The following is a 576,716-nucleotide window of genomic DNA, read 5'->3' as shown; positions in this document are numbered from 1 at the left end:
GAGTGCAGAGGCTGCACTCTGCCCCGCTTCAGGCATGTCCCGTTCCTCATGCCTTGTCAGGGTGGCCTGTGAGCCCACTGGCCAGTTAGTTGGTGGGTCCTGTGGTTTTCAGGGGACCTCAGTGGATCCCCCAGTGCGAGTGCCACTGCCCAGACCCCAGCATTCACCGGGACCCCAAGACACTCTCCTGTCCCCAAAGCTCCTGGGGGGAACTCCTCAAAGCCCAGGAGTTCCTGGGGTGGGGGCTGCTTGCTCCTCCTGTGGAGGCTCCGGGCGGGAGAATCCAGCCTGCTCTGCCTCCTCCCAGGCCTCTGCCGTATCGGACGCTCAAGGAATCAGACAGTGCAGAAGGCGACGAGGCAGAGAGTCCAGAGCAGCAAATGCGGGAGCCCACGGGCCCTGCCCCAGCTCCACCTGACCGGGCTGCCAGCATCGACCTTCTGGAAGACGTCTTCAACAGCCTGGACATGGAGGTGCCGCTGCAGCCACTGGGCCAGGCAAAGAGCTTGGAGGACCTTCGGACCCCCAAAGACCTGAGGGAGCAACCGGGAACATTTGACTATCAGGTATGATGCCAGCAGGGACAGGGACCTGCCAGGGCTGGTGCTTTCCACACATGAGGCAGGTTCCCCCATGTGACAGTGAAGGAAATCGAGGGAGAAACAGCAGCTTCTGCAGGGTCAGCCGATGCTTGGGGTCATTCTGCCTGCAAACCCTGCCGGGCAGGCCAGCAACCACTGATGACTATAGAAATGTCACACCCGATGGAAACCTGCTCCTCACTTCCATTTGTGCATCAGACAGTGCCAGTGCTCCGAGTCACTGTCCCAGGGCCCCAGCCTCCACCCTCTGGCAGCTCTTTGGACCCCTGATGGAATTGGGATTGCTTCCATGCCCACCAAGTCCCCTTGGAGAGCCTGTGGATCACAGTTCCTGGATTCTGGATCACTTGCGTGGGACCACTGCTCCTCCATTGTGCCCTTCCAGTCTATCGTAGCCCCTCTTGCCTGTTTCCCCACTTGCAAGTGGAGGCTGTGACTGAGTCACTGGATCTGTGGAATTCACGAAGCTCCCACAGATGCAGTGATTCATGCCGCCCTCCTGCAGGGCATTACTTACTGTTCCCTGCCACTGCAGCCCAGGTAGTGTGGCTCATGGGTGGCACAGCCGGGACATGGGCCCAGTCCTGCCAACCACGGAAGACACCTTTGGCCAGGCCCCATACCTCATGCATCCTCGAGCTCACAGGTGATTAAAAGTGCCCACATACTTTGAAAAGTAAAAAAGAAAAAAAGAAAAAAAAGTAAAAAAGACCCAGCCAGTAGATGTCTAATAAATGGAGTCATTTTCCTAAAACTACTTGGCAACACTGACGTAAAGGGATAGGGCTTTCTCTAGACTCCCTGTGTACAGGGAGAAGATAGCCCTCCTTGGAGTCTGAAAAGTGAGAACGGTAAAGAAAGCCCGGGCTTGGCGTCTGGACTGACCCTCTCTGCTGGTGACCTGGGCCCAGCCCCGCCCGGCTGCTCTGGTCCCAAGGAGCTGATGGGCCACATGCCTGGGAACAAGCAATGGGAGGGGCAGGGGGAAGGGTATCTGCTGCCTTCCAGTCTGTCTGGGTCCATCTCTGGTCACTGCCTCCCTTGTTCTCTCCAACAGAGGCTGGACCTGAGCAGGAGCGACAGGAGCTGCGGGATGCCAGTGGCCTTGAAGCTCACCCACCCATACTATAAGCTCTGGAGCCTGGGCCAGGATGACATGGCCATCCCCAGCAAGCCCCCCGCCACTTCCCCCGAGAAGCCCTCAGTCCTTCTTGGGAAGTCCCTGGCTCTGCCTCGCATGCTGCCAACCCAGGACAGCATCCTGAATTCCGGTGACAAGGAAGAGGCCCCCACCCCCACTCCGGGCAGCATCACTATTCCCCGACCCCAGGGCAGGAAGACCCCGGAGCTGGGCATCGTGCCTCCACCCCCCGCCGCCCGCTCGGCCAAACTTCAGGCTGCCAGCGCAGCCCTTGGGGACCTCTCCTCGGAGCGGTTCCAGGCTGAGCGGGAGAGGCGAGCCCCCCCAAGTCCGGCGCCGTTCCCGGGGCACCTCCCCAGTGCTGCCCCTCAAGCACCCACCGAACTGCTGCAACCACTCAGCCTGGCCCCCGGGGCTGCAAGCACAGGCAGCGATGCCCTGCTGGCCCTCCTGGACCCTCTTCACACAGCGTGGTCAGGCAGTGCTCTTCCCCCAGGCCCTTCAGCCCCAAATGTAGCCACCTCATTCACCCCCCAGTTTAGCTTCCCCCCAGCAGGGAACCTCACCCCATTCCCACAGCCATCGCTCAATCCCTTTGTCTCATCTATGCCGGCAACACTGCCCGCTGTGCCCCTGGTCTCCACACCAGCCAGGCCTTTCGGGGCCCCTCCTGCTTCCTTGGGGCCCGCTTTTGCCCCCAGCCTCCTGCTGTCCAATTCTGGCTTCTGTGTCCCACATAGATCTCAGCCCAACCTGTCTGCCCTCTCCATGCCTAACCTCTTTGGCCAGATGCCCATGGGTGCCCACACCAGTCCCCTGCAGCCACTGGGCCCCCCCATGGTCGCCCCTTCTCGGATCCGAACGTTGCCCCTGGCCCGCTCAAGTGCCAGGGCTGCTGAGGCCAAGCAGGGGCTGGCCCTGAGGCTCGGAGACCCCCCGCTCCTTCCTCCCCGGTCCCCACAGGGCCTGGAGCCGGCACTGCAGCCCTCTGCTCCTCAAGAGGCCAGAGACCCCTTTGAGGAATTGTTACGGAAAACCAAGCAAGATGTGAGCCCGGCCCAGGCCCCGGGCTCCGTAGAGCAGCTCAGGAAGCAGTGGGAGACCTTCGAGTGAGCCCGGCACACTGAGGGCGACGGCGAGGGCGACGGCGAGGGCGAGGGCGCCGCGCTGTGCCGCCTGCCGCTGTGCTCCGCTGCCGGCTGGCCCTGCTCTCCCTGCTGCTCTGTTGACGCCCAGGTTCTACTGGCGGGAAGGGATGGGACCCTCTCTGCCACCCCCCTCCCCTACACACCACCCATCTCTGAGGCCTGGCCGCTAGAGAATGGTGCCAGTTCTGGCCTAGCAATGGACCTAGCCCCTGGGCACCCATCCCACCCTGCCATCACCCCTCCCCCACACCCGAATAGGTTTTGCACTAAGGAGGTCAGCTGGGCGAACGATTGCCCCAGACCAAGTCCTACCCTCCTTCCCCCTGGCAGCCTCCCACTAGGAGCCCCAAGGCCACGGGGCCTCTCCTCCCCAACCCTGACTTTCTGACCCAACTGCAGCCTGGCCCTGTGGAGCAGCGCGGGTGGCAGTGGCAGTCTCAGCATGAGCTCGTCTGCACCAGACACATGTGGCTTGCAGGTTGGAGTAAGGAGAACCTACCTACCTGGTGGGGCATTTCCAAACCATCTCTAGCAATACACACTCTCGTTCGTTCTTTTGTGGGTCTTCATCCCGGCTGCCAACCTTCAGTTTCTGGTTTGGTAGGGGTTTGGGGCTGAGGGATTCTAGGGAGCCCTCTGATAGCTAGACGCAGCCCCAGCCAGCCCTGTATAGGGGCTGGGAGCACCAGCAACTCTGATTTGTAAAAGAGAAAATAGCGATGGGAAAATTGAGTGCATTAGGAGGAGTCAGGCCCCCATTCTGTGCTCTCCCTCTGGGCCGGGGTTTCTCGGGTCTCATGGGACCATGGGGTCGCATGGGACCATGGGGGCAGAGCTGAGAAGCAGGTCCCCGGTTTCCAACTGGGAGGACAAGCTTAATGCAGCAGGCTGATGCAGGGGGGCCCCGCCGCCCAGGCTCCCCGGGTCAGGACCCAGCTGGGACAAAGTTGGCTTCTGGCAGCTGAGAGGCAGAAGGGCCAGGAGCCACCTCCTCCCCAGCCCACATAGCACAGAAATTCCTGAGGCCAACGTCACCAAAGTTCAATTGAAATGTTTTGTTATTGTTTCTTTTATCTACCTTTTCCTTTTTACTTTATTGATTTGATGAATCTTTAAACTGACTAGTTTCAATAAACTGAGTTAAAATATGGCCCAACCATTTAAGAAAACAACCATCTGAGACATGCAGGAAATTGTGAACATTTTGACCTGATTTCTCATTTCCTATTTGTGAGTGGTCACACAGTCTCAGGGGTGTCTGACAGGGCAAGGGGGTTCCTGGAGGCCCCTGTAACCCCAAGGAGCTTTGTCACTGAGGGGCCCTGTATGGGTCCAGGAAGCCTGGAGGCTAGGCCCTGAGCCTCTTGGCTGGGGGGTGTGAAGAGCTGCAGGCCCATCACACCATCCCTTCCTGAGTGGGTCACGACCCCCTGGGCAAGTTGCTCTCAAGCTCTGCATGGTCTCTGGCCGCTGAGGTGGCAGGGGAGCTGTGTGATGTCTAGGCACATGGGCACCTCCAGGACTCTCAGGTGTTTTCGGCACAGGTTCCAGATCCACCCGTCCATCCCGGGCAGACCCCTGAGCCCCATCAGGGACAGGGCAGCCTCCCCACCCTGCCTCACCCCCACAAGCAGAGTATAAGGGATACTGGGGGGCCCTGGGGAAGCAGAGTCCACCCTGCCGTCTGTCTCCCCCCGCTGTGCTGGGGGCTGGTGGCAAGAGCACGCCCACGTTGACACGAGCATTGTTGTCTTCACTTGCTGGCCTGAGTTTGCACCCGAGGATGAATGTTATGTGCGCATTCAATAAAATCTTCTTGGGGAGAAGGTTGGCATTCCTGTGTCCTGAGGCAGCTCGGGGGTGCAGGGAGGGCTCAGAGCAGTGAGAGAAGGACTGGCCCCCTGGCCCCCTCCGCAGCCTGTTCCATTTGAGCCTCTGAGCCCAGGCCCTTCCCCGTCCCAAGCAGCGCATGAGGAGGAAGGAGCTGCTTACAGGCACGCACAGGCTTGGCTGGTCCACAGAGCAAGGCTGCAGGTCACCGACGGTGTGGAGAGTGCCCGGACTCCAGGGAACAAGTTCAAGGGAACAGCAGGAACAGCTGGGAACAGCCCCCTCAGATCTCCCACCAGCACCTCTGCTGGATGCCTGTGTTGGGAGAGCTGGACCGGCACCGGCACCGAGAGAGACGGGCTAAACACACCCAGCAGCCCCTGATCTGGTCAGGACCCCTCCTCTGGCCGCCCTCGAGAAGGACAGGTGCCAGATCCCTTAGAAGCAAGAGAGGAAGACAACATAGGGCTCCCAAAAAAAGTGGCACCGCTTTTATTTCTTGGGGTTCCATGTGTCTTAGAGGAGTCTGTAAGAACACAGGTTTGCCAAATCCCTGATTTAATAAAAATAACCAAGGCACCAGCTGTGGCTAAGTTGCTGGTACCAGATGTTTCCTCCCCCACTTTCCCAGGAGTCATGATGGAGAAATGGGAGAAAGGTGCCACTTCCTACAGGATGAGGCCTCAGCAAGTCCCGTACCCAGTGTTCAGGGCACTTCCTATCCCAGCCTCAGCTGAACCCCTCAGTCTCAGCCACACTCAGGCTGCCTTACCCCACCCCCCGTCACCACTTGGCTCTACCTCAGATTTGCCACCTGGACCTCTGGAAGCTGGCTGAGACCCCGAGGGCAGCTAGGTAAAGTCAGCCGCCAATCTAGAAGTGAACAGGGGTCTCCTGGCCTTGGCACAGGGGGTGGTGGCCTGGGAAGCAGGAAGGACAGACGGGCATGTCTCCAGGTCAAGGATGAAGGGGCTTCCTGAAGCTGGGAGGAGGCTGGGCACTCGGTGGTGGTAGTGGGGACTGCCCTTCTGGGGTCAACGGGATGGCATTTTCAGGGAAGGGGCTGGGAGCAAAGCCAGTTCCTCCTCTGCATCTGTGTCTGTGTCCGTGTCTGCAGGACCAGCCCTGGCACAAGGAGGTGACGCCTACATTTGCTGAAACCAGCGAACAACTCTGAGGGCTTCCTGCGAGTCCTGAATCCCACCTCCCTCACCCCCTGCCACGTAGGCAGCCACTGAGAGAGGCCACTGGTCTGTGGGTGGAGGAGTGGCCTCCTCGGGCAGCTGGGATGGGAGCACTGGTCCTGGAGGACCAGAGGGGGTTGGGGGCCAGGGCCGGAAAGTCTGCTCCCTTATCCTGGGCCTCCTGGCCACAGGAAAGGCCCCTCCCCCACGTGCCTCGCTCCCAGCTGACAGCTCTTCCTGAAAACCAACAGGGTGACCCACAGAGCCCAGCGGCACACAGTGTCCATCTGGGGCGCTTTCCCGTCGTCATCGCAGACCCTCACCACAGCCCCGTGACGGAGGCAGAGGCTGCTCTCCCCAGAGAAACCCCGCGGCAGGGCGTGACATCTCAGGCAGCTGGCCCTCTGCTCCTGCGCTTCCGGCCCCTGGCACAGGCAGAGACATCTCCCTGAAGAAGCATCTGTCCTGGGAACCAGGGGTCACTAGCTGACGACACCCCACCCCCACCCCCAGTTTCCAGCAGCCTCCAGGGTTAGGAGGACGCCGGGGCTGAGGCCTGGGTCACTGGGGCCTTGGCCTGGCCTGGCCTCCTGGGGAGCACACGCTGCCCCTGCCCCGGGGCTGGGAAAGCCCATCCCCAGAGCCCAGTGGCCCCTCCAGGGTATCGCCCGCACCCACCACACCATCATGTGCAGGCACAGCAGACACGGACACGCCCACCGGCCCCATCCAGAATGCTCCACTGCTATCTGCAGGCCCGCAGCCCCCAGGTCCACGCTCACACGCACTGTGTGCCCCTCCCCTGCACAGTGGGTCCCCCGGTGAAGTCCACGGCCTGTCCAGGCCCCTATCTGCTTCCCTGAGTGCCCCCCTTCTCCTGTCCACAGTGGGGCAGAGGTGGGGGCTGCCAGCAGACGGCCTGGGCCCTGCTGCTGCAGGAAGAGGCTGGCCTCAGAAGCAGCCTCTTTGGTCCTCAGGTGGAGATCAGCTGGGACCTCACAGGTGCTGGGGCAACGGCCAGGCAGGCTTAGATGAGTCTCTCCTCCGGCGGCACCTTGAGGACACTGTCCATTTCCAGCCGGGCCCCAGCCACCTCCTGCTGGCTCGGGCTATAGGTGCCCTCTGACTGACGGCGCTTCCTGGCTGCCAGTATCCCTGAGAGGAGGCCCAAGAGGAGAAGCAAGAGGCAGGCGCAGGCCGCGGGCACCACAACCTCCAAGAGCGGGAACGGGAGAGGCAGTGGCAGGCCTTTCTGCAAGAGATGTGCTGATGAGGGGCAGGCGGGACGCGGGGGGGTCACATAAACCTCACCGCGGTCTGGTGGAGGGGCTGGGGGTGCTCCTTCCCTCCCACAAGGACAGGAATCTGCTTTATTTCGATCACTGCTAAGTTCCAAGTCCCCAGGGCAGCACCCGCCTGGTCGCACTCAGCAAGCAGTAGAGGTGAAAACAGAGGCTTTGCCCAGATGCCCCAGACACGTGACTAGCAAGCCCAGACTGGCAGGCTCCTCCTCCTGCCCCCAGGGCCCATGCCCGCCCCCACTCCCACCTTCCTCAGCCCTGAGTTCCAGCTGCAGGCCCTTCCTTTCCTGGCCAGAGTGGGCCCTGCCCCCCAGCCTCCCCCCCTCCAGTAAACTCATCCAATCTAAGGCAACAGGGACTCCCTCCCTTCCCCATCCAAAAAGGGTGGTCTGGTTTTTTAGTGTCTGTGGAGACCATGCTTAACCCGCGGTGGCAGGGCTTGTCAGGCAGCAGCAGGAAAGGCTCCCCAGCCAGGAGGCCTGGGTGGGGCAGGAGTGGAGGCTGGCCCGCCTAGCTGACCTAGCTGATGGTGAGCTCAGAACCCACCAGGGGCTGTCCAGCTAGGCAGACAGACGAGGCTTTGGGGAGCCCAGGAAATCTCTCCATCTCCCATTATAGAACCAGGATGCCCCCCAAGAAAGACTACGGGCCTGGATCTGTGAAACCCCCAAATCTTAGATTTGCCCCCAAATTTTGCCCCCAAATTCTTAGATTCCAGAGCCCAAGGGTCTCAGACTCACGGGCCCTCCCTCTGTCCCAGGAAGCCTCTCAGCCTGCTGTGACCTGGGTCCCAAATCTCAGTACCCAGCCCTAAATGGGCAAAGGTACCCAGGGCTGTCGAGAAAAGTTCATACCAGCCCGGAATGGGTCCTCACCAGCTTCCACCCCAGGTGCTTCTGGGAGAGCTGTAAAGCCATTTCCTCCCTTGGCCCTGCCAGGAGGGTAGGTGGGGGAGCCAGAGGCTATAAAGTTCAACTTGAAAGGAAACATTCTCCAGAAGCAGAGGGGATTTGCCGGTTTATGACCCACGATGCCAGAAGCCTACAGAGATCAAGGCTCCTCTGTGGCCTTTCCTGCCTATGTCTCTCCCACCAGCACCCACCGTGGGCTCACCGCCCACTGGGCCTGTGGCGCCTATTCTGCCCCCCACCCCGGTGGGAAGGGGGGTCAGGGGAGCTACCTGCCTGGCCCCCATCTATTGGGCTCCTCCTCAGTGGGGCCTCCTTGAGGTCAGGGGCTGCCTTGGGCAGCCAAGCCAGCTCTGGCTCAGAACCCTGGGCTTGCCAAACCTTCCTACTCCAGAATCCTAGCACACGAACTGCTGGAGATTACAGGCTCTCATATCCACCAACCTAAATCCTAGAATCCCAAGATCCTGTTGGTCCTGAATCCCAGTCCCAGACAGCACTTGCCAGAGCCAGAGCCCAACTAGTTCACTGCTAGTCCCTAGAGGAATGCTGGGCCCTCCCAAGCTCTCCAAGTCTCCTTCCCTACAACAGGGCTGGTCCAGAAACAGCGCCACAAGAGCCTACCCACTCCCCTCCACCCCAAATCATCTCACTACAACCCAAAAGAAGACTTCCCAACTCCCTCCTCACTCACCACCACCTCACAGAACTGGCCCGAAAACCTTGCACTGCAGATGCACTCAAAGAGCCCACCAGCAGCCCGGCAGGTGCCTCCATTCAAGCAGGGGTTGGCCTCACAGGGGGTCTGGCACCTGGGAAGCAAAGAAGGTGAGGCTCGGAGTGCTGCTCCCTCCTGGATCGCCTCTTGTTCCCCCGCCTGCCAAATAGGCAGGTGTCCACCCACTGTCCCCATGGGCTGTCCCCGCCTACCAGGTGCCTGAAGCCAACTGTGCCCCAGCATTCATGAGTCAGAATGCCCCGCCGGGTCAGAAGCACGGGGAGGGGGTGCGTGGAGGAGAGGCCGCTGCCCTCTCTCTGAGGTGGCCCAGAATGTGCATGCTCACAGTCCCGGTGCAGGAGGGCTGAGGAGGAGGCCCCCCAAACCACCACGAGGCAACTACTTCCTCAAGTGATGGCGTGACAGAGGGTGACCTCGGAAGCCCCAGGAGGAAAGAGCTCATGTGCCAGAGGTGGACTGCCTGGCACTGTGGTCACAGTGAGGGTTGAGAAAGGGTGAAGCATCCACACCCCACCTTGCCTGCCCTGATGGGAGGGGGTTCAGGGGCCCATCCCGCCAGCTCCCGGGCCCCTGGCCTCCAGGCCCACCTCTGGCCAGCAAAGCCCTCCTGGCAGCTGCAGTTGGCACCCTGGGGCCCATCACAGGGGCCACTAATGAGGCAGGTGACGTTCAGGCTGCATTCCTCTGGCAGGACAGGCCGCCTGGGGAGAAAGCACAGAGGCTGCGGTGGGGGCAGCGCGCTAGGGACAACAAGGTGCACGACCTCCGGACGCTGGATGGGAACCTCTCCCCAGGCTGGGAGCCCTTGGAGAGGCCGATGAATGCCAGGACGGTCCTTGGAATGAAAGCATTTTCCTAAACATAAAACCTGGGGCCTGACATTCCTCCGGGAGGAGGGGGACAGGGAGGCCAGGCCTCTCGGCCAGATGACTCCCCGGAGCGAGGCGGCTCCGAAGGCCGCGGGGAGTCAACACCAGGCTGCAGAGGAGGCACCGAGGCCTCCGGCGGCTGGCTCTGCCCGTGGGCAGTGGGCGGCCGGGCGGGAGAGCCTCCGGGTCCCCTTCCGAATCTGGCTCTGGGTTCCCCCGCCCCGGACAAGGCAGAGTCCTTTATCTCAAGTTCAAACTTAGGTGCGTCTTACGTGGCGACTCTAGGAGGCCGCCGCCGCCCTTCTCGGGCCACAGGGCGGGCACCGAGGCTCCGGGAAGGGAAGCGGCCGCCCCGGGGCTTGGGCCCGCCCCCGCATCCCCCCCCCCCCCGCACACCCCGCATCCCCCCGCATCCCCGCACCCCCCGCATCCCCCGCATCCCCGCATCCCCCGCATCCCCGCACCCCCGCATCCCCCGCATCCCTGCACCCCTCGCATCCCCGCATCCCCGCATCCCCCGCATCCCCGCACCCCCGCATCCCCCGCATCCCCGCATCCCCCGCATCCCCCGCATCCCCGCCTCCCCGCATCCCCGCATCCCCGCACCCCCGCATCCCCGCCTCCCCGCATCCCCGCCGGGGCCCGCCAGTCCGCACCTGCAGCCTGGGCCCGCGGAGCCGGAGCCGGAGCCGGAGCCGGAGCCGGAGGCGGGCGAGCAGCGGCACTCGAAGCGGCCGTCGGGGCGCGCGTGGCAGCGGCCGCGGGCACAGGGCGCGGGGCGGCAGGGGTCGGCGCGGGCCTCGCAGCGCGGGCCCCCCCAGCCGGGGCCGCAGTCGCAGGCGAAGCTGTCGAAGAGGTCTCGGCAGCGGCCGCCGTGCAGGCAGGGCGAGGGGGCGCACACGCGCGCGCCGCGGCAGCCGAGGCGGGGGGCGGGCAGCCCGGGCCAGGCCGAGAAGTGCTCGCGGGAGCCGCGCGCCGCGCCGGGCCGGGGCCGCGCCAGGGGCAGGGGGAGGCCGCCGAGCGCCACGCGGCCCAGGCAGCCGGTGAAGTTCTCGGCCAGCAGCACCGGGGCGGCGCGGGGGCCGCGCAGGAAGCCCAGGTCCCCGGCCAGGCCGCGCAGCGCCACGGGCGTCGGGGCGCCGTCCAGCCAGAGCAGCCAGCGCGACGCGGCGGCCCCGGGGCGCTCCATGGCCAGGCGCACGCGGTGCCAGGCGCCGTCGGCCACGCGCGGCCCCCCCGCGGGCAGCACCGCCCCGGCCGCGCCCCCGCCCCCGGCCGCGCCCCCGCCGCTGCGCACACCCGCCGCCAGCGAGCCGTTGCGCAGCCCCAGCCACACGGCCCCGTGGGCGCCCGCGGTGGCGCGCAGCAGCCCGGCCTCGGGGTCGCGCGTGCGGAAGGCCAGCGACAGGCCGCCGAGCCCCGGCCCCGACGGCGCGTTGTGCCCGCTGAAGGCGGCGGCCGGGCCCTCGCGGAACGTGGCCTCGGCCACACCTGCAGGGAGGGGGAGCTGGGCCGGAGCCTGCGCGCGACACCCCCTGCCCGCCCGTCCTGGCGGGGACACCCATCCCGCACCCGCACCCGGTCCCGAGCCCGCGTGGCTCCCCCCCCCCCTCCGGGAACCGGCGTCTGGCTGAGCTGGGGAAGCTGACCTGACCCGCTGGCGCCCACCCTGCGCCCCAGCTCACAGACCAGGCAGCGCTAATGCCTCTGCCCCCTCCCTCTTCAGCCCAGCGCTCAGTCTCATCACTGAGGCTCACTACTCACTGCAGCCTTTTTTTTTTTTTTTAATGCACACCATGTCCCTCTCCTGCCTGCCTAAGATGGTCCCACAGCTCCCCACTGACAGCTCTGAGCTGCACTCTGGCCTAGCCTTCAAGGCCCCTCCTGGCAACATACCCACCACCCCAACACCTGTAACTATGTTTCAGCTGTTCTTACAAAACCCAGGGCCTTTGCACATGCTGTTGCTCTTCCCTAAAATGTCCTCCTCCTTGTCTAGAGTCTTACTTGCCCTTGGAAGCCTGGTGAATGTTGTCTCCCTCCAGAAAACCCATCCCTCTGGATGCAATGGCCTAAGCACCCTGGGGGCCTAACCATACTGGGGGCTGTTAGCATCCCGGTCCACTGCCCATGAGGCCTCAGGGTAAGGGTGGGCTCTACCCCAGCCTGGGTGTCCAGAACCCAACATGTGGGCTGCCCAGAGCATGTACTCACAGACAAAGCCATCAGGGACCTCTTCACAGGTGGCAGGTGGGAGGCAGGGCTGGCCAGGACACCACAGGGGCTGGGCACACGTGGGCCCCGTGAAGTTGACAGGGCAGGTGCAGTGGAAATCATTCCAGGTGACGAGACAAGTTCCACCATTGAGACACGGGTCAGGCTGTAGAAAAAGCAGGGCAGGGGTAGGCTCAGGCCTGGCACTAGCATCATCCCACCATTACCATCCCTGCAGTGGCTCTGCGTTTTGAGCACCAACTGCAGACACATTCATGTGTCACAAACATATAGAGAGGAAGTCACTATTGTGCCTATTCTAGAGATAAAGAAACTGAGGCTCAGAGAGAAGAAGCTACTTGCCTGGCTCATCGAGGCAGTAAACAGAGGAGCCAGACTTCGCACTCAGCCCATTCCAATCCCAAGGCTGGTGCTTTGTCCATGGACCCAGGGAAGTCCCTGTCCCCCATGCAGCTCCCACAGAAAGGCTCAGGCAGCCCTCTGCCTGGGTCAGGGTACCCGTCTCACACCAGGACTGGGGAGGGAGACATGGGGACAGCCAGAGGCCAGGAGCAGCAGGGCCAGGGAGATTAGTGTGAATCCTGCTCTGCCACTCTCTAGCAGTGGAACTTGGGCAGAATGCTTCCCCTTCTGCCATTTTCATCACCAGAAGGACACGCTAACCCCCAGTGATGCAGGGTAGACTCTGAGAAAGGGACCCGCCCCCATGCCCCGGGGAACTCACACTGCAGGTGTCCTCGGAGACGCAGCCCATGGTGAGGTTCCAGGACTGCCCACTGCCCAGCTTGCTGGGCTGGCTTGAGTTCCCCAGCAGCGGCGGAAAGAACGGGAGGTGGAGGTCATTGAGTCTCAGGTCCTGGAGGCAGCCTCGGAAGGGCCCACCCCAGGGCTGGGCGTCAGCAGGGAGGGGCCTCCCACCCACATGCACCTGCTGCCCCAAGCCCTGCAGCTGCTCAGGCCCGAAGCTGAGCGTCACCAGGCGGCGGAGCCCATCATCCCAGCGCTCAGGGAGCACCAGGGTAGGACTGCCCAGCACCTCGGCCTGGATCTGGCCCCTGCTCAGGAATACTGTTAGCCCAGCTACCGAGTCGTTGGCAAGCTGGAGTAGAAGGCCAGCAGGTTCCCGGGTCCGGAGGAGAAAGGACACGGTGAGGTTGGGGCCTGGCAGCTGGTGGAGCAAGAAGGAGGCAGCGCTCAGGGTGCCCCGCAAGCCAAAGGTGGCAGCGGGAACCTCTGCAGGGAGAGAGGGCATGAGGTATGAGGCCCGTGGGCCACGGGAAGGCACACCCTCTGTCCCGGGGGGCCCACCTGGCTTGTTCCTCACCATCAGCACAGGTGGGACCACTATAGGGCCGGGGGCATTTGCAATGGAAGCGAGTCCACATGTCCACGCAGGCCCCTCCGTGGGCACAGGGTGGAGGCTGACACTGCTCACGGTGCTCACAGCCCAGGAGGACGTTCTTGCCGAGATCCTCAGGCAACAGGAGGGACCCGTCCACGTGCACGTCCTGGAGGCAGCCTTCGAAGGCTGTGCCACCCAGCTGGGCGGAGCAGAAGCTGGCAGGTATCGGGGCTTCGGAGGCCATGGGAGCCGGGGTCACAGGCCCTGAAGCCACACAGAGCTGGGCAGGGCAGTCCTTGTGCCAGAGCCGCAGCTCCAGGACCCCTGGGCGCAGCGAAGCCTCCACCTGGTGCCAGTGGCCATCATTCAGAGCCACGTCCGGGAGCCTCAAGGTAAGCACGGTGGTGTTGCTGTGGCTCCAGAGTGTGGCCCGAAGTGTGCCCCCCGTCAGCGCCAGCTCCAAGCTGTCCTGGCTGTCCGTGCGAGTGGCCAGGGCCCCAGCAGGTAGTGTGGTGCGAAACCTCAGTGCCAGACCCAAGGGGCCGCCAGCTGGCAACGAGGCCTGCACGGGGCTCCCAGCCACCACAGAGAAGGTGGTGTTCTGGCCACAAAAGGCTCCGTGGGTCCCCGGCGGGCAGTGGCAGGCATAACCGTGGACCCCAGCCTTGAGGGTGGGGATGCAGGTGGCACCCGGTGGGCAAGTGTGGCCCTGGCAGCCAGTGAGCTGCACGGAACAGTCACGCCCACCCCAGGCGTCCGGGCACCGGCAGATGTAGCCCGCCACGGTGTCCTCACAGGTCCCCCCATGGAGGCAGGGCTCCGACAGGCATTCGTCCACATCTTCCTGACATGCCAGGCCTTCAGGAGAGACCAGGCCAAGGCTCAGCACTCAAGGCAAGAACCACAGTCTTACCGCAGTGCTCACATGCCTTTTGGGACTAGGATCTCAGCACCTAGCAACCGAACAAATTCCCAGCCCCCAAAGGATTTCTCGTGGTTCCCTGAAGTCCCAGGAGGCTGGAATCTGAGATACCCCTTCCTCCACCATGTCTGGTGGGTCTCTGTGCCCCGTGGGTTCAATCCTCTAAACACTCCCTGGTCTTTCCTCTTCTCCCACCCTACCTCTCTGCCTCACCAGCTTTCAGGCCCACAGGCTAGTGTCCTCTCCTTTGCCTGCCTTCAGTCCCCTCTACCATCCATCTCTACAAGTAGCCAGAGGTCTATTTCTAAAGCATCTCCGGGCCAGATTCCCCGGTGCCTCACCCTGGCACTCAACATCCATCCTGGGCTGGGCCCTCCCAGGTCCTCAAGCTTCTTTTCTTTTCTTTTTTTTTTTTTAAGATTTTATTTATTAATGAGAGACACAGAGACAGAGAGAGAGAGAGAGGCAGGGACACAGGCAGAGGGAGAAGCAGGCTCCATGCAGGGAGCCCGATGTGGGACTCGATCCGGGGTCTCCAGGATCAGGCCCTGGGCTGAAGGTGGTGCTAAACTGCTGAGCCACCCGGGCTGCCCAGGTCCTCAAGTTTCAACCCTGCTCCCTACAAACCTTGAACTCCCTGTTCCTCCAAGCATTTCCTGGAAGACATTTCTGGAGTTTTGCTCGTACTGTTTCCTCTGCTTGGAATGCCTTCTCCTCACTTAGTCTGCCTTTCAAACTCCTACTCATCCTACAAAGCCCCAATTCAAAGGGCCAGTCCCTTAGAAAGCTTTTTCTCTGATTCCCACTCCCAAGCTCTTGTGTCACTCCCAACTCCCTGCCCACTTCCAGACACAGCTCCCTACAAAGTATGTGTTTACTCAGCTGGGATCTCCTCGGGGGGCCTGAATGTGTCCTTGGTGCCCAACAAAGGGCCTAGCATGGCTTTTGTGGCTAGAGTGCCAGAATAGAGAAGGGAGTGGGGGTGGATGTATGCACCTAGGCTCCATCCCCCAGTCCCTCTGCCCTAGCACCCCATGTTGACTATGGGGGGGGCCACCTCACCCTCCCCTCCAGGAGCTCCCATACCAGGATGGCCCCAGCTTGGGTCAAGGGGCCACACACAGCCCAACCCCAGCTCAGCCAGAGCCTCCACAAAACAACCAAGGCCAGCCCTTACCACTATACCCAGCTGGAGGAACCCTGGCCCCAGTCAGCCCACAAACACCATATCCTCCTTCTGGGGGCAGCCAGCCGCACCTTATCTTGCCCAAGGCCCCAGCCCTGCATACCTGCCAGGAGCCACAGGCCCCTCAGGAAAGTCCACAGAGCCCGTGGCCCCATTGCACTTCCCCACGGACGGCCAAGGATGGCAAGTGGGTGCTGGGCCAGAGGAGCAGAGCTCCCGTCTGACTAGCCGCCTCCTTCAGAACTGGCTCAGGAATGCCAGGCACCAGCCTCCCCCAGGCCAACACGACCTGAAGGGAGGATGGGGGTGGACAGCAGCCAGGAGCCTAGTGCTACAGCCGGGGTTCCTCTCCCGGCCCTGACCTCAGTTCTGACCTCCCTGTCACCCATGAGCTGAGCTCAGCCTGGGGAGGAGCTGGGCTCTGGCTGACACTGGTGAACCTCAGGAACTGACAGGCCCCTCTCAGTCCTGCATTACTTCATCTGTAAGAACCCTACATTGAGGAGGTGGATGAGGAGGGAAGGAAATGCACAGAAACACTCTCGGACGTAGTGTGTGCCCTAGTGGGCCCACTGTGCACCAGACACCTGCTCCCGGGCAGGACTCAGGGATTCTCAGCCTGGGGGCGGGGGCGGGGGGCAGTGTGCAGAAAATGGGCTATCAGGGTGGCCAGGGGGACACTGAGCCCAGCATCTTTGGGCGATCACCACCTCCTTCCCCTGGGCAGGGGAGGCAGTGCCCAGGAAACCTGCCAGAGAGAAAAGGCCGTGTGCTCAAGCAGGAATGCGGGTGGTGCGGGGGAAGTATCACAAGCATTCCAGAGGGGGCAGGGACACTCGGAGTATGTGAGGAGTGGAACCACGCTTCAGCAGCTTCCGTGGAACGATATCTGCGTGTCTATGCATCTGTTGTACCCCAGGCAGGGAGAGGCTTTCTACAGTCCAACTCCTGCCCAGTGCCCCCCAGAGGTCCTCACCTCTCTCTGTGATGCCCCCTTGACCTCTTTCATCCTCTCCCTGCAGGGCCCTTGGTTCTCCTTGCTCGTCACGCCACACGTTCTCCTGGGCAGCCCTGGCCACCCATGGCCCTGGTTGCCAGGATTGTACTCCTGAACCCCAGCCTCTGGCTCTTCCCGGGCCCTAGACCTTGGACCACCAGCCCCCACCCTGGCTCCTCCCTGTGGGTGCTCTGCAGACACTCAGACCGAGTATGGACGAGGCTCCACCCAATGTCACCCAAGGCAGAAGCAGCTGGCATCCCTGACACCTCCCACTCATGCCTGGGCTAACCCCAGGGGCTGCAGAACATCCCTCCTAATTCGCTCTCAACCCAGTGAGTTCCCTCCGCTTTCACCTCCATAACCCGGGTCCCCCACTCAGCCCCGCTTAGTTGTCACCAGGACCACCGCACCCACCTCCTTCTCGATCTCCTTGTCCCCATCAGTCCAGCCTCCACGCATGGGCCGGAGGAACCTTCCCACCCCAGGCCCACCACCTTTGCCCTTGCCCTGCCCCAGTGTCCATCCCACCCCAGGCACCTGTGTAGCCATCTGGACAGTGGCACTGGAAGCCATTGGGCAGGTCCTGGCAGCGGCCTTTGTTGAGGCATGGCCGTGAGGCGCACTCGTCCACATCCACGCCACATTCGTCCCCTGCAAGAGGGCCAGCTGGGTTCCCATCTGCGCCCTCAGAACCAGACTGGAGCTGCAAGGGCCCATTTTAGAGCTATGGAGACTGAGGCCCAGTGCCAAGCGCTGACTCCGGCAGGTGGCACATATGTGGCAGGGCCGGGCCTCGGGCGGAACCTTGGCACCCCTCCCTGGGCACCCAGACTGGCGGAGCCGCTCCCCTGGGAGAACTCACCCTCAAAGCCCGGCGGGCAGCGGCACAGGAAGCCGGCAGCGCTGCGGAAGCTGAAGGCGCCGGGAAAGGTGGCCTGGAGGCCTCCGTACAGGGCCGGGTCCGAGCGCTGCAGGCACTGCCCCCCGTGCTGACAGGGGCTCGACGCGCACTCGTCCTCGTCCACCTCGCACTGCAGCCCGCTGTAGCCTGGGGGCACACGCGTGGGTGGCAGGTCACAGGGGTCGCAGGGCGGGCCCCTCCACTGCTGCCAGGCCGCCCTGGGGCCAGGCTGAAACGCGGCTCAGGGGAGGATGCCGGAGGGTGGGAATGGCCACGGCAGCCTTCCCCGTGTCGTGTGACCCTTGTTACTGGCACCAGCGAGCATTCTGCAGGGGCAGGGGCAGGGGCCGCGGGGAGCGGGGAGCGGGGAGCAGGTGCTGCGACCGGCCCTATTTCGCAGATGCCCGCAGACGGGAAGGTCGGAGAAGCTGCAGTCACATGCGCGCACAGGTGAGCCCCGGCGCACACCTCCCACCTCCCGCGCACACGCACACGCACACGCACACGCACACTCACACTCACCTGGCCAGCAGAGGCAGCGGAAGCTCGCGAGACCGTCGAGGCAGGAGGCGTTGTTGGCGCAGGGCTGGGACGCGCACTCCAGCACCTCCTGCTCGCAGCGCGCCCCCTCGTAGCCCGTGTCCGCGCAGCTGCACCGGAACCTGGAGCAGGGCAGGGCAGGGCGCGGCCGGCTGAGCACCCCGGAGCCCCCCCTCCACCGGCCCCCTCCCCTCCCCTCCCCACGCCCGGCCGCGGCCCCGCTCACCCGTTGACCAGGTCGTGGCACTCGCCCCCGTGCGCGCAGGGCCGGCTCTGGCACTCGTCCAGGTCCAGCTGGCAGCTGGCGCCCCCGTAGCCCGGGGCGCACACACAGCGGTAGGAGCCCACGCCGTCCAGGCACGAGCCCCCGTGCAGGCAGGGCGACGAGGCACACTCGTCCACCTCCACCTCGCAGGTCACCCCTACACAGGCCGGAGACACAGACAGATGGACACCCAGACGGAGGCCCATCGAGGCCCGGGCCGGCGGCCTCCAAACCAGCTCCGGACGGTCACAAGGGGCGGAAACTTAAGATCCAGAGAGAAGCCATTGGTCCCCTCGTCCACAGCAGGTATTTCTTGAGCCGGGAAGGGCAATGGCGTGGACACAGGACAACCGACCCTGCCTCCCTGAGCTCACAGCAGCGTGGCTGGAGACCGGGATTAGGCCAGTATCACCCAGATGCCAACTGATTTTTAACGGTTACAAGCTCTGCAATGGGAGCATCCTGGATCCCCTGAAAGCAACACCCGGAGTTCTGGCCCGGGGAATTGGAGTCAGGGAAGGCTTCTTGTAAGGCGAGACTTTTGAGAGGGGAGTCGGCATCTCCTAGGTTGGGATGGGGCTGTGCCAGCACTTGGACTCCAGACGCGGGAACCGGCCCAGAGTAGCATGGGGGCAGGGGCGTGATGCTCTCAGAAAGGGGAACATGGAGAGTCAGGTTCAAAGGAGAGGGCAGAGGAGGTGAGGCAGGGGTGGGGGTTGTAGGGGCTTCGGGACCCCATTCTGGGCTTATCCTAAAAGTTGGAAGCAGCTGAGTCACAGGATTCTGTCTACACTGCCGGCTTTGAAAAAGATGTAGAGGGACTCCATGGGGGAAGGGGGGCACCCCGGCAAGAAATGCTGGAGTAACCAACTCCTCCTGGTTCCCCTGCACCGTGTTGCTTCCAAAACTACAACTCCTGGGAATCCCTGGGTGTCGCAGCAGTTTAGCGCCTGCCTTTGACCCAGGGCGCGATCCTGGAGACCCGGGATCGAATCCCACGTCGGGCTCCCAGTGCATGGAGCCTGCTTCTCCCTCTGCCTGTGTCTCTGCCTCTGTGTGTGTATGTGTGTGTGTGTGTGTGTGTGTGTGACTATCATAAATAAATAAAAATTAAAAAAAATAAAAATAAAAATAAAACTAGAACTCCTGAGTCTGGGAAGCCCCTCAGGCCTGGGCAAAACTGAGACAACCAGCAGCCCACAGGGGAGGAGATGTGTAGAGATGAAGGGAGACGGAGAATCTCGGGTTTGGGGATGTACTGCCTGAGTTCCCCCCAGGGGGCCACATGTCACAGTGGACTCCAGAGGCCCTGCCTCTGCGCCCTATGTGGGGTCGGTCCTGGGGGGCCGGGGACCCAACTGGCTCCAGCTGGAAACCTCCCCCCTTCCCAGCTCAGTGAGCACAAAAAACAGCCCCTCCTTCCTGTGACCCCTGGCTCCTCCCGCCCCAGTCCCACTCCCACCTTCTGTGCCAGGGAGAGCCAGGCCCTGGCCACCTGGAATCCCAACCTCCCTCGCCTGGCTCTGAATGGAAGGAGGAAAGAAATGAGTCACGGCAGACTCTGCCCCCACTCACATCCGCAACTCACCCAGAAAGTGTTACCCAAAGCGTCCAAGCACATCTGGCACGCGCACACCTGCCAGCAGTCACACACCTACGTTTCCCACAAATGCATTCAGGAGCCCAGACACCCGCAGATCACACAGAGGCCCTTTGCATGATCTCCCTCACCCGTACACAGCTAATACGCCAGACACCAGGGCTCTCGAATAGTGAGAAAGATACGTGGGACCTGTTTCCAGTCCGTTTCAAAGTGCCACGATCCATATCGTCACTGTAAGCTTCCTCCCCGGGAACCCAGCCCCCACAATGTGTACCCCTTGCTCGGAGATGACCCCAAACTGCCTTCTGCCCTCAGAGCAGAGTTGTCTGAATTCAGGGTTGAAACAACCAGGAGTGTCTATACTGCACGCTCCCCACTGCCCTGAACCTAGCCTCTCCCAGACCTGTGCCCAGCTGCCCCCGCTTCCTGGCTTCTAGACAAGGGCTCCAGGATGCTCCTGATTAAAGTGTGGATGGGACTGGGACAAGGCCATACTCTAGAGGAGACAATCAGCGTGTACTCATGCCAGTCCCTTTTCTGAGTCCTTGAATACCCTGTAGAGACATTATCTGCCCACTTGAGACAGCAGAGATCCTTGGGATACGTTCATGTTCCGGTTTGAACAAGACCACCAGTGTCTCTATGCTGGAGCTTTAGGGATCACCCAGAGGAGAAGAGCATCTACATGATAACCTGAACCATACCAAGAGTGTCCATACTTTAGAACCATCAGATGAGCCAGATGGTGTCTACACAACAGCCTGACACAGCTCTGGAGTGAGTTGATGCTAGAAATACCGTCTAGACTTGTCCTCATTAAAGCCGAACCAGGCATACCTGCACTCTGGTTCCCCCAGAGATGCCTGGGGGTGTTTCCACCCCCCAGTGCCAAACTGAACTGAAATAACCTTTGTCCAGTGTCTGTTAAATGTCAGGCACCAGGCACCCTCACATGTTCCTACTGTCATCCAGAGCTGCCAGGTTAGCTTGAGGAGCATCAATTCTGTAGCAAGCCCCAGAGCAGGAAGTCAAAGCTGAATGCATGATTTTATACCCTGAGCCACTGACAGGATGGACAATACGGACCTCCTCCTGGGAGGGGAAGTGATTACCCGCATAGCCAAGGGGACAGCGGCACTCGTAGCGATCAGCCAGGTTGTGGCAGGTGGCCCCGTGGTGGCAGGGCCGGGATGCACACTCGTCGATGTCCAGCTCACAGCGTGGGCCCTGGAAGCCTGGCACGCAGTAACAGCGAAAGCCACTGGGTTCTGGACCCTGGGGCACACACAGAGCACCGTGGTGGCATGGTTGGGTGGCACAGCCACGGGGCTCCGTGGGCTCACAGGTGTAGCTGCCGTTCTCCAGAGCCTGGCACTCAGCCCCTGGCATGCACGGGTCCGAGGCACAGACACCTGGGGTCTCCGAAGGCATTGTTCCTGCAAAGAGAGAAAACCGGCTGGGCAGGGTGGACCAGGATGACCCCCTCCCCACAGTCAGGCCCACCTCAGACCCCAGAGCCAGGCAGCCTGTATTCAGGACGGAGCGGGGACCAGGGGCTCCACAAGCCGTGTCCCCCCAGGCCATGCACAGCTACATCGGAACTGAGATGGGTTCAGGAGGGTCTCCGCGGCAGGGAAATGGGCCCCTGAGGCTTGCCCTCCCCTCCCCCTTCTGCCGCCTCCCTTTGCCCTCCCTCCCCTCACCACTCCCCCCACCATGCCCCAGCCAGATTAGGGGGTGGACACTGACCCTGGAGGCTTTGTGCTTTGCCTGAGGTCTCCAGGCAAGTTAGTACCAGGACAGCCTCCAAGCCTGTCGCCCAGGGAGGGGGCGTCTCCTCTGGGTCTCCCCTTCTGTGGCTCCATTTCCTCCCCAAGGGAGCTCCTCCCACTGTCCCCTCCACCTCTCCTGCCAGGGATCTGGCAGCTCCATCCCTGTGAAACCGGAGATGATAGACTTCAAAGGCAGGGACCCTGAGCTGGGCCCCCCTCCCTGTCCTTCCTTCATGCCCTATGCCCCACGCCTTGGGCCTAGAAACCTCTCTGTGAATCCCTGGCCCTCACCGTATCGCCCCCCCTTAGCAAATGCCTAAGCAGCTGGCCTGGCCAAGGTCACAGGGTACCTGGCTGCCTCCACCGCATTAGAGGGTCACCTGCTATTCTGGAAGCCAAGACACTGGGAGAGCCAGCCCCTACTCTCCTGAAAGCCTGTAGTCCTGGCCTTAAAGTAAAACTGCGCTGGGTTCAGATCCCAGCTCAATTACTAGCTCTGAGACTCTGAGCAAGTCATTTCTCCTACTGAACTTCTGTCTCCAGCCAGAAAGGGGATGAGAAGAGGGCAGGCCTCACAGCACGTGGGAGGATTCAAAGCCTCAGGCATTGCAGATGCCCACTTGTAGCAACTCAGGAACTCGGTGAGGGATGGGGGAGGGGAACCAGCCACGAGCAGGAGACACCCCCCACCTGGGGCTCTGGGAGGCATCCCTCCCTGGCCCAGGTTGTCATCCAGACACTAACCAGGCCCAGCACCTCCCTTCCCCCAGCTTAGTGAAGACCCCCCAGATAAGGCTCAGCAGCCTCTCAAACGTCATCCGCATTCCACAAGGCAGGGCTGTCCACGGGCCGACCCCCACCCATCCCAGCTGGGGCCCAGTAGGACCGGGGACAGGGATATAGAGACACAGATGGGGCACCAGGGGGAGAACCTGGCTGTCAGCCCCACCCCTGAGTACCCAGAGCACCTGACAACTCAGCATGAGCTCTCTCACTCCCCAACTGGGGCCTGGGGCCCACCCAGGGCTCAGCACGTTGCAAGGGGGCAGAGACTCTGAGCCACTTTCAGGCCAAGAGTACCCCGGAGGGCTCTAGTGTCCATGGCCCCTCCCTCTCTGACCACTGTCTGCTCCAACTCAGGGCATCCAGCCCCAGCCCCCTCTCCCAAGCCTGGTCATAGAGGTAAGGGCCAGGCGTCTGGGCCTCTCCGACGGGCTTCTGGGCAGCTAGTCTTTCTTTTTCCCACCACAGCCACTGTGGCTGATCAGTTTAGAGCCATGTACTTTAGGGCTAGATGGCCAGATGAGGGTGGGCAGATAGTCAGATGGAGGTGGGAAGGTGGCCTGATGGGGTGGGAGTGGACCGAGCTCCCTTGGGAAAGGACACAAACCTGGCTTCTGGGGTTTGAATAGTGCCACCTCGTGGGGTATTGTGAGGTGCCACTGGGATGACATGAGTGAAGCCCTGGCACCCAGTGAGCCTTCATGAAGGACTGTGGCTATTTTGATCACGGTCAAGACCGGGAGACAGTAACCAGAGCTCCGGGTCCAAGGGGCCCTGGCTGCCGGGTCCTGTACCAACAGGCCCTCATTTATTTATTTATTTTTAAAGAATTTATTTATTTATTCATGAGAGACAGAGAGAGAGAGAGGCAGAGACACAGGCAGAGGGAGAAGCGGGCTCCATGTAGGGAGCCTGACGTGGGACTCGATCCCGGGACTCTAGGATCACACCCTGGGCCAGAGGTAGGCCCTAAACTGCTGAGCCACCCAGGGATCCCCCTACAGGCCCTCATTTAATGCCAGCAAGGCACTGCTCCTCATCTGTGGGGCCTAAGGAGACCCTCCCAATCTGAGGCTTTGCCCCCAGTGCACAGCAGATGGACCAGGCTGGAGAGACGTGTGCAGGGGGAAGGGGCCAGGTGCTGCATCGCCAGGGGAGCAGGTGACCCTACATGACGGTGCCCCAGGAGACAGAGTCCACCCACAGGGGAGGAAGGAGCTCCTCGGGGTCAGAGGCAGGCAGAGAAGGAGGGAGCTGCCTATCCCACAAGGTGTGCGGTAGCTCCAAAAGCCTGCATGTGAGAGGCAACCGGCTTTCTTGTGTATTCCTGATTGATCTTCACGTTTCCCTCAGGAGATGGGTGATCCTGCTGTTTCCCTCAGGAGATGGGTGATCCTGCTCTTCTCGTTCTACAGCTGAGGGGAGTGGGGCTCAGCGATGACGTGACTTCACTGTCCCACAGCCTGTGAGGGGCTGTAATCCAAACTCAGGTGTCCCTACCCCAGAGCCTTCACTCTCAAGGTTCCAAAACCTCTGCCTTGCCTTAAGAATATTTCTGGGGCACCTGGGTGGCTCAGTCAGTTGAGCATCTGCCTTCAGCTCAGGTCATAATCCCAGGGTCCTAGGATGGAGCCCTTCATCTGGCTTCCTACTTAGCAGAGAGCCTGTTTCTCCCTCTCCCTCTGCCTCTCCCCAGCGCTCAATCTCTCTCTCTCAAATGTGTAAATAAGATCTTTTTTTAAAAGTACTTTAAAAAAAAGAATAGATTTCCGGGGTGCTTGGATGGCATAATCGGTTGAGCCTCCCATTCGTGGTTTCAGCTCAGGTCATAATCTCAGAGTTGTAAGATCGAGCCCATTGTCAGGCTCCAGGCAGAGGGAGTCTGCTAAGACTCTCCCCCTCCCTTCCCCTCTAAAATAAATAAATAAATCTTTTTTTTTTTTTTTAAGTTGTGGGGGGGGGGGGTGCTGGCGGGGCGCCTGGGTGGCCCAGTTGGTTAAGTGGCTGCCTTTGGCTCAGGTCATGATCCATGGTCCAGGGACCAAGCCCTGAGGGTCGAGAGTCTGGGCTCCCTGCTCCACGGGGAGTCTGCTTCACCCTCTTTCTCCTCATCCCCCTTGTGCACTCTCTCTTTTGCAAATAAATAAAATCTAAGAAAGAAAGAGAAAGATGGAAAGATGGAGAGAAAGAAAGAAAGAGAAAGAAAGAAGAAAGAAAGAAAGAAAGAAAGAAAGAAAGAAAGAAAGAAAGAAAGAAAGAAAGAAGAAAGAAAGAAAGAAAGAAAAAGAGAGAGAGAGAAAGAAAAGGAAAAGGAAAGAGAAAACCGGATCCCCGGCAGTCCACTGCAGCCCTAGGGATTTCCAGCCGCCAGGCCTGGTCCCGGAGGGCCTGCATCGCAGCCTGCTTCCAGGGGTGCTTTGCACTTTGAGGCCCGAGAGCTGCAGACCCCAGTAGCTGCAGACCCCAGTCCCGCAGGGGGTGAGGCCAGGAGGCCCCGCCAGCCCTGGGCTGAGAGGCCGAGAGGTGAGGCAGGGCCGGGCCACGGGGGGCGGGCCTTGGGCCCGGCTGGGGGCGTGGCCTGTTGCCAGGGCGACGAGGGGCCTTGCTTATCTTGACAAATCCCTCCTGACCTCTCAGGCTGCCTGGGACGACCCGGCGCGGGGAGGGATGACACAGGGCCCTCCCCTTCGACCTGCCACCCGGTCCCTGAGGAAGGCCCAGACCCCACTGCCGGGAAGGGAATTCTCTCCCCAGACAGAACGATGATCCTATTAGACTAGTAACCATGTCCTGAGGAGTACTACGTGCTCCAGGCTGCGCTCGCTCCGCGCCTTGCATCTCTCATTGCACATTTCGTTGGACTTAAATCAGGAAAGGTGAGTGCTGTTGAGAAGACTTCCGTGTTCTAACTCAGAGAGGTTATAAACTTGCCCCAGATCATCCCTCCAAAAACTAAGAAGCAAATGACCTCCAGACTTCTGAAAGGCCCATATCTCCCAAAGCATGTGAAATTCCCACTGCTCGAACTCTAAATGGCCACCTATGGATTGTCATTTTTAGCACATTCCAGCCCAGCCTCCCCAGCCCCAGCACTGGAAAAAAGTCTCTAAAGGTTGGCACAAGGGTGGAGGTTCCAGGATGGGCCTGGGCAGGAAGGTCAGTCTTCCCTCTTTAACCAGAACCAGTCTATCAGCAATCCCATTGTGCTTCAGGCCTCACCCAGTGCCTAGCAACTCCTGCTTTATGCACACTTATGACAGGCCTCATGCTATCTGCTAACAACCGATGGGAAGATGGGAAAAGTTTACCTAGGGCATGTTTGGAGAAGCTTCTTGTTGATACGGCAAGAAAGAGGATATTTCTAAGAAGCAGCCCAAGATCTTGTGAGATGTGGGCGCTTCTAACCTAGGGACAAACACTGTTCATCTAATATCACGAGGCCCCCGAGGACAGGACTGAATAACAACAGTATGGTGGAGTACAGACACTGCCTCAGAGCCACCAGGAAAGGTCTAGGTTACTCTAACAAGACGGGAAAGCGTGGAATACTCTTGCACAAAAATGTGTGCATCCCGAGGCTAAAGGGGGGTGAATATTTATAACTTTGGTAACAACAGTGGCAACGATGGCAGTCACAATTCACCTCGCACCCTACTCCTGGCACTGGCACATCCCAGTGTTCTCATGCCTTGGTCTCAGAGCCCAAAGCCAGAGACACTTCCCAGGGTGAGGGGAAGACCTGGTGAGGCTCTGGCCCCCCAAACAAACCACTTCTATTCGTGAGTGGTCTCCTGTCTAGAATGTCCTTGGAAACTGGGGCTTCCATGCCAAAACTAAGTTGGAGAAGCGCTGTGTTTTCTCATCAGATTCTTGTGACGATCCTGAGAGTTAGCTGGTTGGTCCCTGAAGGGGCAGAGGCACAGAGAACAGACATGGCTTTACCTAGGCTAGCACTGAAAACACTAGCTTGGCGACTCTGGGCAAGCGACTGACCCTCTCTGGGCCTTATTTCCTCCTCTGTAAACTGGGATTATTAGAGCCAACCTCACAGGGTAGGGGTGAGATTCACAGTCCATTATGTGGGGTGCCAGGCTGGCTCAGGGGTAGAGCATGCAACACTCGTTCTCAGGGCTGTCAGTTCAAGCCCCATGTACTTAAAAATAAATTTTTTTTAAAAAAAGTTATTTATTCATGAGGGACACAGAGAGAGGCAGAGACACAGGCAGAGGGAGAAGCAGGCTCCCCACAGGGAGCCTGATGCGGGACTCGATCCCAGGACCCCAGGATCACACCCTGAGCCGAAGGCAGATGCTCAACCACTGAGCCACCCAGGTGCCCCCAAAAGGAAAATCTTTAAGGGGAGCCTGGCTGGCTCAGTCGGTAGAGCATGCAACTCTTGATCTCAGGGTTGTAAATTCATGACCCATGTTGGGTGTAGAGATTACCGAAAAATGATAAATAAGTTTTAAAAATCTTTAGTAACAACAAAAACCAAAGTCCATCACGTTAGTCTGTTAGCACAGCATTTTCCAGGGGTTGGCTGGTGGTGTTATTTGCTCATCGACCAACAAACGTTTACTTGGAGCAAACGCTGTCTAGCCAACCATGTTGATGCTTGTTCACATGTGCATGGCTCCCGGCCCTTCCATGCCTCCTCTACCCCAAAACACCCCCCCTACCCCACCACCTCTGGTTGGAGGAGGGGCCAGACTTGGGGACTGGGCTGCTGCCCTTTGTCAGCCAGGCTCCCTGGGCGGCAGGCAGTCGGGCAGGATGTGAGAGCCTAACATGCCGCATTGTACTCCAAGATGCTTGGTCCTCTCCACAGCAACCAGCCAGGCTTTTGTGGCAGAGCAAGCCCAGGACAGAGGGGCTCAGCTCAGGGCCTGGCAGGCATGAGCAGCAGAGCCAGGGGCCCAGGGCTTCCAGAAACCCCATCCCCTCTGGGATGCAAATTACTTTTCAAGTGACACAGTCCCCAGCCTCTCCCCTCCTAGCACTCAGGCCTTTGGTGCTAGAATCCAGAAATGCTCATGCCCACGGTGCCCTCACCACAGCTTTTGAGGATCCTCATGGAGGGGGCTCCCCACACAGAAATCCTAGTGGGAGAGGCTGCCCCTGGGCACCCCAGCGGGGTTGTATGGGGGTGACCGTGGACAGCAGCAGCTACTTTTTCTGTGGTATCCATCTCCTTTGTGTTCCCTCTGCCTCAAGGTTCACATGAACGTACATTTGAGTGTGAATGCACATGTCGATATACACATACTGGTATGTGCAGGCACCCACCACGTACCTGTAGGGGGGTGTGTGTGTATGTGTGTGAATGCATGTGCTTGCGGACACCTGCTCATGTGGTGGGCTGCATGCCACACCAGTGTGCAGGTGTGTGTGTGTGTGCGTGCACATGTGTGATCTGTGTGTGCACATATGCATGTATTTGTGGCTTTCTGTGTACACTTTTGTCATTTTTGTGTGTATACATGAGGGTATGAGTTGCGTACATTGTAGGGCAGGGGGCACATACCAGATCCACAGACCAGATCCAGATCCTCATGCCCCAGATGTGCAGAGAGCAGAGAGCAGGCCCTCGGCTCCTCTCAGGAGCTCCAGCTTTGCCTCAGGAACCCAGCTCAGAAGCCCCCTTCCCTGCCAGAGCTTCAGTGTCCTCCACTACAAAATGGGGTTCTCAACCTCCCCAGAGCCCTCCAAGGAGGAGGAGACCAAGGCTTTGTGAGCCAAGCCCCATGAATGGGGAGGAGGGCCCCAGGTAGGGCCTAGGAGGCTTGACCTCCCACCCTGGGAGTCAGAGGGGTGGGTTCCCCCCAAACCTCCAGCATGCTGTGAAGTCCAGGCCACCAGCCCTGGTTGACTCCCTCCTCCAGCAGTGGAGGCGGGGTCAGGGGACTTCCCAGGCCTGGCCCTGTAGCTATAGTGACCAAGACAAAGCATCCCCCAGACCCCCCAGGAAGAAGTCCAGGCGGCGCACACACGTGAATCCTCTTGGACAAAAGCAAAACTGTTCAGGCGGATGGGGCCTGGCTTCGGGAAGCCTTTTTAGCTTGGTCTGGGAGTGTTGGGGAGGGGGTAGCAGTGGACACACATGCTCCCAAGTGCCTGGCCACCCCCAGGGGCCCCAGAGCACCCCCAGGCTCCCAGGGCGGGCAAGGTAACACCCAAGTGGAGAGGATACGGGCAGGTCCCTGGCTACCCTGGTCTCCTTCCCTCTCTCCAGCGCAATCCACTGGGCGGGGTGTGCTGCCCCCACCCCACATGAGCTAAGATACAGTCCAACCCACTTGACAACTTATATCCCACAACTTGGGCTAAGACACAGCCCGCCACACCCAGAAAGACTCAGACACAACTGGAGGCTCACCCGGGACAGCTCACAGCTCTCACATACCCACAGCCAGCACACGCTCACCACCTGCGGTGAGGCTCCCACTACCTGCAACTCCCCGCGCTCAGGCCTCAGCCTGGGACTTCCCAGCCCCAGCACCCCTCCCTCGATCCTTTCACAAAGGCCCCCAGGCCTCACAGCAGCCCCCGAGGCCCAGGGCACACTCCCCTCTGCCCGAGGTGGCCAGCAGCAGTGCACCCTTCTGCACCCATACCTGGGCCTGCGCCCAGCCCCGCAGTCAGGCCTGGCACCCACCTAGACAGCCCCAGGGCCCAGGGTATCCACCCAGGGAGACAGACCCTGCCCCGGTCCCCCATCCCCCCCTTTCCATTCCTGAGCCCCCGACTCACCACCCAGGAGGGTGAGGGCAGGAGCCAAGAGCAGCGGCAGCAGCAGGAGAGCGGCCAGGGGCCTGGACGCCGGGGCCCCAGGCCTGGCCAGCGCCATGGCAGTGCTCGCTGGGCTGTGGGAACAGGCGGCCCGCTGGCTCGCACCCCCCTCTCCCTCCAACCAGCACTAATGCCGTGGACAGAGGCCCGGCCCCGCCTCTCCCCCGCCTGCCTCCTCCCCCACCCAGGCCCTCCCAGGCTGCTCCACTGGGAACAGATCCTAGAGGAGGGGTCGGCCCGCCCCGTCGCCCCAAGTCCCAGGGCTCCACATGGGCCCAGGGGCCCCTGCAGCTCTGCCCCGCTCTGCGTGCTCCCCCCCCCTCTCCCCCTCAGACCCTGCCCTCACCCTCCTGGTGGGGGAGGAGATGCTGCCAGCTACTCCCAAGCCCTAGGTGATCCCACCCTGCGGACACGCCCCCATCTCTTCTCAGCCTGGGCCCCCTCTCCAGCTCAGGCCCCAGCAGCCGCCTCCCAGCAGCCTCTTCTCCGTTCAGAAGCCCCAGCCCCTCCCACGTCGCTTGTCCCCTCCCAGTGCCCCCACCTGACCAAGGTACTCCCCCACCCTGCAGCCAAAGCCCCTCCCCGCCTCAGCCCAGCAGCCCCTGTGGCTCTTCTCACTGCCTCTGAATCCCATCCCTCCCCTTGACCTGCCCTGACTTACGGCCCCTCCCACCATGGCCCTCAGGATGAGGCCCCTGGCTCCCTCCACCCTCACCCCTCCCTAACCAGCCAAACAAAACCTTTTCCATTTCTCCCCTTTGGCCTAAATCTTGGCCTCTACCGTCTGCAGCTCAAACCTCAGTGGAAACCTCGCTGCAGTCCAAGGCAGCCCCTTCTACTGAGCGGCGGTTCCAATGGCTCCCCCGCTGGGAAGTCCTTCTTGTCCAACCTTACAGTTTCCTGCTGCACTTGATGTTTGCTTGCTGCAGGCTGGAAAAGGGATGGTGTTTGCATGGAATGGGGCGGGGGGGGGGGGGGGGGGGGTTCTTTGGGGGATCTGGACCCAGGAATCCAAGCCATCCCAAAGGCACTACAACATCAAAAAGCAGCCCATTCTTCCTTCCCTTGTCCTCAGCTCCAAGGGGGGGGGACCTCTTGCCGAAAGGACTTTCTGAACCCAGCCCCCAGCTTCTGCCCATGTGCCCCATTTGGTTCCACTCAGTGACCGTGGACTCAGACCACCCAGAACCTGTGCTGGGTTCTGGGATGTGCCCTGACGCCCCGAGGGCACAGTCTGGAGCCCAGGCCCTAGCGTGATTGTGACTGAGGGAGCCCTGGCTGTACCAGCTGGTCCCGGAAGAGCAGGGAGTCCGGCGTGGGCATCACTGCATAGGTGGCCGACAACCCGCAAGGTGCTCAGCAGGGGAGCCAAGGACCTGGGGGGGGGGGTGCTCACATCCCCTGCCATCCCCGCCCCAGAGTCTTGCTTCCTCCCGGTGGGCGGTGCTCCTAGGTGTCAGGGCTCCAAACCACCTTTAATCCCTCGCCTGCCTCTCACCTGTACCAGGAGCTTCCACCAGGCCCCTCCCCACCCGTGGGAGGCCCCACAGCCAAGTAGATCCCGCTCCGAGCCCAGCTCTACCACTGATGGGCCGAGTGACCTCCGCGCGCCACTTCCTTCCCCGGCCTCAGTTTCCTCATCTGTAAAGTGGAAACAACAGTTCCCACCTCCTAAAGCTCAAACGAGCTGCCGCAGGAGGGCAGCTTCTGTCCATTCCGTGTCTCGGAGGGTCCCGAGAGGTCAGAGAAGCCCGGGGAGGGCGGGGCGTGAGGACGGCAAGACCCCCCCCCCCCCCCCCCCCGTCCTGGACACACCGACGCCCACGCGTTCACACCCACCCGCACCCCCGCCCGCGTCCTGCAGCCGCTGTGCACCACCTTGTGGCCAGACCCGGCACTGCCGGCGAGAAGGGGTGGGGGCGCCCCTGGACCCTGGACCCTGGACCCTGGAGGAGGGAGGAGGGAGGAGGGAGGAGGGAGGAGGCCCGAGAGCCCCGCTGGGCTGTAGGCGGAGGTTACACGGGGCGGCCGTCCTGACACGCTCCCTGTGGGGGTCCGGAGAAGAGACCGTGAGGGGGGCCAGCCCTCTGCGAGCCCCTTTTTCCATCCTCCCCACTTGGGCACCAGGTGCAAGGAAGGGGAAAAGGACCTTTTATCATCCCCTGCACAGCACAGCAAGGTCAGAGTGGTGCCCGTTTTACAGATGAGGAAACGGAGGCTCGGGAGGTGACACCCATCAACCGGTGGGGCAGGGGTAGGATCCAAACATGGGGGTGCCTGCCACCACCCCTTTCCATTCCTTGCATCGTTGAGTTCCGCGGAGTGTTCAGTGCGCTCCACTCTGCTCAGGAATTGTTTGCTGACCTCTCCCTGGCCGAGGGCACCCACCACCTCTGACAGTACAGCTTGGCGCTGGGGAGCCCCAGCTTCGGCATCAGCCCCACCCGGTATGAATCCTGATTCTGGTCCCTGCCCTTAGGCAAGGCCTTGTTGGTCTGTTTCACTCTTGGGGACCCTCGTTTCCCCACCTGTAAGTTGAGATAACAGGACCTACCTCACAGTACCCTGGAGGCGGGCTCCTGCCACCAAGCAGGCACCTGTTGGGGGAGGGGATGTGTCCCAGGACTGCTCCCCACTGAGCAGATCTCCAGGATGGATGCCTCTGGACCTTCCAAGTGACATCTCCCCTGGGTCCCCCCACCAGGGGCCTGCATCTCCCTTCTCAAGGGACTGTGTTGGTTCTTCTGTCTCCCACTCTGCACACAGACCCCTCCCTCCCTCTCCTCCTCTACCCCATCCAACCCCCAAGGACCTCCTTCCCTCAGGCTTCCAGGAAGTGGCCTGTGGAGGCAGAGAGGAAAGAGGGAGGGCCCGGGGCATTTCCTCCCCCTCTGTCTGCCTTTTGGGGCCGGGGCACTACCCACTACTGCTCTGACCAGAGGCCCCTCTGTTGCTTCAGCCTTCACCAGCTCAGGTAACTCTGTTCCCTCTGTGGCTAAGTGGGGCCACCTTCAGCCCTGACCTCCCCAATCTCCCAGAGGCCTCTCCTACTGTCCCCTACTCCGTCCTTCTTGGAGCTGTCTTCCCTGGCTTCCCTCCTACTTTCCTGGCTGTCCCTGGCCCTTTCCTTCCCAGATGTCAGGGTACACGGGGATCTGCTCCCATTTCCCTGCCCTTCTCACACCTCACTCCCTGGACGAGCCTGCTTCAGCCTGTGGGCTGTCTGCCAGTGGCTCTTAACCATTTCAGTTCCCCCTTGACTGATATCTTGTATCACTCTTTGTTCTCCTGAAATGAAATGACATACCTATGCGTATAATTCTCCAAGGAGAGCCATCCTGGTGCCCTAACTGAAATAGCAGAATGAGCCATTATAGGCTAGTTGTTCAAATCCTGGCTTCTACACTTTCCAGCTATGTGAGCTGGGGTGAGTCCCTTAACCTCCCTGTGCCTCAGTTAGCTCTCCAGTAAAAAAAAAAAAAGGTGGGGGGGTTCTTTTATGTAGCACTTTGCTGCACAGGGTTATTATGAGGATTAAATAAGTAATTATTCATGAAGCATTTAGGACAGTGCCTGGCACATGTTAAGAGCTAAGCAAGTTCTGATTAAACCAATAAGGAAAGTAATTTAGAAGGACGAGTATTTCAAGTTGCAAATACTTTTATCAGCTGCACTAGAAGACATGATAAAATGACAAGACACTTGTGCCTATACGTCGAGCTCCCTGAATGTGACAGCCACAAATGTGGACTGGTAAGGAGAATGTCAAGTTGGCAACTCAAATACCACAAGTAGTGTTGACATTAAATGTATAATTTTCTGAAATGGTGACAACTCTGGGTAAGGTTCTGAACAAGATAAAGAGCAGTATTCCTTCAATTTACATGGAAGCTGTATTTCTGGCAATTTCAGTGTATGTTGAAATTCAGAGCATTCATGCAAAAACGCTCTGTATTTATGTTCAAGACTTGGGCTCTTGCTCAGACACAAACAGGTGTTTTTTTCCTCTACTTGGATATCTGGTAGAACATTCCAGAGTCAATGGCATATGAGACATTATTTGCAGTATGGGCTGTTCTGTACATCGCAGGCTGTCCAGGACCCCAGGCCCCACCACTAAATGTCAGCAGTGGCCCCCAGTCATCATGAAAATAGTATCCCTAGAAATCCCCCCAAAAAAGCATCCAGGAGGCCCCTGGTTCTATACCAACTACCAGACTTGTCCAAATCCCAAATTGGGTCTTCTGCTCCTTGACTTTCAGTTACCCTCAGGCCAAGTTCAAATTCCTGAGCCTGATGCCCAAAGCCCTCATAATTGGGCTCCTTGCTTACCTTCCCACAACGTGGATTCCTATCATCAGTCCCACCTTCTCCCCTACCCAAGACACTCAGCTGCTCCATCTTGCCCCCACTCCCAACCAAACACACATAAACACACCAAGTTGTTCTTTGGCTGGCTAGTCTTGGCTCCCAGGATCTGCTCCCTGGAAAACCCACCACTCCTCCCTCTACCTGGTTGAAAGCTGTGCTGATAATCTTGTCGATCCTTTGGGACCTGGTTCTGGTGGCCCTGCCTCAGAACAGCCTTAGTCACCCCCAGGCTTGGTCAGGGCCTCTCCTGTGCTCCCACAGACCTGTGGGCTTCCCCCAGTGACCTCAGCACCGACCACCACCCTGTTCTGGTTGCCAGTCTCATCTGAGGATGTCTGCACCATTCTGAAGAACATAGAGCAGGTGAGAGCCATTCCACCTTTGGCCTTCAGAAGCTCACATCTTGAATCCATGTGCGCATGAACAATGCTGGGAGACACTTGCTCAGAGCCTGGTGGGACCCCCAGGACAGGGAGGCCAGCCGCCACAGGGCAGTTTCCCTGAGGAAGTGGAACCTTGGGATGTGGATAGTTTTCCAGGTAGAGAGGAGGCAAAAGGCTTCCCTGGCTGAAGGCTCAGTGAGCAAAGGTCAGTTGTGAGAGGACAGACTGTGTCACTGTACCCTCAGGGACTGCAGGCAGGTGAGTGTGGCCTGAGGTCAGGATGTGGAGGGGCTGTGATCAGAGGGGAGCTGTGCTCTGCTGATGCACAAGGCCAAGGAGGTTGGGCTTTGCCCTGGGGGCACTGGGGAGCCTGGGATTGAAGCCCTGAAGCACGGCATGACCCTATTGGTTTGCTTGCTTGCGGCAGAGTTCCCTCTGAGAGGCGTGTGGAAGAGGCACCGCAGGAGGGCAAGAGGAGAAATAATCCAAGGAAAGATCACAAAGTCTAATTAGGACACGGATGAGAGTAGAGAGAAGGGTGGGCATTGGTGTGGCTGAAACAAGAGTTTGATGTCTGCTGGGACTGAGAAAGAGGGAGAAGGCCAGTGCGCTTCTCTGGCAAAGCATTCCAGGGTGGTGAGCCCCCCACCCCACCCCTTGAGAGTGGAGACAGGAGCAGTCAGGAGGGCTTGGGAGAGTGGCCCCCACACACCGCATCCTCCACGCCCACAGGGCAGGCTGCAGGCCCCTCTGGCGTCACTAGAGGGAGCTCCAGGATAGGCCAGGCTCCCCTCTCCCACCGGCTGCCAGCCTCCCCCCGCCCTCCCCAGGGGGACAGAACCCAGCACACTGTTCAGATGGAGGCTTGGGAGGGGGGGGGTGACCCTGCCCCAGCCTGGCCCAAGTGCAGCTGCTCAAAGGCTTGGGCCACCTCGTCCTCCAGCTTCACTCGGCCAGAGTAGGGGGCACTTCTGGAGCTAAGAACAGGTGGGGGCAGAGGTTGGGGACTGCCTGTCCTGCCTTACCTTGCACCTCATCCTCTACTCCCCCCCCAGGAGAAGGGGAGCAACCCACTGAAGGTCACATCTGTCAGAAGCCAGGCTAGAACCAGACAGAACTCCTGTCCCCAGCTGGGGATGGAAATGTTCCAGAGCTCCCGAATCAGAGCAGCTCTTGAACTGGAACAGTGCAAACAGCTTTGGCAAGACTCCCTGACCTTTCCTACAAAAACTGTGTGTGGGGTGTGGGCGTAAGTTTCCTTTGCCACTTCCCCATATCACCTGGGACCCTGAGGTGTGGGGGAGATAGATAGCTTTCCAAGCAGAGGGGTCATCAGTCCATAGGCAGGGAGAGGCTGGCACGTTCAAGGGCAGATTGGCTGCAGTGTGGAAGGCTGCTGGGGGAATGGGGCGCTATCAGGGAGTCGGGACACTGCCCAGGAACAGGGGGGCTTTGGCAGGCCTCCTGCATCCAAGGCAATGACAAGAGAGCTCAATGCCAGAACTGCATTTGCAAAGAATCACTCCAGCTGCAAGGAGGAGAGTAGTAGAATTACAATTTTTGGAAAAGTGATTGGCCTCTTTACTTGAGTCTAAATGGCAGCACGGTCTTTTAAATTTTTATGGGAAAAAAAAAAAAAGAATAATGAATAGAGACCCAGAAAGAGGAAATCCATTTCCTTTTAAATCTGACGGAAAGAGCAAATCCAACCCCCCCAAAAATGCCAGCAAGATTGTAATCATCTGTAACAAAAGGTGCAATCCCAGCAGAACTCACTGCAAGCTGCCTTCCCCCTTGAACCAAGAACCCTGAATCTGAAGTCCCTTTCAACAACATGGCTTTGGTTGCCCACATGGAGGATCTGAGGTTTTGGTGGGGGCAGGGAGTAGCCCAAGGTCATACGGCAAAGTTGGAACAGGAACCAGGACTCCTGATTCTCAAGCTTGGGTCTCCTCTCTCTCTACATGCCTGCTTGTCTACACATGCTGCACACACACATACCCCCTCCCATATACACCCCACCGCACCCCACACAGGAAATGCTTTCCAAACTCAGAAATGCAAATGCGTGCATACAGCTGAGTTTCCCCCAGACTCACAGATTTGCTCACATAGACATACATATACTTGCCAGGTTAGAAGTGAGTGGACATCCACATGGTACCCCCCAGGGCACCCAAATACACAAACATACATATTTGCATTCACACACACACTGGCGTTCACACACAGAAATATCTGATCATGCCAAATCTAAATACTCAAATATATCCAGATAGCTACACAGGGCACACATGTACAAACCTCTACAGGTAGACATGAGATTCACAAACCCCCTCACACAACAGACACACAGACCCCTAAATATTCAGACACACTCACACAGCATGTGTCACAACCCCGTGAGGCCCACAGGCCAACACTCTGAGCTATAGGCCACGTCCTCTTGTTCACACCCAGGCCATGCTGACACCCGAGTTGGCGTGCAGTGTCCCTGCCGTGCCTCTGTGGGGGCCTGGGAATCTGAGATGGGCAAGTACTGCCTCCTGTGGGAGCCCAAGGATACCGTGCCCTATGGAGAAAGCCAGGGTTGATTCATGGCAAGGGCCCAGTTTGCTCTGGGGGCCAGGAGCTGCCCCCAGACCCACCCTAGCTCAGCCCCTTACTCTCCCCATCCCATAGGTGTGTGCAGCTGAGTGTGTTCCAGTGTGTCTAACCAGGGGCAGGCAGGGGGCAAAGTCAGAGTTCAGGTACTATGTGGCTTTAGGATTCCTTCTTTCATCCATCCAGCTGATAATAACACTGTGAATCAGGCAAAACAAAGGCAAACAAACCCCTAAAAGTGCAGTTGGGAGTGGGGGTGACCCACAGAGGTGGGCTCCTCTGAGACCTGGGCTGCACCTGGGCTGTGAGGCTGAGCAATTCACCCTCTCTGGGCCTCAATTTCTTTGTCTGAGAAACGGGGACCACAATTTCCCCGCCCACCTGTTGGGTTTTTTTTTTTTTTTTTTTAAGATTTTATTTATTTATTCATGAGAGAGAGAGAGAGAGGGGCAGAGACACAAGCAGAGGGAGAAGCAGGCTCCACACAGGGAGCCTGATGTGGGACTCGATCCTGGATCTCCAGGATCACGCCCTGGGCTGAAGACGGCGCTAAACTGCTGAGCCACCCGGGCTGCCCTGGGTTTGTTGTTAGAATCAAATGCGATGATGGATGTGGCAGTGCTTTCAGGGTGTGTGGGGGGTGGGAGTTTTAGTACAATAAGAGGGAGACGTTTATTAGGTGCCAACCGTGTGCCAGACCCATGGGATGGGATGTGGATAGGTGCACAGAGTCAGAGAAGCGCAGCTAGGTCTGATCCCTGCTTTGCCAAGACGAGCTGTGTGAGCTTGAGCAAGTTACTTAACGTTTCTGAACTTCTACTTTCTCACCTGTAATGTAGGCATAATGCTCAGGTTAGATGAGTGCTGTGGATGGCGTGCCTAAAAGGCTGGGGCCTGCCATGAAGCAGATGTGCAACAGTCATTTCCTCTTAGTATTCATCAGCTTTTATGTATTCAGTCACCAAACACTGAGCAGCACTACGAACCGGGCCTGATTCTAAGGGCTCTCCAATTCTAAGGGAATTCTGACTCATTTAATCCTTCTAACAGAGGATCCCTGGGTGGCTCAGGGGTTTGGCGCCTGCCTTTGGCCCAGGGCACGATCCTGGAGTCCCGGGATCGAGTCCCACGTCGGGCTCCTGGCATGGAGCCTGCTTCTCCCTCCTCCTGTGTCTCTGCCTCTCTCTCTCTCTCTCTCTATGTCTGTCATGAATAAATACATTAATTAATTAAAAAAATAAAAGATTTAATCCTTCTAACAACTCTACTATCATCCCTTTTTTACACGGCACTGAGATGTCCCGTCACTTATCCGAGGTCACGCAGCTGCTAGAAGGCAAAGCTGGAATTGGAACCCAGCTCTGTCAGCCTCTCCAAACCCATCTACATGACAAGCATTTCCCACTTAGGGTTCAACGTCCTCCCGCCTCCCCAAGAGCAGTCCCTGTTAAATAAATCAGTAACGGTTTCTAATTCCCAGACTTGGTTGCAAATGAATTATTCACACTGGAGGGACTGCAAATGGCTGGCTGAGCCTCACTATCCAAGGAGGGCTGCCCGCCCGCCCACAAGATGCCACTCCCTCCCCTGGGCATGGGTCCTGGTGGGCCAGCCAGAGGCTGCCGGAGTTGGCGGGTACTGGGGCTGCTCCGGGAACAGGAGGAGGGGCTTTCCTCCTCCCACTCCCAGCCTTTGCTTTCTAATAAGCTCACAGCCTGGCTCTGTCAAGAGAACATAAGCTCAGGACTCAGGCAGTCCTGAGTTCCAATCCCAGCTCTGCCCTGAGCAGCTGTGTGACCTCAAATAGGTGGCCTACCCTCTCTGAGTCTCTGGGGAGGCTGACCAGCGGCCCCCCCCGCCCACTTCATACTTTCTCTTCTTCCTCCATTTGTGGGCTGAGGCTTGTGCTGCTCAACCAGGCCCTATGCTGGAAGCTGGGGACGAAGGTCTTGTTCTGTGGGGATGCTCAGTCCCAGTGTCTCATCTTCTGCTTCCATTATCTGGCTGGGATCCATGTCTGAGCCAGAGCCCTGTGGCTGGTTGTAGGGGATACTGGATGCTCCAGAGCCCCCCCATCAAGGGCCAGTTACCCCCCTCCAACTGCTAGGAGCATTGAACCATGATGTCTCCCACTGCCAGGGGCAGCAGGGGCCACTGCCTGACCAACGCAGAGCTACAAAGGCCTAGCTCCCTTGCCTCAACTGGGACAACCCCAAAGGACCGTCACAGCTCCAGGAACCTCTTCAGGGGCCTCAGCTACAACCTCACTGTGGCTCAGCTTCTCCCACTGCCCAGTCCTGCCTTCCTGCTTCCTTCCAGGGGTCTCTTCCGAGGGCATGCCCCCATAAACCTGCCTGTAATCCTCCGTGCAGCACATTTCCAGGAACCCCATCTAACACACTTGTCACAGCCAGGACCCAATCTCAGCAGTAAATGAGACCCAACCCAGGTCACCAAGACTCAATACTGCTCACAGGCTGAGCCCACATTCTGCCCCAGTCCAAATCCTGCTCCTGCTCCCAAACTGCGGCCAGTTCTCCCATGGGAAGCAGAGGATTACCTAAGGCAGAAATGAGGGATAAGCAGTGGGAGGTAGAAGGGATTTGGAGTCTGTCTTAGACTGAGAATAGGATCAAAGCAAACCTCAGTGGAGAAGATGAACAGGTGACCCAGGCAGCCAGAAGGTCAGGGTCACAGCCTCTCACTTCACAGAGAGGTCTTTTTCAAGAACAACTAAACAGTATCTTCTTTATGGAAAAACCAAATCTGAACCAAGAATGGTAAGATTAGTCATAATAGTTGCCATTTCTCCCCCACTGAGCCCTGCACCAGGCAGGGGGCAGAGCAGCTCCCCCAAGTGCTGACACCTGAAAATCAGCACAACAGGCCCCTCCCCCAGAACACCAGCTAGACGGACAAGTCCCCGGGGAAGTCAAGGGACTTAAAGTATACAGAAGCAGAAGATACTCCCCCGTGGTTTTTTTTGTTTGTTTGTTTTGTTTTGCTTTTTTTTTTTTAAAGATTTATTTATTCATTCATTCAGAGAGAGAAGAGAGAGGCAGAGACACAGGCAGAGGGAGAAGCAGGCTCCATGCAGGGAGCCCGACGTGGGACTCGATCCTCGGTCTCCAGGATCACACTCCGGGCTGCAGGCGGCGCTAAACCACTGCGCCACCAGGGCTGCCCCTTTTTTTGCTTTTTGATTTGCTTCCTTCCCCCACCCTTTTTTTCCTTTCTTTCTTTTTCTTTCTCTTTTTCTTCTCTCTTTTTTTCTTCTTTTTTTTTTCTCTTTTCTTTCCTTCTTTCTCTCCTTTTTCTCCTTTTCCCAATACAACTTGCTTTTGGCCACTCTGCACTGAGCAAAATGACTAGAAGGAAAACCTCACCTCAAAAGAAAGAATCAGAAACAGTCCTCTCTCCCACAGAGTTACAAAATCTGGATTACAATTCAATGTCAGAAAGCCAATTCAGAGGCACTATTATACAGCTACTGGGGGCTCTAGAAAAAAGCATAAAGGACTCAAGAGACTTCGTGACTGCAGAATTTAGGTCCAATCAGGCCGAAATTAAAAATCAATTGAATGAGATGCAATCCAAACTAGAAGTCCTAACAACGAGAGTTAATGAGGTGGAAGAACGAGTGAGTGACATAGAAGACAAGTTGATGGCAAAGAGGGAAACTGAGGAAAAAGAGACAAACAATTAAAAGACCATGAGGATAGATTAAGGGAAATAAACGACAGCCTGAGGAAGAAAAACCTACGTTTAATTGGGGTTCCCAAGGATGCCGAAAGGGCCAGAGGGCCAGAATATGTATTTGAACAAATCCTAGCTGAAAACTTTCCTAATCTGGGAAGGGAAACAGGCATTCAGATCCAGGAAATAGAGAGATCCCCCCCTAACATCAATAAAAACCATCCAACACCTCGACATTTAATAGTTAAGCTTGCAAATTCCAAAGATAAAAAGAAGATCCTTAAAGCAGCAAGAGACAAGAAATCCCTGACTTTTATGGGGAGGACTACTAGGGTAACAGCAGACCTCTCCACAGCGACCTGGCAGGCCAGAAAGGGCTGGCAGGATATATTCAGGGTCCTAAATGAGGAGAACATGCAACCAAGAATACTTTATCCAGCAAGGCTCTCATTCAGAATGGAAGGAGAGATAAAGAGCTTCCAAGACAGGCAGGAACTGAAAGAATATGTGACCTCCAAACCAGCTCTGCAAGAAATTTTAAGGGGGACTCTTAAAATTCCCCTTTAAGAAGAAGTTCAGTGGAACAATCCACAAAAACAAGGACTGAATAGATATCATGATGACACTAAACTCATATCTCTCAATAGTAACTCTGAACGTGAACAGGCTTAATGACCCCATCAAAAGGCGCAGGGTTTCAGACTGGATAAAAAAGCAGGACCCATCTATTTGCTGTCTACAAGAGACTCATCTTAGACAGAAGGACACCTACAGCCTGAAAATAAAAGGTTGGATAACCATTTACCATTCAAATGGTCCTCAAAAGAAAGCAGGGGTAGCCATCCTTATATCAGATAAACTAAAATTTACCCCGAAGACTGTAGTGAGAGATGAAGAGGGACACTACATCATACTTAAAGGATCTATCCAACAAGAGGACTTAACAATCCTCAATATATATGCCCCGAATGTGGGCGCTGCCAAATATTTAAATCAATTAATAACCAAAGTGAAGAAATACTTAGATAGTAATACACTTATACTTGGTGACATCAATCTAGCTCTTTCTATACTCGATAGGTCTTCTAAGCACAACATCTCCAAAGAAACGATGGATTCACAGATGGATTTCACAGATATCTACAGAACTTTACATCCAAACTCAACTGAATACACATTCTTCTCAAGTGCACATGGAACTTTCTCCAGAATAGACCACATACTGGGTCACAAATTGGGTCTGAACCGATACCAAAAGACTGGGATCATCCCCTGCATATTCTCAGACCATGATGCCTTGAAATTAGAACTAAATCACAACAAGAAGTTTGGAAGGACCTCAAACACGTGGAGGTTAAGGACCCTCCTGCTAAAAGATGAAAGGGTCAACCAGGAAATTAAGGAAGAATTAAAAAGATTCATGGAAACTAATGAGAATGAAGATACAACCGTTCAAAATCTTTGGGATGCAGCAAAAGCAGTCCTAAGGGGGAAATACATCGCAATACAAGCATCCATTCGAAAACTGGAAAGAACTCAAATACAAAAGCTAACCTTACACATAAAGGAGCTAGAGAAAAAACAGCAAATAGATCCTACATCCAGCAGAAGAAGAGAGTTAATAAAGATTCGAGCAGAACTCAACGAAATTGAGACCAGAAGAACTGTGGAACAGATCAACAGAACCAGGAGTTGGTTCTTTGAAAGAATTAATAAGATAGATAAACCATTAGCCAGCCTTATAAAAGAAGAGAGAGAAGACTCAAATTAATAAAATCATGAATGAGAAAGGAGAGATCACTACCAACACCAAGGAAATACAAATGATTTTAAAAACATATTATGAACAGCTATACGCCAATAAATTAGGCAATCTAGAAGAAATGGACGTATTTCTGGAAATCCACAAACTACCAAAACTGGAACAGGAAGAAATAGAAAACCTGAACAGGCCAATAACCAGGGAGGAAATTGAAGCAGTCATCAAAGACCTCCCAAGACACAAGAGTCCAGGGCCAGATGGCTTCCCAGGGGAATTCTATCAAACGTTTAAAGAAGAATCCATACCTATTCTCCTAAAGCTGTTTAGAAAGATAGAAAGAGATGGAGTACTTCCAAATTAGTTCTATGAGGCCAGCATCACCTTAATTCCAAAACCAGACAAAGACCCCACCAAAAAGGAGAATTACAGACCAATATCCCTGATGAACATGGATGCAAAAATTCTCAACAAGATACTAGCCAATAGGATCCAACAATACATTAAGAAAATTATTCACCATGACCAAGTAGGATTTATTCCCGGGACACAAGGCTGGTTCAACACTCATAAAACAATCAATGTGATTCATCATATCAGCAAGAGAAAAACCAAGAACCATATGATCCTCTCATTAGATGCAGAGAAAGCATTTGACAAAATACAGCATCCATTCCTGATCAAAACTCTTCAGAGTGTAGGGATAGAGGGAACATTCCTCAGCATCTTAAAAGCCATCTACGAAAAGCCCACAGCAAATATCATTCTCAATGGGGAAGCACTGGGAGTCTCTCCCCTAAGATCAGGAACAAGACAGGGATGTCCACTCTCACCACTGCTATTCAACATAGTACTAGAAGTCCTAGCCTCAGCAATCAGCCAACAAAAAGACATTAAAGGCATTCAAATTGGCAAAGAAGAAGTCAAACTCTCCCTCTTCGCCGATGACTTGATACTCTACATAGAAAACCCAAAGCCTCCCCCCCCAAGATTGCTAGAACTCATACAGCAATTCGGCAGTGCGGCAGGATACAAAATCAATGCCCAGAAGTCAGTGGCATTTCTATACACTAACAATGAGACTGAAGAAAGAGAAATTAATGAGTCAATCCCATTTACAGTTGCACCCAAAAACATAAGATACCTAGGAATAAACCTATCCAAAGAGGTAAAGGATCTATACCCTCAAAACTATAGAACACTTCTGAAAGAAATTGAGGAAGACACAAAGAGATAGAAAAATATTCCATGCTCATGGATTGGCAGAATTAATATTGTGAAAATGTCAATGTTCCCCAGGGCAATGTACACGTTTAATGCAATCCCTATCAAAATACCATGGACTTTCTTCAGAGAGTTAGAACAAATTATTTTAAGGTTTGTGTGGAACCAGAAAAGACCCCGAATAGCCAGGGGGATTTAAAAAAAGAAAACCATAGCTGGGGGCATCACAATGCCAGATTTCAGGTTGTACTACAAAGCTGTGGTCATCAAGACAGTGTGGTACTGGCACAAAAACAGACACATAGATCAATGGAACAGAATAGAGAACCCAGAAGTGGACCCTGAACTTCATGGTCAACTAATATTCGATAAAGGAGGAAAGACTATCCATTGGAAGAAAGACAGTCTCTTCAATAAACGGTGCTGGGAAAATTGGACATCCACATGCAGAAGAATGAAACTAGACCATTCTCTTACACCATACACTCAAAGATAAACTCAAAATGGATGAAAGATCTAAATGTGAGACAAGAGTCCATCAAAATCCTAGAGGAGAACACAGGCAACACCCTTTTTGAACTCGGCCACAGTAACTTCTTGCAAGATACATCCACGAAGGCAAAAGAAACAAAAGCAAAAATGAACTATTGGGACTTCATCAAGATAAGAAGCTTTTGCACAGCAAAGGATACAGTCAACAAAACTCAAAGACAACCTACAGAATGGGAGGAGATATTTGCAAATGACGTATCAGATAAAGGGCTAGTTTCCAAGATCTATAAAGAACTTCTTAAACTCAACACCCAAGAAACAAACAATCCAATCATGAAATGGGCAAAAGACATGAACAGAAATCTCACAGAGGAAGACATAGACATGGCCAACACGCACATGAGAAAGTGCTCCACATCACTTGCCATCAGGGAAATACAAATCAAAACCACAATGAGATACCACCTCACACCAGTGAGAATGGGGCAAATTAACAAGGCAGGAAACCAGAAATGTTGGAGAGGATGCGGAGAAAAGGGAACCCTCTTACACTGTTGGTGGGAATGTGAACTGGTGCAGCCACTCTGGAAAACTGTGTGGAGGTTCCTCAAAGAGTTAAAAATAGACCTGCCCTACGACCCAGCAATTGCACTGCTGGGGATTTACCCCAAAGATTCAGATGCAATGAAACGCCAGGACACCTGCACCCCGATGTTTCTAGCAGCAATGTCCACAACAGCCAAACTGTGGAAGGAGCCTCGGTGTCCACTGAAAGATGATGGATAAAGAAGATGTGGTCTATGTCTACAATGGAATATTCCTCAGCCATTAGAAACGACAAATACTCACCATATGCTTCGACGTGGATGGAACTGGACGGTATTATGCTGAGTGAAGTGAGTCAATCAGAGAAGGACAAACATTATATGTTCTCATTCATTTGGGGAATATAAATAATAGTGAAAGGGAATAGAAGGGAAGGGAGAAGAAACGTGTGGGAAATATCAGAAAGGGAGACAGAACATGAAGACTCCTAACTCTGGGAAACGAACTAGGGGTGGTGGAAGGGGAGGAGGGCGGGGGATTGGGGTGACTGGGTGACGGGCACTGGTGGGGGCACTTGACAGGATGAGCACCAGGTGTTATTCTGTATGTTGATAAATTGAACAGCAATAAAAAATAAATTTATTAAAAAAAATAGTTGCCATTTCTCGAGCAAGGAGGATGTCCAGGGCACCGCGCTGTGGGATCTGCTTCATGGTCTTCTATCTCCTCAGAACATCCTCATGGGATTCTATTACCACCAATTTTACAGATGAGGAAGCTGAGGCTTGGAGGGCTGAAATGACTTGCCGTGTACCTCAGCCATGGCAGAACCAGCATTCAAACCTGGACCATTCTGTGCTTCTGTGGGATCTAGGCCCAAGCAGAGACTGGTATCCTGAACAAAGGCCCCTAAGGGGCTTCCGAATGACCCCTGGGCCATCCGAACTTGCTGTTGCACCAAACACCTGTGATTGCCCAGGGCAGCAGGGGGGTCAGGGAAAGAGTGGAGGATAGTCTGTGAGTCTCTGTGACTGCGACCCAGCCCCAATTTCAGACAGGCCACTGTTCCTCTCAGGCCCTTCAGTTCATATTATTTGATTCCAACACCCGTCTGCGTGGAATGGAAGAGGAAACTATGGCCCAAAGAGAGGACACTGCTTGTCCAGGCTCGCAGAGCTAGGACTTCTCAAGGATTCCTGATAATTGGTCTCCTGTCCTCTGTTCGGTATACAGAAGAACAAAGGCCACTGCTAACCAACCGAACACGTGTGGCCCTCCAAGACTCATATGTTGAAACCTAACCCCCAACGTGATGGGTGTTTGGAGGTGGGGCCTTTGGGAAGTGATTGGGTCATAAGAGTGGAGCCCTTGTAAATGGGACTAATGTCCTTATAAAAGAGACCCAGGAGAGATCTCTGGTCCCTTCTGCCATGTGAAGTTATGAAAGACAGCTGTCTGTGAACCGGGAAGCAGGTGCTCACCAGACACTGAATCAAGCCAGTACCTTGATCTTGGACTTTCCAGCTTCCAGAGCTGTGAGAAATAAATTTCTGTTGTTTATACCCAGTCTATGATATTTCATTACAGCAGCCCAAATGCACTAAGGCAGCCATTTCCCCCATCTGTTCCACACTGTTGATTCTTCCATCCATCCGTCCATGCGAATATGCACCCATGCATGAATCCATGCATGCACCCATCCACATATTCATTTACCCATGCATCCGCGCATGCCTCCACCCACAGCTGTGCAATGAGCATCCTCTATGTGCCAGGTCTGGGCTGGGTGTTAGGGGCAGACCAGGCACAGCCTACCCTCGTGGAGTGTACAGGCTGACTGAGGAGCCACATATTAAACAAACAGCCCACAAAGCCCAAATGCATCACCATTGTGCTAAGTGCTGGGAAGAGGCAACTCAGGATGTTATGAGTAGGTGTAACAAGGACCATCTCTCTTGGGAGTGTTCTCTGGGCCCCAGGGAGCTGGTGGGCAGGAAACCTGCTGAGGCAGCCCCATGGGCTTGGCCTCAGGGGACAGAAGCTATGAGAAAAGCATGAAAAATGCCCCAGTGGAGCCAATTGGCTTGGTGAGGTCACAGCCGGCCGACCTGGCCCTTCCTTGGCTACAGTAGGAGGTAAGTCAAGAGGTAAGGGAGGGGCAGGGGGGGTGTCTTTTAAAAATCTCCCTCCAGATTTGCTTTGTGAGCAATCCCAGCTGGAGTCTGAAGACTCCAAGAACTGTATCAGAGCTTTAGGAAACACAAGAGAAGTTATTTCAGGAGAAGGGAACAGCATGAGCATACGTGTGGAGGTGGGGATAGTAGACAGACCCAGGAAGGTAGGGCCAGAAGAGGAAGGGGAGGAGAAACTGAGTCCTGGTCCAGTGCCTTCATCAGCATTCTGAGAGCTCAGCTCCCACCACATACCACTAGCAGGAATTACTGTGAAAAGCTGACTGTGCTCAAAGAGGGCCACACACAATCCCCATTTCATCCTCACTGGATCCAGTAAGATCATTACTGCTGGATCCCATTTAACAGACAGAAGAACCAAAGTCAGGAGAGGTTAAATGTGTAGCCCAAGAGCACAGAGTTAGCAGGTAAAAGGGTCAGGATGCCATCCCAGCCTGTGTTCCTACCACTCCCCTAGTGTGCCCAGCAAACAGTGGGAGGAAATCTGGACAGGAGAGGAGCAGGGCCCATGCTGGTTCCCCCGTGATCTCATCTGTCCCTCCCACCAAGCTGGGAGTTTGCCTCTGTCGCTGCAAGACACTAGGTACAGAGCTGGTGCTTAGACAGTATCATGAATAAATATCCTAAGAGCAGGCACTCATAAGGTGCTTACCCCATGCTCTGCCACCACCACCCTGTGAGGTCATACTATCATTTTTCCCATTTCACAGATAGGGATGCCGGGACTCGGCTAGTAAGTGGTAAGGTCCTGATCCACTAGGCAGCAAGTAAAGAAATAAATCAGCAAACTCATTGATAAACACAAGTTATGACCTGTGAACAGATGAGCACAAAGGTAAGTTAAAAAAAGGTAATAAAAGGTAAGGAGTTGAAGGAGGGACACAGGGAGCTGAGGTGAGATGCAGTTCTCAGCAGAGTGCCGGAGAGGGGAAGGCCATTATGCTCGGCCCACCTGCAGTCCCCAGAAGAGCCTTTTCTCCTCCCAGGGTGGCTTGAGCGCTTGCCAGGATGTTGCCTAGCAACAGGGCCCTCACCCTGGCCCTGCCCCCTTCCTCCAGGCCATAGCTGAGCAGTGTAGCCAGCCCCAAGCACTCCCCTCCACCCCAGGACTAGGGACCCTGGCCTCCCAGGGCTCTGAGGCTGAGGTAAGAGCCCCAAAACCTACCTGCCAGAAGGGCTGCTTGGACCAGCCATGGTTCTGAAAGGCTGCCTGCCCGGCATAGGAGAGTGGAGGGAGCAGAGGCCAGAGCAGTGACCACAAGGGCCCTAAGTTGGAAGTCTTGGGTTGGAGAAAATCTTGGATGAGTCACTTCCCTTCCTGAATGGGTTTCCTCATCAGTAGAATGGGGGCACGTACCCACTGGCCAGCGGCTTGTGCGGGGGGAGCACGGGGCTGGGGAGGCTTTCCATTGGGAGCACAGGGCCTAGAGGGCTCCCTGAGGAGGTGGGCCGCTGGAACTTCCCTAAACAAGGTGGCTGGGGAGTAGGAGGATTGGCAAAGGAACCAAACGTCCTTCCAAAGGCCCAGAGGCCAGAGACTGGCATCCACTCAGCCATAGCGACCCTTTGCTCACAGGCAGGCACATTTACCTTTAGTCCTCAATGCAGATCTAGAGGTTGGGAGGAAATGAAAAGTTGCCCCAGAAGGGTAAAGAGACTTGCTCCAGGTCACACAGCTGTTGAGTGGCAGAGCCAAGTCCAGCTCCCTTTCTCCTGCTCAAATGGGTGAAGCAAAGAGCAAAAAATGCAGCAACGGAGCCTCCAGGGATCCCTCCCAGCACTGCAAGGGGGTCTGGACTTTGTGCAGAGAGCAGTGGGGAACTGCTGATGGTTTTTGAGATGGGAGGAAAATGACCCTGACTAGGTCCCTGGGTCCCTAGGTGCTGTCCTGGGCCATCTGTCTCCACCTCCCACACCTGCCACCCTCTGCATCCAGCCACCCCCACTGCTTCTCAACCGCACCGAGAAACCATGTGTGACGGAGGAGAATGTAAAAATATATATATGTAACTGAAAAACAACGTGCTGACAGAACACAGCTATAAATACTCTGACGGGTGCAGAACCATTCCTTGGATCCTTCTTCTTGCCACCCTAGGAGCGGGGCCCAGGATTTGACAGGTGGGGTTGGAACTCAGGGGGGAAGGAGAGGGGACAACCACTTGTGGACCCACTTTGTGCCCAAAGCTTCACGAGCAGTACGGACCTGAGTCTTCCCAAAATCCTCTCGGAGAATCACTACTGTGGTCTCCAGGTCATGGGTAAGGAAACTCAGATTCTGAGGCGTAGGCCGTCTGCTCACGGTCACACAGCAAAGAGGCAGTGGGGCTGGGGTTCCCGCAAGCCCTGCATGGGCCAGCCTTCCAAAGAAGAGCAAGTGGGTTTTAAGCTCTGCTTCCCTGGCCAGAGAGAGCTTCCGGTTTCCAGGCACTCCCCTGCTTCCATGCCTTCAATAGCTCCCCAGTGCCCTGCAGATAAAGACCAAACTCAGTGAGGCCCTGAAGAGCCTTTGATCTGGCCTCTGATGCCCCCTTGAGCCCACTTCTGAGCCACAGAGACCTTCTGTTAGGACCTCTCAGGACCCAATTCTCTTGACTTCTGTACCTGCGATTCCCTTTGGCAAGCATGCTGCTCCTCTCTCCTTACATCTACCCACACTAGGGCCCCAGCTTAAGTCCCACCTCTTCCCAGGCCTCCACCACCACTCAGATCCTCCTGCGCTTTCCCTGCAAATTATGAAGCTCAGGTTTCCTGTGCATCGTTATGGGTGGTGGGCCGCAGCTGGGAGCAGAACCAGGGCCGGCTGCAGGCAGCATGGCTGCAGAATGGGTGCCCCCAAGTGCTTGGCTGCTCAGGAGGGGCCCCTCTCTGATGCATGGGCAGGGCCAGGCAGTAACCCCACAGGGTAAAGTGGCCTTCAGGCTGTCAGAGACAACCAGGGGTAGAAGGGGAGCTGGCCTCAGGGCTGGGGGGAGAGGGGCAGGGACAAGGAAGGAAAAGAAGGAGAAAGAGACACAAAAGGAGCTCCACCCCCCCCAACCGCCCCACCTCCATTCCTCCTCCCCCAAAGGGCACTGGAGACACACGGAGAAGACCTGGGAGTGAGCTGGCCCATCCCCCAGACACTCACTGCATCAGGACCAGCCTTCCACATGTGGTCAGAGCTTGCTGCACCTCTGGCCGGTGTGCAGCACAAAGGTAAGGCTGCCAGGGGTCACCTGTTGTCCTCAGACCTTCCCTGTGGACCAGCACTGCCCCCTGCAAGTAAAGTATGAGCCACCTATGGCATTTTTACTTTGAATTTTCTAGTAGCCGCTTAAAGAAGCAGCTGAAGTTAGTTTTAAATGTTTTATTTAACCCAGTATACCCCAACATCATTTCATGTAATCCAGATAAAAAAAAAATCATTGAGTTTTTTTTTAAACTTTTTTTTCTTACTAAGTGTTCAAAATCCAGTATATCTTATGTATGTATAACACATCTCAGCTTGGACTAGACACATTTCAAGTGCTCATCAGCCACATGTGGCTACTATATTGGGCAGCACTGCTCTAGGCTATGCCTTGATGAGAGCCAGGAGCATGATGGTATCCACAGTCATCTCCAGGGTCTGGCATGTGACGGATACTCAAGAAATGTTTGTTGAATGACTGGCTGTCCGACTGGGTGAATAGAAGAACACATGCATGAATGAACAGATGATCTGAGACCTTGTTAGATCAAAATCCAGATCCCAGCATGCGCCATGGGAAGAGCCTAGAAATAAAGTCTCATCCCACTTCAGCCTCCAAGCCTTTGCATGACTGTGAGTCCCTCCCCTCTCTGGGCCTCAGCTTCCCCATCTGTACAAAGGGTGGTAGGGTTGGACTGCATGATGTTTTTCTGAGCTCTCACTAGAGGTTCTCAAGGGGAGCCTACCCTCCCCTCCCTAGGAAGGCCCCCCACTCCCCTGACCACCCTACTCTCCCCTCTCCTGTGTGTGTGAGAGAGGAGGTCTCAGAAGAGGCTTTCAGGTGACCTTCTGTGCAGAGCAGAGTCAGCCCCCAAAGGACTCCTGCCACACCATGGCCGTGGCCCTGGGAATGAGGCCAGAGTGTATCCTCAGGCTCCCTCCTCGGTCACCTCCCTATCTCCCATTTGTTTCAAGCTAAGGAAGACAGCAGGGCAGAGCCTGTCCCTCTGATTATGTAAAGGAGTAAAAGATGTGCTAAAGAGATGTGCTAAGAGATGTGTTAAATTCAATCTGAGGCCACACAGTGAGCAGAGCAGAACTGGGCCTCTGCTTTCCTCACCTGCGAAATGGGCACAAAACCTGCCTCACAGGGATCCCTCGGTGGCTCAGCAGTTTAGTGCCTGCCTTTGGCCCAGGGCATGATCCTGGGGTCCTGGGATCGAGTCCTGCATCGGACTCCCTGCATGGAGCCTGCTTCTCCCTCTGCTTGTCTCTCTCTCTCTCTCTCTCTCTCTGTGTGTGTGTCTCATGAATAAATAAATAAAATCTTAAAAAAAAAAAAAACTGCCTCATTGAACATCAGTGCCTCAAATCCAGGCTCTGCAGCTTACATCCCTCTGGTCTTGGGGAAGAGGCTTTACCTTGCTATGTCTGTAGAAGTCCTGATTTGTAAATGGTGATGGTAACAACACCAACCTCATCTGGTGGCTGTGCCAATGAAATGTATTAACGTAAAGCGCTTATACAAGTGATAGATATTATCATTAGCCTTCACCGGGGAGCTATTCTGCAGTTCAAATGAGGCAAGGGGTGTGACTGGGGTTTATAAAACATGAAGTCCTCTCTTGAGAGGCAGGCACTTTTTGGCTGCAAAGCAGGTTGCAAACTATAATATGCACCATGACTTGCAAAGTGTTTTGTAAATGTTGTCGCATTAAGGAAGCTATTGTAGATTAGCTTTTTATAATCTGAAAGGCACTTCAAAATCATAAATCACTTTGGAGGCCATAGAGCTCTCTGTAAGGGCTTTCTAGACTGTTGAGTGCTCTGCAAGTCTAAAACAAGTGGCCTTTCAAAGCCATGGGCAAGAAGCAGGGTGGGAGTGGGTAGAGAAAGAAATTGGAACCAGAAGATCGAAGCGGCAGCCGTTTCCCCTCTGATCCCAGCACCGTGGGCGCCCCATGCCAGGCAGTGCAGGGAGAGTCCAGCACCTCTGCAGATTCCTGCGAGTCTGCTCTGAGGCCAGGGAGGCCTGGCTGCTTCACTGACTCAGCCAAACGGATGAGTTAAGCAGGAATCAGCCTCATCTTCCTTGCACTTGTTCCTTGTCTTTTTTCTTTTTTTCTACCACAAAGGCAATGAACCTGACACCATTTAAAGATTTCCCTGTGGGCTGGGGAGGTGGTGAGCTCCTCAGCTGCCAGATGACCTTGCTCTGAGGCCCAGACTTGGGCCTCCTCTGAAGACCCAGCCTGGAGTGCCTGCTGCTCCCAGGTTGACAGAATAGCAGCAGTTCAAGGGCTGCTGGCAGGTGGAGGCCACTGCCTTCCAACAGCTGCGGGGGTTGGGGGGGTGGGAGTGGGGTGTGGGTGCAAAGGCGCCAGGCTGTGAAGTGCGGCCTGGCCCCGGGTTCCAATCTCAGCTCTCCCTGCTGCCTTCTCACCTATGACCTTGGGGAAGTTCCCTTATTTGGAGTCAGAGAGTCCCTCAACTCTAACAGACCGATAATGCCCATCTGTGTGTATGCCTCGGGTGGCCTGGTGTGCATGCAAATTCTGTCCCGTTCCCTATCCAGAGGTGCTGGGGACCTTCCAGTAAGGGAGAACAGAAGGTGAGGCAGCTTCTAGAGCGTTGGGGTTATAAGCATGGGATTTCAAGTTGTAAAGACCTGGATTCAAATCCTGACTCTGTGCCATCCAGCTGTGTATCTTCAGGCAAGTCACACCACCTCTCCAAGCCTTCATTGCCTCAGCCACAAAATGAGCATAATACTAGTTGCTACCTTGTAAAAGTTGGTGAGGCTTTGAAGATGTGTAGATAGCACATGTGGCACAAAATCTGGTGCCTAAGAAGCCCATCAATAGTAACTACGACCTGCCACTCCCTGAATCATTCTGGATACCTCATTGTGCTTCCTAAGGGTGTGCAACTCCCCTTCGTGTGGCTCCTCACATTTGCAATTACTAGATAAAAAGCCTGCCTTACCATGTGACCCAGATGACAGGTGGGGCCCTGGGCCGTCTGGCTCCATCTAGAGTCGCCCACCCTGAGTTTCTGCAGGAACCTTTCTTCCAACTCCATCTCCTTGTGGTCCCTGGGCTGCATGTTGTTGACCCAAGGGGAAACTCCTCTGAGCTCCTTACACAAACCATAGGCATGCAAACCACTTTTTGCTGTAGATGTCACAGATGGAGGAGGTTTCTGCTAGAATCTGCTCCAGAGCCGTCTCCCTGCCCTCAGAGCTCACACCAGGCTCTCCTTACCTGCTGGCATCTGCCTCTCTCCCTCCTGCCCCGCTTTCCTCTCTTCCTCTCCTACCTTTCCAGAAGCAAGACAAGAAGAAGCCTTTTCCTCCTGCCTCCTGCAGCATATCTCGTGTTACTGAACAAAGGCAGTCCTTCCTAGGGTTTGATGAATGCAAGTTTTCTTCATCTAGTGACATCTACGAGTCTGTGTCCCTGCTCGCTGTCATATGCCCAGCCCCCAGCAGGCAGCTGGGAAATATGTGGTGAGTAAAGGAACAAATGAGTAGGACGGGTTACCAGGGCAGGGACACCGGAGAAGCTGCCCTCTGTGGTTGCCTAGGGCTGTCTACTCTCGAAGCTCAGTTCCTGGGGAAAGGGACAGATTCAGGAAGAGGCTGAAGCCGGTGTGTCTCTTTCAGGCCCCCCAAACAACCCAGTACTAACACATTCTTGGCTCTTCAAGGGCCATGTGAACATTAACACTTGGGGTCCTTCCTCAGGATCTGACCCTTCTCCATCAGCAGCTCCCTACCTCGAGGGGTACTAAAGGTGGCAGAGAAACAAGCAGTGGCTCTCAGGACAGGCTGCACTTCAGACTCCCTGGAAAATATTTAACCACCAGAGCCACATGGGCTTCACACCTCCCTCCCCCAAGATCCAATTCAAATGTCTCTTGCAGGGCCTGATGATTGATTTATTAAAAATTCTAGTTGATTCCAGTATACACCCCTGAACCAGAGGAAGGGGCTGGGTCATTTGTTTGTTTTTTAATTAATGTGTCTGCCTGTGAAGTTTCCACCCGAATCCCTCAGAGGAGCAGGTGGTCTCTAGGCTGGTGGTCCAGGCTAAGGGCCTGGCCAGATGGTAGAGAGGAAGGTATGTGTGTTTGGCAGGCATTGGAGACCTGTGTCTGAATCCCCGTCCTACAATGTCCCAGCTCTGTGGCCTTGGGCTAGTAGTCACTTCACCTGTCTCCTCCCCTGTGAGTTGGTAATCGGAACTCCTACAGGTTGACTGGGATCGATCACCTGACACAGGGTCCAGCCTAGAGTGCTCTGTAAAGTAAGATTCTATTGCCTTCCTGAACAAGCTTCGGGGTCGGAGGGGAGGTCAAGTGTGGCTCCCAACCCTGGTGGAGTACCTAATGGGAAGAACACTGGCCTGGGAGGAAGTTCTAGTTCTGGCTCATCATGATATATGACCTTGGTCAAGTCACTCCTGCCTCTGAGCCTCAGTGACCCTGTTCAGCTCCAACCTGAGAGATGGGTAAGGGCTGACATTTAAGGGGTCGGACAGGGGAATCCCTGGGTGGCTCAGCGGTTTGGTGCTTGCCTTTGGCCCAGGGTGTGATCCTGGGGTCCTGGGATCGATTCCCACATCGGGCTCCCTGCATGGAGCCTACTTCTCCCTCTGCCTGTGTCTCTGCCTCTCTCTCTCTCTGTGTCTCTCATGAATAAATAAATAAAATCTTTAAAAAGAGGCAGGCAGTTGGACAGAACTGTTTCAGCCAATTCTCTGAGGCAGGTCACTTAGCCTCTCTAAGCCTCAGTTTGCTCGTCTGTAAATTGAGATCCAGTAGTGTGCACATCTCATCAAAACTCTGTGTTTAGGGACGCCTGGGTGGCTCAGTGGTTGGGCGTCTACCTTTGGCCCAGGGTATGATCCTGGGATCTCAGGATCGAGTCCCACATCGGGCTTCCTGCATGGTGCCAGCTTCTCCCTCTGCTTCTGTCTCTGCCTCTCTCTGTGTCTCTCATGAATAAATAAATAAAATATTTGAAAAACAAACAAAAAACTCTGTGTTTAGTGATGTCATGTCGCTAGCTTGAAATGGGCCACAGTGGGAGTATTGACACCAGACAAAGCGGTAAACATTACAAATCATGATTCTCCCCACTTTCCCTTCCATGCACCCTCCACCCCCCAAAGGTCAGTTTACCAGCACGCCAGCCACTGGGACCCAGGTAGGAAAATTCTCACCATGGTTGTTGGGAGACTCAGAGAACCATTGCCTGTTAAGCATTTAGCACAGCACCTGGGATGTAGCACAGCACTTGGGCAATAATATGCGCTAGTTAAACACACTTAACATTTATCAGCATCCGTTTGTCTCTGGCCTGGTGTACAGTGATCACATCTGTCATCTCATGTAGCTTTAAGAACCCTGGGAAACTTCTAGAAGAGGAAATTTGGGCTCAGACAGGCTTGCTGACTTCAAAGGCAATTAAACTTCGCAGGCCTACTATGTGCTAAGTTTATTTGTATATACCCATCTCCGTTCAGGCTTATAACCTCCTTTTCTCACTACAGTTAAGGAACCAAAGGCCCAGAATGGGCAAGTGACCCACCCCAGCTCCCAAGTTGAGCGCAGGGGGTGGAGGCACCCTGTATCCATCTTGAAGCTGTGTGTGCTGGCTCTGCTTCTGCCAGGTCTCCTCCCTACCACAACTAGCCACATGCTCTCCTGGATCAGGGCAAGCTTTGCTGATCTGATCTCTCTGGCCCTCTCCAGCTCTGACATCCTCAGTATTTAAATCAGCACATGAATATTTCACAAGCATCCCCGGCGAAAATAACCCCCCGCCTGGTTATGTCAGGCCAAGGCCCCAGTCCCTGCCGGGTGCTCAGGCTATTTGCGAGGCCTGCAATTCTGCAAGGCCTCCCAGCAGCAGCCAAGGAATCGATAGCCTTTAAATAAGTAATTAGAGGAGCTGAAGATGTTGGCACAGCCAGGAGTGAGCAGGGGAATATAAACTCACAACTCTCCCAGGCTTGCTGTGGAGGGCTGCCTCCTGTGCCTTGGTCAGATGTGGCGGGGCCTGGGGTAGGCTGAGAGGTGGGGGCAGTGCAGGGAAGCACCAGATGAAACAACCCCGTTTGGCATTTGCTCGGCCCTCTCCATGTGCCAGGCTTTCTCTCGTCGTTGCCATACCCAGTGTTCTCCTAAAGACATTGAAGCTCAAAGAGGGGAAGTCAGGTGCCCAGGGCCACACAGCCAGGAAGTGACAGAAGCTGTAGGCCTGTCTGACTTTAGCACACGGTCTCTCAGCTTGGGAAATACTGACATCTTGTTGGCCCGGTAATTCTTTGTTTTGAGGGTGCCTATGCCTGTAGGATGTTTTCACCCTGGCCTCTACCCTCTAGATGCCGGTAGCACATCCTCCCCGCTTGTGATAACCTTTTGGTCATCTGCCTCCAGACATTGCCAGATATCCTCTGCCGGGGGTGGAGGCGGGCAAAATCACCTTGGTTATTCCTTTTCTCTGCTGCTGGTGGCTTTTAGGATAAGATCAAATTCTTTCTCTGACCTAGAGAGGCAGCTCTAGAACCAAAGCTGGCCAGGTGAGAACATACCAGCTATGTGACCTTGGGCAAGTTCTTAACCTTTCTGTGCCCATTTCCCTATTTGTTTGTTTGTTTGTTTGTTTGTTTAAGATTTTATTCATTTATTCGCAAGAGACACACACAGAGAGAGAGAGACAGGGACACAGGCAGAGGGAGAAACAGGCTCCATGCAAGGAGCCCAATGTGGGACTCGATCCTGGGACTCCAGGATCACGCCCTGGGCTGAAGGCAGGCACCAAACCGCTGAGCCACCCAGAGATCTTCTCCATTTCCCTATTTATAAAACAAGCCCCCCCACACACCAAAAGGTTATCATCAGGTTTAAATGAGTTAGCATATGCAAAGCATTTAGAGCAGTGCCTGCCACATACAATCCAAGGACCCACTGGACCAAGTCCCAGTCCGAGACTGCAGCCTCACTGGTACCATTCTTCCCCTAAGAAAGGGGAGAAAGACCCTAGCAGGAGCTGGATGAAATCACCTCTGACAATTTCTGCTGTTCCCTAGCCCCGCTTCCTGCTGCACTCCCCCTCCTGCCAGCCCTGGAGCTGGAGAAAACACAAACAAGGATGGCCATATAGTCCCACAGGACCTACCACAAGGTACTAAGAACAGAAGCTGCCACTTCCTCTCCCCCTGCAGTACTGGCTGTGCTCAGAGAGGAGCGTGGAGGGGCTGCACCTGATTTACAAAAGCATCCTATTACAATACGATGCCTTTTATTATCCAGGAAGCCGTAAAATACTTATAAACAAACACATTTTATCACTGGAGTTGGTCATCGCATTTTGCTGGCCTATAGCATGTGTTTTTGTTGTACTGACGTCTCTTAGAAACAAGGTTCCAGAAGGCTGTCCTCATTTGGGTGCTTGGGAGAAATAGTGTCTGGGAAGGCACTGCAGGGCATCCTTACAGAAACAGCCCCCAGGGCAAGAGCATACACACACATGCTGCTTAAGTGACACACACTTTCCCCAGAAGGAAGGATCCCTAGAGATTACCTGGTCCAGCCTCCTCCTAGTGGAGGAATCTGAGGCCCAGGACGAGGACAGTGCTTTGTCCAGGATCATAGAACAACTTGGTTCAGCAGCTGTTTTCTGAGTGTATTAATGAACCCCAGATGCTGTAATAGATAGGCCCCCCATCTCAGTGGCACAATGGAATTGTCTTTCTTGCTCACATAGCAGGTGTTCTGGATGGTGGATGAGCCTTCCACATGGTGACTCATGAATCCAGGCTCCTTCCTTGTGGCTGCACCCTCCCCAAGGGCTTCAGAATTATCTGCTTTAGCTGGATGGGAAAGAATTCAGAGGATTGCAGATTTTTGTGGATTTTTACAGAGGTGTTTTTTTTTTTTTTTTTTTTTTTAGGTCTGGCTGGGGGGTGGCCCCCATTGCTTGTGTGCTCATTCCATCGGCCAATTCCTAAGTCACATTCCATACGTAACTTCAAAGGGAGGTTGGGAAATGTAGCCTGGCCATGTGCTCAGGAGGAGGAAGAGACAAGCTGATGAATAGCTAGCTGACCAGGGCTCAGGGTCTGACCCGGGGCTGGAAGCTGCCTGGGCAGAGATGACTTAGAAGGTCCACCTGCTCTCTCAGAGCTCATAACTAGTTAGGGGAGGGGAAGCAGCAGCAGGTGCAGGCGGCCGATGTTCCCAGCTTGAAATTCAGAATAAGGACTTGTCTTTTTGAGCCCCCTTCCCATTGATCACTGAAAGTCCATTTACATCTCCCTAGAGAGACCCCAGCCCATGGTAAGTCCAAGACTCCCAGGGTCCTTGCCAATTCAGTCCAAAAGGAGTCTGTAATCCTTGTTCCTAAAAGGTTGCAGAGAGAGACCTGGGAGGCTCAGTCAGTTAAGCGTCTGAGTCTTGGTCTCAGGATCATGAGTTCAAGCCCTGTGTTGGGCTCCATGCGGGGTGTGGAGCCTATTAAAATTTTTTTTAGAAAAGAAACAAAAGGTTGCAGAGAAGACGCTTGAAGGCCTGCTTCATTTTATGAAAGTCCCTACTCTCTGTAATATTTCCTTTTTGAGAGAGAAAGAGGAAGCCTCTCTCCCCAGAGTTACCTGTTACTTCACACAGCCACCAGCGTGGGCTCTCAGCAGAACAGTTCCGGGAAGACGACCTGGCCCTTCAGTTTACCTGTGTATGGATGCACATGGGTGTATGCACAACCCCCTCAGAACTAGCCATAGCAGACGTTTGCCACTTTGGTTAGCGTATCTATTTGGGGGATCCCAAGATGGTGAGAGGACCTCCCACTACAGAAGCTGATTGGGGCAGATATTCTGCATCCCTGGCCACTAAAATACAGACAAGTGGCCTAAAGTGTGGCCAACGGGACATGCCCTCTCAGGACTTTGAATCTTTAGAGTGACACAGGCAGAGGGCCAGTCAGACTTTAAAGGCCACTGTAGCAGAACGACATCTAGTGTTGTGTGATGCATCACCTCTGTGGCCCATGGTGACAGCAGGAGCCACGGTGACTGCTGGCATGGGGCCCCTTGGCTGGGCCTTAACTCTCTGGGTTCCTGTTAAGCCTGTTTCTTCAGTCCCCTTGTCAATTGCATGTGCCACCTGACACTTTTCCAGACAACTCCTTTAGGTTACTGGAGCCAGTCTTTACTAACAGCTGCCAAGAACCCTCCTTATGTAGCCTGTGTGACAACTGAACCACCATCCCACTCCCTTCAGGATTTCCTTTGCTGCCAGCTTCACCCAGGGCCATCCCAGACCGGCCCAGCCCTCCACCTTGGCAGGTCTAACAGCTTCCACCCTCAAGGGAGATGCCAAGGTTCCCTTCTCTTTCCTCCAGGAGATTCTGAGCAAATCTCTAATTAACCCTCTGTTCACACTCCTTTCACATTCAAAGTCCTCAAGAGGGCTGTGGGCAGAACCAACATAATTGGTTTTCTTTGTGATCCTATGTATTTTACGCATTTAAAGCCTTTATTCTGAAAAGAGGTCCATCCTCTTCACCAGATGCCAAAGGAGTCTGGGCCACCAAAAAAAGTGAGGACCCCTCTGGACCATAGACTCAGGACTGCTGATAACAGGATTCCTTCCACTACATGAGGTCCCTTTGCCTGCTGGTTGAAGGACACCCCATCCTCCCTGCACCATTCCTTCTGGAAAGAGGTCCCTACTTACTTCTGGGGCCAGCTCCCCTCCCACTCTAGACAGAGGCAGGTGGTCCCAACAGAGGTTGCCGTGTTGTCACATGACCTCAGCTTCAGCTGACTGGTTAGGGAGAGGCAGGCTCCTGACCCGAGCCAGGCCAATGGGTCCTTCTCTGCAGTTGCTCTTCTAAACAGGAACTGGTGGGGATGCCTGAGTGGCTCAGCGGTTGAGCATCTGCCTTCCGTTCAGGGTGTGATCCCTCGGTCTGGGGATCGAGTCTCACATCGGGCTCCCTGCATGGAGCCTGCTTCTCCCTCTGCCTATGTCTCTGCCTCTCTCTGTGTGTCTCTCATGAATGAATAAATAAATAAAATCTAAACAAATTAAATAAAAAACAAATAAACAGGAACTGGGGGGTGCCAGTTCTACTCCACCGTGGTGGGGACTCGCAGTGGGGATTCGAAGCTAAAAGCAGTCAAGTTTCCCACAGAGCAGGGGAAGCCAGTTTGAGTAGGACAGGGAAGGTGATGCGAGAGAGATTGAGACTGAGACAGAGACAGACTGAGAGAGGAAGAAAGAGAAGCGGGGTGAGGGGTGGGGAGGGGAGAGGAAGGGGGAGGGGAGGGAGCTGGCTGCATCCTAGCCCCGGTCTAGCTGTGACACTGCTGCTTTGCTCTGCATTTTGCTTTGGTTACTCATTGCTTCCTTCGGTTGCCCACTTTTGGCCTCAACTCGTTGGAAATGGAGCTTATCACTGTGCATCTTGTTTCCACTGACTCCCTGGAGTCAGCACAGAGCCTGGCACATGGTGGGTGTACAGCCAACATCTGTGAATGAATGAATGAATGAATGAGCAGGGTACAGAGAGTGATTACACTCCGTGGGGACACGGCAGGAACTGCCTGGGGTGAGATGTAAAGGATGAATAGGAGTTTTCTGGATGACCCTTGTGGGGCAAGAGGCTAGAATAGACAGAGGGGACTAGGTTGAAAAAGGCTTAACCACCAGACTAAAAATTAGGATTGTTACAAACAGTGGCTGATCTGGGTGTAAATCTGAAGTGTTCCTGCTGATGCCCGAGAGCTCCATCCATGTGGGTAAGTGTCTGGGTGTTGTTCTTAAGCTCTCCTCACATCCCTGCTTCTAGAGACCTTGCTACTTGGAAAATCAGGTTCTCCTCCCACCCCGCCGAACACCTGTCCCCAAACTGCCACCACAGGGGTCCGGCTAAGCCTTCAACAGCTCCATCCAGCGGGGCGATTCCCCCCGCCCCACCCCTCTGGGCAGGCTTCCCTGTTGACTTTGACCCACACTGCTTCTCTTCTCTTCCCTCTAGGGGTCTCCTCTTTCTGGGCCCACAACCATTCCTGAAGTATTGGTGCCTCGTTGCCTGTACTGGTTCCTCCCCTCGCTCTGCACTCACGTTGGACTGCCTGCCCCTCTCCTCCTGGGGCTTCAGGGACCTCTCAGGGCAGCTCCAGACCCAACTATCCAGGGGCTGGACCTTCTCTTCCAGGCTATGCCGCGGGCCCTTTGGACTCCAACGCATCTCAAATGAGACTCATCCCCTCCCCGCCCTGCCCACTGTTTGTACGTCCTTCTGACCTTCTGACGTACATGATGCCTTCTGTTCTCCCAGCCTGAGGAGTGGGGAGGAAACAGGCTTGGAGGAGGACGAGGGTCTGCCTAACCCCAGCCATCCTGCTTGATCGGGACTCAGGATAGGGCGGAGTTTCTCACCTCTGACCCCCGGGCCCCTGGGGCCAGGCCAGTTGACATTGACCACATCGATTTCCACCGTGTTGGGAAGTCAGCGGTCAGCTGCTGACCGCACTGTCAATTATTCAGGCTCCCTGGGATTCCACCAAGCGCAAGGGTTTAACCAAAGCCTGGCTCGTTGTCCTCACACCCCCAACTTTCCCTCAGAAGCCTGGGCAGGGAGGGCCACCTCCCCCCACAGCCAAGCGGCTGTCTGGCCCAGCCCCCACTCCCGCTCCCCACCCCACACATCCAGGACCCTCTAGAGCCTCTCGGTCCTCAGGCCTCTGGGAGGTATTCCTGGGCTGAGGGGGGCTGAGGCCCTGAAGGCAAAGCTGGGAGCTGTGGCCAGAAGGTAGCTGAAGCACATCGTTTTGGCAGGTCCCAGACCTGGTAGGCACAAGCCGGTTGACAAGAGACTACCGTCCGGAGTGACAGCTATCACGGGGAGAGCCTGGGCTGTCAAGGAGGGAAAACGACCCTTTTAAGTGTGCTCTAAATTTGCAAACTCTTCGTGACAGACATTATCATGTGGCCTCAAGTCGTTTTTTGGAACCAGGTGATACATACATAAAAACACATTCATTTGATAGCTGTGTATTCAGCAAACTGGGCATTTTGCAAGGTGCTATGGGATGAGGAAAGAATATCAATTTGGCCCTGCTCTTGAGTAATACCAGTACTAATGCTAATCATGAGGGGAACTACCATGTGTCAAGGAAGGTTCTAAACACTCCATGCTTCAAGGCACACTACCCTCATGACCACCCAGTGAGGCGGCTGATGGAACGGTCTCCATTTTACAGGCAGGGCAAGATTTATAGGTGAGAGAGGTACAAGGTGTGCCCAAGGTCACACAGCCAATGGAAATAATGGAGCAAGCATTTGAGCCCAGGTACCTGATTTCTAGTCCCTGCTCTCAGCCTCTCTGATCAAAGTTGTGTGAGGGGGTTCGGTCGGGGTCAGGTAGGTGATCACATATGTAATGATCTAAGGGACAAAGCTGTGGAGGAGAGATCAGAACTCATCCATCCAGGTTTGGGGGAGGGGGTGATCAGTCACAGAAGGCTATCTAGAAGTATCCTTTAAGCTGAGAACTTTTGGAAGAAGTGTCTGATGGAGGAAGAGTCCAGGGAAAGAGGAACCTTCATATCAGGTAGCAGGGCCAGCCCACCCAGAAGCCCTTGCAGCCCCAGTGCTCTCAGAGGACCAACCCCCTCGGTCAAAGAGGAGCAGGCAGGCCGGCCACTTCCTCTCTGTCTGCCGGCTGTATTTTTAGATCTCTTAACTTTCCAATGACTGGTGGGCTGGCAGTATCTGGGCCTTCCTCAGGACTTTTATAGTCTCCTACCACAAGTGTCCATCACAGCAGCCCCCCAGGGGCCTGCTTGGAAGCCCCCGAAGCCTTGGCTGCTTCATGGCTGTGATCAGGCCAAGGGGCCACGCTCGATTGCTAATTGACACTAGCCACCTCTCTCCCTTCTGTCTGCTTTCTCTCTTTATTTATTTTTTTAAAAAAGATTTTATTTATTTATTCATGAGAGACACAGGCAGAGGGAGGAGCAGGCTCCATGCAGGGAGCCTGACATGGGACTCGATCTCAGGTCTCCAGGATCACGCCCTGGATTGGAGGTGATGCTAAACCGCTGAGCCACCGGGGCTGCCCTGCTTTCTCTCTTTATTCCTGCCAGTTCAATCCACTGCTCCCCATGGTCCCTATCGGTGCCAGAGTTGGGCACTGACAGACTAACCTAGAACAGACCTGAGTGCCTTTAGCAGCACCCATAGTGGAGGCAAGGTGAGTGTACGTGATTCGTGTCCCAAGTTGGGACATGCATGAAAGCAAAGGTGCACTGTTGACAATTGTGTTGGAAGCACAAGGTCAACCCAAGCGTGCTGAGATACGAGTTCAAGTTCATCCCAGTTCAACAGAAGGATGGAAAAGTGAGGACAGGTAGAAGGGAGTCTTGGCTGGTGTACTGGCACATGCAGGGACGTGGCAAGTTTGGGGTAAGTGGAGAGCTTATGGTGGCAGTAGTCTGGCACCTGGACCACGGAAAAGGCATGGAAGGAGAGCCCGAGGTGGACTCCGGGTGGGAAAAGATGGACAGTTTGGTACAAGTACAATGGAGTGTCAAAACCTTGCCCCTCGCTCTGCCATGCCTGGGCCCATAGCAGGCCTCACTAATTGATCACTCCACTCTCCTTCCCTGTCAGCGGGTTCAACCTGCCCGCCCTCCACACAATGCTGGGGCCAGTCACTTTCAGTTGTCAAGCTATGCACTAGAGAAAGCCTGTTTGCCACCAGGGGCTCAGTACAACATGTACTTAGCCAGAGAGGAGGCCGGAGTTCAAATTGAGAGAAGCCCAGAATGTGGGACTAAGGAGCTGGCATCTTCTCCAGGTGTCAGGGAGCCATCATAGGATGTTGGGCGGAGGGATGTACTGAACACTTCAGGAGTTTTAGGAAGGTTGCTGCCGTGGCAGGGAGACCAGTGAGGGGGTGCCGATGTCCAAGTGAGAGAGGAAGCCCCCCTTCGCCCTGCCCCCACGGAAGTCTGATGATGAGGCAGATGGCGTGGGGCAGGAAAAGAAGAGGAAGGCATTGGGGATGACTCCCAGGCTTCTGGGTGCCTGACCTGGAATCTGGGGGCATGCTGTCTGCCAGGCGGTTGTGCCAGCATGATGGGAGGTCGGGATGGGAATCTTTGCTCCAGAGGTCACCAAACAATGCAAGATCACCACGGAGAGGGCCACCCTGGGACTCCGAGCCCCGGGGGTGGGGGTGGAGCAAACTGGTTTGGTAGGTGTTACCAGAGAACATCAGAGTCTGGAGAAATTTGCCTCTGAGGGAAATGAACAATCACAAGGATATCATCCCTTGCCCTTAAGGACCCTACAGAGGGAGACAGGGGCCCACGGTGGTTCCTGCCCCATCTCTGAGAAATGGGAGCCCGAGGGAGCTGCTTGCAAAGTTTTGAGGTGACTGCCACAAGGGGAAACTGACACTTTGTTCCCTGGTCCGTTGGATGTCTGCTTAGTCATGGACTACTACCTGCCCCCGGGCCACTGGTGTGGGACACAGTAGCAGAGGGCCAGGTAAGGCCCCTTGGGGTCTGGTTCCTGAGGGGCACAGGGATGAGCCAAATGAAGTCTGTGGAGGGCCAGAGGGAGGAGGCTGCAGGGTGGCTGGCACCCTCTCAAAATGGTGGATGTGTGGCTGAGGTCCCAGCTGAAAGTTAACTGGAAGGTACAGCTTTGTCTGGAGAGGGACCACCAGTGCCTGGGGGAGGGCCTGGGAATGCAGTCCCTGGTCAGTGGGATCTTTGGGGGCTACTACCCATTATCACCAGAACTATAGGCGTTGGGCTAAGTCCACCACAGCCATGACTCACAAGGGCACTACCACCTGGCCACGTGTCACTAGAGGGACAGCAGCTTCCCTCTTCCTTCTCCCCCAAACCCAAACCTAGGGGTGAGCCCAGCAAAGGTGGGTGTGTGTGACAGAGGGGCCACCCTGCCCTTCCCAGCACTCCCCAAAATGCATGCACTTGCGTGTGTGGGCATGTACACGCACACCCACATCCACATGCACACCTCGAGCCCCAGGGCTCCCAGCTTCACTTACCTGGTGGAGGAAGAAGAAAGTTTGGGCCTGAAGTTTTAAAATGACCAAGTCTTAACCAGAACGAGACTGCATTTATAACCAAAAGTGTCTAAAAGTTAGAAACTGGACCAAAGTGCTGTAGAAGGTGCATGTCTGCCAACTGCTGGGAGGATTCACAGGGCCCAGCTGGTAGCCATTATTAGAAAAATAATTGTAACCATAACCTAATGCGCTGAAAGTCCTTTAAAAGTTGTTTACAAAAGGAATTCTAAAAAGGGGATTGGATTTGAAGGGACAAAGAGAATTAGAAATAAGGATGGACTGAAGTGTTGAATGAACTAGGCAGGGGGACCGAGGAAGGTCTGCACCTGCCTCTGCACTCACCCCTCCCTACAAGGTCTAGGGGAGCCATACCTACAGGAAACATGAGGTCACTGTGTTAATGGTCGGGAACTTCTACTCTCAATCTGACTCAGAGCCCTCCTTAGGTTGGCTTCCTCCAAGGCCAGACCCAAATCTCAGGATCCCTTCACACAAAGTGAGCCAGGTAGGATAGGTCTGAGGCAGTGGGGTCGTGCAAATGACCTTCCAGACAGGATCCCACAGAAGCTGTCTCTGGCCCTCACTTAGCCCACAGCTTCTGCAGCATGGCAGCACGGCTAGAAAGGTGGCAGAGGCAGAGCCCAGGGTCGATGCAGAAGGAAGAGGAGAACACCAGCACAGGGACACCACAAGCATGGCATCAGGTTCCTCCAGGCACCCACCTGCTGGTACACCTGGCTCAGGCAGGGACCTGACTCCAGAGGTCTAGCTCTTTCCTTGCGGGTGGGCATGGGGTAAGGGAAGTAATGGAGTGAGGGAAGGAGCTCTTGCCTGTCCCCCCACCGTCCCCGCTCCCCAGGCCTAGGCTGTAGAGAGGGATTCGGCCTGGGCCTCTGAATTTGAGGGGCCTGTGGTATATCCAGGGTCAGGGCCCTCAGGAGAGGACTAGGGTAGAAGACAGGAATCTGGGGGTTCTGGGGCAGAAGGGATGCCGCCAGCCTCAGTGTATAAACAAGAGGAGGAGAAAAGGCAGCAGAGAGAAGGGGGCCTTGGGGAAGCCAACTTTGAAAATGGGAGGAAGAAGTACAAGAACTCGGGTAAGAGCCGGCGGCTGCCAGATCCTGGCCACCCTCAGACCCCCTCCGGCGGCTGCCAAGGTGCGTCCCCGCCGTCTGGGAAACCTAACGGCGCGCGTCTGCACAGGTGGGCAGCGGGACAAGTTGGCCTCCCCCTCCGGCCCTCCCCCTGCTGCAGCCCCCCAGGCCAGCCAGCGCGGCCCAGACGCTGTCCTCATCCGTTTACCAGGCCGCTCCCTGCTCCCTCTCCGAGCCTCCCGCCAAGTTCTGCCCGCCCCGGCCCCCCCCCACCCCGGCCGGCCCGGCCTCTCCTCCTTCCCTCAGAGCAGGAGCCAGCTGGGGCCGGTCTGCAGATGCAGCCACGTGCCAGGCCGGGGACCCTCCCACCTAAGGCGCAGAGCTGGTTGTCCCCTTACAGCTCGGCTGTATCTGTCCTCACGCCCAGTTCTGATGAGGGGGTTTATGTGCCACAGCTGAGACTGAGCCCCAGTGACTGGCCTCTTTCTCGTGTATGTCACATATGCCTGCCCCGGGGCCACACAGAGGCGTCAGGATCTTCAAACCGCAGCCACCGGGGTGCAGGTGGGGCGCTGACACCCTCAGGGTCTGGGGCCTCTCTAAGCCTCCATCAGCCATCTATATGCAACCCATTGTCTCCGGGGCCTCCAGTCCCGGACGATTTCAAAAATACCCGTTCGAAGCCATATCCCTCAGCCTGTGGAAATGCAAAAATATCCTTAATATCCTTTGGAGATTTCTGGAATGGTTTGCTTCTTCACACTCCCCTCTGCATCAGAGCTGTGGCTTCTGCTAAACTCGTTAGTGTCTGGATTGGGCCGCTGCCCCGGGCCTGCTGTTTGGTTTTCACACAGCTCTGGCTGAGACAGGGGAATGCACAGGGCATCTTCCGCTCTGTCCACGCTCTGTCCACCAGACATCCACGCGGAAGGTATCGCATGTAAGGCGGGCAGGCCGAGGAGGTTTAGGGAAGTTGGGGGGGATGGTTTTAAGTGCTACCATTAAATCAACTTCAAACGGAGCATTAGGCATCCTGTTCTTAAAAGTTCTTGAGTCACCCTGCCGCTGGGAAGTTCATGGGCCCTTTGACCTCACTCAGTTCTCCAGCCTGTCCGGGCTCCTTATCTTCCATGGTTGCATCTCTCTTCCTTGAAAGGCAAAATAGTTCAGCAGTTCAATGCAAGGGCCTGGCTCTGTGAGCTTGGCTTTGCATCTTATCAGCTGTGTGATCAAAGGAGAATGACCCAGCCTCTCTGAACCTCAGCTTATCTTTTATGAGGATTATACAAATTGAAGATAATACAATTTGTGGTGAGGATTTCATAAAGCAATCCATGGGAAGCACTTAGCATAGTGTTGGCTCAATATGTTAGTTATTACTACTATTACTATTAACCCCTCCAAATTCTCATCCTACTGTCCTAGGCAGAACACTTCAACCTTCTTGGCATGGTTCCAAATACTGCACATCTTTACATATTTAAGCACAGAGAGGCTTGTTCTTTGAATAGGATTGACCCTCCTTTGAAAGGGGGCAGCTGAGCTTGAGAATGGGCCTAACAGTGGCTTCACATTGGTATATACTGAACAAGTGTATGCCCTTCCTTCCTCTCTCTCCCACACCCGACTCCCCACTAGGCTGAAAGTACATAGCCATGACCAGCAGCGGCAGATCCTGGGCCTCCTGGAAATCAGCTGAACTTTACTGAATTTTCGGGAAAGAGATGCCCTTTTTCAGGGGTTCATACACAGCCTAGAGTTGCTGGGACCGTTTTTTTTCTACCTCATGGGAAAATCTAAGAAGGAAATCAGCATACACAAAAAAGACAGCTTCTTGGTATTGTCAGTTGAGCTCCTATACGCTACCACACATGGATTCAGTCTGAGTTTTCCAATCATGTGAGCACAGTAATCTCCCTTTTCTTGTTTGAGCTACTTTGATTTGAGCTTCTGTCATGTAAAATTGAAAAAAATCTTAACTGGAGACTCTTGAGTCTTGAATTTCAACTATAAATGGGGGTTATCACGGAATCTGCTGCAGGAAGTATAACCAGAAATCACAGGAATGGAAAGGCTGCTTCTGATTCCTTTTCTCTCTCTCTCTCAGGCCACACAATCTCCCATTTCTCCTTTTTTGTCTGCATGTCTGCTTCTTGTTTTTTAGCTTTGCTAACCAGTGTTTTTACTGGCTCATCTAGGAAAGGTCCCAGGGCTGATGCTCATTGGCTGGGACTGGGTCATGTGACCACCCTGAACCATTCATTGTGATTGATGAAACAGTGAGCCCATTACCTCTGGATCTGAGGATTAGGGTCAGGCCCGCCTAAATCAAATAGAGAGGATGACTAATGGTGTAAAAAAAAAAAAAAATCAAAGTACTGTTCTTAGACCAATGGGGAGTGAATGCCAAATATGCACATCTGCATGCACGCACAACGCATCTTTAACATGGAGTTAAGTGAATTTCTGTTTTGTAAACCATTCAAGCCCTGAATGACCTCAGGGTCAGCCCCTTGTCCCAGAGGAGCATCTCTACTGGAAACTTCTACCTGTGAGTGCTTCTGGAGATCTGGTTTTGCTTGGGCTTTCCTTAATCTCTTTTCTAATCACACCACATGCCAGGGGGAACTGGTTCTTTTTTTTTTTTTTTTTTTTTTTTTTTATTTATTTATGATAGTCACACACACAGAGAGAGAGACAGGCAGAGACATAGGCAGAGGGAGAAGCAGGCTCCATGCACCGGGAGCCCGACGTGGGACTCGATCCTGGGTCTCCAGGATCGTGCCCTGGGCCAAAGGCAGGCGCCAAACCGCTGTGCCACGCCGGGATCCCTGGGGAACTGGTTCTGACTCTGCCTCCCCACCCCCACCCCATAAGTCTCTTGTATAGCATCATTTGAGTTATAAATGCCGTATTGCGTGGAATCATGATGGGGAGGTGGGGAGTTCCAAGGAGAGAAGCCAGGGAGTAAGGAAGGGATCACTGAAGAGGGACCCTCTGAGCAAGGCCTTCCAGGATGGGCAGTAAAAACTCAGGGCTATAATCAAGAAGACCAATGATCACAAGTATAAGTGAGGGTGCAAAGAACTTGGAGCCTTCATACACTACACTTTGCATAGGAATGCAAAATGGCACAGCCGCTTTTTGAAACAGTTGGCAGGTCCTCAAGAAGTTGAACACAGAGTTACTGTGTGTGTGACCCAGCAATTCGACTCCTAGCTATATATCCAGAAGAAATGAAGACACATGTCCACACAAAAACTTGTACATGAATCTTCGCAGCAGCATTAGTCATAATTGCCCAAAGTAGGAACAGCTCAAATGTCCATCAGCTGATGAATGGATAAACAGAATGTAGTACATCCATACAACAGAATATGGTTCCACCATGAGAGAAAATAAAGTCCTGCTATCTGCTCTCACAGGGCTGAACCTTGAAAATATTTTTTCTTTCTTTATTTTTTTTGCAGATCATCAAATCTTTTATATTTTAAATCCAGAAGGACTCATAGGGGTTGGCAAACTATGGCCCATAGGCTAAATTGGCCTGCTTCCTATCTTAATAAATTCAGTTTTTTAAAAAATTGATTTAAAAAATTTCAATATAATAAACATATAGTGTTACATTAGCATCAGGTGTACAATAGTGATTCAACCATTCTGTATATGACTCTGTGCTCATCACAGTAAATGTGCTCTTAATCCCCTTCACCTATTTCACTTGCCCCCCCACCTCCTCTCTGGAAACCATCAGTTCTCTATAGTTAAGAACCTGTGTAGGATGCCTGGATGGCTCAGTGGTAAAGCTTCTTCCCAGAATCTCAGGATGGAGTCCCACATCAGAGTCCCCGCAGGGAGCCTGTTTCTCCCCCTGCCTATGTCTCTGCTTCTTTCTGTGTGTCTCTCGTGAATAAATAAATAAAATCTTAAAAAAAAAAAAAAAAAGAATTTGTGGGGTTTTTTTTGTTGTCTTTTTTCCCTTTGTTTTGCTTCTTAAATTCCACATGAGTGAGATCATACAGTATTTGTCTTTCTCCGCCTTATTTCATATAGCATCATACCTTCTAGATCCATCCATGTTGCTGCAAATAGCAAGATTTCATTTTTTTTATGGCTGAGTAATATTGCAGTGTGTGTGTGTGTATGTGTATATATACACATATACATATACATACATACCACATACAAGCCAGGTCTTTATCCATTCATCTATCAATGGATACTTGGGTTGCTTCCATAGTTTGGTTATTGTAAATAATGCTGCAATAAACATAGGAGTGCATATATCTTTTTAAATTAGTGTCTTCATATTCTTTTTTTTTAAACATTTAATTTATTTATTCATGAGAGATACAGAGAGAGAGAGAGGCAGAGACACAGGCAGAGGGAGAAGCAGGCTCCATGCAGGGAGCCTGACGTGGGACTCGATCCTGGGTCTTCAGAATCACGCCCTGGGCCAAAGGTGGCACTAAACCGCTGAGCCACTGGGCCTGCCTGTGTTTTCATATTCTTTGGGTAAATGTCCCTCTAGTGGAATTACTGGGTCATATGGTAATTCTATTTTTAATGTTTTAATGTCTTCCACAGTGGCTGCACCAGTTTGCATTCTTACTGACAGTACATGAGGGTTCCTTTTTCTCCACATCCTTGCCAATGTTTGTTGTTTCCTATGTTTTTTATTTTAGTCATTCTGACAGGTGTGAGGTAATAACTTATCATGGTTTTGATTTGCATTTCCCTGATGATTAGTGATGTTAAGCATCTCTTCATGTGTCTGTTGGACCTTGAAAATCTTAAGTGAAAGAAGCCAACCATAAAACATCATGTATTAAAAAAAAAGCAAAAACCATCATGTGTCATGTGATTCCACTTGAATAAAATGTCCAGCTTAGGCAGATATATAGAGACAGAATGTAAAGGAGGGGTCGCCTACAGCTGGGGGGAAGTATTAAGGAGAAAAGAGTGACACTAATGGGGTTTGGGGGATGTCAAAAATTTATTGTTGGGAATACACAAAAAACATTGAATTGTACACTTTGAATGAGTGAATTGTATGGTACATGAAATATAATTCAGTAAAGCTACTACCAAAAAAGAAAAAAATATATATATATATGGAGGTAGGAAAAGAGGGGCCTAAGCTGCATATTGGCCTGGAGACTCTGAAATACCAAGGTCAACTGTCTGATAAACTAGCCCCCTCCCCACACTTCCTTCCTTGGATTCCACAGCAAGTGAAGGGAATTTGGGGCCTGAGAGTCCAGCTCTGGGACATAAAGGAAAAATGTTCAAATTAAAAAGGGGAGAGGAAAAATAAATAAATAAAAGAAAAATAAAAAGGGGAGAGGGTAGGGGTGCCTGGATGGCTCAGTGGATTAGGCGTGTGCCTTTGGTTCAGGTCCTGGGATTGGGTCCCACTCAGCGGGGAGCCTGCTTCTCCCTCTCCCCTTGCCCCTCCCCCTGGTTCATATGTACTCTCTCTCAAATAAATAAATAAAGTCTTTTAAAAAACAAACAAAAGAAAATATAAATAAATAAACAGGGACGCCGGGGTGGCTCAGTGGTTGAGTGTCTGCCTTCAGCTCAGGTTGTGATCCTGGGGTCCTGGGATTGAGTCCCACATTGGGCTCCCTGCAGGAAGCCTACTTCTCTGCCTATGTCTCTGCTTCTCTCTGTGTGTCTCTCATGAATAAAAAAATTTTTAAATCTTTAAAATAAACAAATAAATAAATAAAATTAAAAGGGGGAGAGAAGAAAGGCTGTCTCTGAGGACCTGAGGTGGGCAGGGGGCTCCACAAGGAAGCAGGTGAATGGATGCCAGCATGGGTCACTGATTCAAATACTGGGGAGAGATCCAGTGGCAGGGCACAGCCTCTGACGTGTGCAGTTTCCTTGGTGTGGAGGACCTGTAGTTGGTGCCCTTAGTGGTGTCTGCTTGACTCTCAACACCCCTCCACTGCTGCCACCTCTCTAGCTACAGAGGTGGGCTCCCGGCAGCTGTGTTTATGCTACGTGGCCCCCAGCTATAGCAGATGGTCCCAGGTTAGACCTCTCACCCAAGCTAAATCAGTCTTGGTCCCTTCTCTGGAACTTGGGAGCTTGACAGAGGAAGAGGCTTTCTCTCCAAAGGGCTGGAATATGTGAACTAGGGGACTTTGAGACAGCCACACCTCCTTCCCCAAGTCCCTGTGAGCAGGGCTGAAAAGACTAAAAAGCTGATTCTCCAGCTGATTGGAATGTTCTCAGTTCTCAGGGGAAGTAGCTCTAAGGGGAAAGCACCTGGGACCCTTTGGGAGCCTGAAGGAGATCTGTGAGTCCTGAGAGGCCGGAGCAGCAGCAGGGAAACAGGGAAACGGAAGCAGGGAAGGAGGATTCTAGAAGCAGCACTGATAGGAGAAGGCAGAGAGTGGCCAGGTGTCCCAGCAACTTCCCCAGAGAGGGTTTAGGAATCAAAGACCATGGCCATTGGTAACCACGGCCAACAAGTTCTAAAGCAGAAAAATTCCACAAATAGCGGCCTAATGGCCTTGTTAATATTATCAATAATTAATATTTTGTGCCAGTACAGCCTATGATACTTTTCAAAAGCATATCTACCTCCTCAACCTCATTTGCTTCTTCTCCATCTATCGTGGAGAAAGATGTATTATGTTCTGAGGGTTTCCATGCCCACCGCCCCTTTTAGAATAAAGCTAGCTGTGTGACCCACCCCTTGCACAATGGATTAAGATTTGTACCTGACATAAAGGTAGCAAACCGCCCCCCCCACCCCCCCGGCACTGCAGTGTTAGCTTTAGAGGTGGCACCACAGGAGACCAGTCCCCAGCAAAGATAACAGTGACCAATGGAGCCAATACAGCCTCTCTCTCTCAGGGCTTGAGAGTGGGCCTCCAGAGAGAGGTAGGGCTCTGTTTTTGCAAGGGCAAAAGCCAAGAGACATAGAGAAGGCAGTGAGCAGGAGCCAAGAATCAGTAAAAGAAAAGTGGTGGTGGCAGCCAGAAGATGAGATGAAGTTATGGGAGAGACGGTCGTGGGCTGGGGTAGGAACAGGATGTTCGAGGCAGAAGAGCCAATGGAGGGGCCCGAGAACAGAGAACGGCTTTGGCAGATGGCACCCCATAACCTGGACACTAGAACAACACGGGACCTGAAGCACATTTCCATCACCACCAAATGTACTCAGGTGGCTTAGATTCCTGTCTTCCTTCTTGTCACAGGTATCCTCCATGGGAACCCCAAATGAAACTGGTTATCTCTATTCCTTAATACAACCACACACCTCCACTTAGTCCCCTGCCCCCCAGAAGGAGGTGATTGCTGGCCTGTGTCAGCGCGTCTCCGCAGGGGCCTTCCTCTCCTCCACTTTTGAACACTCTCTTTCCCAGAAGGGTCCCTGCCAGGCACAGACTACAGGAAGGACCCTGCTGGGACGTGGTGACAGCCTGGACAGTCCCAGGGATATAGTTCATCAGAGGTGACCAAGTCCTTGATTACTAGCTGGCCAAATTAAATCAAGGCATGATAAAGGAAACCTTCCTTCTTTCCTCCCTCCCTCCCTGTCTTTCTCCCTCATTTTCCTCAAGCCAACTTTAAAAAAAAGATTTTATGTACTTATTTGAGAGAGTGAGAGAGGTCACGAGGAGAAGGGAAAAGCAGATAGAGAAGCAGACTCCCTACTGATAAGGGAGCCAGATGCGGGGCTGGATCCCAGGACCCAGTATCATGACCTGAACGGGAGGCAGATACTTCACCCACTGGGGCCCCCCCAGGTGCTCCCTCCTCGAGCAAACTTGACTCTCAAACGCATCCCTTGCTGTCTCAAGCACCCAGGAGTCCGATGGGTGTCTGGCCCAGTTTGGGTCAGGTGACCACCTCTGGTCCCATCAGCTATGGCCAAGGGAGTAGTATTAATCTGGCTCCTTGCAGCTGCAGGGTGGGGGGTGGAGCAGGACAAGATGCAGGATAAGAACTAAAATGTACATGCTAAACAAAACTAAAACCAGGGGACAGGAAATAACACTTTAAAGAATGGACATATTGGGTGCTTCAGCAACACTACACATATTTTTAAATTGATTTCAATCCTCACAACTCTGTGAGATAAGCATTAATAACGTTATTTTGCAAATGAGGGAAGTGAAGGCACTTGCATAAGACATGGGGTCCAGTAAGGGGTGCAGCGGGGTGAGAATCCAGGACTAACTGCAGGGATTATGTTCTTTCCTCTAGCACACGGCCTGGCCTGGGCTTGAAATGGTGTTTCTGCCCTTGCTAAAGGCTCAAACTCCACAGGCTCAGCTGCCTCATGGAAGGGCCTTTGAAGCTTTCCAGGTCACATTCATCAACATAGAGGCAAGGAAGTAGAGTACAGAGAGGGTTTGTCACTAGCCCACGGTCACACAGGAAAGGGGACAAGTACCCAGGTCTCCTAAGTCCCAGGCTGGGGTTCTCCCCTGAATAGCATGCTGCCCTGTGGGTGTCCTGAGAGACTGTTCCATGGTTGCTCTTCTTCCTGCAGAGCTAAGGGATGAGGGTACCCCATACTGCTTCCTGTTCTACATCTCTGACTCTGTTTCCTTTTCTGGTTCCTCTGTTGTTCTCTTAAATGTAACGTTGGTCCCTCTCATCTGAATTCCCCCAGCAGCAGAGTAATTTGGCCCCAACCCTTTCCTCTGCCCTTCAGACTTTCTTTCCAAATAGATCGCAAACTCCCTGAGGGGAATGTCTTCCTTGACATTCCCCAACTTCCGAACATGACTGAACAACCAGGAAGTGCTCTGTAAGGACTGAGATTAAGTGTTGGATAAAATCATTGGATTGTGTGTCCCTATGTGGCCACTGGATCCGTCTACCTACTGTCCACCTGTCCACCTGTCCATCCATCTATCCATTCATCTATCTACCACAGTCATCTATCAAGCCTTGGATCCAGGCAGCCTGGCCTTAGGAGGAGAGCTCTGGGGACACGATGCTTATTCACCCCACCACGTCTTTATCCACGCTGTTCCCTCTGTGTGGAATGTCCTTCCCATCTTCTATTACACCATACTCCTGTTCCAGCTACGGCCATAGCATCGTATCCACTGAAGAGCCTTTCCCAAAGCGCATACTTGACTAAGAGACCTCTTCTGTGTCCCCAAACACCTTTTACACTTATCACATTCTTGAAAGTAACAGCTTTAGTAAGATATAATTCATACAGCACAAAATTCACTCTTCGAAGTATACAATTCAGTGGTCTATTCAGAACTGTGCAACTGTCACTGCTATCCAATTTCAGAATATTTTCGACCCCCCCCCAAGAAACCCTGTACCCAACAGCAGCCCCTCACCATTTCCCCTCAGTATCTCCAGCCCCTGCAATCATGAATCTACTTTCTGTCTCTACAGATTTGTTTATTCTGGAGATTTCATTTAAATGGAATCAGACGATATGTGGCCTTTCTTGACTAGCTTCTTTCACTTGGCATGTTTTAAGGTTCATCCATGTTGTTGCATGTGTCAGTACACTTACCACTTTTGTAAAGGGTTGTGAAGGCTATGAACCTGGAGCCCCACTTTGGTAGCTTTGGCCCTTTTTGGTTCTAGGGTGAGCTGAATGAAAAAGAGACCCATAGTCTGAGAGTCCTAGTACTTCTCTGGTTCAGATCCAAAGTGGTCATCCTACAAAAATTATTAAAAACAAAAGACAAAGAACAGAACTTCTCCATTCTAACTGTTCATAATCCCTCCTCCCCAAAACTTAGCCCCCTTCCAAATTGTAACACTATCTAATGACAGGTGGTATCTATCAGCTTTCCACTGTATCTTTGCCCTGAACTCAGAGTTGTTTATCCTGACATGGGTCTTCCTATCTCCACATAACAGCTCTTGGTACCTTGAGACCTTCTACTCTCAAATATGAAAGAATCTAGACTTCATAGATATCTCTTTCTGGTGCAAGAGCTGTCCCTAGAGTCCCTCCCCATGTCCATCACCAACAGATGAAGCAATCACCAAAATCTCTTATGTCCTGGATATATATCAACCAGTAGCGGGGAGGAGGCAAAACACTAAGACACGGAGATTGTAGGTTGTCTTTGGCAAGATTGTGTAATGAATAAGGGGGCTGAAGAGTCCTGGAGAAAAACAGGTGAAATCATTAGCTAGGGTAGCTTTGATGCCAGGCCATGGAACTCAGCATATTCTCCTTCTACTAAGAGGCTCCTCAGCTAAAAGGATTTATATCTATGCCTATCACCCTACCCAGACCCAGAGCTCCTTGTGGTAGGCTGAATAATGGCCTCCAAAGAGGTTGATGTCCCAGTGAATATATTAGATTACACAGCAGAAGAGAATTAAGGTAGTTAGATGAAATTAAGTTTGCCAATCAACTGATTTCAAGAGAGAGACTATCCTAGATTATCTGGGTGCACCCAATGGAACTACAAAGGTCATTCTAACTAAACAAAGGAGGCCAAAGAGAAGGTCAAAGTGAAACATGGGAGAAAGACTCAAGTGGCCATGCAGGGGAGACCCTGCATACCAATTAAGCATGTGGATTCTGCCTCAGATAATCCAGGATTTATATTCCAATATTTGCATGCTGTGTGTCTTGAGCAAGTGACTTGTCCTTTCTATAGAATTTCCTTATCAACTAAAATGGGAATAACTCTGTTTCCCTCATGAGATTGTTGTAAAAGTTAACAAAGAGCATATGTGTAAACACTTAGCATAGTCCTAGGCCCATGGTAAGCACTGAATAAATAAATGTTGCCCGCTATTATCATTATCCCCATGCATCATTAACTGTTTTTTGAAATGGCCTACATCAGAGCTAATTCCTCCTTCCTTTGTGGTATCTAAAAGGACAGTATCCAAAGGGCACTTGAGCTCAATGTGGGCTGCACTCCATAGCCAAGAATGTTAGTTCCTAACAGCCAAAGCTCCAGATGACAGCCATGTTCTTCATGCAGGTGGCCTTATGTGGTTCTACATGTTGGTCTAGTTTTGGAGTGGGACAATCACAATGGCACAAACAATGGTGTCTTTTTTTTTATAAATTTATTTTTTATTGGTGTTCAATTTGCCAACATATAGAATAACACCCAGTGCTCATCCCGTCAAGTGCCCACCTCAGTGCCCGTCACCCAGTCACCCCCACCCCCTGTCCACCTCCCCTTCCACCACCTCCATTTCACTTCCCAGAGTTAGGAGTCTTTCATGTTCCGTCTCCCTTTCTGATATTTCCCACTCATTTTTTCTCCTTTCCCCTTTATTCCCTTTCACTATTATTTATATTCCCCAAATGAATGAGACCATTAAATGTTTGTCCTTCTCCGATTGACTTATTTCACTCAGCATAATACCCTCCAGTTCCATCCACACCGAAGCAAATGGTGGGTATTTGTCGTTTCTAATGGCTGAGGAATATTCCATTGTATACATAGACCACATCTTCTTTATCCATCATCTTTCGATGGACACCGAGGCTCCTTCCACAGTTTGGCTCTTGTGGACATTGCTTCTAGAAACATTGGGGTGCAGGTGTCCCGGCGTTTCATTGCATCTGAATCTTTGGGGTAAATCCCCAGCAGTGCAATTGCTGGGTCGTAGGGCAGGTCTATTTTTAACTCACAAAGGTGTCTTGATGCACAGGAAGGTGAAGGATGGAACCAGGGGAAGAACATGGGATGCTAGGTGGAAGCAAAGTATGAGGTCTACGGATTAAGATGGGCCAGTATGGTAAAGGATGGGCAACAGGGAAGCTGGGTGGACTCTTGAACCCAGAACTTACACCAGACCCAACAGTTAATATTAAGAGCACCCCCCACACCCCACCCCACTAGGATGGCTAAAACAAAGAAAGCAGAAAATGCCAAGTGTTGAGAATGTGGAGAAAATAGAACCCTCCCACATTGCTGGTGGGAATGTAAAATGCTACAACCACTTTTGAAGTTTGGCATTTCCTCAGATAGTTAAATACACAGTTGCCATATGACTCAGCAGTTCCTTTACTAGTATATACCCATGTCCACATGTATGTCCACACAAAAGCTGGTACATGAATATTCACAGAAGCATTTTTCATAATAGTCCCAAAGCAGAAACAGCCCAAATGTCCATCACATGAGGAATGAATACACAAAATGCGACATATGGAAGAGAATGGAATATCATTTGGCAATAAAAAGGAATGAATTACTGATAAATACTAGAACATGGATGAACCCTGAAACCATGATGCTAAAGAAGCCAGATATGAAAGACCACATGTTGTACAATTCTCTTTATTTTTTAAAGATTGTGTTTATTTATTCATGAGAGACACACACACATACACACAGAGGCAGAGACATAGGCAGAAGGAGAAGCAGGCACCCTGCAGGGAGCCCAATGTGAGACTGGATCCCAGGATCACAACTTGAGCCAAAAGCACACATCTAACCACTGAGCCACCCGGAGGCCCCTGTACAATTCTCTTTATATGAAATGTCCAGAACAGGCAGATGCTTAGAGACAGAAAACAGATCTATGGTTATGAGGAATGCGGGTGGGGTGGGCAAGGGGAGGGACTGCTGATGAGTACAAGGTTTTTGGGGGGTGATGAAAATGTTTTGAAAATAGGTAATAGTGACGGTTGCACAACTCTGAAGAGATCGCCCAAATTGTACACTTTAAAGGGATGAATTTTATGGTATGAGAATTCTAATTTCAACAGTTATTATTTTTTAAGATTTTATTTATTTATTCATGACAGACAGAGAGAGAGAGAGAGAGAGGCAGAGACACAGATAGAGGGAGAAGTAGGCTCCATGCAGGGAGCCTAATGTGGGACCCGGGTCTCCAGGATCATGCCCTGGGCTGAAGGCTGCGCTAAACCTAAACTGCTGGGCCACCAGCGCTGCCCTCAACAAAGCTATTATTACGAAAATTAAGTACTACCAGTCTTTGAGTGCCTGCAGTGGACCAGCAAGTGAGCTGAGTGCCTGCCTGAGCTTGTTACCAGGCTGTGGGGACAGGGCTGATCTGCTGGTGAGACTGAGCCTGAACCTGAGCCTGAGCTGGTATGAATTCTTGGAGGAAGGTGAGGAGGAAAGAAGACAGGTAGCCCAGCTTGGCTGACAGGTGCTTCAAGACAGCCACGGGGATCTCTCACCCAAGAGGGTGATGCTGGAATCAGGGGAGTGAGCAGACCTGAGACATGAGGTCACCTGGAGACAAGTGAACTCACCTGTCGGAGAAGGGCTCTGAGAGTGTCTCCATCTGTGGCTGCCTGCTGTCAGGTGCTCAAGAACAGGGAGCCCGGACATCTTTCACTATACAACCCTATGTACCCCACAGGAAACCTTTCAGACTCTAAGCAGGAGAATAACATGCCCCATTTGTGGGAAACAGTAAGGGAAGAAGCGAGAGGAGAACCAGACAGACAAAGTAGGAGGCTGGAGGCATCATCAGGAAGCGAGGTGAGTGGGAGAGCTTGCACTTCAGTAGGGAGATGGGCAATGTGTCAGAGTTCTCCAGAGACACAGAAGGCATAGAGCCAGCAGGATCTATCTATACCGATATTTACATCTATATCTGTATCTATATATCCACATCAAGAGATTTATTCTAAGGAATTAGCTCATGCAGTTACAGAGGCTAAGAAGTCCCAGGATCTGCTTTCGGCAAGGTGGAAAACCAGGAAAGCCAGTGATATAATTCCAGCTTGAGTCCAAACCTGAAAGCCAAGAGAGCCAATGATATAAGCTCCAGTTTGAGGGCAGGAAGAATCCATGTCCTGGCTCAATGGTCCAGAAGGTTAAGTTCCTCTTCTTCGGCTCTTTTGTTCTACTCAGCTCTTTAATGATTGGATGGGGACCACCCACATTAGGGAGAGCAATCTGCTTTACTCCATCTATTGATTTAAACGTTAATCTCATCCAAAAACACTCTCACAGACACACTGGGAAGGATGTTTGACCAAATGTCTACCCACCTGATAGCCCGGTCAAGTTAAGTCAGGAAATTGACCATCACAGGCTATAAACAAGTAAACAATATACTTATATATGTTCAGGTAGCATTAAGAAAGTAAGAAAAAACAATGAGGCAGGATAAGGGACTAGAGAACAGTGGGGACAGAATGACAGGCATGGAGTGTCGAAAATAAATATTTGTTGCCCGAATGGCTGGATCTTGGACTTCTATAAATGCAACTTTTTTCTTTCTGTCCCAAATTACTTTACCTTATATTAGGTTTCAATTGTAGTGGATGTTATTGTTGCTGGGGGGGGGGGGGGGGAGGCATATTTCTATCTTTTTTTTTTTTTTTTTTTTTTTTTTAAAGAAGCGCCAGCTTGGGCAACCCAGGTGGCTGAGCGGTTTAGCGCCACCTTCAGCCCGGGGCCTGATCTGGAGACCCAGGATCGAGTCCCTCGTCGGGCTCCCTGCGTGGAGCTTGCTTTTCCCTCGGCCTGTGTCTCTCACGAATAAATAAATAAAATCTTTAAACAAACAAACAAACAAAAAAGAAGCACCAGCTTGAAAGACACCATGTTCACACTTTCTTCAGGAATGTCACATTTGGTATGGCCACTGGACACGCTTGACTTCTTCTTTATTTATGATTTCTGAAGATTTTCCTTTAAGGCTGCTCAGAATGCTTCTGATCCTGCTCACTCACAGAACCCGTGAAATCAAATCTTGCACTAACCCCATCGTGAGTGACTTTGCTTGCAAAAGCTTCCCCGCCCTCTGTGAGTAAATGGATGATTAGAGCAGGTTTCAAATGTGGCTCCCTTCACACAAACATCCTTGACTTGTGTACTAGGCTTCTGGTAAAGTGCATTTGCTTCCAGAAATCTCATCGCAATCAATAGAAGCTGTGTGCCCATGACCAAAGGCCAAGTTTGGGCCATTTGCTGTTCACTGATCTCTTTATCCCCCGTTAAATGTTTTTTGGTCTATCTCTCAGTGATATTCAAATCAATGTGCTCCCTTATTTATTCTTTAGAAGTCTCATTTGTCTCCCTTGGCATCGGGCCTCTTCTGTTTGATTGCTTTTGCTGAACTTCTGCACTCTAGTCAAAGCAGTGGTCTCAAACAAGTCCTGGTTGTACAGCACAATGCATTTATGTATGAACATCTTTGCACAAGAGTGAGTGTATGTAGCCCAATATAGTTTGAAAGGGCTGTGATTTGAACCCAAACAGATCTAGGTTAGAGGGGCAGCTCTTTCATGTTCTAGCTAGTAACTTTGGGCAAGTCACCTCACAGGGCCTGCTTCCATACCTGGAAAACAGAAATATAGATAGGGGCACCTGGGTGGCTCAGTGGTTGAGTGTCTGCCTTCAGGTCAGGTTGTGATCTCAGGGTCCGGGGATGGAGTTCCGCATCGGGCTCCCCGTGGGGAGCCTGCTTCTCCCTCTGCCTATGTCTCTGCCTCTCTCTGTGTGTCTCTCACAAATAAATAAATAAAATCTTAAAAAAGAAAGAAAGAAAGAAATATATAACTGCGAGAAATGAAAATAGACATCAACACAAAAACTTGTACATGAATGTTCATAGCAGCATTTTTTCATAATAGGAAATGAAACCCAAAAGTCCCTCAGTGGATGAATGGATAAATAAAATGTGGTATATTCCTATAATAGAATCCATACAATGGAGTATTCTTTGGTCATAAAAAGGAAATGAAATACTACCTACTACAACATGGGTAAGCCTTGAAAACACACTACGTGAAAGAGGCCAATCGCACAAGACCGTATGTGCTTGTTAGCCAGGACTGCTGTAGCACAGTACCCCAGTCTGAATGGCTTCAGTCACAGAAATGTATCGTCGCATGGTTCTGGAGCCTGGAAGTCCAAGATCCAGGTGTCTGCAGTGTTGATTTCTTCTCAGGGCTGTAAGGGAGAGTCCGTTGGATACCCCTCACCAAGTTTCTGGTGGTTTACTGACATCTTTGGCATTCCTTGGCTTGTAGAAGCATCACCCTGGTCCCTACCCTCATCTTCACATGACATTCCCCCTACATCCAAAGTTCCCCATTTTATAAGGACATCAGTTTTGTTGGATTAAAGACTACACTAATGATCTCATCTTAACTAATTGCTCCTACAAGGATCCTGTTTCCAAATAAGGTTACCTTCTGAGGTATTGGGGGTTTGGACTTCAACATATAAATGTTTGAGGGACGCACTTCAACCCATAGCATCACATATTATCGTATTCCATTTATGTGACACATCTAGAATACATAAACACATAGAGACAGAGAGTAGATTAGTGGTTGTCAGGGACTGAGGAAAAGAAGGAATTTGGATTGATTGCTAATGGGTACAGAGTTTATTTTCAAAAATGCTCTGCAGGGACACCTGGGTGGCTCAGCAGTTGAGCGCCTGCCTTCGGCCTAGGGCAAGATCCTGGAGTCCCCGGATAGAGTCCCACATTGGGCTCCCTGCATGGAGCCTGCTTCTCCCTCTGCCTATGTCTCTGCCTCTTTCTCTGTGTCTCTCATGAATAAATAAATAAAATCTTTAAAAAAAAATTCTCTGCAATTTGATAGTGGTGATGTTTGCACAACTCTGCAAATATACTGACAACCAATGGATTTTACACTTTAAATGGGTGAGCAGTATGGTATGTGAATCCTATCTCAAAAAGGCTATTTTTAAAAATAAAAAGTGTAATACTGGCTACTCTTCTGCCATAGTAGGTTATGCAGAAATAAGAGAAATTGAGTGGGTTTGGAGAACTCTGTAAAGACAAAAAACAATTGCAACTTCTGGTGTTCAGTTTTGAGACACCTTTGGTTTTTGTTATGTGCATTCCACCCTCACGACACGGTGGATTCCCTGTTGACCTCAAACCTTTCTAATGTAATAAAGAGAATTCTAGTGTTTCTTAAGAGCTAACTTTGTTGCTCAAAGCTCACTCCTATTACTTAGGAAAATGTCTTTTCTAAACTTGATTCTCATGAAATGTTCCTCCTTTCTAGACTGATGTCTCTTTTACCATTGACTTCACCTCAGTGCAATCTCCAGAAAGTGCCTTCAAGCCTCTGCATTTTAAGACAGGCTCCAGATGAGTGGGAGGGCATGGAGGGGACAGCCACAGAGGCTGCTAAGCTTGTCAATCTTCATCTCAAATGTGGGCCTACTCTCTCAGCCTCTGTACCTTTGTTTGTGCTATTCCCATCCCTGGACTGACCTCTCCTTGGCCTGGTCCCCACCAGTAGGTGAACCCCTACGCCTCCTCCATGGCATCCAGATGGTCTCTCTCCAGGAGGCTTCTTCTGAGCCACCCTGGAGGAGTCAGCACCTCTCCCCTGCTGGCTTCCACGGCACCAATCCTTTGCTACCACCGTGTACAGGGATGGCCTGTGGTCCTGCCTGCCTGCCCCTCCAGACTGGGAACTCAGCAAGGGCAGGGTGGTATCTGGTTCATCCATGTCCCTAGCACCAAGCAGCCAGCGTATAATTGAGAGAATCAGCAACAATATCAGATAGTTACTGGGTGCTTACTATGCCTCTGATCTAAATTCTTCACTCAGGATGACTGACTTAGTCTACACAGCCACCTACCCGAGAGAGGGGCTGTTAATATCACTGACTTCCAGGGGAGACACCCAAAGCAAAGAAGACTGAAGGAACTTGCCCAAGGCCCTACAGCTCTAGGGGCTGAACAAGGAAGAACAGAGGGGCCCCTCCCTCCTCTGGCTAGTGCTCAATGCCCACCAGGAGTGAGGCCAGGACTGGAGACTGGCAGCTGGCCCAAGGCTCCTGGAAGCTGCCTCTGGCTAAGAAAAGGTCTGCTGGGAGGGTCATGAGTGAGGAAAACATGCAGGGCTACGGAAAGGGGCCTGGAGCGGGGAAACCTGACAATGTCTTAGATGAGTGAATTGCAGAGGAGCGAGTGTGGGGTCCTGTGAGGAGCCACCTGCCAGGGTCAGGCTGGGAGGGTGTCAGGATGGAGGGCAGTGAGAGCTGCTCGCAGCCACGCAGCCTGGCAGGCTTCCAACATCTTTCCTTCCACCGGCTCCTCACCTCCCCCAACCCCGCTGACAGGGGATAGGCTGGGTTAGAGGAGTCTGCCCAAGGTCACAGCCAGAGCTGGCACTTCAAATTAGGTGTGTCTGACCCTGAAGGCTGTGCTCTTTCCACTGCTTCTTAGTTCTCAGTCCAGATGGACCTGGGGGATCAGACTTTCCTTGATGGCTGGGGGGAGGGGAAGGCAGAGAGGGTACCCACAGTAAGTCAGGCTCCGTCCATACCAGGAAAATCTCAGTCCTTTCTCATCATGGCCTCAGGAAAAGAGGATCATCGTTCCCCTTTTACCATTGAAGAAACCGAGGCCCAGAGAGGCAAAGCAACTCAGCCAAAGACCCAGAGCAGCAACTGGAGAGCGAGGATGGGTACCCAGGATGATTAGGTCCCAAGGCACAAAGTCTAGCAGGTAAATAGAAGAAGAGGGCATTGAAGGGATTGTAGACTGGGTTTTGTTGCTGCACCATTTACCTACAATCTGCTTTTCCATACACAGCTATACCCAGAGATCCCTCACACCAATAAACAGGAGTCAGGCTGCTAGAGACCCGCAACTCACACAGTTCACTGTCCGGCAGGCAGGAGGTGCCCAGCCAGCGTCACGTATAAGACGATTCCACCCATCAGTCCTGTGGCCAGAGACAGCTGCACAGACTGGCCACGAATTCATGGGTCCCTAAGGCTCTATGCATGGTCCTCTGGGGGCCTAGGAGTGGGCAGGGGTGTGCAAGGGCATCCCAGAGGACAAGAAATGATTTCGTTAGCTATCAAAATCTTGACGGTTTTGCGAAATTTTGTTTGGCCTCTGGGGAAAGAACTCGCTGTGATTTAAGACAGGAAAAAGCATAGAAGCAGCCCATGGGTGCCCAGGAGGAAACACTCCAGGAAGTGCCTTCACCCAAGAAAAACTGGAAGATGGCAGGTAAATACCCCAGCATCCTTGCCCCTTGGAGTAGAACAACTCTAAGCCATGTTTCATTGCATTTCCCAGAAGTCCCCAGGGAGATAGAGCCCCAGGTGCTTGGAATGATACCTGCTAATAAAAGCACCCTATACTGATGCTCACCCCCCAAATGCCCCATTTGGACCCCAGTCGTTTTCTCAGGGTCTGCTTGCTGGGGAGCCCAACCTAATGCATCAAGCTATGTAAGAGCCAACCAGACAGGTGGATTGTCCAGAATCCTGTTACTTGCTGTTCTGGTGACTTTGTTGGTTCTTGCTGCAATTATTGAGCTTTTGGCCTGTAGCCAGCACTGGGCTAGACACGGAGGGAGACCCAAAGAAGAGGAGAAAAGAGTCCCTCAGGGAACTATTTGAGGGAGCAGGACATATCTGAGAAAGAGAAAATACAAAATAGTGGGAAAGGCAGAGTTCATTTAAGGAGGAGCAGGAAGTTTAGTGCTCTGGAGTCTGGGGTGGTACCCCAGAGAGACATAGGAATGGAAGCGGAAAAGACAGGGAACACTGGGCCAGTATGTGGACATGTAAACCTGGAAGGCCTTGTATGGATGGGTCTTTAACCTACAGGCAATGGGGAGTCATGGAAGGGTTTTAAGCAGTGGAGGGGTGGGGCAATCTTTGTGTTAGAAGGACCCCCTCCGGCTCAAATGCATGATAACAGGGAAGGTGAGGCTGGAATCAGGGAGGCCCAAGTAGAGGCTTTGGGAATAGTCTTGGCTGGACCTGACTGTGATTGGGGCCTCAGCTCAGCAGGGCCGGGCTCCTAGGGGCCTCCCCCCAAAACTCAGGAGGGCAATCTTTTCATCAGAGTGTGGAAAGCGTCCTGCCTTCCAACCCTTCCTTTCAGACCTGCTTCCTGCTTGGCCTCCAAACCTGTTCCCATATCCTCCAAATTCTCCCATTATCTCTGACTTCAGAATGTTTGCTTTGGCTCCCACCGTCTCCTGTCTGCTTTCTCCTGCGGTTAGTGGTAGATGCTCAGCAAAAAACCCTCCTTCCTGCAAGCTGGCCCAGACTCATGGAGCAAGGATTGTCTTCTTTCTACTTTAAGTAAACGGAGCTGGAGCAACCTTGGCCTTGGAAGACTGACTTTGTCTTCTAATGACTTTCCTCCAAAACCACAAATGCATTTTGTCTCAATTTGAGGTGGTTCTTGCCTCTGTCTCAGCAACCTCAGGGTGAGTGTGAAGCTGCATCTGGCAGCCTGAAGATTTCACAGCGGATGCTGTGCTTTTGTGAAAAGTCAATTTCTCTGCAAACCAGCCAAGAGGGCAAAGATAGCTGCATGCTCCGTCCATTCAGTGAATGTCTGTGAGCCAGGCCCTTGAGCAGGGAGTCAGAGGATAAGACATCTGCTCCCCAGACCTCTGGACAGTGAGACGGGTCAGGTGAAGAGCTACAAAGTACCACGTGTGGGTTCTCAGAGGTGGTGCATGCCGGTGCACTGAGGTTGCACGTGCAGAGCACCATGGCCGTACAACCTCTGGCAAGTTATCGAACCTTTCCCTGCTTCATTTCCTTGTCTGCGGGATATGGATAAGAGAGTTCTTCCCTTATAGTCTTGTTGTGAGGATTAAATCAAGTAAAAGAGGAAGAGCTTAGAACAGAGCTTGGAGGAATAAGCACCAAGTAAATGCTAACTATTCTTCTTCTTCTTCTTTTTCTTTTTTTAATTTTCATACCATAAAGTCCTCCCTTTTAAAGTGCACAATTCAGGGGCACCTGGGTGGTTCAGCTGGTTAAACGTCTGCCTCCAGCTCAGGTCCTGATCCCAGAGTCCTAGGATCAAGCCCCTTCTCTGGCTCCCTGCTTGGTGGGGAGCCTGCTTCTCCCTCTGCTCCTCCCCCAGCTCTTGTTCTCTCTCTCACACACTCTCTCTCTCTCTCTCTCTCTCTCTTGCTGGCTCTCTCTGAAATAGGTGAATAAAAATTTTTTTTAAAAGTGAAGTGTACAATTCAGTGGGTTTTAGTATATTCGTAAGGTTGTACGCCCATCATCACAACTTCCAGAATATTTTAATCACCCCAAAGAAATTCTGTGCCCCCGAGCTGTCACTCTCCCCGACTTCCCCTGCCCCAGGCAACCATGAATCTATTTTCTATCTCCATGAATTTGTGTATTGTGGACATTTCATAGAAATGTAATCATACATATATGTGTGGCCTTTTTCTTTTTTTAAAGATTTTATTTGGGGGATCCCTGGGTGGCTCAGTGGTTTAGTGCCTGCCTTCGGCCCAGGGTGTGATCCTGGAGTCCCAGGAGCAAGTCCCACATCAGGCTCCCTGCATGGAGCCTGCTTCTCTCTCTGCCTGTGTCTCTGCCTCTCTCTCTCAGTGTCTCTCATGAATAAATAAATAAAATCTTTAAAAATAAATTAATTAATTAAATAAAAAATAAAATAAAGATTTTATTTGTTTATTCATGAGAGACACAGAGAGAGATTGAGGCAGAGACACAGGCAAAGGGAGAAGTAGGCTCCACGCAGAGAGCCCAGTGTGGGACCCAATCTCGGGACTCCAGGATCACACCCTGGGCTGAAGGCAGGCGCTAAACCACTGAGCCACCCTATGTGTGGTCTTTTGTGCCTGGCTTCTTTCACTTAGCATAATGTTTCCCATGTTGTAGCATGGAAGTAGTACCTGATTTTTTTGAATTTAATTTATTATATATATTTTTAATTTTATTTTCAATTTATTATATTTTTAAAAGATTTTATTTATTTATTCATGAGAGACACACAGACAGAGGCAGAGACATAAGCAGAGGGAGAAGCAGGCTCCCTGTGGGGAGCCTGATGCAGGACTCAATGCCAGGACCCAGGATCCCATAACCCAAACCCAAGGCAGATGCTCAACCACTGAGCAACCTGGGTGCCCCTCTTTTTTTTTTTTTTTTTTTAAGATTTTATTTATTTATTTGAGAGTGAGAGAGAGAGTGAGAAAGAGATCACAAGCAGGGGGAAGGGCAGAGGGGAAGCCAACTCCCCCTGCTGAGCAGGCAGTCTGACATGGGACTCGATCCCAGTACCCTGGGATCATGACCTGAGCTGAAGGCAGACACTTAACTAACTGAGCCACCCAGGCATTCTTGATTCTTTTTTTAAGGCTGAATCATATTCTTCTACTGTAAAGATATTTTGTTCATTCATTTGTCAGCTGATGGACATTTGGGTTATGAGTATACTGTCCACTTTGGGGCTGTTATGAGTATACTGTCATGAACATTCGAGTACACGTTTGTTGTGTGAACATACGTTTTCATTTCTTTGGGTATATACCTGGGAGTGTAATCACCGGGTCATATGGGAACTCTATGTTTCACTTTTTTGAGGAACTGCCAGACTGTTTTCCAAAGCGGCTGTACCAGCTATTCTTAACTTGAGTTCTCAAAACACTTTCCCACACACATCATTGCCCAGCCCCAAGGGGAGCTATTATAGCACCAGGAGGGAAAGTGATATGCCAAAGTCCCAAGGAAAGTTAGTGGCAGAGACAGGACCTGAGCCAAGAACTTTGGGGCCCGGATTCATCATGTTACCTTAGGCCTCAATCACCTGGATTTTATATTGTGCCCTGGATGGATGAGAAGTGGTAAGAGGCATTGCTTCTGCTTGTGGCAGCTCACTTTCTTTCTTTCTTTTTTTTTTTTTTTTTAAAGATTGTATTTATTTATTCATGAAAGACAGAGAGAGAGAGAGAGAGAGAGAAAGGGAGAGGCAGAGACACAGGTGAGGGAGAAGCAGGTTCCACGCAGGGAGCCCTATGTGGCACTCGATCCTGGGACTCCAGGATCACACCCTGGGCTGAAGGCAGGCGCTAAACTGCTGAGCCACCAGGGATGCCCATAGCAGCTCACTTTCTAGCAGGTGTACAGCGATAGCCCTAGCTTATTCACCCTCCACCTCAGACATGAAAAGGCCCTGAGCCCCCACCTCCAGCCTTCTCAGCAAACACAGCCCCACCTGGTTCCTGAGGCCAAGGCCAAAGGGAACAGTAGCAAGTATGATCCAGGAATGCTTGTACTGTGCCAGACAGGTGGGTGGTGTTTCTGGGTGGGAGGGAGCCCTGGGAAGCTTCTGTTCCCAGCTTTCACTTCTCCTGCCTTGATTGGAGCTCAGCCCTGGATCCCTGCCTTCCTGGAGGGGACCCTAGCTCCATTCCTCACCCATACCAGACTTCCCTTTTGTGACCCTCCCATTCATCCAGTGCCTCACCTGAACCAGCCTCTGCTCGTGGCCAAGTTCCCAGGTCTCTCTGACTCTGCCGAAATGACTTGAACTATGACTTACCCTGGCCCAAACTCAGTTTTCTCCTGTCTCACACCTATCCTAAAGGTGGTGTCAGAGCAGTACAGGGTTCTGGTGAAGGAAATGGAGTTGGCGCTCAGACAAAGGCTTTTAGAAACCCAATTACCTGCTGTATAAGCAGCCAGATCTATTTAAAGGACCAGGGACTGAGCAGTTGCTTTGGAGATGCTTTAAGCTTCCTAGGCTGATAAGCCTCATCCCAGCATGCTCCGGTAGCATCCTCTGCACGTGGGACAGAAAACTGAGTGTGAGCTAGGGAGCCCAGAAGCCCACCAGGATCATGGTAGCCTTCCTGGAGGACCAGGCCTTGCAGAATGGGCAGGGTTTGCAGGGCACAGAGAGGACAGGGATCTGGGAGGGAAAGAGGCACAAGGGGAGAACTACAAATGTTGCTTTAGGAGGAAAGAGCAAGAAGGTGAATCTCCTTTTTATTTATTTTTAAAGATTTTATTTATTTATTAATGAGAGACAAAGACAAAGAGAGAGAGGCAGAGACACAGGCAGAGGGAGAAGCAGGCTCCATGCTGGGAGCCCGATGTGGGACTTGATCCCAGGTCTCCAGGATCACACCCTGGGCCGAAGGTGGCACTAGACCGCTGAGCCCCCCGGGCTGCCCTGAATCTCCTTTTTAAATGTAATACAGGGCACCTGGGTGGCTCAGTGGTTGAGCATCTGTCTTTGGTTTGGGTCGTGATCCCAGGGTCCTGGGATCGAGTCCCACATTGGGCTCCCTGCAGGGAGCCTGCTTCTCCCTCTACTTCTCTGTGTGTCTCTTATGAATAAATAAAGTCTTTTAAAAAAATGTAATACAATTTTGTCTTATTTAAAGTGATGCACTTTGGTTGTGAGACATTTAGCAAGGGTGGATTTGTAAAAATATAATTAAGAAAAGGAGGTAATTGGGCAGCCCCGGTGGCTCAGTGGTTTAGCGCCGCCTTCAGCCTGGGGCATGATCCTGGAGACCTGGGATCGAGTCCCATGTCAGGCTCCCTGCTTGGAGCCTGTTTCTCCCTCTGCCTGTGTCTCTGCCTCTTTCTCTCTCTGTGTCTCTCATGAATAAATAAATAAAATAAAATAAAAAAAGAAAAGGAGGTAATCTTGGGTATTCTCCTCCCCAGAGGTAACTAGTACTAACATTTCAGTGTGCTCCCTTCCCCCTTTTTTTCTATGCAAATATATGATATGTGTTCTTTTTCTTTTCTACAAAAGCAGAAATGGACTCATGTACTACATACTGTTTGTGACCTAGTTTTCAAAATGCACCATGAACTGTATTTCCTATCATTAAATATTCTTCTTCACCACTCTTTAATGATTTTATAGTATTCTCTCATATGAATGGAACATAATTTATTTGAGTAATTTTCTATTTTTGGATATTTAAGTGGTTTACAATTTTTCAATATCATAAGCAAAATGAACATTCTTGTGGCTGAAACATTGTGCACATCCTTAATTAGGTCCTTGGGATAAGTCTGTAGTAAAGGAAGTGCTAGGATAAAAGGATGCAGATTTTAGTATATGTGCTGCCGAAGCAAGCACATGGGATGCAGATTTTATTTTGTTTTATTTTATTTTATTTTTTAAGTTTATTTATTAATTTATTCATGAGAAACACAGAGACAAAGAGAGGCAGAGACACACAGACAGAGGGAGAAGCAGGCTCCATGCAGGGAGCCCAAAGTGGGACTTGATCCCGGGACTCCAGGATCACGCCCTGGGCCAAAGGTGGCGCTAAACTGCTGAGCCACCAGGCTGCCCGGGATGCAGATTTTAAAGAATGTTAAGGAGATCCCTGGGTAGCTCAGCGGTTTGGTGCCAGCCTTCTGCCCAGGGCGTGATCCTGGAGACCCGGGGTCAAGTCCCACATGGGGCTCCCTGCATGGAGCCTGCTTCTCCCTCTGCCTGTGTCTCTGCCTCTCTCTCTCTCTCTCTCTCTGTCTCTATGAATAATAAATAAATAAATCTTTAAAAAAAAATAATGTTAATAGATATCATCAAATTGCTCCTGGGAAGACTTGTGCCTATCTACATTCCTACTAGCAGAATATAGGGTACTTGTTTTCTAGTGTTTCCATTAATGTGGGGTATGTTTTCTTCCTTCTTTGTTTTATAAATTCAAAACTCTAAGTCATGAATCCATGTTTCCTGGGAAGGAGATGAAGGTGATAATAATGGTATCTGTCATGGACTGGTGATGACAATCAAAACACATAGTGGGTATGATATGCTTTAAAGCACACACATAGGGTGCCTAGTAGTGCAGTAAGTTGAGCCGCCGACTCTCAGGTTCTGCTCAGATCCTGATTTTGGGGTGGTGAGATTGAGCCCCAAGTTGGGCCCTGTGCTTAGCCGGGAGTCTGGAGTTTCTCTCTTCCTCTCCCCATTCAAATGTTCTCTCTTTCACCTTCTCTCTCTCTAAAAAGAATCTTAAAAAATATAAAAGAATAAAAACACATACAATTTGGGGCATCTGGCTGGCTTAGTCAGTGGGGCATGCAACTCTTGATCTTGGGGCCATGGGTTTGAGCCCTACATTGGGTATAGAGATTACTTAGAAATAAAATCTGTTTTTTATTTCATTTATTTATTCATAAGAGACACAGAAAGAAAGAAGCAGAGACATAGGCAGAGAAATAAGCAGGCTCCATGCAGGGAGCCAGATGCGGGACTCGATTCTGGGACCCCAGTATCACGTCCTGAGCCAAAGGCAGACGCTTAACTGCTGAGCCACCCAGGCACCCCTGGGTGGAAAAATCTTAACACACACACACACACACACACACACACAATTTACAGTTGCTAGTGATTATTCTAACTCAATTGTCCCTGGAATGAGAAAGCCCTGTGAGTCAAGGTTGAAAAGATAGTTGGAAGCCTGCTTTGTAAAGGGCTTTATCTTCCTTTTAACTACAAAATTAATACATGCTTGTAAAAACTGAAACAACTCATGGCTTTGATGGTGAAAAGTGAAAGTACTCCTTCACCTCCCCATGGTTCTTCCTCAGGAGATTAGATGGGATATCCTGGTAGATCTTCTCTCCTACTTTAACAAATCATGTGTGTGTGCATGTGTGTGTGTGCGTGTGTGTGTGCGTGTGTGTACACATCCATACATATAATTTATTGTTGCTATAATTTCATAGAGTGGAATCCTATATAGGATTTTGCTACCTCTGGGATGCCTGGGTGGCTCAGTGGTTGAGCATCTGTCTTCGCTTCCGGAACTCCGGGATCGAGTCCCACGTCAGGTTCCCAGCATGGAGCCTGCTTCTCCCTCTGCCTGTGTCTCTGCCTCTCTCTCTCTCTCTCTGTGAGTCTCTCATGAATAAATAAATAAATAAAATCTTTTAAAAAAAAGGATTTTGCTACATCTCATAATAAAAGACCTACCTTATTATCTCAAACATCTGCTTGGATGCTAGGACTGGATGAGGCAGAATTGGCTTATTCTTCCTTAAACAACACAATAACAAATCATCCTCAGACGCAGACCCTGACACCATTCCCATAGCTTGAGTTCCTCGCAGTGAGAGAGGAGATTAGAGTGGTTAGACATTGTCACACTGTTGAATTGCTCTCTGAAGAGATTGTACCAATTAATTTCTCCTCCCGCCAACTCTCCAGGAGTGAGTGGAGGGCTGGGGATGCCAGACTCAGGGGAATCAGGGCAGCTGTGGCTTGGTCTGGGTTAGAAACAGCACCTAGCTTTCCATAACTCTTTTAACTCTAAAAGTTCTGAGAGCGGGATCCCTGAGTGGCTCAGCGGTTGGGCATCTGCCTTTGGCCCAGGGCGTGACCCCGAAGTCCCACATCAGGTTTCCTGCATGGAGCCTGCTTCTGCCTATGTCTCTGCCCCTCTCTCTCTCTCTCTCTCTCTCTCTCTCTCTCTCAACTTCTGTGTCTCCCATGAATAAATAAATAAAATCTTAAAAAAAAAAAGTTCCGAAAGCAACCAGAAGTGGGCCGAGATCTGTCTCCAGCAGGAGCTTCTTGCTGTCCTCTGGTGTGAAGCAAACCACAAAGGAATCTTTCTCTTGTTAATTAACTAGGGTTTTATTAAACACCTTAGCAGCTAGCCAACTGTTCTGACTCAGCTGTTCCTAGGAGACATTTTGATGAGAAGTTTTGTGTTTTAATTTATACATCTTTAATGATGGTTTTTGTGTCAGTGTGCTCTATAATCAAATAGTAAATTATCTGGGAGACGTAGTATGAAGCCCTTACTCTGCCAGGCACTAGTTGGGGTACCAGGGAGGTAGCTGTAAGCACAGAGATGCAAAGTGTAGAAGAGGAGCTAAGAGAAACAAGGTATGAACATTGCGTTCTGGGGGCACAGGGGTGGAAGCAAAGCTCTTTCTTTGGGGAATCAGAGCGTGGACATTATCTGGATCTCAAAGGCCCAGATCTTTGTCAGTTGAAGAAGGGAGAAGAGATTCCAAGCAAGGAGAACAGTGTGGGTAATACATCTAAATGGGAAATAGCAAGTTAGAGTCTGGTGTGGCTAAGAGATTAGTTGCAGGGGCAAAGAGGCAAGGTCTGAGGGATATACATAGGAGATGAGGCTGGAAAGAAAGGTTGAGGCTAAACTATGAAGGCCCTCTGTCAGGCCAAGAGGCTTGGTGTTTTGTTTTTTTTTAGGGGCTTGGTCTTTATCCTCTAGGTGGTAGTGAGCCATTGAAGATTTTTTTTTTAAAGATTTTATTTATGTATTTGAGAGAGAGAAATGGAGATAGTAACAGAGATAGAGTATGAGTAAGGATGAGAAGGAGAAGTAGAAGCAGTCTCCCCCCTGAGCAGGGAAACTGATGAGAGGCTGGGCTCATGACCTGAATGGAAGGCAGACACTCCACCAACTGAGCCAACCGGGTGTCCCTGATGGAAGACACAATCAATCTGTGTTTGAGAAAGTTCATTCGTGATGTGTGGAGAGTGGTGACTTGCAAGAGGGCAAAACCAGAGGCAGAAAAGACTAGTAGTTTTTTTGTTTGTTTGTTATTTTTTTTAGACTAGTAGACTAGTAGTTTTTTAAATAAAACCTGGGTAGCTCAGTCAGTTGGGCATCTGCCTTTGGCTCAGGTCATGATCTTGGGGTCCTGGGATAGAGCCTCACATAGGGCTTCCTGCTCAGCGTGGACCCTCTCCCTCTGCTGCTCCCCCTGCTTGTGCTCTCTCTCTTTCTCAAATAAATAATAAATAAATAAAAATTTTAAAACAAAAATATTTTAAAATTCTAATTAAGTAACAAATATGATTTTAAAACATTGTACCAGGACACCTGGGTGGCTCAGCAGTTGAGCGTCTGCCCTTAGGCTCAGGGAGTGATCCCAGAGTCCTGGGATCAAGTCCCACATCGGGCTCCTTGCAGGGAGCTGCTTTTCCCTCTGCCTGTGTCTCTGCCTCTCTCTCTGTGTGTCTCTCACGAACAAATAAATAAAATCTTAAAAAAAAAAAAAAAAACCAACATTGTACCTAGCTCCATGGTAAGTGGCAGAGGAAGGTACTGAGCACAGAGAAGTTACTTCTTCCACCCCATCACTGCCAGTTGGATTGGAGAAGTAAGATGTATGATCAGTTCATTTCTCAGGCTCATTTTTAAAAGTATTACTTTTCTTATCATGAGAAATGTACTCTTCAATCCCCATCCCTTATTTCACTCATTCCCCCCCCCCCCCGCTATTTCTGTGTGTGGTGAGAGAAAGTGCTGCAGTTTTGTTCTTTTGCATGTTGCTGTCCAGTTTTCCTAACACCATTAATTGAAGAGATTGTCTTTTTCCTATTGTACATTCATTCCTCCTTTGTCAAAGATTAATTGATCTTGTGGGTTTATTTCTGGGTTTTCTATCCTATTCCATTGATCTATGTTTCTATTTTTTATGCTAGTACCATAGTGTTTTGATTAAACCACTCTGTAATATAATTTAAAATCTTAAAATCTGGGATTGGGGAGGCCTGGGTGGCTCAGTGGTTGAGCATCTGCCTTTCACTCAGGGCATGAACCTGGGGTCCTGGGATCGAGTCCTGCACCAGGCTCCTTGTGGAAAACCTGCTTCTCCCTCTGCCTGTTTCTCTGCCTCTCTCTCTCTGTGTCTCTCATGAATAAATAAATAAAATCTTTTTAAAAATCTGGGATTGCAATACCTTCACTTTTCTTTCTTTCTTTCTTTCTTTCTTTCTTTCTTTCTTTCTTTCTTTCTTTCTTTCTTTCTCTTTCTTCTTTCTTTCTTTCTTTCTTTCTTTCTTTCTTTCTTTCTTTCTTTCTTTCTTTTTTTTCTTTTTTTAAGATCTTATTGATTTATTTGAGAGGGAGCAAGAGCAAGAGATCACAGAGGAAGAGAGAGAAGCCGACTCACCACTGAGCAGAGAGCCCAATGTGGGGCTCAGTCCCAGGATCCCAAGATCACGACCTGAGCGAAAGGCAGAAATCCAACTGACTGAGCCACCCAGATGTCCTATTTTTTTCAAGATTGCTTTTGCCATTTCAGGTCTTTATGGTCGCATACAAATTTTAGGATTGTTTGTTCTAGTTCTGTGAAAAATGCTATTGGTATTTTGATAGGGATTGCATTAAATCTGTAGATTGCTTTGGATAGTAAAGACATTTTAACAATATTTGTTCTTCCAACCCATGAGCGTGAAATTTCTTTCTATTTCTTTGTTTTTTTCTATTTCTTTCTGTTGCCTTGAATTTCTTCAGTGTTTTCAGAGTACAGGTCTTTCACCTCTTTGGTTAAGTATAGTTCAAGATGTTTTATTGTTTTTGATGCAATTGTGAATGGAATTGTTTTTCTTGATCTCACTTCCTGCTGCTTCATTATTAGTGTATAAAATGCAACAGATTTCTGCATATTGATTTTGTATTCTGCAACTTTACTGAATTCACTTATCAGTTCTAGTATTTTTTTGGTAGAATCTTTAGGGTTTTCTATATATAGTATCATGTCATCTGCAAATAGTGAAAGTGTTACTTCTTCCTTACCAATCTGGATGCCTTTTATTTCTTTATGTTGTCTCATTTCTGTGGCTAGGACTTCTAGTACTATGTTGGATAAAAGTGGTGCCTTGTCTTGTTTTTCTCAGTCTCATTTCTTTTTTTTTTTCTTCAAGATTTTATTTATTTATTTGAGAGAGAGAGAGAGTACTAGAGAGACAGAGCAAGCATGAGTGGGGGGTCAGAGGGAGAGGCAGAAGCAGACTGCCTGCTGAGCAGAGAGCTCCAAGGCAGGGCTTGATCCCAGGACTCCGGGATCATGACCTGAGCTGAAGGCAGACACTTAGCTGAGCCACCCAGGCACCTCTCTCAGTCTCATTTCTAATTAAAGAATGAGACTGAAGTTAGCAATGGGACACCTTATTTCACCTAATATTTCAATACTCAGTTTGGAAAGAATGTCAGTAAACAAGCACTATTTTATACAGTAATGGCAATGTGCTTTATTTAGAACAGAGTTTGACAATATGTATTGGAAAACCATTAAATAATTCTTTGTGCCTTTTTATCTAAAAATTTATGCTAAAGACAATAAAAAAAATTAAAAACCTTGAGAATAGGGGTGCCTGGGTGGCTTAGTCAGTTAAGCGTCTGCCTTTGGCTCAGGTCATGATCCAGAGACCCTGGGGTCGAGTCCTACATTGGGCTCTGCTCACCTGGGAGCCTGCTTCTCCCTCTCCCTCTGCCTGCTTGTGCATGCTCTCTCTCTGTCAAATAAATAAATAAAATCTTTTTTTTTAACAATTTATTTATTTTTTTTAATTTTATTTATTTATTTATGATAGAGAGAGAGAGAGAGGTAGAGACACAGGCAGAGGGAGAAGCAGGCTCCATGCACCGGGAGCCCGATGTGGGATTGGATCCCCGGTCTCCAGGATCGCGCCCTGGGCCAAAGGCAGGCGCCAAACCGCTGCGCCACCCAGGGATCCCCATAAATAAAATCTTTTAAAGAAAAAAGAAAAAATTTGAGGATAAAGATGTTTATTATTCTGTTATTTATGGAAGTAAAAATGTGGAAGGAACTAAATGTTTAAATTAGGGCAGCTATTAAGTTAAATATAACATTTTGCATATATTAAATCATGTTTTTATTTTTTAAATTTATCTTTAACTTAATTTAATTTAATTTAATTTTTTTTATTTTTTATTTTTTTAGAGAAAGAGAGGGAGGAGCAGCAAGGGGGGGAGGGGTGGGGAGAGAAATCTTAAGCAGGCTCCATGCCCAGCATGGAGCTGGGCCCAAGGCTTGATCTCATGACCTTGAGTTCATGACCTGAGCCAAAATCAAGAGTCAGACACTTAACTGACTGAGCCACCCAGGCGTCCCTCACTCGTGTTTTTATTTTGATTTTTAAAAATATTTCATTTATTTGAGAGAGAGAACATGTGCATGAGAGATCACAAGCTGGGAGGATGGAGGGGCAGAAGCAGACTCCTCACTGAGCCCCCCTGCATTGGGCTCCATCCCAGGACCCTGAGATCATGACCTGAGCCCAAAGCAGATGCTTAACTCACTGAGCCACCTGGGTACCCACTAAATCATGTTTTTAACATAGGAAAATTACTGGTCTACAACAACATTCAAAGGGAATATATGATGCTATACAGAACATGATCCTATTTTGGTTTTCTAAATATGTGATCTGTTTCTAACCCTCTCTATCTGGAAAAAAATCTACAACATGGTTAACTGTGGCTATCTGACTAAATTTTTATTTTTTTCCTTTTTTTTTTTTTTTTTTTTAAGATTTTAGGGACGCCTCGGTGGCTTAGCGGTTGAGGGTCTGCCTTCGGCTCAGGGCATGATCCTGGGATCTGGGATCAAGTCCTACATAGGGCTCCCGGGGTAGCCTGCTTCTTCCTCTGCCTGTGTCTCTGCCTCTCTCTCGGTGTCTCTCATGAATAAATAAATAAAATATTTTAAATAAATAAACATATTTATTTATTTAAATAAATAAATAAAATATATTAAATAAATAAATAAATAAATAAATAAATAAATATTTTATTTATTTATTCATGAGAGAGAGGCCGAGAGAGAGGCAGAGGGCGGAGAAGCAGGCTCCATACAAGGAGCCCGATGTGGGACTTGATCCCAGAACTCCTCCAGGATCACACCCTGAGCCAAAGGCAGATACTCAACCACTGACCCACCCAGGAATCCCATAAATTATATTTTCTTCTTGGTATGTATTATTCTCTAATTTGTCTGCAGTGAGGATATAGTGCTTTAATAATTAGAAAAAGCAATGAAGGGATCCCTGGGTGGCGCAGCGGTTTGGCACCTGCCTTTGGCCCAGGGCGCGATCCTGGAGACCCGGGATCGAATCCCATGTCGGGCTCCCTGCATGGAGCCTGCTTCTCCCTCTGCCTGTATCTCTGCCTCTCTCTCTCTCTCTGTGTGACTATCATAAAAAAAAAAAGAAAAAAAATTAGAAAAAGCAATGAAGTTACTTTTTATGTTAAAAAAAGGCAAAGGAAATCCATGAAAATGGAAACAATACAACTAATAAATGTGAAAAATGCTCAACCTTGCTAATTATTAGAAATGCAAATGAAAGCAGCATTGTGATCCTGTTTTAATGGACCAACTTATGAAGAAAAACCTGCTAGTACACAGTCTCTATTGCCAACAGTGTGAAGAGAAGCACTTGAATATTGCAGATTTGAGTATAATTTGGTTCAAGCTTTTGAAGAGCAATTTGGCAATATATCTCAGAATCCTTCAAAATGTGTAATTTCTCTATAAAATTAGTTTTAAAGATGTGTAATTGTATTCCTTGGATATCTTAAAGAAAATAATTAAGGAATTGTGTATGAGGGTATTTGGGTGGCTCAGTCAGTTGAGCATCTGGCTGTTGCTTTCTGCTCATGTGGTGATCTTGGGGTTATAGCATTGAACCCTACCCCCCCTAGGGCTCTGTGTTCAGTGGGGAGTCTGCTTTCCCTCTGCCCCTCCCCCCTCAAAGGAATAAATTCATCTTTAAGAAAGAAAGGAATTGTGTATAGGTATGTGAGCAAGAAAGCCTATCACATTTTTTTTTGAAACACTAGTAAAGAGTTATTTAAAATAATTTTATAAACTATGCTTATGGGATTTGGAAAAATATTATATATTTTTAAATTTTATGATACAGACAAAAACCTGCCCTTAGTGGGATCCCTTTAAAAAACCATATATATGTATATTTATATATAAAGGATATATATATATATATATATATACACACACACACATATAATGTATTTATATAAAAAGGATCTGGAATAGGTAGACTATACATCTAAATGCTAATATTGGGGGGTGCCTGGGTAGCTCAGTCAGTTAAGCATCTGCCTTCCACTCAGGTCATGATCCCAGGGTCCCTGGATTGAACCTCACATCAGGCTCCCTGCTCACTGGGGAGTTTGCTACTCCATCTCCCTCTGCCCCCTCCCCCTCTTATGCTTTTGCTCTCAAATAAATAAATATTTTTTTTAAACTGCTACTATCAGTCACATCTGGGTATGTATGTGGGATTGTGGTTATTTTAAAATATCTTCAAAATAATCATTTTCAGAACCAATTTTCAGGCATACAGAGGGACACCTGGGTAGCTCAGCAGTTGATTATCTGCCTTTGGCTCAAGGCATGATCCCAGAATGCCTGGATGGAGTCCCACATAGGCCTCCTCTCAAGGAGCCTGCCTCTCCCTCTGCCTATGTCTCTGCCTCTCTCTCTCTCTGTGTTTCTCATGAATAAATAAAATCTTTAAAAAAATTTTTTTTAAATAAAAAATCTTTACAGATTTTGAAATACAGATTAATGTGTATTAAAAGCCATCAGTTAACAGATGGGTTGAGGGCTCAAAGCTAAAAGTGAGCACTACCATGGGTTCTGCAGGGTTAGCCTCCAGAAAAGGGCTATGGGAGCAAGAACCTTGCTCGCTTGGTCCATGGAAGAAATGCTTCCAGTTCACCTTCATTCTGGGCACCAGCCTGACCTATATGTAGCAGGATGGGGAGGCTGGAGAAGCCTAGACCACAAAGATGGGATCCAGTGCAGGCTTGCTATCATCTGTTCCTGCCCCCTTTTGTTTGACTCTCTTATTATCCCCCCTCCTACCCCCAGACTGCACTCCAGCAATTCAGATTTTCTTTTATTCTCTCACCTGAAACTTGCTTTTTCTTCCCATGTAACCTTAACTGGAGGGGTCCCTTCTCCCTGAAATACTTTTCCTTTTCCATTCCTATATCACGTGGGCAACTTCTGCTTCATGTTTCATCTTAAAAGTCACTTTCTATTTTTGGAGATGATGGGTAGGTTTATCAGTTTGATTGTACTCCTGGTTTATAGGTATAATATATACCAAAACACACCAAATCGTATATTTCCTTTTTTTAAAAATTTATTTTATTTTATTTATTTATTTGAGAGAGAGAGAGAGAGAATGAGAATGAGCAGGGGGAGGGGTAGAGAGACAAGCAGACTCCCTGCTGAGTGGGGAGCCTGACTCCTATTAATCCCAGGACCCTGAGATGGTAATGTGAGCCTCAGGCAGATGTTTAACCGACTGAGCCACCCAGGTGCCCCCAAAATTATATATTTTCAATATATGTGCAGTTTATTGCATATTAATTATGCTTCAACAAAGCTGTAAAAAAAAAAGTCACTTCTTTAGTGAGACAAGTCCTGAACTCCCTCTGTCTCCACCTCAACTCCCTAAGCTTTATTAGCTTTCTTTGGTATATACATTGAGTATGAGTATGAATCATGATCTGCATGGTGATAAATGAATGAGCAAATGAGCAAGGGTACAGGTTCAGCTTGTGTTCAGTGGGCAGTAGAGTGGCAGGGACTCCAGGTATGGGTAGGGTGCTATTCAACAGGGAGTCTGGAGATGGCATCTGAGTAAGTCCAGAGAGGTACTCAGAAGTTGGAGTTCTGGGATGCCTGGGTGGCTCAGGCAGATGAGCATCTGCCTTCAGCTCAGGTCATGATCTTTGGGTCCTGGGATTAAGTCCTGAGTTGGGCTCCTTGCTCATCAGAGTCTACTTCTCCCTTTGCACCCCCACACCTCCTCTTATACGCTCTCTCTGTTCCTCAAATAAATAAATAAATAAATAAAATCTTAAAAAAAAAAAAGAAGTTGGACATGAAGCCAGAAGCTGGGTGGGGCAGATACTCTGTCAGTTTCCCCAGGCTGAAAATTGAAGAGAATAATGATAGTGACAATGGTCTTATTCTTTGTACCCTTTCACCCAGCTGCTGGACAACCTCTATCCGTTCAACCTGCCCTGCAGTACTTGGAACCCCTGCCAGTTTCTCTACCTTATTTTGCAAAGCCGTGTTTCTGAAGCCTCCTCTTTCCAAATGACAGGGAGGTATACATATGGTGCAGCTTATGTTTCTAGAGTTAGGGGTTTGAAAAGAGAGCGTACACACATGTGGATAAGCATTTGTGTGTATGCTCGTGTGGGCTTTTAGGTGTGAACATGCATGTGCCTGTGCATGTGCTTGTATGAACTCACATGGTTGTGCATTTACTCATGTTCATAGGCTTGTGACCTTCTGAATGACTCCCTGAGCATGTAGATTGGTATGTGTTTGAAGTATATACACATGCACTTATGAACATGCATGTGTGCCCATGACTGTGTGTGTGTGTGTGTGGTGTGGTAGGACATACCTCATGTGCATCTCAGTTTGTGTGCATGTTTGCACATATGTGCTTTTGTGTATCTGTGTGTATATGGTGCAAGCTTGCTTCTCTGCATGCCCCAGGAGGCACCAAGGCAAGTGCAAACCATAAGGAATAAAGGAATGATCTGTATAATTTAGCCTTTGCTCTTGGGCCACCCTCAAATCCTCCTTTGCTCTCACTTCAGCTGCCAAGCTATTTCCTCAGCCCTGTGGAGCCCATCTTTGAGCTTTGTCTTGTAGAAGCCTCGGCCTCTCCTTACTACCACACCAGAGGAACAGGGCTTACAAGGGTAATGATCATTTATTGAGCACCTATGGTGCACCAGGCACCTGTACCAGAAGTTTCACATACATTCTCTTTTTCTTTTTTTTAATTTTTATTTATTTATGATAGTCACAGAGAGAGAGAGAGAGGCAGAGACATAGGCAGAGGGAGAAGCAGGCTCCATGCACCGGGAGCCCGACGTGGGATTCGATCCCGGATCTCCAGGATTGCCCTGGGCCAAAGGCAGGCGCCAAACCACTGAGCCACCCAGGGATCCCTCACATACATTCTCAAATCTTGCCAGCAATCCCACAAAGTATGACAATTGTTCCCGTTTGACATTTGAGGAAGTTGAGGATCAGGGGGATTCAGCAATTTGTCTTAGTGGTGGAGCTAGAATTTAAACTTGAGACTGTTCGCCTTCACAAAATTGTCTTCTAGGAGCATGCCCATTCACCCACAGGTACAGAGAAGATGAAGTGTTGCAGTCAGAGCTCCTGGGGAGGGGGATGAGTTGAGAGACACAGATGTGAGGGGAAAGGGAGTGCAAGCAGGAATCAGTAGGGGGTGCAAAAGGCTGTGCTTCCTTAGTTTTCATAAGGAGGGCAGGATGGAGAAATCCCAGGTGTGCAAATGGTTCACTGATGGAGTGGAGAGAACAAGGGACAGACCTAGAGCAGAAACAGCAAAGATGAAAAAAAAAAAAAAAAACCATCATCTTTGCCACCACTTGCTTCAGGATCCTGACTAGGCTACATCAGATCTCTCAATTTTCTCAACTGGGAAATATATCTGGGAGATGGGTTTTAGAGACCGGGGATTGAGTCCTGCATCGGGCTTCCTACATGGAGTCTGCTTCTCCCTCTGCCTGTGTCTCTGTCTCATTCTCTCTCTTCTCTCTCTCTCTCTCTCTCTCTCCTTCTGTGTCTCTTATGAATAAATAAATAAAATATTTTTTTTTTAAAAAGAAGCTCTTACTAAAACTAGTATTTGTTGATCTACTGAGCTAAGTCATGCAACCTCACAATCAACTTGTGAAATAGGTACTATCATTGCTCCCATTTTATAGATGAGGATACCAAGGCTTTGAGAGGATACATTGCTTGCCCAAGTGGCAGAGCAGGACACAAACCTGGGGGCTCTCTGACCCCCCAAAACTCTACTAGCCTTCCTTGTTTTAAAGTTTAAAACAAGGCTGACTGGGTGGCTCAGCAGTTGAGCGTCTGCCTTCACGCTCACAGTGTGATCCTGGGATCCGGGATCAAGTCCCATGTTGGGCTGCCTGCAGGGAGCCTGCTTCTCCCTCTACCTATGTTTCTGCCTCTGTGTGTGTGTGTGCATCTCTCATGAATAAACAAATCTTAAAAAAAAAAAAGTCTAAAACAAGTAGTATATAAAATACCAGAGACATAGTAGGCACTCAACAAAGAGTAGCTAGTGATGAAGCTGATGATGATGAAGAAGTAGGAGGAAGAGAAGGAGGAGGGATAGAAGAAAGAAGAAATGGTAGTTTGCTGAGAGTTGAGGTGGCATTCAATTCCTCAGGTGTCAAAATTTCTAGAAAATCCCACAGTTAGTGATCATTTTGAGAACAAAAAGTTGCCTTCCATAGAGAGGGCAGTGATGATACCTGTTCCTGTGGCACCCAGGCCAGACTGAAAACCCAGCCACCACTTTGTAGCTCTGCGGCCCTGAGTACCCTAACATCTCTGGCCATTATTTCCTTATCTAGAATGTGAGGATAATAATAGCCCTGCCTCGTTCCTCAAAAAGTTAAACATAAAGTTAGTAAGTAATTGACCCTATTATTCCATTCCTAGGTGTTTACTGAAGAGAAAGGAAAACAGATGTCCACACAAAAACTCTTACATAAATGTTTATGGTGGCATTATTCATTGACAGCTAAAAAGTGGAAACAGCCCAAATCTCTCTCAGCTGGTAAAAAGGATAAGCAAAACATGGTTTGCTCTTCCAATGGGCTAGTATTCAGCAGTAAAAGGGAGTGAAGTACTGATATGAGCTTACAACGTGAGTACAATGTGAATGATCCTTGAAAACATAATACTAAGCGGAAGAAGCTAGTCACAAAAGACCACATGGTGTCTAATTCCACTTATATGAGATGTCCAGAAAAGACATGGACTCTCCCATAGAGAGTTAGTAAATAGGTGGTCACTAGAGGGAAGATGGAGAGTGGCTGCTAATGAGTGGTGGGATTCCTTTTTGGGGTGATGAAAATGTCTGGAATTAGAGAGTGGTGATGAGTGCACAACCTTGTGAATATACCAAAAACCACCGAATTGTATACTTTAAAAGAAGGAATTTTGTGGCATGTGAATTACATCTCAATAAAAAATATAATTTGGTATTTTGGTGAAGCTTCAATGAGATCATTTAGGTAAATCCCTTAGCACAGAAGCCTGCTTTGCAGTAAGCACTCATTTGATGCTACATAATTCGAATAAAAGCTAGCTACTATGACCATTATTTTCATTACTGGACTAGCTGGGGATTTTAGTTCCTTAACCTCCCAGAGCTTCAGACTCCTCACCTACAAACAAGAGTAACAGTACTTGAATTGGTTAAGATTTCTTAGCTATGGGCAACAGACACCTACTCGGGCTCATGAGTGAAAAAGGAATGCAATGCTTAGTGCAAAGGACAAATAACCAGGCTCAGAAAGAAAAGATCCAAGGGGCAGAATCTAACAAAGAATAACTGAGAAACTATGGACTTACTGGTGAAATACATGGTCCAAATATAGGCTATTGGGGTTTGAACCTAGCTCTGCCCAGAAAGGTTTGTGTGGCTTTGCTTTGCTCTCCTGTTAGACAGGGAAGAGAGGTAGTATATCGAGGATTAAATGAATTAAGTCTATACACCTATCTTAGTGCCTTGCACTCAAAACTTTCAACAATAATATTATTATTGATGGGGCCTTATTGCTGGGATGATTCAGTTTAACAGTTTCTGTGACTGTGCATGGCTCTGTCCAAAGTTCAAAGTCCTAGGGAGTCTGATGGGTCTAGCTAGGGTCACTTACCCACTCTCCTACTCCAGGGGAGGCTGGAAAATCTTGATTGACAGCTGCACTGAGATTATCAGACTTGGGGCAGAGTTGATGGCCAACGCAGAATCCAGCAGAAAGGCAAGGAGGCACTTAGCAACAAAACCAACCTGGGCGGGCAGCCCTGGTGGCTCAACAGGTTTGGCGCCGCCTCCAGCCCACGGCTGATCCCGGAGACCCGGGATAGAGTCCCACGTCGGGCTCCCTGTGTGGAGCCAGCTTCTCCCTCTGCCTGTGTCTCTGCCTTTCTCTCTCTCTCTCTCTCTGTGTCTCTATGAATAAATAAATAAAATGTTTAAAAAACCAAACAACCTGGGCCTCCTTCAAATAACCTCAAGTGAAGTCCTTAGGAGGATCAGAGATTAGAAGTGCAAAGTCTATGGCACACAGTAGGCCCTTAACTACAGGGATTCTTCTCAGCTGCTGGCTATTCTCTACCTGGGCACTCTGGATTTTTCATTACCATTGCAATATAGATTTGGAATGAATTGGAAAAGGCCTTGAATGCCATGTTTGTATTATCTGTACTTTATTCTGAGAAAAAAGCAGGATGCACCATCTCCTAAAAACCCCATGGCATTCTCAGAATCCTTGTGGACAATTGTCTACCTTCCCCAAGCCTCCCAGCTGTGTGACCATAGCCTCAGCTTCCCTGTGCATAAAAAACGTGGTCACATTCTAGGTTCTTCAGGGCTTAAATGAAATAGTATTTGCAAAGTACTTAGAACAGTGTCTGGCCCAAGGTCAATGCTCAATCAACTGTAGCAGTTATAATAAATAAAATGACGTTCAAGAGCCCCACCTCATGATGTTGATGGGAGAATCAATTGGAATCAAAGAGGCACTTTGCACATGACACAAGCCTGTGTCCCAGAAAGAGGTGTCCTTGATTGTAATCACCATGGGCAATAAGATATGTCTTTAGCCCAAGTCTTACTGTTTTTTGCAAAACAAGGTAACATTAAGGGTACACACTTAATGATAGGATGGAGCCTGATCTCAGAAATATTAAAATATGAAGAGGGTGTGTCTTTGAATTTGAGGAAATAAAGTATTGATAATTGGTTTCACATAATTAAAGAATGTTCTCATAGTCTATTACCAGTTTCCCAAAACTTAGAACACAATATTGCTTACTTAATGCTATAAGGGCACTGAGCATAATTTAATCTTTCCTTGAAGCTTTTGAATTTCCTTGAAGGCAAGATCAGCAATTTCAAAATACACTTTTAGATCCTCCAGTTCAATGATTCTCAGCCCTGACTACACATTAGCATCCCCTTGAGAGCTTTTAAAAAATAACGTTGACTGGGTCCCATTTCAGACCAATTAAATCTGAGTCTCTTGGAGAGAAGCCTGAGTACTGGAATTTTTGAAGTTCCCCAAGTAATTCTGATGTCCAGAGAGTCTGAGAACTGCTCCTCCCAGCAGTGGCTGAGCCTCCAGTGGATGTCATCTGTATTTGCAGATGAAGCCGAAGAGGTCTGCAGAGGCTGGGTCACAAAGAGTTTCACGCACGTTTAACAGAACAGACCACATATATAGGGGCTTAAAGCAATGATTTCTTATTTCTCCTGATTCTGCAGGTTGGCTGGGCATTTCTTCTGCAGGCCTCACCTGGGCTCCCTCATGCAACTGCATTCATTTGGTGGGTTGGCTGGGGGCTGGCCTGGATGGCACAGCTGGACCTCTTTCAACGTGGTCTTTCATCCTTGATTTGTTCTCTGCATGGTGCCCTTGGGATGGTGTTCTAAGAGAATGGGGGTAGAAGCTGCCAGATCTTTTAAGGTCTAGCTTTGGGAGTCATGTAATGTTATTTCTGCCTCTTTTCATTGGCCAGAGCAATTCAGAAGGCCAGCACAGATTCAAGCACTGGGAAAAATAGGCTCTACCCTTTGATGGGAGGCATGGCAACAGTCACATTGCAAAGGAGTTTGCATTTGATAGGATGAATTTGTGGTCATATCTTGCAGTCTGCCACACAGATGGAAGATGCTGAGGCCTGGCCTAAAGCAGGGGCAGTAGAAAGAAATTAATTAATTAATTCGGTCAGTCAGTTGGTCAGGGAGTCATTCATTCAATAAATATTTATTGAATACCACCTGTATAACAGGCACTTTTCTAGGCATTAGGGAGACAGCTGTAACTGACAGTGGCAGAGTCACTGCTCTTGTGGAGCATACAACCTAGGTAGAGAGGCATACCATAAAATGCAAATTGGTACACCATATGGTGTGCAATGCAAAAGTGCTATGAAGAAACAGAAAGCAGGATAAGGGATTAGAGAGGGCTATTATAGATGGAATAGTTAAGGAAGGCCTCTTTGGTAAGTAAAAACAGCGGAAACCTGAATAAAGTGAACCATACAGATGTTTAGAGATTGGGAGGAAAACAAGGAGTTCAAAGGCCCTGAGACAGCAATGTGCTTCATGTTTGAGAAACAGCAGAGTCCAGTGTGGCTGGGGCACAGTGGGTGAGTGAAAGATGATGAGGTAGGAAAGGCAGGCAGGGCCCAGAGTGCATGGGACTTTGCAAAGCATGATAAGGACTTGGAGTTTTTATTTCAACTGTAAAGGAAGGAGCCATTGGGAGATTGTGTGTAAGATTGAGCTTTGTTTCAAAAGGCACATTCTGGCTACTGGGTTGAAAGAGGTTAAAAGCAGGGGTAGGGCCAACTGAGAGGTTATTGCTTGGACAGTAGTTGGAGTGTGGAAGTGGTACATTTTGAAGGCACAGCCAATAGAATTTCCTGAAATGTTGGATATGGGTGGGAGAGAAGGGGAGATTAAGGAGAAATCCAAAGCCATTGCCTTGAACAACTGGGTGAATTGTGCTCTTTACTGAGATAAGGAGGGGACCTTGGGGAAGAAACTGATGAGCTGAGATAAACCAAAAGCTTGGTTTTAGAACATGTTAACTTTGGGACACCTGGGTGGTTCAGCGGTTGAGCATCTGCCTTCAGCTTAGGTCATGATCCCAGGGTGCGGGGATCGAGTCCCATATTAGGCTACCTGCAGGGAGCCTGCTTCTCCCTCTGCCTATGTCTCTGCCCCTCTCTCTGTGTCTCTCATTAATAAATAAATAAAATCTTAAAACAAAAAAAGAACATGTTAATTTTAAGATGCCTTTTAGACCTGAGCAGGCAGTTAGCCATTGAGTCTGAAGTCCAGGTTGGAGTTTCAGATAGAGATCTGGGTGTTATGTGGAGCTACATCAGATCTTGAGGCTGAATGGATCACTTAAGGAATGAGTTTGACAGTAAGGAGATTTGAAGACTGAGCCCTGAGGCCCTGCAACATTCAGAGGTTGGGCTGAGAGGGAGGATCCAGCCCAGGAGACCAAGAAGGAGTGGCCAGTGAGGTGAAAGACAAGGAGGGGGGTGGGTGGAATCCTGGAGGCCCAGGAAGAGAGTGCTTCTAGAAGAGAGTAGGATCAAGTATTGAGTGCTGCTGAGAAGACAGGTAAGCCGAGGCAGAGACAGGACTAACCATTTGGATTTGGCAACGGTGATTTTAAGATTAAATAGAGTAGGGTGGAGGGGGTTGAGGAGAGAATTCAGATAATTGCAGAGACATAAGGCTGTGCTCGTGGGCATTTAGCTGAGAGAAAGTACAGAGTAATGTCTATTGTGGAAAAAATTTACTAGGAAGGGAAAATTATCAATGATGCAGGAGAAAGAGGGACAACTGCAGGACCAAAGGCATGTGATCCAGGGGACGGGGGAGGAGGACCTGGTCTTAGGGAAGCAGGGAGGACAGTTCTTGCATTGTATCTGAGTGGAGGCTGAGCACACGGCTCCAAGGCAGGTAGATCGAAGGCTTGACAGTAGGGTGTGGAGAGTCAGGAGGCATTTGGGAAGCAGAACAGAAATGGAAGCAGTCACTTCAGGATTTAATGCATCTCCCAGTGAGACCGGCTCTTATCAACAACCTCTCCCCACACCCCATCTGTGCTGGGCCTGGCGCCAGGCAGAGGGGCTCAGAGATGACTCACCCAGTGCCCCTGCGGAAGAAAGGCTCACAGCCTAAGAAAGGAGACAGCCCCGTAAACTGACAACTTCAATGCAATGTGCTAATAATAAAGACGTGTCCCAAGTGTTTTGAGAACTAAGAGGGAGTGAGTAACTCTGCTTGGAAGGGTCAGAAAAGGCTTCACAGAGGTGAGATTTCAATGAGGCTTCCAGGAGGAGAACATTGTCAGGCTGGCTGCAAGAGGAAGGTCTTTCAAGGTGGAAGGAATGGCACGTGAAAGCCTCAGATGAGAAAATCTATTAGTGCCTTTTTCCTCCTTGTTCCACCTGCCTCTTTATCTGCCTGCTGCTCTCCTCCCCATTTCCGAGTTGTCATCTCTCAGGCTTGCTCAGTTCAAGAGGAAATTTTTCTTTTTGGAAAGTTTTAATAAACTTCCGCTCAGCCTGTATTGAGTCATGACAAAGGTGTGTTTCACACTTAAACAAACGTCTCAGATGTTATTTTTTGCACTTGAAGAACAAGCTATTTTTAAAGTAATCCAAACTCACAGGGACTCAGCACAAGGACGAGTTCGGTGACCTGTTTTTAAGAAACAAGCTTTGGAAAGGAACAGGGTGACCAGCAGTGGCAGAAAGCAGAGAACCTGGCAATTCTTTCCTTTAAATGTTTCAGTGAGCCAGTGAGTAGTTTCACCTTACTAAGTTGCTCATCTTGGCTATCTGGTCCTCTAGAAAGCTCTTGGGGAGCTTGCAATAATTATCCAGTAACAGACTGAGGGAAGATAAGGACAGCACTCCCTCAGAGGTGGACTGACACAGTGGCAGAGAGGACAGTGAGGATGGGGTGAATTTGAGAGGGGTTTGACCTGTGCAGTGAACCAGGGACAAAGGCCATTTCCCTGTGCTCCAGAAGTGGCACCGTACCCATCTACATAGCTTGCCTCCTGCCTGGACGGGCCATTGATTCCTTTCCTTCCAGAACATGCGTTGCGTTCCCACTGAGTCGATTCCCCCGCTCCCTCGAATCAATCATGTCTGGCCTGTGACTACTTTGACCAACTACACATAGGGGGAGTGACACTGAGCCAGTCCTAGGACTACTCTTTAATAGTCTCGAAGAGCAATTGCTGTGAGAAGCCCAAGATATATGAAGAGGCTGGTATGTGTGGTCCAGCCAACATTTCAACCAAGCTCCCCCACCAATAATTGTGTCAGTTGCCAAGTACATGATTGTGCCATCTTGGATGTTCAGGCCAGTGAGCCTTCAGATGAATCCAGCTCCAGCTGACATCTGAGGACAATTGCGTGAGTCACCCCAAGTGAGAACAGCCTGGCTGAGCCCAGTCAACCCACAAGACCAGAAGAGACAATAATAAATTGTTGGTTTAAGCCAGTACATTTTAGGGTGGTTTGTTGCACAGAAGGGGCTAACCAGAGTATCATATATTCTCATCATTCTTCGCTAACTCTAGGCACTGTGCTAGATGCTTTTCATTTTAATGGTCATGTCAACCTGAAGATAAGTATTATTATCCTCCTATTAGAACATGAAACAATGCTCAGTGATGTTTGAGAACCCGCCACATACTACTTCAGCAGGCGTCCCCTGTAGAACATTCTTATTATACATATATATCATTTCATGTCTCCCAACCCTGCCCCTCTCTGAGCTAGCACTCAGAGAGGGATGCTGGACCACCCAAGCTTTCAGCCCGAAACACCTAGAACTGCCTTTGTCCATTTCGTTACAATGGAAACGGCTCGGATCTTTGCGTCGGGAGACCTGGACCTGAGTTCGAGCTCTACTGCTCAATTGCTGTTTTGCTCAGGCAAACCATTTCCCCTCTCTGGGTTTTCATTTCCTTTTCTGAGATACGGGGACTGAACTGGAGTTGGGCTGTTTCTAAAACCTGAGCAATAAATTAATTCCTCCATTTAAAAAACTTTTCTTATAAAAATTTCCAAACCTACCCAGATGCAGACAGCACAGCGAACCTTCATGTGCCCTTCATCTAGTTTTGACAATCATTTCCATTTTGCCGTACTGTATTTAATTCAAGGCCCCAACTGTTTTCCTCCTTACTGGAACATGATACCATATCATCTCACCCCTAAATTAGGGTTGCCAGACTTAGCAAATGACAATATAGGACACTCAGTTAAATTGTGTAACAATAAATAATTTTTTAGTAATGTTTTGTGCAACCTCATATTTTATCTTGCAACTCTACCTTAAATGCTTCAGTTTGCAGTTTTCAAAAGGAAGATTTTATTATACAACTACAAGGCCATGATGACACCTGAAAAAAATCAACAATAATTCCTTAATGGCATTTAATATATAATATATATCCAAATTTCCACGTTGGTTAGAATATGTCTTGTCACTGGTAGTTTGTTCAAATGGAGATCTGAAGGAGGTCTATCATTGTATTTGGTTTTAGAGATCTTTTTTTTTTTTTTAAGATTGTATTCTTAAAATAAATCTCTACACCCAGTGTGGGGCTCAAACTTACAACCCTGAGATCAAGAGTCATATCCTTTACTGGCTGAGTCAGGCAGGCACCCCTGTTTGTTAAAACTCTTAAAGTCACTTGTAATCTAGAATAATCCCTTCTTACACCCCTTCCTAGCCCCCCAATTTTCTTTTTTTCATGTTGTTAATTTATTTAAGTAACTGGCCAGTTGTCCTGTAGAAGATTCACGTTCTGAACTTTGCTGACTGTTTCTTTATGGTGTTTCATTGACTTGTTCTTTTAGTCTACGTATTTCCTGTAGATAAGTTTTATTGAGAAGTTTCATTAGATTCAGATAAACCCTTTTGCCTCAAATAGACATGCATCTCAGCGGGAGGCAAAGAATGTATGCTCATGTAACTTTTAGCGATGCTAACTTTTTTTTAATAAAGATTTTATTTATTTATTCATGATATACATAGAGAGAGAGAGAGAGAGAGGCAGAGACAACGGCAGAGGGAGAAGCAGGCTCCCTGCAGGGAGCCCTACGTGGGACTCAATCCCAGGACTCCAGGATCACGCCCTGGGGCCAAAGGCAGGCACTGAACCGCTGAGCCACCCAGGGATCCTCGTGATGCTAACTTTTATCAGTGGATTCAGGTAGTGACACACTTCGTTGTGATTGTGATTGTAATGTTCCCTATCTATCCTTCGGCTCAAAAGTTTTACCAGCTGTTGATTGCCTAAATCAGGTATATTATTAGAGTTTGCAAAATAGTGATGAATAGTAATTTCAGCATTCCTTCTGATTTATTAGCTGACATTCTTTTCTATAGAACTTTTTCTTGGGTGCCTGGGTAGCTCAGTCGGTTAAGCATCTGCCTTTGGCTCAGGTCATGATTCCAGGGTTCTAGGATCCAGTCCTGCTGATTGAGTCCTGCATGAGGCTCCCTGCTCAGCAGGGAGTCTGCTCTTCCCTCTCCCTCTCCCTCTTCCCCTCCCCATTTGCATGCTTTCTCTCTCTCTCTCTTGTTCACTCTCTGTCTCAAATAAATAAAATTTAAAAAATAAAAACTTTTTCTTATCATCTGGGGTCATTTGGTTTCCTGAAATTTAGTTCATAATAAAAGGGAGAATAAATGCTCAACTTTTTAAAAACAGAATCCTCCAGTTTTTGTTTTATTTTTTAAAGATGTTATTTATTTATTCATTCATGAGACACACACACACACACACACACACAGACAGAGACATAAGCAGAGGGAGAAGCAGGCTCCATGCAGGGAGACTGATGTGGGACTCGATTCCAGGACTCCAGGATCACGACCTGAGCCAAAGGCAGATGCTTAACCACTAAGCCACCGAGACGTCCCAGAATCTGCCAGTTTTTATGAAATTTCCAAGAAATAATTGAATATTAATGCTGAGATTTTTTTCTTTTTTTAAAGATTTTATTTATTTATTCATGAGAGACACAGAGAGAGGCAGAGACATATGCAGAGGGAGAAGCAGGCTCCATGCAGGGAGCCCAATGCGGGACTCGATCCCAGGACTCCAGGATCACATCCTGAGTCAGAGGCAGACACTCAACCACTGAGCCACTCAGGCTTCCCAATGCTGAGATTTTCCATTGAAATTTAAGATTATACGTTTTTTTACTTAACTTCTTTGATATTACATTTGTATCACTTATGTTCTAAAAATTTTGGATCTTAACAGCACTGATGTCATTACTAATATGCTTTAACCCATGGCAAACATATTTCAAAGTAGCAATACTAATATCATTACTACAGTAAGACTATTGAGAGTTTAGGATTTTTTTTTTTTAAGATTTTGTTTATTCATGAGGGGGGGAGGGGAGAGAAGGCACAGAGAGAAGCAGGCTCCATGCAGGGAGCCCAATGTGGGACTCCATCCTGGGTCTCCAAGATCAGGCCCTGGGCTGAAGGTGGCACTAAGCCACTGAGCCACCCGGGCTGCCCAAGAGTTTAGGATTTCTTTGTTGTTTTTTCCCCTTTATCCTTAGAATATATCTCATTAATGATAGTCAAAAATACTTTGTTTTAAGGGCATTTAGAGTTATTCTTTTTTCCTTTGTGGTCATATTATCAACCTGATATAAAGTTATGTTCATATTTTGGCTTGTTTTTTATTTTAGGAATTATTTAAAAATTTATGTGATTTAATGATTTAAATATTTACATGAATCATTTAGAAGATTTCAAAGTCAAAGGTATCTAACAAAGCTCATTCAGAGAAGTTTCACTTCCAATCTCTTCCCTTTCACTCTGTTCACTTTCACCCCTATGGAAACCCTTTTAAAGCTTTCTCCACCCTAGCACTATTGACGTTTTGAGCTGACGATCCTTTGGTACTGGGGGGATGATCCTGCATATTGAAGGATGTTTGGCAGCATCCCTGGTCCCTACTTACTAGATGTCAGTTGTTACGACTAAAAACATCTCCATACCTTGCTAAATGTGTGTATGTGTGTAGTGACCAAAATTACACCTCACTGAGGATCACCATTTTAAAGGGGAGTTTCTTGCTGGCTTGAAAATCTGACCCCTTATCTAAGATATCTGCATTTAACATTAAACTTGTCACTTTAGGCAATCACTTTTACAGCAATAAAATTGGCGTGCCAGGAATCAATTACAAGGCGGCTGTCCCAGTGATCCAGAATATACGTCTTATTATTTGTAGATTGTAATTGAAACCAAGACACACATTTAGAAACTTCTCTTATAACTTGTGACTGCTGAAATGTGTCTACCAAGAGGACCAGACACCTCTGTACTTTCCTTGGCTTTGCAAAATTCTGGGATTAGGTCATTTCTTAGGGCTTTTCTGCTGTCTCAAAGCTTTTGCTCGAAAAGCCTAGGAGCTTACTTTTGAAACTGTGGTGGACAGGATAGTAACTGAGAGCACCCAAAAAAAAAACAAAAAACAAAAGGGCAGCCCCAGTGGCGCAGCGGTTTGGCGCCGCCTGCAGCCTGGGGTGTGATTCTGGAGACCCGTTATCGAGTCCCACATCGGGCTCCCTGCATGGAGCTTGCTTCTCCCTATGCCTGTGTCTCTGCCTCTCTCTCTCTCTGTGTCTATGAGTAAATAAATAAAATCTTAAAAAAAAAAAAAGTAATTGAGAGCACCCAGTTGAATCCCAGGTCTCCAAAGTATTGGTTCTGTGACGTAGTACCAAGTGACTTACCTTCTTGGAGTTTTAGTCTTTCCAATGATAAATGAAGATGGAAATTGTACCTACTTCAAAGGATTGTTGCAAGGATTAGAGACATAATACATATTAAGTGCTTAATAAATGTTGGCTGTTAGTATAATTACCACCAGGGCTAGGTGGTGGTGTGCCAGGAAATACTCAGAGCTACAGTATGGATCAGGAGCATCTTCCTGGAGTGTGAATTTCTACTTGAGAAGTTTGAAAAATAGGCTTTGAATTTTTCTCCTAAAGGGAAGTAATCAAAACATTATTTTCATGTTAAAACAAACATGGGAATAGAAGGTAAAGTTTGCATGAATTTTAAAGATAAAACGTGAGACTTCAAAGAAATTTTGTTCATGAGGCTGATGAATTTGAGCTCACCCCCAGACCTTCAGGGAGGCTGTCTCCATCTCACTTGCTGTGAGACAGCTTTGGTGGAAGAGTTGCAGCAGTAGCTCTGGGCTATTGTGCATCTTTGGCCAATGAAAATAGGGATCTTAGAAGAAATCCTGTAAGAAGCAGGGACACCCTGACCAGGAATCCCTGCCTTGTCTTCTTTGGGATTTGTTTCCTGAGGAAGGGGAATGGGAAAATTTGCTGGGTATTCATTCAGTAGATATTAAGTGACTACTATATGCCTGGCATGATTCTAAGGCATACAAGTAGAACAAATTAAACAGTGTGCCTATGTGAAACCTTCAGCTTACTGATCATTCAATATCAGTAGCTACCATAGCCTTGATAAAGGAACTGAAATGGGGGACAGTCAGGGCAATGGGTTTGAGGTTTAGGAGAAAGAGCTGGCAGTTAAGGACAGTCTCGTAGCATGTGACACATCCAAAGAAAGACTCTGAATAGACTGTTAAATGAGAGTCTAGAGCCATAATTCTTACATGGGCCTTTTAGATAATTGTGGTAGAGTTTGGGTAGTCATAATGACATTTACTGGGGGGAAGCCAGGAATGCCAGATGTCTTGCATTGCACAGACAGTATCACAGGATCTTTGAATGTCACACTGGACATTTACATAGGGGAATGATCTGAGCAATGATCTGAGCCTAACTAACTCCATTTTTCACATAGAGACAAAGTATATTCTAGTGTGATTTTGATATTCCAGGGAGGCAAACACTATGCAAAGTGAATGGAGATTATATCTTGTTGTGTCAAGACTCTACACCAAGAGTTATTCACCATTTGTGAAAATCAGGTCAGCAACAGTGTTTTTTGCTGTGGCATTCCAGTCTTCAATTGGTATCTGTGGCTATTGATTTTGGGTCAATGCTTCTCAATTGTAAGGTCCATGTGATCACCTGGGAATCTTGTTTCCTCCTTCCCTCCCTTTCTTCCTCCCTTAGAATGGAAAAGATTAGTTGGGCAATAGAATCTAAAGAATCCAGTAAGGAAGGAGGGACTTGACCTAACAGAGGAGTAGATTAAAGAGTAAACTTCCTCAGGGGATCCAGGCCCAGGAAAAGGACTGGTTTTTGAGAGGGCTGGTTTTTGTAAAAGGAGGGAAGGAGGGAATGGCTGGAGATATGTGGGTAGATTGAAAAACACAGTGGCAAGAATTTGAAGGATGTCACAACCCCTGGTTTCTACCCCTCACACAGAGCGTGACTAGCCACCATTCTGTCACCAGCATCTTTCTGTAGAGCTGGCCTATGGTAGGGAGATAGGTACGGAAATGAAGGATAGGGAGACAGGACTGACCTTTCCATTCCCAGGGCAAGTGCTTTGGAAAATAATATGTAAGTAAGATATTATTACTATTGCTATTACTATATTATTGTCATTATTTCTCTAGATCAGTGCTAACCAATAGGACTCTCTGTGATCACAGAAATGTTTTGTTTATATTTTCAATTTAATTTAAAAAATTTTTTAAAGATTTTATTTTTTAATAACCTGAGCCACCCAGGTGTCCCTAAAGATTTTAATCTTAAGTAATCTCTCCACTTTACGTGGGGCTCAACTTACAACACTGAGATCAAGAGACACATGCTTGGGGGGGCTGGGTGGCTCGGTCAGTTGAGCATCTGACTTTGGCTCAGGTCACAATCTCGGGGTCCTGGGATTGAGTTCCACATCATCTTCCAGCTCTGTGCTCAGCATGTTCCTTTTCTTTTGCCTACACCACTCCACCCCCACCCCCCTGCTCATGCTTGTGCTCTCTCTTGCAAATAAATAAAATCTTTAAAAAAAGTCATATGCTCTACTGAGTCAGCCAGACACCCCAAAAATGTTTTATATCAGTGCTATTCAATATGGTAGCCACTAGCCACATATAGCTATGGAGCACCTAAAACATGCCTAATGAAACTGAGGAACACAATTTTTTTTTAAATAAATTTGTTTTTAATTTTTTTTGAAGAGTTTGTTTATTTATTCATGAGAGACACAGAGAGAGGCAGAGACATAGGCAGAGAGAGAAGCAGGCTCCATGGAGGGAGCCCTATGTGGGACTCGATCCTGGGACTCCAAGATCACACCCTGGGCCAAAGGCAGATGCTCAACCACTGAGCCACCCAGGTGTCCCGAGGAACAAAATTTTAAATTAAATCATTTAAGTATTCCTCTTCTCACAATGTGGGGCTCAAACTCATGACTCTGAGATTGAGTGGCATGCTCTACTGAGTCAGGTGTCCCTGCTTAATATTTGTTTATTAATGATTTTATTTATTTATTCATGAGAGACACAGAGAGAGAGAGAGAAGGAGAGGCAGAGACACAGGCAGAGGGAGAAGCAGGCTCCATGCACGGAGCCTGACATGGGACTTGATCCCAGGTCTCCAGGATCATGCCCTGGGCCAAAGGCAGGTGCTAAACTGCTGAGCCACCAGGGCTGCCCTAATTTTAATTTATTTAAATGTGGTTAGTATGTATTGTATCAGAGAGTAGTGTTGTGTGTTTCCTTTCTCTATCTCAATGTGGTTCTTCAAAGATGAGCTCCCTCTATAGAGGACAGTATCGTTTAGGACCAAGAGCACTGGGCTAGGAGTCAGACCAGAGTTCAATTTCAGCTATGCCCTTTCCTGGCTTGGTAACTCTGGGCAATTCACTTCCTTACCTGGGCCTCAATTTCCTCTGTTTTCTTCTCTTCAGCTGGGAAATGTGAGGGTCCAAAGAGCTAAGGGTGGTAGGGGACCAGGAACCGGGAAGCACTGCACACTGCTCTCACAGGTTGCCAATTCACCTTCCTTTACCAAGCACCTTTTATAATAATGGCAGAGTGCTGTGCCAAGTGATGTTCCAAAGATGGTTCTTCACAGAGCCCTTAAGAACCCTATCTATCCCCCTTTGTTGGCTGTTCCCTTCTCTGTGGGCCATTCAATGTTATTTGAGTAATGTACATTGACCTCTGGGGCTACAGGGGTAGGGCAGAGTAGCTGTTTTCTTGCCTTTCTATCTCTAGGGACTAGCACGTACTAGGTTCTCAGGAAATCTTTGTACACTGAATAGATGAAATGACAAGTGCTAGTATTTGAACTTAGGTGATATAGGGGCTTGGTTTAATTAAATGATTCTTAAGATACGTTATGCAAGAGCGTATTCAGTGATATAAAAAGAGGTGTATTAAAAAAAATAAAAAAAATAAAAAGAGGTGTATTTATATTTTTAAGTGAAAAAAAATAAAAACTGAAGGTATACTATAATCTCACTTTGTAAAATTTATATATTTATATGCATAGGGCAAATTTGGAATATATATTAATATATATAATTAATATAAATATGATTACTATCACTGGGTGGGATTAAGAGATTAAACACTTTTCTAAAACATCTATTTGATTAAAAAAATGTATCTAATATATTCAGAAAAAGCAACAGTTGGGATGCCTGGGTGGCTCAGCAGTTGAGCGTCGGCCTTCAGCTCAGGTCATGATCCCGGGGTCCCCAGATCGAGTCCTGCATTGGGCTCCCTGCGTGGAGCCTGCTTCTCCTCCGTGTCTCTGCCTCTCTCTCTCTGTGTCTCTCATGAATAAATAAATAAAATCTTTTTTTAAAAAAAAAGAGACAGAGTAGATTAGGGGTTTGCCTGTGGCTGGGAGTGGGAATGGGATTAATAGTAAACGGGTCCGAGGGACTTTATGGGGAATCCATAAATGTTCTAAAACTGACATACTTATGTTGCATCACTAGGTAACATTACTAAAAATCCTTGATATGTGCTCTTGCAATGTATGAATTTTAGGATATGTAAATTTACCTCATGACCTGAGCTGAAGGCAGATGCTTAACCGACTGAGTCATATAATGAATATTGAACCCTTATAATGATCCTAAGAGGTATGCAATATCATGGTCTCACTTGACAGATGAGGTAACTAAGACCTAGAGAGACTGATTTTCCAAGGTCACATAGCTAGTGTGCACAGAACCCAGACCTTTATACTGCAGCATCTCTTCTCCTCCAAGCAGATTCATGTCCTTCTTGGAAACAGCTTTAATGACCACACTGCATGTGCCTGTGCAGTCCTCCCTAACCCACTCAGGTCCTCAAGATGATTACAGTCCAGGGAGGTGACGATTACAATCTAGTGCTATAAGAATACATGGTTTAATGAGCCATGTGCAAAGCACAGTGATTTAGACAGTGTGTCTAAAGCAGCCAGAAAGCTCTTGAGAGAACCTGTTCCAAGAACCCCAAGGAGTCTTTCAGGAGGGTAAAGAAAGGTGAGGGTGATTGGAGATGGGGACAGGCTGTAGAAGGGGTTTTGGGACCTAGCCCCTTGCTCCAGTGGCTCAGAAGTGTTACATACTCTGGCAACTATAGTTTTAAAGTTCAGTGTGGCTGGAGGGTCAAGGCGGCCTAAGGAGGGGCAAAGGGAAGAGCATGCTCCCTGAAACGTTAAGGCCAGATCACCAAAACTTTTTGAGTTAAAGTATTCATACTTTCTCTCCCAAATGAAGCAGAGCCGTTAAAATATTTGGATCTGGCACGTCACAAAGACGGAAAGGGACCCGGAAGGGGCTGTTATGGGAGATCCCTCCTGGACCCCCAGCTCTCCAAATCCCGTTGCTGGGGTGGTCAGGTTTTTCCCACCCCAGACCAGACGAGGAATTCCTTTAGGGCAAGGACCTTGTCTCATTCGCTTGTGCATCCTGACACCCAGCATAGCACCTGACATGCACCAGGTACTCAGCGAAGGGCTCAGTTTTGGGCTGGCAGAATGCTGCACCAAAGAAGCGCCAGGAGTAACCCTGTAAAATAAAAAGCAAAACATTATTTTCTCCCTAGCGCTGTCCAAACAAAGTCTGACCCGCCTATAAGGTCAGGCAGGTCCTAGCCTCAAACTCAGTCCCGGTTAGAGGTCCACTGGGTGGGAAAAGCAGAGGTGGTCGCTGACTAAGCTGCAACTTCTGTTCGGCGCCTGCTCTGTGCTGGAAGAATTCACACCTATTGTCATTTTCCATCTCTCCAACAGCCCTTAAATCGAAATTATTATCCTAGTTCCCCTGCCGTAGCACTGACGGCCAGAATGGTTCTCTAATTTGGTCAAGGTCACACAGCAGGCAAGTGTGGCAGGGGCAGAGGCGGGGAGAACATCTCTCACCAAGTCAAAGCCCGCGCGGGCTTCACGGTCCTCCATCTGGGGTGGGGGTGGGGGCGGGGGTGGGGGCGGGGGGGACGTTGCGCAGCCTATTCTGCTGCTTGGCTGCTGGGGGTGGGAGGCACCGGCCACAGAGGCGCGGGCCCGGGGAGGCCGGCTCGCCGCGGCATCCGGGGGCCGCTCCCAGATTCGGAAGTTACGAAGTTTCCGTGCATCTCGCGGGCCTCCCCGCTCCGCAGCACTTACGCGGCTGGCGCAGCGGGGCTCAGGTGCTGCAGCCGGCCAGCGAGGGCCCGGCGCCGGGAGAGAGGCAGAGGACGCGGCTTACGTAAGCGTCCGCTCGCAGGTGCACGCGGCCTCCAGCGGCGGGTGGCTCCTGCGCGCTCCCAGGTGCGCAGTCGGCGCAGGCGGCGGTGCGGCGCGGGCGGGCGGGCGGGCGGGCCGGCGCGGGCGGGCGCTCTCAGGTACGGCGGAGGGCGCGTGGAGGGGGCGCGCGGCGAGCGAGGGGGCGGGCTTTCCGTTCCCCAGCAGCCGCGGGGCCCGCCCCCCGCCGTCGGCCAATGGGCGCGCCGGGCGGCGTCACGTGCTCGCCGCCGCCGCCGCCGCCGCCGCCGCCGCCGCCGCCGAAGCGGAGAGCGGAGCCGCGAGCGCCACCAGGGCAGCAGCCGCCGCAGCCGCCGCCGCTGGGCTGAGGAGCCGGGGACGCGGGCGGACGAGGTGGCGGCGGCGGCGGAGCGGGAGCGGGCGCGGGGACCGGGCGCAGGCAGAGCGCGGCGGTTCGGGTAGGCGCCTGCGCGGCGGGCCGTCCCGGGCGGGCGGCGGTTAAGGTGGCGGTTGAGGCGGCTGAGGCGGCCGAGGCGGCCGAGGCGGCCGAGGCGGTTGGCGGAGCCGGCCCGGGCCCCGCATTGTTTGTTGTGCGTCCTTAGCAGCGGCGGCGGCGGCCCGGGCGGAGAGCGGGGAGCAGTCCTGGGCGCCGTGGCTCCGGCATGGTGGCCGCCGCTGCGCTGCCGCGGCCGCTTCGGGTCAGGGCCAGGGCGGCGGGCGGCGGGCGGCGGGCGGCGGGCGGGCGGGCGTCCTCGCGTCCTCACCCTCGGGGGCTCGCGGGTCCCGGCCCCGAGTGAGGGGAGGGCGCGGGCGGGGGGCGCGGCGCGGGGGCCCCGGTGGGGGTGACGGCGAGGGGCTTGGGCAGGTGTTGGAGGACAATGGGGGCAGGGCCGGCGGAGGGTGTGGGCAGACCTGGGGAAGAATGAGCGGTGGAGGGATCCGGCCCAGCGGGGCGCGAGGCCCACCCGGGCCGGGGCGAGCGCGGGGGCGAGCGCGGGGGCGGCGCAGGGCGGCCGGGGGGCGGGGGTGCGAGGGGGGTCCGGGGAGGGAGGGGCGAGCGTGGTGGGAGTGCGGGGAGGGTGTGGGGGCCCGGGGGAGGGGCGGGAGGGGCTGCGTGTGAGGGCCGGGAGCCGGGCGGCAGGAGGGGAGGCGTGGAGAAAGGTGTGCAGGTAGGGGAGGGTGGTGCGGGGAGGGGCTGCGGGGGCGCAGGGGTGCCCGGAGGGGCGGGAGGGGCGTGGAGGTGTGCAGGCGCGAGGCGTGTGTGAGGGGTGAGGGGTGAGGGGAGGCCCAGAGGCCCCGAGGCTCAGAGGCCTCGGAGGGACGTGAGGACGGTGCCCGGCCAGGAGGCGTGCGGGGACGGCGAGGAGGACGCAGGACAGTGTTGAGGCTGGACCCGTGGGACGTGCGGAGGGAGGACCTGCTGAGGGAGAAGGCCGGCGTCTCTGGTGAGTGGTGCTCAGGGGAGAGCCGCGCGGGGCAGGAGGAGGAAGGTGACTGGAGCCGGGCCAGAGTTTGAGGGAAGTGAGGGCGGTGGAGCAGGGGGGTGGGGGCGATGCACGGGACGTGTGCGCGGTATTCAGCGGCTGACAGAGATGAGTGAGACGGAGAGTGTTCTCGGGGGAGGTATAGGTGTGGGTGCGGGAGCAGCAACAGGAAACTGGGTTGGACCCTGCAGGGGGCAGGTGGAGCGGAGCGTGTGTGAAGTAGAGGGCCCCGGGTGAGGGGGTGAGGGAGCGTTCTTGGAGCGGCAGCTGAGGTATGGAAACAGACGGGAGAAGAAACGTTTTGGGGGCAGACAGTGTGGAGGGAAGCTGGGGACAAGACGGGGGGGGGGGGTGGTGGTACACGTCTGGAGGGAAGTCAGTGGAGGGAGGTAGCAGGGCATGGATTGGAAGGGGAGGGCTGCAGGCCTGGAATACAGTAGGCAGAGGGAGGGAAGCACAGCTCAGCTTGAGGGTGCTACGTTTTGTCTGGTGGAGAGAAGGAGATAGGCAGGGAAGAGAGGGAAGAATGGGGGGAAGACAGGATGCTTTTGCCTAGAAGATGTAGAGGAGAATGCATAGTGTATAATGGGGTAAAAGAGGGGCAAGGTAGGGAGGTGTGTGGATGTGTCCGTGACTAGAAAGGGATATTGGATTGGGGTGGTGGTAGGGTGGTGGTAGGGGAAGCGGGTCGCCCAGGTTTAGGGGCAGGAAATGACTATTCGGGTTGGGGAGAGTTAGGAAAACAGGTTGCTTAAAAGAATGGAAGGAGCAGGGTGCTAAAGAGCGGGGAGAGATTGGGAAACTTTGAGTCCTGAGAGATTAAGGGATTCAAAAATTTTAGGTCACTGGAAATATAAAAAAAACAAAACAAAATAAAAAAAAAAACGACAGAACGCAGAAGTTGGAAAATCAGAAGCCAAAACAAAAGGGAGGGGATTACATTCTGGATGTAGAAGAACTGAAGAGTGTACGTGGTGTACGTGTGCATCCTGGAGGGATATTAATGAAAAATGGAGGACACTAAGCCCCGTACATATCTGAAAGTTCATGCCTGTAGGATCCAAGAGATAAGAAGCCCAATTTTAGTTCCAGAACCGTGTGACTGGGGAAGGGATAAGGGAGAGCCGAGTGGTACACACTCCCAAGTTTGGAGGACATATATGTGGTGGGATTTGTCCTAGTGCCTTGTGCTGACAAGTGTGCAGATAGAAGAGCCGTACAGGGTTGTGTGGAGTGCACCCCAAGTGAATAGAAATAGGATTGCAGCAGGTGCAGGGCAGATGCCTTTGTGAAGACACTGCACGAGAGCAGGGCCCAGTGTCCGTAGCATTTGAAGGCTGTGGATCCGGGAGGAAGGGATACCTTGGTGCAGTGTCTCAGCTACCCTGGTGCTTTCTGGGTAATGGGGCAGTTTTCAGGCTCTGAGTGATGTAATATCTGAGTCCTATGCTAGAGGCAGACAGAGGTAATGTGTATCTAGGTCCTGAAAGTAGCAGGAGTTCCCTGCAATTCTTTAACTTTCTTTCAAGGTGCAAATAAATAACTGATCCTGGGTTGTCGGCTTTTTCTCCCAAATGGTTCACGTAAAATTTAGTTGGAGGCTTTTGGATTTTCTGGTGTTTTGATTTGAGTCAGGGAGTGTAGTGGTTAGCTTTATTGAGGAAAGAAAGACTTTTGGGGTTGTGTGGACATACAGCCAGTCAGCTTGCCAGACACATAGAAATAACCTTTAGGGGTTTGAGCACAGATATTTCAGTGCAGGTCTCTTTCAGTGTTCTGTGGCTTGTGTTAGATTCTTTGGGATTTGGGAGGATTAAGGAAACTGCTTTGAGACTGCCTTAGTAAGCAGGGTTTTCTAGAGTCTTGGAAAATGATTTCCCTTTTGACAGTTGAAAATTCAGTCTTGTCAGATTTTGCAAAAAATAATTTCATCATGTTGCAGAAATAACTTTATCTCTTTGTGGGCTTCATGTAGTGGGTAATGTAGTACCTGGTATGATTTAAAATAAAGGTCTGCTTTGATACCTTGGGAAGCTTTCTGGGTTGATTAGTTTTCTCCTTCTGTCAATTTAGGAAGTATCTTAATGCGTCCATTTTAAGTTCAAATAATAAGTTTGAGTGGAAGTGGGAATCTTGCCTAAACATAATGAGGGCTTAGCAGAACAACACATTTTAAGTAATCTGAGTGTGTAAATATAACTATTTGAAAAATAAACTGGGAGCTAATCATTTTTAAAATCCAAATTTAAAGTGCACCATGAAGGCAACAAAATAGTGTTCTGAAGGTATTGCTATAAGAAGATTATGTTTTTTGGAGGGAAAGTTTTTAAACCATAATATGCCTTTCATTGAAATTCTTTGCAGTATTTTGAGGAGTGATATGTGTGTAGAATACAATTATAAGGAGCATGTTTGACCCTTTTGGCTCCCTGGCAGAGAATTTGAGCAGTAGGATATAAGATGAATAGAGTGACCTTTGAAAATTTTCTCCAATATGGCTATTGTTTTCTCCTTGTATTTTTCAAGTCCTTTGTGTTAGTTCTTTTTATTGATTTGGGGCAAGCAGTATTTTCTTGCTCAGAATACTCAATTCTGGCAGTGTTCTGATAGATGTATTGTTCCGTGAAGTTCTATGGTTTGGATACTTTGTAGGCACTTGGAAATATTGTCCTAAGTTTATGAACCAAGGAAAGCAGGTTTTATTTAGACTTTGTAGGCTAAATAATTGGGTCCGGTTTTATTTTCACTGGTGACCTGCTGGACAAGATACTTAATCCCTTTGTGCTGGTTTCTTCTCCAGAAACCTGACTCTGTCTACCTCCCATGAGAATTGAGATGATTTATATAAAAAAAGTTTTAAGTCTTTCAGGAAGATTAGAACTATGTAAATATGGGGAATAGATGTTATTTCCTTAGCTCCTTTTTTTTCTTTTTGTCTTGGTCAAATAAGAGTTGGTACTTCAAAATGTGGCATTAGGTGGGTTAATAGTGCAAAACTTGGATAGAGATGAAACTTCTGTGAATGTCAGAGATGTCTGCAAATTGAAGTTTGTTCATTCTTTGCTCTCCTGTCTCATCTTTTCTGGCTCATTTCTGCAGTTGAGTGTTGGTGCGGATTTGAATTCTTGAGTATGAGCAGAAGATTGAGAGACATTCTGCATTGTGGCTATAGCCTGAGATTGCTTCTAAGCTTGAATTTCCAGAGATGGGGCATTTCACTCAGTGAATTTTCTCTCTTTCTTTCTTTCTTTCTTTCTTTCTTTCTTTCTTTCTTTCTTTCTTTCTAATTCATTTTCTGAATCAGGAGTAATAAATACATTTTCCCACATATTTTGTAGAAAATCAAGTAATTTTCAGTGACTTGAACAGAAAAATAGAGCTATCCCTCTTCTAGTGGCATTAAACCCCCTCCTTTAGATTTATTGAATACTTTTTCCTTCTTTAAGTTTTAGTTCTCAAATACCCATTCTTTTGACGTTTTCAATCCTGTTGACAGGTTATGCTTTATTTGAGGAGGAATGATATTTAAATGGTTTAAAGACGTTTATTAGTTGTAAAAAACCTCAAGATGCTGGTTATGATTGACATTGCAAAAATGTAAGTAGTAAGTTTCTTTTTAGACATTCATTTGCTTGAGCTTAGTAATACCCAGCCCTGATAATATTTCTGTGCTAGCTGACTTTTTTTTTCTTTTAGATTTTTTTTATTTAAAAGATTTATTTATTTTAGAGCAGAGGGCGGGCAGAGGGAGAGAGAATCTCAGACTCCTGAGTGTGAAGCGCAAAGGGGTTGAGATCATGACTTGAGATGAAATCAAGAGTCAGACACCCAACTGACTGAGCCACTCAGGCAGCCCTTTATTTATTTATTATTATTATTTTTAAAGATTTTATTTATTTATTCATGAGAGACACAGAGAGAGAGAGAGGCAGAGACACACAGGCAGAGGGAGAAGCAGGCTCCACGCAGGGAGCCCTATGTGGGACTCGATCCCGGGTCTCCAGGATCACGCCCTGGGCTGAAGGCAGGTGCTAAACTGCTGAGCCACCCGGGGATCCCCCAGGCAGCCCTTTAAAGTGTTTTTTTTTTTTTTTAAAGATTTTATTTATTTATTCATGAGAGACACACAGAGGGAGAGGCAGAGACACAGGCAGAGGGAGAAGCAGGCTTCATGCAGGGAGCCTGACATGGGCCTCGATCCCAGGTCTCCAGGATCACACCCTGAGCTGCGGGCGGTGCTAAACCGCTGCGCCACCGCCACCGGGGCTGCCCAAAGATTTGATTTTTAAGTAATCTCCACAGCCGACATGGGGCTCGAACAACCAACCCTGAGATCAAGAGCCACTTGCTCCACCAACTGAGCCAGCCAGGAGCCCTGCTGATCTGTTCTTAATAGTTTACTCTCTTATATAAGATATTTGCACCTCCATTCTCTGTCTTCATTTATTTTGCATACATCCTTTATTGGAAAATTGGTTGTTTTAAAAATTTTGTTCAGCAATAAAAAAACTGTTTCTGATAGGTAATTATGAGAGGCTTCATAATCCAGTCTAATTTTAGAAAACTTCATGGAGAAATGTAAGTTAAATTAAAAAAAATTTTTTTATTTATTTATTCATGAGAGACACACAGAGAGAGAGGCAGAGACATAGGCAGAGGGAGAAGCAGGCTCTATGCAGGAAGCCTGATGTGGGACTTGATCCCGGAATTCCGGGATCATGCCCTGAGCCAAAGGCAGGCGTCCCATAAATTAAATTTATATGTCAGTTAAATCAGAAAAGAATAAAGTGATGAGGCCAGATTAAGGGTGATATAAATATTTAAATGATTTAAGCCTGAAAGATCTGCAAGTCTGTAACTTTTAGATCTTGCATTGAATAGTGAGGTAACCCATAGGACCTGATTTATAATTTTCTTTTCTTTTCTTTCTTTTTTTTTTTTGATTCAAAAAGGTGGTTTTATTAAAGCACTGGGATAGGACCCATGGGCAGAAAGAGCTGCCTGATTTGTCACTTTCATCCCTAATTTGATGTATTTCTTGTTTTAAGGGTCCTTGACGTACATCATTTTTGAGAAGTATGGTGTCTGCCTCACAAAAGAATTTGATATATGTGTGTTGCTGAATGAATGAGTGCCTTAGTTATTTGATATTACAATATCTTAGTTATTTGATATTAAAATTCTCTTCTGATAAAACACTATGTTGAACATTTGCTTTCTTGAGTTAACTTTAGCACATCTCGAAAGGGTATAGTTGATTATGTGATTATGTGTATAATAAAATGTGTATAATAAAATCACAGCCTTGCATTGTGTGACTTTATGGTTCATTTCCATTTGAAGAGTGAGAATTTTGCGGCAGGTTGTGTAATAAATTCTGAGGTGTTTCTGGGTCATGCATAAGATGTAAGTTTCTTACTGCACCTGCAGAATTTCCTTTTCTTTGCAGTTTTCCAGGTACCAGGACTTTTCACAGTATCCTATTGGGCAGATGCAGATCAGCATTTTGTTTCTAAATTGAATTTAACCATATTAATACTATTGACATAAAGCAAGTATGAATTTAATCATATTAATACTGTTGACATAAAGCAAATAGTAATTATCCTAAAAGACTGTCTAGATTTTTTTTTTTTAATCGTGCTTACCTGTTCTACCAGTTTAATTCACCCAACATGCATTGACTTTAGGCTCAAAGGCCTGTTTTGTGCCAGACCTAAGATTTCTTAGTAGGGCTCTATAATACTGTTCTGAGTAAAGAATAGATCCTTCCTTAGATACATTGGCCCTTAATGTGAAAATGGAGTCTATAACTTTGGTTACCTATGTTCAGGCATAACTGAAAATCAATATGTTTTAAAACAGCTAGGTAGTGATCCGGTAGAGAGGTGGTTTGTTTCTAGTAAAGATAGGGGCAAGTTAATTCTCTCTTTTTGTTTTTAAGATTTTTATTTATTTATTTATTCATGAGAGACACAGAAAGGCAGAGACACAGGCAGAGGGGAGAAGTAGGCTCCGCATGGAGAGCCCAATGCGGAATACAATCCCAGGGCCCCAGGATCATGACCTGAGCTGAAGGTAGATGCTCAACCTCTGGGCACTCAGGTGCCCCAGTTTATTCTCTCTTTTTTTTTTTTCTTCAAGATTTTATTTATTCATTCATGACAGACAGAGAGAGAGGGGGAGAAGCAGGCTCTATGCAGGGAGCCTGACGCGGGACTCGATCTTGGGTCTCTAGGATCACACCCCGGGCTGAAGGCGGTGCCAAACCACTGGGCCACAAGGGCTGCCCGCCCCAGTTTATTCTTAATGATGTTTATAATTCCAAGTAAATCTAAAACTCCTCAAACAATGCATCTAATCACAGGCTTTTGTACAACTTAGACCTACATTTTAACTTAATGAAGTACAGGGTACAGGGTAGCTCTTAATTCTGGACAATTTGGTTTTAGTTAGCAAAACTAGTGAACTAGAGGGGGAGGGTGTTACAATTTTGGTAATGTAGGTTAACAGCTGGAGAGACTAACATTTAGAACTTTTGGTATGCATAGCTGTTTTAGAAGTAAGCTGTAAATAAGCTTTTAATGTCATGGTTAGTTTGGAAGAACAGATATCAAACATATTGATGATGCTTTTAAAAAAGATGGTATTTCGGGGATCCCTGGGTGGCTCAGTGGTTTAGCGCCTGCCTTTGGCCTGGGGCGTGATCCTGGAGTCCCGTGATCGAGTCCCGCGTTGGCTCCCGGCATGGAGCCTGCTTCTCCCTCCGCCTGTGTCTCTGCCTCCCTCTCTCTCTCTCTGTCTCTCTCTCCATGTCTATCATAAATAAATAAATAAATCTTTAAAAAAAGATGGTATCTCAAATATATGTATTAACTGTGATTCTCTTTGATACACCAGCTTTGTGGTAAATATGGCATTATACAAAATTGGCTTTTGAGGGGCACCTGACCTCATGTTGGGTATAGAGATGGGCAAATAAAATAAAAAAATAAAATCTTATGGGCAGCCTGGGTTGCTCAGCGGTTTAGCGCCGCCTCCGGCCCGGTGCCTGATGCTGGGGTTGAGGGATCGAGTCCTGCTTCAGGCTCCCTGTGGGGAGCCTGCTTCTCCCTCTGCCTCTCTCTCTCTCTCTCTCTCTCTCTCTCTGTGTGTGTGTGTGTGTGTGTGTGTGTGTGTCTCATGAATAAATAAATAAAATCTTAAAAAAAATAAAATCTTCAAAATTGACTTTTGGTCAGTATTATTGTTTGGTAGTGTTCTTTATTTTTAGAGTATATGGTTTGCATACCTGGACTTTGGTCTCTATGGAAGCTGTTTAATAATGTAGGTGAACAGGAGAGTGTTACATTTAAGAGAAGTGGAGGCACAGAGTTGACTCTAGAGCAGAGATAGGCGGACTTTCAGAACACCCTTTCAGAGGTTCCATATCAAATACCTGTTGGTCCTCAAATTTGGCCAGGAAGGTTGATGGCTGGGCAAATTTGAAACCTGCTTTTTTTCAGTCAAGCCTTTGAGTGAAAGGATTGCCTGGAGTAATGCGTGGCCTTCCTAGGGAATTTGGAGCCCAATAATTATGCGGTAGTAATGAATCTGAAGAAAAGGGCTAGCAATTGGGTGGATTCTCCTTTTAGATTATTCCTAGAGATTATTCCACGATCGTGTGTGCAACCTTGACTGTCATATTGGGCAGGAGATTGTTGTTGACACCAGAAGACTTGGCTTCGAGGTCCGATCCTGTTATTTACTAGTTGTAGGTCTCTCTCCTCATGTATAAAATTAGAATAAGACCCCTAAATTATAGAGTTATTTTGAAGATTAAAGAAGAAAACTGTAAGCTCTGAAGCACATAACTTTTTTTTGAAGGGAGGTTGAGGAGAAATTAAGGGCATGCTTTAAAGTAATGAGAACAATTTGACTCAGAAGGACTGGATTTTTTTTTTTTTTTTTAATCAAGACATTTTCAAATGCACATGAAAGAGAACAGTACAGTGAATCCGTCAACTAGCGTCGACAATTATCAGCATTTTGCTCCTTTTATTTTATCTATCCATACTCAAAATTACTTTCTGTTGTTTTTGTTGGAATATTTACAGCAAATCTTAGATATCATATACTTATCTCATTAAATATTTCAGCATGTATTTCTAACAGGATCCTAAAAACGTAACCACGAAACTTTTAACTGTCTAAATTAACTATAATTCCTTATCTAATGCTCAGGAGGAACTGGATTTGAAAAGTAGCTTTACTACTCACCAGCTTTGTGGGTTAATCAAATTACTTGCTGTCTCTGAGCTTCTGGTTCCTTATCTATAACATAAAGATAATACCTCATGAAGTTATATGAGCTTAAATGAAATAACATATAAAAGGCTTAACGTGAGTGTTTTCAGTAAATGGCCCAGCCTCTCTTCTGAGCCTCCTATGGCATGTGAATCAGGATTATGGGCTGCCTTCCTTCTTTCTTTAGTGTCACAAAAAACTAACAGTATACTCTGGAATGACTGCCCACTAAGCTAGTGAAATTTCTCTTCATTGAGCTATTTGACTCTTTTAGTGAAATTCTATAGCAGTTGAAACCATGTCTGTTCTCCCCCTCTTGCAACTCGTTATTCTGTCTAGTGGCTCATTCTAGTCAGTATACACATGCTGTTATTCCATCTATTTTTTAAAAACAACTCTTTTTGACTATGCTGTTTCTTATAGGTGCAACTCAATTTCTCAACTTCTTGAAAAAGTTGTTTCTACCCATCTTCAGTTCTCCTGTTCTCTCCTGACCCTACAATAATGAGACTTTCAACCTGATTACTGAAACTGCTCTTGTTGAAACCACCAAGTTTAATTCTTAGTTGACCCATTTAGCAGCATTTGGTGCAGTGAATGTCTCTTTCCTTGAAACACTTTCTGCTCTGGTTTTTTGGGATACCATACTCTGCTGGTTTTCTTCCTATGTCCTCAGCTGCTTTGTTGGTTCTTCCTCATAACTACTACCTCTTAATATTGGACCACCCCATGGGATCTGTATTCTTTATTCTCCTTCCCTGGCAATCTCATCCCATCTCATAGCTTTAATACCGTATATATGCTGATGATTCTCAAATTCTTATCTCTGAAATTCCAGACTTGTATGTCCTACTGCCTATATTGACACCTCCACTTACTTACTATTTATTTATTTATTTATTTATTTATTTATTTATTTATTTATTTATTTTTTCCACTTACTTTTTTTTTAAGATTTTATTTATTTATTCATGAGAGACACAGAGAGAGAGAGGGAGAGGGGGAGAAGCAGACTCCATGCAGGGTGCCCGATATGGGTGGGACTCGATCCTGGGATTCCAGGATCATGCCCTGGGCCAAAGGCAGACGCTCAACCGCTGAGCCACCCAGGCGTCCCTCCAGTTATATATTTTATTGGCATCTCAAACTTGTCCCAAACCAAACTCTTGATTTTTACCCTGCCCCCTCTTTTTTTTGCCCTTCTCCCATGTTTTAGTAAATAACAACTTTCTCCATCTTTCTAGTTGCTCAGGCCAAACAAAACATAGAGTTATCTTGACTGTCTTTCACATAGCGCATCTGACCCATTGGGAAATCTTGGCAGTTCTACCTTCAAACTGTATCCAGACTCTGCCGCTTTTCATCACCTCCACTGATTTAAGTTTACATCAGTTCTTTTTTTTTTTTTATTTTAAGATTTATTTATTCATTTATGATAGAGAGAGAGAGAGGCAGAGACACAGGAGGAGGGAGAAGCAGGCTCCATGCCGGGAGCCCGACTCGGAACTCGATCCCGGGACTCCAGGATCGTGCCCTGGGCCAAAGGCAGGCGCCAAACCGCTGAGCCACCCAGGGATCCCCCCACATCAGTTCTTTTGAATTATTGCAGTAGCCCTTTTTTGCTCTTGCCCCTTTATATTCTGTTCTCAATCATAGCAAGAATGATCCTTTTAAAAAGGTAAGTCAGATTTTGTCTCTTTCTGGTCAGAACCCTCTGGTGATTCCCTGTCTTAGAATAAAATGCTTAGTCCTATCTGTCAAGGTCTTATGTGATTATATACCTTTTTCTTTCCTCTCTGACCACAGTGGCCTTCTTGCTGTTTCTTTAATGTGTCTCAGGTCCTTTGCACTTGCTGTTTGCCCTCCTTAGAGTGCTGTTGCTCAAATATGTGATTGGCTTCATCTTTGTCAGGTCTTTTTGCATATCTGCTCTTTCTGGTGAGGCTTTCCCTTACCACCCCATTAAAATGGCAGCCCCTTTATCTGGCCCTCCCCAGCCTTCCATTTCCCCTTTTTCTCATCACCACTCATTACCACTTAAACCATTTAACTTCTATTTTGCTTATTTTGTTTATTGCCTTTTTACCTCAACTAGAGTATAAGTAAGCTCCATAAAGGCAAGGATTGTTGCTCGTTTCGTATTCTGTAGATTTTAAGCACCTAAAACAATGCCTGGCACTAAGTAGGTCCTTGAGTATTTGTTGAATGAATTATTCTTTTATAACTTGTAGTCTATTACTTGGTGAACATGCTATAGTGCTAGTGTTTCAGTTGGAATTTCAGTTTTTCCTATGGAATAGTATGCACCTTTAAGTTTTTATGATGTATTTTTCTTCTTAATGACTATCCTTTTATAAGACTAGTGTTGGTTTTATTATTCATCATGATTTTGAGTATTATAATGCACTGTGCTAGTTGGATGGGGGGTTGGGATACAAGAATAAAGTACATATAGCCCCTGACCTTTATGAATTTACAGTCTGTTAGGATAGATGATGGTGTGGGTATATGTACATATATATGTGTGTCTGTGTGTATTTTTTAACTTAGGTAAGATGGTCCAGGAATTCAGAAGAGCAAGAAATTATTTCTTGCTAAGGGAGGGGAGGAATAAGGGAGGGACTTCAGAGAGGATGTGATATGTACATCTGTACTGAGCCACGGAAAACAAGTAGGGTTAGATAAGGAGCAAATAGGGAAGAGAATTGCATATGGAGGAGATTACATTAGCAAAATAAGAATGTTCAAGATTTCTCTGAGATAGAATAAGTGGTTCAGTAGTTAAAGGTGAGAGAATATCAAAGGAATGGAAGGAGTGTAAATTTGGAGAGGAATGTTGGAGCCACTGAAGGAAGGGCTTGAATGCAAGGATGAGGAACTCAGACTTTATTGACAGTGAGGCTTTAGTGAAAGGTTTTTGAGCAAGAGTGGAGGGATGGTATTATTAGGGCTGTATTTGTGAATTTGATAACTACCTGAAAAGAGAGGCTGAAATGCATACACTGATTAAGATGCTGTTGTACTAGAAGAAAAAAATTGATAAAAGTGGTGGAAACAGATATAGAAGGGATGCCTTGAAACTGGTGAAACGGGCAGCCCGGTTGGCTCAGCGGTTTAGTGACGCCTTCAGCCCAGGGCATGATCCTGGGGTCCTGGGATCGAGTCCCACGTCCGGCTCCCTGCACGGAGCCTGCTTCTCCCTCCGCCTGTGTCTCTGCCTCTTTGTGTCTCTCATAATTAATTAATTAATTAATTAATTAATTAATTAATTAATTAAGTCTTTAAAAAAAAAAAAGAAACTGGTGAAACTTGGTAACTGAATGCGAGGGCTGAGTGACAAGTCTACAGGTTACAAGCCCGGTTAATTGGGCAGACTAGGGTGCCCTGAAGAGAGGCAGGAAATCCAACAGAAGTGGGATTAGGAGGCTAGTTTAGTTTTCGTATTGAGTTTGCACGTGTGATGGTGACATTTCAGGTGATGATTGTTTTGATAAAAAGATAATTAGGAATGTTTAGAAAGGGTGTGCATCTGTGGTTTTATGCTTTCAGTTTGGTATTAACTGCCAGAAAGAGAAGACTTGATTGCTAATCTGTTCCTGAGGTCTGAATCTAGATAATTGATTTGGAGGCATCCAGAGTTTTCTTTTGATTTGTAAATGGCTCCACTTGTTTCACTAAATTTGTTAGATAAAATTGCTCTAGGTTGTAAAGCACTTCATGTATTCTCAGCAGCTTGTTACAACTTGGATGTCATCTTTTGAGCTTTCCTTTACTGATTCATGATCTATAGATATCTAAACTCTGTCCCACCCTTTTGAAAACAACAGATGAGAGGCATCTGGGTAGCATAGTTGGTTAAGCGTCTGACTTTGGCACGCATCATGATTCTGGGGTCCTGGGATCAAGCCCCACATTGAACTCCCTGCTCAGTGGGGTACCTGCTTCTCACTCTCCTTTGCCCCCCCCACCCCCACCTCCTACTTGTGCACCCTCTCTTGCTCTGCTGTCTCTCAAATAAATAAATAAAATATTAAAAAAAAGAGAGAGAGAAAACAGATGAGAGTTCCCGACTAGACACCTGGATCACTTTGTTGAGATACTGTTGAGTTAACAGGTTTGCATGATCATATCAAACTCCCCCCCTCCCCCCTTCCCCTTAGGATTTAGAAGTACATTGGAGGAAGACAAGCCTTCTACCCTAATTAATGGTAGTTAAGGTGTTAGTTGCCAAAACATCAACAACCTACACTTAACAAAATACCAGAAGATATCAGAGGATTTAGCTTCTCTTCCAGGCATATCAAGAACAGATTAAGATTCCTTTAGATTTATAACCTTTTCAGAGTCTTGTAGCAGGAGGAGTTTTTAATCTGAAGGTCATTTTTGGAAAAAAATATTTGCAAAATAATGTTGATTATTGTATACAATTTTTATTTTTTGGCTGTCTAGTGATGTATTATATATTTTTATACTTAATGCATTTTTAATAGTTGGGTAAAAAGGCATCCTTGAGTTTATTAGTTAAAAACTTGTAGTTCAACAACTTGGTTTATAATGGTGACCTTGAGTTTACCACATTAGTCGTCTCTGAATTAAGTCTTTTCCTTTGTGCTTAGATTATAATGTCAGTGAGTATGATTTTGGCACTGTCATTATAGGATCTGTTTTTGTTTTCCAGTAAATAGGAGTCAGTAGGACCCAGTTATCCTGAAACAATAAGATTGTCCTATATAAGGTAATGCATTTTCAGCTCAGTGGGGGGTGTGGTGGCTTTTACTTTTTCAGATTTAGCATATATTGTAGTTAAACTTTTTTTTTTTTTTAATTTAGGCAATTTTATTTCATGTAATTGGTTTGCCAAGAATACGAAGTATAGCATCTTAATCTTTTGAGAAACCTTTGAGGTTCTTTTAGTCCTGCTTTGCTCTTTGACAGATGAAGAGTTCAGGATATATCCTGAGTGGTTTAGGGACTTTTTCAAAACCCAACTAGTGGCATAGTTAGGGTGAAGGTTGCATAATTGGGGGACTTTCAGGCTTGGGCACCTTCAACTGTGTCAGGCTGCTTTAGAAATGTGGACCAGAAAACCTTGAATATACTTAGTTTGATGTTCAGTAGGAATAATTACGATATTTTTCCTCTTCTGAAAATTATTTTTTTTTAATTAACCATTTTAAATGAATTGAACAATTCACTGGCATTTAGTACATTTACATTGTTTAGCAACCACCACTGTATCTAGTTCTAAAACATTTCCATCACTCCAGAGTGAAATCCCTGACCCATTAAGCAGTCTGGAAATATTTTAAATGATTAAAATAAAAATATTTAAACAAATAAAAATCTTTGCTATGACAAGGCTGACAGTAGCAAGTTTGTATTAGTGGTCTCTCCTAGTTCTTAGCTACCTGTCTTTGGTTTTCCAGTGAGAAATAAAATGAATCTTTGTTACGTTAATTAGTAGTGGATGTATTACACTAACAAACAATGGCAACATTTAAAAAGAAAGTGTCAGATGCATAAGGATTAACAATACTAATAGTAGGTATGCATTATGTACATTCTGTTTAATCTTTACACTAGCCTTTTAAAAATGGTTGCTCTAGTTCAGATAAGAAAACTGAGGCTTGTCAAGTAAATCCAGAATCACTTAATTGGTAAATTGTGGACCTGGGATTCAAATCCATATCTGTTTGGTTCCAAAAGTTGGGTATTCTTTTCACTAAATTTGGGAGTAGACAGGCAAAAAGCAACAAATGGGATCATCTTCTATTGGGGATTCAGTACTGTTTTAGGACAGTACAGTAAGGGGATTGAGTTTGCTGGTTGCAGCAGTAGCCACTTTTTCCTGACCACTGTGATTTGTATTCCATATGGGAAAAGCAAAATATGAAATAACCTTTGGAACTTTTTAATGGATATTATACGCAATTAGAAGACATTGTAACTTCTGAAATTTTGTTTTTAGAAATTCTTTCTTTCCCTACTCATTATTTTTAATGAATTTCTGATTCGACTTTAAAATCATAAGTTGAATTGCTGAGTAGTCAATGATTGGTCTTAATGGTATTGGAACTCGATTGATTTCCCATTTTAAGATACTTTGAAAAAAAGTTCATTTTCAATGAAGAATAACTCCAATTGTATGTGTTGAAGGATTTTGTAATTATATTTTTGCACCAATTAAGAAAACCCCTCCTTTTAGCTTTTTTTAAAGTTTGAAAGAGCTTTAATAGGCCAGTTTTCAGTCATTCTTCTTAAAGTAAGTCACCTTATAAACCTTGTCATTTTTCTTTTTGCTTTGATATTTTTAAGATTTTATTTTCTAAGTAAATCTCTGTACCCAACATGGAGCTGGAACCCATAACCCCAGGTTAAGAGTCACATGCTTCACTAACTGAGCCAGTCAGGTACCCCTCGTTGTCATTTTTCTGCTCTGTTTTGAATGACATGACTTCTCCTGGAGTAATTTGCTTCACTATGTTAGGTTTAGGGTAAAAGGGATAGTAACACAAAAGAAGATAGCTTCCTGGCTACTTAGACAAAAGAGTTTTTTTTTTTTTTTTTTTTTGGTTATTCGTGAGCATATCAGGAATGTAAGCTGTAAGCAACAGCAGCCATCTAAAATGTCAGAGTTTGGGGATCCCTGGGCGGCTCAGCGGTTTAGTGCTTGCCTTTGGCCCAGGGCATGATCCTGGAGACTCGGGATCGAGTCCCACATCAGGCTCCCTGCATGGAGCCTGCTTCTCCCTCTGCCTGTGTCTCTGCCTCTCTCTCTCTCTCTGTGTCTCCCATGAATAAATAAATAAAATCTTAAAAAAAAATAAAATAAAATGTCAGAGTTTAAGTGTAGTGATAGTTATCCAAAGAAGTATAGATTTTTGATGGTGACCTTGTGACTTTTGCTTATATCTAAATAGTAGGTACTTCCATAAATGGGTTTCAAGCTTTTAAAAACTTTATTTAAAAATTTTAAAACGGTGTTCAGTTTGTAGCTGTTGCAGGAAGAAGTCTTAAATTTTGGTAGCCTAGACAAATATCAATGTATACAAATACAGTAGAACCTCATCTCCTAATATACACTGCCCTGCAATCAATACATTTCTTTTTGGATTTTTTGTTTGTGTTAAAGTGCCATGTGTCATTTTTCACGATTTCCTGTAGCTTGCACTCTTATTCTCAGAAATGCTTGGCAAATACCTCCATTGATTAATGTATAATTTACCTCAAAGAATAGATGGTGCTTCCTGTAGAGGTTAATGATGAGGCATTTGCTTCCCATAGCGATCCTTCAGTTAGGTGTTCCTGTGTTGCATGCTACAGGTTCTTACCACCTTCAGAGATAGATGTCTGCTGGCAGAATGCCCAAGTTTTTGTCAAAGAAGGAAGTTCTGGATGCCTAGAATGAAAGTGCACAATGCCCGCTTAGTGTTTATATTTTATGATAACGATTAGTATTAAAGCATGAAGAGCTATATCCTAGTCTATAAATTTTACTCATTACTTCCCCATTACTTGTATTGCTTCTCTTACTCTGTTCAGAAAAGCATACAGAGAACCTTTTTACTCTAAAACTGTAGGGTTGAAGTTGTGCTGAATCATAATCCAAGAATATTAGCCTTGGAGGGAACTTTGGAGATCAGCTAGACTAACCCTCTCTTGTAGATGAGAAAATTGGCTGAGAGAAGTTGTGACTTGCTCAGGGACATAGAATAAGCAACAGATCTAATTTTCAGTCTAGGGTTATGAAGGTAACCTGTAGAGTGGAGAGAGCACTGGACTTTGGAGTTACACAGTCCTGGTTCTGAGTCCTGATTCCACCATTTATTAACTGTGTGACCTTTGACAAGTACATCTGAATCTCTCTGCTGCTCTGTTATATGTTTGCAAGGTTGTGAAGATTATGAGATAGTTTAAGTATAGTGTCTGGCATATGTTACGGGCTCAATAAATGCTGTCTGTAATGTTGTACTGTTTTTCTTGATTACTTAAAGCAGGTCATATGGCTAAGTGATTATTCTTTATGAAATGGGAATCAATGAGAACGGTTGATGTATTTGCCAAATCCTTTCACTGAAAATCTAAGTAGTTGTTCATTGTAGGAGGACTGCTTACTGCAAAATGAGTGCAAAACATTCATCAAGAGCTTAGTATATCCTGCTCCAAGTTGTACAGTGTTGACATGGTTCCTTTCAGGGGAATTTTTGCATTTCTCAAGTGAAATGGACTTAGTGTGAGGAACACCTAAATCAGTGTACATTTTTTTTTTTAAGATTTTATTTGTTTATTCATAGAGACACACACAGAGAGAGGCAGAGACACAGGCAGAGGGCGAAGCAGGCTCCATGCAGAGAGCCTGACATGGGACTCGATCCAGGGTCCCCAGGATCATGCCCTGGGCTGCAGGCTGCGCTAAACCGCTGCGCCACCGGGGATGCCCTAAATCAGTGTACATTTAGTTAGGTCAGCCTTATTCAGTAGTTTTAAACTCAGTAGTACTTTACACTCTTCAAATGAGGGATCCAAGATCCCTTGTTTATATGTTGTATCTGCTGATATGTGGATTATTAGAAATTATATCAGATAAAATTTACATATTCATTAAAAAATAGTAACTATTGTGGGGATCCCTGGGTAGCTCAGCAGTTTAGTGCCTGCCTTAGGCCCAGGACGTGACCTGGAGCCCCGGGATTGAGTCCCATGTCAGGCTCCCGGCATGGAGCCTGCTTCTCCTTCCGCCTGTGTCTCTGTCCGTCTCTCTCTTTCTATGTCTATCATGAACAAATAAATAAAATCTTTAAAAAAAAATAGTAACTATTGTATGTTAATATAAATATATAAAAATATTAATTAAACATATATCTTGAGATTTTAGGTTTCTAATTTTTTGTTTCAAATTACAAAAGTGTAGTACATGTGAATTAATATAGAATCAAAGTAAAAATGCACTTATTTCATTCCTGTCAAATATATATTCCAAACCCTGCAGTCAAGAATTTAGCATGTTCTTCTTTCATAACTATTTTTTTTTTAAAGATTTTATTAATTCATGAGAGACACGCAGAGGGAGAAGCAGGTTCCATGCAGGGAGGCTTATGTGGGACTGATCCCTGGACTCCAGGATCACACCCTGAGCTGAAGGCAGGCACTCAACTGCTGAGCCACCCAGGCGTCCCCTTTCATAACTATTTTTATGCATTTATAAATTCTCCCTCTCTTTCATACTGCAGGTGTTGTTTGGTGACCTACTTAAAAAAATAAAAATTGTATATATTTTGGATGTGCAACATGATTTTTTAAAAAAATATTTTATTTATTTATTCATGAGACTCCCAGAGAGAGGCAGAGACATAGGCAGAGGGAGGAGAAGCAGGCTACATGCAGCAGCCTGATGTGGGACTCAATCTGGGAACTCTGGGATCACGTCCTGAGCCAAAGGCAGACAGATGCTCAACTGCTGAGCCACCCAGGTGTCCCAGCATGATGTTTTTATATACATATACCTAGTGATTGGTTACAACAGTCAACCTAATTAAAGTCTCCATCTCTCACACCTGTGTGTGTGGTGGTGGTAGTGGTGGTAGTGGTGGGGAGAGCACCTAAAATCTACTCAGCTAGTTTCCAGTATCTAACACAGTATTATTAACTATAGCTATCATGCTTTACGTTAGATCTCTAGACTTCATCATCCTATGTAAGTACAACTTTATACCCATTGACCAATATATATCCATTTCCCCCCATTTCTTAGAAATGATATATTTTTAATGAAAATAACTTTTCAAAAACAAAATTTGGTGAGATGAGTGGCATTGCTTTACATTTTTGCAAACTCATTAATGTGTAGCATAATAAAGACAGCTGGTTTTGATAGCTGCTTGCTTCATTTAGCCTGCTGTGTTATGTTCTGATTGAAGTATATAAAGAAGAAAATTAGGTTTCACAAGATTTGAAATTGGAGAAGGGGAGGAGTATTTTAATAGCCTTTTCAGATAATTGTGGATATTCTTTGATACTATACTAAAACTTGACAAATGGAAGTTTCTTGAAGGAATATGAAACCAGCTCAATGAACTTTTCTTTTTTCTTTTATTAAAGAATTTATTTATTCATGAGAGAGAGGCAGAGACATAGGCAGAGGGAGAAGTAGACTCCTTGTGGGGAGCCCGATGTGGGGACCTCACCCCAGGACCCCAGGATCACCACCTGAGCCCTAGGCAGATGCTCAACTGCTGAGCCACCCAGGCATCCCTCAATGAACTTTTGATAATCTGTTACATTAAAATCTAATAGTCTGTTACATTTTTAAAAAAATTTTATATATCTATTCATGAGAGACACAGAGAGAGGCAGAGACACAAGCAGGCTCCACGCAGGGAGCCCGATGTAGGACTCAATCCCGGGTCTCCAGGATCACGTCCTGGGCTGAAGGCGAACCACTGAGCCACCTGGGCAGCCCCAGTCTGTTACATTTTGAATGGATCTTTTATCCATACATGATTTCATAATATCATACATTGGTCATTTGGAAAATGTTGGTTCACTGAATTATGTTGGGCTTCCAGATATGACACATTACATTATATATCTCCACACACTATGTAGTCTCTGGAAAGTTATATTTGTAAGAGGAGAATTTTTTTCTTTAAAATTTTATTTATTCATTGAGAGACACACACACACACAGAAAAAGAGAGAGAGAGAGAGAGAGAGAGACGGGCAAAGACACAGGCAGAGGGAGAAGTAGGCTCCATGCAGGGAGCCCGATGCGGGACTCCATCCTGGGACTCCATCCTGGGACTCCAGGATCACACCCTGGGCTGAAGGCAGTGCTAAACTGCTGAGCCACCCGGGCTGCCTGAGAGAGAGTTTTTTTAAAAAGGCACATTATACCTTACTACTGCTTTGAAAATGTTTTTGGCTTTGTACACCCCCCCAAAAGGGCCCTGAGGTGCTTGGACTACAGTTAGACAACTATGAAGTTAGATTAATTAAAGGTAGTGATCAGGTTTGTAGACTGCAGCTATAATAATGGATAATCTGGAAATTATAATGGAATGGATTATTTTACAAGCCCTAGTCTTAGAAATCATCTTATTCTTTGAAATAACAGGTAGCCTAATTTTGAAATGCAGTGAATTGGTTATTGAATATTTAAATGCTTTTTATAGACAAGACATTATGTTGAGGTACTACCAAAGATATGCATTATGAAAAAGGATTCTTTTTTAGTAGTTTATGTCTAGCTCAAGAGGTAAGACTAATTTCATGAAAAGAAAACTATTACAGTGTTCTCTGGTAACAAGTGTGACATAAAGTGCTGGGTAGAAGGAGTTTTATATAGGTGAAAGAAGAGGCCATTGTCCTTTTTTTTTTTTTTTTTTAAAGATTTTATTTATTTATTCATGAGAGACACACAGAGAGGCAGAGACACAGGCAGAGGGAGAAGCAGGCTCCATGTGGGAGCCTGATGTGGGACTCGATCCGGGGACTCCAGGATCACGCCCTGGGTCCAAGGCAGACTCTTAACTGCTGAGCCACCCAGGCCTCCCGAGGCCATTGTCTTTATGGAAGAAAACTGCAGTCCTTGTTCAGATACTCATTACATCAGTTAGGCTAGACTGGAAAATTCATATAGAATAATTAAGCTAGGCTTGCAAAATTAAGTTGCAGTTTATATTTTTATTCCTACGATTTTGTCCTGTTTTTGCAGGATTGTATGGTTTCCAGTATTTTTTATATAGGTTCTTATTTGCCTTTTTTAAAAGACTAATTCACTATGTTTATGGATAGATCTATCAAACATCTATCAAAATGTTATCACTATTTGGTAGATGAGAAAACAAGATTAAGTAAAATCTGCCAAGAACACGTACATATGTGTAATATGTTACTTGCACATATATTAGAATATGTATATAATATGTATATGTATATAATATGCTCAGAATAGAATAAAAATGTTCAGAAGCCTTTCTTAAGGAAAAATACATATGAATACACAGAGTATAAATACTTCTACCCAAGACTTTGTAGAAATATTTTATTTTTTTTTTTATTTTTTTTTTTTTGTAGAAATATTTTAATGCCCCCTAAAGTACCTGTGTATACCTTGTGCTTGGTTGTTCCCTTATTGGAATGTTGGAAAGTTATACAGATTTTTAAAAAATTTATAAAGTGCCTAGTATTAGAAGGCACTCATGGTAGCTATTATTGTTGCCATTGTTATTATTCAACTTGGAGTTATCTCTAATATACCAGTTTGATAAGATGTCTAACTTCTCAGTCCATTTCTGACATCCATTTGTTGAATGGCAGTAAATCAACTTACCTGGCCTCTCCATGTGTGGAGTGCTTTATTATTGTGTTTTAGGCAGTGTGCTAAGTGCTTTACATGCATTGCCTCTTTAGATCTGTGCAACAGTTTCACTATGAGGCTAGTAATGGTGTTTCCATTTTACAATGGGAAAAGTGAGGCTAGCAATGGCTAGTTGCTCAAGATTCTTAGTTAAGTTATATAGCTGGGATTTGAACCCTCATCTGTCTCCAAGGTGTTTTTATCTTTCTATTTGGGCAATAGTTGAAAATATTTTTGGAATGTAGTAAGGAATTAGCTATTTTTCAAAGGACAGGGTTTTTTGTGTGTGTGTGTGTGGGGGGGGGGGGTGGGTGAGGGGAGTTATTCTCCCTTTTTTACCTGTATTGGTTGGTGTTTGGATTCCAGAGTTTTGTTTTGTTTTTGTGTGTGTGTTTTAAAATGATTTAGTCTTGTCTTGTCTTTTCTGTCTTCTTTTTTTAGATTTCATTTATTTATTCATGAGAGATACACAGAGAGACAGAGACTTAGGCAGAGGAAGAAGCAGGCTCCATGCAGGGAGCCTAATGTGGGACCCGATCCCGAAACCCCGGGATCATGCCCTGAGCCGAAGGCAGGTGCTCAACCACTGAGCCACCCAGGCATCCCTAGCCATTTAATTTAATTGCTTGATGAAATCATGGTAAAATAGAAATGAATTAAAATTTTCAAGATCTCTTTTTTTCAAGGTGACATTTTACTATATTGGTGAAGAACAGTTTGTGGGCTTTTACAGCTTGTTTTAGGCCAAGAATTGACTTACCTTTACTGTCTGATACATTACTCTTTGAATAATATGGTTATAGTCACTTTTGAAAGAGTATTGTGGCTTACAAAGCTTGTATAAGGAAAAAAAATTCATTAGTACTGGCAGTCAGCCAGTATTTTATAAGCTACAATTTTCTTTTGAATAGCTGGTGGTTTGTAACTCCATAATTTGTGGTTCTTCTGAACTTGTAAAAAGATTACACATATTTTAAAATGTCCTTGTCACTTTAATGTTTTAAGCAACTTAAAACTGTCGAATTCTGTTATGTTACAGTGTTCTTGTTTTCTTACTTAACTTTTTTTGGGCTGAGAATGTTGTAAATTAATAATTTATATAGTATAATTACCTTTCTCCCTCCAAATAAACCTCCCAACAAACCTAAAACTGAAAACTACTTTGATAAGGTAACCAACATGATTAAAAGCAAAGGAAACACGAATCTCTTCACATCAGTCTGCCAAATCCTTGCAGTATCCATGCTATTGCATTCTGTAGCCATTGCAGCCCGGATATGTTGAATTATGTGGTATGTGGGTTTGTTCGTGTGTTTAGTGTTTCTGCATGACATTTCATTTTAAACCAGTTTTTGTGATGCTGCCACTGCAGCTTTTTCACATGAAGGTGGACTAAAGAGCACTTCATTTGAAATGCTGTATGTTCCGTACCTTGTTCTCTCATGGTTTGTGTGTAGGTAAATTTGTGAAAGTCATGAGATTATTTTATATCCTTTATATCCTAATATTTTATATCCTTCCTTTTGATTTTAGGTTAAATCCTAAATGGAATATGGTAAACTTTTTGTTTGAAAGATTTTAGAAAACCAGATTAATTCGTTCTGTTTTTATATTTATAGAAATTTCACAGATAAAAATGAACCTAGTATTCAATTGCTGATTTAAACCCCGTTGCCAAGTAGGGACATTATTTAGAAATACACTGTGGTGAACAGTTGTCTTTCTTGAGCTAATATTTTGAGTCTTTTATTTCTGGAAGGTGGGTGAGATTTGGGTTAAAGTTTCCATTTTTCAGTGAAATGATTTTAGTAGCTAAGATTTTAGCAAATTTTTAATGGTCAAATCCTTAACACTTCTTAATCTTGGTATGCTAATAGAAGGTTGCTTTTATAAAGGCTTTTGCTCTGGAGGATACTGATTCTCAATCTTGATTGGACATCGTAATCACTTTAGAGCCTAAAAAATATAGATGCCTGGGTTTCACCTTGAGGGTCTCTAGTTGAGTTGATTTAGGATACTTCCGAAGCATGAGGATTTTTAGAGGTGATTCTTAGTTTATTTGAAGCTGGAATCCACTGCTTTGCAAAATTTGTCAGCCCACCCAAGGGGAAATATTTGACTTTGAAAAGCAATTATATCTTTATCTTTGGAGCTTAAAAACTTCTTATCTTGAGATAATTATAGGATCACTTGCTGTTGTAAGAAATATCCAATAATAATTTCTCTATAATTTTGTCATTTCAAGAATGTTATAAATGGAATCATAGTAAGTAAACTTTTTAACATAGGCTTTTTCCACTTAGCATAATTCCATTGAGATATCCAAGTTGTTGCATGTATCAATATCCAAGTTGTTGCATGTATCAATAGTTTTTTCCTTCTTCTAGCTGAATAGTATTCCACGATAGGTAGGTATGTCACAGTTTGCTTAATCATCATCTGTTGAAGGATATTTGGATTGTTTTCAGTGTTTCACTATTACCAATAAAGCTGATGTGAACATTAGCATACAGGCTTTTGTGTGGTCATAAATCTTCATTTCTCTGGGATTAATGCCCAAGAGTGCAATTACTGGGTTGAGTGGTAAATGCCTTTTAGTTTTCTAAGTCACTGCTGTACCTTTTCAAAGACGCTATAGCATTTTACACCCCCACACCAGCAATGTATGAGTGGTTCAGTTTCTCCACAAGTTCACCAACATTTGATATCACCATTTTTAAATAAAAATTAATAGCCTATACTATTTAGAGCAGTTTTAGATTTATAGAAAATTGAATAGAGTTCCTGTAAAGACTTTCTTTTACTGCCTTCCCTTTTTATTAACATCTTGTGTTAGTATGGTAAATTTGTTAAAATTGATGGATCATTATTGGTACATTATTATTTGCTTAAGTCCAAATAGCTTACTTTAGGGTTTATTCTTTGTGTTGTACATTCTGTGGGTTTTGACAAGTGTGTATGTATCCACTGTTATGGTATTATACAGAATAGTTTCATTGCCCTAAAAAATCTCCTGTACTCTACCTATTCATCCCACCCCAGCCTCTGGCAACCACTAATCTTTTCCTATCTATAGTTTTATCTTTTCCTGAATGTCATATAATTGGAATTATTTTTTTGCTTAAGATTTTATTTACTTATTTGAGAGATAGCTAAAGAGAGCATTGAATGGGGAGGAGAGGGGGAAGCAGGCTCCCTGCTAAGCAGGGACCCTAGCCTGATGAGGGCTGGTCCCAGCACCCTGGGCTCATGACCTGAGCGGAAGGCTGACGCTTAATGGACTGAGCCACCCAGGCTCCTTGCCCCCAACCTTTTTGATATTACACATATGTAGCCTTTTCAGGTTGGCTTCTTTTAATTAGGAATCTACATTTAAAATTCCTCCATGTCTTTTGGTGGTTTAGTGGCTCCTTTTTTTTCCTTAAGATTTTATTTATCCATTCATGAGAAACACAGAGAGAGAGAGGCAGAGACATAGGCAGAGGGAGAAGCAGGCCCCATGCAGGGAGCCCAATGCGGGACTGGGATCACGTCCTGAGCTGAAGGCAGACGCTCCATCAGACACTCCACCGCTGAGCCACCCAGGCGTCCTTTTTTTTTTTTTCTTTTGATGGCTCATTTTAAAAATTGCTGAATAATATCCCACTGTGTGGATGGTATATTGCAGTTTATTCACTTATGAAAGGCACCTTGTTTGCTTCCAGTTTTGAGAAATTATGAATAAAGCTGTGATAAAGATTTGTGTGGACATAAGTCTTCAGCTCATTTGGGTAAATACCTAGGACTGTGATTCTTGGATTGTATGGTAAGACTACGCTTAGCTTTGTAAGAAACTGCCAGATGGTTTTCTTAAAGTAGCCGTACTATTTTGCATTCCATCAATGAATTATTTTTTATTTTAGTCATTTAGATAAATGTGTAGTGATATGTCATTGTGGTTCTAATTTGTATTTCTCTGATAGCCATTGATATTGAGTATCTTTTCATGTGCTTGTCATCTGTATGTCCTTTTCAGTCAAATGTTTGTTCATGTCTTTTGCCCATTTTCCAATTGGATTGCTTATTTTTTTTACTGTTGATTTTTGAGAATTCTTTTTATATTCTAGAGAGAAGTCTTATTGGATATTTGGTTTGCAGATATTTTCTCCTAGTTCTAGCTTATCCTTTTCCCTCTTCTCCTTCTTTTAAAGATTTACTTATTTTAGGAGTGCCTGGCTCAGTTGATTGTCTGCTTTTGCTCAGGTCATGATCTTAGGATCCTGGGATCAAGTGCTGCATTGGGCTCCCTGCTCAGTGGGGAGCCTGCTTTTCCATCTCCCTCTGCCCCTCCTTAATCTCTCTCCCTCTCCTTTTTTTTTTTTTTTTTAAGATTTTATTTATTCATGAGAGACACAGAGAGAGAGAGAGAGGCAGAGGCAGAGGCAGAGGGAGAAGCAGGCCCCATGCAGGGAGCCCAGTGTGGGACTTGATCCCAGGTCTCAAGGATCACACCCTGGGCTGAAGGCAGGTGCTAAAACTGCTCAGCCACCCGGGGATCCCGAGAGAGTGAATCTTAAGCAGACTCCCTTCTGAGCATGAAGCCTGACATAGGGCTTGATCGAACACCCTAGAGATCATGACCTGAGTTGAATCAAGAGTCAGACACTTAGGTGCCTGAGCCACCCAGGCACCCCTAGCTTGTCCTTTATCTTCTTAACTGGATTTTTTTTTTTAATTTTTATTTATTTATGATAGTCACAGAGAGAGAGAGGCAGAGACACAGGCAGAGGGAGAAGCAGGCTCCATGCACCGGGAGCCCGACGTGGGATTCGATCCCGGGTCTCCAGGATCGCGCCCTGGGCCAAAGGCAGGCGCCAAACCACTGCGCCATTTCATAGGTCAAAAGTTTTTAATTTTAATGAGGCCCAGTTGATCATGTTTTTCTTTTACGGATGTTGCTTTTCTTGTCAACTCCAAGAACTTTTGACCTAGCTTTATGTCCTGAAGATTTTCTCCAATGATTTTTTTTTTTGAAAAGTTTTTATAGTTTTTACAATTTAAGTCTATGATCCATTTTGAAAAAAAGATTATTATTTTTTTTTTTGGTGAGGTTTATATATTTATTTATTTTTTAAGATTTATTTATTTATGATAGAGAGAGGCAGAGACACAGGAGGAAGGAGAAGCAGGGTCCATGCCGGGAGCCCGACGTGGGACTCGATCCCGGGGCTCCAGGATTGCGCCCAGGGCCAAAGGCAGGCGCCAAATTGCTGAGCCACCCAGGGATCCCAGATATGAGGTTAAGACAAAAGTTCTTTCTTTTCTTTTTTCTTTTTATTTTTTTTGGCCTTTGGATGTCCAATTCCTCCAGTGTCATTTGTCGTAAAGGCTCCCCTTCCTCCATTGAATTGCTTTTGCATCTTTGTCAAAACTCAATTGGGCATGTTTGTGTAGATCTCTTTCTGGGTTTTCTACTCTGTTCCGTTGGTCTATGTATCTATCCTGCCAATACCATACAGTCTTGATTACTGTAGCTTATAATAAGCTTTTAAATTGGGTGGAATGGGCAGCCCGGGTGGCTCAGTGGTTTAGCGCTACCTTCAGCCTAGGGTGTGATCCTGGAGACCCCGGATCGAGTCCCATGTCAGGCTCCCTGCATGTAGCCTGCTTCTCCCTTTTTTTTTTAAAAGATTTTATTTATTTATTCATGATAGTCACAGAGAGAGAGAGAGGCAGAGACACAGGCAGAGGGAGAAGCAGGCTCCATGCACCGGGAGCCCGACGTGGGATTCGATCCCGGGTCTCCAGGATCGCGCCCTGGGCCAAAGGCAGGCGCCAAACCGCTGCGCCACCCAGGGATCCCTGCTTCTCCCTTTGCCTGTGTCTCTGCCTCTCTCCCTCTCTCTCTCCCTCTCTCTGTGTGTGTGTGTCTCATGAATAAATAAATAAAATCTTAAAAAAAAATAAATTGGGTGGAATAACTCTCCCCCTTTTATTCTTTTTCAAAATTGTTTTAACGATTCTAGGTCTTGTGCCTTTCCATATTTTAGAATATTCCAATTTTTAGAGTAAGTTTCTGTCTAAAAATAACCTTGATAGAAATTTCATTAAATCTGTGGATCAGTTTGAAGAAAATTGACAGCTTTACTAATGGTTATTTTTACCATGGATTTTTTTTTTTTTAAAGATTTTATTTATTTATTCATGAGAGACGCAGAGAAAGAGGACCACGACCTCAGGACCACGACCTGAGCTGAAGGCAGACGCTCAACCAGTGAGCCACCCAGGTGCCCTTTACCATGGATTTTAATAGATTGGAATGAGGTTAGAGAAAAGTAGTTCTATAGAGAAAGTACTCAAACTGCTTAAATTGGACAGAGATTTGTTTATAATTAACAAAGTGTTAACTTTTTAAGCCCCCTTCCCCCTTTGGTGCTGTAAAAACACCATTAATAGAAGCAGTGGAAGCAGTTCATTTATTCACAATTATATTCATTCAGCATTCTATGAATATCTAGTGCAGACTAGGTAGTGTTCTAGGCATTGGAACACAGTGGTAAATGACACAAAGCCCCTACTCCCATTGACTTTATGTTCTTGTTGGGAAATGGTAAGCAAATAATCAAGGTATATATCAGTTCAATGCTATGTGGAGAATTAAAATGAATTGATATTAAAGTAGAGTGATAGAGTGGCTGCTTGACTAGATGATCAGGGAAAGCCTCTTAAGAGATGTCATCTATGGTTAACATCGGACTGTTAAGAAAGAGTCAGCCTTAGGAAGAAAAGAGAGAAGACTATTCCAGTCAGAGGGAACAGCTAGTGCAGTGCAGGGACACAATTGGTATGTGGGAGGAACTAAAAAGAGAGATTGGAGTATAATGAGCAAGAGGGAGAGAGAAGAGGAGGGGTGGGGGAAGAGAGAGAGAGGGAGAGGTACGGATACAGATGAATTACGTGAGGTAGGCAGGGGCCAGATCAGCTGGTACTTTTAAGTCAAGGTGAGGAGTATGATTTTTATTCTGAGAATGATGACAAGACATTGGAAGATTCTAAATAGGGGAGTGAAAAGATTTGATGTTTTAAATAACTCAGTTGTATGTAGAAAGGATTGTATATAGGGGCAGAATAAAATATAAAGATGAATTAGGAGGTTATTTTAGTTTAGTTGAAAGATGATCCTGGGAAGGGCTTCAGGATGTATTTTAGAGATACAGGTGATAGGATATGTTGACAGCCTGTATGGCAGGATATGTATATATTTGTTTGTTTGGAAGGTTAGTGGTGTTCAGTGAGATAAGTGAGACTTGGGAGAAGAGTAGGTTTTGGGGAGAATTTTTCATAGTCCTGTTTTGATCACTTTGTTTTCAGTGATGTCAGTCATCAGTTGGTAGAGGCCAGGATTATAGGTATAGTATGGTGATCTGTATATAGGCATTATTTAGAGTTATGGAATTGGGATGGTCCAAAAGAGAGTATGATGAAAGATGAGGGGGCCTAGGACAGAGCCTTGGAGCCCTGGAACATTTTTTTGGTCTGGAAGAAGTGGAGGCAGAGCAAGCAAGGAGTACGAAGATTTAGCCTTTGGAGCCTGGCTCTTTTTAGTTTGCCCCCTTGAATGTGTTAACTTGATAACATTAAAGAAAATGCAATATCCCTAGATTTTGTTGGTGTGGTGAGTAGATAATACTTAGAATTTTTATATGGAAGAAGGGAATGTCTTTATCAAGAAAGCATATACATAGTAGGTGATTGAGTAAGCATTTGGGTCTAGCATAATGCTAAAATTGGGGGAGACAACAAAAGAAGTGTGAAATATAGACCTTGGTTTCAGTGAACTTTGATGGAAAGAGAGGAAAAAAGAATACTAATGGGTAAGGGATGGTACAGCTGAAGAGGATTTCTTGGAGGAGTTGGGGCTTGAAGAATAACTAGGGCTTAAGTAGGCAGTGGAAAATAGCAAATCCAGGTAGTGGAATAAGGTGTGGTAGAAAGGCAATGAGCTTTTTACTCAGAAGACCTGGTTTGAATGTTGCCTCTGTCACTTAATAGCCCTGTAAACTTGATTGAGTCCCTTTGAACCCGTATCCCCTGGTGGTATACCCAGTTGCCTCATAGGGCTGCTGTGAAGATGAAGATTAGCGTTGCTTCCAACTGTAATGGCGGTGCTCATTCTCATGTTGGATGGCTGCGATTTATTTATTGCAGACACACATTTTATTAACATGCTTCATAAATTCAAATGTCTCATTTAGTAATTTGTGTTTATCATGTATTCTGTAAGTTTCCTTTAAAAATTATTTATGTATGCCTAGCTCAGTGTGCCTAGCTCAGTGTGAGGCATTCAGTAAATTGTAGGTGATAATCATTATTATTACTTTGCTCTGGCTATAAGAATAGCAGCATAGCAAAAGGAGATGACAGTCTCTGCCCTTCAGGAGTTTTGCTCTTGGTGATAAGTCATACTCAGGTGAATGCAAGGCAGAGACTGAAAGTCTCTGACGTGGTGACTAAATTTGTGGTACACATACAGATAAAGAGGGTGGGCTAAGTACTTCATTGAGCTCATTGTGGCAATGAGACAAAATGTGGCCCAGAAAAAAAAAAAAAGTAAGATTTGGATAAGGAGGGCAGGATATGCATTTAATACTAAGAGAGCTTTTGTTTTGTTTTATGTACAGTTTATTTTTAGGGGTAGCAAAGCATAAAATGTTACTGACGCTACTGAGGAAATCATTAGTAACACTTAAAAGAGTCTCATTCTGGAACTTCTGTAATGTTATAATGAAATTTACCTTTCTCCTTGTATAATTTATTGAAATTGTGCCTACTCTCCAAATGGCATTGTAGGGTAGTGTTTATTTTTGGAATGTCTTTTTTTTAAATATAGAATTGCTTTTATGATATACCTAGGTCTAATGTCTGTCAGGGGGTTTCTTTTTTATGTGTATAAATAACAAAGCCCTCTCTTTTATGCTGTAAGATTTATTGTTAGGCAGGGCAAATTTCTGAACTTTCGTTGGGTAATTTCTCCATGTCTTTAGATTATTTGGATCTAAATTATTTATAAATTCACATACATATGTGGGATGCTAGGATGACTCTTTTTGTTTTGGAAAACAGTGCCATCAGAGTCCCTGTACAGCCTGTGCTGAAATTGGGTTGACTTAATACAATGCACTGTTCTCTCTCGGTCACTGTAATGGTTTGTAAATAGCCAGACCCTAGGTCATGCTTCTTTTATGCAACTGTCTTTCTTGTTACTGGAAGTTAGATGCTCTTGATTTGCCTTTAAGGGAATATAGGTTTAATTGCATATCTATTTGAATGCTTTTTGTTTTTGAATGTAGCCACCAACTGACTACAGAGAATTTTTGATAGCTTTCTGATAGCTTTTCTTATTGATACATGATCAGCTCAATGAAATTGTGCAGTAGCTTGATGAATTTTATAATTTTAATAATAAAAGCTGACCTTTACTTAGTGCACTTATGCCATGCACTCTGCCAAGCAGATTTAAAATTGCTTATAGAATATTTTTCTTGGGCAGCAGAATATTTTTCTTGGGCTCAGTGGTTTAGTGCCGCCTTCAGCCCGGCGCGTGATCCTGGAGACCCAGGATCGAGTCCCACGTCAGGCTTCTTGCATGGAGCCTGCTTCTCCCTCTGCCTGTGTCTCTGCCTCTCTCTCTCTCTGTGTGTGTGTCTATATGAATAAATAAATAAAATCTTTAAAAAAATATTTTTTATTTAATTACCACAATGAGGTGAGTATTGCTTTTTATTTGCACTGTACGTGTGAGACAGGTTTATTTTCTATCCCAAGGTTATACATTTAGGAGTGGTAGAGCAGAGATTTGAACCCAGGCAGACTGATTTCAGGGCCTATTTTCTCTTTTCTTTTCTTTTCTTTTCTTTTCTTTTCTTTTCTTTTCTTTCTTTCTTTCTTTCTTTTTTTTTTTTTTTTTTTTTTAGGTTTTATTTATTTATTCATGAGAGACACAGAAAGAGAGACCCGATCCCAGGTCTCCAGAATCACGCCCTTGGGCCAAAGGCTGCACTAAACTGCTGAGCCACCTGGGCTGCCCCAAGGGCCTATTTTCTTATCCACTATGCTTTATAGTCTTCTCAGATAATGTCTTTCTGGGAAACTGTCATATTGGGAATTTAATTTTATCTTTTATGTGTTACTTTGTTTGAGGGTATTGTAAGCTTGTTAATAAGTTCCTGTTAGGGATTTTATAATTGCACCCATCACCTTGTGTGAGAGGTTAGTCATTGTATTAATTAAGTAACCCTGGTTGCTGATTTAGAGCCCTGAAATACATTGCCTAAACCCTCAAAATACAGTGCGTAATTGTCCAGAGCAGGTGTCCACATCTGCACATAGTATAGCATTTAGGGACCTCAGGCATTAGGGCTGGTGGGGATTCTACCATCTTCAGTGCATGGCTTCCAAGGTGGTTCTTAGAAGTATAGGGCAAGAGATTTTGTCTTCAGCAAGTGAGGTGAAAGGTGCAAATACAATTTCTGCTCACTTTTATTGCTAAGGGCTTTTAGTCTCATTGTGTTGTCTAGTTGTAGAGGGATTTGGAAATGTGATGTCCTTTCTCCTTGCTGATCCTGGGAGGTTAGGTGCCATTCTTTAGTATTTTGAGTATTTCATCAGTGTTGAAGTAGTCTTGGTGAAGTACATTTCACTGGCAGGGTTTGTGATAATTTGATTTAGGGATTGGAAGCCGTGGACTATGGCAGAATGTTAATGTATCTGTACGTATGAGTTATTACTCAGTAATAGTAAGAGACATCTATACATTCCCATTTTATTTTTTAATATTTTTTTTTTTAAGATTTTATTTATTTATTCATAGACACAGAAAGAGGCAGAGACACAGGCAGAGGGAGAAGCAGGCTCCACGCGGGGAGCCCGACATGGGACTTGATCCCGGGTCCCCAGAATCACACCCCAGGCTGCAGGCGGCGCCAAACCGCTGCACCACGGGGCTGCCCACATTCCCATTTAAAATTAAAAAAAAAAAAAAATTTTTTTTTTAAATTTATTTATGATAGTCACAGAGAGAGAGAGAGAGAGAGGCAGAGACACAGGCAGAAGGAGAAGCAGGCTCCATGCACTGGGAGCCCGATGTGGGATTCGATCCCGGGTTTCCAGGATCACGCCCTGGGCCAAAGGCAGGCGCTAAACCGCTGCGCCAGCCAGGGATCCCCACATTCCCATTTTAATATAACAAAGGCAGCAAGCTCATTCTAGTTGACTTATTTTTCTTGGAACTGTGTCTTGTTAAGCTCTTTATTCCTAAATTATCTCAGAGGAGGTGACTTTCGTACAGATGAATTTTATTTATTTTATTTTATTTTATTTTATTTTATTTTATTTTATTTTATTATTTTATTTTATTTTATTTTATTTTATTTTATTTTATTTTATTTTATTTATTTTATTTTATTTTATTTTATTTTATTTCATTTCATTTCATTTCATTTCATTTCATTTCATTATTTTATTTTATTTTATTTTATTTTTTAAAAGATTTTACTTATTTATTCATGAAAGACCCAGAGAGAGAGAGAGGCAGAGACACAGGCAGAGGGAGAAGCAGGCTCCATGCAGGGAGCTGGATGTGGGACTCCATCCCGGGATTCCAGGACCACGCCCTGAGCCAAAGGCAAGTGCCAAACCGCTGAGCCACTCAGGAATCCCCCAGATGAATTTTAATAGATGAAAGTAGCATAATCTAAATTTATTTCCTGTATCACAAACTACCATTTTGGCATTCCTTACAGCTTTAATTTTGCCATAATGGGAACAAAGATCAGACAAATACCATTCTGTTTGCATTTGCTTGGTGACCTATACCTACTGGGATGATAGTGTATCTTGCTGAGGTTTACCTTAAATGATCCATTCTTTCCTTAGATTTTTAGTTGTGTGACAGGATATCAGTAGAAATAAAGTGGTTGCATCATAAATTCACTGAAGCCTAATTGAAGTCCTCATATAATAAGCCTAGCATTCTTTGAATGCTTTTGTAATAAAAACACACTTATAGAGATCCTCTATAATCCTTTATCTTAACATATGTACTCTGAATAAAAAGTCTAAAAAATAGACTGAATTTTTAAAAAAAGTTTATCCTCCAGCTTTTATAGCTTTGAGTTATGCACTTTTTGGAAAAGTACATGTAAACTTTTGGCCCTCTACCACAGACAAGGAATGTAGGCACATGTACTGCTAGAATTCTTTTGGGGCCTCTTTATTTGCCTAAAACGGGACAGGACTTTCAGGACGTTTTAATGCAGTTCAGGTACAGTCAATTATAAGGTATGTTATTTGAATCCTGGTTATAATCTTCACCTATATTTGTAACCTAAATGCCTAGTCCAAAAAAGATTAAACCAGTTGGACAAATATAAAATATTTAAGCTGAGAGGAAGGATTTCATGTGATGTTACTCTTGTAAGAAAGGAATGGGTCTAAAACTACAAAGGAGGCTGGGAACAAGCACTGGACTTAGAGTCCAGGGTTTGATTGAGTCTGAGCCTTTCTAAAAAGTTGTTTGGTGACTGTGGGCAAGGTGCCTCACCTCTTTGGGTCTTAGTTTTCTCTTTGAGAAGTAAAGTTCGTGTATTGTTAGTCTTTTTGACCAGTTTAGCAGTCTGATTCTGATTATCTCCTCATTCTAATGTGTTTTTTTTTTTTTTTTTTTGTTTTGTTTTGTTTTTTTTTTTTTGGTCAAGAGAGAGTTAATATAAAGTTGTCAGTTCTTTTTCTTTTTCTTTTCTTTTCTTTTTTTTTTTCAAATTTATGATAGAGAGAGAGAGAGACAGAGGCAGAGACACAGGCAGAGGGAGAAGCAGGCTCCATGCACTGGGAGCCCGACGTGGGATTCGATCCCGGGTCTCCAGGATCGCGCCCTGGGCCAAAGGCAGGCGCCAAACTGCTGCGCCACCCAGGGATCCCTCAGTTCTTTTTCTTTGTCTTGATAAATAGTCTTGATAATAGAAAACATTGATTTGAGTTATCCTAACTTTAATAAGTCTTCTAAAATTTGTTTTAAAGAAAGCATGGAAGTATTTTGCTATACATTTTAGGAGTCCACTGTGGTACAGTGAACAGGTTGATTATATATTTTAATTATGCCTCACTGCTTGCTGTCCCTGTAAAAGAAGCATGTAAACTGGAAAGACAGACAAAACACTTTGAAAACCTTCTAGTCAGTGAAAGGAAATCACCTAGGTACCTCTTGTACCTAGTAAAGTCCTTTAAATTTCCATTTTTAGGCAAAAGGCAATAAAATCAGTTAACATGAGTATATGTATGGAGCTTTGCCACATAAGGTAGTGCACATTTTTCTATGAGCATTTTGTTTAAAAAGTTTAAACATGCAAAAAGGTTGAAAGAATTGTACAGTGAACACCTATATATTCTACAGTTAGCTCAACCTCAACAATTAACATTTTCTTTTATTAGCTTTATCACGTATCTGTTTATTTCATTACCCATCTATTAGTCCATCTTATTTTTTTTTAAGTTTTAATTTTTAATTTTTATTTTTTTAAGATTTATTGATTGGGGTTCTTGGACAGCTAAATCAGTCAAGTGTTTGGCTTTGGCTCAGGTCATGATCTCAGGGTTCTGGGATCAAGCCCTGTGGTGTTGGGCTCTGTGCTCAGCAAGTAGTCTGCTTCTCCCTTTTCCTCTACCAATGCCCCCACCCTACTTATGCTTTCTCTCCCTCTCTCTCTCAAATAAATAAATAAAATCTTAAAAAAATAAAAAAATATATATTTACTTATTTGAGAGAGGGAGGGAAGGAGAACATGGGTGAGTGCATGCAAGTGTGGGGAGGGGCAGAGAGCATCTTCAAGCAGACTCCCTGCTGAGTGTCAAACTGGGGGCTGGATCCCATGACCAAGGAGATCATGACCTGAGCCACAACCAAGAGTCCGATTAACCGATTGAGCCACCCAGGTGCCCCTTGAGATTTTATTTTTAAATAATCTCTACATCCAACGTAGGACTTGCATCTACAACCCCAAGATCAAGAGTTGCATGCTCTACCCATCCAGCCAGACTGGTGCCCCAAGTCCTGTCTTATTTTTGTTGAATTTTAAAATGAGTTGCAGGCATCCTTACAGTTTACCACTAAACCCTTGGAGATACATATAATTCGCAAGCATTCAGTAGTTTAGCACCGCCTTCACTTTTTTTGATGTTAAAAATTTACATATGTAAAAGTATATAACTCTTAAGTGTACTGTGATTGTTGTTCATTATTGAGCACCTAACATTTTTTAGGGTCCCTGCTAGTCTGGGAAATCGATGAAGGGGACACAGCTTTTGCTTTCATGGTGCTAATAGGATAACTAGGGGAAAGCTGTATAAAAAGTAAACTCAGTAGTGTACTGAATTTAAAGATACTGGTCTTGCTTTCAGAAGCCAAGAGCAAGAATTCAGAGGAGCTTTTGGAGGGACTGAAAATAAGGCCTGGCTGACCCACATGACTGTCTTCTAAACTTTACTTCTATATCGTTTTGCCCATCCTTTTATTCTTTTCTATTTGAGGATCTGCTTTCTCTTCTTTTTAGTACATATGGTAGAATATGGTTGCCCCCACAGCATTTCTTTGAAAACTAACTGTTCTCAGCCACACAGGGACACCAATTTTCTATTTTTTTTAAAGATTTTATTTATTTATTCATGAGAGACACAGAGAGAGAGAGAGAGAGAGAGAGAGGCAGAAACACAGGCAGAGGGAGAAGCAGGCTCCATGATGCAGGGAGCCCGATGTGGGACTCTATCCTGGGTCTCCAGGATCACGCCCCAGGCTGCAGGTGGTGCTAAACTGCTACGCCACTGGGGCTGCCCCCAATTTTCTATTTTAATTTCAATTCCAAATTCCTGGAAGGTAGAATCTGATTGGCTCAGTCCTGCTTTGGCTTTGGCTGAGGGCAGGATTTTGAAGTGTTCATCTCTTATTGGAATCCTCCCTTTGTGGATGGTGAAGTGTAGGGGAAAGAGGAGAAACCTTCCCAGAGCAAGTAGGGAGCTATTGTAAGTGAGGACACTCACACTGAAAAATGCTTCTAACTACAAATGTGATAAATCTATAGACAAAAACAGGGTCAGAAACAGCACAATGGGCGAATGAACCACTATTTAGAGATGGTGTCGAGGTCAGGGACAGCTTTCTGGAGAAATTGTGGCTGAGTTGGGTTTTGAAAGATAAGTATAGTGGTGGGAAGGAATGATATGCCCTACTGAAGAGCAGCAGTAGAAAGATAACAAATGGCGTAGTGTGTTTTGGCAATTATAATTACCAAAATTATACCACTCATGTGGTATAAGCAGGTTTGTTAGCGGCTAGAGAGATCAGGCCCAGTTCATGGAGAAACCTTACCTTGCTAAGATAAGGGAAGCCAGAAAGAGTAGGTGACAATCAGATTTGTTTCCTTATGAGATCATTTCATTGGGAAAATGAGCCAGATTCATCCTCTTGAGAACCTGGGCTTAGAAAGTGGCAGTGAGGGCAGCCCAGGTGGCTCAGCGGTTTAGCACCGCCTTCAGCCCAGGGCATGATCCTGGAGACCCAGGATCGAATCCCACGTCAGGCTCCCTGCATGGAGCCTGCTTCTCCCTCTGCCTGTATCCCTCCACCCCCACTCTCTCTGTTCTGATGAATACATAAAATCTAAAAAAAAAAAAAAAAAAAAAAAAAAAGAAGCAGTGAAAAAGAAGAGGGGAAATATTGGGGCATCTGGGTGGCTCAGTCAGCTAAGTGTCCAACTCTTGATTTTGGTTCAGATCATGATTTCAGGGTTGTGAGATTGAGCCCAGCAGCTGGCTGTGCTCAATGGGGAGTCTGCTTAAGATTTGCTCTCTCTCTGTGCTCCCCTCTTGCCCACTCACACATTTTCTCTCTCTCTCTCAATAAATCAAATCTTTCTTTTTTTTTTTTTTAAAGGGAGTTTTTTAGGCAGTAAAATCTTCAGTACTTGGGATTTATTAGATGTAGGGGGAGAAGGATAATTCTTAAGATGGTGCCCCCTGATCTTTTGACCTGGGTGACTAGATGAATTGGAATGCCATCTAAGATAGATAGGAGACTGAAGTGCTGTTGGTGGTATAATTTTTGGTATGACTGATAATTGCAAGGGCACTTTAAATTGTACTTATATGTTTTATGCATTTTTCTGTATTTAAGTGATATTTCACAATCTAAAATGGTGAGCAATAACAACAACAACAAAACGGGAGAAAATACATTTGGGGAAAAAAGATGCTGACTTTAAGATTTCAGTTTGCATTTGGGATGTCCATGTGACCATCCCAGGGGAAGTGTTTAGAAGGCAAGTGGATATGGAATGTGAAGTACAAAAATATGGACTGCTGATACAGATGAAAAGAGTAGATTAGATTAGGTCTGTAGTTCTCAAGCCTGTCTATTAAAATCTGGAGAGTTTATTTTATTTTATTTTTTTTAAAGATTTTATTTATTTATTCATGAGAGACACAGAGTGAAAGAGAGGCAGAGAGACAGGCAGAGGGAGAAGCAGGCTCCATGCAGGGAGCCCGATGTGGGACCCGATCCCGGGTCTCCAGGATCATGCCCCAGGCCAAAGGCAGGCACTAAACTTCTGAGCCACCCAGGGATCCCTAAATCTGGAGAGTTTAAAGAAGTACTGATGACCTAGGTCCCACCCCAGGCAAATTAAATCGGTTTCTGGGGGTATGAGGGCACAACATCTGGCTTCCTGTGCTTCTAATGTACCGAGATGAGAAACACTGGATTACGGGAAGATCACTTATTCCCTACATTCTGTGACAGAGGGAATGTTGTGCAAAGAGGATTTTGTAATTGATTGAGAATTCAGTATAGGTTTATTCTTTTTTGGGGACATAATTCATATGCCTTGTGCTTTCCCCGCATTAATACCAGAGATTTAAAAAGTATGCTTTTTGTTAAAACTGTGATGTACATGTGGTTTTTTTTTTTTTATTTTATTTTAAGATTTTTTTATTCACGAGAGATACACAGAAAGAGGCAGAGACATCGGCAGACAGAGAAACAGGCTTCCTTTGGGGAGCCTGATCCAGGATCCCGGGATCATACCCTGAGACGAAGGCAGATGCTCAACCACTGAGCCACCCAAGTGCCCCTTTGCACATGCGTTCTTAAAAATATGTGGAAGATACAGCTATTTTATTTAAAAGTTTTAAAACAGAAGCTTTCCTTTGACGAAATGGCTGTGTCTTCTCTAATTTCAATTACTAATAGTGTATAGTCTTTTCAGCCAAACATAGAAAATTGCATCAGCTGCAGTTTCTTTGAATAGTAAATATGAAGGACAATGATTGGTAAATGAATCGTGTATATAATGTAGTCTGAAAGGCAGACAGCTGTAAATGGTGAGAGATTGTCTCTGATATTTGTGATATGGAAAGGACAGTTGCTCACTGATCTTTCTTTCCCTCACTGCATGGCTTTATAATTCAGCAGGGTCCTGTATCCATCAGTATGTATTAACAGCACCTGGAATATGCCCAGAAGTATATTAGGAAATTTATGTAAGTTACTAAAACAGATAGATAAAATAGATAAAAATGCATGGGACTTGCTCTAGGCATGCTACTGTTTGAGTTGAAGAGGAAGGCATGTAAATGACAGTTGAATACAAAATTATTTGGTAACTGTAAGAATCCAGAAACTGGAATGATTTATTGGGCTTGAGCATTTAGGGATGGGATAACTTACATATAGATGATTCTTCTAACACTCTGGCCTCAGGTTCCTTGATCTCCTCTAGTGATCTTGTTTTCCATGGACATCAGTCAGATCAGGGACCTCAGATCCATTGATTCTACCATTTTTCCTTGTCTTTTATCTTCTTGATGTTTACACTCCTTTTCTCAGCCAGCTTAAATTCGGTAGTCCTGCAAACTTCTCTTCATATATCCTCAACTCTCATGCTTGTCTTGTTTTATCACTCTGCAAAACTTAAAACCCTGGTTAAAATGACTCTTCTATTCAGTATGTGCACCTGTGCATCTGAACGTAATGGATAATAGGCACTGCACACATACGTACTCCCACACTCCCACCCATGTGCCAACCAATCTTATTTTTAAAATCATGACCTTGGTTCTTGAGTGGGTCCTTAATGCTGCCAGGCAGTCGTATCTCCTTAGTTCATTCATTTTGTCACTCTCCTAGATGGCTCTTTTACACCATCCGCTTTCTCTTTAATCTTGTAGCACCTCTCCCATTGAAGCAAGATGACCTTGCTTTCTCCGTCACTAAGAAAACTGAAACACGCTGTATTTATGCATTCTGCTCTCATTGCTATTACTGTAGATGAACTATCTATCAGATAGTCCCTTTACTTGTCTACTAGATAGTATCCCCTCTCAATTACTTAAAGATACTGCTCTAAGAATTCCCCCACCTCCAGTTTTCCCGCATCACTATTTTGATTTCTATTAGATCATTTGTAATATATAAACATGTTGTTTTTCCCACTTTAAAAATATTTTCTCTTAATCCCACTTTCAGTGCCAGGTATTGTCTCATTTATTTGCTCTCCTTTGTAGCAAAACTTCTAGAAAGAGTTGTCTCTCTTCAACTGTTTTGAATTTCTTCCTATTCTCTCTTGTGTTTTTTTTTTTTCTTATTGAGATAGAATTCACACACCATAAAATTCATCATTTTGAGTTTATAATTTAGTGGTTCTTAGTATATTCACAAAGTTGGATGTCCATCACCATTGTTTAATTCCAGAACATTTTCATCATCATTCTTAGTAGTCTCTCTCTGTTTCTTCTTTGCCTCCAGTGTTTGGCAACTATTAATGTACTCCTTTCTCTATGGACCTATCTATTCTGGATATTTAATATAAATGGAATCAAACACTGTGTGACCATTTGTGCCTGGCTTCTTAGTAATGTTTTCAAGGCTCATCTGTGTTGTGACATTATGCTTCTTCATTCCTTTTCATGGCTGAATCATACTCCATTGTATGAATGTGTACTACATTTTGTTTATCCGTAAGTTGATACACATTTGGTTTGTTTCCACTTACTGGCTGTTGTGAAATACAGTACTATGAATTTAATATTCAGATTCTTGTGTGAAAGTATGTTTTTAGTCCTCTTGGGTGCATACCTCAGAGTTGAATTGCTTGGTCATATTGGTAACCTTATGTTTAATACTTTGAGGAACTGTTAAACTGTTCTGAAAGCACTGCATTTTATATTACCATCAGCAGTGTATGTGAATTCCAGTTTCTCCCATTTCATTCTTTCATAAGCTAACTTTAATTAGGCTTTTTTCCGGCTTCTCAGTTAAAACTACCCTTGACAGGTCATTAGTAATATCAAAGAACCTAAATCCAAAGTCAATTCTCAGTTCTTATTGTGTTTGACCTATAAACAGCATTTGACATATTTGATTACTCATTTTTTTACTTTTGGCTTCCAGTACCCCCCCCCCCCATTTTATTGATCTTCTTGTCAGTTTCCTTTGTTGGTTCTTCCTTTCTCCTCTTTCAAATTGGAGTCCTCATTGGAGATCTTTTTAATACTATTCATATGCCGGCTCCCAAGTTGATATCTCTGAGATCTCTTTTTTTTTGTACTTCAGAGGCATATATCCAACTGCCTACTTGACAGCCTCACCAGGATATCTAATAGACATCTTCAGTGGAAAATGTCTAAAACCAAACCCCTTTTCTTCTTTTTGTAATGTGCTCCATACATAAGCCTCCCCATCTCTAATGAAGAAAATTCTATCCCCCAGTTGTTCAGGCCAAAAACCTGGCGTTAACTTTCACTTCTTTCTCACATTTCATATTCAGTTTTCTAGGAAGTCTTGGTGGTTTTAACCTTCAAAGTATACAGTCGTATTACTTTTCACCACCTCTACTTGGTGATTGCCATCATCTTGGTCTGTCATCATCTTTCACCTGTATCTTTGCAAAGAATTCCTAGTCAGATCCTCTGCTAAGTAAGGTACCTTTGCCTCTAGCAATATAGCTAAGTACAATAACTGGAATAACCCTTGAGGGATATGTCATATCCTACTCCTTTTCTGCTCAAACCCTGCATTGGCTTTCCATTTCATTCAGTAATAGCCAAATAAGGCCCTGCTTCATATGACTATGTTACTTTTCTGACCTCTTCTACTGCTATGCTGCCTGGTTTACTCTATTGGATTCCTTACCTTTTTTTTTTTTTTTTTAAAGATTTATTTATTTATTTGAGAGAGTGTGAGTGGACATGCGTGTGTGTGTGTGTGTGTGTGTGTGTGTGTGAATTGGGGGACAGGCAGAGGGAGAAATCTTCAAGCAGACTCCCCACTGAGTGCAGAGTCCCACTCTGGGCTCAATCCCATGACTCATGAGATCACCACCTGAGCCCCAATGAACAGTCAGACACCTAACTGACTGAGCCGCTCAGGTGCCCCACCTTGCTATTTTCCAAACAAGTCAGGCATGCTTTAGACTCAGGACCTTTGCATTTGCTGTTGCTTCTGCTTGAATTTGTTTTCACATCTTTAAAATCTACTCTAAACTTGCGAATTAAGCTTACTCTGATTTTTAATTCTGCAACTTGCTCTTTCCACATTTGGTTCCTCTTACTGTGCTCTCTTATTTTTACATAACACTTGACTTTATCATTGATTGGCTGCATTATTGACTTATTTATGATGTCTGTGATGTATTGCTCTCCCTCCCAAACCCACTGCAAGGCTGAAACTCCACGAGGGCAGGGATTTTGTTTTGTTTACTGGTGTATCCTAAGTGTTTAGTACAGTGATGGTGCTTATTAGCCATTCAACAAATATTTGTGGAATGAGCAAATAAATGGATGGCTCTATGGGGGAGGTAGGATCCGAGGCAGATCTTGTACTATTTTGATAAGCAAAAGTTTTGGGGAGAAAAGACCAGCTTGGAATCTATTTTCTTTCCTACTCTTCTCTTTGCCTTTCACAAAATCACCAATCCTTCAAGGCATGGGCATATGAATTAAGACAGAGTTTGAATTTGCTTCTTACTGTATATATGATCCTAAGCAAGATTTGTGGCCACTCTTGAGTCTTTTTTAAAAAGTCATTTTTTTTTTAAAGACTCAAGAAGTTTTTTTGAGAGGGGGCATGCACTGAGAGCGAGCAGGGGGAGAGAAAGAATCTTAAGCAGGCTCCATGCCTAGCATGGAGCCTGATGTGGGGCTTGATCTCATGACCCTGACTGTGACCTGAGCCAAAATCAAGAGTCAGATAGCTTAACTGGCACTAGAATTTGAACTGCCAAAACCATCAGGTGCCTCAGCCACTGTAAGTAGAACTGCTGTCTCTGGAAACCTGATAAAGCTTCAGTGCCAGAATCGATTCTCTGAAGACCTCGCTCTTTGAGTCATTACTTTTAAATCACTTCCTGGAGTTGGGCTCTGCTTCATAAGGTGGATCCCATAAGGGATCTCTGGGTGGCTCAGTGGTTTAGCGCCTGCCTTCGGCCCAGGGCATGATCCTGGGGTCCTGGGATCCTGGGATCGAGTCCCGTGTCAGGCTCCCTTCTCCCTCTCTCTGTGTCTCTCAGGAATAAATGAATAAAATCTTAAAAAAAAAAAAAAAAAAGAAGAAGGAACCTCCCCCCTGTAGAAAAGGGGGTTCAGATGTAGGGCTACTAAAAGTAAATGACCTGTATGTACTGCAAGTATCTACCTCTAGAGGTGATTGTAATTAGATAAAATAATTTCCATGCAGTGTCTAGAACTTACTAGGTGCTTTTTACTTAGTGGGATCTAAGTGCTTTATTTACTTACCTATCTACTTTTTCACCTATCTTTTTAAAATAAATTTCACTGAAGTACAATGAAACAAGTACATAAATCCTAAGTTTATACAGTTTGGTAGATTTTCATGAAGTGAGTTCATCCTTTTAACCAGAACCCGGAAGAAGAAATAGAATATTACTAATATCAGAGATGCCTTTCTCATACCCCCTCATAGGATCTCCTCACTTTCTCTTCTACTAGGTAACAGCTATTTTGACATTGACTAGTTATGCCTCTTACTAATATATAGTCAATGTATGTTATGTTTGCAAAGCTGTTTTATGTTTGATGTGTATGATTTCTTTCAACACTAAAGCTCTTGTGAGCTTCATCCATGTTTTTGTGTGTGACAAGAGTTGATTTCATACTCTGTTGTATGAATGTAACTATTGATGGAAGTATGGGTTATTTCCAGTTTTGACTAATACAAGTAAGTGCTGTTATGTATGTGCTTGCATGTCTTCTGGTTTACTTATATATCACATATCGGAGGGTATGTAACATGGAGGGGAATTAGTGGGTCATGGATTCTGTGTATGTTTAGCTTTAGGAGAGAATGCCAAAAAATTTTTCTTTTCTTTTTTTTTTAAAGATTTTATTAAGTTATTTATTCATGAGAGACACACAGAGAGAGACACAGAGAGAGAGGCAGAAACACAGGCAGAGGGAGAAGCAGGCTCCCTGAAGGGAGCCCGATGTGGGACTCGATCCTGGGATTCCAGGATCACATCCTGAACCAAAGGCAGACGCTTAACCACTGAGCCACCCAGGCGTCCCCCAAAAAAGTTTTCTAAAGTAATTTTCCACTTTATACTTCTGTCAGTAATACATGAGAGTTCTGGTTGGTTTCATCTTTTATGACATCTTTGTTCTTTCAGTAAGACTTTGTACCCCAGGATAAAATTTGCTTGATTCTACCTAATCTGTTCCATGTGTCTATTATATTATTAACTCTTTGATAGGAGATTTCATTAAAAAAAAGATCTCTGTCCTCTTATTATTAAGTACAGAATATAGGATGTATATATAGTAAATAAATGCTCAGTGAAAGTTACATGAAAAAAATAAAGACTGTCTAGGCTGGGATAATCTTGGCATTCTTTTTGGAGACAGAACTTTGTTATCTGACTGAATTAGAAGTGATTGGTATCTTAGAAACGGTGATAGGGTTGAATTAAGTCAGATGGAATATGGTTGGATTCTGTAGGTAATAGTCCTTTTTAGCTTCAGAAATGGGAGAGAGTTGATGAATGCTATTTTGTTCTATGAATGAAGAATTGCATTTTTGTTTAAAGTTGTGCCCAGGTCTTAGTTAAAAAAATATTTGGGCCCATGATTGGACACAGATTAGACAAGGCATGGGCCAGTGTCTATTTGGTCTGCTTTATTTCTTCTTAGTTTCTTCATAAATGGAGTTCAACGTCAGTCTTGTCAAGATTAGAACTAATATAAAAATGTGAGTAGATTATTTTTCTTTTTTTTTTTTTTGACATTTTATTCTGTGGCAGTCCAAGATTCAGAACTTTAAAATGTATGTTGCCGAGTATAATTTATGAAAGAAAGGAAGTTCAGCTTCTCCCAGTGCCAATCCATGTGGAATTTTGACTAGTCAACTATAGTATTTCCAGAGTGGCTTGCCTACCTTCTCTTCTGCTTTGTTGATGTTCTACTCTAGCACCTTTGTTTTGTTTCTGTCAGAAATCAAAAATAAAATATTTATAAAGCGTCATGAAGCTTCTTGCCTCTGAGGGCTTGTACCACAAATAGATGTCAAACTTTGTTTTGTAATTTTTGTTAATTACAAAGCACATAAATGTTTTTTATTTTTAAATTTTATTTATTTATGAATGAGAGGCAGAGACATAGGCAGAGGGAGAAGCAGGGTCCCCAAAGGGAGCCTGATGCAGGACTCGATCCTAGGACCATGACCTGAGCCAAAGGGAGATGCCCAACCACTGAGCCATCCAGGTGCCTCAATATAATGTTTTTTCAGAGTCAGATTGTTAGCCAACCACTGAGCCATCCAGGTGCCTCAATATAATGTTTTTTCAGAGTCAGATTGTTAGCCCAACCACTGAGCCATCCAGGTGCCTCAATATAATGTTTTTTCAGAGTCAGATTGTTAGCGGAAGAAAATAAAACCACCTTGTAATGTTAAATATGAGTTGGAAATATCAATATGAACTTATGTTTAAAAAATAAATTATATTTACTTGCTCTGTCTACTGAAAGGGTCTAGCAGCAATGACATTCAACAGAGAAGAGCATACCTAGTGCCCAGATAATTTAATTTTCAGTACCATTTCCCACTAAAAAGAATCTTGGAGAAATGTTCATTGGAACTGGTGCCAGGTGTGGGACAAGAAAAGTGCTAGCTGAGCCTGGGACATCTTGTGTCAAAAACAAAGGAACCTGGGGTGCCTGGGTGATTTAGTTGGTTAAGCATTTGACTCCTGGTTTCGGCTCAAATCATGATCTCCTGGGCCATGAGATCAAGTCCAGCATCAGACTCCCCTAGGAGTCTGCTTGAAGATTCTCTTTCTCTGCTCCTCCCCCCAAGCTCTCTTAAATAAATAAATCTTAAAAAGAAAAAAAAAAAAGGCAAGGGAGCTCTCAAAGGACTAGGAGTTCATGTCCAAGGGACACAGGAACTCACTTATAAAGTATACCATTGGCCAAATTGAGACAACTTGATTATGCATGATGGCAATTGACATTGGGTTTTGAGAATATTCCTTTGATTCATAATTAGTGTGGGAGGGGAAAAGGTAAGGGATGTGGAGAGAAAGGTTGAGTTCTTTGCATAAGATCACCAGAATATAAATGTAAAAGGAATGATATAATTAGAAAATCACCTTTTTGTATACCCCAGTATAATAATTTGGTTCAGGATGCTAAAACTGCTAAGTTGTTAGGAAAAAGGATATTCATTCAATATTAAAGTATCACATCACAAATTACTTCTTACAAAAGGGAAAATGCAGGCAGCCCAGGTGGCTCAGCGGTTTAGCGCTGCCTTCAGCCAAGGGTGTGATCCTGGAGACCTGGGATCGAGTCCCACGTCAGGTTCCCTGCATGGAGCCTGCTTCTGCCTCTCTCTCTGTCTGTCATGAATAAATAAATAAAATCTTAAAGAAAAAAAAGGGAAAATAATTTTATAACATGGAGATCTGGCATTTACCACCTTAACCTTTAACATGTAATCACCTTAAGTGATTAAAATTAGGATCACCAAGCTGATATCAAGTACTCCCTGACTTGATGCAGTAAGAGCTATGCAACATTACCTCTGGTTGTATTATTGCCAGAAATGAGGAAATAATCAGAGAAATAATAATGTGGGGCATTCCATAAGACAGTTGCCCTGGACTCCTAAAAAAGATACTGACACAAAAAATAAAGGTAAGGAGACTGGGGTATTTTTTTAATAAACTTTTTCCCTTAGATTACTTTGGAAGCTATAAAGTCTTTCTTAGTCCTTTTGAGATAGATATATATATATATATATATATATATATATATATATATATATATATATAAATTTTTTTAAGAAAATTCATCATGCATCTTTGACTTATTAGAGTCTGTTTTTACTTGATATCATTACTTTCTATCTCTTAGAACACTTTGACTTCCTTTATCCTCATCTCAACTTCTACATTGTTATAGTTGTGTACTCTATATATTTAAACCCCATAAGTCAGTATTGTTTTTTTTGTAACACTTGAACTGTTAATATTAATTTGCCTTTATCTCTGTGCAGTTGACCCTTGAACAACACAGGTTTGATCTTGTATGTGGATTTTTGTCTATATAGTATAATATGTAAATGTATTTTCTCTTCCTTATGATTTTCTTAATATTTTCTCTAGTCTACATTATTGTAAGTACAGTATATAATACCTATAACATACAAAATATGTGTTGTTTATGTTATTGGTGGAGTTTTCAGAGCAACGGTAGGCTATTAGTAGTTAAAAGTTTTGGTGGAGTCAAAAGTTATATGCAGATTTTCTACTGTATGGAGGGGTCAGCACCCCTAACCCCTTGTGTTGTTCAGGGGTTAACTATTATTTTCTTTGCTTTTCTCCTGTCTGAACTCTGACCTTTTTTTTTTTTTAGATTTTATTCTATTTTATTTTATTTTTAAAATTTTTATTTATGATAGTCACACACACAGAGAGAGAGAGAGAGAGAGAGAGGCAGAGACATAGGCAGAGGGAGAAGCAGGCTCCATGCACCGGGAGCCCGACGTGGAATTCGATCCTGGGTCTCCAGGATCACGCCCTGGGCCAAAGGCAGGCACCAAACCGCTGCGCCACCCAGGGATCCCTAGATTTTATTTTTTTGAGAGAGAGAGAGAGAGAGCACAAATGGAGGGGAGGGGCAGAGGGAGAGGGAGAAGCAGACATCCTGCTGAGCAGAGAGCCCTGTATGGGGGCTCCATCTAAGGTTCCTGGGGTCATGACCTCAGCCAAAGGCAGACGCTTGCCCCTGAACTCTGATCTTTTATCTATGATAATTTTCTTTCTGCTGGAAGAACAGCCTTTATAATTTTAGTACAGGTCTGCTGCTGGCAAAGCCTCTCTCTTTTCTTTCTTCCCCCTCCTACCCCTGAAAGTGCATTTATTCCTGAAGGATATTCCCTGGATATAGAATTCTGTATTGCAAGTTACTTTCTTTAAGCACGTTGAAGATAACCATTGCTCCATTGTAAATATTGAGAGCTGTCAGTCTGCCTCTCATTTGAAGTAATTTGTCTTTTTTCTCTCACATTTTATAACAACCTTGAGGGATGTAAGTTTTATTTTTGTTTGTGCAGATGTGAATAGAAATTCAGGACAACTTGCCAGTCAAACATTTAGCAAATGGTAGATTAAAATCCAGGTTTGTTGGATATCGACATCTGTACTTTCCCCACTTTGCCTTACTGCTTCTCACTAAAGAAAAGTATATATTCATCTTTTTTTTTTTTTTTTAAGATTTTTATTTATTTATTCATGAGAGAGACAGAGACACAGGCAGAGGGAGAAGCAGGCTCCCTGCAGGAAGCCCAGTGCGAGACTTGATCCCAGGACCCCAGGATCATGACCTGGGCCGAAGGCAGGCACTCAACCACTGAGCCACCATAATTATGACCCTTAGTCTTATAGTTTAGAGAAAAGAATGCCAAAAACATTCAAGTTGTATTGAGGCAGTATATGGCTAAAAGCTAAAATGGTGATAGCTTGCAGTAATTACTGAAAAGAGCTTATGCAAAGGGAATTTCATAATTGGCGGGAAGTGTCCTAGGAAGGAGGTGGAATGTTGTCTGAACCCCAGGCAGATTAACTGAGGGTAGAGATTGTAGAGACTGTTTTAGGCAGGGGCAAATGACATGAGGAAAGGCACAGAGGGCTAAGTGATGGATTTAGGGGATTTCATCACAGTTGATTTGGTTCTAGCTGAGATTATAAATGTTGTTGGGGGTAAGATTGTATGTGATGTGATGTCTCATGGAGTGACATAAATTCCCATCCTCTGTCTTTTAGGGGGCAGGCAGTCTCTTATTTTCTTTTTTTTTAAGATTTTATTTATTGATGAGAGACAGAGAGGCAGAGACATAGGCAGAGGAGAGGCAGGCTCCGTGCGGGGAGCTCAATGTGGGACTCGATCCTGGGACTCTGGGATCACGTCCTGAGCCGTAGGCAGATGCTCAACCACTCAGCCACTCAGGTGTCCCTTGGTGGCAGGGAGTCTTGATGAGTTGTTTGAGATGGGGTGATAAAATGAAATCAAAAGAATTACTTGGAGGGTAAGAGCTTGTCCTGACTCCGTATTTCAACCTAAATTTGAATTATGGCTGTATCATTTCCTCAGTAATACTGTAAGTTTAACTAACTTTTCAAAGCCTCAGTTTCACCATTTGTGAATTTGAAATCATTAGAGTACTTATGTCATAGTTGTTCTGAGGATTAAATAAGTTATTATAGGCAGTGTACTTAGAACAATGGTTGGAACAGAGTAAGCATAATTTAAGTATTTGGCATAATTTTATTATTGTCATTACTAAATGAGATGAGCATATTAGTAACCAGTGCCTGGTACATGGTTAATCAGAATTTTGGTTATCAATAGAATGTGTTTGGGTAAATATTACTAACCAAATTATCTTTTCATACCTCTGTACCCAGGTATAGGGAATTGTAAAACCTTTGAAGTTGTATTAATGTATGGATAAGCTATGTGATTCACTTAGGTCATTTCCCCATTCCATCATTTTTGTGATTACATATTACGTATCATTCCTAATTTCCACAGTTAATTCATTTTATCAATAAAAATAAGAGTGAAGAAAATATTCCATGTTAAAAATCTGTAGTCAGGGGGCGCCTAGGTGGCGCAGTTAAGCCTCTGACTCTTGGTTTTAGCTCCAATCCTGATCTCAGGATTGTGAGATGAGCCCTGTGTTGAACTCCGCACTCAGTGCAGACTCTGCTAAAATTTCTCTCTCCCTCTCCTTCTACTCCTTGCCCCCTCCTCCCCGCCCATGATCGCTCTCTCTCACTCTCACTCTCAAATAAATAAATCTTAAAAAAAAAAAGGTATCTGTAGTTAGAAGAGAGAGAAGGAGGTAGTGTTAGTTAAATCTGTGATGAAACAGTGTATCATAGGAGGAAACTCTAACTATGCCATAGGAAAGGTGTAGGAATTGTGTTGGTAGCTGAACTTAGAAATATTATCTCTGGATTCTCTTTAACATTGTCTCTTCAGAATATGGCAGGTAACCTGAGGATACTAACTAATAAGCTTCCGCCATAGGTATGAAGAATAAAAAAACCACTTCTCTGTTAACATTTTTTTCCAAGGGAAATTGTATAAAGTCATTGAAGCATCAGGACCAATGGACTAGGAATGCATTTAAGTGAGGGCTCATTAATCTTTTAAGAAGTAGAAAAGCAAACATGTCAGAGAAGCAGTGTGGATTTATAATATTAAAATGCCAGTATCTTCAAATATTGCCACAAAGGAGAATGGGAAATTATTTAAGAATGGACACCACTTACGTGTTTCTTTTAAGGTTAAATAGTTCAGCATAAAACCAAATGCCTTGGGGATCCCTGGGTGGCTCAGCGGTTTGGCGCCTGCCTTTGGCCCAAGACGTGATCTTGGAGTCCCAGGATCGAGTCCCACGTCGGGCTCCTGGCATGGAGCCTGCTTCTCCCTCTGCCTCTCTCTCTCTCTCTCTCTCTCTCTATCATAAATGAATAAATAAAAAATCTTAAAAAAAAAAAAACCGGATGCCTTTACTGACAATACCCGACAAGCAGCTAATTGTAATTTTAAGTGAGGTTTAACTTAACTTACTTAACTTATTGGAATGATTTTGCTAGAGAAATTGCCTTTCAATGAACGTATTCTAAGTCTAGAGGAACTAAATGCATGGTGCTTTTTTTTTTTAAGGGTAGTATTTTGAAATTTTTATTCCAAGAGTTGAGCATCTTATTTCTGAGAATAGGTTACTGAATAAGCATGCTTGAGTGTAATTTCCAGTGGAAGTGGGAAGTCAGATTTTAGAAGTCTTTTCTTTTTCTCATTGTTACTGGGGATAGAGAGGGAGTAGGCCTAACTTTGTCCTCTGGAAAAACTAGAGTCTAGAATCTCACTTGGAAGCTGGAGTTGTTATTGTTGGTTGCCTATAGGCAGAGGGAGAAGCAGGCTCCATGCAGGGAGCCTGATGTAGGACTTGATCCCCAGACTGCGGGATCACACCCTGAGCTGAAGGCAGGCACTCAACCGCTGAGCCACCCAGCCATCCCTGGAAGCTGGAGTTTTAAACATTAGCAACAATGTGTTTATTTAGTTTCTATAATTTTGTTTCAATGAGTATTTGTTGACTCAATAGCAAATGGGATTGGCATGGTTCTGGTCCCTACCCCAGGTCCGTCCTTAAGAATAAAAATAATAGGGATCCCTGGGTGGCGCAGCGGTTTGGCGCCTGCCTTTGGCCCAGGGCGCGATCCTGGAGACCCGGGATCGAATCCCACATCGGGCTCCCGGTGCATGGAGCCTGCTTCTCCCTCTGCCTGTGTCTCTGCCTCTCTCTCTCTCTCTGTGACTATCATGAATAAATAAATAAAATCTTTAAAAAAAAAAAAAAAGAATAAAAATAATAATAATAATAATTAAGATCTGAGGGGCACTTGGGTGGCTTAGTGGTTGAGTGTCTGCCTTTGGCTCAGGTCATGATCATGGGGTCTTGGAATCGAGTCCCGCATCAGGGGGACTTCTCCCTCTGCCTGTATCTCTGCCTCTCTCTGTGCCTCTCATAAATAAATAAATAAATAAAATCTTAAAAAAAAATAAAGATCTGAGAGGCTAAATGTGTACATAGTATTAGGAACACTGGGCTTTGCAATCAAGCAGCTGATTTAGTACATAAATCATAAGCATAAATAAGATTAATATATAAATAAACATGAATTCATGTCTTGGTTCTGTCACGCACCCTATGATACTGGGAGGATAATGTCTCTGTTAAGAATGTCTAAAGACATTCTTGTTTAGTTTCAAAATGGGTCTTGTTGATGTAGATGGTTCTTCAGGAATGAGGAACCCAAGACTCAGGTGTTCTTCTCCACACGAATATGTGTATATATGTGTGTTTGTGTGTATGCATATATGTATGTAAAAATTCATAATATTGTTAATTTTATGTTCTTTCATAACTGTTTAAGATAGGTTATACCACAGAAGAAATGAAATGGTGCTTTGAAGGGAGAATTGAATTGGATTTAGACTAGGGTTGGAGTGAAGGAAGGCTTCCTAGAGAGGTAGCCTTTGAGAGATGAGTGGGCATTTTTGGCAGACGCTTTATAGCAGAATGAGTCATGAGGAGCTTCTAGTTCTGTAGATAGGTTATCTGGTTTGAATCCTGACTTTGCCATTGACTAGCTGCTTGATCTCAGGTAAGTTACTCACTCTTCTAGACTATTGTTTCCTCTGTAAACTTGGTATAATCACATCTCCCACAGAGGGTTTTTGAGGATTAAATGAAGTAATGCATGTAAAATGCTTACCCAAGTGCTTGGCATACAGCAAACAGTGCTATTATTACTGTGGCATCATCATTATTACTGATAGAGATTGGGGAGGCCTTTTTAGGCCAGAGAGAATTTATTCTGTTCTCCTGTATTGATGAACTATCAAGTTTTGATAAATAACCTACTGGTTGTGTTTTTCCATTTATGAATCATACACTGAATAATTGAGATTTAGCCCAGATTCTTCTTGACTGCCGAGTTTGTTGCAGACTGAAGAAAAGAAAACTCACACACACACACACACACACACACACACATACACCAGTCACAAGCTCATGGTATTGTGTTGCTGTTCCTTGAGTTGAGGACTCACTGTCATTGTTTAGGTTGGAAAGGTCATCTTCCCTTTTTATATAACACTACTTTCTGGAATACTTGGCCAGCTGTTACTCCATGATCCTCACAGTAGCCTTGTGAAGCACATAGGGTGGGAAGTCTTTATTTTTCGGGAAACAAGAATCCACAGAGCCAGGGGAAAGGTCTTTGTGGCTGTTAGTGGCTGTTTCAACATTATATAGCCCCTGGTGTCCTGATTTACATTACATTTTTTTTCCTTTATTTTTTGTGAATAAAAAGTCTGTCAGTAGACCTGAGTTTGCATTTAATTGCTGCCATTTGGTAGTTGAGTGATCTTGTAAGAGTTCTTTAATTTATGATCCTGTTTTTCCATCTGTCAGATGATGAGACTTTGAATCACACAGGATTGTCTGTGATGCTGAATTTACTTTGTGTAATGCTTTGTAAGAATTGCTTTGTATATTGTAGGGTGATGTGTATTAAGATGAGAGTTTATTCGCAAATTGGTGTCTTACCTGCCTGATGATAATGCAGGTAGGAAATAATTCCTATTTCAATATTGCCTCTAATGTTTTTATCCCACTTGTTTGAAGGTAAGATCATTGATAGTGATGTGAAGACTTCTATCTTGGGAAACCCTAGGAGATCTGGGAGTGTTTGACAAGTGAATAATAACACTTCACAAAATAACAATTTATTTTTCACGTCATTACTTGTGTTGCTTGGTCTTTCCCCTTTGTCTTTCTCTCTCTCTTTTTTGGTTTAGTATTACCCAGATAATTAAACAATTTAAAGCTTTCCTGCTAATAAATACCTTATTTTAGAAGTTTGAAGTTTATTTCCCATGGTAAATTCAGACAAGGGGACTTCTTTTACATAGGAAGGTCATTTTTAATATGTGTTTATTGGTTATATACTGTTTTCCTCATGAACCTCTCTGAGGTAAGTGAATATATGGTTCTAGAAACACCATATTAATTGGAAATTACAAAATGTGCAGATTGAGTACAAATTGTTTTTATAGTCTTATTTTTTCTTGAATGTTAAATATGTACACTTACTAAGTGGTTGAGTTGTTACAAAAACCCTGATTTTAAGTTTTCTAATAGCTGAGAAAAATCTACATTAAGGAAGAGTTTTTGCATTTTACTTGTTCTTTTTCTGAACAGAGGTTGTGAAAAAATACCGAGGTTGACTTGGAAGTGTCATTTATGAGTTACAAGACTTTTGAGTTGGCATCTATATTTTAAGAGTTAAGCAAGAAACAAGTTATCTTATAAAATACAGGGATGTTTTCTATGGAGATGGAAGTTTTTGTTCCCTTTCCAGTATGTAGCAAACTATGAGTACTTATTAAATTGCAGTTTCATGAATAGTGTTGTATTGAGTATGCCAGGAGTCCAATCATAGTATGTGACTTAGACATAATAACTTAGGATACCATGTCAGCAATTCATATTTTTAGAGTTATCTACATTAGGAAAAATGGTATAACAGCTGTTTACAGTTGATTTGACTTTAATAAAGTTATACTCCAGTCAAGAAGACCAAAAGTCGGGGGATCCCTGGGTGGCTCAGCAGTTTGGCGCCTGCCTTTGGCCCAGGGCACAATCCTGGAGTCCCGGGATCGAGTCCCACGTCGGGCTCCCTGCATGGAACCTGCTTCTCCCTCTGCCTGTGTCTCTGCCTGCCTCTCTATGTCTATCATAAATAAATAAATCTTTAAAAAAAAAAAAAAAAAAAGAAGACCAAAAGTCAGCCTAGTCAACATAGGCTTTAGTTAACAGAGGCTTGGAAGCTTTTTAAAAAGTTGGATATAATGTAGATGGAATTGGATAATGGGTTAGCGATAGTCCTCATTTAGGGCATGCTCACATATAGCCTTGTTTTTGTTTTATTTATGTTTAAAGATTTATTCATTTGGGGGGGCTGCTCGTGTGGGCATGTGTGAAGGGTAGGGGCAAGGGCAGAGGGGAAGAATCTGATTCCCCACTGAGCATAGAGCCTGATTTGGGGCTTCATTCCAGGACCCTGAGATCACGACAGGAACAAAAATCAAGAGTTGGACACTTGACTGACTGAGCCATCCAGGTTCTTCTTATTTTCTTTTTAAGGAATTAAGAAACCCCTGTGAACCATCCAGAATAAAAGGATACATCCTTAATAATCTATATCTGACTATTTAGGTTCTTCCACCCTCATACCTCTTGCCTCCCTTTAGAACTTCTGTGTTCTTCATTCTCTACTTTTCTGGTTTTGTGTAGCTTCATCATATCTTTAGGATTCTTAGAAAGTGTATCTTTTTATTTTGGCTTTAATTTTACAAAAAAGATGTTATATATGTAATCATTTGGGACTTTGTAGTTTTATTTAGTATTGTATTGCCAAGATTTACCCATGATGTTGCATGTAACTGTAATTCCTTCACTTTGCTGAGTAATAATCCATTATATCAATGTAACATGGTTTATTCATTCTCCTGCAAATGGGCATTTTCCATGTTTTATAGATTTTTGCTAATGTGAACAACTTTGCTATGATCATTTTATTTTTATTTTATTTTTTTGCTATGATCATTTTAATACATGTCTTGTACTGGTAAGTTTCTCTTACCTCAGAGTAAGATCCCTGAGTAATAGAGTATGGGATTGTTCAATTTGTGGAAATTATGCTAGACATTTTTTCCCACTATTAATCTCTAAAGACCCTATGCACATATCCTTTCTAACACTTGGAATTGTCAGACTTAAATTTTGCAGCTTGAATGGGTATAAATGGTATACTCCTTTATACTTTATTGGTTGTGTGTGTGTGTGTGTGTGTGTGTTTTACTCTGAAATGCTTGTTTGTGACCTCTGGTGGGTTTTTTTTTTTTTTTTTAACCTGGATTATTTGTGCTTTTCTTTTGGATTTTAAGTCATCTTAATGTAGTTTTGATACCTTTGTTGGATATATATATTCCAAAAGTCTTTTCAGTTTGTGACTTTTGACTTTCTTTAGGGTGTTTTTGAGGACCAAAAGCTCTTGATTTTAATATACATGAATATAATTTATTTTATAGTCAACATTTCTGTGTCTTTAAAGAATTTTCTTATTTTATATGCTAATATCTGTTAACATTACAGATGACATTTATTTAAAGGCCTGAGAGTGCAGTGGTAGAACAACAGAGAAGGCAGAATGTAGCTTAAAATGTAAATGATACTTCTTGCTCATCCCCAGCACCCCAAAGAAAATAAACCCTTGTTAAAAGCTGGATTCATGTTTGTGCTTTAAATTCAGTGACCTGGTCTGCTATCATGGTTTTTCCCTAACCTTTTACCAGCCTATATGTTCCTTGAATGATTTACCCTTTCCTGGACCTCACTATATGTTTCAGAAATTTTTTTTATGATGACTATTGGTAAAAAAATGATTATGATTTTCCTAATCCATTTAGACAAACATTAAAAGGATGTTACATGAATATATTATTTTTGTTATTATTATTTATATTATTTTTGTTTTTGTATTTTAAAATAGAATAAAGCTTAAGTAAATTTGTATTAAAGCAACTGCAATAAAACATTTTCAGAAATTATTTTTCTATACTTTGTTTTTAAATTTCTTTTTTTTTTAAAGATTTTATTTATTTATTCATAGAGTCACACACACAGAAAGAGAGAGGCAGAGACACAGGCAGAGGGAGAAGCAGGCTCCATGCAGGGAGCCCTACGTGGGACTCGTTCCCGGGACTCCAGGATCACACCCTGGGCCAAAGGCAGGCGCTAAACCGCTGAGCCACCCAGGGATCCCCTGGTTTTAAATTTCTAAAAAGGACTTCACTTAAATGTTATTCTCCTGTTCATTTGGCTTGCCACAAGCATTTGTACGGCAGGTACTCATATTTCCTGTCACTTCCGTATATTTTGTACTTTGTTCTCGGGCAGATTTGAATTCTAAAATCTCCTCCCCTCTGGAGCATGTGTACGCATGCATGTGCATACACATATACCCTGCTCTTTCAAAGCCATCCTTTTACATGTTTCTGTTGTTGGGAAAGTGTACCCAGAGAACTTCTTGTGCTTTATTAATAAGTATACAATAAGTATCTATTGTTAGTCATCACAAAAATAACGTGTATTTGTGTAGGGCTTTATCAAGTGCCTGTTTATGCATTTCCTCACCTTTAATCCTTACCTAAAACCTGGGTGATTGGCAGGGCAAGTTATAGTCCTATGTAGGCTGTGCTAATACTGAGGTTTAAAGACATAAAGTCAGGGCAAGCCCCGGTGGCACAGCGGTTTAGCGCCCCTGCAGCCCAGAGTGTGATCCTGGAGACCCGGGATCGAGTCCCACGTCGGGCTCCCTGCATGGAGCCTGCTTCTGTGTCTGCATGTGTCTCTGCCTCTCTCTCTCTCTCTCTCTGTGTCTCTCATGAATAAATAAACTCTTAAAAAAAAAAGACATAAAGTCAGCATGCTCCTGGTAGTATTTGTTGGATGGATAGATGGATGAATGAATAAATAAATGGCTAGTTATTCTCACCCTGATGTCCTTTGGATTATGCCATTGCTTCAGATTTAGCTATGCCTCAGGAGAGGTCTTGATATACAGTAGAAACTAGAATGTTTATTGACTACAGCTTCTGGTTCTGGACTAGCCTTTCTGCCATCAAAAAAAATATGAAACTGGACAAAATATTTGAGGCTTTAGACAATAGGCCTGTGATCTTGAAATTCATGAAATGGGTCCCATGATTGCCCCTGCTCTCTGCCTGAGAACAATTTCTTGAGCTGGAATCCAGGCAGAGCATGGTGGACTAACTGTTGAGTCAGAATTTGGGGCAGTTAGAATGGCTAGAATCTTTAGGGAGGAACACTGGAAAAGAGGAAGCTCTATTGGAGGGGTTCCTAAATGTTTCTGTGTATGTTCCTTATGAATTCTTGGTGAAGAGTTGGACTGTTCCTGGGGGAGAAGGCCAGGAGGTTTATCAGAGTGGCTGCCCTAGAGTTGGGAATGGAACAGAGATTCTAGAGGGTGTACAATTGTGAGATATTGGCACTCTGGGCCAGGCAGAATTGAGAGAGAGAGACCTGCTTGACGCCTTGGGCATGTGAGTGAAACACTAGAAAGAACTGAGGTAAAGCAAGGATTGGCAAACTATGTCAATAAAGTTTTACTAAAACACAACCACACCCGTTTATTTTCATCCTACAGTGACAAAGTTCAGTATTGCCACTGAGACTGTAGGCCTGGGAAGCCTACAGTATTCACTACATTGTCCCTGTGAGAAAAGATTTTCCGACTTCTGCTCAAGAGTAAAACCCTACTCTGAACCTTCGCATAACAAAGCCTATAATCAAATCCTGATAAATCTTTTTTTTTTTTTTAAATCCTGATAAATCTTTAGTGGAGACAGAACTTGGTAATTGAGTTCTGCTAGGGTTATAGAGACTTGGGAAACATCTTAGACTTTCCATAGTTGCCCTAACAAAAGTACTACTTGATCTTTATTTAGAATTAGAATGTTTCTGAAACATTATTCCTCTTGTATGGTTTTGGTACTTCAAACAGTGACAGTGGCTTTAGCCTATACTCTCTAATACTTTAAAAGTGTTTGGTTATTCCCCTGGATATATATGCAGGAATATGTCTCATTCCACTTAAATACAGGTGCGCACACACACAGACACAACTTTTTAGTCTTCTTTGATGGGGGAACTTTCTTGTATCTTCTATCCAACATCAGTATTTTAAATTGAAAGATTTGGTAATTTTCAAATGCTAAGAGCTAAAATAACTTTCTACTCAAGAGGACCAAGGTTCCTTTTTGTTTCTGAATATTTTATACATGAGGGCATAATTTTTAAAATATTTTGAAATTCTAAAATGTTTCGGGCATACGGACAAAATAGAATATAATAAATAATGTATACTTACCACACACAACGTTTTGACAAACTAGGATTTTGCCAAATTTGCTTTATTGTGTATCTCTCCTTGATGCTGTTCTATTCTTCTTTTCCCAGTGATAACCACTCCTGAATTTTTTTGTCTTTACCTTGAATGGTTTTTACACTAAAAATAATTCATCCATAAATTGTATATAACATTTTATGCATTTTCTAGCTTTATAAAAGGAATCACTTTGTATATATTATTCTGAAACTAGCTTTTCCACCCAATATTGTTGTGGATTTAGAAATGATGAAATGTCACTGTAATTAATTAACTACACAGTTTATATCATCATTCTCTTGTTGATGGACATTTAGGTTTCCAGGGTTTTTTGAGTAAAAAGTGCTGCAGTGAACACTGATTTTAACCTGTCTTACTGTGTTTGTGTTGGAATTTCTCTCTATAACATAACCAGAAATAGTATTGTTGCTGTAGGGTATCTGCACCTTTGACTTTCAGTTATTACTAAATTGCTTCCCAAGATGGTTTTATAGTTTTGGTTTTGTGCAGATTTAATATAATGGATTCTCTAAAACAGACATGTTGTGCTGGAAGAAAATATGACATGAAAGTCTCATTTTACTACAGCTAAATTGAAAATTGGCTGTTCAGGGATCTCTGGGTGGCGCAGCGGTTTGGCGCCTGCCTTTGGCCCAGGGCGCGATCCTGGAGACCCGGGATCGAATCCCACGTCGGGCTCCCGGTGCATGGAGCCTGCTTCTCCCTCTGCCTGTGTCTCTGCCTCTCTCTTTCTCTGTGACTATCATAAATAAATAAAAAAAAAAAAAAAAAAAAAAAAAAATTGGCTGTTCAGATTCTTGGTAAATTTGCTCCTATTTAAAAACCTTCATATGGGGGTACCTGGGTGGCTCAGTGGTTAAGCATGTGTGCCTTTGTCTCTGGTTGTGATCCCCGGGTCCCGGGATCAAGTCCTGCTTTGGGCTTCCTGTGAGGAGCCTCCTTCTCCCTCTGTCTGTGTCTCTGCCTCTCTCTCTGTGTCTCTCATGAATAAAAAATTTAAAAAATCTTAAAAAAAACCAAAAAAAACCCCTCCTCTTATGGAGATACTTGAACATATACAAGTAGAGAGAGTGCCCATGAACCATGGGCATCAGTTTGTAATAATTAGCAACATAAGTCCAGTCTTATTTCATTATCCTGCAACCTCTCAACTACAGTTTTTTTTTTAAACATTTTATTTATTTATTTATTTATTCATGACACACACACACACACACACACACACACACACACACATACGAGGGGTGGGTAGGCAGAGAAACAGGCAGAGGGAGAAGCAGGCTCCACACAGGGAGCCTGATATGTGGGACTTGATCCCGGGTCTCCAGGAGCACGCCCTTGGCTGAAGGTGGCGCTAAACTGCTAGCCACTGGGACTGCCCTCAACTACAGTATTCTAAAGAAAAATTCCAAGTTTTCATGTAATTTCATCTGTAAATAGTATGTATCTCTCAAATTAGATATGAACACCCCACGAAGAGAAACCCATGCAATACGATTATCACCCTTTAAAGGTAATTCTATAATGTTATCAAATTATTCCATATTTAAATTTCCCCAACTATTTAGTTTTTAGTTTTATATATAATATTTCAAATATGATTACATTTAAAAACCTATACTTTTTAAGGATTAAATTTAATATGTCTCATATAAAATGTATTTTTAGATTTCTGGTTTATTACAGAATCATGTTTAAACAGACTGTACCTGAAAACTAATCTACGTGTAGTCTAATCCTTTTACTTTATAAATAAAAAAAAATCAGACTCAGGTTGAGATTTGTTTGAAATTGACCATTTCATTAGTAGCAGAGCATAGGAAGGCAGATCTTCTGACCCTAAACCCATTGCTCTTATACTAATTACATTGTATTGGCTACCTTATATTTTTCTTTTTTTTTTTTTTTTTTTTTACCTTATATTTTTCTTTAGTCCATTGCCTCTATCAGGTTTTTTCTTTTTTAAGTTTACTTACTTCTTTTTTAGTAATCTGTATCCCCAAGGTGGAGCTCAAACTCATGACCTATATCAGTTTTGTAAATCTAGCATATGTTTTTTCCAGTGCCTTTTCTTAAATATTAGCCTGCATGTACTGTCTGTACAGTACTAATCTTGTGATTTACATCATAATGTATTTTAAAAGGAGTTTGTGAAAGGATTGAGTTATATCAACACTTGTGCCAAAGATATTGAGCTGTTCTGAAAAGCAACTTGTCTTTTCTGACCTAGATAGACAGTTTCCAACTGTGGCAGAGGATGCCAGAAAGAGGAGAATGAGTGTTGGCAAGAGTCTGGAAATTAAATTATTATATTACTGAAGGATCTAATCTGTCTCTTAATTTTTAGTACTGTTATATATGGAAAAATTTTCTGTATTGATATAATACTTAGTGAATTTATGTATTTTTTGAGTCAAAACCAATTGTTTATTTTGTCAAGGTGAAAAGTAACTTCTACTTGTTTTAAAATTGGTGATTTTTAACATTACTGCTTGTTTATAACTAGATTGCAGTTTCTGAGGTTGTTTTGCAAACTTCACTAATTATGAAAAATAATCATGTCCATCCTCTCCAGATACAGTTTCTTTGCTATGCTCTGTTCTGTAGAATGGCAACAAAAAGTCTTTTGAGAACCAAGACACCCTTTGAAGCTTGTTTATACCAAGGTACTGGTTTACTCTTCAGTGTTAAGTGTGCTGCAGTGAGCACAGGAGGACAGAGAATACTTGAATACTTAACTATTTCTTGGCACATTCATTACTCCTCTTTCCTTTTGATTAGACTTGTCACAAGATCTGCAGATTTCAAAGGTAATCTGATGCCCTCTATCACAGCCTTTTAGTGAAAAGAAAATAAACAGCTATTGAGGCATGTTCAGGTGCTACTTTATGTTTGATTGTGATATAAAGGACTAGATTTCAGGTTGAGCTTTTAAAGATCACTGTGCCAAATTACATACACACTTAGTCCTTGATTTACTCATGGGAACAGTGATGTGAGTTGGAAAAGATGCAGAGACCCAACCCCAGTTCTAGGGATAGCTCTGCTGATGTGTGATCATAGACAAGTCATTTAGCATTTTGTATATTTGTGCTTTCATATTTTAAAAGATTATAAGATATACCATTTATTACATTTTTTTACTACTTTTCAGTATTGTGAACATTGAATGTAATGCTGTATGAGAAAATATTTTGAGAAATTCATTTGAATTTCTCCTTTGTGCCAAGCATTGTTTTAGGTGTGCAAAACAAAGAATAGGCAAAGATATCTTGTCAGTGGTAAATCCTATGGAGAGATATAAACAGCTCAAAGAGGGGCTGGAAGAGGGGATGCTATTTTCTATAGGATGATCAAGGATAGGCTCATGATAAGGACATTTGAGAAAACACCTAAAACATAAGAGAAGGATGTATAAGCATATCTGTGGTAATAAATAGCAAATGTAAAGGCTCTGAGGAGGGGAAGCTGTGAATTGTTTGAGAAATAGCAAGGGTACTAGTGTGGACGGGACATAATCAGTGAAGAGGAAAGCAGTGGGGAATGAGGCCAAGAAGTTAAGAGGAATCAGATTATTTATTGATTTATAGGCCATTATATATGAAGTGTTTACTCAGACCGAAAACCATTGGAAGATTTTGAGCAAAGAATGACATGACCTATCAACATCCAAATTATGGAAAGATCTCAAATGTCCATCAACTGATGAATGGTCAAAGAAGATGTAGTATAGGGGCGCCTGGATGGCCCAGTTGGTTATGCATCTACCTTCAGTTCAGTTCAGTTCATGATTGAGGGTCCTGGGATCGAGCTGCACATCTAGCTCCTGGCACAAAGAGAAGTCTGCTGCTTCCTCTCCCTTTGCCCCTCCCTTAGCTTGTGCATTCTCTCTCTCTCTCAAATAAATAAAATCCTCCCCCCCAAGAAAAAAATATGTGTATACATGCACAGACACTGGAATATTACTCAGCCATCAAAAAGAATGAAACCTTGCCATTTGCAATGATGTGGATGGAGCTAGAGTGTATTATGCTAAGCAAAATAAGTCAGAGAGACATACCACATGATTTCATTCCTATGTGGAATCTAAGAAACAAAACAGATAAACATAGGGGAAGGGAAAAAAAAGAGTGGGAGGCAAACCATAAGAAATTCCTAACTATAGAGAAAAAACTGAGGGTTGCTGGAGGGGAGGTAGGTGAGGGATGGACTAAATGGGGGATGGACATAAAGGAGGGTACTTGTGATGAACACTGAGTGTTATATGTAAATGATGAATCACTAAATTCTACTCTTGAAACTAATATTGCATTATGTTAACTAGAATTTAAATAAAAACTCAAAAAGAATGACATGATGTAATTTAAATTTTAAAGGGAATGCTCTGGATGCTGTTCTAGGTAAAGAGAACAGGGTAAAGGTGAAAGATTTGGTGATGGATTAGATGTGGGGTGTGATGGGAAGATAACTGTCACAGATGACTTTTTGGCATAAGCTATTGGAGGAAAGGGGTGTAGTTGCCTTTTTGTGAGTGAGGGAACACTGGAAGGAACAAAGTTTGTTTTTGTTTTTTGGGGGACAGATCAGGAATTGGTCTAGGGCACATTTAAGATGTTTATTAGACATCCAGGTAGATCTATTGATTGTATATTTGACTGTGAATCTGGAACTCATGGTGAAATAAATTTGGTGGTCCTTGAGGTATTTAAAGTCTCAAGCCTGAGTGAGATTGCCAAGTGAGTACATGTACGGTGGTGAAGGGATTCAGTTTGAGGGCTGAGTTCTGAGGCATTCCAAACATTTAGAGGCTCTGGAGATAAAAAGAAAGGAGCCAGTGGAGTAATTTATGAAGTAGGAGGAGAACTAGGAGTATAGTTATAATATTGGATGGAAGCCAAGGGAAGTAAAATGTTTTAAGTAGGGAGTTAGCTGTGTTACTTGTTGCTGAGAGACATCAGCTAAGGTGAGGACTGAGAATTGTTCACAGTATTTAAACACCATTGGAATCTTAGGGATCTTGCCAAGAGCTGTTCTAGTAGAGCATTGGGGTGAATTACAGAAATGAGAGGAGAGAAAATGGAAACCAAAAGTATAAACTCAATTATGCTCTAAAAGAGGGAACTAGAGGTCAAGGAAGTTATGCAAGAGAGAACCAAGGGCATGATTACTGGAGCCATATTCTTGAGTAGGCAAAGGGAGATGGGATTTAGTAGGGTTTGAGTTGAGGGCTCTCCACTAAATAGGAATAGGAACAATTCATTGAGAGCTCTCTACTAAATAGGAATAGGAACAATTCATTCATAGTAATAAGGAGGAAGAATATATGGGAAAAGATGCAGCAGTGTTATTTTGAATGAAATAGAAAGCAGGATGAGCAGTCAATTGTGAGGATATGGGAGGGACGTATAGGTGTTTGAAAAAAGATGTGAAATAATCGTTAAGAAAGTGAACTTTCTTTCTTCTTTTTCTTCTTCTTTTTTTTTTTTTCTTTGGTAAGACTTCATTTATTTGAGAGAGAGCACACATGTGAGTGCACAGGGGGCAGAGGGAAAGGGACGAGCAGACCCCTCCCTCAGCAGGGAGCCCAACTGGGGCTGATCCAAAGACCGTGAGATTATGACCTGAGCTGAAGTCAGATTGCTTTATTTTTTTTAAGTGTATTTTCATTTATTTATTCATGAGAGAGAGAGGCAGAGAGGCAGAGATACAGGCAGAGGGAGAAGCAGGCTCCATGCAGGGAGCCTGACGTGGGACTCCATCTCGGGTCTCCAGGATCACTCCCTGGGCTGAAGGTGGTGCTAAACTGCTGAGCCACCCGGGCTGCCCTGAAGTGAGATTGCTTAACCAACTGAGCCACCCAGGTGCTTCTGAAAAAAATTTTTTTTTCCTAGTGGGGCTATGTGGACATTGAAGGATGTTTGGCATCCTGGGATACCAAATGCTAGGATTACTTACCTAGTCATTATGACAACCAAGAAACTCTGCCAGCTCTGCCTCACATTTTCAAATCCCTCAGGGTTGCAGTACTGTTTGAGAACTATTGATTATTGGGCCTTTTGAGGGATAGATCATGAATTTAGAAAAAAAACCAATAAGCACAATTGTGTGCTTATCCCCACCCCCCCTGCCAAGTCATATCCAGCTGCCCAGGGTTATTGGTGAGGCATAGCCAGGAGGGTTGGATTTAAGCAGAGTTGGAGTTTTGTCAGGAGGGGATAAATAACAAAAGGAGTTGTTGTGTGAATCAGTGACAAATGATGGATTTTGTACTTTCAGTCAGATAAAGATAGAAGTAAGTGAGGGTGTGGAAAGGGTGAGGGATTGTGAAAGGTGGTAGAATTAGGGCATTAGGAACCTTGGTAGGGAGTGGGTATTGTCTAAAGTAGGAAGGAAGATGAGAATATTGGAGGAAAGGAATATAAGGAATGGAGAGCGCAGAATTTTAGAAGCACCATCTCTGTGGTTACTGAAATTGCTAAGAAATATGCCAGGAGTAGGAATTGAATGTGTTTCGGTGAGCTAAGTAGTAAAGTCCTGAAGGAAAGGGAGAGGATTTGAGGGATTAATCCAAGATGGGCGAAATTAGTCAAATAACTCATGAAATTATATAATAGAGTTTGTGTTTATGGAGGAAGAGTCAGAAATTCTTGTAAATCAGTGTAATGATGACTGCCATGGAAATATATGGGAAGAGATGGTGACCTTTCAGATAGATTCTGTAGTTAGGTGCTCTCTAAGGAAAGCTAAATCTAGGGTTGAATTCAGATTTTTATTGAGCCTCTCCTGAGCGTAGGTCATTGTATGAGTTGCTGTGGAGATAAATTATTTCATTAAGAAACTTACAATAAAAATAACTGAAGCCAGGTATTAGGAGGTTGAAAAAATGCTGGATGGCTCAAAGAAGGAAGAAATGATATTGATCTCAAGTACGAGGTAAAGCTTCATGGAGAGGTAGATTTGAGATGGACAGTTGAGTAGAATAATGACAGATCATCGTTGAGTAGAGGTTGCAGTCCAGGTAAGGGAAAGGTTGAATATAAAGTTAGGCAGTAGCACATTGCAGGATGTTCTGGGGAAGAGTCTTTATTCTCATTTTGGCTGGTACCGCAGTGGTGAGAGAAGACAGGGGAAGAATTACAGTAATGTTTTATGGAGGACCTTGGTGCCACACAGAGTGGATGAATGGAATGCTGGTTGCTTAGGTAATAATTAATCATGGGAGGTTTTAAAGGGGGAACTTGATGTTCTCAGGGTTTAGTTTCCTCCAAAGAAGGGCTGGGGTAGGGAGAAAATAACGTAGGAGAGGGTAGGTTCCGGTAAATGGTAAAACAAGACACTGTAGTGTACTAGATTTTGTAATATAGGTATCTTTGATTTAGAAACATCCTTTGTAGTAAAGCAAGGAGCAAAACTCAGGATTTCCATTCTCATGGTATATCCCTTTTCTTGTTTTTTGTTTTTGTTTTTTTTTCCTTGTTTTTAATTCAAGGTGCTTGCCTTATTTATAAGTTTTCTATACTTTGCCTTCAGAACAACATAGTCTTATTTTCCTCCTACTTCTTAGGCCACCACTTCTCTGACTGTAGTTGTGCCTCTTCTGCTTTATCCCATTCACTGGTATACCTACTCCCTCGGTGATCTTGTGGCTTTATATGCTACCTTTATACTGGACCTCTCTTCTAAAGTAACTATAGTTTCATATCCAGTTGCCCACTTAATATATCTAATTCCAGTATCTGGAATTCAGCATGTACAAAGCTGAATTCCTAATCTTAATCCCCAAACCAGCTCTCCTTTCATCTTTCCTAACTCATCTGCTCAGGCCAATGAAGTTAATACCAATGTTTCCAGTTTACTCACACTCACATGTCCATTTTGTTAGGAAGTCCTGTCATCTTTCCTTTCAGGATATATATACTAAACCTCCCCGTGGTCTCCTTTCTTCATTTTTGCCTTCTCTATTAAGTATTTCAACATGGCAGTCATAGTGACAGTTTAAAAACATGAATCTGGTATTATTACTCTGCTCAGAACCCTGTAAGGGTTCCCTATCTTACTTTTAGTGAAAGCCACAGTCTTTAAAATGACTAGAAGGACCCCCTGTATTAGAAGCTGACAGACTATGGTTCGTGGACTAAATTTGGCCCACTGCCTTTTTTTATATGACCTGCAGGCTAAGAATGGTTTTTACATTTTATTTTATTTTTATTTTTATTTTATTTTATTTTTTTTTGGTTTTTACATTTTAAAATGGTTAAAAAAAAGGGGATTTTGTGACGTGAACATTATATGAAATCAAGATTTCTATTCCCGTAAGTAGATTTATTGGAACACAGCCACTCCCATTTGTTCACATCTTGTCTATGGCTACATTTGTTGTTCACATCTTGTCTATGGCTACATTTGTACTATAAAGGCAGAGTTAAATAGTAAAGACCTAATGGCTCAAAAAGCCTAAGCTATTTAATATTTAGTCCTTTAAAGAAAAAATTTACCAACCTCTGTCCTTAGTGATCTGGTCCCTCACTGTCACCCCTCTGTCCTCGCTGCCCTTTTCTCCCTTTACTCATCCTTCTCTAGCCATTCAAGTTCTTTGCTTGGGTGTCACCTTCTCAGTAAAGGCTGACCATCTCTGTAAAGTTGTCTTCTTCTCTGGATGCTGCCTTAGTGTACTTTCATGGCCCCTCTTCTTTCTTTTCCCTACCACTTCACACCTTCTAACATACTATCTAATTTATTTATTTTTGCATTTATGGCTTTGTTATTTTTCCCTCTCTGCTTTTAAATGACAAAGGTGGAGATTTTTGTCTTTCATCTTCACTGATGCATCCTAATGCCTAGAATAGTGGCTGGCATATTATAGGTGCTCAAAAATCACCAAAGAGGATGTATAGATGGCAAATAAGCATATGAAAAGATACTCAACATTATATGTCATCAGGGAATTCCAAATTAGGCAACAATGAGATCCCGCTCTACATCTATTAGAATGGCTCAAGTCCAAAACTTTGACACCGCTAAATACTGATGAGGATGTGGAACAACAGGGGCTCTCATTTATTGCTGATGGCAGTGTGAAATGGTACAGCCATGCTGCATGGAGAGTCTAGAAGTTTCTTTTCTTTTTTAAAGGATTTTATTTATTTGAGAGAGCAAGTGCGCGAGGGGATGAATGGGAGGAGGGAGAGGAGAAGCCAACTCTGCTGAGCAGGGAGTCTGGTGCAGTGCCTGATCCCAGGACGCCTAGACCATGACCTGAGCTGAAGGCAGATGCTCAACTGACTGAGCCACCCAGGCACCCCTGGAAGTTTCTTATAAGGCTAAATTAAAAATTGTCTTACCATGGTTCCATTATCATGCTCCTTGGTATATACCCAAATGGGTTGAAAACCTATATCCACACAAAAACCTGCACACAAATGTTTATAAGCACACAAATTACTAAAACTTGGAAGCAACCAAGATGTCTTAAAGTAAGTAAATGAACTGTGGTGCATCCAGAATACTGTTCAGCAATAAAAAGAATTGTCAATGGAGGAATCATAAATGCATATTGCTAAATGAAAAAGGCCGATCTGAAAAGACTATATACCATATGATTTTAACTATATGACATTTGGAAGAGGGAGGGTTGACTAGGTGGAGCTTGGGATTTTTAGGGCAGTAAAACTGTCCTGCATGATTCTGTAATGGTGGATGCATGTCATTATACATTTGTCACAAGTTATAGAATGTACAACACAGAGAGAACCCTAATGTAAACTGTGGACTTTAGTTAAGAATACTGTATAAATGGGGCTCCTGTGTAGCTCAGTCAGTTAAGTGTCTGTTTTTGGCTTAGGTCATGATCCCAGGGTCCTGGGATGAAGCCTCATGTTGGGCTCCCTCCTCAGCAGGAGTCTGCCTCTCCCTCTCCTTCCCCCCGTGCCCAGTCATGTTCTCTCTCAAATAAATAAATAAATAAATAAATAAATAAATAAATAAATAAATAAATAAATAAATAAATAAATAAAATCTTTAAAAAAATAATATCATATAAACATTGGTTGTTCATCAGTTGTAACAATGGTACCACACTAATGTAAGATGTGAATAGTAGGAGAAACTGTATGGCAGGGAGAAGAGGTATATGGGATTTTCTCTACTTTCCACTCAGTTTTTCTATAAACAAAAAACTCTTAAAAGAAACCATTAATTGAAAAAGCAGTATTTGATTTAAAAAAAGTGATGCATGTTCACACACATGCCTATACATATACATTCTACCTGCTGCATAAAGCTACTCTCATTTATTAAAAAGTAGAGCACACCTCATATTTTTCTAGACTCTGGTTTTAAAGTTACACATATCTGATATATAAACAACACATTTTGTTTGATATTTGAGGATTTTATTCCCCTTCTGAAGCCATTTATTGAGTGTATACTATTTGGCAGATACTTTTAGGTATTTTTCATTTAGTTTGAATCTATTTACCCCATTGCACAGGTAAAAAAGCTCTGACTCAGAGCTTTGTGAAGTGGCAAGGCTGGTTCTTGAATCTAGGCCTGTTTGGCTCTAAAGCCTGTGTACTGTACAGCCTTTGTAATTCACATAGACATATTTTTTGAAATTGCTAAAGTTTATCCCTTAATGTAAGTGTAAGTGCCTTGAGAGCAAAAATATCATTGAAAGAGGTTGTCTAGGTTTGAATCTTGGCTTTACTGTACTGTACTTTTGCCTTGTGTTTTTAATTAGGTTATATTACCTCTTTATGCTCTAGTTTCCTTATGTGTGAATGGAGATAGTAATTGAAATTGTTGTGAGAATTAAATAAGTCAGTGTATGAAAAGCTCTTAGAATAGTGCCTGCTACAGAATATTATGAGTTACATAAATGTTACCTATTAATTAGTAGTGGAATATTTCCTCATTTCATAGATAAAAGAAACTGAAACCCAAAGAAACTGATTTTCTGAGTCATAACTTTCTAAACTCACATAGCTATTAATGGCAAAGTTGAAATTTTTTTATTTCAAGGCCAGAATTTTATCCACTGTTAATAGTTTTTTTTTTTTTTTTTTTTTTAAGAGAAACTCTTTAAAAATGTGTGGAGTTTCTCCCTATTACCTTATAGTCTACCAAATATAATTTACTTTTTTTTTTTCCTCAATCAGGTTGATACAGAAAGGAAAAAGCATTGGGCTGTGATTTAGGTTCTGGATCAGGAGGCCTGTGTCCCTGATTAGTTGTATGACTTTAATATCTCTTTAGTAGTTCATTTGTAGCAGGTAGATAAACTGGGTAGAGTTGGGCCAGACGATTTCTGAGTTGCTTTTATAGCACCAACAATATAATTTTGAGATACATACTGCTTTTGTCGTGGATTATTTGCACTATACTGTAATACCCTAAAAAGTTCCCAGAGCTGCTTGATGTATGTGTAGGGTGGTTTCTCTCTGTGCTAAATGATTGAAGAATGCTGTATCTTGTTATTGGTGATTCATAATTTCTCCACTACATTAGCTTTTTCTTAGCATTCTTCCCTGCTTTCAGTCTACTTTCTTAATATGGTAGAGTTTTTGACTTTATCTTTTTACAGAATAAAGGATTTGAACTTTGCTGTCAGTTCTCAGCTGAACACATAGCAATCTTTTTTGGCTGCTGGATTCATAGCTTAAATGCTGAATGGTTGAATCTGCTAGATTGATGAAGTAGGGTTGGGAATGGGAAATGCCGAAGACTTCTTTATGTAGTCTTTACACAGGATCTCTGAGATGTGTCTTGCCATCAGATCTTGTTTTAGATTGTTTCTTAACTTTGTTGTATGAAAAGACCCTCTGAATTGGCAGCATGTGTATGTTCCCTCCCTACCTTCGTGTGATAGGTATGATAAGTTAAGTCCAGTTGATTGGTTCAGTTACATGACTTTTTTTTTTTTTTTTTAAGTGAAGTTTCAGTAGCTTATTTCAGGTGGATTTTGTAGAGTCAGGGAAGTTGGTTACAGGATAGATATGAATAGTTTTGCGTGTGGGTCACAGTATCATTTGTGTGTTTGTTTTTTCATGTGTAGTAATTGGGAAGTGTTAAATGTAACTTTACTGGTTTCAAAACCTCAAAACTGATAATTTTTTTTTTGTTTTAGATTTGTTTATTAGAGAGAGAGAGAGAGAAGAAAGAGAGAGAGAGAGCACGAGAGCAGGTGAGCCAGGAGGGAGGAGGGACAGAGGTAGAGGGAGAGAGAGTTTTATGTAGACTCTGTGCTGAGCATAGAGCGTGATATGGGGCTTGCTCTCAGGACCCTGAGATCATGACCTTGATGGAAACCAAGAGTCAGATGCTTAACCAGCTGTGCCACCAAGCACCCCAAGGATTTTTTTCTTTAAGAGAGCAGCTGATAGTATTAGGAAACTGTTACAGACAAAAGCAGAGGGGGTTTCCTTGTTTAAATGAAATTTAAAGGAAAGATAATTGAGATGAAGAGGAAGCTATTTTTGGTGAGTTTATATATTTTGTGGTGATATCCATGTAGCTAAGCATGTTCGATGGTTGCTTTCTAGTTTTTTGTTTTTCTTTAACATCTTGGCTTATAATCTTGTAAGGATTTCATCAGTGCTTAGAAGAGTTTACTTTTACTCTATATGGAATAAAATCTCATAAAGATGGAGCAAAGGGGTAATAGAATAGTGATTCGGCCTCTAGGCAGAAATACACAGTGGGATTTTGTGAGAGTCATCCACGGGTAATGAAGTCAGGTTCTAGTGAATATTCAGGAGTTTGTCAGAACAGCACATATAGGTTGAAGTCAGGAGGCAGAGTCTCTCAAGAGTTAGGGGAACAGAGCAGAAAAGCATTCTGAATTTTAGGCCTAAAAATGATTATTAAAGAAGAAACATTGTGCCAGTGTGTACTGGCGGTATCAAATGGAAAAGCTTCATGGTTTCAAACAATGATGGTGGTGTATTTTCTGGTATATTAACTACTTTTTTGGATAGGTCTGGCTAATGCTAGTTTCTAATTGAAAAGCTCATCATTAATTGCAGTGTGTTGCCATCAGTAGTAGTATTACTTTTTCAGGTAGTACTACTTTACTGAATCTGTGTCTCTTTATCTCATTGAGTACAAGTCAGCCAGTTGCCACATTGTGGCTTACCAGGAGGCTTACTTATTTGGCCATTTACTTAGTCTCTTGGCCCCAAGCCCTCAAAAGATATGCAGATATGCTAGCTTTTTGTTTGAAATGAGGTCACTTTATAACGAGTATTTCCTTTTGGTCAATAACATATGGGCTCCAAATTTCGGATATAAAACTAACTGTAAATAAGCATTTCTGAAAAGTTGTTTTTCTTTTTCTCTTGCAGGTGTATTCCAGAGAATAAGTCTTCAAACATCTTTGCCATATTGACTCTGAGTTGTCAGAGGACTCAGGCTTATGAGGAGGTACTGTCACATAAAACAGTGTCTAGTGAAGACGACAAGAAAGTGGGGAAGGGATTGGAAAAAGAAGCTAAAACACTATAGAAAACCATGGTAGGTATTATCTATATTTCCATAATTTCATTGTAAAATTCCAGTAGTTAAAATTGGAAATGTTAATAGTGAGGGCAAGTGAAAAACAATGGTGTTAATTTTTGGCTCTAGTGCATCAGATGAAGATGGCACTCTACTATTTAAGCAAAGCCAAGGAGTTCAGATTTATTATGAGCCCTTTAAACCACAAGAGGGAGCCCCATGAGCCTTGAGGCCATATATTATTAAATACAAAGGAGGAAAGGCTCATAAGTAAATTTTCTGATAATACTGGCATTAGCAAACTGATAATAAGGATGGCTTTAGGTGACCTTGAAATTATGTAATTTTTCTCTAGTCTTCTACCTGAAGTTCAATTTTTTCCAATGGAAATGAGAAATCTTGAACCAATCCTTTAATGAGTGATATGAATGGTATAAGAATTTATGAAATATTTGAGTATTAAACTCAAAAAGTTACCTTTTTTCCATGTTTTCAAAATAATAGGGTCAAATGTTGAGTGTATTGGGAGCACTGAACCTAACCTCAGGGAAATCTTGCTTTTTTTTTTTTTGTGGAAAGTTCATACTCAAATTGGATGAGATATTAGATGAGATCATAATCTATGGTGCCTAGTGTTTGCATTGGTAAAAATATGTTGATTTTTTTTCTTCTAGTATTTTGGCTCTGGAGGATGTTGTGTGAATTTTTCCCCTAAGTATAAGTGAGAAAAGGCTTAAAAAAAGATGTTATAAGTGGGAGAAAAGGCACAAAAATATTAATCATCAGTATGTTTGAAATATGTTGTTTAGCAAGTCTGATGGTATTTCTTTAAGTGTTAGTTGATTTTTTTAAAAAAATTTGTTCTATGGATTATAACTTAGTTGACTTGCTCTTTAGAGAAGAAATTCTCCAAATATTTTAGTTCTAGAGGGTGGGAAAAAATGTTAATTAACTTGGGATTTTCTGTCATTTAGTTTTAGGTGAGGTGTAAGAAAGTATACCGTGTCTTGTGTTTTCCTTAAATATGAATTAGGTGCCTCTTCAGCTTATATTTATTATAAATAGTCTTGATTTTCTTAAAATTTAAATGCTTTTTAATACTGTCATAGTCGATAAAAACTCCTTTCCTAGTTTATTTATTTTAAATTTAGTTTAGACTTTCTGGTGTTTACATAATTTTGTGTTTACATAATTCAGTTGGTAGGTGTTTTCCAATTTCCACTATTGCTTTACTGCTTAGATCTTAGATTTGAATGATAACTATCTGTTTCTACATAGTTCTTTCCTATTTAGTTTTTTATATCTTGAAACAAATCCATTTAGACTCCCCAAGTTTTTCTTCTTTTTTTGGTAATACTGCTTATTCTTCCTTTCATCATTGTTTCATGATGCTTGTTGTGTCACAAACAGTAGGGTCTTGGATTTAACATTTTTGGATTTAACATTGGCAATCTTTATATGTGAGAGAAACACCAAAGGTTTGTGGTATATAGCAGTGTATAATTTTGTTAGATGAAGCCAGTGTGCAGGACCAAGTAATTTAGCTAAGTAACTTAGTAATTCACCATAAAACTAAAAGAGAATATCCCAAGTTAACATGTTTCCTTTACCATTCAGAACTAAAAAATTAGTTAATTTCTTCTTCTGTAAAGAGCAAGACAAAAAATTTTTTAAAAAAGATTTATTTATTTATCCATGAGAAACGCAGAGAGGGTCAGAGACACAGGCAGAGGGAGAAGCAGGCTCTCCATAGAGTCTGATGCGGGACTTGATCCCGGGATCCGGGATCATGCCCTGAGCCAAAAGCAGACGCTCAACCACTGAGCCCACCCAGGCGTCCCAAGTCAAATAATTTGATAATTAATCTCTAGAACAGCCTGGCATCTCCAATTTGTTTTCTCAAATTTTGTTTTCTTGTTGCTTATTTTGAGATATGTGAGTAAATCTCAAGAAGTGATTTAAAGAGTTTGTTTCTTTGTGGCAAAAGACTCCAGTTAGAAAACTGGTTTTGGACTGTGAGCAAGGAAGAAATCTAGACAGAAATGGCTTTTATCTAGAAAAAAGGAAAGCTTTGTGATTGACTTCAGTCCTTTTATTCCATAATAATTGATGGTTTCAAAAAACCACTTACCTTTTTAGTTATAGTTTGTTTCATTTTATAGGGGACAGTAGTACAGTACCAAGTTAGTATGATTTTTAAACACCAATGTTCAAACAAAAACAACAAAAGAGACAGGACTGATAAGGAATTGAGACTATTTTAGTTTGTGGTAGACTTTAGAACAAAATATTTACCATCTAGCACATAAGTTCATGTAAGTAAAGACACTATAGCCAGCTTTTAAAGGGAATACTTTGGGCCTCATGGAAACTCACCAAGTTATCCCTGTTCATTTTGCAGTGTACTGGTATAAGTGTCCTCATGGTATTTGTAAATTTGGAGATATTCAAAAGTTTTTGGAAGTGTGTCATGAGGGTGAAGGGTCTACTCTATTAAATTTTCATGAAATTCATTCTATTTCTAGACTTTAATCTCCACTGATTTCTGGGCCAGCGTGTCATTTTAATTATTGCTTTTTAAAGTTTTGATATTTTGTTTTGGTTTAATGGTACCATTCATCCATCTTTGTAGAATATTTCTTGGTACTTTCATTGATTTGTTTTTTTCCTCCAAATGAGGTTTAAAATGATTTTTGTTGAGTATTAAGTAAAACTATCTTGAGGGGATTTTGATTGACAATGTAATACATTTGTAAATTACTTTGGGAAGTTTATTCTTTTGTAGTATGTATTTTCCCCATTTTGGAGTTTGAAATGCCTCCTGCTAATCTATTTTAAAAATTAAGGCCTTGCACTAAAGGTTTGAATACCAAATAGTAAATAGAATTCTAATGTGATCCATAGTTGTTTTTTTTTTTTTTTTTTAGATTTTATTTATTTATTCATGAGAGATATAGAGAGCGGTAGAGACATAGTGGAGGGAGAAGCAGGCTCCCTTCAAGGAGCTGATGTGGGACTCAATCCTAGGACCCCCGGATCATGCCCTGAGCCGAAGGAAGATGCTCAACTGCTGAGCCACTCAGGCGTCTTGATCCACAGTTTAGAATTTCTATAGTGTTAACACATACCTTTGTATTTTACATTATTACTGTATTATGACATTTCAATTTTTCAAGGTGCAAGTCTTCAGCAGTTTGGAAAGGAGTGGTTGGGTATCATGAGTCACCATCATGCATTCCTAGAGACTTTGTTAAAGCTAGGAAGTATGTTTTTCTCACAGACGATATGTAATACAGATGATCATTTTTGAAGTCTCTAACTCGATTCAGCTAAAAGGTAGCATGTACATGATACTGAGGGTGACTTGGATGAATCTTACCAAACATGAATGAAAGATTTCTAATTTTCTGGTTTGGAGTTCAGTAGAATGAGGTTTTACTTTCATTCCTATACAATTTTTTACAATTTTTTTATTTTCTCAACATTAACCGTTTCATGATGGCTTGACAATTAATGCTATGAATTGACTTAAATATATTTATATATCATACTTTTCAGGTAGCATTACTTTTATTGTTTTCTTTCTTCTGACAGAGATCTATTAGATCTTTTGCCAATGATGATCGCCATGTTATGGTGAAACATTCAACAATCTATCCATCTCCAGAGGAACTTGAAGCTGTTCAGAATATGGTGTCTACTGTTGAATGTGCCCTTAAACATGTCTCAGATTGGCTGGATGAAACAAATAAAGGCACAAAAACAGAGGGTGAGATAGAAGTGAAGAAGGATGAGGCTGTAGATGCCTATTCCAAGTGAGTGTGGCCTGACCTTTGTGATGCTTTACTGCAGTGCTCAGAAAAAGCTCAGAGTCCTATCCCACTAGGTTTTATTTGGTATATGATATTCTTTAGGTTTTCTCATTTATATGAGTATAAACAAGGAAGTAAATGTTTGTGGAATTTTTCCAAGTTACATTTGAAAGGAAAGCAAGAAAGAAGTAATGATTAGACCAGGAAAAGAAGATGGATTTGTTCAGGATGCCTTTTAAGAATGCACCAAGCCCTTTAGAATTGTAATGTTTTGGAGATTATGAAATGTCACCTTTTTCATGTGTTGGTTCACCTCCTAAATTCAGAAATAAATAGTAGGTCTCTGGGGAAATCATAAAATGTTATTTTTTTTAAGGCATTTAAAAAATCCTGGTGGAGAAGAAAGAATATAGGAAAATGTGTTCTAAATGTATTTTGACCACATCCACCTTGTTGATTCCCAGGATTCAGCACAGTGTCTGGCATTTAGTAAATGCTCATTGGATATTTGTGGAATGAATGAAAGATTAACAGGAGTCAGACCCTTCAGCAATTATAGCAGAGTATTCTCAGTGATGTAACAATAATAAGAGATGAGTGAGATGAAGCTATATGATAACTGGAGTCAGATCATGAAACTGTATGTCATACTAAGCTTACTGTTTTGAGCAATGTTACTAAAATTGGGATAAGTATGACTTACATTGAAAAAGCAGCTCATTTGATTTTACTGTATTTGTAGGATTAAGAGCATTTCTTTGGCTGCAACTTATAAATTAAAGATAGAGGTTATAGGATTTTTTTCTCCAACTTTCGATTCTAAATGTGATAAATAGATAATAATGGGGAAGTATTGATAAATTGATTTTCTTCATGAAAGATAGTGTAACCTTTTCATCTTCAGATGCAAGATAACTGGTATCAGTTTTCAGCTGAAGAACCTAATTCTTTGATTTTGTTAACTATTTATAGATAATATCTACACTGTGTATATTACCTTGTCAGCTTGAAGGTTCTTGGCAGTAATTCAGTTTTTCTTGCGTATGATGGCTTTAAAATAGATACTGCCAAATTTTGAGGTTTATGTTAATTGGTAGTAGTATTCAGTAGCCTAGCGCTGTATATCCCAAACCCTGTGCAAGTTAAATAGTCCTGCACTCCATATTTACATTGTACTTTGGAATGTGTTTATGCCCTTTCAAAAACTTTTAAAAAATTTTTGATAAAAATATGTATAACATAAAATTTACCTTTTTTAAGGGGAGTTTCATTTATCGCTGGAATTCAGGCCTTTTTAATACTTCTTCTGTTTGTTTTTAAAAGACTTTTGAAAAGTCTTCAGCAGACATTTGCTTAACTGGATCAAGTCACTGTATTTCAAAGGTTTTTAAACCTTAACGTGCTCCACACTTTCATTTGGACTTGTGAATGTAGCTCTGTGTGTACGGGTTCTCTGGACTGTCTTTGTGAACAGTCCCAGATTGAGCGCTTGTCTTGATTCTTCACATGTGTTGGAACTCAAGGAGTGCAGAATGTTTAGGTCCTTATTTTGTATAAAACAGAAGCAGGCACATCTTCTAAGAACAGAGCTGTTTCCCAGTAAAAGACATGGATCGAGCTCCTGATGTATGCTCAGTTCTACAGAGAGCACCAGGCTGGGGCTGGGCTAGCTTCTGTTTGTTTGTTTGTTGATTTATTTATTTATTTTAAAGATTTTATTTATTTATTCATGAGAATACACAGGGAGGAGAGAGAGAGGCAGAGACACAGGCAGATGGAGAAGCAGGCTCCACGCAGGGAGCCCGACATGGAATTCGATCCCAGGTCTCCAGGATCAGGCCCTGGGCTGTAGGCGGCGCTAAACCGCTGAGCCACTGGGGCTGCCCCTAGCTTCTGTTTATTAAGCACCTTCTGTTAATAGCCAGGCACTGTTAGGCAGCTTTTACCTGTGTGTTATTTTACCTTTTTACAGACTGACTCAAAAGTCAAAAAGTTCCCACTATTTGTAATATTAGGAATATTAGGGCTCTGTTCTTAATTTTAAGTAATTCCCTATGTTTTGGGTGTTTATGTGAGCTTTATAATACCTCCCATATACAAATTCATTATTCAAATTTAGGACTGAAGTAGGAGTTCTTTTCTCTGCTCAATCATGCTGTCATCTCATAAGTATATCCTAATTATGACATAGAATTTAATAAACAAGTAATAATGGCTAGTTAATAATAGCTACCATTTATTGAATGCAAGTTACTGTAGCAGAGTATTTTTCACATTATCCTACAACAAGCCTTTTAGTCTTTGGTTATTATTCCCCTCCTCTGCCCCCCCTTTACCTGTGAAATTTCTACTGCTTCAAATTGGCATATGAAAAGAGTGACTCAGAAACATTAACAAACTTTAACTTGCTTGAGGTCACTGAGTTAGTATGTGTGGTGGACCAGGATTCATATTCATCTGTTGGACTCCAGACCCAATTTTCTTAGCATCTTTGCCTCTTTCCTGTGAATAAATGTGAAAGTATAGAGCAGGGAGAGGTTATATGCCGGTTCTGGGGATCAGAAAAAACTTTATGAAGGAAGTAGCATGTGCAGTAGGCTCAGAGGATGGGTAGGCTTTTGGCAGACAGTTGAAAGTGAAAGAAAATAAATGTCATCAAAGTTTTAGGTTTGAGAAAGCATAGGGACCATTTAGGGATTAATAGTTATTGTTTAGGGATTTGTGAGCTATTAAATGTATGCTAGGATCTGGGCTAAGTTCATTACTTACATTAAATTACATAATATTCTTAGAACCATTCTGTAAGAAAGGTAATTTTTCTTTTTTACAAATGAGAAAGTAAGCTCAAAAGAGCCCGGTAATTCGTAGTTTACCTAGTGTCACAGTAGTGAGTGGCAGAGCCAGAATTTGAACTACGAAGCCATGTTGTCTTCTCAATTGCCTCCCAGTATGCTGAGTGCCTGAGTATTCAGTGGGATAGCAGGAAAGTAATAGGCAAAATGCTGTCCATGCAGTGCTTTTGGAAGATTATTCTGGTAATGGTGGTGTACAGTATGGATTGGAGATGACAGAAGTTAGTCATTAAAGCCAGTGGAGAAATGTTTTTTGAGGTAGTCTAGGTGAGAGGTAATAATAAGAGCCTGAACAGAAACTAGTTTGAAGGCATTTGTTTGAGGTTGATCGTGGAGGGAGAATTTATCAACTATTATTAGATTTGGGAGAATGAAATGAGAGGACAGGGATGTAGAAGGAGGAATCCAAGGCTATGGGTTCTCTTCTTAATATCAAATAATTTTCTGTTTGGGTCACTTGCTTCAAAACCCTTTTTTCTTTCTGTCTATACTTGTACCACCCTTCTAGTTTTTCATTGATTTAATGTTTATTGAATCTCTAAGGTGTGCCAGCACTTAACCAGTGGCTGGATTATTTATAACTTCCTGTCTTGTTTCTACTGCCACAATATTTCTCTCCCTAATCCTTTCTCTATCTAGTTCGTTCTCCACCCTGCTGATTCTTTGCCCCAGCTAGAATGACCTTTTTTTCTTTTAACCATATCAAGACTGCTGAAGTCAGACTCTGATGTTGCCTTGCTTGACCTCTCTAATTTTGACCTCTCCCTTTTCCTGAATTTGGGAAGCCACCATAATAATGTAAAGAACCAGAGCACTGTGATCATAGCAACTTCAGTTTGAATCTAGGCTTTGTGTTTTATTCTCTCTGTGAACTTGAACGATTAATTAGCTTTTCTGAGATTCACATTCCTTGACTTTTAAATGCAAGCTTGTTGTGAGGTTTAAATGAGAGTTTGTGGCCTACAGTTCTCAGCTGTTACTTTCTCTTCCCTTTTTAAGCAGGTTGCTTTTTGTACTTTACTACAGTGTGAGCCTCTGGAGGTGGAGATATTGGATCTCCTTTAGTATACTTTCTGTATTCAGACACTTGCTTAGTTGTGGAGTGACTGCTAAGATCAGTTACATTTTCACTTGTGTTGAGGGAAATGAACCGATAAGAAATTTGTAGTGTTAATCAAGAGTAGATGTTAATATTTTTATGCACCATTCATGACTTGATGTTCTTTGAATGTTCTTTTAGCCTCAACTGTATTTGGAATGCATATGCTGGCAGATTATCTTTGGTCTTTTCCTTCTTTCCTCTGCTCTTTAGTTTTATCACATTGTTTTGCTTTCCCCGTAAACTTTTGTGGACTCCTGGAATGATACAGTTAGAAGGGATGAGCTAAGGCTCATGTAGCTGATAGCTGTTTTGTCGTTACGCGTACTGAGCCAACAGACACCAGTGAGTAGAGTTCAGGTCTTTTAGATTTCTACCCTTGATGCTCTCTTTCCGTATACTTTGGTATTCAGGTTTCTCACGAATTCCTTAGTTACTAATAATAAGATAAAAGGGAGAAGTTTAAAAATATTTCAAAAAATGTTTAAGAGGATATAGTACATATAGACTTTCCTAATAAGCACTCTAGATGTAATAAAGAATTAAAAGATCTCCAGTGTGAAATATGCTCCCTATTGATTCTGTGGGGAAGATAGATACTTTTATTAGTCTTAAATCTGAGACTTAATTTTTGATGTCTGGATTTATATGCTCCTTATCAGTTCATGTGGCTATACAGGAAGCCAAGCAATGATTAAGCTATAGTTGGGAAATAGGTTGTAAAAGTAATCATTTAGACTTTTATTTTTAGGGATCAAGGTGGTCGGACATTGTGTGGTGTAATGAGGATTGGCCTGGTTGCAAAAGGCTTGCTGATTAAAGATGATATGGACTTGGAGCTGGTTTTAATGTGCAAAGACAAACCCACAGAGACCCTGTTAAATACAGTCAAAGATAATCTTCCTATTCAGATTCAGGTGAGTACAGTTTAATTGCACCTCTAGGAGAATTTGTAAAAAGGTGAAGATAGGTAGTGACCTTGATGAAATTAATAATAAGAAATTGGTAACAGTAAAGGGTAGGTGCAGACAAAGGGAATACTGCTACTCGGGGTCAGTGACTCATCCATCACATTTAAAGCAAACTTCTGATTAGTGTTCAGCATATATTTACTAGATTAAGATGCTCTTAAGGTACAGTCTTCAGGTATATTTTGCTGAGAGGCTTCATGTTGTTCAGACTAGGTCTCTCAGTTTTATAATTCTCTAGGAAGGGTTGATATAATGCAGAAAAGATCAAAAGGACCCTAGACAATTAGAGACTTTCATATGTTATAACTTAAAAATGAAAGCTTCCTTAATTCAGCAGTCACTCTTTCATGCTGTTAATGGAAAGTCTCTATTAATTCCTAGTTCCAAACCTTTTCCAATTGGATGCTTTTAGAAAATTTTGATGTTGGCATGCATTTTGGAGAATGCTGTGAAGGCGGAAGGCTCCTCAGGGCTGAAGATGGTGGATTGGTCTGGAGCTGTGGCCACCATAGGACCTGCTCTGCCAGTCTGCTCCAAGGGCAAGCTGCATCACTAATTGGAAAGCTGTGATCATCTTTCAGTTTCAGATGTGTTGTCTGTGGTGTAATCAGATTGTAGCTTTTTGATGACTTTATATCTGTTAGTCCTTATATTCATATCACATAAATAGATATCAGCCCTTAAGGTCCCACAAAGTCCTTTGAATTGAATGCTCTCTTTTGTTTAGTTGGTTTCTTTTATTTGTATTTCTTCTAAAAAGGTCCTCCGCCCCCCAAGTAATATGAATTCTAAATTTGTTTTTATTAGCTTTGTTACTGGATACTTTTCTTTCACATTTACCAGTTGATCTTCAGAACCATCTTCCTGATTTTTTTTAATCTACCATTCTTGACAATCAAATTTGTGTTACTTGTTGATACGTTTCCCTGTATTAATTTTTGGAGCACTATTTTTTCATTTTGCCTTAGACTTAAGATATGGTTTTCTAAGTGACTGAACATTTATTGGTTTTTCCATTTTCAATTCTTATAAAGAAATGTTTTTGATCTTTCATAGGGTTAAATTGATTTCTTCTAAAAAATTATTTTAAGTTCTTTTGTTATGATTTGGGGAGGGAGAAGGGTGAGCAACATGGAATACAATAATAGAGCTTTTTTTTTTAAGAGAAGTGTTGGGGGTTGGGGGGCAGAGGGAGGGAGAGAATCTTAAGCAGTCTCTATGCCCAGTATGGAGCCCGTCGTGGGGCACGATATGGGGCTTGATGCCACAACCCTGATACCATGACCAAAGCCGAAATCAAGAGTCGGATGGTTCACCAACTGAGCCACCGAGGATCCCCATTAGAACTTTTAAGAAATAGTGTACTGAATAACGGGGATTTCTGGCTAACTATATTTTTTGTTATTAGAATATTAATAAAATTCCTCATTTCCATTTTTTTATGTTGTTTTAAAATGTAATCTGTATTCCTGCTTTTATTACAGTGAACACTGTTACTCTTAAATTTAGGATAAAGTAATAATCCATGGAGGCTTTTCAAACATCTCACTCCCATTTCTGCTCCCTATAGTGAGTTCTGTTTCTTATGAGAATGGTCCTATTCCTCAACTGTGTGTCAGGGTGGAAAAGGGGTTGAGAACCAGGGATATAATAATCCAAAATTCTTACTCTGAAAATCGTCACATTTCTCTAGTATTGATATGGGAGATTGGGCCAGATTTCAGTCTGCATTATTAGAGCTTTCTCTGTGCAGATCACAACTGTGTAAACCCTGTATTTTTTGTCTCTTTGGCGAGGACCTTTATTTCTGGGCACCACAGTTGTAAAATGTTCTTATTGAGCTAGCAAGTAAGTGTTCAAGGCAAGGACCTAGAAGAAAGTACAATCCATGTAAACCATTTTAAATTTGAAGAGACTGGGGCTGTTTAGGTAAGAGAAGACAAAAAAAAAGACACATATCTTTTAGTTTTTGAAGGGCTTCTTAGAGAACGTAAAACAGGCTTGAACTCTTAAGAACAGTGGTAGACATTAGGAGAAAAGTGTATTTCACTTTATCATAGCCAATAGAGTTATCGAACCCTGAAACCAGCTGCTTTATTGTGACAGTTCCATTACTTACTATAGGTATTCGGGTAAAGGCATCCAAGTGAAATGGGTACATAATTGTATTCCCATCTCATATTCAGTTGTATACATGTACACATATATGCCCACATACATATACTTACTGTTGCTCTTAATATTTCATGGAATTATTTTTAAGCATGATTTCTACCTTTATTCCCTGTCTCCCTGTTATTTTCTTGGTGTTTGTATGGAAAACCAATTTCTGATGTATGATCTTATTTTCTTGTAAGTTAAAAATCTTTTTCCTTAGCACTTTCCCTAGCAAAACTTCTAGTAATCTAAGTACCTTAATTAATTGTGGTTGTACCATACCTTTTCTCTACATTCTTTTTTCTAGTGTTTAGAACTTCTTTGAGCAAGGGAAAAGGGTGAACAAAACCAGAAATCATGTTTGGTTAGCCCAAAACTTATACCATGTGATCTGCATGGATAGTTGAAAATTTAGTTTGACTAATTCTCTGTTGGATGTCTTTAATGTTATTAGTGTCAATGTAAACAGGTTTCTGTTTTTTCTCTATATTCTAGTTCTGGTTTTTCCAGTGACTGTGTGGCCTTTCCCTTCCTTAGTTTTCTTTATTGAAAATTAGGGTAATGAATTTTCTATTAGCTATATTTTTTGATATAAATGTTTATGATAAAATGCTATTTTTATGAAAATGGCTTTGAGATCTTTTAATGCACACTGATAAGCAAAGACCTGGTAGTGTTTCCAGCCAGCTATTTGTGTGAGGTAATAGGAATTTCATTCACTACCAAGAAAGACCCTGTGTAACTTATTAAATTATATGTATAATGTATAATAATATATTAAATATAACTTAATATGTGATTCTAATTGGTGATTGTTTTGTGGAAGGCCCTTAATATATGTGTGTAATTATATGCTAAAAGAAGTACTGTATGTTTCCCTGTGGTTCCCAGGTGACTTTTTCCATAACAATAGGTTTTCTGGAGTGATCTCTAAGACCTGCTTGTCTTTTGGGAAAGGTTACTTGTCTCTGCTGTTTGTTTGTTTTTTAAACAGCGATCCTTTTTCATTCTTCTCAATCAAGAATCCTTACTTGATTCTCTTTAACAGCTACATAATCTTATATAAAAACGATTAATCTTATGTTTTTGTAAGTCCTTAATAAGTAGGAATTCCTTTTGAGATGGTTCTCCTTTCAAAAAGGGATTTGATTTAGAGAGCATTCTCAGCAATTTATTATTTTACAGTAGTTCTGAGAATTTTAAGAGCAACACTTTACCCATTATCACATAATGACGCTGTTGGTATTTTTCAAATATTAGAAAGAAAGGTTTTAAAGATTGTCTAGTAATTGTATAAATGGTTGACATAGTTGCTTTTTGAGATGTGGAGAAAGAAGATTTGCTGGTAAGTTGGGAGGAGAGAGAAATGTTATTCTTAAACTAAAGAACTAGTTAAAGACTACTCTTTCAGCCCAGTATTACTAATATTGAAAACTAAGGGGCAGTCATTCATTTTTTTGAGATTTGTATCTAGTTAATTGGGTGTTTTTGAAATCTTGATGACTTTCAGAAACTCACAGAAGAGAAATACCAAGTGGAACAATGTGTAGATGAAGCTTCTATTATAATTCGGAATACAAAAGAGCCCACGCTAACTTTGAAGGTGATACTTACTTCCCCTCTAATTAGGGACGAATTGGAGAAGAAGGATGGAGGTACACATGTATATATATTTGTTTTGTTTGCTTACATAAGACTTCTCTTGAATGCTATGTTAAGTGTGCTTAACGAATTTAAGAAATAACTTTTGTTTGATGCCACTCATAGTTTTTTAAAAAGTTGTATTTCTATGTAATTGCTATATTTTGCAAAAGTGTATACATTTGAAATATATATTAATTCAGAAACCTATTGATTATTATGTTGGTCTCAACTCTAATTTTTATACTATTATGATATTCTGTTTTACTTTGGCTGCTATTACATTGTTACTGGTATCAGCCAACCTATTCTATGTAGTTTGGCTATTAGGTCTGACTTGAGGATTAAATGTGTTCCAGAACAATATTGTTTTCAAATTTACTCGCTTACTACTTCAGATTACTCATTTGCACATTGCTCTTGAATTTAGTAAGTATTATAACCTTGTAAGATTTATGTCCATGTGTAAATATGTTTTATAATGTAAGAAATATAAATTGGGGGATTGTTTTCTAAAAATTAATCTTTAGTAAATTTCTTTCTAGGAGTTTTGTGATCCTGTTAACATTTGTATATGGTATATGTGGGAATTATGCTTTAAACTAACTTTCTTCTGAAGTTAAAAAGCCTTGTATGGCAGTGTCATCCTCATAAAAGTAGAGTAAGAAATCTGTATTCAGCTTTGAGAAGGAATGATGGAGCTGGACTTCTTTATCTGACATTCTTATCCTGTCCAGTTAGTTTGTTTCTGCCTCTCAGTCCTATCCTTTGAAACACTTGCCATGTGGTATTTGTCCTGTGTTAGACCTTTGACCAACTGGCCCTTCTCTGTCATGACAGTTCAGAGGCAGTGTGGCTTATCTGGGCCAGTGGGGACTCCCCGTTTTTTATCACTAGACATTTAGCAAGTCCCATTGCCTTTTCTGCTACCTGAAATACCAGAGCAGTAAGAAATATTGGTCAGTTTCTTAATTTATGTCAAGTTGATGATAAAGTAAAATGATAAAGTAAAAGACACATAGTGATCTTAGAATTTAGAAATTTAGAGTTTTGGCAGATAAGTCTCATAGGATTTCTTAAAGCAAAAGTGATATATACTCCTTTTAAAAAAAGTTTTTTGGGGTAACTAAAAATCAGCTGTACCATACCCAACAGGTATGAAGTAGACACATTATGAGTCAGATTTTAAAATTAAAGTGTATTGGGCAGCCTGGGTGGCTCAGCAGTTTAGCGCCACCTTCAGCCCAGGGCGTGATCCTGGAGACCTGGGATCGAGTCCCACATGAGGCTCCCTGCATGGAGCCTGCTTCTCCCTCTGTGTCTCTGCCCCCACCTCCCTCTCAGTCTCTCTCTCTCTCTCTCTCTGTCTCTCTCTGTGTATCTCTATGAATAAATAAATTTTAAAAAATCTTTAAAAATAAATAAATAAATATAATTAAAGTGTATCCAATCTGTAATTGGGTTTATGCCATTACTTTTTTTCTATATATAGTATCCCTTATACTTCTGAAAAACCAATCCTGAGTAGCTTAATTTAACAGCAGTACAGTTCACCATTAACTCTAGAACTATAAAGTGATTTGTGAAGTGTCAAGATAATTCTGTTAATTCTGGTAAACTGTGTTCTACTTGACCCTCTTAAAGCCAACCATTTCTAAGAATAGTTGTAATTATAGGTATTATTAACAATTATTTGAGTATAGAGAGATAAGAAAAAGACTGAAGTCACCGAAGACTAGATTAATTCCACATCTGCTTGTAGCTGTAGGCATCTCTTCTGTTATTTCTTTGAAAATATTAAGAGAACCTCAGGCTTCTTTTTTCCCATGGTTTTTGTACACTTATGTATTATGGCATAGTTTTCTGTGAGACCCTTAAACTTAGTCTGTTGCATCTATAACTTTAATGTCTGTTCACAGAAGCTGGAAACAAATTCTTAGTGGACTGCACCCTTACTAAAAGACTAGTTGTGGTAGAATTGAATTTGCAGTAAAGTAAGAGAGTCATAGTTTCTGTTCTAGATATTGGGTAACTAAAGGATCCCAAGACCTTTTTATGAGCCGAATCTCATCAGCTGATGTTAACGTTATTGTGTGGAATCAGTAAGGTGTAAGAATTTGCCTGGATCTAATATGTAAAAACACACATTACTTCCTTTTCTTTTGAATGGCAGAAAGATTTGCTTTGCACATGTCCTCCTTAACATCTCAGGCCTGTTGACTCGCTGTTATCTCTTATAATTTGTGCATTTTATCTAACTTTTTTCAAAATGCTTTTTTATCTGCACTGCAGTTTTGCATATTTCTGAGCAACTTTGACAATCCAGCATGACTTAGCATTTGAGACCTGGGCTGTATGATTCTGGAGGACTTAGTTCCTCTCACCGAACAACTCTTCCCACCTTGATGCAGTTCTTTTCAGCTGCATGAGGGGAAGGACAGGATTTCATTTGGGTTCTAGGAATTTCTAAGACTGAGAGATACCCTCCTTTTCAAAATCTCCAGTCCTTTTCTTTCTTTTTTTTTTTTTTTTTAAATTTTTATTTATTCATGATAGGCACACAGTGAGAGAGAGAGAGGCAGAGACACAGGCAGAGGGAGAAGCAGGCTCCATGCACCGGGAGCCTGACGTGGGATTCGATCCCAGATCTTCAGGATCGCGCCCTGGGCCAAAGGCAGGCGCCAAACCACTGCGCCACCCAGGGATCCCTCCTTTTCTTTTTAATACTCAAAAAAATATGCATTGTAACTCTGTTTGAGGAGACATTTTCCTATAGATCTCAATAGCTCTCCTCCCCACCAGCTATTCACAGTACATACATACTCACATCTTTCTCTTTCCTCTCTTTGCTTGCTGCATATTTGGGTAAAATCTAAAAAAGGGACAAAAGTGTGGTTGCAAGCAGGGAGATCTGGAGGACTGGGGCAGATGAGAACATCACACACACTTAGCTCCTCAGGGTTGTCTCTGCAGAAGTGGGTCTAACTATTCATTCAGATTGCTGTTTACATTTTCAGTGGCCAGAGTATCTAGTCAGTCTCTTTGGTACCGTTAACAGTTTCACAGGTAAGATCCCTTCTATGCTGTCAGTTTCCTTGCTGTACTCTGACTCTTTACTTGAAGGCTCACTAGAATAACCATTCACCATCACTATATGCTTCCTGCTTTGGCACAGGAGAAGGAGTATCAAGGGCCTGGCAGTCCGGTGTTCAATTCTTAACTCCAGTAGATACTCTTGATTTTTGATCTTGGACAGGGTTCTTCATTTTAAACTGTGGATAGGAAACACTGTAGAAAGTTGTTTGAGGTTGGGATGCCTGGGTGGCTCAGCTGTTGAGCATCTGCCTTTGGCGCAGGGCGTGATCCCTGTCCGGGGATCAAGTCCCGCGTTGGGCTCCCTGTGAGGAGCCTGCTTCTCTCTCTGCCTGTGTCCCTGCCTCTCTGTGTGTCTCTCATGAATAAATAAATAAAATCTTAAAAAAAAAAAAGTTGTTTGAGGTCAAATGAGAGAATTTATATAATGTGAACTGTACGATACCTAGCACAAAGTATTTGCTCAATATAGTGGTAGTTATACTTACTCAGCTTACTAAAAAGACTCCCAGTGCAAACTCACATACGCAGACGGCCTTCAGGTCTCAGTGAGAATAATGTGTACTCGATAGGTCTGAGGAACTGAACCTAAGCACAGGTAAACTCTTAAACATCCACTGAAGTGTAGTATTGAAACCCAAATACTGTATTTGCTGCTGTGCTAATAATGAGCTGATTTGTGAGCTTATGATTCATCAAAGGTAGGTATGTTTTCCTCTACCCATGTCCTTTATCCCTAGTGCCTGGAATGGTACCTAAATACATTGTAGGCAAAAAAAAAATCTGTTAAAAATTAATTTTTGTAGCCAGCATATTGTCTGGTATGTAAGAAGCATTAACAGTGGGCATCTTGATATTCAAGCAACATATATTGAAGATTTAGCTGTGTGAGAGTATTTTATAACTTACTGTGTTAGAAGCATTTTCTCATATAAGATTTAACCTTCACAACAGCCCTAGGAGGTAGATAATTGCCCTGTTTGATAAATAAGGAAAGTCTCTGGTTTTACCCAACTCCTCCGACACGAAGTGTCCAGTGTGCTTTCTGCTCCCATTACTCTCTATGGTGAATGTAGGAGCCTCTGAGCTGATTTAGTTATTCTCAGCCTCACATGGTCTCAGCTTCTGTTGGTGCTTATGATTTTAAGAAGCATATTTACTGGGAGGGTGGTAAGTTACCTGTTTATTATATTTACAATGCAATTTGAAACCAGGGAGATAGGGAATCTTTAGCGACTCTGTGGCTTAGAGTAAGATGAACCTCTGTCCTCAGTATCAGGGTAGGTTTTTAAGGGGTCACAGAGAAGCTGCCCAAAAGTCCCTTTTCACATGTTGGTACCAGCATGAACTTCTCATGCATCTTGGCAGTTCACTAGCAACGAGTCCTGCTAAGTGGAAGGCATTAGGTTCTCACAGTCCAGAAATCACAACTGGGATTATAACAAGACAGTAGGCTTTATTTTCCTGCCTTCCCCAGCTGCTAGACCCACACTATTCAGTACAAATCTTTAACCATTATCTTTTCAGTGGCTGGCTGGCTGGTTGCCTACTGAAGCATTGAAGAAAAGTCATAACTAGTTATGTCTCTGTTCTACCTTATTGCTACATTTACCTGTCCACATTATTGTGGCATGCTGTTTTGCGTGGACAATGGCTTGGTGCCTAGTATCTGCTGTTCAGAAATCTTGAAGGAATTGAGAAGGGTTTGCCACGATATCTTCAGGCTAACTAGAAAATTCTGTCAGCATGAATTCAGTAGCTCAGTGACATCCAGATTGTCGAAGAGGCCTTTATGATAACCCAGCTCAATTATTTTACCTTTGAAGAGTCCAGGTTCCTCACAAATAACTTTCATTTAACACAGTCATGTTCTGGCTTTTGCCTACCCTATCACCAGCCTAGTGTTTTGTTAACAGCCAGAGAGCTAGCATGCATGTAAAAGCATTGAGAGAAACTTACCAACATTTCCTGCAGTATGTTGCGTTTCTGGTCAGTGATCTAACCTCTAACCAAATAAGCAAAGTTAGGCATAGTAGACTTGTCTTCCAGTGCTTCCATCGTTGCTTTATGTGCCTTCATGCCCTGATGCCAGGTTACTGGGCAATAAATTTTTAAAAGCTGTTTTTCTTTGCTTTTGGCATTTTTGTCATTCCCCAAGCCCATTCCCTCTGCTGTTTCTCATCTGTTTTATTGGTCACTGTAGGAAAATGAAATGGCTCACCGTTCCATTGTTTCTAATTTAAAGACTCCAAATGTCTTTTTACCAGAAAAGTTTTGCTTCTCCACAAAATTGAAACACCTATGTTAAAGTTCACACAGAAATGCTAAGCTTGAGGTTTTGCTACAAGAAGTGGCATTGTTTTTCCACCAGCAATTCTGTGCTTGCCACAAAAGTTATTTTTCTTAATGAATGAAAAAATATAAAACTATTATTTTTATATAAAGCAAATAGGCAAGCAGGGCTTATAAGTAGCACTGCAGTGCCATATGAATTTATACTGTTTTAAGATAGGAAACTTTGAAGAGGATAAAATGAGATGAATTATTACATTTCCTCTGCTGTTTCCCACCTCATGAATATTGAAACATTCTGGGTCTTTGGACTTTTTGACTATGAGAGCTTGAAGAAACATGGCCATTCTGGTGGTGATGTAAAGGGAGTCCGGTGCAAGCCTTCTGTTCACTGCCTGTGCCTTTCATCTCTTTTTAGCAGAACCTGCTGCCTCCAAATATTGACAGTCTGTAGCAAGATGATGTCTATTACCTTTTTAAATAAGAGTTTGTGATTATAATATGATCTTGAGGATGAAAGAATTTATGTAAATATTTTTGTTGTTATCCCCCTTTAAAAATATCTGTGTTGTAATGAACATAAGATGTTATTTACAAGCTGTGACCACTGGATGAAAGTACCAGAAAGGTCAAAAAGAGCTTTGGTTTGCCTTGTCTTTTCCTATGCAAACTTCCTCTGACTCAGCCCTGTCTTCCATTGTCCCCTTTCCCAACACTCCTACTAAGATGATTGACTAAAACTTAGCTTGCCTTATTTTTAACTTGAAAATTAAAGTCTTGAAAAATAAGTATGTTCGGTACTTTTTCTTGAGATTACATTACTTAGCAGTCAGTCAACCTTTGTCATGTCTAACTTTTAAGAGGTTCTGATCATTCATTTATAGTAGTTTGTTTTATATGGTGCCTGAGCTTTACACAGATGTTTGTACTGACCATAGTTCAGCATTTTGATATGAAAACATTAAAATGAGTTAATGGTATGTTTTATGTTGTTAGAGACAGAATTAAGCAAATCCAAGAACTAGATCATTTGTGAAGTAAATACTCATAGGATATGGCTGTATATTCATAGTATATCTATGTTTATAAATTACATGAATAGGTTTTTTTTTTTTTTTTTTTTTTTTTTTTTTTTTGAGGCTTCCCATTTTATGAGTAAAAAGGGACAGTGGTACGAGATCCTGGGTTGTGAATTTGTTGGCAGAGGTTAATGTGAAACAATGCAAGTATCCGCTGTAGAGCTCAGCTGGTCAGAAAATAAGTGTGTAGCACTTCAGCCTTTAGAGCATTGCAGCCTAGAGAGGGCCACAGTTTGTTCTTTCATAGATTTGTTTTCTCTTGGGCCTTATGCCTTTGGTTTTAGTTAAATGGCATTCTGTCAATTAGAATATACAGTACAGTTGCCTTAATAGAATCTTATGATAACTGACGAATCCAAAAAGTATCAGTTTGTTTCCCATTTTAAAATATTTACAATGTATCACTTGGCCCACACAAACATATTACCTTCTGAGACTGTTAGGATTATACTAGGAAGAAGTGTTGGGTGGACTCTCCTGTATCTAAGAGTGTTTAAAAGAGAATGGTGAATCTGACTTCATTGGGTTAGATGAAGAATGATTCCTTAGGAAACATTTGTATGTTGTATGCATTACAAATATTGCACTAAATATTGCTCAAAAGCCTCCTTTCTAGTAGTTGAGAGGAGATAAACATTTGGGAATCCAAACTTGGATTTAGTATCCTGTGACATCAGATATGGATATGATATGGATATTTATCAGATACGGATATTTATCATTGATCACATGTTTGAATTCTTACCTTTGTTGCTCTGGGCCATCTAATCCAACTTTAAAATGTTAAGGCAAGTTAGATAACTCTAATTAGATAGTATTCTTTGCTGCCTTTTTTTTTTTTTTTTAAGAGGTAGATCAAACTTAAAATGTTCCAATGTACTTCATTTTTGTAGTTTTAATAATTTTCTAGAAAAGCAATAATGAGAGAATTCAAGGTAATGCTTGGAGAGTTCTCATCAGTGGAACAAAGTTTCTATTAAGGGTTATCTTGTTGAATGGATTTATCTAGTTCAAAAAAAATTATGATACTTAGTGTATTCTCAGTAAATTTCAACTTGATTTTATAAGAGATCCCCAGTTTCCCTCAGGAGCTGATCAATAGTTCCTCTGTAAAGGAAAGTCATTGTTGCTCCTGGTCCCAGATTTGTGCCGTCTGTGCCCCTGTCCCGACAAAGGCAAAAGTGCTGTGTACCTGTTTTGTGCCCTGTAGTGTTAGACACATGCTTACTAAGATCCCAGATCATATGTAGCAATGGTCACATGTTTGTTTACTAAATGAATGCTTTTGTGCTCCTGTTGTATTTATGCACAGAATGGCTCTGATGACTGCTTACCTAAATAATCATCATGCATGTAATTTAAGAAGAAAGCAACAAAACAAAGCCAATTGTGAGATCTTCTGGGAGTCTTATTAGTTCACTCAGATGCTGCTCTTCTTTTTATTTTTATTGTTTGGTTGATTTGACAGGAACCCCTTGGTCAAATTGTATCTGTCTTTCTTTATCCCATTTTCCTATTAGAAAAGGTTGCGATGAAAGATCCTCCGGACTTATTGGACAGGCAGAAATGCCTGAATGCCTTGGCGTCTCTTCGACATGCCAAATGGTTTCAGGTTGGCTCTTTGTTATTATTTTATTGTTATTGTAGCCTTGTGCAGGTTTCATTTGGAATACCTGCCATTTAATGGTTTCTGTGCACATAATGTATAAAATGGGGGTGCTTTCTACCTCATAGGGTTATTGTAGGAGTAAATGAGTTAATTTAGGTAAGATGTAGAGTATAGCTCTACACAGTTAATGATATTTAATTATCATATCTCCTTTGGCATAGTACTCTGAATTTTAAATGATGGCTTATAAAATAAAGACAGGGATGAGCAAAGCTGAAAGATAAATGGTTGCCCAGAATGGGATTGCCATGAGGCTATAAGCTATTTTAGTAATATGCTTCCTTTTTACATTAAAAATCTGCCTTTCTAAACTATAGTTTTACTGCTTTTAATAACTTAATTTTTTAGTTTGCTTGACAACTGATGAATGAGTGGCTAATTAGTATTCACTTTAAAGAATCTATCCATGATCCATGTGCTTAAAATGAAGACTGGATTTCAACAGGGATATTGGAATCATTTTGTTTGTTTTAGGCAAGGGCAAACGGATTAAAATCATGTGTAATTGTCCTCCGCATTCTACGTGATTTGTGCAACAGAGTTCCTACATGGGCACCATTAAAAGGATGGGTAAGTACTTATGGTTAAAAGCAAATTCTGTAGCTGTAGTCAGAGGAAATCCTGTAGAAATTACATGTTACTGTAAAATGGCTACATTCTGAGTTAGGTGTGCATTATCTATTCTCTAGAAAAAAATTATACATCTTTTTATATGCTTTTTTTACACATGTAACCTGTCTCTTCTACCTCATTATATTCATATTACAGAGCCTGAGATATTTTTCTGACAAAAAGGTTCTATACCTGTTAGAAGTGACTATCTTCTTGCACTTTGTACTGGTAGTTCATCTACTGCTGATGAAAGCCTCCCTGACTGGCACATTTCTCTTTCAGTGCTACTTCCATTTAAAATAAAAATTACCTGATATGCCTGTATATGGCTCCCCTGTCTTCTTTTTCCTTCTCTTTGGGTGTACACACTTAAATAAGTTTGTTTAGTAAGTAAAGTCAGGCAAACAGTACACTTAACCACAATTATGGATATTGTTTATAATATGTATTGCAAAATTTATTTCATTTGGAAATTATTATGCTTGGCCCAATCAAGACCACAGCAAAGAACGTAATAAAATAAAGCTTTAATAAAAGCTCATTTTAGATTAATCTAACATGTATTACTTTTATATATAGTATATATGAGTTTTTAATTTCTTAACTATGGAGACTTGGTCCTTTATTTATTCTAATTGTGGTACTTGGGGCAGACTGTCCGAAATGAAGTTGTAGGTGGTTTGAGTGCTTTCTAGGTTAAGTAGGAAACAGATGGGCTGGGTCTGAACATTGATTAGTTCTTAGCTATTACTAACTTATACGAAAGCTTGTTAAATCTTTGTTAAATCAACTTGGTGAAGTGATTCTTTCAGGGTAACTGAAAATCAAGTTTTTGTAACACAATGTCTTCTGAATATGTTACCTCAAAAATGATTGATTTAAAACTCTGGGGTAAAAGTTGATAATCATGCAGGAAAAGTTAATTGGGCCCAAAATATTAAATTGACTTTCACCTTTTCGGCCTCCATTGTAGATAGAAATGTCAGCTCACATTTAACTGGAATCCTTTTAACACTTGGTGCATGTACTAATTTGTAATTTAATATCTTCTAGCCACTAGAGCTTATATGTGAAAAGTCTATAGGTACTTGTAATAGACCTTTGGGCGCTGGGGAGGCCTTGAGACGAGTAATGGAGTGTTTGGCATCTGGAATACTACTTCCTGGTAAGGGTTTCAAACTCTGGAGGCAGAAGAATCAGAAACATTTCATTTTAGTTTACTTTTCTAAATATGTGCTAAATTTATCCTCTGCACAGGAAAATGATGCGTAGGTGTTTTGCTTGGAATGTTAGCAACTAGAATGTTTGAATGTTGGGAAAGTGCTATAAAACTCTCTTTCAATAACTGTAATTTATGTTTTATATGTACTAACATAAAAGGTACTAATAAGATACTGTGTCTGCTATGAATTTGCTTTACCAAGAGTCCTGAATTTGAAAATGTAGGTGTTTGGTTAAAATGTATGAAGTTCATTATGTTTGCAGTCTGGTGTTTAATTTGGAAAAATTAAATTTAGTCTTATTTTACATATGTAATCCCTTTAAAGATCTGGGATGGTTCATCCTACTGTTTCTAAATTCTTAGAGTAAGACCCAATTTTGTCCTTAAATATGTAAGTGACTTCCAGTATAATAAGGACATTTAAGTGTTAACATATTGAAAATGAGAGTGTCCTTTTTATTCCATTTAATTGAGCATACTTTTAACCTAGTTCTTCAGCTTTTTTATTTCTTATTCTCTACATTCTTTTCTCTCTTTTGTGTTAGTTCATGGAATTTTAAACTCAGTTCTAAGTGGCTTGTGTTTTTCTTTTGCCTTTACCAAAGGGGGTCCTGGTTTACATGATCCTTGTGAGCGAGACCCAACAGATGCTCTGAGCTATATGACCATCCAGCAAAAGGAGGATATTACCCACAGCGCACAGGTAGAAGATGGGGCCTGTCAACAGTGATCTATTAGAGGGAGATCATAACTTTATTTTCTGAATTATTCTATGTAAACACTTTTTTCTTGCATGTTATTAGGGACTTTTGCCATCATAAGGATAGCATTTAATGAGTGTCTTTTTAGTTACATGTACTGAAGGCTTTATTAATGGCCATTGAAATTTATGAATAAATATAATCTTTTGTTCTTTAGCATGCACTCAGACTCTCAGCCTTTGGCCAGATTTATAAAGTGCTGGAGATGGACCCCCTTCCATCTAGTAAGCCTTTTCAGAAATATTCCTGGTCAGTTACTGATAAAGAAGGTGAGTATTTTATTGGGGGTGGATCTGGGCAATGGTGGAAATGGTCATGCACTGCGTCTCTTATTAGAGCAGAGGGAACTTTATTGTTAATCCAAGTCATGTGTTGCTTTTCTTCCTGACTTTCTTATGTCCCATCAGTAACATCAGCTTAATATCATTTATTCTTAGTAGTGACAAGCTCACTTAGTTAAGTTGGCCAGATTCCAGTCTATCCATTGTACTGCACAGATTTAGGGACCCTTTGAGAACCTCTAGTTGAAGTGAAAAAGATGAGCCATAAGCTGAGAGGAGATGTTATCACAGTCACTGACCAAGTTAGTCTTTGTCCTGCTTGGAGGTGTTATATAACTAAAAAAGGGAAAGATCCAGAGGAGGAGAAAAGTATACTGGAAAATTTAGGACTATTCCATTTGACCTAGTCTGTCTGAACTCACAGTTTCAATAGACAGAGCACAGGCTCTGGGGTCAGTATGACCTTGGTTGGTTCTAGTCAGAGCTCCACTACTTACTACTAGCTTTAGGGGTTCATTTCTCTCTCTATGGATATTACCCCTACTTTATTGGCTGATGTCAGATTAAAATGCTCAACTCAGTGTCTGGATTACTTAGACATGAATCACTTAACTCATTGTGCACAATACAGGTCTTCTCCCAGCCCTTGGTGCCCCCCCCCACCCCCATCTCCTGTTATGCAAGAAAGTAGCACTAGTTATTCTTCACCTGGGACTCAGGCCATCTCCCACAATAGATATTATTCTAATAATTTTTATATGACAAAAGTAGTGTGATGGCACAATCTATTTATTTAAACAATAGAATTCCATTGGGTTAAAATACTTTTCAGGGAATCCACAAAACCAAAACTGTTTCATAATAATACTAAGGGTTTTGAGTGTGTGTGTATGTGTGTGTGTGTGTGTTTTCCATTCTTTGTCTCATGAGTGTACAGTTCTCCTGAGGCTGCATGTGACATGTGATAGCATCATTCTGGCTTTTTTCCCATTTAAGATGCATGTTTTTATTGAAGTTAAAAAAAAATTCGTAACCATACAGAAAGAGTAAAGTAGACAAGAATATTATTATCTGACTATATAATGTCCTCTCATTCTTGGTGGATCACTAAAAAATAACAAAGGATTGTTCTCTATGCTAATTTTAAGGTTGTCCAGTTACACCATTATTTGGTATCTTCAACAGGTTAACTTCTTAACTATTTAGAGTTTCTTCTCAGAAACATTCATATATTGTACTGGAAACAATCATAGTTTATTTGGGGAACATTCATATTTTATACAGGATGTACAAATTTAGGACAAGACAATAAAAAAAAAAATACCACACAATTGTAGCTGCAACACTTTCCTAGCTGCATTGTGAGGTTTATGTTCAGTCTGCTGCCTGATTACACAATCATTACACAATGATTTTTGTGTAATCTTATATTAAAATTGTTTTAATTTCTAGTATGTTAAATATTGGTAAATATTACCCACAAAACAAAGCTCTTTGAGTGTTCAGTAATTTTTTTAAGAGGCTAAAGTGGTTCTGAGATTAAAAATTTGAGAATCACTGCCTAATGCTGTAAACTTCTCAGGGATCAGGAATTCTCCAGATTCTACTATAACTTAAAAACCGAAGCTCAGTAAATGTTTGTGGAATGAAAGCCACCTTCTTCCAGAGGGTGCTCACAAAGCAGCAGAGTTTTTTGTTTTTTAAAGATTTTATTTATTCATGACAGAGAGAGAGAGAGGCAGAGACACAGGCAGAGGGAGAAGCAGGCTCCATGCAGGGAGCCTGACAGTGGGACTCAATACCAGGTCTCCAGGATCATATCCCAGGCTGAAGCCAGTGCCAAACCACTGGGCCATTGGGGCTGCCCAGCAGCAGAGGTTTTGCGGGGAGAGGGCAAAGATTTTTTGAAGGGGATTCACATAGTCATGTGACATTAGGGCACTGTCTGTGAATTGAATAAAATTTTCAAATACTTATATTCTTGTGATTAGTATGGAAAATTTTGCTTGAATAACTAAATTCATAGAAGCTCCTTTGGTTTGGTTTTTTCTTTCACTAGATAGTAAAAGTATATCTACTGTTATGTGGTTTAGGGTTTTTTTTTTTTTTTTTTTAACTTTAAACATCTTTCTCAAAAGTTTGGAAACTGTTGTTCTGTCAATTTATAGCTTAAAATAGAACCACACGGGATCCCTGGGTGGCTCAGTGGTTTGGCGCTTTCCTTTGGCCCAGGGCACAATCCTGGAGTCCCAGGATTGAGTCCCACATCGGGCTCCTGGCATGGAGCCTGCTTCTCCCTCTGCCTGCGTCTCTGCCGCTCTCTATGTCTATCATAAATGAATAAATAAAATCTTTAAAAAAAAATAAAATAGAACCACACTGTCAGTGTTTCCATTCAAGCACTATCAGTTACTGACTGCATGAGCTGGACAAGTCACTTACCCATCTGTGCCTTAGCAATAGGAGGAGGGGACCATGGCCGTTGCCTCCAGACCCATATGGCCTTCTTTCTCATATCTTCATGTTTTTAGCACATAGCTTCTTAACATTGGCATTTAAACTTTATTCTTCCAATTCTTGGCGATTTTACTATGCACTCAGACAATTTTCCCCAGAATTTTGACTTATTAATTTCCTGACTTCCCCTTCCCCTTAATTCCTACCTCAGTTACCCATTCTGTGGACATACTCTAGACCTGTCTTCAGTAACTATATTCTTTCCATCATCTTATTTTCAAGAATCCCACTTCTAACTGCCTCTTGTCATCAACTAGTACCCCCTACTCCAGTTCTCTGGAGAGAGTGCCTCACCACTTATTCTGATACCTTTTCATAGTCCTTCATGTTCTCTCTTCTGTCCCTCCTCTGCTTATATTCCACAGTCTGTCATTATGATCACTTCCTAGTACATGCCTTCACTTCCTTGATCCTATCTTCCTGGCACAAGTCTAACTCTGGGGAAATCCGACTCTGTGCCTAGACCAGGCTGTTGAACATTGTTGGAGGAAAAATACAGTCATCTTGACTTTTCCCTTTAGATCTCAGGTATAAATATCATTAGGTAGACCATTTGTTTTGTCTGGCAATCCTTCTTCTGTAAGTTCTAGAGTTCTCTATAGTTTTCTTAGATAACTGTTCTCTTCTCATTTCATACTTCGTCTTCCAGCACTTACTCTCATCTGATGATTTTGTTTGCTCGAAGGACCTATGTATTTCCTTGACTGTGGATAGACTATCCAGGCTCATAAGACCAGTCTTTCTGTTTGTTTACTTTATCCCATCCTCCTTGCCTACAAGTAGACATTATTCCAGCAATTCTTTCTTTTCTAACTAGCATCAACTCCTCACTTTGTACTGGATTATTTTCATCAGCATAAAAACCTGCTGTAGTGTCTCCCATTTGAAAGAAGAAACCAGGGCCTTGGCTCATTCTGGTTAAGTGTCTGCCTTGGGTTGAGGTCATGATCTTAGGCCCTGGGATCAAGCCCCTGCTGAGCAGGGAGCCTACTTCCTCTCTCTCTGCCTCCCCTCTTCTTACTCCCCCCCCCCCCCCCCCCCCACACACACACATACTTTCTCTCTCAAATAAATAAACTCTTTAAAAAAAAATGAAAGATGAAACCAAATTCCACTCCGATTCTGCAGTTACCTCCAACAGAGTCCCATTTTCTGCTTATAAATAGTACTTTTGGAAAGAGTGGTTTATTCTTTCTCCTTTTCTTTACTTTTTAAAAAGCTTAATCTTTTTTTTTTTAAATTATTTATTCATGAGAGACAGAGAGAGAGAGAAGCAGAGACACAGGCAGAGGGAGAAGCAGGCTCCCCATAGAGAGTCCAGTGTGGGACCCTGCGATCACGCCCGGAGCCTAAGGCAGACAATCACTGAGCCACCCAGGCATCCCTTAAAAAACTTACTCTAATCAGGTTTTTTCCTCACCACTTTGTCAAAGTCTCTGTTGTGACCTTCGTGTTACTACACTCACTAAGCAGTTAGTTTTCAGTCCTCATTTTAGCCAACTTTTTAGCCACATTTGACGCAGATGAACATTTTTTTCTCCCAAATTTATTTTATGATATAGTATGTATACAGAAAAGAATAACACGTATCATTTAGAAAATAATGATTAAAAAATTACATGCAATCACCACCCTGGTTAAGAAGTACTGTTAGCAGGCAGCCTGGGTGGCTCAGCGGTTGAGCGTCTGCCTTCAGCCCAGGCCATGACCCCAGGGTCCCGGGATCAAGTCCCATGTCTGCCTCCCTGCATGGAACCTACTTCTCCCTCTGCCTGTGTCTCTGCCTCTCTCTCTGTGTCTCTCATGAATAAATAAATAGGATACTTTTTTTTTTTAAAAAAAGAAGTACTGTTAGCTTCTCAGAAAGCATCTATTTATCTCTCCGTATCACCTCTCTCCCCATGACCTTACTAATCATTCCTGACTTTTTGATAACCATTTCCTTGATTTTCTTTATAGCTTTCCCACCTGTGTATGCTTTCCTGTTTATTGCCCAGAATTTTACAGAAAGAGAGTCAAACAATTTAATCTTTTGTTATTGGCTTCTTTTTGTCCAGAAAGATTGGGGTACATTCATGTTGCTGTGTATAGCTAATATTTGTTCATTTTGGTAGCTATGTAGTATCCATTATGAATGTACTACAACTTGTCCGTCTACTTTTGCAGGACATTTGGAGTCTTTTCATTTTTTGGCATCCACCAGCAATATTGCTGTGAGCATTTTATTATGTGCCTCCTTGGGTATATATCCAGGAGCTACTGCAGACTGGCATACAATTTAGTAAATGGTTATATATATCAGTTTACATACCAGCAGTGTATGGAAATTCCTGATGCCCTATATCCTCCGCAGCATTTGTCATTGTCACACACTTTTTCTGACATGAAATACTACTTCTCATTTGACTTCTAGGTCATTACTTTCTCTTGGTGTTTCTAGCCACACAGGCCTCTCCTCAGCGTTGTTGGCTTTTCCCCATCTTCCTGATTTCTGAATATTTGAGTGTCCCAGGGTGCAGTCCTCAGACTATTTCTCTTTATTTACACCTTCATGGAGTCCCTTGTCATGAAATTTGTATATATTGTTATAAATATATATGTATTGAATATATGAAGTGTATATATACACACACACATCTGTATATTACTACCAGCCCCTAGCTACCAGCCTCTGACTGCCTCCTCAGTGCCTCTGCATGTCTAAGAGACACCTCAAACTTAAGATGTCTTATATCCAATTTCCTGTTCTTACCCTGCCTCTGATATGCTCTTTCCATAGTTATCTTTGACCCAGTCATTGAAAACTCTATCTCTGTGCTCAGGTCAGACACCTTCACCCTTGAATCCTGTCTTTCTTTCACTCTGATCCAGATCATCAATAAATCCTGTGTTTTTTACTTTCAAAATATGTGCAGAATTCAGCTATTTCTTTAACTTCTTCACTATTATTATCCTGACCTACACTGTCATCATCTCTTACCCGGATTATTGCAGTTGTCTTTTCTTTCTGGTCTTCCTACCTTTGCCCTTGCTTGCCCCTGTTGTCTGTTTTCAATAAAGCTGCAGTTCTTTCTTCCTTTCTTTCTTCCTTTATCTGGAAATAATTACAGATTTACAGGAAGTTACAGAAATAGTACAGAGATATTGCATGTACCCTTCACCCAGTTTCTCTCAAGTTACATCTTATGTAACTGTAGTATGCTTTCAAAACCAAGAAATTGACATTGATACATTTTATGCCATTTTTATTACATGTGTAGATTTGTGTAACTAGTGTCAAAATCAAGATACAGAACTATTTTACTGCCACCAAGGTCTCTGTCCTGTTGCCCCTTTGCAGCCACACTCACTTCTCTCCCCTCAACCATCTCCCCCCTCCCCCCCCCAGCCCTGGATACCATGCATTTTTCTACATATCAGTGATTTTATATGAATGGAATTATACAGTATGTGATCTTTTGAGAGCTCCCCCCCTCCGCCCCCGCCCACCCTTCCTAGCATAATTCCCTTTGATCTACCCAGGTTTTTGTGTATCCCCAGTTCTTTCCTTTTGACTTTTGGGTAGTATTCTATGGCATGAGTGAGCCAGAGTTGATTTAACCATGCACCTATTGTAGGACATTTTGTTTGCTTTCAGTTTCAGGCTATTATAAATAAAGCTGCTACAAACAATCTTGTGTAGGTTTTTGTGAACAGTTAACAGAAACACAAATTTTTGTTTTTTGTCTTGGTTGGCAGTTTTCCTTTATTCTAATGTTTTGTTAAGTTTTGGCTCTAAGGTTATGCTGGCCTTACCAAGTGAGCTGGGAACTGTCCCTTCTTTTTCTGTTCCTTGGAAGAGTTTGTGTAAGATTGATGTTATTTCTTCCTTAAATGTTTGGGAGAATTTATCAGCAAAGCCTTTTGGGCACGTGGTTTTCTTTGTGGGAAGGTTTTAAATTACAGATCTAATTTCCTTAATAGGGAAAGGGCTGTTATCTTCTTATCAAAGTTTTAGTAAATTGTGTTTTTCTGGGACTTTGTCCATTTTGTCCAAATTTAAAAATAAAGTAGTTTAAAGATCTTATTTTTCTGTTGTTTGCAGTATTTTTAGTGATGTGCTCTTAAAGATTTTTTATTGTTATTTATTTGAGAAAGAGAGAGATAGTGAGAGAGAGCAAGAATGGAGTGGAGAGGGAGAAGCAGGCTACCCACTGAGCAGGGAGCCCAACTTAGGGCTGGCTCCTAGGACCCCAGGATCATGACCTGAGCCAAAGGCAGATGTTTAACCAACTGAGCCATCCAGGTGTCCCTTTAATGGACACCTCTTGTATACATTTTATACCTCCTTTTTTCTCCCTGATCTCTCCCATTAAAGGTTTGTCAGTTTAATGAATCTTTTCAAAAGAGTCAACTTTGGGGGCACCTGGGTGGCTCAGTGGGTTGAGCATCTGACTCTTGGTTTTGGCTCAGGTCATGAGCTCAAGGTTGTGAGATTGAGCTAAGTCAGGCTCTGCACTCAGTAGGAGAGTCTGCTTGAAATTCTCTCCCTCTGCCTCTCCCTCTGCTCGCACCTGCATACACTCTCTAGAATAAATAAATCTTTTAAAAAAATCAATATGAGTTTGTTGATTGTATTCTGATAATATAGTGAAATAGACGTTCTGTTTCACTGATCTGTGCTCCTTTATTTTTCCTCACAACCTTCTTTGAGTTTAATTTGCTGTTATTTTTTGTTTTTAACTTTTTGAGATAGCTGAAATTATTTATCTCTTTTGGTCTCTTATTTTATCATATATACTACTTAGACTGTAAATTTTCCATTTTAAGCCCAGATTTGTGTGCATTACACCCCCCCCCCTTTTTTTTTAAAGATTTTATTCATTTATTCATGAGAGACACAGAGAGGAAGAGACACAGGCAGAGGGAGAAGCAGGCTCCATGCAGGGAGCCTGACGCGGGACTCGATCCCAGGTCTTCGGGAATCACGCCATGGGCCAAAGGCAGATGCTCAACCACTGAGCCACCCAGGGATCCCCTCTTTTTTTTTTTAAGAATTTATTGGGGATCCCTGGGTGGTACAGTGGTTTGGCGCCTGCTTTTGGCCCAGGGCGCCATCCTGGAGACCCGGGATCGAATCCCACGTCGGGCTCCCAGTGCATGGAGCCTGCTTCTCCCTCTGCCTGTGTCTCTGCCTCTCTCTCTCTGTGTGACTATCATAAATAAAATAAAAATTAAAAAAAAATTTATTTGAGAGAGAGAACTCGAGTGAGAGCACAAGTGGAGGGGAGGGGCAGAGGGAGAGAGGGACAAGCAGACTCCTTGTGGAGCAGGGAGCTGGATGAGGGGCTTGATCATGAGATCATGACCCAAGCTGAAGGCAGATGCTCAAGGGACTGAGTCTTCGAAGTGCCTCATACACTTTTTTTGTTTTTTTTTTTTTTTTTTGTTTTTCTTTTCTTTTTTTTTTTAAGATTTATTTCAGAGCATGGGCAAGTGTGGTGAGTGCGGGCAGAAGGAGAGGGACAGAGAGAATCTCGAGCAGATTCCCCATTGAGTGCAGAGCTAGAGATGGGGCTTGGTCTCAAGACCCTGAGATCACGATCTGAGCTGAAATCAAGAGTTAGAGGGCAGCCCCAGTGGCGCAGCGGTTTAGCGCTGCCTGCAGCCCAGGGCGTGATCCTGGAGACCCAGGATCGAGTCCCACATCAGGCTCTCTGCATGGAGCCTGCTTCTCCCTCTACCTGTGTCTCTGCCTCTCTCTCTCTCTCTCTGCATCTCTATGAATAAATAAATAAAATCTTTACAAAAAAAAAAAAAAAGAGATACTTAACCGACTGAGCCACTGGGGTGCCTCACATTACATCTTTTTTTTTTTTTTTTTTTTTTAAGATTTATTTATTTACTTGAGAGAGAGTGAGAACAAGAGATAACAGAGGGAGAGGGAGAAGCGGACTAACTACTGAGCCAACACAAAGTTCGATCATGACCTGAGTGGAAGGCAGATGCCTAACCCAGGTGCCCCTACGCTCTTTTGACATGAGTATTTTCATTCTCAGTTAAAACTATTATTTTCCCTTGTTATCAGCTCTTTGACATATAAGCCATTTAGATGTCATTGCTTCATTTCCAGACAAATGAGGATTTCCGATTTATCTCTTTATTTTTGAGTTCTTATTCTGAGATCTAAGAACGTGTTTTGTATGATTTCTGTCCTTCGATATTTCTTGAGACTTATTTTTTGGCCCTGTACGTGGTTTTTGTAAATGATTCATACTCTGAAAAAGGTATGTATATTCTACAGTTGGTGGTCAGAATGTTCTTTATATGTCAGGTCACATTTGTTTATTTTGTTGTTTAAATCTTATATACCTGTACTATAGTTTTTGGTTAACTTGTATGTCATTTCCTTTCTATAGTGGATTGTCTCTGCTTGCAGGTCTGTCAGTTTTAAATTTATACTGTATTTTTCATTTCTATAAAGTTTCAGATTTTTTTAAATAAAGAATTTTATTTATTTATTTGAGAGAGAGAGAGAGAGAGAGAGAGCGAGCATGAGTGGAGAGGAGAGGGAGAAGCAGACTCCTTTGCTAAGCAGGGAGCCCCACATGGGACTCGATCCCACGACCTTGGGATCACGACCTGAGCTGAAGGCAGATGCTCAACCGACTGAGCCACTCAGGCACCCCTATAGTTTCAGATTTTTTGCATAAATTCCTGTTGTCTGTATCTGTCTCTCTTTGAGCATTCTAATCATTCTTTTTTTTTTTTTTTTTAAGATTTTATGTATTTATTCATGAGAGAGACACACAGAGAGGTGGACATAGGCAAAGGGAGAAGCAAGCTCCCTGTGGGGAGCCCAATGTGGGACTCAATACCCGGACTCCAGGATCACGCCCTGGGCCGAAGGCAGGCGCTAAACCACTGAGCCACCCAGGCGTCCCCTAATCATTCTTTTTAATCAAATGTGTTTTTGAAAGCTCAGTCATCTGGGTCCCTTTTGGGTCTCTTCCGTTGTCTGCTCCTTCTTGATTTTTGATCACAATATCATGTCTTCTCACCTACTTAGTTATTATGAGTGCTGGAGACATTAAGTGAACAGTTGTAGAGAATTTAAAACCCTAGAGTGGGATCCCTGGGTGGCGCAGCAGTTTGGCGCCTGCCTTTGGCCCAGGGTGCGATCCTGGAGACCCGGGATCGAATCCCACATCGGGCTCCCGGTGCATGGAGCCTGCTTCTCCCTCTGCCTGTGTCTCTGCGCCTCTCTCTCTCTCTGTGACTATCATAAATAAATAAAAATTAAAAAAAAAAAAACCCTAGAGTAATGATATCTTGGAGGATTTACGTTACTGGGCGATGGCTTGTGGAATTGGCGATCCTGGATCTTTTTTTTTTTTGATCCTGGATCTTTTGAATGCAATCAAGGATTAAGGTGGTTTGACACTGAGCTTGAATCCATAGGAGATTCAGACTGTTACTACTTTATTTACTTCTAGTGTATGACATTGCAGAGGTCCAACTCGCAGTGTGGCGGATTCAGCAGGCCTTCTTTGCTTGGTGCATCTCAGGTTTTGACCCCTGAGTGCTGCTAAAAGTTACTGTGTTCAGTTCTTAGTGGCTTCTCCTGGACTTGGAAGATGTATCTAGGGGAAATGTGCCTCTAGTGCAGGGTTTCCATTATGTCTCAGATCTTGACTCCACAGTTCTTTAATGTCCAGGAATAGATGTTTTTTCTACATTTTATTTAGCTTTTCTAATTCTTCTCAGGAAGGCTTTTTGAATTTACTTACTTTCTCATACTGCGTAGCGGAACTTCAGTATTTTGTAAAAGTTCCTCTAAGTGATAGCAAGGGTTGACAACTATACTCCCTCTTCATCTTCTGTAATCATTCTCTTCTTGTTTAGGCTACTCCAACTGCTCAGGGGTTTATGATTTTTCTTAAGACCTTTGTACTTGCTGTTTTCTCTGCCTGGGACTCTTCCCCCCCCCCCCCCCCCCCCATATTGCTGAATGGCTCATTCTGTTATTTTCATCAGGCCTTCATCTAAGGGTAACCTTATCTGTGATATCTCTTGACCAGGCTGATGAATACCACACATAAAATAGCAACCTGGGACACCTGGGTGGCTCAGTGGTTGAGAGTCTGCCTTCAGCTCAAGGTGTGATCCCTGGGTTCTGGGATGGAGTCCCTCATCAGGCTTCTTGCAGGGAGCCTGCTTCTCCCTCTGCCTGTATCTCTGCCTCTGTCTCTGTGCCTCTCATGAATAAGTAGATAAAATCTGAAAAAATAAAAATAAAAAAAAATAGCAACGCCTCCACCTCCACAAGCCTTTTATTTTTCTCCATTTTGCTGACCATCACACAACATGTAATTAGTTTCCACCACAATGTGTAAACTCTTGGAGACATTGTTTTGTCCCATTATATGTCTAGCACCTAAAATTGTCCTGCACATAGGAAATACTCAATTAGGGGTACCTGGGGGTCTCAGTTGGTTGAATGTCTGCTTCTTGATCTTGGCTCAGGTCATGGTCTCAGGGTCATAAGATCTAGCCCCACGTCAGCTCCACACTGGGAATGGAGCCTGCTTAAGATTCTCTCTCTCCCCTGCCTCCTTCTGCCTCTCCCTCCCCACTCTCTCTGTCTCTCTTAAAAAGAACAGAAAATGCCCAGTTAATATTTATTGCTGAATGAATGTAAGAATGAAATTATGATAAAAGTACAGGCTTTATAGGTGCTTGTGAGGTTTAAATAAATTAATATATTTAAGTGAAGACATTTACAGTTAAGGTAAGCATATGGTAAATACCCATGTATTATTTTTCAAAATTGTTGCCTCTCAAATGATATTTCTCATTTCTAGATATTGTAGAAATTGAAAATGACTTGCTTTTTGTAAAGGAGGCCTATTTTTTTTCCTCTCATATTACTATTATGATCAACACCAGATTTTACAACCCTGGGGCTGGAATAGTAGAATGAAGCTTAATCCCTGGAACTCTGTTTATGTAACTGCAGGATTTAGAGAATAGACCTGTATATATAAACTAGCTTGTGATTTCCAAGCAATCAGGAAACAGTTTTTAATGTAACTTAATGAGTTGGAGAGCGATTAAATAGGCATGATTCCTTTTAACTTTTATCTTGTAAGAACTCCATTCTGGGAAACTGGCACACTCACAGTTACATAAGTAATGCAAGTGAAATACAATACTAAGCAGATATAAACAAATACTGTTTTTGTTGAAAAAGAACATCAAGATTGATTGACCTGAGTGGTAAGTATTGACTCAAGCAAATGCTGAAGTCAATGTTTATTGCAAGGCACAGTAAATCTTGTTGACCAGAAAATACATAGTTAATTTCAGTAATATTACAGTGTTTCACTAGAAGTATCTGGAAATCCTATGGAATGAATCTCTTGAGATAGCTTTCCTTTTGGAAAAACCCAACAATGAACTTTTGAGTTGAAGACATAAAGTTCTTTTTAAAGTCCTTACACATACTGATAAGCTTTTCCCTGATTATTTTTAACTTGGATAGCCATGTTCTTCCCTTATGCCTGAAAATGTCATTAGTTAGTTGCTTTATTCAAGAAATTGATTGATCAGTTTTTGTTCCATATCCATTATACTGTGTATAAGTTTTATGTTAGATAGTTTATAAGATACAAGGAGGAAGTATCTTTGATGTTCATTGAGTTTAGTGAAAATACAAGATCTCTATATATGAATAGGCAATGGCATAAGACTATATATGACACTTTGAGTCTGATACCATAGAAATTATTTTAGAAAGTTGAGATGAGAGGAAAGGTGAAGAAAACTTTAGGGAGAAGATGAACTGTAAATAAAATCTTTTTTAGGTTTTTATTTTAATTCCCATTAGTTAATTTACAGTGTTATATTCATTTTAGGTGTAAAATATAGTGATTCAGCAATTCCATTATCTGGTGCTTGTGACAAGTGCACTCGTTAATCCCCATCATATATTTAACTTTTTTTTTTTTTTTATTTATGAGTCATAGAGAGAGAGAGAGAGAGGCAGAGACATAGGCAGAGGGAGAAGCAGGCTCCATTGCACCGGGAGCCTGACGTGGGATTCAATCCCGGGTCTCCAGGATCACGCCCTGGGCCAAAGGCAGGCGCTAAACCGCTGCGCCACCCAGGGATCCCCCCATCATATATTTAATGCAACCCCTCACCTCATCTCCCTCCCTTCTGGTAACCATCAGTTTGTTCACTGTAATTTTAAGAGTCTGTTTCTTGATCTCTCTCTCTCTCTCTTCTTTTCCCTTTGCTCATTTGTTTTGTTTCTTAAACTCTACATGAGTGAAATCATATGGTATTTGTCTTTAATTATTTTGCTTAGCATTATACTTTCTAGCTTCACTCATGTCATTGCAGATGACAAGATTTAATTCTTTTTTATGACTGAATGATATTCCATTATTATATGTATGTGTGTGTATATGTATATATATATGTGTGTGTGTGTGTATGTATATATATATAATATAAAAGAATGAAATATACCTCTGTATATTCACATACACATACACACCACATCTTTATCCATTCAGGTATTGATGGATACTTGGACTACTTCCATATCTTGGCTGTTTGAAATATGCTTCTATAGACATCAGTGTGTGTGGATACCTTTGAATTAGTGTTTTTGTATTCTTTGGGTAGCCCAGTAGCATGATTGCTGAATCATAGGGTAGTTCTATATTTAAAACTTTCTGAGGACCCTCTACACTTATCTTCTATAGTTGCTGCACCAGTTTGCATTCCCACCAGCGGTGGAGAGGGTTCCTTTTTTCCCCACATCTTTGCCAACACTTGTTTCTTTTGTTTTTGATTTTAGCCATTCTGACAGGTGTGTGGTGATATCTGTTGTAGTTTTGATTTGCATTTCTCTAATAATGAGTGATGTTGAGCATCTTTTCATATATCTGTTGGCCATCTATATGTCTTCTTTGGAGAAATGTCTTCTGTCCTTTTTTTTTTTTTAAGGTAATCTCTACACCCAACATGGGGCTTGAACTCACAACCCTGAGATTAAGTTGCATACTCCATCAACTGAGCCAGCCAGGCATCCTTGCCCATTTTTTAATTGGATTATCTGTTTTTTGGGTGTTGAATTGTGTTGGTTCTTTATATATTTTGGATCCTAACCCTTTATCAGATATGTCATTTGCAAATATCTTCTCTCATTCCATAGGTTGCCTTTTAGTTTTGTTGACTGTTTCCTTTGCTGTGCAGAAGCTTTTTATTTTAATGTAGTCACAGTAGTTTATCTTTGTTTTTGTTTCCCTTACCTCAGGAGACCTATCTAGGAAAAAGTTACTATGGCCAATGTCAGAGAGGTTATTCCTGTGTTCTCTTCTAGGATTTTTATGGTTTAAGGTCTCATATTTAGGTCTTTAATCTGTCTTGAATTTATCTTTGTGTATGGTATAAGAAAGTGGTCCGGTTTTTTTCTTTTGCATGTGGCTGTCCAGTTTTCCCAACACCATTTGTTGAAGATACTATCCTTTTGCTCACTGTATATTCTTTCCTGCTTTGTTGAAGATTAATTGACCATATAGTTGTAGGTTTATTTCTGGGTTTTCTATTCTGTTCCATTGATCTGTGTGTCTGTTTTTATGGCAGTACTACATAATTTTGATTATGTAAATAAAATCTTGAGTAGGGTTTGAATAGGCAGACAAAAGAATGGTTTGTAGTGTGAGAAATAGAGTTCCAAAAGCATAAGATTTTAGTGCATGGGCTTAAAAAATTTATAGAAATAATAAATGTTAAATTATAGACATATCTGAAAAGACAAAAATCAAAAACTCTTCCACTAGAGATAGTTACCTTTATAATTTTGATATATATCTTTCTAGACTTTTTTATGTTCATGTATATTTATAGGTGTAAAAAATATAAAGATATTTGTGTGAATGTTTATTAATACATCTGAATAAATAGGAAAATAAATATATAAAGGGATAGTATACTATTGTGTGTATATATAGGGATATATATATATATATATATATTCATTTTAGGTGTAAAATACAGTGATTCAACAATTCCATACATTATCTGGTGCTTGTGACAAGTGTACTCCTTAATCTCTACCATATTTTTAATTCAACCCCTCACCTGGGGTTGAATTAAAGGGATATTATATATGTGTGTGTGTGTGTGTGTGTGTATATGTGTATATATATATGTGTGTATATATGTATATATATATGTATATATATGTAGTAATTTAATTGATCAGTGAGAGTACTGTGGTCTTTGTGATTCCTAAGATTTTCCTTCCTGAACATACTAGATACATTTGGTTGAGTAAGTAGATTCATTGTTTTTACTGATAATGAATCTCTAATAATTTTTTTAGGTGCTGGGTCTTCAGCTCTGAAGAGGCCATTTGAAGATGGATTAGGGGATGATAAAGATCCCAATAAGAAGATGAAACGAAACTTAAGGAAAAGTATATAAAAATCTTTATTCTTAGAGATATGAGCTAGAAAAGATTTGTAGTTTCAGACAGGAAAATAAAAATTACCAAGTGAAGAATTTGATTGAATTGGAGTTTTAAAAATATATCTTATATGAGAAATTGATGATTGGATAACTTTTGTTTTCAAGCTTCATTGCTTAAGATATATTAGTATTGACAAACTAAATTGATGTTATAATAATTCATGTCACTTATATAGTGATGTTAGTATAATTTAAGTAATTTTAGAATCACTGATGAAGTGAAATTGTATATATATGTTTTCAAATTCTTGCTTTTTAAAACCTGGTGAATTAATAGTGGTCTTTCAGAATCTATAGATGCATAGATTAAAAGCAAAATGATTTAATTTCTGATCTCATTTTTTGTTTTGTTTTTGTTTTAAACAGTTCTGGATAGTAAAGCAATAGACCTTATGAATGCACTAATGAGGCTAAATCAGATCAGGCCTGGGCTTCAGTATAAGCTCTTGTCTCAGTCCGGCCCTGTCCATGCCCCAGTCTTCACAATGTCTGTAGATGTGGACGGTACAACATATGAAGCCTCAGGGCCATCCAAGAAAACAGCAAAACTTCATGTAGCAGTGAAGGTACAGTTTTGCTTTTGTTTAGCAGGGCTTTGTTATTTTATGTTATAAATAAGGTACTTATTTTTCTCAAATAAATTAATAGAATTTTTAAAGATTTTAAGGACAATGACACAAAGACTTTTGTCACCTCTGGGTTACAAAATTTTTCTTTTTTGGTTTTAAAATTATTGGTGTTGATTATACAAAATTTGGAAAATGCAGAGAAAAGTAAAGACAAAAATGGGGCAGATCATTAATATTTATATTAATGATATTTTATATTAGTATTTATATTACATGTAATATATAAATATGATATTCATATATTCATATATATTTATATAATATACTTACAATATGTTTAGGTTGAGCTCACAGTGTGTATTTAATTTATCTTATGATTTCTTTCATTTACTATGTTATCAGTGTTTTCTCATGTTATTAAAATCTTCACAAGTAATTTTTAATGGCTGTATGATTAACATGATATGGTTGTACTATTATTTGTTTAAATATTTTACTACCATTGAATATTTTGCTGTTTGCAGATTTTTCCAATCATAAATAAATTTAATTATTATCTTCGGGCATATGGTGCCTTTTGTGTATTCCAGAATATTTTTGTAGGGAATAAGATCCAGGATTGAACCAACCAATCATGCATGTAGGTTTGTAGAAAGTCCCTAAATCCTGGAATTTTTCCATGAGTATATTTGCCCTCTCGTAGACAAATGTGAAAATGTCAAAGATCATGTAGACTAAAGATCAATTTTCATTTAAGAAGTTATGTAACAGTATGGCATAAGACAGAATTGGTCTCTTTTCATGATAATTCCATTTTGCAAGTATTATTAATATAGATGTGAACATTATCCTAGATTCTAAGGATACAGCAGTGAACAAAACAAAACCCTTGGCCTCCTGGAGCCTGCATTCTAGCATGGAAAAAGATTGGAGACAGACAAATATACACATGAATAAATTATAAGCACGATGTAGGAAAACAGTAACTAAGCTGTAAAAATATAAAGCAATATTTATGTTGTGTCTTGTTTATAAAAAGGGGTACTTCAAGTATGATGAAATAGTATGAGTTTAAAATGAAGCAGAGGGCAGCCCGGGTGGCTCAGTGGATTAGCGCCACCTTCAGTCCCGGGTGTGGTCCTGGAGACCCGGGATCGAATCCCACGTCGGGCTCCCTGCATGGAATGGAGCCTGCTTCTCTCTCTGCCTGTCTGTGTCTGTGCCTCTGTGTGTGTGTGTGTGTGTGTGTGTGTGTGTGTGTGTGTGTGTCTCATGAATAAATAAATAAAATAAAAAAAATAAATAAATTCTGAGAATGAGTCACAAACTTAGATCTCAGTTCTCTAGCATCTAACTCAAAAAGCTTGTGAAATATCCCTTTACTGTTTGTGACATAAGAACAGACAGTTGATTATAAGAGTCATAGTTGTTTTGGTTTAGAGATCAGTGGGTATTCTTCTTTAGTGGGTCTTCATAAAAAAGGATAGCAGTGACATCCTTTAACATCATGGGTGATGCAGTGACAGTTTGTGAGCTATTTGTTATAATTGCCTTTAATGTAAGCTAGTGGTCTCATAGCAACTTGGAATTAAGTAAAATTTGGGAGTAAGAACAGTGCAGATTTTGTAATATGACAGGATTTAAATACTATTTGTTCTCACAACTACTACTAACATTTTGGTATGTATTTTTCCAAGCCTTGTTTTTTAACCTACAATTCCAAAATCCAGAAAGCACTGAAAATGAAAAGTATTTCCAAAGTTTGATGCAGACTCACTTGATGGGAAGACCTGACTTGAATTGATGTCGAACTACTCTTAGTCTTTATTATTCCATTTAGTGTGAATATTTTATGTGTTTTGTGCACAAACAATGGGGTGCACCTGAACTCACCTAGGGATTTGGAAAATATATAGTAAATATTTTATATTAGTTTTCTAAACTGAAAAACTATGAATTCTCAAAATAGTCTGGCCCCATGTGTTTTAGGATAAGGAATAGTGGGACCTACATAATAGGTATACAAAAAATATATTTAAAATAAGTATTTTTTTTTGTTCATCTAAGAATATGAGTTTTTAAAATAGTTATCACAAAGTTCTCCTTTTTAATGATGGCCTAATATTTTTTATTATCTATAATAACATAACTAATCCTTTTAGATTTAGATGCTTCCAGTTGATTGCTTTACATTTTTTTGAACTAGTCTCATTATCCCTTAAGATATATTCTCTGGGCAGTTGGCTGGCTCTGTCAGTAGAGCATGTGACTCTTGGATCCTAGAGATCATGAGTTCAAGCTCCATGTTAGTTGTAGTGCTTATATTATTTTTATTTTTAAGATTTTATTTATTTATTCATGAGACAGAGAGACAGAGAGGGAGGGGCAGAGACAGGCAGAGGGAGAAGCAGGCTCCACACAGGGAGCCCGATGCAGGACTTGATCCCAGGACTCCAGGATCACACCCTGGGCCAAAGGCAGGCACCCAACTGCTGAGCCACCCAGGGATTCCCCTGTAGAGCTTATATTAAAAAAAGAAACAAGGATATATTCTAGAATTGGAATTTCTAGATCAAGAAGAGGGCACATTTGAATAATGCATTAATTCACTAAATATGTGTTGAGCTTCCTATTATATGTTAAGCATGTATATATTGCCATCTATATACGAGAGTTTTCAAGTTCCATATAAGTGGGTTTTTTATAAGTTTTATACGTGGGTTTGGGAGTGTTTTATATTTAACATATGTTTTTGAAAATAGGTCCCACTGGATAAAAATTCTTCTATTCCTTACTCAGCTTGGTAGGGGTCTGTATTTGTTACAATAGATCATACCAGAGAATCAAATCTAAACAAAATATGAAAAAGCAGTTCCTCCCCCAAGGAACTGGGGAGGGGAGCCAGCAGTGGGTACCTGACATGATGGAGATCAGTTGCCAATTTTTTCTTTCCTGTTTCAGCCCTTTTTTTCTGATGGTCCCTCACAAAGAACATAATCAGCCATATTCAATAAAAATGGAAAGAAAGGATTCAGTCCCAAGATTTATTCTCTATACTAAGTGAACCTGGTGCAGCATTAGGTTATAGTTTGTCGTTGTAATTGTAATTGTGATTTTTCAGCCCAATTGATGTATTCATTAGATTTGATTTGTTTGCCAGACACTTGAAACTCACTTTTTTTTTTAGTATATCAGTTTTTTGGCTTTAATATTGATTCCAAGCAAAGTTTGCTTTTAGAGGTCTGAGAACTCACTACTTTTTTTTTTTTTAGTTGAGCTGTATTGCAAATACACTAAGTTCCTTGAGATTATCCATCAGTTAAATAAACTATAATGTAGTTAAAGATGTTGCTATAATAACAGATGAAAAAAGGAAGAAAAAAATTAATAACAGATGAATATGATATGTGAGAAAAGCACAGAGAGAAATGGTATTAAATAATTCACAGATTATTTTAATTGTCTGTATGAAATTGGGAAAAGCTGCATGTCTTTCATTTTTATTGGAATAAACAAATCAAATTTATTTGTGACTCTTGACTTTTGACTTGCAGTTTGTACTGGCTAGTATTCATTCCAGATTGATGACTGTTCTCTCAGAGTGAGATTGTTCAGGGAGACCATATTTACAAGACTTATACAGTGGAGAAAGTGTTTTAAAATATTCAAGAGGATAAACCAAATGATGTTAACATACTTAGTCTTATAGTACTACCTGAGAACTTCTAAAAGTTAAGATATTGAAAAGAGGTTCTTAGCTTTCTTCCAGTGATTACAAAGAATTAATTTATGATTTGAAATGTTCAGCAGAATGCCAAAGTCTCCATATGAATTGGGTGAATAAATTTCAAATGCTCTTGGTACAGAGTTCTATTTATGTCCATTTTTAACAGATGTATTATTTTATTTATATTGGCAGAACCCATTATAGAAGATGCCATTGTGTAGAAAGAAAGTTTCGGCTGCCTGGTGTCTCATTTGTGGGGCTATCGTTAACTTTTTTTTGAGACACCTATTAGGTATAGTTGGGATTGTAAAGAAATATGACATACACTTCAGCAACTTAAAACATTAGTCAAGGGGGATCCCTGGGTGGCTAAGAGGTTTAGCGCCTGCCTTTGGCCCAGGGCACGATCCTGGAGTCACGGGATCAAGTCCCACGTTGGGCTCCCGGCATGGAGCCTGCTTCTCCCTCTGCCTGTGTCTCTGCCTCTCTCTCTCTCTCTCTCTCTCTCTCTCTCTGTGTGTGTGTGTGTCTATCATAAACAAACAAATAAATAAATCTTAAAAAAATAAAACAGTTAAGAGCTGAAACAAATACAGAGATGTTTAGATAGGTTTAGGAACGTATCTCCATATATTTTGACATAAATCTTTAAATTAGTAACTGATAGTGCAGTATCAGCCTGTTTGAAAGAGGCTTATAAAAATGATAGTGCACATATTTTCTTGTAAACATCTCAAAAGCAGTATAACCTGGCAGGAGATATTAAAGTGGCAGGAGATATTAAAGCCATGCTTGTATGTGTGTGTGCTCATGGGCATTGCACACCTGCAGATAGACACACACTGTTAAGAAAACTTTATTTTAAAAAAGATAAGTGCTAGGTATTGAATGGTAATATAAGAAGAATGGACATTGGAGAAAGCCATAACTTGTCCTTGAGGGGCGGGGACAGAAATACAAACCTGATACTGTTCCTGGTTCACTTGGTATAGAAAATAAATCTTGAGCCTGAATCCTTTCTTTCAAGTATTGATTATAGTTTAAGTTGGAAGCAAAGAGGTCAATAGTAGAAAGCTTCAGATATTATGTAATTAACAGGCAAATTAATTCTAATATGAAGACTTCTTGATTCCCTTTCTGTGCTAATTTCCCCTAATGGATGGAGTCATAGAATTTAGAGGTCAACTAATCAGTCTTCTTGTTTTGCAGTTTGGAAAATTGAGGACCAGAGGAGAAAGACAGGATTAGACCCCAGGTCTTTTGCTTTGTAGTCCATTGTACTTTTTTCATTATGCTATTTTACTTTTCCCCTCACCTCCTTGGTTGAATGTGGCTATGTTGTTTTTCTGCCTCTGGCCTCCAAATTAAATGAACCAGAAGCAGCCTCAGGTTTGCATTTCTGTCATCCTTTATTTAAACCTAATTATTCTGAGGATGTTTGTCCCATTCTCCATGGTAAAACTCTAGTAGGTAAACTTAGTTTAACAAAAGATTCATAGATTTAGCATCACCTTGTTCTTCCTGCAAAGTGTTTCATGGATTCAAATGTTGTGGATTTGAAATTTGTTCTCATTATTTCATCTATTCTCTGTGGTCTCTGATGTTTGAATAAAACTAATTTGTACAGGTGTTACAAGCAATGGGATACCCAACAGGCTTTGATGCAGATATTGAATGTATGAGTTCCGATGAAAAATCAGATAATGAAGGCAAAAATGAAACAGTGTCTTCAAACTCAAGCAATAATACTGGAAATTCTACAACTGAAACCTCCAGTACCTTAGAGGTATATTTATATTTTTTTCTCCTTAGAAAAAAAGGAGTATATGTAGATTGTAGAAAATTTGAGAGATATGGGAAAGTGTAAATAAGAAAATCAAAAGCATATACAAATGTGTGTATTCCAGAGGCTGCCATTATTAATATTTTGGTTTATTTCCATCCACCCTTTTTTTCTGGGAGTATTTTTGTGAGAGTAGTCATATTTTCATGCAGTTTTACATCTTGTTTTTTTTCACTTAACTGTAAAAATATCTGTTAACATAACTGTGTAATGCACAACACATGAATGTCTCCTAATTTAACAAGCATTTTCCTTTTGTTGGCCATGGAAGTTCCTTCCAGTATTTCACAGTTAAAATATATCAACAATATCAACAATAACTGAAGAGTGAAAAACCAGAAGATCTAGCGAGGAATATAGGATTATAACTGAAGAGTGAAAAACCAGAAGATCTAGCGAGGAATATAGGATTATTTGAAGTTTGTGCTGAGCTGTGGGAGGCAGTGGGTCATCATGGAGTTATCTAGCCTTGAGGAAGGCATAACCTGATCTATTGTGTTCCTCAGATTCTGAGTAAGTCCTGACATATGGGCTTATTGCCACAGATAATAGAATGGGACAGAAATCTTAGTACTGAGTATATACAGTATTTTGGGGAGTTCATGGAGCCCTTATTTACTGCATTCTGCATAAGGAAAAAAATATTTTTCATTTGTAGAAATGAGTATTTATCGAAGACTGGACTATAATTTTTTCAGTCTATGAACCTTTTGTAGTGGCTGCTTACTAGCAGATGCTGCAGAAATTGTGTTCAGAGCTTCAAGATGTTCTCACGCTAGAAGCACAAAAGACATGTTCATAACTAATTATAATGTAATGTGATAAGTACCACGATGGCAAAGTGAATATAATAATGTAAAACTCAAAAGAGGAAGTGATTAGGAAACTTAGACATCTATAAAATCAAAGGGAGTAAAATGTGAGTGAGGTTTTAAGTAATGAGTAAGATTTTTGCTATGTGGAGAAGAGGTGGGAAGAAAGCATTCTGGATCAGAAGAATAGGAGGTATAATGACCTGGAATTGTGAAAATACATGTTGAGAAGTGTCAGGTGGGCCAATATGGAGGGTCAGATGGAGGCTGAGGCCTGTGAAAGCCTCGCCTGACTTTTTATGTGATACTGTGGAGGAGCCCTGGCACCTGGCTTTTGAGAGGACCAGTCATTCACAGGTGATTAGTGTGGGCTCATTAATAGCTGTGTGTACATGTGTGTACAGAGCTTCTGGTAGGCACACATCTGTGCCTTGTTTCTATAGAATGTAGTAATGGCAGGGGGGCTGGCAGAAAGAAAGCCCTCCTTATTCTTCATTTGAAATTAAAATATTAAAATGCAAATATTTGTATCTCTTGACTCATGAAAGTGATTTCAGATTTGGAACGCAGAGAGTGATTACCATAGACCTAGTTTCACAAATTACTCATTACTTGTAAAAGATGGAAACAGGAAACTTGCTTTGAAATTTAAAAAATGTAGATTACAAAACCTCTTCAAGAAGTGAGGTTTTTTTTTTCTTTTTTTTCTTTTTTATTGAAGAATACCCAGGCATGTTTGTTAAGCTTGTCTTGAAAAGTTGTCCAGTGTTTCATTTCTTTCTACAGCATTAGCCACTTCTCTCTTTTTTTTGCATTAGCCACTTCTCAAATCAGTATAGAGTAGTTTTATTAAGAGAATCGTGCTGTCCATTGGGAATGATTGATTGAGGCATTCATTATTATTTCTTCTTCTTCTTCTTCTTTCTTCTTTCTTCTTCTTCTTCCAGGATTTTATTATTGATGGGGAGGGGGTGGAGAGAGCAGCGAGCAGGAACTGGGGGAGGGGCAGAGGGAGAGGGAGAAGCAGGCTCCTTGCTGAGCAGGGAGACTGGTGTGGGGCTCAGGCCCAGGACCCTGGAACCATGACCTGAGCTGAAGGCAGACACTTAACCCACCAAACCACCCAGGCATCCCCGGGGCATTCTTTTCCTTGTTCAGTGTTTCTTGAGCAATTACTGTGATAGAATTATAGACATGATCTTTAACCTCAAAAAGTGCTCAATCTTTGGGTCTTTCCATTCTTGAAATTATAGGTACATATTTTGTGATTTGTTTTCTTTTTGGTGCTGCAGTCTCTCTTACATTTGAACCTTCACATTCCCGCATGAATTACTTATTTTCCTTACTCTAGTCTTAATCTTTCCTCAAATCAGTTCTTCTACTCTTGGAATGATTTTTCTACAACACAAATCTAATCATAAACTTTCTAGAATAAAGTCTCTCTGGCTCCCCATAGTTCATGATAAAGTCAAAGCTTATTTGCATGGCATGCAGCAAAATCCTTTATGAATTGGCGCCATCAAGGGCTTTTCTAGTCAGAGCTTATCTTCCTATGAGATATATAGGAATTATGAGATATATAAAGGAGATATTCCACTCCCTTATATAGCCAAACTGTGCTTCTTTTCATTTTCTGAACACATGTTCTTTGCTTCTCTTGGGTCTTTCCATGGCTATTTCTTCTGTCTAGAATGCCCTTCTTCTTTGTTCCCACCTTATCATGGTCTAGTGCTTGCCTCTTTAAGGTTAGGTTTGCATGTCACTTCCAGGAAAACTATCCTGATTGCTCTAGAAAATGATTACTTCTTCTGTGGTTCCATAACATATACTGTCTTACAGTGATTATGTCTGTCCCTCCCACTATACTCTAGCTCCTTAGAGCAGGGAGTGACTGCTTTTATTCTTATTTTTAAATTTCAGAATCCATACATAGTCTGTATCCTACTGGTTTTACCTTAGGTGCCCTTAAGTCTCTTTAAGAGCGAATTGAGAGCTGTGTAGGAACATTTTCTTCCCATCTCCCAAATTGAGATTTATTTCTTCCTAACTCTAAAGATGAAAAACAGTGAACAGTCACAGGTTATGTGAATCTCAGCTGTTCTGTCCACTTTGTTAGTCATTTAAAGTATTATTCTCAGATGATGAATACACAGAGCAGACCCTAGAGTGCCATGTAATGGCAGGGCCACATTGCTCTTGAATACTGTTGAGACAACCCTACTTTAGAGGCAAGCTGGCTAGATGACTGACTGCCATGTTTATTGCTTGTAGAGTTTCCATACCTTTAAAGATATTTTGCCATTCATATGTAGAGGTGATCACACATCCTGGCCCCTAAATGCTTTAAAGTGTAATTTTTGAGCCTCTTTTCAACAGAAGCATAGTATAATTGTATTAATAAGAAATTTAATACTCTAAAATCTTACTTGATTGAACCTCCTTTTAGGTAAGAACTCAGGGCCCTATCCTCACAGCAAGTGGCAAAAATCCCGTAATGGAGCTCAATGAAAAAAGAAGAGGTCTTAAGTATGAACTCATCTCGGAGACTGGTGGAAGCCATGACAAACGCTTTGTAATGGAGGTGTGTACCTAGATTCAAGCCAACTTTACTTTTCCCCTCAAAGATAGAGGCTATCCTGAGATTATATGTAAAAATAGTTTTAGAGTGAATTCGTGTGGCACTATTTGACTTTTGGTGTGTTCTGTGTTGTGATATATTTAAATTAAAACTACATAGAGGAATCACATGGGATAATTGCAGAGTGTTGTTCTTGATTTTAGGTAGAAGTAGATGGACAGAAATTCAGAGGTGCAGGTCCAAATAAGAAAGTGGCAAAGGCAAGTGCAGCTTTAGCTGCCCTGGAGAAGCTGTTTTCTGGACCCAATGCAGCAAATAATAAGAAAAAGAAGATTATCCCTCAGGTATGAGTTAAGTGTTGAACCTTTGCAATACTTCTGAAAAATATTACCAAAATTAAATTTCTTTTTCTGTCTTGGTCCCACTTTAGCTTTTCCTGAAGTTGTTTCTTTTTCTTGCATTTGGCATCCTTTTCTTTGGGTTAAATCGTGAATACTGTAATATTCCCTGTTCTTGGTCGTAGGCAGATGATAGATTAAAAAGAGGCTGTTAGCATTGTTTGGGGGTTTCAGGCCCTCTCAGTGAGGCAGAATGTTGAGGGATCTGGACTTTAATGAGATGTTAGCATTTGTTGAGGGAAGCTGCCAAGAATATAGGGGCTTACTTTCAGCAGTCTGCAGGTGCACTTCCATTTCCTTTCCAGTTTTGTCCTTTTGCATTATTTATTTTGTATTTTCCTTTGAGGGTGGCACAGTAGAACTTGACCCTATATCACTTCTGTTCATTCCTGACAGTGGGTGAATCAGTCCTGCTGAAGGCCCAGGATTATAACAAGGTGTTTAGAAAAGACTGCATCCTAATTACATGCTATTGGGTAACAGATTCTTCTGTCCATTGATTTATTCATTCAAAAATATTTTGTAGTCATATTCTATGTGCATGATTGTGAGGGCAAAAGAGATACGTTATTGAATATCAGACGCACTCTCTCCCTGGTGGAGAGTGCTGGTGTGATAATGTCTGAATAGATTATGTGATAGAGACAAGTCAATTGAAAATGTTTAGACTCCTAGAAAGAAGCTTAGATTATTCAGGATTCTGAATGAAACAGTTTTAGTTTCTTTTACATAGGCGGAGTCCACCGGCAGAGGGTAGTGTTGATCTTATTTTATAGATGAGGGATCGAGGCCCAAAGAATTACAGACACTGCCTCTACTACCACAGCCAACTAATGATAGGGTCTCTTTCAGCTAAGTTCTCCTTCCAAAGACCGTGGGCATTCTGTTGCATATTAGAGCCCATCATAGAAGTTTGTCCTGTCTTGTACTTATTATAATAAACATTGCTTAAATTCTAAGATTCAAAACATAACCAAGGAGAACTAACTTTTACTGAGATGAAATACAAATAAAGCATTTAAATTGCATTGATACACATGAGAAGTGGTTTTATTTCCCTAAAACCTTCCAGGAAATGTGCTAAATTAGTAGAAAGATAACTGTTACCTTGTTTCTTTTGGTGTGTTTTTACCACGAGTTACATCGTGTATTGGGTCAGTTAATTTTAGTGTTTAAAAAGTGAGTGCAGATACTTATTGGGTAGTTAAGTTTGCTTCTCGTGGATATGAGCTTGATTTTTGTGGAGTCACTCTGTTGCTGCCAGATTGTTACTTCCTGACTACTTGGACTGAACCGTGTTAAAAAAAAAAAAAATGTCTGCATGAGGTTCACCCATTTTTAGAAATTTTCCATACTAGAAGCTCTAAAAATCATGTGTTCAATGTGTTTGACAGCCAGGAGGCAGTCTATTTTGGATGTGTGGGTTACATTTTTTTTTTCAGCCAAATAGAAAAATGGCTGTTCCCTGTGCATGATACATTCGACCTTGAAACTGTCCTCTCCCCTGTTATGCTAGTGGTAGAGGCGCTCCCGTGAGGAATAAAAGATGATGGCTTTTCAGTGTGAGATAAATGTGTGTGTGCTGTGAATGTTTAAGCTGTTTGAGCTCTTGTTGACTTTATTCCACAGTGATCTTTGAGGCCCTACACCTTGGATATAGTAGGGAATTCTGATAGTTTTCAGTTTGAGTTTTGGTTGTGTCTTTATATTAAAAAGATAAGTATAATGTTTCATTTAAAACTAGATATTCTTGATTTTCTTAAAATTTCAGTTTTAGAAAAGGATATTTAGCAGCCCTCTATTTTGCTTATCCTTACTTAGCTGACTTCTCAGAGTTTGCCGTTTTCTCAGTTGCTCTTGTCTGAAGTAAAGCAAAGTGGCTGTTGTTATCCTGACTGCACAATTAGTGAGAGACTCCAATAGACACAGAGATTTGTGATTTTAATAGAGTCCCATGGCCTTTTAGAGCCAGAGGGGACTTAGAAGTGGTATTTATTTAATGATTGGTCCATGCACGTATATACGTACACATACAGCAGAAGATGAAGAAGTCAGAGAAGTCACATGACCTTCCTGGAGTTCTCATTTTTGGTCTTCCTTCATAGTTTTGTTTTTGTTTTTGTTTTTTTTTTAATTCCCCTCTGGTTCACAGCTAATCCTTGGTGGTTTGTTTGTTTTTGTGGTAGTTTTTGTCTGTGGGCAGAGAATTCAGTGGATTTCGAACCTAGGTATCAAATGTCTAGAAGTACTTTAGTCAGGCCTGAAATGTAATGGACAAAATATGACTACTGAAATTCATGTGTAAAAGATGAACTCTTTCTGAGTAACCCACAAGTGAAAAGAAGAAGTTATTTGCATACTTTTATGTGCCAGCATACTTTCCAGAACAGCTCTGTAAGGTAGGTGTCATTTTTCCTTAACAGATGATAAATTGAAGGTTCAAGGTCATAGACTGACTCACTGACTTATCTACAGGCTTAGGTTTCTCATAGAGGTTGTGCATTAGAGAGATGATGGGATGTTAGTTCTTATTTCTCTCAGTAATGAAAATGTGTTATTTTTAACAGGCAAAGGGTGTTGTGAATACAGCTGTGTCTGCAGCAGTCCAGGCTGTTCGGGGCAGAGGAAGAGGAACTCTGACGAGGGGAGCTTTCGTTGGGGCTACAGCTGCTCCTGGCTACATAGCTCCAGGTATGTATGGTACAGCTGCCTCTTCCGGGCCAGACTTTGAAGAACAGCATCTCGTTTATTTTCCAGGGTGATACACAGGCCCAGAAAACCTAGCACGGGTATGAGGTGGGTGTGCATGGAAAGTCAAAAGAGGAGAATCTACCGAATGTCATTGTTTTCTCTTGGAACCTGCTGAGTGCCTAGAGGCTCCCTGGAGGGAGATGACAGATGAGGAATATTGCCCTTGGTTTCGGGGATGTATTTTGGCAATGAGGAAGCTAACAGATACTACACAGGTTGAGGAGTACAGCTGTGCAAGCAGGATGTGTCAGGGGGGACAGTGGCTGGCTGGGTAGAAGAGAGGGAAACTGCTGGCAAGGAACTCCCTTGTCAGGGTGAAGCCTAGTTCTAATAACATTTCTTTAACTTAGCGTTTGGGATCCAGCAACGGTCTACAGAAGTACAAAACGAGAAAAAAAGGAGAAACTTATTTATCCAGAGCTGGCTATACAGCAGACACTTTTGCGTAAATGATTTCACGTCATTGTTTTTTAATCTTCACAGTGTTTCCTCAAGTAGAAATTGTTTCCATTTTCCAGGGAAGGGAACTAAGGTTTAATGGGAGGAGACAGCTAGCTCAGTCTGAGACACATTGAGAACAGCAGAGCAGGGATTTGAATGTAGGTGTTTGCAGTTCCAGAGTTTATGTTCTTTGCATTTCACCAATATGGCTTGAAGGAGATGGGAAGAGATGCCCTCCTTCTGCCTTCTGTTTTAATACTTATATCATCTCGGCAGTAGATGTCAGCTACTCATTCAAGTCATGTCGTCTGCCGTATTGAATGTATGGAACTTCTCACTTAATAAGTAAACTGCTTGCAATTGTTGATAGGGGTGAAACTCACAAGGATTGGATCTTACTCTGTCATTGTTTTGTATGTAACATTGCTAAGAAGTTCACTTAGATTGTGTCTTTTCTCTTTTTCTTTCTTTCTTTCTTTCTTTCTTTCTTTCTTTCTTTCTTTCTTTCTTTCTTTCTTTCTTTTTCTTTTCTTTTTTTTTTTTTTTTAAGATTTTATTACTTATTCATGAGACACACAGAGAGAGGCAGAGACATAGGCAGAGGGAGAAGCAGGCTCCTCACAGGGAGCCCAATGCGGGACTCGATCCCGGATTCTGGGATCATACCCTGAGCCGAAGGCAGATATTCAACCACTGAGCCACCCAGTCATCCCATCTTTCTTTCTTTTTCTTTCTTTCTTTCTTTCTTTTTTTTTTTTTTTAAAGAAGGAGTTAGAATAGGCTACTGGGGAAGTTCTGTGGATGATGTGGTTTTGGAATTTATTTGTAGGAGTTGATCCCAGTAGGGGCATGGCTCAGAGATGTGTCATATAATGAATATATTCGCTCATTCAAATGTCATGTGCCTACTTTAGTATTTTACTGTCGTGCAGCATATGATCTAAAGGTGAGACATGCTGATGAGATAGTCACAATTTTCAACTGAGAAAGTGTGATGAAGGAAGGACAAGGGTGTGTTCTATGAGAGGATGTAACAGAGAAACGATCTAGGCTTTGGGGCCTGAAGGCCTCCCCCAAAGAAGTGACAGTTGACCTGAGCTTTGTAGAATGAGAAGGTCTTAACTTGGAGAAGACTAGGGTGGAAGAGTGTTGCACACAGAGGGAACAGGATGTGCAGAGACCCTGTGCTGCTGGGCCAGGGAACTTGGCTGGTAAGGATTAGAAGGAGGCCAGATGTCTGTAGTATGGAGAGCACTGTGTGTTTTGGGTGGGGGATTGTAGGGAGAGACACAACAGGGACAGGGAGTGATTTGAGCTAAAGCTAGACGCTCAGTCCCAGTTCTGGAGGCCAAGGTTTGGATTTTGGCTTTAGAATGCTAAATGCAGTGGGAAGTCGTGAAGGGTTCTAAGGAGAGAAGTGACAACATCAGACTTTTTTTGTAAAGATCATCATCTATAGTGTGAAGAATAGATTGTAGGGACAGAAGTAGCTGTGAAAAGACAAGTTAGAAGGTTCTGGTAAACTTGTAGTTCAGGCCAGAGACAGTGCAGGTATCTCCAGTGGGTGCAGGGAAGCAGATGGGCAGCAAGAAGCAACCACACTGAAGATGTACTGCAGAAGCACAATTAATGGATTTAATGTGGAGAATGAAAAAGAGGGAGGTTTCAAGGATTTCTCCCAACATTTTTAGTGAGAGGAACTGGGTCAGTAACTGTGTTGTTTTTAAGGAGATGGAGAATGCTTAAGGATGAGATGGGAAGGAGGGAGAGGGGAGAGGAAAAGGTTCATTGCTGTTTGATTCTGTTCATAGGTCTCAAATTAAGACACTCTTCTGTGGGCAGCCCTGGTGGCCCAGTGATTTAGCGCCACCTCCAGCCCAGGGGTGATCCTAGAGACTGGGGATTGAGTCCCACATTAGGCTCCCTGCATGGAGCCTGCTTCTCCCTCTGTCTGTGTCTCTGCTTCTCTCTCTGTGTGTGTGTCTGTCATGAATAAATAAATAAAAAATCTTTTAAAAAAAACTTATTAAAAAAAAAAGACACTCTTCTGTGCACCTCACTGTTTCTACTGATATTTAATATTCTTTTGCCTCATTCAATCATTATTTAAAGGAATCAGCTTTTATTAAAAAATGATAGACAAGTTACTGAGATGAACTTTCTTGCCTTTGATTACATGTTTGGTGGGGGCTCCATCTGTCTGGGAGCATCTGCAGTTGCTTGGTCATGGACACTTAGGCACCTATCATCTAGTGGCAGTCATTGTGAAAGGCATCATGTGTGTCTGCTGGTTGCCAGGCTCGTTGGCTCTATAGTAGCTTTTCTCTTATGTCATCACATTGACCTCTGTGAAAGGCTTTTAAAATGAAGCTTTTAAAAATGAAGTTCTCTTATAGCTCAGAGAAGATTCAGATTAGGTCAATTAGATTATGAATAGGTTATATGCCATTTGCAGTGTATTCTGTGCAGCAGGGACTGTAGTATTTTTACATACATTATTTAATTACATTCCCCTGCCAACTCAATTACTGTAAAACTGTGAGGCTCAGAGCAGTTAAATAACAGGCACAAAGTCACCTTGCTAGTGAAAGTGAAGTCGGGGTTGAAACCCCACAGCCTGATCAGTGGTGAGTTTAGTAGTTGTAGTTTTGTGTCTCTTTAAGGAGATTTTGGTGAAACGCTTAAAACTGTGGCCTTAGTCATCCAGCTAGCTCCCTTTTCCTCGAATAGATTTGATGTGCAAACTTTATTTTATTTTTTTAAAGATTTTATTTATTTACTCATGAGAGAGAGAGAGAGAGGCAGAGACACAGGCAGAGGGAGAAGCAGGCTCCATGCAGGGACCCCTGACGTGGGACTTGATCTGGGTCTCCAGGATCAGGCCCTGGGCTGAAGGCGGTGCTAAACTGCTGAGCCACCTGGGCTGCCCTATGCGCAAACTTTTTAAAGTATTAATTTCTCTTTTGGCCTCTACTACTGTTCCTGCTGCTGCTTTCAGCTGCATTATATCCTTTTGAAATGTAGGATTTAGGGAGTACTAAAGACTAAGGCTACGTTGTACTGTCCCCAGTTTTATGTGACATAAATATAGACTAAAAAGTGAAAATTTACATTTCTCGGGAAATGTTTCATTTCGTCCCTAAAAGCAGTTTACTTATTCAGCATACACTTGAGTGTTCTATTTCAAGTAAGAGATTTGAATCTGGGCATTCAAAGATGACTGACTAGCGCCTGCCCCAGTGAATGCTTGGGGTCATATGGGGTAGGAACAGACCATTGCTTCTGTAAACACTGTGCAATATGATGCAATCTGTAACATGGGGTGGGGAGGGGGCACAAAGGAGTGAGCAGCAAACCCAGGAGACTTCACAGAGGAGGTGATGCTTGGTTCTGATCTACAGGATGCATTGCAGTTGGGCAGCTAGAGAAGTAGAAAAAAAATCATGGCAAGCAGCAGAATGATTATAGAAGAAGGGCTTATAATATTAAAAAGGCTTGATTTGTTTCAGGTAGTGTGAAGGGCCCATGTAGATTTTGTTCTATTTTAGAAACCAATTTCCCTAAAAATTTACCCAAGCAATTTAGTATTTATATTTTTTGGAGTTATTTTATTGAGAGATTCAAGATTGTGGCTTCCGTACCACAGTATTTCTAATCCCTACAACACTATAAAGTAACTTGGAAGGTTTCTCATTTTGCAGGCATGAAAAGGCAACTCAGAAGTTAAATGTTTAAGGACATATAAGAAACTAGTGCTAGTGATGAGATGAATTATACTATATGTTGGCAAATTGAATTTAAATAAAATATTTTTAAAATTTTTAAAAATTAGGAAAAAAAAAGAAACCAGTGCCAGAACAAATTGACTTAAAAACTTCTCTGTTCTTTAGACTTGTTTTTATTGACAATATGAGCCTTCTTCACAGGTACCAGAGGCTAATGTCAGTTTTGCCAACATTTACTGAGAGACCCTGTGCTGGGGCCAGGAATTCAGATACCAGGCAACATGGACCCTGTCCACGAGCCCACAGCCCAGTTCACACACCCATTTCAGAAGCACTTGAGGCTTCAGCCTGCCCTGTCACTGCTTTCTGAAGAGACCTGGAAAGTTCTGTTTTCTAGCTTTAAAGAAATTGGTAACTTGGGTGATTCAGAGTTTAGAGAGAGGAGACAGATTTTTTTTTTTTTAAGATTTTATTTATTCATGAGAGACATAGAGAGACAGACAGACAGAGACATAGGCAGAGGGAGAAGCAGGCTGCATGCAGGGAGCCCGACGTGAGACTCAATGTCCGGTCCCCAGGATCACTCCCTGGGCTGAAGGCGGCCCTAAACTGCTGAGCCAGAGGAGACAGATTTGTTCAGCAAATTATAGTGGGTTGTTACTATGTTACTACTTGGCCAGACCTCCTGCCAAGTTGAGGTGATACAAAAGTGTCTAAGACTTGGTGTCTGTCACTCTATGGGAGACACAGACAAGGAGCTGATAGTTATAATACAGTGTCATAAGTGCAAGGAGAAAGACAGGATATTCTGGTAGGTCAGGAGAACCTTATAGGTTGTGGGAAAAAGCTTCCATGCTAAGCAGGAATGGTTTGGGGTATTCGGAGAATGGTTCTCATTCATGCAAATATCTGGAAGAAGTCTTCAGGGCCCGAGGTGCTGGGTCAGGCAGTACTTGTGAATACTGATTAGTCGCCTTTTGTTCTGGACTGATCTGCTTTCTTCTTTGCACTAGGCTATGGAGCACCGTATGGTTACAGCACAGCTGCCCCTGCCTATGGTATGTACACCATCTTTCTGATTTCTCCTCTTAGCAATGCTGTCACAGCAGTCTAAAGCACAGTTTGTATCCAGGGTTTCTTTAAATGAAATGGAGGATCTCAGACCTATTCATTCTAGTGACCCAACTTAAATTCCCTTTGAAAACGCCACAACCTTGTGGTTCTTGGTTTGGTTGGAGTTGCTCTTCTCTCTGCTTTGCCTGATTGAAGGACTGCTTGTTCTAATTGCCTGTTTCTGAACATACTGAAATTAAATATTTTAAGTAGTTCTTCTTACAGCCAACTTATACTCCATTCAAAGGCTACTGAAGGGCCATATCCGGTTTCCAGCTCAGCTGCTTGCCGGTTACATGGCTGCATTGAAGTTTCTGGCTTGAAACTGTCTAGGTGACTTGAGTTAGGGTTAGGAAATGTTCACTTCAAATTTGTAGCCATCATCTTTTTCCATAAATTTTGCCTTAGAGGTGACATAAATGGGCCCTAGCGTGGCGATGGGGTGTCACCAGCAGTGTTACTAAAGTGCTTACTGCACAAAGTCTGTGGTACATGTTATAAAATCCTAGGAGTGTCTCCTCTCCCTCCAAAAATAAAAAATAAAAGCATCTGCAGAAATGAACCTCAGTGGCCCTTTGGATAACTTTTGAATGAGGTTTATGTGGCAATGGAGGCAGTAGGTTTGGAGTCAGTGATATGCCCTTTTAGACATTTTCCCTAACTCAGGCGCTACATGTTATAGGTCAGCCATCTGCAGGATATTTGCCATTGGAGAAGAAAAGAGCATGTGTGTGCACGTGTGAGTGTGTATTGGTGTGACCCTGGGCTGGGCGTGCATGTGCATAGCGGGGAAGGACTTTGAATATCCTAGTACTTGTGGCATTAGTCCTCCACACGAGCCTCAGGACCCTTCATTATGCTTTCTCTCTTCATGCATCAGCTTTTCCATTTTTGTTCAGATGAAAATGATGGGTCCTTAAGACACTGCTAAATGGAAGCTTCATTTGATTTCATAACTGTAAAAAATAAGTAGAAAGTGAACTGTTTTACCACTTTCCCCATTAAGATAGACTGGAAAGATGTGGAGAAACTGCAAGGGTCAAACATTTGGGGTGAGTCTTCTCTATGGCAAAGTGCCACGTCTGGGGTTTCATCCTTGACCTGAATGTCTCCTCTGGAATGGTCAGGTTTGCTCAGGGCTTCCCCAGATTTCCCAGATTCTCAGATGTGGGGTACTTAGGAACTGAGAATGCATTCGAAAAACTGTTTTCACTGAGAATTTCTTATAAATTCAAATTCTCTAGCTCCTTTTGTTTTGGCCATTTGCCTTTACCATGCAGTCAACTTCTGGATATCCTGACCACCTCATCTCTCCTGTGAATTAGGTCTGGGCAGTTGATACAAGTACATTTTGACTCACTAGTCCCATTGTAGTATGTCTTGTGTGAGCGCCAAAGCATCTGCCTTCTAGGGCAGATTGTTAATTCTGTGTCTTTCTTTCAGACATAGTTAAGTCTCACGTTCTTTAGTATAGGTTTACTAGAGCTCAGTTTTCTCTTTAGGTTTTAAGCTGCATTCATGTTTTTCCTCAATCTTTAATTTTTCTCTCTTGTTCCTCCCTTTCCTCTAACATTATACTTTCACCTTGCGGCCTCTGAGCCCTCATTCAGAAGGCTCTTCTCTTCCATGTGCCATATAACTGACTTCCAAAGCTGGTGAAATTTGATGCCCCCATTTTTCACATAAAAGATTTGGTTTTTAAATGTTACTGTGATGCCAACCTACTAAAACAATGCTTTATTTTGGCTGTAAGGTAAATATGTCTTTTGGCCTTTGTAAAGCTGTTGCATGTGGGGTAATTTCCCTCTGATCATCTGGTGCTCTTGAATACCTGCTGTTGCTGCTTTGTGATTTCTCCATAGGTTAAATACTAGAATAGAGATAGAGCAGATTTCAAATCATGCTTGAGTATGCAGAAGTTTGTGAGGCCACAAGAACTCGTTCATTACAAAATTAAGAAAGTGTTAATCTTTCCAGATTTGCCATGCCAATACCAGTAGTAGCCATTAAGAAGACAAATACCTGGTCACAGCTCCAGTTGGAGCTTCTTTCTGAGGAGCTGAGACCTGCACAGAGAGCTGTGCTTTGGGTCTTGACAGTCATCCCTGTTTTTCTTATAATACACAATGTGCCAAATTGAGAATGATTATGGATTCCTAGAGTCCCTTTAGAATATTAATCAGTAGCATTGCTTTTGATCTTTAGAATTCATGGCCACTCACACAAATGAAATTGCTTTCTGAATATCATTCATCCTGTGATACAGCCATCTTAATTTAAAAATACTATCAAAATGTTAGCAATTTCAAAATAGGAGATCTGTGAGAGGTTTGTGGGTCTCCTCCAAAATGGTTCATGTTGACTGACTAATCTGGAAAAGGTTAATGATCAATGATTTCTGTAAGATATTTTTTTACCTGAAATTTTTATTGGATTATTAAACTTATTTGGAGTCCTCTCCGTTTCTTTTCTCTGTAGGTTTACCCAAGAGAATGGTTCTGTTGCCCGTTATGAAATTCCCAACATATCCTGTTCCCCACTACTCATTCTTTTAGCAAATGACAGAAGCTAATTCCTATTGAACAACAAATACAGTACAATACAGAATGTTAGAGAAAAAGCCTTTTTATCCTGCTTTCTTTGAACACATACTTGATCAAAATTATTTGTAAAGAACATCTTTCCTACTTTTTGATTTTAACAAATGCAAATTTAGTTCTCTAAAACTTGAAAACCAACAAAAAAGAAACTAGTTCTGTGAAACGGTACCTCATTTCCGGAAAATAACTTATACCAGCCCTTCTGTTCTAGGGAAATAAGTCTAGCAGTTCAAAGTTTAAGTTTTAAGAGGAGTATCAGATTATGTAAAATTTGTGAAGGATGTATAGAGTCTCAAACACTGATCACAAATAAACTGCTTTGTTGTAACACAGAGTACTGCCTGGTTCCTGATGCAGTCACTGATTCTTAGCTCTGATTGATATGTATTTGCCCCAGGGCACTTGAATTTGGGCTGTAGTTATTTTTTTTAATACAATAGAGACTTTTCTTTTAAACTTTAACTTTGTAAATATTGAAGTGTGTAATTAAAGCCAATAAAATATGGGTTTGAATATTGTTTTAGCTTATTATTTTTGATATGTTTTGGTATCAAATTATAAGGATTGAAAACTAATCAGTTAGCCCTAGAAACCCATTGATTTGTAAGGAAACTGCTAAAACAAAGCAAAAGGCAATTGTTAGTTCAAGCCAGTCTATTTACTTTGTAAGCCCTTTGTACAGCTGGACAAGGGCATTCCCATGATAAAGGTATGTTCTGTTATTGGAGCATTGCTTATTAAAATGATGGCACTACCCAGAGATGGGCAAGGAGGAATGTGATTAATTTAGTTTCCTAATTTCCAAGTTTTAAAAGAGAATAAATTAATCAATCAATCACCCTCTCTTGTTCTTGTGGCCTTCTTCACTCTGTAAGATACTGTGTTCACTTCCCTGGCTTTTTTCATGCAGATAGAAGATTAGCGATTTTTCTGGGATTCATTGAAAGGTCTCTTTTCCTCTTCAATTACATCAGAATCTAAAGCAGCAACAGGGTCCCCATAAATACTTGCTCTTCAATTGTCCCAGTTCTTGTTGAGTGCTGCTGTGAAAAGTGACAGGTTTCAGCCATGGGTCAGCATTTATTTTTAAGTTTTTCTTAAAATTTATCTGATTAAGCTGGTGAAAAACGATCAGTCGGTAACGTTGTGCTGTCCTGTAAAGGGTGCAGACCTGAGCCTTCCCCTGCATTCTCGCCTTGTTTGGAGAGCCTCTGATATTACTAGAAGGTAATGGTTTCATTAAGGTATTCACCCCCATGAAGGCACCAGTGTGGTCCCGTGTCGATATTTATAAGTTTCTGTGTCTTAAAAATGTTTGTTTTTAGTACAAATTAGTTTCTTTCTTTCCTCTTAAATTCTGTTTCTCAGAGCCAAATAGTGCCCATCAGTGAGAATGGGCTTCACAAAATAAGGCAAATTTATGTACCATATTTCTTTGGGACCACTAAATGAGAATGAGATAGGCAACTTAAAACAAATGTTAGTGTCATTTCTCAGATGTGGATTTATTATACAGTGGCTTGTTGCTTCTGCTCCTTGACCTTTAGTCTTTATTAGTGGTGGGTGATACTTTAATAAAACCTCATCACTTGCTAGAAATAGCTGTGAACTTACCATTCTCATCCTGTGCATTAGTGGCTAGACATAAACCAGAGGGCCCATTGCAGCTGGGAGTTGTCATGTTTCATTGATTCATTTTGCTGACCTATGGATGAAACAGAGCCATCACTGAGAAGAAAAAGCATGGCTGGTAATGTCCAGTTTTTATTAATTCAATATTTACAATAGTCCTCTCTGTGTTTGGAATACTATTAATTGGCAGCTGCAGCCAGATTGTTATTTGAAATTGATTGTCAAATTTGCATTCCAAGTTGGAATCTCCCTGGAGATTTCTCTTTAGAAAATTCTTTGAAGTAGCTGACTCAGCTTCATAATTTAACCCCTCTATGATGGTGAAAAGGGAGCTGTGCTGTTTTCCAACATGATGGCAGTCATTTCAAATGGTTTCTACCAAGTCTTTTTTTTTTTTTTTAATTTTGTTGTTTGTTGGAAGTTACTAACCATGTTGTAAACCTGCCCAGTTGCTGCAAACTTTTACATTTCTCTGCTTTACTTAAAATAATTGAGCTGTCAAGTCCTTTGTTAGAAGTGGTAACCATGCAAGTTCAACTGTTTAAATTTTGTAATGAATTAAGTGTCCCCCTCCCCCCTTCTGCCCTTCCCACCCCTTCATTTTGTAATGAAAATTCCACTTACAGCTGAAAGAGCAGAGAAATATAAATGAAGCTCTTGGCTTCACCAAATTCTGTGACATTAACACCAAGTGTTGCTTCTCTGCTCTTTTCTCCACTGTAGGCGGTTTTTTCATTGACAGCCCCTATTGCCAGCCTCTGAGCGTCGCGCCACTTATTATTCACTTGGGCCCTCAAGATTTCTTCTCTGACTTCTAGAACCATCAGGTTGTCTGGCTTGAAATGGCAATTTCTGTTTTGGTCTTAAGAGCATTGTGACCCCCTGAGGCTTTCCAGCTATCAGATACACCACTCTGACACCTTCTTTTGGAAAGCAATGACTGAGCATTTTAAAGAAGAGCAATACTTTATTCAAAGCCACGGTGTCTGTTTTAAAACTTTTCCTTTGGAAACCTAGCAATATCTGTACTTAACCCCTCCTAGCGTAGTCTCTTGTCAGGGAGTTTACAGACCAGTGTAGAACTTCAGTATGTGAGCTGTGCTATCTCCTGACAGTTTTTAAACTTTTGTAGCACATAAATTGGGTAGTTGCATTCCTGACTGCGTCAGTTAGCGCTATTATAATTTCTCAGAGATAGGGGTCCTCCTTGAAGCCATATTCTTTGCATGGGGGTTGGTGCCCAATCAGGGATGTGGCCTGCAGCTTGGGTCCCTTCCGGTTGCAGGAGCACCCCCTCTCTTGTGCAAGGTAATTGGTCCAACAGATTCCCAACATACCTCATGCTGACTAGATGCAGTGCATGGTGCGTGCAGCAAGGAGTCCCAAGTCATTTGTAGTCTCTCTGAAATCGTTAACCTGGGAACAAACCACTGATAGATTTTTCTGCTATTAGCCTTTCCTTCTTTTTTTAAAATTTGGGTGAATGTGTGAAAATTATGAATCAGTCAGTCACCGTTATTAATTGAAGAGCTGGGAATACCTCGTTAATGTATTTTTAAAACTGGTGTTGGACCCTCTGTGTATTTCAGGTTAATACTTTTAAGCAGTTTTCAGCACGTTTATCTCACTTTATTCTCGTTCTCCTCGGACCTTCGTAGCCATATCACTTGTATAAAATAGGCTGAGATCTAGTGACTGTAAGCTGTGGTCTCAGTAAACAAAGGTAAGCTCTTTTATTTTCTGATTAAAGAGAAAACTAAAAGTCAATAAACACAACGTGCATTTATGACAATCATACAGGATGTATTTGATCTCTCTTAGGTCTTATGTCATCATATTACCTTTAAAATTTTTATGATCTAAATGTAAAATAGTAATTTTCAGTATTTGTTTTAATACCCTTGTAATTACTTTTTATTCAAGAGAGACATTTCACTTTTACAAGTTAAATGTGTATATGTATGTAGAAACTTATGATATTACATATATGTGAATTACACACACGGACCTGTTTGAATAAAAGAATTTGGTGGTGGGAAGAGTTCACCTGAGAAGACTTTAACGTCAGGGCATTCTTTTGGCCAAAGTGCTAGAATTTCATAAGCAGCAAGATTGGTAACAGTGCTGGTAGGATCCATTTATATATGTAGCTGTTACACAAGCAGAGGATCAAAGTGCCAATTTCTCAAGGGGAGAAACTTCTCTGAGAAATGAAAATTTCTGATCTGTGTTGTATGCCCTAATACAACAGCAGCAAGAAGCCATAAAAAGAAAAAGCAATAGAAAATGAAAAAAACCCCAAAATATTAAGGTAACTATGGAAAAATATGTAATTAAGCTATTTGCAGAACCAACTTTGGCAAGACTCAGAATGGTAAATACCCAGTCTGCAGAGACCAAATAGACCTAAGGTAATTCATCTGTCTTTTCCAGGTTAGGTAGCTAGATGATTATTTCCCATCTTACCCAACCATCATGGAATTCATTTAAAAGATGTGAGGGTTAGGCCAAATATTTTAGTAAGGGTTTGCTTGATTTAGTGTGTTCCATCAATACATTTCATATGTGTTAGATGTTCTGTGCTGAGGCCGTATATGATATATAGAGATTAAAATGAATTTTATGTTTTATATGTCTCTAAGAAGCAGTTTTCTTTTTATTGCTAATTTTGAAGGTTGCTGGAACAACGTTTTTTCCCATACAGAATCTGTATGTACAGTGAAGGTGGCTTTGGCATCTATAAAAAGGTTGTATGAGGTCTAGCTGACTAGTACTACGCACATTCCAGTCCTCATCGAGCAACCAAGTGCCCATTATGTGCCAGGTCCTTCTCTGGGTACTAGTGAAACAGAGGCTCTGCCCAGTGAAAACATTTCAAGTCTGAGAGTCTAATTGTTGGTGGAATTGGGCTGATTATAAATATCATAGCTTAAGAGACAAATGATGCATTAGCAATGTCAAAAGATAATTAACTTGGTTAGTAGTTTATTTATAGATAATAATATAGGCCCTCTGATAATAAAATAGCCATCATTTGGAAATTCTCTCATTTTAAGTATTTCCCTGGCAGTTTTGAGAGCCTGAAACTAACTCTGGTTTATGTTCATGGACCTCTCTCCAAGTAAGTGAGTGGAATGAAATGAAGAACAAATATTCCACTCCTTTATAAGCAGTTTTTATAGTATAATGAAGACCAGAGTGGTTGCTTTAAACACTGGCCATGAAAAAAAAAAAAAAAAAACACTGGCCACATGTTTTCAATGACAAGTAAGAGGGATTTTATCCTTATAATCAATCCTTAATTATAACTTACCTGTTTATTAGATTTCTTTAATAACTGCAGTGGAGGCAAATCTTCAGTTGTGAGTTAGGAGAATGAACTAAGATTTGCAGGTGCACCCCACCCCTGCCCCCAGCAGTTAGATTTCTAGCAATTGAGAGTTCCTAAAGCAGAAAACAACCTGCTCTGTGAATGGGCCTCCTGTACCACCACCCACTCAGCACTGGCCAGTGCATCCTGGGGAGTGAGGGTGGGGTCTCTGTAAAGTCCTCAGAGCCAGAAAGGTTCTGCTGTATTTGCCTTGCAAACTACAATGATCTGATGCCATGTAGTGACCATCAGTTTCTCAGTGTCACTCCGAGACCTGGAAGGGAGATAGGTGGTAAATGAATGACAACCACAGTTAAGAAAGTACCTACTGGAGAGATAAGTTTCAGTATTGATATTTCTCTCTTGCAGTAACTAATAGAGCACAAGCTAGTAGTTATGTAAGAATGAGTCTCTTCCCTACTTCATTCCCTCTTCCAGAAAGACTGTTTTAAGTCAGGAATTCAACTTGAGTTAGTTGTAAGAATAGATATCCTTTCCCACATTATCATTTTAGGTAGGAGCTAACAGCTTCCATTGATACTTGAAGCAGTGATCTTTGGAGATTTAAAAAAAAAAAAAAATAGCTCCACAGTACAGATTAGGTTATGTAAGCTTTACAGCACAGCTAGAAATAGGGAATGGAAACCATGTGGGAATCTGGGCCAAAGTATTTCTCTCCCTCCAGCAAATTCCCCTGGGGCTTGGGAATTAGATGAGTTAATATACTTAAAGTGCTTTTTTGAGTGCCTGGTGCACAGTAAGTACTCAGTAAATGTTGACAGCTCCTACCACAGTTGGCTGAAGTGACAGAAGGTGTGTGAAGGAGGCAGCAAGACTGCTGCCAGGTAGCCAAGAAGCGAGTGCATGGTCTGCTCAGGGGAAGCTGCATTGGGTCAGTGGTACTTACAGGTTTGGGGTGCTCCCATACTTTGCGAGAGGACTCCTAGCAACTGGGGTCTAAACAGGAAGCCCAAAGCAAAACACTTGGTGAGAGAGGTAGTGTGGAGAGGTGGTGACAGGCCTCTACTGGCTGAAAAAGCTTGTGTTTCTGCTGTGGGGGTGAAATCATTGGCCAGTCTGCTGCCAGGGATTCGTAAATACTTGCTTTGGGATTTAAATGTGCTTAGAACTTCAAAAGGGCTGAGCTTAGAATATCAGGCTGCTGATTCCAACTTTCCTACCAGTGCATTAATAAAAAAGAGGTGAGTGATTACAGCTAGCCCTGGAATCCAACATCCAGAGCTCACCACCAGTATTTGGCAGTAGAAAGCGAGTTATTATAAACCACAGAAAGAGGAGCCTGGGTAGCATGCATTGAAGGCCACTGACTCGGATGCTTCTCTGCATAGCATTCCTGCAGCTTCTGTCTTCCAGTTTCCTTCAAAACTTTGGAACAAATCAGCACTCATCACCACATGAGGCCTCCTCTGTGTGTTAATCTTAGAAAAAACACCTCGGCCTGCCCATCCATTTCTTTTTCTTTTCAGCAAAAGGAAAGTTTTTTTTTTTTTTTCCTTTTGGTGAGACCGGGTCCCTTGGTTGAATATACAGCTTCCTGTTCCTTTCTGTGCTGAGGAAGAGTGGGCGAGTGTATCCCTGTCCTGGCAGGTGGTCCGCTAGGTGGGGGTTATAGATTGAGTTCTGTGATGCTCTAAATTTATAAAAACTCTAGACAGGGATTGAGCATTACCTTTAAAGGCAAATAAGATAGATTTGCATTATAGTCAAGAGGCTTGTTTTTCCCCCTCTTTTTACGGTCCCAGGAATCTTTATTGTTTGCAATGGGAAAGTGAGAGGAGGGACAGCCCTGCCTCCAGGGGAAACTCCAAAGACCTACTCTCTTGCTGTAGCCCCAAAGCAAAGAGCTGTTTGTATAAAGTTCTGACAGCAGTTACCCCATCCCACAGCTGTGATTGGTGGTGGGATGGGCGTCTCACAGAGTCAGGCTTGAAGGAGGCCTTTTCTCTTTTTGCCCCTCCCCCCCTTGCCTGCCCCTTGCCCTTGACCAGCCCATTTTAATATCTGAATTCCTTCGTCCTTCTAAGCTGAGTCTTGGTTCTTCTTTGCAGAACTTTGCCATTTCTGCAAACTGTGCTGCCTCTGCTGGGGGGGGGGGGGGGGGTGTGGTCTTGTGAAGATTGCTGCTATCTGCCCCGACAGCTCAGGGGAGACTGATTAGCATGTCTCCCCTCTTCCTGCCTCCTCCTCAGTGCTTCTGGCTGCACTGCCTCAGGGCCTGTCTCTCAGACTTCTAGATTTGCCTGCCTTGATCTTCTGTAAGGTTGGGATGAATGGTCTCTGCATTTACATGTCAGCTGAATGTTTCAGGTAATGAATTCAATAGTAGCTGTAGGTTTAAGCTATTTTGGGCTGTGGGCAGTAGATTGAAGGAGGAGGAACAGAAGAAAAAAGAGAAAAGGAAGAAATGCTCAAATTGCTCTCTTGTGTGGGCCAGGTACTCAGGCATTCTTCTCCAACAACCTTCTCGGTGGTGATGGTCTTCTTTTAAAGATAAGAGACTGAGGCTCAGAGTTAAGCGCTAGAGTTAGGAATGAAGCCCCACTCTGTTCGATTCCAAAGCCTCTTTCCACCATAGCATGCACCTGTGGGTGCCGTCTGGACGAAGGTGAGGAGTGCCACATGGCAGGAAGGATGTGCACAGGCAGTGGGCTGGGCCCAGCTGGGCCTCCCCTCCCTGGGTCTGGGTTCACGGGTTTCCTGTGGAAGCCAGGTTCTCTGACTTGAGGTTGGTCTTGACCAAATATCCTGGCCTCTTAAAAATAGGGCTATTTTCTGTTAGACCAATTGGATAAGATTGTTTAACAAACTGGGAAGATAGGCTAGAAGACTAAGGTGTGGCTGTGTGAACAAAGGAAGTTCTTGTATTTCAAGCTTGTTCGAGAATTTGAGGTCTGTGCTTCCATTTAGCTGATGCTTTCTGAGGCTAGGCTCTGTCTGGCCTGAGATTGGTGATGGGGATGCCTTAGAAGATTTGAGCCAGACTCTAAAGCCTGGCGAGGTTTTGACTCACGGGGTAGAAGGAAGAGGGACCTGGAGGGATGGCAGCCCAGGTTTGAAGTGTGCGGAGGATGTCCCGGTGCTAAGCAGAGCGGGGGCAGTGGCACATTGCAGTGGCCTGTTCCAGTCATCAGGACTCTCCCTGGACTGGGCTTCAGGACAGGCTGCCAGCCTAGAGGAAGCAGGCAGCCCTCTAGGTTGGGCTGTGCTTGGAGAGCCCTGCTGGGGTGGCTTTGAGGTCTCTGAATTACTGCCTGTGAGCCACCCTGCTGACTTGTCAGAGTCTCCCTGCAAACCAGGTCAGCAGCTCCTTTGCTGACGAACTGCCCCCTGGGTCTCTGCTTGGGGATGGAAGCAGAATCCCATCCAGGGAAGGACAGCCGTCCCTCAGGGCCCTTGGCAGTTGGCCGTTGTCTCTGCGCCAGCTGCCGAGATGCTGGAGTAGAGTAGGAGGAAGGCACTGTTTTAACTCGGCCGCATGAGTTCCAGGCCAGTGACTTGCATGTGAGGAGAGCGACACTAGCTGGCAGCTGTCTGTCCCCGCCCCGCCCCTACAGTTTGGTAAAGTTGCAGCACGCAGCTCTTATTCCCACTGTGCAGATGAGGATGGTGACCTCATCCAAATCACCCCTCCAAATCACCAAGCTTGTTTGTGGTAAAACATTGTAGCTCCTAATAAGTGAGTTCATAACCACACAGAAGAAATAGCATATCTTCCACTGTTTTTGGAGTTAACAGAAGTCCTTTCTTAGGGATGAGATTTGAATTAGACCTAGAAATGATCTCCTTTTACAGCTAAGGAAATGGAGGCTTAGCCACAGTGATTTGGCCCAAATTAAACAGCCAGTGGCTGTGCCACCTGTCCTGATAGCGTCCTGATAGCCCTGTGTGCAGCCCGCGTCCGCCTGCCTGGTCACCCCTCTGCTCTGGGATGCATTCCGCATACCTTTCCTCCACACTTCTGGGTGGTTTGAAACAAAATAAGCAAAAACCAAGGATCCCCTTCCCTCCCCCACCCCCACCCACCATGTGGGAAAAAATCCAGATGTCAGGTTTATTAGTCTTTGTCTGGCTCTTTTGGAAAACCTTTGGTGAGCTCACCCCTGGGCGGGGGAGGGTGGGGGTGGGGGTGGGGGTGGGGTGGGGGGAGGATGGACTGGTTAGCCTGGGGCCGGGGCAGCCTGTTACATTGCTGCTCTTGCCACCTGCACAGCTGGGTATTTCCACACCATCTCTTTGGACTGTAACAGAACTCTGTAATCAAGTGCAAACCAGTGATTGCTGTTGGAGAGACCTCCCCAAGGGTTGGTGGGGGTGTGGTGTGCTGTTAGAAGTATACTTTTTATATTTGGCTTCATCCATGTTTTGGCTGCCCTCTGTTGTCTGTCCCTGCCTAGGCCTGTCATTGTGCGCTCCAACCAAAGGGGTCGCCCTCACAATGGCACATTGCCCTGAGTGCTCTGATGCTGGGATCTTATTGGACCCTTCCATTATGGAGGTGGTCTCAGAAGTTGCTCAATGTTCTAACCCCCCTCATGTCTTTAGAGGCTATAGTAAAGGAAGTATTGTGGACATTTAGGAGGTGAGAAACCTCTGGAAGGTGGCACCTGGGGAACTCTGGGAAGCTGAAAGCCCCTCAAAATGAGATTCATTGAGGCTAGTGAAGGAGAGACCTGGGAAGATCATGGACCTACCCGTTAGCTATTTTAAAGGGTTACATTTACTTGTGTGTGGCTCCAGAAGGGTAAAGGTAGTTATAGGAAGCCAGTTGGGCAATTTGGGCTAATGTGTGCCTCCCATGATGACAGGGCTGCCCCTGGAAGATTTGCTGTGATGAGAAAGGAGGCCCTTGGTACCAGGAGTGTTTAAGCAAGCCAAATGTTTGTGCATAGTGCAGAGGAGTTTCTGCCATGGGGTATCACATTTGGTCAGAACACTGATGTGTTTGCAGACACTACCAAGACCGTTTCTACCCTCTTGGGAATATGGATTCATTGAGAAACCTTCACTGTCACCTACTGATATTTACCAGGCTCTGTGTGGAAGGAACAGCTGGAGAAAATATCAGATTTTCAGCTTAGACAACTGAGTAGAAGGTAAAACTGCCAACCAAGATAGGATGCACAGGAAGAGGGAGGAGGTGCTCAGGGGCTTGAACAGATCAGTTGTCTTTAACTCTGGCAGGCCCCACACTCAGTGCAGGACCTAGGCCTGTGAGGAGGCTGAGAACCTGAGCGGCTCTGACAGGAGTGGCAAAGGCTTCCCTTGAGACTGATCCAGGGGCTGGATGGGAGTCTGCTGGGAGGGTCGTGAGGAGAGCTTCCAAGAAGGTGGGGGGCGGCGGCACAGGGTGTGCACAGCAGGGGCACAGCCTTGTGGAGCAGCACAAAGTTACTTGCTGATAGGAACTGGGATGGTCAGAAGGGTGAAGTGGCAAATGGGATGTGTAATTTGGAGTCGTTTGGGGGAAAACCCTGGGTATTGTGCCCTTCAGTGATTATCCTCTTCCAAAATGGTGAGAGAATCCTAGAGGGTTGATTTAGATAGCTGGATGGGGAAGGACGTGAGGCAGGAGGCAGAGGCTGCTACAGATGCAAGAATGGTGTGTCTCTTCATAGGCCAAGCTCCTCACCTGGACTGAGCGGGAGGGTGGACCTGATGGCACCCAGTAGGGGGCAAGGGAACCACACACTCATTAAGGGTAGCCGGGGACCCGCCCAAGCACGTCTGTCTCCCAGGCCTCCGTTCAGGAGGTCAACTGAGAGGACAGTGGCACTTGGGGCCAAGATGGGGAAGGTGAGGGAGGCTGGGCAGGAAGGGAATGATGGAGAGGCTGGGAAATGGGGGTTTGGTGGCCCAAGTCCTCCTCGGCATGGGGTTATGAGCCCTCTTGTGCTCTTTGGGAAGTATCTCTTTGACAGTGGAGAGAGGTTTGCAGGCTCCTGGGTCAGCATCTTCCCTTCCCCAGTTTTCACAGGTCTGCTCTGCTGGGTTTGCCAGTCAAGGGGAGTGACGGGTACTGGGTGTTAATTCGTACAGTGGACTTCTTCTTCTTCTTCTATTTTTTTTTTTTTCTTTTAAAGAAGTGTTTTGATTTCTTTACCTGGGCCAGGTCTGGAGCTCACTGGAGTCAGCATCTATAAAACATGGTGTTTAGCTGTGGGAAGTTGCAGACTGGCTTTACAGAGTACTTGAAAGAGGGCAGAAACACCATGTAAGATTTCTGTGTCTAGCTCAGGCCTGCCACCTGTTTCATACTGAACAAGTGGCAGGAGGAAGCAAGAGGAGTCCAGGTGAGTTTCTGCACCCCTCTTACCTCTAGCTCTGTTGGGGACTAAGGCTAAGGAGGCATCTGTGGTTCTGAACCTTTAGGTCAGAGCTGTGAAAGGTTACAGGGGCCCTGAGACACCCATCCCTCAGCCTTTGGGGTGGCTAGGAACCCAGGGTCAAATATCTCCAACTACAAGCAGCCTTGTCTTTTTATACCAGCTGGGATCCCAGACATCCCACCTGTGTGCGTCATAATGTGGAAATATATGGGAGCACTGCCTTAGCCCTGGTATTGACAGACTTTCTGGAAAGGGCCAAACAGGAAATCTTCCAGGCTCTGTGGACCATTCACTCTCATGGCTACTCAGCTCAGTTGTGGTAGCATAAGAGCAGCCAGAGACAACAGTGCATAAGCAAATGTGGCCTGGTCCAACAAACTTTAAAAAAACAGTAACCCCACAGTAGGTAATGAGCCCTGTTTTGCCAACCTGTCTTAGACTGTAGAGACTCCTCACCCCTTGGTTTATTCATGACTGGAAACTTCTTCCACCTGCTGCTTGGCTCATCTACCTTCCCACAAGGGCCTCCTGAGAGCATCTGTCCTGTGTGAGTGCTGAGGAGGAAAGGGCAGTCCTGGCCCATAAGGACCACAGTTTTTGTGTGTGTGTGTGTGTGTGTGTGTGTGTGTGTGTTGGGAGGGGGCAGGATGCATTGACAGGTGAGAGCAAAATACAGAGCAGAACAGGACTTGGGGAAGTCCAAGGTGATGGGGCCCCGAGGAGAGAAGAGGCTCAGGTGTCAATCAGGAGGGCCTTAGGAAGGAAGCTGCTCTGGAGGAGGGTGTGTGAACACCAACAACAGTACAGTCATGTGAGCATGTTGGGCCCGGCCTGGGAAGGGCCGAGGGCCAGGCTAGAGCATGGACCTCATTCTCTGGGTGCTGCAGAGCCAGTGAGATGTTGCGTTCAGACAGTAAACTGAGCACAGATGCATTTTAGCAACATCACTCTGGTTGTGGAAGGCCAGACCTGTGATTACAAATGGTATCTTGGGTTTTGTCTAGACTTTTAAGGCAAGAATTAGGTTGGAGTTGGTAATCAAGTGGAGGGAGAGGCCCAGACTTGTTGGTTTTTCTGGCCATTGGCTTTGGGGGCCAGGGAGCACACTTTTTTGACTTTCAGGCTTTTTCCCTTGCTGTCTGTCCTAAAGATCATTTAAATATTCGGTCTCAAACCAGAGTTAGATTTTGGCCTTGTGTGAGGGTAAAAATGAGCTCCCCCTTCCTTCAGAATTGAGTTCAGGGCAGGAGCGCTTCACTTCCTGTCTGCATGTAACCAGTGCACAGAACAGGACTTCAGAGAAGCACAGATGATGGGTGGGACTCTCAAGAAGCCCACACACGACTGCCACACGCGACTTTAGCCTGTGTGTAACAGGCTAAAGCCAGCACTGCTCAGGTGCATCACAGACCGCCGGAGGCCAGGCCTTCTGTCGGGTGCAGGGGAGATTGAGGTGAGTCACTCGTGGTGCCTGCCCCAAGGTGCTCAATGTAGTTGGGGCGATGAAAACAGTTATGAATATATATAGTGCTTTCTACTTTCCACACCTGCCTCCCACCCCCACCCTGGGGTTTCTAGGCAGGTGAAGGGAGCCACTGTATGTTGAGCATTGGTGACATGCCAGGGCCCAGGACTGGGAGCTGCCCATGTTCTCCTCTGGTGAGGAGGGGGCTGTGCGCTTGACGTGCAGTGACAGGAGCTACCGGGAAAGGGCCCTTGGGGACTGCAGAAAGACCATCTGGCCTGACTGCTGCATGGAAGCCCTGCAACAGGCACAGGGTGGGAGGCGAGGCACGTGCCTGTAGCCCCGCAGCTGGGAGGTGTGGTGCCAGCTGGCAGCCTTGCACGTATGGGGAGGCATGTGGACTGCCAGCACCCTGGTCCCCTGGAGACCCAGTCAGCAGGTGAGGGTTGGGTGCTGCCCTGGGCAGGTGGGCCTGGCCTTGTGCGGGAGGTTGACTTTGGAAGGTGCTAGGATGTGGTACCCAGAAATCACTGAAAACCTGGGGACTGTGCTGCCTGCTGAGGGAGCCGTGTCTGGTCATTGCTGGACTCCAGCAAGGGTTACGGGAGCCCTCGGGGAGCTGTGCCTCCAGGGCCTGTTGGATGCCAGCCTTGGGCTTGCCTTCTGTGGAGGGAGGGCGTGCCTCTTGGAATTTGGTGCCAGGGCTGAGGGGGCTTTCGTGCTCTGACAGTCGGTGCGCCATGTTTCTGAGGAGCACTCCTGGTGTTTGCCGGAGGGGTCTGTGGCTCAGGGAAAGGAAAGGACAAAGGTGGGGCGGCTGGCATGATGGTACCTGGGGTGGCTGTGCCTCAAGCAGCTCCATCCTGCCCTGTGGCTTGGGCCTCAGAGGGAGGCTGTCAGCGGTGGGGCCCAGGCACTTGCCTCTCCTAGCACACAACTCCTACTTAGGGACACAGATGGTCAGAAGGTTCTTTTTTTTTTTTTTTTTTTTTTTTTTTTACTCTAACGGAAGTATTTCTGTTCTGAAAAGTTACGTTTGTTGCTAACAGAGATGAAGGGAGGGACAGAGGAGTTTCAGGTAGCTCAGAAGACCCTTGTCCATGTGTGATTTGTTAGGTTGCATTTTAAGTGTCCAGCCTCCCCCCCCCCCCCCCCCCCCCCCGACTTCTCCAGTCTGAGCACTGCTTAGTTTTGGTTTGGTGGGTCACTGGCAAGACACAGTGCTCCAGACAGGCTCCCTCCTTGATACGGGTCACAGTGTCAGCCTGCCTGAGGTCATGAGGCCACCCGCCAAGCTGGGACTGGCCTGACTGCCCAGATACTTCATCTGCCCTGTCTATCCTGTCGGGTCAGGAGTGCTGCCATTAGATGCTCCCCTCCCTGAGCGGCATGGCATCTCGTGGGCTGGCAGGGTCATAGCGCACCCCTTCTTTGTCGAGGGGACGCCAACATCTCCCAGTTCTCTCGCTCACTGACTGTAGTGGTTTCTCAGTGTGGGGCCTGCTGTTTCTTGCTACCTTTCTTGGAGAGGAAGGCCTATATCTAGAGACTCAGCCAGGGAGGCTAATTACAGGCAGCCTCAAGGCCTGTGAGCGCCTTACTTCCGGCACCTTCCAGGAATCCCAGGTGTCTCTGGCTCACGTGTGGGCTCCCAACTCCCGATGCCCTTCCTTCCCAGGGGCTTGAGGAAGCAAAGTGAACACTTGCTTGAGGTGGGAGTCTTCCGCATTTGTCTCCCTTGTTGTCTGGTGACCTGCGTGGGGCAGACTTCATCTACTCTGGCTCTCAGCAGGCTCACCTTGTGGATTTCCCCTAGGTGTTTCTCAGTTCAGGCCGTTCACCCAGGGAGCAGCCTGCTTGCTGGCCTGAATGGCTGCTGGGGGCCCGGCCACACCTTCGGGAGAGGACAGCCCCTTGAGGTAGCCCTAACTAGGGTGAGGGCAGTGAGGCAATGCTCCCCGGTTTGCATCCCATGCAGTGTAGCTCCCTCAGAGAGGGGCCTACAGGATGCATTTCCTGCCCCAGGCAGCTAGCTTAGAACCGGAGCCCACGGCTTTTGGAGAAGGAGCTTCCCTCCTAAAGGAGTAAGTAAGTGGCCCTGCTCAGCCTCAGCCCCAGGGTGGGGAATTCCAGAGGTGCAGAGGAGCCGAGTGAGTATAGTTGTGGGGAGAAAACCTATCCCTACTGCACGGTTACACATGTGACATTGGACTTCTGGCTGTAGCTTGGTCTCACTCTGGTCTGGTGATGACCTAGGTAGCTTTTAGAGATCAATTTAAAATTCCTATCTGTATCTATTTACTGTTCTTTCTGAATACACAAGTGTAAATAGTATAATTTGCAGTGCAAAGTCCTTGGCAATAACTTTATGTTGTGTATTATGTCGAAAACCTTGGCAAACGCAACCACCACGGCTTGTCCTTCCCCTCTGGGGCAATGATCCCATGTAGGACTCTGAACGTGAAACCTTCGGCGTGGTTGAAGCAGCGGCCTGCATGTGTGGACAGTCACCAGTGCCTCGCCCAGAGATGCCTGGCCTTCATCCAAAGGGACTCTCTTCCACTCCACCACCCACACTGCGGCTCTTCCGCACTGACTATGTTGGACTTTGCCATAGACTGATCCTCTTGTCTGGCTGCTGCAGTTTGTCTGTAATGCCCTGACATGTTGCATTCTCCCCATTTGGATGAATAAAAATAAAAGCTTCTGTCTTAAACAGCAGTGGACTAAGTGAAGACTGTCACTTTGTGAAATGGTCAAGTGCAGGACCGTTTTCCTGGTCCCTATGACTCTGGTTCAGATCACGCAGCAGGTTCTTCCTATCACACAAAGGCATGAGGGGCCAAGGCCTGTTTACTGTCCCTAACAACTCTTTGTTTCTTCTCTGCTAACGGAGCAAAAAGTTTACTGAACCTGAAATCTGAGCCTGGCACCGTGACCTAGCAAGTGGTGAGTCATGGGTGTTGAGTGAGGGCTGAATTCTAAAGCTTAGAATTCACTGGGGGCTTTTCACACACCTTAGTCTTCTGCTCACACCCTTTCCCCAGGGCTGGCAGTCCCCACAAATGACACATCGGGACACTAAGGCTCACCGGGAAATGTATAGAACTTCTAGATGGTAACAACAATTTGTAGCCAAAACTGAAGCTCTTCCCCCTTCGGGAGGGTCCTGCAGTGGATCTGCCTCGGGCCTGCTGCTGCCCACCAGGTAAGTGCCACCACAGGGTGGACGGAGACACTGGGGGTCCCTGCACGCTGGCCTGGGCCCACCACTGCTCCCCTGCCCCCCTGCCCATCATGAGCACAGGGGACAGCCTGTTGAGGTGAAAGGGGGGGTGGGCACACTGTTCGTGCTGGGGGCCCCGGAAGAGGGGGAGGTGGCGGCGGCTCCTGGTAGGGCAGGATCTTGCGAGCACAGCCAGCCTTCCACCTTCCACCTTCCACCTTTACTTACAAATCTAAGAATATCCTGATCTGACAGCTGGAGGGAACAGTATGCACGAAGACGACCAAGAGCTTACAGCACCCAGCAGCTCCTAGGACACAGAGGAGGACACCTGAGAGATGAGTGCCGGGTCCAAGGTCACAGCCTGGCAGCCTGGATTTGCCCCCCTGCACCAGTGTGCATGTGTGCCTTCTGCAGTGAAGTGCTAGGAGGTCACGCACCCACAGCTGCCCTGCTGGCTGTGGTGTTTGTTAGAGACCTAGGGCCTGTGCCGCGAACCTGTGTGTCCTATCTCTTCACCTGTAAGATGGGGAAAGGCTGAGCTTTCCATCTGCTGTGGTCCTAATCCCTGCTCCTGCTTCATCTTTTTTGACCCCCTCTCCCCAGAAGGGTCAGGAGGGGGCCCACGGTCAGACTCAAGCCCATCTGAGCAGGGGAAGCACTCTAACACTGAATGTCCACCAGACTGAGGAGGATAGAATTCTTCAGGTCACAAGGGACCTGTGTCACCTGCTTACTCCATGCTGCATGGAACCAGATTTTCACAACAGTTGGGTCAGTCAGAGCTGGGAGTGGTGTTCTCAGCTTATTTTTAGCTCCTGGGGATTTTCTTTTCTTCACTCCTGCCACGGACACTGGAAATTCAGAACAGACGGGGTGGCAGCAGTCCTGCAAGACTGAGGAAGGTGTCTCCTCCCCGCTGGGAATTACCACCAAGGCTCTGGGGTTCAGTGGTCCCTGCTTAGTCTAGTCCATCCAGCCTGTTGTGTATTTTCACTGACCTTTCCAGCAGCCCTGAGCACGCACCGTCTGGGAAGAAATGCGGCCACTATCAGAACCAGGATCTGAGTTTTCCAGCACAAAGCCTCATGCTCTAGCCCCCTGCACAGCCCTCGGCAGTATCCCCACCCACCTCTGAGTCTGCTCCCACTCTGGGCACCAGCAGCTTCCCCTTCACCAAATCCAGTGAGCCCTTTCTGGTCCTGCCCTCGCTCTGATGCAGAGCTTGCTCCTTTCCCTCCAGATGGCCCAGCCTTCCTCCGTGGCCGTTTCTCCTCAAATGGCACTTCTAGGCCTGCAGCCGGCTGGCCCCGGCGGTCTGTCCATTCTGTGCGGTCTCAGCCACTCTTCTCACTTCAGCTAACCTGCCAGAGCGGGGCTTCACCACACGGGGTGACGGTTCTACCCGGGGATGTGAAGACCTTTCTAGTGCCAACCGGTGGGACGTGGTGAGGGATGTTGCTAACCAGCTGTAGGCGCAGGACAGCGCCTCACAACAAAGGACGGTCAGTAGTGGTGACGCTCTGAAACACTATGGTAGAGCTGCCGGCACAAGTCCTGAGCATCTGTGGCTCCTGGGTACATCCCAGCCATGTTTTCCTTGACTGTCTCGAGTCCACACACCAGGAGCTCCGTTTCTCTCCCTGTGTGTCCTCCCCTCCCTCCAAGTTTTGATGACTCTCCAGGAACTGTCTCCAGTCTGGCCTATTTTTTCATCTCTTTAGACTAAATCTTTCTTGCAACTTTTCTTCCTAAGGACTGCCAGGGCACTTACCCAACTTTTTAAAAGCAAGTTGGCCTAAAACCCTGTAGTCGTTCCCTTGACCTTCAAACTGCTTGGCCTGGGTGGCCTCAACCTTATCCAGTGCTAACTACCCACTGCTTCTTCCGGCTAAACATCTTGTTGCCTCTCTACCCGGCAAACCCCTTGGTCACGGTGAAGACGCTTCACACTGCTTCATCTCCCTTGCAAATACACAGCCCTCCCTGTCCCCACAGGAGCCCATACACCTGTTTCAGTAGGTTTCTCAGTCTGGGTCTTCACAGCACGAGCGGACCTCGCTGAGAGCAGGGCCCATTGGAATCACCTGAGGCCTCCTGTTTCCTGGGCTGACTGGCAGATGGACTTCTTTCTCTGGGGTGGGCACAGCTGCGACATGAGGATTTCTGCAGAGTCCCTACACTTCCCAACACCAGGACCCTTGGGATCAGAAAAGCCTAGAGCAAGCTGGCCTTTCTGGATTCCTGCCCCCGCTGGCCAGAAGTAGATTCTCCAGTCTGTGAATGGCAAAGGGATCCCAAATGTGCCCTGGAGCTGCTGTCCTGGGCTCTGCGGGGCACCTGCCAAGGCCCAGGCCCCTCTAGGCACTTGCCCAGCTTCAGTGCAGTGGACAGAGACTGGGCAGGGGCTCCACTCACCACCTTCCCTTCTTCGCAGCCTGCGTCTCAGCCCGTTTCCATCTAAGGCCAGAGGCGGCCAGAGGCAGAGGGGTCCTGGAGGGGAGGAAACCGCAGGGCTGGGGAGGCTGCTCCTCTTCCTGCTGCAGAGAAGGGGCGAGGTGGTAAACAGAGATGGCTAGGTGGCCTGTGCATCCTCTGTGCAGGAGAGGACCCCTGCCCCATAAGGGAGCTTTCTATGAGATGTGTCCCTGCCGACCTCTCTTCCTGAAGTTTGAACAGAGCAGAAGTGGACCCCAGGTACTTCTCCTGCATATTCACATTTGAGGCTCGGAATTCCACCTCCTGTCTCTGCCCGGGCAAGATGCTTTCATCTTTCAAGGTCTTACTATACTCGTAACTCCTCAGGCCTTCTCTAACCCGCCACTTCACAAATAGCGCCTCACTCCATAACCACAACACTTTATTTTGAAGAGGGTAAGCAGTGTTAGCCACAGAGATGCAGGCGTCAGCCTCGTGGGAGGGGAAGCTGGCACGCTGGAGCTGCTTGGTACATGTGAGTGCAGGAGTAGGGAGGTGCCTGGTGCCCACACCTGCCTGACAGCACAGAGGGGAATCTTCTCTGTGGGGGAGTGGGGGAGGGGGGCAGGTGCACATAATGATGACACCGGTTTCTACAAAGTGATGCTCTTTGTACCAAAATATTTAATGAATATGCTGTTAAAATAAAACCAACAAAAGGAATAGTAATACAATTTTACTGGTTTATATTTCAATTCATAAAGTTGACACACTGGAACTACCCTAGCACAATGTCCACGCACCTAGTTGTAGATGGGCTTACAGCTGTTTCGGTAACTGAACAAGAAAGACACAAAGCGGTGGAGGGTGTGTGGGGGAGGGGTTGCCTCTTGTCACCTCCCTTACCACAGATGACTTCAGCAAGCGCTAGGACAGCCACCAGGAAAAGAGATACAAAACAAGCCAAGTATCTTTACACACAGACCAGTGCCTCTTAGAACAGCTACCTGCACCCTGCGTGCGGAGGCGACGAGAGCTTCGGCGCCAGCCTGTCAGCATACCGCTATATAAATTAAAAGGCTAGGTTATTTATTTATTTACTTAAAGGTGCTAAAACCTCCATTCCATAGTTTTGAAGTGAGAACCTGCAAGCCCACCTGAACAGCGAGGTCCACACCCAGCCACACTCTGGGGAGGGCCCAGGGCCCAGGCAGCCTGGGAGGGAGCAGGGGAGGGACCTGCAAGCCAGCAGGACGGGCCTCGGCACATACATCTTGCACAGGCATTTACAAGAACACACACACACACAGTGCAGTGTCTTTCTCACTTGTATGACCTGTTGTGCAAAAACACTAGGAACATTTTAGTGAAGGAGCGTCTCCCGGCTCTTGTGAGGGCAGGGAGGAAGGGAGCTTGACAAACCCGGAGTGAAATCAAGTGCCCAGATATCCAAAGAATTAGCTTGTGCAGATCAGTCTTAGTCTGGGATTTAAACACTGTCAGTTAGTTGCACAGGGAGAAGATATTTATTTACACACACACACACACACACACGCGCGCGCGCGCGACACATGAAGCAAAATAAGATTTGTCCACGTTATGATTAATCCTGTCTCACGTTGGTCAAGTCCCCAGCCCAGCCCCGTGAAGTTTTGGCAGCTGACACTAAAGAACAACAGGAACTACGAGAGTTGCATAGAATTGATCAGAAATGTGAATAATGCCAAACCCAAAACCTGTGCATCGTGTGGTTTAACAAAACTAGGTGGCTGCAACTACAACCAGGAAACCCCTATTTAAAACAAAGTGCTTCTCCACGTGTACCTGGAGGACCCTATGCTGGCACTGAAGTAGATAAGAATTATTTGAGTTACTGATCCCTTGCCCACCCTCCCACCAATACATATAATATGTATATTAAAAAAAAAAAAAAAAAAGATTAAAGGTTTAGAAAAAAACCAAAAGCCTGAAGGATCCCCAAACTCTGACAATGTCAACTCAGCCCTTGGGCTGGGTGAGGTGGTGACCCACACCAGGAGGAGGCTGGGAGCTCACCCTGAGGATGGTTTCCCAGAGCATGTCCAGAGCCGTCACTCAGCCAGCAGGTCTGTTAGCATCAGTAGTTAGGAGAGCCTTACCCCCGAGGCTGCCTGCTTCATGAGCTCTGGTCCAATGACCTACCAACATGCTTCTATGGATCTGACTTAGGTACATTCTGGTCCTGGGACATATCACAGAATCACACATCTGGCCAAAGAAGGCAACAAAAGGTGTCGTGTTTTCTGAAGATGTCTGGAGGCAGCCACTTTGCTCAGCAAGTCTCTTTCCCTTGAACCCCCGTTGCTGTCTTTATGGAGCTCAGTGTTCGGTTAAACCACGTCTTCTTGGCGGCCTGTACCTCATTTAGGGCAAGGCCTAAATGATGCTCCAGGTCCTGCAAAAGGAACAATGTACATGAGCATGCCAGGCTGTGGTGTCAATGACGCTGCCTCCCCAGAGCTGAGCCAAGACAAGAATTCAGCCTATTTTTCTCTTGAGAGGCCTCTGGACATTCATTCCCCCAGTCTCCAAGTGGCATAGAAGGATCTGGAATCCCTAGAGTTCTGAGATCTTTCCTAGTTAAGTTCTCTTCATTTCTTGCCTAGTCAGTTTATTAAAACAACCTCCTGACTGAGCACCTCGCACTCTTGTCCACCTACTACACGCTGGGCAGACAGGGCTAGCGCTCCAGTAAAGACCACGTCATTAATTTCCAGCAAAGACCTTTGAAGTCTAGACTCTCAGGCAAAGCATTTGAAGTGTTTCACGACTGGACCCGGAGGCTCTGCTGCCAGCTCAGAGCCCACCTCCACCCCTACCTTCCTGACACTCCTTCCTGGCCAGGCCCTCTCCTCCCTCTGGTGCTAAGCGACCGCTCCCTCCACCAGAAATGCTCACTTTCTTTCTCTTGTGCAGCTGCAACCCTTGTTCATTCTCTGACCACAGCTCACATACTGCTGCCTTGGTGGTGGCTTTTCCTGATTGTCCTGGACAGTCGCACAAGCCATGCCTTAGCTTTGCAACCCCAGCACCTAGAACAGGGCCTGGCAAAGAGCAGATGCCCAGTGAATGTGTGCGACGTGGGAGACCAGGCCCTAAGCTCCAGACCTGAACTTGGTCCCTTCCACAAACCGTGCTTGGGGCCCACCAAGTGCCCTGTATTGGTGCTCAGGGAACTGGCCACGCAGGGTAAAGGTTTCCCAGGTAAGCCCCATTTCTTCATCAGGAACAGAGGCTCAGATCAATCAGGTAACATATCCCAAGTCACAAAGCTAGGTAAGTAATGGGAGCTGGGGCAAAGAGCTGGCATTTGAGAAGTCCTCAGACACTGTGCTGAGCCCTTTCTGTACTTTATCTTAGTCTTCAAAGCAAACTATCAGATGGGGCCTGAAATGTGAGGTCATGTACTAACCCAAGGTCCCAGGTGCTGATGCTGCAGCGGTGATTTCAAAGCATGTCTCTGCTCCACCAAAGAGATTCCAAGCTTGATGGACCATTATGAGAAAGTCCAATTCTTCTGACAAGCCAAATACTAATTACACATCCATTGGTAAATAACAAGTAACGGGCTTCTTCCCAGAAGGATTACGGTCAGAGTTTCAAAGGGAAGAAAAGCTCATTTCTGGGGTGTCTAGCCCGGGGCTGTTACCTGAATCTTACACTCCGCTTCCACCAACTGTAGCTTGGTCTGTGCCAGCTCCAGTTCCATCTCTCTCAGCTGGTTCTTGAGCGTCTCCTTCTCTTCATCTGTGTCCTCATCTAAAACTTCCTTAGCTGAGCTCATACCCTTTATGCGACCTTCTTTATTGAAAAACTCCCGGCAGCGTTCACAGTCATCCACTTTTTGCTGAAATTGAATGTCAGATGTGAAGGGTCAAGGAAGAGAAGCGAGCCCTGCAGGAAGCTGTGGGCATCTCCTTTTGGGGAGCCAAGAGGTAGCTTCTGGGTTGAGCACTACAGCCTCTGAAAAACTGTTCTCTTTGTAAACTGGCAGATACCCTAGCAGAAAAGCCATGTAGTATCCTGCACTAAGAGCAATAAAAACATTCTCACTTTCAGGAACCTTGGTTAAACAATGAAGATGCAAGGACTAAAGATTTATGTGCAAAGATTTTTCACTGCAGAATCAGAAAGAGAAAAATAATGGGATAAACTACTCAACTACTATAAAAAATTAATAGACACTGCTGTATTTATACAAGGAAGCTCAACAAAGTGAGGAATTTTTCATGACATGGTACAAACAGTTAAATGCTGGGTCAATCAGGACACAGAAATGTCTGTAAGATATAGTTACAAATATATACCATGTCTCATCAAAATAATATGCCCCTGACTGGGAGAAACCTGATTCCATGTTCCTCTAAGAAAGTATCCCGCCAATTAAACCACTTTATTTACGTATTTATTTGATTTTGAGAGAGAGCGAGCAAGCAAGGGAGGGAAAGAAGGAGAGAGAGAATCCCAAGCAGGATCTACTCCCAGGGAGGAGCGTGACACAGGGGTAGATCTTACCATCCTGAGATCATGACCTGGGCCAGAATCAAGAGTCAGACACCTGACAAACGGAGCCACCCAGGTGCTCCTGATTAAACCATTTAGAAGGCCATCAGTCATAAAATACCTCCCGATTTCAGAGATGTAAATGTGAAAAAAATGCATTTTTCAGAATGAATAACATTTTGTAAGTTGAAATAAACACAGAATAAGCACTAAAAGAACATACACCGATGTATTAATAATGGTGATATTATCTGTGGTTAATATAAGGGTTTGTTTTCTTACTCTTATTTTCCAAATCGTTTGCAATGAGCACTGCTGGTTTTAGAAACAGATGATAAATTACATTAAAAAAACCAACACTGCTAAGTTAACACACTACTTAGGATAGAGGCTGGATGCCATCTTGCCCCAGGTAAATGGTGAGGTGTGTGGACAAGGCCATGAGCATAGAACTCTCCCACCTTTCTGTCCACTGAGTTGTAAATATGTTAGCAAAGCATCTTTCAGTAAGTTACGCATCTTGGAAACATTTGGTGAGTGCTCTAATACAGGTACAGCTTAAAGAAAGCAATCCCCGGGCGCCCGGGTGACTCAGCCGGGGAGGTGTCTGCCTTTGGCTCAGGTCATGATCTCAGGGTCCTGGGATCTGAGCAGGGAGCCTGCTTCTCCCTCTACCCCTCCCTTCTGCCTGTGTGCATGCTCTCTTGTTCTCTCAAATAAATAAAATCCTTAAAAAAAAAAAAAAGGCACTGAGTTATAAAAGCCCCTAAATTGGCAAAAAACTAAAAATTAAAAACTAAAATTTAAAGAATTCAAGTCTTTATTGGATTTGGATCCATTATAGCAGAAGGAAGTGAGCTCAGAGGGGGAGCGTCCTCCTCTTACAGAACGTGGGGACTGAAAAATGAGACCACGGGGTCCTGACCACTGCATCTCCCACCTCAAGCAAAATCTGCTGCTGGCAGGGCTCGATCAGCCCAGCACGGCACTGCAGGCATCACCGGCTGTACTGACATTTGCAAATCTCGGGTCACTCTTTTTACAGTCATGTCATCCAGGGGATGGGAAAGGGCAATTGTGTTTCGAGATCTAAATCCAGAGCTCTCTGGGTCTCATCCACACCCCCTTCCAGAGGAGACGGGCACACCAGCGGCTGTCAGTTTCTGAGCCAGGCCACGACAGGCCTCTGATCAGGTATCTGCCAGCTTCTCTCAGTCTTGAGATCACAATAAACTACCCCCTGTCCAATCTGTTGTGCCAAGCAAAGCACAATGAACCAGGTCGTACAGAACAGAATCTCTTTGGTAAAGGAAAACTTACCCAAATCTTCTCAATTTCCACTTTATTAGCTGTCTGCTGCTTCTCCAATCTTTCACTCAATTGAGAACAAATCTATAGAAACAAACATAACATGACAGTCTCTTGAGCGATGCTATCACGTGCAGAATCTGGCCTTGGGATGAATTTGGCGGTAGAAGCTGGACCGGGCGGCATAGGCTGCGGCTGCGCAGGGTGAGGAGGGGTCTGAGGGATGGGCAGAGGCCATCCGGTGGCCTAGGACTTGAGGAACCCGTCAGTGCCACACTCAATGGCCGAGAGTTTACAGACACTTGCCACACTCACGAGCCAACATGAGATCCGAGTATGGGAAAGAATATGACCAATGCAGTTATGTTCTGAAAACAACCCACCAGGGAGAGAAGTGGTTCTACATCATGTGACCACAGGGGAACACGAGGCTTTAATAATACGCGTGGCTTTCATTAAATGCCTATTTACATGCTGGGCACTATGCCAGGCTCTCTACAGGCATGATCTTAGGGAGTCCTCATGACAGTTCTCTGAGACAGTGAGCATTTCTCGTGTCACCACTGAGAATCAGTGAAGCACTGAGACGCAGGGCCAGGAAGCACTCAGATGTGGAGGGGACACATGCATCCAGATAAGCAGGGCCTCCGGAGTACACAGCCCACTGACAGGGTGTTCACACTCACCTGCTTGTAGTCACCAATGATAGAACTGTTTTTTTTAATCTCAGATTCTGCTTTGTCGAGTTCCCGACGACACATTTCTTTTAACTGCATACATTAAAAAAAGGGAAGAGTGAATGTTCTAAGAAAAATATACAGCTCTGGCACTCGCTGCTGAGTTCTGGGCTTTCCAGAAAGTACCGGACTAAAAGGGTTGTATTTCACCTACCTGGATCTGATACCAAGAGAGGGAAGGGAACAGTCAAAACTTCCAAAAAGATCAAACCCCATTTTGGAGCGCGTGGGCCTTTTGCTAGGTTCCTCCCTGCCTGTGAACCTGGACTGAAGCTCATCAGAGGACTGCTGCGTCACTGTCTCGTCATCTCTCGCCTCGGGCAGTCCTGATAGAGACTAGAGCATGTGACCACTTTGGCGAAGTGTGGAGGGGAGGGCGGCTTCCCCCAGGGGCACAGCATTCAGAGTGCTTTCTACAGCCGCAGGTCTGTGCCCCCAGTGATTGTGAAAAGCTGGCTCAGGACAGGCCTTCCAGAGTCTGCTCCATGGGGGAGATGCCAGCGGACAGGGAGGGGAATAGCCAGATATTACAAGATGTCTGCTTTCCTTCTGCAGAAATGCTAACTCTTCTCTTTATCACATTTAGTTGCTGACACACAGGCTTTCTCTTGCCCTAAGGAAGGATGGACTGTGCACCACTGTCTCCACCTATGCTCCAATTATTAAGAACCATTATGCTTTACGTGGTAAATTAAAAAAAGCCTTCGGAAAGAAACCGAAGCCAGCTGTCAGTGGTTCCCCAGTGCCAAAAGGAAGCCACCAGCTGGACTTGTGACTCTTAGGCACTTACAAGACTCAGAGGCACGTGGGAGGGGCAGAGCTCTGCTTACCTGAGCCGACTCGTCTTCTAGCCGTCTTTTCTCTTCTTCAGCATCAATCAACTTTTGTTTGGTCATAAGCAGCTCCTTATTGAGTGCATCTGCCTTCTCTTCTGCCTGGAATGTGTAAGAGAAGCTGTCAAAGAACCAGAATTGAGAACCGGGTGGGATTTGAATGATTCAGGACAATCCCATTTTAATGTGACAGGGAAACTGATCCAGAGAGGTGAAAGATATGCTAGAGGTCATACACAGACTAGACTCATGCAGAAATCCCTGGCCCAGTCTCCTGTATAGACTTTGTGCAGGAGAGTGGTTGGCAGCTCAGCCTTTGGCATCAGACAGCCCGGCTCCACTCCCATTGTTCTCTGATCATGTGCCACTTGGGCAAGTCACTGAGAATCTATCTGAGCTTTGGGTTTGTTATCTGAGGGATCAGGCACAGAAGGATGCAGCGCAGCACCTAGCAGATGGAAAACACTCAATAAAAGATAGCAGTCATTATCACTAATAGGAATAAAAAAGATGGGATCCCTGGGTGGCGCAGCGGTTTGGCGCCTGCCTTTGGCCCAGGGCACGATCCTGGGGACCTGGGATCGAATCCCACATCGGGCTCCCGGTGCTTGGAGCCTGCTTCTCCCTCTGCCTGTGTCTCTGCCTCTCTCTTTCTCTCCGTGTGACTATCATGAATAAATAAATTTAAAAAAAAAAAAAAAAAAAAAAAGGAATAAAAAAGATCCTGGTTTTCAGGACACCTGGGTGGCTCCGTGGTTGAGCATCTGCCTTTGGCTCAGGTCGTGATCCCAGGATCCTGGGATGGAGTCTCGCATTGGGCTCCCCACCGGGGAGTCTGCTTCTCCCTCTGCCTATGCCTCTGGCCCTCTCTCTATGTCTCTCATGAATAAATAAGTAAAATCTTAAAAAAACAAAAAAACAAACAAACAAAAACCCTGATTTTCTTCCTCCAGACTCCTAGTATTTCCTCTGCTTCCTCAAACAAGGTCTACATTTCATTCTCATCATCACTTGATAAAAGGAAGGCTGCCTTTTTCCTAGCATTCACCTACCCATGATCTGAAATGGCCCCTTCCACCCTGGTTCTTCTTAAAAACACACAAAGGTCTGGCAGGTAGATCTGTGGGTCTAAGTGAAAATGATACACTTGTGCCTGATGCAGGAGTCCCTGATACTGGGCATCCAAGGATATTCAAAGATGAGCATATCAGAGGGCAGCCACAGAATGGAGCAGAAGCTCCTAGTTGCAGAGCATTAGATATAGAGGGTCTTTACCGGCAACTAATATACAACTCCCTTCTTAACAATGAATGGAGGTGGATTCCCTGAAATTAAAGTGTTTCTGACGTCACCGAACTGCAGAGGTGTCGCAGCGCCCCTGCACTTTCTACCACACTTGCTCTGAAGTATCTTCTTTGGGAGGAACAGGAGCTGCAGGGCAGAGGCCTTACATGGAGAACTGAGAATGGCTTGACAAGGCAACCTCAAAAGGCCCTTAATTATGGGCAAGCTGCACATGTGTGCAGTTAAGTGGGGTCCTAGAGTTAAGGTCTGTCCTGTCTGGGCCGCGGTCTGTCATCTCCTTCTGTGGCTCAAATCCAAGAAGCAATGAAAGGAAATGAGTGGGCAGCCCCAGTGGCGCAGCAGTTTGGTGCCGCCTGCAGCCCAGGGTGTGATCCTGGAGACCCTGGATCGAGTCCCACGTCAGGCTCCCTGCATGGAGCCTGCTTCTCCCTCTGCCTCCTGTGTCTCTGCCTCTCTGTGTGTGTGTGTGTCTCTATGAATAAATAAATAAAATCTTAAAAAAAAAAAAAAAGTAAGGAAATGAGAACCAAACAACAGAGGAAGTAACTAGTAAGGAAAACTAAGTCCTGTTACAACTGGTTTTATTTCCATCTGTGAAGTAACCTATTACCTCTCTTCTCTCTCCTCTGGACTCCATTACCATCTTCTAAGTGTACTCTGGAGCTGGGGCACACAAGTATATTCTCTCAGTTACTCAGCATCACTATCATGGTAGCGATTCTGAGAAGTGTGAACAGCCAGCTTATGAACGAGGTCTTTGAAGTCAAGTCTTCCCCGCACACCCTGGCTCCCCAATTATAAAAAAGGCAGGCGGGCAAGGGAGTCCCTCAACTTTGCACAACGCACATAGCAGAGCTATAATCTGCAACCAGGTGGTGTGACATTAAGCCAAGTGTTTCTGCCATGTCTCCAAGAGCTGACTCTCAACGCTGTGTGAGAGGGAGGTGCACAGAAGCTACTAGAGTGGCCTAACCAGTGTCTCCTCAGGGCACCACGCTCCCTGCACTCTCTCTGCATGAGCGTATGAAGAGGGAGCATCTGGAAATAAACACAAATTCAGACTTCCACTCCTGGTCATGAAGGACTAACAAGGAGCAGATTTACCCTCCCACTGTAAACAAAAGACTGAACAAAATGTATGCAACTACTGTTTTCAGACTGAAAACAATACTTGCAGAGCTGTGGCTCCTGAGAGAAAGAAAACAAATGAGAGGAGTCCCAGTACACCCTGGGTTTCTACCTAGAGGCACATTCTGGACCAAGGATGGTGAAGGGTTCCAAAACAATCATTTCACAAAAGGTCAAGGAGGCAGGGTTAAGGAGCCAGGGATGCTGAGGTGGTTGGAAGCTGGGGTAAGAGACCTGGAGATAAGAGAGCTCTGGAAAAATAGCTAATATGGCAACAGAGGAGATAAACTGAAAACATGAAAATGCCAAATGAAACCAAAGAAGGCAAAAAAAAAAAAAAAAAGAAACCAAAGAAGGCAGAGGGTTGCCTGCCTGGCTCAGTCAGAAGAGTGTGCAACTCTTGATCTAAGCGTTGTAAGTTCAAGCCTCATATTGGTATAAATTACTTCAGGAGAAAGAAAAAAAATAAAAAGCAAATGCAACAAATAGCAAAGAGCAAGGTGGTAGACTTAATTCTACCATATAAATAATCACGTTAAATGTAACTCATCTAAACATTCCAATTAAAAGGAGATTATCAGACTGAATAAAATAAGTAAAACCTAACTATATGCTGGATAAAAAACTGGTTTTAAATAAAAAGACAGGGATCCCTGGGTGGCGCAGCGGTTTGGCGCCTGCCTTTGGCCCAGGGCGCGATCCTGGAGACCCGGGATCGAATCCCACGTCGGGCTCCCGGTGCATGGAGCCTGCTTCTCCCTCTGCCTGTGTCTCTGCCTCTCTCTCTCTCTCTGTGACAATCATAAATAAATAAATTAAAAAAAAAACATTAAATAAAAAGACACATATATGTTAAAGGTCAAAGGATAAAAAAGGAGGTATACCACGCAATACCATGAAAGCTGGAGTGACTATATTAATATCAAGGTAGATTTCAGAGCAGAGTATTTACTAGGGACAGAGAAAAACATTTCATCACAATAAAAGTCTTGCTCCACTGAGAAGGTGTAAGAATCTGAAACGCAGGAATAAGTTCAAATCACAGTAAACAAAAACAATTGAAAGGTGAAATAAATGCAGTTAGAGACTTCCTCGCTGTTCTTTCAGTAAGTAACAGAACAAGTAGAGGGAAAACCAGTAAGTTTATGGAAGATTTCAATAACACTCAGGCAACTTGACCAAACTGACATTTATAGAACACTTCACCCATAGCAACAGAACACACATTTTCCACTTGCAAATGGACATGTGGGACACGCACCCAGAGGCTATAAGGTGGGTCCTAAAATAAGCATATTTTAAAAGGATTAAAATCAGAAAGGATACCTAGTCTGATCACAACTGAATTAAATTAGAAATTAACAACAGAAAAATTTCTGGGAGGGGCACCTGGGTGGCTCAGCAGGTTAAGCATCTGCCTTTGGCTCGGTTGTGATCCCTGGGTCTGGGAATGAACCCGTGTCCTGCTCCCTGGTAGGCTGGTCCGTCTCTGCTCCTCCCCTCCACTTGTTCTCTCTCTCTCTCTCTCAAATAAAGAAAGCAACATAATCTTAAAAAAGAAAAAAAATTTTGGCAAAAATTCCTAATAGTTGAAAAACAACATACTACTAATCGATTCACAGGTCAAAGAAAAAAATAGTAAAAACTGAATGAAAATAAAAACCTATCAGAATGTGTGGGATGCAGATGAAACAGTGCTTCAGGGAGATTTACAACTTTAAATGCTTACTTTAGAAAAACATGGTCCAGAATTAATTATCAAGCTTTCTTGTTAAGATTAGGTAGAAGACAACCAGGGGCACCTGGGTGACTCAACTGGTTAAGCATCCAACTCTTTTTTTTTTTTTTTTAATTTTATTTATTTATGATAGTCACAGAGAGAGAGAGAGAGAGAGGCAGAGACACAGGCAGAGGGAGAAGCAGGCTCCATGCACCGGGAGCCTGACGTGGGATTCGATCCCGAGTCTCCAGGATCGTGCCCTGGGCCAAAGGCAGGCGCCAAACCGCTGCGCCACCCAGGGATCCCAGCATCCAACTCTTGATTCCAGCTCTGGTCATGATCTTGGGGTCATGAAGATTGACCCTTGAGTAGGGCTCTGCACTAGACAGGGAACCTGCTTGAGATTCTCTCTCTCCTTTTGCTCCTCCCCCTGCATGGGAGCTTACTCTCTTCCTCCCTGAGATAAATAAACCACAAAAAAAGAAAAAAAAAAAAAAAAAAAAAAAGAAAACACAAAGCTAGGAAAAGGAGCAAATTAAACCAAAAAAGAAAAAAATAACAAAAGCAGAAATCAGTGAAATAAAACAGAGAAAGAAAAAATCAGGGAGGCCTGGGTGGCTCAGCGGTTGTGTGTCTGTCTTCAGCTCAAGGGGTGATCCCAGGTCCCAGGATCGAGTCTCACATTGGGCTCCCTACAGGGAGCCTGCTTCTCTCTCTGCCTCTCTCTCAATGTCTCTCTCATGAATAAATAAATAAAATCTTCAAAAAAAAAAAAGAAATCAAACCAAAAAGTGGGTTTTGAAGAAAGCAACACTACCTGATAAATTCCTAGGTAGATTAAGGGAAAAGGAGAAAAGACATAAATTACTCAAATCAGGAATGAAAGAAATCTCAACAGATCCTATAAACATTAAAAGAATAAGGAAGTATCAATGACTTTATGCCAGTACCTTTGACAATTAAAATGATTAAGTTACCTGAAATACACAATTATAAAAACAGACATAAGAATTAGAACATTTAGGCAGCTGGGTGGCTCAGTGGTTGAGCGGCTGCCTTCGGCTCAGGGCGTGATCCTAGAGTCCCAGGATTGAGTCCCACGTTGGGCTCCCTGCATGGAGCCTGCTACTCCCTCTGCCTGTGTCCCTGCCTCTCTCTCTGTGTCTCTCATGAATAAATAAATAAAATCTTTAAAAAAAAATTAGAAAATGTGAATAGTTCCACAAATGGAAAAAAACTGAATTTATAATTACATAATTTCCTAAGAAAATTCCAGGCTCACATGACATCACTAGGGAATCAAAGATTTAATCAAGGAATAGGGGATCCCTGGGTGGCTCAGTGATTTAGCACCTGCCTTTGGCCCAGGGCCTGACCCTGGAGACCCAGGATCAAGTCCCACATCGGGCTCCCTGCATGGAGCCTGCTTCTCCCTCTGCCTGTGTCTCTGCCTGTGTCTCTGCCTCTTGCTCTCTCTCTTTCATGAATAAATAAAATATTAAAAAAAAAAAATCAAGAAATAATTCTATACAAAGTCCTTAAGAAAACAGAAGGGAACACCTCTCAGTTCATTTTAGGTATTCAGTCATAATACCAAAACAAGACAAAACATTATGGAAACTCCAAATATTCCTCATGAACACAAAAATTTTCATACAAATAAAAATCTTAAGGAAAAAAAAGGAAATCCCAAGTTTCCTAGGGATGGGAGGTACACTGAAAACTCAAATCACATCACCATATTCACGGAATTAAAAGAAGCAGCAAATGATCATCTCAACAGATACAGAAAGGGCATCTGACAAAATTCAACACCCATCACAAGAACTCAGCACAAAAGAAGAAGGGAGAACCTCCTCAACCTGATCCATGAAAACCCTACAGAGGATGCCTGGAACAAGGCAATGATGCCCACTCTCACCATTCAACACTGTTCTGACGATCCTGGTCAGCACAGGAAAGCAAGGAAAAGAAAAAGACATGTTCAAAAGAACATCTGAAGTAAACTGTCTTTATTGAGAGATGACTGTTTACGTGGAAAACCCTAAATAGTAAAAACAAAAAAGCTACTAGAATTTTAAGTGAATTCAGCAAGCTTATAGGATAGAAGGTCATGTAATCAATTTTATTCCTAGAGACTAGCAATAAGCAATTGGAAAATGCAATTACAAAAACAATATCCTTTACAATAAACTAAAAAATGTACAAAGTCTTAACTGAAAACTAAAAAACAATGCTGAAATCGAAAAAGACTCAAATAAATGAAAATTATAACCTATGCATGGGTTGGAAAGTTCAATTATTGTTCAGATGATAATTCTCCCCAAGCTGATTTACAGGTTCACTGCAACTCCACACTCAAAACCCCAGAAGGCTTTTTTTTATTTCTAGAAGTTGACAAACGGATTCTAGTATTTATGTAGAAATTAAAATGACAGAATAGTCAAACTATTTTTTTAAGAACAACAACAAAGTCCCATGACCTATTTTCAGATTGTAAAGCCACAGTAATTAAGACCACGGTGTTAGCGTAAGGGTACACAATGGAGCAGGTATGGAATTGAGGAAACCATCCAACAACCAATTTTTGATAAAGAAGCCAAAGTCATTCATTCAGGAAAGGTTTGCAAGCTGCTCAAGGTCACAGATCTAGTGTGCAGTGCTGCCAGACTGTGAATCTCAGCAGGTGAGCTCCTGAGTGTTTCCCCCTCGCTTTGATTACACTCCGTGTAGACCGTGTGCCAGAGGGGACTCAGGTATGGTCTTGCCGGGCCTGTGCCAGGGACCTCGCACAATGTTAAGTCTGTGTATGACTCCTGTTTCACAGAGGAGACAGCATGCCTGGGCTCGCCCAGGGACTCTGTGGCTAACTAAAGTGACATAAACATCAACTGTGACATAAAACATCAACTGAAAATTCAGAGTGTTCTGAATTCACTTCAGCATCTAGCTGATTTCTAGTGATGATTCTCAAGAAACAAGAGACGACAGACTTAGAAAGGGACTCCAGGTCCAGTGCAGTGAAGGTCTGTCTTTTAAGCAGTGTAGGCAGCTGGAAGAAGGGACCTCAGTCTGAAGTTCCTAAGCCCCAAGGGCAACAAGGGACCCCTGCCTTTGAGCCATGTTAGAAGTGTGAGCTCTGGCGTCAGGCCATCTGGGTTTCTATCTGAAATGTCACACTATGCCTCAGTTTCCTCATCAGTACAATGGGGTCATACTGTACACTTGACACAACAGGAGTTGTTTTGAGGAAAAAGCACTTACAGCAATGCCTAGAACTCGGTAAGTGCTCAGGAAACATTTGCTTATTATATATGTCACTATGTTTTTGATGTATTTTTGACATCAGATCATAGCTTCTTGTTCCATATTTATTTTGGAGACAGTGTGGAAAGCCTGGGGCATTCCAATCAGGTGGGCTCGGGTTAGATTCCTGGCTCTACTTCCTCCAAGGTACCTCCATCTCTCTGAATCTCAAGTTTCATGATTGTTACAAAACTCCTCATCCATCAGTAGGGCTCATGTAACTCTCCTCACAAGGCTGAGGCAAGGGTAAGCGATACTAGAGGTAAAGTGCTTATCACAGTGCCTGTCACATAGATCATCAGGAAATGGGGATTCACGTTATTTTTACGATTTCTCACTCCTGGCATCAGAAATGTTCAAGAACCAAGCTCTTTACTGTGTCAGGATAACTTGAAAAAAGGTTTACACCATTTAGGAGCAGACTTCAAGACCAGGAGAAGTCTGTGACCACCCTGAACAGGGACATTGATGTGACCACTGAGCCTGGCAGGTGACAACGCAGCAGCTCAAACCAAACATCCACCTGGGATCTTAGCTCAAGCTGCTTCTTCATAAAATTCCTTTTACAGAACACAAGGCTCCTATCCAGGACCCATTTTCTTTTCTTTGTCTTTTTCACCTCCTTTCTGCACGATCTCCAGCTGCTACAGAGCCACATTAGGTGTGAGCCATGACGTTGCTTCAGTAGCGCCAGCCATTTCCCCACACGCTAGGCAGAAAGGACTGATCGGGGAAGGGACGATGCCCAAAGCATTCCTCCAAAAGAAGAGAGGGCACGCCAGGAATCAGCACCAGAAGGAGGAGACTCAAACCTGATGGCCAGACTGTGGCAAACCACAAAGCAGTGAGAGCTCCAGGTTCCGGTTACTGAGGAAGAATGACCTTGAAACTGCCTCCCTGCAAAAACTGGAAAAAGCAGCCTTCTCAGTTACACGCAGCTGTGCAGAGCGGACAAGGGGAACTAATGGTTCCTGTGGCTGGCTGTACTTGGTGGTGCTTCTCACATTCACCAAGTCATAGCATTCTTCCTTATCCTGGGACACAGCTATTATTCCACCTTCCCCCTTTTTTGCTCTACTTGAAAGCAGAGTAACTGGTATTAGAATACAGGTCTATTAGGGGCACCTGGCTAGGGCAGGTCTGGTGCTCCTTCCCTCTCCCTCTGCCTCTCCCCATGTACTCTCTCTCTTTTTTTAAAAAGATTATTTATTTATTTATTCATGAGAGACACACACAGAGAGAGAGGCAGAGACACAGGCAGAGGGAGACGCAGGCTCCATGCAGGGAGCCTAACGTGGGACTTGATCCTGGGTTTCCAGGATCAGGCCCTGGGCTGAAAGCAGCGCTTAAACCGCTGAGCCACCCAGGGTGCCCTCTCTTTCTCTTTTAAAACAAAAAACAAAAGCACCTTTCTAAGAAAATAAAAACCAGTAGATACCACTATTGTGTTCTTGCTTCATCTGATGTGTGAACCACTTTGAGAATCTAATGAAAGCAAAGACCGTCAAAGAAATACAGAATACAGTATTTTCCTACACAATTGTTAGATGTCAAGGACCCTTGTGAAGTTCATAGATCTTATGGGGTTTAACATATCATTTAAGTCCCCTGTAAACCCTCAACAGCTTGAGTCTCTCTCTAGAACCTTAGGAAACTAATGAGCAGAACGATGATCTTAGGAGCCTGACAGCAAAATATGAGTCAGATGTTGGCAAGCTATAGTCCATGTGCCAAATCCAGCCTGCTACCTATTCTTGCAAATAAAGTTTTATTGGAACATAGCCATGCTCATTCCTTTATTTATTGTCTATAGTTACTTCTGTGTCAATGGCAGTTTGATGTTGCAACAGTAACCATATGGCCCACAAAGCCTAAAATATTTACTAACCATCCCTTCACAGAAAAAGTTTGCCAACTTCTGACCTAAATGATGAATGAAAGACCACACTTTTTCAAAGGGAACCGTGTAGTATAGAAAATGGACAAATACCCTGCCAGGAAAGCCATCATCTTGAACTTTTTAAGATTAGGAGAAGCAAAGAAAGAACATCTGCCAACTGAAATTACTAGCGAAATCACAAGCTGCTAAGGCATTGAGCTTTATTACAGTTAGCAAAGCTTATTCAAAAGGCACTTAATATGTAGGATAGCAAAATTTCTTCTTAGGGAAGTAAAGGATAATGATTAAATGCTACTGTCAATTGTGGGAGCCTAAGAGTTAGCCAAAAGGCCTGTCATCAAACAACAGTGGGAAAGGAGTTCAGGAAAGGCCTGTGTAACAGGAACAATGTGGGAAGGAAGGCTTAACTGAAAACCATGAAGGAAAGGAGGGAAGCAAGAGTGACATGAGCAAGTGCTTTTGCAAAAGGGACACTTTGTAGGTGACATACTAGGACAACACACACTACAGTTCAAGGTGTGCCCCTGATAAAGGGAGAAGCTGAGAGTTTCAATATAATCCATCCCCCTTTGGCCATGTCAGACTCACGTTATCCAGGTCCTTCCGCAGTGCAATCTTGCTGGTCACCAGCTCATGGGCTAAGTCATCATTTTCCTGTTCCAACCTCATGTTAGCTTCTTGTAAACGCCGGTTCTCCCGCTGAAGCATAGAAAAAAAAAGTTACAGACACATAAAACTCCGATGGAGATGACAATTTCTCAGGGCTAACCCCCAAAACCCATTTCTGAGTCCTATGGAAATTATGGGAGGAGTGGCTGGTCCTACATGCTAGCAAGCAACACTTTCCTCCTATCTCCCATGAGAAATACTTAACTGGTTCCAGTGACCTTGTCAAGCTGCTACTTAATGATTAACTGTGACAAAAGGCCACTGAACTGTGACAACCTAGGCAGCTGGTTTAAAGCACAACAGATCTTACCTTCTCATTCGCAAATCTGAACTGAAACCTGAACCTAGAAATAGTGGAGCTGAATTTTAAAAAGAACTCATTAAAGCTAGTTACAGATAGGAGTACAGGAAGTGAAAGGCTGAAAGCTATTCACTTCAACCCAGGGCTATAAGCAAACGAACCTCAAATCGCTCGATAGGGTCTTCTTGTTGGGCCTGCTGTTCCCTCATGGTGTGATATTCTTTTTCATATTTTTTCAACTTCTTCTGACTAATCTGAAGGATGAAGCAGAGCACAAATTAAGAAGTATCAGAAAGTGGTAGGTATCTCAGGACCTGTGCTGATCTGGCCATCTTCAGTCACTATGAAGTGACGTGGCCCCTCTGACCTGAGTTTTGAGTCCCGTTGTTCCTAATCTCACCCTCCTCCTCCACCATCTTGTTTCACACACACAGGCACTGCTGCAGGGTGCTTTCAATCTGTGACGCAGGACACCTCGACAAGACATGGTATTATCATCCTTATTTTATAGGCAAGTTAATGGAGGTATAAGGAGGTTATGTAACTTGAGCAAGGTCACTCGGGACTGGTAGATCCGGGATTCAAGCCCAGATAGCTAAAATCCATGCAAAGTCCAAGCTATATTCACCTCACTCTCCTACTACCCACCACCTTCCCTTTCTACCAGCTCCTTCTGTCAAATAGACACAGTTCTTTTTGCCCTTAAAAACACCATTCTAGGGCAGCTCAGGTGGCTCTGTGGTTTAGCGCCGCGTTCGGCCCAGGGCGTGATCCTGGAGACCCAAGATGGGAGTCCCACGTCGGGCTCCCCGCATGGAGCCTGCTTCTCCCTCTGCCTGGGTCTCTGCCTCTGTCTCTCTCTCTCTCTCTGTCGCTGTCTCTCATGAATTAAAACAAAAACAAAAACAACACCATTCTACTGACCACTCTACTTAGCTGCTCTTCTGCCCCAAACTACTGTCCTCTTGATCACAAGCTGCTTCTTAGCAGCCACGATAAACCACAGGTGTATACATTTTACTTCCAGTGCTTCACTGCCTTTCTTTAATCTCTCTAAGCTTTTACTCTGACTGCTCTATAGAAAGCACTCTCTTGAAGGTTTCTTTTTCACTCCATCCAGTGGGTCCTAACTCTCCCCAACTAGACTTCAAAATTCCTGCCTTTCACTCTTTAACATGACCAAATGACTCTCTTCCCACCAGGAAATGTTCTCTCTCTGTTCTCTTGGTGCTCCTTCTACCTAAACAGCACCCCTGCCCCCTTGTCCATCATCTTATAGGCTAGCCTCTTTTTTTCTTCAATATAAACATTACCAAGCACATCCCTTCAAGATGCAACTCTTACTCTTTTGTTTGATTACTTCCTCTAAACCACTAATCCATTCCCTTTGGTATTTTTAAAATTACACTTTTAAGTACTTTAGCCTGGTGGCTCAGTAGTTGAACATCTGCATTTGCTCAGGTCATGACCCCAGGGTTCTGGGCAATTCAGTCAAGCATCAGGCTCCCCACAGGGAGCCTGCTTCTTCCTCTGCCTATGTCTCCGCCTCTCTCTGTGTCTCTCATGAATAAATAAATAAAATCTTAAAAAAAATACTTTGAAATATAAGAAATAGAGAAGTGCTAAAAATCAGTATGTGCAACACAATGATTGATTATGAAGCTAACATTCATTCCTTTCCAAGGCTTTAATATAATCAGCACAGAACTGTTGGCTCACAAATCTGACTTTCAGCTCCCAGTTCCAGGTAATTAGGAATCTCAGAGCTGGGCTAGTCTAACTTCCTTATTTTCTAGGCAAAGAAACAGAGACCTCGTAAGGGGATGGGAGAGCCCCAAGTGTGCATCATCTCCAGTCTTCTGTTCCATGATTCCCTTTCCATCTTACTCGAGCTGCCTATTTCCTCCCATGGACTCTCTGGTCATTGCCCTTGTCAGATATTTATGGGTCTGCCTCAATCACAGCTTATTCCTGGAGTCTGGCTGCTGCTGTGGGCAGGCAGCCAGGAACACAACACTAGGCCTGGCCGCTGTCTTTAGAAAGATGCCCGTTAAACACTTGGGGTGAGGCCACAGGCTGGAGAGTGTCATCTTGAAAGCCAGATCTTCTGTGGTTTAAGGCCAATGCTGAGGTAAATGTTTGCATACATAAGTGAGTCACAAAGAAAGCACCTAAATAAAACACTGGTGTGATCGGTAAATTTATAAACAATTCTAACAGATCAATAGTAGAAGAACAGACGATAAATGAGAACTGTGGGCAGCAAACACTCCCTCCCAGGGTTCTCTGTGCTCCGTCTGGGAGACTGACAAGAGATTACAGCAGTTAGGAGGACCCCCTAATCACTGCATTTTTTAAAAAAGAAGTGTTTACACCAAATCCTACAAAACATTCTCACAAATCTTTTGGATTCTTCAACTTCTCAATCTTATACTAGGGTTATGAAGAGCTAACATTTTTTCCCCATAAACATGCATTATAAAAGGCTACTTACAAAATAATTTCTTCTATATTTCATTAGGGATAAAGAAATGTAGAAGAAATTATTTTGTAATTAGCCTTATCCCTGCTTTATTCTCTGAGGTAAAGTTGACTCTGCCTCAGCACTGTAACAGCATTACTGTACTGAGTACCTGTGAGATGCCAGACCCTTTAACACATGCTATCTCATTTGGTTCTGACATTTTCATGATAGGATACAGGCATTTCTTTATGCATTTTCCCATCTTTTCCAAGTTTTCTGCCTTGAGCATGATTTATTTTTATAAGTAAGTAAACAAAATAGGGGCACCTGGATAGCTCAGTTGGTTAAAGCGTCTGCCTTTGGTTCAGGTTGTGATCATGGAGTCCTGGGATTGAGTCCTGCATCAGGTTTCCTGCTCAGTGAGGAGTCTGCTTCTCCCTCTTCCTCTTCCTCTGTCCCTCCCCCACTCATATTCTCTCTCCCTCTCTCAAGGAAATAAATAAATGCTGTTTAAAAATAATTCTTATAATTACTCTGGACTTCTCCAAGAGCTCTTCTTGCTCATTTCTCTAGATGGTGGTCCCCACCTGTGCTTCTGAGTCCTCAAGGGTCACCCATTAGGACTGGACACAAACAAAGCTCCACTATCTTCCTCACTGGTCCAGAGTTCTGACTCCACCAGCTCTGGCTCGTTTTCTCATTTCTCATCCTCACTTGTTGCTAGTCTCCCCATTTCTTCACCACCTTCTCCCCACCCCAACGCCACCACAAACAAAAGATAAATAAAACCAACATTGCTTATAATGGGTTCAACAGCTGATCCTGACTTTTGGAGCACGAGCGGCTGTAAACCAGAGCCAACTAGCTCAGGCTGCCTCTGAGGCATGGACCCCATGAAAAGGCAGATGCCTTATACCCACATGGGGAATCAACAGGTACCAGCCGCAAAAGCCTCAATTCCTACCTCCTTATAAGGTCACACCCCGGAGACACCAGCACCTCTCAGTTTGTCCCATTAACAGTGCCTTCCCTGGGTCAGAACTCTCTCACTCATCGTCGGCCCCTGCCCACACACAAAGAGAGTGCCCATAAAGCCTGCTAAATTAATGAGAAAAGACCCCCTTTTCTTTGCATCAACCTTTCTTCTGAACAAAAATGGCATCACAGTGAACATAAAGTGTGAGCCTGGTGCCCTGCCTGGACAACCTCACACTTGGTTCACTCCTATTCACTTTCAGATCTGAGCTCTAATGGCACTTTTGTGCACCCTTCCCTGGCACCTTCTTCCCCCTATTGGGCCAGGTCTTTGTTATCTATTCTCATAACATCAAGTCAATTCCTTCATGGCACCTGTCCAGGTTTACAATTATTTATTTATGTGCTTACTTGATTGTCTGTCTTCCCACTGGGATACAGGCCACATCTGTTTTGCTTACTCCGTATCTCCAGGACCTAGCTCAATGCCTGGGACATAACTGGGTCTCAATAATTAGATGCTGAACAAATCAAAGCCAATGGCCTTCCTTTTAACCTAATAAGGATGCAGCAGAACATTTATTTATCCAACAGTTGAGCACTGCCATATGCAGTGTTCCTTGAGAAGTATTAGTGATAAAGATGTATATAGAACACAATATGCAAGTTCCACAAAGGTAGGGAGTCTTATATACTATAAAATTCCTAATGTCTTGTAGATAGCAAGCATGAAAATACTCAATGAATAGACATATCCCCATTCTCAAAAGTCTAAGGTTCATTTTATCTTTTACTTATACCAATAACATTTTAACTGAATTCAAGAAGCAAGGAAGCTTTGAAATCAGCCTCAGAGCTCTGAATCATACCCACTAATAGTGGACTCCAATCAGAAGGCTGTGAAAGCCATAGCTTCACAAACACAGGTATTTTTGCCCTCAAAGAAGCTTAATTTTGAAATTTGTTCTCTTTTATTATGCTTCAGGATTGGGGAGAAAACTCTAATATAATTTCCTGGGATAAGACCATGTAACTTAGGTAAACTGAATTTTATGTCCCACTGTAATCAGTACATTGTTTAACACTGTTAAGAGACAGTACTACTTTGAAAGTCCCCATGAAAGCCATGGTTCCCATAAACAACACTGTCCATACAAAAGAGCATAGAAGCCAGGGCACCTGGGTGGCTCAGTTAAATGTCCGCCTTTGGCTCAGGTCCTGGGATTGAGCCCTGCATCAGGCTTCCTGCTTCAGTGGGGAGTCTGTTTCTTCCTCTGCCTCTGCTTCCCGCCCTCCCCGCCCAGCTCGTGCACTCAGTCTGTCATTCATATATAAATACATACATATATACATATATACATACATGCATATATACATACATAAATAAAATCTTAAAAAAAAAACAAAAGGGCACAGAAGCCAACTCTGCCCCAACCCTACACCAGCAATAAAGCATTCTGCCTACCATTTTGGAGGACTCATGAGCTCTCCAAGGCCACCCACAGTCCCAAGTTAAGAAACCCTGAATCAGAGAGAAGGTAGAGACTTGGACCACGCCAGTTCGATATTTTGGTAGAAGTATATATTTAATACCAAATACCTCTTTCTTGGGTCACTCATCATTTACCTGTTACAGAAATTGGATAATGCTCTCTTTTAAAACATGTGCCGTCAGCCCCAGGAGAGCTGGTACCTGATCTGGTAGAGAAAGTGAGAGTGGCCACTAATCTGGGTAGGAGGGAAGTGGGACAGTCTGCAATGGAGAGCTTGGGTTTTCTAAGTGGACAGACCCAGGCTTGAGACCTTGTTCTGCCACTGACTCACTCCATCACCGAAGGTGAGCTGCCTCACCTTAGCCTTAAGTTCCTCATCTGAGAAAATTTCAACAGTTCTTATGAAGACTACCGTTAAGAGGATCGCATGATATAAAACATATCAAGAGCTCAGAAGAGTGCCCAGAACATGAGGTCTTTTTAATAAAGGGGGTGGCTATTATGTGTTATTATTACTATCTATATTTTTGTCCTGAATCAGAGACAGAGTTACCCTCTGAAAACATGGGGCAAGCAGTGAGACATTTAAACAAGTTCATTTAACACAGAAGAGCGGGAAATAGGCTGTGGCTAGGAAATGGGAGCTGATTTCCAAGTTTGGCTTAAGAAACTGCTGCAAGGATTGGAATCCCACTGGGCTGGAGTCATAGGAAGCCCAGGGAAAGTGGGATGTTGAATGTTATTAGCAGCTCTCCATGGGAGGGGTGAAGTATGTTGCATAGGTGACTGGGTGGGTATGAAGAGGTTGAAGAGATTTTTTTTTTTTTAAGATTTTATCTATTTATTCATAGAGACACACACACACACACAGAGAGAGAGAGAGAGAGAGAGAGGCAGAGACACAGGCAGAGGGAGAAGCAGGCTCCATGCAGGGAGCCCGACATGGGACTCCATCCAGAGTCTCCAGGATCACTCCCTGGGCTGCAGGCAGGCAGTGCTAAACAGCTGTGCCACCGGGGCTGCCCCAAGGTTGAAGAGATCTTGACCCCAAAGTCCTCACTGCTAAATAAAGAAATCTGACACAAGCCCATTTTTCCTTTAGTTATTGACTTAAAAAACTGAGATTTACATAGGACTTTTAAGATAACAAGGTATCTCGGACACCTTCTATTTTATTTAGTTCCCAAAACAACTGTCTGAGATGCTCATTTTACTGATGGGGAATCAAGACTGAGATAGGAAAAAAAAAAAAAAAAAGACTGAGATAGGAAAAAAAAAAAAGACTGAGATAGGAAAAGTGACATGTCTAAAGCCAAGAACCTGGTCTGTTCGGTGGCAACAGCAGCACAAAAACACAAATCTGGGGTGATTCTTGTTTCTCATCCACCTCGGTAGCATGTTCAAAACTGAGTGCAGTACTTGGCACATAAGAAAACCTACAAACGTTTATTCCTATGAACAGACTTAAGGAAAGTAGATGTCTGGGTAGAGGAGGTCATAATAGGGCAGGCCAAATGAGCATGGGTGATGATGATGGTGGTCATCAGCTACTTTATGTATATATGTATATATATATACACACATATACACACACACACATATATTTTTATTTATTTATTTATTTATTTATTTATTTATTTATTTATTTATTTATTTAAGAAAGGCAGACTACCACGTGCAGTGCCTCATTTGGATGTGTCTGGAGTCTTAGAAGCTTGACTACCCTACGTTCTCCTACAAATGGACCTTGAGAGCCTGTCTGGAGGTTCTAGCAGGGGAGCGCAGCTACTTGTATACCCTTGACCAAAGAATGGTCCTCCTCTATCGGGGATGATTGTCCTCTTTGACTGAGCGCGCAGCTTCGGGAGGGACGCACACGGAGTGGTGAGGGAGGAAGAGGACACCCACCTAACCAGCCAGATCAGCCGAATCAACCCTGGGGATCAATGGGGTGACAGATGTTGCAGCCAGATTGCCCTCACATTTGCATCAGCTACTTTAAAAGCATCATCTGACTTTTCTCTCTACAACCCTGCCATGTTAAGCTATCTTGGATCATACAGCAGAGCCAGGATGAGAGCCAAGGCCCATGAGACTCCAAGGCCTGTACTTGTAACCACTTGAAACAAATCAACATTCTATTTAGTTTCTGAGCCCCTTTATTTAATTTTTTCAAATAGTTCAGGCTCAAACTCCCTCAAAGATCACTAAATAGAATTAGGCATTCCAGTTCTACTATCCGAGTATTTTTGCACTCAGCAAATTAGTAGCAGAGAACCCAAACACAGATAAGAACCAAAAGAGACCAGCTTATTAAAATAAAATAAGAAGGTAGAGGGCACTGCTACCCTTGTGACAAGCAGCAAAATTTAAAACTCTAAATTTTGTAAAAGAGAGTAAAAGAACTCTCACTTAGAAGTTTCCTCATGAAATTCAATCTAAAAGGTAGAAAACAAGCACAGAAGTAAAACTATAGCCTGGTCTAGTCTTAAGGACTAAACTTAGCTACAAGTAAGCTAAACTGGCAGAGACTGAGCTTACCCACCATTACAAGATGAACATCACCAAAAATACAAGTGGTCCCTGGCCCATCCATTTAATCCCTCATTTACAGAATGGCACACTGATGGTAAGTATTGACTTTAGAGTCTGAAATTCCTGGGATCCAACCCTGGCTCCATCACTTACTAACTTTATACCTTTTGGGAGTCTTCTTCAATTCTCTAAGCTTCAGCATCTGTAAAATGACCTCACCTTATCACCGTAAGGATTAAGTCACTATGTTGCAGACATTATGCAAGATACTGTGAACACCTTATGAAACAACACTGATGAAGCCACTGCAATCACAGAGCCTAAAATCCTAACACACACTAATGTAACAAATGATCTGAGCAGAGAATGAAGCTTCAACTAATATTGCTTTTAGCTGTTGAATAAGAATATTCCCCAAGGGCAAAGTATTCCCAAATGCCAGAGTTTTCTGTCTCTCCAAATAGTAAATGGTTAGTATTACATTAATTTGGAGACACTGCCATTTGGTTTCTGTAATATCTTTTTCTACAGGTAGTCTGAAGTCTTGCACATTCATTTTAAGTTTGAAATAAATTCCAGTGAAGCAATCAGTAGTTCAGAAGATCCATTTCACTTTAGGTAGGATTCCAGAGTGAAAGGGTCAAATTTTCATTCAGGTTTAATCTAAGAAACCCACTGGCCGTCTCTATTATGGCTCCTACTTCTTCTGAACTAACCTTACATATAGGACTTTCTTTTTTTTAAGATTTTATTTATTCATGGGAGACACAGAGAGAGGCAGTGACATAGGCAGAAGGCAGAAGGCTCCCTGAGGGGAACTGGATGCGGAACTTGATCTGGGAACTCCAGGATCATGCCCTGAGCTGAAGGCAGATATGCTCAACCACTGAGCCACCCAGGTGTCCCATGTATGTGACTTATTCTCAAACATCTCTGTGTAGACATAAAAAACCAGCTGCTCTCTTATTTCTTGAATCAAAAAATTTAAGACCTATGAATTTTTTCCCATTTTCTCCCTCTAAACATGATGCATGGCCCAGTTAGGAGTATGAAAGGGTTGTGGAGCTCCTAGGACCATTCATGATCCCCTGGAACAATCTATCTAAAGTGAAATTCCTGGGGCGCCTAGCTGGCTCAGTTGGTGGAGCATGGGACTTTTGATTGTGGGGTTGTGGGTTTGAGGCTCACGTTGGGTGTAGAGATACAATCTTCAAAAAAGTGAAATTCCTTTTAGATCTTCTATCGGAAGTGGAAACAATCTTTCTATTTCAAGACAGTGACCCATAAAGGGGGAGCAACTCAATGAGTTCTGATATACGTTGTTAAGTTTGAGTTTAAGAGCAGAGGATCTGAGATGCCTGGGTGGCTCAGCGGTTAAGCATTTGCCTTTGGCTTGGGGTGTGATCCTGGGGTCCAGGGATCAAGTCCCGCACCGGGGTCTCTGCACAGAGCCTGCTTTTCCCTCTGCCTATGTCTCTGCCTCTCTCTGTGTCTCTCATGAAAAAATAAATGAAATATATATATATTTTTAAAGATTTTATTTATGTATTCATGAGAGACACACACAGAGAGAGAAAGAGAGGCAGAGACACAGGCAGAGGGATAAGTAGGCTCCATGCAGGGAGCCCAACATGGGACTCCATCCTGAGACTCCAGGATCACGGGGAAGGCAGTGCTAAACTGCTGAGCCACCCAGGCTACCCAATAAATGAAATCTTAAAAAAAAAAAAAAAAGAAAAGCAGAGGATCTAAGACTCTTTCAAAAATAAATAAAATATTTCAGTTCCATAATAAAGTAAGGAACAAGAGCGAGAAGGGGATAAATAAAAGGGCTGAGAATAGAGAAATGAAGACAGAGGCAAGTAAAGACTGACACCGAAAAGATTTATAGAGAAAAAGAAGACACTCAGGCAAAGAGAAAAACAGACCTTTCTGAGCAACACACCCATCTGGTGGCCGTTTCAAATATTGCTACACCAAACTTAATTCCTGATGCAATTCTGCAATGAGAAGAGGCCATGCAATGGCATGAAAAGCCTTGGGAATATGGAGTCAAAGGCCTGAATTCCACTAGAGCTCCAGCCACTACCCAGCTAGATCCAGTTGGGGAAGCCACTTGAATTCAATAAGCCTCAGCTGCCACACTTGACTTGCCCTGCATACCTCACAGGGTACTGTGGGGAAGAAATGAGATATCCATAAAAACTATACAAATACTGGAAATTACAACATCAAAACTGTTAAAACACAACCATAAAAGTAAGTAACTATTTCCTCAACTGGCATTTGAGGCCAAGTATTCCTAATTCCCACCCTAGTCAGGAAGTATAACTGAGAAAACCATGCCACAATTTTTAAGAAATTAAAAAATAATGGAATGGGATTTCAAAGAGTTACAAATCCAATGTTTCCTTTCTAAATTCTACACCAGGAAGTTAAAAAGCTAGTTTCCAAACCATTCACAAAGAAGGAATCCCCTTTTCCATGTCTAGAGGGAGCTCCAAACCCAGAGATGACTGTACTTTCCTGCTGATGGAGTAATACACTCCCACCTCCTACGGTCCACGTAACACTGGGCTCATGATTGAGCCTAATGATGATTTTCCTTATTTTTGAGCTGGTAAATTATCACTGTGACTGAGGTTCTCTACCAATAATTGGCTCATTGCCTATATTTCTCTTAATAGTTTTTGGAATTAATACACCTACCAGAGTGCAAGTAACCATCACTAACTACACTATATTTCACCTTTTAGCAGAACAATTCCATTCTCATGTCCTGGTCAATACATAGGCTTTCCACACTGTGAATCAATTTTAAGAAAAATTACTATCTTTCTCATGCAAAACCATGTGCAAGTAGGGGGAATCATCCAAAGTGTACCCCAGCCATGCAGAGTTCTCCAGGGCCAGTATGAATTATGTATCTAAGCACAAAATATGTGTGCTACGTAGTCTTGTCTACCTTAACTCCTTGAAGGCACAGGCAAAAAAAAAAAAAAAAAGGACATTGGACACCTCCGATCTGAACTATGGAAATAAAGGATCCATATATTATTAAAGTGTTTCAAGCTACTGAAAACCCAAAAGGTAAAACCATTGGCTGGAAGATATTTTAAGCCTTGCCCAAAGCCATGTTAACTCTCTAACTCTTCTTCGTGAGAGAACACTTGGTAGAAACTCAGCAGCATATTCATTTATTCACTCATTCAACTATTTTTTATATGTTGAATCCTGTTCTTATGCTGGGGATCTAGCAGTAAATGAGATTGAGTCCCCTCTGCTGCAGGATTAGTTGGGGAGAGGGCATGCATACAATAATAAGCATTTAAAATAATATTAAATAGCAATAAGTGATATGAGGAAAATAAAACAGGGTAGAGATCAAGGTGTAAAGCACTGAGGGAGCTGTTAGACAAAATAATCAGAAAAGGTCTCTCTGATGGCATGATATCTGAGCTTAACATTCAATGAGTTGATGGTGATGCCACATGGACATGAGAAGAACATGATGGGTGGAGAGACCAGTGCAGAGGCCTGCAGAGTGAACATGCTCAGCAAGTTTGAAAACAGGCCAAGTTGTCTGAAGTGGAAGTTGGGAAAAGTAGGAGGAGGTGAAATCAGAGACATGGTCTAAGGTCACATAGTATAGCACCTTGCAGGTCAGGGTAAAAACTCTTTGAGTTTTATTCTAAGAAGCCATCAGTTTTAAGTGAGAGAGATGGGATCAAAAAAGCCCACTGGGGTGTCTGGGTGGCTCAGTCCGTTGAGCATCCGACTCCTGGTTTCAGCTTAGGTCATGACATCAGGGATCAAACTCAATGTCCTTGGAGTCTGCTTATCTCCTTTTCTCTCTGTCTTTCCCCTGCTCTCTCTCCCAAGTGAATAAATCAAAGAAAAACAAAGAAAAGCAAAGCAAAGAAAAAAAAAAAAAACCACTATGGAAACAGGAAGTAAGGAGTCTACTGCAACATTCCAGAAGACAAGTGACAGTGATGGTTACATTACTGAGTTAGTGAGAAGGGGCAAAAGCAATCAGATTCAGGGTATACTGTGAAAACAGGGCTGGGATGGAGGACCAAGATACGGTGTGAAAGAGAAAAGGCATCAATAGTAAGCAAAGGTTTTGGCCTGAGCAACCAGGTTCCAGGAACTTAAGATGGGACACTGAGAAAGGTTTTGGAAGGGAAGAAATCATCAGCAACTAAGAGGCTTCCTGTTCTATGAACTAGACTGAGGTGGTGACTCAAGAGAACCTCCGAGCTCACCTGTTCTTTGCTCTCTGCACAAACCCACCATCTGTGAAATGTTTCTGACAAGTGTTCATTTGATATCTGCTTGAAAAACCAGAGAGGGAATGACCAGAATAAGAGCCATCATTTCTTGAACCCTTACTAATTACCAGGCATCATGGTAAACACTGTACACAGTGTAGTTAATCCTCACACATGAAAGTACTTAACCACAGTACCTGGCACATGGGAAAATATCATTAAATGTTATTTACAGTGCTTGTGAGGTATGTAACGTTTTAAGTTGAACTTTAATAATTATTTCACTAACTAGAGGCTCTATTTCTTTTTCAAATCCTTGATTCAATTTGTATTAGGAAATTTTATTGTTTCTCAGGTTTAATAGGTAGGTGGTTTTAGTACTTCCCGCCTTCCACAAAGAGGGCAGTATTCCAAGGTCCTAACTTTATGTAGTGATTCTGGGTTTCACTGCCTCCCAAAGGCCCAAAATTAGATTCTATGTGTTCATGAGTACCTACACCAAGGGTTCCATATTCCCCTGGGATGCTGCTTTACCACTTCCCGCACACTAGCTGAACTACTGTGATTCAGGTACCTGGGATTTCTCTTACTTACTTACTTATTTATTTATTTATTTACTTATTTATTTATTTAAGATTTTATTTATTTATTCATGAGAGAGACAAAAAGAGAGAGGGAGAGGCAGAGACACAGGCAGAGGGAGAAGAAGGCTCCATGCAGGGAGCCCGATGTGGAACGTGATCCAGGAACTCAAGCATCATGCCCTGGGCCAAAGGCAGGCACTAAACTGTTGAGCCACCCAAAAAGAGAGATCCCCTCTCTTTTTTATTTCAAGTTCATACAGGCATTTCCTACCTCCAAGTGTTTCAAGAGGGCAGCCTGAGTTAGCTAAGTATGACATCTAACCAGAACCAGAAGTCCACTATTATTTTACATGTGAGGAAACTGTACCTTAAATAGGTAAAGTAATTTTGAATTCAGATCTTTCAAGTCTGTGTTCTGGCTGGTAGATAATGAAGTTTTTCCTGCTCATCTTACAACATGAATACAAGGAGATGTTACATTTTTTGACCTTATATAATTAAACACACCATAAATGCCACTGAAAGTGATAAAAATGAGTTTCCTTCATTAGTTATTAGTTTCATGTTAGGGAATTTCTGACCATGACCACAAATATTGAAAGTTAAAAGACAACACAGATCATAAAACCAGAGTCCTGCCACTACTTTGCTATATGACTCTAGAAGCTTCTTTGTGTTTTGCTGGGTCTTTGAAATGAGCAGAATCCCTTCCCCAGAGTCCAAAGGCTGGGGGAGGCAATGAGATCTAATGCACAGGATATATAATATGTAAGAAAATAGTGGGAAAATAAATTATATGATACAAAAATCATCATCATCATTATTAAAATGTATTATAAATGTTCATAGTTTGATCAGGAATGGTGAGACATGAACTAAACAAAAGAATCTAAATTAATGCAAATATCATTCTACCTTCATGCTGCAAGCTAATTCCATTAATTTTTTCGCATTTTCTTCTGAGCGGTATCTCTTAGGAAGCTGAACCCTGAAGAATTTCAAGGCACCTTCAAAGTCTGTCAACAGCAAGTCATCCTTAGAAGTCTTGAAAAAAGAAAACACAACCATGTATAGAAAGAGTTCTTTACCATGAAGATCCACAAGAAGCATTTTATAACACCAGCACCTTTACAATACGCAGGAGGTACTGCTTAGCCACTGCCTGAGCCATTACCAGGGCCAGGGCTACCAAGTGGTGGCTGCTTAGTATGAGATCAAGACTAAGATACTCTGAGTGCTGGACAGGGGCTGTCACTCGATTTACAAATAAATGTGTACCTTTAATAATCCAAGGGCGACATTAAATATAACACTTATTCCCTAAAAGAGAAAACACAAAAAGAATATTTTCAGTGTTTAGATATGGACTAGTCAGCTGTCCCCAAAATGCCCCACAATTTTTAAGAAAGTATAAAAAATAACTAAGTAAAGAAATGGAATATCTTGAAAACATCTTAGGAAAATAATAATTAATACAGGCCTGCTACTGAAAAACAACTTAAAATAGACCCAATGTCCCATTCCTCTGAACTTTTTTAGCTATTCTCACATTTAACAAGAAAGAACACTTTTCCAAAGTATTCTATGCTTCCCAACCCAAGCTTCAGAACCATAACATTGTGATCTTTCAGAAAATAATTGCAGATGGCCTTTCCCCTCATCATGCGCTACATCCACTCCACATACAGCAGTCTAAGAGCCCTCTATCCCAGAAAGAACTTGATCAGGGCTCCCTCCAATCCACTTTCTCCAGCTAACCCTTCCGGAGGTGCTGCGGGCAAAGGAAAGGGGAGGCACAAAGGGGAGGCACAAAGACCTACTAAATTAAGTTCTTGGACCTTGGTTTCTAGAACTAATACTCTCCCACGAGTTTTCTGAGCTCATTAGTTGACAAGTTCATTTAAATCACTTAGCATGCCACTAGGCCCATAGTAACTACTTAAAAAAAATGTTTATAATACTGAGAAACTATAAAATTTACAGGTTGGAGACTAGGAATTGGTTACATAAACTATGGTATATTGCAAGAATGAGATACCTGACAGCAGGGAAGAGTAATAGTGTATTTCGTAACATGTATTTGGTAACAGTGTTTCTTACAATGTTTCAAGCTGGGTAGAAGGTACAAATGCTTTAATGGATTTTGGAAACAGCATAATTAAACAAAAAGAAGGATAGTACAGATGTGTGTCTATAAGTGTTCAAGCGTATGAAACGAAAAGAGGTTATCAAATAACATAATAGCAGAATTCTATTTTAAAATATATATTTACAAAACCTCAATATACATTATTACATAATACTCCATATGAAGAAAGCTATTCTGTACAAAAATAATGTATGTACATAAACACAAAAAAAGGCTGAAAGAATATATATTAAAATGCTGAGTTACTCTCTAGAGTGAGATTAGAAGTATTTTAAAATCTTTTTGCTCGTGTTTTCCAGTTTCTACAATAAACATTTATTATTTTTGAAATTATTTTTTTTCTTAAACACATATACCCCAAAACTGTGCCGTGGCAAAGACTGTTATGTACTCTAATATCTTTTTTTGTTATAGTAACATACCCTCCGATTTTTCCCAATTCTTACTCAGCTTTAAAAAAAAAACTCTCCTTGGGACACCTGGGTAGCTCAGTGGTTTAGCGCCTGCCTTGGGCTCAGGGCATGATCCTGGAGTCCTAGGACTGAGTCCCACATAGGGGGCTCCCTACATGGAACCTGCTTCTCCCTCTGCCTGTCTCTTCCCTCTCCCTCTCTCTCTCTCTCTGTTTCTCATGAATAAATAAATAAAATCTTTAAAAAAATAAAATAAAATAATCTCTCCTTTGTGGCTAGATGTGGTCAGGTGCCTAAGTTCTGGCCAATAAAAGATAAATGAAAATTTGGGTGGAACCTCCAGGAAGTCTCCTTTAAAGAAGAGACACACTCTCCCCTGTTCCCGACCCTCTAGGGGAAGGCAGGTTACTGCCAACCTTCTGGCTTCTTTCATATGAGAGAGATATTAACCTCTACGTTACTTAGTCAATGTTATTTTGGGTTTCTCCAATAAATGCAGCCAAATCTAGATTAATAGTAATATAAACGTGTAATAGTGGGTTTTTTGTTTGTTAGCAGAGAGCACCTTCAACAAAATGTGATCATTAGCCTTAGCTTTAGCCCAAGAAGAGTTACTTAAATCTGGATTTTTGAGCACAAAAATCAAATTAACTAAGAATAAATTCTATTTTAATGGAGGTGACACAGGAGGATACTGCAAATAAAAGCCAAAGTCCTGTGGCCTCTGATACATACCTCACATAAAAGCAGGTCAATGATATGGAACACCATGTAGAGAGGAAATTTTGCAGTGAAAAGTGTAAGAAACCACTGGGAGGCATACATGTGTGCTTCAAGGCTTATATCCAGGAAGTGGTTGTACAGGTCAGGGATGTATTCCTGAAATAGCAAGCTAATTAGTTTAGGGCACATACATGCTGTTCAACTCCCACTTGGGAGGCTCATAAATCTGCCAGGAATAGGCCAAAAAAGTCACATATTTGTGTTTTCCTAAAAACCTCTAATGTACTAAGAATACTTATTATCAAGTATCAAACTGACATTTGGCTCCCTTTTCCAGTCCACAAATTACCTCTAAAGAGGAATCCCCCCGATGGTGACAAATGTTTGGAATGATAGTTTTTCTTTCCAAATTATGAAATGTTTGGGAAAGTTTGTTTCACTTTTTTTGTTTGTTTCACTTTTATTATGGTATTCCAAACCAGTCAGCTTTAGAGCCTTGGCAGACATTTCTTGACTTAGTTTGCTGGGTTAAAGGCCCCTACAAAGTCATCTGATCTTTTGGGCGTTTATGAGATTGAAAAACTAGCTCACACCCACTGGGTTCACACCTTATTAATCTTGGAATCGTCACCACAGAGTGAGAAATGAAAAACATCAAACCAGTCCTTAACCCTGGATGGCTAAGGCAATCACCACTGCTCCTTGGCACCAGGTTCATCAACCTGGTTCTTCCTAGAGTTGCACTCTTAGTGGCAAGTGCAAGGCTGGTTTCTCTTTTTACCTGCATGAGGCGCTCCAACTGGTAAAATTTGCAATGTAAATCTTCAAAGTTTTGCTTGAAAAGTTCCCTGAGACCATAGTCAAACATGATCTTGACCAGAACACTGAATGCCTGTTCTTCGGGCATCTGTAACAGATAGAGAATGAGGCGGGCATTACAAAATATATACAGAAGTTTTCTCAGTATGTTAAATTCATCCTTCTACTCCTATCTAAATAGGAAATTTAGCAATATGTAGTAATTGAGGTAGTTGTGTTTTATGACATTCATTGACTGAACCGAGAGACATTAATGATATCTATTCTGTGTCAGATACTGTTCCTATCCTCAAGAAGTTTCCCATACAGCCAGTATACAATAATTATGAGTTAGGCAGAATTCATATTTACCATACAAATTAGGTAGAAAAATCAGTGGGGATACAAGAACAAGAAAGCCTGAGTACGCCTGAGGGAACCAAGAATAGGCTTTGCAGGACCAGATCTGAGCTGAGTAGCAACAGACTGATATATGAGTATAGGTTTCATCTTTCTCAAATCCTGACATCTTTATTAAATAATTTTACCCCCTTAGCTGCTACTTTTTCTAGTAAAAATGTTTTTCTTCCTCGTTGTTACAAACACAGCCAGTTACAGCAGAACCTTAAATATTCTAAGGTTTATAGTTCAGAGTACTATGTAATATTTATGGTGATACTTAAAATATCCCACTTTACTTCTATTTACAGATGTTACCCATTTATAATAATACCTAGATCTTTCATAGCTTTGTGGAAAAATATATCCCTGAGACCTTGGCAAAATGTCTAATTTTCAAAATAGAAAAAAAGTACTGGAAATGTTATTTAAGGCTTGGTGTGACTGTAGCAAGCCTTCAAAATGTCAAGAAGGTGGGCGGGCTTCTGTGGAACAAGGGGATGGAGGTGGGCTGAGCACAGAAATCACTGAGAATAAAGAATAAATCAGATTAAGTAATAAATGAGATAAGCACAGCTAATTATTTTGGGCAGGTAAGGGCACTGGAGCAAAGGACCAGATTTCAGAGGTCTCTACCACAGAAGGCAGTTTCATAATTTCTTCCATATGCTAGGGACATTTGGGTCTGCCCCAGAGTGGCATTTCTTTTTTTCTTTTTTCTTTTTTTTTTTTTTTCTTAAGACTTTATTTGAGGTAGAGCTTGAGATTGAGAGAGAGAGAGAAAGAGAGAGAGAGAGATGCATGAGCGGGGGGAAGGAGAAGCAGAGTCCCCACTGAGCAGGGAGCCTGATGTAGGGCTTGATCCCAGGACCCTGGATCATAGCCTGAGCTTAACCAACTGAGCCACCCAGGCACCCCTGACATTTCTGATATCAGGTAGCATATATGCTTTTCGTTTGAAACAAGCATTTATCTTAACACAAGGAGCAACAGAGTTCAAACCCAAGACACTAGATTTGTTTGGGAAACCTATTTTAAAAGGAGTTGTGATACCTAAATGGGGACAAATGTTCTTGGACTGAAGTTGAGAACAAAGACAAACCACACAAGCCTGAGAGCCTCTGAGATATAAAGTCTTACTAAAACAACATAATTTTAAAACTTGACCTCTTGATGGCTATTAGCTTGACTGTGGTAATCATTTCACAACATACAGCAGATCAATTCATCAAATCATACACCATCTATATGCGCACACACAATTTTTGTTAATTATACCTCAATAAAGCTGAGGAAAAAACCATGACCTTTTAATTAATATCATATAATATTTTTACAGGCATACTAATATCAATAAGCTAGGTTCTCACAGTAAGAAGATACAAAGTGGTTTTGGTTTTACTTGTATTACAACTGATAACAAAATGGCTTACAACTCTTCAAAAGGTTCCCGGTACTTAGAGAAACAAAATCTAAACTCCTTGAGCAGCCTCTCCAGCTCCCTTCCCACCCCCCACCTCCACCCACCCCCCATCCACAGACAATGCTCCAGTCACACAGCCCTGCTTCCAGCTTCTTCCATAGGCCAAATTTTCCCCATTCCATAGGCTTCTATAGGTTGTACTATTACCTTTGCTGGGAGTGCTGTACTCCCCACTCTGGCTTTTAAAACAGTTTTCTGATTTTCATAATAATGTTAGCTTAAAAAAGTTAAATGATACAGATGTACAAAAGAGAATGGATATCCCTTCTCATTCTTCAGTATTCACCTTAAAGGCTACCTCCCCAGAGAAGCCTGTGATATAAATAAAGTTCCTTTGCTATAATCTTGCATCAAACTTTTTACTATGTCTTCATGTCGCCACTGAGATAATAATGACATACTTGTGTGACTTTCTGCCTACAGCTAGTCAGCTCTGCTAGCTCTATATCCACAAAGAACCTACTGTGCTAAAGATGGAGGTGCCCACAAACTCTCTGCTAACATCACCTGTGTGGTGTTTTTGCCAAACATTTTAATTTTAATCCTGAGGAAATGATCAGACAAATCAAGAATGTGGAATATTTTATAAGACAATTTGCTTGAATTTTTCAAAACTCTCAATGGTGTAAAGCACAACAAAGGCAAAGGCTGGGGGAGTTTAGATAGAAAAAAAAAAATAAAGAGAAATGACACCAAATACATTGCTTGAATCTTCACTGAGCTTGGTTAGGAAAAAAAAAAGGCTACAAAGGACTTTACTGAGTAAACAATTGGGGAAAATCAAATGTGGATTCTGTATAAGGCATTACTGAATTGGTGTGGAATTTCTTGGATATGATTGCTGTATTATGGTTATATCCTTAGGAGATACATGCTCAAGTATTTAGGAATGAAGTGTTCTGATGTTTGCTACTGATTTTCCAAAACTAATTTCAAAAACTGTTTTTTCAGTAAAAAATAAAATGTGTAAAAATAAGAGGAAAAGTGAGAGATGCAGACAGAGCAAAGAGTATGGTACAGTATTAATTGGTAAAACAGAGGAAGAGTTTATGGGTATTCCACTTTAACGATTTCTCAGTTCTGCTGTGGATTTGAAAGAGTATCAATAAGCTGGATGGTAAAGGTCTTTGCTGAATAAATAAATGAATAGAATGGCACTTGTAAACAAAGCCAACTTCTCTTCCTTCCCACCTCTAATACACAGATCCCCAAGAAAATACTAATGATGGTGGCTACTTTATAAAATGTTCCTAAGGGTTCAACCAAGACTATCCAATCATTTTAGCAATAATAATGAGGTCTACTCTTGTACTAGTGTTTAACATTGTCATTTATTCTAACTATGTTTCTCTTCCATGATGATATTAAATTAAGGAAAAGGTTTCCAGATAGAGGAGTCGAAACTCATGCACTAGAGTCTGGTCAAATCCAATATAAAATCATGCTCAAGACTAAGGCTAGTATAAACTGAGGCAGGTCATGTGAAAGTTGTAACAGACACCTAATACTCACATGGAGAAGCAGAACAGCAGCAAGAAATGACTGGCCCTGGCAATAGCCAATCTCTTCATCATACACAGAATATGCCTGGAAAAAGAAAAACACAGGAGGTATAAATGAATATAGTTTACTCATGGGCCATAGTTGTCCTATAGGACCTTGAACATAGGAACCTGGAAGATATTCAACTCCACTATGGTATTTTGATGTTCAATGAATGATACAAATATCTCTCTGCAATTTTTCCTTTTTTGAAAGAATTTTTTTTAAAGATTTTATTTATTTATTCATGAGAGACAGAGAGAGAGAGAGAGGCAGAGACACAGGCAGAGGGAGAAGCAGGCTCCATGCAGGAAGGCTGATGTGGGACTTGATCCCAGGTCTCCAGGATCAGGCCCTCCAGAAGGTGGCGCTAAACCGCTGAGCCACCCGGGCGGGCTGCCCTTTAAAATAAATTTTTAAGATTTTATTTGAGAGAGAATTAGAGAGAAAGAGAGAGAGAGAGCATGAGCAGGGTGGGGGAGGGGGAGTTGGAAATGGAAAAGTAGACTTTCCCATTGAGGAGGGAGACTGATCTCAAGACACCGGGATCATGACCTAAGCAGACACTTAACCAACTGAGCCACCCAGGCGCCTCTTTTCAATTTTTTCTTTAATAAACAGAACTGCCACCATGCTACTTCCTGTAGCCCAAGAGTAAAAAAAGTAAGCGAGAACCACTTTGGCATTAAAAAACGGTTGCTGGGCAGCCCCAGTGGCGCAGCGGTTTAGTGCCGCCTGCAGCCTGGGGTGTGATCCTGGAGACCCAGGATCGAGTCCCACATCGGGCTCCCTGCATGGGGCCTGCTTCTCCCTCTGCCTCTCTCTCTCCCCCCCACCCCCACCCCGTGTGTCTCTATGAATAAATAAATAAAATCTTAAAAAAAAAAAAAAAGGTTGCTGTAACTGTCTTGGCTCATGTTTTCCCCTTTTCCTTCAAGCTCTATCTAAACACTTCATTCCCCCAGGATTCTCTCTCTTCTCTGTACTGATGGTACTTGCTACACAAGGATAGTATTTACAGCATGCACCATGTTGCATTTTTTTTCAACTTTGACAATTAATTTATTTAGCAAATATTTGTTACTCTACCTGCCATATATAGACATTGTGCCAGGTGTTGTGGGTACATCAGAGAATTAATTTGGCAAAATACTCTCATAAAGTTTGCAATTTTAAGAAAGGAAAGATACAATAAAGTAAATAATTGTTGATAATGTGTGCTATTAGATGAATAAACAGAATGACGCTTTATATGAGGTGGTCTGGGAAGGCCTTTTGGTAGATGATATATATATATATATTTTTAATACAATTATTTTTTATTGGTGTTCAATTTACCAACATACAGAATAACACCCAGTGCTCATCCCGTCAAGTGCCCCTCTCAGTGCCCGTCACCCATTCACCCCCACCCCCCACCCTCCTCCCCTTCCACCACCCCTAGTTCATTTCCCAGAGTTAGGAGTCTTTATGTTCTGTCTCCCTTTCTGATATTTTAAATGTCCATCTTCTCTACTGCACTGTGAGCTTCTTAGGGGCCAGGATGATGCCCTATCCGACCTAGCCACGACCTCAAACCTTCAACCTAGACAGTCCTACAGCAGGCTCTCACTAAACACTGTTAACATTATTCATTTTTCTTTCTGGGAAAAAATCTCTTGGCAAAGACACCAAAACACAATTCTTTCTACAATGCCAGTAATAACTTTTCTGATAAGAGGGATTACTCTGAAACCATTTGTAGGGTTCCTTTGGATTCTTATTTTGTATTTTTCTTGGAGGCAGAGGATTATTACCCATCTCTTCTCAACATCATCTTTAACAGAATATTGACATCTAACATTCCTTGTGGTTTACTTTTTTTGGTACTTTAGTTGTTTTCCAGAGTCTTGTTTTTATGAGTACTATTTCCAGTTCTCATGTAAGCTGCGGTGGAAAGGGAAATTCTACATATTCAAGATGCTATGCTATTCCCTGTCTGACAAGTTTATTTCTGATGAAATTCCCTTTATTTTCCACTTATTTTTTGTGCCATGCTTCTTCATCCCAGGAGAAAACAATTCAGAATAAGTGTGTTCACAATAAAGATCATTTAGCAAAATGTGATGCTAATGCTTATTAGATCACAATTAAGTTAATATATGCAAAGAGGTCTGTCATTAGCTTTTGGTGAAACTACAGCTTTTAAAAATATAAATATATAAATATGTAAAATAATCCTGTTTTCATAAATGAGGGTAGAATTTAACATAATCTCATTTAAATCCCCCATTTCATTGAAGCTTATCTAATAAGAGGGCTATACACAGAAAACACATATACTTTTTCAAAGACAAGATATGCAGAGGGCTTTAGAAATTATCTATTTAATACAATAAGGCATCTGTCAATAGAGCTCTGTGGAAAGCAGTCTGACAATGTTTGTGAAGTTATCAATTAACAGTTGATTGTTCAAGAAAGAATAGAAGCTTCAGAGTTAGAGCTGGGCTGAAATTCCACAAATGCTAATGTCTAGGTCTGGATCTTAGGCTCATTACTTTACTTATTTGTAAGATGAGAATAATCATAGTATTTATATCATAGACATGATGTATTATTCTCAGCTCATTCATGTAAATTACTCAGCACAGGACTTAATTATGTATCAGAATGAAATGTATTGAATTTCTATAGGTAGAAAATGGAGGGTAGCTTATTTTTCAGGCTCGTGGAAAAACTTGAAGGAATACATACAGATGTGAAAGTACATGACACACTTGGACATGTTTAGGTATAAAATTCATGGGGGATCTCTGGGTGGCTCAGCAGTTTACCGCCTGCCTTTGGCCCAGGGTGCGATCCTGGGGTCCCGAGATCGGGTCCCACGTCGGGCTCCCGGCATGGAGCCTGCTTCTCCCTCTGCCTGTGTCTCTGCCTCTTTCTCTCTCTGTCTGTCATTCATAAATAAATAAATAAATCTTTAAAAAAAAATTCATGGCAGTTGTAATGAAATATGGGGACTAAAAGGCATTTCATTAATTCATCAACATTTAATGAGCACCTACTATATGCTAAGCACCACATATATTAACATATAGAAGTGACTTCTGCCCTTGAGAACTTCACAGTTCAGTTGGCCTCTGTGCTGGGCGTGAAGTCTCCTGAAGAGTCTTTCTCTCTGCCCCCACTCCCTAAAAAAAATAGTAAATGTAGAGCCAGGGGACTGTCATCTGAAAGTCCTGATTAAAAAAGTAAAAGAAACCTTACCATTTTATGTCTAGTTGATTTCCTGTTTATTATGAGCATAAAATTAAAGGTACAATCACAATTTTACAGAGTCTACTCTCTCCTTTTTCACTTTTAGCTTTTTAAAGATTTTTTTATTTATTAAAAGAGAGGGAGAGAGACAGCATGAGCAGGGAGTAAAGTCAAAAGGAAAGAGAGATGCAGACTCTGTGCTGAGCAGGGAGCCCAATGCTCAGACGTTCAACGGCCTGAACCACCCAGGTGCCTCCTTTTTTGCTTTCTTAATTATCAAATACAAATTACACTTTGTAGTTACCTTTTGTGTAATTTCAAAAGCACCAGAATAACCATTCAAAACAAATTTTTTTTGATGTGAAATACCTTGCATATTTTATATAAGGAATCTTGTCCATCTCCTCCTGTGTCCTTAAAGTAGTCATGAGCTGGGAATGTCCGGTTAATATCCCGAGTGATAGCACTGTCCTGGGGAGACTCCTGTGGAAACATTAGGAAAAGGATTTAGTAATTAATCATGTACGTATCTGTGTAAGTTTATACAGCAAGGTCTTCTCATTTACAGGCTTTAAAAATGCTGCAGGGACATACATACACATGTGCATGCCAAGAGTTATTTCATCTTCAGGGGCCAACTGTTCGAGCAAAAGCAAAATCAAATATTAAGGGAAAAAAACATGGAAGAAAAGGAACCTGCTTACTCTATATACCTCATGTATATTCCATCTCTGTTGCAAGAAGTGCAGCTGGTGACCTTTCTATTGCAAGAGGGAAAATGTGGTAATCAAAATGGATTTCCCATAGGAAAATATTCAAACTAATCTCAAAAGGAGGTAAAGTGCTCCCATTAGCAAAAATCAGGTATAAAAATTGCTGCTTTAAATGATCCTTTGGCATGATGCCCATGTGCCAGGTTCTCAAAAGGAAAAGAGAAGTCCCTTAATTGGAGTTTATCCTAAGCACAAATGGCATAAAAATGCACTCAGCAATCTACTCAATATGAAACTAGACCACCAAATGTCAAGGGATTCAAATAGGCTACAGGAAAATATCCCTTCCTTTTGCTAATGGAGAAAACTAAACAAATATCAGTAACACCACAGCAATCCTTTATACAACAAAGCAAGCAACCAGGTATTTGTAATAAATTCCCCTTGTTAAATTTCATTTGATCACATGCTAAAGAACTGGAGCACAGAAACATGACCTTCTATTTTAACAATGCATTGTCTTCATAAAACAATGGACTTGATGGTCTTTGGTGAGACTACATCATATTCAGCACACCATCTAAGAGCCCAATACTCCTGTTTCAAGATGAAAAAAATCAAAGTGATATTCTTCCGTTGTTCAGTAATTTCTCCAGTCTTTTGGGTAATCATGTTCCCAGGGCCATAAGTATTTTACAATTGTGGGATGTGAACTAACTTTAAATTTCTGAATTTTTATTGAATAAACTTGACACATAATGTTGTATAAATTTAAGGCATACAGTGTTACTGATACATTTATATACTGTAACAGAACTGCTATTGTAGCCATATTTATTATATTACATAATATACTCATTATACTGTGCATCACATCTCTATAGTTTCTTTACTACTAGTTACAAGTTTGTACACTATGAGCCCCTAAACTCCCTGTGAACTAACTTTAAAGCCTGTGCTCTTTTTTTTTTTTTTTTTTTAAAGATTTTATTTATTTATGCATGATAGTCACAGAGAGAGAGAGAGAGAGAGGCAGAGACACAGGCAGAGGGAGAAGCAGGCTCCATGCACCGGGAGCCTGACGTGGGATTCGATCCCGGGTCTCCAGGATCGCGCCCTGGGCCAAAGGCAGGCGCCAAACCGCTGCACCACCCAGGGATCCCTGTGCTCTTTTTAAATAAGTAAACTATTTGAACTTTCAGAGATACTGCAAACTGCTTCCCAAAGAGCTTTACTGGCATACTACTAGTTTTTAATATGTTATTAATTTAAAGTTAAGGTAACTCAAAACAATGGTGCTCCCTGCTAACAGGACAAGATCCAAGGTAAGACCTAAGACTACAGTAGTTATTGTCTGGTGGCAGCTTCCAGGCTGTATACAGCACATGGAGAGGCAACTGAAACAGAACTGAGGTGGGGAGGAAAGAACAGAAGAGGGAAAGGGCAAGGTAGCCAGAGTTAGTAGGTCAGAGTACTGGAGAAGAAACCGTGAACAGAAAGAGATCTGCAGAGCTATCTACAGGGGTTCCTATGAGTCAGGAATCACAAAACAAAAAGGGTAAACTGGACTTCATCAAAACTTTAAAATTATCGTATTCAAAATACCACTGTTAAAAATATGAAAATGTAAACCCTGACCAGGGCAAAATACCTATAAGATCTATCTGATAATGGTGTTGTATTCAGAATATATAACTCTGAAAACAGATAAGGAGGTAAACAACTGATTTTAAAAGGGGGGAATGGTAGTAAAAGATTGAAGAGAGGGACGCCTGGGTGGCTCAGGGGTTGAGCATCTGCCTTCGGTTCAGGGCATGATCCCAGGGTCCCAGGATCAAGTTCCATATCAGGCTCCTCTTGAGGAAGCCTCTTGAGGCTTCTCTCTCTACCTCTGTCTCTGCCTCTCTCTCTGTGTCTTTCATGAATAAATAAAATCTTAAAAAAAAAAAAAAAAAGAAAGATTGAAGAGATACTTTACAACATAAGACATACAGATGGTAAATAAGCACATGAAAAAAATTCAACGTCATCAGACATTAGAAAAATATAAACTGAAACCACAATGAGATTCTACTAACCACCTACTTTTTTTTTTTTTTAAAGATTTTATTTATTTATTCATTATAGACATAGAGAGAGAGAGAGGCAGAGACACAGGCAGAGGGAGAAGCAGGCTCCATGCAGGGAGCCCGACGTGGGACTTGATCCCGGGACTCCAGGATCGCGCCCTAGGCCAAAGGCAGGTGCCAAACCGCTGAGCCACCCAGGGATCCCCAACCACCTACTGTTAAAACAAAAAAGAACCAAAGTAGTAAATATTGGCCAAGGGTGTGAAACAACTGGAACTCCCAGAAATTGCTGGTGAGAATACAAAATGGTACAAACATTTTAGAAATGGTTTGGAAGTTTCTTATAAAGTTAAACATACACTTACCATATAATTCAGTGACTCCAGTCCTAGGTATTTATCCAAGAGAAATGAAAATATGAATATATGCAAAGACTTGAACTTGAATAGTCACAGAAGCTTTATTCATACTAGCTCAGACTGGAAACAATACAAATGTGCTCTAATGGGTAAATGGATAAATAAATTGTGGTATAATCCATATAATGGAATATTACTACTCAGAAATAAAAAAGAAAAAAAACATTGATATATACAATATGAATGGATCTCAAAAGCATTTTCTAAGTGACTGGAGAAGCCAGACACAAAGATTAATTTCCATTAATTTTATGTATATGAGATTCTAAAAAAGGCAAAATTATAAGTTATAGAAAGTAGATTAGTGTTTAGAAGAGCCTGGAGTTAAAAGGAGAACCCTGATTCTTAAGAGAGATGAGAGAACTTTTTGAAGTTTGAATATGGAAATATTACCCATCATATCTATGATGGTAGTTAAACTGTTTTGAATCTTTCACTTAAAATTTGTGTATTTGGGGCACCTGAGTGGCTCAGTGGTTGCCTTTGGCTCAGGTCATGATCCTGGGGTCCTGGGATCGAGTCCCTCTGCCTATGTCTCTGCCTCTTTCTCTGTGTCTCTCATGAATAAATACATAAAATCTTAAAAAAAATGTGTATTTTCTTGTATATAAATTACAACTGTATACAGATTATTTTAAAATGGAAAAATACAAATGAAAGAAAGACCCAAGATGACTTAAGCCCTTTAAATTAATAAGAGTTCCCAGTCCTACTTTAGGTATATACAGCTAAGGGATGAAAATGAGTAAATCCATATTTACCTCAAGGTCTTAAGACCCAGGGCACAGCTCAGAGGCATATATATCTGGATTTGAAAGTTGGCTCAGTCTCTTAAGCTGAACAACTTTATTTTTTTTAAATATTTTATGTATTTATTCATGAGACACAGAGAGAGAGAGAGAGAGAGAAAGAAAGAGAGAGAGAGACAGAGACACAGGCAGAGTGAGAAACAGGCTCCATGCCGGGAGTCCGACATGGGACTCCCAGGCTGAAGGCAGCACTAAACCGCTGAGCCACCCGGGCTGCCCCGCTGAACAACTTTATATAAGTTTTGCATTTTCTGTGATTAATATTACCTACCTTATAAAGTCGTAGTAAAGGTTACATTAAATGCATATATAAAGAGCTTCTACCAGTTTCTGACATGTATATAGAAAAGACTTGATAAAAGTGAAAGGAAGCAATCTCCAGCACTGCTGAGAGCTGGGGCTATCCTTTGAATACACAGATGTACACATTCATTAGTGATATGTAGAATACACACATACATAAGATATCTAGAATATATATTTTTATTTTTATCTTAACTTCCCTATAAAACTATTCACAGGATAGAACTTGTGATTTGGTTTTATAACTTCCACAGAGCCTAGCATAATGCAGGGCATTTATCAGTCAATGCTTGATAAATATATCTAAAAAAGTCCAAACACTTCTTCAGGACTAAGCAATGGCAACTCTCATGTGGTCAACAGCCCTACCTGAACCAAGATCTCTGACGCTAATGTTTATTTATTTATTTAAATTTATTTATTTAAATTTATTTAAATTTAAATTTTTAAATTTATTTATGATAGTCACAGAGAGAGAGAGAGAGGCAGAGACACAGGCAGAGGAAGAAGCAGGCTCCATGCACCGGGAGCCCGACGTGGGATTCGATCCCGGGTCTCCAAGATCGCGCCCCGGGCCAAAGGCAGGCGCTAAACCACTGCGCCACCCAGGGATCCCAGACGCTAATGTTTAATTCAAGATCCATGTGAATGAGGCACCAAACTAAATCACGAAAGAACCTTATTAATTGGATAATTTCAAAGATGTTTCAACTAAACATCTGAAAAAAACCAAGAATGCTGTTATGATTGATTTATTAGTAACTTCCCAACTGTGTAAAATGAAGTCAAGAGATAGTAATAGTCATGAAAAATAGAACAGTGAAGACTTTGAGTCTTTTAGCTCAAAATGCTACGTAAATCATCCTACAATTAAGATAAATGATAAGGAAAGAGGGTCTATATCAGAAACCTAGGCTATACAGCAATGTCCACAATAGCCAAACTGTGGAAGGAGCCTCGGTGTCCATCGAAAGATGAATGGATAAAGAAGATGTGGTCTATGTATACAATGGAATATTACTCAGCCATTAGAAATAACACATACCCACCATTTGCTTCGATGTGGATGGAACTGGAGGGCATTATGCTGAGTGAAATAAGTCAATTGGAGAAGGACAAACATATGGTCTCAATCATTTGGGGAATATAAAAATTAGTGAAAGGGAATAAAGGGGAAAGGAGAGAAAATGAGTGCAAATATCAGTGAGGGTGACAAACATGAGAGACACCTAACTCTAGGAAATGAACAAGGGGTAGTGGAAAGGGAGGTGGGCAGAGGGTTGGAGTGACTGGGTGATGGACACTGAGAGGGGCACTTGGCGGGATGAGCACTGGGTGTTATGCTATATGTTGGCAAATTGAACTCCGATTAAAAAAAAAAAAAAGAAAGAAACCTAGGCTATATATTTGTGGATTAAGGATTTTTTTTTTCCAGACAAGGGTATATGAATTCTGTAGCAAGCACATAGAATGTGAAATAGCAATGCAGAGACAACCCCAGGTGTAGGGAATTAAGAAATCTTTACTGCTATTTCATGAATAGCTCAAACAAGCAACAAAGGACTATAAACAGTCCCAGCTTCAATTCTGAAACTGCAGCATGATAAAAATTTATCTTACTGCTAGCATCAAGAGAAAAAAAAAAAAAACTGAACTTAAAGTTTTCTTATAAAATATGCCATTAGTATCCAAATTGGTAAAGAATACTTTCTTATTTAGAGATGACATGATACTATATACAGAAAAACCCTAAAGACTCCATCAAAAAACTATTAGAATAAATTAATTCAGTAAAGTTGCAGAATACAAAATCAATGTACAGAAATGTGTTATATTTCTAAACACTAATTATGAAGCAGCATAAAGAAAAATTAAGGGCAGCCTGGGTGGCTCAGCAGTGTAGCACCGCCTTCAGCCCAGGGTATGATCCTGGAGACCTGGGATCGAGTCCCAGGTCGGGATCCCTGCATGGAGCCTGCTTCTCCCTCTGCCTGTGTCTCTGCCGCTCTCTTTCTGTGTCTCTCATGAATAAATAAAATCTTTAAAAACAAGAGAGAGAAATTAAGAAAACAGTCCCATTTACAATGCACCAAAAATAAAAACATACCTAAGAATAAATTAACCAAGGAGGTGAAAGACCAGTACTCCGAATACTATAAAACACTCATGGGATCCCTGGATGGCGCAGCGGTTTGGCGCCTGCCTTTGGCCCAGGGCGCGATCCTGGAGACCCGGGATCGAATCCCACGTCAGGCTCCCTGCGTGGAGCCTGCTTCTCCCTCTGCCTGTGTCTCTGCCTCTCTCTCTCTCTGTGACTATCATAAATAAATAAATAAATAAATACCTAAAAAAAAAAATTATAAAAAAAAAAAAAAAAAAAAACACTCATGAAAGAAATTGAGGATGACACAAAGAAATGGAAAGACATCCCATGCTCATGGGCTGAAAGAACAAATCGTTAAAATGTCTATACTACCCAAAGTAATCTACAGATTTAATGCAATCCCTGTCAAAACACTAATAATATTTTTCACAGAACTAGAATAAACAATACTCAAATTTGTATGGAACCACAAAAGATTCCGAATAGCCAAGGCAATCCTGAAAATGGAAAACAAAACTGAAGGTATCACAATTCCAGACTTCAAGTTATATCACAAAGCTATAAACAAAATAGTATGGTACTGGCACAAATACAGACATACAGATCACTGGAACAGAATGGAAAATCCAGAAATAAACCTCACAGCCATATAGTTAATCTTTGACAAAGGAGGAAAGAATATGCAATGGGAAAAATGGTGCTGGGAAAACTGAACAGCTACATGCAAAAGAGTGAAATTGGATAACTTTCTTACACCATACACACACAAAAAAACTCTCAAAATGGATCAAGGACCTAAATGTGAGATATAAAACCACAAAAATCCTAGAAGGGAGCACAGGCAGCAATTTCTCTGAAATCAGCCATAGCAACATTTTTCAAGATCTGTCTCCTGAGGCAAGGGTAATAAAAGTAAAAACAAACTACTGGGACCACATCCAAATAAAAACCTTCTGCAGAGTAAAGGAAACAGTCAACAAACTAAAAGGCAACCCATGGAATGGGAGAAGATATTTGCAAATGACATATCCAAAAAAGGGTTAGTATCCAAAATATATAAAGAATTGATACAACTCAGCACCCTAAAACCAAATAACCCAATTAAAACATGGGCAAAAACGTGAACAGACCTTTCTTCAAAGAAGACATACAGATGGCCAACAGACACATGAAATGTGCTCAACATCACTCATTATCAGGGAAATGCAAATCAAAATTACAATGAGAGTAGCACTTGGCTGGCTCAGTCAGAGGAGTGTGTACCGCCTGATCTTGGGGTTGTGAGTTCAAGCCCCACAATGGATGTATAAATTACTTAAAAAACAAAAACAGAAAACCCCACAGAACTACAATGTTATGTAACAACTCACACCTGTCAGAATGGCTAAAATAAAGAATACAAGACACAACAACTGCTGGGGAGAATGCAGGAAAACCCTTGTGGTACTGTAGGTGGGAATGCAAACTGGTGCAGCCACTGTGGAAAACAGTATGGCGGTTCCTCAGAAAGTTAAAAATAAAACTGTCTTATCATCCAGGAATCGCACTACTGGGTATTTACACCCCAAATACAAAAACATTAATTCAAAGGGATAGATGCACCCTTATGTTTATTGTAGCATTATTTATGATAGTCAAATTATGGCAACAGCCCAAATATCCACTGATAGATGAATGGATCAAGAAGATATATTACATATATATGCATATATATTATATATGTATATATAGTATACACACAAACAGAATATTTATCAGCCATAAAATAGAATGAAAGCTCGCCATTTGCAACAACATAGATGGAGCTAGAGTAAAATGTTAAGAGAAATAAGTCAGAGAAAGACAAACACCATATGATTTCACTCATTTGTGAAATTTAAACAAAACAAACAAGCAAAGGAAAAACACAAAGAGAAACAAACTAGACTCTTAACTATAGAGAACAAACTGATGGTTGGGGGGGGGTAAGAGAAAGAATGGGTGAGACAGATGGTAGAGATTAAAGAATACAATGATCATGATGAGCACTGTGCAATGTACAGAACTGCTGAATCACTATATTGTATACCTGAAACTAATGTAACACTGTATGTTAACAATAGTGAGATTAAAATAAACATAATTTAAAATTAATTTACTTATTTCAAATAAAGATTAATATTATTTTGATAAATATATTTAATATTTTATTATTTTAAAATTAATAAAAGTAATTAAAAATAAAACAGCATGCCATTTAAAAAAGAAATAGGCGAGCAGTACATATATGTGAATTATATCTAGAAACTATATCTAGAATATATCTAGAACTCAAAAAAGGCAACATAATGAAATGGACAAAAACTTGAGCAGACACTTCATAAAACAAACAAACAAAAAAGACACTTCATAAAACATAAATTGCAAATAAGCAAATGAAAAGATTAAAACCATAGGGAAATAGCCACCCAAAATGTTTGCTAAAAGAGAATGACTTCTTGTGCAGTGGTTAAGAAGGGCTATTACCTGGAATACTCTGAAAGGTGTTATTTAATCAAATGATGATTTGGAAACTCATAATTATAATTTTAAAGTATTGAAGAGAGATTACCCAAAGTAGCATTAATGCAGTTTCTGAAAGATTTTGGAACTTGAAAGAAAAAAAGAAGGAAGACTGAAAACATTAAAACGACACCTAAGATGAATTTCACACTAACAAAGTTTTCCAGAAATGATAAACAGACATGCTACTGACCTATATGTGGAATAGTTACAAAAAATTAATCTGAAAAACCTGTTAATTTTATTCTTGAATTGTACCTCCACCTCTAAAGAGAATGTTTTTTAAAGATTTTATTTATTTATTCACAAGAGACACAGAGAAAAAGAGAGAGAGAGAGAGAGAGAGAGAGAGAGAGAGGGGCAGAGACACAGGCAGAGGGAGAAGCAGGCTCCACGCAGGGAGCCTGATGTGGAACTCCATCCCGGGTCTCCAGGATCACGCCCTGGACTGAAGGCAGCGCTAAATCACTGAGCCACCTGGGCTGCCCAAAGGGAATTCTTTTTAAGAAAATGTTAGATGAATTTTCTCCATACATTCTATGAAACAATAATGGAAGTTCTGAAACATTTTTAAGAATGACAAATTGTGGCTTTAACACAAGCACAAAGGTTAAATAAATTAAGGATTGAGAGAGCTATGGAGAACTTAAAAATACACTATGCCAGTTACATCAGTCATATCAGACTGGTGATGAAGATAACCTGACAGTAATTAGAGATATATGGTTTGGAAATGCAAATGCACGTATGATAGGAATATAACACAGAACTAAAAATATTCTATAATTGGTCAGTCCTCATTACTCTGCCATCTCTCACTCACTGATCATGGGAATCATTAGAGAATTAACAGGTAAAATGCCCTTGAGAAAAAGTAAATTTGAAAATTCACATGCTGAAAATCAAAGCCTTTAATATGAGTAATAAATTGGGGAAGTCTATGCCAATCACTTACTTAAAATATCTAGTCTTAGGAAATATGCTGGGAAAACCTGGGCTTAAATCCATTTGACCTGCCAGAAGTCAGGCTGTACAAAAATGATCAAGAAATTCCAACGATGGGATCCTTGGGTGGCGCAGTGGTTTAGTGCCTGCCTTCGGCCCAGGATGTGATCCTGGAGTCCCTGGATCGAGTCCCACATCGGGCTCCCTGCGTGGAGCCTGCTTCTCCCTCTTCCTGTGTCTCTGCCTCTCTCTCGAATAAATAAATAAAATCTTAAAAAAAAAAAAAGAAAGAAAGAAATTCTAACGAATTTAGGAAATTTGTATCAGAATGACAAATTTAGTAAGTTTGTATCAGAATAGTGACATCACTGACTTTGAAAAGATCCTGAAAATAAATCACAGCAACATTATGGATAATTTCTTCCTAAGAGAACACAGCAAAGAGCTGCAAAACATCCAACCCCAGTACTTATAACATTAAAGGTTATACAATAGTGTGCTTGTATTTCTAAGGAGTTAAGCATAAGTGGAGCTGGTACAAGAAACTTGCTGATGCAACATATTTTGCATAACACCATTCATGGCCAAAGTGATGAAGTCAACCAAATACATCCTCTCAACCATACCACAACTAGGAAAATAATTTCACAGAGAATAAGTTGTTACAAAGGTACTTAAAAGACAATCATGGGGAGATGTAAACCTTAGAAGAACAGGGAATGGCAAAACTGTCAGTTGATAATGTGTCCTGAAAATGATCAAAGTTATGACAGAAGTGGGGTTTTTTTCATCAACTGCTTTGTTTTCACCACTTTATTCCATGAAAACCAGCTTTAATCTCCAGAAGAAAATTAAAATGCCATATGATTATGCACTATTAACATCTTGCTAACTTTTTCTGGTAAGATCAGCAAATAGTTTTGACTCCATGGGTCATTTAGTGTAATTACTCAATTCTCCCTTTGTAGAATAAAAGTAGCCACAGACAATATGAACATAACCAAGCATTTCTGTATTCTAATAAAACTTTATTTATAAAATCAAGAAGCATGTTGTATTTGGCCCCTATGCCATAGTTTGCCAAGTCCTGCTCTAAATACACACCACAATAATTTTTCATGAGCAATGCGAACAGAGATTTGTAATGATTTTAAATATACTGACATGACTCTGTTGATCAATTTCATATACGTTTTACAAGCAGAAATTCTGTCACAAATAAGCTGCAATAACTTGAAATGTGTATCCCTTTGTTTTTTTTTTTTATTTTTTTTTTATTTTTTTATTTTATTTTTTATTTTTTTGAAATGTGTATCCCTTTGAACATAGGCGCTTTCTCATGTAATAATTTTAAAAACATTTGCTGCACTTTACACAAGTCAGTTCTCCAAAAGTCTGTAAATTTTTCTGTATCCCCAATGTAGTAAAAGTTTAAATTAAATCCTGTAAGTATAGTGGTATATTGTTCCTTATATTTCAGCCAGCAAGCTCAGAAAACATATATACAGCTCAGAAATCATAAATATAGGCAGTGAAACATACTAGACTGGTCAAAATAAAAAGACAATACCAAATGTAGTTAAGGATAGGAAACAAGTGGAACTCTCAACTGTTGCTAATGGAGGTGTAAAAAGATACAACCACTTTGGTAAATTACACAGCAGTTTCTTGTAAAGTTAAACACACAGCTACCCAGACTTCGCAATTCTCCTTACTACCACACAGGAGAACCCAAAACATACAATCAAGAGGGGAAAAAAAGTGTAAGAATGTTCATAATAACCTTATTTGTAATAGCCCCAAACTAGAAACCCCAAATGTCCATCAACAGAAAAAAAAGATAAATTCTGGTATAATCATGATGGAATACACACATACATTACCTGAAATAATTTCGTTAAAAATTGTACTCTTAAAATTTCAGCACTTTTAAAATTTATTCATACTGAGAATTAGCACCTTATACTAACATCGAATCTCTTTCATCACCCCTTCTTATACTCCTGCTAAATGGGACTACTCTCTCTGTGTCTATCATGAATAAATAAATAAATAAATCTTAAAAGGGGCGGGGGGGAATCCCTGGGTGGCTCAGAGGTTTAGCGCCTGCCTTTGGCCCAGGACACAATCCTGGAATTCTGGGATCGAGTCCTGCGTTGGGCTCCCAGCATGGAGCCTGCTTCTCCCTCCTCCTGTGTGTCTCTGCCTCTCTCTCTCTCTCTCTCTCTCTGTCTCTCTGTCTATCATGAATAAATAAATCTTAAAAAATAAAAAAATGGGACTACTCACTGTTGTCCAAATGTACGCTGAGATTAATGATACACTTTACTGCATTTTATTATTTTTTTATTGCAAATATGTGGATAAGGCGGGATAGGAGGTGGGGAGGGGCAGAGGAAGAGAGAGAGGGAGAATCTTAAGCAGGCTCCACACACCTAGCCCTGAGCTCAATGTGCAGTTTGATCTCATGACCTGAGCTAAAATCAAGAGTTGGACACTCTATTGACTGAGCCACCAAGATGACCCACTTTACTGCATCTTATTTATTTTTTAAAAGATTTTATTTATTTATTCATGAGACACACAGAGAGAGAGAGAGAGAGAGAGAGAGAGAGAGAGATAGAGGCAGAGACGAGGCATAGGGAGAAGCAGGCTCTGTTCCGGGAGCCCGATGTGGGCCATATCATATAATTTACTATGCTGAATTTCTGACTTTGAAATATTCATGCTGCTCTACTTCTTTTGCTATAAACAAGGCTGTAAAGTAGAGCCATGATTCCTAAGGAAAAGAGTTTCCACAATTACTTCATTCCCCTCAAGATCCAGCTTATAACCTTTGTCGTTTGGATAGTGAATTCTACTGCCATTTTGTCTTACAGAAAAATGTACCAAAAAACAAAAAAAAAAAAAAAAAAGAAAAATGTACCAATCAGTGTATATACCACATGAGTATCACCTGTACAGCAATTACCCTGCTGTTTTGGAATAATCCTTTATGTACTCGACTTATCCTCCTTCTAGTCTATGTGTCACTAATAACTATCTAAAGTTGCAAAGAACTACATATAAAGTTTACTGAGTACATCCTATACTAATACCAATGTATTGTTTGCTGAACCCACATGCTGACTGATCAAAAGGCACTACTGCACATGTATTTCCTTGCTCTGTCAGTTGATGAGAGGACCTAGAAACAATAAAATCCAGTTGTAGCGAGCATACCTAGCGCCAGGATCTTGGTATCTTTTTTAAAGATTTTCTGTATGTTTGACAGAGAATGAGACAGAGAGAGAGAGAGAGAGAGAGAGCACAGGTGGAGCAGCAGGCAGAGGGAGCAGCAGGCTTCCTGCTGAGCAGGGAACCCCCTCCCCCCACCACCCCAAACCAGTGTGGGGCTTGATCCCAGGACCCTGGGATCTTTTTGGTTCAGCCAAAGGCACACACCCAACTGACTGAGCCAAACCAGGTGCCCAGGATTTTGGTTTCTAATACCAGTTACCAGTAAATGGAATCAGGACTCCTTAGAGAAATAGCTGTTTCTAAGACTGGAGCAGGAAATATAGATGAAGATGAACCTGGACTATCCAGAGGTGCCAAAAAGTGATGAACTGCTTCTCCTGTATTCTGACCATGGAGAAAACAAATCTAGAACAACAGGAGAATGCCAATGGGAAAAAGGAGCCAAGTCAAAGAGTTCCCAATGGCCAAAGCTGGAACAATTTGAACAAAATAAATGAACTACTACTGAATTATAACCTAAGTATAAAACAAATATCCATGGGCCTATACTTATACAAATGACTGAATAAATAAATGAGGGAGGGAGAATGAGACAAATACACTATGCAGAAAAATTCCCAGTAACTTGTGCAGACATACTGCCCTCTTGGGGGACAGCCCATTCCTGGTGTGGGCAGTGCAGACTGACTTGCTTCGAAAGAACACAGTAAGGAAAGGGGAAGAAACAGTGACTTAACAGTGAATAAATGTGACAAATATGGCCTCAGCCAGATGATCAAGGTCAACATCAACAGTGTTGAGTCATGTTGATAGTCCTTACCCTTGATAAGAGATGATGAAAATAGTGTTCTACCTATACGTTCTTTCTCTCCAAAACTCATAATCTCATGAGAAAAACGGATAAATTCCAGCCAAGGAGCATTCTATAAAATACCTCGCCAGTACTCCCTAAAACCATCAAAGTCATCAAAAAGCAAGTAAAGTCTAAAACACTGTAACAGTCTAGAGGAGTCTAAAGGAGACATGAAAATGTTGTAATACAGTATCCTGGATGGGATCTGCTACAAAAAAAGAACATTACGTAAAAACTAAGCAAAACTAAAAGTACAGATTCTGGTTAATATTAACACATCAATATTGGTTACTAATGTAAGATGTTAATAATAGGGGAAAGAATGAAAGTAGAAGGGAACACCCTGTACTATTTTCACAATATTTCTGTAAATCTAAAACCACTCTTAAATATAAATTTTTTTAAATGCCATTATCTTCTTATACAATATGGAAATTTGGGCTTGGTCCAGGTTCACATACCAGTAATGATCTGTACTCAATAAAATGCTGAATAGAATATGTAGAATAAAACTGGTGAAATGAATGCTGTGGGCATAAGCTCAAGAGCAATCAGAAGTAGGTAGGCTCTGTTCATGTGACAGATTTAAATATGATTTCTCTCTTGGCCCCAACTCTTATTTCCTTTTAGTGTATATGATATAAAGCAATGGTAACGCTTTGTCACTTAACTTTTAAGGTTCTTCTAAAATAATTTCTGCAGAGAAAAATCTAAGGAAATGATAATACTTATGTGCTATTTTCTTTTCTCCATCAAAAGTTTTGAAAGTCATCCATTAGTTCAAATCATAGTACCACATTCTATAATTTTTCTGGAAGACTATTTTTATACCTTACTGTGAGAATTGTCCCACTGGGTAACTTCTCAGGATTAACAAGGTACTGGGAACTGGCGGAAACCCTTTGAATACACACCCTTTGTAAGCTCAAGTTGAAAAATAGAAAGCTAAGAATGGCAGGAAGAAAAAGAAAGTACCCAAACAAAGAAAATGCAGTGGAAGGCTGCCATGAGAAATAATCAACATAGGGAAGATTATTATTTCCAGAGTAGCTTTTTGCCTAAAAGAAAAATTTATAGACAGATCTTAGGACTACTCTGTAATGGTAATAAATGATTTGTTAAAAGCCATCACATAACACTTAAGAAAACAGAATAAAACAGAAACCACAAAAATCTCATTCAAATGAGATTTACACCACATTCTAGCTTTACAATATGTTGCACAGAAATAAAAAAAAAATTTTTTTTGGGGTCACATTTTGCTCTTAAAAAGTCAGCTATAGCTTGTAAGAAATTATTTTAAAGACTTAATTTTTAAAATCCCCTAGGATAAAAACCCAAAAGAAGAAAATAGAAACGGAAGGAATGTACTGAAAACATCCTTGAGGTAAAATCATTCTTAGTTACATATAATTCTTATCATTTGTAATTTAATTTCATATGTTTTGGAAACAGAAGTGCTTAAGTGAAAAAGATAAAGAATAAGACTTTTATGCCTATGAAAACAGATGTTCCTGTGTTTAGACAAGATCGATAGTCCTACAAAAATCTGGAAATTATATTTCAGTTGATCAAGTTAAATCTAAGCATTTCTAATTTAATAGCGCCAAAAAAAGGTGATTAAGGAAAACAGTAACAATTATTTTGTCTCTTAAACAATAGCTTTGTCTTTAAAATCAAATACTGTACCCCTGCAGGAACGCCTCATACAGGAATTCCAACAAAATAAAAAGAAGGTATGCATTATATTCTTAGAGACTTCTGAAATTTGGGGACTTTTGAGATGTATTTGGAGATTTAATAAACAGACCTACAGGTTACTATAAATTTTCTGACACTGAGTGCAATGCTTTGTGTGTATTTTTCTACGAAGAATGTTCAGGAATTTTAAGACTCACTAGAATGTGAAGCTTCAAGTGCAGAGATTTCTGTTTTGTTCACATGCCATCTACAACTCCTAGAAGAGTGTCTGACAAATGGTACACATTCAGCAAGTATTTGCTGGATAAATGAATTCTCAAGGGGATATATGACACACTTAAGATTTAAGGTCACTCATTTCCTATCATAACACATTTGCTTTTACAGACTTAAAAATAATTAACCAACAATAACAAGAGCTAAGGCAGATCTGCTGCCATTGTTTTAACTGCCTTATAAACAGATCATAGAGACAGAGCTATCTATCTTAACCCTCTGACATGGATTCTACTCTTTTCCTGATTTGACAAATGGGGAAAGAAGTTAAATCATCTGGCTAGAAAGGGGAGGACCTGGGCTTGGAACCCAAGTGTTTTGGCTTTTTAGCTTACATTCTTAACCCAGATAAACATACTGTAAAAGTGAACAAATTCCTTTATCAGTAAGTAGCAAGTGGTATTTAGTTCTTAACATATGATAAAAAACCTTTTGTCTTCTAGCTCTTATAACTAAAACCGACATGACACAGACTTTGAAAATATGCTTTTCCTTTTTAATCAAATAAAAGTGCTTCCTTGGATAAAGGCTGTTCAGTGTTTAAAACAGAAGTAACTAAGGCCCTAACAACATGTAGACAGAGAAATATATAATGCTCTTAAACATAAAAACAAAGTGAAGAAAACTGCGACAGGTGGCCCTTCTAGAAGTTATTCAAAGAAAAGGCATTTTCCCTAAATGCTAGGTGGAATCCAACATGTATTTTTTTTTTTTTGAGATTTTATTTATTTATTCATGAGAGACACACAGAGAGAGGCAGAGACACAGGCAGAGGGCGAAGCAGGCTCCATGCAGGGAGCCCGATGCTGGACTCAATCCCAAGACTCCAGGATCACACCCTGGGCTGAAGGCAGGCACTAAACCACTGAGCCACCCAGGCCAGGTATCCCTCCAACATGTATCTTAATTGTAAGGCCTGTATATCAGTGGTGGCTCTTTCCCATCAGACTTGAGATTTATTATGTTGGCAAATTTCCAACTTTGGGAGAGAGGCCAAGGGATAAAATGTGTATTTGACAGATTTTTCTGTTTGAGACTTAGTGCCCTGTGAGGTATCTCCAATTTTAGACAGTACACAATTCAGAAATCCACTGTATATTACCAACATCATAATTTATCTCAACCAAATGAAATTATAAAGAAGATAAATCAGGTAGCAGAAAAACTGATACATTATATAAATGATGCAACTTTTTTTGTTTTTTACTTATGAATAATGCTAACCCAAATACTGTAGAGATTAGTATGAAATACCTTTGTTAATCATCTTTAAAAAATTCATTTCTCAGAGCAAAACCCACTTGGTTTTCTAGTTTTTGTCTCGTTTAGGAAAGTGCTCTTCCATTTCAAGACCATAAAAAACTATACCAACACCCAATGCTACTAATCTTCTTTACTCTCTTTCTCCCTTCCAATAAAGAAAACAACTTACTCTAACCATACATAAAAACAAGACAACTGTGTACTATGGAATGAACGGCCAGAGAATATTATACAGAGAAGACTTGGAAAGCAGGCTCCAGTCACGTCTGCCAGACAAGCAAGCACCTCTAACTTTAATACATACTCTAGTCCCTGTCAGCTGAACAGTTCTCTAGTTCTTTCGTTAACTCCATGGCACACAATGTGACAGAAAAATTAGAGGATTTCCTCAGAAAAGATAGCTTTTTAATAAAATCATGTACCACTATCACATTGTTTCAATCCAAATACGGCATTATAGTGCCATTCTAAGAATAACCGTAAGTCCCATGTGACACGTCGTCTTTTAGCTGTGTTCATTTCCTTTTAGGGCTCAAGTTTCCCACAGGAAAATTATTCAGTGTTTGGCAAAATGATCCCAAATCATGTATAGATAAGGGATAAATGCTAACTGCATTGTCAACCTTTTCTTGCTGTTACTATGCTGCTTCTTCATAGTAATCCATCAAGGAGAGGCCCAAGAGGCAGGAAACAAAAGTGAGCACAGAAAGTGTCATTTTGATTAAAAAATTGGTAGGGGAGTTAAACTATGAGTCAGCTAAATTCAAAGTCACAAAATCATTATATACAAAGTCATATTCCAAACACATGTTTCTGTTAACTGTGATGATTTCCAAAAACTTATTTCAATTATATTATTTATGTTACTGAGTAAGACCACATATCAAATGCCTTCTTAGTACAGCTTAATATTGTTTGACTTACATTATTTGCTTTAAGATTTTATAAAGCATTATATGCTAGGAACAAAATCTCACAATCACCTACTTATACCACACTCACATATGACCAAAATACGTCCTTAAGCTATATTTTTATATGACCAAATAATAAAATTATGATTTCTAAGAAAATATTTGTATTTCATAATGCTTAACAAGTAGCATTTTTTTTTTTTTTAAGATTTTATTTATTTGTTCATGAGAGAAACACACAGAGAGAGGCAGAGATATAGGCAGAGGAAGAAGCAGGTTCCCTGTGGGGAGCCCGCTGCAGAACTCAATCCCAGGACCCTAAGATCATGATCTGAGCCAAAGGCAGATGCTCAACCACTGAGCTACCAGGTGCCCACAAATACTCAGTTTTACTTTAGTTTTTTCTGAAAATAACAAGTTGTAAGGTAGTGAATTAAGTGTATCTATTGAGTAGCAAAAATATACAGCAACTACAAAATGGCTAGATATATTAAAATTACAACTCTAGAGAGTTCATAGCTCTTATGAAAGTTAACACAATGAAAATCTGTGTTTGAAAGATATTAATCACAAACATCTCTATCTGTGAACTGTTCAACTGCTTTTAGAATTCTGAAAGAGGTCTGCTTTCATATACATAATCACAGGTTCTATGTTCTAAGTTTCAACATCTATTTTAGCTCTATATTTTTATATAGTTTTCAGGCAAAAACATTTCGTTGAGGCCTGATATACAAGAAAAATGTCAGTGATTTTAATATTTTCACTAAAGAACTAATCTTAAGAAACAATTATCAAGAAACAAATAAATATTTAAAAGCTATCTTATTACATCTGTAGTGTATAAAGCTGTAACTAGATCTTTTTCTTTTAATCTAAAAATTTTAAACTTATAAGCACATAGGTATAATACCAACCAAAATCTATAAGTACCTTTGTAGTGATGTCTTTCTACATAGGTAGTAAGAGCCCTCCTGGAATTAAATTTTTAAAATGTTTTTAAAACATTTAAAGCAGTGACCTTCAATTTTATTCAAGCAAAAACTTCACCTTCCAATCTCACCAGCAGTACAAATACTATAAATAGCCATAAAGGCTTTCTAGAACCACCCATGTCATGTATTTTCACTTCCCCTAAAAAACATTTCTGAGGTGGCTGTCAGTGATAACAGAACTTTCTAACTAAGATTTCTCAAATCTTAACTGGTTTGGTTGAAAGTACCAAAGGAAAGAATTTTTTGTTTAATACATACTAAAACCTGAATACTTGTTTCAGTTTTTCCCAAACCTGCTAGCAATTCCCATTTTCTAAGCACTTAAAGAATGTTGAACAACCTTTTGGACTTATTTTGGTGGTACGACTAAGTCTACGGGAGGTACAAGACCTGGCTGGATTTGAGTCCCACTTCTGCAACTAATTAACTCACCACTTGGGGTAGTTTCCCTTTCCCCATCATGTGTGAAAGGAAGAGTCTAGATTTGACCTCTAAGGGGTCTTCTAGCCCTGTCACTTTAGGATTCTATATTATGTTTTCTATATTTTCTACTCAAAAATCTTAAGTTCATCTCCAATTCCTAATTAAAATCAAATCCCTTAGTCATTTATTCTAGACCAGGTAGTCCCAATTTATCTTTCTGACCTTATTCTGTATTACATCTCAATTTGAAACCTCTGGTTCATTCATGCTGCCCTATTCACACAAGGATGACAACAGCACCTGTTATGGTGTACTGAATGCTCACTATGGGCCAAGAGCTTCACATGCATTAGCTCATTTAATCCTAATACTCGCACGAAATAGTGCTATTAGTTAGATGACTGAGAGGGATTACATATTTTGCCGTAGGTCACAGCTAATAAGTGGCAGGGCTAGAATTCAAACTCAAGTCTGCTTGCCTCTCAAGCACATACTTTTTTTTTTTTTTTTTTTTTAAGATTTTTACTTTATCACTGAGCCACCCAGGTGTCCCTCAAGAACATACTTTTAATCACTACCTATTACATGCTCTATTTCTCAAGTATATAAACGATCCCTCTTTATTCAGGGCTTTGAAGCTCAAAACACCCCTTGCCATGATTTTTTTTTTTCTTAATACAACTCATTTTTTAATTTCAGGTAAAGGGATACGTCTTTACCACTGCAGTCCCAAATTTCCTTTCTACCTCTAACCTATTAAAGCTCTTGCTCTAAGCCTCAATGACTCGTTCCTTGATGAATATATATGTACCCTGAGGTCTAAGAATTGTATAGGAGTAATCCTCCTGCAGCACATATGCTAAAAACAGAACAAAATACATAAAACATCAGTATATTGATGGAGCAAATCATTATAGCAGTACTAGAGGGGTTTATGATCCCTGCAAGAAGAATGGGCTACTCCAAGCCACTCTACATTCACTCTGAGCCTTTCCTCTGAGTATATGACAATTTGCAGCAGGCCCTGGAGGTTACTGGGAGATTCTGACTTCTGTGTGACAAAGAAATAGCAGCAATCTTTTACTAAGAGTTTCTATAATGCCACTATCCACAATTCTATATACTTAAAATGTGACAGGATCTGATTTTCACAATAATTCTAACAAAGGGGCATAAGTCCACTTTGCAGAGTAGAGAATAAAGGGTTAGAGATTTCAAACTCCATGCTCTTTTCACTACTTTCCTCTTTATCTTAGGAAAAAAGTGATCCAAGTAAAGAATGATTTGATAAATCATTTCAAATATCATGATTTGATAAAGTTAATCACAGTAATAACATAAAAAGCTTTACATTAAAGTAATATGCATCTAATCTTTTTTTTTAAGACTTTATTTATTTATTCATGAGAGACACAGAGAGGGAGATAGACACACAGGCAGAGGGAGAAGCTGGCTCCCTGCAGGAAGCCTGATGTGGGATTCAATCTTGGGACTCCAGAATCATGCCCTGAGCCAAAGGCAGACGATCAACTGCTGAGCCACCCAGGCATTGCCATGAATCTGATCTTAAACCAACTCCTTTAATGTTGGCATCTTTATTACTCAAACATGAGTATCCTTCTTAAATTCAGAAAGATTAAGATTACCTAATAAATTGCCAGAACTAGTATCTAAATTTTGTTTTGACTTCATTTTCAGTGCTCTGTAGGCTATAACACACATTCTCAGTACCATGATATTAGTTCACAAGGCTAACATAATCTAAGTTGGAAGGGTTTCAATTACTACAAATATCATGTCATGAAGAAAAAACTTTTAAAAGTGAAAAAGCCTTTTGAGTCGGATTCTGCTCCCCATGGGCCAATGAAGACAGAGACCCATAAACGCCCCCTCCCCTTTTTTTTTTTTTTTTTGGTCTAGCTATAAATAAATGGCTTTGGCAGTAGGGGTGGGTTTCCCCAGTCTTTCTGGAAGAAAATCCAGAAATAAATCATGCCATTTAATGCTATACCTTCTGCCTTCTCCCCAAAATATTATCTTACTAATTCAACAAGTATTTATTAAAAGCTGATAGCACAGAGTTTAAAGTTTTACTTTGAAAAGACTTACTTTTGTATTTTGTTCAAACCCAATATAATCTTTTTGTAACAAACCAATAAACCTTTCATTAAGTGATTATTACAATCATGGCAATTTAACATAAAGATGTGCTTTTTACTTTGCAAAGGGCACTCTCATGTCATATGTTGCTTTAATAATTGTAAGTCATTTTATTAGAGTCTTTTATCTAAAGAGACTTTGGGTTCCTCAAACTCTGCCCAGCTGGATACTTAATAGCAATCTCATTCAAATGGTGGGCAGAGATAACACTATAGAGATCCTACTTTTCCCAGAGCCTAACCCATCTCATATACTGCCTTCTAAGAAAATTCACCTAACACATATCTCCTTATCTATGAAATACCACATGGTACTTCACATTCCACTTACGATTTCATATTGCCAGGTCTTGTACTATAGATATTGTATATCTATATCTATCTATCTATCTATCATCTCACATACACACACGTTTGTTTGTTTTCATGATTTCCTTTCCAGGATGTCAAAGAGGATGCTTTCCAGTCTGCTGTCTTCCCTTAGTAAAAAAACAAAATTAAAAAACCTAAAAAGACCCAAACTAATACCCATGCGGCATAGTAATGTAGTAAATTGGAATCAGAAAGGTTTTGCAGTCCCCAAATCAGGCTTCCACAATTATAAAAGAGGAATAATATCCCTTTTGCCTGTCTTCCTAGGATGATGAGAGAGAGATGAAGAATAGGAAGTTGCTCTGTACAGGACCAGAGATAACAGAGTGTGATTACATTTCTCATTCTCTACTTTAGTAATGTATTCTAAACCTATGCTTTCTGATTTCCCTCTGCTTCTGCTGAAATCTATTTGCCTTTTCCTAAATGTGGTTTATGCTTTTTATAAAAAAATAATACACCTATTATTATATAGTTGGAATAGGAGTAGTAGTTGGAAAGGTCATAGCACAAAGTTTACAAAGAAAAATAGCAGGCTGCAGACCCCTTACTTCTCCCACCCTGCTCTCTTTTCTTTTCTCTTCCTATTTTTATTTTTTATTTATTTTTTTAAAAGATTTTATTTATTTATTCATAGAGACACAGAGAGAGAGAGAGAGAGAGAGAGAGAGAGAGAGAGAGGCAGAGACACAGGCAGAGGGAGAAGCAGGCTCCATGCAGGGAGCCTGACGTGGGACTCTGTCCCTGGTCTCCGGGATCACACCCTGGACTGAAGGCGGTGCTAAACCGCTGAGCCACTGGGCTGCCCCTCTTCCTATTTTTAAATAAAATATTTAAATTGCTATTTTCTGTTGGTTTTTTTCAAATTTTCTAGTATGAGAGATACTGTACTTGCCCAACCTCCCCCACATACCTCCCTTCTTCTTTCAATGTGATTTTGCTACAATTTTTAGTTAATATTGCTCATAACTAAATCACAGAGTGTATCATGACTAGACTTCCTTTATTCTTTAATTTTTCATTTTGGCTTCATAACTAATTGCTCCATTTCTCCCTTCATTATTTTATGTATATCTATTACCAATTCTTTCCCTATAAATTTGACAGAATTCTAAATCCCTGGGGTGCCTAGGTGGCTCAGACGGCTAAGCATCCAACTCTTGATTTCAGCTCAGGTTATGATCTCAGGGTCATGAGATCAAGGCCCTCATTGGGCTACACACTGGGTATGTACCCTGCTGAGGATTCTTTCTCCACACACCTCTCTCTAATATAATTTTAAAAAAATGTAAATTCCTCTCAGTGGTTTTTTCCTAAAGACGTACTTCCCAGCACCCTCCTTTGTTCTCCAATTTGGACTAGTTGGTCTGCTGCACAGCTAACATCCTAGGGCTTTCCTTCTCCATCACCATGGGAATTCTTTTCCCCTCTGTCCTGTGTTGGGAGTCCCTGCTTCCTGGGTTCTCTTCCACTTTTTAAATTTTAACCATCGTTCTGGGAAGTATATCCTTCAGTAACTCACTGAGAAAGGATGTAAAGGCAAGTAAATATTTTTGAGACCCTGCATATCTCACAACGGGTTTATTTTACTCTCACTTGAATCAAAGTTTGGCTGGGCATAAAATTCTAGGTTAAAAAATCACTTATCAAAAATTTGAAGTCATTCCCTGTTATCTCCTTGCTTCAATGTGGCAGAAAGTCCAGTGCTATTCACATCTCTGCACTTACATGTTCCCACTCTCCCATCCCTATTCCAGACCAAGAAGCTTTTAAGATTTTTCTTCACCCCCAGTGTCCTGAAATTTTGTGATTCACCATCATAAAGTCTTTCTTATTATACCAACCTGGTCCTTTTCATTACAGAAACTCATATCCTTCAGTTCTGGAAATTTTTCTTCTGATAGTTCTCTGAGAATTTCCTCATTTTTCCCCTTCTATTCTGTTTTTGAAAATCATGTTAGCCAGATACTGGGCCTCCTTTATGAAGTCTCTGTCTTGTTTCTATCTACTTTATCATCTTTTGTTTCACTATCTGGCCTACCTACTTCAATTTAATCTTCTAACTTTCCTGATTTAAAAAATATTTGATTATACTTTAAATCTCAAGAATTCTTTCTTATTCCTTTTCTGTTTATTTTTTAATGGCATCTTATTCTCCTTTAATGGATGCAAAAGCTTTTTTTAAAATGTATTTTGGAAAATATACTGGATTTACTTTTAAATTTTTTGTGACTTGCATTGTTTCTATTTCCTCGGATTTTTGTTTTTGGCTCTGTGTATATTATGTGAGGCAACTTTCTCAAAAGATCAGTGATCTTTGGCTGTTAATAGTAGAAGAGGAGTAAACAAGCTAACTGGAAGTTCTGTACACACAGGTGGGATTTGTTGACCGACAGACATAACATAAGGTGATTTGGGCAGGTAATGGGACTAGTTTAGGAACCCTCAGATAGCAGTCCCCAGATTGGACTAGTCTTATTTCCTGCTTAGAAAATCTGGGGCTAAAAAAAAAAAAAAGAAAAAAAAAAAAAAAAAAAGAAAATCTGGGGCTGACTGAGCACTCTGGGAGCAGAGAAGGACAAAGAGATGGATGATTTAATATGTAGACTTTTCTACAAGGAATCATATGCTCCTTCTTTATAACCCTGCCAGTTAGCTATAATAACTGGCATATAGCAGAGCTTGCTGCACAAAAGGGCTTCCTGACTGTTTCTTAAACTTTCCCTAAAGCCATTGTTATTGCATTATAGAATTTTCCACACCCTACAAGCAGTATCATTTCAAGTATATCCCCGTGTTAAGAAAAGAAAGGAAGAGGGGCACCTGGATGGTTCAGTGGTTGAGTAGTCTGTCTTTGGCTCAGGTTGTGATCCCGGATTCCTGGGATCGAGTCCCACATCGGAGTCCCTGCAGAGAGCCTGCTTCTCCCTCTGCCTATGTTTCTGCCTTTCTGTGTCTCTCATGAATAAAGAAACAAAATCTCAAAAAAAAAAAAAAAAGAAAGGAAGACTGAAAGACAAAGTAAAACCACAGAGTTGGAACAGCTCCTTTTACCAAACTAGCCTATACCTCTCCTCTTTCCTTGTAACTGATTGTTATGGCCTATCTTATCTGGATTCAGAGCCAAAAAGGTGAGGTGATCTAAATACATATTCCTTATCCATGCCAGGAGAAATTGGTAATTTGACAGCACTGTCTGAAGTTCCTTTGGCCCAGGCTAGGAGTTTCCAGGAGTAAAGTTACCTGGCATACAGATCATACACATTCCCACACTATCTCTTGGTACTACAAAGATATCTTTTATCATTTAGAATCAAGAATAGTCTTGAACAAAGAGGAAGACTGCTTAAAGGCTCTGGCTCTCCTTTTGAACATCACTGCTCTATAATGACTAGACGTAATAATAGTGGCTGCAATAATTAGAATCATTCACTAATTCTGTAAAGTTGACCAGAACTCCTGCTCTGAGCCAGGTCCCATGTTAGATTTTAGGGATAAAGACATGAAGAGGCACACTACTGTTCCCGCCTTTAGAGATTTTATAGACAAGTAAAGGAAAATATTTTTATGATGAATTTAATGTTACTGTCATTTTATAAAGATGAGGATTTATCATGCCTCTCTTCCTAAATTTGGGATTGCTAACTAGCATAGAACTGCTAACCCAGCACTGAGCTTCTAAGACCTTAATGTGGGGGGACACCATATCATTATGTGGGACTTCCTTAGATGTAAAACCATGGTAGATACAAACAATAGTACTTGTTTTTATTGCAAAGCACTTACTTCACAAATTACAAAATACTTTTACATCCATATCTAATTCAATTGTCAAAGTAACCCTATGAGGGAAGAGAGGGTTATCTCCTTTTATAGAAGAAATTAAGTGCTTAGAGAAGTGACTTGCCCTTACAAAACTAGTTAACTTTTAACAGAAACCTAGATTTTTAAAATCTTAGTTCCAAAGTTCATTTTAATCATATCATGGTACCCTCAGCATCTAAATTTTGAAGAAAAGCCCAGATGACTCATTCACAGTTATAAGAAATGTCTAGAATAATGCCAGGGTCTGTAAAATATGTTAGCAATATGTACATTTAATATAAAATAATTAGGTTTCCTTCAACTTGAAATGGAAAAATTATACAAAAATACAGAAAAACGATTTGTTAAGACTTTTAAAAAATCATAAATGCCACGATTCTCCCATCCTTAATCTTCTCATAATCTGCTCACCTAACAATAAATTCTGGTTTGCCAATAATTTATTTCACAAGTCTTCTATGATACAAAAAAATAGTGAAATTAAGATATTTCCTATGAAGTCACTGTACAGATTTTTCAATCAAACCCAAAAGGCTGAAGAAACTTGTAACCCTGTTGCTTCATTTTCAAGTTCAAAGAGTAGACAATGCATTTATAGTTCAAAAATTCAAGTTTTCCCAATCCCAAAATACGGAGACCATTATTCAAGTAAAAAGGAAAAGCCCTTAAAAAAGGCTCAAAAAGAAATTTTTCCAGCAAAGAGCTTAAAGAAAACATTTTCCAAAATGGAATCTGGGAGTCAACAAGTCCATGAATAATTTAAATATCTTTTCTGGTGTAAGATAGTTCTTTCATTAAAGTAGACCACTTGTCCTTTTGTAACTGCTTTTCTGTTCTGAGAGGAAAAAAACACATCTCTGAAATCATTGTGTAAAAACACACAACTAATTTACAAATATAACAATTAGTATTGTCTTATTTGAACATTTACTATGAAATAATTTCAATACAATCACCAAAAGCTTATGCTTCCTCTGATACAGTCATATACCATATATAGTTAAATGCACTGTCTTGCCAAAGCTCAACGTAATTGAATCTAAAAATATACTTTTTTTTTTTCATTCTGAACTAGCCAGATTGGTATTTAAACCAAACGTCATCATCAAATGTTGCACTAAATATGCCAGGATGAAAAGATTACTTAAACACAGACTATTCAAATGTATCACAGGAAAATGCCCCTAGGCACCAAAGATTGAATGATTACATCCAGGCTCATGCTCTCTTCCCCCAACATGCAAACACACAAGAAAATAAAAATAAAAAAAAAACAGTAAAGATAATGAATGTGAGGAAAGAACTGATAACTGAAGAAAATGCAGTCTTTATACAGTCCAATGAAGACAAGATAAACTGGAAAGACATCTGATATTAAGCAAGAATCAGCTGCAGGAGTGGGGGAATTTTTCTTTAAAATTACTTTATCTACGTAGTTTCTACTTTAGTTTTAGGCTGAGATACTGACAGAGATTCTAATGTGAAAAATACATTTCTAATGACATCTAAACTTGGTACTAGAACAAAAAATGTAAATATCTGTTAACAAAAAGCTCTTATTATAAAAGAATTGTCTTTTGAGTTATTAAAACATCAGCTTAATCAGCCACTTTCAGAAAGTCAAACAAGTATTTTCTCTTTTCCATAAAATCTTCCCAAAGAGTTTTCTCTTTTCTCACAAGATACAACTCCATTGCAGGAAAAAATTAAAAGGGCTTAGCACCTCCAAAAGTAAAAATCCACTGATTTAACATCACTTTTCTATAAAAATTAATCTTTAAGATTCCCATCTTTACTAAACTAAAACCTTACAAGCAAACTGCATATCTGAAAGGTTGTATTCTCCAACATGTATGAAGAAAAAGGGAATTTTGTTTTTTTAGACTTGTGCCATGTAAATAAAGGAGAAATGCACAAAACCATTTTTCAGAATCCAAGAGGAAAGGTTTTCCAATTCAAATGGCAAGTTTTAAGCTATTGTTAATATAACTTGCAATTTCAGTATGAGTTCTAAAATTTTTTTTTTTTAATTTTTATTTATTTATGATAGTCACACAGAGAGAAAGAGAGAGAGGCAGAGACACAGGCAGAGGGAGAAGCAGGCTCCATGCACCGGGAGCCCGATGTGGGATTCGATCCCGGGTCTCCAGGATCGCGCCCTGGGCCAAAGGCAGGCGCCAAACCGCTGCGCCACCCAGGGATCCCTCAGTATGAGTTCTAAATATTGAAACAGTAATATTGAAACAGCTTGTAATCAAGTTTTCTAATAGTAAATATAAAGAGCAAGCAAGCTTTTGGGAAGAATTCAGAATCTGAAATTTAAATATAATACTTATTCACTCAAAATTAAAAAGTCTAAGTTGAACACACATTTGAGGTTAAAAGTCAAACTGATACCTAAAGAGTAAAATCCAAAGAATGCAGCCCTTTATTTTAAAAGGGGGCACTAGATTGGTTTTCTAATATCATGACAAAAAAACCAAAGCCCATCTGCCTGTTTTATAAATATCCATATCCTTTCTTGGATTCAAAATTCCACTTTAACCCATTTCCCTTGGGTTTCTTCCATCTCACTGAATACCATTGTTGTATTCAGATTATAACATCTAGCTAAAGGCAGAGATCACATAAGTCCCCTGAAGACTTCCAAAACATTAAAACCAGTAGAAAAGCAGAGATATTCTCATGCCTGGAGCTGCTGGGAAATCCTTCTCTCCTTTTAGAAAAATAAACTTCTTGTTCTAAAGATAATCACTTGAAGAACAAAACATCACCAGTACATACAAATACACAGCACTCTCGATAATTCTACAGAGTAACAGTAATAGAACCCTATAGATTTTTTTTTAAAGCCAAAGTACTAGCAAAAAGGAAGGAAAGACTGAGTAAAGAATCATTATACCAAAGGATTTTTTTTTCCAGAAAGAGGACAGCAATAAAGGAGACTTAATCAGAATTTCTCTATCTCTCATTCACATGGGCATTCTGTAAGATTAACAAAAAAAAAAAAAACAAAAAAAAAAAACTTAAAAAAGAATTAGATGCTACTTTGTTGATTCCATTTAACCACAAGGAGAACATCTCAATCCCCTTCTATTTTATAAATGAACTAGCTAAATATTCAGTATATTTTCTGACTCTGTTGCTTAGGACACCTTTCTCCCAGATATTCTGATATTTTACAAGTCTCTGGATTAAAAAAAAAAAAAAAAAGGGAAGACTAAAGATTCACTATTATAAAAATGGCAGCCATTAACCTATCATTTGCGTTTCAGCTTATTTTGCTATAAAGAGAAATCTAAATTCAAATATTTTCAATACACACATACACAAAGGCATGGGCAAAAAATACTACAACACAATCACATTCTATGCAACACATTTCTTTAGCTCTCCATGAAGTATGGCACAGAAAGCTGCTCAATTTTTCATAAGTTGTATGATTTAACTGAATTTTCATTTCATTCATGGTGCACTGCAAAATTTTAAAATTAGTGTTTCGGTGTTCATTATTCACTGCATTGAGAATTCTCTCAAGAGAATAAGACATAAATCCTTTGACTTTCTAAATGACAGTGCTGAAACTTGCAGTGTAGTTCTACTTTGGCATATATAAAGAAAAATTTTAAATCCTGCCAATTCATCACTGGCTTTTAATATTCCCCATTAAAAGAATTCAATTGCATATGCAGCCCAAACAACAGTTGGAAAGAATCCAGAAAAGCAACAAGAAAATGACTTTTTATAAATGCTGATGCTTTTCTCACCCAGGTTCAGTCATGCCAGCTCAAGGGAGGTGTTATATATGGCTTTATTCATTTTAAATCTTAAAAATGTAGTCATTTCCATGACATTACAAAAATTGGAACCAAGAGCAATTTATCTTCATGGTTCTGATTCTCCTGATGCAAAAGCACTTTTCAGAAAATAATTTCTGCAAACTTACAAGGTAATTTTGATGGATCATTTGTTTGCTATTGCTTAGAGTTCAATTATTTTGTCCCAGATTTCCTAGTGAGCTAGGAATACAGAGATAAATACACACACACACACACACACACACACACACACACACAGACACTGACCCAGTGTCTGAGCCACTTCAGATATGGCATCCATTAAGGGGGTCTTTACCCCTAACTGTATAAGGGTCTTTAGCTATGGTCTGACTTGCACAAGAAGTACACATGGCCCCTGAGAGGCGCTTTAGTCCCCTTTGGAAGACACTGTTGGAGAGACTATAAATGACACAGTTGCAGAAACTGTTACTAATAGCAAGCCAGGTGGTCAAGAAGGATACAAAGCGGTTGCTGTGGCCAGTGGAGCTCTCCAACAAGAAGTAGATGATGTATGGCAACCAGAGGATGTAAAATACACTAGTAATTCGGAATAGGACCATGGCATAGCGCTTATCGGGACAGGACTGCACCTCCCCAGTCTCCCCAGTCTCCCCACTCTGGCTGCTGAAGCGGGCTTGCCTTTCGCTGATCTCCTTTGTGTGCTGTTGGCAAATGCGGAAGATGTTGAAATAGGTGAAGCACACAATGAGGGCTGCTGGGGCATACAACATCACTACGATGAACAGGGTGAAGTAGGGGTCAGTGTGCCAGGACTCTGCACACCATTGAAACACATCTCCATGATATCCAGGTTTGCCCCAGTGGAAAAAGGAAGGCAGGAAGACCAGGGTGGAATATAGCCAAATCAGGAAAATACACAGGCGGAGTCTCCAAGGTGTAACCAGGGTATTATAGGTTAAAGGTTTGGTGATGGCAATATATCTATCAATGCTGATACAGGCCAGAGAGGCCATGGAGACACTCTTCAGAACTGATACTACAAAACCGAATACCTGGCAAGTCAAAGACTCCTTAACTGGAAGAGGGTAGTGGAGGAGTGATAAAGAAGGGACTAGGCAGCTGACTCCAACCAAGAGGTCAGCATATGCCATAGTCTGAATAAAGTAACTTGTAGTATGGTGGTTCAACAAAGGTGCACAGTGAAATACAAAAATCACAATAATGTTGCCAGAAATAATCAATACAGTAAGAAAGACAATAATCAATACTTCCAAAAGGCAAAAATCGACAGTTTCCAAATAGCCAAACGTCAAGAGGCAAAAAGGGTGGCTGCTCTGATTACCATCCAAGGTAGAGTTCATCTTGAGCTCAGGAGTGATCTCTCACTTCATGCTGCCGCTTGGCTGCTGCCAACAGTTCAAAGGAGCAGCTGCTGTCATTGCGGTCAGCTCTGTGTATCTGTAATAATGCTGCCAGAGGAGCCTTAGTCCCCAAGCTCCTGATGCTGCTCTGGTGCATTGCCTGCAGTGTACTTCCCCTTTAAATCCTTCTTGGAATAGGGAGAACCAGCAGCAGTTGTCTGGCCAGTCCCAGATGTGGCCATAGTACCAGGTTTACCACACACATAGCACCAGGGGAGTAAGGCAAACTCTGGGTACAATGTCTTCAGGCCACTGAGGGTAGGGGGTAGGGGCAGAAGAGAAGGGAGGAAGATTAGGAGCTTCAGCAGGAGTTGTAATGAGTCTCCTCTAAACAGCTGATAGAAGAAAAGGAGAGAGCATTTTACATTTTGCATCCAATGCCCGAATCAAAGAACCTGGCTAACTCAGGCTGGTATCAACCCTCCCACTCCATCCCACCCCACCTAGTACAACTATTCATGGCTACTCTCAGTAGCACCCACATAACTGGTCCTTACTCTACAGAGGAGCAACAGCAAGCTTTCATGATCAACATAAAACAAAATCAATCGCAAGTCAGATTGATTTAACCCCATTTCCTTTCATTTGAGCCTTCTGGGGAAAGAAAAGGAATCTGCTTATAGCATTTCTGAAAATATTTTACTGTAACTACCACTAATAAAATTACTTATGATAATTTATTTTCTTCATTGATTCCAATGTAATATCTTGCCTCTTTGAAAACATTCCAACAAAATTTATCTGTCTAGCTCGATTTCAGAGTGTTACCTGTATTCTGCATGCTGCAATCCACACAAAAGCCACAAAATCTCCTTAACGAAAGCCTTGCAGTGCAGGAATGTGCCTCAGCCCTGGTTTACTGCAGAACTGAGACACAGAGGGAGGGGATAAGTAGGAGGAGGGGAACCGGGGAGAAGAGGGGGCTTGGGAAAAGGAAGAAGGGGGAGGGGAAAGAAACCGCCTGTGTGCACACACCCTCTGGCATCATTAGCAGCTCATTAGAATTCGTCACCAGAGAAGTGGTCCCTGATTTCTCAACGTGGGGGGGGGGGGCACGCAATAATTTAATATGCCTGCAGTGTAGTGTTTGAAAACTGTTTCCTCGTCTGTCTGGAATCCCCCTTTCAGTAGATGAGCAGAATTTAGACTGCTAGTGAGGAGAAGGGGCTGTAACCCGGACAGAATGCCAGCCAGGAATTAGATTGAAACACACTGCCACAAGGGTAATGGTGAGAGGAAATTCCTATTTTCTTATAGCATTTTCCTCGGGAACAAAAGCAATGCTGAAGAATGAAATTGTGTTAACAGTGCATGGCAACTGAGGGATCCTAATTCAGTGGCACAAGAAGTTCTAGCTAGAAGGCTAAGTGTTCAGTATGAATTTTCTCTCATGATTCACTGGATACTAGCTAATTTTAAGAAAGATGACAAAAATAACAAGCAAACTTAAATATCAGTTTTTCAAGAGAAAAAAAAATAAAGAAACGCTCACCCATTCTGAATACTGAGGAAACAGAACACAAGCTCACTGTTCCTGTAGTCCATGTTACCCTATAGCTTTAAGACGCCATTTCTTGCTTCTAGTTTACTGAGAAGCAGTACACAAAAATACATGCAAAAAGTGGACAAGTAAATATACCCATTTCCATTTAGGCTTTAAAACCGCAAGAAGTTGCATGGTACAAATTAGCTTATGTATCTTAGAATACGCAATCTTGTGCCTTGAAACAATGCAAGTTGGGATTATATTGTGGGATATATTATATATTATATTGTGTTGGGATTATATTGTGGCAATATCATAAATGACAATTTACAGCTAATTAGAAATATGCATTTTTCATACTTTTTCCTCCAGGTGTCTATGGACTCTCAATTCATTCTTCTAAATAAAGTTCCACATACCCAGTAGGGTAAAAGAAATAAACAAATGTTGGCATTTCTAAGCATTCAGGAAAGATGGCACACCTGGGCAGAGATACATGTTATATGATCCAATTTTCATTTTTTATTTGTTTCACACACATGCTTTCTCATCACAAGCAAATGGCCCCCCATAATCAGAAATCAATTAATTATATTTTAAGATCTCAAGCACTGTGCTTATTACATGAAGGCAAAAAACTAAAAAAACCTACTGAGCATAAGCTTGATAGCTATATTTGACAGGTTTTACTAGAAAACATGGCAAAGAGTGGCAAATTAAAATATTAAGAAACCCATGGTACTAAACACCCATCTGTTTCAAATCCTTGCTCTTATATTCCTAAGCCTCTCACCCTCAGTTTCATCATCCGTAAAATGAGGATCATACTCCCTATTTCACAGAGTTATTACAAAATAAAGGAAACAGTGTATACACAAAAAAGGCTTTACCAATACTTTGCACATAGTGGGTATATAACTTTATTCCCTTTCTTCTCCTAGAACTAAAATACCCTTCCCTAGGTGGTCTGTGTTTTTCTGCCAACCATGCTGCACTGCTTGAGGATGGGGTCCTCTTATTTCTAAAGTGTCTTTTTGTGACTGCCTAATTTTGAGACACACCAGTTATTTGGATCTTTGCTGTCAGACATTCCTCAAATACATGGAAGCTAAACATATGTAAGGCAGTAAAAGTATCTAGAAAGAACAAATGATGATACAGCATCAATTATTCCCTCTACACTAATAATTTCTCTGCCTACGTTTCCAGCCCTAACTCCTAAGCATTCTCTCTCATTTATAATTTGCCTGCTAGTCTATACATCTTCTACCTGGGTGACTTTACCCACAATATGTCCAAAATTAAACATATTTTTCTCAACAAATCGGCTTCTTTCATCCTTTTGCAACACTCTTTTATTTTTTCCAGGCATTCAGGTATCGAAGCTTAGGAATCATCTTGACTGACCACTCTCTTCCCCTCAAGGTACTATTCTTTCTTACTTACCAGATTCCTGGGGATCTCTTTCCACAGTAGCTCTCAATTTAGTTCTTAATACTGTAGGCCACCATTAAATATTGTCTGGGCTTCCAGTCTTGTTCATTTTTCTGATCTGCTCATTTCTGCTTAAACATCTAATAGTATATGCTTTACTATGATATACATAGTTCAAGAAAGTCAATGGCTCCCTAGTGCCTTTCCAATCTGATATATATATATTTTATATACATAAAAATTATACATATATATATAATTTTTTTTTAGGATTTTATTTATTTGACAGAGAAACAGAGAGCACACTAGTGGGGACAGTGTGGCAGAGGGAGAAGCAGACTTCCCATGGAGCAGGGAGACAAACATAGGACTCTGGGATCATGACCTAAGTCGAAGGCAGATGCTTAACCAACTAAGCCACCCAGGTACCCCTGATCTCACTACTCCACACCGCCCCCACACACGCACTTTGCCCCCCTCCCCCCCCCCCCCCGCAGACAAATCAGGTTACTCACTATTGTATACATTTACCATAAAATTTGTTTTTGAATTCTCATTGTTTGAGTGCTTAATACTGGATGAAAAAAGGATTGATTCTTATAGTTTAATTAGTAGAAAAAGCACTCACCAAAGTCAGTAGTACAAGCTTTTCTAACTACTCATGAATTTTGTCATGTGACTTATTCTCCTATATCGGTGTCTCACCTATTATGATTTAAAAAGACATTACAGGGGATCCCTGGGTGGCGCAGCGGTTTGGCGCCTGCCTTTGGCCCAGGGCGCGATCCTGGAGACCCAGGATCGAATCCCACATCGGGCTCCGGGTGCATGGAGCCTGCTTCTCCCTCTGCCTGTGTCTCTGCCTCTCTCTCTCTCTCTCTCTATCATAAATAAATAAAAATTTAAAAATATATATAAAAAAAAGACATTACATTGGTTAACAACTTGAAAGAATTCAAAATGTAATAAAAATACAAGCTGTTACATTACTATCACTAGTATAATAATAATTCTTTCAACTTCATTTCTATTTTAGTAAAATCACTCAGAGCTATAATTAAAATATTCATATAGAAAACTCAAAAACAACAAAAATCTTAAAAGCCACACTTTATCAAATTATTCAAGAGTTAAGTGTTTTGTTTCAAATTAAAGAAAAGCATTTTCCTCAGAAGAAACAAATTATTAAGGATGTAAGATGGCAATAAATTTATGTCTTCAAAAAAAAAAATCTATACAGTGGCAACTGGGTGGCTCAGTCAGTTAAGTCACTGACTCTTGGTTTCAGCTCAGGTCATGATCTTGGGTCATGAGATCAAGCCCCAGGTTGGGCTCCCTGCTCAGTGTGGAGTTGGTTTGGGACTCTCTTCTTTTCTCTCTGTTCCTCCCCCTCTGCACTCTAAAATAAATAAATAAATACATCTTTTAAAAAAATCTCTATATACTTCCTTTATTTCTTTAAAATTTTCATTTAAATTCCAGTTAGTTTACAGTGTAAAATTAGTTTTAGTCGTACAGCATAGTGACTCACCTTTCCATATAACATTCGGTGTTCATCACCTATTTAACCTATCCCTGCCTCCCCTTTCCCACCTCTGGTGACCATCAGTTTGTTCTCTATAGTAAAAAGTATGTTTCCTGATTTGCACCCCCATCCTAATCCTTTCCTCACTTGTTTCTTAAATTTTACATGAGTGAAATCGTATGGTATCTGTCTATCTCTGACTTATTTTGCTTAGCATAATACTTGCTAGATCCATCCATTACACGTTTCCTTTTTAAAATAATGCAATCTCAGGGTGTATTTGTGTTTTTTGGTAAAAAACAGTATTTCTGTGTATATATCATTGGAAGGAAACACACTGGAAATTGACGCTTTTTAGTGGATGGGATTACAATTTTTTTTTTAATTTTTTTTTTTTTTTATTCATGATAGGCACACACAGAGAGAGAGAGAGAGAGAGAGGCAGAGACACAGGCAGAGGGAGAAGCAGGCTCCATGCACCAGGAGCCCGACGCGGGACTCGATCCCAGATCTCCGGGATCGCGCCCTGGGCCAAAGGCAGGCGCTAAACTGCTGCGCCACCCAGGGATCCCGGATTACAATTTTTTTAAACATTTTTCTGTATTTTCTGAATTTCCCAATTTCTTTGTATAGATGACCCTTAAATAATATCGGTTTAAACTACATGGGTCCACTTATAAGTGGATTTTTTTTGACAAATAGTACAGTACCATAAATGTATTTTCTATTATGATTTTTTTCTCTACCTTACTTTAAGAATACAGTATTTAATATAATAAAATACAATGCTAATTAACTGTTTATGTTATTGGTAAGGCCTCCAGCAGCAGGAAGCTATTAATAGTGAATTTCTGGGGGAGTCAAAAGTTGTATATGGATTTTCAAATGTGTGTGGGGTCATCGCCCCTAATCTGCATGTTGGTCAAGGGTCAACAGTACCATTTTTATAATCAGGTTTAAAAAAACAGCCAAAATAATATATAACATGTCTCTTTTGGTAAAGCTGAAAAACACTCTGGCTACAAGATGTCCTCCCAGAGCCACACTGAATGAATGATGCCAGGTTTACATCACCTACTTTATGGGGCTCATTTTTACCTGTTTTTATGCCATAACAGCAACATTCTTTCAGACAGGCTTTGATGCTCAATCTAACTCAAAATGGGCCTTCAGAACCCTGGTTAAAAATTCTTACAGAATGAGAATATAATGAACCATGTAAAATGGTCAATATTTAACCATTTCACTTCTGGTTAAATATTTTCTGATCTACAAAATTGGCAACTTCTATATGGCTCAACTTAATATGAAAAAATGAAAACAACAAAGTAACAGAACTAAAAAGGAAATACAAAAAGAGGAAACATGAAACAAAAAAGGGAAATGACTGTTCAAATTATATTTATTCTCTCCACCTATTCAGTGGCTTAATTATTAAAGAGAAGAAAGAATCATTCTCTGTCCTTCAAATTTCTAAGATTCACTTTTGGGCATTATCCACTTATTATTCAGTAAAAATAAGCTTTTAAGTGTAGATTTATTTAATTAACATAAGATTTTTAGTGCAGCTGACAGGGATGTATTTGTATCAATGTCATTCCACAACCAACCTGAGGTCTTTTGACTCGTCTTTTACTCTTTCCTCATATCCCACATTCACTCAGTCACCAAGTGCCAACTATTTCTGATACTATTTCTCAAATAGTATCTTTCTCTATCTGTTCTGCACTACTCCCATCCAAGTCACAACCATCTCTTGTCTAAGTTACTAACAGGTTTTAGTTCAATTAATCTTACTCCATTCAACCTCAAGTAACTGGAATGACCATTCTAAAACTAATAAGATAGGGATCCCTGGGTGGCGCAGCGGTTTGGCGCCTGCCTTTGGCCCAGGGCGCGATCCTGGAGACCCGGGATCGAATCCCACGTCGGGCTCCTGGTGCATGGAGCTTGCTTCTCCCTCTGCCTAGGTCTCTGCCTCTCTCTCTCTCTGTGTGACTATCATAAATAAATAAAAAATAAATAAATAAACTACTTTCAATAGCTTTCTTTAAAAAAAATAAAATAAAACTAATAAGATAATACAAATAATAACACTAAGGGTGCTTGGATAAGTTCAGTTGGGTGAGTGTCTGCCTTGGGCTCAGGGCGTGATCCCGGGGTACTGGGATCAAGTCCCGCATCAGGCTCCCCGGAGGGAGCCTGCTTCTCCCTCTGCATATGTTTCTGCCTCTCTCTGTGTCTCTCATGAATAAATCTTAAACAAAAAAAACAATAACAATCAATAAGCAATAATTTATATTTACTATGTGTTAAAATTCTACCTAGTGTTTTCATGCATTATCTACATTCAGTCTAACAACTCTACAAATAAGTTACCATTATCATCTCATTTTACAGATAAGGAAACAAAAGTCTAATGTTAAATTGCCCAATGTCAATGGCTTAAATACAGTAGGAAAAAGGGTCTGAATCAAGACAATTTGCCTTTAGATATATACTTTAATCCACTTTGCAAAGTGCCTTCTAAACCTGAATATATGATCTGTTTGCTTAAAATGTTTCAATGACTTTCTATTGCCAAAAATCTCAAATATGCCTTATTTAAGCTTTCGAAGATTCAGCCCTTACCTATCTTTTCTGGCCTTATTTCCTTTCACATTCTATGAAATTGTCAAGCTCTCTTTCACTCATGAGCACATGTTTTTCCCACTGACTTGTAATATCACACATGCAATGCAGCACCCTATCCCATCCCAAAAATCCCTTCCCTAAATAATTTCTTTTTTTTTCCTAAATAATTTCTGAACAAGAGACGATTTTGAATCCTTAGATGAGACGTTCTTGTTACATGCCACATGGCAATATGTATTTTCTCTTCTGTAAGTCTTATATAATTTTATTATAAATGGTTAATTGTTTATTTCCCTCATTAGACTATAGTTTTTCTCAAACTAGGGAGCAGGTACATTTTATTCATGGGCATATCCATGAAACCTAGCACAAGGCTGACATTAAAGCAGGCTTTCAAAGGTATTTATTGCTAACTAAATAACAAATTCCTAATAAGACAAACAGCCACTTCTGCTTTTAGACGGGAAGATGTTTCAAGTAAAACCCTAATATAGAAACTGTTTAATTCCCTATTTAATTATTAGGTTGCTGCATATGAAGTTGCCTATCTGCAGATCAAAAATGTTCAAATATCAGATTTTTTAATATGATCAAGCGTATTATATTTCCAGTCTTGTAATTCAGGAAACCTTTAGAACTCCTTTGACATATAGGACTTACAGAAACTCAATAGAGGGGGCATGACATTACAGAGATGGGATATGGAGAGTTGATATTATTTTCACAAATAACAATTTGAAGAAAACTTGTCTTAGTCCATTCAGGCTGTTATAACAAAAATACCAGACTGAATGACTTATAAAGGACAGACATTTTATGCAGTTCTAGAGGTTAGGAAGTATAAAATCAAGGTGTTGGCAGATTTGTTGTCTCATGAGGACCCATGGCCATCTATTGCTATGTCCTCATACGGTAGAAGAGGCAAGGGAGCAATCTGTGGTCTTTTTATTTTTTATTTATTTATTTATTTATTTATTTTTTTTGTGGTCTTTTTAATAAAGATATTAGTCACATTCATGAGGGTTGCTCTCTTTCGACCTAGTAACCTCCCAAAGGCCCACCTTCAAATACCATCACATTATAGGGGTTGATATCAACATATGAATTTTAGGGTGAAACATTCAATCTGTAGCAGACTGACTACAGCAACTGCTATATAGAAGCACACGATATAGTTCTTAAAAATGTACTCAAAATCTATTTTCCTATACAATTAGATAGCAAGAGTATTCAGTTGTGACACAGTAGATTCACAGGCTATTTTGGGGGTTAGGACTCAAACACGTTACATATCTAATTGTCGATTATGTTTAAGCTTAAAGGAAGATCAACCATTTACTTACCAACCTCATTTCAGAGAAGAGGAAATGTACGGCCACAAGTGCAGAAGTCATTTAAGTTCAGTAAGCTAGTGGCAAAGCTGAGACTTGTACTCATGCTTTCTAACTCTATGTCCAGTGCTCTTTCTGCTAAATTGACTCCGTTTTGGTTTGGTATCCACAGGCAGGTTCTATGATTATGTGTTATTGAATGAATCTTTGACTATTATCAAATCTACTAGATATTTCTCATTAAAACCAAAACAATCTGCATAATAATGAAATTATAATTAGATATTTAAATTATTTTTCCACACTGGTAAACTATAACTGGGCCTCCAGGACTTTCCTTGGATGAACAATTAAAAATGTAAGTATTGGTTATATGACTTGTCATTAGTTAAGATTTTGGATAAAAACTTGAAATTCATGACAAAAAGATTCTATCACTGAAGTTTATCAATAAAACCACTACAGAAACAAAGGCAAACAGGTTTCAGAAAACACAAGGCTGACTGGATGACAAGAATGAGAATCATCAGAATATGTTGTTATTTCATTATTTTTTTATTAAAAAGATCCATTAAGGAAGCAACTCTGACATAAATCTTTGCTACTAAGCAAGCAAGCAAACAAACCAGAGCGCGTCGCTGACATAAAAGATGAAAAATAACCAAAAGGAAGGACCAGAGGCTGATTCTGGAGACTGGAGATCAGAAAGCGTCTCTTTTTCTATTCATTGTCAAATGCAATTTATTTGATTCACCAGACCCAAAGAGCTGTACGTCTTACAACTGGGGTAAGACAGGCCATGGGAGTCCCTGTGGCTTATTTACTAGGGATCCTCCCCAATGTATCTGAGAAGTTCTATCTAGAGACTTTGACTAGCCTTTGGTCAAAGGCTAAAAAGAATAGAAAAAGAATTTAGGAGTCTTTGGTCTGTAAAAATGTATTCCATAAAGCCAAGTTCAATATCAAGTAGTCTTTCATAATGTGGATAGATTATGTATCTACTCCAAATTTGTAAAAATCACATTAGGGGCTAAAAAAAAACTTGATAAAATTTAGTAAAAATTCCTAATAAAATCTCAAAGCCAGGAATGGAAGAAAATCACTTACATGTAACAAAAATTACTTACAAAAAAACAAAAATGAATAGCACGCCTTCCAAAAGATTAAAAAAACTAAAGCCACCTTAATTAAAATCAGAAACTCAATAAGGATGCTAGTTATCACCATTATCACTTAACATCATCTTAATGTTTCTAACATATAAACAAAACAAAGAAAATTTAATAGTCTGCATAAACTATGAAAAAAAGAATTACAACTGTTTTTGGTGCTGATATAATTACATACCTGAAAATTTCAAAAGGTGCTAGTATAAAATTAGGAGAACTAATCAAAATATCAAGAAGCAGATGGATAGAGAATTAAAAACAAAACACAACAACCCCAATGTCTATTTTCTTTTGTAGCAATTAGCATCCTGAAATAAAAATTGGGAAAAAATACCCCATTTGCAATAGCAAGAACACTCTAGGATAATTCTTAGGAATAAACTTAACCAAAAAAGACATATAAGACATAAATGAAGGTAACTCTGAAGTCTTTTTTTTTTAATAAGTTTTTTTAAGATTTTATTTATTTACTCATGAGAGAAACCGAGAGAGAGAGAGAGAGAGAGAGAGAGAGAGGCAGAGAAACAGGCAGAGGGAGAAGTAGGCTCCATGCAGGGAGCCCGACGTGGGACCAGATTCTGAGCCTCCAGGATCAGGCCCTGGGCTGAAGGCGGTGTTAAACCGCTGAGCCACTGGGCTGCCCTCTGAAGTCTTTAACAGATATAAAATGAGATCTGAACAAATAACAAGACATATCATACTCTTAGATGTAAAGATACTATAACAACGTAATTTATAGCCTAAATAAATATGTAAATAAAACAAAATTCAAATCAGAATACTTATGGAACTTTATAATAGGGAGGTGATGGTGAGATCGAAGAAAATGATTTTCAGGTTTATAAGGAAGATTAAATAGGCAAGAATAGACAAGAAAAATAAGAAATAGTGAAAAAAGGATTTTCTTTACCAGGTGTCAGAACATAACTTGAAGCCTCTTTAACCAAAACAGTATTGGAAAAGTCATACACAAATAGATCAATAAACAGAAAAATCTAGAACTCAATCTCAGTATATGAATGAATTTAAGATCTAACAAAGATGATAGTTCTATTCAGTAGGAAAACAGGACTAGCACAACTGGTTATCTATTTGGGAAAAAGTAAAATTGGGCTGCCACGTACAAAAATAAATTCCAGATGCATTAAAGATATAAATATATAACAAATACAATAAAAATCTTGCAAGAAAATATTACAAACTGCACTTATAAAACTTAAAGGTAGGAGAGACCTTAAGACAATTTTCTACATAAAAACTGAAAACATTTTGTATGGCATGACACTATCAATAAAGTCAATAAGGAATTAAAGGATTAATGTACATAATATAGAGAGTTCTCTTTTTGGTAAATAATTTTTATTTAAATTTTTTTCTTAGCTTTGAGATTTTACGTTTAATAAAGATGAAGAGGTTAACTCACAGAAGAGCAAATCCCTCAAAATTACTGGTAGAGAACTACAAACCAAAGATATGCTGGTATCACTTATATCGACTGAGAACAAAAAGTTAAATACAGTTACTGATAACTAATACTATTTGGGATATGGGGCTACAGGTATTTTGCTACACTGTTGGTGAATTATGAATTATAACAGCCTTTCAGAGAACCAAACTTGATATAAGAAAATTAAATATAAAAATTAATCGGCTTAAAAAACATGTTACCCTTTGATCCAGCAATCATACTACTGAGACTACTCCATAAAAGTAAAAGATTTAGAACACATATAACGATGTTTTAGTAAAACACTATTTAAAGAGGTTAAGGGCAGGGGATCCCTGGGTGGCGCAGCGGTTTAGCGCCTGCCTTTGGCCCAGGGCGTGATCCTGGAGACCCGGGATCGAATCTCACGTCAGGCTCCCAGTGCATGGAGCCTGCTTCTCCCTCTGCCTGTGTCTCTGCCTGTGTCTCTGCCTCTCTCTCTCTCTCTCTGTGTGACTATCATAAATAAATAAAAATTTTAAAAAATAAATAAAGAGGTTAAGGGCAGCCTGGGTGGCTCAGCGGGTTAGCGCCGCCTTCAGCCCAGGGCATGATCCTGGAGACCCAGGATCAAGTCCCAAGTCAGGCTCCCTTCATGGAGCCTGCTTCTCCCTCTGCCTGTGTCTCTGTCTCCCTCTCTGTGTGTCTCTCATGAACAAATAAATAAAATCTTTAAAAAAAAATAAAGAGGTTAAATCTGGAAACAAATTAAATGCCTACCAATAGAAGAGTAACTGATTAAAAATCTACACATAAAAACAAGTATGTTTATGTGTCCACATGAAATTCCTTATTAGTACATACATGGCTGCATAAAGAAATTTTTATTTAAGTTCAAGGATAGACAAGTAGAATAATACAAAAGAACCAGCTCTGGAATTGTTCCTGAGTTCAAGTTCTGCTTCCCTCATATATCTACCTGCTAAATTATTCTAAGCAAATTACTAAGCTTCACTGAACCTGTTTCTTCCTTTCTAAAACGGAAATAGTAATTACCACTTCATGGGATTGTCTTAGGTTAATGACATAATGGCTTTAAAGTGCTCAATTCTGCATGTGACACATGTTCAATAGGGGCACCTATTACTATTATATTTTTTTCTCTTCTTGAGATGAAAATAACAAAAAAAAAACCCTCAAAAGAAACAAACAAAAAAAAAAGGGGGGGGGAAGTACCTCTGAATTCTACTACTTTTAGAAATAAACAGGGCACCTGGGTGGCTCCGTTGGTTAAGCATCCAACTCTTGATTTTGACTCAGGTCATGATCTCAGAGTTCTAGGATGGAGCCCCATGCCAGACTCCTTGTTCAGCAGAGTGTCTGCTGGAGATTCTCCCTCTCCCCTTTACCTCTCCTCCCTCTGCATGTTCTCTCTCTCTCAAATAAATAAATAATTCTTTAAAAAGAAAAACCCTTAAAGAAATATATACTTAGGTATTTTCTATTACTAAAAGGTCATTTATACATGGAAAAAATCCTACATATATCCCCTTATAAGACAAGCTTGAGAATTAAAGCAAGATGATGATGAGGACATTCAGTAGTTTTGTGTGTAAGTTAATTTTTAGGGGGAATTCACATTATTAATCAAGGCACTGCTTCCTGCCTTAAATTGAGTCTTTGAAGAAGCTAAGCTAAAAAAAAAAAAAAAAAACCCTCTAGGGACGCCTGGGTAGCTCAGTGGTTGAGCATCTGCCTTCGGCCCAGGTTGTGATCCCAGGGTCCTGGGATCAAGTCCCCCATCAGGCTCCCTGCATGGAGCCTGCTTCTCCCTCTGCCTGTATTTCTGCCTCTCTCTGTGTGTGTGTGTGTGTCTCTCATGAATAAATAAATAAAATCTTAAAAAATAAAATAAAATAAAAAACCTCTAAAGTAATATCACATGTGAAATTTCAGAACATAAACAATGTATCTGACAAAGAGCCCATGTCAAGAATTAAAAACTTCTAGAAGCTAGTAATACAGATACATAGGTAAATATTATTGTCTATATATATGTATACTAATATCCTGCTGTTTTAGTCTATTTGGACTGCTATAACAAAATACCACAGACTTAAAACGGCTTAAAAACAGCAGAAATTTAATGCTCACAGTTCTGGAGGCTAGAAATCCAAAATCAGGATATTAACATGGTTGGGATCTGATGAAGACTCTCTCCTTCACTGCAGATTATTGACTTCTTTTTTTTTTTATTTTTTTTTTATTTTTTATTTTTTTTTTTTTAAATTTTTTATTTATTTATGATAGTCACAGAGAGAGAGAGAGAGGCAGAGACAGGCAGAGGGAGAAGCAGGCTCCATGCACCGGGAGCCCGACGTGGGATTCGATCCGGGGTCTCCAGGATCGCGCCCTGGGCCAAAGGCAAGCGCCAAACCGCTGCGCCACCCAGGGATCCCTCTTTTTTTTTTTTTTAATTTTTTTTTTAATTTATTATGATAGTCACACAGAGAGAGAGAGAGAGGCAGAGACATAGGCAGAGGGAGAAGCAGGCTCCATGCACCGGGAGCCTGATGTGGGATTCGATCCCAGATCTCCAGGATCGCGCCCCGGGCCAAAGACAGGCGCTAAACCACTGTGCCACCCAGGGATCCCAGATTATTGACTTCTTATTGTGTCCTCAAATAATGGAAAGTGATGAGGGATCTTCTTGGACCATCTTTTATAAGGGTGCTAATTGCTATAATGAGAGCTCTGTCCTTATGACCTAATCACCTCCCAAAGGCTCCACCTCTTTTTTTTTTTTTTTTTAATTTTTATTTATTTATGATAGTCACAGAGAGAGAGAGAGAGGCAGAGACATAGGCAGAGGGAGAAGCAGGCTCCATGCACCGGGAGCCTGATGTGGGATTCGATCCCGGGTCTCCAGGATCGCGCCCTGGGCCAAAGGCAGGCGCCAAACCGCTGCGCCACCCAGGGATCCCAAGGCTCCACCTCCTAATACTATCTCTTTGGAAATTAAATTTCACCACATGAATTTTGATGGAGACAAACTCAGAGCATAATATTTGCTAAGTACTAGAATGCTCATAGCAGGTTTGCTCATAACAGCTAAAATTGGAAAAGAACAAAGCAAAACCAAACATCTATAACAGCTAAATAGATTTTTTCAAGTAAGGTTTATTCATACAATGGAATACTCTCAGCAATTAAAAAACATGAAAACAAAAAAATGAATACGAGCTCCTGATACACTCCCAAAATAGATGAGCAAAAGAAGTCACATATAAACAAGTATATGCTGCATGACTATATGATTGCATTTAAATGTAGTTCAGGAAAAATCAAAACCAATGATAGGAAGGGAAGAGTTAGAATAACGGTTATTAAAGGGTGGAGAAGGGGTGGTTATGACTAGAATGAGACAGAAATAACTTTTTGGGGTGTTGGATATATTCTTCCTCTTAGTAGTAGTCACAGCAGTGTATTATATGTAAAATATGAGAGTTGTATGCTTCAAAATTGTGTATTTTAGCCTATGTAAATTATACCTTGCTGTGAAAATAAATTAAAAGAATTTTAAAGTAGTTTTTCCCTTAAAAAAAATTTCAGAACAAAATTTAAAATGCCAAGTACCATTCCTATACAATAATAACTATTATTTCCAGGAAGGCTGAAAAGAAAATCCAACTTATATTAAATAACGCTGCAGTGTAAAACAAAAAGCATTCACCAATATTATGATGGTTAAATAATTTGTATTTTCTGATCATCTACCAGCAATTTAAACAATTACACATCCCTGAGAAATCTTTTTAAGCCAGCTGCATAATAAAGTTTATTTTTTTTAAGATTTTATTTATTTATTTATTCATGATAAACATAGAGAGAGAGAGAGAGAGACAGGCAGAGAGAGAAGCAGGCTCCATGCAGGGAGCCCGACGTGCGACTCGATCCTCGGTCTCCAGGATCCCACCCTGGGCCAAAGGCAGGCGCCAAACCGCTGCGCCACCCAGGGATCCCCCATATTAAAGTTTAATGTGAAATAAAAACCACATGACACCAGCATATATAAAACATTAATCAAATATACTAGATTTTGTTACTAAAACGATCTTTTACACATCATATAACTACCAGGTTAAACACCATTTTCATGGAACCAGAAAACCAGGATACTTCATATCTTTAATTTATTTGTCTTGAAAAACTACACCAAAACCATTTAAGAAATAATTTTCAACCAAATGTTTCAGAGGACTGCATAAGAAGAACTGGAAAGACAGAGCTACAACTGAGAATCATGTATCCAAAATATAATCTGTCAGCAGTAGAAAAAAAGTTACACCCAAGTAGGTGTACCTTTGCTAGCTAGACCTATAGCTATGTCTCCATTCATACTACAAGTACAATGCTCTTCCATCCTTCCAGGGCTGGGGAGCTCTTTTCTGGAACTGGTCTTAAATGTTACATTACTGATAAAGACTCTCCTGTTCTCCCAGGCTGAATTAATCATTCCTTTGTTCTCACTGTGATTTCAGACCACCATATGACTTTTGTCTATTGTAATGACAAATCATTGCTTTGTGTTTCACCTCTGAGCTCTTGCACTGTGGTTGTAATGGACACTCAATAAATGCTGTTTGAATAATTATAGCAACTTGACAGAGGGAATCAGAATATTCTTGAAAGAAAAAAAAATCTGTCTACAAATAAAATGATGAGAAGAACACCAATATTTTGATCAAGTTAAGCTATTTTCTGATGAGAAAAGGTCAAATTTCATGTTCAAATGCTATTCTTCCCCTATAAGGGTTTTTTAAAGTAACAGTTTTATGGAGATACTATTCATCTAAGGTTTTAATAGAAATAGAAATAGAAATAGAAATAGAAATAGAAATAAAAGGTTTAATAGAAACCTACCTTTTCTCACACTGAGATATGCTTAAGTTTTATTTATTAAGGGTTCTGAGCAATTCATTCAGAACCTAGGTCTGGGACTGGAGAAACTGCTTTCCAAAGATAAATAATTTAAGAATGCGAGAAAACAAAAACTTAAAACCAATGAGATGGGCACAAAGGCACAAAGCATCATCTAATCTTGAAGAAAATTACTTTCAATTCTTGTATGCTGTACAAAGAATACTTCTGTTGCTTTGCTTGCAAAACCTTGAGGAATGCATGAACTTGAGGAGGGAGGAGATACTATAAAAAATAAGAATCTTCATTTCAGAGGAATGAACTCAAAGGGAATACACCTAAAGAGAATAAAATCATGTTTTTCCAATTGTAGAAAGTAGAACCAGACCTTACCTACAAAGAACACATTTCTGTAAAGTGTGAAAACAATTAAAATAAACAAAAGAAAGCTTTTCATACTGTATAGCATAAATGATCTGACCACAAATACAATCACATTCAAAACAGATTAGATACACAATAAATAGAGGCCATCCTTTGTCTCTGAGGTGAAGCCAATCAAGGAAGAAAACCTTTCTTCTCTTCTATGCCAACACTAGAAACAACTCTGGGCTGGAAGAGTATATAAAGGTTCTATTCTTATATTAGATAAAGGAATTATAAAAAGTTCCTTGAAATCAAATAGCCACAGTGATATTTTCTTAACAAATTTCTAAAATGATTAATGCTAAAGCTGAATTATCAGCCCCTTACCTTTGTAATGAGGATTCGGTATTTTTCTACTAGGTGATCATTGTTGTGACAACCTGCTAGTAGCTGCCAGACTTCTCCTCGCAGAGCTTCAGGAACACCACTTCTTACTAAGGATGACAACTGCTTCGGTCTCACACTTAAATTGAGATGCCTAAAAATAAAGCCATAATCTGTAAGTGGATTAAAGAAAGATTCTCTAAAGAGTGTTGTTATTTTTTAAAAAGATGTTATTTTTAAGTAATCTCTACACCCAACGTGGGGCTCAAACTGACAACCCTGAGATCAAGAGTCGCATGCTCCACTGACTGAGCCAGCCAGGCACTCCTAAACAGTGTTACTTTTTATGAAAACTAGACTAAATTATATGTACCTAATAAAGGTAACATACTAATAAAGAAAAAAAAATAAAGCTGTTGAATTAGATGTGGCCAAGATAACTAAATGATTGGGTGGAGGTAAGAATTGTGCAGTCCAACTGTTTCATAAATATCTTTAAATTATTGCTCTAATTTTTAAAAAAAATATTTATTTATTCATGAGAGACACACAGAGAGAGGCAGAGACATAGGCAGAGGGAGAAGCAGGCTTCATGCAGGAAGACTGACATGGAACTTGATCCCAGGACTCAGGGATCACGCTCTGAGCCATAGGCAGATGCTCAACCACTGAGCCACCCAAGCGTCCCTGCTCTAACTTTTTAAATAAAAATCAAAACTAGAAACTATATCTTCATGGTTGTGTCTTATGTAAGAAAAACAAAGCAAAATTCCAATTAGCACACACATAGTCAAAGATAAGGGCTTGGCCCTGCATCAAAATTCACAAGTGAAATGTGTATTTATACATTCTAAGTTAAAATAAATATTTAAAATAAATATAAAAATAAAGTTTTGAGTGGTTTTTAGGATACCTTGATTCAGGGAACATTTATGAATGACTATGATGGGTAAGAAAGTTTCTACTATAGCATTATAACATCAAAACAAATTATTAAATCTCTGAGCTTCATTTATCTAATCTATAAAATGGGGGCAAAAAACTTATCTTGAAATGTTGGTACCAATTTATAAAGTGCTTTGCATATAATCATATTTGATCTTCACAACCATCTGAGGTAGGTAGTATCTCCAGTTTTACAGAAAGAGAAAGAAGATCAGGGAAGGCAATTAAAGGACTCAGATAGTCCTCAACTCTAGGATCAATGAACGCTCTGCTCTGTTGGATATCCTGGCTGCTTTGTGTTTTGAAAGCCACCATTACTGAGTCAATAAAGCATGATCCTGACCTGGAAAGGCTTCTGTGAATATAAGATTTAAACAGAAGTTACTGATACAAAATGACTACTCTCAAAATACAAAAAGGACTCAGACCTTTCTCAAAATGTCCCCAGAATTCTGAAGAATAATGCACAGTACCATTAAAAATGGTTAATTCTGTGATGCTAGTACTCTAATGTGGTAGCTATTAAAAATTCAAAGATAGTTTTATCTTTACTTGGAAAAAAATTATATCAAAGTTGAAGGGTTAGGAGCAGAAAGAACAAAAAGCCTTTAAATGTAAAGACTGGTGCACTGTGGTCTGTGGGCCAAATCTGGCCCACGGCCTGCTTCTGTAAATCAACTTTTATTGAAACACAGCCTTTTAAAATCATTTATGTATTGTCTATGACTGCCTTTCCACTACAACAGCAGAGTTGGTAGTTGTGACAGAGACTACTGGGACACAAAGTCTAATATTTATGATCTCTATATATTTATGGCTAAGTATTAAGACCTGGCCCTTTAACAAATAAAAAACCCAATCCTAGGTTTATCTGCTAATCCTAGCTTAACTTTATATTAAAAATATAAATTAATATATTCTGAAAATAATTTTATGTCATTGATCGTATTAACTTTATCCACCCTCAACATACGATTTTATACCAACATTAGTTCTCTAATCCACTAAGAGTCACATAAAAATGAACTTGAAGAATTAGAGCTCAAAGGTATTATTACTAATACTGCCACTAAAATCTAATGTGGAATTAAATAAACCAACTTTAGGCTTAGACTTGACTGTGTTAAAAATTCTAGGTCTGTCATTTACTAACTAGAATTGCTGACTAAATCTCTGAGACTGTTTCCTTTTTTTTTTTTTAATTTTTTTATTGGAGTTCAATTTGCCAACATATAGCATAACACCCAGTGCTCATCCCGCCAAGTGCCCCCCCTCATTGCCCATCATTCAGTCACCCCAACCCCCCACTCACCTCCCCTTCCACTACCCCTTGTTCATTTCCCAGAGTTAGGTGTTCTGAGACCGTTTCCTCATCTTTATAAATGGATACTAGTTCATAAGGCTGTTATAAACAGCTTAGCACAATGCCTAGCATAGTAAATTCATTAATTCTTACTGTATTAGTAAAAAAACATTATTTTTAATTCACAGTAATCTTGAATGGTAATTTTAGAGACCTGTGTATTTTGTAAATGAAGAAATAGCTAAGAAGAGTTAAGTGACTTGCCCAAGACCATAGAGCTTAGAAGTAGGAGAAGTAGGTCTACTAGGCTCTAAAATTCCATGATATTGCAACGTCTCCTACCTACAGAACACATATAATAATGATGGGGAAAAAAGATGAAATGAATTAAAGAAGAGAAACAAACTATTATTATTTCTGAAGACATGACTCAAACTAGCAAAAAATAGTTTTAAACACCCTAAAGAAACATATAAACTCCATCAATGTATTTGAGGAAGTGAGAGACAAACATAATATCAATAAGTAAAGGAATAGAATAGAATAGAATAGAATAGAATAGAATAGAATAAATTGAATGAATAAGTGAATAAAATTTGGTAACAAAACAAATTCCAAGCAATTGTATAAAATGGTGGTGAGTTCATCTAATAAAATCTACAGTCGAAATGCTTTATCTAAATGATTTTAAATATACTATTATGTAATCATGTCAAGATTCAATTACATTTCTATTTTAGAGCAGAAGCCTTTTTATACAGATGAAATGCCTCCCAGCAGCAGTCTAAACATCCAAATTCACTGAACTGAAAATATAATTGTGATGAGAGCATCAGCAGGTTTGTCTCCTGACTGCTAAGGGAATATCAAAAATAAATGAGAACTGTATCAGGGTGGGGGGAGCTTTTGCAGAGTTCATTTATTAAAACCACTTGTGTAAAGACAAACCATGCTTTGGTTTGCATTCTCCTCCTGTACACATTTGACATTTCCCAATGTGGAGCACGTTTCACCAAAGTGTAAAGCACTGTGAGAATGCTAGAAGCAGATGCATGCCCGTTTGTAGTTCTATCCCTTAAGGACATGAAAGATTTTTAAATGCTGAAACAGTTTTCTAACAATAGAATGAAAGGCTTCAACAGTTAAATTTTCTGAGAAAAATCAGACCCCAAAGTAACAAGCCCATGGGCAACTTATATAACCCTAACAATCAGAAAGTCAGAAATAGAGAAGTGCTCAGATCACTTCCAAGCTCCACCTCACCCCCTGCTCCAGCATATACTAGCATCCTAGAGAAAGGAAAAAGGAAACTACATAAATGTCTCACCAACCTGACTTACCAGAGTCTCTCTGGTTTCATTAGTAAATACCTGAAGGTAGTATATCCTTTCTAGATAGTCTATAGGTTAGTGCTTCTTAACATTGTTGTCAAGCTATCTCTTGAGCTGAGAATTTCTCTCAAGAAGAACTTTCCTGAGTTTTACAAGTATCAGTAGGAAAAGTAATTGTTAGAGTAGTCCATATACTACTAGCTACTACTATACTACTAGAGTAGTCAATATACTAGCATGTTCCTAACACTCTGCTCCATCACTTTGGTACATAACACAGATAAGGAAAAAATCCCACCTGATGTCTCTACAGTGGCTCTATGCATTGTGTGAGCATCCACCAAACTTCCCTGATTATTGTGTACTGTCTTGTTGCATATATCTTAATCAGTCAGTAGTTCCTAACTGCATCAATAAAAAGGAGCTCTTCCCCAATTTATTCTCTCCATATGTTCCATGTTTGAATTAATACTTTCTGCAGCAACGAGAATTTATTAGGTTTCTGAAATTCTGAAAGGTGATTTCAGATATTTACTACTTATCTTTATAAACCTCTAAGAACAGAAAAATTCTAGAACACAAACCTCATATTTTGCTTTTTATAATAGGTTCCAAAATTGAATATTGTAATTAGGGCAAGATACCCTACCCATAAAATGAGAATTAGAGATGAAAAGGAGAACTCTTCTAACTTACCATTTTGACAGCAGTTCTCCCCATGTTTCAAGAATTTTTCCTGCACATTCTTTGGATACATCACCAAATCCACTCAAGAGAGGTTCATCATTATCTTTAATAAACAAAAAACACAAAAAAGGATAACAGAAGTGGCTATGCTAGCCAGAAGAATGGATGAAAACATAATAGTCAAATTTGAAAGATTTTACTGGGAGCATTAAGTCATAATTTCTAGTTCTCTCTTTTAGCAGACAGATATAAATACAAAGAAAATAAATATGGTCCTAGGTAGAATGTTGCTGTAATCTCTGTCTTTCACTTTCCATAGAGTCCACATTATGTCAACTGCAGTAGAAAGATTTTTATTATAAAATGATAGGACTCAAAATATGGTATCTTCTTTTTCCTTTTCAAAAGCAAACAGCTTTATCCATGAAAATATATAGCAGTCTGGTTTACAAGAGTTAAAAAAAAAAATTACAAACCACTTAAGTGTCCAACAATAGAAGAGCAGCAAAAGGAGGCTGAATAACTTATGATACATGATACATGTTTAAAATGTAAATACATATGACACCTGTTTACATTAAGTCTGGCAAAATGCCACACAAAAAAATATCAGGAGCTAATAAATCTTATGATCAAAATAGACTAGAATAAATTATGCTAAGACATTAATGTCTTAACAAATATAGTCTCTGAGTGATGGAGCTATGATTTCTTTCCCTCCTCCTTTATGTTTTTAGGACTTTAAATTTTCTACAGTGGCATACATTAATTTAAAACACAAAGCATAAAAAGATTAAAAAAGACCAAAATAGGTCATTTCAAATTTAACTCTAATAATTAAGAAAAGTAAATTCAAATAAGAATTTAAAGATTGTAAGATATGAAGACAGTGAAAAAAGTGACACTGATAAAGGCCTGTGAGAGGAATTTAAAAGTGCAATGAAAGAGGAAACATGGGCTAAGATATTTACATAGTCAATCCTCTTTTGCTGGACATTTGGGGAGTTTTCAATTTTCTGTTACAAATAGTATCACGATGAACGTAACTCTTGTTTTCATTGGGTATATGCCCAGAAGTGGACTTCCTGGGATAAAAAAAGTGCATACTTTTAAGGATTGTGAAACTTACTGACAAATTGCCTTCCAGAACAGTTCTACAATTTATTTCCACTACTAGGGAACAATAGTACTTATTTCCAAGTGTTCTCACCAATTCTGTTTCTAAGTTTTTTGGCTTAATCTGCCTAAACAAAGTTTGAATCTTAGTGCTTTTAATGATTACAGCATGAATTTGCATCTCTACTAGCGATAACTCAGAAATCCATTATACTTATTACTTCTTTACATTATAATACCTTTGACATTAGTATCAGTTTTGATGGTGAGATAGGGAAGACACAGACCGAATATAAGTGAGACCTCTTTGAGAACAAATGGGAGATAGGATAAATAAAGAAAAGAGAAAGGCTCAACGGCAAGAAGATAAACTTTCCCAAATTCACTATTTTGCCAAAATTGGCAAATGCTGATTTGAATTACTGATGCCTCAAGTAATTCTCTACTCATTCAAATATCAATACAACAACTCTTTGGGGGAACAACAGCTATAAAAAATGTACTAGAGATGACAATTCCTTTAAAGAGATCAGGAAGACCTGTCTTATCAAATTTTCTTTCACTGTTTTGGATGCCTTCAACATATCTTGACAGTAGTAATTTGAAATATGTATTTAGAACTCCATGTACCTAAGGCAAGGGTGGGTTAGAAGGGAGCAGGCAGCCTCAGTTTCAGAATATTGTTTTTGAACACCTCCCCTATATACTTGCTGGCTTCCTGCCCTGGGAACACAAATGTCCTATGTATAAGGAACCTCTCTAGAGGACTATAACTACCTCTTTCTAGGGAGTAAACACATGACAATAGGATGAGTCTATACTAGGTTAGAGAATTAAAAGATGGATGGCTGCACAGCTTTCTTCAGCCCCATGTTCTTGTCGTTAGCCCTTCACTATGGGGATGGATTGCAGGGTGGGGTAACCCATCACACCAGTATTTCCTGAGCATCACAATACCAGGAATTGTGTTATACACTAAAGAACCAATGTGGGCAAAAAAAACCCACTTTCGTCCTTTACAGAATTTGTGTTCTTGTGTTCCCTAACTCTCCCATGGTCTGCTTTTGGTCCTTATCTCTCCTGGTTAACAACTATTACTAGAGGCCCTCTGAACTCCACTGAAAAATGTATGCCTGCTATAGATTAGAACTAGATGTCAGTCCTGATGTTATGCCTCAATTGGGTCCAAATTTCTTTGTAACTGGCAGATGTTCTTTAAAATCTGCAGCATTCAGATTCAGCATTTGACCATTCTCTGGTTTCATAAAAATAGTATGTTTTTCAGTTTATGGTGGGATTATTTTTTTACTACTGAGTTTAAAAGAGAAAAGTTCTCTATTAGTTGCTCTTCCATCTTTAGCAGTGTTGACTTAGAAGGTAAACTGCAAGTCTCAAGACTACATGTTACAGAGGAGACAATCTCAAACAGTGTCCACTTTTCCCAACTTTAACACGTGGCTTAAATTGGCTTTGACGGAAGATTTTAAATTTTATCTCTAACTTCTCCCAAAATGCATATGCTTTCTTTGCACTTCAAAATGCTTTATGTGAACTAAATACACCAAGACAATTACAGAATAGAGCTCAGACCACTAACTCTCAGAACTGGATAAAGATTCTCCTTGCCAATTTCTAGCTGTGTGACCTTGGGCAAATTCACTTTTCTGAGATTTCATTTCCTTATGTGCAAAATAAGGATAATATTAAATCTTGTTTTTTCAGAATGTTTGTGAGGATTATATAAACAAAGTATTACTTTACTTTTGAAAAAAAGTACGGGCCCACCACATATTAAGCTTCAACAAGTGGCCATTAATATTAGTCATTGGAAAAATGAAAATTACAGGAACAATGGGAATTGGAAAGTCAGGGCCTGCTCTAACTTGAAAAAAAGCACATATAGTCATGAGTATTTCTTTTAACTCAGTCATTCTTGCCACCTCTAGGCCTTTGTTAATGCAATTTCTTAGCCAGAAGTGCCCAAGCCCACCCATTTATCCCTGCTGAATTCTCTTTGCACTTTAAAAGTCATACCTCAAAAACTACTCTTCCTGATGCCCCACCACCCCTCCCGACAATGACAAATGGATTCTCCTCTATGAATTTCCAGAACACTTTCTGTGAACTCCACATAGACATGTGCTTCATATGACCTTCTATCACAATCAACTGTTTTCCTCTTTATAAAAATTAAAAGTCCTCATACAAAATTATAGGTTAGTAAATGCCTCCCAAACTTTTGCTTTTCCTGTGCTCCTACCTTCCTTCCACTTCTACATAATAGCTTTTAACAGAGATTGACAGGTTAATTAGCGGATATAACCTTAAAAAAGGGGGGGGGGGGAGAAAAAACTTGTTGATTCCTAATGTTTATAAGTGTGAAAATCCAATATTATATAAACAAATTTGTATATTTAAATACACATATTTTGCGTCATGTGAGGAAGCCACATTTTGGCAAGTGAAATTGTCCCTGAAAAAAGAATCAGTTGAAATGGGAACATTTATTTAGGTGAAAGCTATGTCAATTTTGCTCTAAAAATGTGCTAATACACTAAGCTAGCATAGCCTGATCTTTAAAAAAGCACTACTTATAAATCTCATTTTTTCCAACTTGACTACAATTATCTTACAGAAGGCCCTGTGCTCATCATTTCTGAATCTCCCCTGGTCCTTTGCATACAGTACATGCTCATAACTATTTATTGAAGATTTCCAAATGATATGTCAAATTATCAATTCCCTGATAAAATTATAATGATGTGCATGGTGTACCACCCCATAATAGAAATCAATCTCTCCCTACAATTTACCTTCCTCTTCATCATCTTCTGGAGGAGAAGGTATCATTGAACTCTGAGACCCAGACTGTGGCAGGCGAATTGAGGGAGTGGCAGTAGTTTTCCTCCTCTCTCTCTCTGATTCACTTTCCAAGCACACAACTTCATATAAAGTGTCAGTATTGTTCTTTCTCTCCTTCTGCTTTATCTTGAAGATGAAAAAATATTATTTACTAAGTGGTACAATTATTTTTTAATAGACATGACACTTCTGAGTTCATACAGGATATGAGAATAAAAAGGTCTTACTTTGAAAGTCTACACTAAAAATAACCTTTTCTAAATAGAAAAATATACATTTAGATTTAAAAACCCATAGGAGGGGATCCCTGAGTGGCTCAGCGGTTTGGCCCCTGCCTTCGGCCCAGTGCTTGATCCTGAAGACCTGGGATCAAGTCCCACATGGGGCTCCCAGCGTGGAGCCTGCTTCTCCCTCTGCCTGTGTCTCTGCCTCTCTGTGTGTGTGTGTGTGTGTCTCTCATCAATAAATGGAATCTTTAAAAAAATATGTTAAAAAAATAAAATAAAATCCCATAGGAAAACAGGTTAGCAGGACTCTAATTCTGTAGTTTTATTGTCTTCAGGCTATATTATCATACATGATAGCAGCTACCAATACTTAGTGCTAACTGTCTATAGCTTCCTAATTATTTTAAGGCTTCCTAGGTTTCCTACAAGAAACTATCCATGAAAAAATATTTGTTTTTGTTTTTTAGTTTTATTTTTAGAGAGGGGGAGAGAATGTGGAGAGGTAGAAAGAGAAGGAGAATCTTAGGCAGGCTCCATGCCCAGTGCTGAGCCCAACAAAGAGCTCGATCCCACAACACTGAGATCATATAACCTGAGCTGAAATCGAGATTAAGTCACTTAACTGAATGAGCCACCCAGGAGCTCTGAAAAAAGGTTTTAAAATATTCTAACACAAAGTTTCGGACTAGGAGAGTCCTTTTATTTCCATGCTTCTTCCCACTCCTTTAGCTTAATTAAAGCAGTGTAGAGAACTTTTCTTCAACTGAAAGCCACAACTGGGGGGGTGGGGGTGGCAGAAAAGAGATTAATGAAATTCACAAATATTCTGTATCTCAAACTGGTTTGTATTTTGAGGCAAACATATAGTAGTTTGAACTAATCTAAATTAAAAATTAAGGACTGAGAGTATAAAATTTTCCAGTACTAAATTTAATTAATATTACACATTATAGCCAGTTTAAGGAGAAGGAGGGGAGGAAAAAGTGAAACACAAAGCTAGAAAAAAGGCAGAACTGTAGGAAAAGATACAAAGACAACTAGAAAGGTAGCTACATCAATGAGAAGAAATATGTACAAGTGTAAAGTAAAAATACAGAAAGAGGAGGATTAAAAGGTTCACTAGGTACAGAAATATCAGGCAGAGCATATTTTATCATCTGAGTGTTCATGCAGGTTAAAAAAAAAATCATCCCAATCCTAGAACACCAAGTTAGTAGCAATGTCCTTTCAATATCATCCTGAGACACTGCTTAATATAGGAGTCAGTAAACCTTTCTGTAAAGGGCCCATAATAAGTATTTTAGGCTCCGTGGGCCACTAGTCTGTCACAACTACTAAATTCTGTCATGATGGTGCAAAAACACCCACAGACACTACCTAAGTGAGTATAGCTATATTCTAAAGAACAAAGACCAGGCCAGATTTGACCCACATACTCTAGTTTGCCAACTTTAACATGTCCACCTAAGGATTAATTTTCTAGATGAATAAACGATTTTGACTGACTTACTATTAATTATAGACCCAGACCCTATGAAGTTATGTATTAACCCATAGATTGGTGTCCAGTAGAATAGGCAAATGATTTCTGTCTGGTAGAAAAGATAACCCAAAGTTATCTATAAAACATTAGCCAGTTTTATTTCTGATCTAGCAATCTTATTCTAATGTTTTTTTTTTAAAGATTTTATTTATTCACGAGAATATACAGAGAGAGAGAGAGAGAGAGAGAGAGAGAGAGAGAGAGAGGCAGAGACACAGGCAGAGGGAGAAGCAGGGTCCATGCAGGGAGCCTGGCGCGGTACTTGATCCTGGGTCTCCAGGATCACGCCCTGGGCCTAAGGTGGCGCTAAACTGCTGAGCCACCCGGGCTGCCCATTGTTGTTGTTGTTGTTGTTGTTGTTTTTAAAGAAGGACTACATAAACTCAAGCTCCTCAAATACGTAGAGTCAGTTTTACTGTCTTACTGGCTCCCTCATTACTTAATGAATTGAATTAAAATCTATGACATTTGTTCATTCTAAATTTATAACTGTGATTATAACTTTTAGTTATTTTTTTAAAAGATTTATTTATTTATTTATGATAGACATAGAGAGAGAGAGAGAGAGAGAGAGAGAGAGAGAGGCAGAGACACAGGCAGAGGGAGAAGCAGGCTCCATGCTGGGAGCCCGACGTGGGACTCGATCCCGGGACTCCAGCATCGCACCCTGGGCCAAAGGCAGGTGCTAAACCGCTGAGCCACCCAGGGATCCCCTAACTTTTAGTTATTTTTATTTACTTTAAAGATTTATTTATTCATGGGACGCCTGGGTGGCTCAGCAGTTGGGCACCTGCCTTCGGCTCCATTGTGATGCCAGGATCTGGGATCAAGTCCTGAATCGGGCTCCCTGCAAGGGGCCTGCTTCTCCCTCTGCCTATGTCTCTGACTCTCTCTCTCAGTTTGTGTCTCTCGTGATTAAATAAATAAATCTTTTAAAAAAAAGATTTATTCATGAGAGACACAGAGAGAGACAGAAACACAGGCAGAGGGAGAAGCAGTAAGAGAGAGGTGCTCTGTGAGGAGCCTGATGCAGGACTCGATCCCAGGACCCTGGGATCACACCCTGAGCCAAAAGCAGACACTCAACCACTGAGCCACCCAGGTACCCCAATTTTTAATTTTAAATATAATACTTTGACAGGGAGTAAGATTTTCTTTTATTCATTTGTTACAAATTACTATCTGAAACAATAACCATCTAAAAGAGTTCGAAGAACAATAGCTCTCTACTTAAAAAAAAGAATTTCTCAGAGACTATATAAATGTCACTCATAAACACTGCAGTTTACCTAGAAACTCTTCTGTGAATCAGAATGACCAGATCAACACTGCCTTTTGAAGTCAGATAAACACAGAGCCATGAACTGAACTGTGCTTAGAAGTCAAGAACTCCAGCTATTAAAGATATACATTGAGGGGCACCTGCGTGGTTCAGTTGGTTGGGCATCTGCCATCAGCTCGGGTCCCAATCTCAGGGTCCTGGGATCAAGCTCCATGTTAGGCTCCCTGCTCGGCAGGGAGCCTACTTCTCCCTCTACTTCTCCTCTCTATTCATGCTCTCTCTCCTTCTCAAATAAATAAAATCTTTTAAAAAATAATATACATTGTTGAATCTAGGAAATAGTACATGGGGGTTGATTATACCATTATTTTTATTTCTGTGTATGTCTGAATTTCCTGTAATAAAAAACTTGAGAAAAAGCACTCTTGAGGGGCACCTCGGTGGCTCAGTGGTTGAATGTCTGCCTTTGGTTCAGGTTGTGATCCTGGGGACCTGGTATCAAGTCCCACATCAGGCTCCCATGTTTATGACTAACCATCATAAAGATGTCAATTCTCCTTAGTAAAATAACAGCCAATTTTTTTCTATAGCTACAGAAGTTGAATCTAAAGTTTACATGAAAAATAAAAATATACAGCAAAATCCACAAAAAGAACTGGAGAGGGAAGGTAGCTGTATCAGGTATCAAATCATATTATAAAGTCTACATAATTAAATTTGATATTGGTGCATGAGTAACCTAAAAACCCATGAAAGAGAATATAAAAAGCTGAATGAAGTCCAAAGACACAAGAAAATGTGATATTTAAGTGACATCTCAAATCACAGGGAAAAGTTAGACTATTCAAAGAATGGTTTTGGGACAAGTACAAAGCCATTTGGAAAAAGATTAAATCAGACCCATACCATATACCATATGCTAGAATATAACACTAATGAATCAGCAATTTAAAAGCAGAAAAACGAAACCATGTAATAAAAGAAAATGTGTAAATTTCTTTATTACTGGGTGTAAGGAAAGCATTTCTGACTCAAAATCCAGAAGCTTTAAAGGGAAAAACTTGATGAAAAAACATGACAAGGGACAAACCTGGAGAAATATTTACAATTTATATCTCAAAGGGTTAGTCTCTTAAATACAGAAAGAGCTTCTAAAATCTAAAAGGAAAAAGGTCAAAACCAAAAAGCCAAAAATATGAAGAGAACAGTTCACAGAAAAGGAAAGTAAAATTACCCTTAAACATATGAAAAAAAAATTTTTTTCATTCATCAAAGGATAAATTAAGACTACCATCAGATCCTTAAGTTTGACAACATACTCTTGACAAGTTTGTGTAGAAACAGGTACTCTCATATCCTCTACGATTACACTGAGAGAAAATTTGGCAAATATAACAAAATTATATATGCAAAATTACCTCATGTATCGAGGAGTCTACTAATAAAAATTTACTCTAAGATGCACTTTCATTAAATTAAAACAATGTACACACAAGGTTCTATATTGCAAAATTATTTCAACAGCAAATGACTGAAAAAAATTCAAAAATACATCAACAGAAGACAATTAAAAAATCATAAATCGTGACTCATCCAAATAGAAAGTACTATGTAGCCATTAAGAATGAGAAAGATCTCTATGAACTGATGTGAAAAAATGATCTACAGGGCAGCCCCGGTGGCTCAGCGGTTTAGTGCCGCCTTCGGCCTGGGATGTGGTCCTGGAGTCCCGGGATCAAGTCCCACGTCGGTCTCCCTGCATGGAGCCTGCTTCTCCCTCTGCCTCTCTCTCTCTCTGTGTGGGCCTCTCATGGATAAATAAATAAAAATCTTAAAAAAAAAATGATCTACAGGAAGTTAAAAAAGCAAAGTACCAGACAGTACATAGGCTAGTTTGTATTTTAAAAGAGAATTAAAAAAATATAGGAGTATTTTCCTATTTTCAAAAAAAGAAACATTGTTTTTTTGTTTTTGTTGTTGTTGTTTTTCTTTTTGGGAAACCAGAAACCACTAATAATGGTTACCTATGGGTGGAGAAACATGAATGAAAGTTAAGACTTCTGAGTACATTTTTACATAATCTTGACTTTTATACCATTATACATATTTTAAATATTCAAAAAATAAACAAAAAGAAAAAAAGACCCAAAGGCCCCGAGTTGAAAATATGGAAACAAATGAACCTATGTGTCAAATGGTAACATAAATATATGAAAAAACATTTTTTCCAGTTAACTTTTGAACACAGTACTCATTTTATATATTAGAACATGTTCAAAGAGGAAAAAAAGCTGCATAAACTCCACTCAGTAGTTTATTAATTACAATACTGACTTTTTTGAAATATCAACAAATGGGAATTTGAAACTGTACAGATTTAAATAATTTCATATTATATACATCTGTTTTTATGTTATACCTAGGTATTACAGTTACATAAGTAAATGTTTCTCCCAAAATTTAAGCATCTATACAAAGTTCAGAATATACTAAATATTCTGGAACCTTTTCATTTAGATGTTTACATACTGACTTTTATATACTGACATTAAAATATGGTCTTATTTCAAATTGAAAGAAGCTTGTACATTGTAAGCTGTACACAAATTGCAGTGTGGCATCATCTATATTTTAGAAATGGTGCAAGTTTATTAATGAATGCTTAATTACCCTATCAGTAATTGTATTAATGTATGTTTGTTCTCACTGAAATTTTACGTAATTAAAATCTGTATTTCAAAAACAAATATAATAGTGCCTTTTCTTAACATTTACTATTTTATAAAGATTTTGTTATAGATTTGCTAGGATCAATAAAATAAAATTCGTATTAAGGGTGTTTCCTGCAATACTGTTATTTTTTAATTATTTGATAAAGTAGGATAAAGCAAATAAATACATTACAATTACTGTCTTTAAGTTAGTGAATATTAGAAACATATAAATGTAAAAGAAAAGAAGAAAGCTCTGTAACGTGACCTTACTATTGAAAATATGTGGGGGGACCTGGGTGGGTTAGTGGTTGAGCCTTTGGCTCAGGTTGTGATCCTGGGGTCCTGGGATCAAGTCCCACATCAGGCTCCTTGCAAGGAGCCTGTTTCTCTCTCTGCCTATGTCTCTGCCTCTTTCTCTGTGTCTCTCATGAATAAATAAATAAAATCTTGGGGATCCCTGGGTGGCGCAGCGGTTTGGCACCTGCCTTTGGCCCAGGGCGCGATCCTGGAGACCTGGGATCAAATCCCACGTCGGGCTCCCGGTGCATGGAGCCTGCTTCTCCCTCTGCCTATGTCTCTGCCTCTCTCTCTCTCTCTCTCTGACTATCATAAATAAATAAAAATAAAAAAAAAATAGTGTCTTCTTTGGAATCCAATAGAGCTTCATCCTCTTTAAAAAAATAAAATAAAATAAAATCTTAAAAAAAATAAAAGAAAGAAAGAAAATATGTGAATGAACTCAAATAATTCAGGGAAGGATCATCAATGCTAAAGGATGCTAAAACCATTAGAAAGTTGTTGAGGGTATTTGGAAGTTGCCAAAGAACCACCCCAAATATTATTTGTTAAATGCAAAGAGAAACTACTTTTACAAAGGAGAAATCCAGTGATCACCACCTTAACCTAGTGATCACACCTTCCAGGAACAGCGGAATATGATGATATCATGTGCCTCCTGATTTAGCAGATGAAGGTCTCCAATACAGAAAACATTTCCATATTTTTTACCTTGAGAGATAGAGTAGTATAGCACATGTGTGCATGCCTGTGTACACACATGTACGTGCACGCACACATAAAAACACACCCCAAAGAGAAGAGGTTCAGGTCTAGTATGGTCATACTAATAACTTGTCTATATGATGTTGGTCGCATACTTAGTTTTACACACATCAGCTTCATCTATAAAAAAATTTCATCAAAGATTTTAAGACACCTATGGTCTTTGGCAATAAAATTATATAATTCTATAGTTTTAAGAATGCTTAGCCAGACTTAAATTCATTTTATGTTACTGTTGGAAAACCTCGTCTTCAGATCAGTTTCTTCCTCTTTTAGTAAATGATATTTAAATATTTAAAACCAAGAAAATGATCATTATTCATCTGTTAATTTTTTTTTAAAGTAGGCTACATGCCCAGTGCAGAACCCAATGTGAGGCTTAAACTTATGGTTCTGAGATCAAGATCTGAGCTGAGACCAAAAATCAGATGTTTAACCACTAAGCCACCCAGGTAACCCTTTCTCCACTAATTTTAAGTTTCTTCTCTAATATGATGCCATTGTAATGTAATAATCCGCACAGTTGGGAAGGCTTCCAGGCTAAAGAGTTGTTACTGAGTCATCAGATAATTTTAGTGATAGGAGAAAGAATCAAATTTTCAACATGTATTAAAAAAATTTCCGTAATTATTCTTCCATACTGACAGCAATAAACAGAAACTGTATGCTGTATATTTAATGAACTTGGTTCACAGCATTGTTTCCTTTTTCAGTCTAATGAGAACTGCAAAAAGGGTTACAATTTTAAATTCTCCTTAACTTAAATAAATCCTAAAAGTCCTCTTACAGGGCAGCCCTGGTGGCTCAGCGGTTTAGCGCCGCCTTCAGCCCAGGGTGTGATCCTGGAGACCCAAGATCAAGTCCCGCATCAGGTTCCCTGCATGGAGCCTGCTTCTCTCTCTGCCTGTGTCTCTGTGTCTCTCATAAATAAATAAAATCTTTAAAAAAAAAATCCTCTTACAGAAAGACAAAGAGAGGATGTTTCCTCAATCCTGACTGAGAACTCTTAGAAGGCTCAGGTGCATATCTTGTTCACACAACATTCCATAATATCTATTTTACATCTTTGGATCTATAAAATGAAAATTCTATCCTTACTAGTCACTATAAAAAATTATATAAGACAGAAAAAGCAAAGTAGCTAGTACACTGGTGGCCACAGTAGGCTCTTAACCACTGTAGCTATTACTTTTTAATGCCAGGAACTATAGAAGGGAATGAACTTAGTTTATTATGTTACAAGAAAAGAGATTAACAGTGCTCTAAGTGCACTGAGACAGCAACAAGTTGCTCAAATTCTTCACTCTGTCTCTTCTTTCTCATTCTCTACCCCTCACAAAACTCCTCCCCCCAAAAAAAATAAGACTTATCCAAATAAGGAGAAAAATGAAAGATTATTCTGAGGAATTCCTTTGCCCTCCTCCTAGCTTCCACATATAAACTTCTGCTTTTTACAAAGAAAATACTGACAACTCAGCCTGTTTAGCTTTTAAACTTAAAAGAGTCTAGGGTAGTCTGTCAGGCCAGGTCTCAGGTATATGTGTTTCTGGCTCCTTTACCCTGTCAAGTCATTTATTAGCTTACTTACATTCTTGTAGACCAAACCACTTAAGTAATATTCCTATAAACTCATGCAGTCTATGAATACAAGGTTGTATAAGACCTCAAGGGAAAAGCAGTATCAGAGGAATCTTATTTATGTTCACTAAGATTAAAGAGACAGAACTCTAATTAAAGAGAATGTTTTCTGACATACAAATTTGTACTAAAATGATTATAGCATTAATTTCTATTTATCATCTCTTACTCTAGACAACTTAAGAGTCATCCATACTCCCTAAACTTTTTTTTGTTTAATATTTTATTTATTTATTTATTCATGAGAGACACACAGAGAGAAAAACAGGCAGAGACACAGGCAGAGGGAGAAGCAGGCTCCACGCAGGAAGCCCGACGTGGGACTTGATCCCGGGTCTCCAGGATCACACCCCAGGCTGCAGGCAGGAGCTAAACCGCTGAGCCATCCAGGGATCCCCCTCCCTAAACTTTTAAAATGATACCTGTAAACTGATTTTTCTTTCTGAAGTGTTGTTCTTCTGGGGCTGATCCAATGATAGTCAATCTTGTCCTATTTCATGCCTTAGTTGTTTTTTTTTTTTTTTTTTAAGTAGGCTCCACACCTAGTGTGGAGCCCAACACGGGGAATGAATTCAGGACCCCAAGATCAAGACCTGAGATCAAGAACTGAATGCCCAAATGACTGAGCCACCCGGGTGCCCCATGGACATAATACCTTTTACTCCTCCTCTGTCCCACTAAGGTTCCACAGTCCCTCTCAATAACCGTTAAAATGAATAACATATCATATGCCAAGTATGTTATACAGTTTCTTACTTAATGTCACAATAACACTATGAGGAATCTTCAATCACTGCCATTTTACAGATGAGTAAACAGGCTCAAAGAGTTGATGGTACTTGCTAGTCAGTGGTAAAATCTGATACACTCTGATTCCAAAGTCAACTCTTTTTTCCTTAATTTTATTTATTTATTCATGAGAGACACAAAGAGAGAGGTAGAGACACAGGCAGAGGGAGAAGCAGGCTCCATGCAGGGAGCCTGATGCGGGACTCAATCCCCAGACTGGGATCACATCCTGAACCAAAGGCAGACGCTCAACTGCTGAGCCACCCAGGTGTCCAGAGAACTACTATGTTTTAGATGCTTAGGATAAATCAGTGAACAAGGCACATCTGGAATACTGAGTTAGTAGAGGTTTCTAACAGGGAAAACACATAATAAGCAAGATAAAATTAAGTACATTATGTGGTATACTGGAAGTTAAAAGCTTTGTAAAAAATTCAAAAAATATATACCGGGGCAGGGGTGGGGGTGATTGGCAGCATCACTGAAGAGTAGACAAACTGCAGTGTTAAATGTGGCAGTCAGGCTCAGATTGACATCTGAGCACAAACTTAAAGAAGATGAGGACTTGAAGGAGGTGAATAATAGCAAACGGGAAATGGGAAGAGCATTCAAGGCAGAAAAAACAGTTAATAGCAAAAGCCCCAAGAGCATTGTTAGAGCAGAAGCAGTAAGGAAAAAAAGCAGTAGAGAGAAATTAGTTAATGATAATAATAGGCAGGGCAGCCCGGGTGGCTTAGTGGGTTAGCGCCACCTTTGGCCTGGTGTGTGATCCCAGAGACCAGAAATCAAGTCCCACGTCGGGCTCCCTGCATGGAGCCTGCTTCTCTCTGTTTCTTTCTCTCTCTCTCTGTCTCTCATTAATAAATAAACAAATAAACTTAAAAAAAAAAAGATATAATAGGCAGTAACCACATAAACATCAGAAACCAATGAAAGGACTCTGGCTTTTATAGAGTAGAGTTGGTTTAAAGGGTTGTGAGCAGTAAAGTGATCTGACTTGATCTTAGGCTGCTGTGTTGAGAATATATGAAGAGGAGGGGCACCTGTGTGGCTCAGTCGATTAAGTAGCTGCTTTCTGCTTTCCCTCTCTCCAGCTTGTACTCTAAAAAGTAAAAATCTTACAAAAGAGAGAGAGAGAGAGAGGGCAGCCTGGGTGGCTCAGCAGTTTGGCACTGCCTTCGGCCCAAGGCCTGATCCTGGAGACCTGGGATTGAGTCCCATGTCGGGCTCCCTGCATGGAGCCTGCTTCTCCCTCTGCCTGTGTCTCTGTGTGTCTCTCATGAATAAATAAATAAACTCTTTAAAAGAGAGAGAGAGAGAGAGAGAGAGAAAGAAAGAGAAAGAGAGGGCAAAAAAAAAAAAAAACAGATGTGAAGAGATTATTACAGTAGCTCAGGTAAAGGTGACAATTCAGATGAGGTTAGTGTATCTAAGTCTAGATAGGGTTTGAAAGTAAACAGAATTTCTTGACAGACTGGATATGGGGTGTGAAAAATGAAAGAAAAATGTTTAACCTTAGCAATAATTAGGAAAAGGTGTCCATGAACTGAGACAGTTAAGACAGGTAAGGAGAGCATTTTAGGGGTGAGGAGGGTGAGGTACATCTGAGATGTCCTGAAGGCTAAGTAAGAGAGGGGTAAGGAGTTGGGGAGTGATCATCCATACTGTATATAGCTCACTGGCCAAGGATGATGAAGACTCAGACTGACCACTAGATTTAGCAATTTAGGTCAGTATGGATTTGATTATTTTTCAAGATGTTTTGATACAAAGGAAAGCAAGAAAAAAAGGGGGGGGTAGTGGGGCATATGAGGTCAAGAAAAGCTAAAAGAAGGAAACAGATTTTATCTGCCGCCCACTACAGGTAAAATAGAGTATGGAATTTGATTTTCACCATATTAACTGACAGAATTATTTTTTTTTAAATTGATACTCAGAAGGGACCATAACAGACCATAATAATCTATTATAAAAATGTCCAACATATAATCTAAAATTACTAGACAAAGAAACAGGAAAATGTGACTCACCAGACATTAGAATTAGCAGTTAAGGATTTTTAAAGTAGCAATATTATAATTATGCCCAAAGATATAAGAGAAAATATACTTGAAAGAACAAAGAGAAAATCTCTTAAGAAAACAAAAGAACTAAATAGACATTCCAGAAATAAAAAGCAAAAGATCTGAAATTAAAAAAAAAAAAAGTTTGGGGCACCTGGGTGGCTCAGTCTGTTAAGCATCTGCCTTCGCTCAGGTCCTGGGACTGAGCCCTCTGCTCAGTACGGACTCTGCTTCTCCCTCTCCCTCTGTGTGCATGCACACGTTCTCTCACCACCACCACCCCCCCCCGCTCAAATAAATAAATCTCAAATAAATAAATAAATTCATTGAATGGGCTCAACAGCAAACTGGATAAAAGGGGCAAACCAACTTTAAGACAAGTCAAAGAGTTAAAATGGTATACTACCTGAAGAAAAACCAGGAAAAAAATAAAATAAATTTAAAAGAAAACACAAAAAACAGAGCCTTAGAGATCTGTAAGGTAGTATCAAAAGGACTAAAATATATGTAACTGGAATCCTACAAGAGAGAAAAGAGAGATGGGGCCGGAAAGAAGGTTGTAACAAATAACCAGATTTTCCTCAAAATTGGTAAAAAACAAAACAGAACATAAACTTAAAATTTCAAGAAGCTCAAGGGTGCCTGGGTAGTTCAGTCAGTTAAGCATCTGCCTTCAGCTTGGGTCATGATCCCAAAGTCTTGGGATTGAGGCCCCACCCATGAGGCTCCCTGCTCAGTGGAGAGTCTGCTTCTCCCTCTTCCACTCCCTCTGCTTGTGCAGTGCTCTTTCTCTCTCTCTGTGATAGATGATTGATAGGTCACTTAGATAGATTGATTAATTAATTAATTAATTTCAAGAAGCTCAGCAAATCCCAAGGAAGACAAATAAGAAAAAATAAATGCCCAGGCACATCATATTTCAATGTCTGAAAATCAAAGATAAAATATAATCTTAAAAAAAAAAAATATAATCTTAGAAGCAGCCAGGAGAAAATGACTCATTCCATACAGAGACAATACAAATAAATGCATGCTGACTTCACATCAAAAACAATGAGAGCCAGGAGACGGTGAGTGGACACCTTTAAAGTGCTAAAAGAAAAAAAAAATCAACCCAGAATCCAACAGCCAGTGAAATAACCCACTGGAATGAGAGTGAAATAAAAACATGTTCAGATAAAGGAGTCTAAAAGTTAGGACTTTAGTAAAGCGACATAAAAAAATTGTTAAAATAAGTTCTTCAGTTTGAAGGCAAGTAAGATCAGACACCTGGTTCTGAAGAGTAAGAAAAATGATAAACAGGTAGGCAAAAATAAGACAATTTTCCTCTTAATATGTTTAAATACACAACTGTTTAAAGATCTAAGTGATAGCTTAGCTCAATGATAAATCAGCCTCAAAAAGTTTCTCCTTTCTTATCTACCTCCCTCCCATATTTATAGAAAAGCATAGTACCTGTTTTAGTTTCAAAAAGAAATTTTCAGTAGTACTACGTTTGCTAAAGGGCCAGAATAATCTTTCATTAGGTGAGCAAACGCGGACTTTTGTCTCTATGAGAAATCGAACAGGCTCCTGTACTTCTGTTATTACCAAATCAACAGCTGTGGTCATAAACAGCACTTTATCTAGAGAGAGAGAGAGAGAGAAGGGAGAAGCAAATAAAAAAAATGGAAATATTTTGCTCATACAATTAATATAAAATTAATTACTTTTGTCACAAATTTTCAAGATACCTTAAGGTAATCCATCAATTAAATCAAAGTCTAAAATAATCGGATAAATTGCTGTTTTGAAAACTCTTTTTCTGTATTGAGAATTCTTTGCTTGGGCAGACTCTTTGGAATTACTGACAGCACTATATAAAGTTTATGAAATGTTCTGTCAGATTGTTTTTATAAAACTGCCATGAAGAGGCTACAGCCTCTTCATGCCACTCTCACCCACACTGGAAGTTCTCAACTTCTAAAATCTTGGTTAACTTATACATTTATCTACAGTGCTATAGTAACAAGAAAAAAATGAATGGGAAGAAAAATAAATAGGAAGCATTGGTTAAGCAAATACTGTTACATTTTCAGGATAGAACATTATGCAGCTACTAAACGACATTCAGGAAGAGTAGAAAATACCTTGAAAAAGGTGGTTTCTGCACAGAGTATCTGAAAAGCTACGTAAGAAACTGGTCACAGTGGTCCTCTTGGGCTGGGGCCCTGAGGACTGTGGGAGACTTTTACTTTCCCCTGTATATTCTTTTAATTTTTAACCATATGTATATATATATTATCTCTCCACAAAAATAAATAAAATTTAGAATTCTGTACATAAATAAGTACATGCATAGACAAAGAAGCAGGGAAGTAAAAAATTAAGAGAAAGGGAGGGAAAATTATGTGGGGGAAAATGATACTTTGTTTATACATCAAATTTAACAATAAATTCTAAGACCTATATAAATTCTTTGGTTTTATGACAATTAAAAAAAACACTGATATTTGTCAAATAAGTGGTTCTAAGGTTAGTGATCTTTTTGGGATTAAAATGTCTGTTCACGATGTCAGCAATCTGCATCACCTTTAGGAGTTTCTTCATTTACAACTTGAAAAGGTAGAGATTTTGGATTCCAGCTCCCAGTGATAACATAGGACTTTCCATCTGAACTTTTGCCCATAGATTCCTAAAGAAAAGAGTAAAAAGCATTAATGCCAAGATAAGTGAACAACAGCTAACTACCATTTTGACACGTTTAAAAATATAGGAGTCACAAAAATATAAGAATATGAAAGACGGTCAGGTATTTTTCAAAAAAGTAGAAATATATATGAATGAGACTGACTGCAGTGAAAATTAAAGATGTGCCAATTATTTATGCAACTGCTCCTGAAAAGTAATAAAATAAATGCTAATTTATAATAAATGCTAATAAATGCTAATAAATCAGAGCAAATATCAGAGAAATTTACCACCTGAATCTTGGTTGAATTCTTCTGTCAAGTACATAATTATCACATAAATTTTAGTTTTGGGAATAAAGATTTTCACATAATAGCTACAATACTAATACCACCTACTTTTATAAAACTCATGATAATAGTATGTAAATGCTTCTTTCACAAACTTTCTCTTTGCTTCCTACTTCAACTTTAAATTCTAAACAGGGATTATTCACTGTTACACAGTATAAAAACTGAGGCTGAGACTAAACAGGTCTAAAGTCAGACTAGGAAATATCAAGTCAGAAATAATGAAATTCTTTGTCTACTACTATCATAGCTCATAAGAACACCTTCATAAAAGTGCTTTAGCATCATATTTAGGTAATACAGAATGATACATTTATCAAGGAAATAGTGTATAACCTTAAAAACAAAAGCAATCCTTACCAAATCTAACAAGTGCATGTCACTATTTCGTACATCTTTTCCTGGGCTAAGAAGAAGACCAAAACACCTGCAAAGGAGGAAGATGCATAAATTTGGAAGAAAGATAACATTAAAAAGACATTTAAACTAGGTCATTTAAAATTCTTATTGATGGATAAAGGATACATTAAAATGATCACTTAATTAGCACTGCCCAAATTAAGTGAATGAAATATTCACTTTAAAAACCAAAAGATGAAAAAAAAAAAAAAACAAAACCCAAAAGATGGGATGCCTGGGTGGCTCAGCGGTTGACCATCTGCCTTCAGTTCAGGGAGTGATCCTGGAGTCCCAGGATCGAGTCCCACATCAGGCTTCCTGCATGGAGCCTGCTTCTCCCTCTGCCTATGTCTCTGCCTCTCTCTCTCTCTGTGTCTCTCATGAATAAATAAATAAATCTTTAAAAAATAAAAATAAAAATAAAAAACAAAAGAATTCACCTTAAAAACCAAAAGAACAAAATTTTTGCAAATGTATTTTTGAATACTGTGTATGGCTACTCCACTAGAATTTATATTTAAGCTGAGTTTACAAAAATATTTACCTTTCAATGGCCAGTTCTTTATTAGTTGTCTGTTGCACATAGATGACAATCTTCTTATCAGTTCCTTGGCGAAGTTTAAAGCATTGTCTGTCCTTCTCTTTAGGAACTGCACTGTAGAACAACATGTTTCATTAATTTTGCAAAGTATTTTACTGTGACATATACTGGAACAACTTCTTTAGAATCTAGGATTCTTTTCTGTGCCTGGTTTTCAAATCAGAATAGAAATTTAAAAATCAGGTATGCCTGGTGGCTCAGTAGTTGAGTGTCTGCCTTTGGCTTAGGTCATGGTCCAAGGTCCTGCGATCGAGTCTTGCATTAGATTCCCTGTGGGAGGCTTCTCCCTCTGCCTATGTCTCTGCCTCTCTCTGTATCTCTAATGAATAAACAAAATCTTAAAAAAAAAATTAAAAATCATCTATCTCTTGATGTGAAAATACTATCATTACTGTAGGTTAATCCAATAAACAAATTACAAGAACTAGAAAAAAAAATCTCATATGCTCCCTAAAAATGTGGCTTTAATATTTTAATCTTCTGTTGTGAAATTAAGTTAGAAATCTGTAAAGCACCTAGCATGACATCTAGCACATAGGCACTCAAACACTAGTTTTCTTTCCTTTCAATCTAGTCACTGTTTTGTTTTTTTTACAAATAATTATTGTCTTATTTGTTTAAATATGTAATAAAGAAAAAATAATCATAGATCCTTTGAATTTCAAAACAAGGTACCTTCAAAAAATAATATAGATAAGAAAAATATGGCCAACAGTAAGCTGTTGCCTAATGCTTCCGTTAAGCAGTGACAACCTTATTGTTAACCTGTGCAAGAACTATAAAAATAATACTAATGATATAGTTAAACATTACCTTAAGAATAAAGTTGAAAATATTAAAATTAGAGTTTACCTAAATAATCCCCTACTCTCCCACATACCACTTTCTCTGGCTTCTTTGTTCTCAAAGGCAAACATCTGCCAATGGCAATCAGCCAACATGCAAATACGAATTATGTCTTAGTACTGTACAACTTTAAAATAATGGCAGCAGAACCATTAAAAGATACTATAAAAGTCTATATGAGAATTCTGAGTACCTACTAAAGAGTGGCTCTGAAAAAATAAAATTAGTTTGAAGACCATCTGCTCTTATATAGCAACCAACTCAAAAACACTCGAGGGACGCGTGGGTGGCTCAGTGGTTTGGAGCCTGCCTTCAGCCCAAAGTGTGATTCTGGAGTCCTGGGATCGAATCCCAAGTCGGGCTCCCTGCATGGAGCCTGCTTCTCCCTCTGCCTGTATCTCTGCCCCTCTCTCTCTTTCTCTCTGCCTCTCTCTCTCTGTGTCTCTCATGAATAAATAAAAAATCTTAAAAAACAAACAAACAAACAATACTTTATGAAAATGAGATGAGAAAATCAAAGAATCAGGGTGGCCTGCCTGGCTCTGTCAGTGGAGCATGTGACTCTTGATCTTGGGGTTGTAAGTTCAAACCCCATGCTGGATGTAGAGATTACTTAAAATCTTAAAAAAATATTTCAAAAAAGGAATGAAAGTCAAAGACTCTTAGCAAAAGAATCTGGAAATGACAAACACATGCAAAGAAAAACTTCTGCATACCAAACTGTTCAATATTTGTGGCTGACAGAATTTTCATCTATAAGGAGATAGACTGGTCTCAATTTTCAGCTGGTAACAGATACACTAGTCTTTATGTTCTCTGGATGCTGACATAGAAATAAATATAAGCCCACCTCTTAGCAGTATTTAAAACAACAGATATAAAGTTGTCTCTCTTGTCCTAATGCTGAAGTGCAAGGAAAAGCCACGTTAACAGGGGGGCAGAGTAGACGGTATAAGCAGTGGAAGTTCCCTTCCTGCTATCAGAGAATTTAGATTATATCTCTAGTTTTGTCATATATCATTGAATAAATCCATCCAAATAATTTTATGTGGACTTCCTACTATATAAATTACAATACTAAGGTCCAGGCTTAACTTTCCTGGGCTTCTCTAACTATAAAACAAGGAAAATATGAAATATCTAGCATATCTAATAGGGCTATGTGGTAGAATAAATAAGACAAAAGAATGCTTTGAATGTTTTAAATGAAAATGCTCCATCTTCCTAAGGGTTAAACTGAAAGTAGGTTTCTGATATTAATAATGTAAGAATTATACTTTTTCAAGGATGAAAAGAAGAACATTATTACTTGTCAAAGTACTTTGTATTTATGTTAGAGTAAAACCACAATCTATCTTGTGCTATGGTTATTTACATATATCTATATTTTTTGGATAGCTGCTAAGTCATATGGGTATATTACTGTATTATGTTTTAATGAAATATAATAGATATAATAGATATAAATATATAACATTATATTAATTTGAGGTGTATAACATAATGTTTTGACATTTATATATATTGTGAAATGCATCATATTTAATAATTATATCCTGGTGAACATTTAATTTCTACTTCTTAATTTTGCTATTATTAACAGCATTAAGGGGAACATCCATCTTGATAATTCTTTGGGTACTTCAATTATTGTTTCTGCAGATAAATTCCTAGAAATATTATGGAATCACTGGATAAAAACAACTGCATCTGGCCAGTTCAAAGCTGATAAAGAAAGGCTTACTTTTCAACAAGTTCATCACTATAATAAGGCTACACAACATTATTTTCTAGTATAAACTACAACTTCAATAAAACCATATAGCAAGAAAAGAACAAAACCCTGACAAATGTAAAGAGGAAAATGACCATCCAGGGATATTTTGTATAGCATCTCCTTGGTATGAGGGTGAACAGAACAGGGTAGGAGGCTTGTGATTATGATCATTCTTCCTTGAACATGACTAAATTCAGAAGAGAACTAGTTCTAGCATTTGAGAGAGATTTTAGACATCATTCCTATTTGTAATTGAAATTATAAATAGATCTATATAAATTTCATTACTAAAGGGAAAAAATGCTGTTTAAAGAAACTTGTTTCTTAGAAAGTAATATTACAAAGCTTATAGATTATAATTTCGACTTCTCAAGATAGGCATGCATACTGTGGGAAGCAGCACATCTCAAAGTTGCTGTGAGAACAAAAATATAGCTGATGAGAGGGCACAGACCATTGCATCTCATACTTAACTGCACAAACAAAAGTTGAAGCTACGCTGTACATAAAATTAGCCACCAGATGGCATGATAATACCAAAAGTCTTTGCAGAGAGACTAAGTTACCAGTTGTTCAAACAAATGAACCAGTTACCATGCTTTCTAATTTAAAAGCAAATAGTAGAAATCATTCGTATTTCAATGTCAGTTTATTTTACTCATTTTATGAGGTAGTCATGAAGAAAAGAAACTTTAATATGTTACTGTCATTTACAATCCAAGAACCCGATGTGTGATATGGAATATAGGGGAAGAAAAAAAAATCAATCATCTTGTAACCATAGTATTTTAAATTTAGAAAGGACTTTAAAGTCTAGCTAACTCATTTTATAAGTAAGGAAACTACCATCAGGAGATATAAAGAAAGTTGGAAAAGATCAGTGTTAATAGTAGCAATAATTAAACTAAACCCAAGTTTTTATATCTATTCTAGGGTTCTTTCCACTACTCAAGTATCATTTTACTTAAAGTCCCAAACCAGTTATTTCTGACCCTATATGCAAAGTTAAGACTTCGAACACAGACCTCCTTCTCCTCATCCACTGTGTTCAGATAAAACTTTAATGGTAAAACTTGATGTCAGAAGCCTTAAGATCTTTAGATTATTAAAACAAATTAACCAGCCAACAACAAGACCAAAGAAGCCTAGAGAAACAAGCAGCAACAAATCCAGTGGGCTTGGCTTCTGTCATACTTCATATAAGCAATGGGCCAGTTATTCTGAGTCTAAAAGAAAATGGTAATGTGATATAGTTTCCCACACGAAATAATTTTAATTGCTTTAAAATTCTTCAAATCTTGCCTCTGGAAAAGAGAAATTAAGAAAACAGTCCCATTTACAATGGCAGCAAAAACAGTAAAATACCTAGGAATAAACTTAATAACCAAAGCAATGAAAGACCTATACTCTGAAGACAACATAAATAAATGGAAAAACATACCATGCTCATGGATTGGGAGAAAAAATGTTAACATGTCCATACTACCTAAAGCAATCTACAGATTTAATGCAATCTCTATCAAAATACCAGCAGCATTTTTCACAGAACTAGAATAATCCTAAAATTTGTATGACATCACAAAAGACTCAATAGCCAAAGCAATCCTGAAAAAGAACAAAAGTGAAGGTATCAATAATCCCAAATTTCAAGATATACGACAAAGCTGTTTATAAGCAAAACAGCATGCTACTGGCACAAAAACAGACACATAGATCAATGGAACAAAATAAAGAGCCCAGAAATAAACCCACAATTATATGGTCAATTAATCTTGAACAAAGAGTAATGAGTATACAATGGGAGAAAGTCTCTTCAACAAATGGTGCTGGGAAAACTGGACAGTCACATTCAAGACAATGAAACTGGACCACTTTTCTTATACCATTCACAAAAATAAATTCAAAATGAATTAAAGATCTAAATGTGAGGCCTAAACCAAAAAAGTCTTAGAAGAGAGCACAGGCAGCAATATCTCTGACACTGGGCATAGTAACATCTTTCTAGATATGCCCCCTAAGGCAAGGGAAACAAAAGCAAAAATAAACTACTGCGATTACATTTAAAAATTAATTAATTTAAAAAAAAGGCTTCTGAACAGCAAAGGAAATAATCAACAAAACTAAAACATGACCTTCTGAACTGGAGAAGGTATCTGCAAATGCTATATCCAATAAAGAGTTAGTTATCAAAACATTAAAGAACTTCTCTAACTAGTATCCCCCCCCCCAAAATGATCCAATTTAAAAATGGATGGAAGACATGAAAAGACATTTCTCCAAAGACGACACAGAGATGGCCAACAGACACCATGAAAAGATGTTCAACATCACTCATCATCAGGGAAATGCAACTCAAAACCACAATGAGATAGCACCTCATACCTGTCAGAAAGGCTAATATCAAAAAGCAAGAAATAACAAGAGCTGGTGAGGATGTGGAGAAAAAAAAGGAACCCTCGTGTACTATTGGGGGGAATGCAAACTGGTGCAGCCACTGTGGAAAACAGTATGGAGGGTCCTAAAAAATTAAAAATAGATCTACCTTATGATCCAGTAACTCCACTTCTGGGTATTTGCCCAAAGAATATGGAAACATTAATTCCAAAAGATACATGCATGCATCTCTATGTCTATTGCACCATAATTTACAATAGCCCAATAAGGAAAGCAGCCCAACTGTTCACCAGCAGATGAATAAAGGTATGAAGGGTAATATATGTATATATGTGTGCGTGTACACACAAATGCATACCAAGCCATTAAAAAATGAAACAGAAATAAGCCTTTTTCTGACTGACTTATTCACTGAGTATTATATCCTCTAGATTCATCAATGTTGCTGCAAATGGCAAGATTTCATTCTTTTTTATGGCTAATATTCCATGATATATACACACACACACACCATATCCTTTTTATTCATCTATTGATGGACACTTGGGCTGCTTCCATAATTAGAGAAAGACAAATACCGCATGATTTCACCTACACATGGAATTTAAGAAACAAAACCAAGAAACAAAGAGAAAAAGAGACAACCCAAAAATCAGACTTTTAACTATACAGAACAAACTGATGATTATGAGGGGGGAGGTAGATGGGTGAGATGGGTGAAAGAGATGATGGGGATTAAGAAAACATTTATTGTGATGAGCACTGAGATGTATAGGATTTTTGAATCTCTGTATTGTATACCTGAAACTAATGTAATGCTCCATGTTAATTATACTGAAATTAAAATTTAAAAAATTTTAAATAAACAAAAAATTTAAATAAAAAACTTTCCTCTGCAAATATGCCTATTTCCTTTTCTTTAACTCTTACAATATAAAAAAAAACTCTATAAAACCAATCATTTTATACATGAAAGTTATATATCTGACCCAGAGTTTCCCTTGAACCACAGGTGATATAGTATGCTAATACAAACTTAAAAAACATCATCATCATAAAGAACAGAATAAAATACCCTACCTAAAATAACCTTTACCATCATCTTCTTTTATTTCTAAAGACACAGAGAAGGTAAAGATGTCACTGTCAGGAGTTTGGGGTGCAGCACTTGCTGAAAGTGGGGTCTGCTTGGCAGAACGGCGGAAGGCAGTGGCAAAACTGTAAAGTATCCGGCTTACCTACAATAGACATTAGAAAATGGGTGTTATTAGAAAAAATAAAATACTTTTATGAAGGCTGAAGGTTACCCCTACTTTGTGCATGTGTGTGTATGTGTGTGTGTGTGGGGGGGTAATTCATCTTTCCCCCACTAGTTTCTTTTGGTAAATTATCTAATTTGTTAGGCCTAGAAAGCAAGCAACACTAAAAATAGCCAGAGAAGGGGTTTTAAAAAGAAATGGTTATAAACACAAGAAATGCAATTGAAAAATAATTTCCTAAATTGTTAGAAACAATTTGAATATATTTATTATAGTAAAAAAAAAATCCTACAAGATTAGCTTTAAAAACAACAGTTTAGGGATCCCTGGGTGGCTCAGTGGTTTGGCGCCTGCCTTGGCCCAGGGCGTGATCCTGGAGTCCCGGGATCGAGTCCCACATCAGGCTTCCTGCATGGAGCCCACTTCGCCCTCTGCCTGTGTCTCTACCTCTCTCTCTCTCTCTGTGTCTCTCATGAATAAATAAATAAAATCTTAAAAAAAAAAGAAAAAGAACAGTTTAGAAATTTGTCACTGCTAAAACCAAGATGCCTATCAAGAAGCAGTCTTGGTCTCTGACACTCTTAGCAACAAGATTCTGGCTACCCAAACTTTTAGTTTCTTTGTACTTCAGCCCATCAGGCTGGAATGAATAAAACATTAGGAGAATTTTAGTTGGCTTATTAAATGACCCTAATAAATACTGCAAATAACTTCAACATAATGAGGGTACAGATGAAGTCTCATTTGCAGACAATTTTCTTTCTGATAGGGACTTACAGCTTCTTGTATTTCACACCGGAAGACGTGTATTCTGAAGAGCTCTGCATTGTAATGACTTTCAGTGAAAGCGAAACAGTCACTCTCAGGAGTTCCATCATGCCCTCTGACACAAAACAGGATTTTGTAGATAGGGTAGTTTGCTATTTCAGTGTTTGTCTGAGGATCTAAGAGTCTGTTCAGGAAAAAAGATATAAAGAGCTTAAAGGGATTATGGACTCTTTTCAGTACATCTATATTATGATTTGAGACTCCTCTTTCTAGCAAGATCATAGGAACTATTTTTGGTATGCTAATCATATTAATCTTAAATCTTAATAAATAAGTAACATGTGGATTTCTGAAGTTATTAATTTCATACTCCCATGGTCCCAAAATATACTTACTCTTCACAGAGACAATAGAAAAACACAGTAAGTATGTTTCCTATATAATCTGTACCTAAATAACGACTAGATCGGGCAGCCCGGGTGGCTCAGCAGTTTAGCGCTGCCTTCAGCCCAGGGTGTGATCCTGGAGACCCGGGATCAAGTCCCATGACAGGCTTCCTGCACGGAGCCTGCTTCTCCCTCTGCCTGTGTCTCTGCCCCCCTCCCCTCTCTCTCTGTGTCTCTCATGAATAAATATATAAAATCTATAAATAAATAAATAAATAAATAAATAAATAAATAAATAAATAAATAAAGACTAGATCAATGGGTAAAATTAGACTACTAAAATAAATCATTAAAGCTCTGCTTTTTATTACCTCCTAAAAAATGACATAATCTGCTTTATTATTTAAAAATAATTAAAAAATAATATGTGCTTTCTCAGAGTGAAACATATTCTTCTAATTCATGGCAGATAAGAGTGTATAAAATGTTAACACCTAAAAAAAGATGATTACTAAAATCAAAAGGATGCCATTCACTGAAAATCAAAGGTGTGTCAGTCACTCAAAAATGTAATGGTTCAATAAATACTTACGTGTTAACTACAACATTGCAGGCTCTGTTCTGGACACTGAAGACACAGGAATGAAATTAAACTACAATTTCAACACTGAATGGGCAGGGCCATTGATGAGGAAAGCCCAGGGGTTCCTGTGCATAATGGAAATACACAGGAAGGGAACCTCATCCACATTCAAAGGTACTTTTATAAAAACTCTGAAAACATGAGCAAGAGAAACTGGTTTTTGCATATTTATAGAATTAAAATGTATCAGAACAAAATATAACTTCAGCTGGGCAATAACTACTAAGAAGCACACAGAATGAGTGCTAAGTAAATTTTATGAAACATTTCACATTAACAGGGGTGCCTGGGTGGCTCAGTCGGTTAAGTGCCGGACTCTTGATTTTTGTCTCAGGTCTGATCTCAAGAGTCGTGAGATTGAGCTCAGCATGGAGTCTGCTTCTCTTTCCCTCTCTCCTTCCTCTACCCCTCCCTTCGCTCATGCTGTCTCTAAAATAAATAAATCTTTTTTAAAAAAAGTTTCACATTAATAAATATAATTAAAATTAGGATTTGTGAGTCTTTGTGAAATGGTTCTTTAAAACTTCAAAAAAAGAATTACACATGTAGAATAATGGAATATTAAAAAAGTAACTTACTACTATCCACATATAGGTACAACACTACTACCATGAAAATCCAAAATGCTTCTGGGAGTATAAAAACAGATTCCCTCTCATACACTACTGATAAAGTACAAAATGGATTGCTATTTCTAGAGAGCTACTTGGCATTGTATCAAAAGCAATGAAAATGGGGAAACCTTTGACTCAAAAGTCTACTTCTAGGAATTTATCCTAAAGAAATTTTATAACAACAAAAATTTAACATACCTCTTTATACGGAAATTATAGGTAATGCACTTACATACCTATATAATAAACGCTTAATATTAGCTATTAGTAGTTTTCTCCTTAAAAAAACCCCACTAAAACTAAAATGTCCAATATATAAGACTGGTTATTTAAGTTTTTTTTTTTTTTTTTAAGTAATCTTTATACCAAACATGGGGCTCAAACCCACAACCTCAAGATCAAGAGTCCCGTGCTCCACCAATTAAGCCAGTCAGATGCCCCAAAGACTGGGTATTTCTAAATAATACATCATCTTACTATCACAAATTAAAATTTTTAAGTATTTTTATTGATATGGAAAGAGATTCATGATATAAAACTAAATGAAGAAAGCATGTTACAAGATGATCTGTTTAACTCCACTGTTGAAAATGTTGATTCTGGGGGTGCTTGGGTGACTCAGTGGGTTGAGCGATCAACTCTTGGTTGTGGTTCAGGTATAATTTCAAGATCTTGGGGATCAAGCCTTGCATCAGGCTCCATGCTCAGTGGGGAGTCTGCTTGTGGATTCTCTCTTCCTTTCTATCCCTGCCCCAATCATGTGCACATACACGTGCATGCTCTAAAATAATCTCTTAAAAAACGTTGATTCTGATGTTAATATTGTTGTTGACTCTAATATGTTCAGTTAGATTCAGTATGAAACTTCACATTGAACTAATGTGTCCAGCTAGTATTTGTACTGGTAGAACAGCGAAAATATAAATTATTTTGTTAGGCATATTTTCAGGTCAAGGTTATTTCCATTATCCCAAAACACTTAAATTTTAATGTACTACACACAACTGGGATAGGGAAGAATATAAAAAACTGTTCAAATGAGAGACTAATTTTCATAAAAGTCACAATCCTTTCAATTTATTAAGTGCCAGGTGAATTAAACACTGCTTCTTTCTAAATCTATAGGTCAGAAATCTGATCCATTGCTACAAACATTTCAAGAAGCTACTCTTACCTCACGGTTCCTTCAGATACATTCGGCACTGAAAGGGTTACATCTAGTGAAATCTGACACTGGCTTCTTAAGATGGACATCATCCTTAAGGCTTCCACTTCACTCCTGGGAGCATTTACTGAGGCACAGCCTAAATAAGTTAGTTTGCTGAAAACTACACTGTCCTCATCAGCGGCTGGTGTGAAAGGACTTGACCCTTCAGAATCTGAAGAAATGGTAATGGAGGGTTACTTTCATTTCAGTATTTTGTTGACATGAATACCAAGTAAAAACCTACAAGTTACATTTAGGTTCTACAATTAAATACCAATGAGATAATATGCTATTGCCCCACAAAAAATGCCCGTTAAAGCCTGAAATTTCACATTAAAATTGTCACCAACACCACAATATTTAGAGATTGCTTTACTGTCAATCCCAAATCTAAAATGTGACCTGAGGTTAGAAATGATTTACATTTCTGCCTCTTCTAATTTGTTTTGACTTTATAATTTACATTAAGGTCAAAAATACATTCAGTATTTTATCACTCTGAAAAATCCTATCTGTTTTCTTTCTGATCTGCATTGCTTTATTTCTCTCATTCACCATCTTAGCCACTTTATGTTCTCCCAATACCCCTTCCTCTTTCCCGATAAAGCTCTACAGTTTTAACACTCTACTTTCCCAATGAGCCTTTATAATTCCTCTATTCCTCCTCTATGGTGCCTTTTGGCTCCCTTTTACAACCTGGCAACTACTCCCAAAGAGCTATCTATACAAGCCTGGAGCAAATATCTCTTCCTCAAACATTATTCCTCCACATCTCCAACACTGTATTCAAATTCCTTCTTTCTTGGAAAAATCCTGAAACATTCTGAAATGAGACTTCTTCAATGTCATTAAACTGCTGTTATCTTTCTTTGATATAAATGACATACATTTAAAGGGAAATCAAAATGGTACGTATATCTACCCTTCTCACATTCCCCTAAATCTAGAATCTGAAGTTTCTAGAAAACACAGATAATGGTTTTTATTTGCTCTGAATCAAACCTAATACAGTGTGGGCACTCACATATTAAAAACAATAACCTTCAGTTAAGCAAGCAATGCAGCAGTCCTAACCTCCTTGTCCAGGTTTCACTGGCAAGCTCATCTCTGGTTTTTGGAGCCCTACTAATGGCACAGGGTTAATGGTGGATGAAGCTGAGAGCTGGTTAGAAAGAGGTCCATCTCCTTCACCATCCAGTTGTGACCTTTCCACAAGTTCTTTGTCCGCTGGCTGGTCGTCCATTGGAGGATCCATTAGCACATCTGCTAGCTCTTTTTGCAGCTGCTGTTCACTTCCATTCCCTATAATCTAAGGGTCACAAATACATGTAATCAGCAAAGTGAGGAAGAGAGGCCGGTACTAATTCAAATGGATGCGTATGCTAGAGAAAATAACGTTTCTTTTGACACAAAGATATCTGCTGAATGTTTTTTAAAAAACAGAATAAATCAAGATCAGCAATAAATAAGAGTTGTAGCTGCTCTAAATCATACAGTTTTTCATGAAAAAGTATATAGTGAATTTGAGACTAGTGCCCAGAAATGTATGTGACAATGTCAGTGTTATTGAAAGTTTTCTACAGTGTCCTCAATTAACAATTAAAATATCTGGAATTTTACATGTCTGGTGAGAAATAATCTGTTAAGAAGAATATCTTTAGGGATCCCTGGGTGGCGCAGAGGTTTAGCGCCTGCCTTTGGCCCAGGGCGCGATCCTGGAGACCCGGGATCGAATCCCACGTCGGGCTCCCGGTGCATGGAGCCTGCTTCTCTCTCTGCCTGTGTCTCTGCCTCTCTCTCTCTCACTGTGTGCCTATCATAAATAAAGAAAGAAAGAAAGAAAGAAAGAAAGAAAGAAAGAAAGAAAGAAAGAAAGAAAGAAAGAAAGAAAGAAAGAAAGAAAGAAAGAAAGAAAGAAAGAAAGAAAGAAAGAAAGAATGAAAGAATGAATATCTTTAGGGGCTTCTCTAATCTTTAGGAAAAAAGGAAAATGTGTTTGCTTGCAAACGTTATCATAGAAACAGATTTATTAGGTAATAAATTTTCACATGGATTTCATCATTCCTACTCTAAGTCAGTCTCTTGTAATTCTAAGGGAGATTCCTTTGATATGAACAGTTTCTGAAAGTTCTGGGCACCTGAATAAAGCTGGTATGTATAAAATGTCCTGAGGAGCAGAAGCACTCCATTTCAGTATGTCAAGTATTTTTCTAGAGTCATATGGTTTATTATTAATTGTCAACAAGGAAGTAAACAAGGGCAAATCAAGTGGAGACTGCTTAATGCTAAGGAAAACCACAAGTGACAAAACCCAGTATTATCACTAAAATGCTTATTCAAGAAGCACTAAAAAAATTCACAAAAGAATTTAGGAAAAGTCCTGATCAAGAAAGGGGGCTGACTGAGGCAGCTTTCTGAAGCCTAAAATCTGACAGAAAGTGAAAATGGGTGGGACTACGAGATTGTTAAAGAGAATGAGGTCTTCCTGGTCAAAGAAACATATAAGTTAGAAGCAAAATTCCAATAATAACAGATATACCTCTGGACTACCAAAGAACCCAGTTCAAACATTTTTTATGGCTCTCTGTCAAGTTCCTTTGGTTGTAAATTATATTTGAGAAACAGTCTTAAGTCTTTTTTTGCTGACATTTTCCCAAACAAATCTAACATGTCAACTACTCTTACCTGGGAAAGTAGAGCGAAACAGGTGTACAGCCTCGTGACTTCAGTGACAATGTCTATTTCCCTGAACTTTCATTTTATGTTTACAGTTACCATTAGTGGAACTACCAAGTGGGTCAAGTAATTTCAATTCTCTATTATGCCTGATCCTACACATCCACAAATGTAATCAAATTTCTTTTTTCCAGAAGTTCTACTTTCACAAGTTTTTTTTTTAATTTTTTTTTTTTTATTTATTTATGATAGTCACACAGAGAGAGAGAGAGAGAGGCAGAGACACAGGCAGAGAGAGAAGCAGGCTCCATGCACTGGGAGCCCGACGTGGGATTCGATCCCGGGTCTCCAGGATCGCGCCCTGGGCCAAAGGCAGGCGCCAAACCGCTGTGCCACCCAGGGATCCCCTTTCACAAGTTTTTTAAAGCCATCTGAAAAATAAACCACAGCTTGGTTCCAATTAACCTCTCATTCTTTCAGAACTGGAGAGCAATTACTGCATCACCTGCAGTAAACAAAAGATAGTCTAACTGAACCTAAACTGTTTTCCAAGAGGAAAGAGAAAGAACGTGAGTAGGATAGGTACAGCTTTCTGAACACAGATGGAGAAAAGGTATTAGATTCCACATTTATGTAATTAGCAATAACTGGAGAGACTAACAGTAAAAGAGCAAACAATCAAAGAGAAAACATTTTATTTTACATGTTACAAAATACTGATTTGATCTTTAATATCAGCCCTGAGCTGAAGGCAGCGCTAAAATGCTGAGCCACCCGGGCTGCCCAACATTCTTAAGAGATAACGCAATCATCTCTAAAATAAATCAAGATACTGCAATGTTAGTAAAAGGGTAGATATACAGATCAATGGAACAAAACAGAATCCAGAAACAGATTGACACATATACAGCCTACTGGTTTCAATAAAGTTGGCAAGATAATTTAACGGTGAAAGGGAATAAAACAGGGCTGGAACAATTAACTTGACATTCATACCTATGCAAAAACATGAATCTCAGCCAATACTTCACTCACATACAAAAATTAACACAACATGGATCACAGGTCTAAACGTAAATCATAAAGCTATAAAACTAACAAAAGAAAACAAGGGAGAAAATCTATGAAAATCCTGGGACACAAAATTTCTTTTGACATAAAAACTAGTATAAAAGAAAATAAAAATGATAGGCATGCCTGGGTAGCACAGTTAGTTAAGCATATGACTCCTGGTTCTGGGTTAAGTCATGATCTCAGGATCATGAGACTGAACCCCTGCTTCGGGCTTTGCATTCAGCGAGAAGTCTGCTTGAGACTCTCTCTTCCTCTCCCTTGGCCCCCAAAACATCCACGCTCTCACTCTTTCTCTGAAATAAATATTTTTAAAAAATGATAAAATGTGCTTTAGCAAAACTAGGAACTTCTTCTCAAAAGACATCATTAAGAGAATGAAAACACAAGCCAGACTTGGAGAATATGTATCTGATGAGGGATTTATATCCGGAATATCCTATAACTCAATAAGGAAACAAGGAACCCAATTTTAAAAATGGGCATTTTGGGAAGCCCTGGGTGGCTCAGCGGTTTAGCACCTGCCTTTGGCCCAGGGCATGATCCTGGAGTCCTGGGATTAAGTCCCACATCAGGCTCCCTGCATGGAGCCTGCTTCTCCCTCTGCCTGTGTCTCTGCCTCTCTCTCTCTCTCTGTGTCTCTCATGAATAAGTAAATAAAATCTTTTATAAATAAATAAATAAATAAATATGGGCATTTAGACAAAGAAAGTATTAAGATAATAACTAATAAGCACATGAGAGAAACTCAATTAGCCATTAGAGAAATTGAAACCACCAGAGGATGCTTTCAGTACCTATAAAATTGGCTAAAATTAAAATCAAAACAATGCTAACAAGGACTGGCAAAGATGTGTAATAACTGAAAAACTCTCATATACTGCTGGCAGGAATGCAAAATGGCAAAGTCGCTGTAGCTGTTTTTTTTTGTAAATTTCATAGTTAAATACACACTTGCCATATGACTCAGTCCTAGGTATTTACCCAAGAAAAATTAAAACATATGTCTTGTTTGTGTTTATAGCCGTATTCATAATCACCAAAAACTGAATATAACTGTTAACTGCTTAGTGGATAAACAAACCACCAACTATCTGTACAATGGAATACTACTCAGCAATAAAAAGGAACGAATTATTAATACAATAACATGGATTATTCCAAGTAAAATATGCCACACAAAAGGCTACACCATTCTATAAAGTTCCAATTGTATGGCCTTATGGGAAAGGCAAACTACAGGGGCAGAAATCAGATCACTGGTTGCCAGGGGATGGGAAGGAGATTAAGAGAATTGACTAAAAAGAAACACAAAGTAACTTTTTGTAGTGACACAAATACTCTGCATCCTAATTGTGGTGATGGCAGTTATTATATAAGAGTTTGCATTCAGGGGTGTCCGGGTGGCTCAGTTGGTAAAAGTATGTAACTTCGGCTTGGGTCATGGTCTCAGGGTCCTGGGGTGGAGGCCCATGTGGGGCTCCCTGCTCAGTGGGGAGTCTGCTTCTCCCTCTCCCCCTCCTTCCACTCATGCACATACTCTCTCAAATAAATAACATCTTTAAAAAAAAAAAAAGGTTTGCATTCACTAAAGCTTATAGGACTGTACATCTAAAAGGGCTACATGTTACTGTATATAAATTTCATCTTAATAACCTTAAAATAGAAACGGGATATTGATCGGGGCAAAGGCTTTGCATATGTGGGAGCAGGATGAAAAATCTCTGCACCTTCCTCTAAATTTTGCTGTGAACCTAACGGCTCTAAAAAATATTAAAAAAAAAAAACCCATGGTTTCTACAAAAGATGCAATTTGATAACACACTGTTCATTTTTAATATCTGCACCACAAAAGGTATTCATCCAGGGGTCTGTTTTTGACAATAATCTCATTTTACACTCTCCTATGCCTACCTCATCTACTGCCAAGATACACAAACAATCCCTAATATATATCTACAAAGCCTTCCTCAACTGTCTACTGGAGAGAAATCTTCAGCCGGATACTCCAGACTTGGTGTATCAAACTTAACTCACTGTCTGATCCTCCTTGTATTCCAAAGCGAGACTTGAACTCAAGGCCAATAGTTGCATGCTGTACTGAATAAGCCAGCCAGGATCCTTCACTCCTCTCATTCCCACATTACTCATAAATCCTACTGATCCTTGCTCAATTGTGCATTTTTTTCCTTCCTCTCTCTGCATAGGTAATACCACAGGATGGTGTATTTCATTTTACATTAGCCTACTAGAAAGACATGCATTTCCCTGCCTTCTTTTCCCTGTGACTTCTCTTTCACACGCCAACTTTAAGTTACAATTGGGAATCTTAGTTCTGATCAAGCACTGCTTTACTTTTAAACCCTCTCATGTTTCCTCAATTCCCTTTTAAGATAAAGCCCAAATTTGTAACTATACGAGTTTTTCACAACTCTGTCCAATTTATGTTTCCATCTCTTACCAGTCACATCAAACTACTCAACTTCCCCAGGACATATCATCAACTTCCAAGCATCTAGACTTTGTATAGACTTGTCCCTTCCCTAGAAAGTAATCCTCTCCTTCTCCTTTCTGTTAAGACCAAGCTTAAATTCTGTTACCTCCTCTAGGAGATCTTAACCCTGCTGTATGTGATTTAATTACTCCTTCCTCAGGGAGTGCTACCGTCATATGGGCATAGATGTTTTAGAGAACCAGACCTTGAACCAGACTGGGCATTATTAAATGGCAGAGATTGCTTAAGTTTTCTTTATATTATTCCCAAAGGTCTAGATACATTTTCTGCACAATATACCTGCAATACATGTTTATTGATTTGAATTTTATAAATGCAAAGAATATAAGTTAAAGTAGTATTTTGATATTGGATGTTCTACAGACGGGTTTAGTTATAAAAAATGAAATCTGAATGCTTTATTTTAGCTTTGTTTACTTAACACAAAAACATATCATTTCCTATTTTTCTGAAAAGTCCTTAAAGATTTAACATTTACAATAAAAATACTGGGCAAGACCAATTAGAATGCTGCAAAACAATTTTATTTTGTAGTCCAACAAAAAGACTTCTAACTTAATTTAGCAGAAATATAAAAATAAAAAAAGCAAAGCAGATATGTACGGATAATACAACAAGGATCATATTTAGATTTGTGTTCATCTCCATGTAAACTAGACTAAGAGAAGAAAGGGAAAGTACTTGAAGAAACAGTCCTGAAATGACAGAAAAAAACAATAAAGTACCAATTTAGCAGCTATTGTAAACATGGACATACATATTTGCAATGACAGAAACTGCATGGTGAATGACTTATTCATAACTTTGCTTATAAAGCAGGGTGGTAGTCAAAATTGGGGTCAAGAGCTGGCTTGTGGCACAACTCCAGGGGGTACCACTCACATGCCGACCATGTGAACAGCAACCCCCTAGGGTTAGCTGTACAAAGTGAAGGTGTACTCAGTAGTAGTCCCTCCACTATAACACAGTGGAGTTTGGGGCACAGCTCTGACACTAACTCTGCTGGTTCTGGGTAAATTAACCTCTGAAAGTCACAGCTGCCTCATCTCTAAAATGAAGGTGTTGGGGCACCTGGGTGGCTCAGTGGTTGAGCATCTGCCTTAGGCTCCGGGCATGATCCTGGGGTACTGGGTTCGAGTCCCGCATCAGGCTCCCTATGAGGAACCTGCTTCTCCCTCTGCCTGTGTCTCTGCCTCTCTCTCTGTGTCTCTCTCATGAATAAATAAAATCTTTAAAAAATAAAATAAAATAAAATAAAATAAAATAAAATAAAATAAAATAAAATAAAATAAAATAAAGGTGTTAATATCTCCCAGGACTGTCAGGTCATGAGGATTCAATGATATAACAACAATGATTATTGGACATTTATTGTTTATAATTCAGGCACTGTATGATTTTATAGGAATTATCTCATTTCCCACATCACAGTACCTGCCAATTAATTAAGCATCCAATTAGTATCTCCCTACCCACCCCATTTTCAGCTATCTCTTTTTTTAAAAAGAAGATTTTAAGTAATTTCTACACCCAACCCCTACAATGTGGGGGCTTGATCTTACAACCTTGAGGTCAAGTCACATGCTACACCAACTGAGCCAGCCACTTTTAACTATTTCTAAATAAATTCTGATCCACCTGCTGGGGTTGAGGTTTGAAAAAGCAAATAACTTAAAAAAAAAAAAAAAAAGTAGTTGTTCCACTTTCCATTTCCAGGGAAAACTAAGAATACATCTACTATTTATGTGAAAGACCCATTACTGGAATAATATCTGTCTTTTCTAAATATATTAAATAAAAGTAATAACTTCTATGGTAGAACTGGCTACAGGTCTATTTCCTTGAGACCAAAACTGCATTTATAGAAACAAGGGACAAAATGTTTCAAAGGCAACAGCCAGGAGTCATTTCCTGATGTTAAAATTCCATTCCTAACTTTATAGCGCCTGTTTCCTGTCACTGCAACAATACCAACTAGGCCCCACTTGATTTGACAGTTATCCAAAGCTACTTTAGGTGGTTTAGGATCTTTTTCCAGTAGATTTTGTCTTCAAGAAAGCACGCTTAGGAAATGATAGTGTGTGCTTGAAAAATCCATAGATAATCAGAAAATTATAGATAAATTCCTGATGATTTACAGTTCCTACTATTTGTGTCAGACCGTAATGAAAATAAAAATGACAGTGGTTCAGAGTAATTTTACAGCTTCAATGTAAAAGCTAAGGCATTTCGAAACATATATATATATATATAGCTCAGTTTTAATATAAACATGTATAAATACATACAAATATAAATCTACATAAAGCTGAGTTTTATTTTATTTTATTTTATTTTTTTAAAATATTTTATTTATTTATTTAGGATAGTCACAGAGAGAGAGAGAGAGAGAGGCAGAGACACAGGCAGAGGGAGAAGCAGGCTCCATGCACCGGGAGCCTGACGTGGGATTCGATCCCGGGTCTCCAGGATCGCGCCCTGGGCCAAAGGCAGGCGCCAAACCGCTGCGCCACCCAGGGATCCCTAAAGCTGAGTTTTAACAGAAAGCAAGGCACAAAATAACCAGAAGTCCCATTTGGATCCTGTATCCAAATGTATCGTTACTAACCTCAAATCCACTCATATACTTGTTCTGTGATCTTTGATAAATCACTAAATTACTTTGTGCCTCATTTATAAACTGCAGATGTTCTGACTATCTCTTTATCTTACTGGATGAAGGAAGGACCAGAGAAACAAATTACAATTAGGAATTATTAATACTAATTTTAAAAGAAGAAGGAACAGTACCTTGTGAATTCATCCTAAAAAGTCAACTGAAGACAGAGTCAAACTATAACTGTATTGTACAATAACAGAATTATGACTGGGTTTTACTTACTTTTTTATTGCCTGAATCTTCTGTATCAAGCACACATTATTTTTATAATAACAGAAAACAAAAAATATTTGGGAGAAAAAGAAAAGCAAGCACATTCAATTCTACTGTATGGAGTGCTCCTAACTCTAGACCCTGTTCGATCCTCTTGATCTTTCTACACATTACAGACTGACTTCTTTGAGTAATTCTTAATCATTCTTTATGGTTTTGCTAAATTGTTACCTACTCTTTGCTTTTCTAGGCAACAATCAGGTTCTCATATAATTCTGTTCATATCTATATCCCAGCACTTGATTAATTTATCATGATGACATGGTTACTTGTTTGTCTCACCACCACCACCTTGATTCCCTTACTTAAACTATGTGTTCATGGTTCAGTTACTTTGTTTGCTAAATAAAAGATCTGCATTTGAGGACAAGATCATCTGTTACTAAAAACAAGTAATATTGGAAACTGAGTTAGAAGTTTAGTTTAAGCAATTCTGAGGAGTGACTTCTATACCAGCTATTTTAATACAGTTTGGTAACTTCCTTCCAACTAAAATAATGTCCACTGAATTTTTCAAGAAGAAAAAGATTAAAAACTTTAAAAAAATTCTGTAACTGAACTTTCCACCAAAGAAGTACTGGGTCATCAATGTACTTCCAACCAGTATCTATAGAGTATCTTTGTTTAAGAGCAAAGAGTGTAAGATTCCTACACCAGAGGAGTCAGGTAGAGAAAACACATGTTCTGAATTTATGAAAAGTTCTCTGATTTTGTTGTTGTCAAAATTTTTATGAAGAAAAATACCTGTGTTTTTTATAACACCATCACCCTTTCTTTAAAGGGCTTAACCAGAGCATTATCTTCTCCAAGAAGGCTTCTCAGATACCTCCCCCAAGTTGAGATAGGTTTTCACCCTCTCAGTTCTATAGCACCCTTTATTAATCTCTTCTATAAGCATTTATCTAACTACTAATGTTGAAAATTAAATATAGCCACAATATCTCTACAGCTCCTCCTCTGAGAGGTATAGTCTTTTTCCCTAAACCCATGACTCTGGACTGGCCCCGTGACTTGCTTTGACCAATAAAATGTGGCAGCAGTGGTATCACATAATTTCTAAGCCTTAACCCTAAAAGATGCGTTATGGCTTCCACATCTGCCCTCAGACCACTATGCTGCTGTAAAGAAGTCTAAGATGAAAGACCACATGAAAAGATTCAGCCGTCCTAATGAAGCCTAGCCACCAATCAATGTACCAGATCAATGAAGTCACATGAACCAAAACAAGACCAGCGCAACTACCCACTCAATGCCTAAGATCATGAGAAATAATAAATTGTTTTAAGCCACTCACTTCTGAGGTAGTTTGTTACAAAGCAAAGATCAATACAAACCACTGCAACAAGGATTTCAACAACTATCACCTACTCTAAGCTATAAGCATCTTAAAGACAAGAACCATCTCTATTCATTCAGCCTCTTAAGAGCTTCTCTTTGTGATATTCGGCAGTTTCACTGATTGGGACTCACACTCTGTTCCTTGAAGCTGAGGATTTATGCCTTATTACTTCCAGAAAATATTTAGCTCTTATCTCAATGAATTCTTATCCCATTCTAGTCTATCTTCTGAGTAACTTCTGTAGATTCATTTTGCAAGTATTATTTGACTTTCTGTTCAGCCATTTCTAATCTATTACTTAACACATCAGTTGCACCTTTAACTTCACCAGCTCTCATTTTCACTAAGCTTGCTTGATCTTTAAATTTTTTTGATAATTTTGTTCATGTCTAATATTTTCAAATTTTCTTTAAATCTTTAATCATTTAAATCATTTATCTTAAAGTTACAGCTAATAATTCAAATGCTGCAGTGTTTGGGCAGATCTGATCCTGCTGGGGTTTGCCTACTCTTTGCTCTTTGTAAATTTTGGATCGTCTGATATTCAGTATCAGGGTAATCTGGGAATACCATGCAGGCTGGGTGGCAAGTATGTCCCTCCAGAGTTGTTCTGCAATTGATTCTGTCAGGTGCCCTACACCTGGAATATTCAGGTAGTATAAATTCAAACCCTAAATACCTGAAGGCAAGCCTATGGGTAAAAATTCTCAACAAGATTCCCCTCCAAACCTGTGTCCAAGACAAGACGACTGAGGCTAAATTTCCTTCTTCCTGTGGACTGTAAGCAAGTTCTTTTTCCAAGTCTATCCTTCCAGTGAGGATGTGGTGCTATCTAAGGAATTATAATAGCCAGAACTCTACGTAAAAGCCAACACTGGAGCTATACTGGAGGAATTTGCTGTTCTTTAGGACCAGTGGTCTTGGGTTTTGAAAGCTACATTGGGTAAGAGATAAGGCTTTGGGTTTTACAGAGAGGGGTATTGGAAATCAGATTTCCTTAGATACCATGATACTGATAGGGTGGGCAAATTAGATATGGGATTTGAGGCAAAGAAAGAGATAAATATTAATGATTCCTAGGTTTTGGCCTGAACTGTTAAGTAGGTGGTAGTAGGTAGAAAACCCCTCTCCTAATCTAGTCAAAGACTTTGCTCTTCTCTGGTACTAGTAATGCCCCCTCTTTTCTGAGTAATTCCTATCAGTGCATAAAATCCCTCACAGGAATTTTATTCCTCTTTAGCTACCATGCCGTTTGTCTGTTCCTCCTTTTTAGCAAAAATCCTTAAAACTTTAGTTGTTACACTATCACTTTTCCTCACCTACTATTTACTACCCAACCCACATGAATGCTAAATCTCATTTATCTCTTGAAAACAAAAAAACAAAACAAACCACCAAACCATGCTTAAGAATCACCCAGGCCTCCATTCTATCATTTTTCAGTCACCATCTAAAGCAACCTCTCAGCAAAATCTAACACACCTGGTTATTCCCACTCTCTTGAAACACTTTCTTCATCTCTCATCCAAGGCATTCCAATCTCCTAGTTTTCTTTGTATCTCACTAGTTATATCTTCTCAGTCTTCTCTGCTGGTTTCTCTTCATCTCCATCTCTCAATGTTGAAGTACTCCAAGAATCAGCTCTTCACTCAACTCTTCAGTTTCTACGCTCACTCTGTGGGTGATCTCAACTAATCTCATAGCTTTAAAAACCATCTACACTGTTGATGCCAGCCAGTTGCTCCGGAGGATCAATCTCACACAATCAACTACTTGACATCAAGAAATGGACATGTAATAGTCATCTCAAATTTAGTATGTTCAACTTCTAATCCCTCTAACACATTTCAGTAAATGGCACTACCACCTACCTAACAGCTCAGGCCAAAAACCTAGGAATCATTATTTATCTCTTTCTTTGCCTCAAATCCCATATCTAATTTGCCTACCCTATCAGTTCTACCTTGAAAATATATCCTGAATCAGAGCACATTCGCCTTCTAGTCTAAGCCAACATTATCTCTCCCTTTAATGACTAAAACAGCCTTCTATCTGCTCTTCTTACTAACTATCTGGTCTCTTTATTGTCCATTCTCCATGAAGTAGGCCAGAAATAATTCATACACAACTCACGCAAAGTGTACACTCTATGATTGGGTATATTCACTGATACATGCAACTAACACCAAGTCAACTTAAAATATTTTCATTACCTCAAAACAAAACAAAACAAAAAACAAAAAACAAACCCAAACACTACAATATCCTGTTAGTTATCAACTCTCCTTTCTCTCTAGTAACTTCAGACCTAAAGCAACAACTCATCAATCCTCTGGCTCTAAAGATTTGACTATTCTAGATGTTTCATATTAATGGAACCATATAATTTGTGGACTTTTGTGACTTCCTTGTTATTTAACATGTCTTCAAGGTTCATCTATGTTGTGGCATGTATCAGTACTTCATTCCTTTTTATGACCAAATAATAATATCCCATTGTATACTACATTTATCCATTTAGTAGTTGATAAACATTTAGGCTGTTTAGCTTTTATTCTGTGGGTTGTCTTTTTTCCTTTGTCACTTATACTTCTGGTGTGATGTCAAAGAATTCACTGCCAAATCGGAAGTCATGAAAATTTATCCCTGCTACTTCTAAGAGCTTTACACTTCCAGCTCTTACAATGAAGTTTCTAATTCATTCTAAGCCAATTTTTGTATATGGTGTGAGGTAAGGGTATACACCTTCATTCTTTCGAATGTGGCTATTCAGTTGTCCCAGGACAGTTTGTTGAAAAAAATAAAAATAAAAACACATTCCCAATTGAATGGGATTAGTAAACTTGTCTAAATCAACTGACCATAGAAACATGGTTCTAATTCTCAATTCTCAAATGTGTTCCAGTGATCTCTATGCCTATCTTTATGAGAATACCACAATCTTGATTACCACTGCTTTACAGTAAGTTTTGAAATTACGAAGTTTGGTCTTCCAACTCTCTTCTTCATTTTCAAGATTATTTTAGCCTATTCAGGGTCTCTTGCATCAAAAATGAATCTTACAATTGACATGCATGCAAACATCTACAAATAGGTTACTTAGGATTCTGATGAAGACTGCACTAAATGTGTAGATCAGTTGAGGAGTAATGCCATTTTAGCAATGTCTTCTGATGTATGAACACTGGATGACTTTCCACCTATTTAGATCTCTTTCACCATTTTGCAGACTTCATAGTATAAAATTTGCACTTTTGTTTTAAACACTATTTCATTTCTTCTTCGTTTTTAAGTAGGCCCCATGCTCAGTATGGAGCCCAACGCAGGGCTTGAATCCATGACCCGAAGATCAAAACAGGAGCTGAGATCAAGAGTTGGACACCTAGCCAACTGAGCCACCCAGGTACCCCTATTTCATTTTTTCATGCTATCATAAATTATTTTTTGTTATTTGAAGATTGTTCATTGTGAGTGTATAGAAACAAAATTGAAATTTTGGTAGATTGATCTTGTAACTGCTGAATTTATTAGCTTTAATTTTTTTTAAACATTTCTTAGAGTTTTCCCCATAATAAGATCATGTCAACTGCAAACATAGTATTTTTACTTCCTTCTTTCCAATCTGGTAAATCTGGTAACTTTTATATTTTTGCATGGCTAACTGCCATGGTTGTAACAATGTTGAACAGAGGCTGTTAAGTGCAGACATCCAGGTCTTGAGTCTGAACTTAGGGGGAAAGAATCTACTCTTTTCACCAGCAAGAATGATTTTTTTTAGCTGTTTTATATCATAGATGCTGTTAATCAGGTTGAAGTTCCATTCATAGTTGATTTGTTTTCTACATTTTCAAAAAAAGGTACGGAGTTTCATCATTTTTCTTGTGCCTACTGAAAATGGTCAGGTGGTTTTTAGTTCCACTGATATATTACATTCATAGAATTTCAATTGTTAAACCAAACTTATTTTTTATTTATTTTTTAAATTTATGATAGTCACAGAGAGAGAGAGGCAGAGACATAGGCAGAGGGAGAAGCAGGCTCCATGCACCAGGAGCCCAACGTGGGATTCGATCCCAGGTCTCCAGGATCACGCCCTGGGCCAAAGGCAGGCGCCAAACCACTGCGCCACCCAGGGATCCCTGTTAAACCAAACTTATGTTCTTGGGATAAATCCCACTTGATCGTGGTATGTAATCTACTGAATTATGTTGTTATTTTGTTGAAGATTTTCATGTCCACATGCAAGAGATCTGTAGTTTTCTTGTGATGTCTAATTTTGGCATTGGCAGCTTATTATCCTCAAATTAAGGAAGTATTCTCTTCTCTCCTTTTCTATTTTTTTGGAAAATTTGTAAGCAACTGGTATTCTGATGTAAGTATCTGGTAGAATTCAGGAACAAAGCCATCTAGACCTGAGCTTTCTTTATGGGTACTTAAAAAAAAAAATTTATTTATTCATGAGACACACACAGAGAACGGCAGAGGGAGAAGCAGGTTTCTTGCAGTGAGCATGATGGGGGGACTCAATCCCAGGAACCCGGGATCACAACCTGAGCCAAAGGCAGATACTCACTGAGCTACCCAGGTGTCCCTGTGGGTTTTTTAATTTATTTTTTATTACTAATTCAATCTCTTGTTATGGGTCTATTCACACTAAATCTCATTAGTATTTTTCTGAAAATGTATTCATTTCAATGAGCTAATTTTTGGGCACATTACTCTTCATAATAGCTCTTCATAATCGTTAATTTACTGTTAAGTTCACCAGTATTGTCCCTCCTTTCAATTCTAATTCTAGTAATCATTCTCTTTTCTTGGCCAATCTAACGTAGTGCCAATTTTGTTGATCTTTTCAAAGAACCAGGTTCTTGTTTTACTGATTTTTCCCTAATATTTTTCTACTCGGTTTCACGGATTTCTGCTCTAATCTTTTTTCCCCCCTTACTTTGGCTTATTTTACATTTAGTTTCCCCTTCTTTTTCTAATGTCTTAAGGTGAAAGATTAGGTTATTGAGATTTTCCTTCTTTCCTATATCATAGTGGAATATTTCTTATATACATTTAAGTTGCATCCCATATTGTCTGCATGATACATCCTTTTTTGTTGTTGTTGTTAAGATTTTATCCACTTATTCATGAGACAGAGAGAGGCAGAGACACAGGCAGAGGGAGAAGCAGGCTCCCTACAGAGCCTGATGTGGAACTTGATCCCAGGACCACAGGATCAGGACCTGAGCCAAGGCAAATGCTCAACCACTGAGCCACCCAGGTGCCCCTCCTTTCCCATCTTTTTATTTTAAATGTTTGTATCTAAACTTAATGTGTGTCTTCTGCTGAGAGCAAGCATACTGCTGGATCATATATATTTTTTAATCAACTGACAGTTTTCTTTTTATTATGTTGCTTAATCTATTCATTTTGTTATTGATATAGTTCAATTTAGGGATGTCATTTTGCTTTTTATTTTTATGCACTTATTTTATGTATTTTCCATTCGTTTTTTCATCATCCTTTATTCATTCCTTTACTGTTTTAGTGACTATTTTCTAATACAGCATTGACATTTCTTTAATGATACACACACAAATACATACACCTTAGTAGTTGCTGTAGAACTTGCCATGCATATTTATTTATTAGAATCAGTTTTATACTTAATCCTAGTAAGATACAAAAATTATTCCAATATAGCAGTATTCCCCTGTATTATATTGTATCTATAAATATTACAAATTAATGTTTTTGTAATTGTTACTTTACATAATTCTGTGAGAACAAACACATATTTATAGCTTTTGTTACATTAATTTATTAATTTTGGTTCTCATTTGCTCATGTAGTTTTGAATTACCATATTAAATCATTTACTAAGCTGTAATACAGCTCTGCTCCTGCCTTTTTCTATGATTAGCAAATAGAACATATTTCTATATATTAAAGATACAATCAACACATAGTGTATATATAATACAAAAGAGAAAGAAAAATGTATTCATACTGCCTTTATTATTACACAATTGCCCTTACTGGTGCTATGGATTAATATTATTGTTTGGGGTCACTTGCTTTTGGCCGGAAGAACTTTTATTATTTCTTGTAAGGTGGTTCTGATAGCAGAACTTTCAGACATTATTTCTGATAGCAATAAATTCTGCTATCAGAACCTCAGAACGTCTCAAAATGTCTTTATTTCATCTTCAATGTCAACTAATAGTTTTGCTAGGATTCTTGACTGACAGTTTTTTCTTTGAGCACTTTGAATATGTTATTTCACTGGCTTCTAGCTTCCACTCTTCCTGCTGAGAAGTTAGCTATAAATCTTACTGAGGTCCCCCTGTAGGAAATGAATCATTTTGTTTTTGTTACTTTCAAGATTTACCCTTTGTCTTTGGTTTTCAACATTTTACTAAAATACGCCTTTTTGTGGATCTGAGTTTATCTTGGAGTGTGGTGAGCTTCTTAGATGTGTATTGTTTTTCAATAAATGTGGGATTTTCAGACATTATTTCTTCAAATATTTTTTTCTGCTCACTTCTTTCCTCCCCTTCTGAAATACAAGTATGTTATCACACTTAATATAATCACATCTTTCTCTGAGGCTTTGTTCATTGCTTTTTCTTTCTGTTCTTTGGACAGTTTTACTGATCTTCAAGTTTATTAATTCCTTCTTTTAGGAGTATCTGGCTGGCTCGGTCAGTAGAGCATGTGATTCTTGATCTTAGGGTGGTGAATTCAAGCCCCACATTAGGTGTGGAGCCTATTTAATAAGAAAATTAAAATAATAAAAATACTTCTACAAAAACATATTTGTTATGGTATACTTATGATGTACATTATATGTCATCCTTGCACAAGAGCCATGCTAATCTCTGTATCATTCCAATTATAACATTTGTACTGCCAAAGCAAATGCATGTACATTTTTTAAAAATTTTTTTAATTTTTATTTATTTATGATAGTCACACACAGAGAGAGAGAGGCAGAGACATAGGCAGAGGGAGAAGCAGGCTCCATGCACCGGGAGCCTGATGTGGGATTCCATCCCGGGTCTCCAGGATCGCGCCCTGGGCCAAAGGCAGGCGCCAAACCGCTGCGCCACCCAGGGATCCCCGCATGTACATTCAAATGCACATCATTTAAATGTGCCCTTTGGTGAATTTTGACATATGTATGCACTATAATCAAGGCAGTGGACATATCCATAATGCCCAAAACAACTCATGTTCTTTTGTATTCCTAGTCTTCTTCCCATTCCATCATCATACCCCAAGGTAACCAGTGAACTGCTGTGACTATAGGTTTTGTATCTTCTAGAATTATATATAAACAATATGCAGTATGAGCTTGGGGTAGGGGGCATCTGTCTTCTTCCACTCAGCTTAATTATATCGCTATTTCTTCAGGATTGTGGTAAAAGTTCATTTTTAAAACACATTTTATTTGTTATGAAAAATATGTGGAGGGATCTTTCATTTTTTACATATTTTCCCAACTTTATTGAGACTTAGTAAAACACGGTGTAAGTTTAAGGCATACAACGTGATTTGATATGTGTATATATTGTGAAATGACGACCACAATAAGGTTAATACATCTATCAAACTCACATGATTACCATGTGTTTGTGGTGAGAACATTTAAGATATTAATTATATAATGTAGTATTGTTAACCATAGTCCCAATGCTGTACATTAGATCCCCAAAACCTAATACTTGCGTAATTGGAAATTTGTATTCTTTGACCGAGATCTCCTCATCTCTCCCACTGTCACCTCCTGCCTCTGGTAGCCACCATTTTACTCTTAGTTTGGCTTACAGTCCACATATGTATTGTGGAACATGAAGTACATTGTTTTTGGTTGTTTCAAAATATTTATTTTCCTTTTGTTTTCTACTTTGATCCATTGGTTGTTCAGGGGTATGTTGTTTAATTTCCAAGTATCTGTGATTTTCAAATTTTCTTCCTGTTATGAATTTCTAATTTCATACCACTATGGTTAGAAAAAAGACATTTGGCATAATTTCCATCTTTAATTTGCTAAGATTTGTTTTGTAACCTAATATATGATCCATCCTGGAGAATGTTCTGTGTGTGCTTGAGAAGAATAAGTATTATGTTTCTATTGTATAGAATGTTCTACACATGCTTGCTAAGTCCATTTGGTAAGGTTTAGTTCAAGTCAAATGTTTCCTTAATAATTTTATGTCTGAATGATCTAGCCATTGTTTAAAATGGAATACTAAAATTCCCTATCATTATTGTATTGTCTATTTCTCCCTCCTTCAGATTGGTTTCTTTTGCTTAATATATTCAGGTACTCTGATGCTCAATACATATGTATTTACAATTGTAATTACAATTTATATCTTCTTGATGAACTGACCCATTTTTCATTAGATTACACCCTTTGTCTCTTCTTACTATTTTTAACTAAAAGTCTATTTTGTCTAGTACAAATTTAGCTACCCCTGCTCACTTTTGGTTTCTGTTTGATGGGATAGCTTTTCCATCTCTTCACATTGAGTCTATATGTGTCCTTAAGGCTGAATATAGTGGCAGTCATATTTTTTTATCCATTCAGACTATGTTATTTGGAGAATGCAATTCATTTGCATTTAAAGTAATTACTGATAGGTAAGAACTTACAATGCTACGTTAATTGTTTTCTCATTTTATAGTTCCCTTGCTCCTTTCTTGCTATCTTTCTTCATGAAATGAAATTTTCCAAAATGGTATACTTTGATTCCCTTGTTTGTATCTTTCATGTTATCTATTGTAGGTTTTGCTTTGTGTTTACCACGAGGCTTACATAAAATATCTTACCAATAGAATAGTGTATTTTACGTTTGTAACAAACGTAAATCATATACAAACACACCACCCTCACCTCCAACATTTTAGGGTTTTGATGTAAAAATTTAACTCTTTATATTGTATATTAATTAAAGTTATAAATACCTTTGTGTTTTAACCTTTATACTAGGATTAATCAATACACCATCATATTACAGTATTAGAGTATTATGATTTTTGACTATATACTTACCTTCTTCAATGTGTTTTACATCTTCATGTTTTTCATTTCACTAGTTTGTATTCTTTCATTTCAGATTGAAGAACATCTCTCAGCAATTTTAGTAAGGTTTAGTGATGATTAACTCCCTTAGTTTGATTTGGGAGTATCTTTCTCCTTCATTTCTGAAGGACAATTTTGCTGAATAAAGTATTGTTTGGTTTTTTTTCTTTCAGCACTTTAAAAATATCATCCCACTCTCTTCTGGCCTACAAGGTTTCAGCTGAGAAATCTGCTAATAGACTTATGGGGATTCCCTTGTAATGTGTGACTTTTTTTTTCTTGCTGCCTTGAAAACTGTCTTTTATTTTAGACAGTTTTATTATAATGTCCTAGAAAGAACTGCTTTGGATTGAAATCTTAGGGAAACCTACAAGCTTTATATACTGGGATGTCCATATCTCTCTCCAAATTTGGGAAATCCTCATTCATTAGGTCTCTAAATAACCTTTTTACCCATTTCCCCCACTCTTCTTCCTCTGGGACACCAATAAATGCATAGATTATTTTTATAGTATACCATAGTTTATGTAGGTTTTCTTCACTCTTTTCCATTTTTTTGTTTCCAGACTAGGTAATGTTAAATAACCTGTCTTCTATACTTCATAATAATTTCTTCTGTTTGATCTAGTCTGCTGTTGATGATTTCCATTGCATTTGCTTTCCCTAAAGCAGTGATGACTGCTCGAGCATGTGGTTTCCCAATCTGACAGAATCCAGTTTTTATTTATGCATGCTCACTAGCCATCGGTAAAGGCTCATTCTGACCATTCTTGCCTGCAGGGGTATGCACAGGAAGCCAGTCACTGGGTGCGGGTGTGTCTGGGTGAGCTACACAAAGCTTAGAGGTACCCATAGGCCAGCTGGGATGATCAGTAGGGGAAATTATTTTATATATAATAGATATATTAAAAATATATATTTTAGAAAATATATTGTACCAATTCACAGTACTAGTCTGGGACTTGTCATTTTTTATGTTTGTTTGCTTATTTAGTAGTTAGATAGTTTACTTTTGTAAAGTCTATTCCCCTAATTCCCATAGTGTTAAGCATTCAACCTGCCTAGCCTACAGTCATCCTGAGATGAGAGCAATTTTGGCAAAGTGGCTGGTCTCTTTCTCTGACCACAGCTAGTTCTTAAACTCCACTAATTATGGCCAACAATAGCTCTACAGTTTTCAACAGTGCACTTGGGTATAAACTACTCCACAGAATAAACTAACCAAATTGATATTACTTTGAGAGTTTCAGAGGTCCATGTTTGAGATTTGTTCTGACACCAAGAGTCAGTCTCCTCCTAGTAAGCCTATACTTAAGTTTATATGTCTAATCAATCTACCAATGTCCTCTTAATTACGTTTCACCACAAGCTCTACTGTTTTTGAGAGTAACCTTAGGCTTGAACTTCTCTACACTCTGCTGTAAATAAAGTCCATTTCTCTGGGAAGAGATTAGGAGTTATTTTAGGAGCCCCTTCTCACCAAAGGGAAAATCTCTGTGCCATAGCTGTGAAGTTGGGAGGTGGGCAATAACAATACTTTCCTTTGAGTGACATCTCATCTTTAGAAACTGAGTACTTGGAGATCCCTGGATGGCTCAGCAGTTTGGCACCTGCCTTTGGCCCAGGGCGTGATCCTGGAGTCCCGGGATCGAGTCCCCATTGGGCTCCCTGCGTAGAGCCTGCTTCTCCCTCTGCCTGTGTCTCTGCCTCTCTCTCTCTCTCTCTCTCTCTCTCTCATGAATAAATAAAATCTTTAAAAAAAAAAAAAAAAGGAAAAGAAAAGAAAAGAAAACTGAGTACTTGGTGGTTGTAGGAGGTGATATAGTAGTTTCAGGCCTTCTTGGTTTGTCTGTAGTGGTATGAAACCCCTACTTTAGAGGCTGAGGCAAATGGACTCCATATTCTCAGAGCACTGTGTCCAAAGTAGAGCCTCTAACCCAAGAACAAAGGCTACACAAGAAAAGGGAGCCTCCATCTAAGTCATACTGGGTTAGCAAAATGTAGCTGGAGGCAGGATGAGAAATGCAATTGCCCTATTAGTCCCTGGAATATAGCCCTCCAACTAGGAGCTGGGGGAAAGAGAAATCCCATCTTCTTGCACTAACACGGAGTTACATCTAGCTCAGCTGGGATAGGTGAGGAAACCAAAGGGTCTTGGTTCAAATACAACAGATTCTTTACTAAATTTTAGTAAATTTCATTGAATAAATGTTTCCTCACTTGCTGTATAATCTTTAGAACATTTCCAAAGACTGTCAATGGTTGTTGTTTTTTTTTTAATTGTCCAATTTTGCTAAGGAGTAGGTTCACAGAGCTCCTTACTCTGCCATGCTGGAAATCTCTCATGAGCTTTTTAAAATGTAAATCAGATCATGTCCCTATTGAAAATTCTCCAAAAATTCCCTCCAATTTATAACAAAGTCCAAATTTCTCCTAAGCCCTACAAAGTTCTACATGATCCAGCCTGTGCCAATCACTAGATATCATTCTCCACCACTTTTTATTTACTTTATTCACTCTGCTCTAATCTCTGTCCTAACAAAGGTGGTCCTCCTCGGGGTCTATCTTCCATTCCCTTTAAAAAACTCTTTTCCTATATTTCTCCATGGCCTTCTTTCCCATTTCATTCAGGTCTCTGCTCAAATGTCACTTTAAGACTTTCTCTAAAATAGTACCTGCCCTTCATTCTTTATCCATGTATCCCACTTTGATTTTCTTCACAGCACCTAAATTTACTTAGTCATCTTCTTATGTACTTTAAGTCTGTTTCTCCCATTAGAATAACAACTCTAAAGGGCAGGGGGCTTTGTGATCTTATTCACCACTGTATCCTCAGTATTTAGTACTTGGCACACAGTCAATACTTAATAAATATTTGCTGAATGAATAAATATAAAGAAGAATCAAATATTTTTAAAGCTGTTTACATTTTAAATGGCATTAACAGATAATGTTTTTATTTACATCCATAAACAAAATGATTAACAGAGTATGGGGAAAAAATTACAGTTGTTTATTTGGCTTAGAAAATATAAACAAACAGAAGTGGCCAATATCCAAGTATTTAATATTCAGTTTCAATAATCCTAAAACTTATTTTTATAAATAGCACTGCTGATCTGCCCTTGCCTTTACACTACATATACCAGACCAAAAGAAATAATCACCGCAAAAAAAAAAGAAATAAAGAATCACCGCTAATTTAATGGGAAAATAATAACAATACTAAAATGATAGATATTTATATTATACTATGACCACTAGTTTTGACAACTTGGGTATTAGAAAATTCAGAAGCTAATCAAATTGAAAATCCTTAACCAGATATTAATTTGTCACAATTACTGATTGTAAATAAGTCTTTAGCATTAAAAAAAGTTAGGATATTATTTCCATTTTTTTCAGTTTCCCTTCCTATTATTGGCCAAGTTTTGCAATGACCTTAACAAGGCTAAGTAAAAGAATCTTAGGTTATGGAGTTTTACCTTGAGTCCTGTTTTCTCGTCATCACTTCCATTATTTGTAGATGGTGTCTCATCTCCTTGCCTGGAAACCAAGACAAAATCTTCACTATTAAGAGTAGATACTGAGTCTGAGGAGACACTGATTTTTCCAACAGAAGCCTTGTCATCCATGACTCAAGAATGAAGCTCAACTCATGAATGATTAAATATTTTTAAAATGCCTGAAAAACAAAAAACATAAAGATACTCATATAGAATGTCTGCCAGATATTTAGTTATGCTCTAATTCTTACAAAATACATATGAAAAAACTTTTAAAAATACTTTCAAAAGGGGATCCCTGGGTGGCGCAGCGGTTTGGCGCCTGCCTTTGGCCCAGGGCGCGATCCTGGAGACCCGGGATCGAGTCCCACATCAGGCTACCGGTGCATGGAGCCTGCTTCTCCCTCTGCCTGTGTCTCTGCGCCTCTCTCTCTCTCTGTGACTATCATAAATAAAAAAAAATAAAAAAAATAAAAAACTTTCAAAATATTTTCCTAAGTCTTTCACTACTCACAATTTAGGCTTTTTATTCCAGATAATAAAGGAATTTGACACCTTTCAGGGCCAAGACATTTCAGATTTAAAAAATAAAATAAAACATATTCCCTTGAGAATAACTGCCTACCTACAGTGATTTGTTTGGCATATGTTACAACTCTATTCTTGGACTCCAAAAACTAGGAAATACTAAACTTCTGTTTTCTACCCTTTAATTTGTAAAGCTGTACACATAAATGAAGTTGGAAGCACATAAAACAATAAGGTTTTTCTAATATTATTGATACTTAAATTTAAAATATTAACAAGATGTTTTAAGAAATTAAAATTTCATATTCACATTCAAAAGAAATAAATTTAAAAATTTTTTTTTAATTTTTAAAAATTAAAAAAAAATAAATAAATTCAAGGCAGAGCAAGCAGAAATTCTAGAGCTGGGAAATACCTTACATAGCAAGAAATCAGAAATCCATTAAAAACTCAATTTTCCCATCCCATGGTTTCTTAAAAGTTCAACTCAACATGAACATTACCAGTAAATTTCATACCAAACATTCCCAGCAAGAAGTAAAAAATACATCACTTATGAAAAGCCACTCAAATATTTATTGACTCCTGGAATAAAACTTAAACTCATCTACCATTGAAAAACCTGGTTTTGAATACTTTATGACAGTATTCCTATTTGGTTGCCAAAACAGTAACGGAACAAACAATACAACAAACTTGGAAAGCTTTACCCAATAAACAAAAGTAGCTCTAGCTCTATGCCTCAAAGAGGTAAAGGTGCTGGGAGTCTGTTTAATCTCTCCAATTAACAAGTCCTAGTTTATGCTTGGGGCTTTTAACTGAACATGTATTAATTAAGCATACACCATGTACCAAGCACTATTTTCCCTTCAAAGGCTCCTATCTAGATAAACACAATCCCTGGATAATACAGTTCAAAAGAAACTCAGAAATAATACTGTTGAACAGATACAAAAATGGAACCCCAAGAGAAGGTCATTTAGGCATAACTAAGGATGGAACACTTACTACTACTTGTTGCTTTCTATTTAAACTAATTCTCTTGCTTAAATGGCTATCACAGCTTTATATTTCATAGGACTAAATTAAAATGTATAGTGTGTCATTCAAAGACATTTCAAAATGTACTTTCTGAAAAAAAAATGTTAAGGTAGGTTTGCTTCATCCATTCAATGAATACTCACCATGTGTCTAGTGTATAAAGAATACATGGTAAACAAGAGAAATTAGATTCTTGCCCCAAAGGAGTATATACTGCAGCAGAGAACAAAGGCACATTGAACAGGTTAATAGATACTGATTTAGGGTAAAAGAAAACTATGGGAACATGTTGGGAGAGGGACTTAGATATGGAGAGTTAAATATTCACCTGAAACTAGAATATTGTATGTCAATTATACTTCAATAAAAAAAAGAGGAATACATCAGAAGGGAGAACATCCTCACTAAAAATACATACTTTAATATGCCCATGTATTTGCCCTCATTGGATCCTCTTCCTAAATTGGTTTCCTTGCTTTTGTACTTCATCAACTGTAACTCGTCATTCATGATCTAACTCTCCTTTTCCTTGCCCATCCTCATCCGAGAACCAAATAAACAGCTTGCCTTATTTCTGCTCCTATAGCATTTTACATTTTGTATAGTACCTATTATGATATATTGTAATTTGGCAGTGACTAATGGCAGTGACATAATATCCATCATATTTAACACTCTTAATTTAATCTTCACATTATTACAGATAAGGAAACTGAGACCTAGACAGATGGTCTAACTTGTTCAGAGTAATGGCTGTAATGTAACTGGTTAGAAGCAAAGGCAAAAATTGAACCCAATCATCTATGAATACAGAAGCTATGCTCTTTCAGTCAGATTATGACACCTTTCCAATGCCACAAATTTGGGCTTTGTCCCAAAACACTCACTATTGGGTAAAAGAATCTTTATTTTTTGTAGAATGTACTAGTACTTTAGGCGAGGTTTTGTTGAACTAGTACTTTAGGCAAAGTTTTTCATGCTTAATTCAATTTTCAGTCTTTTTTAAAAAAAGATTTGAGAGAGAGCACAAACGCAAACATGCACGGGGGGAGGGATAGAGAGAAAGGGAGAAGCAGACTCTGCCTATCTGGGAGCATGATGCAGGGCTTGACCTCAGAACCCTGAGATCATGACCTGAGTGAGCCAAAGGCAGATGCTTAACCAACTGAGCCACCCAGGTACCCGATTTCCATTCTTTTAATCCGTGATTAATAAGATAGCAGAGTGCATTGGAAAGTTCTCTAAAGCTATGATCTGAGACACTGACTACAATCTGTAATACTCTAGACTCTAAAAAATATTATACTTTGGTATTTAAACACTATGGAACTGAAAGTTCAACCTATTTCCTTTGAGGAGGTAAAAGGAAAATACACTTTTTAAAATACTTTCCTGGGGATCCCTGGGTGGCGCAGCGGTTTGGCGCCCGCCTTTGGCCCAGGGCGCGATTCTGGAGACCCGGGATCGAATCCCACATCGGGCTCCCAGTGCATGGAGCCTGCTTCTCCCTCTGCCTGTGTCTCTGCCTCTCTCTCTCTCTGTGACTATGATAAATAAATAAAAATTTAAAAAAATTAAAAAAAAAAAACTTAAAATACTTTCCTATTTGTTTTGGCATCTGTAAAAAACGGAATCACTTAGTGGGAATGATATTTATCAAAACATGAAGTACCACAGGAAAAGTTATACAAGATTCCTCTCCTCTGGCCTCCACAATACAGGAGTCCCAGAACATGTGGTATTCCTGGCAAAATTGTGTTCACAACCTCTCTCTTGAAACCACAAGGAGTAACTGTTTTGCTTTTAATCCCTATTTATATCATTTATCACAAGAAGCCTCCTACTGTAATAATTCATCTTTCAGACTGCAATTCTAAATCTAAACATTATGGACAATAGAGAATAACCTTCTTTCCCTAAACATCCTAAACATCTCTCCCCATAATACCCACCATATTTAACACACTTTACATTTTAATCATTGGTTTTTATATATTATTTAAGCTAGAACCTAAGTTCCTCCAGGGCAAAGATTTTTGCCTGTTTCATTAACTTTTAAATCCTTAGCACCTGGAACAATTCCTAGCACATAGTAGATGCTCCAATACTTGCTAAAAAAATTAGGATAAATGGCAAATAAAGATGGAAAAGAGCAAGAGCTACCCAATGAAAAGGTAAGATCATCTTTTACTAAATGGACAGTAAGAACAGAAGTCATATTTGTGACAGTAAAACAAATGATTTAGAGTTAGGAAAAACCCAAGTTGGGATACTGGTTGTACCACTTAATAGTGTGAGCTCTGTCACAATGAGCCTCACTCCATAAGTGAAAATGATGTACTATCTACCTCAAAGAACTATTATAAAAATTACTAATATATATATTTATATATATATAATTTAATAATATATATAAAACATTATAAACACCTAATTATTATAGCTTTTCAAGCTAACTTCCAATTTTAAAAGAATTAACAAGTATCAGGCACCTGGGTGGCTCTGTCAGTTAAGCATCTGCCTTTAGCTCAGGTCATGATCTCAGGGTCCTGAGATCAAGCCCTGTGTGGGGCTCCCTGCTCAGTGGGCAGTCTGCTTCTCCCACTGCCCCTCCCACCTTTTTCATGCTCTCTGTCTCAACATGGCCAGGTTGGCAAGTCAAGTTCAAGGATGCCTCCTTCTCTATCTCCTTTAATAAGTCAATAAGTCATTTAAAATGATAGGTAAGTTTACATGTGCAGCCTCATGCATCAAACACCAAAAGTTCAATCGTTATATTTCTTACAACTTCTTTCATTATTTTTATTCTTATTGACACACAAACGATCCCTAGATTGAAGATTAGTTTCATGGGGGAGCCTGACTGGGTTATTAGTAGACATGTGACTTGATCTCAGGATGGAGAGTTTGAGCCCCATGTACTCATCAACAGAGACTATTTACTTAATTAAAAAAAATTTTTAAAGGGGCACCTGGGTGGCTCAGTCAGGTGAGCATCTGACTCAGCTCAGGTCATTATCTCGGGGTTGTGGGATCAAGCCTGGAGCCCGGCTTGCTCAGCATCGAGTCAGCTTGGGATTCTCTCTCCCTCTACCCCTCCCCCACCTCGTGCTTGTGCTCTCTCTCAAATAAATCTTTTTAAAAATTAAAAAGAAAAAAAAAAGAAAATTAGTCTCATAATACCAAAACTCTTTACAAACTTTTTGTTTGAATTTACTGTTCTGTGCCCTAAGTGACAAATTTATACTTAAAAATATACTTAAATTTATACTTTGTACTTCTGCAAAGATCATGGCAAATAATGCACCTCAGGTCTTACCAAAAGAAGATTCATTTTCATTCTCAATCTCCTCTTTCTTTAACACTAAAGACCCAGCTAATGAGTAAAATGGAAAGAACTGCCATGATAAAGGCTCTTTTGATAGTTCCTCAATAGCAGTGGGCTCCTGGATAATTAGTATTTACTTTTAAAATACTTGAACTCTTTTTTTGGATGACGTACTATCAGACATTGTGTTGTTTCTAGATACTAACATTCAGAGGAATAACATAAACAATGAACTTGCAGTGGCATGAATTTGCTAATGTGCAATTAGTAGAGGCAAAAATCACCTCCTAATAAGTGACCTACCTAACTTGGTAAAAGAGGTGTGAGTGATACTTGTAATTGAACTTGACATGCTTGAGACAAAATGTGCTAGTTCCCAGCCACTATTCCAGGGCTCTAATTCATCTGTATTTCCTTGGTTTTTTTGAAACTCTTTCTTCCTTTTTTTTTTTTTTTTAATTTTTTATTTATTTATGATAGTCACAGAGAGAGAGAGAGAGAGAGAGAGAGAGAGAGGCAGAGACATAGGCAGAGGGAGAAGCAGGCTCCATGCACCGGGAGCCTGATGTGGGATTCGATCCCGGGTCTCCAGGGTCGCGCCCTGGGCCAAAGGCAGGCGCCAAACCGCTGCGCCACCCAGGGATCCCTGAAACTCTTTCTTCCTGAAGTAGTAGTATTAACTGCCTTCACCTCTACCACTTTCAATAGAACACTCCAAAGAGCAGTGCCTCTCAAAAATCTGGCTCCTCTATCTCTCACCAACCCTCACTGAACCATCTGTTTAAAAACTTAATTAAAACCTCATCTATGGGGGCACTTGGGTGGCTCAGTCAGTTAAGTGTCTGCCTTTGGCTCAGAGTCCTGGGATCAAGCCCTTTTTTGGGCTTCATGATCAGCAAGGAATCTGCTTCTCCCTCCGTTCTTCTTGCTCTTAAATAAAATCTTAAAACAAAACCCACTCATCTGTGGCCCTGAGTATTTTGTTTACCCTCCCTGAGTATCATTTTAAAAAGGAAAGAAAAAAAGGGCACCTTGGTGGTTCAGGGTTGAGTGTCTGCCTTTGCATCAGGTTGTGATCCTGGGGGTCTTGGGATCCACTCCCACATCAGGCTCCTCACAGGGAGGCTGCTTCTCTGTTTCTCATGAATAAATAAAATCTTAAAAAAAAGGGGGGGGGGAGGGAATCAGTCAATGACAATACAAACTTTCAAAACCCAAAGAATTCTTTTCATTTCTCATCTTCTACCGCTGAAATGAAAATATTGGCCATTTCCTTATTCTGAAACTTTTTTGTTTCCATTTTCTACCTTTGGCTACCATTTCTCAGCTGTCATAGGTTCCTTTTCTTCTGTCCATTCTCTAAATTCTACTCCATGCCTCTTTTTCCACTTTTCTCTGGCTCTTATTAGCTCATATGGGTATAACTTTTTTTTTTTTTTTTTGGTATGCTGTTAATACTCTTAAACTCTCTCTTTCCACTGTGTTATGTTTTCTTTTCTTTTCTTTTCTTTTTTTTTTTTTAAGAAAGGGAAGACTCTTAAGCAGGCTTCACACCCAGCAAAGAGACTGACAGCAGGCCTTGATCTCACAACCCTCAGATCATGACCTGAGTTGAAATCAAGAGTCGGACGTTCAACTGACTGAGCTACCCAGGTGCCCGTTTTCCTTTCTATTTAGTACTGTCTGACATGTGCCAAGCAATATGTGTAATGTTACAGTGAGGAATAATAGGTAGTCTTTACCTAGGATAGGCTTAAAGTGGTACAGAAAATGGAAAAATAAACGGGTAATTATAATATAGTGGTTGGTGTAACAGAAGTACACAAAGGATGTTGTGAGACTATATAGGACAATTCTGCTATGTATGTTCACGGGCATCTCAAAATCAATTCCATGTGTCGAAAATAAACCTCTGTTCATCACATAAGCATATTCTTCCTTGTATGCTCCCTACTGTTGGTTAACATCCACTGATCGAAGACAGGGATGTCAAAAAAGTCCTTGATTCCTTTTCTCATTCTCCCCTGGAAGACTACTGGATTTTAGCTCCAAAACATACTCCAATCTTACTCTTTCTTTACCATCCATCATAAGTCTAGCTAAAACGTATGACTCCTTTTCTAGAATCTCTCTAGTCATTGATTATCAAAGTCCCATAGCTAATATCTAAAATTTAGATCTGATCATATACCTCACCCTTTCCTCAAAACCTTTGACTGCTCCTGCCTGAAAACAGAGTAAAATCCAAATCTCTATACCATTAGTCTTCAAATATGGAGACAATCTATCATTCTACTCTTATCTTCTATCAAACCATACCAGAAATGCACCAAATATGTCATACACTTCTATGCTTTTGAGCCTTTGCTTATGTTGTTTGCTAATCGAGGAATGTCTTCATTTCCCCGGGTAGTCCTTCTCCCTCACCAGCAATCTTAAGGTACAATCAACTATCCAACCTCCCCCTTTCCCTTTTACAATATTCATTATTTCTCTCTTGGGCTCCTAAGGCTTTTGTTTGCTTTTTAATTCTATCACAAAATTATAGCATTTATCACACAGTAAAATAATATTATACCTCTGTTCTACTCCGCTATATTGGTTGATCATTCATTCCAGAAACAATTACTAAGTACAAACCACTATGGTCAATGCTGGGAATACAATGAACACACACAGTCCCTGTGAACTATTTGTGTAAAGGGATCTCAGATTTTATTCATATCTTTTTTTAAAAAGACTTTATTTATTCATGAGAGACACACAGAGAGAGAGGCAGAGACACAGGCAGAGAGAGAAGCAGGCTCCAGGCCAGGAGCCCGACGCAGGACTCAATCCAGGACTCCAGGATCACGCCCTGGGCCAAAGGCAGGCGCTAAACCGCTGAGCCATCCAGGGATCCCCTATTCATATCTTTACATCATTTACTGGCAGCACTAAATAAATTTGGTTGAATAATACTCTTTAATCCACGTTTAACTAGTAGGGTCTAAGTAATGTGAGGATGACAAGTATGCTATACCACATGCATGTGACTTGGGGATATAGGTGATAACTAGAATGAAGAGACCCAGAACTACCCTTGAGTGTGCCTCGCTGATTCTTCATCAAGTTCCTGTCAATCTTTTTTTTTTTTTTAAGATTTATTTATTTATTCATGAGAGACAGAGAGAGGCAGAGACACAGGCAGAGGGAGAAGCAGGCTCCCTGCAGGAAGCCCAACACAGAACTCGATCCCAGACCCCATGCCGAGCTAAAGGCAGACGCTCAACTGCTGAGCCCCCAGGTGTCCCAAGTTCCTGTCAACCTCAAAACCAGTTAATACTGAGCCAGAAAATATACCTTAGATTTCCTTTGGACCAAAACACTCTCTTAATCCCTTCCTTCCCAATATCCATCATTTTTGTTGCTCAACTAGTGAGCAAATGATTACAGCTTTAGGAAATCTTAAGGAGGATACTTAAATCATCTTGCTAAATACAAAGAGACAATACTTACTAGTTCCTGCTACCAATTATATTGCCTACACGGTATTAAAAAGCTTATATGCATTATTTTTAATGTTCACACAAACTTAGATACTGACTTTGTATGACAAACTGAGGCTTAGACTGGTTCAATAACCTGCTTAACTTTACAGATAAAATTGGATCTTGATCCAAATCCAGGTATCTAGGTGCCTCTGTCCTTTTCTGAAACGCATCTCTTCTCCTTGGTGCCCTTATCTCCATTCTCTCCCTATTCTAATCCATTCACTATGTAGCTACCAGTTGTATCTGTCTAAAACACAGATCTAAGAAGATTACACTCTATTCAGAAAAAGTCAAAACAGAAAGGGAAAAGAATCAAGTCTCAAAGATGTTCTAACAGGCCAAGTCCTCTGGGTTTGTAGCCCTTTAAAATTAAATAGCGTACAAAAAAGTTATTTTTTTAATAACACTGTATTAATCTCAGCTTTTTTCTTCTGTCCTTGGCTCAGATGTTTGTTTTCCTGCATTGGTTTTCACATGAATTTCTCACAGCCTAGCTCTGGGAAGGGTGGGACAAATCTAACAAAACTCAATGGAAAATCATCCCTTCTTTATAAAATTAAATTCCTTTCCACCACTACTAATTGCTAAACAATAGATGTGTCTTTGTTGAAGTCTAACTCTGAATTTGGGGGCTGTTTCTTTGAATTATTCTAGTGAGCTAAGAGAACCATATTAATTTAAGCCTTCTGAATAATTTCAGCTTAGCTTAAAAAACCAAAAACAAAAGAAAACTAAACAATCATCTTGGGCCTGCAGTACATAAAAGCAAGAAAAACCAGCTTATCCAGAAGTTATCATCAGGCAAATTTTAACCTGCAATGTCTGTGACAATTTACTTCTTTCAACTATAAAGCGATCCTTTTCTTTCAATTCCAGATTTAAAAAGATAATTATAGGAATAGAGAAATTTTTAAAAAATATATTATTTATTCATGAGAGACACAGAAAGAGAGGCCGAGACATAGGCAGAGAGAAAAGCAGGCTCCATGCAGAGAACCCGATGTAGGACTCAATCCTGGGACTCCAGGATCATGCCCTGATCCTGGCCAAAGGCAAACGTTCCACCGCTGAGCCACCCAGGCGTCCCAAAATTTTAATTTTTTAAAATTGTGGTTAAATATATTACCGTTTTACCATTTTAGTCATTTATAAATGTAAGTTTTGTGGCATTACGTACATTCACACTATTGTGCAATTACCACCACCACCCAGCTCTAGAACCCTTTTATCTTCCCCAATTAAGTCTGTATCCATTAAACACTAACTCCCATTCCTCCAGGCAACCAACACACTATTCTTTCTCTATGAATTTGACTCCTTTTTGTACCTATAAAAGTAGCAGAATCATACAATATTCTTTTGCGGCTGGCTTATTTCATTTGGTACTATGTTATAGCATGTGTCCAAATTTCCTTTCTCTTTAAGGCCAAATAGTAGTCTATGGAATATATACACTAATTTTGTTTATCCATTCATTGGCCAATACAAGTTTTTTTTTTTTTTTTTTTTTTTTTTTAAGATTTTATTTATTTGACAGAACACGAGCAGTGAAGCAAGGTGGGGCAGAGGGAGAACCAGACTCCCTGCTGAGCAGGGAGTGTGACACGGGACTCCATCCCAGGACCCCGAGATCACAAGCGGGAGGCAGATGCCCAACCGACTGAGCCACCCAGGCACCCCTCCTTCCTATAACCTCTTTCCAATTTTCAAGGAAATGTGCATAGCATAATCACAAATGTTTGGCAGATCCACCCATGTTTTCTAAACCTTCTAATATAAGGCATGGCAGGACATAGGACAAGTGTGTTGAATAGGGGATGGGCAAACAACAGAGATTTACGGAGCAGCTTCATTCACAGCATTGGAATAGGCACTGTGTGAGAAGATTTAAAAATTCACAAATATTAAGTTCCAAAGATGCTTTTAAACCTACCTGAAAAGATTGTTTTGCATAACTAAAAGCAAAAAATAATTAAAAATAAAATTTGTTCCTGTTAGGGAATAATTTTTGTATAGAAATATTAGCTTTTGAGATTAGATTTCAGATTTTTCTTCAATTCACAAAGAATTCAACAGGTAACTACAGTAAGGATATAACTATTTCTCTTCTGCAGATATATCAGAGGTCTATTCATAGAAAATCATGTGTCACAGCAAAAGAGATTTACATGACATGTTCTTATTCTTATATTGCCAGAATCCGTTTATCAGCAGCATACTTCAAGGGTATAAAAGAGTTTATTACTTCTACCACAAAAATATTAAAGTGATTAACTCATGGCTCTTTCCAGTAGTATTTTACAAATGTCCAACATTTAATCCCCAATTTAGCCTCCCATGGTGTCTCTTAATACTCTTGATGATACTTAAAATATGTTCACAAAGATTCTGTGTATCAATTCCTTTTTCTGATACAAGGGCCATCTTCAAAAAAAGGAAAACAAGATTATAACTACTGGTTGTTGGCTGTAATTACCTAAATGTATAAATAAGGGAACATATGTTATATATAAGTTACAGTTACTTGGATATTACATATACAAAGTAAATTTTTAAGACAGTCAAATTATTGTTAAGCTTTATATAGTTAATGACATTTGAATAAAGTTATCACAAGCACAAATTTCCTAAGGTACCTAAAGAAATAGCAGATTTTAGTATGGAGAAAAAATTTATTCCCACAAAGACTGATGGATCCCAAGGAGTAGTAATTTATAACATAAAAAACTGATGCAATCTCAATTGGAGATATGTAACAAGCACACATGAACTCTGAGAGACGTGGACCTCCACGTCTGGCAGCACAGCCATACAATTAAGAAGAAAACACCTTCTGCTTTAGAACCATGGCTGTGTATACTATTTAATGTCAAGAATGAACTTAAAAATAAGGGCTTTATTTTTACTATTTAGTGATTCACAAAAAAAAGGAATTTTGGGGAAAAGTTAGGCCTGATAAAACTCTACCATGCTAGAAAGAGTATGGTTGTCATGATTCTGGTTGCTTTGGAAAGAGGGAAATTTCCAGGGTAAAGTCTATAACTGTATCTGTTCAGTTTTTGCATAGGAAGAGAAACAAGGCTGTTAGCGTCAACAAGAGTGGTTTTACATTTAAATGTCTATCCAGTATTGTTCTGACTTAAAAGTTTTCCAAAGAATCAACATCTTTCAGAAACAGCACAGAAGTGGGAAATGAGGGATGGACCAGGTAACCAATTTACGCAAAAAAGAAACAGCTATTAAGTTGATACCCACCGACTGAGTCCTAGGACTTAAATTTTTTCTTTGGGATCTAACTATGTATGGAAAACCAATAAAACAAGGTAGTTGCATATAAAGCATCCAAAGTTCATGCCAAACCCTTTATGCATGTTGGCTACATCAGCCCTTCTTCAATATTTGAGTTCTATCTCCATGACAGATTATTTAAGAGTTAACTTATTCCACATGCTTGAGATATCTAATCATACCTGATTATACTGAAAACTACAATTATGGGTAGCCTATGTCAGAACCTCAGCACACCACTGCCTACAAAGACACTCAACAGTAGTACTGATTATTTTTTTTAAAGATTTTATCCATTTATTCATGGGATACACACACACACACACACACACACACACAGTCAGAGACATAGGCAAAGAAGCAGGCCCCGCTCAGGGAGCCCGATGTGGGACCCAGTCCCTGAACTCCAGGATCAGGCCCTGAGCTAAAAGCAGAGCTCAACTGAGCCATCCAGGCGCCCCAGTAGCACTGATTTAAACTATTTTCTGAAGCCTGTACTCAAAGATCACTTGTTAAAACAATTAATGTAATGAGACCTTCAACGAAGCCACACATTAGCTGGAAACATGTCAATAGCAGACAATTAGTTCTTCAAAAGAATGTGGACTGTAAATATCTGGAAATATACTCAATAAAAAAAAATGACTTCTTTAAAGAATCTGGGCTGTAAAGCTGAGATACATTTGGAGAAACTCATGTCTCTTAGTGTAGATAATGTGTACAATACACTTCTCTCAGTATGCAATGTAAAAGTAGGAAACGGGTCTTCACTTTTACACTGTCCCACACTAAATTACCACTTAACCCAAATTAGGCACGGGTAGGGAAACCTGGGTGGCCCCCGGATGGAGTCCCACATCAGGCTTTCTGCATGGAGCCTGCTTCTCCCTCTGCCTCTCTCTCTCTCTATCCCTCATGAATAAATAAAATCTTAAAGAAAAAATAAGCACAAGTAAACTGTTAATAAAACACTATGCCAATAAGACCAGAATGCAGAGTTTGGTAGTTTAACTATCCAAAGTCATGTACCTTAACACCAGTGACATAAGTCAACTAACTGTAAACTGAGTTATAAAACTAACAATAAAGTGTACAACACAGTTCACTTTTAATTAGGAATTTGATTTTTTTTTTACTTAATTTGTATTTAAGTTACACGTGAATTTCAAAGGTTACTAATAAATACAAATTACTCATGGATGCAAATCTTATTAATGCAATCTGAGGTCTTATAAAGGAAGAACATAACTCTCTCCCGAATTCATTCTCCGTTTTTATAAGTAAACGCTACCAAAAACCTTCAACATGCATTAAAATAACACCCCCTAAAAAAAAAAAAAAAAAAAAAATAACATAAAATAACACCCCCTACACAACAGGTCCTTCGTTTAAAAAAAAAAAAGAAAAAAAAAAAGTTGAATGGGTGCTTCCTTGGCTTCTAAGTTTTTCAACAGCTTTTCAAACATCGGTTTAATGTGGCAAACGCTGAGCGATTCATCCTCTTTTTAAATAAACAAAGCAGCTGGAAACATAACTCACCCTACACTATCCCGGTCACAAGTATTTGAGCGCAGGTATTTATGTGGATGACAAAGTCAAATGAATGGAGAAATCCTGTCCCTGACAGGTTTTTTTTTTTTTTTCCCCTCACTAATAAAAGTCACAAAAGCCAAAAAGATCTCAAATTCAGGTTGGAACATGATTTTGAACTAAAGGAGCACAAGTGCCATGATTACTTAACACGGTCTCCTAGGACATTTGCTTCCTCGATACAGGAATTCCCGAGAAAACTTAAATGTGCAGAGGCCTGTGAAAGCGGGTGCAGATGCTAACAGTCGTCGGAGGGGTGAGGACCGAGGTACCACTAGGCAGTGGACAGCGAACTCCTGGAAGTCTGCGGGTATCCTCGGGCTCAGCACCTGGACCCCGGGGGGCTGCTGAGAACAGGACCCGGCAGTGAGGCACTGGGAGCACATACTTAAAGGACTCGGGGAGACTGAGACCCTTTAACTGCAGGTGGGGAAAATGAGACAAAGATCAGCAGGAGCGGTCAGGCCGACACTGAACGAAAGCAAGTCTTTCCAATTTGGCGCAGCCCAGGAAGCTGGCCTGAGCGGAGGCCCCAGCCAGGTGAAGGCACCCCACGGGCCCGGCTGGCACCGGGAGGAAACTGAGGCGGAGAGACCAGCCAGAGTCCCAAACAGGACCTGGCCCCGAACACGGAGGCAAGAGACAGTCCGGCCGTGCCCGGGGTGCGAAGGGCCGCCTGGCGCAGGGCTCGGCCGACAAACACCCACCCAGTCCGGGGGAACCGGTTTGGGCAGGGGCTGCGCGAGCGGTCCGGCCTGCGCATGCGCCCTCGCCCCTCCGCCGCGGCTCCCCCTCCCCCCAATCGCGGCTCCCCTCAGAGCCCCGCTCGCCGAGGCGAGTGAGCGCAGCGCGGCCGGCCCAGCCCCGTGGGGCTAGAACAGAGCCCGGCTCCCCGCAGGGCTGTCGCAGGACCCCCGGGGCCTGGTGGGTGGGAGGGTGGGAGGAGGAGCAGGGGAAACGCGGCCCTACCCGACCCGCCGTCTCCTCCTCCGCCGCCCGCCGTTCGCAGTCCCGCAGGCTCCGCCGCCCGGGCCTCCCCAGCCGCCCTCCCCCGCCCTCCCCGCCCCCTACTCACGTGAGAGCAGCTCCTTCCGCCCTCCGCCCCGCCTCCCGCCCGCTTCATAGGGCGGCGGCGCAGGCGAGCCGCCGCATTGGCCCAACCGCAGGCGGCGAGGGCCTACTTCCTCCCCTCCAGGCTCCGCGGGCCCCGGCCCCGCCGCGGGGGTCTGCGCCTGCGCCGAGCGCGCGCCCCGTGTCTGCGCGCGGAGCGGCCGCGGCTCCGACCGCCTCGGGGCCCAGCAGCGGGACGGCCGCGGACCCAGGCGTGGCAGCGCCGGGCGCGCCTGAAGGGGAGGACGGACGCCAAAGACGCCGGCGCTGCGGCGCGGGAGCCCGGCTCTCCTGCCCGGTCTAGTGCTGCTTCAGACGCGGCCCTTCGCGGCGGTCCTCCAGGCGCCGGCCTCCCGTGGGGCCTGCAGCGTGCCAGGGAGTGTGACAGGCCCTTTCACCGCTACCTCATTCGGCCTCACCACAACCTGGGAGAATACTAACCATTTTTTCTTCATTTTATAAAGGAATCCAAGCTAAGTAACAATTCAGTCTGAAAGTCAGAACTTCTGCCTCAAGTCCAAAGGCCACTGGCTGCGACAGAGTTGCCTTGTGGTACCTGAGACACAGGCAGATCAGAAACAAACCAGCTTGTTTCAGTGTCGGAACAAAGATGGGGCTGGGCCTTTACCTTAGAGTCCTTCGGGGGGGGGGACGGGGGACTGCCTCAGCCCTAGAGTAGGCGACTCGTGATCTCGCGGTTTTGAGTTCAAGCCCCACATTGTGTATAGAGATTACTTAAAAATGAACTCTTCAATGAAAAGAATCGTCCAAAAGTGATATATAGAGCAAAAGCAACTAAATGAAATTTAAAGTCCTGAATGAATTTACAAAGTAGTCGGTAACAGAAACAACGGCTACTAAAGGTGCAAGTCGTAGTAATTTATAAAATAATTACAGCCTATTCCTTATTCTTCCCCTTTCTTTATTCAAAGAGCCTATGCTCCTTTCCTGGTGAATGAGTCATGTAATGTTTTCCTGTGGATAATGTATCCAATCAACCAGAGAATACACAAAAATGTCGTGCTCTGCTGCAGTCCTCTATGTGAGTTGTCTATTACTACAATAGACTTGGCTGCACTCCTGCAGGAAAATAGCTTTGTTCCTTTTCTCCTTAAACAGTTATATAATAATACACACCCATTTTAGAGTAGTAGGATCAAATAATAGATGCAGTATTAGGAAATCCTCAAATCCTGACGCACTTTTAATATTTTGGTGACTATACATTCATGTATTCTTTGATTTCACAAGTATACCCCGAATATATATGTAAATCTTAACATAAATTGTTTAAACACAATTTTATTACAGATTCAGTACAGTATGCCATGGAGAATAGAAAGCAGACACAAGCTACAAAAAATAAAACATCACATTACCACCACCAATGTTAATACCGTAACGCATATCCTTTGTGTGCTAACATAGTTTTTCAAAATGAGATCACATGGTTTAGCAATGTGCTTTATTCAATTAACAATATCTACCTTATTATTTCAATAAAGTTTCATCTAATTCCTAGATCACGTCCAACTTTTCTAACAACCTAAAAATATTTTTATAATTGGCTTTCCCAAATCAGTAATATTTCAATAAGTTTTCCTTTCATCTATTATCTACTACAATTAAATATTGCTGATTGAAACTTTTAAGCTAGTTTTCCTAAATCAGTATCTAACCTAGGGTCACACACTGCCTCTGGTTGTTCTATCCCGTTAAGTATTTTTTACTCTAGCACTTAAGATAAATATTAAAATACTGGCTTACTGAAGAAATCAGGCCACTTAAAGTGCAAAATTTCCCACTTTCTGGATTTGAATATTCATCTAGACCTGGTATTTCCTCGAAACTGGAAGTTCTATCTCAAGGCTCAAGAGATTAATGTGATAAGTTGGAGCCAGAATGGGAAAATCTGTGAATGCAAAAAATAAAAAAAGGGAATTCAATCTATAAATACATGGGTGCCCTCAGAGGTTTTTAAGGACAGTGCAAGATTACAATCACATAACTCTTATGCTGAAATTGTTTCAAACAGACACACACGCACAATCATAAGAGCAGATCTTTGTATAGAAACTAGGAACAGGGTCCTGAGTAAAGCAAAAAAATGGCTTTATGAAAGCACAGGATTACAAAAGCAGAGCTTTTATTCGATTTGGATTTTCTAAAAGATCATTCTGGTAAGGAGTAGAAAAGGCAGAACAGGGGGTAAATGGAACAGTTTGGAGGCTGCCTAAGATCAGAAATATTTGAACTGAAGCAGAAGAAAGGGGATGGCAGGGGAGAGAATGGAGTTCAAGAGATGTTTTAAAAGAGGTATCTTCAAGCTAGCTGATTCTTCTGCCTGCTCAAACCTGATTTTGAACTCCTCTAGTAAATTTTTCATTTCTGCTATTGTACTTTTTAACTTCAGAATTTCATTTTGGTTCCTTTCATAATTTCTCTATCTTTAATGCTATTTCCATTTTTCCCCCCACATTTTTCTAACTTCATTCACGTTTTCTTTTAGCTCAGTGGCAACTTCAAGACAGTTGGTTTAACATCTTTGTCTAATAAGTCAGATGTCTGATTTTTCTCAGGAATGGTTTCTGTTGATTTATTTCATTCCTTTGAACAGGCTATACTTTCCTACATGTATGGCTTTTATTTTTTGCTGAAAAATGGACATTTGAATCTTCTAACTGTGGAGATCAGATTTTACCCCTTTCCCAGGCATTACTTGGTTTTTTTTGTTAATTGTTGAAGGATGTTTTTGTGCCAGAGATCAGGATCAGCCTAAGGTGAAAGCTTAAGTAAGGTCTTCTCAGTTCTTTTCTGAGCCTGCATCTTTTCCTGGTTATACATGGTAGCTTTCTAATTTTCCCCATGTAAGTGGTTGCTTCTGAATGTCCTAATCCTTAAATGTCTGGCTCCCAAATAGGGTAGAAGAGAAAACAAACAAAACAGGAGCTGTTCCTCCAAACTTCATAGAAGCCAGCTCAGCCTATGGGGGTTGAAACACTGGTAGCCACTCTGTGCTTGACTCTCAGAACTCAAAAGGAGCAATCAGCAATCAAAACACAGAACTCGGGATCCCTGGGTGGCGCAGCGGTTTGGCGCCTGCCTTTGGCCCAGGGCGCGATCCTGGAGATCCGGGATCGAATCCCATGTCGGGCTCCCTGCATGGAGCCTGCTTCTCCCTCTGCCTGTGTCTCTGCCTCTCTCTCTCTCTCTCTGTGACTATCATAAATAAAAATTTAAAAAAAAAAAAAAAAAAAAACACAGAACTCTGGTATTTGGTGAACAAGGTTCTTACTTCCCACCACAGGTCCTGCAAGCTACACCAGGAATGTGAGCATGGCTGCCTGCCACAGGGCTAAGGGGTAGGAAACTGGGAGTGTTATCATGCTCAAGGCTGACATTGACTGAAACTAACCTCAATTTACCAATCAAACATTCTCTTGGAAGATGCAAGAATTCAAATAGACTTCAGAGTTCCAAAATAGTTACTTCAGACAGTTTCTGCCAGTGCAACTGTTGTCTAGGTAGAGAGATGGATTCCTTGTGCTTCCTACTCCATCTGAGAACAGAAAGAAAAGAAAAAAAGAAACGTGAATAGTGAATAGAGTCTGAGGGAGCTGTGAGACACTATCAAGAAAAACAATATACCACTGGGAGTCCAGAAGAAGAAAGGGGAGAAAGAATAATAATCAGAGGCACCTGGGTGGCTCAGTCAGTTAAGTGTCTGACTTGATTTCTGCTCAGACCATGATCTCAGGATCGTGAGACTGAGCCTCAAGTAGGGCTCCACACTCAGCATATAATCTACTTGAGATTCTCTTTCCGCCTCTTCCTTCCCTTGTGTGAGCATGTTCTCATTTACTAAGGCAAATGAATAAGTCTAAAAAAAAAAAGAGAGAGCGAGAGAGAAGACTCAAACTATGGAAAGCCAGAGAAAAGAGAGACTCTTGAAAGCAGAGAACCACATACAACACACAACAGATCCTCAATAAAGAATATCAGCCAATTTATCACTTCTTGGCCTTTTGGCTAAGATCAAGTGAATATCAGCCAATTTCTCATCTTAAACTTCAGAGGCCAGAAAGCAATAAATCTATATTTATATTCAATGTGGTGAAAGAAAAAAAAAAAAAACTTGACAATTCTATATCCGGCAACACTGTCCTTCAAAAATGAGGGGAAATTAAGATAATCTTTGATTAAAAAAAAAAAATGTAAGGGAGTTTACCACTGAACCTGCCCATCAGAAGTACTATAGGCGATCCTTCAGGTTGAAATGAAAGGATACTCAACAGTAATTTGAAGCTATATGAAGAAATAAAGATCTCTGGTAAAGATAAATGGGTGGGGAATTATAAAACTTAAGTATTATAATTACAGTTTGTAACTCCACTTTTTATTTCCTATATGATTTAAGAAACAAGTGCATTAAAATATTAATCTATGTTATTGGGCATACTGTATAAAGATATAATCTGTAACATCAATAATAGAAAGAAGGGGCGGGGCTATAAAAAAGAGCTATTGTATTAAAGTTGGTATCAATTCAATTACATTCTTTTTTAAAGATTTTTTACTTATTTATTCATGAGAGATGCACAGAGAGAGTCAGAGATACAGGCAGAGGGAGAAGCAGGCTCCTTGAGGGGAGCCCAATGCAGGACTTGATCCCAGGACATTGGAATCACACCCTCAGCCAAAGGGAGACACTCAACCCATGAGCCACTCAGGAGTCCCAATTAATTTAGATTGTTATAACTTATTGGTGTTAAATGTAATTCCCATGACAACCACTAAGAAAATACCTATAGCATATACACAAAAGAAAATAAGAGGTGAATTAAAACTTTTCACTACAAAAAAATCAAATAAACACAAAAACGGGCAGTAATAAAAGAAATTAAAGGCACAAAGCCCTATAGAAAACAAATAGCAAAATGGCAGAAAGAAATCCATCCTTAGCAGTAATCACTTTAAATTTAATGGTGTAAACTCTTCAATCAAAGATAAGCATGGATTAAATAAAAAAGATTGGGCAGCCCAGGTGGCTCAGGGGTTTATTTATTCATTTTTTTAATTTTTATTTATTTATGATAGAGAGAGAGAGAGAGGCAGAGACACAGGCAGAGGGAGAAGCAGGCTCCATGCACGGGAGCCCGACGTGGGATTCGATCCCGGGTCTCCAGGATCGCGCCCTGGGCCAAAGGCAGGCGCCAAACCGCTGCGCCACCCAGGGATCCTATGGCTCAGGGGTTTAGAGCTGCCTTCAGCCCAGGGTGTGATCCTGGAGACCTGGGATCAAGTCCCACGTCGGGCTTCCTGCATGGGGCCTGCTTCTCCCTCTGCCTGTGTCTTTGCCTCTCTCTCTCTCTCTCTCTCTCTCTGTGTCTCTCATGAATAAATGGATAGAATCTTAAAAAAAACAAAAAAAAAATCAAACCATCTATGGTTTAGAAAATACTCACTTTAGAGTCAAAGAAATAAATAGGTTAAAAGTGAAAGAATTTTTATTATAAAGATATTCCAGGGGCTTCTGGCTGGCTTTAGTCAGTAGAGCATTCAACTTTTGATCTGAGGGTCATTAGTTTGAGCCCCATGTTGGGCCTAGAACTTACTCCACCATGCAAATTATAACCAAAAGAGGGCTGGGGTGGTTATACTAACATCATACAAAATAGACCATAAATCCAAACAAGAAGTTACAAGAGACAAAAAAAAAAGGACACTATTAATAAAAAGTTCAATAAAGCAAGATTATATAAAAATTATAATCCTTAACATATGTGGTAAGAGACCTTCAAAATACAGATGCAAAAATGACCAGAATTAAAGGGTAGAATAAACAGTTCTACAATAAAAGTTGGAAAACTTCAATACTTCATTTTCAATAATGAATAGAACAACCAGATAGAAGATACGTTAGGAAACAGAGGACCTGAACATCATGATAAACCAACTAAACCTAACAGATATGTATAGAACAGTACATCCAACAACAGAAGAATGAATACACATTCTTTTTACATTCACATGGGACATTCTCCAGGACAGGCCATATAATTGGGCCACAAAACAAGTCTCAATAAATTTTAAAAGAGAGGTATCATGCAAAGTATCTATTCCAACCACAATGGAATAAAGTTAGAAATCGTAACAGAAGGAAAACTGGAAAATTCACAAACGCGTGTAAATTATGCAACATGCACTTAAACTACCAAAGGGTCAAAGAAAAAATCAAAAGGGAAATTAGAATATATTTAGAAATGAATGAAAATGATACAAAAGACCACACTGATAGGATGCAATGAGGGCACTGATCAGAGGGAAATTTAGAGTTGAAAACAGCTACATTAAGAAGATCTCAAAATAATACCCTAACTTTATACCTCACAAAACAAAACCTTATTACCTCACCTAACCTTATTACCTCACAAAACAAAAACTAGAAATTACACTCAAAATTACACTCAAAAACTAGAAATTTCACTCAGATTAGAGTGAAAATAAACTACAAAACAGAAAAAAAGAAAAAAATCAATGAAACCAAAAGCTGTTTCCTTGAAAAGAACAAAATCAACAAATATTTATGCAAATAACTAAAATCAGAAACAAAGTGAGGATATTATTTCTGACTTTCTAGAGATAAAAAGATTATAAAAGAATGCTATGAACAACTGTATACCAACAAATTATACAACCTGGAAAAGAAACAAGTTCCTTGAAACACAAATTATCTAAACTGATTCAAGAAGAAATAGAAAAATTTCAACACAGATAACAAGGAAAGAGATTAAATGAGTCAAAAACCTTTCACAAGGGGAACCTGGGTGGCTCAGTGGTTGAGCGTCTGCCTTCGGCTCAGGGCATGATCCTGGGGTCCTTAGATGGAGTCCCACAATGGGAGCCTGCTTTTCCCTCTGCCTGTGTCTCTGCCTCTCTCTCGAATAAATAAATAAAATCCTCACACACAAAAAAATACCTTTCACAAATAGTCCTTTCCCAGATGACCACCAGTGAAATGCACCAAACATTTCATGAATAACACCAATCCCCCTGAAATCCTTCCAAAAAAAAAAAAAAATTAAAGAGAAAATACTTCCTAACTCATTCTATGAGGCCTTCATTATCCCGATACCAAAGCCAGATAAATACGTAGGCACATTATAGACAGATATCTCCTATGAATATCGATGCTAAAATCCTTAACATGTAAGACAATCATATCCAACAACATATTAAAAGGATTATTTGCTACGTCCAAGTGGGATTTATTGCAGGAATGCAAGGTGGTTCAACATAAAAATCAATCAATGTAATATACGACATTAATAAAACAAAGGGGAAAAAAGCACATGATTATCTCAATGGATGCAGAAAAGACATTTGACAGACTATAATGCTTTTCATAATAAAATCTCTCAGAAAACGAGTTAGTGGGGGAAATTCCTCAACATGATAAAGATATTTGTGAAAAACTCACATCTCACACTATACTGAATACTTTAGCAACCTCTCTAAGATCAGGATCAAGTCAAAGATGCCTCCTTTTACTGCTGTTATTAAACGTTTAACTGGAAGTTCTAACCACAACTATTAGACAAGAAAGAGAAATAAAAGGCAAATTGTGGAGAGGAAAAGGTAAAACTATCTCTATTCAGACAACATGACTATATATGGAAAACCTCAAAGAACCCTAAAGAAAGCTACTAAAGCAAAAAAAAAAGAAAAACAAAAACAAAAACAAATGCAGTGATGTTACTGAGTATAATACCAACACAGAAAAATCAGCTGTTTCTACATACCATCAATGAACAACATAAAAAAGGTAATGAAGAAAGTAACTTCTGTTCACAATATTATCAAAAAGAATGAAATACCCTCAAAGCTTGAAAACATTGCTGAAATTAATGAACACCTAAGTATATGGAAAGTCATTGTGTATTCACGGGTAGCAAGACTTAAACTTGTTAAAATAGCAATGCCACCCAAAGTGATCTACAGATTCAACACGATATCAAAATTACAACCTATTTCTCAGAAATGTAAAAGGTCATCCTCAAATTTATCTGGAGTTTCAAAGGGCCAAAAGAATCTTGAAAAAGCATCAAGTTGGGGCAGCCCTAGGTGGCTCAGCGGTTTAGCACCACCTTCGGTCCAGGGCGTGATCCTGGGGACCCAAGATCGAGTCCCACGTGGGGCTCCCTGCATGGAGCCTGCTTCTCCCTCTGCCTGCGACTCTGCCCCCCTCTCTCTCTCTCTGTGTGTGTCTCTCATGAATAAATAAGTAAAACCTTTGAAAAAAGTAAAATTGGGCAGCCCGGGTGGCCCAGCGGTTTAGCGCCGCCTTCAGCCCAGGGCGTGATCCTGGAGTCTGGGATCAAGTCCCACGTGGGGCTCCCTGCATGGAGCCTGCTTCTCCCTCTGCCTGTGACTCTGCCTCTCTCTCTCTCTCTCTCATGAATAAAATCTTAAAAAAAAAAAAAGAAAAGGAAAAAGCATCAAGTTGGAGGACTCATACTTCCTCAAATGTAATAGGATAGAAAGCCCAGAAATAAGCCGTCTCATATACGGTCAAAGATGACAAGACAAAAAAAAAAAGGATGACAAGACCATTCAAATGTTGGTAAAGGACAGTCTTGTCAAGAACCGGTGCTGGAAAAACGATATCCACGTACAGAAGAATGAAGTCGGATACAACTGTGCTGACCGTTGGACAACACTGTGAATGTACTTAATGCTACCGAACTTTACACTTAGAAAAGATTAAAATGATAGATACCATGTTTTACTATAATAACAACCCCCACCCGCCAACGCTGCCAAGAAACAAAAAGAGAGCCCAGCAAGCGACTGGATTGACAAGCAGAAGGAAAAGGACTAGACTGATGATCAAGTTTCCTGGTCCGCAGGACTGCGTGGACGACGCCGTTTCCCAACACAAGGACCCATACAGGCCGCAGGACGCAGGTCTGCACATGGCCTTGAGATAACGGCACCCTAAGATTCGGACAATTAGGTTTTTCCTGCCGTTGGCCCTGGCGCTCGGAGCCAGTCTCGGCCTGCGAGAGCGACTTGTGAACGGTCAGCGCGCCCTCGGCAACGGAGGCCACGGGAATCCCGGATCTCTGGGAAACGCCAACATCCAAAAGCGAGGTGCCTAAACCGCCTTGTGCTTCCAGGGTCCCAGCGCGGCGAGTCCGCCTCCCCAAGGCGGGGGGGGGGCTTACCAAGGATTCAGTGCGGCGGCGCCCTTCAAACCCAGGAGGGCCGCAGGAGGCGGAGGCTCAGCTTCAGAGGAGCCGCTGAGAAGGGGTGAAGAGCGCAGGGCCTGAACCCGGGACACGAGAGAGCCCCCAGACCCCCGGGTCGCCCGCGAGGCGCACGCAGCAAGACCCTCGGTTACGCCGCACCCTGCTCTCCGCGCGCAAAGTCCCTCCCCGGGCCCCGTAGCCCTCCGAGCCTTCTGATTGGTGGAGAGGACCAAGGGACCTGGAAGTTGTTTCGTCTGGCGAGGGCTGCCCTTCCGGTTCCGTTGGGTCCCCCTTTGGCTCGGGTTCCCTGCCCCTCCCCCTTCCCGGAGCCCCGAGGGGCCGGAGCTCCTGGCGGTGCCGGATCCTGACGGTGGCCTTCCCTCGGGTCTGTAAGTGCGGAGGCGGCCGGAGCGCCGGGCATGGGTACGGGGTCTCTCAAGAGGGAGCCCCCTTGGGGCCCTGGATTGGCTGGGACCTGCTCTGGGACGGGGGCGAGGAGCTGGCCTGGGCCCGGGGTATTTAAGGAACCCGTGGCCGGGCCGACGCTGGGCCCCGCCCCTTTCCCTTCCCGGCGTCTGATGTGGGGATCCTAACTCTACCCCAGGGACCTACCTTCTCCCGGGACCCCAGCCCAGGGCCCAGCGGTTGGTTTGGACGCCGGCCTCGAGCAGGTTGTAGGAAGTGCTGGAGCTGAGGCCCCGGGAAGGCCTTAGTGCCCGCCTGCTCGACTCGCTGTGCGTGCTGACCTAGGTTGCCCTTCTGCCGGGGTTTTCCCCCAGGTAGCACCTTTTCTGTTACTGGCGCTACGCCAGGCACTGGGGCTTCTTCGGAAGGTACCTTTCCAATTTTCCAGGGTCAAGTTTGGGAGCCAGATACAAACAAATAATGCCCCTGCGATATATGTCAGTCCTCTATGTGTGAACTACCTAACGGGCAGTTGCTAGGAAGCCTGAAGGAAGAAAGTGATTGTCTGAATCACACTTCTTGGAGAGGATAAAGTGGAGAAGAGTTTTTCAGACGGACGGAACAGTTGGCAAGGCTGTGAACGATTGACAGCGTGACTTGTGTGTGAAGAGGAGGAAATACGGGGCGGCTCTTGTGCATAGGATGAGATAAGAGGCTGGGAAAGTGGGCTGAGACCCAGATAGTGAGAGATTTAACCCCCTAAAGGAGATGGGTAGTTTTAAACCGGAGACTTATACAATCAGATTTGCACTGTAGAAAGCCTTGTTGTTCTATAAGTCAGCCTATAGAAAACAAATGTCTATAAGCTGGTTATGGACTCTTCAGCTAATGCCTGGGTACTCTTATTGGGAATTCTTATGAAGAAGTAATGGAATTAGCCTAGTGAAAGTTAATGAAGTCCTGAAATGGAGAAAATGACAGCGTTACTGGAAAGAAGGAAAGTATGCTGGAGTGAATGGTGTGAAAACACCAGAATAAACTGAATGTTGAGGGAGAAAGAGGTGACAAAGCTGATTCCTAGGTTTTAGGCCTTTGGCGTTTGGAAAATGTTGATGCAATAAAACCATAAACTCGTAGGTTACAAATTTAGTTTTTGTATATGATGAATTAAAGGTATAATGGAGTAGCCACATAAAACTGTCCAGTATAGAGTTGGAAATGCAGATCTGCAGCTCAGCCCCCAGTGTTGTAGCTAGAGGTAAGAGTTTGAGTCATTGGCATAGAAGTACTGTAATATTTGGCATCAGGAAGGAAGTAGTAAGAAAGATGGGAATATTTGGGGGGAATGGTTACATTTATGAAGCAGAGAGAGGAATTGGTGGGATAGCAAAAAAAGAGATAGGAGATAATGTATAATAGTACAGAGTTCCAGCAACCAAGAAGACTCAGAATCGAGAGAAGGGAATTTTGAGGAAGTCCACTGGGACAATTCATGTAGAGCATTTAGGGAGGGGGGGTGGGAGATTGCATTTCTGAAGTAAGAAATCATTAGTGGGGCACCTAGCTAGGCTCAGTCAGTAGAGCAGGCAGCTCTTGATCTTGGGGTCATGAGTTTGAGCTCCGTGTTGGGCATAGAGATTACTTTTTTTAAAAAGAGATAATTAGAGACCTTTTTAAAAAGCAATTTTAGTAGTGTGATGAGGTGATGATTTATGAAATAATGGAGACCTCAAGTGGTTTGGTATTAAATGAGAATGAGAAAAGGCCACTGGTGAAGTATTTCACAAAGAAAGTTGACAGGCTTTATTGGTTTACTCACCTAGCAAATGCTTATCAAACTCATTCCAGGACACTGTTCTAACTTCTTTAAGACATTAATTTTTAATTTCCCATAACAACCCTATGAAATAATATTACTATTTGACAGATGGGAACAATGAAGCACAGAAGTAGTTAAGTAACTAGCCCAGGATCACACAGCTAGTGAGGGTTTTCATCCTTGGAAATACGGCTCCAGAATCCACAGTTTTATACACTGCACTAAGCAATGACTGAATATGGAGTGAAAGGAGAGGGAAAATTTTAAGCAAAGATAGGTTCATTGATAAAAAATGGAGAGGCTTGGAAGGAGACCCTAATTGAGAAGGTAAGTAATGGATTTATTTTTTTTATTACATATTTGTTTTTTATTTCTCTCTTCCTGTCTTAGATCCTCTTGAATCAGTATCATTTTAAGTCAGTTTCTTTCACAAATAGGTCAATTTATGCCATGTTTCATTTTTCACTTACTATCTATAACCACATCTTCTCTCCTCTTCACCTTCAGTCCCATATCCAGCTAGCTAATGAATCTTTCCCTTTCCATCATGTAAGATTCTCTGGCCAGACATCATAAGACCAGACCCATGATCATCCCCTGTAATATTCCTTAACTTATTGAGTCTTGAAAAAAAAAAACAGCAAGAAATCAGAAGACTAAGCTTTGAAGGATATACTTACCTTTACACAGTTTATTGGACCCTTGAAGAGGAAACAAGCAAAAGAGTGGTGGACAGTGGAGGCCAGTAGTTAAGCAACTTGCCCATTTCTGTACAACAGTTTAAAAAGAGTGAACTAGAGGGATACCTGTGTGGCTCAGCGATTGAGCACCTGCCTTTGGTTCAGGGTGTGATCCAAGGGTCCGGGGATCAAGTCCCAACATTGGGATCCCTGTGGGGAGCCTGCTTCTCCCTCTGCCTATGTCTCTGTGTCTCTCATGAATCAATAATAAAAATTATTTAAAAAGATAAAAATAAAAAAAGAATGAACTAGATCTATAGTCAACACACAGAGCTGTCAAAACTAATGAATGAAAAAAGAAAGTTGCCACATGATATATTTAATTTATGTGTAAGAAACATGGTCATATATTCTGGGCCTGGGCATATAGAAGTATTATTTTTCAAATGGGGGAAAGGAGAGTAAAAAAGGAGCAAATTTAAACTCAGTAGTAAGTGGAAAATGGTTGGGAAGGGGGACTTTTATAGTATCTATAATGTTCAAAAACTTTCCAGGAAGGATATATTTCTATATATGTTTCTTATAGTGAAAAGTAAAAACAAAACAAAAGATTGTTAAGTTGGAGAATGTAGTGTCATGAAAGTTACCCAAATGAAGAAAAAGATTGAGGTTGATAGGGAGAAAGATTGTAATGTAATGCAACCTTTTTAAAAAATGGAATACAGTGTTAATTAGAAACAAAGATTTCTAGGTAGTTATGAGTGCTAAGCTGAAAGATAAGGGTACGTTTATGAGGTAGATGTGAAAATAGACATATAGCTTGGGAGTTTATTATATGGATTAGAAAAATTTTACTTTTATGTAATTAGAAGTATTTGAAATAAGAAATTTGGGTATTTTCTCACTGTCTGTAGCACAGCAGTAAACATTGTCCAACTTAGAATATCCACTGGTCCTTTTTGGTTACTCCTGTTTGAACAAGGGGAAATTTTCAGATCAGTTGGCACATTTGTTATGGAGAGAATTATGGAAGAACTGTATAAATATAGCAAAGAGAAAGTGATTTTAAGTGAGAGTATTCCTATTACATTGATATTTAAGAAATAGGTCATTCAAATCTTTCTAATAGAGGTGCCTGGGTGACTTAGTTGGTGAAATGTCTGCTTTTGGCTCAGGATATGATCCCAGGGTCCTGGGATGGAATCCCACATCGGGCTTCCTGCTCAGTGGTGAGTCTACTTCTCCTTCTTCCCCTTCCCCTGCGCATTCTTTCTCTCTGGCTCACTCACTCTTTCTCTCAAATTAATAAATAAAATCTTAAAAAAAAAACAAAGGCTTGCTAATAAAAACTCAGTGGTATGCAAATTTAATTGCAGTCACCTAGGTGATAGAGGATAAGGGCCTAAACCATGGCAATGATAGAATAAAGAAAGAATTTAGAAGTCATTCTGAGGAAAGAATCAACAGAATGTGGTGACCAAGTCTCTATTCTACCTGATAAGTTCTTTACTTTCTTTGAACTACTCGAAGTTCTACCATAGTCTAGAAGTATGTGAGTGATTTTTATGAAACTTATAACTACTACTGTACTTAGAAGTTAACTACTGTTATTTGCAAATGGCATTCAGATTTAGTATACAAATATAAATACAAAAGATGAAGTTAAAAATAGGTGAGAAATGAGTGTAAAACAAAGATAAAGGAATAAAATGCAATCAAGAATACAACTAGTACAGGGGATCCCTGGGTGGCTTAGCGGTTTGGCGCCTGCCTTTGGCCCAGGGCGTGATCCTGGAGTCCCGGGATTGAGTCCCGCGTCGGGCTCCCGGCATGGAGCCTGCTTCTCCCTCCTCCTGTGTCTCTGCCTCTCTCTCTCTCTCTCTCTCTCTCTGTGTGTCTATCATAAATAAAAATAAATAAATAAATCTTTAAAAAAATACAACTAGTACATAAATAGCTTACTATTAAAGTCCTGTAGACTTGACACAAATTTGGCTTTACATCCTAATTTTTGTTTTTAAACATAAACTTTGTATTGAAGCACAACTGAATACATAAAAGTATGACATCATTAAATGTACAGCTGAATGGATATGAGGAGGGAAGTCTGAACAGTTACACAGTTAACATTACTCATAAGATAAAACTTCAGCTACTCTTGTTTAGTACGTGAACTTTGGCATCACATAGCTTGGGCCCAAGTTCCAGCTCTAACACTTAATACTTTTTACCTCTCATAAGTTGACCAAGCTACTTATATCCTCCCAAGATTAAGTTTCCCCATATACAAAATGGGAATGATGATAATACCTACCTCTTAGGGATTTTGAGGATTAGGTGGGTCAATTTAGGTAAAGCATTTAGCACTATACCTTGGACATAACAAGGCTTCAGTAAAGATGAGCTAGCTATCCTTTCTCTTGTTAAACCAGTTTATAAGAAATACAATTATTCCTTTTAATTTTAACACTTTTTAAAAGTAAAAAAAAAATTGCTTAAAATTTGGTTTTGCATTGTTAAACCTATTTTAGTAACAAACCCTAGAAAGGAATTTTCCCCCAGGACACTCAAAAGAGGATATGATTGGGGTACCTGGGTGGCTCGGTTACTTAAGTGTCTGCCTTTGGCTCTGATCATCATGATCCAGGGTCATGGGATTGGGCCCCGAGTTGGGCTCCCTGCTCAGCGGAGAGCCTACTTCTCCCTCTCCTCTGCCTATGCTCGCCGTCTCTCTCTCTGTCAAATAAATAAGTACAATTTTTTTAAAAAGCGGGTATGGTGATAATGAAGGGCCTCTTTACCGTAGCATAATAATAATTTCTTAGGGAACGTTAAAGAGTTAATTATTCTGCTGGGTTTTGTTGAATGCACTGTGTATAAAGCAACAGTTGGTCCTTGTCCTCAAATAACCAACATTGCATTGAAAAGAGAAACTAGTGAGAGGAATTGATTGAAGGAATAAACTTATGTAGCCCAGAAATATGAGTTTATCAAAGGCACCCAATAGAGTACACTGACACATGACAGGCAAAACTTTTTAAAGTAAATAGAACAAATTTTCCTTCCTCACATTCTTGGACTATATCAAAGAAATCAAACTAAGCACTTTCCTGGGGTACCTTACCTGTTGGGCTGCTCCCACTGTTAGGTTTCTTGAGACTGATAGGAAGTATCCCAGCTCCTCTTCTTGGAGTTTCAAGGAACAATTATCCCTGAGGATAATGTCTAAAGCACTCTGAGTATTATCATCTTATAGATGGAGGGAATTAATGATCTTTTTTTGGGTGTGCATAGGAAAATACTAACCTCGGGATAGACTGAGGACAAGCTAAAGTCTAAAAAAGAATGTCCCTTTTGTTTGGCCACTTGAAACAACAGTCATTTTTATAACTTCTGGTTAAAAATTGGGGCATTCACTGTTTCCAGAACTAATATATGAGGCTACTGTAATTGCTAAAACTAACCAGTGATAATACAATTTTGCTACTTTCTTTATTAATATGTTCCTTATAAATCCTAGATTTTTTCCTTTTAATTTGATATTCACCATCTTTTCTCTGATGCTGCATTTGCTTCTCTACATCCTTCTTCCTTTTTCATCTTTATTATGATTATTCGTTACTTGTACATTCAGAATGCCATACAAAAGAAAAGCTTATAATTTATGTAGATCTATTTTTGTTAATAAACCTGTGCCATGCCAGTTCTCCCTCCTACATTTCATCTCTCTTCCAATGACCGTTTCATTCAAGCTGAATTCTTAAGTTTGGAACCTTTACACATTCCTTTTGTTTTGTTTTGTTTTCATTCTCTGTATCTAGTCAGTTATCAAGTTCTTCAAAATATCTTTTATTAGTTTTCTTTACTCCTTTTTTTCCTAAAGATTTTATTTATTTATTCATGAAAGACACAGAGAGAGGCAGAGACATAGGCATAGGGAGAAGCAGGTTCTATGCAGGGAGCTGGATGTGGGACTTGATTCCCATACTCCAGGATCACGCCCTGAGCCAAAAAGGCAGACGCGCTCCACTGCTGAGCCACCCAGGCGTCCCTTTTCCTTTCTCCTTATTCCCATTTTCGTTCCTTTCTAGGCTCTCATGGCCTCAGACCTGTAATGCTTTTACAGGCTCTGAGCTGATCTTCCTAACCACAGTTCTTCCTTCCTTCCACTGTCAAATCTGAGTACCTACCATGTGTTTAGTACAATACTGGGTGATGGGAATGCACACCAGTTTGAGTAAAAGAGGGTCTGACCAGTAATGTGGCTGCAGTAAGTAGAATTTGAAGCAAAAGGAAAGAGTTTTGCCGTAGAAGATGCAGGTTCTCAGCATTAGCCTCATTGAGTGGGATGGAGATGTTTCCCTGTAGTGCCATGAAGTTTGCAGTTTGGAGGGGAAGGAACAAGTACTTTATAAAGTATTTTGAGTGTTATGATAGAAGTGCTATACTATGGGTCCAGTAGAGACAACGGTTCTAGTCTAAGAGGTGTCTCAGGAAATAAAGAAATGATGGGGTACCTGGCTGGCTCAGTTGGTAAAGCATCCCACTCTTGCTCTTGGGGTCATGAATTTGAGCCCCATGTTGGGTGTAGAAATTACTTAGAAAGGAAGGCAGGGAGGAAGGAAGGGAAAAAGTCAGAATTAGCCAGGAGTAGTGTTCTAGACTAAAGACATAACTGTGCTGGGGTGCCTGGGTGGCTCTGTTTATTGAGGTATGCATTTTGGCTCTAGTCATAATCTCAGGGTCCTGGGATTGAGCCCCACATCAGACTCTCTGCTCCACAGCAAATCTGCTTCTCCCTCTCCCTCTGTGATCTCTCACTCTTACTCTCTCTCAAATAAATAAATAATATCTTAAAAAAAAATTATGCTAAGGCCTGGAGTCAGTAGAGTACTGTCATGCACCAGCTACTACGTAGTATGAGTAAGACCTGGACTCTGTTTCAAGAGCTAGTGTCCTATGAGCCTTTGGTAAGTCACTGTTATTGAAGATAAGATTATAAACATCGGGCTTCAGGCTCTATATGTGGCCAATTATCCCTGATTGTCTCATGTGATTCTCAAGTCTGGAGTTGATGAATTCACAAAATTCAAGGTGAATTTACTGATGCATTGAGAATATAGAGCTGTTTTTCAAGAGTAGAAGCTGTTATACCTACTGATCTTACAGAAAACTAGTATATAAACTAAGTGTCAATTTATTATTTTTACAATGACTGGTGGACTGGAATTATCATGTTGTCATACTTAATTCATCCTTCTCTTTAGAGAGAAACATGGGAATCCGAATTTTCAGAAAATCATTTAGATAGTATAGAATCAGAATATAGGGAGCAGCCTGGGTGGCTCAGTGGTTTAGCGCCGCCTTCAGCCCAGGGTGTGATCCTGGAGACCAGAGATCAAGTCCCACATCAGGCTCCCTGCATGGAGCCTGCTTCTCCCTCTGCCTGTGTCTCTGCCTCTCTCTCTCTCTCTCTCTCTCTCTCTCTCTCTCTCTGTGTGTGTGTGTGTCTCATGAATAAATAAATAAAATCTTAAAAAAAAATCAGAACATAGGGACTTTCTCCAAAGGAATTCTATATAAAGGAACAGATAGGCAAAGAGTTTGGCAAACACTTTCTCCATGGTTGAATGGGTTATGCCAGTGTTTACCTTAATTATTATTATTTGGTTTAAAGTTGACATGTGGTGTAGAAGTTGTATTACAAGGAATAGAAGCTGGAACCCAAGAAACATTTATGATTCTGTTCTAGTAGTGCAGTTGATTAGTGATGGATAGATAAAGAGGAATAAAGAAGAAAGAACAGAATCTATAAGGTATTAATTTGATTGACTTTATTCCTACTCAGATTGCCATCAAGTGGCTCCTCTGGTTTTCCTATATCAAATATTTTATTTACTTTCTATACCAAGAAATGTTACTTGAGATTTTAGGTTTGTCCAAAATGCACAGGATAAAGACCTGTGCCTTTAACACTGTCTTAACGTTGTCTCTTTTAGTCTGTGACTTTTGGTTGATTGCAGAAATGCTTGTATGAATAAATGCACATCAGCTTAAATAGAAGGGGGTTTACTCAGGAATGGGGCAAGCACAGTCAATGGAGTTCTTTAAGGTAGAAAGCAAAGGAGAACATTTTGTCTTTGAAGAAGCAGGTTCACCTATCATGCAAAAGAAAATAGTTACTTTATTATTACTTGTTGGGATGTTTTTACTTTGTTTTTGAGACCTGATAGAATTCTCATTTGAGAAGCCAAAAAAAAAAAAAAAATGCTCTTGGAGTAACTCAAGTACTATTCCTGTATTAAGTATCTTAGAAAGTTGAATGGATGCCAAACTACTGGCGCTGATACAAGTCCACTCTTTAGGTGTAGTTGACACTTGATGTTGGTAAGGAATAATTTTTAACAGCCTTTGAAAGCTGTTACACTAGCTTCCTCTTTCAAAGAAAAGTTCATTTGGCTATATACAAAGAGTTAGGACAACACAAATTTGTTTTTGCAAGGAAAAATCCAGGTTTCTTAATTGTTTGAATTTTCTTAAATTCATCCTTTTTACATTTCTGTTCTTTAGGTCTGCCAAAATGTCTGAAAGATCAGATCTCCTTCACTTCAAGTTTGAAAATTATGGAGATTCAATGTTACAAAAAATGAACAAATTAAGAGAAGAGAATAAATTTTGTGATGTTACAGTTCTCATAGATGATATTGAGGTACAAGGGCATAAAATTGTGTTTGCTGCAGGTTCCCCCTTCCTAAGAGACCAGTTTTTACTGAATGATTCCAGAGAGGTGAAAATCTCCATATTGCAGAGTTCCGAAGTGGGGAGACAATTGCTCTTATCCTGTTATAGTGGTGTTCTGGAATTCCCTGAGATGGAACTGGTCAATTACTTGACTGCTGCAAGTTTTCTTCAGATGAGCCACATTGTAGAACGGTGCACGCAGGCCTTGTGGAAGTTTATAAAGCCAAAACAACCAATGGATAGTAAAGAGGGATGTGAACCGCAGAGTGCTTCTCCCCAGTCAAAAGAACAGCAGGGAGATGCCAGAGGCTCCCCAAAGCAGGATTCACCTTGTATTCATCCATCTGAAGACAGTATGGATATGGAGGACAGTGATATTCAGATTGTTAAGGTAGAGTCTATTGGGGATGTATCCGAGGTTAGAAGTAAAAAAGATCAGAATCAGTTTATTTCTTCTGAACCCACTGCTTTACATTCATCAGAGCCCCAGCATTCCCTGATAAATTCAACTGTGGAAAACAGAGTAAGTGAAATAGAACAAAACCATCTCCACAATTATGCCCTCTCTTACACAGGCAGTGATAATATCATCATGGCCTCAAAAGATGTCTTTGGGCCTAATATTCGAGGTGTAGACAAAGGCCTACAGTGGCATCACCAGTGCCCAAAGTGTACCAGGGTGTTTCGTCACCTGGAGAACTACGCCAACCATTTAAAAATGCACAAACTCTTTATGTGTCTACTCTGCGGCAAGACTTTTACTCAGAAAGGCAACCTTCATCGACACATGCGTGTACATGCCGGCATTAAACCTTTCCAGTGTAAGATCTGTGGGAAAACCTTTTCTCAGAAGTGTTCCTTACAGGATCATCTTAACCTTCACAGTGGAGATAAGCCCCATAAGTGTAACTATTGTGACATGGTTTTTGCACATAAGCCAGTTTTGAGGAAACATCTTAAACAGCTGCATGGCAAAAACAGCTTTGATAATGCCAATGAAAGAAATGTGCAAGACCTCACAGTGGATTTTGATTCTTTTGCATGTACAACAGTCACAGACTCTAAAGGGTGTCAGCCACAGCCTGATGCAACACAGGTCCTGGATGCAGGTAAACTGGCCCAAGCGGTCTTGAACTTAAGAAATGATAGTACTTGTGTGAATTGAGTAGGGGCTTTATGCTCACAACTTAGAATGGATTGAAAACGTGGCAATACTCTCAAGTCTTTTTAGGAGCGATTTTGCTAGTGTGATTTCTCCAAAGCCTCTGTGTGGGTCGTAGGGGTGAGTCAAAGCACTAATAGACCAGGCAACATACCACTTGTAGTGGTCTTGCCTTCCTTTTGCCCTCTCCCATTCTGTGTTTTGAATTATTTATCCTGTGATGTCTGTTTTCCTTTTCCAAGGAGTATTCCATTTGTCTACCTAACATTGACTTTTGTCTTAGACTAACACTATTTTAGGCTTTTCACTGGGCACATTCTGAAGGTACCAGTAAGTTAATAACATCACCTACAGTCCACTGATAGATGCTATTTTAAGAGAAGCGAATAGTGGGGTTTTTTTTTGTTTTTTTGTTTTTTTTTTGGTGGTTTTTTGTTTTGTTTTGTTTTGTTTTTTGGCAAAAAATAGGCTGAGATATAAGGTGACAGTGCTCTTGGCCTGTATATGTGATAGAGCTTCCAGTTGCCTATTGTTGATTGCCTACTGATAATGAATCTGCCTCCTACCATTTGTACTTGTCTTGAAGCTGGCTATGAAGTATTTGGGGTTGTTATGGACTGTCTTCAACAGTATTATGGCCCAACTTCGTGTCACTGAGTTGTTCACAGAGACAAGAGTACAGTCTTTTCGGCAACACCTACAGACAAATAGGGATCAGCATGAGGAGCCTAATTAACAAAGAACAGAAGTACAATTGTTCAATAGCACTTACGTAGCAAGTCTTCCCAAAAAGAAGCCAAATGCTTATAATTAATGTGTAACTTATTTGTGGATGTATTTGAAGTCAAGATTGCTCCAGGCACAGTTAAAATGTGCCAAAGTATAATGGTCTCTCTAAAAAGGGGCTATTTAGGAGTCCCTCTCTGGACTTTGTTTAAGAGGTTAGCCATCAGAAAGGTGAATTTGGCCTTCAGAGTTTTGTCTGGTGCAATATAATCTCTGAATTCCCATCTCTTACAACTACTACACTAGTTTCTAAAATGGATGAAAAAAGTGGATCCCAGCAGAGCAATGAAGTTTTTGCATTCAGATATTCCTGTAAAGGTACACAGTCCCATCTTGCCATGTTTAATAGATCACGAATACAAAATTAATCTTCCAATATGGGAAAACACACTTGTTTTTCCTAAAGCACATATTATAGTTCAGAAATAAAATTTTGAGTCTTAGTAGCTTTTAACTCATGAGTTAGATTTAGGTAATAGTCCTAGAGTCCTTAGAGAATCTTAAGAGATCATATACTTCACCTCTTTTTTTTTTAAGTTGGGGTATTGGGGTATCCAAAGCTCAAAGAGGTGGCCTGGCCAAAGTTGGCCATAGTAGAGAAGTGACTAAGAATGAGCTAATGTCTCCTTATTTCTCACTATCTCTTGGCTTAAAAAGATTTAGTTACATGATCAAGCAAAAAGCTCCCAGTTTGTGCTTCACTTTTGGGAACACTGTTGGCTTTTTGAAAGAGCCCAGATTTTGCAAACAAAACATTGCAGGAAGGATGTATTTTTATTAATTATTTTTTGGTTGGAATGAATATACCATTCTTCTCAAGGAAGTGACTGGTCAGGGAGGGAAAGGACAAGTAAGAACAATGTGAGAAGGATCCAAATGTGAAACTGATGTTGTCTGGAAGCAGTGTTTATTTTCCATCAGGATTTTTTCTGTTTTTATCTTTGAGCTACAAGAATGCATGTACAGGTAAACCAAAACTGAAGTTTAACTTGAGTAGTCACAGGGAATTCTTAAAGTTGTTATAATTTGATGCATTTACATGTGAACCTGATTTGGGGTATAATTTCTACCTTTTGTTAAAACACTTAAATGAGAATAAAACTGAGTGATAAGACTAATAGGTATCTTATGCCTAAAGTCACTCATTTTTATGTTCTAATGATGCTACCTAGCATTCTGATTTTTATATGATCCAGCCAAAGAGTACCAATCTATGCAACAGATGTTAGTATACATTAGTAAACATTAATGTTAGTAAACATTAACCAATGTTTCTCTGAACATCATTTCATCAAAGGGAAATTTCAAGTTGGAGTGCTTCCTTTGCTTACATTCATGTCCTGTTTTTGTTACTTGTTTCAAGACTGTAAGGCATGGGTTCAAATAAGATTGGTCTCTTTGGTTGGAGACTATCTCTGGGTTCATTCAATCAGTTGAGAAACATTGGGCACCTTCATTACCAGGCATTATGCTAGATACTGAGGATATGAAGGTAAGATTCCTGTATTTCCTGCCCTCACAGAGCTTATGGTCTCATATGGTTTCATACAGTCTTATGTGGTCTTAGAGAAGGTGATTTAAACTAGGAATAATAAAGAAAATGCCCTGCCTCCTTTCACTTAAAATCAGTATCTTGATGGTTTTTCATCAGTAAACTTCTAGTTCTCACCATTTGCAACTGCAAACCACTGAAGTGATTTACAGTCTCCTCCATTTCTTGGCTGGAGAGGTGTTCTGTTTCTGTGAGACATTTTCTTAGTTTTGGTGGGACTTGACTTTTTTCCCCTTGTTTACATATGTTTCTTAGATTGTGTTGCAAAGTGGTCAAAATAACTGGTATCAAATACATTTTATAAGGGAAGATGACTTTCAAAATTAGTCATATTCTTACAGAGGAGGAAGATTTTTTAAAACTTTAGTCATTCTGCATTTATATTTTATGGATCCCCAGGATAACTAAAAAGGACTCTCTTTACCATAGTTTGTTTTTTAAATTACCTTGTCACCGTTATTTATTTATTATTTAATTTTAAAGACAAACTCCTAACCGAAGTGGCTCTGAGGTAAATCAGATGTGGTTTTGTTTTACTTTATTAGAAGATCTTCTATAAACGGAGGGTGACCAGTGTCACCACTTCTAAAATATTGTCCTAAACAAACCAGAATATTTTATTTCAGCTGGCGAATAGCTGTTCTAAATCTGTTGTATGTTAGACATACTATGAACTACCTCTTCACTTATTACGGGGAAGTTTCCTTAATAAAAGTGTGAAAATTATATCTCTGGTGTCAGTGGTTTCTTTTCTCTCTCCCTCCTACTTCTCTAATTTATATTGCCTGAATCTGAATAAGGAATGCTTTCTTCACTCCTGTTGTCTAAGACACGTATTAAGCATGCTCAGCCTGGCTTCTGTAACAGATCTGGTTAACTTGAAATGGTTCGTAGGATCAACCACTTCCAGGAGAACCTGTTAACTGAGGGGGTAGAGCTACCGCTTTTAAGAACTGGCTCAGACATTCCTTCATTTAGTAAGTACTTGATGCCTTCTCATTGCTAGAGTTCAGGAGTGGAAAGATCATAAATTACTGTCCTAAATACCTCTGCCCGGGTGGGCCACAGATTTCAATACAGGTATGATAATTGCAATAATGAAGGCAGCCAAAGGGCTCACAGGTTCCCAACTGTGAGCCAACTAATTCAAGGGCAATCAGGATGGCTTCAGGGATGATGTGACTTATGAGCGAGATTCTGAAGGGTAAGTGGGAAGAGGCGGCCCCAAGGGCTCGTTCGGCTGGAAGGCCTGGGTTTGCCCAGAACTGGCAGCTGCGGGGAGGGGCTTGAGGGACGGCGACGCGGCCGAGGAGTGGAGGGAGACCCAGAGGCCGGCGCCAGACCCCGGTGGTCAGCAGCTGGCAGTCCCCTCCCCTCCGCCGCTTTAAGTGGTAGGTGGCGCGGCGGGACGAGAGCCCGGCCCCAAACCCCCGCGGGCCTCCCAGCGGCCCCGCTGCCGGGCTCCGGCCTCACAGCCCGTCGCGCCTCGGACGCTGGACAGAACTCACGAAGGGGCGCGGCTCGCGTGCCGAGAGCTGGATTTCGCGGGATTCGGGCGCCGCCGCGCCGCTGCGCCGCTCCGGGAGTGGGGGGCGGGGAGCGCGGGGCCCGCTCTCGGGATGTCCTTCCGGGACGCCCAGCCCACCCTGGCGCGCCGCGCCGCCGCTGACACCGGATGTGTTTCCTCCCAGGCCAAGTCCACCTTCCGGCCTGGGCCGCAGCTGCCGCGCAAAGCTGGGCTCCGGCTCCCTGAATCGGTGAGTGAGCGCCGTGGGCGAGGAGGAGGAGGAGGAGGCGGAGGAGGAGGAGGAGAGACGCTAGGCGCGAACGGGAAGGGCTAGGCTGGTGCTGCAACCACCCGGCCAAGAAGGCGCGCGGTCCTGCCAGCCTTAGCTCGGGAGCACCTGTCTGTGGCGAACTACGGCATCTTCGGGCCACCTGGGGTCGGGATCGGTTCAACAGATGCTTCCTCCGCTGCACCTGCTCTGTGCTGGCCCCTGGGCTCGCTGCAGGAACTCAGATGACCCAAGCACCCTTTTACGATGCTCTGGGAGCTACGGACCCCGTTGGGGAGACAGGAGGAGTCTCAGCAGGATTCATTGATTTGGGTCTTAAAGGAGCCAGATCACTAGCTGGAAAAGAGGAACTGGAAGTTGGAATGTAACGTGCCAAAGTGTATTCTGATCTTGTCTGGGCAGTGGTGAAAATATCAATATTTAAGGAGCTTAGATGAAAAAGAGAAGAGAGGAAAGATAAGACCTTAAAGATGGTTAGTACCTCAAATAATGAGGGGGTCTTGTATTTGCTAAGAAGGCTAGGCTGTCCTGGAGATAGAGGAGGATTTAAAGTAGAAGAGAGAATTTTTTTTGTTTTGTTTTTTAAGAAAATGAAGTTTTAGAATATGTTCGTTCTGGTGGCACTCGGGAGGGAAGTTTGGAATATGGGAGGATGTGGTGTCAGGGAGACCTGTTGGAAGACCTTGCGGTGGTCCCAAGGGCAAAGAAGAGGGACCTGCATTAGTGACGGGGAATAGGAAGTTTGGAGATGATGTTAAAGTTTGTAGTGTGGGAAACTCTGTTAAGTCCTCTTAGTAGTGGTCATTAGCAGTGTCTTGGACCACAGAACAGATCAAGCTTAGACAAGGAGAGAAACAGAAACTGTCAAGTACAACTCAGTGTAGTAAGTGCCGTGAGATCATAGAGAAACGCGTTTTCATTTTCTTGGTTTTGAGATGGTGGCATAGGAGTTTACTCTTTGCACCTAGATTAGAATTAGAGCCTTCTTTTGCCCAACTTGGATTTGGGAATTTTTTTGTTTGTTTTTACCATCAAAGTGTAAGAAAGCATTCTCTACCTTTACATCAACGTTTGTGTTTTATTTTGCTTAGATTGTGACCATGGCTGCTGAATCCGATGTTCTGCACTTCCAGTTTGAACAGCAAGGAGATGTAGTCTTGCAGAAAATGAATCTCTTGAGACAGCAGAATTTATTTTGTGATGTGTCCATTTATATTAATGACACCGAGTTCCAGGGGCACAAGGTGATTTTAGCTGCTTGCTCCACTTTCATGCGAGATCAGTTTTTACTCACACAGTCAAAACATGTCAGAATCACCATCTTGCAGAGTGCAGAAGTTGGTAGAAAACTGTTGCTCTCTTGCTATACTGGAGCACTTGAAGTTAAAAGGAAAGAGCTTTTGAAATATTTGACTGCTGCTAGTTACCTGCAGATGGTTCACATTGTGGAAAAGTGCACAGAAGCTTTGTCGAAGTATCTGGAAATTGATCTTTCTATGAAAAATAACAATCAGCATACCGACCTGTGTCAATCCTCTGATCCAGATGTTAAGAATGAAGAAGAAAATTCGGATAAAGACTGTGAGATCATCGAAATTTCAGAAGATAGTCCTATAAATATCGATTTTCACGTAAAAGAAGAAGAAAGCAATGTCTTGCAGTCTACAGTAGAGTTGACATCGGAGAGAAAGGAGATGAAGTCACCAGAGCTGTCTTCAGTAGATATTGGTTTTAAAGATAATGAAATTTGTATCCTCCATGTGGAGTCTATCAGTACCGCTGGTGTAGAAAATGGGCAGTTTTCACAGCCTTGTACCTCTTCAAAAGCAAGCATGTATTTCTCCGAAACACAGCACTCCCTGATCAATTCTACTGTTGAGAGCAGAGTGGCAGAAGTTCCTGGAAATCAAGATCAGAGCTTATTTGGTGAGAATACTGAAGGAAGTCATGGGACAGTGAATGAGATGCAGAACCTGGATGATGCTTATTCACTGAGGCACCAGTGTCCCAGGTGTCCTCGAGGATTTCTTCATGTTGAAAACTATCTGCGCCACCTCAAGATGCATAAGCTTTTCCTGTGCTTACAGTGTGGGAAAACATTTACACAGAAGAAAAATCTCAACCGGCATATTCGAGGGCACATGGGCATACGGCCCTTTCAGTGTACCGTGTGCTTGAAAACATTTACTGCTAAGAGCACGCTTCAGGACCACTTGAACATACACAGTGGAGATCGCCCATACAAATGCCATTGTTGTGACATGGATTTCAAGCACAAATCAGCCCTCAAAAAGCACTTAACCTCTGTCCATGGCAGAAGCAGTAGTGAAAAGCTACCCAGGCATGATCTCAAAAGGCAAAATCTACTGTAATTAGAACCACACCTTGCAATGTAAGCCTTATATCATTCTGTTAGGCAAGTTTTACTACAGAAATGCAGCATCTGTTATATTGCATCTCCCCCCCCCCCCCCCACACACACACCCCATCTTTTGGTCTTCATTTTGGTCGGCCTACACATGTTATTCTTTCTGAACTTCTACTATCAGTTCCAATGTGTGGGAGACATGATAAAGCTAATGGGATGCTGCCTTATCTCATACAGTATGTGTAAGTCTCGGTGGTACATCTAGAGAAATAATGTTCCTCTCTTAAATATTCTTGGTTCTAGTGACAGAGGATCCCACAATATTTCTAGATTCTGATTTTGACTCTAGATAAATGAGGTACATGTAAAGTCATAACCATATAATAGTCTTAAGGAATTAGGATAACAGCAAAAATAGACTTAAGAACATGCCGTAATCCATTATTAGTTCTTTGTAGGACTAGTGAATTTTTTCTTTTTTTAAGGCAAATTGCAGTTGGATTCTAAATCTAAGCACGAAGGTACTTGTTTTAAACTGTAAGGGAACACACCTCAAGTTCACTTGGGAGTAGTAGAATTTCCTTGTATGTGGGCTAATATTCCTTAAAATAATGTTTCCATGATTTGTTAGTATACATAGTTTAGAAATGATTAATCAGGCCCAAGTTTCTTGATTTTATTTAATGAAGTTGTATTTAATAATTTTATGACCAGTGAAATTATGCCATTGACATGAAGCTCTGAAAAATTTCTCTTAGAAATCCCAACTTTACCAAAGATACTCTACTGTTTCCTTTTTCAAATGTATTTTATTTTTTAGTTAACATGTAGTAGAACTGACCTTTGTTTTTGGTCTACATTTCCATGAATTTTAACACATGTAGATTTGTTCAACCACCATTGCAATCAGGATAATAGAACATTCCATCATCCCTAAAAACCCCCTTATGATGCTGCTTTGTAGTCCACTCCTCCACCTTTCTTTAAATCCTGGCAACAGTTGCTATGGCTATAATTTTGCCTTTTCTGGAATGACACAGTATTCATTTTGTAGTTTGTTCCCTTGTGAGATTATTTTTTCACCACACAAAATGCCACTGGATTCATCCATGTTGTGTGTATCAATAGTCATTCCCTTTTTTATTTGAATTGACAATATATGTTATCTTGCTGTCACTAGATGAACAGTTTAAATATGGTGAGTTATTAGTGTTTTCGATTGTTAATAACTTTTTTCATTTACCACATGTTGACAAAAATCCTAACCATCCCTAGAGTTTTAGTCTATTTCCAGAAATGTGCCAAAAGCAAAACTACGACTGTATGGTTATTTTAGTGAAAGTGCTATTTCTGATTGTGTTATGAGCCATTGCTCTCTACTATCCCTATGTACAAATAACACAAAACTTGTTGTCAAAGTAAAGGTTAGAATCTATTGCAGGGCAAATCATATTCTCTAAAATGCAGGAACTACTTTTAGTTAAAGAAGCCTGACTGGATGCATCTTACTTTCAAGATGTTGTATTCCTTCTCTACTCACCTCAGCTTTGTGTAGAATTTCTGCTATATTTAGGTTCTAAAGCCCTTCCACGTTTTAGACTGTAATATACTTTGTACCATTTGTAAGAATTTTGTGATTGGTCACATGTTGATAGTTATAAATGTCAAATATGCTTTTTGTGATACTTTTGTGAAAAATATATTCTCCATAAAATTTTAACTCTGGGAGAGACTAAAGAATTCATCTCTTGTCTTTGATAAGAAAACCAACTTCCTAACTCCCTCCTCCACCCCATGTCACTTGTTAATGACATTGGATAGGTCACCTCTCTATCAATTTTTCTTAAATTTATATGTAAAACAATAACTTTGAACTTGGCAATTTGTAAGATAATTTCTAGGTCCAAAATTCAATGATTTTATACTTAAATCTTCCTGAGTTTCTAAGAACAGAGAAGAGGGGAAAGCAAGAAAGGAGAGTTTTGTGTCTTTATGAATGTTGCTCTTTGAGTACTACTTTGGAGACAGAATTCTTCTAAAGTAAATAATGCTTTTCTTCCACTGGAGAAGATGATACTGCAGCGTTTAATTTTTTTCCCCATTTGACCTCTCATTGGCCACTGGTAGGTATAAAAACATTTCCCTTTCAGAAATAGTTTGTGATTGAAGTACGTTTCTTATTTCTGCTTCCTAGGATGAAATTTTGTGGAGGAGGGATGGAGATGGGAGGGAAGGGTAAAAGAATAGTAATAAACTGGTTTTTTAGGAATTGGTATCTACTATCCTTGATGTTTAAAAGAAATTATGGTTGAACTATGTTTAAGTTTTATGTGTGCCTTGTAAGATTCTTGTGACCTTTTTTTGTAAGCACTTTGAGATATTTGCTTGGGGGGAACGGTTTTTTTTGTGAAAGTGATGGTTGTTATTTATTCTTATTTATTCCTGCCCAGTAGCACAGAGTGATCTCAGAACATTCCTAGGACTAGGACAGTGTCTGTTTGCATGATGTGTATAAACAATTCCAAGAAAATGGAATCTTTTTAAAAATGCAGGTATGGCAAAGTGAAGTGTTGAATTTATTCATTTAAAACATTCACTTTTAGTTGTTTGTGTTTCTGATATGATGGGGGGAAATGCAACATGTTTGAGTTCAGCCTCTTCGTTTACTGCATTTATGTATAAAGAATCTTGGAAAGGTAGTTGTTGCTTTGGTATAAAACAATCCTTGCTGTTTTTCCATGGATGTAATGTTCTATATGTTTACATAAGAAAAAATAAACTGGAGATGAGAATGGAGAACTTTTGTGTTTTGTCTACATCCGTGAATTTTAAAGAAGGAAACTATTTCTTCTGGCTGTTCATTCATTCAACAAATATATACTGAGTCTTTCCAATATATATACAGTATATGTACAGTAGTACTGGAAATTAGATATGCAGACAGCAATCCCTGCTGTCATGAAACTTGTATTCTATTGGGGGAGGGGGGAGAAAAACAGTAACGTAAAATTAGCATATATCAGATTTTGGAAACAAAGTTGGAGAAAATAAAGCAGGCATAGAGAATGTCAGGGAATGGAAATTGGGATTATAATTTTAACTGTCATGGTCAGGCCACCTTTGAAAAGTCTTAGACTGTCATACACACTTCCCAGTGCAATGAAACATACATATATGTATATATATATAGGTCATTACAGCTTATAAACTACTTGTTCATATGTCTTTTAATGCATAGTCGATTTACTTTCATACAGGCCTTTGTTGGGCATCTGGCGTCACATTGGAAAGTGCCTTGAGTTTAATTACAACTCATGGCTATTCTCTTAATCTGTGTTTTTCAGTTTCTCAGTAACAGAGTCAGTAATATTGGCCTTTTAGGATTATTTTGAGGAGTGAACTATAAAACTAAAATAAATGGAAAAAATGAAATTTTTGTCACCTAACAGAGGCCCTCGCACATGGTAAGTAGTTCATAAGTGCTGATTCCCTTATTTCTATTACCAGTCTGTCTCGTCATATATAAAAACATAATTTCTGCCTTACAGTTTGCTGTGAAAAATCCTTCAACAAATATTTACTGATACTAATTGAATTTTGATCCCTGCCAGCTTCTGAGGAGTTCAATTTTTCTTTTAAAGATTTTACTCATTTATTTACTCCTGACAGGCACAGGGAGAGAGAGGCGGAGGGAGAAGCAGGCTCCACGCAGGGAGCCCGACGCGGGACTCGATACCGGGGTCCCCAGGATCATACCCCGGGCCGAAGGCGGCGCCAAACCGCTGGGTCATCGGGGCTGCCCGAGTTCAGTTTTCAATAGAGATTATGTGCTAGTGCCTGACGAGCAAATGCTTCTTTATTTAAAAAAAAAAAAAAAAAAAAAAAAGATAGAAATTGCTTGGCAAGTACGTGAAGGGATTGAGGGAACAGGTCAGTATCTGATTACGGGAGAGTGCGTAGGATGTAATACAGATGTATCAGATTATGCCCAATGGAGACCACTTTTTCCCGAGGGGATTCAGACCCCCCTCACCGGTGTCTAGGAGGCTGGCTCAAGGCGCTGATGAAGGTGCAGGGAGTTTCCCATCAGCCCCTTCGGCTTGCTCAGGCCTCCTAACAGCACCTCCCAGAGTGCTCCGGGGCTCCCCAGTCACGTGACGCGGGTGGTTAGGCTCGACCAGAGGGAAGCTGATGCGCAGTCCAGGCGGCGGGGGCTACTACTCTTTCTTCCCACCTCCCTAACGCCCAGTCCTGCGTGATCTCGCGTGAAACGAGGAATATCTTCTCGCGAGAGCTAGGTCGGGCTCCCTCCAGGACCGCCTCCGTGGAGAGGAGGAGGAGGAGGAGGAGGCGGAGGCGGAGGGAGGAGGAGGAGGAGGAGGCCCCGTCGCGGCCTCCGCCGCCGCCAACGGGGCTGTCCCTATAGCTCCCGATGGAGTTTGAGGTCGTGAAACCGCCGCCGAGCTCTGCCCCGGCGAGACGAGGCGCCTCCGTCGCCGAGCCGCGCCGTCGCGGGGCTCCCGGGAGCGGCCCTTAGCGACCCCGCCCGGGCCCCCACAGGTAGGGCGGGGGCGGGCACGATGCGGCTCGGGCCCTAGCTCGGGTCCCCAAGCCCCCGGCGGTCGGGCGGGAGGCCGGGCTCAGCCCGGGGCCTGTGTGCTGTTGCCGGTGGCCCGAGGGTTGGGCACTGAGGGCCGCACCTGACACTCGGACGAGCCCGCAGCCCGGGGCCTGCGGAGGCCCCTCTCGGGTAGGGCTTTATCAACACGGAGCGCCCGGCGCAAATGGCCACCTCCCTTCGACGCCCGCCCAGGGGAAGCCTCTGACCCCCAGGAGCCCACCCCAGCGAAGGCCACGTTCCCTCTCCCTTCTCTACCCCAGCTTGGCGAGAGGGGTTTGGAGGAGCTCCCGAAACCACGCCGGCCCGCTGCGAGCTGTTGGGCTCTCGGTGCTGGGGCTTCCCGAGCTCGCTGCGCAGGGATGGTGGAGGCGACCCGAGTGGTAAATAGGGAGCGCGGCCGAACAATGCCCTGGGAGGGCTCAACCTCCCGGGACGGAGGCGGCCCGAGCAGAGTGGTCGGTCGCCCAGTGGCTGGGACGGAGCGGCGGCCTGAAACGCGGCCAGCGAATTCTGCGATGGCTTTCTTCTTCCCCCCCTTTCATCCTTCCTTCTTGGGGAAGCCTCTTGAGGAGACTCTTCCACCATCTTAGAGGAACGGTGGAAAGCATCTTTGTTTCTTAGAAGCAGCTCTACTTTTTTCTCTGCCCTTAGCTTTCAGGAAGGGAGAACCGGAGAGGAGCTGTCACGTCCACTCTAATCACGGAGGAGTTTAAGATACCGGTAGATAGAACCTTGACACCAAAATAGTCCACAAGTAATCACTGACATAAAGTAGATCTAATCTCGTGATTCCCCAGCCTGTTTTATTTTTAAATGACCACCTAGGACCTTCCTTCCCATTCCTGCTCTCTCCTCACCGGGGCCCCTTCTTTTTTTTTTTTTTATTTTTATTTTTATTTTTTTTGATTCCTTTTAATTGGCCCAAACTGCTGTGATTAAAATGACTTTTTATTCCAAATAAAGTGCTTGAGTAATCCTTTTTCCGTTTTTGCGTTAGCCGAATCCTAAGTTCCAATAGGAACTTTTGATTAACCTGAGAATGCACACATTACTCACTAGTCTGCTAGAATTTCATCCAAAAGCAAAGAAACAAATGTCTTGGTTAGCCTGTGCCGTCTTTTTTAGTCAAATACACAAATTTAGTTAAGGCTTGTTCAGACGTTAAGACAAGTTCATGGATTGTGTCATTATTAACCTTTTAGTTATCTAAGATGCTACACCACTGGTACGACGTCCCTTTCTTGTGTTTACTTCCACATTTAATTTTTGAAGGAATAGAGGCCATTAGATGCTGTCAAATTTTTAATGTTGCTGTTTTTTGTTGATTTGGAGATTGGCGTTTTCCAAATTTTAGAGCTTGGAAAATTGCTAGAAGGACAAAATGTTGGGCATATATTCCAAACATGTTCAGGAAAAGCAGATGTTAGAATTCAAACTGCCTCCTATTCTTTGAAGATTTTCATTCCAATCATGTTCATTAGTGGATCCTTTGAGTTACTCCTGATCTGTTATTACCGTTGTATTGACCTGATATACGACTTATATCCTTTGTTCATACGTTACCATTAATTCACTCTCTGCTTTTGTAATTTCCTATATCTTCCAGTCTGAAAAAGCTAACAAAAATTCTTTTTGGGGGGGAATGTATTCTTTAACGCAAAAGTGTGTGTTCAGAAATAGAACTTCAGTGTTGTATGCAGTACCTTAGAATGCTAAATAAACTTCTAACAAGGCCTTATTATGATAAGCACTTACTGTTTTGGTTGGACTGCATTGAAGTTTCACTTTCTAGTTATGGAAAAAGGAAGCATGTGGTAAAATAAAGCTAGCTGAAAATTAAAAGTAATGTTTTGCATCCAGTCTAGTAAGTTTTGAGTTACATCTTTATGTTTTTCAAGTTTTCTAGTTTTATGAAAAGTTCTTAACTGTATTTGTGACTTTCACCTCAAATTCTTAAAAAAAAAAAAAATGGTTTTGGCTATTACTTTGTAATGTTAAGTACTTTGGAGTTGCACTGTTCAATACAAGCCAATAGCCATATGTGGCAATTGAGCACTTGAAATGTGGCTAGTGTGAATTGAGATGTGGTATAAATGTAAAATAAAATACACACCAGGTTTCAGAGATGTAGTACAAAAAAAAAAAAAAGAATTTAAGCTATCATAATAATTTTTTTATATTGATAACGTGTTGAAGTGATATTTTGGGTAAATTAGGTTAAATTATGGTAAAATTAATTTCATCTGTCTTTTCCTTCTTTAATATTACTACTAGAAAACTTTAAATTACTTGTGGTTTACATTGTGTTTCTATTAGACAGCACTGTTTAAAACAGCACTGAATAAAAGTACACACATGAAAGCCAAAAATTTCCTGACAGTATATCATCTTGCAATCAGAATAATCAAAAGGCTAGGGACTTTGATTATCCAGTGGCCATTATTTGATAGGCAGAAGTGAGTAATTTAAGTTCTGTCTCAACAATAAGTATTGTTCGTGTCTTGTCATAACTAAAGCAAAATTTTATTGGATATGCTAATTAAAATAGAAAATTATCCCATTAGTGTTATACTAGAAGACACAGGAAGTTAAATCTTACACTGATTTAAAAACTGAGTTCAGCCTCAGAGTGGATTTAAGAAAAAGACTTTAAGTCCTATATCTTTCCTAACTTATACTAAAATCACTTGTAATAGTCTTTAAAATTGTACCTCAGTTTCTTTTCCTTCAATCCCTTTAGTATGTTTGAATGCTGAGTATTAGAGTTTGCAGATTATTTCCATTGGTTTTGTTTGCTTGTTTTTATAGGTTAAGGTCTCAATTTTACTGATGTTTTAACTGTCATTTTTGAAGTCCAAAGCTAATTATTTGTAAGGTTTCTGAATTGAGAAGTACTTTTCAGTATTTTTCATTTCAGTAGCTTAAATTCTTCACATGGATGAACTAAAATGAAAACAATGCCTTAATTAATAGACTTGAGCCTTAATGTTTACATTTTTCTGAAGAGAGTTGTAAAATACTCGATTTTTTTGAAGTTATACATTATACACTTTGATTATAGTGAAAGGAGCATAGACTTTATTCTGGCACTTTAAAATCAGGTGATGTAGTCCAGAACTGGCTGTGTGATGTCATGGTGGACTAATAACAAAAAATGGAACTGCTTAGCTGGTGTACAGTTTGCTCTTAATAAAACAGTGTGTAATTTGCATCATATGAGAGATGTCTATTAATTACTCTTCCTATTTTACAAGTTAGTATTCATAACAAGGGAATGTGTTGGAGCTTGAAAAATTACTTGAGGAAAAAAGTATTTAAAGTCCCACATCTAATATAGAGTTTCTTCTTTGCTTTATCTTGTTATCCTCCTTCAATTTTACTAACTAGTAACTGAAAGTTACTTAGGTAATACAAGTAATTTAATTGGAATGTATTTCTTAAATAGTCTTTTATGTACTTAGAGTTGTGGGCTTTTTGTTTGAGTTTTGGCTTTTTATTTTTATTTATTTATTTATTTATTTTAAGATTTTATTTATTCATGAGAGACACAGAGAGAGAAGCAGGCTCCCTGTGAGGAGGAGCCTGATGCGCAGGACAGATTCCCAGGATCCAGGATCCCGGGATCACGACCTGAGCCAAAGGCAGATGCTCAACCACTGAGCCACCCAGGTGCCCCAAGTTTTGGCTTTTTAATCCACTTTATCTCAGTTTGAGATGTTTTGGGGAGTATCTTCAGGTTGGATACTTAATTAACTATAAGTGTTATTAGCAATTTAGGCTTCCATAGCGTCAAGTAAGTCATTATGGAATTATTAGTGTAAATCTAGAAGTTTTACACATCAGTATATATTCTTAGCTTGTGATGGCTCATTTAGATGCTTGTTAAATTATAAAGATAATAGGTTATTTATCATTTTTGGTTATAAAAATACTTCCTGCGTAAATATTTACAAAATGCTTTTTTTAAAGAAATGAAAGTTTTTGGTTTTGTTTTTTTTTAAAGGAAGAAATTTTTAAAAAAGGAAGAAATGAAAGTCACTTTTGCCATCACGAACTAAACATTTCGGTGGACTATGTAAGCTGCTTCTGTGTCTTAGATGAAATTTTATTTTGTCTTAACTGAGGAATCTAGAATTTATTGATAATGGTACTGAAAAAAAACATTTAAAAAATCAAATTTTTCCTTATGTCTTATTAAATAAGGAAAATTTAGTATATACGTTTCTTGTCAGAAAATTAGACTCTGACACATAACAGGAGAATTTGGCAGAATTACGAATTTTGGCAGAATTTTTCTTTTTTTAAAAGGTATTGATTCAGTTTCTATTAGAAATCAAACTTCTCGATATTAATTATATTACAGTATCTGATGTTTGCAAACCTAAAAACACATGTGGGATATTATAACATTAAACTGTCAAGTATATTCTGGGCAGCCCAGGTGGCTCAGCGGTTTAGCGCCACCTTCAGCCCAGGGCCTGATCTTGGAGACCCGGGATCAAGTCCCACGTCGGGCTCCCTGCATAAAAAAACTGTCAAGTATATTCTGGAGTAGTTTGAAATACTTGAAAACTAACAGATGAGGGGCACCTGGGTGGCTTAGTGGTTGAGCGTCTGCCTTTGGCTTGGGTCATGATCCCGGGGTCCTGGGATCGAGTCCTACATCGGGCTCCCCGTGGGGAGCCTGCTTCTCCCTCTGCATATGTCTCTGCCTCTCTGTGTCTCTCATAAATACCTAAATAAAATCTTTAGAAGAAGGAAAAAAAGAAAACAGGTGAAAGAAAATAGGAAAGATAGCATTTTTATGTTTAGTTCAAACTTAAACAGTTTCCCCCACCCCCAACTCATTTACTAATGCAAAGCATTTGAGGGTGATCTTGGAAAAAGAAATAAGGAAAGAGTATTTGCAACTAGTTTCCTCTTACCTGGTGGCTGTGATACCCTAACCCACAAAATTAGCATTTCCAAACAGGTGGCCATTATGAAAAAATAGATGCAGTGCCTTGTTTTGATAAATACTTTTTTGGTTCCGGTTATTAACTAAATTAGGACTCTCAGTAGATTTAAGATAAAATGCTGCCTTCTTCCTCAAAGGCCTTTACTTTGTATTATTCTACAGCCTAGAAAACTGAAAATTTTTAAATGTGAAATAGTTTCAAGAAATGATCACCTGTTTAGTGTTTATCTCTAAAGTTGAAAGCAGACTAACCAGGTTTAAAAGATTGATGGCATTAATAGATGTGGCAATGTACAGGTAAAAGGTATAAAATAAGTATAATTTGCAAGTTTTGGCTAGTTTAAAAATAAAGATATTAAATACTTAAAGAAAGATATTAGATACTTTACATTATAGCTGAGGAGAAATTTGTACAGGGTGTTTTTTATATAACAAGCCCTGTGATTCATTTACCAAGACATTTTTTGAAACCTTAGTTTTTGTGAACATAAAAGCAAAATAAAGGCTAACATAATTCTTCATTTGGATGTAGAGATATTGGAGAATCAGTTATATACTTTTCTGTCTTAATCTGACTATAGTTTTAAACATCTTATTTCTGTAGAATTAAGATATTTGGGTTGGTAAACATTCTTATGAAATAAAATATTGGCTGTTTAATTGCCCTAAATACCTAGATTTCTGTTCACCAGAGAGCCTTTGTCAGACTTATGTAAGCTTTGAATGGGAAGATATGAAAAATTTGTGAAATGTAGAGTGTTAAAGTTAGGTATCAAGATTTTAAATTAGTGTACAGTACAGTTTTGGCACTAAAATTTTTATTTTATTAAAAATCATAGAATGAACATTTTAATCCTAGGAAAAAGAATTCTATCATTTTTCTCATATGCCTTTTAATCATATATAAAGATAAAAATTTATATTTTGCTTTTTTTCCTGCTTAGAATTATTAGATGAGAATATTGCTTTATTCTTCTATATCTTGCTCATTGGACCTGACAGTTTTGGGTTGTGTATCTATATATCTATCTCACTAAGATATATGTGATTTGTAAGACAATTTTTTTTTTTAATTTTGGCACCGTATTTCTGTATTTTAAGGTTAGCATTTTTTTTTTTCCATTTTTGGACAAACTGCTCTACCATCATCTCACATACTTTGGTTTTCAGTACCTTTGTTAGCCATTTAGTCAGATCTTCACCAGAGATTTCCTCTTTTGTGAAGCTGCCAAGCTGAACATATCCTTGACTAACTTGGTCATTCAAGTGGCTGTTTCTTCATGCTTTACTCACTATGATATTCTTTGGATTAATAGTTTTCAAAGTCCAATAACTCTTAGGCCATTTCTTAATGTGTTTAAGGGTGGTAGCTATCCAAAAACTCAGAATCCAAAGTAATTTCTATTCCTAAAAATGAAACATGGAAAGTTAATCTACATATTTGATGTGGTCATCAAGAAAAATATATAAAAGCTTTGGTAGCTATTATTTGACCAACCAATATAAATATGTTTAGTTGAAAAGGACACTATGGGGCAGCCCGGGTGGCGCAGCGGTTTAGCGCCACCTTCAGCCCAGGGAGTGATCCTGGAGACGGGGGATCAAGTCCCACATCAGGCTCCCTTGCATGGAGCCTGCTTCTCCCTAGGCCTGTGTCTCTGCCTCTCTCCCTCTGTCTCTCTCTCTGTCGCTCATGAATAAATAAATAAAATAAAATATTTTTTTAAAAAAGGACACTATGCAGATGTTGTTTCTGGAGAAAATTTTAGAAATTTAACAAATTCAGCAAATAGATTTAAAGAAAAGGACATCCAAAGCATATGAAATTATTCAGGGTGTTTTAGATTTTGAAACTGTGATGGTTGACTTAAGCAGTTAACTCTTAAAAGGTGAATGATGAATATGTGGTTAATTCTTACTTTTGTCCGTTTCCAGCTTACAAAACACTACACAGCAAAATAATGATCTGCTAGACTGCTAACCCGAGCATCCAGCTTCTACAATGCCTGTGCAGGCAGCTCAATGGACAGAATTTCTGTCCTGTCCAATCTGCTATAATGAATTTGATGAGAATGTGCACAAACCCATCAGTTTAGGTTGTTCACACACTGTTTGCAAGACCTGCTTGAATAAACTTCACCGAAAAGCTTGTCCTTTTGACCAGACTGCCATCAACACAGACATTGATGTCCTTCCTGTCAACTTTGCACTCCTCCAGTTAGTGGGAGCCCAGGTAAGCTTTCAAGATTGTACTAATTTGGTATATTTAATAATTATGGAACTTTGTTTATTAAGGGGTACAAATGTGTCTAGTGATACTTGAAACATCTAAAATAGTCAGTGTCCCTGATACCATGATTGTATTCTGCAAAAGATTTTCTCTAGATAATGTTATAAATCCTTATGCAAAACCATAAATCCCATTATAGTTATGTATTTCTTTGTGTTCAGTGCACTGGTCAACATATATAAGTGACTTGGTGGATAAGGAGCATTTTAAAATAAGCATGTATAAGCATTTATTCATTAGGTGATATGAAAAGAAATATAATCTAAGCTTTGGCTAGATATCAACCAGCTAGGACCAAATGCAGGTTTTTAACTTCACTTGACTTTTAGGATAATATTACAAATAAGAACATAAAGTCTAGAGCAGCCCTGGTGGCGCAGTGGTTTGGCGCCGCCTGCAGCCCGGGGTGTGATCCTGGAGACCCGAGATCAAGTCCCATGTCGGGCTCCCTGCATGGAGCCTGCTTCTCCCTCTGCCTGTGTCTCTGCCTCTCTCTCTCTGTGTCTCTCGTGAATAAATAAATAAAATCTTTAAAAAAAAAAAAAAAGATGGGATCCCTGGGTGGCGCAGCGGTTTGGCGCCTGCCTTTGGCCCAGGGCGCGATCCTGGAGACCCGGGATCGAGTCCCACATCAGGCTCCGGTGCATGGAGCCTGCTTCTCCCTCTGCCTTTGTCTCTGCCTCTCTCTCTCTCTGTGTGTGACTATCATAAATAAATAAAAATTAAAAAAAAAAAAAAAAGAACATAAGGTCTATTTAGGGGCATATATATAGAAAACCAATTTCCAGAGTATCAATAATAAATTCTACACCGTTTTTTTTTTTTTTAATTTTTTTAATCTATTTATGATAGCCACAGAGAGAGAGAGAGAGAGAGAGAGAGGCAGAGACACAGGCAGAGGGAGAAGCAGGCTCCGTGCACTGGGAGCCCGACGTGGGACTCGATCCCGGGTCTCCAGGATCGCGCCTTGGGCCAAAGGCAGGCACCAAACCACTGCTCCACCCAGGGATCCCCTACACCGTTTTTTTATGTTCACGTGTTATAAAATTAATATTTCTTGTTTATAATCATTTTACTGGATCAGGCCAAAACTCTATACTTAGAATAATTTCCATTCAATGAGAGTTTGCTTTATGTTAGGTATGATAGTATTCAAGATCTATTAGTACTAATTCTTACTGTAGCTCTTTAGATAGTTATTATCCACATTTTACAAGTGAGAAAGAAGATGAAATTCTGTACATCATGTCCTATATATTAAAGTAAGAAAACAAGGACTTTTCTGATTAATCATTTCTTAGAAAATTCAACAAATTAAAAATATTACATTCTTTTAGTATCTTGTTATTTCAAGTTTTTTATTTATTTTTTTAAAAATATTTATTTATTTATTTATTTATTCATAGAGAGAGAGAGAGGCAGAGACACAGACAGGCAGAGGGAGAAGCAGGCTCCATGTGGGGAGCCCGATGTGGGACTCGATCCCGGGTCTCCAGGATCATACCCTTGGCTGCAGGGGGCACTAAACCGCTGTGCCACTGGGGCTGCCCCAAGTTTTTCTTTTAAAACACATTTCTGAGCAACCCCGGTGGCTCAGCGGTTCAGTGCGGCCTTCACCCCGGGGCCGGATCCTGGAGACCCTGGATCGAGTCCTGCGTCAGGCTCCCTGCATGGCGCTTGCTTCTCCTTCTGCCTGTGTCTCTGCCTCTCTCTCCCTCTCTGTCATGAATAAATAAAATCTTAAAAAAAAAAATTTATTTTCAATGCTCATAATCCAGTTAGACACTCTGAAATCAAGGTGCATCTATAATCAATAGTATGTCATAATTGGCAGGAGTTTTTCTTAATGGCACATAAAATAACAGTGCCTTTTACAGACAGTGGCATCTTAGATACAATAAAATATGGTAGACTCTAATAATACTAGCTATCTGCCGTTTATTTAGCATCTGCTATATAGGCCAGGTATTATGTTTTGTGGTTTATAAATGTCCTCTCAATTGGTCCTTAATAGCCTGCAGGCCCATACAGTGAGATTTCTATTACCTTTATTTATTTATTTTTAATATTTTATTTATTCATGAGAGACACACAGAGAGAGAGAGGCAGAGACACAGGCAAAGGGAGAAGCAGGCTCCATCCATGGAGCCCGATGCGGGACCGGATCCCAGGACCCCAGGATCATGACCTGAGCAGAAGGCAGACGCTCAACTGCAGAGCCACCCAGGCGTCCCTTCTATTACCTTTAAAACCCCACCTGCAGACTTTCTGCTTAAGCTATACTGCTTCATAGCCAGTTGTTAAATATGCCATACATGTTCTCACCTGAGGGATTTTGTTGCGACTCTTATCTCTGTGTAGAATGTTTATTACCTCTCCTCTCTCAAGTCTTTATTCAAATGTCATGATTCCCAAGGTAGCCTGTCCTGATGACCCCCTGCTAAAACTGTTAACTACTCTCGACTTTCCCAATACCGCCCCCATCCTTGCTGTGTCTATCATGCTACCTATTTATTTATTATGTTTTTTAATATATTAGCTCCATTCTCTCTTCACGAGATTGTAAGCTCTACAAGGGGCAAGCAGTTGTGCCTGTTTTGTGCACTGATAGATGCCCAATACCCAAAACTGTGTTTGGAACATGTTAAGCACTCCATAAATACAAATATTTGTTGAATTAAATTGAATTCTCATAATGGCAATATGAAATAGGGATTTTCGTCTCCATTTTTCAGGGAGGAAAACCATGAGCTGGAGCAGTTAAATGATTTACTCAAGGTCACTCATAGAAGTGGCAGAGCTATAGTTTATGCCCAAATGTTGACCTTTCATTAATACTAGTACATCTTGGGGTACCTGGGTCGCTCAGTCAGTTGAGCATAGGACTTTTGATCTCAGCGCAGGTCCTAATCTCATAGTTGTGAGTTCAAGGCCCACACTGGAAGCCCAGCATGGAGCCTACTTAAATAAAAAATACTGTCTTGTTCTACCAAAAGGAGACAAACCGTTATCGATAAATACAGTAAATGAATTACATAGTGAGAAGGTGCTAAGTACTTTTTTTCCTGTTTATTTTAAAATACTTTAACTTGTAAAAAGTAGTGCACAGAGAACCTGTATAATTTTCTGTAGCTTCCCTTAATGTTAACATCTGTCAAAATTGTAGCATAGTTATCAATCTTAAGACATTAACATTATAGAATATTATTAACTACCTGCTGCTTTTTCCATTTATTACTACATTGAGCCCCTGCTATTAAGTATGATAAACTTGGTTCTTGGAAAGCAGTTTGGCTAGGTGTTCGGTTTTAATTTTATTTAAAGTACTTTGATGTATTGTCTCTGTATTATAATTTTATACTCACCAAGATTATTATCAAATATGTAAGTAATAGTTCCATGAGCTGGATGAATGTATTTCCTCAATTTTTCTTTTTTTTTTTTAGGTACCAGATCATCAGTCAATAAAGTTAAGTAATCTAGGTGAGAACAAACACTATGAGGTTGCAAAGAAATGTGTTGAGGATTTGGCACTCTACTTGAAACCACTAAGTGGAGGTAAAGGTAGGTTCATAAAAAGTGTTTTTACTGGTGAGCAGGATTTGGTAACATTTCCTTTGAAAGACTTAATACTCTATCAAATAATTTTGACTCTTAAAAAATGAGTTTGGACAACTTTTGGAAAACGTTTTGTTGGAGAGCATTATATTTTCTTCTGAAAATAACTAATATTGTTACTATTTTAAGAATTCATCAGATACTACATATTGAGATTTCTACAGTATTTGTATTCATTAAAATAATACTGCTGTAGCAGAATATCAATTTTAATAAGTCCTGCTAAGAATTTCATATATTCAATCATTCAATTTTATTGAGCATTTATCATGGTTAGGGTCCCTGCCTAACCCTCCCTCACAGAGCCCACAGTCTATCAGGGGAGATAGGCATATAAGTACAATAAATTACTTTAAGTGTTTGACAGAAACAGAATTCTATTTTTATTTTTATTTATTTATTTTTTTTACAGAATTCTATTTGATTATCACTGCATACCTGGTGACCCACACATCTTAGATGAATCAATCAAGTATTATTTTATACCTGCTCTATGCTTTGCACTATTGAATATTTAGGACACAGTGATTTCCTTGAGAAACTTAGCCTATCCACCTCCATTCATTCATTCATTCATTCATTCATTGAGCAAATACTGACAAGCATGTACTAAGTGCCAGGCCGTATTTTGGTTCTTGGCATACATGAGTAAAATGCTTGCCCTCAGAGAACTTATGTTTCAGAAAAGAGAGAAAGTATAATAAACGATAAACATAATAAAAATTATATAGTATAATTGATAATTGTTATGGATGTAAAATAATACAGTTAAAGGGATTAGAAAGGTCAGGGTGAGAGGACAAGGGCAGATTGCAATTTTATAGAAGGTGGTTAATGTAGGCTTCATTAAGAAGGTAGCTTCTAAACTTGAAATGAAAGAGGTGAGGTAGTTAACCATGTAGGTTCCTGGGAAAAGACTGTTCCAGAGGGGCAATAAGGATGGAGCACGTAGATGGTACAATCAGTTAAGCATCTGACTGTTGTCGGCTCAGGTTGTGATCTCTGGGTCCTGAGATCAAGCCCCGAGTCAGACTCTATGCTCAGCATGGAATCCACTTGGGATTCTCTGTCTCTCTCTCTTTGTCCCTCCCTCTTGTGCTCTCTCTCTCTCTCAAATAAATAAATAAATCTTAAAAAAAAAGAAAAAAAGAAAAAAAGAAGAAGACTGTTCTCGAAAGGCAATAGCAAAGTCCCTAGTGCATGCCTAGTATCTTCAAAGAACAATAATAGGAGAGTGTGCCTGGAGCAGTGGGAGTGAAGGGGAGACCAGTAGGATATAGATGAAAGGAAGTGGTAAGACCAGATAATGTGCAGACTTGCAAGCCATTTTAAAGATTCGAACTTTTACTCCAAGTGAAATTGGGGAGTCACTCTAGGGTTTTAAGCAGAGGAGTGACACAATCTGACTAATGTTTAAAGGATCTCTCAAGCTTTTCTGTTGAGAATTCAGTGTAGAAGGGAAAGGATAGGAGCAGGGTATTGGTTAATAGGCTAATGGGCCGGGATCCCTGGGTGGCGCAGCGGTTTGGCGCCTGCCTTTGGCCCAGGGCGCGATCCCGGAGACCCGGGATCGAATCCCATGTCGGGCTCCCGGTGCATGGAGCCTGCTTCTCCCTCTGCCTGTGTCTCTGCCTCGCTCTCTCTCTCTCTCTCTCTCTCTCTCTCTCTCTGTGTGTGTGACTATCATAAATAAATAAAAATTTTAAAAAAAAGATTTAAAAAAAAAAAATAGGCTAATGGGCCAACATAGTAGCAGTGGAGGTAGTGAGAAGTGAATGGCCTGGAAATACTTTGAAAGTAGAGTCCAGGGCATCTCCTAAATTATTGCGTGTGGGCTGTGAGAAAAAGCAGAATCAAAGAGGATTCCTGGGTTTTGGGGTCTGACCACATAGAAAGAGATTGCCATCAACCTAGATAAGGAATACTGTAGGTAGATCAAGTTTAGATGGGAAGATCAGGAGTTCAGTTTTCATCATGTTATGTTGGAGATGTCAGATCTTCATTTGGATGCTATTGAGTAACCAGTGGATATATGTTAAGGAATGAGGTATAGAAACTGTATGTTTGGGCGTCATTAACATATGAATATAATTTACAGCAACTAATAAGATTGGCTAAGATCATGCACACAGTGAATGTAGATAAAGAAAACAAAAACTGAGTTCTGAGGCATTTTAACATTAAGAAGTCAGGAAGAAAAGATGAAATCAGATAAAAAAAAAAGACCTGAAATAAAAGGAAAGAAGAAAAGCGAGAGATGGAGTATTCTGGAAGCTAAGTAAAGAAAGTGTTTAAAGGAATTAGGAGTGGTTGTATGTTGAGGGCTGTTGAAAGGTCAGGTAAGGGAAGGACTGCGAATTGACCGTTGACTTAGCAAAGTAGAGGTAATTGTCGTGACAGGCAGTTTTGATAAAGTGATAGGAGCAACAGATTGATTGGAATAGGTTTTAAAGATTGTGATGCAAGGAATTTGGAGATACAGCCATTAGAAATGACAGATACCCACCATTTGCTTCAACGTGGATGGAACTGGAGGGTATTATGCTGAGTGAAGTAAGTCAGTCGGAGAAGGACAAACATTGTATGTTCTCATTCATTTGGGGAATATAAATAATAGTGAAAGGGAATAGAAGGGAAGGGAGAAGAAATGTGTGGGAAATATCAGAAAGGGAGACAGAACATAAAGACTCCTAACTCTGGGAAACAAACTAGGGGTGGTGGAAGGGGAGGAGGGCGGGGGGTGGGAGTGAATGGGTGACGGGCACTGGGGGTTATTCTGTATGTTGGTAAATTGAACACCAGTAAAAAATAAATTTATTTTAAAAAAAAGGAATTTGGAGATAGTGAATATAGACAATACTAGAGATTTGCTACAAAAGAGAAGAAAGAAATGGGGCAGAACTGGTAGGTGAAAAGCAATGAATAAAAAGATTTATTTTGAAGATGGATGAAATAACAGCATGCTTTCTTTTTTTGGTCTTGCTGATGGAAGTAGTCAAATAGAAAGGGAAGAAGTAATGATGTCAGAGAGAGGAAAGAATTGCTGGAGCATATCCTTGAGTTAGGAAAATGGATTGTGATCTTAGAGTTTGCCATTAAATTCTATTCCAAACGTCATGTATGTAATAAAATTAGAGCTGTTATTAAACTTTTCATTAACTGGATGGAAAACAGGCTAAATAAACCCAGAATAGCCTTTTTTTTTTTTTTTTTTTTAAGATTTATTTATTTACTCATGAGAGACACACAGAGAGAGGCAGAGACACAGGCAGAGGGAGAAGCAGGCTCCACGCAGGAAGTGCGACGTGGGACTCGATCCCGGGTCTCCAGGATCACACCCCAGGCTGCAGGCAGCGCTAAACCGCTGCGCCACCGGGGCTGCCCCCAGAATAGTCTCTTGAGGGACACATGCAACCCAGAAAACAGGATACCTAGATAAAATTTGAAGTAACTAAAAATTAGACTCCTGTTACCACAGAATAGTAATACTCTTGTTAAAACAGTGAAAGTACCTTACAGAGGACTCATTACAAATTATGGCTTCATAGTTAAGTATGGATAATGAAAATTGACTTGTTTTATTTAATTGAAAAACTTTGTTTCCTTCCTCTTAAAGGTGTAGCTAGTTTGAATCAGAGTGCACTGAGCCGTCCAATGCAAAGGAAACTGGTGACGCTTGTAAACTGTCAACTGGTGGAGGAAGAAGGTCGTGTAAGAGCCATGCGAGCAGCCCGTTCACTTGGAGAAAGAACTGTAACAGAACTAATATTACAGCACCAGAATCCCCAGCAATTGTCTGCCAACCTGTGGGCTGCTGTCAGGGCTCGAGGATGCCAGTTTCTAGGACCAGGTAGGATAGATCACCGTCTTTTCTCTTACTGGCTATCAGGGTTAGAGGATGCCAATTTCTAGAGTTAGTTGAGAATCCTGAGACTTAACCCGTCTTTATACATATAAATATAGACATAATTAAACCAGTTTTCGTAATCATAATCTATGTGACAGTACTGTAGCATTTTAGAATAAATTTCTCATTTAATCTTTAGCAGCTTTTGAAAGAAGTGACACAGATCCAATTTTATAATTTAAAAAATCGAGTTAGAGAGGCCTGATATTATTATACAGGTAGTAAGTAAAGGAAAAATAAAGTTTTTTAATGAAAAAATTTTAATTGTCTTTAAAACTTGGAAGACAAATTATACACACAAACATACAAATCACCAGGGATAATGCCTTCATAGTTATTTCCACCTACATTCCACTTAAAAAATCTTTACCTATACCAAGGTTATGAATGAAGTACACTTTTCTGTTACCTTTTAGAAGCTTTATTGTTTTACCTTTCTGATTTAGAGCTACAGTCAGGTAGAATTTTGTGTGTGACTGTGTGTAAAGGAAACTTTTTAAACAAGTGCATTGAGACAACTGAATAGACATGTGGAAAAAGACAAAATTAGATCTATTTCTCATACACCATAGCTACTTAAACATCAAAGTAAAAATAAATGACAAACTTAGAAAATGTTTTTATTATATCACAAAGGACTAATAAAACTAATACGTAAGGTACTTCTAAAAACTCAGAAAAAGACACCAACCACCCAACTGAAGATTGGCAAAAGACGTAAACAGAAAATGCACAAGAAAAAGTAATGTAAAAGGCCCTCAAACATCTAAAATATACTCAGTGTTTCTCTAACAAGAGAAATATACATGAAAATTATATTGACCATTTCTCACATATCAGATTGACAGAATTCAAAAGGTTGACAATATTTGTTTTCAGGGCTGTTGATGTTTTCCGTGATGCAATTAAAAAATATAGTCAAATATCAGTCTTTTCAGTTACTACTTCTGGATTTGGAGTAAAAAAAAAAAAAAAAAGCGTTTCCTATACTAAGTTACAGAGGAATTCATGCTTGTATTTTTTTTTTAAGATTTTATTTATTTATTCATGAGAGACAGAGAGAGAGAGGCACAGACACAGGCAGAGGGAGAAGCAGGCTCCATGCAGGGAACCCGACATGGGACTCAATCCCGCGTACCCAGGATCACACCCCGGGCTGAAGGCAGCGCTAAACTGTTAAGCCACCCAGGCTGTCCATGCTTGGTATTTTTTACAGTTGTATGATTTATTTTTTAATAATTATTTATGACCTATTTGAAATTTAAGTAGCTATGGTGTTAATGTCATCAGGAACTAAGATTTTCAGCATTACAAAAAAAAAAAAAAGATACAAGTATGAAGTCAAAGAATTTATATAAAAACCCTTTGATCTTAAATTTGAATTGTCACTGTAAGTACAGGCTCATTTACTTTTCTTCCTCTAAAAATGCCTATTCTCTAGGTCTGCCCACTGGGCTTAGAAGCAGTGAGTAGCCATAACACTCAGATTATGACCCTTAATAAATACCATTGCCCATTAAAAAGAAACCGGGCTCTTTGGATAAATGCCATATTCCAATTCTAGGGTGGGGAAGTACAAGTTGAGCCTGGGAATTCTTGGGGTAGAAAGCACAAAAGCTATCAAAGATCATTGGCATCACATCAAAATAAGTAAATTTGAAGGGTCTCCCGCTGGACGTGAGTGGCACGGTTTGAAAATCAAAATGAATAATGATTAATGGATTGAAAGATAAAATATATGAAAATCCAAGATTTTGTAATGACGGTACAAGAAAAATTAAATGGTTTTCTTTGGCAGTTGCTTAATAATGCCAACACATTATTCTAGAAATTATGAAAGAGTAGAATAAAAGTCAAGCATATTTTTTCTGTCCTTCCTTTACAAACTGTTTTCAAGGACAGTTTCTCAGGACGTTGAATGTAGGTACCTCTTTTAGCAAAATTCCAGCTAATAAATTTAGAAAAAAATGTGTCAAAATTAGAAAAATCACACATTTACAATCTCAAGTCAATTAATGGGTCTACACAAGAATTGTTAGTAGCTGTTAAAACCATTAGATGTGAGGTTGCTGGGAAAATTTACTATAGATGGGTGAGACCTGAACCTAATATCAATCTTAACATTACTAAAAGTGAGACAACTAGGCCTTAATTATCTCCACTTTTAATATATGGAATAACAAGTATGCTTGGCAGAAAAAGAAAATCTCAAAAAACAAAAGCTCATTCTGAATCTAATCAAGCCTGTAGTTTACATGAAATAAAGAAGATAAATGAACATACTTAGGAATACTACAAGCATAAAATAAGCCAAACCAAGAATGTGGGGAAGTGTTTAGAAAAATGATTGTTTTGGGATCCCTGGGTGGCGCAGCGGTTTGGCGCCTGCCTTTGGCCCAGGGCGCGATCCTGGAGACCTGGGATCGAATCCCACATCAGGCTCCCAGTGCATGGAGCCTGCTTCTCCCCCTGCCTGTGTCTATGCCTCTCTCTCTCTCACTGTGTGCCTATCATAAATAAAAAATTTAAAAAAAAAGAAAAATGATTGTTTCTTAAAAAAATTCAGAGAAAAACTGAATTTTCTCTTTAATGAGAGGGTGGAAGGTAGTGGGAAGCTTGTGTGTGTGTGTGTGTGTGTGTGTGTGTGTGTGTGTGTGTGTATTTTAAGCCTAAAGGCATATTAACCAAAAGCAATGTATGGACTTTATTTGAATACTTACTCAAGCCAACTATAAGAAGAAATTTTTGAGACAGTGGGAAAAAATTCAACTTCGGATTGAATATTATATGATAATAGGGATATATATTACTTTCTAAAAATGTGATAAAGTTATAAAAATGTTTTTGAAGTCTTTACATGTTAGAAATAAATAATGAATTATTTAAGGGTGAAATGCTATGTTGTCTGGGATTACCTTCAAAACACTCAAACTTCAAAACAAAGCAAACTAGAAAAGTGGGTAGAACTGGCAACAGCTATCTTATGGGATCATGTTATCTCTACTTTTGTATGTTGAAAATTTTCCATAATACAAAGTTAAATTGAAAAATATTTTTAAAAATCCACATTTATATATAATTTAAGAATGTTGTCTTTGGATATTTCCTCATATTTATTTACCTGACCTAAGAAGCACTAGACTGAGTATCAAATATCTTTTGTTCTACTGTTCAACAGCGAAAAGACAACACAATGTAAAAAAAAAATGAGCAAAGAGGGTGAGTAGACATCTCTCCAAAAAAGGTACACAGATGGCCAAAAAGCACATGAAAAGATGCTTAGCATCAGTAGTCATTAAAGAAATGCAAATCAAAATCACAATGAGATACCACTTCATACCAGCTAGGTTTGCCATAATGTAAAAAAATGGAAAAAGATTGTTGGTGAGGATATGTGTGAAACTTGGGAAGTAGAACGGTGCAGCCTCTGTGGAAAATGATTTGGTGGTTCCTCAGAGAGTTAGAGTTACCATATGACCCAGCAGTCCCACTCGTCTGTCTACCCCAAAGAACTGAGAACAGATTCAAACTAAAACTTGTACACCAATTTCACAGCAATATTTGTCACAGTGGTCCAAAAGTGGAAGCAGTCCTCATGTCCATCAGCTGATGAGTGGATAACCAGATGTGCTTTGTCCATAAATAGAATATTATTCAGCCACAGAAAAGAATTCAAAATACATAAAATATTTTCATTTCTATGTAAAGTCAGCATAAAAATTTAAAAAGGATTGGAAATGATACATGTAGGTAAACTTCAATATTAAGTGAAAGACGCCAGTAAAAAGGTCACACATTCTGTGATTCCATGTATTTGAAGCATCCACAAAGGTAAATTCATAGATTCAGACTGCAGGCTAGTGATTGCCAAAGGCAGTGGGTAGAGGCTATTGGGGAGTGACATAAACCATTATGCTGTAGGTTTCCTAGATAGATCTTATGGTTGTTCATGTGAATTGTATACTTTAAAATGGTTAATTTTATATAAAGTTTACCTCAATTTTTTTAAAAAGTCATTGGTGCAAGTACAGTTTTGCTGCTAACTAGTTGTGAACCTTGACCTCAATACCTCATTTAAAAAAGGATTTGATTTGTAATCCAGATTATAGATGACCTCTCAGCTCTGAAGTTCCCATTTTAATTGAGAACCAGTGCACTTTAAAATTTTAACTTTGCAAGAATAATGCAGAGAATTCTTGTGTACTTTTTATCTACATTTGTTAGTTTTTAATATTTTGTTATATTTGTCATATTATTTGCTCTTTTTCCTGAACCATTTGAGAACATGTTGCATATTTTAGTGCCCTTGTATCCCTTTATACTTCCAATGTTTCCTTAAAACAAGGATACCATTTTATGTAACAACAGTTTATTCATCAGACTCAAAAAAATTTAACTTCTATACCATACTAAAATCTAATTTGTATTTTGTTTTTGTCAATTACCCCAGAAATGTCTTTAATGCAATTTATTTTCTTTCAGAATATAATTCAGGCCAAGATCACTTATTCTGTTTGTCATCTCTTTTCATCTTCTTAAAGAGACTGGAACCATTCTTCAGCCTTTCTGTATGATATTGGTATTCTTGAAGAATACAGGCAGTTATTTTATAAACAATTCCTTAATTTGGGTTTGCCTGATATTCCCTCATGATTAGATTCAGATTATACTATATACACCCCTGGCCGGAAAACAACATAAATTAATACCTTCTTTAGGTGTTGCTCCCAGAGGCTAATATCACTTTAAAATTATGTGCAAAATTGTTCTGTCAGGCAAATTGTCTAATAGTCTCGCGCATTAAAGAAAAATGATCATTTATCATGAGACTACTATATGTCCCTTATATGTTATTCAATATGTTAGAGTAATTTCATGTATTTTGTAAATGAGGATTTTTTTCTTCGCACTGTAACATTAACATTATTTAGTTGATCGTTAAATACCTTCAGAAGATACATTTTAAATTCTGTTGACTTGTGTTCTAAATGGTTATTTAATAGAAATTATATTTTGTTTGATTTTTAAGTAAACTGTATTTTTGTATTTGTGAGGTCTTCTTTTTGTGCTAATGAAATAGACTGGATGATGGACCGCCATGAACTAAAACCCAAAGAAGTTTGGCAGACATGATCTGCAAGGTTTCTCATTAATTGTGAATTCATGTTCCTTACTTCTAGCTATGCAAGAAGAGGCCTTAAAGCTGGTGTTGCTAGCATTAGAAGATGGTTCTGCTCTCTCAAGGAAAGTACTGGTACTTTTTGTTGTGCAAAGACTAGAACCAAGATTTCCTCAGGCATCAAAAACAAGTATTGGTCATGTTGTGCAACTACTGTATCGAGCTTCATGTTTTAAGGTAAGTAGCAAGCAACCATCTAGATGTTAGTTGCTTGTATGTGAGACAGAGGCTTTCTAGAATCAGTGTTACCTGGTCTAGAGGCTCCAGGAATACAGAATGCTTTCAAGAGTTGAAAGGAAACTTTGTTTTCCTTCTGCATTGTTTGCATCTGTGATGCTACCTCTTGGGAATAAACATGTGAAGATGTGCATAACACAAAACGGAGCATAAGGAAATAATTTGGTAAACTTGATTCTTGGGATAATGAATGTAGACTAAAGCAGCCTAATTCAAATGAATTTACCATCTTAAAAGGGTAAAAGTATTTAAAGTTGGTAAATGTTTCAACTTCCTGTTATTTTTATCTTATTCCCTGTTGTGATTAGATTACAACCTTTAATCTGAAGATGGCTTATAATGTTGCCTCAGAACAAGAGTGAAAAGTTGAGGTACTTGCCCCACTCTGCATTTAGGTAGTGTGATTTTTGTGTGTGCGTTTTGTTTTGGTGGAGAAGACAGAAAAACCCCAAGATATTTAGAAATGTAGTTTCATTGTCTTTTAGAATTGTGGGTGATTATAGGTACTGAAGGAGGTGGAAAGTAGGCCATATCCTTAAGTTTCTTCATATTTCAAGAGTAGGGGTTGCTACTTAAAAAAAAAAAAAAGTAGGGGTTGCTAGCTGGATCTTGAGAAAGGCCCAAAGACTTGGAACTGTAAAGGTCCTTTGGCTTCTATAAAACATCAAAATTTGAAAGCCAAAGCTTATTTAAGCTATTTTGCTGGTTTTATATATAAGCCCAAGAGTGAAAATAGTACAGACAGAAAAAAATTTTTTCGGCAGACTGCATAGTTTGAAATAACAGGTAATTGCTGATGGAAATCTGTTCAAATGAACTCATTTATCTCCACTAATGAGGCTTGGACACTATCTCCCTGATAGTTATAGTGCTTGATTTTGTACCCTTAGGGCAACAATAGAAATGAATCCCTGATTCCTCAAACATTATGTTTTTGGCTAAGCAGCCAAATTACAGAGATCATTTATCATCCTGAAGTGACAGACTAGGTTCTCACACTGTGTATTCCTGACTTAATGTGTATTTTTTCTTATAGGCATCATACTGCTTTGTGGTTTATGATCATACATCTACAGTTACTACTATCTGACCTTTGAATAACAGTATAGAAAAAGATTTCAATTTTATGCTCTCATTTCATCCTTACTGGCCTCTAGCTTAAAACATTAAAGCAGTGTTTATTTATTTATTTATTTATTTTTAATTTTTATTTATTTATGATAGTCACACAGAGAGAGAGACAGAGAGGCAGAGACACAGGCAGAGGGAGAAGTAGGCTCCATGCACCAGGAGCCCGACGTGGGACTTGATCCCGGGTCTCCAGGATCGTGCCTTGGGCCAAAGGCAGGCGCTGAACCGCTGCGCCACCCAGGGATCCCTAAAGCAGTGTTTAGATTAATAAAAGGATATCATGCTGACTTAACTGCCAAAAGACCTCTCTTGGGTATCGTTTACTCTGATAAAATCATTGTTATCAAAGGTCTTGCCTTGATTTTATAGGCTCAGAGATGTGAACTTTGTGGGTGCATACAGTTCTTCAGGAACGGATGCACCCTTACCAAGGTCACACACAATCGATGATCAATTTTATTAATTTGTAATGAGAAGTGCAACTCTTACATGACTTAAATCATCATATTGTAGATATTTTCCTGCAGAAGAGTATCAGACCTTTGCTTGATTAGCATGGAATCAGCACAAGGGGAGTTAATGATTCTCACGTTTGATGCAGTGATTCCCAACTAATGATCTGCATCAGAATTATTTATCTGTGGGGTTTTTAAAAGTATACATTCCTGGGTCCCATCCCCAGATATTCTGATTTGGTGTATCTGATATAGGACTTGAGCATTCATATATACTTTTTAAATTGTGTGGTCTTCAAAGCCAGGAATTGTGATTACCTGAAATTGTAGTTTCTAATGCTTCGTGGATGATTTTGATGTGTGGTAGTGAGAACTTTAATATGACCAGGCTCTGTTAGCTACCTGTGTCTTGTCTTTACCACTCAGGTGAATAGATGCTTATGCTGCCTACAAGGCACCCTGTAGCCTACTTGGTATTTGAATCAGTGCTACTGTCATCTGGTTCTTGGGTTTCTTCTATATTTTAGGTTGCTAACTTTTTTGTTTTCTTGGTGTTTCTTTAAATAGGTTAGCATAGAATATAGATTTTTGTGACTTCTAGGGACGCCTGGGTGGCTCAGCTGTTGAGCGCCTCCCTTCCACCCAGGGCATGATACTGGAGTGTCGAGATCAAATCCTACATTGTGTTCCTTGCATGGAACTGCTTCTCTTTCTGCCTGTGTCTCTGCCGCTCTCTCTGGGTCTCTCATAAATAAATAAATAAAATCTTTAAAAAAAAAAAAAAAGATTTTTGTGATTTCTAAGTTATATACTCTGCTGTCTCTTAAATTATACCTAAACTTGTGTTGATTAGAATTTCGGGTGTCCCACACTTTTCTATAATGTAATTACCTATTCCCAAAGAGAATTGTGAACTGATACTATTAATTCTCAGTTGGTAACTTGATTTTCCCATCTTCATGTTCTGGGCGGGTCATACTATTGTTGTCTCATGTGCCAACAATAGCAGTAGAAACAACCAGTGAGGTGGTCTGGAGATATTTTCATTTTACTAATGAAGAAATCATGATTTTGAACAGTTTGAATGATTTGTTCAGTCTGAGTTTCAGAGTTTGTGCTAGTCCTGGGTATTCTGAATCCTAGCCAAGTTTCAAATGTCAGTGTACAAGTTTTAGATAAATATGTACCATCTATTTTGGAAATTTTCTAGTCATCTACCTGCATGTTGGCAAATAAGACAGTTTCAGTAGGATATGTGAAGCTCTGTAAACTTTTGAATTTATATTTTTTAAATAACTTAAGTCAGGTATCTGCTGTATAAATATCCTAATGATCGTTTTTATGGTAATAGAAAATTTCTTAATTATCACATGATAGTGCTAATATCTATGTCTACCTGTTGGCTGGACTGATTTGTCATTCCTCTGCTTAAAAGTCCTTATTAGCTTCCCATGCCTTTCAGGATAATACAAATTTCTCACCATAGTTTGTAAGGCTCTCTGTGATTTTTTTTTTCTAGCCTGTATCTCAGCCTTTAATTCTATATGCTGTGCTCTTTCATTTTTCTTTTTAATTTTTTTTTTATTTATTTATGATAGTCATACACAGAGAGAGAGAGAGAGAGAGAGAGAGAGAGAGAGGCAGAGACACAGGCAGAGGGAGAGGCAGGCTCCATGCACCGGGAGCCCGACATGGGATTCGATCCCGGGTCTCCAAGGTCGCGCCCTGGGCCAAAGGCAGGCGCTAAACCGCTGCGCCACCCAGGGATCCCTGCTCTTTCATTTTTCTGTTTTGCTACTTACTACTCTTGTTAGGATTTTCTTTCTTACATGAAAACTATTTATTCTTCAAGACTTAGTTTATGCAGCTTTCAAGTGGGGGAAGCCTTCTCTGTAACCCCTTTCTCCCACCAGTCAGATTTAACTGCCTTTCCTTTATGTTGCTGTGGAGCATTATAATAGCACACATACTATAATTTTCTGTTTACAAGCGTCTTCTTATCAGTTGCTGAGCTCACTGAAGGAAGGCAAAACTATGTACTGGGTTATGTAAGTTCTGCCTTGTTCCAAAAAATTTGTGAAAAGACCTTTCTTTTCCTTGCACCTTTTTTGTCTAGTATCTGACACCTCTATGCTCCCCACAAAAGAATTGATTGAAGGAGGGGAGAGAGCAGACCAATTTTGATTTTTTTTTTCTCCTTTCTATCTTTTAGGTTACCAAAAGGGATGAAGACTCTTCCTTGATGCAGCTAAAGGAGGAATTTAGGAGTTACGAAGCATTACGCAGAGAACATGATGCCCAAATTGTTCATATTGCAATGGAAGCAGGACTCCGCATTTCACCTGAGCAGTGGTCCTCACTTCTGTATGGTGACTTGGCACATAAATCACACATGCAGTCTATCATTGATAAGGTTTGTGAAATTAGTGATGCTTGTTTTATATCATTGCTGTTACATTGAAGAGCATTGCAATCTTCAGAAGGGACTAAAGAGACAATTAGTTGGAGATTCCTATGTTTTTAAATATCAGACGCTGTATTATTTTATCTTTATTTCTTTTTATTATTTTTTATTTTTTTAAGATTTTATTTACTCATTCATGAGAGACCCAGAGAGAGAGGCAGAGACACAGGCAGAGGGAATAGCAGGCTCCCTGCAGGGAACCCAATATGGTACTCGATCCCAGGATCCTGGGATCACACCCTAAGCAGAAGGCAGAAGCTCAACCATTGAGCCTCCCAGGCATCCCTTTATTATTTTTTTAATCTTCAAAATAAACTAATGGAGGCAACAGGGAAGCAAATGTAGGATAGTAGCATAAAAGCAGTCTGGCTTACAGAGTCTGTCTGTCTGGGTTCTGACCCCAGAGAGCTAATACAGCTTATAAGTAAATTTTCTAAGTGTCTGATGATGAATTTCATAGGGCAGATTCTGAGGTGAAAATTGTATTCATCATTGATAGTCCTATTATGGAATCTGAAGACACTTGGAAACCGGTTTAGAATGTTGGCTAAATGAAGCATCTGAATATAGATGTGTCATAAGAACCAGAGTAAAAGCCATTCTGTTTTCTGTTTGTTAGCTGCAGTCTCCAGAATCATTTGCAAAGAGTGTCCAGGAATTGACAATTGTTTTGCAACGAACAGGTGACCCAGCTAACTTAAATAGACTGAGGCCTCATTTAGAACTTCTTGCAAACATAGACCCTAATCCAGGTATGTGGAAAAATACTCTGTTGCTTATAGTTTTTCTACCTTTGAGGTAGATAACACAAGAGAATTACTGCTAACAAATTCTTCCCCCATCTCCTTGATGGCTTATTTTATTAGATGCTGTTTCACCAACTTGGGAGCAGCTAGAAAATGCAATGGTAGCTGTTAAAACAGTGGTTCATGGCCTTGTGGACTTCATACAAAATTATAGTAGAAAAGGCCATGAGACACCTCAGGTAAGCATGTTCACTTCTGACCACTGTTACCTCTGACAGAGGTTCATCCTGAACAACTTGAACAAGCTTTTTTGGTTAATGGACTTCTTACATGACTCTGCTCTTTTAGTTTTCTATTATCTGTTCTTTTGGGAGAAACTCAAGTTTTAGTATGCCTGATAAATAATTCATAGCACAGTAACCATTGGGAGAGTATTTTGAATATAGAGTTCACTGCACATGTTTTTGACCAAATATAGATCAGTGATTCCTTCCAGACATTTTGTCTAATTCTTTTCTCATGTAGGGAAATTGTCAGCTTTTTCTCCATTGCTCTCATACAAATGAATATCTGTTTGTAAATGTGTGGAGTTTGAATTTTTAAAATATTTGCAATGTACTTCAGAAAGCGTTGTCTAAGGTGTAATCTTTTATTCTAATAATGATTCCCATTTATTATGTCACTGTGAGCCAAGTTCCTATGTTCAGTGTTTTATTTAGATAATTTCTAATCCTCCCCGCCACCTGCAAGGTAATTGCTTTTTCCAAACTGAAGTTTAAAGAGGTTAAATAACAAATCTAAGGTCCTGGTGGCAATAAGTGATAGAACTGGGATCAGATTTACTCTGAAAGTGATCTTTCTGCTCTTCTGCCTTTATTCTGTTAGAAAACATTATGATATTCAAACATTGACAGATAAATGTTTCATCTTTGTTAAGGTCACAAAAATAACAATGACATCTTAAATTTTGATGCAGTTATGCCAGTTACAGGAGGTTTTTATATTTTGCCTCATTGTTATGTGAACTTAAACAGCTCCAAGCCTAAGAAGAGAGTTGTACCCTCAAGCTGACAAATAAGTTGGTTTTATAAATTTTCTTTCAGGGGAAATTGTATTCTTTCTCTCCTGGGAAAGTTTAAGTGGACAAAGCTTATGGCTTTTTAAATGCTTTTTAAATCATTTGTTTTGGTATCATAATTTTAAGACAGCAGTGAATTGATGAGAAAATCTTTTAGTTTTGTGGGCATTGTGTTGCCTGACAAATAAATAAACAACATTTAAACCAGTTTCAGATAATCCTCAGAAGAAATATTTGAAACAGCAGTTCAGAGTTACCGTGGGTAATGCCTAACGGGAAATGGTGGAATGGCAGTTGCTTCAGCACAAGAATTACTTCTCTAATGTGAAAAAGAACTAAAGGGTAAATCATAAAATTCTGAAATCTCAAGAGTCTTCACTTTTCCACACACCAATTTTCTTTCTCATAGCCTCAGCCTAACAGCAAATACAAGACTAGCATGTGCCGAGACCTGCGTCAACAAGGAGGATGTCCCCGAGGAACAAACTGTACTTTTGCCCATTCTCAGGAAGAGCTTGAAAAGTAAGTTATGAGAATTCTTTTTCATATGGGTTTAATTTGGTGTCATTATGAAGTGTCCTCTGTAGTCTTAAAGTTTGTGGTGATGAAGTTCACATTGTAGAATTCTTTAGATTGCAAGATAATCTTTTCTTTTAAACTGTACCTTCTCACTTCTCAAAGCAAGATTAACATAATAATTGACTTAGAATCTTATTCAGAGGTCATATTTTAGACCATTATATAGCTGGAATCCATGTTTTTGCTAAGCACTTGGGCAGAACAAAAACACCCTTCCATGCAATCTTATTTGCTCAGGTTCAATTGAAGATAACAGCAAAGTCCCAGGTAAAAAAGTATAGCAGATAAAGTTTTTTTTTTTTAATGACTTTTGGTCTTTTTAACATTCTTTTCTCTGCATCTTCTTTTCTCTTGTCCTCTGGGTAATCCCTCTTGCACTGTCCATTTACCTCACACACAGAAATAAATGGATATAAACTAACTATATTACGTATTGTCTAAGTTTCCTTTTTTTATTTTTATTTTTATTTTTTTAAGATTTTATTTATTTGAGAGAAAGCACACAAGTAGGGGAGAGGGGCAAAAGGAGAAGGGGAGGGAGCCCAATTCAGGCCAGATCCCAGGACCCTGAGATCATGGTCTGACCCGAAGGCAGACACTTAATGGACCGAGCCACTCAAGTGCCACTCTTGTTTTTTTAACCAAAACATTCATCATTGAGATCTTGCCCAAAAACTGATTCCAGCCTTTCTAGTGTATAACTGGGTTGTGTATCAACTCTTAATGAACATCTCCCTTTTGTTTTTAGACACTTTAAACTCAAGTTGAGCTAGTTTTCTACTCCTTCCTTTCGTTCTGCTCTCCCCCAGTGTACCCTGTCCAGCGAGTTATACATGCCATGTTAAAGGAATCACCTGTCATCTTTCTTTCACCTGCTTGTCTTAGTCACCACATCATTTCAGCTTCCTGCCTGTATGTTTGTTTCTCAATTTTTCTTTCTAGTTTTACAGTCCAAGCTCTCATCCCCTTTTCCCAATCTGCCATTGTCCCCTAACTAGTCTTACAGCTATTGTTGCTCTGCAACAAACCCATTATTCCCCACAAAACAGGGAGAACTTTATACATTAGGCTCATTGCAGATCATGCAAAACAATTTCTCATTACCCTGTGGATAAGTTATAAAATCTAGGTTGTGGGCCCTGCACCATCTACGTGCCTACCTTTCTGATCTCATCTCACAGTGCTCCCAAATTGTATTCTATACTCAGGCCACGCTTACCTTCTGTCAGTGCCTGGAACACACCATGCTCCTTCCCATCTTAGAGCTTCTACATCATGCTGTACCTTGGGACTTGCCTTCGAGAGCATTTTCTTTTTTTCTAGCTTATCCTTTACTTTTTCAGGGGGGTCCTCCTAATATTACATACTAAACCAGGTTCCTCTTTGTCATGCTTATCAAAATTATGATTAACCTATGGTAGATTTTAGTGGTTGGCAAACTTTTATGTAAAGGTCCAGGTAGTAAATATTTTCAGTTTGGTGGAACATATGGTGAACTCTGTCACAAGCACTCAATTCTGCCATTGTAGCAGAAAAGCTACCAGAGTGCATAAAACAGGCATAGCTGTATACTTATAACAACTTTGGCCCACAAGAGGTAGCTTGCTGACCTCTGCCTTCCTGACTGGCTGCCTTATTGCAGTGTAAGCTCAATGGACTGTATCTTTCTTGTTGATTATGGTCTTCTCTCCTCAGTTGTTAACACTGGGCCCTGAGCTCTGCATCAGCCACAATGAGATAGAGGATAAGTGTGTGTGAGGTTAAAAAAAAAAAAGACTAGAAACTTGCTTCTCTTCTCTGTTTTTCCCCCAGTTGGAAGAGCCTAGAGAGGCTGCAGGAGTCCTCCCAACAAAAAGATGCTCTTTGCACCCAGTCTTAAGCAGCTCTGTATACAGGGGTTTACATCAGGGTGATTTTTGAGACTCTAGGAGATCTATTGAGCTTGCCCCCTAGCTAAAATAGAGTTTCTTAGCTAAAGTGAACTTTTTAGGGGACCTTGCTTAGGAAGGATAAAGTCAGAGGAGAAACTGATTTCATTGCCATTCCACCCATAACTGGTGCCTCAGCTGACAGCCCATTTCACCTCTTCTGTCTTCAAGCTGCCTTTCTACTCTTCATCTCCAGTACCTACTTCAGAATTTTATTGTGTCTTATCTGAGATTATAATAGTAATATAAAAATAATAATTATAGCCAAATTAATTGGTCACTTTTTATGTCTGGTACTATTTTTAGTGTTTCACATGTGTTTGTCTAATTTATCAATGTAGTAGTACTTTTATCTGGCATCTTATGTTCAGCCTATTTCATTGTTACCAAGATTTTCTTTTGCCAGTAAACATCTAATCATATCCATCTTCTGCTTTACATTCTTTTTTTTTTTTTTAATTTTTATTTATGATAGTCACAGAGAGAGAGAGAGAGAGAGGCAGAGACATAGACAGAGGGAGAAGCAGGCTCCATGCACCGGGAGCCCGGCGTGAGATTCGATCCCGGGTCTCCAGGATCGCGCCCTGGACCAAAGGCAGGCGCTAAACCGCTGAGCCACCCAGGGATCCCCTCTGCTTTACATTCTAAATTGGTTCCTCAGTGTATCATAGGATCTGGTCCTAATCTAGGTTTCCAGCCTTACTGGAAAGGCTTTTGCAGTCTTTTTTTTTTTTTTTTTTAAGGTACACCTAGTTAATCACCATTTACTACATAAATTCTTTCATTCTTTCCCTTGCACATGTTGTTTCTCTATATCATATGCTTTTTTCTTCTCTATTTGGAGAGCTCCTGTTCCTAGTCCTACACAGATGTTAACTTACTTCTAAGCACTTCCCTAATGTCCCAGGCAGTGTTAGTTGCTTCCCTCACTGTGCTGGTGTTGTGCTTTTATACTTGGTAACTTTATAACACACAGTTCTCTTGTCATGTTGCAATTATTTATTTGCATGTGCGTATTTTCACTGGACTTCATTTATCCTATGGGTAACTCATCTTGATATTTTTTGCACTTAGCAAGTATCTGATATGTAAATTCAGTATATTTATGTTGAAAGAGCATATAATCTACAATTCATATTTCCAGCCAGCTTCACATTCTCCGTTGCTGTTTGAAAAAAGAAGAAAAAATTAAGATGATACAAAGGATTAAAGAAGTGGAAGATGTCACTATCCTATTAGCTAAAAAATACACATTGTTACCCATCTCTGAGTTTTTGAGGGTAGAACCTTTGTCTTATTTCAAATAATACACCGGGAGCTCAGCAAACATTTGTTTTACTTAAATTAATTTTACTCCGGCCTGCTTGCTCTACTATGCATCTCTCTAACCAAACTAAATGTAAATGCTCATCAGTCTCTCCTAAAAATAAATATTTATATGAATATATCTTAGAATGTAGAATATTAGAATCCTGTTTCCAAGAGTTGCATTCTGGAGAGTATCAAAACCCTGGGATCAACCAGCTCAACAAATATTTATAAAAATGATTGTTAGGTGCTAGATACTATTTGAGGTGCTTCTAGTAGAGGAAGAGGAACTGTAAACATGTAAAACAATTTCAGTTACTGATAAAATACTTTAAGAAAGTCTGAGGTGGAAGCAAGTGTGGCATGCTTGGGAACTAGAAACAAGACCACTGTGTCTGGAAGATGGAGAATGAGAATGACAAAAGATAAGATTGGAGAGGTAGGCAAGGACCAGATCATACTGGCCTTATGGACCACGGTGAGTAATGTGGAAGCCACTGTGGGTTTTATTCAAATACAACGAGATTTTTTTACTCTTTTATATATTTTATTTTTATTTATTTATTTTTTAAAGATTGTATTTATTTATTCATAGAGAGAGAGAGAGGCAGAGGGAGAAGCAGGCTCCATGCAGGGAGCCTGATGTGGGACTCGATCCCCGGTCTCCAGGATCACACCCCGGGCTGCAGGCGGCGCTAAACCGCTGTGCCACCGGGGCTGTCCTATATATTTTATAAGTAAGCTCTACGCCCAACATGGGGCTTGAACTCAGGACCCTGAGCAGATCAAGAGTTGCATACTCTACCAACTGAGCCAGCCAGCCAACCTGCAACAATGAGAGTTTAATTTTGTCTTAGGAATGTAACTAGTGTCTGCATGGCTGGAGACTAGTTAAACTACTACAGTGGTTCAGGCACAAGATTGATACCTTGGTGTCCTAGGACTATAGTAGTGGAAATGATGAAAAGTGGTCAGATTTGGGATATATTTCAGAATTGAGGCTGATAGAGCTGATAGATTAAATATGCACTTTAAAAAAAAAAGAAGGGGGATTCCTGGATTGCTCAGCGGTTTAGCGCCTGCCTTTGGCCCAGGGCGTGATCCTGGAGTCCCCACACCGAGTCTGGCATCAGGCTCCTGGCACGGAGTCTGCTTCTCCCTCTGCCTGTCTCTCTCTCTCTCTCTCTCTCTCATATATAAATTTTAAAAATCCAAAAAAAAAAAAAAAATAGAAGAATCAGGAATGACTCCCAAGGTTTGGGACCTGCATAACCAAGTAATGTCTTTTACTGAGATGGAAAATGCTTTTGGGGTGGAAAAATCAGTAATTCTCTTGGCCATATGAAGTTAGAGGCTTATTCTGCATTCATGCAGCAAATATTTATTGGATATCTAATCTATGTACCAGGCACTGTATGATGTGCTGAACATAGAGAGTGAGTAAAAAAGGCAAAAATCCTTGCTCTTGTGGGGCTTACATTGTAGCAGAAAAGATTAACATAAAGCAAATAAATAGAAAGCATAATATCTGATACAGATCCATGCTATCGAAGAAAAATAACACAAGGTATGGGGAAAGAGAACAATTGGGGAAGGGGAGATATTTTAGATAAGTTGTCTGGGAAGACATCTCAGAGGATATGACATATAAGGAGACACCCAAATGAAACAATGGTGCACTAGAACAACAGATCATTGCAGGAGTGAAGTCTTTGCAAAGGCAGATGATGGGCTTAGGACCTGTGGCTCAAGTGGAGAGATGAGGCCCTTGGTAGAACCCAAGTGGCAAGATTAGCCTGAGTTAGGAGCAGGAACTCTTCATCCTATTTTTTGGAGGAGCATGTAGTTACAGATGCAGGAAGGTTCCTAAAATTGGTGGTGAGAGAAGTAATTCTCCTCTGATTTCATCTGTTTTCTCTGTGAAGTGGGAGGCAGTATTATCAGTGGTGGAGGAGCTGTGGAGGCGGAAAGGATGTTCAAGATGGGAAAGTGAACTTAGTAGAGAATTATTATTGCTTGGCCCATTTTAAATAATTGATCATAATTTTGAAGGGAGTCTAGAGAGCATGATGGCATGGTTTTTCTCTACCAACGTTCAGCTGCCTGGTAGCAGGCACAGAATGAGAGAATAAGTGAAGAATCTGATGGTTTTTACCAGGTGAGTTCAACAGGGGGAGTGAGCCAAGGGAGCTGAAGGGGATTCAAAGCTGCATAAGACAGAGAGTGAGCACTTGTGGGAGCTCAAAGATGATTTTAAAATAGGAAGTAATTGGCTTTTTTAAGCTTGAGGTCCAGATCCGTAAGTCCGAGTCTTTAGCTGCCTAGTTGCTAGGAGTCCAATATGTATCCCACTTTGTCACTTGTTTTACTTCCCTTATTTAAGGTTTTACTTCTTAGAACACTTCTCCTTAAAGGTATGCACAATTGAAACTTTGTTTTTTGCCTGCCAGAGTAATCTTAAGGATAGCTGAAATTTGTCCTTTGAGGATGGAAAGCAAGGAGCAGCAGAGTGTTTTGTGCAGGAACCTTTGAGGTGAAGAATAAATAGGTTTCAGAGAGTGTGTTGAGGAAAGAGAAGGCTCCTTCATGCCACCAAACTGCCTTTCTAATATAGTGGTTTGCTGGTACCCTACTCCTCATCAGTGGCTCCCCAGAATCTCTGAGATGACATATGGAGACTGGCCATAACCTATTGTCACTGCATCCTCAGCCAGTCTACTCTGGGGACACCTGTCTTTTACTGACCTCCACATGCCTCTGTCGTGTGTGTGTGTGTGTGGGGGGGGGAGAAGTACAGCATTGTATAATGAGGCTGTTTATAGATACTGAGGGATGAAAAGGGACGCTGTTGTGAAGGCATTGCTCATCACTGCTATTTATATTTATCATATGTTTGTGTATAACAATAGCAGATTAATTTAGGCAAATGTAATTATGACTTCAAATGTGTAGAATTGTCTATTCATGTAACAGTTGATCAGTACTTGAAAGTATTAGAGGAAACATTGATCAGAACCACATTATACTGAAGTTTTTGAATTGTACAAATGGAAACAGATTTTCTTAAATGGACTCCCAAGATCAAATTGCCGTATATATTAGTGTTATATCTGACCACTATAAATAAAATCCTTAAATTAATATCAGAAAAGTCTTTAATCCAAATAGTTTTTACTTTAGGCATAAACTAATCTGAAAAATGGTAATACTAAATTTCTATATTTTGTTATACTGTTTAAGAATGAGTTTTGATTTCATAATTTTTAAAATTTATATAATGCTCTAACAATTTGATAATAGAATTTTGTCAGCTCTTGCATATCTTTTCATTCTGCATTGCTAAATAAATTTGGTATGGTTATTTTCATTTTTATAAAGTGTACTTTATATTCCAGTTATATAAAACTTTCAAAAGGATCTCTTCCCATTCCCGCAAAAGGCGTCTTTGAGTACATGTGTATTTTGCTTGCTATATTAATTACATGCCTACGTGTGTGTCTGTGTATGCCATATATATTTTATTTTTATATACAAATTTTATTTATTTGAGAGAGAGAAAGAGCGTGAGTGTGAGAGAGGGGCAAAAGGAGAGGGAGAAGCAGACTCCCTGCTAAGCAGGGAGCCTGAGAGGGGCTCCATCCTAGGACCCTGTGATCATGACCTGAACTGAAGGCAGATGCTTAACTGACTGAGCCACCCAGATAGCCCTGGCATATTTATTTTCATGTGGCACCTGTCACAGCAGGTTTTAATATAGACTGTAATTGATATTTAGCTGAAGAAACTTTTCTTCATGGCTGTTTCCACTTATTTAAATCTTTTCCCATTGTCTTTTTTTCCCCCTTCAGGGTAAATTTAGTGAAGTATTCACCGATATGTTGATTGTTTTTGAAACAGGTATCGATTAAGGAACAAAAAGATCAATGCAACTGTAAGAACATTTCCTCTTCTAAATAAAGTTGGTGTAAACAACACTGTCACAACCACAGCCGGAAATGTCATTTCTGTCATAGGAAGTACTGAAACAACGGGGAAAATTGTTCCAAGTACAAACGGAATTTCAAATGCAGAAAACAATGTTTCCCAGCTAATCCCACGTAGTACTGACAGTACGTTAAGAGCTCTGGAGACTGTGAAGAAAGTGGGGAAGGTTGGCACTAATGGTCAGAATGCTACTGGGCCTTCTGCAGAGTCTGTCACTGAAAAGTAAGTATTACGTAAAAATTGTTATTGTGAGTTTTTTAAAAATGCCTGAATATTTTTATTTATCCTAAGGAAGAAGAGTTAGTCAGAATTTTTATGCAGAATGCTTCACATAGTAGAAAAAGCCTTAAATACCAAAAAATTTGAGTTGTAGTCCTGGCTGTGCAGTTAAATATAGCTCTATGATCTTAGAAAGTCACTTCAGCTGTGGGTTTTATTTTCCCTGACTATAAACTGAAGAGGTGTACCAGAATTGTTTCTTGTTTTTTTTTCCCCCCCGCACACTTACTTCTTGGAACTTTAGGATTGAGTCCATAGAAGTGCCAGAAAGAAACTAAATAGAAATCTAAGCAAGGTGAGATGCTGAGCCTCCAGCCTCTGCTTCAGTCTGAACAATTCCTCTTTGTACTCTAATGATATGTGGTAGTTAAGAGAGGACTCTTGGGAGTTGAACTCTTTGGGTTCAAATTCAGATTCACTGTTTTCTAGCTGTTTGATCTTAGGCCAGTTAATCTGTCTTCCTCAGTGTACTCATCCATAAAATTGGTACAATGATAGCAACTACTACATATGTTGGTTGTGCGGATTTGTGAATTGTAAGTGCAGTGTGTTTTGAACAGTGCCTGTCAGATAGCACTCAGTAAATACCTGTTGTTGTTGTTATTACCAATATTGTTGGGTTTCAGCATAAGAAAGGGGTTTGGTACTTTAAGAAAAACTTTTACAACTTTCTGACAATCAGAAGGGTTACTTCCACCTCTAAAATCTCATGCTTTGGTTTTGTTTTAGGGTCTTATAATCTGAGTTTTAACGTGTTCAGATTTTGTTGCCCCTAAATAATCTGTCAGTCTGCCTTCTGGAAAATTATATGTAACAAAATATGTAATATAGCTAATTATATGGAATATTAAAGAAACCAACCTATTAGAATTTACAGTTCTGTTAGGGACTGGTTAAAATAAGATTAGACAGATAGGTTGGCACCAGATTATGGAGACCTTGTGTTATATATACGTTTAGAAAATGAGCTTTTGAAGGGTTTTGGCAAAATAATGTGGAACTGTTTTATGACCATACAATGGAATGTATTCAGTCTTAAAAAAGGAGTGAAGTACTAGTATATACTACAATATGATGAACCTTAAAAACTATGTTAAGTGAAACAAGCTAGATACAAAAGCCCATATAAGATAGAATGTCATTTATGTCTGTGTCCAGAATAGGCAAATCCATAGAGATGGAAAGTTGGTGAGTGGTTGCTGGAGGCTGGGGAGTGAATGCTATAGAGATTTCTCTCAGGGCCGATGAAGATGTCTAAGGATTTTTTTCTTTTTTAAAGATTTTATATTTATTTATTCATGAGATGGAGGGTGGGGCATAGACATAGGCAGAGGGAGAAGCAGGCTCCATGCAGGGAGCCCAACTTGGGACTCGATCCTTGGCCTCCAGGATCACACTCCAGGCCGAAGGCGGCGCTAAACCACTGAGCCACCAGGGCTGCCCGGTCTCAGGATTAGATAGTGATGATAGTTGTTGTATAGCCCTGGAAATATACCAGAAATCACTGAATTGTACACCTTCAGTAGGTATATTTATATCTCAGGTTTTTGTTTTGTTTTGTTTTGTTTTTTATATCTCAGTTTTTTAAAATGAAAAACTTAAAAAAATAATCTAAATAAATCATTTATTCAAAAATTATGGATCTTCTACCAGCCAATTGGTGGAAATGTAACAAAAATGAACTAGATAATACTACTCCCTGCTTCTGAGGATCTTACAGTATGGTTTGGGAGGCAGACATAAAGAGATACCATATACTGTATTCTGAGAGGTACTGTAATGGAGTTGTGTTCCAGGTATTATTAGAACACAGAAGAATACATTCTGCAGGGAGTTATTGCAGGAGGCTTCTTAGAGATAAGGTGAGCTCAGGAACACCTGAGCTAGTTCCAAAAATATGGATAGGAAGGACTCCTCAGTACAGTAAGCAGCACAGGCAAAATCACATAGACAGGAGGGGCATGCTGCGGGAGAGCCTAGAATCCTGAAAATCCTGTAGGCTACAGGGGTAGGAATCTAGCTCTGTGACTGGAATTTGACTAGTGGCTAGCATTTTCCTTACATCTGATTTTTACAGATAGCTTGCATGATCTAATGAGGCTGTGAATCTTCTCATGGATTTTGATACCTTTTTGCTGACAAGTCTAAAAATTTGCCTTTTCTCAAAGTACTTATCCAAATTTTATAGTATATAACATTTTGATATGGAAAGACCAGATAACCTATATAAAGCACGATTTATAGTGCCTGGAATGTGCTCGGTAATTGCTCAGTAAGAGTACATTACTGTTATAAGGAAATCCTAATCATTTTTCTTGATGCCTTTATTTAACTGTAAAGAATAAGCATAGTCCTAAAATATCTTTCAACTGTAAGTCAGTGAATTTGTATCTACTATTGTTACCCACAGTTCTTTAGTTATTTCCATTTTACACATAGGAGTAAACATCTGCTAGACTAATCTGCTGTGCTAGGCTTAAAAGCAACCCATACTCCTTATTTATATTCTAGCTTTAAAAGGGCTTCTCTAGTTTGAGAAAAACTCTCTAATCTACTTGGGATGCAACATACTGAGTTCCGCATCATTAACTTGTTTATTTTCTGTAGCCACCATATATCTAAGGTCTGCTAATGTTGTACTTCTTAATAGGACATAAGAAAGCCATGATGAGATCCTCTAACACTGATTGCTTGATGACTCCACAAAGAAAATCCTTTGTTTAAAAAAAATAATAAAGATTGTGTATTTTACACCAATTTAATAAGTAACTATAATTGGCATTTTGCCATTAGTTATTAATTATCTACTGTGTGGCAGAAACTATTTCATTTATTCAACAGATATTTACTGAGTGACTACTGTGTGCCAGGAATTCTAAATACAACAGTTACCAAAACTCTGGAGAGACAGCAGTTAACAAAATGGACAAAAAATGGTACCTGGCTGGCTCAGCTGTTTAGGCATCTAACTTTTTATTTTTGACTCCGGTCTCAATCTCAGGATTGTGAGATTGAGCCTCATACATTCTCTTGGCTGGGTTTGGAGCCTGCTTAAGATTATCTCTCTTCTTCCTTTGCCCCTCACCCCCAAAGGACAAAAATGGCCTTTCTTCAAGGAGTTTACATTTCAGTCCATGTATCTCTTAATAGAACAACCCTTCTTTTACATGTTCATCTTCTTTGTCCCAAAGAATTCTGGTGGACTACAGTTGGCCCTTGAAAACACAGGGGTTGAGGGCATCCAACCCCTGTGCAGTCTGAAGTCTGAGTGTAAGTTTTGACTCCCCAAAAAAATAACTATTAATAGCCTACTGTTGACCAGAAGCCTTACCAATACCATATTGTCAACACAGATTTTGTAGATTATATGTACTATATTACTGTATTCTTGCCATAAAGTTAGAGAAAAGAAAATGTCATTAAGATAACATAAGGAGGGGCTGGCTCAGTTGGGAAAACATGCAAGTCTTGATCTCAGGGTCATGAGTTTGAGCCTCACATTGAGGGTTTACTTTAAAAAAATAACTAAAAAGTATTTTTTAAAAAGAAAGCATAAAATACATTTATAGTACTGTATTCATTGAAAAAATCTGCATATAAGTGAATCTGTACAGTTCAAACTGGCATTGTTCAAGGGTTAGCTATATATTTCTGTTGAGAACTTCTTGAACAATAATCTTTTTAAAAATTTTCTCTAGGAAAAAAAAATTTTTCTCTAGGAAAAAAATCTTTGTTTAAAGAATGAGTAAAAGGGGATTGGAGGGTTACATTGGTACCTGGGATTTGTTTGCATTTCTTTTTGCCTTCACTAGAATATGAGATCTGTTACTATGATTCTGTGACTTAGCAGTGGAAAGTTGGCAGTGAAATTCATTGCCTTATTTGTCACTATGGAAGTTTCTCCTATTAGTGGTTTCACTGTATAATTTTATGAAAAATTCCTACTGAGGAAGAAAACAGTTACAGACAGTGATTTATTCTTTGTTCTTGATAAATTATCTCTCCAGTAAAATTGGCTCTCCACCCAAGACTCCTGTAAGTAATGTAGTGGCTACCTCAGCTGGGCCTTCTAATGTTGGAACAGAGCTGAATTCTGTGCCTCCAAAATCCAGCCCATTTATAACTAGAGTACCAGTATATCCTCAGCATTCTGAAAATATTCAGTATTTTCAAGATCCAAGGACTCAGATACCCTTTGAAGTTCCACAGTACCCACAGACAGGTAAGTAATTTTAGACAATTCTAAGAAAAAAAAGAAACTGTAATATAACATTTCTTATCCTTAGATAAGTGAATCCCTTATCTAGAGTATCTACATTAAGAAATTTTTTTAAAAGATTTTATTTCTTTATTTTGAGAGAGAGAGAAATGAGAGAGAGAATGGGAGAAGCAGACTCAGCACTGAGCAGGGAACCCAGAGTGGGGCTCCATCCTAGGACTTTCGGATTATGACCTGAGCCGAAGAAGACACTTAACTAACCGAGCCACCCAGGTGCCCCGCTACATTAAATTAATTGGGGGCACCTGGGTGGCTCAGTCGGTTAAGTGTCCAGCTTTCGATCTCAGCTCAGGTCTGGATCTCAGGGTCATGAGTTCAAGTCCTGCATTGGGCTCCATGCTGGATATGGAGCCTACTAAAAAAAATAGAAAGAAAAAAGAAGAAAAAAAAATTAATCCTTTGGACTAAGCTTTCTTTCTGCCCTAAAAATCGATTCTACATGCCAGTAGTTTTAAGATTCTCCTTCTTACGCATGAAATATGGGGTCCATGGATGAACTTCAGGGAATTTTGTCTATCCCTTGAAATAATTTGCAGAATATTTGGTTTATATATGCTTCTGTATAATTTTGGCAAGACAATGTACAACTAATATAGATTCTGAAAGGTCTTTAACCTCTGCTCCTCAAAAGTTATGAGTTGGTAATGTAGCTAATTACTTAATCCAAAACCTGTGGCAATAGATGCCCTAGAAGGAAATTTGCCAGCCATCTGTTAATAGTTCTGTCTTGTGTTTTTGAGAAACAGTTTAACAAAATAGTGAACTTTAATGATTTTCATAGAGTAGGATTCTGAAAGTAATTTCTTTCTAAAGCAAGAGTGATTAAAGTTCAAAGCTTACTTTCTTTTCCCACATTAAAGGCTACTTTAGACTTAAACTTTTATAAGATGTTGGATTTTGCTGAGATTACATTAAATATTCCTCTTTCTAATTTTCAAGGATACTACCCACCACCTCCAACGGTACCAGCTGGTGTGGCTCCCTGTGTTCCTCGCTTTGTGAGGTCCAATAATGTTCCAGAGTCCTCCCTCCCACCTGCTTCTATGCCATATGCTGATCATTACAGTACATTTTCCCCTCGAGATCGAATGAATTCTTCTCCTTACCAACCTCCTCCTCCGCAGCCGTATGGACCAGTTCCTCCAGTACCTTCTGGAATGTATGCTCCTGTGTACGACAGCAGGCGCATCTGGCGCCCACCTATGTACCAACGAGATGACATTATTAGAAGCAATTCTTTACCTCCAATGGATGTGATGCACTCGTCTGTTTATCAGACGTCTTTGCGGGAAAGATATAACTCATTAGATGGGTATTATTCAGTGGCTTGTCAGCCACCAAGTGAGCCAAGGACAAGTGTGCCTTTACCAAGGGTAAGTAATGGTGGAAATAGGAGAGTGCTACGGTAGTATAGTGGGTAAGAGCCTGCCGTCAAACTTGTCATACCACCCAGGTATAGGTTTCTGGCTCCTCCACTTATGAATTGTGTGACTTACAGAAGTTACTTGACTTCTCTGTGTCAGGTTTTTCATGTTTAGTGGCAGTAATAGTAGTACCTACCTCATAAGGCTGTTGTGAGGATTAAATTAGAAAAACAAAGCCTTTAGAACTGGACCTGATACATATTAATGCTCAATAAATGTTAATGCTTGGATAGGAAACTGATGGGAAAGTAAAAAGAAATCTCCAAAATACAAAGACAGGGCCTATTTTCAGTATTCCATGTATATAGAAATGACTTCCCTAAACCAGAAAACTGAGTGCTCAGATACTACTTTTAACATCGCTGGATGAAATATTAACCCTTCCATTTAAATGCGTGGAGAACAGGCTAAGGTGACTTCTTTACTGTTTTTTTTTTTTTTTTTGTCCCCACAATAATGAACTGTTTACATTATTTCCACAGAGCATAGTTAAATTTATTTACTGCTCCCTAGATGATTAAGATTGTTTCTTTTATCCCCCCTTAGGAACCTTGTGGTCATTTGAAGACCAGTTGCGAGGAGCAGATAAGAAGAAAGCCAGAGCAGTGGGCACAGTACCACACTCAGAAAACACCTCTTGTCTCTTCAACTCTTCCTGTGGCAACACAGTCGCCAACACCACCTTCTCCTCTATTCAGTGTAGACTTTCGCACTGATGTAAGAAAGGTCTTAATCACTTGATGTTGCAAGGACAGGTCAGACACCTGACCTCAGAATACTCCTTCAAACCAGGCTTAGCTATGTGGGCTGTTTTGCAGTGATTTGGTATACAGTCGAGTCAGTCTGCTTTGTTCTTTGAACACTGAGCATGTAATGAGCACTACAGTTAGGCATTGTAAGACTCTGAAGACCATGAAGTCAGTCTTTTTCCCACCAAGAATTGAAAATCTTTCCAGCAGTGTAGTTCTCATTGTTTTTTTGATTTTAATTAATCAGATTTATATCTACCATTTATTGAGCACCTACTTGTGCCAGGCACTGTACTAAGTATTTACATAATGTTATTTTATTTAATTCTCACAAAAATCTTAGGGGGCAGGTATTAGGTCTGTATTTTTTTTAGGAATCCTACTCAGAGAAATTAAGTAATTTGCCCAAGAAGTAAATTCAGCCTGTAAGTAGCTGAGATTTGAATCTTGGTCTAGCAGAGGCATCTCTTCCCTACTTTTTACAAGTGGTGCAGAAATGCCTACTGTTTTATTTGTGCAGTTTTACATCACTGTTAATGGTTGTTCTTGTTACAAAACAAGTTTTTGTACCAGGATCATTTCAGGGTGCCCTTTTTCAGTATTTTTATATGTTGAACAAAACATTATTATTTTTTAAATACCTCTAGCTTGGTTTATTTTCTATTCCTACAGGCTCTAATAGGAAAAAAAAAAAACTTTTTAAAATCTTGTAATGAAAAATTTAAAACACATACAAAAGTAGACCCGGTAGTATAATAAACCCCCTGTCCCCTCATCCCCAATTATCTACTTAGTCTTGTTTCATTTGTACCCTCTCTTCCCTCTGGATTAATTTGAAGTAATCCTAGACATCATATTTTTTCATCCATAAATATTTCAATAAACCATTGAATTTTTTAACTAAATCCAAATTTCTCATCAAACTTAGACTTCTTTAGGGCTCCTGGGTGGCTTGGTTGGTTAAACGGTGGCTTTTGGCTCAGGTCATGATGTCAGGGTCCTGGGGTCAAGCCTCTCGTTGGGCTCCCTGCTCAGTGAGGAGTCAGCTTCTCCCTTTGTCCTTCCCCCTACTCATTCTCTCAACTAAATTTAAAAGAAAAAAAAATTTTTTTTTTAACTTAGACTTCTTCAAAGCAGCTAAATATCTTAACAACAGAGTAATAGAGTTGCCACTTGCTTGATACAAAGATGCATTTACTATTTTTTTTTCATTCTGTGCTTTAAGAAATTAGTATTTCCCTGGGGAGCCTGGTTGGCTCAGTGCATAGAGCATACAACTCTTGATCTTGGAGTTATGAGTTCAAGCCCCACATTGGTATAGAGATTACTTTAAAAAAAAATTTTTTTTTTCCTGACACTCAGTTCTGCCATTTGCTAGTAATATGACTTTGGTTAAGTAATTTAATCTTTTTGACCTTGGCTTTCTATATCTGTACAATCATTAAACTAGATTTAATGATTATTAAACTTTAATATTCTGATCCAGTAATAATTTTCACAGTCCCTTTAAAATTTGTCCAATTTTTTTCTTCTAGTTCAAGAGAGCTGCTTTTGAGTTTTTTTTTTTTTTTAATTCTACATGGTTTATCAGTTATACTCCCATATTTACATGTTGGTATTTTTTCAGGAGAATTATAAACCTCAGTACCGACTGTGGTGTGTGTATGTGGTGTTTTTTTGTTTTTTTGGTTTTTTTTTGGAGTACCTCATTCATGTTAGAGATGTTAGAGGCATGCTGTAAGTATTTATTGATTGGTTTTGATAGTATCAGGTTTCTTATGAGTACTTGAAAGGACAAAAAGAAATCATTCTATTTTCTAGGGATCCCTGGGTGGCGCAGTGGTTTAGTGCCTGCCTTTGGCCCAGGGCGGGATCCTGGAGACCCGGGATCGAATCCCATATTGGGCTCCCAGTGCATGGAGCCTGCTTCTCCCTCTGCCTGTGTCTCTGCCTCTCTCTCTCTGTGTGTGTGTGTGACTATCATAAAAAAAAAATTAAAATTAAAATAAAAAAAATTTTCTATTAATAATGTAAACCCAAATAGTAATGTAATAAACCCAAAAAATACTTATGATGATTATTTTTATTAATTACTGAAGATTTAGTTGTTCTCTATGAAGTCCTGTATATTCTATAGTTGTTACTTTGTATTAGTTACAAATTTGTAAGTTTAAGATTTGTACTAATTGGCTTTGCTATTTTTTTGTTTTGTTTTTATCAGTTCTCTGAGAGTGTGAGTGGTACAAAATTTGAAGAAGATCATCTTTCTCATTATTCTCCCTGGTCTTGTGGCACCATAGGCTCCTGTATAAATGCCATCGATTCAGAGCCCAGAGATGTAATTGCTAATTCAAATGCTGTATTAATGGTATGATTTAGGGGGGCAGGGGGATATCATGCATATTGACTCAAGTTTTAGAGTGATTCAATGCTTTCTTTTCACACTGTTGCTATATAAGTCCTCTGTAAAGCAGCAGAGTTATATTTAAGTTTGAAATAAATTGCATTTGATGTTTAAATTATTTGAGCATAGAGTGAAATAAGTCAATCGGAAAAGGACAAACATATGGTCTCATTCATTTGGGGAATATAAAAATTAGTGAAAGGGAATAAAGGGAAAGGAGAGAAAATGAGTGAACATATCAGTGAGGGTGACAAAACATGAGAGACACCTAACTCTGGGAAATGAACAAGGGGTAGTGGAAGGGGAAGTGGGCAGGGGGTTGGGGTGACTGGGTGATGGGCACTGAGGGGGCACTTGGCAGGATTAGCACTGGGTGTTAGGCTATATGTTGGCAAATTGAACTCCAATAAAAAAATTTAAATTATTTGAGCATAGTTCAGTAGTTTAAAATAGATGTTGGTTTAGGTGTTGGATTACCGTTGAGACCTATAGATAGAGTTAAATTTATCAGAAAACTTAATTACATGTCTTTTGAAAGCATCTATCTGTATATTACTAGCTGAGGTAATAGCTGACAATCCCTTTATTGATTTTCTTTGGTTTATGCAGGATCTGGACAGTGGAGATGTTAAGAGAAGAGTGCATTTATTTGAAACTCAGAGAAGGACAAAAGAAGAAGACCCAATAATTCCATTTAGTGATGGACCTATCATCTCAAAATGGGGTGCAATTTCCAGATCTTCACGTACAGGTTACCATACCACGGATCCTGTCCAGGCCACTGCTTCCCAAGGAAGTGCCACTAAGCCTATCAGTGTATCAGGTAATTCTGCTTACTAATACCTCATCTGATATGTCCTACCACTGTCTGCTTTTTGTTTTTTTTTTTTTTTTTAAGATTTTATTTATTGATTCACAAGAGACGCACAGGGGCAGAGATATCGGCAGAGGGATAAGCAGGCTCCCCATGGGGAGCCCGATGCGGAACTTAATCCCAAGACCCTGGGATCATGCCCTGAGCCAAATGCAGACCCTCAACTGCTGAGCCACCCAGGCATCCTTAACACTGTGCTTTTTAATCCTCATTTTGTGAGGTACAGAATATTTACCTCCATTTAACAACCACAGGAAGCTCCGAATTAAATGGCTTAGCTAGGAGAGCATGGCTGATTGGATAAAGATAGGGATCTTTTCTTAAAAGTATATGTTCACATTTATATACTGATTTTTCACTTTTCTGATCATTATTTTTTCTGCATGTCTGTAGATTATGTTCCTTATGTCAATGCTGTTGATTCAAGGTGGAGTGCATATGGTAACGAGGCCACATCATCAGCACACTATATTGAACGGTAATGTTACTCTTAATTCTCTTGGATTCTCTATTCTCAGACTTGTATGTATCCTCAGAGTATAGATCCTACCCCCCTGTTATTTGTGAAGTATGTTTTGATGATTTTAGCTATATAACAGATTTCTGGAAAAAAAAATTACCTTTGGAATGATGACTGAAATTTACAGGGTTGATCCATTACAGAAAACATGTATGGTGTGTGGCCATTAATGCTTCAGTTACTTCATCGATTTCACTTTTATAACTGTAAACCTGTTTCTCTTTAAAGGGACAGATTCATTGTTACCGATATATCTGGTCATCGAAAGCATTCCAGTACTGGAGACCTCTTGAGCATTGAACTTCAGCAGGTAGACTGTTGCTCAGCTTTGAAAGCTTAAAAAATAAAATGACAGTTGAAGCTGTGGTTGGAAGCTAACTTTCGTTTTGTTTTGTTTTGTTTTGTTTTTCCTATAGGCCAAGAGTAACTCATTGCTTCTTCAAAGGGAGGCCAATGCTCTGGCCATGCAGCAGAAGTGGAATTCCCTGGATGAAGGCCGTCACCTTTCCTTAAATCTTCTAAGCAAAGAAATTGAACTGAGAAATGGAGAGGTAAAGAAACAACCTCCCAGCTTCATGCTTAATGCATTTGATGTTTGCGATTATGTTGGTTTATGCCACTACTTAGTGCATGTAAGTGTGCCTTTTTCTAGTGGATGATTGCTTTTAAAACTCAGGATAGAGGGCAGCCCCGATGGCCCAGCAGTTTGGCCTCGCCTTTGGCCTGGGGTATGGTCCTGGAGACCCGGGATCGAGTCCTGCATTGGGCTCCCTGCGTGGAGCCTGCTTATCCCTCTGCCCGTGTCTCTGCCTCTCTCTCTTTCTCTGTGTCTGTCATGAATGAATGAATGAATGAATAAATAAATCAACCAACCAACCAACCTACCTCAGGATAGAAATAACATTGTAGTACCAGATTTCTTATATAATTATTTCAATCTTTGGGCTTCCCAGTTTCATCTAAATGGGAAGCCCCAGCTTCCACAGGTATAAATTAGCATTTTTCTTAATTACAGAGTGATTACACAGAAGATGCAAGCGATACTAAGCCTGATAGGGATATTGAGTTAGAGCTTTCGGCACTTGATACTGATGAACCTGATGGACAAGGGGAACAAATTGAAGTAAGTACCACAATTAGATATTTAGGAGGCTTTCTTCCGTTGGAAATTAAAGTATAAAATACTTTCATAGTGAAAGATCAACATTTTATTTTCGTAGGAGATCCTGGACATACAGCTTGGTATCAGTTCTCAAAATGATCAGTTGCTGAATGGAACAGCAGTGGAAAATGGGCACCCAGTCCAGCAGCACCAAAAGGAGCCGCTGGAGCAGAAGAGACAGAGTTTAGGTGAAGACCATGTGATTCTGTGAGTGTTAGACAGATAATTCTTAACCAGTGGACATAGGCTGTGAATATTTAAAGAGAAATAGATGCAGTGTCCAGTGCGTTTTTGGCTTTATTCTGTGAGGGGAAGACCCTGTGTAATAGGACAATAATTAGGTCAGTCTGGATTTGTAGGAGAGAAGAGGGAAATTTGAACGAACAGAGTAGCCCATTTAAGTTGCCTGAAACTTGCTTTTTGTTGGGATAAAAGTTTGTCCTCATGCTCCAGCATCAAGTTATACTTCCTCAGTCTGGTAGGCTGACTTCTAGATGGCACAATGGAGAATTAAGACGAGATGTAGGGTTTCCCTTTTTAAAAATCATATTAAGGTATTCTTGGATTTAATATTGCCATTTTATATAATTACTGTCAAAAATATGGGTTACGCTTGAAGTTGATAGTTTGTTGGCCTTAATCAATATTTTAATATTTTTAATATTTTTGGAAAATGGGACTTTTTTTTAGTGAACGCTGATACTTTTTAGTGATAAAGACATGTCTTTGTGAGGGGCTCTTCAGGTTTGTTACGACTTGTATTAATTAAGCGTATATGGTTATTCTTTAAAGTTTTCACTTAAAGCTAATTTGTTTTCAACGTCATTTATTTTCTCCCAGGGAGGAGCAAAAAACAATTCTGCCGGTAACTTCTTGCTTTAGCCAGCCACTCCCAGTGTCCATTGGCAATGCAAGTTATCTCCCCATCACCACATCCGTCAGTGTTGGCAACCTCATTCTGAAAACTCATGTTATGTCTGAAGATAAAAACGACTTTTTAAAACCTGTTGCAAATGGGAAGATGGTTAACAGCTGAAAGGAGGTTCATCCTTCAAATTTGTGACCATACCATGGAAGCATTTACACTAGCTTTTTATATATATAATATATATTATATAATGTATATTTTTTTTAAAAAAGATATTACTGGGGGCATCCATTTCCTGTGGACTCTTTGATACTTCAAGCCCTCTTGCATTAGCATTATGAAAAAAAAAGAAAATTTACTTTACTAGGGTAACACGTTCACTTTCCAGAGGTGATTGGAATTTGGACATTTAACTTAAGCTTCAAGCAGCTTTTTATGAGTTTGTAGCAATCCGGTGCAGTAACTGAGCCATTTCCTATTTTAAATGGCTTCTATAGAAAATTAACAACTCAGTTATTAAACTAGCAGGATCCTACAATGATACATCTAGTGAAAGTAGACTTTAATTAACTTATTTATTTCTATTTTTATGTTTTGCTGAGAGAAATTTCCATCTCATTCCAGCTGCTTTATTTATCTTTTTCATGGAACTTTGCATGGATTTTTAAAATTTTTTCTTTCTTTTCCCTTTTTTTCTTTTTTTTCCTTTTTCTTTCTTTCTCTCTTTTTTTTTTTTTTTTTTTTACCTTGAAGAGTGGAGTTAGACGTTCTTACCATAGAATTTTACAGGGTTATATACTAGCTTTCTTTACTGCATTATATGTAGGAGTGTGGTGCAGTGCTTTTATCTGTAGCATTGAAATTTTTTTAGTTTTCCATTTTTCAAGAATAGTTTCTGCTTTGTTAATATTTATACACAGGCTACTTGTTGAAGTAAGTAATTAAATATATAACCAAGTGCCTAAGTCTTTCAGCTGATGTACTAGATATTAAATTCTCCTAAGTTATGCAGAATCGTTTTTAAAATTTTGATAAATTATGCACTAATGTAATGGCAGTTTTTTAAAATGCAGATTTAAGCCTGTACGTTATTGAATCTGATGACTTGGCAAAAGAATCAGGTGCTTTCAGCTTTCTTGAGAAAACCCTGTATGTAGTGTTTGCACTGACTAACAAGATGGTATTGCTGGGTTGTGTTTTCTTTTTTTTTAACTAATTAATTTGGATGTTCATTGCAATATCTTGGTTAAATATTGTTTGTTGTTACTTCACGTTGGGGTTTAATTTTCCTTGTTTTCTGACTGTTAGGTTGATAAGACTATGAACCATGTAATAATAGGACATTGGCTAACCTTTATTCATACTTAAAAACACGAATAATTTCTGCCCTGCTAAATGTGACTGAAAAGTGGACCTGGCATCTGGAAGTATGCAGTATGTTCAACCATCCATGCCCCAGATTTGTGGGAGGTATTTTACTGAAACCTAAATTTCAGTCAACATTTGGAAACAAAAGCCGGGCATTCCTTCCTGGTGATCTTACCTATAGTTTGTCTCTTTGTTTTCCCTCGGTTTCTTTGAGATTAGTTTGACTTTTATTATTATTTTTTTAATTAACTTCTGTGAAGTTGTTTACTCTGAAAATTGTACTGGAATATTTTAAGCCAAGCTGATCTTTCACCAGGTGTACTGTATGTAAGGGCTTTTCCTGCTAGCAAGATGCTTAAACAGGATCATGTTATTGGTCGTCTGAGCTATTTAGTTGTTTTACAAAACCACAGCATTGTATCAGATAAGATTTTGATAAAAAGTTTTGTGCACATTTCCAGGGGTGGGAGGGTTGACATTTCCCTGAAATTTCTTGATCAGAATGAGTAAATACTGGTGTTTGATACCTGTCTTAATGAACATGCTCATAAGGTGACTGATAAGTTGTAAATATACCTGAGAAACAAAGGGGGTAGTTTTGATATTCTGGTGTCAGTATGGAAGATCTTACACATTTATTTAATATTCAAATGTATGAAGATGTTTGTAGCATAACAGCACAGTAGCTTTGACTTTGTTTCCTTGGGTTAGTACTGTACCTTTATGCCATGGCCAGTGCTCCCTATCCCTACAAAGACATTTTATTTATTTCATTCTGTAACCTGAAATGAATAGGAACAAGAGTTTTAAACCATGTTACATTAACTTATTTCTGACATTATAAATTAGCCTAGGATATTACAGGAACATGATTGTTATATAATTTATATCAGAACCCTTCTATAAATATGTGCTTATTACATTTAAAATGCTTCCAATGTACTTTATTTACTGTTTGTATTTCCAAAAAAGGGTATGCAAACTAGTATGTCTATTTCATGGATATTTAAATAGTGAGATCTTCCATGTTGAAGGTAATGTATTTTTTTTTAAGATTTTAAAATTACTATTTTGTTACAAAATAGAGACCTATTAACAGTTTGAGAGCTCCTTATGTGCCCTCAGGGAAAGAACCCTCTGTGCAACAGAACTACGCAAAACATCTTCAGCACGTTCTGAGGGTGAATATATACTACATAAATTGATCTTGTGTATTTAACCTTATCTTTTTAATTTTAAAACTGAAATTTTGAAACTTGGTTGTGCTCTGCTGGAGGGGTTTGGGATAAACTGCTTAGGTGTTTGCCTACTTGTCCAGTGAAATTACATTTGCATCAGTGTATGTATATACCTGCCAACCTTACTGGTATGTCTCAGAACATTTATATTAAAATAATGCTTGTCTTGCAGCAGGTGATCCCATAAAACAATAACTCCCTGTTCTTAAAAACTTACTCTTGTTCTCACTAACAACATAGGAATTGTTTTTGTGTTGGGATTTTTCTGTATTGCATCCTTTATGTGTAGTGACCATCTTCTGTTTCTCTTGGTGGGTTTCATGTGAAGGAAAGACATTGGTTCTCTGCCACTTCAGAAGAAAGAGCAGTTTTTCTGATCCTTCTTCAGAAAGTTAACTCCCTGATGTCATGGAGGAAAAAAATTATAAATCAGATCGAGGATGTGACTTTTTAAAATTGGGTACATTCCCCATCATTTGACCCTTTTACCAACATGTTGTGATGTATGTATGTTTGAAATCAGTACAAAAGACAATAGGAGAGGAAAGGTGTGATGTTGGTAATTAAACTGCATATGGTGCCTGTGGTGTAATTATGAAAAAGTCGTCTAATGTCTGGAAAGTGGGAAAATGGTAGGGCGTTTGTTTTACTTTTTGTGGTTTTGTTTTTCCATTTCTAAATCCCACTCTGAAGGCTGTATGCCTTGTTCAGATTCTGTGAATAGAGCCTCAGTAGTTTTCCTTTGTTAGCGTCAGTACATTTTCTAAAACCTGAGAAAGTGACGTATGTATTCCACCTTACCTGAGCAGAGCAGATTCCCTTGCCTTTCCTGCCATGACTTCCTTTCAGTAGCGTCTGGTAAGCCAGTGTCATGCATGAAGTTGGTGCATCATAGTTTTCAAGAGAAGGTAGTGCTTCACTGGGTCGGTGGCACTGATTTTTTTTTTCCTAGTAATTTACTCTCACAAGACAATAGTAAGAGAAACCTCCCCTTCTGTACGAGAACTGAAATATACCATTTATATGGATCTAGTCATTTTCACTCAAATTTCGAGTTGATTCTAAGTATATAAAGCACATCCCAATTTTATATGCTGCCTTGAGAAAATTATAGGATGCACAGCATACTCTAGGAATTTAAAATGGGATCATTTAAACATTTGAAAACATTGTTTTAAAACCCATCTAGCTAACTCTTGCATTTTTGATGTTAAAGCCCATGTTGTCTCATTGATAGGGGTGGAATTGTAATGATCAGATTCAGTATGTGATATCAACTTTGAATCTGAATATTTCTTCCCTACCTTCTTCATGTAGTCTTCTGAGCAGACTGTCACCAGTATTGGTAACTGAGTAGTTAAAGGGAAAGGTTGCATTGCAACTATGTATTAGTTTCCTGGAAGAACTTTTCTTGTGTTTTAGTGATGAAGAGTGTCCATGGGATCACTTACTGTAACTCCTTCACAAGAACCCCTTCTGCAAGCAGAACACAAATGAACATGCTCCAGGAGTATCCCATTTTCTGGATAAATTGAAAACATTTGCTAGTTACTCCTTTATACTAGCAGTTTCTTTGTATCCCTTTGCTGGCAAGGGAATACAGGGAGTCAAGGCCACTGATCAGAACACCCCACATTTGAGTGGAGTCTTATTTCTACTCCAAGAGCAGTTATTCCCCCAATTCCAAAACTGGCATTTTTTTTCTTTTTTTAAATAAAAATTTAAAAATATCCTCAAACCAGTGGAACATAGACACTGGCTGCACTTAGTACTGCCAAAAGCCAAGGTCATTTGCATATATTCCATCTATCTGTCGAGAATTAGGCCTCACTTTATAACCCAAGGCATGGAAGTGCATGCATTCTCTTAGCTGGGCAAACAATTAACTGTAGTTGTGATACAACACATGTGGCTTTTATTTGTACTGCACATATCCACTGTACAGCCACTTGGGAGTATCGTGGTTAGCTTGCAGCAACTGCTGTCTGCATTTAATACTGTTTATTGCATATTCTTTTCCCTGGAAGTGAAAGAGAGATGTTTTTCTTGTTGCATTGATTACATTTTATAAATTTGCTTAGCTGGAAAGTTTGGGAAAAGAGGCCTGTTTGTCAATTGTACAACCGATTGTGAAGCTCTAGTGTGAATATTTTTACGTCTGTATTAGACATTTTCTTTGCAAATCTATTGTTCGATTGAAATGTAAATGAAATTAAAGATGGTGTACACCCATCATGTAAAAAGCAGGCACCATCTCTAAGATGGATTTAATGCTCATTTTTAAGGCATATACTCAGCTTCTATTTAAAACTATAATTTAAAATAATTCTGTACAATGAAATGGGGAATATATATGGGAATAAATTCTATTCCATTTATTTCAATTTGAATTTCCAAATTGTAATGTTTCCCTTTGTGCTATAGGAATAGGGTTAAATGGGGGAAGGCTAGGATTTATAAGGCCTGTATATGGGGGGAGGGCAGAGATGGAACAATGAGGGTTGTGATGATAGTGAATAGCAAAGAGTGAATTCTGTGTGTTTTTGCTGTAGCACTGAAGTGAAGAGATATTAGCTTTGGCTGTTCACAGAATAGAGCATCATGATTTTCAGTGTTTGAGAGAAAATTGATGGAAAAAGTTTGCAGTACTTGACATGTATTTGCATGCACAAAATAAAATTATTTGTCCACCTTAAAAGTTGTTTTAGTGTCAATATTAAGTTCATGGTGCATTTTAGTTATATTGATATCCTTGGTATACTTTTTTGGCTCTATTAAGCTACCAGGATACTCCTTGCGATTTAATCACCTGCTTCAGGGCATCTGGCTGGCTTCGTTGGTAGAGCATGGGACTCTTGATCTTGGTTGTGAGTTCAAGCCCCATATGGGGGGTAGATTGTACTAAGAATCTTTTTTTTTTTTTTTTTTAAGATTTTATCTATTCATGAGAGAAAGAGAGAGAGAGGCAGAGACACAGGGAGAGGGAGAAGCAGGCTCCATGCAGGGAGCCCGATGTGGGACTCTATCCTAGGACCCAGGAGGCAGGCACCAAACTACTGAGCCACCCAGGGACCCCTCCCCCCCCCCCTTTTTTTTAGATTTATTATATGAGAAGGAGCACATGAGTCGGCAGGGGGAGGGGGAGGGAGAGACTCTCCAGCAGTCTCCTTCACTGAGCGTGGAGTCCCATGAGAGGCTTGATCTGTGACAACCCATGAGATCAACCTGAGTCAAAACCAAGAGTCAGATACTTAACCAACTGAGCCACCCAGGCACCCTTAAAATTAAAGATCTTTAAAATAAATAAATATAATCCCCTGCCTCATGCCTACATGCCTGGGAAGGATCTGAAAGAATGAATAGACCCAGGGAGGTTGAAATATTTTGTAATCCAATCAGTCAATTCAATCATTCAGATACAAACAAATTACTTTCTATATGGGAGATGAGGGCATAGATAATACTAGCAGTTCACAATCTAGGGGAGTTCATAAATAACTAATGTGTCATAGAAGTACAAAGACACTTCTGTGGAACCTCAATATGAACAGATAATGGCCTGAGTGGATGGAAACACCATTGCCACTGGGCCTTGAGTAGTTTTACTCATTTAGTCAGCTGATATATTTTAGGCCCCAGTCTGTACTGGTCATTAAGGTTAAAGGTCAATAAAACACGAACTCTTCCTCCAGAAGCTCATGGTGTGGAAAATGGGAAAGACAAATCTGAACAAGCAGCTTATTGAGCTATGTTCTAATGTAGGGTGTATGGAAATTTCAGAAGGGAAACTATGGGGCAGATGGTAGTGGTGGTGAGCGGGGGGAGAGGTTTCTGTGAGAAATTATCCTATGCTAGACTTTGTAGGCTGAATAATATGTCACCAGGTACAGAGAGGGGAGAAAACACCCCGCACACCTAGTCTACCTTCACGACAACCCACTCTATCTTAACGTCCTTCATTGTAGATCTTATGACTCCTATTTTGTACCTGAGATGATAAGTAACTTGCTCAAGACCTCCTAGGAAGTTAGTGGAGTCAGAATTCAGAACCCAAGTCTGTTCTACCTCCCAAAGGGTAGGGATTGATGATGGGGGTTGTGTTACAGTGGAAAATATGTTTGAGGAATAGCTTAACTAACATGTTCCAGACACAGTTCTTTTTTTTTTTTTTTTTAAGATTTTATTTATTCACTCATGAGAGACACAGATAGAGCAGCAGAGACACAGGCAGAGGGAGAAGCAGGCTCCATGCAGGGAGCCTGACGTGGGACTCGATCCCGGGTCTCCAGGATCACACGCCCTGGACTGAAGGCGGCGCCAAACCGCTGAGCCACCCGGGCTGCCCTCCAGACACAGTTCTAAATGCTATAGTTATATTAAAGTCTAGGACCATCACTGTCACCATTTTATAGAGGAGAAAACCAAGCGAATTTGCCTGAATTCACATGGCTAGATGAGGTAGGTAGGGATCTCTATGAAGGGCATTGAATACCATAATAAAAAGACCGTTAGGGAGTCTTGGAAGTTAGATGATCTGAACAATCTGGGGTTGGTAGTGTGAGGTGAATCTGGAGACAGACTAGGGAAGCCAGGTCAGCAATCTAGGTAAGAAGTGTTCAGAGCATGGCCAACCAGGAGGGAAGAGGGGTGACTCTGAGAAGCAGCAGAGAGCAACTGATGGGATTTGTTGTAGAGAGAAGACACTAGACATCTACACGTTACAGTGGATTAGGTTTGGCTTAGAGTCCCAGACCTCACTGCTGAGAACAGAGCCGTATTTGTGAGACATGTAATCTTGTGTAAGCCTGGAGTGACAATTCAGATCATGAAGAAGAAGAGAAGAAGATAGTGGGTCCAAGTGAAGGAGAGGAAATTTAAATGAAAGTCTAGGAAAATTTTCTCTCCTTTATTGTACCTGTCGGAGTAATTAGCATGCACTTTAACAAAGACTTGCAGTAAAAACCTTAATGGAAAAACCCCACAGTGCAGTAGTTCAAACCTACATGCACACTGCAATGACCTAGGGATCTTTGAAAAATCCCAAAGTCCAGAACACACCTCAGACCCTTTAAATCACAATCTCTGGGGATGGGACAAGGTATCCCTACTTTTAAAGCTCCCCACCTGAATGCGTCCAGTGCAAAAGAAGTTTGGGAATCACTGCTGTAATGCTATAATGAATTAAGATAGATTTGGGACCTATCTTAGCCAAGGTATAAAAAAACACCCATTGCCAAATGTTCAGGCCCATTTGGTTCACAGAGACAACATTCAACAAATACCTGCTTTTTTTTTTTTTTTTTTTTAAGATTTTATTTGACAGAGTGAGAATGCACATGTACAAGTAGGTAGAAACAGCAGGCAGAGAGGGAGAAACCGGATCCCCGCTGGGCAGCGAGCCTGAGGCTGGGCTTGATCCCAGGACCCTGGGGTCATGACCTGAACTGAAAGACAACCCACTGAGCCACCCAGGCACCGGCACCTTGCAACAAATATCTTTATGACAATCTACTATGTACCAGGCCTGAAGGATATAGGTGTGAAATAGTCCCTTCCTTTGTGAAACAGAGTTGAAGGGATAGACAAGACACAGAAGGTGAATTTAGATCATGAGGAGGACTACAAGCGGAATGACTAGAATATAACCAGCTGATGAGATTTTGCAAGGTGGGAGTGGTAAGTCTCAGGACTGTGGGCAGTTTTAGATAGGGTGGTCTGGATCCCATCTCAAACTTAACATGTCAAAGACGGAGTTTCTGGGATTCCTCAGCTCTCCAAACTACACCTCCAGTTGTTCCCTCCCTGTCCCCTCCCAGCCCTGCCACCCATTTCAGTTACTTCCCCCTGGATCACTGTCCCTCACACTTAGTCCAGCAGCAAATCCTGTCAGCTCTACCTTCAAAATATATTCAGAATTTGACCACTTCTCACCACCTAGGTCTGAGCCACAATCATCTTTCACCTGAATTAGCCTGAATAGCCTTCTGTTCTCCTGGCTTCGGCCCTTGTCTCCCTCTTCAGCAGTGATCCCTTTAAACTGTGAAGTCTGATCATTTCACTCCTGTACTCAAAACCTTTCAAATGTGTCAGAGTGAAATCATCAAAATGAAAGCCAAAGCCCCTGGTTTCTTTTGCTCACTAGGCTCCAGCTGCACTGGCCACTTAGGTGTTCACCATGCCAGGCATGCTTCCAGCATAGGGCTTTTATGCTTGTTATTCTCTAAAAGATAAAGGCTCCCCCCAGCCTTACCAGGTAGCTTCATGATGAACTAGTCCCTTTTTCTTAAGGTCTTTACTCAAAAGTCAACCTATGTGAAACCTGGATGGAAAGTCATGGTGGGGTAGGAGTGGGGGTTCCTACTTAAAATAGATATTTTAACCCAAGAGACTGGATGAGTTCAACTTTATATTCTGAAGTAATAATTGATTCACAGGAAGTTGCAAAAATACTAGAGGACCAATGCACCCTTCACACAGTTTCCCCACGGATAGCATCTTTTGTAACTATAGCAAAATAGCAAAACCAGGGAAGTGACATTGGTGACAATCCACACACCTTGTTCAGATGTCATCTGCTTCACATGCACTCATTTGCGTGTGTATGTGTAGCTCTTTATCACATGTGATTTGTGGAACTACCACTACTCCCAGGATAACAGAACTGGAAAAAAAAAAAAAAAAGTAACAATGTTTGCTCACCTCAGTGACCCTTCATGCTACCTTTACATTCATATCCATTCCCCTCCCTTATCCTCATTCATCCCTAACCCCTGGCAACAACTGATCTAGTCTCTATTGCTATAACTTTGTCATTTTGAGCATATTATATAAATGAAATTGTACAGGATGTAACCTTTTGAGACTGGCTTTTTACACTCAGCCTAATTCCCTTGAGATCCATCCAAATTGTCACATGTACTAATACTTTGCTCCTTTTTACTGCTGAGCTGTAAATATACCATTTTGTTTAAGCATTCACCTGTTGAAAAACATGTGGGTTGCTTCAAATCTTTGACTATTACAAATAAAGCTGCTTTGAACATTTATGAACACATATTTTTGTGTGGACGTAACATTTTTTGTTCTCGTATTTATTGAGCAAATACACTGGTGGTGTTGGGCTACCCCTGAAAGGAATGGATAAATTGGACTTAAGGAGTCTTAAAAATGGACAAATTCCTTCAAAGAACGATTTACCAAAAGAGATACAAAATCAAAAGGAGGGGCACCTGGGTGACTCAGTGGTTAAAGCATCTGCCTTCAGCTCAGGTCATGATCCTGAGTCCCACATCAGGCTCCCCACAGGGAGCCTGCTTCTCCCTCTGCCTATGTCTCTGCCTCTGTGTGTGTGTCTCTCATGAGTAAATAAATAAAATCTTTAAAGAAAAAATCAAAAGGAAAACTGTACTAAGTCTTGTATTAGTTATCTATTGTCACAAAACAAATTACCCCAAGGACCCAGTGGCTTAATGTCACAACACCCATCATCCTGTGGTATCTGTGAGTCAGGAATCTGCGTGTGACTTCGGTGGGGTCATGTGCCTCAGGTCTCACAGGGGTTGAATGGTGCCTGCTCACCTGGGGAAGTGTCTGCTCCCCAGCCTATTCCCTGGATTGCTGGCAGGATTCAGTTCCTCTCGAGCTGTTGGAATGAGGGCCTCAGTTTCTCGTTGAAGGCTACCCTCAGTTCATTGCCACTTGAGCCCCTCAAAATCAATATGGTGGTTTGGCTCATCCAAGCAGCAAACAAGAAGAGTCTGAGACGGGGGTAGGGGGTGTGAGGGGGAGGATGGGGAGCAGGTAGAGAGCTAGTGGAGAGTAGCTGTAAAGAAGTCACAATCTTTTATAACCTGTGATCTTGGAAACAGATCCCATCTCTTTTGTCATTATTACTTAGAAGCAAGTCATTTGGTCCAGACCACAGTCAGGAACTGATATAGCTCCCAAAGCCACCCCTCCCATCACCTGTTATTCATCTTCTGTGTAAACCCCTTCCCCTGAGTGTAGACTTGACTTAGGGACCTTTTTATCTCCAGTCAGGAGACAGAAACTGCACAGGGGGAAGTTTCATACAAAGAATTCTTACAATCTAATAAATTAATGACTGTAAGAAAAAAGGAAATTCCATAGGGCTATGGAATCCTATGGCTTAGAGAAATTCCATCTGGTATGTCCTACTTGAGGAAGGACATACTTGGAAAGAGCTCCCCTTCCCAAGACTGTGGTGCAGACCTCACTACAGAAGGTGAAGTTCAGCCTACTGCACAGCAGAGAAGTTTGCTGATGTGCCCAGGCTGAAACTGGTTGCTGGCCAGCAGAAAGTATGTCTCTGGACCACAGGTGAGCTACACAGGAATCTGTGTGGGTACATGGCACCAGTGCAGACAGGAAGTCTTTGTGTGACAACGCAGGTAGAAGGTCTTGAGGCTACCAATTTTCATGTTCAGAAGGCCATGGGAAAAATATTGCTAGACCAACCAAGGTTGCATACCTACACAAAGTACAATACATCATATCCAAATTGGGTTTATCTCAGGAATGTAAAGTTTGTTTAGCATATGAAAATCAATCAGAGTCATCCACCATATTAACAGAAGAAAAATTCTGTTATAAGATCTCAAAAATTAACGGAGCTCCATTCTGATTGGCTTCTAGAAATTAAAAATCTATACAAAATAAGAGAAACTCAAATACTTCTAAAAAAGAGGAAATCTTGTTCCTTACATTTTAAGTGTGCAAGCTATTTAAAGAAAAATACAACTAAAGCCACAAAAGCAAAGAGGTTTCCTGAATTTCTCCAATGCCTTAATCAAAACTTTCAAAAGAAATTTAACTGCTCCTTAAAGACAATCCAACATCTAAAGAAAAGTTCAGTTAACAAAATTCAATCCCTCACCAAAGAGAACACTTTTATTTTTATTTTTTTACATTACATTTTTTAATTTAAATTCAATTTGCCAACAAGGATAACACTTTTAAAACTTATATATATTTTTTAAAATTTTATTTATTTTAATTTTATTTATTCATTCATGAGAGACACACACATAGAGAGAAGCAGAGACACAGGCAGAGGGAGAAGCAGGCTCCATGCAGGGAGCTTGATGTGGGACTCGATCCTGGATCCCAGGATCATGCCCTGAGCCGAAGGCAGATGCTCAACCACTGAGCTACCCAGGCGTTCCTGATTTTATATTTAATACAAGAAGAAAAAGCTGTTTAATTTCTAAATAAGAAAGACATTCAATTGCCACAAACTGGCTCCATACCCCAAAAAAAGAGGGAAAGAAGGAACGGAGGCAGGGAGGAGAGAGAAAAGAAAGAAAGGAAAGAAAAAGACTGGCTGTTCCAGTCTTCATACTGCTTCATGTCACCCCAAACTGTCTCTAGACCTTTAATACTTCTATAAGAAAAAATTCAGGGTTTCCTGGATGGCTGTTATTTAAGTGTCTGACTTTGATCAGGTCATGATCTCAGGATCTAGGGAATGAGCTCTGCCTGGAGCCCTGCCTGGACCCCTGCCTAGGGCTCCACACTCTGCAGGGAGTTTGCTTGTCCCTCCCCCTCTATTCCTCCCTCCATGCATCCTCACTAACTAACTAACTAACTAACTAACTAACTAACTAACTAACATCTGAGTGGGGTGCCTGGGTGGCAGAGTCAATTAAGCATCCAACTCCTGGTTTCCGCTCAGGTTGTGATGTGAGTTGTGATCTCGGGCACTCAGCAGTTTACTGGCGCCTTCAGCCCAGGGCCTGATCCTGGAGACCTGGATTCGAGTCCCACATCGGGCTCCCTGGACGGAACCTGCTTCTCCCTCTGCCTGTGTCTCTGCCTCTCCCTCTCTCTCTCTCTCTCTCTCTCATGAATAAATAAATAAAATCTTCAGAAAGAAAAAATGAGTTTTGATCCCAAGGTCCTGAGATTGAGCTTGCCCCTGAGTCGGCCTCGGACTCTGAAATCAGCATGGAATCTCCTTAAGTTTCTCTCTCCCTCTCCTTCCTCTCCCCACCCTTGCACTTGCTCGCACTCTCTCTCCCTCCCTCTAAAGTAAATAAATCTTAAAAAAAAAAAAATGACAAGGACAAATTTGTTCTAAATTTACAAAAATATTGGTGGAAAACTCAGTGGAAGACCAAATCCTGTTTTACGTCTATCATAATCTGGAAAAACTCCAAGCCTAGAAATCCATGCCTCAAGGGCATTTATGCTTTTTTTTTTTTTTTTTGATAGTCACAGAGACAGAGAGAGAGAGAGGCAGAGACACAGGCAGAGGGAGAAGCAGGCTCGATGCAGGGAGCCTGACATGGGACTGGACTGAAGGTGCTGCTAAACTGCTGAGCCACCTGGGCGGCCCGTATTTATGCATTTTTACATGAATTTCATTCAATTACTTCAAAACTTCAAATATGTTTAATAACAGTTTGTAAATCTTTTGGTTGGACCAAGATTTTCCTTGATAGAAGGCAAATGCTTTAATAGTCACAAAACCACTTATGGATTTCGGTTTTCCAGCTAAGAAATACTTTCAGTATGCTCTATGAATAAAGAAACAAAAACCTCACAAGTAAAATACTTTAAGAACTATAAATAACATATGGTACTTCCATTAGGCAGAAATGTCATTATCCACACCATCCCCAAATTCTAAGTTGAGCAGTCCTGTTGAGTATTGTTAGGTAACTAACTCATATATACAGTCATACTCCTGACAGATGCAAACTATATTCCCAACAAGGATACCACTAGATAGACCTCTCCATCATATCAGGAGAGTAAATATATTAAGAGAGACAGCAATGAAAATCAGCCATACTGTACCAGAAGAGGGGCAGCCTGGGTGTCTCAGCAGTTTAGTGCCGCCTTCAGCCCAGGGCCTGATCCTGGAGACCTGGATTCAAGTCCCATGTCGGGCTCCCTGCATGGAAACTGCTTCTCCCTCTGCCTGTGTCTCTGCCTCTTTCTCTCTCTCTGTCTCTCATAAATAAATAAATAAATAAATAAATAAATAAATAAATAAATAAAATCTTAAAAAAAAAAAACTACCAGAAGGGACAATTTCAGGTAGTATTAACCACAAAAAAAAAAATCTTTTTTTTTTTTTGAGAGAGAGCGAGTGTGAGCAGAGTGGTGGGGTGGCAGAGAGAGAGGGAAAGAGACTCCCAAGCAGGCTCCATGCCTAGCACAGAGCCAGACACGGGGCTGATCCCAGGACCCTGAGATTATGACCCGAGCCATAATCAGTTGGGCAATTAAACAACTGAGCCACCCAGGTGCCCGCCCAAATTATTCTTAAACTCTAGAATACATACATATAAAGTTATATATAAAAAGCCTCCTTCCCACTCCGAACTCACCTCTATCCCTCAAAGATAACCATTCTATTTCTTACAAATCCTTCAGTGCTTGTCTTTATGCAAATATAAGCAAATAACATTATTTATATTTTTTATGCAAAAGGTAAGAAACTAATACATAATGTTCTCCATCTTGCTTTTTTTTTTTTTTTTTTTAAACTAAATACTATGTTCATGCAAGTGTATCAATAGGATGAACTTCCAGCTGTGGAATTGTTGAGCTAACAGTATGTATTTTTGCATTATTGACTAATATTTCTCATTTATAAGAGTTGTATCAATTTACATCTCACCAGCTATGCGTTCCCCACAGCCTTACTGTTACCAAACTTTCTGATTTTTAACAATCTGAACGGTGGAAAATGATATTTGAGAGGATTTTTTTTTTGGAGATGAGAAAAAAAAATTTGTAGTTAATATTACCTGTAGTTGTCCCTTCTGCCCCTCCCTGCTTCAGGGAGATGAGTTGAGCATATTAGCACGCTGTAGAAAGCAAGCTTGAATATGCAGGAGAGAGAGAGAGGACGACATTGCAGGCAGAGTCCTTTACCAGGCTGGAGGAGCAGGATCCAGTGCATCAGTGATTCTTAATTGATACAGATGCAGGAGTTGGTATATTTTGAGGGACACAAGTGCAAGTCTCTTTTGATTGCTTTTGCTTGTTTTGCTTTGTTTGTTTGTTTGTTTTGAGGAGTCTTCAGCTCCCAAACTGCTTCTGTTTTTCAGGCAAAATAAGAACCAAGGTCAAAACTGAGCCAAGGAGAGGGGAGAGCATTGAAGATTTGAGAAAAGAGATGTGAATTGTTCCTCTTAGCAAATGAAGGTAACCTGCTCAGGGAAACAAGGATCTTTGAGCAGCACCGAGGATTACAGCCTTCGATGTAAAGTGAAAATTTAAAAAAGTAAATAAATAAATTGTATTTATTTATTTATTTGAGAGAGAGAAAGTGAGAGTGAGAGAGCAGAAGCAGGGAGAGCTGCAGAGGGAGAAGCATGCTCCCTGCTGAGCAGGGAGCTCAACAAGGGGCTGGATCCCAGGACTCCCAGATCATGACCTGAGCGGAAGGCAGATGCTTTACTGAGCCACCCAGGTGCTCCTAAAGTGAATTTTGAAGGACAAAGTACCACCAGGGATGAAGAAGATCCCTGCCTCAGGGAGATGTCAGAAAAACAAAATTAAAAGCAAAGCATTCATTTAACAGATATTTACGGAGACTCATGCAGAGGCTCTATTGCTGGGTGCTAGCTTGTCATTTAAAGCGGATCACAGGCATCCATCCGCCAGTTGGCTGGCTTTTCAGAAATCTGATTAAGGTACGACTATTCACTCTGCAAACAAAAATGCATACAGTCACCATAGGATCTCCATGGATGAACTGTTCTTAAATTTGGGGAAGGGAGCTCTCACTCTTGATAGCCTGAACAAACAGCTTCTTAGGAAGATGGGCACATATACCAATTTGCAGACAATTTTAGGTGGTTGAAGAACCACAAGCTGAGAATCTCTCCTTTAAATTAGGAGCCCCATTTTAGAGGGTATTGTTTTAGGATATTTTTAATGATTCAATTTGGACAAAGCTTTCTATGAATCACTTTATGTCTGTATTTGACACCTTAATAAGGACTCAGAATCTGAAATCATTTTTTTTATTGGAGATCAATTTGCCAACATATAGCATAACACCCAGTGCCCGTCACCCAGTCATCCCCACCCCCTGCCCACCTCCCTTTCCACCACCCCTTGTTCGTTTCCCAGAGTTAGGAGTCTCTCATGTTCTGTCTCCCTTTCTGATATTTCCCACTCATTTTTTTCTCCTTTCCCCTTTATTCCCTTTCACTATTTTTTATATTCCCCAAATGAATGAGACCATATGTTTATCCTTCTCTGATTGACTTACTTCACTCAGCATAATACCCTCCAGTTCCATCCACGTCGAAGCAAATGGTGGGTATTTGTCGTTTCTAATGGCTGAGGAATATTCCATAGTATACATAGACCACATCTTCTTTATCCATCATCTTTCGATGGACACCGAGGCTCCTTCCACAGTTTGGCTATTGTGGACATTCCTGCTAGAAACATCGGGGTGCAGGTGTCCCGGCGTTTCATTGCATCTGTATCTTTGGGGTAAATCCCCAGCAGTGCAATTGCTGGGTCATGGGGCAGGTCTATTTTTAACTCTTTGAGGAACCTCCACACAGTTTTCCAGAGTGGCTGCACCAGTTCACATTCCCACCAACAGTGCAAGAGGGTTCCCCTTTCTCCACATCCTCTCCAACATTTGTGGTTTCCTGTCTTGTTAATGTTCCCCATTCTCACTGGTGTGACGTGGGATCTCATTGTGCTTTGGATTTGTATTTCCCTGATGGCCAGTGATGCGGAGCATTTTCTCATGTGCTTGTTGGCCATGTCTGTGTCTTCCTTTGTGAGATTTCTGTTCATGTCTTTTGCCCATAATTGGATTGTTTGTTTCTTTGGTGTTGAGTTTAATAAGTTCTTTATAGATCTTGGAAACTAGCCCTTTATCTGATACGTCATTTGCAAATATCTTCTCCCATTCTGTAGGTTGTCTTTTTTTTTTTTTTAAGATTTTATTTATTTATTCATAGAGATACAGAGAGAGAGAGAGAGAGAGAGAGAGGCAGAGACACAGGCAGAGGGAGAAGCAGGCTCTATGCAGGGAGCCTGATGTGGGACTTGATCCCAGGCCTCCAGGATCATGCCCTGGGCTGTAGGCGGCTCTAAACCGCTGCGCCACCGGGGCTGCCCGTGTAGGTTGTCTTTGAGTTTTGTTGACTGTATCCTTTGCTGTGCAAAAGCTTCTTATCTTGATGAAGTCCCAATAGAAACCATTTTTTTTTTTTTAAGTTGCAAAGTTGGGGATCCCTGTTTGGCTCAGCGGTTTGGCGCCTGCCTTTGGCCCAGGGCGTGACCCTGGAGTCTGGGATCGAATCCCACGTCGGGCTCCCTGCATGGAGCCTGCTTCTCCCTCTGCCTCTCTCTCTCTCTATCTGTGTCTCTCATGAATAAATAAATAAAATCTTAAAAAAAAAAAAGTTGCATAAGTAGCTTAGAGTTCCCCTACATTCTTCACCCAGAGTTGCCCAGTTAACGTCTTACACATGACCATAGTGCAATGATCAGAACTGCTGATACACAAGTTTTGCTAATAGACTTCATTTTGTCAGTTGTCCCGTCCATATCTTTTTCTGTTTCAGGATCCAATTCAGAAATTCACAATGTTGTCATGAACGTGCCTTTTTTTCTTTTTTTTTTTTTTTTAATGCAAGGTCTGTTTGGGGGCAAAATATTTAACGTCTCTGAGTCTATCCTAAGAGCCGCGATGTGATTCAGATCGAATAAAAAACACACGTGGAATGGTTCCAGAAGCTTCAAAGATCACTAAACAAACTTCTCTTACTATTGACAACGAAACACGTGCGGCGTCGCTTTTCCTTTAAATGGACACAAAGCCGACTGAAGCGTACTACTGTCCTCGAGGTGGTTTGTCCCAAAGTAGGACCCGTAGCGTCTCCCTCAGCCGCCGGAAGAGGCTCGCCCTAATTGGGCAGCGTGCGTCCGCCCGGCCGCAGGGGCGCAGCCTCATTGGCCCGCACAGTCGGGACCGCGGCGGCTTTTCTTAGCGCTCGAGGCGCCGATACACTCACTTCTCTTCGTCCACCGGAGTGTGCTCCCTTCCTTCCGAAGTCCCTGGAGCCGCCAGCCCGAAGGATCCGGACTGCGCTAGGCCGGGTAACTGCCCTGAGGTCCGTCGGGAAGAAGCGGCGGGCATGGGCTACGGGCGGAGGTGGTGGAATACGGCTGGGAGGCGATGTCTGCGCGCCCCCTTGACCCCCACGGCGGCCGCGATCACCCCGCCCCGTTGCCTCCGCTGGCCCCGCCTCCATCAGGTTCCCCCCAAGGTTCGGCGCGCCCCTCCGCCGCCCTTCCGCGGCCCCGCCCTCTCCGCCCCTCCACGACCCCGCCTCCTTCGCGAGCCCTTCCGCTTCTCCCGCTCCTCCGACTCCGCCCCCTGGAGGCCCCGCCCTCTCCGCAGGCCCCGCCCTCCCCGCAGGCCCCGCCCTCTCCGCCCCTCCACGACCCCGCCTCCTTCGCGAGCCCTTCCGCTTCTCCCGCACCTCCGACTCCGCCCCCTGGAGGCCCCGCCCTCTCCGCAGGCCCCGCCCTCCCCGCAGGCCCCGCCCTCTCCGCCCCTCCACGACCCCGCCTCCTTCGCGAGCCCTTCCGCTTCTCCCGCCCCTCCGACTCCTCCCCTTGGAGGCCCCGCCCTCTCCGCAGGCCCCGCCCTCACCGTAGGCCCCGCCCTCCCCGTAGGCCCCGCCCTCTCCGCCCCTCCACGACCCCGCCTCCTTCGCGAGCCCTTCCGCTTCTCCCGCCCCTCCGACTCCTCCCCTTGGAGGCCCCGCCCTCTCCGCAGGCCCCGCCCTCTCCGCCCCTCCACGACCCCGCCTCCTTCGCGAGCCCTTCCGCTTCTCCCGCCCCTCCGACTCCTCCCCTTGGAGGCCCCGCCCTCTCCGCAGGCCCCGCCCTCTCCGCCCCTCCACGACCCCGCCTCCTTCGCGAGCCCTTCTGCTTCTCCCGCTCCTCCGACTCCGCCCCCTGGAGGCCCCGCCCTCTCTGCCGGCCCCGCCCTCTCCGCCCCCCCCCCGCCTCCTTCGCGAGCCCTTCCGCTTCTCCCGCCCCTCCGACTCCTCCCCTTGGAGGCCCCGCCCTCCCCGTAGGCCCCGCCCTCCCCGTAGGCCCCGCCCTCTCCGCCCCTCCACGACCCCGCCTCCTTCGCGAGCCCTTCCGCTTCTCCCGCCCCTCCGACTCCTCCCCTTGGAGGCCCCGCCCTCCCCGCAGGCCCCGCCCTCTCCCCCGCCCCCTCCTCCCCGAGGCTCTCCACCGGTCCGCCCTAGCCGCTTCCTCCCCGGAGGCCCCGCCCTCATCGAGCACGCCCCTGCTCTGCCTCCCTGACCTGCACCGTCTGGGCCCCTTCATGCCTCTCTAAGTTTGTTCTGGCCTCCCGCGGCCCCCCACAACTCCCCTGTACCTGCATGTTCTTTCCATCAACCCTGCTTCTCCCGCACCGACCCAGCCTTCTCCCCGCATGTGCTTAGTAAATAGTGCGGAGGCCGGATGGTGGTGGACCTCGGAGGTCCCTGCTTTCGAGAGGCCCTCGCCCCATGAGAGAGCCAGTAGTAAGGAGTTTAGAGGCCTGGTGATAAGTGTTTAATGAAGGAAGCATAGTATTGCGATGCTAAGAGGCGGGACTAGAGTTGTCCCCCCCTTGCTGGAAGGGCAGGCTGGCCTTTTCCCCAAGTGCCGTTGGCTTCTGCTGATGCGGAATCTTGGCCCCAACCACTGTCCCTTAAATTCTTGGGAATTAGTAAAATCTTGTCATGGGCCCTTTTAACCAAAGTTGGTAGTGACTCCCACAGCTCATGGGTCCACCACAGTGTGCTCTGCAGGAAGTTGGAGGCAAGAGACAGGTGAGTGATTGACTTAGTGATTCAGCATCATATTCTTGATGCTGCTTTTTGGACTTTTTCCTGAAGATAATACCCAATTTTTAATTACCCCGCAGTCTTAGTTGATAGGAAAACCTAAAAGTATGTGTAGGTAAAACCTCCAGTCAGTAAGCAGATTCCTCCAAGCCAGCACACCAGGACAGGGGAGACGGTGACTCACACCTCCAGTCTCTCAGAGTCTGGTACTCTGGGGTCTGATCCCAGCTCCACCATTTGCTGTAAAGCTTGGCAAAAAAACTTCCCTTATCTGAGCTTCAGTTTTACCTTCCACAAAAAGAGCATGATTAACCCTGCCACTCAGGTTACGATACGGATTTGCTGAGATCCTGCTTATGAAAAAAAATCACTTTTAGGGTCTTGTAAATAGTGGAAGCTCAGCATAAGTGAGCCCTCAGTCTTCCAATTCATATCTGTCTGATTCACACCAACAAAGAGCCTGATATGTTGCCTCTCTCAGGCACCATGACGACCCTGGATGATAAGTTGCTGGGGGAGAAGCTGCAATACTATTACAGCAGCAGTGAGGATGAGGACAGCGACCATGAAGACAAGGATGGGGGCAGGGGTGCGCTGGCTGGCACTTCGATGCCAGCAGATGCTGAGTTGGCAGGCGAAGGCATCTCAGTCAACACAGGTACTGGAAACCCCTGGGCTCTGGGATCAGGTTTAACAGATGTACATGAAATATGTATCAGAAGTCTCCGATCACTTCTCTTTAATTCCACTCTCACTTCCAGAGTTAGCCTCGTGTCATCATTTTCCTGTGTGTGCATCAGCCATTTCAGTGCACAGTGCAGATGTGTATACACAGCATACACAGACTATGAACACGCACAGAGTGCACGTAGACAGAATTGCTTTGGAATTAGCTTCTCGAATTAATGTTGTTTGATATCACATAAGTCATAGGTATGCATATATTGATAGTATAAACTCCTTGAAATGGCATATTTATACTTTTACATTTTAATATTTCCAAATTGTGGCAATTGAGGTGGCACTGTTTTATATGTAGCCAGCAGTATGGTTTTCCCCATACACTTGCCCCATACACTTGCCCTCCTAACTGTGTTCTCAGAATTTGTGATCTCTGCTGTCCTGAGGGATGACAAAAGGTAACTGATTGTAGTTTTAGTTTCTATCTTTTCAAGAGGGATGTTGAGCCTCTCTAAGAGAGATTTTCATACCCTTTCTTCATTTTTAAAATTTGGTGGCCTTTTTTTTTTTTTTAAGGGACCTTTATAAATAAGGAGATGCATCTGTTTTTACCAATTATGTTGTCTTTAGATTTTATCTTTTCCTGGCAGAAGATTTTTATTTTATGTACCTGAAAGCATTATTTTATAGTTTCTTATTTTTGTTTCTTACTGAAAAGGTCATTCTTCACTCTAGGATTATAAAAAGATTCTCCCATGCTTTTTCTTAGTATGATTATGATTTCTTTTTCTTTTTTTTATACATTTAAATATTGATTCATCTGGAATTCATTTTGGTGCAAGGTATGTGGTAGGGCTTCACATTTTTTTTTTTAAACCCAGAGACTTCGGGGTCCCTGGGTGGCTCAGGGTTTGGCACCTGCCTTTGGCCAAGGGCGCAATCCTGGAGACCCTGGATCGAGTACCGCGTTGGGCTCCCGGCATGGAGCCTGCTTCTCCCTCCTCCTGTGTCTCTGCCTCTCTCTCTCTATATATATCTCTATCATGAATAAATAAATAAATAAATCTTTAAAAAAAATAAAAATAAACCCAGAGGCTTCAAAGTATAAATGTTTTGTTTTGTTTTGTTTTAAATATTTTATTTATTTATTTATTCATGAGAGACACACACAGAGAGGCAGAGACATAGGCAGAGGGAGAAGCAGGCTCCATGCAGGAAGCCTGATATGGGACTTGATCCCACATCTCAAGTGGGACTCCAGGATCATGCCCCGAGCCAAAGGCAGATGTTCAACAGTTGAGTCACCCAGGCGTCCCGTAGGGCTTCACTTTTGTCTTCTCCATATTGCCACCCAGTGGTTTCAACACCATTTAGCAAACTATCTTTTTTCTGTTGCTTTGAAATATCAGTTTTATTATGTACTGAATTGCTGTCTATGTTTGTGTTTTTAGGTGCACTTTGTAGTCTCTTGCATTGATTTGTCTTTTTTTACAGTGCTATATCACACTGTTTTTATTTTTTAAATTTTTTTATTTTTTAAAGATTTTTTAATTTATTCATGAGAAACACACACAGAGAGAGAGAGAGAGAGAGAGAGAGAGGCAGAGACACAGGCAGAGGGAGAAGCAGGCTCCATGCAAGGAGCCTGACGTGGGACTCGATCCCAGGTCTCCAGGATCACACCCTGGGCTGCAGGTGGTGCTAAACCGCTGCGCCACCGGGGCTGCCCTATCACACTGTTTTTAATTATTGTGTTACAGGTTTCAGTATCTGATGGGGCTGGATCCCCCTCAGTATTCTTCTATGATGTCATTTTCCCAACTTTTTTTTTTTTTTTTAATAGGCTCTATGCCTAGCATGGGGGCTAGAACTCAACAACCCTAATATCAAGAGTCACATGCTCTACTGACTGAGCTAGCCAGGTGCCCTTCAACTTTTACTTTCTTACTTTTCCAAAACAAATTTAGGAGTGTGCACACGTGGGAATGCATTAAATATATAGATTATATAGATTAATTTAGTGATAATTGGCACCCTTGTGAAGTTGGGTCTTCCTGGTCAGGAATATGGTATTGCTTTTCCACTAACGCAGATCTTTCTTTGTGTTTTTAAGTAGAATTTTAAAGTTTTCTTCATATAGATTTTTATATTTTTTTCTGTGGTAACAAGTCACCTCCAAACCTCAGTGGCTTGTGACAGTAAAGGTGTGTTTCTCAGATGTGTTACATGCTGCAGGCCCTGCTTCTGCATCATATAGCCTGTCATTCTAACAACAGGATTGAAGGAGCAGCCCCTGACTGGGACTTGCCTTTTCATGACCAAGTATAGCAGCAAGGAAACATGTAATGGCTCATAAATCTTTTGCTCAGAATCCATTGGTCAAAGCAAGTCACATGGCCAAGTCCAATATCAGTGGGCTGGGGATGCTACACTCATCCCATGAAAGGTCCTACAAATCACATGGCAGTGGGCAAGGATGTATAGCATGGAGGCAGAGAGGCTTGGGGGTAACTCGAATAACAGAGCAACCTGCCACAATCTTGTTATAAAAATCCAGATAATACAAAATGTATTAATGTAGAAAGAAAAAAGTGTAAGTTCCATCTCACTAGTCCCCTTAGATCCCACTACCTAGAGGCAGTCTCTGTTAACTGTTCGCATGTCCTTCTAGTCCTTTTTCTACGAATGTACAAAGGTACATGTGCATAAATAAATATCTGTCAGTATTTATATACTCACATGCATTTCCTTTTCTAAAAATGGGATGATCCTACCATGATATTGTTCTGTATTTTGCTCTTTTTTCTTTTTTTGACCTAAGATATTTGAACATCCTTTTTTTTTTTTGGACCCCGCCCCCCCCCCCCCCACCCGCTCCCATGAGGGAGGAGCAAACCTCCCTACCTTTGAACATCTTTCATGGCAAGAAACCTATAGTTACTTCATTCTTTCCACAAGTTCTCTTATTTTCCTTTGAGTAGATGAATCATAATTTATTTAGTGCACTTCCTGATGCTGGGCCCTAGCTTGTCCATTTAATTATGGCAAGCCATGCCACAGTGGACGTCACTGTGTGGAGACCACGCTCCTTTGTGTGAGCATCACCGTGCAGTCGATGCAGCAAGCTCTAGGCGGATATGAGCTGGTCCATGCTTCTTTACCCACTCTTCTTGGTCACCTCCTTCACATTCACCCCTATCTCAGGTCCAAAAGGGGTGATAAATGACTGGCGCCGCTTCAAACAGTTGGAGACAGAGCAAAGGGAGGAGCAGTGTCAGGAAATGGAAAGGCTGGTCAAGAAGCTGTCAATGACATGCAGGTCCCATCTGGATGAAGAGGAGGACCAACACAGGCAGAAGGACCTCCAGGAGAAGATCAGCGGGAAGGTAATTGGCAGCCCCCGGGATTTTCTTACAAGTGCTCCTGGCTGCTGGAATGGGGGTCAGAGATTCAAGAGGTGCAAGGTGTTTGATTTGGCCTCCAAGAAGCTGTGCCATGTGGGGCCATGGGGTGGGGAGCGGTAGAGTTGTGTCATAACTCAGACACACTGGGGTTTGAACCTCAGGCTGCCACTGGTCACTGGGGATGTGTCTTTCGTCGTGAGTTCAGTTTGTCACAGGTTTGGTGAGGTCAATATCTCTACTTGACAGTGCTCTCTGAGTACAAAGCCTAGTGCAGGTCCTGGCCTTTGAAAGCGCTCAGTAAATGTGAGTTTTCTGTCCTTTATTGAAACCTTACTTTGGGTCAAAAATAGTCTTCTGAGGTTGGTGGCATTATCCCTGTTTTACTGATGATGAAATTGATGCTTTGAGATGAGAGGGGACTTGGCTCAAGACATGCAACTAGTAAATGCTGACAGGAAGCAGGATTCTCACCCAGATTTTTTTTTGCTCTTTCCGTGGTGCTGCTCTGTTTCACCTGAAGCCTATTCATGAGAATTAGTGTACAAGGCAACACAGTAGAAGCAAATGAACTCTCTGAAAGATGTTTGGAATTAGGACCCGACTCTCTTATTTTCCCTGTATCAAAAGGATCATCTATTCCCCCCACCCACCATCTATTCTGCCCTCTGAACATGAATGAATTTCTAGGAGTGCCTGAGATCATTTGGTTATGGCCCAAAGCGGCTCTTAGCTGGATATACAAGCCAGGATCAGGCAGCAGATAAGAGGATTAGGTGAGCAGCCATTTGTCTGGAGCAAGAGGAGGATTTGAGGGCATTAGACTTTCTGACCATAATGGGTCAGAAAGAGCCACTCTTGTAGGCTGAGATAGACTGGAGAGTTGGGAGCTCCAGGGAAGGATGGTGCTGGCCATCTGTGATGCAGAAATGTCCATCCTGATCTACTGTTGTCCCCCGACCTCCACCCTCTAATCTGTGCCGTACAAGGCAGAGGGAAGCTTTGTTCCAGCCATAGTGTCTTGCTGCACCAGGTCAGGAGAAGGAAGATACTTTTTTTTTTTTTTTTTAAGATTTTATTTATTTATTCATGAGAGACAGAGAGAGAGAGGCAGAGACAGGCAGAGGGAGAAGAGAGAGAGAGAGAGAAAGAGAGAGAGAGAGAGAGAGAGAAAGGCAGAGACAGGCAGAGGGAGAAGCAGGCTCCATGCAGGGAGCCTGATGTGGGACTTGATCCCATGTCTCCAGGATCACAACCTGGGCTGAAGGCGGCGCTAAACCGCGGAGCCACCCGGGCTGCCCGGAAGATACTTTTGTAACATAAACTGGCTGCAGGGCAGTGTGCCCACTGCTCACAGGGCCTCCTTATACTGAGATTAGAGCAGATGAAGCAACACATCACATGAGCACACAGGGCAGTTGAGAGAAGCTGTCCCTGTCCTGTTAGATTGTGTGCCGTAGAATAGTGCTGGAAACCAGCTCAATGCCAGAAACAGGGAAGTGAAGCAAAATAGGGCAAACTGTGTAATCCTAAAAAAAATATTTAGAAACATGAGGAAATATTTAGATGCAATAATGCCAAGTGGCAAAAGCAGTGCAGCCTAACTGGTACACCCACAACTGCTGTTAAAAAAGCAAAAATGGGCAGCCCCGGTGGCGCAGCGGTTTAGTGCTGCCTTCAGCCCAGGGTGTGATCCTGGAGACCCGGGGTCGGGTCCCACGTCGGGCTCCCTGCATGGAGCCTGCTTCTCCCTCTGCCTGTGTCTCTGCCTCTCTCTCACTCTCTCTGAATAAATACATATTTCAAAAAAAAAAAAAAAAATGATTTCAGCATCTGACTGGTAATAAAAAGCAAAATACAGTTTCAGTTTATGTAATTGTTTTTTTGTGTATGTGTGGGGGTGCAGAGCAAGAATTGTATTGTTTTTGAAATTCCTTAATATCCTATTGTCTTTTTTTTTTTTTTTTTTACCAAAAATGAAACAGTGGATAAAAGAATTAATCCAATGACTATAAGAAACAAACTCATGAAGTGATGTTAACTGCCTTTTTGGATAGAAGGGCATTATAATGCAGTAGTTAGAAGACTGGGTTTTTAGAAAATCTAGTTTGAATTCTGGACTTGTACCTACGTGAAGTGATGCAAATAACCTCAAGTCTTCGAATCTCATTTGTAAAATGGGGGAAATAGAAGTTCCCTCCTGATGGGGTATCGTAAGATTTCCATGAGCTTTAATACATACAGAGCACTTAGCATGACACCTCACTTACATATTCATCACAGAGGCGGGTTTGTGTTTTTTTCTGCTCACTTGCTGGTCGTCCTGCAGATGACTCTGAAGGAGTTTGCCGTGATGAATGAGGACCAAGATGACGAAGAGTTTCTCCAAAAGTATAGGAAGCAGAGAATGGAAGAGATGCGGCAGCAGCTTCATAAGGGGCCCCAGTTCAAGAAGGTTTTTGAGATCCCTAGTGGAGAAGGGTTTTTGGACATGATTGATAAAGAACAGAAAAGCACCCTCATCATGGTCCATATTTATGAGGATGGCATTCCGGGGACCGAAGCCATGAATGGCTGCATGATTTGCCTTGCTGCCGAGTACCCAGCTGTCAAATTTTGCCGAGTCAAGAGCTCAGTTATTGGGGCCAGCAGTCGCTTCACCAGGAATGCCCTTCCTGCCCTGCTGATCTACAAAGGTGGTGAATTGATTGGCAATTTTGTTCGTGTCACTGACCAGCTGGGGGAAGATTTCTTCGCTGTGGACCTTGAAGCTTTTCTACAGGAATTTGGATTGCTCCCAGAAAAGGAAGTCTTGGTGCTGACGTCCGTGCGTAACTCTGCCACCTGTCACAGTGAGGATAGCGATTTGGAAATAGATTGAACTGCCAGTCTAATTGCATAGATTTCTCATTGTTTGGGCTGGAAGACACATGTCTGGGTATTTATTTCTGTTCCTTCCTGTGTCATGTGGTTTTTCAGCTGTTCTTTGTAGTCCCTTTTATTATATGTAAAGGCAAGAAATTCTTAGATTAAATGGGAATGTTGCATCACCTTGTGGCTAGCAGTAAAGTGACTTAAAATTGTATAAACAGGAAGCCGGGCTTTTGAACTGTTTACTTAAGATTCTCTAGCATGACATCTCTGTTATTGTTTCTAGTCAATATTTACATAACATCCTAAAGACAGTGTCCTGGAAATTGTCTTCAGACCTCAGAGCTCTCTGCCAGGCCTGGGAGTATAATTCTGTAGTTAGTGTGTTATTTGCAACATAAATAGTGTGTCTCCTTCATCAAGATTATAAATTGTATTTACTTGTAATCAGATCCATAGTCCTGGAAGGCAGGACTAAATTTTTAAATTTTTACCTGAGACCGTTCTCCACCAGGGTCTTGTTTAAAGGTTCCAGACAATGTATGTTTGTCCCATCAAGAGGGCAGCTTGATGCTGGAGCCAGTGCCCTGCTCAAGCATTATTAAGTCTTGAAGAGGAGGAAAGATTGATGCTGCCTGCCCTCCTGATGCTGGAAGGCCAGCTTGATTTAAGAATCAGAGCTGATTTGAAGCTGGGAAGCCTTTTTTAAAGGAGGGTTTCTCAATAAGATACTCCTGCTCATTTTTTGTCTGTCTGTCTTTTATTTAACAATGTGACTTTTTGTTTTCATGTAGCTTTTTAAAAATCTTCCTCTCAATCTCTCCCTCCCTCTCTCTCTGTCTCTCTCTCTTTTTGCATATTAGAAAAGTAATATTTAACAGAGGAACATTTGCCAAACAACAGAAGTGAAAAGAAGAAAGAATAATATCTAATGTTGCCCAGAAGAAAACACTATTAATATTTTGGCATATTTCCCTCCATCGTATTTTCTTTGTAGACGTAGACATTTTGGTTGTTTGTAAACAAAACAATGGGATCATTCTGAACATACTGTTTTATAGTATGGTCAGCTATTATAGATCAAACTTTTTTTTCATGTTATTAAATAATCTGCAACACTGTAAAAATGGCCATCGACAGTCCACCATGTAGATAATGCTGAGTTACTTGGTGGTTATGTCTTAAAAAAAAAAACAATGACTTTTTACTACAAAAGTAATAGATGTCCATTGTAGAAAATGTAACACAAATTGTTAAGCTAAAAAGAGATTTTAAAAGTCCTATAATTAAAATAATAAATAAATAAAGTCCTGTAATTCCACCAACCAAAAATTATCCGCATTATCATTTTTACAGATATCCTTGTCTTTTCTATTTGTTTTTTTCTAGTCTTTTCAATTTGTATTCATATTTATAATAATGATTGTCATTTGATATTTTTAGCTTTTTTTTTTTTTTTTTTTTACTTAAAATGGTGTACATTCTAAGGTCAGGGAAAATGTAATGTGGAATTAAAAGATTAACTTTAAAATTCAGTTTTGCTTTTCCTGGTTATTCAGGAGTGGACTAATGTAGAAGGGTCTCAAAAATATCTGTCTTGAAGCTATTTCCTCACCTCTGCAACGGGAACAACACCTGCTTCACTTCTTCATCAGTAGGAAGAAAGTGCATGATTTTTCTGCTTTCAGACGCTCACTGTAGAAAGTGTAGAAGAAGCAGACAACTGTTGTCAATGTTCTTATTTCCCTCTTTTTTTCAGTATTTTTAATAACATTGAGAGCTTACTGGATTTCTATTTTATTTAATATAAATACTTTGACATGTTATAAAAATTCTAAATAAATAATTTTTAATGGCTTCAAATACCCCATCACGTGGATATACCATGATTTATTTAACCAGTTCCTTAATATTGGGTATTTATTTATTTATTGTTTTTTTGAAAGAGAGCACACATGTGTGAGTGGTGGGAGAAGTGGGGAGAGAGAGAGAGAGAGAGAGAGAATCTTTTTTTTTTTTTTTTTTTGAGAGAGAATCTTAAGAAGGCTCCATGCCCAGCACAGAGCCCAATGTGGGTCTGATCCAATGACCCTGAGATCATGACTTGAACTGAAACCAAGAATTGGATGCTTAACTGACTAAGCTACCCAGGCACCCCAATATTGGGTATTTAGATTCCAGTTTTTCTTTAAAATATTTAACATCTTTGCATTTTGGGCTGTATTTTGGATTGTTCTTTAGTATAGATTTCTAGAAGAAGAATTCTTGGGTAGATAGAAAAGAATATTTGCAAAATAGGGTCTTTTTTTTTTTTTTTTAATATTGGTTTATTTATTTGAGAGAGAGAGACTGCCCAAGCAGGGTAAGTAAGGGTCATAGGGAGAGAGAATCCCAAGCAGATTCCTCACAGACCGTGGAGCCCAAATTGGGGCCTGATAGGACACCAAGATCACAACCCAAGCTGAAACCAAGAGCCAGTCACCTGACTGATCTATCTAGGTGTCCCACAAAATAGTTTTTAGAAAGCATCTGTTCCTGTTGTAAATGGAAATAGTCAGTTGCAGAACCTTAACTTTACCTTTCAAGAACAGAGACTCTAGAATAAAAGGAACATATGGAATGGGGGAAATCCTTGAGCATTCAATCTCTTACTCAGGTATAGTGGAAACAGCATGGACAAGAAAGATGAGCCCTGGGTGTTATACTATATGTTGGCAAATCGAACTCCAATAAAAAAATATACAGAAAAAAAAAAAAAGATCCAAATTTGAAGCCTGTCACTCATTGGTGTAGCTCCTAGGGTTGTACCTAGGATTTTTTTTTTTTCTTTTTAAATTTCAGTTTGCCAACGTACAGTATAACACCCAGTGCTCAGGTCCCTAGGCCTCTTGAAGCTGTTTCACCTCTGCAACGGAAACAACAGCTGCTTCACCTCTTCTGTGCTGGTGATTCTGAAACTGTGGTCCCACAGCACAGGCATCAGCTTCACTGGGCAACTTGTTTGAAATGCAGATTCTCAGGCATCACCCTGGACCAACCATCTCAGGAATTCTGGGAGTGGCCCAGTACACTATAAGCCCCCCAGGTGGCTCTGAGGCTGCTCAAGTGTGGGACTCACTGATCTCTGGATTCAGGTGAGTGACAGTGGTGATGACAGAAGCGCTTCCTTATTTGAGTCAGGGAGGGAAGAAGTTAAAACCAAACGCTCAGAGCTCTTCTCTTCCTCTTTATGATTCTCTTTTTTAGCCATGGGACTGAGGAAAGAAACTGCTACTTGTCTCTCCCAAACCATGTCCCTGTAGTATTCCAGATTTCCCTTTCCTCCAGAACGGGAGTCCCTGAAGGCACAGACTATTTTCCTCCCTGCCTGTGGTATAATCACAGTCCCTCCAGGAATAACAGGCTCACATTTACTAGCTTTGTGGGCAAGATGCTGAACCCCTCTGCCTTGCTGTCCTCATCTGTGAAATGGGGATGAGGAGTATAAGTCACTTCATATAAAATATTTAGAACACAGGGATGCCTGGGGGGCTCAGTGGTTGAGCATCTGCCTTTGGCTCAGGTTGTGATCCCAGGATCCTGGGATCAAGTCCTTTAGCAGGCTTCCTGCAGGGAGCCTGCTTCTCCCTTCCCTCTGCTTATGTCTCTGCCTCTGTCTCTCATGAATAAGTAAATAAAAATCTTAAAAAACCCAAAATAGGGCAGCCCCGGTGGCCCAGCGGTTTGGCGCTGCCTTTGGCCCAGGGTGTGACCCTGGAGACCTGGGATTGGGTCCTGCATCGGGCTCCCTGCATGGAGCCTGCTTCTCCCTCTGCTTGTGTCTCTGCCTCTCTCTATCATGAATAAATAAATAAATCTTTAAAAAAAAATAATGCTTTGGTCCACTGAATACCAGTAGCCTTTCAAGGTAGGAAATAAATAGTAGTTACTATTTATTTCTTCAGACATGAAGAAACCAAGATTTAGTAGGGTGTAAGGGACTACACCAGCTTGTGGGCAGGGCAGGGTTTAAAATCTGGTCTATGTAGTTCCAAAATTTGCATCATTTCCACAATGTCATGTCAGTTCTGGGTGGAGAAAGCAAATGATCAAGTGACAACAAAAGAGATCAGTTTTAAAAAGAAAAAGTAGGGGCACCTGGGTGGCTCAGTTGGTTAAGCATCCGACTCTTGATTTCGGTTCAGGTCATGATGTCACGGTCGTGAGTTTAAGCCCAGCTTTCAGCTGTGTGCTCAGTGGGGAGTCTGCTTGGGGATTCTCTCTCTCCCTCTGCCTCTCACTACTGCTCTCTCAAATGAGCTCTCTCAAGGTGCATGAATCTTAAAAACAAAAAAGAGAACATGGAGAGAATAGTTTGGAGGAAGAAAATTAGAGAATTTTTTAAAAATATATTTATTTATTCATGAGACACACACACACACACACACACAGGCAGAGACACAGGCAGAGGGAGAAGCAGGCTCCACGCAGGGAGCCTGATGTGGGACTCGATCCCCAGATCCAAGGATCATGCCATGAGCCAGAGGCAGATGCTCACCCACTGAGCCACGCTGGTGCCCCTGGGGAGAGAATTTAAAGAGAAAAAGGAGTTAAGCTTGGTGGAGCCCGGTTCCCTGGTCCAGCCTGTGTTTCTCATCAGAACCTCCACCCATCTGGGCTGTGGCTGGGACTTACCAGGAGCCCCTGCTGAGGGGTCCTCCCCTTCCTGCCAGGACTCCACAGAGTCCTTCACCCCCAAAGTCTGTCTGGTGTGTCCCCCCAGAACCATACTGCCAGTCCATGTCCACTGCAGGTGGCAGTGATCCAGGGAACCGTGGACGTGAGCTCTAGCTCTCTTAGCACCTCTGTGTTCCCTTAGACAAACTTCTTCCTCTCCCCAGGCCTTAGTTCACCATTTGTAAAATAAGAGGTAAATTATATGCTCCTTTAAGACCTGTTGGGCTCTCAACTTTTATGAATTAATGCATTTTTAAAAATCACCTTTTATTTTGAAAACTTTAAAAACTACAGGAAAATCAAAAGAGTATTATAGTTAATACCTATATGCCCTTCACTTAGTTTTATTTTATTTTATTTTTTATTTATTTATATTTTTTTCCTTCACTTAGTTTTACCAATAACATTTTACTGCTAGCATTTTGCTACACTTGCTATATCTCTGTTTGTTGTAGAACCTTGGTAAGTCTTTCCTGTGTCTTCAGGAAGGAGCAGTCATACCACTGCATGTGCTTCAATGGGTTATGGCAAAATTGGTTAATAAAGTTTTGAGAGGAGGGGCACCTGGGTGGCTCAGTGGTTGAGCGTCTGCCTTTGGCTCAGGGCGTGATCCTGGGGTCCTGGGATTGAGTCCCACATGGGGCTCTGCCTGTGTCTCTGCCTTTTTCTGTGTCTCTCATGAATAAATAAATAAAATCTTAAAAAAAAGAAAAAAAATTTTGAGGGGGGCACCTGATGGCTCAGTCAGTTAAGTGTCCAACTCGTGATTTCGGCTCAGGTCATGATCTCAGGGTTGAGACCCATGTAGGGCTTCTCACTCAGTGAGGAGTTATCTGGTGATTCTCTCCCTTTCTCTCTACCCCTCCTCCAATTCACACACTTTTTTCCTAAAATAAATCTTGAAAAATCTTGAGGACTTGATGCCTAACTTCAGCAAAAATTGGCCATGGCTTTGGTTTTCCCACCCGTCTAGTGTGATAACAGTAGTTTGCATGACAGGCCCATGAATTAATACCAGTACCGTTCTTAGCACTTTGGTTAGCACATAGAAATGTCTTAGTAAGTTATCTACTGTTGTTTTCGTGCTATTATTCTGTTTTTAGTTTAATGAAAAATTTAAGGATTTCCTTAAGTGTGAGACGTGGAAGTCCTGGTGGCTTGAATGACCTTGTCTCTCTTTCCTGTAGCGTGGCCCCATCTTCAGCATGTGTGGCTGCCCGCGTTGAATTGTAAGGATTTGTTGACACAAAATACTATGAAGTATATATATATATATATATTTTTTGTTTGTTTGTTTGTTTTGTTTTGTTTTGTTTTGTTTTTGTTTTTGTTTTTTTTTGTTTTTGTTTTTTTTTTACTATGAAGTATTTGGAGTCAGGGACTGTGTCTTATCATTTCTGGTTTCTGATCGAAGTTGATGGAAGTGCATGTTGGCTGCTTAAGTGGGGGAAAATTCTCAAGGCTGACATAGGCTGGGATTCATAGGAGGGTAGAGGACTGTTATATCGCTTTTCCAGAAATGCTGCATATTTTTTGGTTAGAGGTGTACTACCTGTGTTCCCTGAGAACCAGATTACAAATTGAAATTAAACCCTCAGCGCTGCAGAAGAGGAAATGCCAGTTGTAACTTGGAGTTTGGCCACATGGCGGCAGCAGAGGAGAGGGAAAGAATAGTTTTACTGCTGCTAAACCCAGCCCACAAACTTTGGGTTTAGGGGCTGAAGGTGATACCTACCGGCATGTACTAGTCATTTTAGAGACCTTGCTTTTAGAAAAGAGAACCAGAAAATAGTACCTGCACACCCTTTGTTAATGAGTAACAGAGCAAACAAAATATTATTTGATAAATACAATGTGTGTACTCTTGAACTTCAAATTATGGTCAAAGCTTAGAGATAAACTGGCCCAAGAAGAGAAGAGGAAGGCAGGGGCACCCACAAGTCCCAAATGGAGAGTCCCAAGCTCCCTAGTTCAGAGCACAGGATTTGTGTTCAAATCGTAATCCTATCATTTATCCCCAATGATTTTTTTTTGTTGTTCCTAACCTGTGATGGTGCACGTGACAAACATATATTGAGACTTACTAGGTGCCAGGTCTAAGCACTTTATTTTTTATTTTTTTTATTTTAATTTCATTTTTTTTTAAGTAAACTCTACTGCCAACATGGGGCTTGAACTCATGATCCACAGTCACATGCTACACTGACTGAGCCAGCCAGGCACCCCTAATTCTAAGCACTTTATATGTATTTTCTTGGATAATTCTCATAACAACCCCAGAGAGATATTATTATCCTCATTTATAGTTAAACAGTTTGCCTGAGGTCAACCAGCCAGTGAAGAATGATGTCAAGACTTCATCCCAGGAACTCAAAGTTCAGAAGTCAGTACTGCTCGCAGCCTTACCTACGCACAGGCTATGACGATGTCCACCCAAAAAAGCTGCTGGGAAGAGAGGAGGGGTGATTTTCCCGTGGTTGGTGTTATGGACTGAGCTAGCTAAGACACTGATTCCTAGTAATTTCCATACATTTAAGAGAGGAGAGGGGAATAGGATACCTCAAACTTATTTCTAAGGAGAGTTGGTAAATAATCCCAGAATCCTCTGCCCTCTGGAGTTCATGGTAGACCTTATTGTCCGTCTCGTCCAGGGTTGTGTATTTCCTATAGCCTTCGTGTTACCTCTGAACACTTCTTACTAACTACAGCCTTTCTTTTTTTTTAATTTAAAAGTTTTTTAAAATTCAATTTGCCAACCTATAACACCCAGTGCTCATCCCATCACGTGCCCTCCTTAGTGCCTGTCACCCAGTTACCCCATCCCCCAACTCTCCTCCCCATCTGCAACCCTGTGTTTGTTTCCCAGAGTTAGGAGTCTCTCATGGTTTGTCTTCCTTCTAATTTTTCCCCACTCAGTTTCCCACCCCACCTTCCTTTATGGTCCCTTTCCCTATTTCTTATATTCCCCGTATGAGTGAAAGTATAGAATAATTGTCTTTCTCCGGTTGACTTATTTCACTCAGAATAATGCATAATACCCTCCAGTTCCATCCACGTCAACCATTTACATGTCTGTAAATGGTGGGTATTCTTCCTTTCTAATAGCTGAGTAATATTCCATTGTATGTATAGACCACATCTTCTTTATCCATCATCTTTCGATGGACACCGAGGCTCCTTCCACAGTTTGGCTATTGTGGACATTGCTGCTAGAAACATCGGGGTGCAGGTGTCTTGGCTCTTCATTGCATCTGTATCTTTGGGGTAAATCCCCAGCAGTGCAATTGCTGGGTCATGGGGCAGGTCTATTTTTAACTCTTTGAGGAACCTCCACACAGTTTTCCAGAGTGGCTGCACCAGTTCACATTCCCACCAACAGTGCAAGAGGGTTCCCTTTTCTCCGCATCCTCTCCAACTTTTGTGGTTTCCTGCCTTGTTAATGTGCCCCATTCTCACTGGTGTGAGGTGGTATCTCATTGTGGTTTTGATTTGTATTTCCCTGATGGCCAGTGACGCGGAGCATTTTCTCATGTGCATGTTGGCCATGTCTCTGTCTTCCTCTGTGAGATTTCTCTTCATGTCTTTTGTCCATTTCATGATTGGATTGTTTGTTTCTTTGCTGTTGAGTTTCATAAGTTTTTTTAAAAATATTTTATTTATTCATGAGAGACACAGAGAGAGAGAAAAAAGCAGAGACACAGGAAGAGGGAGAAGCAGGCTTCATGCAGAACCCCGACATGGGACTCCATCTCGGGACTCCAGGATCATGCCCTGGGCCAAAGGCAGGCGCTAAACCGCTGAGCCACCCAGGGATCCCCAGTTTCATAAGTTCTTTATAGATCTTGGAAACTAGCCCTTTATCTGATACGTCATTTGCAAATATCTTCTCCCATTCTGTAGGTTGTCTTTTAGTTTTATTCACTGTTTCTTTTGCTGTGCAGAAACTTTTTATCATGATGAAGTCCCAGTAATTAATTTTTTAATAATAAATTTATTTTTTATTGGTGTAAAATTAACCAACATACAGAATAACACCCAGTGCTCATCCCGTCAAGTGCCAGTAATTCATTTTTGCTTTTGTCTCCCTTGCCTTCCTAGATGTATCTTGCAAGAAGTTGCTGTGGCCAAGTTTAAAAAGGCTGTTGCCTGTGTTCTCCTCTAGGATTTTTTTTTTTTTTTGGAGTTCAATTTGCCAACATTTAGCATAACACCCAGTGCTCATCCCATCAAGTGCCCCCCTCAGTGCCCGTCACCCAGTCACCCCCACCACCCGCACACCTCCCTTTCCACCACCCTTTGTTCATTTCCCAGAGTTAGGAGTCTCTCATGTTTTGATGGATTCTTGTGTCACATTTAGATCTTTCATCCATTTTGAGTTTATCTTTGTGTCTGGTGAAAGAGAATGGTCTAGTTTCATTCTCCTGCACGTGGCTGTCCAAGTTTCCCAGCACCATTTATTGAAGAGACTGTCCTTTTTCCAGTGGATAGTCTTTCCTGCTTTGTTGAATATTAGTTGACCACAGAGCTGAGGGTCCACTTCTGGGTTCTCTATTCTGTTCCATTGATCTATGTGTCTGTTTTTGTGCCAGGACCACACTGTCTTGGTGACCACAGCTTTGTAGTACAACCTGAAATCCGGCATTGTGATGCCCCCGGCTCTGGTTTTCTTTTTCAATATTCCCCTGGCTATTCGGGGTCTTTTCTGATTCCACACAAATCTTAGGATGATTTGTTCCAACTCTCTGAAGAAAGTCCATGGTATTTTGATAGGGATTGCATAACATGTGTAAATTGCCCTGGGTAGCATTGACATTTTCACAATATTAATTCTTAATTCTTCCAACCCATGAGCTTGGAATATTTTCCCATCTCTTTATGTCTTCCTATTTTTAACTTCTTGAGAAACCTCCATACTGTTTTCCAGAGTGGCTAAGCACAGCTTTTCTTTTTCTTTCTTTCTTTTTTTTTTTAAATGACCAAAATTTATTTATTTATTTATTTTTAAAATCTTTTTTTTTTTATTTTTATTTATTTATGATAGTCAGAGAGAGAGAGAGAGAGAGAGAGGCAGAGATATAGGCAGAGGGAGAAGCAGGCTCCATGCACCGGGAGCCTGACGTGGGATTCGATCCTGGGTCTCCAGGATCGTGCCCTGGGCCAAAGGCAGGCGCTAAACTGCTGCACCACCCAGGGATCCCCTATTTATTTATTTTTAATAATAAATTTATTTTTTATTGGTGTTCAATTTGCCAACATACAGAATAACACCCAGTGCTCATCCCCTCAAGTGCCCCCCTCAGTGCCCGTCACCCATTTCCCCCCACCCCCCCGCCCTCCTCCCCTTCTACCACCCCTAGTTCGTTTCCCAGAGTTAGGAGTCTCTATGTTCTGTCTCCCTTTCAAGTACAGCTTTTCTAAAGGCAAGGATGCATTCTCCCTTTTGGCAATCTCAAGTTTTATAGGATTTAGGACAAAGATTCTGTGAGTGTGCCTTGGAGACCATCTGCATCAAAATCACCTAAGGTGCTTATTAAAAATGCAGTCCCAGCCCTCATTCCTGACCTGCCAATGCAGGATGTCTGGGGGGGAGGGTAGAATATTCATTTTACATATATATGCTGGGTGATTCTGATGCATGGCAAATAGATTTGGAGTAAGAACAAGGTGAGGGGAGGGCTTTTATTGTTCTTCATTTCATCCCAGAGCAAGCTCTTCATTCAAATACTGATTCTACCACTGTGTAGCTTGGAGCCGTGGGCAAGTTATCTCCCTGAGCTGCAATTTCCTTTTCTGGTAATGATGTGTGCTGCACGGTATTTTTATTAGGATTAAGTGGTAGGATGAATGCAAAGCCACTGCACCAAATCTGGCATATCATTAGGTAGCTTCCTACCTTGTCACTGTGGTTTTTGAGGTCTGGGGTTACTAGATTTCATGGGGTGTGTGGTGATGGTCTTGGTCATAGTTTGACCAAATGTCAATTGTTGTGTGATCCTTGGAGAGAGGAAGGGGTAGAGATGGTGTCTGGGTGTGAGTGTGGGTGTGGGGAGGTGTCTGCATACTTGCCAAACAGAGGGTTACTTGGCTAATTTTGCTCATCTTATTTTTCCAGACTTTGTCAATTCCAGTTTCCCTTCCCGCTGCGTTCTAGTGTGGTTTGTATTTTGAGTGTCGGAATGAGTATGAAGTCTCCAAAGAAAGCGGCCAAGAGATGAACCTGACTTTCTGCAAAGAGAAAGTGATTATGAGAACTGAAAGGGAGAGCCATGACTCCTACTTCCAGGCACTCCTAGCCCAGTAGAAAAGCATAACTTATACTCTCAAAGAATCCTCAGTAGATTCATGCTCAGGACAAGAGTATCAGTTCCCAAAAGCAAACAGAGAAAGCAAGTATGCCTTGGTAGATGAATCCTTGAGACATTGAAGGGACTGGGGCATGCTGTGCTGGAGAAGAAGGCAGCTATCAGAAATAGCTCTGGGAGCTTCATCAGCTTGCGATTACTATGTAACACATCACCCCAAAAACTCAGTTGCTTAAAACATGCATCATTTCTTTTCTTTTTTAAAGATTTTTATTTATTTATTCATGAGAGAAACACAGAGAGAGACAGAGACCTAAACAGAGGGAGAAGGAGGCTCCTCATGGGGAGCCGGCTATGAGACTTGATTGATCCCTGAACCCGGGATCATGCCCTGAGCTAAAGGTAGACGCTCAACCACTGAGGCACCCAGGTGTCCCTGCATCATTTATTTTCACACCTGTGTCTCTGGGACAGCTGGATCCTGGTTGATCTTGGCTGTGCTGCTCTTGCATCTACAGTTTAGGGGGAGGTTCTGCTCTATGCTTGTCTTACCTGGGTCACCTTGACTGGAGCAACTCTGCTCCATGTGTCTTTTATCCTCCTTTGGTGGCCTGTGGGCTAACTGAGCCTGTCCTCATAAAAATGAAAGAATCACAAGAGAACAAAGCCAATATCACAGCTACTTTTCATACCTGTGTCTTGCCTCCTGATGTTCTATTGACAAAGCAAGTTGTGTGGTTGACCCCAGAGTCATGGAGGGCAAAATTATGTGGTCAAGGGCCTGGGTTCAGGGATGGGTGAACTGGGGCCATTGATGTAATTAGCCAGATTCCTCCATGATTTCCCTCAACTTTTCTCCCTTTACTCCTGATCTCAAGTCATTGCTCCCTCTATGATGCTGCTTTAGCACTTTTCTATCTTCTGGCTTGGATCATAATCTGTACTGCCATAATGTATGTGAGTGTAAGAACTGTGTGCATGGTCCTGGCACCCAGCAAGTAATAGTGAGAAAGAGAGAAGATAGTAAACAAGGGAGAAAGTAAGAACCAGGGACAGAAAAGAGAAAACAAAAGAAGCACGTAAAAGTACAGGGAGTGGAGGAAGCAAACAGAAAGAGATATGAATAAGGTGTGTTAGGGAGTCATCTGAACTAAGCTGCCAGCTCTATCAGTTTCTTGGAATATTGATCTATCCCAAGTATCTTAAAGCAGCCAAATCTGCATTGAGAAAGAGTCTTGTGTTTTTATTTTTTGTGTGTTCTGGTTGCATTTTCGCTGTGGCAGCCTTTGCATGAATGGTTATATAAGCTTATAGAAATTTCCTTTGTACCCATAAAAGGAGTAGTCAATGTACCATTTCTGATCAGAGCCTCTTTCACTCCTGAGATCTCTCCAATTGCTGTACCTTTGAAACGAGTGCTGAGTTACTTTATAATGTGTGAAGATTACATTAGAAATAAGGGTGTAGAGGGAGACTCACATTGTTTTGAAAGGCAATTATTTATTTATTTATTTATTTTTGGGTGAGGTGGGTCATAGTGCTCCATGTTATTTTGAATAAACTGAAAAGTTGAAAATATTGATGGTGGGAGGGTGGGCTAGACTGCTTTCGAAATGACCAGAAGTCATTTCAGGACGAACTCAGGAATATGGTGGGGAAGAAGCAGGCTTCCATCGTGTTGCATAAAGACTCTCAGAAGAGGGACTGCAAACCCTCTTGAGCTGCAGCAGCCTCACTGGAATAAGCGTAAACTTCTAAGGGAACAGCCTAGGAACACAAAATAATATCATTTGCATGTGCTTATTTTGCTTGAGGTGTTTAAAATTGGTCTCTTTATATTTCATGGGGGGAAAGGTCCAGGGAAATATTCTTTGATGGATTTAAAAACTCCTTTGCAGTCTTTCTGGAGATCGGGGAAGTATTTATCTTCTTGTCTTCAGGTCAATGTCAGCTGCTGGGTCTACCTGAAGTAAAGTAAAAAGCCAGATCTAGGAGGAGTAGGCTGGGAATGGGGCCCTGGGACCCACATGCCTGGTGACTGAGGCTATTTACATGCCCACCATTCTCTTCTCTTGCCTATCCTTCTGGGGGTCTGGAAGTAGAACACCCATCCAGGGTGTGGCCAGCCCTTTGAGATGATGCCTGACAGGATGACCAGGGCATGGCCAGTGGCCCAGAAGAAGGGAGTATTGGTAATTTCCCAAACCCCACTGTGCCCCTCTCCCCTTATACAGAAACATTGCTTGGAAGATCAGAAGACAGACAAAGCAACAGCATATCACATACATATTCTCTGTGTCAGGTTCCTAGAGACACCGAGAGAACTCAGACACACCTCACGACACACCCTATTCCCTAGGATGGGACTGATGGGGCAGGTGTGGAATGGTTGATGAGCATCATGACCAGTATGTCTGTGCAACTTTAGAGAAGGCAGAGGGAGGAAGTGGGCTGTGAAGCAAAGTACAGGCTATCAATGGAGTAGCAAAGACCTGGCATCGCAGCATGGGCAGATAATCTGGGGAGTGGGCAGAGGAAGGGGGATCAGGAAAGAGCGACCTCAGTGTCATTGCAGGGCTGGGCTATGGGGTTTGGCAGGCTGAGCAGGGAGGCTGAAGGTGGCCGCTAAGTGTATGTGAACCTGGGCAGGTTTCTTGACCGCTCAGGGCCTCATTCCCCCAGTTTATCAAATGCAGGGATTGGATTAGATTGAGGGCCCCTCAAGGAGGTGAAAGAGAGGCATCAAGGAGGTGGAGAAGGTGACACTTTGACTCTTACCTCACCTCTGCTGTGCTGCTTTTTTTCCCTTCAGTTTTTTTTAAAAGACTTCATTTATTTATTCATGAGAGACATAGAGAGAGAGGCAGAGATGTAGGCAGAGGGAGAAGCAGGCTCCCTGAAGGGAGCCCGATGTGGGACTCCATCCCAGGACTCCAGGGTCATGCCCTGGGCCAAAGGCAGGTGCTCAGTGGCTGAGCCACCCAGGCGTCCCTCCCCTTTGAGTTTTCTATATGATGCTTCTGAGTAAGATTTCATTAGAAAAAAAGAGTGTTTTTTTAAAAAAAATTTTTTTGTTTTGTTTCATTTTGCTAAAACTGATAAAGATCTTTAAGCTCCCTTTTCGATCTAAACAGCATAGTGTAGCACGTCCAGCACCAGGTGGTGGCAGGCTTGTGAGTAGGGGCTGGAAAGGCCCAGGCTGTAAGCCAGGACTGCTACAGCCTTCCTCCTCCTGCCTGGAAGGGGAAGAGCACCAAAGGAGAGGATGGGGGGTGTTGGGGAGGGGATGTGGATATGTTGGAGAGACATAGGCATAAAAAAATAAACCTATTTGGGAAAAAAATTGAGCATACCATGAAGCCTTTCAGGCCCCAGATATGTCCTCACTTGAGCCAGTGTACCTGCTCCAGTCTGGGATTTCTTCTTCCAAGTTCTTCCACCGAGGCCGCCAGACCTGGGGTCTGGATTCTGTGGGGACCAGCTAAAATACATCTGAGCGGGACACCTGGATGGGTCAGCCGTTGACCATCTGCCTTCAGCTCAGGTCATGGTCCTGGGGTTCTGGGATTGAGTCCCACATCAGGCTCCTGCAGGGAGCCTGCTTCTCCCTCTGCCTATGTCTCTGCCTCTCTCTGTCTCTCATGAATAAATAAGTAAAATCTTAAATATATATATATATATATATATACCTGAGCAACTCTCAGTAGCGGAAGGGCTTGTTCTGGTTCTGCTACTGACTAGCTGCCATCTTGGAGCCTCAGAGTCCTCATTCACAAAGTGGCCATAAGAATACCCATGCTTTGGGGCACCTGGGTGGCTCAATTGGTTGAGTGTCTGCCTTCAGCTCAGGTCATGATCCCAGGGTCCTGGGATCATGTGTTGGGCTCCCTGCTCAGTGGGGAGTCTGCTTCTCCTTCTCCCTCCATCTCTCCCCATGGCTTGTGCTCGCTCTCTCTTAAATAAATAAAATCTTAAAAAGAATACCCATGCTTTGCACAGGTAAAAGCAAATGAAGCATTATTGGCACATGATAAAGACTTCCATCTGTTTTTATCTGTCCCTAATGCCTGTAGCCCATCCCTTCTTCTCTGTGTTGCTTGATTTCATTAATTATAATGCGTGTCCATGGCATGCTCCTTCTATAGCATTCCTGGTGTAGCCCAGCCGGTGGCATAGTAAACAAGTATAAGAACAAAGATTTCAAAATATGAGCAGCTTATTAGCATAAAAATACGGTCATTTATTCATCTCAGATGTCCAGAGTGCTTCCTACATACCAGACTGGGTTCACTGGGAGAGGTCAACCCCTTGACACATGGGTTTGTGAACTTTTATTCGTGTTCCAGACAATTAAGAAGTCAATTATTTAGAAATACATGATGATGTGATGGAAAACAAGGTGCCAATCTCCCCAAAGCAAGACCAGAGGATATGCACCGTCCTTTGTAGCTTTAGGACATCAAAAATGGTAGCATGCCTGGGATTGAATGTTGGCAGAAGAAATGATGTGGCAGAAAGGGCCAAGTTTTGCCACCTAAAAATTATGGAAGCTTGGAAAAGTCTTTTCTCGTCTTTGAATCCAGTTTCCTCATCTATGAAACTGGATTGTAATATCCACTTCCCTGGTTTTTGTGAGAATAACATGAAATCAGGCAAGGTTCTACTTCATAACAGGTGCCTGGAGAGTGATAACTATCATGATGATTTTGGAAAAAGCACAGAGCAGATGATTCACATCCATGAATTGTCCCTGTGGGCGATGTAGTTTGTCCTCGGTGGGGTCCAAGGCTTAGGAGTCACTAGAGGAGATCCTTCTTCCAGTGAAAAGTGATCGGAGCGCCCCCTGCATGTCGCGGTTCCGGAAGCTGTAGATAACAGGGTTTAGCATAGGGGTGACTACAGTGTACATGACAGTGGCCACACGGCCCCGCTCTGCCTCATACCGGGATGTGGGCTGGAAGTAGACCGCAATGACTGTCCCATAGAAGAGGCCCACCACTGCCAGGTGGGAGCCACAAGTGGACACAGCGCGGAGCCTCCCAGAGGCTGAGGGCAGCCGGAGCACTGCAGCTGCGATGGCCCCATAGGAGGCAAGAATTAGCAGGAAGGGAGTGACCACCACTGCGGCGCCCTCAGTGAAGATGAGCAGCTGGATGTGGCGGATGTCAGAGCAAGAAAGCCTAAGAATAGGCTGGTGATCACAGAAGAAGTGCGGCACTTGGTGGGAGGCACAGAAGGACAGGCGGGCCATAAACAGGATATGCAGGAGGGAGTGGAGGTGGGACACCAGCCATGCAGTCCCCACCAGGGCTGTGCACATAGCCCGGGACATTCTTGTGGCATAGTGGAGGGGGTGCCGGATGGCCACATAGCGGTCATAGGCCATGGCGGCCAGGAGACAGCTGTCAGTTACACCCAGGGCAAAGAAGAAGTACATCTGGGTCAGGCAGCCCGCCAGGGAGATGGAGCGGTCGTGGGCCAACAAGTTGGCCAACATTTTGGGCACAGTGACAGAGGTAAAGCAGAGGTCGGCAAAGGACAGATGGGCCAGCAGGAAGTACATGGGTGCATGAAGGGCTGGGCTGGCCTGGATGGCAGCCACAATGAGTCCATTACCCAGGATACCTGCCACATACAGGGCCAAGAATAGCACAAAGAGAGGCTGCTGCTGTCCAGGACTTGTTGTCAATCCCAATAGGATGAACGGGGCTCCCTCTGAGGACTCATTGGCAGCATCCATGGCTGGGCTGGTTCTTTACCTAGAACCACAGGGGTTCCTTTCTACTGCTTGGTCACCTCCCCAGTGTCTAAGGAAAAAGGCGGAAAGCAACTACATTTCTCAAGGCTTCCTGGAAATGGGGAAAATTGTGGGTTTAGAATCAGACAGCCCTGGTATTATACATGTGTGTGACTGTGGGCAGATCATGTTATTGCCCTGAACCTTCTTCTCTTCTGGCCTCAGGTTCCCCATCTGTAAGATAAGGGAGCTGAACTAGGTGACCTTCCAGGCCGCTTCCAACTTTGACACTGTGATTTTAAGCAGCAACAGAACAAAGATATCGTCCAGGATGGAGACAGGAGTGGGAAGAAGGTGTGGAAGAAAACAGAGAGAAGATCACTACAGCAGGGAAGAGCTCTGGTGGCTAAGCATTTATTTCAGCAAAGTAAGAACAGGAGAAAATAGAACAAAGATAAACTCAAAATGGATGAAAGATCTAAATGTGAGACAAGATTCCATCAAAATCCTAGAGAAGAACACAGGCAACACCCTTTTTGAACTCGGCCATAGTAACTTCTTGCAAGATACATCCACGAAGGCAAAAGAAACAAAAGCAAAAATGAACTATTGGGACTTCATCAAGATAAGAAGCTTTTGCACAGCAAAGGATACAGTCAACAAAACTCAAAGACAACCTACAGAATGGGAGAAGATATTTGCAAATGACATATCAGATAAAGGGCTAGTTTCCAAGATCTATAAAGAACTTATTAAACTCAACACCAAAGAAACAAACAATCCAATCATGAAATGGGCAAAAGACATGAACAGAAATCTCACAGAGGAAGACATAGACATGGCCAACATGCATATGAGAAAATGCTCTGCATCACTTGCCATCAGGGAAATACAAATCAAAACCACAATGAGATACCACCTCACACCAGTGAGAATGGGGAAAATTAACAAGGCAGGAAACAACAAATGTTGGAGAGGATGCGGAGAAAAGGGAACCCTCTTACACTGTTGGTGGGAATGTGAACTGGTGCAGCCACTCTGGAAAACTGTGTGGAGGTTCCTCAAAGAGTTAAAAATAGACCTGCCCTACGACCCAGCAATTGCACTGCTGGGGATTTACCCCAAAGATACAGATGCAATGAAACGCCGGGACACCTGCACCCCGATGTTTCTAGCAGCAATGGCCACGATAGCCAAACTGTGGAAGGAGCCTCGGTGTCCAACGAAAGATGAATGGATAAAGAAGATGTGGTTTATGTATACAATGGAATATTACTCAGCTATTAGAAATGACAAATACCCACCATTTGCTTCAACGTGGATGGAACTGGAGGGTATTATGCTGAGTGAAGTAAGTCAGTCGGAGAAGGACAAACATTATATGTTCTCATTCATTTGGGGAATATAAATAATAGTGAAAGGGAAAATAAGGGAAGGGAGAAGAAATGTGTGGGAAATATCAGAAAGGGAGACAGAACGTAAAGACTGCTAACTCTGGGAAACGAACTAGGGGTGATGGAAGGGGAGGAGGGCGGGGGGTGGGAGTGAATGGGTGACGGGCACTGGGTGTTATTCTGTATGTTAGTAAATTGAACACCAATAAAAAATAAATTAAAAAAAATAAAAAAATAAAAAAAAAAAGATGTTCAGTGGAACAGTCCACAAAAACAAGGACTGAATAGATATCATGATGACACTAAACTCATACCTTTCGATAGTAACTCTGAACATGAACGGGCTTAATGACCCCATCAAAAGGCGCATGGTTTCAGACTGGATAAAAAAGCAGGACCCAACTATTTGCTGTCTACAAGAGACTCATCTTAGACAGAAGGACACCTACAGCCTGAAAATAAAAGGTTGGAGAACCATTTGCCATTCGAATGGTCCTCAAAGGAAAGCAGGGGTAGCCATCCTTTATCAGATAAACTAAAATTTACCCCGAAGACTGTAGTAAGAGATGAAGAGGGACACTATCTCATACTTAAAGGATCTATCCAACAAGAGGACTTAGCAATCCTCAATATATATGCCCCAAATGTGGGAGCTGCCAAATATTTAAACCAATTAATAACCAAAGTGAAGAAATACTTAGATAATAATACACTTATACTTGGTGACTTCAATCTAGCTCTTTCTATACTCGATAGGTCTTCTAAGCACAACACCTCCAAAGAAACGAGAGCTTTAAATGATACACTGGACCAGATGGATTTCACAGATATCTACAGAACTTTACATCCAAATGCAACTCAATACACATTATTCTCAAGTGCACATGGAACTTTCTCCAGAATAGACCACATACTGGGTCACAAATTGGGTCTGAACCAATATCAAAAGATTGGGATCATCCCCTGCATATTCTCAGACCATAATGCCTTGAAATTAGAACTAAATCACAACAAGAAGTTTGGAAGGACCTCAAACACGTGGAGGTTAAGGACCATTCTGCTAAAAGATGAAAGGGTCAACAGGAAATTAAGGAAGAATTAAAAAGATTCATGGAAACTAATGAGAATGTAGACACAACCGTTCAAAATCTTTGGGATGCAGCAAAAGCAGTCCTAAGGGGGAAATACAAGCATCCATTCAAAAACTGGAAAGAACTCAAATACAAAAGCTAATCTTACACATAAAGGAGCTAGAGAAAAAACAGCAGATGGACCCTACACCCAGCAGAAGACGAGAGTTAATTAAATTTGAGCAGAACTCAACAAAATCGAGACCAGAAGAACTGTGGAACAGATCAACAGAACCAGGAGTTGGTTCTTTGAAGGAATTAATAAGATAGATAAACCATTAGCCAGCCTTATTAAAAAGAAGAGAGAGGAGACTCAAATTAATAAAATCATGAATGAGAAAGGAGAGATCACTACCAACACCAAGGAAATACAAACGATTTTAAAAACATATTATGAACAGCTATACGCCAATAAGTTAGGCAATCTAGAAGAAATGGACGCATTCCTGGAAAGCCACAAACTACCAAAACTGGAACAGGAAGAAATAGAAAACCTGAACAGGCCAATAACCAGGGAGGAAATTGAAGCAGTCATCTAAAACCTCCCAAGACACAAGAGTCCAGGGCCAGATGGCTTCCCAAGGGAATTCTATAAAACGTTTAAAGAAGAGGGAACCCTGGGTGGCGCAGCAGGTTTAGCGCCTGCGTTTGGCCCAGGGCGTGATTCTGGAGATCCAGGATCGAATCCCACATCGGGCTCCCGGTGCATGGAGCCTGCTTCTCCCTCTGCCTATGTCTCTGCCTCTCTCTCTCTCTCTCTCTCTCTCTCTGTGACTATCATAAATAATAAATAAATAAATAAATAAATAAATAAATAAATAAATAAATAAAACGTTTAAAGAAGAAACCATACCTATTCTCCTAAAGCTTTTTGGAAAGATAGAAAGAGATGGAGTACTTCCAAATTCGTTCTATGAGGCCAACATCACCTTAATTACAAAACCAAACAAAGACCCCACCAAAAAGGGGAATTACAGACCAATATCCCTGATGAACATGGATGCAAAAATTCTCAACAAGATACTAGCCAATAGGATCCAACAACACATTAAGAAAATTATTCACCATGACCAAGTAGGATTTATCCCCGGGACACAAGGCAGGTTCAACACTTGTAAAACAATCAATGTGATCCATCATATCAGCAAGAGAAAAACCAAGAACCATAGGATCCTCTCATTAGATGCAGAGAAAGCATTTGAGAAAATACAGCATCCATTGGTGATCAAAACTCTTTAGAGTGTAGGGATAGAGGGAACATTCCTCAACATCTTAAAAGCCATCTACGAAAAGCCCACAGCAAATATCATTCTCAATGGGGAAGCACTGGGAGCCTTTCCCCTAACATCAGGAACAAGACAGGGATGTCCACTCTCACCACTGCTATTCAACATAGTACTGGAAGTCCTAGCCTCAGCAATCAGACAACAAAAATACATTAAAGGCATTCAAATTGGCAAAGAAGAAGTCAAACTCTCCCTCTTCGCCAATGACATGATACTCTACATAGAAAACCCAAAAGTCTCCACCCCAAGATTGCTAGAACTCATATAGCAATTTGGTAGCATTGCAGGATACAAAATCAATGCCTAGAAATCAGTGGCATTTCTATACACTAACAATGAGACTGAAGAAAGAGAGAAATTAAGGAGTCAATCCCATTTACAATTGCACCCAAAACCATAAGATACCTAGGAATAAACCTAACCAAAGAGGTAAAGGATCTATACCCTAAAAACTATAGAACACTTCTGAAAGAAATTGAGGAAGACACAAAGAGATGGAAAAATATTCCATGCTCATGGATTGGCAGAATTAATATTGTGAAAATGTCAATGTTACCCAGGGCAATTTACACGTTTAATGCAATCCCTATCAAAATACCATGGATTTTCTTCATAGAGTTAGAACAAATTATTTTAAAATTTGTGTGGAATCAGAAAAGACCCCGAATAGCCAGGAGAATTTTAAAAAAGAAAACCATATCTGGGGGCATCACAATGCCAGATTTCAGGTTGTACTACAAAGCTGTGGTCACCAAGACAGTGTGCTACTGGCACAAAAACAGACACATAGATCAATGGAACAGAATAGAGAACCCAGAAGTGGACCCTGAACTTTATGGTCAACTAATATTCGATAAAGGAGGAAAGACTATCCATTGGAAGAAAGACAGTCTCTTCAATAAATGGTGCTGGGAAAATTGGACATCCACATGCAGAAGAATGAAACTAGACCTCTCTCTTGCACCATACACAAAGATAAACTCAAAATGGATGAAAGATCTAAATGTGAGACAAGATTCCATCAAAATCCTAGAGGAGAACACAGGCAACACCCTTTTTGAACTCGGCCACGGTAACTTCTTGCAAGATACATCCACGAAGGCACGAAGGCAAAAGAAACAAAAGCAAAAATGAACTATTGGGACTTCATCAAGATAAGAAGCTTCTGCACAGCAAAGGATACAGTCAACAAAACTCAAAGAAAACCTACAGAATGGGAGTAGGTATTTGCAACTGACGTATCAGATAAAGGGCTAGTTTCCAAGATCTATAAAGAACTTATTAAACTCAACACCAAAGAAACAAACAATCCAATTATGAAATGGGCAAAAGACATGCACAGAAATCTCACAGAGGAAGACATAGACATGGCCAACATGCACATGAGAAAATGCTCCGCATCACTGGCCATCAGGGAAATAGAAATCAAAACACAATGAGATCCCACCTCACACCAGTGAGAATGGGGAAAATTAACAAGGCAGGAAACCACAAATGTTGGAGAGGATGTAGAGAAAAGGGAACCCTTTTGCACTGTTGGTGGGAATGTGAACTGGTGCAGCCACTCTGGAAAACTGTGTGGAGGTTCCCTAAAGAGTTAAAAATAGACCTGCCCTACGACCCAGCAATTGCACTGCTGGGGATTTACCCCAAAGATACAGATGCAATGAAACGCCGGGACACCTGCACCCCGATGTTTCTAGCAGGAATGTCCCCAATAGCCAAACTGTGGAAGGAGCCTCGGTGTCCATCGAAAGATGAGTGGATAAAGAAGATGTGGTCTACGTATACAATGGAATATTACTCAGCCATTAGAAACGACAAATACCCACCATTTGCTTCAACGTGGATGGAACTGGAGGGTATTATGCTGAGTGAAATAAGTCAATCGGAGAAGGACAAACAGTGTATGTTCTCATTCATTTGGGGAATATAAACAATAGTGAAAGGGAAAATAAGGGAAGGGAGAAGAAATGTGTGGGAAATATCAGGAAGGGAGACAGAACATAAAGACTGCTAACTCTGGGAAACGAACTAGGGGTGATGGAAGGGGAGGAGGGGGTGGTGGGGGTGAATGGGTGACGGGCACTGATGGGGGCACTTGACGGGATGAGCACTGGGTGTTATTCTGTATGTTGGTAAATTGAACACCAATAAGAAATTAATTTATTAAAAAAAAAATAAAATAAAACCTGGACCTGGATAGCCCGGGTGGCTCAGCGGTTTAGCGCCGTCTTCAGTCCAGGGCCTGATCCTGGGGACCGGGAATCGAGTCCCATGTCAGCCTCCTTGCATGGAGCCTGCCTCTCCCTCTGCCTGTGTCTGTGCCTCTCTCTCTCTCTGTCTCGCGCGCGTGCGCGTGTGCACAGTCTCATAAATAAAAAATCTTAAAAAAAAAGAAATGTGGACACAGCACATCTATCACATGTAAGTGGACAAATGAAACCACAAGACTCATGGACTCAGATCATCATACACATAAACAAACGGTCAAATACAATCATGAAATAGCACTGAGGCCAGAAAGTGATGGTCATTCACACACGAGACACTCAAAGCACCTTGTAGAGCTACTGGGACCCGCCATGCACATTTGTGCTTTCTCCGACCACGTACTCTGTGGAATCACCCTAACAATGGGTGTTTGTGCACATGTTAGTCACACCTGACCCCTTCACTGATCACATTCTCATCACGCACAGCCTCGCACTTTCATGTACATGGTGCCGCTCATGTAGGCTCATGATGGGTCACCACATAGGCTCACAATGGCTCACCACATCGGCTTATGATGGGTCACTGCAGAGATGTATCACCCTGGAGTGTCGTGTCCAGATGCATGCTGCCCCACCCCCCAATGACACCATTGCACAGTGACGATAAAGCATGACCATAGCCTCACAGCGACAGCAGGCACTCTCACACTTATACATGTGTCTCATGCTCACAGTCATACGTGGGAAGAATCTGCACACTCTCCAGCCTGGCCCTTTGGCTCAAGTGTACCCTCTGGCCTCTGCACCACAGGAGGGAACAGCAGCAGGGACCAGGTGTGTTTTGTCACTGGAGCATCTGAGGACGGAGTTATTGGCCACAACCTATGGGGTTTGGGGAACACGTTAGCTCCCCTCCAGAGGCCACACTGCCCCTTCCCCTGGGCCTTATCCCTGGGGCAGGAGGCAGCTCAACTCTGGGGCTCATTATTCCTCTTCTCTAGGGCCCAATTTGATGGGAGAAGGGGTGGTGGGTGCCGCCTCCAGCTTGAGGGCCATTCAGGAGCTCATGCATAGCGAAGGAGCTGCCTCTCAGCCCCTGTCATGTGAAGGCCAGAATGAAGGGTCTGGTTAACTCCTCCGTAACCCCAAGCAGAGTGACCGGGGTTGGGGGTAGGGGAGCTCAGGGTTTACAGCAGGAGCTTCTGAGGCCAACCCTCCTGTCCCCTCAGCTGTTGTTGGTGGCTTATCATAGGAAGTGGAGGAGTGTGGGTGAGAGTGTGCCCCTAATCATTGGCAATCTGTATGGCTGTGTGGCTGCGTGTATGAGTGTGTAGGATTGGATGCCTGGATGTGGAGAGCGTATTTGTGTCTCTGTGCAGCCAAATGTGTCATGAGCTTGAGTGCCTGTCTGAGTGCATAGCTGCATCTGTATCTGTGGAAAGAGGGATTGTGCCTATGAGAGTGTTTCTTCGTGCATGGATGTTTTCAGTTGGGGATTGGGTCTGTAAAGCCCACCTCACTTTGTGTAGTAAGTGCCCTAAATCAGACCCCCAATTTCCCCCACCTCAAGCCTGCTCCTGTCCTGATTGATTATCTTGGTAAATGGTATTGAAGGAAATTTATTTTTTTATTTTTAAAAAAAGATTATTTATTTATTTATTTATTTATTTATTTATTTATTTATTTGAGAGACAGAGAGAGGCAGAGATGTAGGCAGAGGGAGAAGCAGGCTCCATGCAGGGAGCCCGATGTGGGACTCGATCCCAGAACGGTGGGATCACACCCTGAGCCAAAGGCAGATGCTCAACCTCTGAACCACCCAGGTGTCCCATGAAGGAGGTTTAAAAGGGAAATACTGGATCAGAATTGGGGAGCTTACTGGACATTTCACTTTGGGGTCGAGGATCTGTTTCTCTTCCCTTTTCCTCCAGACTGGGCTGTTACTGCCTTCTGATCCTTCCTCTTCTCTTTTGTTTGTTTATCAACCAGACAGACCCAGCATAGTAGCCTGCAACCTCACGTTAATATGTAGGATTTATGTAGTTATCCCATGTGGCTGCTCCACTGATGCTATCCATGGATGTCTTGTAGGGCTAAGACTGAAGAAGGGGCCAGATGCCTCCAGAAACTTCCCTGATCGTGGTGGGAGCCTGTACATGTCATGAGAGCCCAAGAACCTACATAGAGGAGAAAAGACCACGGGGGTGGGGGGTGTTTTCAAATATAAACATTATTGAACTGAGGGCAAAGTTCATATTCTCGATCTGGAGGTTGCCAACTTTTCTGATAATGCCTCCAACCATTGTTATGGCATGTGAATTGTTACAGTGATAGGAAGTGAGAAGTGGGAAAGGATTATAAAACTCTGTGATGGGAGAAGGAGTTTTAATTTAGAGTTTGAGCCCCATACCTCTTCGCCTCTGGTCTCGTCACAGTCAAATCAAGGGAACTGGAGGGGGGATAAGCCAGGAGCTCCAGTTATAGCTCCTGCTATAACTCTTGGGGTCCATTCCTCTCCTGCTCCTCTGCATGGAAGGGCTTCTCAGGCAGAATGCAGTGCCTTAACCCTGCCCAGGTGTGACAGAGTCAAGGAGACAAAGAAAATCTATCAATATTGTGAGCTCTGGGTAGATGAAAATTCCAAAAGTATTGGGTCAGAAGCGTTCAGAGTTGCCCCAGGCTGAGAACACTCTGGTTACCCAAGAGGTCAGGGTTATGGTATTCCCTCATCTAATCCCAATTCTCCCTCTAGATGTTGTAATCTAAACACAAAGCAGTCTACCATACTGGACCATATGCTAATATGAGTATGCTCATAACTCTGAATGAAATTTAAATGCATCAATAACCATCTGGTACCCCTAAGCTTTAGGATACATGAATCTTTTTTTTTTTTTTGAATTTAAGATTTTGAATTTTTATTTTTCTTATTTTTCTTTTTTTTTACATATTTTTTATAAATTTATTTTTTATTGGTGTTCAATTTGCCAACATAGAGAATAACACCCAGTGCTCATCCCGTCAAGTGCCCACCTCAGTGCCCATCACCCAGTCACCCCCACTCCCCACCCACCTCCCCTTCCACCACCCCTAGTTTGTTTCCCAGAGTTAGGAATCTCTCATGTTCTGTCTCCCTTTCTGATATTTCCTTTTTTTTTAAATAAATTAATTTTTTTGGTGTTCAATTTACCAACATACAGAATAACACCCAGTGCTCATCCCTTCAAGTGTCCCCCTCAGTGCCCGTCACCCACTCACCCCCACCCCCCGCCCTCCTCCCCTTCCACCACCCCCTCGTTTCCCAGTTAGGAGTCTTTATGTTCTGTCTCCCTTTCTGATATTTCCCACTCATTTTTTCTCCTTTCCCCTTTATTCCCTTTCACTATTTTTTATATTCCCCAAGTGAATGAGACCATGTAATGTTTGTCCTTCTCCGACTGACTCACTTCACTCAGCATAATACCCTCCAGTTCCATCCACATCGAAGCAAATGGTGGGTATTTGTCATTTCTAATGAGGATACATGAATCATTATCTATAACCCAAAACAAATCTTAAATTAAGACCCAAGACATGTCAATTTGATAGTTAAAACACTTTCTTATGTCCCACTCTCACCTGGTTCTGAACCTAGATTAACTGCAATAATAACTTCCGACTGTGACCTAAACTTATCACAAACCTTATCCAACACATCAATTTAACTTATCTAACAGATTTCTGCTATGGACTACACTCTAACCCAAATGTAATCTAGCAATAAAAGTGAAACCTGAACTCCAGTCTTAAATTAGTCCTGTACCCTAAACCCTAAAAGTCCTGTACCCTCAATTATCTCTAATAAGAGCTCAAGTTTATCCAAACTCTGACCCTTAAATTTGTCCCAAACCTACTATTAATTAAAATCAACTCACATCCTATAATGTATGTAACTTCAATTCAATCCTAAATTTATCTGATTGCTTTTAATTCCAACCTAACCCTGGTTCTATCCTTACCCTAACTGTAGTCTTAAGCATAACCAGAACCTTAATCCAAACTCTATTCTAACCACTCCCATAATTCTGACCCTTTCCTAACGTCATCATATGCCTGAACTAATGTAGCTGGGGCCAGATTCTAACCTAACTGTTGGAATTTTAGGAATGAATTTTGTATCTTCCCATGTTATTCAGCCATTTCCCTGAGAGATGGAATATACTGGCTAATAGGAAAGGGTATTTGCTTTATCAGATTCAGTCCCATTCTGTGGCATAAGTACATTCTGAAGATGCTCTCTTGGGGTCAAAGAGCAGGAGCCAACTCACTGATTGTAAAGAACCTTACAAGGGCAAGAATCCAGGAACACTGGGAGCCAACATGTTTCTTACCTGGTATTTCTGGGAATCAGTCTTCTAGAACTATAAGTGATATATACATTGCACCTGGTAACATCTAGGGACTCAAGTTTTGAACACCGAGGAACCTAAGGCAGGTCAACAGCCACATTAACCTGATCTTGGTTCTGGCTCTAGGTCTAGAGTAACCCCCTATAGAGATTCTTGCCTCTCTCCTGTAAGCTTCTCCCCCTTTACAGTCTCTTCAACAATGACAAGAGACACCCAAGCCAGAGGTTCATCTATCTTTTACCCACAGTGACAGGGGCCAGAAAACGACCTCTTATCTTGTCATAATTCCAACCAAGCTCCTTGGACCTCTTATTAGTGCTCTGGACCAGGGCAGCAGAATCGGCTCCAAGTCTTTCTGACTGCCTCCTTGACCTCCTTGTTGCGGAGGCTGTAGATGAGCGGGTTGAGAGCTGGGATGACAAGAGTGTAGAACACAGATGCCATCTTGTCGGTATCCAGGGCATAGCTGGAGCTGGGACGCAGGTACATGAAAGTAAGTGTCCCGTACAGCATGGCCACAGCTGTGAGGTGAGAGCCACAGGTAGAGGCTGCTCGCTGACGGCCTTCTGCCGAATGCATGCGAATCACAGCCCCAGCAATGAAACCATATGACACGGCAATGACCAACACAGTGGCTGTCTGGATGAAGCCACAGACAGTGAAGAGGAGGAGCTCATTGAGACTGGTGTCATTGCAAGAGATGGCCAGCAGTGGAGGGATATCACAGAAGAAGCTGTTGACCTCCCGAGACTGGCAGAAGTTCAGGCGGAAGGTGAGGGTTGTGTGGACAAAGGCACTCACTGCCCCACTCAGACCTGATGCTCCCAGCAAGGCCAGGCATACACACCGAGACATGGCTGTTGTGTAGAGGAGAGGGTTTCTGATGGCCACATAGCGGTCATAGGCCATGGCTGCCAACAGGCAACACTCAGCATCAGCCAGCCCTGCAAACACAAACATCTGGAGGGCACAGGCTATGTAAGGAATAGTGGCGTGGGGCAGCAGCAAGTCCACTAGCATCTTGGGGCCGATGGCTGAGGAATAGCAGGCATCCAGCAGGGAGAGGTTGGCCAGGAAAAAGTACATAGGTGTTTGGAGCCGGGCATCCATACGGATCAGCAGCACCATGCCCACATTTCCCAGCAGGCTGACCAGGTAGACTGGCAGGAAAATCAGGAAGAGGGTCACTCGTAGGTCCCAGCGATCCGTGATGCCCAGGAGGATGAATTCAGTAGGAGTAACCCTGGTCCAGGTGAAGTTCTCTGTAGTCATCCTGCTGGACAGAGACTAAGGAGAGGCACTGAAAGCCAGGTATAAGAAATAGGTTATGCTCATCATGGAGGAGAAAGCACTGGGAGGCAGGAAGACTTGGGCTTCCATCTTACTTGTGTAACAAGATTGCTCTATGTCCCTGGACAAGCCACATAACCTCTCCAAACCTTCCTTTCTATCTCTAAGGAGTTGCTGCAACTTAAACTTACTGAGGGCAGGAATCTTGTCTATCTTACTCAGTTTTGTATCCACAGTACTGAGAACATTGCCTGGCACATAGTAGGTGCTCAACAAATTTTTGCTAAATGACTGAATGATGAGCAAGATGATAGCATCTGGCCAATGATGGAACACTCCATGACTCTAGATGCATTCTGCTCTCCAGTTTCCCAAGGAGGAAAAGAGACAATGAAATGGAGAGTCTTCTGACCCAAAAGGTAACTAGTAATGAATCTTGAGGTTCTGGGAGAAACTCTTTCCATTGGAATAAGACCTGGGTGAAGAGAGCGCAGAAGTGGTCTAGTATCTTGGGGTGATAACAATGAGTGGACAACAGAATATTTGGATGTATTCTAGGGCCACATTCTCCACCTCTCTGAGCCTCAATTTTCTCATCTGTGTAATGAGCAAAAATGGTACAAGGATTAAATAAGATAATGCATGTAAAGCATCTGTCTCAAAATAGGGCCTGGTAGGATCAATGAGCTGAATTGAGCTAATGCCTTGCCTCACTCACTACTGGAAGAAAGCAAACTTACAGGCAACCAAACAGTGTAATTTCTAGAAAATGTAACATTATTTCACATTCCTGTGCCTTTGCACTTGCTCCTTCTGCCTAGAACCCATTTCCTCTTTTTGTATTTGGCAAAATTTATCTCTAATATAAAGGCTTAATTAATGCACCCAAAGTAAATAAAACTTGCTTGTACCCTGCTGCAATGGGGCTTATATCTATCATGACACATCATCATCCTGTTGCATGAGGGGGCTTGGAGCTCCTTGATTCAATATTCATTCAACCAACATTTATTGAATACTACTACACACTGAGAATTGCCCTGCAATTCATTTACTTCCAGTGTATAATAATAATTCAATAAATAGAATGTATAAAACAGTGAAAAGAATATGAACATAAGCAGCATGCAGACTTGGTTTTGAGTTCGGGTTCCACTACTTTCTGGTGTGTAAATTTGGGCAAGTTACTTCCCTTCTCTCAACCTGTTTTCTCCTTGTATTTTAAGAATCAGACTGTTTCTGTTGGAGGGTTCTATGAGGGTTTAGGTGTGCAGCATAGGGCCTGGAGCTGAGTAAATGCTCTTTCCTCTTCCTTAGAGGGAAGTTTAGGTGTTTGGCATCTACTGGTGCCTGGTGAGGATGATGAAGGTCTTCCTACAAAGCATAGCTTGGATGAAAAAATTTCATGGTGTCACATGCTGGTGAGGTTGTGCTGATGGAAATGTAAATTGGGACATTTGAAAGGAATCTGTTAGTTAAAGACCCAAAACTGTGCATACCCATGTGTCTTAGTCTGCTGTGACTGCTCTAACAAAGCACCATAGACTGTGTGACTTTAATAACAGACATTTATTTCTGGTGGTTCTGGAGGCTAGGAAATCTGAGATGAGGATGCCAGCATGGTTGGCTACTGGTGAGAGCCCTCTTTTTGCCTTGCTGATGGTTGCTTCCTTGCTGTATCCTCAAATGGCAGAGATAGATAGCAAGCTGTTTGATCTTTTCTTATAAGGGCACAAATGCCATCATGAGGACCCCACCCTCACGACCTCTTCAAAATCTGATTATTGTCCAAAAGGCTCCGCTTCCAAATTACATCACACTGAGGGGTAGGGCTTCAACATATGAACTGGGGAGGACACAATCAGTCCATAACACCTAGTAATTCTGCTTCTTGGTGTTTACTTTTGAAAACTCTCACATGTGTATACAAGGAGACATGCACAAGAGTACATTCACTCCTGGACTGTTTGTAATGGCCAAACATCAGCCAAGCCTAAATGTTTATCAGTAGGCTCATGGGAGTTAAACAGGTATGGGTTCAACTTATATATATTAATGTTGAGAAATCTCAAAAACATATTGAGATGAAAGCATGATTTTCAGAAAAATATACAAATTGATGAAAAAGCACAAAATGATTTTTATGTATATGTATATGACCCATTCTGCCGGGTGCTCTGACCAAAGATGGGATCCCAGCTAAAGAACCTCAGGGCACTTCAGAAAGTTGTATCACTTTTGCCCCATACACACATCCAGAACTAACCTTTCTTTTCTATTATGATTCAGGGTCACTTTTTCCTAGGAAGCTTCATCTCAACACCCAACTGTCCAACCTCTCATGTTGGAGCCCCAGTCACTAGACTCTGTACTATAGACCTCCTCCATTGTTTTATAATTACCTAAGTGTTTGTCTCTCTCACCTAATCAAGCATTTGGGACTCTGCCTAATTCTTCCCTCTATCCTTGGGGATACAGAATTTTAAGGATCTTCCCCTCCTCCTTAGTGGGGTCACTGGTGGAGTTCGGAAAGCCTCTAGGGATAGAGAAACTACTTGTTCTCTGTGAACTAATCAACTGGATGGCTGAAGTTCTGCATTCAGAACCCATTAGTCAACCCCTTGTGTGTTTCAGTGTCCTGTCTGGAAAACAAGCACTACTCACCTTCACAATGTGAGGAGCAGAGCTGCTTCAAGTGCCTTTCCATTTCTCCATCTGTAAATGGGGACAGTGACACTTCACAGCTTTTAAATTGCCTTGAAATTTTTCAGTGCAAGGATCCCCAAACTTCAATTATGGAGTGTGTGTGTGCACATGTGTACACATGCACAAAACACAGTTAATTCTCCATTAATTTCTCTCCCATGAGAATATTCTAGCATATCTTTCCTTGAAGGTCAGAAAATTGAGTTCCAAAGAATGGGGAGTTGTTCCAAGATGCATAGCCATGAAGGAATAAAGTTGGGGCTTAAACTCACGTCAGGGTCCAAAGGCAATTTCTTTGTCTCTAGGCAGAGACTCTAACTAGATCGCTTAATGGCTCACCCAAGCCTGATGGTTGCCACTGTCTTGTTTCTGTTCTGTGATCTTTAGATTGAGCAGATGGGCTAGATCAGTGGTTTTCAGTGTACGCTATGGACTTCCGTCATTAGAATTACTGGTGAAGCTTTGTGTAAAAATATATGGCTGTGCATGGTGTCCAGAAATTCTGATTCAGTTGATCTAGAGCAGGCCTCAGAAATAGGTACTTGAAAGAAATTTCCAGGTAATTGTGGTATGCTACATGATTTGGGACTCCTGGGCAGCAGAGTTTCTTAATCTTGAGTGCGCATAGGAATCAACCAGATATCTTGTTAAATGCAGATTCTGCCTCAGAAAGACTGGGAAGGGGCTGAGATTCTTCTTTTTAAATTTGTTTTTATTGAAGTTCAATTTGCCAACATATAGTATAACACCCAATGCTCATCCCATCAAGTGCCCTCCTCAGTGCCCATCACCCAGTTACCCCAATGCTCCACCCACCTCCTCTTCCACAACCCTTTGTTCATTTCTGAGAGTTAGGAGTCTCTTATGGTTTGTCTCCCTCTCTGATTTTTCCCACTCAGTTCCCCTCCTTTCCCTTCTAGTCCCTTTCACTATTTCTTATATTCCCCATAGGAGTGAAACCATATGATGATTGTCCTTCTCCGATTGACTTACTTCACTCAGCATAATATTTTCCAGTTCCATCCACATCGCAGCAAATGGTGGGTATTTGTCCTTTCTGATGGCTGAGTAATATTCCATTGTATATATAGACCATATCTTCTTTATCCATTAATTAGTGAGTTGAAGGACATCATGGCTCCTTCCACAGTTTGGCTATTGTGGACATTGTGAGATACCACCTCGTACGTTAGAATGGTGAAAATTAACAAGACAGAAAACAACAAATGTTGGAGAAGATGTGGCAAAGGGGGGACCCTCTTGCACTATCGGTGGGAATGCAAACTGGGGCTGAGATTCTGCATTCATTTCTAGCAAACCCCCAGATGCTGCTGATGCTGCTGGTTTGGGCACCATGCTTTAAGTAGTAAGACCCTAGGTCATATTGGAGAGCATTTTCAGCTCTGACATCTTAAAATTCTAACTTTCTGGAGGATTCTTTTCCTGCTAGCTCCTTGCTCTCTGTTGGCTGTTTTTTTTTAATAAATTAATTTTTTATTGGTGTTCAATTTACCAACATACAGAATAACACCCAGTACTCATCCCGTCAAGTGTCCCCCTCAGTGCCCGTCACCCAGTCACCCCCACCCCCTGCCCTCCTCCCCTTCCGTCACCCCTAGTTCGTTTCCCAGAGTTAGGAGTCTTTATGTTCTGTCTCCCTTTCTGATATTTCCCACACATTTCTTCTCCCTTCCCTTATATTCCCTTTCACTATTATTTATATTCCCCAAATGAATAAGAACATACACTGTTTGTCCTTCTCCGATTGACTTACTTCACTCAGTTTTGTTGGCTGTTTTGACTGTTTTGACCCATCCTCTCTCTCCAGGCCCTAGTATACTCATAAACGCATTTAAGTTTGGTGAGGTTGGCCTCTTGGCATTTCTCAATATGTGGCTTGACTAGTTCCAAGCAAGCTTGAGTTCCTAGCCCATTCCTCTTTGACACAGGCATTTGATATGTCTTAGTCCAGATACTCTCCCTATGATGGTGTGTAGTTACTAGGTTGTTAGGATATACCTAGAAGGTGGAGGTGGGTGGGGAGATCTTCTGGCAGAGCACCTTCAATTCAGCCCTTGGGGTGAGAATGGTAGGGGCAGGTAGCAGGGATGTCCCCACTCCAACATAGGAACAGGAGGACTTATACTCTTCTTGGGCCCTGGGAGAATGGCCTCTCTCTGTTTTTGTCCTGAATCCTTCCCTCTCTGCTGTACTAGACTCCATGGAGACTCCCTCTCCATCTCCTTTGGGCACTCCATGATAGCTGGTGGCAGGGGAATGCCAGGGATGACTCATTCTTTGGTACCTGGGGAGGATGGAAAAGTTTGGTTAAGTGGGTCCCAGGTTCTGTGTGATGAAGACAATCATGCTACTTGGGGAGAGGGATTCCCTTGGCTTGCTTTCCCCATTATTCTTAGGGCTCAATATTTTATTATTGGCTATTGTGGACAATACACAAATTCTTTTTGTGGTTCTCCTAACACTTCACATTGTTCCTCTTGCCTGAAATGTTCAACCTCTTCCTTGTCTACCTGAAAATCTCTTCTTGTTGCAGAATGAGCTCAATATCACCTTCTGCAAGAAGCCTTCCAGCATCTGTCGCAGAGACACTGATGCCCTTTGTGCATCTTAGAGATGCATATGCAAGAGCATGATTCTAAGACTGATAAAGAAATGTGATTGTGTTTGATGAAGCAGCAGACTGGAAGTAACCAGAGGCCAGCGCCAGCCATAGAGTCAGCACTCAGGAAATTAGATAAACGTTCTTACAGTGGGCCCAGGCACAGGTGATTTTTAAAAGCTCTTAGGATTGAAAACCACTTGGAATGTCCTTCTAGGGTTGAGAACCTCTCCCCAAGAGATTGGAATGGGCTGAGCCTGAAGTTAGGGCTGAGTGGCCCAGCCCTGTGTGGATTGATGGTTATGGGGTGGGAAGCTGCAGCCTGGAATCACCCTATTTCTATGGTGTGTCTTACAGCTAACCTGTCATTCTTGTTAGCAGAATGTCTATTAGTTCACAGAGCTAAAATTTATTGTGCTCTACTATTTTCTGGGCTTAAGATCTTAATGATAAGCTCAGTAGCCATGGTTCTTTTTTTTTCCATGGGGCTTACAGGGAGAAATTAACTAAATAAAAATGCAGGGGAGAGTGTTTCAAATGGGAGTAGTATCATGTACAAGGCCTGGAGGTGGGAAAGTAAATGGGACATCTGAAGAAGTGAAGCACGTGGGGCTGGAGCTCAGAGAATAATGGGGAGTGAGGTGTGACAAGCCCAGAGAATTAAGTAGAGGCCAAACAACAGAGCATTTCAGGCCATGCTAAATACGTATTTATGTATTTTATCCCCAAAGTGATGAGTTGCTCCTGAGAGGTTGAAGGGAGGGCAGAGACATGGTGAGATTTACATTTTCAAAAGATCACTCTGATTGATGTGAGCAGGAAGGGTTGGGGGAAACTAGTCAGGAGCCTGGTCACAGTCCAGGTTCAAAAGGGTGGTGATCTGGTGAAGGCAGGGCATGTGGGAAGGGACATGGGAAGGCAAAATTCAAGTGAAGCTAATCAAAGCTCTAGGCATTTCCCCAGCAAGGGTGCCATATGTTTTGTTTTGTTTTGTTTTTATTAAAAGATTTTATTTATTAATTCATGAGAGACACACAGAGAGAGGTAGAGACATAGGCAGAGGGAGAAGCAGTTTCCCTGAGAGGAGCCCGATGGGGGACTCGATCCTAGGACCCCAGGATCATGACCTGAGCCAAAGGCAGATGCTCAACCTGAGCCACCCAGGTGCCCCACAGGGTGCCATTTGATGTAGATGTGTCTATGACTCTGGAAGGTATGGGTTGGGCACAAGGAAGGTATGTGGCTGACAACAGGAGAGTGCTCCTAGGATTTTGGTCTCAGCTCGATGACCTCCCATAGAGCAATAGCTCCTAGGAGTGTGCACATTCTCCTCTAGGCAGAGTTGCTCATGAAAGAAGAGTATATTGTGGTGAGAACTTCCCTTCCTATCAAGGGATTGGAAGTATGTTCCATTGACTCACCTCTACCATGGCTCAAACTCTTAGGCTGACTAAGTGGCATGCCTATTTGTACCAGAGGAGCACCCTGTTTGTTGGCTTACTGTTTCTAGAAATGCAGGTGCCACTAGGCCCTATAGAAGATGTAGATCCTGCAAATGCCCTGTCACTATTCCTGTGGTGGTGCCTGCAGCCTACAGAGACAGTAGGTGAAATTTCCACCAATACCTGCTATACAGGTGGATCTAGACAGAGCAACCGGCCCACATGGACTGCAGTCACTATTCAGCTCAACATTGACAACCATCCGGATGGAAACAGGAATGCTCTATAACAGCCAGTGGGCTGAACTCAGAGCAGTTTGGCTGGTGATCACCCATAAGCCCTGGGCATTAACCCTTTGCACTAACAGTTGGATTGTTCTAAAGGGATTAATTCTATGGTTTGGACAATGGGAAGCCAAAGGATGGATGATCATGACCTGTGTGTGGTCAGGACACGTGGAAAGCCATTTGGGTTCACCAGCAAAAGCCCGAGGCAGTACTCACTGTCTCCCATGTCCCAGCTCACAAGACACTGATCCCCTTTGGCAATCAAGAAGCTGATGCCCTAGCTGATGCCCATAGCAAGTGGCCCTTCAGTAGATACAGCAGATTGGGTGCATAGAAAGAGCAGCCACCATACTATAGTGCTTGGGTAGGATGGCATATTGTCCAGGATGTCAGATTGTTTATGAAGTACAGTGACTTGGGCAGTGCACTGACAGCATGTCCTGTGTGTTCTAAACAACACAAACCAAGACAATGGCCAAACAAGTCTGGGGCCAAGATCCCAAGTGGTGAGGCTTGGTGAAAATATACATTATCCCCCTCCATCCAAGTGAGTGTTCTAAGTATGCCTTGTATGGACCCTGTCCGATCTAACCCTACCTTTCCCCTGTCACTATGCAAGCCAGGCTGCCATCCTTAGGAACAATGCTACCTTTCCGAGGCAACATGTATGGTATGGACAACCAGGTAGAATTCTTAAAGCTGCAGCCACGTTGAGGACATCTAAGGATCAGGCCACAAGTATAATCCTTGTAAAGGGGAAAACCTCATACATATTCCTACTACAGATCTTTTTTACTTTAGATTTCTGCTGCTCCTGCAGTGTCTAGTCACAGGATGGGCACTTGATAGAAGTGCCTTTCTACAGTGGGCTCCCTTGTATGCCCTGAAAAAGCATTAATCCAACTGTTGGGTATGTGGGCAGCTGCCTGTCTCTGGCTCATCAGGATTGCCGTGGTACGCATCAGCACTCCAGGGAGGGGATTGGAAGGTGCTCAATCAGCACATAAAGGAAGAACAAGCTAGGACTAGTACTCCTAATACATCTGATATTATCAATGCTGATCCAGAAACCTGGGCCTTGGCACATTCCATCAATAACACTGGGCATGGATATTCTTTTTCTGTCAGTCAAACTATACAGGCAGCCCGTCAAATTGGTGACTGAGAGGGTTCTAAAAATACCACCTGCAGAGACAAGGGTGAGTGCACTCAGATTTGGTATGTGTTCACGTAGCCTATTCCAGGTTAGACACAGAACACTCAGGCACAGAACAGAAAAGCCACTCAGAGCAGAACCAACCCAGTCACACCAGGGGTACGGGATGGATATCACTGGAACTATGTAGTCATTCTGTCACACTAAAGTGTAGCAGCTATATTGGTACAGACTGCATGCCCTGGCCAGATATTTATTGGGTAGCCCCAAAGGGGACCCACTGCTTGTATGGCAAAAATTTTGGTCATGGTTTCCACCTGGATGGTTGTTGGGTCAATGCATCCCAGGTTTTCCCTGGGCGCAGGGGAGAACCCACCCCTTGGTAACAAAAATTGTCAATTTCCCTCTCCTCAAGGCCAGATGGACCTGCATTTTTTCCCCTTACTGGTATGATCATTTTGCCTGGAGGACACTATAACACACGTAAAAGCCCTTACTAAATTTATAAGCTTTAATGATAGTTGGTAAACAGCCTTAAATGACAGTTGGTAAAGCCTGCCTTTCCTGAACACTGAAATGTCTTTAATGAGAAAAGCTGTCCTGCAAAATAGGATGGATTTGGACATTACTACTGTCTTGCATTATTACTGTCTTACTGTGCCATTATGTAAACAGTATGTTGTGTGTTTATATCTGATAAATCTGCTAATGTATCCTCTTTTTTCCCCTTTTTTTCTTTTTTTTTTAAAATTTGGGTATAGTTGACACACAATGTTACATTAGTTTCAGGGGTACATTATAGTGATACAATCATGTTATGCAATGCTCACAAGTGTAGCCACCCTCTGTCACCATGCAACACTATTTACAAGATCCTTATGTATCATCTTTATTAAATCACAGGAAGACATAAGTGAACTGAGCCCAAGCCTAGGAGACTTAATAAATCAGTGGTTTGGATCATGGGGTTCTTAGTGGAAAAATATGTTACTTTTTCAGCAATCATTACCTTCATCTGTATTTTCTTTTGTATGTGCCTGTACTGTTGCTATGGTATCTGATGCAGCCGGATAGCCACCAAACGAGCCACTTCCATGCTAGCTCACCCGCTTCCAGACTGCTCAGGGCACATTGTGGAATCTTACCTGTAGGATGGTAAGATGGGGCCCAGGGCTGTCGTGGTGAAGGAGGTCACCGAGAGGACCTCTGGTTGACCCTGCCCACTGCACATAGCTCTGCCCACTGCTCCCACAGTGGGAACCATTTTCAAGGTCACAGCCTTGAGAGAGCAAGATGCTGAGACACTCTGGATGGCAAAGTGACCGAACCCCTAGGAGGCCTCTCTATATACAAATTTCTACGATTCTGGCAGGTGAGTGTGGCTATCTACCCCTCTTGTGGCGCCCAAGACAAGCCATGCCCTGAGTGTAAGTTCCCTTGCGTATTAACACTGCCATCTGCCAGTCGGAGTGGCCTATTTCCCTCCATGGTCACTTCTGTCCTCCAAGTAGGCAGGCCAGTTTGTGACCCAGGAGACAGAGATCCTGTCTCTCTCCCCCACCGCAGCTGACCTGCTCTTTCTGTCAACTGGTGGCTCTGCATAGGGGTGACCACCCCAAATACCTACTATTTGCTTCGACTTGGAGGGACCTGGAGGGTATTATGCTGAGTGAAATAAGTCAATCGGAGAAGGACAAACATTATATGGTCTCATTCATTTGGGGAATATAAAAATTAGTGAAAGGGAAAAAAAGGGAAAGGAGAGAAAATGAGTGAAAATATCAGCGAGGGTGACAAAACATGAGAGACACCTAACTCTGGGAAATGAACAAGGGGTAGTGGAAGGGGAGGTGGGTGGGGGATGGGGTAACTGGGTGACAGGCACTGTGGAGGCACTTGGTGGGATGAGCACTGGGTGCTATGGTATATGTTAACAAATTGAACTCCAATAAAATAATAATTTAAAAAAACCCCTAAAAGACAGCCTACAGAATGGGAGAAGATATTTGCAAATGACATATCAGATAAAGGGCTAGTTTCCAAGATCTATAAAGAACTTATGAAACTCAACAGCAAAGAAGCAAACAATACAATCATGAAATGGGCAAAAGACATCAACAGAAATTTCACAGAGGAAGACATAGACATGGCCAACAAGCACATGAGAAAATGCTCTGAATCACTTGCCATCGGGAAAATACAAATCAAAACCACAATGAGATACCACCTTACACCAGTGGTAATGGTGAAAATTAACAAGACAGCAATCTTGGGGTGGAGTCTTTTGGGTTTTTTATGTAGAGTATCATGTCATCGGCGAAGAGGGAGAGTTTGACTTCTTCTTTGCCAATTTGAATGCCTTTAATGTCTTTTTGTTGGCTGATTGCTGAGGCTAGGACTTCCAGTACTATGTTGAATAGCAGTGGTGAGAGTGGACATCCCTGTATTGTTCCTGATGTTAGGGGAAAGGCTCCCAGTGCTTCCCCATTGAGAATGATATTTGCTGTGGGCTTTTCATAGATGGCTTTTAAGATGCTGAGGAATGTTCCCTCTATCTCTACACTCTGAAGGGTTTTGATCAGGAGTGGATGCTGTATTTTGTCAAATGCTTTCTCTGCATCTATTGAGAGGATCATATGGTTCTTGTTTTTTCTCTTGTTGATACAATCAATCACAATGATTACTTTACAAGTGTTGAACCAGCTTTGCATCCCGGGGATAAATCCTACTTGGTCATGGTGAATAATCTTCTTAATGTATTGTTGTATCCTAATGGCTAGTATCTTGTTGAGAATTTTTGCATCCATGTTCATCAGGGATATTGGTCTATAATTCTCCTTTTTGGTGGGGTCTTTGTCTGGTTTTGTAATTAAGGTGATGCTGGCCTCATAGAACGAGTTTGGAAGTACTCCATCTCTTTCTATCTTTCCAAACAGCTTTAGTAGAATAGGTATGGTTTCTTCTTTAAACGTTTGATAGAATTCCCCAGGGAGGCCATCTGGCCCTGGACTCTTGTGTCTTGTGAGGTTTTTGATGACTGCTTCAATTTCCTCCCCGGTTATTGGCCTGATCAGGTTTTCTATTTCTTCCAGTTCCAGTTTTGGTAGTTTGTGGTTTTCCAGAAATGCATCCATTTCTTCTAGATTGCCTAATTTATTGGCGTATAGCTGTTCACAATATGTTTTTAAAATCGTTTGTATCCTTGGTGTTGGTAGTGATCTCTCCTTTCTCATTCATGATTTTATTAATTTGAGTCTTCTTTCTCTTCTTTTTAATAAGGCTGGCTAATGGTTTATCTATCTTATTAATTCTTTCAAAGAACCAACTCCTGGTTTTGTTGCACTGCTGGGGATTTACCCCAAAGATACAGATGCAATGAAACGCTGGGACACATGCACCCCAATGTTTATAGCAGCGATGTCCACAATAGCCAAACTGTGGAAGGAGCCTCGGTGTCCATCGAAAGATGAGTGGATAAAGAAGATGTGGTCTATGTATACAATGGAATATTCCTCAGCCATTAGAAACGACAAATACCCACCATTTGCTTCAACATGGATGGAACTGGAGGGTATTATGTTGAGTGAAGTAAGTCAATTGGAGAAGGACAAACATTGTATGTTCTCATTCATTTGGGGAATGTAAATAATAGTGAAAGGGAATATAAGGGAAGGGGGAAGAAAAGTGTGGGAAATATCAGAAAGGGAGACAGAACATAAAGACTCCTAACTCTGGGAAACGAACTAGGGGTGGTGGAAGGGGAGGAGGGCGGGGGGTGGGGGTGACTGGGTGATGGGCACTGAGGGGGGCACTTGACGGGTTGAGCACTGGGGGTTATTCTGTATGTTGGCAAATTGAACACCAATAAAAAATAAATTTATTATAAAAAAAGAATATAAAAAATAGTGAAAGGGATTAAAGAGGAAAGGAGAGAAAATGAGTGGGAAATACCAGAGAGGGTGACAGAACATGAGAGACTCCTAACTCTGGGAAACAAACAAGAGGTGGTAGAAAGAGAAGTGGGTGGGGGATGGGGGTGACTGGGTGACGGGCACTGAGGTGGGCACTTGATGGGATGAGCACTGGGTCTTATGCTATATGTTGGCAAATTGAACTCCAATAAAAAATAAATAAATAAAAAGAATCTAAAAGATGTCAACCAAAACATCTTGTTTTGGATCCTGGGAAAATCAGGGAAACTAAACAACATATTTTTTTTTAAATAATAAAGTATAAAATAATAATGTGAGAAAAAAAACCCTACTATATAGGACTGTTGAATGCATTAAAATATCAGAATCGGGATGCCTAGGTGGCTCAATGATTGAGCATTTGCCTTTGGCTCAGGGCATGATTCTGGGGTCCTGGGATCGAGTCCCCCATCAGGCTCCCTTTATGGAGCCTGCTTCTCCCTTTGCCTCTCTCTCTGCTGCTATCTCTCTGTGTCTCTCATGAGCAAATAAATAAATTCTTTAAAAAATAAAATACCAGAATCACTTAAAGTTTTTCAGGACCTATAATGTAAAATCCAAAATCAGAGATTTTATCTCATGCATTTGGATGGTATGGAAGGATGGCAGTGCCAGCCTTTGCTAAAGTCTTGCTCTTTGATGTGATGATAAAGTATTTTCCCTCTGGGTCTGAGAAACCTTCATTGGACCTCAGCTTCCTGTGGGCTGTGATGTTGAACTTGTCTGCTCAGTTTTTCTGGCCTCAGTTTCTGCATCTGCTTAAAGATGATAATAATGCCAAAACCAGAAGGTTGTTGAGGATTAAATCAGATAAGGATTGTACAGAACTAGAACAGTGATTGGCTTATATCAAATGCACATCAAATAGTAGTTTTTCCTAATATTATTGTTTTCTCTTGACAGAGAGAAACAACAAAAGGAGGGTGCCTACTAGAGCGACCAACTCGTTTTCCAAGGTTGCCCAAGACTTCTCTGCTTTCAAAACTGAACATCTTACTTCCAGGAAGACTGTTGGTCCTGAGCAAATTGGACTTTTTCTTGGTCCCTGTCTGTGGGAAGTTGAGCTTTGAAAACTGTAAAGTTTCATATATAGAGTTGTAAGTTCTGTTGTCACCAATATTACCATTATGCTCTTGGGTGGTAATGGCTCTGACCTAGTAATACCATGACAGAGCTTTCACTCGGACATGTGACATGTGCAGGTCCAGGGCTGAGTCCCAGGTATACCCTCTTGGTTAAATTGTGTACCTTCTAAGAACCTCCATTGGAAAATGAGCTGAAATAAATCTTATTGCAAATACTTCTGCTTGTACTTAAAAAAAAAAAAGAGAGAGAGATAGGGCATGTTGACCTATTAATGGTTGTGGAGATTGCTTTGCTCTTTAGGTGGTGGTATAGACTGATTCTGGAAGTCACTTGTGATCCAGTGGGCTGAGAGTGAATTGTCCATGCATAGTTCAGGGGTCCTGAGTGCTGTTATAGTAC

The 576,716-nt window shown here is 41.7% G+C and overlaps 11 protein-coding genes, 4 long non-coding RNA genes and 2 other non-coding genes across 67 annotated transcripts in view; 8 read left to right on the top strand and 9 right to left on the bottom strand.

Moving 5' to 3' along the window:
- The window catches only part of DENND1A (DENN domain containing 1A), a 508,126-nt gene extending 503,409 nt beyond the window's left edge, over positions 1–4,717 (top strand). For all 19 annotated transcript variants that reach the window (XM_072777866.1, XM_072777861.1, XM_072777848.1 and 16 more), the window contains 2 exons: positions 308–566; positions 1,660–4,717. In XM_072777866.1, coding sequence (XP_072633967.1) covers positions 308–566; positions 1,660–2,856 — 1,456 coding nt within the window. In that variant the 3' untranslated portion in view covers positions 2,857–4,717. The remainder of the gene's footprint in view (positions 1–307; positions 567–1,659) is intronic.
- A 473-nt stretch (positions 4,718–5,190) lies between these two features.
- Positions 5,191–29,449, bottom strand: CRB2 (crumbs cell polarity complex component 2). Of its 2 annotated transcripts, XM_072777845.1 has the most exons (14): positions 29,407–29,449; positions 29,022–29,134; positions 20,829–21,152; positions 18,075–18,270; positions 17,831–17,970; positions 17,270–17,455; positions 16,945–17,058; positions 13,282–14,157; positions 12,682–13,190; positions 11,937–12,102; positions 10,379–11,213; positions 9,441–9,554; positions 8,809–8,926; positions 5,191–7,157 (listed from the first exon to the last, which is right to left on the bottom strand). In XM_072777845.1, exons 2-14 carry the CDS (start codon positions 29,116–29,118, stop codon positions 6,933–6,935), a joined length of 3,900 nt encoding a protein of 1,299 aa, XP_072633946.1. In that variant the 5' UTR covers positions 29,119–29,134; positions 29,407–29,449; the 3' UTR covers positions 5,191–6,932. The 2 variants fall into 2 exon arrangements, with proteins under 2 accessions (XP_072633946.1, XP_072633945.1); XM_072777844.1 differs by lacking the exon at positions 29,407–29,449 and having other exon boundaries at positions 29,022–29,193.
- A 17,923-nt stretch (positions 29,450–47,372) lies between these two features.
- LOC140607401 (uncharacterized) lies at positions 47,373–49,597 on the top strand. The gene is made up of 3 exons (XR_012009438.1): positions 47,373–47,472; positions 48,208–48,448; positions 49,398–49,597. It is a non-coding gene; the product is annotated as an uncharacterized lncRNA (long non-coding RNA).
- Positions 49,598–113,193: 63,596 nt separating this feature from the next.
- Positions 113,194–120,623, bottom strand: LOC140605690 (uncharacterized). Its single transcript, XR_012008259.1, has 2 exons — positions 120,452–120,623; positions 113,194–119,855 (listed from the first exon to the last, which is right to left on the bottom strand). It is a non-coding gene; the product is annotated as an uncharacterized lncRNA (long non-coding RNA).
- A 212-nt stretch (positions 120,624–120,835) lies between these two features.
- Positions 120,836–267,992, top strand: STRBP (spermatid perinuclear RNA binding protein). 9 transcript variants are annotated; one of them, XR_012008254.1, is made up of 21 exons: positions 120,836–120,987; positions 193,167–193,335; positions 196,912–197,132; positions 201,832–201,997; positions 205,719–205,863; positions 213,834–213,925; positions 214,457–214,552; positions 215,648–215,759; positions 216,422–216,519; positions 216,735–216,846; positions 231,755–231,847; positions 232,267–232,466; positions 237,824–237,982; positions 241,298–241,432; positions 241,633–241,773; positions 244,395–244,518; positions 249,758–249,802; positions 255,679–255,812; positions 262,429–262,573; positions 263,590–263,770; positions 267,722–267,992. XR_012008254.1 is itself a non-coding variant. In XM_072777814.1 (19 exons), exons 3-19 carry the CDS (start codon positions 193,333–193,335, stop codon positions 254,905–254,907), a joined length of 2,037 nt encoding a protein of 678 aa, XP_072633915.1. In that variant the 5' UTR covers positions 120,897–120,987; positions 191,951–192,007; positions 193,167–193,332; the 3' UTR covers positions 254,908–255,234. The 9 variants fall into 9 exon arrangements, 6 of the variants coding, with proteins under 6 accessions (XP_072633918.1, XP_072633913.1, XP_072633917.1 ...); XR_012008253.1 differs by lacking the exon at positions 262,429–262,573; XR_012008252.1 differs by lacking the exons at positions 262,429–262,573; positions 263,590–263,770.
- On the bottom strand, positions 250,255–261,424 carry LOC140605692 (uncharacterized). Of its 2 annotated transcripts, XR_012008262.1 has the most exons (3): positions 254,072–261,424; positions 253,297–253,500; positions 250,255–250,813 (listed from the first exon to the last, which is right to left on the bottom strand). It is a non-coding gene; the product is annotated as an uncharacterized lncRNA (long non-coding RNA). The 2 variants fall into 2 exon arrangements; XR_012008261.1 differs by having other exon boundaries at positions 250,255–253,500.
- Positions 267,993–271,579: 3,587 nt separating the features above from the next.
- On the bottom strand, positions 271,580–440,005 carry RABGAP1 (RAB GTPase activating protein 1). 12 transcript variants are annotated; one of them, XR_012008249.1, is made up of 30 exons: positions 439,793–440,001; positions 433,981–434,124; positions 422,076–422,201; positions 416,127–416,326; positions 394,104–394,338; positions 392,997–393,201; positions 390,189–390,363; positions 389,233–389,390; positions 383,079–383,189; positions 382,496–382,562; positions 381,687–381,789; positions 380,571–380,740; positions 367,749–367,923; positions 363,829–363,922; positions 359,557–359,707; positions 312,103–312,216; positions 308,467–308,541; positions 305,056–305,181; positions 304,287–304,430; positions 302,268–302,309; positions 301,905–302,033; positions 288,826–288,918; positions 288,283–288,393; positions 278,333–278,437; positions 277,452–277,535; positions 276,778–276,849; positions 274,604–274,801; positions 274,367–274,471; positions 273,853–273,998; positions 273,173–273,349 (listed from the first exon to the last, which is right to left on the bottom strand). XR_012008249.1 is itself a non-coding variant. In XM_072777802.1 (28 exons), exons 4-28 carry the CDS (start codon positions 416,274–416,276, stop codon positions 273,227–273,229), a joined length of 3,210 nt encoding a protein of 1,069 aa, XP_072633903.1. In that variant the 5' UTR covers positions 416,277–416,326; positions 422,076–422,201; positions 433,981–434,124; positions 439,793–439,999; the 3' UTR covers positions 271,580–273,226. The 12 variants fall into 12 exon arrangements, 9 of the variants coding, with proteins under 9 accessions (XP_072633903.1, XP_072633907.1, XP_072633905.1 ...); XR_012008250.1 differs by lacking the exon at positions 273,853–273,998; XR_012008251.1 differs by lacking the exon at positions 274,367–274,471.
- On the bottom strand, positions 337,580–343,779 carry GPR21 (G protein-coupled receptor 21). Its single transcript, XM_072777834.1, has 2 exons — positions 343,647–343,779; positions 337,580–343,213 (listed from the first exon to the last, which is right to left on the bottom strand). Exon 2 carries the CDS (start codon positions 342,816–342,818, stop codon positions 341,760–341,762), a length of 1,059 nt encoding a protein of 352 aa, XP_072633935.1. The 5' UTR covers positions 342,819–343,213; positions 343,647–343,779; the 3' UTR covers positions 337,580–341,759.
- On the bottom strand, positions 410,371–410,475 carry LOC140607620 (U6 spliceosomal RNA). Its single transcript, XR_012009581.1, has one exon. It is a non-coding gene; the product is annotated as a U6 spliceosomal RNA (small nuclear RNA).
- A 75-nt stretch (positions 440,006–440,080) lies between the features above and the next one.
- Positions 440,081–453,687, top strand: ZBTB26 (zinc finger and BTB domain containing 26). 4 transcript variants are annotated; one of them, XM_072777829.1, is made up of 2 exons: positions 440,081–440,201; positions 449,291–453,687. In XM_072777829.1, the coding sequence occupies exon 2, from the start codon at positions 449,301–449,303 to the stop codon at positions 450,624–450,626; it is 1,326 nt and encodes a 441-aa protein (XP_072633930.1). In that variant the 5' UTR covers positions 440,081–440,201; positions 449,291–449,300; the 3' UTR covers positions 450,627–453,687. The 4 variants fall into 4 exon arrangements, with proteins under 4 accessions (XP_072633930.1, XP_072633933.1, XP_072633931.1 ...); XM_072777832.1 differs by having other exon boundaries at positions 440,085–440,205; XM_072777830.1 differs by having other exon boundaries at positions 440,118–440,239.
- On the top strand, positions 440,130–459,924 carry ZBTB6 (zinc finger and BTB domain containing 6). Of its 3 annotated transcripts, none has more exons than XM_072777828.1 (2): positions 440,130–440,205; positions 455,849–459,924. In XM_072777828.1, exon 2 carries the CDS (start codon positions 455,858–455,860, stop codon positions 457,127–457,129), a length of 1,272 nt encoding a protein of 423 aa, XP_072633929.1. In that variant the 5' UTR covers positions 440,130–440,205; positions 455,849–455,857; the 3' UTR covers positions 457,130–459,924. The 3 variants fall into 3 exon arrangements, with proteins under 3 accessions (XP_072633929.1, XP_072633927.1, XP_072633928.1); XM_072777826.1 differs by lacking the exon at positions 440,130–440,205 and adding an exon at positions 454,559–454,718; XM_072777827.1 differs by lacking the exon at positions 440,130–440,205 and adding an exon at positions 454,756–455,230.
- Positions 444,071–453,194, bottom strand: LOC140605691 (uncharacterized). Its single transcript, XR_012008260.1, has 2 exons — positions 451,190–453,194; positions 444,071–445,456 (listed from the first exon to the last, which is right to left on the bottom strand). It is a non-coding gene; the product is annotated as an uncharacterized lncRNA (long non-coding RNA).
- Positions 459,925–461,302: 1,378 nt separating the features above from the next.
- RC3H2 (ring finger and CCCH-type domains 2) lies at positions 461,303–523,031 on the top strand. Of its 5 annotated transcripts, none has more exons than XM_072777797.1 (21): positions 461,305–461,685; positions 468,639–468,936; positions 472,440–472,557; positions 476,228–476,461; positions 481,699–481,874; positions 485,733–485,933; positions 486,604–486,736; positions 486,851–486,969; positions 488,218–488,330; positions 495,521–495,829; positions 499,894–500,108; positions 501,105–501,538; positions 502,136–502,306; positions 504,560–504,706; positions 505,352–505,565; positions 506,010–506,094; positions 506,365–506,446; positions 506,553–506,687; positions 507,152–507,259; positions 507,357–507,486; positions 522,856–523,031. In XM_072777797.1, the coding sequence occupies exons 2-21, from the start codon at positions 468,706–468,708 to the stop codon at positions 522,927–522,929; spliced, it is 3,429 nt and encodes a 1,142-aa protein (XP_072633898.1). In that variant the 5' UTR covers positions 461,305–461,685; positions 468,639–468,705; the 3' UTR covers positions 522,930–523,031. The 5 variants fall into 5 exon arrangements, with proteins under 5 accessions (XP_072633900.1, XP_072633898.1, XP_072633902.1 ...); XM_072777801.1 differs by lacking the exon at positions 522,856–523,031 and adding an exon at positions 508,139–513,470; XM_072777796.1 differs by lacking the exon at positions 522,856–523,031 and adding an exon at positions 508,139–513,470 and having other exon boundaries at positions 507,357–507,505.
- On the top strand, positions 486,407–486,517 carry LOC140607659 (small nucleolar RNA SNORD90). Its single transcript, XR_012009617.1, has one exon. It is a non-coding gene; the product is annotated as a small nucleolar RNA SNORD90 (small nucleolar RNA).
- Positions 523,032–525,392: 2,361 nt separating the features above from the next.
- Positions 525,393–536,460, top strand: PDCL (phosducin like). Of its 3 annotated transcripts, none has more exons than XM_072777836.1 (4): positions 525,393–525,883; positions 528,119–528,295; positions 531,523–531,704; positions 534,049–536,460. In XM_072777836.1, exons 2-4 carry the CDS (start codon positions 528,124–528,126, stop codon positions 534,598–534,600), a joined length of 906 nt encoding a protein of 301 aa, XP_072633937.1. In that variant the 5' UTR covers positions 525,393–525,883; positions 528,119–528,123; the 3' UTR covers positions 534,601–536,460. The 3 variants fall into 3 exon arrangements, with proteins under 3 accessions (XP_072633937.1, XP_072633936.1, XP_072633938.1); XM_072777835.1 differs by having other exon boundaries at positions 525,393–525,897; XM_072777837.1 differs by lacking the exon at positions 525,393–525,883 and adding an exon at positions 527,051–527,622.
- A 13,937-nt stretch (positions 536,461–550,397) lies between these two features.
- LOC140607400 (olfactory receptor 1K1) lies at positions 550,398–551,348 on the bottom strand. Its single transcript, XM_072782158.1, has one exon. It carries the CDS (start codon positions 551,346–551,348, stop codon positions 550,398–550,400), a length of 951 nt encoding a protein of 316 aa, XP_072638259.1.
- A 10,723-nt stretch (positions 551,349–562,071) lies between these two features.
- On the bottom strand, positions 562,072–563,031 carry OR5C1 (olfactory receptor family 5 subfamily C member 1). The gene has a single exon (XM_072777722.1). It carries the CDS (start codon positions 563,029–563,031, stop codon positions 562,072–562,074), a length of 960 nt encoding a protein of 319 aa, XP_072633823.1.
- Between the last annotated feature and the right edge of the window lie 13,685 nt (positions 563,032–576,716).

This window comes from Canis lupus, chromosome 16, assembly GCF_048164855.1.
Source record: "Canis lupus baileyi chromosome 16, mCanLup2.hap1, whole genome shotgun sequence".
Taxonomy (NCBI): Eukaryota; Metazoa; Chordata; class Mammalia; order Carnivora; family Canidae; genus Canis; species Canis lupus.
Note: the sequence above shows the minus strand (reverse complement) of the source record. Positions and strands in the feature narration are given on the sequence as shown.

Excerpts from the sequence above, each read along its gene's own strand:
- ZBTB26 (XM_072777829.1), top strand. The coding sequence starts at position 449,301 with ATGTCTGAAAGATCAGATCTCCTTCACTTCAAGTTTGAAAATTATGGA.
- OR5C1 (XM_072777722.1), bottom strand. The coding sequence starts at position 563,031 with ATGACTACAGAGAACTTCACCTGGACCAGGGTTACTCCTACTGAATTC.
- RC3H2 (XM_072777796.1), top strand. The coding sequence starts at position 468,706 with ATGCCTGTGCAGGCAGCTCAATGGACAGAATTTCTGTCCTGTCCAATC. Across the intron at positions 472,558-476,227 it reads ACCACTAAGTGGAGGTAAAG|GTGTAGCTAGTTTGAATCAG; the intron begins GTAGGTTCATAA and ends TTCCTCTTAAAG. Across the intron at positions 506,095-506,364 it reads TCAGCACACTATATTGAACG|GGACAGATTCATTGTTACCG; the intron begins GTAATGTTACTC and ends TTCTCTTTAAAG.
- LOC140607400 (XM_072782158.1), bottom strand. The coding sequence starts at position 551,348 with ATGGATGCTGCCAATGAGTCCTCAGAGGGAGCCCCGTTCATCCTATTG.
- STRBP (XM_072777812.1), top strand. Across the intron at positions 231,848-232,266 it reads GAAACGAAACTTAAGGAAAA|TTCTGGATAGTAAAGCAATA; the intron begins GTATATAAAAAT and ends TGTTTTAAACAG. Across the intron at positions 249,803-254,812 it reads CACAGCTGCCCCTGCCTATG|GCGGTTTTTTCATTGACAGC; the intron begins GTATGTACACCA and ends TCTCCACTGTAG.
- PDCL (XM_072777836.1), top strand. The coding sequence starts at position 528,124 with ATGACGACCCTGGATGATAAGTTGCTGGGGGAGAAGCTGCAATACTAT. Across the intron at positions 528,296-531,522 it reads AGGCATCTCAGTCAACACAG|GTCCAAAAGGGGTGATAAAT; the intron begins GTACTGGAAACC and ends CCCCTATCTCAG. Across the intron at positions 531,705-534,048 it reads AGGAGAAGATCAGCGGGAAG|ATGACTCTGAAGGAGTTTGC; the intron begins GTAATTGGCAGC and ends GTCGTCCTGCAG.
- RABGAP1 (XM_072777808.1), bottom strand. The coding sequence starts at position 416,276 with ATGGATGACAAGGCTTCTGTTGGAAAAATCAGTGTCTCCTCAGACTCA. Across the intron at positions 305,182-308,466 it reads CTGCTGTTCTGCTTCTCCAT|ATGCCCGAAGAACAGGCATT; the intron begins GTGAGTATTAGG and ends TATCTGTTACAG. Across the intron at positions 302,034-302,267 it reads TCGCCCTTGGATTATTAAAG|ACTTCTAAGGATGACTTGCT; the intron begins GTACACATTTAT and ends TCTTTTTTCAAG.
- GPR21 (XM_072777834.1), bottom strand. The coding sequence starts at position 342,818 with ATGAACTCTACCTTGGATGGTAATCAGAGCAGCCACCCTTTTTGCCTC.
- CRB2 (XM_072777845.1), bottom strand. The coding sequence starts at position 29,118 with ATGGCGCTGGCCAGGCCTGGGGCCCCGGCGTCCAGGCCCCTGGCCGCT. Across the intron at positions 17,971-18,074 it reads TGCCACGACCTGGTCAACGG|GTTCCGGTGCAGCTGCGCGG; the intron begins GTGAGCGGGGCC and ends GCCCTGCTCCAG. Across the intron at positions 17,456-17,830 it reads CCGCTGCCTCTGCTGGCCAG|GCTACAGCGGGCTGCAGTGC; the intron begins GTGAGTGTGAGT and ends GTGTGCCCCCAG.
- ZBTB6 (XM_072777826.1), top strand. The coding sequence starts at position 454,581 with ATGTCCTTCCGGGACGCCCAGCCCACCCTGGCGCGCCGCGCCGCCGCT. Across the intron at positions 454,719-455,848 it reads GGCTCCGGCTCCCTGAATCG|ATTGTGACCATGGCTGCTGA; the intron begins GTGAGTGAGCGC and ends TATTTTGCTTAG.